The sequence below is a fragment of the Haemaphysalis longicornis genome, unplaced genomic scaffold (genome assembly GCF_048455015.1).
Source record: "Haemaphysalis longicornis isolate Haplotype H1 unplaced genomic scaffold, Haemaphysalis longicornis Haplotype H1 scaffold_6, whole genome shotgun sequence".
NCBI lineage: Eukaryota > Metazoa > Arthropoda > Arachnida > Ixodida > Ixodidae > Haemaphysalis > Haemaphysalis longicornis.
Genome location: NW_027526407.1, coordinates 164,926,630 through 165,503,345, shown reverse-complemented (window position 1 = coordinate 165,503,345; position 576,716 = coordinate 164,926,630). Strand labels below are relative to the sequence as shown.

Here is a 576,716-nt window from a genome sequence, read left to right as displayed (position 1 = left end):
AAGAAACACTGCAATAATACACAATCATTAACAAAACACTGCAAAATACTGCAAGGGAACAAAACAAGGGAACAAAATACTGCAAGGAAAAATTGTAATAGCGCACAGTCATGAAAAGATTTGGGATGATGCCCTATTTATAAAAAAACGTATCTTCACTAATTCAAATTGTTGTACACCCGAGCACTTAACAACATCGTTTGGTAGTTTATTCCCTATTTCAATGACATTCATAAAAGAGAATACCGATACATATCAGTATGTGTATTAACAGTTCGCATTGCTCTGCTGTGATTTTTCCGGGAACCATGTTTTTAATGCGCGTTCACATACTCTTTCTTGTCTAGTGCAAATGCTCCATAGAATATCTGGAAAAGAAATTTCTCGGTTACGAAAGAGTGCAACGTGTTCCCGGTAACTACTTTGTGTTGTAAACTGAACCTCCTTACCTCCTTTTTGTCTTGGCATTTCATTCTTGAGGATTGGTTTAAAAATACACGGATAAACGTTTCCTCTGCATTTCGTTTCTTCGTTTTTTTGGGGGGGGGGGGTGGGGGGAGGGATGTGCAGCCGACGTACCAAGCGCAGCGTCAAGAGAACGCATGTACCGTGAAAAGACAAACGTTGGTTATCAGTATAACTTGCAATTGAAACTGCGCTAGGCGTCGAGTTCTGTAGCGGTGAAAAAGCAGTACTTCATCAAATAGACACCAGTATTTTCACAACTCATTAACCCCCCTTTTTGTCCCGAGATTATCCAGGAATTGTGGGTCACATTTTTCAAAATTGTATTTAAAGCGAGTATCGTGGGAAAAATTAAAAAATCCGTCGAGTCATGGCACGCACCCTCCACACATGTGGGCAACAACGTGCATTATATTACGCGATTTTTCCTCCGTTAAACTTAGGCCCATCTTAAGAGGTTAAGACGTGACCACATAGACATTTGGTTACGCTGAGTGAAACTCAACATTTCTGGACACGGTGATTCATGTCGGCAGTTGAAAATGGGATATATAAAAATGACGCATGTCCCCACACGGGGCACCTTGAGTATTCATGGTGACGGTGAGCAGCGACACCGCGGACCCCGAGCTCCCAACATAAGCCGTGTCCAACCGTGGCGAGGTGTTTAAAGGTGAAGGGTAGAAGCCGTAAACGGTGGCCGTCGGAGCCTTGGTCAAGCTCCGGCCGATGGGCTCCCTGCCTGTCTACCAGGCAGGGAGCTCCGGGACCTCTTTGACTACCAGGGTAAGGTCAAAGGAGAAAGTACCCCCGTCTCCCTGCTTTTCAATGTATCATATGGCATTTTCCAAACCCCCCCCCCAGACGTGATCGGCCCCCGAAAAGGGGCCGCACCGAAGTTTCATTCCCACCTCTGTCAACAACTGTCCTTTCAACAAACATGAATAACTATTCTCGTTTTCTTGTGATCGAGTCAGCTGACCCTACGAGACCCGTCGCTTCACTGTCGGTATTCCTTGTCTCGAAATTTCTGCAAAGCACATTAGGTGAAAAGTATGAAGCCAAAAAGCTCAGGACAGGAGAAATCCTTGTCGAACTCAACAATGAAAAACAATCCCGCACACTTCTTGCCCAAACTCGCATCCATGATCTCGACATCAAGATCACGCCCCACCGGAGCCTGAAGAGCTCCCAGGGTGTGATTTCAGAGTCGGATCTCCTTACAGAAACAGATTCCGACCTTCTTGAAGGGTTAAAGGACCAGGGCGTCACAGCTGTGCGCCGCATCACGATGCGCAGGGACGATAAGATAATCCCCACCAAACACATCATCCTGACCTTCGACCGTTCGACACTTCCGCAATATGTAAATGCAGGCTACATCCGATGCTCTATTCGCCCGTACATACCGAACCCGCGCCGCTGCTTTAAGTGCCAGCGGTTCGGGCACAGCACAACCTCTTGCCGCGGCAAAACAACCTGTGCGAAATGTGCAGCGCAGGACCACCCCACTGACAATTGCAATTCTGACAACCTCACATGTGCAAACTTCAGGGGCCCTCATGCGGCCTACTCCAGGAAGTGTGAGAAATTCCAACTGGAAAAGAAAATAATCCATCTAAAAGTGACAGAAAACATCGCCTTCCCCGAGGCGCGAAAGAGGTTCGCCTCTTTTACCCTGGGGAGGTACGCCGACGCAGCTCGCCGGGGGGCGGAGCGGCGTCTGGTTTCGGCGGGGACCCAGTACCGCGAGTCGGACTTGGTCCCGCCCCCGCCCCCCCCTGGGTTGCCTCTGGCAGCCCAGCCCGCCTCCACACCGCTCGCTGAGCCAGCAGCGGTTGTGGTGGCAACCTCTTCCGTCGGGACCGGTGCCGCTCCCGTCCGTGCCTCCCCATCGTCCAGTGCGTTGGAGGGTGCCATGGACACCACGGGCCCCGGACTGGCTCCCACCACCTCCGCACCGCCCGTACCACTTCTGGTGCCCCCGACACCAGCGGCGGTGGCGGGTCAAACGAAGGGCCCCCGAAGGGGGGCCAAGTCCGGGGGGCCCGGTTCGACGGGCACACCCAGGACATCGGACGACGAGATGGACGTCGTGCCGTTCTTGCCTGCAACGCAGCGCAAGGAGCGGCCTCCGTCGTCCAAGCCTACAGATAGGCCGCCCAAAAAGCCCAATCCAAGAGTCACAGCCCCGAAAGACGACACATAAACATACACACTCCAGTAACTCTCACACTAAATAATGGGAAAAGAAAATATTGTTCAATGTAACTGCAGAGGCCTTATGAATAATCTTGACGACGTGTATGAGATTCTGCATACCAATCAGCCAAGTGTAATGTGTGTTCAGGAAACACATCTGAATTCTAAACACACAAATTTCTTGAATAGTTACCTGGTATACAGGAAAGACAGGGATGGCTGCACACTTTCTTCTGGCGGTGTGGCCATAATCGTCCGGAAATCCTTAGCATGCCACCCTGTCACTCTGAACACTATCCTTGAGGCTGTAGCAATACGCTTGATAATATTTAATAGGTTGATAACGGTATGCTCCATATACATTCCTCCTGATGTTTCACTTTTAAGCTCTGACTTCGAGGCGCTGGTTGACCAGCTGCCCGAACCATACATCCTGACAGGCGACCTTAATGCTCACAACACTCTTTGGGGCTCTTCTCGCACGGATGCCCGAGGTCGCCGTATAGAAAAATTCCTTACATCTTCAGGAGCATGCCTTTTCAACAATAAACAGCCTACATATCATAACATTGGACACAACACATACTCATGTCTTGACTTGGCTATTGGCTCCGCAGTTCTCTTTCCTCTTCTCGAGTGGGGTGTGGGAACTGACCCATACGGTAGTGACCACTTCCCCACCTCACTTACATACATAGGTAAAGGCCCATGCAGTCCATCTTCCCATAATAGGTTCAATGAAGCACGAGCTAACTGGAATACATTTACAGAGACATCCAAACTACACCACACATCCATGGGACACCTACACGTAGATGAAGCCGCACAACTCCTTACAGCGCACATCCTCGACGCTGCTGAAAGGTCCATTCCCCACTCCTCTGGTGCTCCGCGCAACCAGCGGAGGCCGTGGTGGAATGATGACTGTAGGCGGGCACGAGAGGCCCAGAACAAGGCGTGGAGTATCCTCCGTCGGTACCCCACGTCGGGAAACCTCCTCTTGTTCAAACGGGCCAAGGCGTTAGGAAAACGTGTGCGCCGTGGGGCAAAACGAGAGAGTTGGCGTACATTCATAACATCAATAAACTCTTACACAGACACAAGGAAAGTATGGACACGAATACGTAAACTCAAGGGACAACAAACACACAGCCTGCCTCTGGTCAGCACTACAGGGGACACACTCGAAGACCAGGCTGACACACTCGCACAACACTTCCAACACGTGTCCAGTTCAGCACACTACACGAACACTTTCCTGAAACATAAAGCCTGTTGTGAAAAGAAGTCCCTACGCGAAAGCAACAAATCACAGACTTCTTACAACTCCCTGTTTTCACTACATGAGCTGAGGGCTGCTCTAAGCACGTGTAAACCCTCAGCTCCAGGCCCAGACAACATCACATACACAATGATACAACACCTGCACGCAGACACACTTCTAACACTCTTACACCTCTACAACAAGATTTGGCTTTCGGGGCACATTCCAAACTCTTGGAAGGAGGCTATAGTTGTAGCTTTCCTGAAGGAGGGAAAGGACCCGTCGTCCCCCTCGAGCTACCGTCCTATAGCCCTGACGAGCTGCCTGTGCAAGCTCTTCGAGAAGATGGTAAATCGCAGGCTCGTGTACTTCCTCGAGTACAACGGTCTTCTCGAGAGCTGCCAGGCAGGCTTTAGGGTGGGGCGATCGACGAACGATCAACTGGTAGCTCTTGACTCGTATATCAAGGATGCCTTCGCGCATAAGCAGTATTGTTTAACTGTCTTTTTCGACCTTGAAAAGGCATACGACACCGCTTGGCGTTATGGGATCCTTCTGCACACATGTGCAGAATTTTATAGTGACGCTTCTAAAACCTCCAGTATGGTGTCGTGCGCTGCTCATGGTCCTAATTTCAATGCAGCCAGAACCATGAACATGCACACATCAATTTTTTCAGCAGAAGCGTATGGAATTTTACTGATTGTACGACACATCCTTGAAAATCACATTCCCAATTCCATCATATATACAGATTCTTTGAGTGTTGTTCGCGAACTGTCATCGCACAAGCCCCCCAGAAACCACATAGTTAATCTTGTATTCTGCACTATCATGTCCGTGTATGCACAAAAGCATGAGCTGGTCCTCTGCTGGGTCCCAGGACACGCAGGGATCTCTGGGAACGAGTTGGCAGACGAGAGGGCCGGTGCTGCTGCACTCAGGAACACTGTGGACATTACAACGGCATCCTACACAGACCTCAAGCCACACATAAGACAACACCTGCGCAGAACATGGCAAACACACTGGAATGAACAGACAGACAACAAACTACATGTAATAAAGCCGCACTTGGGACGGTACATATCTGACTCACACAACAGACACACGGAAGTCGCCTTGGGTAGGCTGCGGATACGGCACACCCATGCGACGCACTCGTATCTGCTGACGGGATCTTCTAGACCCCAGTGCAGCAGGTGCGGAGAGGCCCTATCCGTAGTGCACATACTAATCACATGCAAGGCACTTCACACAACACGTCACAAACACTTCAGAGAACTCTACAGACAACATATCCCACTACATCCATCGCTGTTTCTAGGTGACGATGCCATATTTTCCGTGAAACGTGTGTTTGAGTACTTGTCAGACGTGAAGTTTTTAAACCTCATCTCCTATCACGCATAATCATATCTGGCCCTATACACCAGCCATCACCATTGCCGTTAATTGATTTTATTGTTATTTTGGCTTCAGTAGCTACTATTTTATTTTAGATACTTTTGTTTGGCGCTCTTTGCCCCAGCTGGCCTTGCGCCAAAAAACTCTAACCATCATCATCAAAAATGACGCATGAAATGCCACAGGACAGGTGCAAACTCACAACTGCTAAATTTTACCCAGAAATCCCCCCAAAATACCCTTGCGCGTACACCGGAACGCATTTTAAATAATGCGTAAAATTAGCAACCCAGTATCAGCAACGTGTGTCAAAAAATGGTACTTATTTGTGTTAAGGTACAGGAAGGATACGATCACGCAGGCGCCTGCAGGTGTAAAATTTGGCGATAGCGCATGAGTCGCCTGCATTGATATTTTTTTGTTTGTTCTTCTTTTTAGAAGGACAGAGGGTAATTTTACAAGGGTGTGGTAAATGCACGGGTATGCACAGCGCTTGTTGCCTCTCACCCGTTCCATGTATTAAACTTTTATATAATAAATAACCACCACGTCAACTTCTAAAAGCACACTTTGACGTTCCCGAAAAGGCAGACTGCACTCAATTATACGAAAAGTGCAATGCGTTGAAGCAATGTTTAAAACACGTTTCACACTCAAGCGGTGACCAAGGCGAAGATGTTTCGTGGAACTAAACCAGCGCGTTAACCCGCAACGGCAGCCGTCTCTAGAAGAAATGCGGAAGTAGAGTTAACTATGTCATTGCTTACAGCAAACAAGTACACATATTGGTTGTTTTATTGCGTGCAGCACGCGTCTTGCGGCGCACATAACGTGAACGAGCAGACGACGCGAGAGTGCCATCCACACTAGGAGCGGTTCGTCCCGCTATTTAAGACGCCGCTGCAGATCAAGAAACGGCAGTGGGCCCGACAGCAGGCCGAAGAGCGAACGACCACCAAGATGAAGAGCGAACGACCACCAAGATGGCGCCGACGCCCTTGCAACCGGCCCTGAAGGTCAGACTTTCCAGAAGGGACGAGTTCCGAAAACTGGAGAGGAGCCGCAGGGTGGGGAGCAGGGCGGAGAGCCGCGATTGGCGCAAACTGACATCAGGAGAAGGCGGCCCCACGTGGGGCGACGTCACTACCGGAGGGGCGGCGACGTAGGCGACGACTGCGACCGCAGCGCCGCGACGGCAGCGCTCCGCATCGCGGCGGCGGCGGCAGCAGCAGGGAGCGGGGAAGGAGAGCTCCGGCGGCGCGGCTGCAGCTGCGACGAAAGCAGAACAATGGGAAAGAGAGAGGTCCGCATCGAGGGGAAGAGGCGCCAGCAGTTCCGGCTCGACGTCGCGCCACGCTGGCAATAAAAGCGGCGGTGGCGGCGGCAGCAGCAGCGACGAAGACCACAGAGCAGCCATGGAGGAGATGCGGGAAGCCATGAAAGAAATGCGCGCAGCCATGCAGCGCCAACAAGCGAAGAAAAACACGATGCAGCTGACGGTCAATCAGCAGCGCAACACCATCACGCAACTCAAGGCGGGCAAGAGCCCGGGCCCAGCCGTCGCAACGACTGCGGCGGTACAACAACAGCAGAAGAAGCCGGCGATGGCGGTTGTAACGAGGGATTCTACCTCGGGTGCACCGTCACCGCAACCGACCACGTCAAGGGCCTTCCAATTCACCGCAACCGTATCGTCTTCCAAGAAGAAGGAGACGGAGCGGGAGGACAGGAGGAAGGTAGAAGACCAAGAAGAAGACAACGAGGAGGTGTTCAACGCAAGCGACGACGACGGCGAGGACGGCGACGGCGGGGACGCCGCTGGCAGGACGTCGACGTCGTCGGCAGCGGTGGCGAAGACTGCGGTCGATGCCGCGGCCGCGAAACAGCCCCTGGGCTACGCGGGCCTGAACAACCGCATCCGTCAACTGACCAACATCACAAACTACTGGGGGAAGGATCTCGAGAACCTCGAGCACCGTCTCCTCAACAAGATCACCCAAGTCATGCAGCAACAGCAACAACAGCTGCAACAGCAGATGCAACAGCAGTTCCAGCAATTCCAACAGCAGATCCAACAGCTAATTAGCCCCGAGTGGTTGCAGGCGCTCGTCGGCACCGCCGTGCAACGTTACTACAACGCATCCGAGTCTCCACTGCCATCGCCATAATGGGGGGTCGCCGCGGAGAAGAAGGAGTGCTACGCGTCTGGCACTAGAACGCCAACGGCTTTCGGTGTCGGAAGGCAGTACTGCAGCAGCACCTGCGCTCGCTGGATCCGTCGCAGCTTCCCGACGTGATAGCGGTGCAGGAAACGCACACCGAAGACCCGAAGGTGATGACTTTGCCCGGCTACCGTGCGCACGCCAGCCCGCCGAGCGCCCGCGCATGCGGGAAGGGGGCGGCGCAGGGCGTGTGCACGTTCGTCCGCATCGCCTGTATCAAGCACGAGAAGTTCCTGAGCAACAAGGACACCGCCATCGAGCTCTGCGTCACCGAGCTGGTGCTAGCCGGCAAGAAGAGCAGAGGTCGAGACAAGAACGCTAAAGGGAGGAAGACGACGACGACCGCGAACGTCTACAGCAACCCGCAGCACGGCAAGCAGAAGTTCAAGACGCTGCTGCACAAGATCAGAGACGCGGTCCACCAGTCCGGGAGAGATGGAGTGGGAGGAGACGCCGCGGCGATCGTCTGCGGCGACTTCAACGCGCAGCACATGGAGTTGGGCTACACGCGCACGACGGCCAAGGGCAAATGCCTGCTGGACGACGCGAGCGAGGCCGACTTCACGCTACTGACGAACCCGGCGCACCCGACGCGCATAGGGACGTCGACTGCTGGGGACACCAACCCGGACCTCGCCTTCGCACTCCTGCCTGACGGCGGCGTGGCGCGGTGGCGGAACACGGGCCACAACCTGGGCAGCGACCACTACATCGTGGAGGTGACGGTGCCGCTGAGCTATCGCCGCGAGGGCAGTGGCTACGGTGGCGGCACGGGCACGAACATCAAGCATCGACTGACCGACTGGCACAAGTTCCGGGACGCGGAGCTGGGCGAAGTCGAAGACATAGAGAAGTGGACGGCTGACTTGGTGGCCGCGACTGAGGGCGCGACGACCGAGATCGAGACGTCGAACGACACGGAGAGCATGGACCCTCGCCTCGCGCACCTGCTGGAGGCCAGGCGTTCGCTGCAGCGGCGCTGGAAGCTCCAGCGCCACAACCGCACGCTGCGCAAGCGGGTGGCGGCTCTCGCTCGCGAGATCGAGCGTTACAGCCCTCAACTGAGCGCGCAGCAGTGGTTCGCGCTGTGCAGCGAGGCTGACGGACGGCTCCACCGCGGAGGCACGTGGAAGCTGTTGCGCCACTTAATGGACGAGAGCAAGAGCAAGGAATATCAGCGCAACCGCATGGCGCAGATCTTACACACGGCGACCAAGCAGCTTGGCGAAGAAGAGATGCACAAGCGCCTGGACGAGCGCTACCTCCCTTCGACCCCGCACGAAGACCACCCGGAATTCGCGGTCCCGCCGAACCCCGCCCTCGACCGAGATATCGAGGAGTGGGAAGTAAGGCAGGCGACGCAGTCCCTGAACTGTCGATCGGCCGCCGGCCTCGACAGGGCGACCAACAAGGCGCTGCGGAACCTGAGTGATGCGGCCATCTCGTCGCTGACCCGGTACTTCAACGAGTGCTGGCGCAGCGGCCGTCTCCCGCGCCAGTGGAAGACGGCCACGACCATCCTGCTACCGAAGCCGAACAAGCCGCCGGGCATCAAGAACCTGCGCCCCATCTCGCTCACGTCGTGCGTGGGCAAGGTGTTGGAGCACGTCCTGAACACCCGGTGGCAGAGGTACCTGGAGCAAGAGGAGTTGTACCAGGACGCGATGCTGGGCTTCCGCGCGAAGCTTGGCACCCAGCACGCCATGTTACTGCTACAGCGGGAGGACCTGGAGCCCCCCGGGGGACTCCCGAAAAAGGACAATCGTGCGATTCTGGGCCTGGACCTGCAGAGCGCCTTCGACAAGGTGCGGCACTCTGCGATCCTGGCTCAGGCGTCGCGCCTCGGTCTGGGGCGCCGTTCCTACGAGCACATCCGTTTGTTCCTGTCCCGGCGCACGACGCGGCTTGAGGTCGGCGGGGCGAAGCTGGGGGAGCGCGAGCAGGGCAGCATGGGGACCCCGCAAGGCTCGGTGATCTCGCCGCTCCTCTTCAATCTAGTCATGATCGAGGTGGCGCGGCGACTGGAGGAGCTCGGGCCGGCCATCAAGTACTGCATCTACGCGGACGACGTGACTATCTGGGCAACGGGCGGCAGCGACGGCGACGTCGAGGCCGGGCTGCAGTCGGCGGTGGACGCCGTGGAGGCCGCGTTCTCGGGCACGGGCCTTCGGTGTTCGCCGCAGAAGTCGCAGCTCCTGATCCTGCCCCCGCCCGGTCGGTGGAGGAAGCGGGCCGCCGAGGAGGCGGAACGCACCATCGTGGTTCGTGCCGGCGACGGCGCGCCAATCCCGCACGCCTCGGGCCTTCGGGTCCTGGGCATGTTCGTGGACGCGCACCGGACCAACGGCACGGCGGTCAAGCACATCGTGACGAAGATGGGCATCGCGACGCGCTTGGTGAAGCGGGTGTCTTTCCGCTCGCGAGGCATGCGGGAGGCGAGTCTCCTGCGGCTGCTGCAGGCCTTCGTGGTCAGCCACGCGGCGTACGCGGGGGCCTTTCACCGCTGAACCAAGGGGGACCGGCAGCGCATCGACGCGGCCATCCGCAAGGCCTACACGGGGGCCTTGGGGCTCCTGAACGGCACGAAGACGTAGGCCTTGCTGTCTCTGGGGGTGCACAACACCCTGTCGGAGATTAGCGAGGCGCAACGAGCATCGCAACTGGCGCCCCTGGGCAGCACTGCCGTGGGACGCCGTATCCTGGCACGAGCGGGCCTGCAGTCTCCTGACACGGGTGGCTGCGGAGGGCCCACGGCCTCATCGGCTGCCGGCGGCGTTTCGGAGGCGGACGAGCTGGTCCCCCTTCGGGACGAGATCGCCAGAAGTTTGATCGTGTACCCGCTCCCGAGGAACGTGGATCCAGAGAGGGACGCCGGCAGACGGGCCGCGTGCGCGCGCGCGCTGGCTCACCAGTACAGTGAGGACGACGGTGCGGTGTTTGTGGACGCGGCCAAGTGCCGTGGGTGACCGTGCACGTTCGTGGCGGTGGCCGTGCGGGCCTCCACCGGTGAACTACTGACGGCGGGCAGTGTGTGTGCCCGGTTGGCGAGCCAGGCAGACGAGGCGGCGATCGCCTTGTCCCTGGGCCTGCCGGGTGTGCGCACGGTGCTCAGTGACTCAAAGACGGCCATCCGCAACTTTGCTCGCGGCGTGGTGTGTGGTGGCACTGCGCGGCTCCTGGAGTCCTGGCGGACGACGGGGGCGGCAGCGCAGGGGGTCACGAAGACTACGATCATCAAGTGGTTCCCGGCCCACGCGGGCCGGGAGCTGGCACCCGGACTATGACACCGCAACGAGGAGGCGGACGCTGCGGCCCGTGGTCTCGCCACGCGCCGGGTCGCCACAGCCCGTCCGCTGTCGTCATCCCTCGAGGACTGCGGTGAAACAACTGACATCGACGACGACGAAGAAGCGGAGCCCCTCACCGACTACGGCGGGGTGCTTCGTTGGCATCGGGACCAGAGGCGTGCTTTTCCGCTCCCGCACCGGGACCTGTCTCGGGCGGAGGCGGTGAAGCTCAGGCAATTACAGACAGAGACTGTTCTGACGCCGGCGCTCGCACGACACGTGTGTCCGGACCTCTACGAGAGTGCTCGGTGCAGTGTGTGTGAACGCGAAACTGCGACCCTGACCCATATTATGTGGGGCTGTGACTGTGCAGTGCGCGACGGTGGGGGGGATGGACAGGACCCACAGGACCCGTACCCACCGGACGTGCGCGAATGCGTGGGCTCTGCGGAGCCCCAACAACAGAGGAGGGCCCTCCAGCGGCTCGAGGCGGCTCTGGCTCTGCAAAGGCAACAGGGGGCCCCGCGCCCGCCCGTCCTTCCCGGCACTCTGTCCTCCCATGCGGGAGGCGGGGGTCGGGGGCCGACGGTGGCGGCCGGCAGCGCTACGAGTAGCTCGAGCGGACGCCGAGACCAACCGCCTCGGGGTCTAAGCCCGACGCCCTAAGAATTTTGCGACTTAGGGTGATTAGATAGAGGGGATGCGACCAAGCCCTGCGTGGCCGGGAATCGTGTCCTTTGCACGCCGGATGCTTGAATAAAGTTCCATCTCTCTCTCTCGCTCCCGCTGTCGCGAAGGGACGACTGTGTTCGATCTCACGGCGATTAGCGCTCGTGCAGAGAGAGAGACCGAGAGAATCCACGTTATTGGAACTTAGGTTTTAAGGTGAGGGAGGGGCGGTGGCCCTATGTCGAAGGCCCGACCGGTTACCAGTTCTTGGCGGTCGCGGTCCGAGCACCCCAGAGCCTGTTCCCAGAGAGTGGGGGAGGGTATAGGGGGAAAGGGTTGCGCGGACATTCGCAGAGCGAGTGATAGAGCCTGTCCGGCGCGTCACACAAGAGACAGTTGGGAGAGGAAAAGAGGTGAGGGTGCGTATGCACTAATAGAGTGCGGTGAGGAAGCGAGTGCGTCTGTGGAAGGCGCCACGTGGGGGCAGCCTCGGCTCTGAGGGATGGGTGGAGAGGGGGAAGTTGTCGGCGAAGGAGGCGGTAATGTTGGGTTATGTACCGGTAGGTGAGCAGCACCGAATGGGACATCTCGGGAACGCCGTCTTTAGATGTAAAAGAAGCGCCTGCCCGGTGTGTCAAAGCTCGGGCTTGGTGGTGGGCAGCCTCATTATCACCTTTGACGGTGTGGGCCGGGGTCCACAGCAGCGTCACGGGATCGGAAGGGGGTCGAACGAGAAGAATTTGGAGGGCCAGTGAAGAATAGTGCCCTTGAAGTAATTGCGGATGGCTGGTTGCGGATCTGATAGTATAATGAGAGGAGTGGGTGTTTGCGTATGAGCGAGGGCAATTGCCGCCTCCTCCGCCGAACTGAAGTCTAGGTGAGCACCGTGGCTGAAGCTTGCGGGTCGGCGCAAGGTGCTGCTATGACCGCAATACCAAAAGCGGGCTTGCTCAGATACTCAGCCGCGTCTACATATACGACGTTCGGGAAAGGGGTGTAGCGTCTCAGATGATCCCAGGCATGGGCTAAACGGCGACCAATAAGAAAGGCGGGATTCATATTGCGGGGAAGGGGATTGATGTGGATGCTGGAGCGGATTGAGAGAGGGATGGTAGGCTTAGGATCGAGTAGAATGGGTGGGTCGAGATGCGCTCGTTCACGAATGCTCCGGCCGGTGGGCGTTTGGGATAGGCGAGTGATTTGAGCCGTGCGGTGCGCTTCGAGTAGCTCCGTCACCGTGTTGTGCAGACCTAGGGCTTGAAGTAGTTCGGTAGGGCGTGCGTAGGCAAGAGAAGCGCGTGTCGTGTAATATTAGTGCGGTGGCGTTCCAGTCTGCGGTGCAGGGCTCGGCGGTGCTTGTGCTTGCGCCACCGTCATCGAGGCTACTGCAAGCCTCCCATAGATGCATCATTTTGGTGTCCACGTAGGGGGAGGGGTTTTTCGGGTCTGTGAGCTTCTCGTGTTGTTGTTTAGCGTGCCACAGGTTGGTGACCCACTGCTCGAGGTCAGTGTCTTTGTCAGGGTCAGGGGGAGCGATATGTTGACTGTGTAAGTGAAATGCACCCCAGTCCGCTATATGCGTGTGCTGTGGGTGCTCGTGTGAAGAGATGTGTATTGTGGTGTGCAACTCAGGGATGAAGTGGTCGCTGTCCAAGGTACGTGGAAGAGGGTGCCATGTGGCAGGACCAGGACGATGTGAGCAAGTGATATTGCGGGCTGGGTCGCACTGTAACACTATTTCCTATGCGTGTGGCGAGGTCGGGATAGTTGTGAGTGGTGAGGTGGAATTGTTGGATCGCCTCCCACAGAAGGCGCCCTTTACGAGTAGTGCGCGAGTAGCCTCACGCAATATCCGTGGCATAAAAAACCCCCAAAGTTAGGAGGGGTTGGTGGCCTGCGTGCTGGAGAGCCGATTGGAAGATGTCATGGAATGTGTGTTGCGTGTTTCAGGGAGAGCTATAGGTGTTAATTCTGTTAAGTTGTCTGTGTCCTTTCGTTTGGGTAGGATGGCCGTGAATATGTGTGGAATGTCGAAAGGAGGCTCCGCTGCTCTACACTGTACTTGCGGTGTATTAGAGTTGTCAGCTGAGGAAAAACGGAGTGTCGGTAAACTTTGTAATTTAACAGCTTGACATTAGGGCCCGTCTTCTGAACTGCAATGACTGTAGGCATGTGAGACAGTGTGCTGAAGAAAGCTTGAAGCGATGTCCACTTGTCTTGAAGCTGCGGCAGTTCCATTGCCAGGCTATAACGTCTTTAGAGGTCATTGTCGGCATCTGTGGGTATGGGGGCGTCCGCAGGAGTTAGGTTCCTAGAGGGCGGTGGGTTCTGAGCGAATGAGCGCATCCATTCTAGCATTTCCGAATGTAATTCTTGTGTGGACAGTTGTAGTGCCGTCATCTGCCCCTGAAGCGACGCAAACATAGATTTATATTCAGCGCGGAGTTCGTGCGGAGTAAGGGGCGCGTCCGTAGAGGCTGCCTGAGTATCGCTTTCCGCTTTGCGTTTCAAGGGAGGTGGTTGGGCGTGCTTAGGAGTAGTGGATGACTGAGTAGGCGAGGGCGCTGCGGAGGAGGTGGCAGGGATAGCGGGGGAGGTTGCAAGACGTTGCCGCAGTGTTTGGTTTACCTGCACTAAGCGGGTATTTTCTTGTTGGAGGCGAATGACTGTTTTGCGCCGGGCTTTCATTTCACGAATTACGTGATCATAGGCGGTGCTGGGTGAGGTGTGGAAGTGGGTGGGAGGAGAGGTTGCGTTCACTGTGAGGATCTGGGGGCTCACCTGCGCTTGGTGACCAACGTGTGGTCGTCGGGGAAGTCCTTGGGCATCTTGGCTGTAGGAAGGAGGGCCGACATGGGTTACGTTAGCTTGTGTTGTGGCAGAAGTGTTGTGCAATTGGTGGCTTGGTAGAGTGGTCGACTTTGGTGGGTGTCCATGGGGCGAAAGGGCATGCAGGTGCTTTCGAGTCACTTCAGGTGTGCTAGTCTTCCGCAGGGGCTGGAAGCGATTGCGACAACCACCCGCTCCGCTGAGGTGGGCCGCCCCAAATAAAATGCAGGACGGGGTGCAAGGGTGGTTTGGTTGAGAAGATGTGGTGCCGGAGGTGGTGCAGTGGTCGGGGGGGGTGGGTGCTGGCAGACATCCTTGCGGTGTCCAGGCCACCAACAGGCGCAGCAGGCCTCTTGCTTCCTCTAAAGGTGTAGCATCTCATGGTTGCGGCTCGGTAGCGTATCTAATACAGCACGATGGCACCTTGAAATAAGGCCTGCACTATGGTGGAGCCATGAAGGCTTTCAGCGTCGATTATCCGTAGCGAGGGATTGTACTGTATGATGTTTGAAGGAAGGTGCCGACGTCTTCCTCGGGGGGCACTGTGAATAGGGCACCGACCGCTGTGGCGCTTCGTGCGGGGATGTGGCTAGCAAGCGCGTACACAGTGCCTTTCCAGTTCAAGGAAGGGAGCTCCAGGTAGCGTTGGGCTCTGTTTTCATTGGGTGTGCTCACCACAATAAAGTAGGACCGATAATGGACGCGAACCTGGTCTCCGGCATGATGAGGGAACTTGGCGTGGTCTTGAAGTACGTCTGCGAGAGTCGCGGCGTTGACTGTGGTGAGGTAAAGGCCTCCTTGAGGGCGGAGGACCACCTTGACATTGTTTTCAGGTAGCGGGTCTTCGGGCGGAGGCGTTTTGCGCCATCGGCGGCGATGCCAGCGTTTGCGACCGGTGGTCTGTTTGCTGTCGGGGTGTGCCGCCGTCGCGGCATCAGGTGCCGTGGTTGCGGAGTACATCGCGATCTTGCGGTGGATGGTCAGCCAGCCAGGCCCTTCGAGAAATTGGGGGTCGATGCCTCCCCCTCTACCACGCACTCCATGTGGTGGGAAGGCAAGGTAGATGTTGTAGCGTTAGCAGCAGCGCTATGGTAGGTGGCTTCCGCGATAGCAGGAAGGCAGGCGCGGGGCACCGACGAAGAGACGCTGTGCGCTGAGCAACACGTGACCGGCGCAGTGGTGAGTGCAGGCGCAGGGCATCCGCAAGCCTCCCCCAAACTCTCAAAATATCTCACGTCTAGCAATTGCATTTCTTAGACGGAAAAGCTTTGGCAGATGTGTGGTCGTGCTGCTGACCGCTGTGCTTGTTCACCCAGCGCAAGAAAGTTCTTCGCGCTCCCTAGTTTTGCGCTGTACATTAAAGGTTTCAGTTGATTTTATTTCCTTAGTGGCTATATTGACTTCGCTGACTCCTCTCCCGCCTTCAGGTGGCCTTAGATTTTCCTACTACCGTACCAGTCAGCGAACCGTCGCATGTGCACTTGTTCAACGCTTGTGTGGAGCGCCCCGGACACGGAGCTTGATACAGTGCACAAACTAACAAAGTAAAAAAAGGCACATCCTTCCATTCACAAGCATGCTGTAGCTTAGTTTCAACTGAGTGAGCCATTTCCGATGACCCATCGACGGCTGGCGGACTAGACTTTGGGCCCACTGACTGTGTAGGAAGGTCGGCGAGTCATGCAGTAGCGCAGCCAATTACCAGCTCATCTCCTCCTGACGTCACGCGAAAATGCCAGAGAAAATGGCCGAGGGTGCATACAGGAGGGCAGCATTTTCGAATTGATTTTGATACTAAATGAACTCGCGTAAACGCGGTCAGACAGGTCGAAACATGGCCTATAGATTTCGTACTACAATCAGCGCTAGTAATCCCGAATTGTTTACAAATCACTTCAGCGTCCCTTTAAGCTCCCTATGGCAGCAAGACTGCCAGAACGTAGGCCCTCGCTATGCATGTAGCCAATAAGAATGGGAAATCAGGGGCTCGTGGAAATAATACAGAAATAAGGGTTGGCAGTCAGGAAAACCTCGGAAAGCAACAGGAAGAATGTGGTAGGTCATAGAAACAGATGAAGAATTTTTTGAGACAGAAGCAAAGTGGTGCAAAAATGCCCGCCTGGTGGGATCTGAACCCACGACCTCCAGAATGCGCGTCTGGTGCGATGACCACTACGCTACCAGGGGAGCTATTTCCCCACCATTTTCTCGGGTATTTTGCTCATTTAGTTTTGTTTCCTGTACTTGTGTGTGGTCACGTCCCGAGAAAGTGGTGGGGAAATAGCCCCGCCGGTAGTAGTAGTGGTCATCGCACCAGACGCGGATTCTGGAGGTTGTGTGTTCGGATACCATCCAAAGGGCACTTTTTTGCCAATTTCTTAATACTTAAAAAAACTCTTATGTGTTTCTACGCCCTACCGCATTCTCCCTTTGCTTTCCGGGGTATTCTTGACTGCCAACCCTTATTTCTGTCCTAATTCCACAAGCCCCTCATTTCCCATTCTGATTCGCTACATGCATACCGAGGGCCTCTGTTCAGTCTTGGTGCCATAGGGAGCTTAAGAGGGTTCAAGCTGGTCGACCACTCTCTACATGTCGTAGACACTCGAGTCATGGCCTGGGGGCTACAAAGAAGGTCCCGTTCACCCCTAGGAGCCCGAGTGGCGCTGGCTACCACTTTCAAGTGCAGGAAACAAAACTAACTTAACATAAATACCCGAGAAAGTGGTGGGGAAACAACCCCGCAGGTAGCGTAGTGGTCATCGCACCACACGCGTATTCTGGAGGTCGTGTGTTCGGATCCCACTCGGCGGGAATTTTTTCACGGCTTTTTTTCTCTCTCAAAAAATTCTTCACCTGTTTCTGTGACTTACCACATTCTCCCTTTGCTTTCCAAGGTTGTCTTGACTGCTAATTCTTATTTCTGTCTTACTTCCACGCGCCCCTCAGTTACCATTCGGATTTTCTATATATATATATATATATATATATATATATATATATATATATATATATATATATATATATTTGATTGATTGTGGGGTTTAACGCGCCGACGCAACGCAGGCGATGAGGCGCGCCGTAGTGGAGGGCTCCGGTTTATTTTGACCACCTGGGGATCTTTAACGTGCGCCGAAATCTCGAACTCACGGGCGTTTTTACTTTTCGCCTCCATCAGTAAAGCGGCCGCCGCGGCCGGGAATCGAACCCGCGACTTCGTGCTCAGCAGCGCAACGCCGTAGCCACTGAGCCACCGCGGCGGGTATATATATATTTATATATATATATATATATATATGTGTGTGTGTGTGTGTGTGTGTGTGTGTGTGTGTGTGTGTGTGTGTGTGTGGGTGTGCTGTTACTTAAGCCTCAACCGTGTTCATTTTGTACTCATTTTCTAAGCGCTTGTGTTCCGGCGTGAAACCTGGTAAACCGTACTTTCAGGTACGTTTCCCAGGATATATTTAATTCTCAAAAGCGTGATGCTTTCTTCTCTAGCCGAGGATACATGTATTTTTTTCTAACACGCTCAGAAAAACTTCCCTGAAAGATCCTTCCACAGGTGGTTCTTTCCACGTCCGCTACGCACGGCGCAAGACATCAAAAGTACGAAACGTCACCCCTTCACCTTTTTGGCTTTCATGCTAGCATTAAGGCTTTTACAGCATAAAACATTTGTATAAACTGGCTCGTCTGAGTGTCAAGTGTATAGCGTCTAGGCGCTCACGTGTCTTTGCTGCTTGTACCTGTGAATTTTTCTGGTGCGCACAGTTCGCGGTTTCAGCGTCAAGATCTGCGTGCAGTCAAACCATATCGACTAAAACCCGTTCCGCACAGAAATGGTTTTTGCTTTGGGGCTTCCAATATTGCTGCTTTTGTGTAAGGTGAGAATACTATGAGGTGGCAGGCAGTGGGCGTAAGTCCTTGATTACTTTTCTATCCCTGTATTCTGAGCACGCTGTGGTGATGAACAACGGCTGAGCGCAGACAGATCAGAAGGATCTGCCCTTGCTTAGTTATGATTTTTTGATCCAATACAGACGTTTGCGGAAGACATCAACCATCCAGGTAAGATTTCTACGACCATCACGCTAACTCAATGAACATGCGGTCTATAGAAACTCCTAAAATACACTACAAAGCAACAAAATATTGTTTCGAATCCAAATAGCATTGTCAACACAGCGTGAAAAAGACCAGGGACGAACGAAGACGACACACAAGAACTTTTTTGTCGTCTTCGTTCTTCCCTGGTTTTTTTCGCGCTGTGTTGGCAATGAATTACCAACTAGCCGGAACCCTTACGTGAAATAGTATATTTTTATTAGTTGAGCTAGTCTGCTCATTTGCTGTATTGCATGTCTTCCATTGTTGTGAAAGCTGGTGCTTAAATAGATTGATTCTAATTGTTGTTGTTAAGTGTTTACGAATGTGTGCGTAAGCGTTTCAGCGCCCAGTATAGGTACCGTCAAATATTTTCCACATCCCGTCCTCGTCACTGTTCAGCTTGCGGCCTAGCGGAGCCTGCTGCTCGGATTGTCGACGGACAGCCGATCTCAAGAGCTCAGATTCCCTGGATGGTAAGAGTCGGCTGATTTGCATGAAATGTATAGTGGCGCTAAACGCCCAAAAAACCCATAAGGTGTTCTCTGCTGAGCCTTTTCTTTTCCGATAAAGTTAAGTGCACTGAACGGGTGGCTTGACGTACTGACAGGGCAAGCATGCTTAATGTGGCCTTAAAATGTACGCACGAAACCCAAGGTCAAGCTTCAATAGTGATCAATAGTTCATAAAGCTTTTTTCTTGCACACGTCCTAATCTCACAGAACGGAGAGACAGCTGCTTTTTAGGGGCGGAGCATCTTAGGGGCTCGGTTCATTGGAATCTGTTATTGTCGTCGTCTTCGTAATCGTCGTATCATCTGGACAAGGAGCTAAACCACTGAGACACTCGATTAGACCTGTCGCTAGAACGCTTTGTAACGAGTACAAAAAACACAAGGACACTGGTTTACGCCCCGGGTTAAAAGGCTTCGTAACCCATTCTATAAAACCACCGGGACACTCTTTCACGCGTCACGCTAGAACGCTTCGTGCTTCAGAGACACGAGCTGTATACAGCAAAGTTGTAGACCTCCCTTCTCCTCCCCCAGCAGTTGAATCTCCGTTGGAAAAAGCGCCAAGGTGCGAAGAATACACTTAAACACTGCATGCTGCATGCCTTCCCAGGTTTCTTATTATTAGAGATGACCCTGGATTTTTTTCACAAGTAGCTCCTTTTAAGCAGTAATTATTCCTTCTCTTCGTGGGCAATTGTCTGACAGCATAACCAAGCACAAAGACGACAAAACGACGAGTTAATATATTTAATGCGTCTCGCAAGCGACGTTCAGTACAAGTCGGTCACCGTGAACAGTAACTGCTTTTATATCAGGCAAACCTGCACTGAAAACTATTGCATCGTGCTCCTGTTGTCCCGAAGTACTTTCGCCTAAACATGAGTAATTTATATTGTAATGTTCTCTCATTTCTTATAAAACTCCTCTCACAATGAAACATGCTATCGCTACTTCTACATTATGTTTACGTCTCTTGGTTCGCTTCAGTTGCATCGTCTTATGGTGTGAAATATTTCTGTAGGCCGAGTGGCCGCACTACATACGAGGGCATCTCCAGATTTAGAGCTCTCTGTGACTTCTGGGCACTTCTACTCATTTTTTCTCCAGTTCACCTGCCACGGCGCCTCTGAAGAATTACTCTGCTTCCCGAACTGCCAACTTGACGGGTCAACCCCGTCATAACGCACTGGGATGCTATTCTCTTGTGCCGGGTTTGATTCTCGCACGAGTATAAAGCTGTGCTTTATTTTCTTGGGTGGGCACTTTAAGTTTTGCTCCGCGGACATGAATAGTATACGCGAATATACCCTGATAGGTCTTCGCTGTGAAAGGGTTATTTGCCAAATCTCTCAGTCATGGCTACACACGGAAGAAAACGGAGCAGTAGCAGAAGAATAATGACGATTACAAGTACAATCATTGAATTAGCCTTGGCAAATACCCCCTTGTGTGTACGTGTGACAGCATTGAGAGCATCATAATGATCATTATTGATGATGATGCTCCTTGAATGAAACAGCAGAACTGTTACACAGCAGTTATTATTCTCCAGAAATCATGACAAAGGCATGGCGGCAATGCAAGCAGGCATAATCACGAGAGCCTTACCTTTAGACACACAGAATGGCACAACTTGTTAATATATACTGCGTGCTTTATCTCCAAATAAAACGGCCCTAAATATCTTATTGATTTTTTGTACGTAGTTTTCATTGGAAACGACCGCTTTTATTTCCGACATTATAGAATTTAGACTTGGAATAAACAAATCAATTCAGTTCCACACCTAAGACAAGCGATGTGGATTTAGGCGATAAAAAATAGGCAGCCGTGCTAACCTAAGAAAATTTCACTCGCGTTTCATAAAAGGCTATTACTGCATTTCATTTGTTTTCAGCGATTCCGCAAAATCTTTGTTTACTTCTGAATTTTCTGCCCCTCATGATTGTTCAGTACCTTGGTTGTCTCCATGTATTGTGTGCATTATTACATTGTTGGGTTAGACTTAAGTTCGAGATTGCCACCGTACATTCACGTCTTTGCTACAGAACACTTTTTTGCTACTCAGTGCTTGAATGTACACTTATATCATACTTTATTAGGAGAGGGTACTCTAATGTCTGAAAAGTTTCTGCCGTTTTTTTTCTTTTGCTCTAAACAAATGAATCCTCTAGAATGTGACATAAAAAACGTGAAACCCGCTTCTACCATTTAACGTGAAACATACCTTGCACGGAATTGGGAAACCATACAAACTTACTCGGTTCTACCTATATGACCACGAGTGGTAACGTAAGTAGGAATATAGCACTTACGTTACCCAACGTTTCCACTGTAAAGAGTTGTCTTTTGAACAAACTTCAGGCATTTATAGGTGTCCTGAATACTTTACCTGATGTGTCGACGGCAAATAATTTTTTCTTGAAGTTATAACCGACCCAGGCTGTAGCACACGTACACCTTCGTTCTCAGCAAATGAAAACAGGCCAGATGGGCAGTTTTATTGGATGTATGTTCCGGTAAAATCTGCAGCAGTAGAAAGTTTACTACGTACTGAGGAGCGTATAAAGCACTATACGCCGATGCACTTAGTCAACCAATTGACTGTGTAAATACGAAAAGATAACATACCATTTCTTCCACCGAGGATGATGTCAAGGACATAACCTGTAAGAGAACTCCAAGTGAGGAGGTTCATACCAAAAAAAAGTTTCATCTATGGGCGCAGTTAAAGGCCGAGCCTCTCGCGAGGTCTCGGCGCAAACGAGAGGGCAGTGGTCAAGATGGCTTCTGCTCCCGGTGGACGTGCAGCTCACGGTGGAAGTACGTTCGAAACTCATACCAGAAAGGAATGTATCAGCAAGATACATAAAGACTGTTCCCGGCGCATTCTGGGGTGTGCGCGTTCGCTTCACGGTGGTGGACTTTGTCGGTGTGTGCGTGCGGGAGCACGAACAGGATATTTCCAGTGACAATCGGAGGAACAACCAGCGTAGGACTCGTAGAGGCATAAAGTGTTGCGTTGTGAAAGCACACAATCTGCCTACACATCAAAATGGATGTCGGAAACGGTAGGGAGGCTTCCTGGCCTTTACTTCTTACTTCGGTAGGAGCATACTCGATATAATTAGGTGACGCCGTGATGTTTGTCAAAGACTTGAATTCCAATTTGGATTTAGAAATGCAACCTGCGCGGACGGGGACGTGGTGTCGGTGGTGTGAATGTGAACGTGTTTATGTCTAGCTACAATCATTCGCTAAAAGCAACCCGCCTAATTCCTTCACTTTCCATGGTCAAAAAGAACCTAGTGTTTTGAGCAAAAGCACAATCAGTTGAAGCGTTCAGATTACATTTTTTCTTTTTTAAAGAGCGCATAATTGTACAAAGGGGATATACACATTTATTTATTTTTGTTTGCTTTCTCAGTCCAAAGTCCTCCATCCTCCTTTATATATCTGAGTTTGCACTGCCAGAGGGAGGAAATGGCCCCGATGTTTTCTGGGAGCCTTCACGAACATCGTACCGTGCATACCTACGTAGTGCCGCGCGCCCCAGCCGTGTAGAGACAGCGATTAAAAAAAGGGGGGCTATACACACACAAAGCAAGTCGACTGGCACCCGAAACATGTACACGTCATGAAGGTTCATACGCGCATTCCGATGTCGTCATCTTGTTTACATTCTCGTGGTCAAATATCTCTTTGTTTTCACTGGCCTTCTTGATATTCTTTACATTTTTGTCATGTCTTATTAACCAGCTCATTTCTTTTTTTTTAGGTGAGTTCTCGGTTTTTTTTTCTATTGGAGACGTCGCATGTGGGCAGCCTGTCTCTCCCATGGTTGTTTTTTCTTAGGTGGCTAGTCATAGCATTCTAATAAACTTTGTTACAATCTTGCCAATAATGGTACTTGCCAAATTTGCTCCTGACTTCGCATTTGATTTAAGCTTTAAATAAACCGCATGGATTAAAGAAAACAGACCTACCTTCCGCTTTACAACGTCTAGTCTCTTTCTTCGAAATTGGCACTAATGAGTTAGCAGAATAGGTGCGGGTGTGGAGGACGTATTTTCCAGCTACATGTAAACTATCTCGGGGGTTCCAACGGGACGAAGCTATCACGACTATGAGGCGCGCCGTAACAGAGAAATTTTGACCGTCTGGATCATCTGCTTGGCGGAAATGTCGACACACGAGAATTCTTGTTTTTCGCGTTCAACATAGTAACACCTGCTGTAACCGGGATGAAACCAGCATCCTTGGGCTCCGTAAGACAATCCCGCTGGGCAACCGCGTGGCTGGTAGCAGCATATATTTTCCGCCATGTTTCATTTGTGTTCAACTTTGGTTTGAGTATGATGCGATTTATTTCTCTGTGTTACTTAGTCTCTATTGCCGTACGTATTTGTGTTCTATTTAGATGTTTCAGTATCACGTGATGCATTTTTGAACGCAAATATTTTGTTCTCTTGTGAATTTGACGTAGCCCCACCAAGACAATGAAATAAATGCCTGATTTGTTATTTGCAAGGCTCGGTATTGCACTGCTCAGCTTGGTTCAGTGCACTTTACTAAATACTTAACTAGACACTCCAAAACACTCTCATTCGTGTCGGACCTTTGGGTTACGTACACGGCTCTGCCGGATGCTTAAACAGGCCCTCCCCCAGGGGTATTCTTCATTGCATGAAATACTCTGCAAAACGCGCCAAAAAGCTCCCCTCCAGCGGAGTAATTAGGGCCAAAAATATTCCGCTAAATGCCTGAAAAATCTCTCTCCCTTAGGAGAGTTTAGAGAATACCACCTTTTAGGGGAGTAAATAAAACTCTGTTCAAGGAGTGCGCTAGAAGACAAGCCATGTACTCCCTATCCGGAGTATTTCTGTTTAGAGTATTGTTTCAACGCCGAGCAATGCATTGCAAGTGAACTACTTTAGGTTACGCTTAAAAGTCGACATATAACACAAATTTTTATAGTGAAAAATTATAAATAGGCCACTGAGCTTGCCGTATAGAATTTACATGGCCTGCTATCTTCTTTTAAAATATTTATTGGGCAAGCAAGAGCACCAAATTTTATCTGAAGCTTACATACATTTTGTGAAAATGGGTTGATGAAACATCGCCGCTACCTTTTATCTTAATAGATGTTTTTTTTTTGTTTTCTAGGTAGGTTTACTGCTTGTTTTCCGATTAGATGAAACCCGCAACGTTCAGGTGTCCTGCGGTGGTAGCGTAATTTCGGCCAGCTACATCATGACAGCAGCGCACTGTGTTAACTACAGGTAAGATTCAAATAATACAATAGTTAAAAATTCACTTCTGCTTCTTCAGGAATTGCTCAGCATCTTGTCACTCTCGTTGGTGAACTCGCGGCTCCACTCGATCCTAGTGCCCTGCTCCGCCTTAAGGCGTCCGCAACGCAGAGTTCATGTGCACCCCTCGTGCATCGTTCCAGCCATTATACGCCATGCAACCGTCTTCGTGGTCACGTTTGCTTCCTTCACCCGCAGAATTGGTTGTCTGCCGCTCTGTTTGCACAAGTGTCGTGAGCAAACCCCTGAAGTTGTACGTGGTCAAACCCCCCCAACGAATCAGCTTAACGAAAAAACGTAAGGTGTGCCAACATTAATGAACAGGGGAACGCGAAGAAGAGTAAGGGGCAAGCATTTGGACTAGCAGAAAGGCGATGCAGACCAGGCTGCACTCCTGCAACGGATCCCAGCTTCATCGGGGCCGGACGACCGGCGAATGCACGACCGATTTACCAGCCGCCTTTGCAGACTTTCTACATGCAGGCTTTTCCCTCGCTAGAAATCAGCCCAAAACTTCAGGGAGGCTTGCACTGACGCGCAACACTTGCATGCGGAGTGGTTGTAGGTGATCAGTGACGAACGCAAAGTTGATTTTAATATCGTTGTGTAGTCATGGTTGACGTTGGCAGCATGGAATTTCAATGAGCTTATGCTGAGCAAGGCCAGAGTGTTGAGCATGGTCGTTTTGGCGGACATTTTATATGCCACTCTGCAAGCGCGACTTATTGTATCTAGAGGACGCTTTGCACGCCGAGCCTCTTGAACCGCGGCACCTTCCTCCGCCGGGGAAACTATCAACATAGGCCGAGTTGTATGTTGGAATTAATGACCACCTACAGCAGCCTTGGCATTCAAGTCTTCAGTGGCACAGAGCGCATGACGATACGAGCTCGAAATAACAAAAGTCGTACGCTATGTCGTGTCTTCCTCGTTCCGTACAAGTGCTGCCACGCCATGGCGAACGCTCGAGTTTTTTTCTGGCCAATATTGGCATATCTTCCTAAGGGGGTATGCTTAGCTTTAAGAACGTGCGCTCCAGCCACGCGTGCAGGAGCGCTCGCTTTGCTTTTAAACGCAACGGTGTGGCGTACGTCTGTCCCCCGTAAAACAGGCACATTCCGTAGATAAGACATAGGGGGGGGGGGAATCCTTTCCCCGAAGCAAGACTTGAATAATTATTACCATGTCACGCAGAGAAACGAGCCGTGCAGCGACGATCTGCTGGCCTTTTCAGTTTGTCCGCGAATAAGGCAGGAGTAGGGCACCTTCCTAAGACTGCTATGCCTAGGTGATTACACCTGGCAGGGGGTATTCCTTTCCGAGCACATAACCAATAACCTGTAGTCTGGAAGGTATTGATTGAACTACACTGGTGCGGCCGCCGATGGCATGCGCCGTGCGAGAGGGTTAGCCACATTATTAAACCTAGCTGGTGGTCCTCCTTTCAGGAGCATCATTGAGTCGAAGATCTTCATCCGATTACTTTATTTAGGCTGTACCAGTACTCCTCCGGACCTTAAAGAGGGAGAATTACGTTGTTACACCAAAACTGACGTAAGCGGTGGTTCCGGATGCCATAGAGCTTTTCCCGCATCCCCATTTTTGAGCCTCAAGTGAACTTGTAGAGAGTGGTGCCATAAAAACTATTCAGATCGCCCACAAAAGTTCTTACTGGAAGTATGTCCTTGCCTAACAAAAATTTTATATGCGCGAAAAGAGAGTTTAATCAGCTTCCCTGGAGTTCACACCTCGACAACATTTCTTCGTCTGCTTTAAGGAAGTTGCATTTCTTGGATACAAGCTTTGCAATTCACCGCCAAATATAAACCTTCTCTGTAACCAATCCTAGATCAGACCGAAATTGTAATATGCAAGCATAGTATGACACCCCTACACAAAAAATTACATCGATAAACTGGAAATAATTCAGAAGAAAGCGGTTCGCCTAATTCTTTCTCAATGCCGTCCCATGAACTCTCCATTGGAACCAATGACGGCCAACAACACTCCACTACTTCAATCTAGAAAAAGGCAACTCAGCTTGGACTCCTTGAATTCCCGGCTGTACAACTCATTTGCGATTGACCCTTCATTGTATTTATCCGATTTGTCATCAAGAAATACCCGACATCACCTGTCAATGTCTATAGCACGATATTTTACAAAAGGCATGCCTATAAATTTTCATTTTTTCAACGAGCAGTATCTGAAAAGAACTCTTTGTCAGATCGGGATCGCCTTGTGTAGCGTAGCGTTATCACTGTGTATATTCCCCCACTCTGTTCATTTTGTAAGGTACATAAATTATTGATGTAACACAGTTTACCCTGTTGCTCAGTGTGATCGCCCGTCCCGCCTGGACCAGATCGCGAGGTCTGCAGTATGTACAAAATGAAAAAAATCATGCATCCCTCCTTCTAGCGACGGCGATGTTTGAATGCAAAGTTTCTTGCTCATGGTTTCTTTGATTGGCCAGTCCCAAACTACAAGTATCTGGTAATTTAGAGGTACGCACCACTTTTCAAAAATACTCGTAGCAACTCTGACGTGCGCCCTCTGTAGGCCGAACGTTTGTTTTTGTGGTGTACGGCCCGAATTGGTACCTGCTGCTTGGCGTTCGCTTCGATTATATCGAAATTCAGCCATCGAATAGACGCCCGCTACGTAGAATAACGGACCCAGGTTCGATTCTTGCTACCCGTAGCGCTTTTTACAGCGAACCTGTGTAGCAAATTCTAATTTTAGGTGCAATGCACTTTTTAAGCGACCCTGAACCTGCGTCCACCGGCGATGTCCGCGCACGTGGAGATGGGCGCGCGCAGCCTGGCCGCTGACATAGCACATACCCACGTGCGGGATTGGCCAGGACTCTCCTCGTCTTCCTTGGCAACGGGGGGAGATGGGCGCGCGCTGCCTGGCCGCTGACATGGCACATACCCACGTGGGGGATTGGCCAAGAATCGGGCGTGAGAAGGGCTAATGCACCTGCTTAAAGGAGTACTGACACGAAATTTCAAAGCTGAGATCCGCTCTAGCAATCAAGTACAACGACAACACAAATAGGTGTTTGTGAATAAATGCATCTTTCTTTCTTTGTAGTTGTGTGTGTGTGTGTGATCTCTATTTCGCGAACATTACCGAATCGCGCAAATTCAACTCGTGCATTCGCACTTTCACATTCTCCCCCTCGGGGAAATGCGGGGAATTTTTTTCGTGTCCGCAGTTTAAAATGTCAAGAAAGTGCCCAGCGCGAGAACGTCAGCGCGGGCCTCACGGCCGCTACCCACCAATTACCAAAATTAAGAAAATGACTAGCGCTCGTGTACGCGTGCCTCTCTACGACCGCCCAGCGTCCCCTACGCACGTTTGCCGAGCCAAGCCTACCTAGGGAGATTTCCCGAAATTGCGGCGACCGCCCAGCACCAAGAAAAACCTCTAGTATTGGAGGCAACACTTCATCGAAATAAGAAAGACACGTCACAGCGTACGCCCCTTCATGGTGATGTGTAATGATTATCGCTTCTGAAAAATGAAAGAAGCTCGCACTTATAGCAACAATGATGGAGTAAAGGCAGTTCCGGCCGCGAAGAAAAAGAAAATCACAAATCAGCTGCAATCGTGGACTCCAACCTTTCTGAGGTTAGTAAAGGTTCCGTACAGCTTCGTTACCTTCACGTTTTACGCGCTGGTGTGAGCTTCCTTCAATTTTTTCTTACAAATTACCCTGGATCGTTTATCATCATCGTCAGAGAACGTGGCTTTCTTGTAAGGCGTGTTGGCGTACAATGGCATCAGTGACTACACTAAATCTTCGATTTATAAAATAAAATAAAAATGAAGGAACGTGACACTAACGCGTAAGACTTGAAGGTGGCGAGGCTGTACGCAAACTTCGTGACCATCACGAAAGTTCGAGTTCAGGTTTGTAGCGGATATCATTCTTATTCGCTGCCGCAACAATCTTCACTCGTTACGATAACTGTGAGCTTTCATTTTTTTGGAATATATAATCATAAGACTTCACCTTGCATGGGCGTACGCTATTACGTGTCTTCCTTGTTCCGACTAATTGTTTTCACAATTACTGCGAACGCCGAAGACTTTATCATTTCGAGAAAGCGTTGCAACAATTACAGCGAACACGTGTTTTTTGTTTCGCCAATCTTGGCCAATTTCCCTAAGTGGGCATACTTAGCTTGAGAAAGCTGGGCAGGGTACGCTGAGCGGGCGCCGCGACACGCGCGATCGGCATTTTTTGGTTTTTTTAACGGCCACGCGGTCGCCGTTATCTTAGCCAATCTTCCCAAGTGGGTATGCTTGCCTTGACAAACGTGCGCAGGAGACGCCGGCAGGTCGCTGCGAGGCTCGCAATGATAACACAACTGCAAGCTGAAAACGCGGCTCTAAGACAGGCGCTCGCAGAACTGCGGACCTCGTTAACAAAACCAACAGCCAACTCTCCTTCACCTTCTCCACAATAACTTTCCCCCGGTATTTAAGCGCCCCCGAACATGCATCCCACCAGGTGGGGGTGCAACCATTTATCTTCCAACACCCCTCCACCCCCGTCGGGTAAGGCAACGCCATCAAAACCCACACCATTTATCACTCGAGACAAGGTGGTGGGTTTACGTTATTCCCTGAAGTAGCTGATCTCCTCGCAACAAACGATTACGGAGCAACTCATTCGGACCATGCAAGCCCTCAAAGACGTGCATGCCAATTTCAAGGAACGACTCGCGAAAATTTAAGCATCTCACTGTCAGCGCACTCGTGTCACTACCTCCCATCCACCTACAGCAAAGATGCCATGGAAGAAGATGAGTCCTCCTAAAAAAGATAGTCGTAGCCACGGCGGAACAATTATTTGAAAATGAAACTGCAGCGGGTTCGGCGAAAATGCTCCGAACTTATGCAGTATATTACAACTCAAGAAACACCCCTGCACGTTATGGCCTACCAAAAAACCCACTCACACGCTTCGCTACCCGAATATATCACTTTTCAAGCGGATGGCATGCGAATGTCACACACGCTGGTACCCAGGTCAATCACCGCTATGCAGCACCTCCTATCCCCCGCAGGAGTCACAGGCATACTCCTAGAACTACTACCCCCAAGGGTTCAAAGACCTCCTTGCCCATCTTCCATCTCAATGTATACTGCAGACCCAAATGTTCCCCACAGGCCCTACATGGCACGCTAGAAGTGGCTCGAAAGAAAACAGCCAGGTATCAGCTTATCGTCAGTGAACACTTCAACGTGGCGCACCCACTTTGGGTTACACCTACGCTAATACAAGGGACTACTACCTTCACAAGTGCACAGACGAGAAAGCGTGCGTGACTCTCATCGAGGTCAACATACCCATTCTCACGGGAACAAGCATCTGTCATCATTCAACACCAGACTTCTCCCTGCGCAACAAGCAGGTGGCGTGCGCATGGCGCGACAAGCAATAGGTTATTTAAGTAGTCATTTCAGGCCCTGAGCTAGTTGGTGCAGTGGGACGTGCCACCTTGGCAGACTGGATTGGTTTTGGGAAGATGAGATCATCGCGTCATACAGCGGACATCCCACATCCAATGGGTTGCCTTTCCCTTTGTGACTACACGGGAAACCATGTGATCACGTCAAAAAACTGTAAAATTCTTCGTTATCTCCTGAACCACTCTACCTCGAAGACAACAAACTACGGGCCCTCCAGCACAAGCACTCAACAGACACACTTCTGAAGAACCTCGAGGAAAAATTCTTCTTCCCACGCGGTCTTCAACACTGCCACAGAGACTATTATGGCTAGCAAAACCCCACTCTGGATCAAGACATCCTCATCTCGGAGGTACGAGCGGCACTGCCTCGCTTACAGAAAAGCACGGCGCCGGGTCCCAATAGAATTTCCAACAGGCAACTAGGCAACCGTGATAACGGCGCCCTCGTGTCCCTTACCGCATGCCTCAATAGAGTGTGGGGAGAGGGCAAGATCTCTTAGGGATGCAAGCTCGCCAACGTGCACCTTATTCCCAAACCGCACAAGCCCCTCTCTATTGACAACCTCCGACCTATCTCGTTAATATTCTGTGTCGGAAAAATCAGAGCATACCGTCTTCGCTCGCCTCCAGCGCTACGTAGATGATCGGGATCTCATGCCGGCCTCTGTGTTTGCCCTCTGACCTCACCTCGCCACCCAGGACATCCTCCTTCAGATTAAAGAGCAGGTCATGATCCCGCCCACTGGACAATCCCCGACAGCGATGGTGGCATTGGACTTCAGGGGGCCATTTGACAATGTGTCTCACTCAGTCATTTCGGACCACCTGCAAGACGTGCATTACGGGGAACGCACGTTCCCATACGTGCGAAACTTAATCACAAAGAGGCAAGCGGCGATCCACATCGTGGAAGCAAACTGTCACCCCATTAACCTGGTGAGCAGAAGCACTCCACAAAGGAGCAGTACTGTCGCCAATGTTCTTCGGTATCGCCCAAATCATACTGGCACAACGTCTTGTGGGTCTTCCAGACATTAAGCATGACGTCTATGCCGACGATGTGACAGTCTGGACAGAGATCTGGGAGGCATGAAAGCCCGCCTGCAAGAAGCAGCCGGTGTGGTCACTGAGTTCGCCAAATACGACGGACTCTCTTGCGCCCCGCAAAAGTCAGAACTCCTCTGGTCCAACCAGGGAGACCCAAGCGGGACCACACCCCCACCGGTCGGGACGAACCTCGACGGCCACACTATTCGCCCCACACCTCAAATCAAGATCCTTGGAATGGTCTCCCAGCAAGACAAAGGAACCTCCACACTCCTAATTCGCCTAAAACAAAATATGGATCAGGTGTCCCGTGTGTTGCGCAGGATCATCTTGAAGAAACGCGGCTTTGGGGAGCATGCGGTGCTACGTCTCATGAAGGCCTTCAATATATCCTGCATCACTTACGCAGTCACAAATTTTTTGCCCAACAAGCACGAAGAGGAATGCGTGAATATAATCCTCCGATGATCTTACGAGCGCGCACTTTGCCTTCCCCCCAACACATCCACCTCTCTCCTCCTTCAACGCGGCATCCATAATACGTGTTCTCAACAAGTTGAAGGGCATCTGTTACAGCAATAAAAATGGCTATTCTCATCAAGGCTTGCCGCCGTGTCCTGTCAGAATTGGGAATAAATACACCAGGCTACAACGACCCACTTCTAGAGCCCCTCCCCGACTCAAGAAGTCATTCAAGTCCGACCCTTACCGCGTAACATGCACCAAGAACGCCGTAGTGGACGACGTAAGGCTCACGTGGAGGCCATCTCACGGCAGTACAGTCAAAATGCTCATGCAGTCTTCAGAGACACGGCGGCATTACCCTACATCCCAGCGTTCGCCCTGGCAGTAAGTTCCGCCCAAGGAGGTCCGACTATCACTGCCTCTATCAAAACACCATCACCAGCTGAAGCAGAAGGTGCGGAAATTGTGCTTGACACCTCCGCTATCAAGGCTACTACTGTAGTGACGGAGAGCCAAAAGGCCTGCCGGCGCTTCCATGGCGGACCGGTTGACGCTGTGGCCCACGCAATACTTCTACGCCAACCACCGCAGCGACAGATCCAGGTCGTATGGACTCCAGCCCATCTGGGAGTGAGCGGGCATGAGACGGCCCACTTCCTTGCGAGAGAAACGACACGCCGCACGAGGAGTGAAGACGCCGCCTCGGAGAGCTTAATTCCCCTGCTGGCATACACATAAATTACCGAACATCGAAGAATTCCCCGACGCACGCTTCCATCACCCTACCGACACCTGTCTATCGAGCAGGCACACCATCACCGTGCCTTGAAAACAAACGCCTTTCCCCAAACAAAAAGTGTGCCACTAGTCCGAACAAATTACGTCCCCTAGCTGCCCATTCTGTGGAGCAGACTGCACTCTTTTCCGCATGGTTGGTGGTTGCGCCTCCCACCCTTTCCCAAAACCTAATCCGTACGACTCTCCCGAGCTCTGCAGGCGCGCCCTGTCCAGCTTATGCCTGTCCGACCAGCTGCGACTGGTGGAGCGGGCTGCGGCTTGCAAAGCATATGGGGTCCCGGACTGAGGACTTTATGTCATTAGGACACCATACAAATTTGCTAAACAATACAGACGTTTATCGTCCTCCTCCACCTGGCGTTTACATGCGCGCGTTTGGCAATTCCTTGGTATTTTTAACTGCGGGCAGAAAAATTACAATTTTCCGCACATCTTCGCATTTAACACGTGATTTTGCCTGCTTTTGGGCTAGTAGAAAAGTTCGACATTTGGCTGTATTTCGGTTAGTAAAGGGGAAGATGTTGCGGTGTGTAGTTCGAGTGATCTGGTAGTCCTGGGCACGTACCAGCCTAGAACGTTCGGGCTGCGCCCTTGACACCCCTTCATACGGCACCCGGGGCTACGCACCCTGGGCTTTCGGCGCCTGCTGTTAGATTCACTACGACGAAGGTCGACATATCCTGATGGATGTCCTCATCTAAACTAAGACCACCACAAATCCAACAACGCCAGCTGACGTGAGAAATTACCATCTGTGAACTGTAACGACAAGTACATTAGTATAGCATTTTGTCATTTCTCTCGTGTAATCATATTAAAATTTTCCTCGTTATTTAAACGCATTTCTGTGCATCTCATTTGCCCGCTTGATTAACCTGACAATTTTCGCGAGCCTGCCAGAATACGTGGCGATACGGAACCGGAACTCTCGCTTGAATATATGATTGTGCTTCGCGATACGCATTCAGCAAGGCGTACTTTCAATAAGGCGTACAAGACGTACACAGCACTGCGTGTGTCTTGTCTCACCTGTATGTAGTCTTTAGAGCTGCTTTTCTGTTTAAGCGTACTGTGTGTTCAAATATATTCGGCTCTATCTGGGCTTTCCCCGGTTCGTGTTCCGCTTCTTGTGCTCCTTTTCGGCTGCTCTTTCAAACATAGCCAACGCCTACTTCTATTCTATGATTTCTTGAACAGATCTAAGCACTCTCGCTTATATAAAATCAAGTTTAATGACACCGTGCATCACCAGGCAGTAGAGATTGCCAACAGCTTCTGTGATCATTTTTCCTCGCTGATCAACATTGAACCAGTCATTGGCGTACAGGGAAATTTGCGCCGCCCCCAATAAATCTTTCTCCTCCCACCGCGGAAGACATTTATCTGACAATTTCATATCTTAAAGTGCCAGCACGGGATTAGATCGCCTTCCCGTGCATCATTTAAAAGCAGCGGCTCGATTAATTTGCATTCCGATAGTTCACATAATTAACCTGATCTTCTAGTCTGGGTCATTCCCCAAACAGTTTAAGCGATTCAAGATTATTCCCGTATTCAAGAAAGGCGACAAAGGAATTATCGGTCGCTATACCCCAATTTTTATTCGTCCTCATCAAAATCATCGAAAAAATGTTTGGCAATAGATTAAGCACTAATTTAAACAAGTTTGGCGCATTGAAACCTTTTCAATACGGCTTTCGCTCAGGAAGCTCTACTAACTTGGCTCTGATTTCCTTGACTATATCAAACGATCAATTAATAATTGTCAGCTCGTTGCCCCCGGTTCCTTAAATTTGACGAAGCCCTTCGATACAAATAACCGCAATATATTCTTTAATAAGCTCAAAGCGAACGGCATAACTGGTCCGCGACTAACATTCTTCAAAAGCTGCTTGCTTGTTAAGGAGTACATCGTATAGGCAGCAGATACGTTTTCCGAAACTAGAGTTACAAACAAAGTGGTGCCCAAAGGGTCAATTTTGGGGCCCCTCCACTTCATGATTTATATAAATCACCTTCCTGACACCCTGCAGTCATCCCATTGTGTCTTATATGCGGATGACACCACTAACTCAACATCGGACAAGCGTATATTGTTTTTGCATCTACACTTGACCGACCTATCTGTAATATCTTAGATTGGTGCAAAACGCAATTAGTAATCAATCCTAATAGGATCTACATTCATAATTTCCCGCTCAAGTCCGAAGTTTGTACACCAGCTTTCTTCATTAACAATTCGCCAAGGTTATATTCTTGCCTGCGATTCCGCAATATTTCCAGTATACGTCGTGATGCTCACCTTAAGTTTCATCTTTATATTACAAAACAACTGCATTTAGAATTCGTCCGGTGATTGAAGGCCGGCATTTCTTTTCGTCGTCCGCACTCTACTTCTCTTTTATACAGTCAAATTACCATAGCATCGTCTCGTTTGGAAACATTTATCAATGCCACTTGAAATAGGTTCAACACATTGCAAACCAAGAGACACGAATCATTACCACCAGCAATTTTAGTAGTGGTGTTTCGTTACTGCGTAAGCATTTAGGTATCGTGTACATTGATCACTTATGTAAGTACAATCTTGCAATCATAACATTTAAGTTTCCAAACAATCAACTTTCTTTTCAGTTCATAGGCGTTCATTCTGTACGCAGTATGAACACCACAAAACTTGCCTGCCGTAATATTTTTTTTTACTCCCGATTCTTTCAAAAAATTATCGGTACAAAAGTAACCTATTCACCGCTATTCATCTCTGGAGCAGACTCCTTCTTCTGGAGGAGACTCCCTGAAATCAATGCCGTTACCTTTATTTAAGAAAGCAGTATAAATATTTCTTCTAAAGCGCATTTAGATCTTTTTGTTACTTTTTCTAACATGTGTATTTGTTCAAACTTTGTTTCTTGATGAAAACTGTAAAACAAAGACACGGTACAGTGTATTTTTACGGAAAGAAGGAAATGTTTTGTAGTAGTGTTTAAGGCGTCAGTATGTATTGCGAATCGACATCATAGACTTGTCACATTGAAATGTTGAAATTTGTAGGGTTCCAAATGAATTTTTTCCGTAATTATTTCAAAATAACAATGTTGTCTTCGCCGGGATTACATGCTACGTTAGAGAGGAACTACCGAGGGTCCCGTTCCACTCTTATGGCTTTGGGACCCTCATATGTATAGACGAGTGAATGTAAAAAAAATTTGAATTTAATCAACCATTGAAACTTTTAAAACCTTTCAATCTTAGTGCCTGAGTAAGAAACGGTTTTTCCGGATCTCTTCTCCACTCGGCTGAATTGACAGTGACAAAAAATACATCCTGGAAGGTTCTTGAAAATTGTCACCTTCATCAGGCCGGCAGATCGGATACACACAAATACATTTAATTAAGACGGACAATATTTATACGACTAGACAAGACAAATGACAAATGCTGTACTAAAATGTAGTTATCGTTACAGTTCACAAAACAAAGGCCTTATAGACGGTCATCTCGGACGTTAGCTGGCCTCGTTGGACTCGTGGTTGTCTTATTTAAGATGAAGACACCCATCAGGTAATGCAGATCTCCGTCGTAGTGAATTTGACCGGAGCTGTACATAGCCCATGGTGCGTAGCTCCGGGTGCCGTGTAGAAAGTGTCCCGGGGGTGCAGCCAGAGTGGTCCAGTCCGGCCGCCAAGCTGAAATTCGTGGCTGGAACCGCCGGAAGTGCGTTGCCGCGGGGTCTCCCTTCAGGATCGCAACCTCAAACATGTGTGGATAGGCCTGGAGCGTCGTCGGGCCCCGATGAAGCTGGCGTCTATTCCAGGAACGTAGCCTGCTCTAGCTCGTCTTATTCCTGCTCTTAACGCTTCCCCCTTACTCCTTTTCTTCCCGTCTCCCTCTGCATCAAAAGGTTGGCACTCTTCATACCTTTTTCTTCGACACATACCCCTTCGGGGGGTTTGATACATACACCTCCGGGGGTTTGCTCGTGACACCAAGATTACCCACATTTTTAGCAGTCGGTCACAATAGTTTTTTTTATTTGCTTCTTGAACTGGCAGCTCACTCGGTTCTACAAGGCGTACAAATGGTGGCGCAAGTTACAATATCTGTCGAGGCCGAAGCAGCTTGCCACCCGGCTCACACATGATGTTTTCATGACAACGTCAAGAGCCTTTCGAAGCCAGCTGGGTTTTTGGTTCTCTCATCCATAATTTTGTGTACAGAACGAGGAGGAAATAAACAAAATCCTTGAAAAATTTAGCGCAGGTGCCCCATCTTTTGCTCCATACAATAATATCAAATTCCTGATTTCAACCATACCTGCGAGCTTCATACCATCCACCTAAACCTGTGGGGTCAATGGTTCGAGACTTTTGCGTACAGTTTCTGGTGCTCTTGAACATACAAAGCTTGGGCATTGTTTCGAAGCCGTGGAAGTACTGTCTCCAATAGCACACAGGATGAAATGCATTATAGCTCGTCTTCAGTTGGTTGAACACGCGCATGGGGAGCAATAGAGTGTCCCGTATGCTTGCCCAAGCGTTGCAGGGCTTGGTACATTTTGGGGCGAGAACATGGGTCTCGGTGGAGTAAAATATATTTGTGTGAAAAAGGCACAAGATAATTTTGGATAGTTGCGTTATCTCGCAATGGCGGAGCGCAATGTCCACGTCCTTCGTGCATTCGTTTTCCATTAATACTAATGGAGGCAATGCCTAAATAACTGCCAGAACGCCGAAATATCGTCGCTCGTATTGCGGCATGGTGCACTGGCTGCTTTAGTAGTATTCAGGAATACATAGGCGGTACCGGATTTCGCTATTGCAGCACATCGCGATTCAATGGCAGCGGCGTTTTATTATACGCCGCTTCTGCAGCGTTTGTTGTACCAACACGAAGCCGTTTGCATAAGCACCTTATAAAACAGGTTTCTTGAATAAACATTCTTCGGCATCACTGCGTCGCATCTTTTCTGGGTGCTCGTCTTTGTCACACTGTAACACATAAATGTTCAGTAGCTATTCCTGTTTCCAAAACTTCGAAACGCGAAACTGAACACAAACGTTTATTTCGATAAGGTTACTTTTTTTCTTGTGCAGGGGAGCCATGCCGTTTATGGCCAAAGCGTTCTACAATTCCACAATTATGCACCAAGGTCCCAGTGCATGGATAGAAGACATGGTTTATCACCCCCAGTTTCGGTGGTCTGATATCTCCCATGATATTGCACTTGTCAAGGTAACCAATACAGGGCGTTTGCGCCTTGTTACACCTCTCCATTCATTCGTTTGAAATTACATGTTGACTCCGCTTTTTGACGATGTCTGGGGTGCCAGATGAGAACTAAAGAAGTCTTTTTATTACAGGGTATTTATTTAGTTTGTTTTCAAAGTTGCATATTCGAACCTTTTTAAAAACATCTTTTTATTTTTTCAATCCGCGTTTATTGAGTTGGCTGGTTGATTCTTTTTTAATCCTTTGCTCCTACAATACGCAAACATATGCCGTGCGGTTCTCTTTAAAGTAGCAGCGCATTTCTGTCTTGTGACATCGTGACCCTGCCCAACCGTTTGAGCGGGCTACTGGCGTTAGATAAACATCCACCAATTTTTTTAACGCCTCCTTAATCGGTAACACACAGCTGTTTACGGTAACGCTTAACATATGCATTTCGTGTCTGCACAATATGTTGGCTGTTCGTACTTCAGCACTAAATTCAAAATTTAACGTCGACAGCTACGGTAAAGCCCCGTACCAGCGTCTGTTGATGCAGTGTAATTTTTTTGTGAGCTGGAATATTGACCCACGAATTTTTTCAATTCAACAACAACGTTTGATTTTCTTTCATAAAAGCTCGTAGATTTTAAGACAGATATTTTACCCCACACGTTCAAATCGCTCTTTTGGATACCCACCCAGGTAGAGAGGCCCCTTACCTTCGGCCCGTACCTTAAGCCAGTCTGTCTGCCGACAGAAAGATTGGATCTGCGTGGAAGTGTTGCGGTGGTAGCTGGCTGGGGCTACACCCAAGAAGGCAAGTGAAACCTCGCCTCCAAATTTTTACAGCGAAACCTTCATTGCGTACATCCTTCAAGATAGGACATCGTGTCGCAATTACATTCCGCCGCCGGCGGGCAAGTTTAGACTTTCTTATACGCCCTCGAGCTTCGCGATCGCTGCGACGCCTGCCGCCGCTCCTACGCGGCGTTGACGGGATGTGCGCTGCGTGGCTGATAGGAGCTAGTGCAGTGTTTTGGTTCTGTTTCGCTTCTTTTCGCCTTTCCGCGCCCCCCCCCCCCCCCCCCCCCACAAAACTTGTTACGGTGACGTCTATAAGCAAAGAGATTGTTTAGGTCACTTAAAAAGCAGCTGCCTTTTCGTAGAGCACGCGATCGCCTGCAAGAGCTACCCGGGGACGCGGTTCTTCGCGCATCGTCGCCGCTCTTCCGGGCGTCAACGACGGTAGCAGCATATCACCGCTGTCACCTCCAAATACGTCAGGCACGAATGAATTCTACTGTCACCTTGTTTATACCTGATACTAGCACAGTGAGAGGTTGGCTTCATTTTGCAGCGTGCACCAATGAATGCGAAAAATATGTTTCGGGGATGTGAGTAGCCAATCCCGGACAATAACTGCTGTCTTTTATAGGAATACAAACCATGCGAAAATGTTAAGTATATTCCAAGTCTGTACGTCGTTAGATGTGTGCTCACACACGCCTTATAGCACGCACCAGGGCAATCTAATATAAAACTACAGAAAAATACATGCTGTTCAAGTGGTGAAGAAACATAATATCTCGCGGTAACGAAAAAAAAATATGGTGCAGCTTCTGACATGCTAAAAACGTTCATCGAAACTTAAGCCAGGTAGGGCTCACCCGACCAACTAAACACGAAATGCACTGCTATTTCGCGAGACATAGGGCGGGGGACGCTCTGTACAAATGCGGAGCGGAATTAAGCAATGAACTTTCTAGTAATCACACAAACAAATCTCGCGTTCACTGTCGTTTCGTTTTTCGACAAGCTGCAACGAACGGCGGACGCCTTTTTCGAAGTATACAGGGTAGGCAGTTCACAAGCGATGAAAGGTGTCGTTGAAAGAGTATCTGATGAGGCCCTCTGATTTCAGTTTGCGCTTTATTCTGCAGGCTCCCTGTGCCATGTGACGATGTTTGGAAGAAGCGTTTAGTCGCGGACGCCGATTTATTCTAAGCCCGTCTGCGCGCTGCTCGCACGGGATATATATGTAGCAGATGAATGTTTGCGGTCGCTCACGTCACGACAAGACGACTCTTTATCGTGTGCTGATCCCCGAGTATAATTCTGCATTATCCGTCGTACTTATGTTGAATATTCCCGAAATTAACACACACTGGCTTGTAAATTGAGGTGATCAGTATCTAAGTTATATTATCTGGGTTATATTATTGGCAAAAGTTACTGGCGTGCTGTGAGCTATGAGTGCTCCGCTGAATATGTAAGCGCACAAAACTGATTTACATCATAGTGTGTATACCCGTAGCATGAACATCTGAGGAACCGGTGGTTATGGTGACAATGCTAGTAAATTCAGGGCAGTGTAACTACAATCAGGTAAATGCATACGCCGGTTCCGCGACGCCTGCCTGTGACACCCACCTGGCGCTTATGCAGGCCGAATATACCACACTAAGATCGCGTAAGAAACATTTACACTCTGGTAGACCCACCCCATTTGCGAGCAGAGTGACTGCTCCAGATAAACATGGATTTCCAACGCCCGCAAACGCTAAATCTCAGTCGCGATCATGCTGCAAAACCAGCGGCGACAGTGGGGAGCGGGACAGAGACTCCCACGCTTGCTTTTGAAACGGGCCGCTTGGGGGATTTTAGTGGTGCCCCTACAGGCCGCTCTCGAGGCGTATAGCTTCAATTCTTCGCGTCTTCGCCGAGCAAGGTCAAATGGCGGCTTCATATGCGCCTTACCGGTCTGCCCCGACTGTACCATCTGTATGCGCGGCACAGCGCATGGGAACCACGGTACTAGGGGAGGTATTAACTACTGGTACACAAAAATACTCCGCTGACTGAGTGTAAACACTGAAGTCTAGATAAACAGACGATGCGCCCAACTAAAAACTGGGTTCGCCGGCCTCATTGAGGCGCATCGTTGCTCAGTCCGGCCATAGATGTCGCACCGTCAAGTGGGTGGGTGCCCTTCAGCCAAACGAATAGGTTAATGCAATCACCAAGTAGAGATAGCAAGATAGCAGGTTACGAAAACGCAAAATTTCCCCGAACACCGTGGGCGTGGTTCTTGCTTACATCCTTATTACTAGCTACAGAGGTATTCAACCCCAGCCTATTTTTTTTTAATGCAGGGCATTTACTTAACTCACGATGTCACCCGGCGTTGTCGGCGTGCCTCGACGTCCGCAACAGCCGTTCCAGGTGAGCCCTCTCCCCCCTCCTTCTCTCCCGCATCACGCTACCCTCCTCGCTCTCAACAACAGGTCCGCACCCCTGCCCCTACACTATATAAAAAAATAAAACTTACCGGCGCCTGGTTTCGATCCCACGACCGTGCGGGCGGAACGCAAGGTACATGGTGCTCTACCCACTGCGCCACAAAGCCGACACAGAATGGAAGGCTACGAACGCGCCTTATATCCTTGACTCGTTCAAACTACGTCAAGAAGCTGCTGATACAACGCATTCACTACCTGTGGGCGGAACGCGAGGTACATGGTGCTCTTCCCACTGCACCACAAAACCGACACAGAATGAAAGGCTACGAACGCGCCTTATATCCTTGACTCATTCAAACTACGTCAAGAAGCTGCTGATACAACGCATTCACTACCACCAACTCCCGAAACACAAAACGTTAACCCAATACACCCAGCCCCTATGCGACGCATTTACTCGAGTCCCTCTCGCGGGGAGATGGGCCCTTTTTCCTTTTTTGTTAGATGTATTTTTTGTGCGACATAAGTATAGAATACACCATAAATACAGCCATTCCTCCACAACAACAACTACCTAGCTTTCTCAAAAGGCTCGCATTGTAAGAAATCCATCCTGGCACAGGATTTTCAGCCTGGTCCATCCTGTATCAAGATAAATTGCTCTGGAAACTGAGCTAACCAGGAAAGCAGTTCACTCTCGCGCTCGTTGCGCGAGAGAGAACTCATCACGAGCTTGATGTGTGCGTCAAGCATTATGCCACGAATTTATGGGAAATGTCCAAGATTGAGTAAGTTTTCGCGGCGAAAAATTTTCATTCACCCGGAATGCAGCCAGGCGGATGTCACAGCTTGCCGAGCTACAGCTAACCGATGGTACAACTAGCTACACGTAATCGAGTGAGAAAACTACAACGTTCGACAAGAAAAAAGTTGTTATATTAATGATCACTAGCTGTGGTGAAAGCTCTTACTTCTTACAGCCCCTGCTTTGTTACACGGAAACAAAAGAAAGGCCGCAGTTGGTCGACTATCCATTGCTTACTGTTCTGGACTCAAAACAGTTTTTTCAAACCACTAGGTTTTCCTCGATTTTCACAACAATTTGTAACCTAATATGCAGTTCGGAAAAATCGGCAACTACGTCAAGCATAATAACATTCTCAAGAAATGTCAGTAGAATTTTCGATTCAAGCAACGTATGCCACGATTAAAGATTCGTGTTACGTCGATTCCTACACATGTCTGGAATTTGTATTTTAAGGCGAAAGCGTAAAACGCCGTTTTGTTGTTCTCGGTCTCCTCCGCCTCCTCCCCCGTTGCCGGAGAAAGTAAATGAAAACATTTGCGTGGTCCGACGCGATTTCAAGCCAGGTCTGCACTATCTCCGTACGTTGCCAGCGTGAAATAAAAGTGGCTGCAGTTGTTGTTCCTTTTCGGTCGCAAAGCGATATTTGGAGGCTTTGGCCAGGAAATTGCGAGCTTCTAGATGCATTGTACCTGCTTGACAAAATTCATAAAAACTAATTTTGGCGCTGTAAAAAGGACGAAACGAAAACGAAGCAAGAAACTCACACATGGTTTAACAAAAAAGAAGCCGGTCGAAATGACTTTGGCCAAAATACGAAAATAAACAAAGCCAAAAAAAAGATGCAAATACGGTCTTTCAACATAGAAGTTGTTGATTCCAAGCAGGGCTACGCTTTTGCCTTGTAGTAAAGCCCTTCTGCGGACTTCGGTGGTTCGACCAATTTAATTTCACAAATCTGTCCCCCTCCTCCCAGTGTTGGGACCGGGTGCACGTGGCTTAGACAAAAACTCAGCCATGTCTCAATAGGCCCCCCCCCCCTCCCAGTGTCACAGTGACTTCGCTACGACTTTAGAGCCCGGCATGTCGCTTACATCACGCTGACGCTACAGCAACGGGACTACCTGCGGTTCTACTGCAGCAACGTGTCGGCGGTCACTGTTCTCCCGTTCAATAAAATAGCCTGGTAGGTTTGAACACGAGACAAGTACGCTGCAGTACATGTTAAGAGAAATGTGCGAGGCTCGGCGCTGCTCATAAAATGAACCATTACCTTAGCAGGCTTTGGGCATTTGCTCTCTCTTCACAGCGAGTAAAATTCCGCTGCTAAAGTAAATGGTTGTATAAACAACAGTCAGTCTGTGCTGTCGTGAAATCCAGCCAGGTAAACTAAAGAGAAGACATTGAGTCTGGTTTGCCCTTGTGGCTGAGTACTGACCGTCAGGAACGACATTCTATGCGAGTTTGCCAACTCAGCATACGCATCTCCACTGTCCAAAGCATCATGTCAGGTGCTTTGTTTTGAGACAGTGTTGCTGATTAGCCCTCACTCGGTTGGAAGGGTTTGAAGGGCACGTAAACTGTGCCTTTAGACCTGAAACGTGATATCATTATCGTATTCGACAATGACATAATTCGGCCACCTTGGCAACCGAGGTGCAAAGACAAGAAACAGCGGATCTGATGAGCTTCACTGGCTTTAACTGGGCTTTCTTGGGGTCTGCGTTTTTTATCAGTCGATCGGACACTGATGGAGCCGAGCGCACCCCGTCACTCTCAATTAGGATAACGCCTGCACGTCACAGTTTACGCCGTCCCTAGGCTAAGCCACTACCATGACCCGCATCTCCACCCGCCCACTCTGCGCCGCAACGCGCACTCGGCACTTCTTTGCGTTGGCTCCTTGCCTTCTCACCCCTTCCGCTTACACTTGCTGGCCACGCATATCCCTGTCCTCTGAATGGCTGCTGCAGGTTTTGAGCGACGCCAGGCACGGCTACACGCCCCACCTCAGCGCCGCGATGCATACTCCCAAACCTGCTCGCCTGCTCCTTGCCTCCTCGCTACTTCCTGTAACACTTCCTCGCCCAGCATTTGCATTCTATCCGCTTTGCTGCGCTGAATTTTGAATGATACCGGCATGGCTGGAAATCAAGCTTACACAGGTCCGCTGGTAAACGTCTCTGTAATATCCTATTAAAGATCGATGGCAGCCCATCTATCCCGCCTGTCTCAAGAGGGAGAGCATCACACGGGGCATCACACATAAGCGTTGACGTCGTCCCAACCCCTACTAGCGCCCGCGAGCGCTGACAACTTTCAGCTTCTTCTTGCAAGCCTTAGGCTGCACAACCACTCACAATCGGGACGTTTAAGTGGCCGGCACAAGGTTGCGCCACAGGATTTTTTTGCGCTCACAAGCAACGCTGCCGAAAGACCGGGGTTTTCGTGGCGTGATGTCCTTAACGCTACTCGTCGACACGCGACTATGGTAGACTTCTCTGTGCTTTATAAGGTATTTTTGTATTTCTCATAACAGAAAAGCCACGTAAATCCTGCACTACTCCTGCAGTGCAACGCGTACGTCATCAATACGCTACCGTGTTGGAGGAGGGCCGTGTTCATTGAAGGAAGTCAAGCAAGACAACTATTCAGAAGTTATATGGGCTTTTTTGCAGCCCTCCGGTCCCACCTCGCTCGTAAGACTCCAAGCTTCAAAATCGTTCTGGAGACCATGCTGACCATGCAACCCGTCAATTTGGGGTTTACTGTGGAAGTCTTCTGAAAGTTTAAGTTCCTTTAGAGGCATTCCTTGATCACCATCGTGATGTCTAATTCAACATCTTGTTCGGATAAAGTCATACAAGCCCCGATACTCCAATGTAATGCACGAGCCCTTAATCCCCATGTATCGGGCTTCTCACAGTTTGTGTTCCTAAGCAAATACTCTATCATTGTCATTTCTGAGCCGAACGCCTTTAACGCGAAGAGGCTTTCTAAATATCACGCATTTGTCCAATCATATAGTGCTGCGTCTAGTAAAGGTCTGCTGTTCGTCCGGCGGGAGCTGACATATGTTCTCCATTCTCAGGAACACCATGACATCAACCAGCACATTTACCTCACAGTGACAAAAAAACAGCCTCGTTCATTCTCACTGGGCTTTATTTATTTCCTTTAGGACGTATCCATTGCATCACAACAGACGAACTTGTCAGAGACACCTGTGCACCTGGTATCCTAATGTGAGACTCTAATGCACATCATATGCCTTCCAAAACGCAAAAAAATCACCCAAGAGGTCTAAACTTGTCTCGCAGGTGTTGCGCCATGACGTTTGCTGTAAAACAATGCCGGCGTTACACTTCTTCGGGGAACAATATAGTAGCTGTGTGGATTTGGATTTTGTCTTGAGAAGTCTCACTGACGGGATCAGTGGCTCAAGGACATTGAAACACGTGGGAGTGACCACCTTCCAACATAGCTGAGGATAGAGACTTTTGATGATTTCCTTCCTGAAAAAAAATCAGCCTACGGATAGACTGCACGAAGTATAAATCTCGCATGGAAGATATCGGCCGCAGAGGGCTGTTCTCGACCTTTGAATGGACCTCATCTAGGAGCACGCAGGATTCTATGCATTCTTTTCGGGGTGCACCTCAAGTGCGAACAGCTTTACTAAGTGCTTGATCATCTCAGAGCTTTGCGACGTCGTGCAGAAGAAAGAAAGAGGCACACGAAGTATATTCATGACCTTCGTGAGGCCAGACGTACAAAGAAAAAAATTCAGCGTTGTGTCCCACAGGTGCAAGCGCGTCACTGAAAGTCGTATTGCGAGAAACGTCACCTTCTGGAACCTCAGTGTCACATGTGGAGCACTCTCAGGTACCTTCGCACAACGACGCATGAACGTCAGCCTTTTAGTTCTCCCATGCTCTATTAGAAACGCCGAGATGTCGACGTAGCGGAGGGCGTTCGCATCGTCCCCGCATCACGCGAGTCCCGCATGGACGCCCCATTTTCAGTATAACAGATTGATGTGGCTCTAGCTGTGTGCCGAATTGGATCGTCACGAGTAAAAGACGGAGTGACGTACGCCACTCCATGTCATCTGGGTCAAGACGGCTGTCACACCCTTCATTGCGGCTGAAACAGTCATGGCAGCATGGTTTGGTGTCTGAGGGATCGAAAGGTAACCGCCTGATCCCAGTTTTCAAACCACGCAAGTCTCCATTTAGCCCGGGCCATCATCTCATCTTATAGTCCTTGCAAGCTGCACAGAAAAATAATGGAAAGGATGGTTTTGCGTCTTTCAGAGGGGCGCCTCGAGCACCACCACATTTATTCACACGCTCAAGCAGAATACCACCGTCAAAGTTCATTCATTGACAACGTGATTGTCGTTGTGACATCGGTTCATTTGAGAGAGAAACAGCGCACTGACCAAGTAATGAAAAAGAAACATATAATAGACGTTTCGGCTCGTGCTCGTGAGGCTTGTTCAGAATCAATTTATTGCAGACCAAAACGGCCTTAAGTCGGCTTTAGGGAGGCTAGGAGGCCAGTGCACAGCGTTCCAGTGACTCTATTGTCAAGTTCGCAGCCGTTGCGCTGCTGAGCACGAGGTCGCGGGTTCGATTCCCGGCCGCGGCGGCCGCTTTTCTGATGGAGGCGAAAAGCAAAAACGCCCGTGTGTACGAGATTTCGGCGCACGGTAAAGATCCCCAGGTGGTCAAAATTAATCCGGAGCCCTCCACTACGGCGCGCCTCATCGCCTGCGTTGCGTCGGCGCGTTAAAACCCAACAATCAATCAATCAAGTTCGCAGCCATCACAGACACCGACGCACCCATCGCTGTGCCGCGAACTTGGCGGTAGTGCCCTTGTCTATACGTAAAATACGCGTTCGCTAAGCAGAGCTATAAAAGACTGGCCAGGTCGGGCAGTTCAATTGGGCACTTCTCCGGTAGCGATGGGTCCTGGCTAAGACCATTTTGGCACACGTAAACACGGAGATTACGTCGAAGGAGACCCTAACATCAGAGTGATCGAGATTGATGTGGCGGACTTTTTCAATGAAGTCAGACGAAATTCGGACGTGGATAGGGCCGGTGCTCACTTGCGGTGGGAGCAGCTGGTGAAGGTAGTAAGAGAGTTTGTGCAGTGGGGAACGGGTAAATTCGACGTTGGGAAGCATGGGAACTCAGCGTTGTGAATTTTTGCCAGACCCTGCAAGGCGGGCGAGTATCCCTGGTGGCACAATGGTCGGTAATAAAGGCTTTTATGCTTGGGGTCAACTGTGTGGAAAACGTCGGCAAGCAGCTTCTGCAGCTCTTGTTCGACCTTAGGCGTTGGGCATTGTCAATGCGAGCGTACGTGACCTATCCTTTAAAAGGCTTTCCATCTTCTCAATGTACGCCGTCGTGTCAAGCAAGACCGTTGCGTTACCCTGGTCCGCAGGATTAATTGCAGTGTCAGCATTTTTGCGTAGGCTCTTCATAGCCTTCCGTTCCTCTGAAGCAAGATAGGAACGGACGAGTGGGGGCGGAGATTGGACAGCGCGTTCACAACGCCGGCATGAGCCTCGTCCTGTTGTGCCACATCCACACATCTGACAGTTTCTGTGGCGCATACGATCTTCTCACCATCCGACTTAGGGGTGGAGTTGAAGTTCAACCCCAGTCCCAGCACGGAGGCAGTATGGCTGTAATACGACAAGGTACGCAAAGTTTTCCTTGCATAGTCTTGGCCGGCTCAAGTTTGGGATAGCACGAGGCGGTCAAGCTTGTTCTGGTGCGAAAGTTCACATTCTCGGGCATGGAGGCACGTTTTGTAGTTGGCGTGCAGCTGCATGCCAGCGAATTCGCCAGGGAACTTCTGCTCCAGGTGGCGTTTCGAGCAATGGGCGTTATTTTTTAGTTTCCGTATTTTTTCTTGAGGTCCAGCATCCTCACCTGTACTAGTTGGCGTTCCGCCTTAGGCAACACGCCGAAGCCAAACTGTTGCCACCGGCCGGAAGAGACGCAAGGATCGGGAAATCAGGTGCAGGGCTTTGCAGGACAAGTTCAACTTTAGGTGGCATTTTAATGCACGAATGCGACCGGTGAGCGACACATATGGCATACTCTGAGTAATAAAAGCTGGCCGTACGCCTGGCGAAGATTGATGAAGTCAAGGGTTTGACGGGCGCCAGTCTGGTCGAGAGGGTACATTTGAAAGAAAAAGAGGGCACCGGCCATGTAATGAAAATGAAAAATTTAAAAGACGATTCGGCTACAAAACGGGAGCCTTGTTCATAATGAATTTATTGCAGACAAATAAAAAGGCCTTAAGTAGGCTTTAAAACGTGACGTAGGCAGCGTGCATACATTGAGTGCAAGGTTCTGCTGTTGCGATTGGAGGTTTAAGGCGTTGTCTGTATTTTTAGAGATTTTAGTGTTAACTTTGCGGTGAAATTCTCCTCCGTAGTGATGATGCCCGCATTTTCCACATCTATCGAGTGGCTCGTGATCTCTGCATGTTCGGTGAGGGCATTCAACGCCACTTTTTTCGTTTTCACATCATAGCAATGCTGTTTTCGGCGCTTTTTGAAAGCAGCCTGCGTCGCCTGCTGAACGTCCTTTCAGCAGAAAAATCCGTGAAACGTTTGTCATCAGCTGTGTTTTTCGATATAAAGGCAGCGTATGATAACGTAATACATGCTGCTATTCTAGACGACCGACAAGATGTAGGAGCCGGTGGCACAACATTTAGAGGGGTAAACATCTTTTTATCTAGAAAATATTGTTGCTCTGTTTTCGCATGGCCCAACATGGGAGCATTTTCTTTCTGGTGGCGTTCTGCAAGGAACTGTCCTGATGCCTACAATATTTAGCTCACTTTGATAGGACATAATAAAGCATTACCAACTTTTGTCCACCTTTTCATTTTTGCGGAGGAAATTTGCGTTTGGGCATCAGGTGTTCCTTGTCCTCAGATTTGGGCCCGACTTCATATAGTCTCGATACTCCTGTGCTTGCTTCTGCGCCAACAAGGACTACAAACGTACCCGCATGGAAATGCCACAGTCTAAGATATCTTGCAATTGACACCGCACTTCCTTCGTCAGAAGTCTCCGGTTTCTGCGAGTTATCATCGATCGGGATCTATGATGGACTCCTCAAACTCACCTCCTGAAGAAAAAGCTCACTGCAGTGGTGCATCAATTCAAGGTTCTGGCCGGAAGGACATGGGGTGCACTGTTTACTCGATGCTACTACGCCTACACAATTCCCTCTTTCTCAAGATTTTCCGTCACATCCTGCCTGTAGGAACAAGTGTAAAACAGGGTCTTCAGCAATGTTTTGTACTCCCTCTTCGCGCCTCAACTGCAGCCACAATGCGCATCGCAAGGGATCACCTGATCACAGCCCACAGGACACTGGAGACACTGAGGGCACACATTAGGAACCACACTCGGTTGCTTCACCGCCACCTTGCATCCCTGCCCTCAACGAGACCACCGGCGTCTTTTGTAAGGATTTTGCCGCCCACAGTGAGTACCTTCCAACGAGATACCCACTTCCGTCAATGATACCGCCCACCCTTTGGTAACTGTTGGAGCCACGTATGCACCTCATCATCTCGGAAATAAAAAAGTGGAATTTTCTCTTCATGCTCGTCAGCAATTCTCTCTACTGTTTGTATATGAGGCTTACAGTGACCGAGTCTATGTATACACGGGTGAATAGGCAACCGCCTCCACTTCTTCGAGTGCTGTAATTATACCACAACGTCTATGGACATTCATTTTAACTTCCCAACTTGGCGATGTGACCGCTCCTGAATTGACAGCTATTCGGAAGACTTTTATATTGATACGCTGGGAATTACCTAAAAATTCGCGGTGCTCTGAGACACGAAGACAGCTCTTCTGTGCATTGAGCCTGCCCTTTGCAGCGGCCCATATGAACTACTTCTGGCCTAAATCCGGTGCATATGGGCCGTAGTAATCAGGCGTGGGATGGTAATATATTTTAGTATGGCTCCCAAGCCACTGCGGCAATACTGTAAACGAAAGTGCGGATAAAGGCGCTCATGACGCCTATAAAATTTCCAGATTACCCTGCACCTCCCCTACCAAATAGACAACTTGACACCTGTTGTGCCATTGTGCCCAATTCACAACGCCGAGGCAGCAGCTCTCCACTACACTCTGCCAGCTCGACGACCACAACTTTGCAGAACAGACTATTTTGGGTCATAAGCTTTGGCCGACAGTCCCAAAGGGCTACAAAAACCTTACTTCACTTTTTGAACGACAGGGGCCTGTCTGAACCATCGTAGGCTTTTCCCTACAGTGCAGCGTCCTCCCTTCTCAAATTTTGTACGTTTATCGTCGTAGTTTTCCGCACTTTCATTATTTTTTGCTCGACCTTTCTCCTGTCTCTGTCTTTGTACTTACCGTAACCACGCCTTTTCTTTTTCGAAGTTTCTTTTTCTTTTTTTCTGTTTAAATATGTGCCGCGGTTCATGCTTTCCCCTTCAATTACCGTATCTCTATTCCCATGTGCATGGTAGATAACCGCATAGTTGCCTGGTTAACATCCCGACCTTTTCTGTACTGTTCCTTCCTTCTATCCAAACGGTTACATTTGAGCCCGACATTGAATAAACTAGTTGTTCTGCCTTCGTGCTATTTTTCCAGAAGTGCCGCATAAGGCAAGGTTTCTAAAAAACAACGTCTATTCCTCACTGACAACCGTGCCGGCCTCGCCACTGTAGACTATGGCCCTGTATGCAACTCTCAAACCAGAAGGTCCTTATAGAAGGGTCGTGATTGGCCGGTGCTCGATGCACCTTGGTCTTCGCAGGAGTGGTGCCCTTCCCATCCACAGCTGATCATTGTAGAAACAGCTGACAGCCCTCCATAAATGAACATATTTGGGTGTGTAGAAGCACAGTTTTCGCAAATAATACATAGCGTATAAAAAGAACAATGTAAAGGCAGGCAAGCGCCAACTTCCAACAATTTTTTATTGCTGATATCGGCAGTATGCACATATACGATACGCAAAAGGAAATAATAAAGAAGTAGACAGGAAAACGGCAAAACAAAAAGAATAAAGCGCACTAGCCAAACGCTACCTCTTCGTAGAAAACAATCTGTAGCAGTGATAACGCCAAGGACGGCCTTCTAATGCATTACACGGCTGATGCATTACCCCATACACGGCTCACAGCCAGCACAGAAAAATTTAAATGCTTTTTTGCGTAATTTGTCACTCCGCTCCAAGTACCGCCCATGAGCAGTTCGGTAGTTGCGCGTACGGTTATGAGATTCCCGGTACGGCGAACGGTCCTGGGGCACGCCTAAAAAGAAATGTTCATGGCCGCAAACGACGAGGACGACAGAATGCTCCACCAGTTCATACCTGGTAAATCAAGGTGTTGTGCACAAACTAGAAAAAAAATTTTGTTCAGAAGGACCAACTACAGGGGAAAAAAACCAGAAAAAGCGAGAAAATAACTTTACTCAAAAAAAGCAAGCCAAGCTTTCCTTACTGAATAGCAGGGAAATAACGCTTTCAAGAAAGTTGTGGCCCATAACTTGAAGCATTACCTTATAAGTGACTGACAACCGAACTACAATAATTACCGAATTATTGATAGCTCTGTGACGAGGAGAACACAGAATAGAAACAAAAACTGACTTACTACTTCCGCAAACTAAGAACCGCTGTGGGAATCACCGAATTACGAATTTGATAAGAGCCACTAGACGAAACAATGGGTGAAAATTTGAAAATTGATGAATAGCTTTTCGCCTTGTAGCATTGCGGTGACAAAAGGTAACGTTCTTTTTTCGAATATATGCACCAGTGCACCAAGGTGCCTACGGTATAGGCAACGTGAATGAAATGGGGTGAGGAACGGGAAACGTTTTTTTATTTCCACATTTAACCCCCTGAAACAAAAAACAGCTCTGAAAAGGGGTGCTTCGTACCCAAGGTACCTATCACACTGAAACTTATCTAAGATATGTGCCCCAGCTGACCAAGGAACTGAACAATTAAAGGGCACAATAGAATATACTTGTAACTTTCAAGGGTGGCAAGGCACATTGCAAAAGCTAAGGTTTTTCAATCGCCAAATTATACATCACTTGTTGACACTTGGCAGGAAAACAGCAATAGTCACTCAGACCAAGAACAGTGTCGTGCAAGTGATACAAAACTGTTCAGTTCGCCGCCGACTCTCTTGTACAGACACAAAGTTCTGGCCAAGCTTCTCGTAAACAAGGCACAGGACAGTCCAGAGATACAATAAACGAGAGAACAAGTTAAATATTAAAAAGTGCACTACTATTGTGGCACTCAGGATGTGAAACATGAAAACACAGATGTCGACGTTGTTCAACAAACTCTTCCACCTGGCTTTTACAGGTGGAGAAGAAATATAACTTTGTTTCAAACCGCAACACCACATTTTCTTCCTACACAACATTAACATTCCTGTAGGCATAAAATATTGTCTTCTGATATATACAAGTAATTTAAAGATGCGTCAATTCTTAATGAAGTGTATGTACCACTCAATCAGGGAAGACATGAGATAACCAGTCAATGTAAATCCGAACTATTTAAAAACCTCCTAGTCGAGGTATTTTGAAAATTGATTCAGCGGTGTGAACAACACTAATAAATGTGCGGCCATGTCTTTTCAAATTGTACCATTTAGTTGGTGTAGTCTAGAGCAGTTCTCCAAGAATTAGTCTAGTAAGGGTATTAGGAATCTTCAGTTTTAAGAAATTATATGTTTAGTAAAATAGAACGTGCTGTTCAGCAGTGAGCAGAGAGTCAGCACATCAGCCTGTTGATGGAATTCCAGAAATAGTAGACAATTAAAAGTGCCCACCACAAGTCAGTGCCGACCCACACGACCACAATGAAGTCATATGTACAATCCGCATCAGATGCATCTGAAGACCTCGCTACTAGGCTTGTTAGTTACAGTATAAGAGCCTCATTAGTAGCGCTAAGATAACTCATATAGCGCCTGCCTAAGTCTTCTTTCTCGTGTGTATTTTTTAACACTACAATTCATGCTCTTGGAATGCAATCGGCATAATTGTTATCCATTCAGATATAGTTCGCAAGGTAATCATCGCAGGCTACGTCTGTCACTTGTTCAACAGCATACAAGGGTGGTCTTATGTCGTATATTTTTGCAGGAGAAACTTACGTACACTCCGCATACCCCAAAACAAAACTTATGCCAGCCCACCCAGCCGCAGCTAAAGGTACAACAGAAATAATCCTTTGAAGGCGGATACGTCGCTGATTGGAGAATAAAGTTTAGAGGAAGACACGTTAGCAAAAACAGTAGCTCGACTGATGGAGGTGGTAGGTAATTTTGGTAAGAATACATGAAACCAGACAGGGAAGCGAAGGAGCAGTTCGATGTCAATCAGTAGGTCCTCGCACGGTTAAAATAACTAAGCTGGTGGCAATGATCCACAACCTTGTAAACGCGATCACATTAGAACATAGTCGAGTCCTAAGCGTTTTTTGCAACACATACACCTCAAAATCGTTTGCAGCTGCCAATATAGGACAGGGAAAACATCGGCTTCATTGGTCGCCCAATTTCGACTTGTCCTTCGTAAATACGAAGGAACTATTTAAAAGCCTGCATTTTCATGGCCAACGCTGAACCCCAATGACTTAGGTAAAAAAGGTTCAACTGAAGTGATCACCTTCAGCCCGGCACACAGTACAGGAATAAATTCCTCGCAAACTGTACAGTGCTGTTTCCATTTGGGTGGCTTTCCTGTTTTCCAAGAGCCATAGCTCATGTAACAAGGGCGATAGATTTGCACACGCCATGGCGCATTCCTCTGGCCGTCCAGTGTAACAGCTGGTTTAAAAAAAATTCACGCCATATCCACGGAATGAATGATCATAAGTGGGGCGAAGCTCCAGAGGGGAAGATCATCGGTAACCGTAACTCTCCCGTGAAAGTTCGCCCATTACATCATTAAGAAAGACGTAAGACTGTGTGCGTACATTGTACAAATCAACTTTTATTTTCGGAGTCAATGCTCCCAGGCCCAGACCTGGTGAAAGACCCCGCGCCATCGAGGACTACCCCCCACCTCCACCACAATTTGTCACGTAGGATGGGACACAACCGCAAAGAAAGAACTTTTATTTAGGGCGAACTTGTGCCCGAACAAGACGAGAGGAAACGAGCAAAGGTCCTTGCGTCTCGTTCGATCTCCGAGAGCGATTGCCTGCGTTCGTGGCGTGACCTCTTGCGTGATCTCCCCCTCGCAGTGCACGTGCGCTCGCGCCTCCGTTGGCGAACACAGACAAGCTCGCGCTCCCGGTACCGAGTTTGCGCTGCCGGTTGCACCCGGTTCTTGCGCGTGCAACGCGGCCCACTTTGCGACATCTCCGAAAGCATGCGGCGGTCACGTACCACGAGACACAAGGGATGGACAGACCCATGGCTTTAGGAGCTTCGCCCAAGCGTAAATTAACGAAACAACCCACTACATAAAGAAGTCGCGCAAGTGTATAATGAGAGCACCACCTTCCACCTCGCCTTCCTCTTGTGACAGGCCAGCCAGGCGGAATGTGCACAAAATGCGAAACAACACAGTACGACGACCTCAAACTGGCACTTTTTCAAAACCCCGTATGAATAAATCTCACGTTCTCTACACGATACTCTTCGGAGCGTCCGTTTTGCGGCAATTTAGGCACTCTCTACTACGGACCGATACCACTACCTTCCTTCTTCCGAATACTTCCGGCGATCACTGGGAGGAGATGCTATTCAGCTAACCCCTCGACAGCCTGAACATCGAGGTTGACAGAGCATCTAGCTCCAGCGCCAGTATTACTTATAAACGTCCGGTCTACTGCAACTCTTCCCACAATTTACTGAACAATGAAGTCTACTCTTGGTCCCTCGAAGCTGCAGGCCAGACAAACCTGCAGCAAGGTGAACAGTGCATTTCAACGAAGCGTATTTCGCTGGAGTGATAACTAGCGATTTTTATTTCATCAAAATGAAAGAAACAGCTCAAAACAACACAACAGTAGCACGTTTTTCAATTGTAAGCCGAAGACGTCGGCGCAGACAACAACTTGGTCAAAGGTTTCTGCAAACGTCAGGCAAACGTTAACGAGAATTCTTACGCGATTGCAATTACGATTTTTAACGATATTGTTTTCCCGTGAGTGCAGTCAACTAGTCGTCGCGTGCCCATGGTTTTACGCATGACTGAACGAATAGTAAAAAGAAGTCAAAAGAAAAACGGCAACGCACGCTGCTTTTTCCTGGCTTCCCCTACCTATAAAGCAGAAATCCGTGCTAAGGATGAAAGAGCACGCTTATATTTCGGTAACACCGAGAGATCACAAACTAGCTCCTATCGCAGTCATCTGCCCTATCTGAAAAACTTGAACTCCTCTCGAGCTTAATGGTAAACTCGAAGGAAAATATACACAATCACTTCCTTTTCTCGACGTACAGTTATATTCGCTGGTCATGAAAGACTACGCGCACTGAAAACCGACCAAACACTTAGCTTTCTGCAAACAATTCACAAGTGTGAACATTTTCTTCAAAATATGCCTGTTAGTGTGGGCGCCTAAATTATAAGAAATGAAATAAGTGCTCTGACCCAATGCCTAACTAAAAGCAATCTCCAACTTTTAAACCATACTAGAATTTTTTTTATTATAGGTTAATACATGCATTTCTACTTTGTATGCTGCTCCTTTGCTCTTTGAGTCCGCACTGCATATACTAGAGGCGTTCAGTATTAAAACCATATAATATCTGAAAACTATGGAGTTCTCGAGGGGCGATCTACGACTACCAACCTCGTCAACTTTATGCTGCACGCATCCGAATGTGTGCAGGAGAGAGGCCAACTTGATGTATACTTTGATTTAAGCAAGACTTTTGGTGTCGTCTGACACGACCTCTTATTCAAAAAACTTTCTCAACTTGATATCTGATTGATTGCAGGGTTTAACGCGCCGACGCAACGCAGGCGATGAGGCGCGCCGTAGTGGAGGGCTCCGGATTTTTTTTGACCACCTCGGGATCTTTAACGTGCTCTGAAATCTCGTACACACGGGCGTTTTTGCTTTTCGCCTCCATCAGAAAAGCGGCCGCCGCGGCCGGGAAACGAACCCGGGACCTCCAACTTGATATCTACCCCTCCCTCATATCCCACATACGCAATAGTTTGTGTCATTACACCTTTCATTCGTGTAAATGGACAGACTTCTGCTTCCTGTGAGACCAACAGCGATGTCCCTCAGGCCTCAGTTGTAGGACCACTTCTCTTCTCAATCTTTATAAATGATGTTTTTCAGTATTGGATGACTGTAATTTCCTTTTTTAATTCGGATGATGTCAAAATACTTCAATTTGTTTCGAACACTGCCCCCTGCTCCGTGCTCCAGAGAGTGACCTCGTTATTTCTGCATTGGTGCTCAAGCATAAAACTCCTCATCAACACACATAAAACTATGGCAATTACATGCACAAGTAAAAATTGAAGATCTTGTTCTCCTATAAGTTCAACGGTTAATTACTACCACGTGTGGTAGAGGCTCGACAGTAAGCTTAGCTTCTGTCCACATATCCAGGTAATTTACTCGTGGAGCTGTTCTATGGGTTGGCATTGTATGTCACATATCGAACGAGTTCAAAGGGCAGAATTCTCTTCTCAAGCTGTACACAACTATATGTCATTGTCTGGTTGAGTATGCATCCGTAGTCTGAGATTGCACGTGCAAAACAAACTGAAGCGGCACGCTTAATGAAAGAGTGCAAAACTGTTTACATCTATGTATAATCATCGCTTCGCCGCTAGTAGTAACCTTAATGATGGATTACCCTCGGTGTTGACGCTATAATGCTTAGGCTCCTGGCGGAATAAGGCTGATCTCTTCCTCTTCAAAATTATTCAACGAACATTGTTTTGTCGTGACCTGGTATAACATAATCCTAAGCATGGGCCGCACAAGTTGGCCAGAAAACATAATGCCTTTTACAATCCCGAATGCCTGCGTGACCTGCGCCCTATATTTATTTATTTATTCATTTATTTATTTATTTATTTATTTACTTTTTTATTTATTTATTTATTCACTCCCACACTATGCAGCATCTTGTGTGGGAGTGTCCCGGACTTGAGGCTATTCGCGCGCGCCATCGCCACCAAGTTCCCACGTACGAGTACTGGATATCACCACCACAGCACACACACGCATCCCGAGTCCTGCGTTCCCTCTGGGACTTCGCACGCGAGGCTCACATTCTGAGCCGGACTTAATTTTACCCCCTCCTTTTCCGCCCTACCATTCTTATAGGCCTCTGAGCCAGCCATTTCCCTAATAAATATACATGTATTTATTTATTTATTTATTTATTTATTTTTTTTTTTTATTTATTTATTTATTTATTTACTTATTTATTTATTTTTATTTAGTTAGTTATTTGTATTTTTATTTTTTTTTCACGTCTTGTGAACTGGAGTTGCGCGCTATACATATGGCCATGGACTATTTATCGCAGCAAGTGCCTCAAGGCACCTTTCTCCCTGGGGAGCGCCTCACCATATACACAGATTTCTTTCAGACCCTCAGAAAATTACGGGCGATTCCTCAGACCGGCTGTCTAACTCATAAAATTAAGAGCAGTTACCGGGCACTTTGCGTGCAACAAAATGTGGACGTACACGTGACCTGGGATCACGGCCACGCGGGTGGCTTCGGAAACGAGGCCGCTCACACTTTGGCGAGCGCGCTTCTAAACTCCCGCTCGCCGCCGCTGGACCACGGGTTCACTACCATCCGCCCACTCCAGGACCACGACGAGCAGCGTGACTTCCTGAAGCAACGAGGACGGAAAGTGCTTCTGTCATCGCTACCTTTTGAACCCCGTCCGTTGCCGAGAGCACTGCCGCGCGCTGCCGAGGTCTTCATCCATAATGCTCGAGCTGGAGTGGCACTAACCGGAGATGTTCTTGCTAAATGGCGAGCTTACATCCCTCGTCGTGGACGCCATCAACCTGACGACGTTGAACCCTCCAATCGGGCGCGTGGCGCCATCGCCTTCACGTGCCCACGTACGAGTTCTGGATCAGGCACGTCGCCCGAGTCATTCGTTCCCTATGGGATTTCGCACGCGAGGCTCACATTAAGAGTCAGACTTAATTTTACCCCTTCTTTCCCCTCCCTGCCATCCTTACAGGCCTCTGGGCCAGCTCCTTTCTTAATAAAGTTACATCTGTTTATTTATTTATTTATTTATTTATTTATTTATTTATTTATTTATTTATTTATTTATTTATTTATTCGCCCTAGCAGGAGCCTAATACAGAGCGCATAATTAACGTAGGGCTCAATGACTTCAGAAGATCGAAATTTTTGCAAACAGGCATGGCGCATGCCACGGACATTGTTCTAATACTTTGGTTCTAGGGCGGAAGATGACCGGAAATCTTGTAAAGTAGCCGGAAATGGCAAATAATGTACATGAAAGTGACCAGCAAGATGCTGATCACTACAGTGCTGCCATGAGAATTCAGGTAGTTATGAAGGGGCCATTGTGATCCGTCATTCTACTGCCCGTATTATATTCACGTACTACCATAGCCGCACTGCTTGACCGCTGTATAAATCACCTGGCGTTTTGGGGCATTAAGAAATACGCATAGGTTATGAAGCATAAGCTTTTATAATATTATACAAATGCAGCCAAACAAAGATTTCAAAAACAATAAAGTAAATGCTTGGGATTATTAACTAGTACACACTAAACATACTTTTCCATGTGAAATTTCGACTTGCGTACAAAGGAACCGGGGTGGTCTCTTCTATAAACCTTCTTCGCAGCCGATATTTCTGCTGTCGTATAAAGCTCGCAACTGGCATCCACGCTTGCACATCTATATTAAACACAACGTTCAATGAGGTGGCATGAATTCCATCGTGTTTATCAGGTGTTTATGCACGCGTTAACTAAAACAAGGTAGGACAAGTGGCACTGTTCTCATTTGGTTTCATTCCAAGCACAGTAGTGAACAATATATCGAGATGGTTTTTGCGTGGCTTGGAATTCATATTTCCACGGGCACACTCATGCAATTCTTCACACTTTTCCGCGCTCATACAGTAGGACAAACTTCCATTCTAATGTAACGACGTTCATTTATACGCAATCTTACCATGATGCCTGATAGGGCTTTGTCGCTAATGCCATTTAGAAATCGAAAACTATCGGTGTGTGCATGCCAAGCGAGCATTTTTTTCTTCCAGCAGCTGGCCGGCCTTCCAGGATCCTCATGTACATCCGCACCAGGATACTCCCCTTCGAGTTTTGCAAAGTCGGCGTTGGGTATCCATGGCAGATTGGCGACAAGAACAACGGAAATATTCTCTGCACAATTACCCCCGGAAAAGGAAGCTGCGAGGTACGTTTTCTCCTTTTTTTTCTTTCAGAAAGGCACCAAGCGTTAGCGGTGTGCGTATGTTACTAATTACGAGCGACCTCTGATATAGTGGCATTGTTCGTGGAAAAGAAGCAATTTTGTAGTGCATGTAAGCGATAGCGTTCATTTCATTACAATGTAGGTCGCAGACGAGAAGTAAGGCAAGGTTTCATACTGATGTACTGCCGAAAGTTGCGTGGAGAGAAACGTAGGTTAAACCGTTGTAAACGTTCCCGAAGAATGGCATTACAGGTATGTTGCAAGAATTTTTCCAATTAGGTGGGCAATCCCGTGAACACAATTTTCATGGCCACTGCTGAAATGATAACTCAGTTTAATTTTTGCAGCGTTTTAGTGATGTAGCGTTGCCCACAAAAAGGAATGAACATAAGCATGTATACACAAAAAACTTGAAACTTCTACGAGGATTATTCCAACCTTTTGGAGAACAACACTGACTTTATGTTGGGGTGGTTTAGCTGGGATGCAGAGGGGTATTACGGATTACGTCTTGCTAACGGCTAGCATAAGCGTGGAGGCAATGACCTGAAATGGAGGAATTCCGAGAGTTGCTCTATAACTTGTAAAATATTTATACCTCCCAAATAATACAAGCCGAGTACGGGGGTCATTAGGTGGTTTTGTCGGCGAATAAAATAGTTGAATGATAGAAACACACCGATCGTTACAACGAAGGTAAGGTATGTCGATACGTTAGCAAACTCAGTTTGTGTCGTTCACCCACAGTAAGATCAAAACACGAATTTCAGGAGTGGGTGACCTAATCAAGTATATCAAAGAATTCACCGGTCGAGATTATTGTCCAGTCGTTACTGCGCTCGTGACGGCAGACTGGTTCCTTGTTGCTTGAAAAGCATCACATGATGGCTTGAAAGGGATACCTACTGAGCTTCGAATATACGCGACATTCCGTTCGATGGTAGGTGCAACCAGCGGTCACGGTGCGACTGAAAATAACAAGTAAAACTTTTATTTTGCGGCGTGCAACTTCTGAACCTAAGTAAATTATATGAAACCACTTCTATTTACGGAATGAATAGAAGAATTTGGATAAGTATCATTCTACGATACAAAAATCACTGGTCCTGCAAACAATGTTGCTATTACTCTTCCTCGAACCTTGGGCGTTTGTTTCAAACAAACGATTCTACTTCTATGCTACTAAAGATTGCTTTTAAAGACGATAGTCTTTCTTGTGCTACTTAAACGCAGAAATTTTGGTCTGTCTGTCTGTCTGTCTGTCTGTCTGTCTGTCTGTCTGTCTGTCTGTCTGTCTGTCTGTCTGTCTGTCTGTCTGTCTGTGACTCGATTCAGCCCCCGGCCAAAGTAAAACAGAAGCTGCGCAATAGCTGCGCAACTGAGTTTACTAACGTATCGATTATATGAAGTCTTACTTTGTAACTGTTGCCGCTTCTCCCAACGATGCTCTTGAGATGACCGACCAAAGAATTAGTTGTGTTCCTAATAGTATATTTCTCGAACCGACTGATGAGGGCGAAGTTCTTGCAGTCTTCACGGGACTGCGAAACTCAAGAGCTTTAGATGTAGACCATTTGCAGATACTACCAATTAAGTATGTACTGCCATCAATTGTATCTGTACTAACACATTTATTTAACTTGGCTCTGGAATCTGGTACTTTCCCTAGTGCAATGAAACGGTCCAGGGTGTTCGTTATTTACAAAGGGGGAAACCGAAATCTGCCTACAAACTACCGCCCAATATCGATTCTGCCAGTCTTCTCGAAAGGACTCAAAAAAGTAATTTTCATTCGTGTTACTAAATTCTTTGACAAACAAGGAATCATAACTGACTCTCAATTTGGATTTAGGAAAGGTAGATCAACTGAAACTGATCTGCTAACCTTAAAAAAATATCTATTACAAAACATTGAAAAAAATCTCTTCTCTGTTGCGATTTTTGCCGATCTTAGCAAAGCTTTCGCCTCCATTTATCACAGTATTTTAATTGATAAATTAAAGTGCTACGGGATTCGCGGAAAAGGTTTAGACCTCATTATTTATTTATTTATTTATTTATTTATTTATTTATTTATTTATTTATTTATTTTATTTATTTATTTATTTTCATATACCCTCAAGGTCACTGAGAACATTACAGAGGGGAGTGGGGAAAAATTGTACAATAAACAAGTAGTACAGCATATGATGCGGTCATAAGACCATGTCCAAAACAATCAAGAAAATATTACCGTTTTAAACATGGAATCCAGACCTATGAAACACCTAGATCGTATTTAAAAGACAGGACGCAATCTGTTCACATCCATAACTTTAAATCGGCTTTTTTGGCTATTAGGCATGGTGTGCCGCAAGGGAGTACATTGGGGCCTCTTTTATTTAACTCATACATTAATGATATTTTTGCTATCGATTCAGATGTTAAATATATTATCTATGCTGACGATAGCACGCTGCTTATTTCCGGCCATGACATTAGTGATACAATAGAGAGATGTAATGACTTTTTATCAAAGCTATCCATGTGGGCAAAAATGAATAGGCTTAAAATTAATTCTTCAAAAACTAAAGCGCTTATCTTTACAGCTGGAAATAAAAATATCATGTTAATTAGAACCCTCCGCTTAGATTCCAACGAATTTGAGGTTGTTTCCGAATTTAAAATTCTTGGTGTATATTTTTCTTCACACTTAAGTTGGGACGGTCATATAAATTACCTGTCTAAGAAACTATCCTCAATTACGGATGTTTTATCCCGCTGTCCTTTATGTTTTTCGCAGAAATTAAAAATTAATAAATATAACGCCCTATTTAGCTCACATTTAAACTACTGTTCATTGGTCTGGTCGACAACTACACATACGAACCTCAATAAGCTTTTAGTTTTGCAAAAAAAGGATTATTCTCACAGATAGGAAATATGGAACCTCAGGCCAGTACTTCATGTTTATTTCAATTACATCGCATAATAATGTTTAAAATATGTATCAATATCGCCTATTGAAGCTGCTATTTTTTCCCTCTGATTTGGTGATCAACCGGATAACAGGCTTGGCTTCACTACAACATAGAAATATTCTTGTCAATACCAGAAGTAATTACACTTGGGCCATCCCACAGTTTCGCACGTTTTACAAAAATCAAGTGCTAGAGTATATCATTCCTTACTATATTAACAAAGGCCCGTAACTTTTAGCCCTAAACCGCAAGGAATTGGAGTCGTATTTCATACAGCTTTAAAATTAGACTACCTCTGTTTGTATGTCTGGTTTCTGCCGATATCGCTACGCGAGAAATGAAACAGGAGACGTGGGCGACGGGAAGTTCTATGTAAATGAAAGGTAAAATTGGGTTGTTGACTCGTTCGCCTTTGAGAATCTCTTATTAATGTGTTGTTTCTTTGTTTGTTTTTTTGGTAAAGAAACACATCATCTAGACTCCAACGTATTTTACGGTATGCTCACTGTTTTTGTCCGCACGATGTAAATGGCGTCTGATTGTGCGGTTACCTGGTATTTCTTTATATTAGCATTTATGTTGATTTGCCTTTGGAGGTGTGCATAACGAAAACTGGTTATAATACCTATGGTCAATTGTATTTGTTTGCTTTCGTTACGCAGCCATCTTTGTTTAAATCTAAAAATGAAACTCTTATTCTGTTGTAAGTTGTTTTAGGGTTATCTCTCGTTGTGTCTGTTGTTTTCATTTCTGCAATTTTTGTAAGTTGCATTGTAAAAAGTGCATAAGTAGCTTTCTGTACTACTGTATAATGGTGTTATACAGATATTTTTTAGTATTTTGCAATTTTTCATGCAGCACTCGCTTTGTGTATTATCGTGTTTGTATCTGCTGAGCCGCGGCCTCGAAACGGTCTCCGGGACCCAGTCAAGCTGTTTGTTTTCAGCTTTTAGCCCTGGCAACCATCCAGAGAATCTTTTTCTGGAAATAAAAGATGAATTGAAATTGAATTGAATATACCTTCCACCAGATGTAAACGTTTACGTCCGGTTTAAATGTTCATACCTATCAACTTTGTTGAACAAAAACAACACATTACGCAGATGTAAAGCAGAAATTCAATCCATAAGTGATATTTTCAGTGTTTCTTTACTAAAAACTTCATGGACGCTTAATTTTAATTTAAACTGCAAAAATCCGTCGCCTGCTGCGGCCAGCACTGCTATATCTCCTGCGGCACTTTAGTAATCAAACGGCAACAGCAACGAAAGGATCCACTACAAAAGATTCACGTTCCGCTTGGAACGCTCGTGGAGTAAGGCAACGTGGTTTTATGAACACTGTAGTAGGGTGCCTCGATTCACGCACGTCTGCGCCGTACGGCAGCGCTGGCATCGAGGCGCCCGGCTTGGAGCAGTGGAACGCAGTAAATTTAAATTCACTTGAGCAAACCTCCAGCGTGCGTACTTGGGAGGAATGACACCGGAGAGGAAAAGCATGAGAGGTGAGCGTAATAAGAAGGGAGGCATTTACTTGGCAGGAGCGCCAGTCGACTATCGTCTTTCGTCCACATTTGCAAAGAAAGAAGCAGATACGCGGCCATCTTATTTTCATGGTACGTCAAACAATTTTATAGACAAATACATACAAACACTACTTTACAAATCATGACGATTGGAACAAAAAGCGAAACGTGCAGTCTGGAATTCGGAGGATCGGGAACTGTTTTCTAGGATGCTGGGCCTGAACGGCAGAGCCTTTAATCAGTTACAGAATTTAATAGTAGGTGTGATATAACTGACGCAGTAGATGGCGCTCTGTGCGCGAAGGAAATGCGAGCTTTGTAATCACAAAGCAACTGAAACTCTAGAAATATACGGGCATAGGCACGTGACATTCAAGGCAAACTTTACCTTATGTACATCTAAAATCTATCTTACAACCTAAAATTGGGCAGGCTCGTACCTAACTAGCCCATAATTATATCGCGAACAAAGAAACGGCATGAGCGCTATGGGCAATACACATTTTGTTCGAAGAGGTACCTCTTAACTATTACAAACGTCCTCGTGCGTAAATGGGAGTACAAAACAGGATAACAAAACAAAGCGAACAACGTGTATAGAAAAATTTTATTTCTTGTTTGTTTATTTCATAAGTCCCCTAAAAGCCCTCAATGAAGGGTATTACGTCTCGGGAGGGGGGGGGGGGCATAGACAGACGAAAGAGATACACATATGTTAACAGCAGTAGTTAGAAAAAGAGATGAAAATAAAAAGAACAAAAGGATACAAAAGAAGAAAAAAAACTTTGGTGCAACAAAATATGTCAGGAAGCCACAGTGTTTTAGGAAAAACCATTTGGACTAAACAAATAGATTCCGCTGATTCAAAAAGGCACCTAGAGATGGCAAAGAAATTACTGTACGATGGAAGAACCCACAAGGGAAAAACTGCAGTTAAATACGCACAATCGAAGAAACGGCAAAAAAAATTCCCCGCATTTCCCCGAGGGGAAGAATGTGAAAGTGCGAATACACGAGTTGAATTTGCGCGGTTCGGTAATGTTCGTGAAAGAGAGATCACACACACACACACAACTACAAAGAAAGAAAGATGCATGTATTCACAGACACCTATTTGTGTTGTCGTTGTACTTGATTGCTAGAGCGGATCTCAGCTTTGAAATTTCGTGTCAGTACTCCTTTAAGCGGGTGCATTAGCCCTTCTCACGCCCGATTCCTGGCCAATCCCCCACGTGGGTATATGCCATGTCAGCGGCCAGGCAGCGCGCGCCCATCTCCCCCCGTTGCTAGGGAAGACGAGGAGCGCGCGCACCCGCAGCTGTTGCTATACGGACTACGCCGGCGGACGATTCAGGCTCGCTTAAGAAGTGCATTCGCACTTAAAAGAGAAGAGCGTGGATGCACAACAATACACCTCAAGCAACAATGCAGTCAGCGTATCACAATTGGAGAAGCACTGTTGAAATTTAGTGATGTCTGTTTGGGTTTGCAATACGTGAGGGTAAATTGTTACATTCAGTGATAGTGTTTGGCAGCAATTAGTGACATACAACTACGACTGACGCAGTTGCCCTGCACTTTGTGAGGATGATCACTGCGCGGAAAAAAAGCTGATGTAGGCTGGAAGAAGTCCCTGTGAAGTGTTGGGTTCAAGTAGACTTTCTGGAAAAGTCACAGGCGAGCATACCCGTTATGAACACATAAATTATCCAGTTCAGCAAGCGGTTTTAATGTTAGAAAATAAGATTTTAATAATAGAAAATATACCCGCGTACAGCACGGTTCTGTAATGACTTGAAGTTATTTGTGATACATGCTTGATGAGGATTAAGACTTTCATGTTCAACATTTACTTTGAAATTTGAGCGCAGTAAATTCATATTTAAACATTGTAGTGGGGTTTATTTAGACAGCCAAGAAACCGAGGGGATCAAGCGACCGAGGCCGCAGAAGTTCGAGCAGCCGAAGAAGAAGGGGCAGCCAGAACTGAATACGATCACGCTGCGCATGCTGCGCGCTTGATGCGTGGGGATTGTGCGTGGAGATTGTTCTCCTTCAGCTTGGATTTCGGCCTGAGCTTTAATCCCTTGACCCGGACCTCTCTTCTTCGTTACAATAACCCCCGGGTGACAAGGAGTCATTCTCGCGACTTCAAGGCGAGGGCGAGACGATGGGCTTGTGGTAGGGCTTCAAACGGTTGGCGTGGACACTCTCGCGGCCACGGGCTCGAAGATCATCAGATGGTGTGAGCGGCTCGACGACGTAGATTACCGGTGATGCACGCTCTATGATGCGATACGGGCCATGATATTTGGCGGGGAACATAGAAGACAGGCCAGCTGTTGTAAGCGGTATCCATAGCCAAACAAGAGATCCAGGGGGAAAGAGGGCGGAGATTGCCCACCTAGGTCGTGTTGGTACTTTTGGCGACTTTGTTCACTGGACATGAAGGAACGAGTTAACTGGCAACATTCTTCAGCGTGTCGCGCTATGTTGGAGATGGGCTTGCTTTCCCAGGCATCGGGGCTGTAAGGAAGGATGGCGTCCATGGTGCATGAGGGCTCGCGTCCGTAAAGAAGGAAAAAGGGAGAAAACCCGGTGGTGGTTTAGCCAACTGCAGTACCAGTGCGTACTGCTGTTGGCACTCCGTGCACTATTCTTGTCATAGCCGCACAGCAGTGCGGCGCTTTGGGGTTGTCTCGGATTACAGTGGCCGACTGGCGCAAGCGACATTGTCTTACGTAACCCTATTTGTCGAACATTCCCCATGTTTCCCAGAACGATTACTACCTAGCGCAACAAAAGCAATACAGGTGCAAATACAGTCAAAAGCAAAGCAAAGGCGAATGGCGGTGCGGAGCAGTATGTCGGCGCCATTTATGATGACCACCGTCAAAAAACGCTCCCCAGCCCGCTGCAGACTTAACTGCGCATTAAACTTCACTTGAAGACCCCTTGATGTGACGTCATGGCAGACGTCAGAAAACACACGATTTGGTGGAGAATAAATATTTTAACTTGAATTGATTAATTGTTCAGTGAATAACGCATCACTTTCTGCCCGAAAAGCGCTGGGCGCACAATAAAACACGAAATCGTTCGATTAAAACAAGCTTGTATTTTGTCTGCATGGCCCCTTTAACACCCAAAAAACACCCCGTTCAGAAGACCATAAAATACCTCCATTGAACGTGAATTTAGTTTCTCGCTATGTTTTGTACGCACATTCACTCGCACAAACAAAGAAGTTGTTTTCATCGTACGGTCACGGGATCTCTTGACGTTATGTGGCAATATTTTACTAAGACGTCTGCGGCTGCAGAGCATTCATTTCTTCCATTCTTTTTTACCACGTGACATAGCTTTTTGAAACGATGATTATACCTTTTGTAACGTGAGTGGTGCTTACTTGTGTCCGCGATCTCGTAAGTATTTTATGCTATTTCTTGGGTGCTTTATTAGCTGTTTTAACAGCGTAGGTGTTTAGGCTTGGCTTCCAGCTGTGCCGGGCGTCGCTCAAAAATCGGCGCTGCAAAATGGAGGAGAGGAAAATGCTAGGTCCATAATTTTGCGGGAGAGTGGTGAGAAGGCAAGGAGCGGACGAGCTGTTTTGGGAGTGTGCATCACGGCGCAGGTGTTAGGCTGGGCAGCCGTGCAGGACGTCGCTCAAAAATCGCCGCACAAACGTGTAGAGGGAGAAAATGGTAGGCAAGAAGGTGGGAGAGGATGTGGCGAGGAGGCAGGGAGCCGACAAGCATAGAGCCGACGAAGACGTGCGCGTCGGGGAGCAGATGTTCGGGTAGGATGGCGCAAGCCAGGAATTGGCTGCACCTGTTGATGCCATGAGCTCTGACACACAGGCGCTCTTCTAGTTGAGAAAGACAACGAGCGTTCGGTGGCATCAGTGTCCGATATACCGATAAGATAGATATGATGCACGCTAAACTATTGGAGACCACCAGCTCCGCTTTTGTAGCGTGAGCTACACTCTCCGAGGTTGAGCAGTTTCACGTGGCTCCTGGAGAGCCGTGCTGCGCATGCGCGAGGAGCAGTGCCGTCTCACGGTGCACAGCTGGCGCGCAGGAGCCCCGCCTCCGCGACTTGATTGGATTGGATTGAATATTGTTTCAGCAGCACTAAGCATGATAATCACCCAATCCTAGACAACCAGGAAACCTAAGAATAACCATCTGAATCTTAGCTCACGCTAAGGCTCAATCGGAGTCAATTCTGGCATAGCCGAGCTAAGCCACTGCTTTTATTCTTAGTATTGGCATCTGAGTTGGAAGTGGACAAATATTTTTTTTTCCTGTTTACTCGATTGGTCTTTTTCCTAAAATTGAAAATGGGGTTGGCAGTATCTATACCAAAGAGCTGAAATGAATTTACAAATATTTAAAAAAATGTTACGCCATTTCTTAAGAGAAGAGTGGTTAAACGGGAACCTTTTTTCCATGCAACCGGAGTCAAAATAAGAGTCGAAAATCAAAATTTTTTTGGGCGTGTCGGAATGGAGCAAAAGAATAGAATCCAGCTTCACACCGTGAGGGAGCCGAATTCGATTTTGACAACGCAAAGAGTGTTTTATTTTTGCGCTATTTGTGCCCTTGTGGAAAGCCGTTTTGTAAGTCGACTTTCCTGCAGCGTGTTTTGGGCGTAGCGAAAGACGGCATTCTTGAGCCTAACGACTGTATCAGTGGGACATCGAAAGCTTCGTTTATCATCATCATCAGGGTTTCCTGAAACCTATTCTGTAAAGCTGACTTTTCTGCAGTAGGTTTGGCTCTGACAACGCCATCCTTGAGTTGTAGGAGGCTTCGCTTTGAAAATATACACCGCTCGGCATTTTGTTACAGGGTGATTCCGGCGGCCCCCTGACAGTGTGGTCCCCAACCTACGGGAGGTCGCTGCAAGTGGGCATTGTTTCGTACGGCATTGGATGCGCCCGGCCGAACGAACCATCTCAATATACCCGGGTGCATGGATACCTGGACTGGATACGCCACATACTTCGACAGCGAAGACAGTCACGCTGGCGCTTTCAAACCATGGTGGGAGCGTACACGAAGATGATGAAGGCTGGCTTGTCCAACGTTACTGATGATGTTGTACTGTCAGATTTCCTTTAAAATAAAATGCTTTCGCGCGTCAGTTTGTTTCTATGTTTACTCGTGGATCGCACAGATTGTTCCTTTAAAAGCCAACAGAATGGGAAAGAAGCTCTTGCTTTGAAATCATGCGCATACGCCGTACACTGCAAACACGCCAGAAAATAAGCGTTATGATGACCACCAACTCACCATCCCTGACGCCTTCTAGCTGCGGAGCTGTTCAAGCATGAGCTTTGTCCGTTGGCGTTGGCAAAAAATCCCCCCCAAAAAATTGCTCGTGATTCCTTTACTTCCTGATGGGAAACTTGTGTGCAGCACGAACTGCCACCTTCTTGGGTAAGGCGCGTAGCTGCTGTGTATCAGGAAAGATCGCGTGATCAGCAAACGCACGGCGGCGTGCGCTACACTGCCGTTATCTCGCAGCGGGTCGGTGCTGCTGAGCATGTCGTTGTAAATAGTATTTGAACCTCCTGCGCATATGTCAGGTGGTTCGGATGAGCCACGCAATTAGGACGTGGGAGAGACAGAGAGAGAGAAAGAGAGAATGGAGAGCTGCTTTATTGAAAGAGAAAAGAGCAACGAGGAAGACGCCGGAGGACCAACGTACGGGCATCCAGCCATACGTTCTGAATTTCTGTGGCGCCGGCTCCGCAAACCGCCTCCCCACGTTTTTGTTCTATCTTCCGTGTTTCCTTCTTTCGCTCGGATACGCACCCGACGAAGCCACCTAAGCACAGTAGCATATGCTTAACTGCGCCGCACCCATTCCCCTCCCCCCGGCGGGGGCGCCCGTTATGACCTCCGGGCAGCGGCTTTAGCAAAAGAAGTACCAAGCGCACGAAAGCATGCCCTTCGGGAGCAGCGCTCGGCGTCGTGCAGGCTTGCACGTGGGCTTGTCACACGTGAGGAACTCCCTTCTTCGTCATCGTCATCGGCGTCATCGTGTAGCGACCGGTGCGCCCCGGGTCCGCCGAGCCGAAGACGCTGATGTCCAATCTGTCAAGCCATACCTTCACAATGCACACGTTAAGACGGTGACCAGACCAGTGGAAGAACTGGAGGTCTTCCGAGGCGAGGACGCACTACAAGAGGATTTGCCCTACGCGACTCCAACGTTGAAAGACGGCTACCAAAGGGATGATGATGATTGCTACGGAATAAAACACTCAGCATACTTTAATGGCCTTTGCATTACTTTTAAGTCGAACGGCGCTCTGAACTTCTGGGGTCAGGCTGCTGCCTCTCCACTGTCAGGCTGCTGGGATCCGCTGTCAGTGGGATTAGAAGCTATAGCACGTCCACAATCTCTGCTGTTCCTCGAGGACTGCACCACTGCTTCAGGACGCAGCAATTTTTAAGAAACGTTTTATCGATTCATAAATGCTAAATCACGCAAAACAGCTCTCATAAGATTTATTCACTAAAAACGCGCTTCTCTAACACCATTCACCTCACTGCGGCTTATAGCTTACAAGTAGACAAACACCCTAACCACGAATTTTTCACTGCTCGGAGAAATATACTGCAGAACACCAATGAGGCGAAGCTGCACCTGAGGAACATTAATCTGAACAGGCGCTCTCTTGAGACCTGAGTACGCTAAGCAAAAATTTATATTGAAGACCACGTGGTATGTACTCTTTTATTTTCATGTAAAGACTTTTGTATACTTCCAAATATCAGTTCAAATAAACCCAAATAACACAACAAGAAAAAACACCTATGAACGTTGTTCGCTTTTGGGCCTTAGACGAAATATACCTGTTCCTCTATTGGCCGCGAGGCCCACCACTGGAGAGGCCGGCGCTGCGATCGTTTTGACGTCACTTGTAGGATCACCGTTCCTATCTTGCTGCGTAGTTGGCTTGCAGCGCGTGACACTTCGCCACTTCGCTTAGGAAGCGCGTTCTAAAAGTATTTTCGTGTTGATTTCCTTCGTTTGAAGTTAATTCTCAGTGCGTCAAGCGCAGTTCGACCTCATGGGGACTTTATAACCGTATCAACTGTGGTAGATTATCCGCAACCACCATGAGCGTGGTGGTGTACTACGTATGCGACGGAAGCGTAAGCAGCGGCTTGTTTCCCCGATCAACAATGTGGACTACGGCGATCGCCGAGTGAAGTTTCTAGATTTCTCTTGTTTGCAAGAAATGTATAAAGCAGGAAATCGTGAAGCGTTAACTGCTCGCAGAAGCACATGCTCTCGCCGTGCCTGCCCGCACGGCCGACGGTGCGGCTCGAACCGACGCAGCTCGCGGCAGCAACAGCAACAAAGAAGTTACAGATTGGTGAAAGTGGATGTTAGTGTGATGAAAAATTCTGATAGGTAGTGTCATCAGCTGTGGTTTTCAAAGCGATGCTCAAATATCTGCCGCGATTTACGCCGACCGGCCGCGGAGGTCGGTCCCGGCAGCGCCGGCCCGTTCACGCCGGTGAGGCGAGCGGCCGAAGGATGGCTATGCTTGCGCGCAAGAATCGGCAGAGGCCGTGCAGGTATCTTGATCGTCGATCGCTTCAACGGAAATCACCGCGCTTACAGAGTTTCCAGCGCGGTGAAACGTTTTGTTAGGGGCTGTCACTCGCAACTCTAACGGCGATGAAATATATTCTGCGACGCCAAGCCTAAAGTTCTCAACATCCGATTACGTGCATCCGAAGCCGGCTGCGAGCTGTTGGAGAAGGCCCTCCCGTCGCACACGCGCTTGTTGCGTTTGGGTTCCTCTAACTTCTTGGGGGCCCCCAACGCTCGGTTCTCCATTCTAAATCTCCCCAATTACCCGAAATCATTAACGACGTGTTTCGCCTCGTACGCAGGCTCGCCTTCTGTGAGCAGTCGTGAGTTTCGAAATTTATGCTTGAGAAAGGCCGGCTCACTTTAAACATACAAAACACGCTGCAATTATAAATTACCACGCCGAACACCTAACGAAAACTAAATATAGCCTTGTTCAGACCCCCGCGAAGGCGTTAAAAACTCGAGTTCATACCGTTCATACATTGCGGACAAGTCGCGAAAGTAAACATCAGCCGTGCAGAGTACACGCTACGGCAGTAATCGTTAATCAAATCCGGGCATGACTATAAAAACATCGTAGGGGAAATAGGCACTGATTAAGCCAGACTACAGACCATAACAATACTTTTAAGCCTGTGCGGCGAAGCAATGCGATCACCGTTCTCGCGTAGTCATTCATTTACCAGGCAATACGAGAAGTTCGCGTGGCGAGATCATAATTGAGCGACGCGTTTCCGTCACTGTTACAAGGTGTTGCCTTGCACACCATGTACCGACACAAGTATTTCATAATGAATTTACAGCGTACTTTTCTCGGCATCAGTTGCATCGTTCTTGGCGTTAGCTGGCTGCGTAGCTGTGGGTCGCGATGGTACCTAAACGCGGCGGTGTCGCCGGGAACAAGCGAGTTGCTGATTGCTTGCTCGAAGTATTTGGTTTACAGACAACTTTTTTGGTAATTTGCATAAAATCCACAAGGAGGGGGCGAGACGGTGGCCACAACAAAAAAACACGCTTCCGCATAGGCACGGGAAATGTGTTGTAGCAGACGACAACACGATTCGGCGTCCTACAAGTGACGTCACTCATAGGTGGCGCCACGGTATGTCCTCGAGGCCAATAGCCACATGCAGCATGATTAGAGTCTACGCTTCACAAGAGGGAATACAGACATTTGTGATTTCATCTGCGTGCAACCACATTGGTAGTTCCTAATTATATTATTTGTCTTCTTACAGCGGGCGTTTGAAACTGCCCGAATATTTTGTTTCGTTTTTATTCCACCCCGATCTTCGAGCTCTACCCGTGGAGAGCTCGGCTGCGACAAAGTATGTGCGAAGGTAAAGGTACAAAGACGCGACAGAAGAAGGTTCGGCAAGCCTGCACCTTTACATGACGCTGTATCATTGACTTTTGGCTTCTACAGACGAAACTATCAATAGGCTCAGAGACTATTTGTCGAAGGGCTGCTTGTGCTAGGGCACCTTGTTGTATGGCAAATCGGCGCATGGGGTGATTCATAATGGGCATGTCGCCGAGATGACAAATCGTCACATTGATGAATATGTTCAAAATTCATACACTCCTTTATCTAATGACGACGATGGTTGAAACGCGATGCTTCCGTATGTACGATTCTAATGGCGAAGTTCCGAACTAGAACTATGAATGCAGTGATATAGTCGCTCAGAGTATTACTTAATCGTTAATCGTAATAAAGACTCATATTGTCACGGGCTCTTGCACATTGGCAATCCAGGTGTTGAGTTATGGCCAACCTCTCCTCCAGGGATATGCGCCACTGCCAAGCTGGTATATACAGCCTTGAGAGAGAGACGACGACGACGCTGCTTGCCTTGCGGACGTGCGCGCTGTTCCGGGGACATTCGAGCTGCTTTGCCCACCGGCTATTTGACTGTTAATACATCTTATTACGAGCAGTGTCTTCATTGCCCCGTCACATCTTGTGGTGGAGGTGCTGGGTAAATAGACTACGTTTATTGCGCTCCAAGTTTACCCTGCCGGAAGACCGCAATTGGATACACATGGGCTTGATAACGAAGTGGACCTGGTTTGAATTTCTACCTTCGGAAGCGTATTGCTTTCTTGATGAGCGTATGTAAATTGGCTTTGGTGCAGTGCATTTTGCCGTGCTCCGGACTCCATCGGTGAGACAAAGAAGCTTCGTTTGAAAGACCGTCAACTGTTCTAGTGGGTACTCGTCAATTCTGATCCTGTGCGACAGAACAGGCCTAAAGCAAAGACACAGCACCGGCGCAGTTCAGACTAGCAAGACACTTTTATATAGAACGCAAGCATTTTAGAAGAACAGCGAATCCTTCGCGCCTGCGCAGAACGAACGCTGCCTACATTTCAAGACGTGAACATTACGTGAAAGACATTTACAATGCTTCGGCGCTACTACCGGTCGATGCGCCCTTATTCCGCTGATTGAAAGAAAAACAATCGCTTACATTCGTAGTTAAGACGACAAGACTGAGGAAACAGCGGAGCTGTTGGTTTCATTAGCTTTAACTTGGCTTTTTTTAAGTCTGCCGTTTTTTCAAAGAGAATGATGGGTAAAAAGTGAAGATTTCTTCATGCAAACTGAGTTAAATAGAAGTGCACAATCCACCCTCCTCAAGCAGAAGATACAAACAGCCAAAGTCCGAAGCCAAAGTATACTTCATCTCAGCGAACGTCCAAAGCCCACGCACGCAATTGCAAATTGAGCAGAAATTTTATGCTCCCCGTATGCGATGATAGCTCAATCGGATCGACGGCAGTTCCATAATGGCGAAGATCTTGGTTCAGTTGTGATCGTGGCAAGCGTTTTTCTATGGTTTTTATGCCACCATCCCAAACTGTGGCAGATGGGGCATGCTGATTGCTTAAATCAAGTTCAACGCAAGAGAGGGCGCGACCGACTCACCAAGAGCGCGATTGCTCCTCCCATCGGCGCTTCTCCGGTGCCCAATCAGCGCGCGCCGTGTGGAAAGAGCCAGAATTGCAATCTTTGAATACGCTTATGTACTGCAGACTTCGCCCTCGCCAGGTTTTAGAAATGACCCGTTACCTGTTATTGTCCGGTGTACAAAAGGGCCGCCCCTCTAAAGGGTAAATATCCACAAATTTCAGTTCATAAGCGAATTGAAAGTGAGTGTCCTGAACAGTATCCGAGTGCGTTACCGCCATGCTGCACCATCACTTTTCCAGCGGTTGCAGAAGAGGGCGCCTCGTGCGTGACGTCGCAGGAGTACAACAGGTGCAAGCCAGACACGGATAATTCGGATTCCGGGGAAGCTGAAGTAACAATCGTCGGAATTCTGCCTGTCGAATAAAGCAAGCGAAAAGACGAAGAAACGAAAGTGAACAAAAAATGCGCGAACGTGATACAGCACTAAAGAAAATTATCATATATCATAAGCGGAAGCCATAATGATTTCACTGTCAAAGCAGGTAGCCAGACTTCAGTACGCAGATGTGTCTCTCTTGTGGAGGATACGTTTTCGCTGTTTTCTGTTTGCAAGAGACAAATGAGGCAGGAACAGATTTTACGGGTGTATGTAAGCTCCATTGCCTATTTGTTATTGTAAGCGCTGATATATATCGCTGCAACACTGCCCGCTAACAGCGATCTTCTACAACATGCACTTACGTAAATTCGATTTACCGCGGTAACTAGGTAAGTACACAATCGCCAAAAATTGGAAGTACAATTCCTGGCAGAATTAGTGCCCCGTGTCTCCGTGGTGACACGACATTGCTGTGGCGGAATGGGGAGGCTTTGTCGCCTATGTCCACACGCTGCTATGTGACCTCCACATAATATAGGTTATGCTGTGCAAGTCTCGATGATAATTTCCCGTGATAATTTGGAATGATAATTATGTTTTAATTTCGCAATTTTCCCTTCATTGGCGAACCATGAGAATAATGTTTTTTAGGATCTCATCACTCTCGGCTCAACAAAGAGGAAAATGGCATAGAATATTTATGTAATCAATATTGTATAGACATTATTCCGAAGGACATAGTGAAATAACTTAAGTATGAATGCGTCGTCCATTATAAACAAAATGGCCTCCGGATGGTACACAACAATGCCGGCGGCCGGCGCACCAAACGGGTACCTTTGTAATAGAAGAAAAAAAGTAAAAACATGCTTGCGTTGAAGTCACTATGCTACAGGTAGCCCTTATGCAAAAATAGTGTAAATCAGTTAAATATTCCCTAAATTTTCCGGCGGTTGTATTGAAACCGCAGTCTGCAAGTATACGATGGTGGTGGTGGAGGTTGTTGTGTGGGATCAGGCGGGGTTTTCCTGGCTGGATATGCCGGGAATTGCTCCGCCCAAGCTCCTCCTAATTAGCCAATGACATTGTCCTTTCACCACGAGTTTACCAGTTCCATCTCCGAAGGAAGCCTAGGAAAAAGCGCGACACGTCTCTGCCCAGCATGCAATGTCCCCTTGGAAAGACGATGTGGTCCAGAGTGCTGGGTGGGGCTGCCAGCTTTCGAATCGCTGAGAGCATTGCAGTCCGCTCGACATCATGCTCTGGGCAACACATTACGTAGTGGTGTACATCCCCTATCACTCCACATGACGAACACAGACGCGATCGCACGAGGCCCATATTGAATAGCCATGCTGTAGTCTTCGCTGAGCCCGTTCGGATGCGGTACAGCAATGTTGCCTCCGATCTTGTAAGTTCCTTTGTGACACAAAGCCGGTGATAGTGATTTTCTAAGGAATTGCCGAACATTTCAAGTCCTTGCCAGTATACGAGATCCCCCCTAAAGCCCCGCCACCACAGCTTTACCAGCTTAGGCTCCTAAAGTGAGCCCAGCGAATGTGTTGCAGCCTTTTACCCAGAAACATGCGTTACAGACCAAAACGCAGTGCTACAAAAAACTTTGAGCATGACAATTACACCAATTTGGTACCAATTAATGACTACCAAATCCTCTTCCCGCTGCTAGTAGCTGGAACTAGGGCGATTGGCAGCGCCTCTCAATCGAAGGGCAGTACACTCACGATAAGTAAAACTACGAGGGACACCAGAATTTCGTTTGAAGTATTGGAAGTTTGAATGATCAAAAGTATTTATGAATATCACTCGGGGCAAAATAGCAACATATATTGTAATGAAACATTCCCGTATATTTAATAAAGCATTCCCACACAATATTTAAGTGACATTTTTACCCTGAAAAAAAATCCCAAATGCATGACTGCTTTGTCAAGGAGAGTTAAAAGTAAAGTTTTTGATGCCGGCAGGGTCTCCGATTCATAATATCTGCACTTGTATGACAGATATCGGCCTTTGCGACTATTAGGGACATAATGGTGCAAATTTGTAAAGAGGAGAGGAAAACTCAGATGGTTTTAGGAAAGCACAAACAAAACGTACAAATAACAGAGTTGTCCTAAAGAAGCAGTTTGAATTAGCTTGAGTTAAAATAAATTCAAAACATGAAGGGCCAAGAATAAATGTGAAATTTTCGTTATAAACAAAGGTTTGAATTCTTAGAGTTTGAATTAACGCGAATCTACATGTAAATCAAATGGAAAAAACATTGGAGAGAGAAAATGGCGATGATGATAGTGAGCGGAAAAATGCGTGCCACATGTCACGTTAAACTTAAGGCACCAGGACATTACCTCGCATAAAGTGAGCGCTGCATTGATCGCGACAATTGTTTCACTAATTTTATCAGTGAAATGCATGCGGCAACAGACTCTGAACTGTCTACGTCATGAATACCAGTAAAACATCGCGATGCAGCTAGTACCACTACGTTGGGTACAGGCTTCGCAAGATAGGTTTTCGAATGCATCCCAATAAATTGGTCTCCGGTTTTTGAAAATTTGGTTATTCTTTGTATATATAATGTGACAAACAAACTCCTGATAAGCAAAACAGTTATTCCTGGGTCAATTCCGCTTTCCCTACGTGCATTGCACCTTAACAAAGGAGAGGAAAAGGAAGAGGGACATTATTTCACAATCACTTTGGTGGCAACCAAAGAAGTGATCCATATCGCCATTTCTCAGCGACACAGTATGCAGCCGCTCTACGTAAGTCGTGTTCTGAATTTATTAGCGCAGCGCTGGGGGCTGCGGGGAAGCCCTTGACGTATGCCGAAGGCAAAGCCACTGAGGTGAAGGACAATGAAGCCACCTGCCTTTTAAAAAGACTAATAAAACGGCGCCACTATATTTATTGGTAATTCATTAAGCGAAATTTCCCCCGAACACCAACAGCGTGCACAGGTCTAGAGAGATAACAGTTTTTGAAGCGGCATGACAATTTTTGTTTCTGCGATATCAACTGGTTTTGAACAACCTCCTTTACGCTATTTTACAAATATTTATAACAAAAATACAACTTCTTAGTTGAAACTGTTTAACGTTGGTGTACATTGGGGGGTTTATGTAGCTTTTAACGCAACAGGGGAGCCCTTATTCGTTTTTTATGCTGTCTTTAAACCAACGAGTTTCTTCAAACCAAACACGAAGGACGAACTAGCGAATCGTCGCAATCTCCGAGGTAACAATATTTAGAGAAAAAAGATTGTCGTTTTGCATTCAACAACGCTTAACGCGGCAATATTGTCTTTAATCATGCCGACCAAAGGTGGGTCTCGAAAACGCCTGCATCAGGAGATGTTGGCTTGAGCACTTCCTACTTCTGTATTGAGTGCGCAATGAATCTGCAACAACGCGCTCCAGTGTCCCCCCGACCCCCCGCCCTTTGTCATCAGCTGCAGACGGGACTCCAGCTGAACAACGACCTGCGCGCGCTGTCCAAGGACCCCGCCCCAGAGCCCGCGCTAGCCCCCTTCCGTTTGCGGCCCTCCGCCCTACTCCTGGCCTGCGCCGTAGTTGTCTCTTTGCTGGTGTTGGCCCTGCTGCTTGGCATTCTGCCTCGACCGCACCGCGACGACGTCCACAGCCGGGCCAAGATCTGCGCCCACGACGAGTGCTTCCTCGAGAGCAGCCTCATGGGCAGCGCCGTCGACCGAACGAAGGACCCCTGCCGGGACTTCTACGGATACGCGTGCGGAACATGGAAGCCCACCACTCCGGGAGCGCGGTCCACACTGGATGACGTGCGGCTGAGGACGATGGCAAGGTGCGCAATCTACTTTGATATATTGCCACTACTGTAGGAGTAAGTCGACAATGCAACATACCACCATGCACAAGGGTCTGTGCGGCGCGTAGCTTGCCCTCCCTCGACATCGCACAAATACAGTAGCCTACCTTTTTATCGGACTTTAAAAAATTCATACTTGCTAAATATCCCGGATGTTCCCGATTAACCGCCAGTTGTTCCATAGCAGTAATGTGTATGACTAACCCATATTTCGAACAAAATAACACCGAAAGTTCGATTTTCTGGAAAAAAAAATGTTTTTGCGTGAGAGCCACGCTGCGCCTCTAGGACGACGCCATTTTTAATCATTAGCGACCTGGCCTGATTCGGATTGGATGGGGATTGTCTTGACTCCCACCTGAATAAAAATTGTTTGCTTGGAACCTATAATTTTGCATGTAGTCTCTGGTGGAAGCAACCGCAAACGCCGGAAACTGGTCATACGTGGCCAGTTTTTCTTAGACACCAGGTGACGCTTACTGTAGACAACATCATCATCAGGTTTCTCCTTTGTCGCTCGTCGCGCATGTTGTTCTTTTAATTGATCCAGAGTCGTTGTGGTGATTGTGGTTCACGTGGTTCACCACATTGCATGTGCACGTTGCGTACCATCGCAAAGTTTGTGAAGCTTGCGAAGAAAATGTGAAGCTTGTAAGATGCAAACAGGCCTTCTCGCATGAAGGAGAAATTTAGGACAAGGAACCATTCGCGACATGTTCAGCACCTTCGCGTGTATTTACCCTTCCTGGTCCGACAAATCGGTCAGCAACTGTGAATAACTCTACATCCCCCGTGGTTCGTTTCCCTTGTCCTGCCACCCCGCATCGAATGTGGTGAAATTTCGGGGCAAATTTCCATCCCTGCCCTGCAGCATGTATTGGAACTACAGCTATTCTACACAATGTCTCGCATGGTAACTCGGTGTGTCAACATGACCCTTCCCCGGTGAAGCGCAAGGGGGCAGGTATGACGTTATGCCACGTGATGTTCTCCGCAGAGGCTTCGCAGCTGCTTTCCCACGGAGCAGCGCCACTGCAGTACAACGTGACTTGGCAAGCGTTTAACTGCTGCCTCGCCGTCGCTTCGTTGCTCAGTTTCGCCAGTTTCGTTCAGTTTCGCCACCGTGTGGCAAGGGGGACCTAACTTTCAATAAACATTATGAGCATACTGAATAAACAATACCGCAAAAGACAGACCAGGGCACACATTACAAAGCACGGTTGGTGACTTCCACATAAATTTCTGTGGCAGAAAGAAAGGTTTTTCTGCGTGGGAAAGGGATTACACCACATGCATTGGGGTCATGATGATTTTTACCACAGACGTGGAGCAAATTCACTTGTTTCCCGCCCTCGCGGTATGAAAAGCTTCCAGTTCCTCTAATTAAAGGGCACGAGAACACAACTGGGCTGTTAATATTGCTGGGCGACATTTGGCGAATCATTTCAAGCATCGCTAGTGCAAACTGCTTCTGAATGATACAAAGTTTCTCGCACGTTCAAGTCACAAGCTTGAAAGCGAGATACTGAAAGCTGTTCATACCGCGAGGGCCGGGGAGACGTGCACTCGCTGCCCGTCGGTTGCGCTTGCCGATAAGGAAGTAGCCTTCTTGATGCAATAGAAAAATTATGATTACCCGACTGCATGTGGGGAAATCCCTTTCCCATTTATAAAAACCTTTGGGTTTTTAAATAAATATTTAGTTGGACACGTCTTATGCGCTCTTTTAAGTACGTTCCACTAACTCGCCGACACCAAACTCTTGCTACCGTGAGCATATTATTTGCAATACCAAGCCAAACAAACATTTCGTTCGTGAAAACTCGGTCTACAATTTTTAAACCTAACCCATTTTTACGTCAGCAATACTGGGTTCTGGCAAAAACGTTTGTGCTGCTTTTTAATTTTCAAGCTACCTTGCAGAGAGAGCAACTGATAGAAGAGAAAAGAAACTCTGAGGGGCAAAATCACTTAGTGAGAGATGTCTTCGGAAGTAGAGTTGCCATCGCAACGTTGGAGGCGTTGCCATGGAGGCGATAAATCGAAGCGAGGCTTGCAATCTGTCTGTCTCGACAAATCTTGTGACTCCCATTACCACTTGTAGTGTTGTAGAACTAGGTTTTGGTGCGATTCTTGGCGCCGCTATCTTGTGCGCGCGTTCTAGAAGTTGTGTCCAGTGCGGGGAAGTTTCCTCGGCTGCGGCAAGGCATGCCCTCCTCAAACAAGTAACGACAAGCAGGAGCATCTTTTTAGCGCGGGACGTCTTTGGCGACGATCCACGCCCAAGGCCGTTGTAAAATCTTGAACATACTGGTTCTAGCGGAGCCATGTTCAGACTCGACTCCGCCATCTGATATCGCCTCTTCCCCCAATATCAGATTCATCGTGCACCAATTATAAGGAGACCGGGAGTGGGTGTTCTTGTGTGTTTGTTCTCTTCTCGGGCCATGCGCAAAGCTCTGCAAAAGGTGATTATCCGTTGGCCTTTCTGTGTATAACCCCCCCTCCTTTTTTGTGGCTGGTATCAGCTGGTTTTGGAGGCTTGCCTGAGCGTCGCTTTGCCCGTCGAATGCCAACCAGTCAACAAACTCAAACAAACCGGACCTCTTAGACGGCTAGGGCGTTAAACTCGCTTTGCGCGAAATGTACAACGACACATGGAAGAACGACGGGACAAGCACTCGTTCTTCCGAGTGTCTTGGTCTAGGTCATGCTCCGAATATTTATCATATAGCACCAACTTCCCCAACTGCTTGTTTTAAAGCAGTGTCCGAAGGACGTGCTGGAAAATTAGTGTTCGGAACTTCTGTAGCCAAACTAACTTAGGGCCGTGTTGTTCCTATTGCAACGACACCCGCCAAGTCCTAAGAGAATATTTCTCGTAGAATTTTATTGCCATGCGAAAGACGCTAACTGAAGCATAATGGTGCTTCACCCAATTGTTGGCACGTTGATTTAGGAAGTTCATCGGTATATGCAGTACGGTTAAGGGCAAGTCATTGAAAAAAAATTGGCCTCGCGTTTTCAAGCGTTAGGCTGGTGTAGTAAATAATCTACGCACCCTGTACTCAGTGCCAACACTGGCAGAGCGCGCGGCAACATTCATTTGAATGCTTTCCTTTTACTTACAAAAAGAGCCCGCACATAAATATAAGATGGTGTGCCCTGAGCTCACTGCAGCGTATTTTGGCGCAGAACTGTTGCCACATTCGTTCTGTAGTGGCGCCAACACGCGAGCTTTGAAAGAAAATCCCCGTTGCTAAGTTTCGTTCTTGCCAGATTCCCTTCCCTCTCACAGTATACTCTAACTCATCGACACAAGGCGAGTTCCCGTAAAAAGAAATGATTGTAGTATTTCACACGAAAGAAGTAATTCGAGTTAATAAAGTATACTCGGTGGCAATTTGTGCTTCTGGCTCTAGAAGTCTTACATATTGTGCAGATGAAACAATTTATCAATCTGCAACGCCATAGATTACATATTCGACTGTGCGTGCCCCCGTAACCACAGACTGTTGTAAAGGGGGAGCGAGTACAATAACCCAAAGGTCGATTAATTACTTCGCGCTGTCTCTCAGCAGCCTTTCTCGGTATATAAAACATACACAGAGAAAGCCACTTAAACTGCGGAGGTCGACGTGAAGACTGAAGTTTTGTTTACCTAATGTGGCTAAAATCATATTCCATGACACTCTACATATCCATTTAGTAAGGCATCTACAGGAGTACGAAGTTATTTCTCCAGAGAGAAATTTTTCTAAAGCACTTCTCCCGACAAAAATTCAGGATTGAAATTCCTACCCACCATTACTTGTTCCTTGCATTTGTGTTTTCTTGCGTGCTGTGACCTTTTATTAGTATGAGTTTTTTTTTTGTAAACCTCCACTGCTAATTTATGTATTCAGATTCTTTGCATGTTCCGCTTTGAATGGCTGCTTCTAGTGATTTTTACACAGCTTCCTCCGAACGATGCAAACTTTATCAGCTATGATCCCATTGCCTAAATATACGCCGTTTCTTCGAAACCCCCTTTTTGAAAACTTGTTTGATTTCAATAACCCTTTCCCTATAAAAGAACAGAGCAAAAACAAAAATTGAAAAACTGTGCTGATTTGTACCCTATGCACTGCGTAATAAACAAGAGTAAAAATTTATGACAGTAGCGCAACGTTAGGTAGCACAATAACATAAACCACTGAAGTTCCTTCGACACCAAAATACAAAGACAATTGTGCCTGCTCATACTTGAAAGAGACATTGGCCCCTCTGAGTCTCTAATAAAATATTTGTTATCACGTGGACAATGAAGGAATTACCTTTACAAGCTTCACTCCACCTGTTTGAGACTATTCCAACATACATTGTCCATAACTGCGGGCGTCTTTATACTCTGAGGTTCTATTAAAATATTTGTTATCGCGTGAACAATGAAGGAATTACCTTTGACATCTTCAGTCCATCGGTTTGAGACTTTTCCAAAATACCGTGTTCATAACTGCGGGCGTCCTTATAACTGCAGCCCCAGGGGGACCATGTGTTCTTCAATCGCTGACAAAAGCAGTCAGTGGTTCCCCTAGCAATGGGTTCACTGACGTAATTTAAAGCGCCGCCTACAAAATACTCAGTAGCAGACTGGTCTGCTCCTTATTTCTTTATTACGGTAGGGAAGACGACCAGGAGAAGACCCACATTCTTTTAACGTGCACTGTATGATAAGCTGAGCTTCTAAACACAAATAGGTTGCTTTCATAATTCCCCGCACGCTTGCTTCCGATATTCGTACTACTTTGGTTTAATTTGCCTAACTCAGGAAGCTTTCTTGCAGACGCTCCACAAAACAATTCCTCTTGTAGCAGGCACAGTTCATAGTACTCTGAGTCAGACACCTAGTTCAACATAGTCTCTTTAGCCATTGTATGCGTAGAATAAACTGGCTCACCTAATATTTGCGTGACCTGGAAGTCGACACGCCAAAAATAGCTCTGACATACCAGCCTCAAGTAGTATTCCGTAAGAGTTCAAAAGGAACCAACCCCAATTGCTGTTTCCTGGGTTGTTATTAGGAAAACTTTGTTTACTAATTGTCGTATAACTTAAGGCTTACAGCTGACTTGCATATTGGTTTACGTACTTTTTTGCACAGGGCGGCACTGCTCCTGGACGAACAGATCGGCAACGATTTTGTCGGTCACGCCGCAACGCTGTACCGCAGCTGCCTGGAAAGCGTGCGCACCGACAAGGACCAAACTGCCAAACTAAGAAGGTTCCTCTGGGAAAGGTGAGAATGGAACATTAGAGGGTTATACTAGAAAGGATAACTAGTCCCGGTGCAGCACCTAGTACGCGGTCTGCCCAGCTGCGCGTACAGACAACCGTGTTTGCCCTGTATGCGCACGCACATTGCGCCGGTCGGCTGCCGTCTACCTCACTCTGACAGGTGTTCCGCTGTTCTATAAATCACTAATATAAGAGGGTTCCTCTACGCTCTATGGCCTGGTGATGCCCATTCAGCATGACCGAAAGGATCTTTGTTGTCTCACCAGAAAACTACAAAAGCGTTATCAACCCAGACATGGCTTTAATAAGACAAATCGCTAATGTTCAACGTGGCTCCAGACAATACTTGTAGTCAATCCACAATCGTCGCGATTGTTTCGAGCTCGGTTGAATAGCGGCCATTGGAAACCTTTTTCTTATTTCAAAGTGAAGCTCTTAATCCACCCTGCCCAGGTATCCTTCGTGAGAATCCTTCTGAACTTGTCCTGGGTGCAAAGAGCGCCAATCCGCTTGTGCAGCTGAAGCCAAATTTTCTGCCTTGTCAAGAAGGTTGGTTTCTGAATATGTCACGTAAGCTGCCTGTTGTGTTCCGCCGCCGACAAGACCCCGTCTGTGTTATTACCAATGAAGCGCTTTAGCTACTGACGCTACCAAAATTCATCGGAAGTACATAACAAGGTTCTCAAAAAGGGTCCAATAGGGATGAATCGGTTTGCGGAATTTTGACTTCAAGACACGACTTCACATAACTAAGAAGCCCTCTGAAATATTTTTCGCAACTGACCAAGTGTTGCTTACTTTAACATGTACACTTTTTTAATTGCTACGGCGTAATTAGAAAGCAGGGTGACTGTAATGTTTTTCAATAAGGCAAAGGTAAAGGATGGACGTCCACAACAACCATCTACGTAATTTAGCCCTTCGGAGTGGCAGTTTTCGAAATTTTTGCAGCGATATTGCAGCGCTCATTTCGTCTAAGCCATTTTTGGCTCCCGTGTTGAAACCTCTAACATTTGTCCTAGAAACGTTGCACTGAAGGCTGCGGAATAAAATAAGCATACCGTCTCATTAGATAGGCAGAGACAGAATGCTTACGAGAGTTAAAATATGTAAGTAATAGAATGCGTGCAGTGAAGGCCACGGTGAGCATCAAATTCGGGAAGCTTCCTCTGTGTGCTAACTACGTTAAAGGGGTCATGCAGACTAAATACAAGTTTGTGTTATTCGAACGAATTCGTGTTTTATAGTGCCCCCAGCGCTTGTCCGGATGCAAACGATGCTTTATAAACAACGTACTTATTTAGTTTAAATTTGATTCCCCGTAAGAAGAAGTGGTTGTCGAAGTGTTGATCATAAGAAGTGGTCATCAAACTAAACTTTGTGCGAAGGAGACTTGTTTACAGTTAGTAAATCTAGATGGCGCCACCATACCGCAGCGGACAGTTTGCTGCCTTTGGCTTTTTTTTAACGGTATTTGTACGTGGCTTATTTGTGTTCAGGGAGAAAATAGTCGTTTTGTGAAACATGGTGCTCTCTAGGCAAACTTGGTCCCGTAAGACGCCGACAACCCCAAAGAGCCGCAGGGCTGGGCGGCTAAAATGAGCATAGTGCGCGCAGTACCAACATCAGTACGTGGCACCTCTATGTTTACGGGAGCTTGTGCAACTTCCACATGTCCCACCATTTTATTGCTATAGTAAGAAGGTTCCCTAAATTTAAGCGCAAATCGCTCGTTCGGCAAGCTTAGAAGCTCCCTAATTTGTGTTTGCTTTTGCAGGCCTCAGAAAATTGTAGAGCTGGTACGTATGACATAGGTTCTGTTGTGGGAAATGAGCTTTTGAATTGCCCGGTAATTTCCTTTTTTCCTAATTACATAGCTTATATTATGGAAGCTTTGGTTAAAAGAATGGTGTCAGTGTGATTCTAAACAGTCAATCTTTCGAATAAACAAAAATTGTGTTTTGTCTGCATCGCTCCTTTAGGAACTGTTTTTGTGACCGTAGTGTAAATCGGTAGTAACTTGTGTGCGTAGATCCACCACAATGCACCTTGAACGCCACTATTGACTGAAATTCGTATAGCAGGCATTTTCCCAGGAACCCGCCATTAACCCTAACTATACCCTTTTTTTCTTACACCACCAGGGGCCTGTTCTGGCCTCAACCAGCGCCCACAAATGTCCCCACGGACCCACTGGCGGTGCTGGTGGACCTGTCACTAAACTGGCGCCTCGACCTCTGGTTCCACGTGGCTCCCGAGATGGTGCGCACATCCTCCAAGAATGTCCTGCGCGTGCGCATACAACCGGGCATCGTGAACCGCGACTGGGTGCGCTTCCTGTGGATCATGCGCGACGAGAACGAGGTCAAGCACGTCACCTACCAGAAGGCGAGCAGTGCTGTTCTGGCTCTTCGGTAACAGGCTCTGCCGGTACCCTGCACAGTACAATTGTTATTTGCTCTGAATGCAAAGCTCTGTAGAGAGGGGAGGAGAAAAGCTTTAAACCAAAAGCGCTGCTCCTGCATGCAACAATACAAAAAACGGCTCGTTCGTTCTAGCGTCCATATGACCATCGAGATCAGCCATGATCAAGCCAGCCCCTCGAGTGGCTGCACAGTGAAAGCGTGCAACGGCTCGTTCGTTTAAAGGGCAAGGGTGCAGAGAAGCATAGGGACGAAGAGTAACGGCGGGGGGGGAACGACACTCGCGTGCATAGGACGTGCATAGGCGAACCGCAGGGGCAATTGAATAACTGACCTACTGCTTGTATTATGGTTTGTCTAATGGCGTCACTGTGGACTATCAGAATATACTCCCGCCATTTTAGCATGTCCACGGACCACACTGAACTTTCCCATTCATTCGATGCTGCACATTCCTTTCTCCGCCGCTCGTTCAATTAAAAACAATCAGATCGTCCATGCCGGGGCACGCGATGACCGCGGACCTAGAAAAATTGCAAGAAGATTGCTTTACTCGCCAGGTGCGTAGCTCGGGGGTGTGTTTCGCAGTCATCACACTGCGTGAAATTTCCAACGTTTCCTGTTTATGACTAGGATACTGCTAGGCGCAGGATATCTTTCTTTTTTTTTCTTTCCGGCGGCGTATAACACCTCAAAAAAGCATTTCTAGTTACGGCACTGGTACTCGGCTTCTCTACCGCTCATTAAGTTCCCACGCACAACTCTGCTGGACCGGGTTAAAAACTTTCTGTGGCCCTCCCCAAATTTAGTCCCCGTAACTGTAAAATATCAAACAGCACGGAATATAGCCCTGTATTATGTTAGGTTGTTTCAACCACATATTTATTAATGTCTTTGAGATAGTACGGCCACCTCCTGAGTTCTCTTTCAGCCATAAAGGTGCCTCTCCTTACGACACTGATGGCGGCGGCAACACTGTATTGCCTAACTACAAGAACTGGCAACAATTTATGCTACGCTCTCAACCGATTTGAAGCCTTTGATGTAAATATAATTGGACCTAAATGCGCTCTTATTAGGAATTATTCATAGCAAAGAGTGTCCAATTGCCCGCAGTAAAAAGGACGTTTCGAATGTCCCGCGGCAGCGTCGCCGGCTTGAACTACGTCTGCCGCAAAATGGGCGGCGCCACTAGGCCAAGTACTGCGTTTTGGGCGTCTTCTTTCTAGACCATGAAACTCGCTTTTTCCCGGTAACTCAGCAATAACGAACAGCCGCACGTTCACCAGTGACACCTTAAGCCACACAACCATAGACGTACTCTTTTTTCTTTGTCAGGTGTCTGAACATGCACATGTTTCCTACAAGCAACCTTGAAAGAGAGAGTGAGCTACGTGTTCTACCGGTGCGAAACCATTGATTAGGCCGTTGTGTTGATGCGTGCAGGACTTTTCTTTCCTTTATGTGTTGATGCGCGTCTCCGATGCCGGTGCTCGTATTACCGTCCGTTTTGCGCCATCTTCGTATAGAATGAAATCTCATTACTGCGATGCCCATATTCCCGAATTTCTCTAATTTAAGAATATATAAAAAATACCCTCCAGATCGCCTATATTTTACTGTAAAAGCATTTCAGAACTACCCATTTTGATATTGCGCATATTTCAGAATAACGCACGTAATTTATTTTTCAAATTGCATCATCATCACATTACATCATCAAAGTACATCAGTATTGCGAATTCATCTAAAAGCAACAGCGCCGCAACTCTCACATGAAACAGAAACCGCCGTTTCTCTGTGAGCGCAGTAGCAGTTATCATCGCCATGTCGGGGTCTAGCAGCTAGCGCCACGAGAAAGCTGCGGTTTAATGTGTAGTAGCCTAGATGACCCAACCGCGCCTGCTTTTTTTAAAGACGATAGTTTTTGTTGGGCTACTTAAACGCAGAAATTTTGGTCTGTCTGTATGTCTCTCTGTCTGTCTTTGACTCGATTCAGCCACCCGGCCAAAGTCAGACGGATCGCTTCGCTATGCGTATTCAAAAATGTACCCGTAGCGAAATCTAAACATCCAAGTCCAGTGTCAATGTTCATACTTGTGAACACTGTTGAACAAGAGCAAGACATTACGCTCATATAAGGCAGAAAATCAATATACAAGTGATATTTGCAGTGTTCCTTTATTAAAAAAATCATGGATGCTTGGTTTCTGTGATAGCAAATGAAATACATCAACTGCAGAAAACCGTCGCCTGCTGTTGGCAGCGCAACTACAGCTTCTGGCGGTATTTAAGAAATCAAGCTGCAAACGCAACGAAAGGTTCCACTAGATAAGCTCCAGGTTCCTCTTGGCACGCTGGTGGAGTAGGGCAACGTGGTTCTAGAAACGTAGTAGGGTTACTCAATTCACGAGCGTCACGGCTGCTTCACGCATGGCAGTGCTCGAATCGAGGAACCCGGCTTGGAACAGTGGAACGCGGTAAATTTAAATTGATTTTTGAAATTTTTCATGGGGCGTCGTTGATGGCTGGGTAAGGTTTAGCTGAGTAGAAAATTTAAATTATTCCATAGCGCTGGACACATGTACGACTAGTGCACGCGATTCGCATGCGACTGATCGTTACGATTGATCGTTAGGACCTGTTTTGGCGTCCTTCGCTGGTCGGAGGAGGCTCACGACATGAGACTGGCAAGCCAGATGCAGTCCTGCCATTGTTGCGATCGTCATGAGGCCACAGCCAATAAGAAGAGCCCGCTGAGCCCCAACCGGCCGCAACCGGCTTGCATTGCTCGGGGCGGCTCGGGTGTTGGGAAGTTTAGGCTTAGCATCCTGGCGGATATTTGATCGCCGCTAACTGTGCAACTGCGAATGACAATCCGTAACACAACTTTTCACCACACTATCATCCCCTTTCTCCCATGTGGAACTTTATTTAAACTATAACTGCCGTTTGAGCGATGGGTGACCAAGACATCTGCGTAGCCTGTTTTGATGCTTACGAGCGGGTATCGCCATCTCTCAGTCGCTCGGCGCACCACGCGCCGCGGCGACCGGTCAGCGTAGGATTGCATCGCGGAAGATATCTGATCGCAGCGTTTAAAATAAGCCCTGTCAACAATCTCTAGCACACTTTTTCACCAGGCTAACACCTACGTTCGCACATGTGGAACGTCTTTTTAGCGATCAGATTGATTCAGAAAAGCAGCGACAAGCGCGGTTGCTACCGCGGTCTAAGCCGGTTCCAGCCGCTGAGTATGCCGAGCTGGCAGGCGCGGCCGGCGTGTGCGCGGACTGTTTCCGACGGCAGAAAACGCTTCACGATTGCCTGCTTTATCCATTTATTGCGAACAAACGCGCGCAATCTATACATTCAGCTCCGCGATCGTCGTAGTTGACCATGGAACAAAAACAATGGGTGGAGCGACGCCGACGACGCATCCCATCCCACGCGCGCATTGGGCCATGTGTCTCAAATTCACGCGTGCGACGAGTCATGGCGACAGTCGTAACGATCAGTCGCATGCGAATCGCGTGTACCAATCATACATGTCTCCAGCGCTTAAGCACCATTTCAGAACTTTTGCGTCAACTCAAAAGCACACAAAAAGAACAACAACGAAGCAAATGCAGTCTCCGATTGCACCGTTTCGAATTCATCATCGGCAGGAAAATGTACTATTCGGTGGCAAACTTGTAACTAGACTCTTGGTGCCCCTGATATTGCGTTTTTGACACAAATGTCTCTGCGAAGCCGTAGGGGAACCGGGGCCACACGGACAAGTCTACACACATTTCCCAGTCATTACGTGGGTTCCAAGAGACTGGCAGCGATTCAGCAAGACGCAAAGAAACGAACGTGTAGCACAGGTGTGGTGTATATATGCTGCGGCACCGACAGAGGGCAGCGCCATTGCATAAAGGCCAGTATACATGGAGCGATGATGATGATAAAACAACGCCTGCATTCAGTAAGCAGACCCAGTGACGGATCTTCCCGCTGGGGTTGCACGTGGTTAGACAAGTTTGCGTGACTAGGCGGCGTTTCTTCTGCTGAAATATGCGTTTTCAGTTCTCAAAAGCGCTAAAGGCACTAAAAAAACCGGACGTACCCGGGGAGATTCGAAACAGCGACTCACGGAAGATGAAACCGGTGTTCAACATCCACTCCATTTCGACAGATGGGGCTTTGTTGCAAAATAGAAAATGTCAAGCCCGGCTCTAAACAAATGCAGCTGGCCGCTTCTAGCATTTTGCTCTATCTCAGAGGCCATCGCAGTGATAGCGACTGTTCCTCACACGCAATTCTTACAGACGGGCCCAATGTCGCGGTTAATACAAGTTATGTAGCCGGATCGCCTTTATTTAACCTAATAAAAGCTAACGTACATTCCTATCTCGGCGACAAGCAACAGTAGTTGGGCCGAAACTCTGTTGCGCTTGCGGCTTGATCTGTCATACAAGCCCCAATTCATTTCCTGCAACACCATTTTTCTCAATCAATCTCAGATTTACAGTACGTTTTTTTTATCAGCGAGTTCGCGCGCGAAAAGTGTACGCCTATCAAACTCTTCCAATGCGGCCGTCTGCGGCGGCCTTTACATGCCATACGCCACGAAGGGGAAATCCGAAGACCTGATCGGTTCCTTCGGTTTGGCGCTCGCCGCCGCTACGCCAGTGACTAACTTTTCTGGCCTTGCTAGATCTGCGATGGACAACCTTTTTTCCTCCGCCGCACGTCGGGACCGCGCCGCCGCCGATCGTTGTTCGTATCTTTTCCTCGCATATTCGCTCCATGTATTCTGGCCTTTACGCGTGCACCGTCATTCCCGAGCCCGCGCATCCCCGTTGCTAAGGCGACACACATGGTTGCCTACATGCTAGCCATGACAGTGCATACAACCTACAAATGCAGAGAGCTCATGCGAGACCGAGAGAGAGAATAAACAGTTTAGACCGAAAGCTTTCTTAGCGGAACCGATGGCGTCCTGTCAACAAACTGATGTGTTTCCCCATTAACCGGTTGGTCAACCGAAAAGTACGGGTTTCCGGACGCACTCCGCATGTGTGAAACAGGGCATCTATGGCGCCAAAATAAACTTGAAAATCCGGAAAAAGGAATGGTTCTGTAAAAGGCAGTGCACGCATCGATCAAGATGAAATAGCACAAGAGTATACCTTTATCTCATAAATTGCGTATCAGTATACATTTACATCGTTCGTTAAAGGATTTTACTTAGTGCGCGAGAAATCGTCGTCTGGGTTCCTTTGGCGTTTGCAATTTGGGTCTTTGAAGATTTGACTATGAATCGGACGCACTTCCCGTGGGTTGAACGAAGTTTCCCGAGTCCCTCAACTTGCATGGTGGTAAAGTTTCTAGTATCAAAAAGCTACGAGGAGTCCTCACTCTGAGACCCTTTGAGCTTCTTCAACTTCAACAGTCTTACAGGGCAGTCTGACGCGCACATGTTCAAAAAAAAGCAAGATTCCATTTCTGCCCATATCGCCCAATACGTTTTTGCAGTGTAATCGGGTCAACGCCTAATTTCAAGCTGCAAACGCGTGTGAGGTCGTTTACTTCCACAATAGACGGCGTGAAAACAGTGAGCAAAAAACAGCACACGAGGGAATGGCAAACTGAAATACAGCACAGTCAAGAAAGGGCACATCGACAAAACAGCTTATTTCTGCGCACGCCTAAATGGGGCATTACGTAACGTTAAACGAGTTTAAAAGCAAGAGAATTGACACTATTCAGAAAGCCATTAAAATCAGTTTCGACAGAACTCATCAAGGGATTGTTCTTCTCACGAAGTCATACAAATATGGTCAAAGACAGATGCGCGTCAGTAAGGCACAAACTTTCGCGACACCTAATACGGCCTAGTAACAGTTCTTTTGGATGGCTATTTTTCACGTGAACAAACACGTTGCCACATCTATCAAGCTGCGCCATTTTTTCACTTCGAAGTTACAGTGAACGATGTCCATATTCTCATTTTGGCACTGCTGAGCGTAGGTATAACTGGAAGGCTACTACTCCTTTCTCTAATGGCGGGTCATACTGTACGTCGTTCCTTTCTGCATATGCTGAAAAGTATATTACTAGCTGCTGTAAGTACCAAACCGCTACTATAGCCCCGCAACCACAAAAAACGGTGTTAGGGATGCTGTCGAACCTGGTTTCTTTCAGCCAAAGAAGCTTATTCGCACCGAGTAAGCGACACTGCCAGGACGCCCTATATACGCTGTTTTAAAGATGTTTTTTTCTTGGGCTACTTAAACGCGGAAATTTTGGTTTGTCTGTCTTTCTGTGACTCGAGTCACCCATCCGGCCATAGTGAAACTGAATCTGCACAGTCGGTTTATACGCCCACTGCCAAACCTAAACGTCAAGGTCTGGTTGCAATGTCCATATTTGTCAACATTTTTGAAAAAGAACAAGACATTACGCAAATATGAGCTAGAAAATCGATACATAAGTATTATTTCAAAAATTTGCATGCTTAACTTGTGCGATAGGAATATAAATACATCAACAGCTGAAAATAAATTCCCTGTATGGCCTGCTGTCGCCCGTGTCGCTATAGCTTCTGGCGTCATTTTAAGAAATGAAACCCGCACAATAGCAAAAGGTTCCAATAGATTGATTCCACGTTCCTCTTGGAACGCGCGTGGAGTACGGCAATGTTGTGCTGTAAACTTTGTAGTATTTGTGCCTCAGTTCACGCGCGTCTCCACCGTTCGGTAGCGCTAGCATCGAGGCACCCGGCGTGGAACAGTGGAACTTGGTAAATTTAAAGTAACATGTGCAAACCTCTAGCATATTTATCTTGGGAGGAGCCAGCCGGGAGAGGAACAGCATAAAAGGTGAGCGGCAAAGACGAGGGAGGCATGTACTTGCCAGGGGCGCCACACGACTATCCTCTTTCGTCGACATTTGCAACGAAAGCAGCAGATACGCGGCCGTTTTTTTTTCTGTCTTCTCTCTGGGATGCTCGGAGACTCTAGATTATATTTTGGCCGCACTGTCTTACATGGCTTGCTCAGAAGAATTTCGCAGTGCGTGCGTTTTTTTCGTCGCTTTGTACGTGTGAACGCTGCACAGGCGCGACTGGTAATTGCGGCTATGCCGAATCGATTCAGCTATGGCCGAATCGGTTTTGCCTCTTTGATGTTAGCAGCAGCGTACATTAAAACATTAGCTGTAGTCGAGGCTAAACGATAAGAGACCTAATAGCAAAGCTGTCAACGTGATGCCAGTGTACGGCGTGTTGCTACTGGCAGTGCCGCCTGCGCACCATACTGGGCATAAGCAGAAAATAGAAATTGTCCATACCCAAAGCCTTGTCTCTGAAAAAAATATAGTGAAAGGAAATATGCTTTTCCGCTACATTTCGGGGTCACCATAGGACCAAACGTACTGTGATTTTTTTCCCCGTGGTGTTGAACTATGCAGTTTTCCTCAACACGGACAACCAGGCCGCTCAAGGGAGCTGCTCTCGGTGCACATACTGGCCCTGGACAGGAAACGAGCACTCGCGTTATTTGTTGTACCTGGTTATTAAAGCGAACACTCTAACACGCTACACCTTTCAAGGTCATTGATAGCGCAGCAATTATCTTCAGCCACGGGTCCGCAAGCTGTGCCTTTCTTTTTGCTTCAGGTGGGGATAAAACCACTGCGTCCCCTGCGCCTTCTCGCCCAGCGGTGGATGGGTTGCCTGCGCTTGAGGTTCAGCGCCAGCAAACCACATGACTAGGGACGGTTGAATGACTTTTGTATGAAGACACTACCACCATCACCATCATTACAGAAATTAACACCATAGAAACGCACGATGGGCGCACGCAGCAGCGCTGCATTCGCACCAGCTTTCTCGGCGCTGGCTTTGTCACTCTTCTCATCGATGGCGCCGGCTCGGCAGTCTTTCCGCACCCTTCAGCTACAGCAGAAGGCTGAATTCAAATATTGATTACATACAGATAGATGCTAGGCTGCGAGATCTTAGGCGAAGATAAACTTTAGCGCAGCAATGTGCGCATAGTGTTTGAACGATCTTGATAACTATTCTTGGAAGTATTAAAACTCACGCATTTTTTATTCCAGTTTCCGAGGCTATACCTACATACTAATTTAAATGTTTTGCTGTCATCATTTTGTTGATTGAGGCCTCAGGTCGTCCTCGTGTTCGCGCATTTCAGTCGTTTTAAGAACTCGGTTTTGTGTGGGTTCTGTGCACCCGTCCCTTTTAATCGGTCGTTGCTTACGTCTCAATGTGTTATTCATTTTGGAAGCTTTAACGGCCACGTTTTAAGAGGCATTTGCTTGGTTAGTGTAGCAATGTTGAAATTTTGGAAAGTTTAACGAACACACTACTCCGTTATATACGGTATAAATTTCTGTTAAGTATTTATTCCGAGACCCTCAGTTATCTTAAAGTGCATTTTCTCATATAATTTAGCAGACATTTTTACCCCGTGAACCCGCAGGATGCCGCAACGCTCTTCAGCAACGGCAGCGCCGAGTTGATGACGAAAGAGAGGATGCTGACGCTGGCCGCACTGGAACTCGAGATCGCCGTGGCCCTAGGCACTGGAAACTTGACGACGCTTCCCACTACCCGCTCCCGAAAGCCCTCCCGCTACGAATCCTGCGAAAATGGAACGTCCGATGACGTCAGGTGTCCCGCTAACGACTCGCAGCGTTCCCGTTGGGGGGCCGCACTTTCACGTCACCTAGGCCGGCAGGTACTTCCATATTTTCTTTTTTTTCTTTTTAGGAAGCATTAAACTACTCTCTTATTCTGTTCTTTTTTTAGGTTGATGAGAACACAACTATGTTGTTTTGGAACCCGCACTTTGCCGACGCTCTTGCGAACGTTCTTTCGACCATTGCGGACCACCACCTCATTGACATCTTGGGCTGGACAGTGGTACAGGTAAGGATCGGCTACAAAACGAGCTAGGACACTTTTTTAATGCGTGAACTCAGTCATTGTTCCAGGTGTAACCAGACGAATCACTTCCGCAAAAAAAAAAAAAGTCATTGCAGAATCAGAATTGCAAGAATGCACGCCTCTATTCGAAATATAGTAAAAGCTGAAAACGAAATCTTACCGAATAGCCTGTGCACTGAATGTGAGGGTTGTGCTTAGCGGCACAGGGACGGCTGGGCCAAAACAGAGCTGAAAAATTTGTTCGAATACCAACTTCAGGTAAGAGTATAAATTGAGGCATTCAGTCTAAGTAACAAATTATGCTACAAGATGTACAGTAAATTGTCATTAGGACCAGCTGCAAGGTACCGTGAAAATTTGCTCGTATTATCAGAAACGTCTTAAGCAATCGTTTTTTGCTTTGTGGCATTACAAGAAAGCGAAAGGGTTGTTTGTATTCACCAGTAATTTTGTATTAAAGTAGTTCGTCTTAACCAGAGTGTACATTTTGTAAGAAGCGCTGATAAACTACAGAAATGAGACCGCAATTGCACTTTTTGAAGCCTTTATCACGTTTTCTTCAGCTTTTAAAGAAGAGGTATCTTTATCACACTGTACTAAATTGTGGTTTGATAACACGTGAACATGTGGTTCATCTTCGCTTGACTCTGTTTCCAGGCTTTCTAGAAAACTTCGCTTGCCATGATAATTTTACCATCGCTAAAGGCAGAAAGCTTATTTGAAAACAAAAATATATTAGTTGCCTTTCGAACCAAGAATAAAGTTGTAGTATTTTACACCTCACACCAGTCCCTTGATCTCTGAATATTTTACACTTGATAAATTATACCATATTACACTTTATTTCTAATTTAAATTTACTTTTTATGGTTTAAAGAAAGTTTTCATCACCTTTTATGTAGAAGAATTCACGAGACCCTGACGACGACTGTCATAATGATGACGATAATTAGTGACTGAACAATTGGGCTTTCCTTTTATGAAGCTGCCAATTTACCTTGTTTGAAGGGTTCGCGTACTGGGTTTATGATTTGTTAAAAACTGAATTCCATTTAGGCCTTTGAGATTGTAGCAGAATAACCCTGATTGTGTTATTCTCTGCACTGCAGGTAATACAAAAAGCAATTGCCTAAATACAATATAGTTACATTCAAATAAAAAGAACACGTTGCGTTCACACATTCCTTCCAATCGGAAGTAGCGCTTGGCCGTTACACACACAAAAGCGACGAGTGCTCCTTCGCCGTTATTTTTGTTGCGTGCGCTACACTGGCCGACGTTTAGCACTTTCGCGTGGCTCCTGGAACGCCATGCTGCGCATGCGCGAGGACCAGTGACGTTACACGGTGCACAGCTGGCGCGCAGGAGCCGCCGCCACCGCGCGCGACTCGCTGGTCTGCGAATTCCAGAGGAGTGACGTCATAGCCACGGCAGATACACTGGCGCCCGAGTGTGCCCAGCTGTGCGCCTCCGTTGAGCAGTAGCCAAGTGTGACGCTGCGCCGGAGCCGCTAGACAGCGCCTCCCCTTTTGTGCGCATAAGCAGAGGTATCAGTTTCATGGAAGCAACAGTAAGCATTATAACCAAGCTAATTCTAGACAACAAGGAAAGCTCAGAATAACCATCTAAACCTTAGCTCACGCTATGTATATCCTGGCGTACGCGAGCTAAGCCACTGCTAGTTTTTTCTACAGGTTGGTAGGGTCTGAAGTGCGGGCAATAGCAATGTCCATCACTGACATTGGCACAGAAAGAAACGATTATGTGTATCCAGAAACTAACTCTTAACATGAAAAGTGTCTCCCAAAAGTCGCCCGCAATGATACGCGCTAGAAGCTTCGGCAACGTGAACTCGGCGTCTCTGCTCCCTATTTCGTGCGTGAACGCACGTGAACTGGCGAGGTGAACAGAGACTACGCCACGAGCGCTGGGTGGAGTGTTCTCGAAAATCGATCTGGCCGACGCCGGGCGCTCCCAAAGAAACGTACGCTGAAGTGCGCTTGGTACTTTTTCTTGGTATTTTTTCCTGTTAAGGCTGAATGCTGGTACTAAATGGTTGAACAGCTCTTTCGTTGAACGGCTATTACACTAGACGTTACAATGCCCCGTGCACATCGCAGCTGATGGGCTGGGCTGCGCACCCTCTCCTCGGCTTCTTCCGACTGGGCAGCGAGGAGGACGCCAGGCAGAGCATGCCTGTCCTCTGCCTGGGCATGACCGAGATGGTGCTGGGGGAAGCGGTGAGCGCTACTCTGCTGGCCACGCACCTACCACAGAGGACACGCAACCAGGTGTGTGTCGATTCCCCGTAACTTTTGAGTACAAGAAGCTGTACTCTCTACTTTCTTCTGGTGGTAAAACGGCGACAGGAATTGTCAGGAACTCAAAAGTGCAAAGGTGTTCATTCGAAAAATATCTCTAGTAATGTAGTGCATGCCCAGGGCAAGTGTTTTGACATTCCTGAAATTAGCATGCAGGTAATAAAACGCAATCTGTAAGTTTATGTGTTTTGAAAGGCTGCACTAAGACATCCCCGAACTAGGTTGAAAGCGTATACCAAGCTAACCCGGCGATTGCGTTTATTTACATGAGACGCACCTTACCCACTCTTGCTGCCGCTTTCCGGGTTGAGGTTACTTTTTGTAGACTTTCTCATGACATTGTTGCCGTTTTTTTTTATATTCGTGATTCTTCTTTGACTGTTCTGTTCCAGATAAGTGGCTGCAATCGACATGACGGCTTGTTCAGGTTTTTGTCGTTGCTCTCGATTACACTTCCTGTTTCGATAACCAATCTAAAGAATTTCCTCACTTTGATTTATTTTTCTCTTTCATCGCCTACTTCCTCCACTTTCGTGCTATGACCACTGCTCTAAGGGCATACGTGGTTATTTTCAGGTCTTGCCGACTCTTCCACTTCTCGCTTTGCGCCTCCCACTAGGCCAGAAGTAGCGAAGGGAACATTCCCACTGTTCCCTTATAATCAGTAATTATAGGGTTGCCACCTTCCCGGTTTTTTATACTGCGGGCCGGGTGCCGTTCCGTACTTAACATTGGCCGCCATTGCCCGCTTTCTTTTTTTTCGGCATCTTGTCACGATTATTCAGCATGGGGTGTGATTTATAGTGGTCCATTCAGCAACTATGACGATAAAAATGTGTCGACAGGCTGCGCAAAGACACGCGAGTAGCGAAAATACGCGGGCTAGCGCGCTGCCTGAGATAGAGGGAGACCAAGGCGAGGAACAGCGCAATGAAATCCTGCGCCGCATTCAGGTGGCATGATATTGCTAGTATTTAATTTTATTGAGCGTTTATTTCTATATGCATATCAAATACAAAATACACTATGCATTGCATACATTTTTACCTTGAGCTTGGTGGATTCAGATGCAAAGTTGTAATGGACAAAGTAGTTGCGGTTATTTTTCAGTGCAGCACATTCAGACCCACGTACATTGCAAACTTTCTATTTACTTATCCCTGACTAAACGCTACGATAAATGTTATTGCATGTAAAAGAACATGGTGGCTTTTTTGTAATACAAATTAAACGTTCTATATACCACGCCCTCCGCCCCCCTTCCCGAAGGGCTGGATTCTTTTTCGAGTGACGGTGGCAACCAATATCACTAAGCATCGCTTTGCTAAATAACAAAAAGTAAATGGGGCTCTCTTCTTAGCTTAACAGAAGTAGAACCGAGTAATCTGTCGTTTTGAAAACCCGTATGAGGTCCTTCCTGAGTCGCAAATCGATGGCCCCACATGTTCTTCAAAACCTGATTTGTTCATAACATCCATACGTTTTGCATATTCGTCAGGTGGTGATGCAAAAAAAAGCAGGGACTGAACACCCTTCTGCGCATAACCTGTTCCAGTGCACCACACACAACAGCTAAAAGGGTTGAGGACGTCGCCCCGCAAACTCTCAAAGCAAACTTTCGTCGTTGTTCCCAACTAGCTGCACCCTACTACATAGTAGTAGTCCCCATTCGAGGGTCACCACTTGCACTTGGTTTTAAATGTGTCCAGGCTGAAACCTTGCACTCAAACGCTGCCATTTTGGGGGGAATAATTCATTCTTTTCTTCCGGGTATCATTCGCGCCCTGAGAAATACCCAGGAAGTTATTGATCACCCGCCGCCTTTTTTTAGCTTGCACACAGCGCCCAAATGCTGGATACCTAATTATGATAGGAGGCTGTTGCTTCAACGCATTAATGAAATAAGGTCCGTGTGTTCCTTGCTAGTTTTTAAACTCATTATGAAAAGAAAATTGTTGGCGCTATGGTATATTTAATGTAATAAAGGTCTAATATATGTTAATACATGTTCCAAAGAACTTTCAGGTGTCATGCATTTAGCTGTAACTTCAGTTATCTGACGAATGGCTGTTGGAGTGCCCCCTTCCCCCCCACCACCACCTCGGTTTTAACCGGGAATGTCAGTCCTCCGATGCAAACGTGGCTGGACAGATACCGATAGACCTAAATTTTCAGACACAAACGATGACAAAGGCCCTGAAAAAGGGGGCGAATGCTAATGTCGGACTAAAATCTGGGCCCCATAGGCATTCGGATAAACCAAAAGGACTGCTGCCTGCTGGATTGTTCACATTGCTTTTCTGCACCAATGAACGTTCGCTTCGTAACGCGAGTTTATTCACTACGAAGTGGAAACAAGGCAGCGAAGCCGGAAGGATGCAATCACAGCGTTAGCAAAGGTAACGGTTGGTACTCGTTTTACACCGGTATATTTTGTACGTGCGCTCTAACTCTTCACATGGCATGGCGGCATAACTCTAGCGGATAAAACGCACATTTAGGGTGATTGATTTCAGGCGACGGCATGGAAATTCTCTGAAGAAACAACTTTTTTAGCACCAGTACAGCCTTACGCAAAGTTAGGTTGCAGCTAAAAACCATGGCCCGTAGAAAGAACTAACAATGGTTACCTGCATTTCATTTCACAATCCCATATTATTAGGAGCGGTTGTTCTTCTCGATTGTCGATCTTCGCAATTTTCTTCATATGAGGAGTCAGATTTATTTTCCTTTCTTTACTTTTAGTACCACACAGGACACTGTGACGAAACCGGCGACACGATATTGAGTTATGCTGGTGAACAAAGGCTGCCTTGGAAAGATGCCTAAGAGAAACAAGATTCACGTGATTTTAAAACCCTGTCCAGAATGATTGCTATCGGGATGATTAAACACACAGCGCCTATTAAACAACGTCAGCTACTTTAGGGAGTAATGCAAAACCTTTTTTTTTCGCCAGGCAAGGCCAAATTTAAACACCTGCATTAACCTGTGACATTGGAAACGCATGGTGTCCCTCTGCGCATGTGCTGGGTTCAAACTTCTGCTCCGAAATTTTTTTTTTGCAGCGCCTGTTTGTTGTTAAGATATATACTGCCTTTAAAATATAATCTCAAAATAGCCTATGAAGTTCGCACATCTTGTTATGCAGAGTTTGTGCAAAGATCTAAAGCGCAGCGACAACGTAACATCTATGCAGCGACGTCCGACCCCAAACATCTCGCATTTCAGTCGAATCCCACCTCAATGAAGTAGGAAGCAGCGAGCGCTGTCGCCCGAAGGATACACGAGCTTGTCTCAATGTTGCAAATGAAAAATTCTGTTCCCTTTTCGCAGACGGGAATCAACAGAAGAGCAGTACCAAGAAAACAAAACTGCGAAACGCTAGTCCACTCCCCGCGCACACGTAATGCGCAGACCGGAAATTAAAAGCTTTGGTTAACGGCAGTCCCCAGACAATTACTTGGCCGCGTCAGGACGACGGCAAACGCAGGTTAGGATACATTGTCGGCGAACAACTGTTTTTTTCTTCGCCCCTGACTGCCGTATGGCCGCCGGCGGGCGGTGTTCGCCCCCTCGCCGGTTTATCGCTCCATTGAAGTTGGCCCAAAAACCATAGAGACTGTAACTTAAGAATCCGACATATTACATTCAAACCGGATTTTATACCATTCTTATAACATCTGTGCTGCGAATCAGAAAATTGAAATTCGGACTTTGAAGACCGAGTCCAGTCAAGCCGGCGCTCGGTGGCATTCGCTGTGTTGGTGTTTAGCTATGTTTGGAGTTTGGTATGTTGGATAATAGTGCCAGTGCCACATCTACGTCACAAAACTAAGGCCGCACACGAATATTGCGTAGCGACGATGAATATCGCGAGGCTATGCCAATCCCAGCGGAGGCTCTAGCGCAAAGCACAGGTCACCGCCGTAGAGTCCGGAGTATTGCGCAATGCCTGGCGGTGAGAGACGCCGCGCCTGACGTGGAGTTAACACGACTCGGAAAAGAAGCGGCGGAAGTCAAGATTAGTATAAAGCGGGGCGTTATACTGATACTGTGTCTATCGGTACTGATACTGATACTGTGCCATGCGTCACCATTGCACGCACAATGTGCGAAAGCAGGCTTACAAAGACAAAGGTTGGACCGATTCTTTTAAATTCAACTACACCTATAAACACAGATGCGTTCCTGTAGAGACATTTCTTCAAGTGCAATGTAAGCCGTCTTATATTGAAATATGGAATCCTTCCGACATTTCCTTTTTTAAGAATGTTCTCAGCACGCTGAAAATTCTTGGTCAACGCTAGCTCTATCGCAGCAGTCGGTTTGCTGGATCCTTGCTATATACAGCTTTGCTCTAAGAAAAAGCACAAGGAAGTGGTAAAAAACAGCTTGTTCTTTCCGTTCGGTGCGCGTGTGTCTTCAAACCGTTTAGGTCACTCAGGAGCACATTTGTTCAGAGTAATCGCTCCTAGATTGCTGCAATGAAGCTTTACAGATGGGAGGTTCCACTGAATTTCTCAATCTGCCTCGCCGCAGATCGACACCATCCTGGCCAGTGTAGCCCGGACCTTCTCCGAGATGGCCAAGACTCCGACCAGCTCCCTTACCATGTATTCAAAAGAAGAAGGTGGTTTTGCGCGCAACGTCAGCGTCTGGCTTTGGCCCAAGACGGCCACCAGGCTGCAACTCGAGCGCTCCTACTCCGGCATGCCTGCGCCCTCCGCGTCTCTCTCCTTCTTGGACAACTGGCTCCGTCTCGCTCCAGCGGCCGCCCTCTTGGACAAGAAAGCCGCTCTGGCTGGCGGGTCTCCGATGGGACCTTTCCGCTTCCGGCCGTTCAGCTGGAAACCACGTTCCGGGGCCGGGAACGACGGAGTGGTGCTGCCCATGTGGCTAATGTTTCCCCCCTTCTTCGGCCCAGGTACTGAAACTCCCACGCTCGAAAAGTTTAGCAGCACCTTGTCATTGTCAGTGACTCACTGATTGATTGCGCGTGTTTCACGCGCCGAAGATATCCCTCGGCTGTGTGACCTGCATTAGTGGAGGTCTTTGGATTAATTTTGACCACTTTGTTACCTTTAATGTGCGCCGAGGTGTAGCCGCACAGCATTTTCCCTTTTCGCCCCCATCAGAAAAGCAGCCAGCGTGACAGGGATCGAACCCGCGTCAATGGGCTCCGCAAGACAGCGGCTTAGCCACTGAGCCAATTTCAGGGGTTCAAAACAACTGAAAGTGCGATCAACTTTATCATCTGTCAGATTATAATCGACAGTCAGAGGAGGCCAGAATCATAAGATGAATGTTACGCATTAATAGCCGCCTATCTACAGCTAAGCATGTGCAGTTTATAATGGTAAAGCTTTTGGTGGGATGCTAAAGACTATGGACTGTCAAAAACCTGCGAATATGATACTATTCCTCGCCTATCTTCGAAAAACTGCGAAAAACTGCCTGTTCACGGTTGGTTAATGGAAATCTCTGGAAGTGTTTTGATAGAAAAAAAAGAAGAACACACTCATGCATGGTGTTTTGTCCTAGAAAAATGCACAAGGACCTATACCTATACTATTTGTTCACGAATATAAAACCGCCATTGGAAGCACAAACATAGGCCTACAATCAACAAACAATGTAAGCATGAAACAATCATTGCAGAAACCTTCTTCATTGGGCGATGAGAACACATCGAGCGTGCTTATAATCACACATGGCGACTGTTTACTGTCGATCAGTTTTCACGTGGAATGCAAAACATTTTTACCATTCTTTTTAACCCCACTCCAGAAGCTACTGAGAAGATTTCACAAATAGGCCAATCAAAAAATAAGGATATATTTAGAGCCTTCTCCGAATGGGAAGGCGAAAGCGCAGTAGGAACATTTGTTGATCTGCTTTGGAACAATCTGTTGAGGTTTGCGGTCGCCCCAGTAACGACCTCGCAACCTTTTCTACAGCACCCTGTGAACATGGTTTCGCTGGCGCGCCCACTGATGTTTCGTTTTGGAGAGAAAAATTCCCACATCTACGTACAAAAATTCCCTATTTAGAGCATTTTCCACACCAGATTATGAAATATTCTCTGGGAATTACCATGTATTCTTTTTATGCAGCTGATTTCATTATCGGTAATGATGATGATGATGATGATGATGATGATTAGCGGCTCTCCCTTTCAATCGGGGCGTCGGTTGTCAGCAACCGGCTTGCCTGTTTTATTACGCTTACTTGCCCTACTCCCAGCTAACCTAATAAATTTGCTTCCTCCCTCCAATCGCTCCCTCTTCCCTGTTTTAAACTAGTCGCTCCCAACCACCTTTTCTCTCCCCTCGCTGTTCTAAATTCTCATCCCTATGATTACTCCGCTTGCGTACCCATTCCTTCCCTACTTTTCCTCTACCACCACTCCAGTCGCCTCTTCGTCACGTCTCTGGACTTGAAGTTGAGGTTACCCCTCGCCCCAAATTCTAAAGCCTGCGCCCGCGTCGTTTCTACCCTCACCCCGCGGTGGTCCTATCTCTGTACAGCCCCTGACAATGTGGTCTGTAGTTTCCCGATCCCTGCCGCAGCATGCACCTGTTTCATCCTGCTGCCTGTAGCTACCCGTGTATGCCCGGGTTCTCAGGCACCCCGCCCGTCCTTCGAAGAGCAATGCACTACCTCTCGTATTGCCATAGAATCCTTCCTTCCTAATTTCCAGTTCCTTTGTCCAGTCAGTCTCCAGGGTTTTTTTCGCTTCCATTCTCTGTGCCCACTTCGTCGTCTCTGCTTCCTTTACCTGCTTTTTAACTGCTGTGTAAACCCAACTTTCCCCTACCGAATTTCTGTGCCGCTTGGTCAGCTGTCTGGTCCTCCGTCTCCACCGCGTGTCCACGCTTCTCATATACAGGTAATCAAACACCCCGCGGGCCATTTTTCGTCCTCCATGTCATGAAGTCACTCCTCAAACTTTATCTTGCTCTGCGCCTCCCTCGCCTCGAAAGACTACCAGCCCATATCCCCCTGACCCACTTGATTTGTGATTTTTCGGGGGCCCCCGGCGCCAATCTGCCTACCGCCCTCCGATTTTCCTCCAGGCCTGCTCGGGTCTCTGGCTTCGTGCACAGAACCGAAATATCGAAAGTTAATCCTGGTACCATGACCCCTTTCGAGACTCCCTTTACCACCTTGGATTTGCTCTATCCCCAGAGGGCTCTATGCTTCATTATAAGCGCGTTCTCTCTTCCTTTCGTCTTAAGGCGAGCCTCTTTCGCGTGCGTGTAATCTTTGCTGTCGTTCAGCCATACTCATAAATATTTATGCTCTTTCACCAATGGAATTTCTACTTGCTGCTATGATACCGTTTTGCTCTCCGCGCCGTCGTTAAAGACCATGATCACCACTTTTGCTCTGCTAAAGGATAGCCCTAGGTTCGTCACTTCACCGCATATATCTATCAAGCCCTGCATACTGATCCGGTTGTCCGCTTTTGGGTATTAGGCACCGCCACCTATGTCTACTTTAGTACCCCACCGGACGAAGCCGCCGTTGAAGAAATCAGTGTTTTACAGTCAAACCCGGCTATAACGAACCCGGATAGAGCGAATTATGCCATATATCGAACAAAAATATTTCAGTTACAGAAATACACTGGGAAAAGTATTCCTTATAACGAAGTTCACATCCGATATATCGAACTCTGCCCGCCTAGAATGGCTGCCGAAATGCATGGTCTCGAAGCGGCGATTGAGATGTGGATTTGCCACGACCACGGAGCAAGATACGCGACTGAGACATTGCGCCACGCATGGAGTGACGTGAAGCCCGACACTTTCCGTAACTGTTTCCGACGTGCTGGACTCACGATGGAACCCGCAAATTCCGCGAATCCGGACCAAGACAGCAACATCGGTGAATTGTGGGAAGAGCTCGCCAGCGTTCCCTATGATGTCGCGAGTGAAAGCCGTCCGACGCTTACAATGAAGCGCTTTCGGCAGTCGATGTGCTCCGCCAATGCTTTTTTAGATTTTGGAGGACGCGGACTCGAACTGGTACAAACAATGTTTCGTGTAGAGAATGCTAAGCTAGTTGGAGCCGCAAAACGAAAGTGAAAACAAAAATCATCGCTTTTTTGCAAAGTAGGCAGTTAAGGCGGAAAGTAGCTTTATTATTTGCAATAAATGGGTTATTTTGTGTATGTTAATTGCTAATTTACTGTGTTCGTTTCTGCATGCGGGGATGGCGGAGTTGGGAGAGGGCGTGGCTCCCGCAGATTGCGAACTCGTAACAATAGGTTCGTTATAAGCGGGTTCGGCTATATCGAACTATTGGATATATCGAACTAATCGCAGTGCATATTGCAGTTCGCTATAAACGGGTTTGACTGTAGTGTGAACCAACTGCCACATCTGCCGCGCAGCAGCCTTTCACTGTGGATTTCAAGTTTAGTAGCAACAGAAGCCTTACTGTGCAAGCTAAAGCTGTAAGGTAAAGCGGCCCGTATGAAAATGAACCGGACATTATTATGTAATTAAGGCTATTTTGGCTCAGCTCCTGGAAGGCTGTCGTTATCTCTTCTTGACAGCATGCGGAATAAGGAGCATTCTTTACACTTTTTTGTATACATCCCAGAAATACATGCGAAGAGGCTTCAGCTCTTCAGCTTCAGCTTTTTAGAGCTACTAAAGGAGGCTTCAGCTTTTTTACTAGCTCTTTCTCGTGAAGTATTTTTTCCTCAATGCGCCCTAGTGGGCTATGAACTGGATTAGAACCCATTGTGGGTGCTTCTAGCTTGCTGGAACACGACTGCAGAGCCTTGAACGTAAATCCGACGTGCTGTAATGAACATTTTAAAAGAAAACAAAGCAATAAATAATTGCTAGGTCCGGTTTACTGAGAATACTTTTTTTTATTTACTTAATCGTTAAAATCCCTGCACCTGTTAAAGATTCCCCTTTTCCTTTTTTTTTGACCAAAATTAAAGCCGCAAATTTCCCGTAGAACAAAATGCCCCATGGAATATCACCGAGCTCGTCTTCACCGGGAGCCTCCTGTTGGCCTCTCAAAGCGGTTTGTTTTGCACTTGGAGCAGCGGGCTACCTTCTCAAGAGCCCCTATTTCTTTTTCACTGAGTGCGCTTGTTATACACCGGGTGCGCGAGGTATTTGAGGAGGCTATTCGTTATCGCCGTAGACGCCAGCAGGGTCATCATATATGTTTACGCGAACGGCTTCTTCTTCGTCGAGCCCTTATACTTCATACTGCGCAGTTCGTTCAGAGACGGAAGTGTACAAGTTGAAGCAGGAAATAAAGCGTCATGCAGTCCTCGTCGCCTGGCGAAGCACCACAGCGACTTGGAAATTTCTACCTTTCTGAAAGGAGCGAAGTCGTTCGTTTACAAAGTGCGGACGGAAGTGGTGTGTTTTGGCGGTGACGTGGCAAGTGTAGCAAAAAATAAAACGCACTGTCAGCGGTCACACATCGTCCGAACCTCTTACTTTCTCCGGCGGTGGTTTTATCCGTTGTCTGTAGTGAGGGCGACGGCATGCTAGAACACTTTTTTGCAGGGATCCGCGTTAATTCTGCCGGTTACATGATTATGCTTGCTCCCGTTGTAAACCTATAAATAGATAGTATTTTGAAGGAAAGATTATATGTTTTTCATCGAGATTCGGCTCCTGCCCCAAACCGCCTGCGTCACTCAATAGTGAACACGTCTGCGACCCCATCGCTCCCAACTTCTGGCCTCCTAGTTCTCCAGATTCAAATCCTCTTTACTACTATGTCTGCGGCGTCGTTGAGAGAGCGGCCAACAAAGGACCGCATAATACAAAATACTGGCTGAGGGCTGCCATTTCTAACTCAATGGCAAACATATCTAAGGAGCACCATATCCGTGAATGCAGCCGTGTGCGAAGCCGAATGGAATCACTTATTGCTTCCGGTGCCGGATGCATTGAGTAGTTATGGAATTAAACCATACCAGAAGTACTTCGCAAACTTTGGTGAAAATTTGTCTGATTTTGCTGGAGATATTCTGTTGTGCCTGACGCCAACGTTCTGTTCGCAAATACCTCGCGCACCCGGTATGTACCACCCATTCTCGCCAACTCGGACATTTCCTATTCTTCTGCATCGAAAAAATCTCCTCACCTCCGCATCCTGCCTGCTATATACACTGCAGTCTACACTTCAAATAAATGCCTACCACGGCACTCGAGAAAAAGCTAATCTTTACATCGTCCGATGGTCGTGTCCCAAAAATATAACGCTACCCGTGGATGCCAATGCAACGACCGAACCGTGGAAATCCGTGCTGTCCAGCCCGCCTCGAGAATATCAGCGCGCACTATGAGAGTGCCCGGCCAACAGCCAAAGCTGCAGAGGCTATGGAATGAGGGCTTCTGGTACTTTGAAAGACGACGATCTATTTGTACAGCGAAGCTGTATACCTCTGCCAGAACTGTTTCGTCGCGTTGATCTGTTGATCACCTAAGACGCGTTGATCACCTAAGACGCCGAGCGCATGCATCTGGCTAATCAGAGTAATGCATCATAGATTTCAGAATTGGTTTTAGCAAACCACAAAGCAAGCATCTCAACCACATTATGGATAAGGCGCCTGTGAACCATGGTACCCCCCCCCCTCCATGTGTTCCTGGTAAAGATTATGTTATGCAGATTACCTTCGAAGGCCAGGCAGGACTAGTGTCAATAAATGCAGCAGTCCGTGCCAAAGACGCCAAAAGCATGCGACGGGCTAGGCAGGACCCAGCATTTGCCGCATGTTTGGGCATTTGCCGCATCTTTGGTTGTAGCTGCTGAAATGCTGTTACACCCGTACACTTTGATTCGCATTGTCGCGCGCAGCCACAGAGCAGGGAGGACAAGCTCAGCCTACGAAAGTTGACTGACAAAAACTCATAGCCAATAAAAAGGCGGTGCCTATGAACCGTCGCAGTGTAAACATATATCACGTAACGCGAGCTGACCCATAACCGTGATACCTGCGCGAAACAATGGGAGAAAAGGGTCCCGATACTCCGCCCTCATCTAGTGACACTAGCCGAGCGCAAGTGCCACGCGCGCAGGCACGACTAGAAACATTTTATACCCTCCTCCATCACCATTTGTAGTGGTTTCCGAGAGCTTTGCTTCGCATCCACTTTCTTGGGGCTGGGTGCTGACCATTGTTTTTGCCACAATTAAGGTTTTCTTTCTCCTCTCCTAACCCAATGCGACGTGCGCTTTCTTTCAGGCCTCCCAGCAGGCCTGACGCTGGGTGGACTCGGCACCCTATTCGCCACGCTGCTGGCGGAAGACGTGCCTCCGAGCGTGTTCAACAACTTCCACAGACCCGGCCACACCGAGGCCGCCAGCTGCTCACCCAAAGAATCCTCGTGGGGCAGTCGTGCCATCGGCATACACGCGGCATGGCGCGCCCTGCAAGAAGTGTCTTCCTTCGAGCAGGGCGGCCGGCTCTACGGCCTCGAGGAGATGACGGAAGCCCAGCTCTTCTTCCTCGCCTCCTGCCTCCAACTGTGCGACGCGCCTCTTTCGCGGCGTAACGAGTGCAACCTGGCCCTGCAGCAGTCTGATGCGTTCGCGAATGCCTTCGGCTGCGCCCAGGGCACGGTCATGAACCCCAAGGTGAAGTGCATGCCTTGGTGAAGCGCCCGCCCTAAGCACCGTCACTGGACAATTTTTTGTCTGTTTGATTGTTTATTTTACGTGGTATGAAGGACTAGTGAACACTTTGCAATGCAGTATTTGGTGGATAGTTTTTCGTTTTCCGCTTGTCATTGCGGGCCTGTTATTTCCGTTGTGATTAATTTTTGCAACAATATTGCCAATGAAGCTTCGAAATGGTTTGCTTAAATTCTACCGGATCTTGTCTAATTGTGCCGTGCGTCTGCTTGTGCCTACTTATGCTCATACCATTTACGGGAACTTGGTAATGTTGGTAAATACATATAAAGACTTATTACACAGCGATCTGTATAAAAGGGTGTGCCGCAGTTAAATATTCTCATTTTCCAGTTAATTGTTGGCTCGTGGAAACTTTTTGCATCTTAAAATGCAAAGTTCTATTAGTTTGTGCACATTTCGGCATTGCCACCAGGATCACTTGGGAAATATTCGCTGGTTGTAGCGACAACTGCACGCACTTCGCTTTTATCACGTGAACGTATACTGGCTGCCGGAAATCAAAGTGTTTAGCTTTTATAATCCATTTTATGCAGAAAACGTTTACGGGCTTTATTCAGACATTCCTATAATTTGTGTTTGTCTGAAATTCTTCCTCCGTGTACGGTGTTTAGGTAACCCCGTGTACACGAGAAGGAAGCCGTATCACGGGCGAATTCCGCTTTCGCAGCGACAAACGATGCCCATAATCTTTCGACGCTCTCTCACCCATCGTTCCTACCGCTTGACATGCGGAATAGGTTGGGTGCGCACCTGGGACTGTTTGAGGCAAAGTCTCAAGCATTGAGAGATTATTCTGAACTGTACGACGAGTTGCGGTCACCATCAAAGTTACGGACAAGCGACGGCAAAGAGTAGATGTTGAGCTGCAAAAGCCATACTGACGTGAAATCTTTACTACAATGAAATATATTAACGCTTCAAATCATGAATGTTTTACTTGTAGCAAAAAGCTTTCTTGCGTGTCTTTTTCTGAATAATTGGACCCTAAAAAGCTTACAAGCAAGAATGTGAGATGGTCGTGGAAGTATTTAGCAATTTACAGGTGTGACTTGTTATTAGCCCGTCAAGTAATTAGAAACTTAAACCCGGGCAGAAAAACATTGTTGCTCATTTTTTTCTAAATTTTGGGAAGCCGTGAGACCACATATAAAAAGAAACCAGGTTGTGCAAGTATTTTTAGATTCACAGCACGTCATCAACCTAGGCTTTTGGTAGTTGGGGTCACCCCGACGTTGACATGGTATTCACTGCAACGCCGTCGTCTCTCTAGCGCTAAGCTCTAATAAAGAGCAAGCAATGGCGATATTTATTGAAAGCGCCATCCTTGAAAAACTGTCTCCTTGGAAACTAGCTGTTCTGGCTTTCTTCCGACATTGCTACAAGAATTTTGGGTAATGTCATAAATATAAGGTAGTTGAACGCCCCAACGGGAGAAGTATTACAAATGTACGCTCCCAACATGCTCAGTAAGTGTTTATACATTACTTGAAGTGTATATATTTTACGTATGAACACTCACACTCTTCGTTTTCGTTGCATCATCAACTCGTTCTTTCTTCACTGATTTCTGCCATCACAGCCGAAGGTTGTGGAGAGGTAATATAGGGCACATATTGTAAAGGAGTCAAAAGCAGTGTAATATATAACAACAGTATATTACAAGGTAAAGTTCGAACAACCACTGTAAATGTTTACCCCGTCACGAAGGAGTTTGCTTGCTAGACGGAATTGTATATCGGTGAACTCGCTGCTTTTGCATACCAGATTTGTATCAAGGTGGGACGCGGCCATTTTAAATATACCCAACAGTCACTGCTTCCTCAGCTTGAAAACAAACATGTACAGAAGTGAGCACTCCGCGGCAGCCGAGCCCATCCAACACCTACAAATATCCAGGACGGCAGTGGTGCCCGCGTCATTTCGTTTCGAAGGGACCAATGCCCTCCCACGCATCAACTCCGTTACAAAAACGTAGAAAAGAACATAGAGAGGAGAGAGCAAATTCATCAGGACCACATACAAAACAATCAAAAGCAAAAAACAAGTGAAAGTAAAATCTTCGGATTGCATTGAATGTATTCCCCTAACCGTTAGGTTCCGCTTTTTTTTCCTGCATTGTAAAAAGGGCAATCGCTGCGTGAAGATAAAGTATCGAATTCGCTTAAGTTTAATGGATGCAATGAGCTTAGCCGAAGAATAATTATCGGAAGTCATTATTGAATAATTCTCTGAGTGAGTGCCCTCGTTTTCTCCCTCTCCCCCTTCGTACGCTAATTTTTTTGCGGGGGACATTTGCCCATGCGCGGCACATATTATCCGAGGGCGGTTATTACCGCCTGACTGCGTTGTCACTCTTCCTAGAACAGATGGGTGGCGTTTCCGCGGTCTCAACCATGGCCTCCGTGATTTCCCCGCGCGCGTTTTGCTCCGGCCGTCCCAATCGCCCGCATAGAGCGTAAGTTGAAAGTGGGGCGTGGCCGCGTCTTCCTCGGCACTGCGGCGCTCGCCACCTATGCATCAACTATTCCGCCGCAGCTTGGCGCAAGCCATGAAACACGCGTTTTCGTAGCCTGCGCACAAATTGAGCGAGCAGCGAGCTTTAAAATCGGGTGCAAGACAATAACGAATAACATGTGCACGGGAACAGAGGGCTAAATGGTTTATGAAATGGGTTCGTCCTGCTTTTGTCACCAATGCTACCTAGAGGAATATGCACCATCGCTGCAGTTCCTGCAAAAACCCCGCATCGTCGCCGATACTATGGTAAATAAACGGGAGCCTCATGTACGAACGTACGCCGTACATAAAACGCTGTCACTCGTACCGTTCCGTCAATATTCCCTAGCCCCCTAGGATAAAGACGAACGCAAGCGCAGCCAAGTAACGTGTTGATGCGCATGACCTCACTGGGCCGTGGTATCTCCACAGATTAACCGACTTCCAAGCAGTCATCTCCACAATTCCAACAACCCCCATCACCATCACGTTGCAACAGACCCATAAAAACATCAAACTGTTAAACTATGTTGCATTTCAAGATCCGATATTTCCCCAAGTAACAACATGCATCCAAACAATTTTAGCGTCAAGCAACGCACCCTATCATCCACCATATCTCCTGTCTTCACCTCCGTTCTTCCCCGGAACTTGAGACTGTCCAAAATCAACATAGCAAACATTAACAGTCCCCCGAAGAGCCAAAACCTATATTTCAGAGCACTTTTTCGACAGGCTTTTCACACAACAGAATACCAACCCTTGCTCATTCTAGGAGACTCAAATGCTACTCCTACAACTAAGAAACACAGAATTTCCTGGAAACGACCCAAAACGTGATAACAAGTGCAATGCGCCACACTCCGGTAATGTTCTATAATTATTTCGAAAGGAGCACCGCCCTTACAGTAACGCTCGTTCTTGAGACCTTGGTGCCCGATGGCTGATCTAAGCGCCAGCCGGAAAGCTGGGACTTCAAGTCGTCTGCTCTTCTCCTGAAGTGTCGAATCATGGCCAGTGGCGCCGCACGTTTTCCTACCGCCTAACTGCTATACTTCCAAGCTCACGTATTCTTCCTATTTGAAGCTGGTAATCAAAGATGAGACCAGAATCGACGGCAACCACGATCAGCCTGTGTTTTTCGGCATAAGTGAACCATTTTGAAATGTTTATCAGCCCTTTTTATAGCACATGTCCATGGGTAGGTGTATAGAGACCGCTACAAGGGCGTCCCAAACATGTATGCGTATTCGACTGTTTCTGTAACTTATTTCAACATCATCTTCAGCCTGGTTTGGTCCAGTGCAGGATGAGGGCCTCTCTCAAAGATCTCCAGCCACGTCTATCTCATGCTGGCTGAACCCAACTTTTACCCCCGAATTTTCGTAGTCCAGCCCTCCTTCTATTACTCGGAACATTGCTGGCGCTAGGCGGGACAAGGACGACGAATTACACACGACTGGAGCGCACACTACCAACTGATTTATTAATCACAACAAACACAACTTATAAAGGAAAAATTCAGATGACGTGAAAGGTGGAGTCAATCATTCTCGCTGAAAATGAATACAATATTTGTCATGCGCATGCGCTCGCCTACGAACTGTCAAGTAGTGCCATCTCAGTTGTCGACAGTGCAATCGATGGCGAACTGATAGTCTTTTTCTTTTCGGATGGCATAAGCTTCCCATATCTCGCGGGTGATCGTTTCTGAAGATTTAAAGAGGATCGCCATGTCTGCGAAATTTGAAAGCACCACGATCCTCTTTAAATCTTCAGAAACGATTACCCGCAAGATATGGGAAGCCTATGCCATCCGAAAAGAAAAAGACTGTATCAGTTCGCCATCGATTGCACTGTCGACAACTGAGATGGCACTACTTGACAGTCGTAGGCGAGCGCATGCGCGTGACAAATATTGTATTCATTTTCAGCGAGATTGATTCACTCCACCTTTCACGTCATCTGAATTTTTCTTTTATAAGTTGTGTTTGTTGTGATTAATAAATCAGTTGGTAGTGTGCGCTCCAGTTGTGCGTAATTCGTCGTCCTTGTCCCGCCTAGCGCCAGCAATGTTCCGAGTAAAAAACCAACTAGCCCCATTTCAAGCTCTGGCGCCTTCGAATACTTCGCCAAACCCGATTGCGTTTGGGATCTACTGGCAGCCACTTCCTTAAACGGATGCTACAACTGTGTTTCCCTCAGGCGTAGGACGTGTCCCGCTTATGCCCATTGTCTTCATCTAATTTGAACTAGCACATCTTCGAACTTGCTTTGTGACTTATTTACCGTCCACTATGGCTGGTGGATGCTTACAAACGGGGTGTATAGAAAGGATATTCTAGAGCGTCGTCAAGCAGGCCAAAAATAACGTAAGGAACGCTGCAGAAATTCTGAGAATGGTTTTCTAATGCATCAGCATTCTTGTGCGGATTCTCCGCGTCTACATACGTCTTTGAGAGGGCACTGATGTTATTGATGAACATTGCAAAATTACTTGTGCAGACGTAAACCCCAACTGCACTGAAAATTTCGACAACGGGAAAATAATGCCACTCATTAGTACACATAAAAAGAGGGAGCAATGCAAAATGCTGCGTTTTAAACATCAACGCGCGCGTCGCAAACGGCCCGCGACATTGGCGTTTTCGGAGCCGAAACTCAAAATTTGACCGCGTATCTGCTTCTTTCGTTGAAAATGTCGCCAAAAGACGATAGTCTTTATCGACTTTTGCAAAGTAAATGCCTCCCTTTGCTTTCCCGCTCACCTCTCATGTTGTTCCTCTTGCGTCGCGCTCCTACCAAGGTAAAGACGCCAAAGGTTTGCTTAAATCCTTTTAAATTTCCCGCGTTCCACTGCTCCAAACCGGGTGTCTCCATGCCAACGCTGCCGTACGGCGAAGACGCGCGTGAATCGAGGCGCCCTACTTCAACGTTTATAGAACCGCGTTTCCCTACTCCACGTGCGTTGCAAGCCGAACGTAGAACCTATCTAGTGGAACCTTTCGTAACTGTTGCCGGTTGATTCCTTAAAATGCCGCAAGTAGCTATAGTGGCGCGGGCGACGGCAGGCGACGGCGAAGTGAATTTTTTCTCTGGAGTTGATGAAGTATTTAATTTCGCCAAAGTCAAGCATGTGTGATTTCTTATAAAGGAACACTGCAAACATCACTTCTGTATTAATTTGTTGTCTTATATTTGCGTAATCTCTTGTTCTTCTTCAACAATGTTGACAGGTATGAACATTACACCGGACTTCGACGGGTAGATTTAGCTGTGACTATATAAGACTTTTGCGCAGGCAGTGTTTTACTTTGACCGGGTGGCTGAAGCGAGTCACAGACAGACAGACAGACATACAGACAGGCAGACCAAAATTTGTGGGTTTAAGTAGCCCAAGAAAGACTGTCGTCTTTAATAGAAAAGGCGATCATTACTGGCGGCCGGGTGTGACTTACGTGATGGAACGGAAGCGGCCGCGCCAGAAAAGGCGACTTCTCAGAGCCGCCTTCAAATGCGCGTGGTAGCGTCGCGTCTCGCACTGTTATTTCCACAGAAGAGCTTCCACTATCTTTTGCACAGGATATTGGGGTTAGCAACACTTCCGACATCGCGTTGCTATCAATCACGATAAAGTAGACCGTTCGACAGTTCTTTTTTCACCAGAATAACTACCGGAATAGCAAGCCTTCGTATTACGAGTAAAAAAATTACGCCCGACACCCCTCGCGGGAACCCTGTTGTGATGCAACGCTGAAGGGGGTTCCATTGTGCATGTCCATTAGGTCGATTACTCGAATTGCGTGAGCAATCGTCGGGTAATCCGAGAGAGAGAGAGAGAGCAAGCGTAGCGGGGACGACCGTCGACTGAGAGACCGGCCGGAGCGCGGCAGAGTGCAGCGCGCTGCCGAGTGCAGCGCACTCGGGCGCGCCGCGGAGTGCAGCGCGGCCGAAGGAGAGGAGACCGCGGAGAGAGAGGACACTGCACATGCGCACAGCGCGCTTGCGCCGCGCGCAGCGCCGCGCGCAGTTGTTGGGAGAGAGTGCTCGCTATCGGCGCTATCGGAGAGAGCAGAGGAGGCGAGCGGAGGAGAGACGCAGCTGTGCGGACGCGGATGACAACGACGCAGGAAGGACAGGGCCGCCGGCAAGAGATGCTCCTCTCAGCGTCGAATCTAAAAGCGGAACCTGGTTTACAACACACAAAAGACAAGTTAGCCAGAATGGGAGTTTTTTGGCTGAAATACGTCTTTTAAACTTCTCACGGCAGGCGGCCTGCTCCCACGTGTGGTAGTATGATGGCGGAAAAACTGCCAGTTTACACCGGGGGCCACAAGCCGTCATAAATAGGCGCATTTACCACGATTGTACCTCTTCACAAAACGAGGTATCTAGCTGTGAATACTGCGTTTGTCCTAATGGGAGTATTGAAAACTCCCATGCCGCCTCCATCTCCTTCTCCTCCTCTTTCACCCCTTCCTCCTCTACGCATCGTTTCAAAATGGCTGCCAGTTGGTGTCATGTGTCGTGTGGGCTCCAGCGTCGCCGAAAATTTATTGTCGATGTGAACTTGCGCCCGCACGAATGGATGTGAAGTGCTTTCCGACAATCCAAGCTCGTTGCGAACATTGTGGACCAGCCTGCACTGACCTGCAACACACTGCAACGTCCCCTCCGTGTCACCGAGCTTCGAGCCATACGCCGGCGAGCTGACGCGAGGCCTAAATGCAGTAATCGCTGAGAGTGGCTCGTCAAAAACGACGCGGTTGTGTATCTGCGAGGTGGTGGAAGGTAAGATTTTCACGTTTTTTATTGTACCCAACATTTTGGGAGACATGTGCCCCTTCTAGTGTCAAATAAACTCAGCGTGTTTCCGCGTCACTGCACGGGCGATTCTCCGCCACTGGAGGTGAGCGTTGTGCTAGAGCGAGGGCGCCATGCCCGGAACGACATTGGGGTGGCCGAACGGTGTCTCGAGAAGAACACTGGCTCAATCACACTCGCGAGCAGAATGAAAACTGTCCGCAATGTGAGCGGCTGTTAGGTGTTTGTGTTAGGCTGTGTCTGTGGCTTATTGGCAGGCGAAGGGGAAGTTGACCGGTCAAAAGTCGCAGGGCGGCCGCTTTTCTTGAGAATTACGTGTGGTGCCAGCCGCGCCTGCTACGAGGAGGGGGACTGTCACGTGTCGCCGGCGATAATTGCTTTCAATCGTATAGGAGAAGGTCGGGGACCCGTGGGTAGGGGGCCACCCTAACGTGGGAGCTCTCCGTACGCTAGGCGCGTGTAACTATAACCAGCAAACGCCATTCGAGGGAGCATTCTGTAGAGTCGACGGACGACTTCTTATTCTATTTTTTTTAGGGGTTGGGGGGGTAGGCGCAGGTGTCACTCCGGCCGAAATATTTCCTTAACTTTGAGTGAGGGGAGAGATGGGCAGTGCGGGTGGTAAAACGTGAAGCTCGCTCCAAGAACACCACACGCAATGAAAAGAGGGAAAGGAAGCATTTTGAGAAGTTGGTCGCCAGAAGGGTCGCGCTCCCTTTTGAACAGCAGAGCACTTCGTTTTGACGAACTAGTGAGCGCTGGTGTTGGTGTCTCGGACGGAAGTGCAATTTTGCGTAGCTTAAAATAAACATTCAGACATTACGGAAAGTTGGACACAAGAGTGACAAGTTCAGCGTCTTTACAGTGCCGTTTCTTTTTTTTTTTTTTTTCAGGTCAGATGCCCAATATGCTTCTGTATTTGGTGCCGCAGGTTGAAAGCGTATTGCTATCCCTCTGATGCATGTGCTGCTGTGGCTTCCTGGGGAACGGGCCAGGAGGTGCGACAACGTCAGCGTTTGGGAGGCAGGTTCAAGTAAACAGCGCACCGACGACATGCTGACCTCATTGTTTGTAAATGACTTACATTTTGTTTCGTTGAGGAGTGTTGTAGTAGATAAAGTTCTTACCAACCTTGTGTTCTCGATGTAGGTGTTGTGTTGATTCCGTATTTGTTTTGTGTTTTAAAGTGTTCACCCGTATATCGTATTTATGCAACTTTTATGCAATAAATTGACTGTGCAGAAAACAAACTTTTCACGTTTCGCCATTCAACGTTTGAAGCGGAAAAAGACTAGAAATTACGTAATCCTAAACGAAAAAAATGAAAATGCGGCCTTTGCGCTCATTAAGAACTCCCGATTACAGTAATAAATTCCTCTGCAGCGCTTATATCAAGCGCACAAAAAACAAACAAACAAAAACCTCGAATGCAGGTCAACACTGCTCCCAACGCGCCCCCTGAAAACTCCCAGTTGGAGGAAAAAATCCACTCCCAATGGTAGCCCTCAAAACTCCCATTGTAGTGGCAGTAAAATGAAACTCCCATATGCTACTGAAGAAACTGCCGAAATAATGGGAGTAAGGCGAAACGCCCATTGGAAGGAGTTTTGAAAACTCCGAAATGGTACTAAGTTATGCAACAAGCCATTTACTCCCATTACGGCTTATTAGTGTTCTGTGTGAAAGCTACTAGCTCGTACGACATCGAAAAGCAGCTTTGGTGTGCCGGCGCCTCGGGTACCACGTCGCTCTCTTTGAAGGGAACAAACCGCACGCGAATGGGAGTAATCAATATTTTTACTATACATTACGTGCAAACAGCTTTGTGCACGGCGGCTCAGTCTCCAGAATCAAATTATAAATGTAGTCCCAAACTATAGGCCAGCATCCACAGCAAATGATGCACTAAAACACGACAAAAGTTATCTATCTGCCGCTGTTTTCTACTTTCACCAAAGCCGTGCTGTTGAGAACATTTTACTTTCAAGTAAACTAAATCTAACGCTGCACAAAAATAGATATTTCACTTGGGAAATGAAAAAATCTAGTTCATTGTTTGAAAAGGGAGCAGGTTCGTTCGCATTCGCCCTTAGCAAAGGCGACGGCTACTTTTTGTGCGGATGTATTTGTTACCACGAGCAAGGCTGATTTTGGTTCACTTAGCGAGTGAGGCAAGTGTAGAAATACTCCAGTGAGGTCGTCAAACGTTTGGAAAGGTCTAGTGTATGGAGGTGGCGTCGGGCAAGCCCAAATATGGCAAATATTAGACGCGGAAGTGCAAGTGGTCAAGAATTTATAAGAGATCCTTTTTTTCTGTGATAGATACAACGGGAATGACAAATGTGAGGCAAGTGCACGTTTCCGCCAATTTTTTCTTTATGAAAATATTTTTGAGTAAAAAAAGTTTTGCTAACTCCAGAATGTTCGCAAGCACGTGAATAGTTTGAAGGCTTCTAAAAAGTGGCGGAATTTGCTAGTTTTAAGCATGTGATGGAGACAGCGGCACAGCGCGGTGGTATAGCTGAGAAACTCCGGTTGAACGCATCGATTCCCTGCGCCCGGTGGAGCGCCCTGCGATGCGATGCGATGAGGCTTTGAGGGGGGGGGGGGGGGAGGTAGGAGGAAAAGGCCCGAAACTGTCTGGCGAAGGGTGCCGACACCTTATCAGGCCTTGGAGCGCCGTGCAAGTCGCCGGAAAAGCGCGAGCTCTACGGGACAGGTTCCCCTACCAGCCTGTCCTAACTCCGTCACAGGCAGCTCGGAACTTGTTTCGGTGACTCCCCGCCAGGCGCAAACGTCGCCTGCTCGGAAGTACTTTGAAAGACAGTACCTAGTGTGCTCTGTGCTTACGAAGCTTAGGATTTCGCCATAGCGATTTTAAGAGCGTAGACTACTTATATGGGTAAAATTTTGACAAAGGAAAATTTCAGTGCAGTTGACCTTTAAGTGTGGAGCCCCTAGGTGAAGTTTCCACCACTCTTGGCGTATTTCCTTGAATTTAAGTGGAAAATATATTCAAAATTGCTGTATAAATCAAACTACACTTGTAGTTCACTCTGTCGCTATTCTTATTTCAGCATCCTCCTTACCGGTGTCCTGAGACGCACACTTCTTCAAACTGGTATCACTAAACCGGCTGTGCAGCTTACCGACTACAGCAACGAAAAGATCAGTCGGTCGGCCGGCCGCAAGCAGGTTGTCGCGATTCCATGCCGCAGTGAAAACTGAGTCCCGCAAGATTTATGCCCGAAAGAGTGCCCCTAGTTTGGTTCATTTGTAACCGTTGTTACGTTTAAGAAATACGGTGGTCTTGTAAGTGCGTAGATTCTGTTATGCCTAGTAAAGTCGATGTAGTCGAACTAACTCCGCATAGTGTTTATGCAAACACCATATTGGTGTTACGACGCTTCGCTCACTTTGCTTCAATGAAGCTGTAAGCTGCATATGCCTGTGTGACTGGTATGCCTGTAGAACATCTAAAGCCAGTTAAAAGGAGGACCAGAGGCAGCGCAGCTAACCTGCGTAATAAGAAATTGAGGTGAACCAGATGTTTTATATAGACAATAAAACAAGGTACAAGAAGCAGTTTTTCGGTAGGTTGAACTACCAGGCCGGTCAGAAGCACGATCACAGATTTCTGGTCGCTCGGCGCTGCGGTGGCTGAGTGGCTAGGGCGTTGTGCAGCTGAGCCCAAAGCCGCGCGTGTGATCCCGGCAGCGGTAGCTGCTTTCCTGATCAAAGCGAAAAGCGAAAACGCCGGTGTAGAAATTTTGATGCACTTTAAGGATCACCAGATGGTCAAAATTCATCAGGAGCTCTCCACTAGGCCGCGAATTTCAATTTCTTTTCTTTATTTCCTTTGAAAGGAAGGGGCTGGAGCTATAAGCTGTGAGTCCAGCTTGACAAAGGCTCCAGCCCCGTATACAATGGCATCAGTGTCGGCGGTGCGACACTCGTCATAGGTAAAACATAATTGATATATCCATTACACAACAAAAACACTCAACATAACAAAAAAATTCATTATACATATCGTAAGCAGAACTGCCTAAGACTGTTTTTAGGATAATATATAATGTTGCTATAATTGTAGCCGAGGTGCCGCTGCAGCTCGTTATTCCCCACAATAGATCAGAAGATCAATTTCCGGTCGCTTTTTTGCCTGAAAGTATGCAATCACTCGTGATCACATATTTGTATGGGTAAGGATAAGTTTACTCCACACGAATTATTCAAGCAATCTAAAGCTTAGCTGATCGAACAACTAAACAGCAATGTACTCTCGTCCACAGGCTTACCTGAAGCATCACACTTCACTTTAACGTGGAATATCTCAAACGTTAACAACAAAAGCTGTTCGAACGAATGTGGAGAACTTAAGAGCCCCTTTAGAGTTGAAAGAAATGCAGCTGTTGTGATTAAATTACCGTAAACCAAACCACGACGAGCCGATAAGTGGCTAAAGCGTTGCTTGAAAGAAATGCAGCTATTGTAACTAAATTACCGTAAACCAAGCCGCGACCAGCCCATGAGCGGGTAAAGCGCTGCTCTATCTACGCCTGTGGACGACTGTACGACATGACGGAGTAGGCTTCGGCTATACATATGTTCCCGGGCGGAGTTTCTTTTCGCCCTCCGAATAGGGCCACTGTCGGCTTTGTGTCGGCGCGCCTTTTATTGCTCGGTGGGTACTACAGAGACGGTACGGATGTCCTCCGAGAAGACTGATGGGCAGGACAAACGCCTCCCACCAAAGCGACTCTGATGGCGTGGAAGGCGCTAAGCTTCTGCGTACGCCTCGACTCATGATTGAGGGCTTCATGGGGGCTACACTGGTTCGTCCTGAGAGTGCTTGCACTTTTATGCGACCCATTCTGCATACGCCAAAATAGAGAAACCGCGGAACGCTAATCCAGGAGTCATAGCCGGTCATAGTAGCCGTAGCAATGGAATCCTGAAAATTGCTGGGCCACCAATGCACAACGTTACCATCAACCGCAGCCTTTCTGACCGGACCTCGCGTTCCGCCGCACGAGGAACGTGGTTCGTCATTCTTGTGCGTGCTGACCAACAACAATTTTCAGCAAAGTGTTTCGAAAAGCTACTTTTAACAAATTGCTCCTTTTCATCTGGGAGCGTTTCATTTAAGCATCAAACCGCATCTGGGTGCGACCAAGGATAAATTCGGACACGAAGTTTGTTGTTGCAGGACGCGGAAGCAACTGATGGAAGCAACTCTCAAATAAAGCAACATTCGGGTACATCTGGTGTGGCCAATCGTAGTGAAGTTTTCCCTTAAAACAGCATACAATGGACACCAGCAAAAGTGAGTAAGGATCAACCATAGAGGATTGGACATCGTCCAATTACATCGCAAAGAAGTTTGCGACATTTCGCCTCATTGCTGTACTTGTGGCGGCCGCCAAGGATGTCACCGTTCTCCGTTCATCTTTATAAATTAAATACTGCTCTAACAACGAGATGAATGATGGAACGCATGATTATTTAAGCTCGTTTATGCAATGAAAACATAAAGAATACGTTTGACCGTTTTACTTCAGTGTCCTTTCAAGTTTCTTTGGTGGTATGGGAACGCAGACATCGTGTCTGTTTTCTTTTTAGTTAATCGCGTGAGGGCGTTGAATTAGACTTTCGTGATTTCATGAGTTCAGTTCTCATTGTGCTTTATATATGTTTTTATACGTCGTTTTCTTATTCGCAAACGGTCGAAGCTGCGGAATTAACTATATCTTTATGATTTCTTGACTCATTTTTAGTTGTAGTTCTAGTATATTTGTATCTTTAGTTCCCAGTGACTTCAATGGTGGCCGAATTCAGCTGTCATTAGCCACGCTGGCGAGTTTGGCTGTCAATAGCAAAATTAGGCGGCTTCTTGTTCATTTTGATTATTTTAGGTTATGTCTAGTTTTTTTTTTTTTTACATTGACCTACATTCGCCCATTTCAACAGAATGTCTTCAAGTCACCTATTACAACTTCTGTTTACATACGAAGCGCTACACGGTAGGCATTTAGGTACTAGAAAAAGAAGGCATGTTCAGTTAAAAGACGCTTCAGACGCCGAGGCAGCGCTTAGAAGGAAAGCATTTTAATGCGAGTACATGGTTTGTACTCTCTAATTGCCGCCAACTGTGATATTTTCCCACAACAGGCAGGAGTCAGAGTTGTTCCCGTACAAATAACAGTAGTAGCAAAAGCCTGAAAAACGTCGGGCCACCAATGCACAAAGTTGTCATCAACCGCACAGGACTTGGCGTTCCGCTGCACAAGGAGCGTCGTGCGCCATTCTTATGCGTGCTGACCCACAACAATTATGACCCAAGTGTTTCGAAGAGCTACATTTAAGAAATTGCCCCTTGTCATTTCGGAGCATTTCATTTTCATGCAAGCATTACACCACATTTTAGTGCGCATGCGCCAACTCCTAACCATTCTCTTTCAGGCACATCTCCACGTAAAGTTTTATATAAATTGTGCTTTCAGTTTAACGCATCTCGTCTAATGCATCCGGGAACTACGCTGTGTTTGTGTTTTCTTTTTGTTATCCTGCCGATGTGACCCCCCCCCCCTCCATCCAACCCTAACCCTTCAATGCTCATCCCAAAGATCTACGCACTGCCGCCATTTCACGCAATATTTTATAGGTCGCTCCTAACTTGGGAGTCGGCTCGCAATAGATTGTTCACAACCCAATAACAGTATTGTACAGAACGGTGTTCTTCAAAGTAGTTCCTTTTCGCAGGAATGGAGGAACACCACTGTTCCGTTTAAGATGGGCGGTGGAACTGTAACCGTAACTCGTTAGGTTTTTATGGAGGAATGGTACAGGAAACAGCGTTCCTTCTGTAAATGTTCCATCGCTGGAAATTGGCTGTTTTAGATGCCGAGGATTTAGGGCGCTAAAGCTAGTACAAACCTCCACAGGAGGTCACTGTGTTTCTCTCCCTATAAGCTGCTCCATTTGCCTGCTTTTCCGCGGAACGTGTTCCCTCGAAGGTCAAAGGTGGAAGAGTAACCACGATGCGGGCTGCAGTATGGCGGGCAGGCTGCGGCCTGGTGCGCACGGCCTTGTCGCTACGGCGGCTGCAGACGCCAGTGAGACAGGTGCTTCGGCGCCCCATTGATTCATCTTCCGCCGCAACATCTTCTTTTGCACAACCATGAACACAAGAACTTCGGGGTCGCTTAGGCTTCGCCGTTAAAAGTGGAACGCGACATCCAGGCAGGAGCAGACGTGGAAGCGCCATCCGCCCTCGTAGAAGACGCCACCTAGGAAGAGCACCTCGCACAGTTGCACTGCACCGTATTCATTACACACATGTTCGCTGCAGGCAGCCGAACCATCCCAAACAGCCGTACGAGACTTATCTGCTTTCTGTCAAACGACACCTTGGGTCACCGGCGTTATTAAACGCCTGTTCTGCCTTTCGATCCAGTTTCTGGTGCAAGAAATTTAATTGCGTTCGTGCATGTGAGTACCTTTCTATTTGCACATCTGAATCGCAGTATCCTGAGTGCGCATTTGAAGACCGAAGTGAAAAGTTTCATACGTGTTGCACTTGTAAGAGAAGAGCACGAAAGCAGCAGTTAGACATGTCTGGAGAATGTACGGTGGTCCCTGAAAAAAAATTCGACTATGAGCGTTTCTTCGGATCATTTTATCTCCAGATAATCTTCCGCCGGCGGTATTTATATTTTTATAATTTAGGTAGTTTGATGTGAGTTTTAAATTGCTCTCTTTTTTCCCGCCACCAGGATTCTCCCACCCTATAATAATTTAAAAAATCCAATATAGCGTTAATATTATGACACGTTCCAATGTCCAAGCTGGAACGCGTTCCTTTTCACTAAACGAACTAGTAATGGGAACTGGTTTCAAAATTGGGAAGGAACGAGTAACGAGCTATCGTTCCTGTTTTAGAGGAACGTGTGGAACCCTGCCCAATAATGGCTATTTGGTCACTAGCCTAGGTCCTATTTCCGAAGGAATCAATTTCCTTAGACCTGATTAGTTTTCTGGTGACAGCCAATTAAACTGAAATTATGCAACTGCAGTTTTCATTCGCCTTCGCCGAATTTTTTCCGCCTTAGCCGCTACACGGGCCACCGTAGGTCCTCGGTGTAATTAAGGAGGGTGGACCGCTTACCAATCCGTAATCTATCACGCCGGGCGGAAGAAAAGGGTCTCAATATCGACCGCCCATGTGGGCTCGCATCGAGTCATTCGATACCCATTTTTGGAACTCCAGCGGCCTTCGAGTATTCACAAATGTTATTACGTGCGCGGCATTTAGAAGTCATTGGCTAAGTAAGCGATGACTGGCGGAACGCCTTCAGCACTCTTGATAGAAAATATCGTTAGAATAATCTTTTCGCTATTGCCATGGCTCTCAAGGATGCATAAATCAAAGGCAGTTTTCCTAATGACATTCGATTGCAGACAATTTGCGGTCAACTCCTCTAATGCATGATGAGAAAAGGCTTGCTGCTTTAATCCGGGTCACTATATGCGCCATCTCGCTGACATAAAACTTCTTATTTTTCAGCTAATATTTTCTACACGATTATTTAGTGAGTATAACTGTGGTTGTGGTAGTCCGCGACCGGTCCCTTTTGTGATTTTTTAGCTCCAATACTATGATTGCTGTCGCAGAAAGTCCGCACCAGACGCGCTACGGTTTCATCTACAGTAAACAACCTCTCTGCTTCAGGAACCTGACGACATTCTTTGCCATTCCATTGATGTGTGCAATTATTCGTATGTCTTAGGCACACCACACACCGGCGTCGTCCTGTGGCAAGTATTTGCTCACACAGACTTCTGTCTTCAAGCAGCCAGCTTGGGCAACAAAACACAACGAATGTTATTGGTGTTCCCGTTTAAATTCTGTCTCTTGACTTCCAGACTTTCAGTTACATTTTTTTACCATCCTTTTCACCACCATTACCATCTCCTCTACCGCAACTTCCTTGTTAACGATCGCCTGACAAGTCGTTCGCCCTGGAAATACTGTACATTGTCGTCGGTACTGGCGTCTTGTTCCGCCATTGCGCATTGACGCTTTTAAGGTACAACTACTTGCGCACCTTGTTTACTCCTTTCATGTTATCCATGTCTCTAAGCCTGTCTTCAATGCGTATTTTACTCTCCGCTTTCCTTGCTTCAAAACAAGCGCGTACTCATGTGCCCCTGTGTTGCGTCATTCGCTCTTTTAGCCTGAGCGCCTAGTGCTCACCGCCCTACTGCGGATGTCATTACCTGTTTACAAATACCTCGCGAAGCCTTATATTAATTGTACCTTAAAGAGCTTGCCTTTCAAAGCGAGACTTTAGTGTTCTCATAATGGCCTCTGTAACACAAATGCGCCCTTCAAGCAAGGCAACTTTCGCTGACGATGATGATGATTGTTGTTGAAGTGTAGCAGAATTAAAACGCTTCCCTACGAAGCTTCGCGGCAACTCCGTTACACTCCCTCCGCTGACGTTTATGTGCAGCAGGCGTACAACGGCGCGACGTATACAGGCCTAACGTCATGTTGTGAGGTGAACATCGATAGCCATTGCCCACAGGCCGACGTAGCATGAGAATGACGTTCCTCTGTGTGCCGCAAGGCTGTTACCCACGGAACGTTGGGCTTAATTTCCCATTTCGAAGTTGAGGACGTCAGGCCTAACGTCAGATCTTGCGGTTTAACACCTCGAACTTGCACCCACTCAGAAGGCCCAAAGATTTGGCTGACGGAGTGAACACCCGGGAATTACTGTGAGCATTCTAGAAAGGTGGCGCGTACCTCCAGATGAGCACAGAGTCGCAGTGTGGGATTAGCCAACTAAAGAATCTATCGCGCGAAAGCTTCGCGTTCAACCATCGTCGTCTTTAGACGGAGGCGTGCACGATTATTATTGCCTTATTTTTGTTTATTTTTGTTTAATTATTTATTTTATTTACTAATAGTGCAGGCAGCACTGCTGATCAAGCAGGAGAGTGGTTGTTGTATTTTTTAGTAAAAAGTATCTGATAAACTTAACATTACAAGACTCGACCTCATATTCCGGTAACGCGTTATTTTCGTCAGTTGAGCAGAGAAAATGTGACACCTTGAGTACCTTTCCTGGAGGCTGGAACTTGAGTGAAGCTTGGGCTGTGTTAACAATAATAATGAGTTCATGATAATATTTTGAGGCAAGGTCAAAATGCTTTAAAAATGCGGTTTATGCTATTTGCTGATTCTTCAGGTGACGTAACCGGTCCGCGGCAGCACGCTCCAAGGTGCCGCGGATTGAGCGGGGCTGCATTTTTCAGGTCATTCTCTCGCTCCACTGTTCCACTGGTTGCTACTAAGGGCAAGCAAGTCCAACTGTTTTAATTTATTGCTCTTTTATTCAATAATGTGTATTTCACTCAAAAAGTCAGTTATTTCATATTTTAGGCGTTGACATGTCCTTTTTGGTTGAATTCTTTCGTCCTAAGAAGCCGTTTTTCCCGTCGGTAATAGACAATGGAATAACGCGACTATGACCGACTCGCAAGAGAAGGAAGCGGGTCATGGAACGTCGCCGCATTCAAACCAATCTCAGCTGGGTATTAACTTATAGAATCCATCCATCCGCTTCAAGGAAGCGTACGAAATTTCCTCGGGGAGCTTAGTCTCCTTACGTACTTGAGTCTGCTTAGCAGTCATTTCTCGCCGTCATTTCTCGCTAGCAGCGACAAGAACATAGCAACAAATAAAAATGAAGTACGCAGGCCAGCGTCAGAAATCGTGCCGCAATCGCAGGGGTGTTCGGTCTGACCTGGGGTTCACTCTTGTCCGAGCCGATACGAGCGGCCAAGGGGACAAGATTTTCCTACGGGAGCCTTCGTACACGCTCAAACTGATGCAAATGATGTCTCATGTAGAGAATTCTGTGCTAGTTGACGCCGCCAAAACGAAAGTGAAAACAAGAATCACCTCTCTTTGGGAAAGTAGGTAGTTACAGCGTAAAGTAGCTTGGCCCCACTCGCAAAGCAGGCTGGCCGTCTCCATCGCGGAAGTGCAAGGGCACTGACTTAACCCGCAGAGATTGCCGGTCGGCTATTCCGGAAGCCACGACAAGGGGTTTCCTGTGGGAAAAAGTTACTTTCGTATCATCACGCCCTGAAAAAAATTATGAAAGAGAAGTTATTCAGCCCCTTACAAGAACCGCAAAACACTATTAAAAGAAATCCGTCAGAAGTTGTAAAACGAGTGCACCAGGTGAATGGGGAATCGAATAGCGGTACGCCTTGCTGACTTGACGCATGTTCTGGAAATATGACTCAATTGTGTTGCGTCTCGCACTGCCCTCTTCTTCAGCCGTTTTTTTAACCATTGCTTTTTTAACTGTGCCAATACTAGGGTAGGGGGTCTGCTGTTGGGGCTAGATCAAGCTTCCCCTCACCGCCTCCTCCTGGAGCCTCATTGAGTAGCCATAGAAGCCTTGCATCAATTAATTCTTTTAGAAGAAGCAGTTGTAAGAGTAGTAGTTGCCAATCCCACGCACGTAATCGCTGTGTACGGATACCATAAAGCTCCCTTGCCACTGTTGAAGCGAAGATTTAATTGCCTAGGGGTATCGTCCGTTTTAACACGGAAGCTGTTGTACAAACCGTAAGTTCACCGTTGCCGGAAAAACTACCACGAAAATGCCGAGCGCCGGAGCGGACATGCCTCGCGGCGACTGCTGCGCATCCTCGGCTGGCGCAGTTGGTTTTGAAAAAAAATCTCTAGCGTTGCCTTCAAGCGCTACCTCGTATGTAAAACAAAAAAAAACTCCAGCACTAAAGCTAAAGTTTCAAATACAACTCTGCCTGCGAGAGATCACTGCGCCCGCAGCATTCTCTATAAGCCATTATGAATGATTGGAGACATGGCTACGAGTGTGCCAATCCTTCCCCAGACAACTTGCAGATCGCGCTACGGCTGCCTCGAGTTTACAACGCTGAGGAGGACTTTGCATCCTCTACTCGCCACGAAAAAACGACGGCCCCTTCGATGCATATGCCGACGATTACTAGCCCCGCCACAAAGCAAATAAGCAGTCATACTGAAACTTACGACGTGTCCGGCTATGCTCACCTACAACACATTCGCCATTCAAGTCATGCGCGTCGTGAGTGCAAGCTTCCCTGAATTTCGTTTTATGTGCGCGAGCAAAAAAGTCGTGAGGCAAAGCCAAGTTAGCAGGAATGAGCAGCAGAAAATGGTTAAGACTTATGTTTCCACGAGTACGGCTCGAGGCCCCGTGTCGCAGAATTGCGCGTCTCGTCGGCGGCGTTCCCGTGAGCGAAAAATGGACGTGAGGGGTAAATCTTGTAGCGCCACCTTGCGGCGCCCTCTAAACCCCCCCGAAATAGCGAGGCGCTGCTCCAATAGGTGGCGTGCGAGCAAAAGAGAAAAGGTCGCTGCACTATAGCGGGCACCGTTACCAGGTGCGACAACGTCAGCGCTATGGTGTATTCCTACGTAGGCCCTACTTGCTCTCAATACACGCGTGACGAATGCGCTGCCGGATATCTATGTCGGACGCAGTGCAGAGTGTTCCTAGTCGTGGAGCATGATAGCGATATCGCGTCCCATGCTTACGGGCGAACCTTAAGCGTGCTCCACTTCTATCACAAACTTTCCCCTAAATAAGAGGACATCCCCGAACCACGCCATGTCATTTTTCTAAAGGTTTTTGGTAAAAGTTGAGGATCGTAAACCCCCAATTTTACATCAGTAATTACGGGCAGTAATTAAGTAATTTCATCAGTAATTGCGCGATGATCAGCTTTATGCCGAAACTACCAGTTCCGGTAGTCAAGCTGGCATAAGACACGGCCAAGTACCACGGCCTCATTCCTGGTCGTTTACAAATTGCCCGCCGGAAACCTGCCTCTCAGGTGGTTACGCGCACAAAAGATGACGAATGAAGATAATTTCTCTCTCTCTCTCTCTCTCTTTCTCTCTCTCTCTCTCTCTCTCTCTCTCTCTCTCTCTCTGTCGAGCTTCATCTGCTTTTGATAATTATGAAGTTAAGAGTGAAGTTCTACATTCTACATAATTACCATATGCTCAGTACATGGGCATTCCGGCACGAATACGGTTGCTTGACAAAACGGCTGCAGCTCTTGTATGAAACTTCCTAACAAAAAAGTTCTTCGCCCCTACGCCGAATCTATCTTTGCGCCGAACTTCATTTACTTCTCATAATTCGATAAAAATAATGGAGTTCAAGCCGAATTTCGAAATTCGGTGTCACCTCGTAGGCGAGTGCTTAACATCGAAGACGCAGAGGTCACCATTGCAGTGTGGAAGGGCTCATAATTTTCTTCTACTTTTTTTCACAGCTACAACGTCCTCAATACTTGACGAAAGGTGATTCCAGTACATACAAAAGGCAACCACAAAATATTCGTGCATATCTCATCCCTTGTTTTTCTATTTTGTAGCGGGAAAATAGCAATATCGCCGCTGTAGCTGGAGTTCTCACAGGTCTAGCAGTAAATGCATTCGACTACCAGTTCAAAGAAAATCACTACAAAAGCAAGGCGACTGAAACTGGTATCGCCTGCAGAAAGCAAATCAAGGCTTTGCGCCAATAGCATCGGCGATAAGTATAGCCTTTGCCGCGCTTCCACTCACGAAGTAGACCGAGGAGGTGTTTACGAACCGTGCTGCAGAGACCTCCTGACTGTGTTTACTTAAACCGTGGCTGCTATAACGCTCGTACTGGCATTCCTCGCGGCGTTGCTTCTCCGCGCTAGTAAGTGCAACCACGAGCGACAATATTGGGCGAGCGGTTCCCCGAAACCCTCTTATCAGTGTTGACAGACCTCTTAAATATCGGTCCAGGGTAAACAATGTTGGCCGACCACTTTTGTTATATTAGACAACAGTTCCTTTTTGCTCGAAACGTTACTGGCATGTTTGCTGAATGCTTTGTTTGCTTCCGTATACGAGCATTTGTGTAGGTAAATGCTACGAATGGGTACCATACTTAAGGACTTAGTTCTCATTCCACTAAACATTCAATTGGAAGTCAACACCCGTCTAATTCCTTTTCTCAACCAGTGTATCCGCGAGACATAATGAGCAAATAGTGCTGGTAAATTTTGAATAATGATAAAATATTTTTTTCTGGTCGGTCTGAAATACATTGACACCGCGTCATGCATTGATGGGAAGGCATTTACCGAATGCGACGTAAGCCGTCTTCCATCAGTGAGTCCATACATCAACGCATCCTTACATCAATCATAAAAGTTGCGCGCATTAGTTATGGTATGAAAATGTGGTTAACATAATAAGTGGAGGAAGAGTAAAACGGACGGAAATGCGGAGAGGTCTAGAAAATGTTTATCCCGGTTTGCTGTCCTGCACAGGGAAGTGGTGTTCAGGAAATAGAAGGTAGGACATGCGAAAGGGAAGGAATAGACGCGGGAAAGCACCCCCACTCTTCTAGCGCCATTTTAGCACAACGCTCACTTCAGTGAACTGGTGTCGCTGAGGCTACGTAGAATCACTTTTGTGGCCTTCGTTAGAGCCGATGGTAGGGTCCGAGGACATAAGATAGTTTTTATTGTGAACGGTCGATTCTCCAATCGGTTGAGCTCTCTGGCAAGCGGGCTTCTCTCCGTTAAATATTGGGGCAGCAACACAGCACATGGTATATTGTCTCTTCCCCCCAATTCCCCCCAAATTCACCGGAGGGGACGCTGCTAGTCATCAATAATACACCAATGGGGACACAAGTGGGCGCTACTTCCTAACGTTTCCTGTATATATATATATATATATATATATATATATATATGAGACAGAAATGAGGGTTGGCAGTCAAGAAAGCCTCGGAAAACAAAGGGGAGGATATGGTATACGTCATTGAAACAGATAAAGAATTTGGAAAGTAAGTGAAGAAAAAATGTCCGCCACGTGGGATCCCAACCCACGACCTCCAGAATACCGGTCTGGTGCGATTCTGGTCGTGGGTTCGGATCCCACCTGGCGGGCATTTTTTCTTCACTTTCTTTCGAAATTCTTTATCTGTTTCAATGACCTACCATATCCTCCCCTTTGTTTTCCGAGGCTTTCTTGACTGCCAACCCTTATTTCTGTCTTATTTTCAACGAGCCCCTCATTTCCTATATATATATATATATATATATATATATATATATATATATATATATATATATATATATATATATATATATATAAATCAGGATTGGCAGCCAAGAATGCCAAGGAAAGCAAAGGGGAGAATGCGGTAGGTCATTGAAACAGATAAAGGATTCTCGGAAGAAAGAAATAGGTGGAGAAAAAATGCCCGCCGGGTGGGATCCGAACCCACGACCTCCATAATACACCGCTGGTGCAATAACCACTACGCTACAGGCGGGGCTACTTTTCCCCTCCACTTTCTTGCGTATTTATAAGGAATTTGTTGTCTGCGCTTTGGGGTGGTAGCCAGTGCCACTCGGACTACTTGGGGGGCAGGGGACCTTCTTTTTTACCCCCAGGCCGTGACTCGAGCGTCTACAACATGTCAAGAGTGGTCGACCATCGCTGGCTGTACGTTGGCGTGTTGTGCGCTTTACTCACTCTTTTTTATTTTAATGCAATGTTCTCGAACTTACCTTGTATTCGCAGCGTGTGCCCGCTATCAAGGCATCGCAAAATCGTTGCCCAGGATAGCAGGATTTGATATAACCGGCCAAATCTGCACCATCATTAGTCCAAGACTTGCTCACGCATTTTGCACGTATAGTTTTTGTTTTTGTCTTTCTTACGTATCCTTTCTGGATTATGATCAACAAGCATGATAGCATTGTCAACCTGACAATTTTCCAACATCTTAGAGATGTAAGGCATTGCGTGTTTCTTAGGTAGGGTGCTCCTCAAACAATGCTTTCCCAATAAACCACTGCGCCGCCCCTATTTCCGCGTACCGGCCGCACGAATTTCGCGGGTCGACACGCCTCCCCATGTTGCGCCATCTGCCTTCCGGGTGCGGAAACGACAGAACCCCGGGCGCTGCCGGCAGGAACCAGCCTGGAAGAGCCGGCTCGTGCGGCGGTGGGCGGGATAAAAAAAGCGCGCCGGAGGAAGTCGCCAAGTGATCCCGCTCCCGTTTCAAGCCCCGCGTTTGCGCCCTGGCGATCGAAGGCGGCTGCAGCGACGGAGCCACGGCCCGAGCCCGCCGAGCAGGAGGCAGCAGTCAGCGTGCAGCCCGTGCCCGCGCCGAACGACGTATGGAGCGGCGATTCGCCGGAGCGTGGAAGCGCCGCATCGACTGACTCGCGGCGGCCGGTCTCCAGGATCCCCGCCGGGATTGCGTCAAGGACTTCGGGGGAGTGTTCAGTCCTGGCGCCGCGAGAAAGTGCGCGAGTGCGTGGCTTTTGCTCCGCCCGGTGTGTGGTTGTTCCGGCACGCCGCTAGGCCTAACTAGCCATGGGAGACTCGGAAGGGTCATCCGAACAGGATGACGTGTCATTCCTGCGAACGGTGAGTGACACCACTGGGAAACTTGGGGCGTGGATGCTAAGGGCAATTCGGAGGAATTCACTGTGCTAGCAGCCGCAGAAGGACATGGTCCCTAATAGACAACGCTGACGACATTAAACAAAACTTATAATGAACCGAAACAACAACATGTAAGTCTAACAACATCAAAACTTTGAGCACAACTTCTTCTTTAAAGATTTTATGCTGACGTCAACTTCAGGGTGTTGAGTATTAAACACTGTGCACGTACGCGAAGCCACTTCAAGTTTCCTCTGTCCTAGCTGATATTTTGTTTACTGTGCCAGCCTCTTGTATAAAAAAATGCAAGTGTGTCTTGCACTTTGTACTGCAAAGGTAGTTCCCTATCACGAATACACAAATTGTAGATGTGCGCAGTGCACACGTGACCAATTCCTAATACAATAGTACCCACGAAACTGATGAGTTCTACGGGGAACTGATGGAACTCGGAAAAATTCATAATTTTTAAGTTTAATCTCCAGCATGAGGGTGAGAATTGAGTTTGAATGCTACGGCTTTCCTTGACGCTTCTCCTTCTCTATCTCTGGCTCTTGTTTTTATAGATTGAGGTACGCGTTGTTAATGAACCGTAAAGAGCACTAAACATTTAGGGTGAGGTCACAGAAAGTCTCGGCGATAAAACTTTCCTTCCGCCGAGAACGTCCTGTGCCTTTTGTTCGATGAGTAGAAGAAGGACGATTTGCCTTCGAACGCCCGCAGATGGCTCTTGGCAGAGGTCCAAGAGCCGTCGAGAATAGGCCCTGGCACTGCGGTGTTTCGCTCGGGCTTGTTGATGTTCACGCTAGAGGTATGTCGAAAGAGTGCGCCTACATCGCAGGAAACAACCGGCCGGAGAGCTTTATTGCGCTAAAAGTAGATGTACCCTCAATGCCCTTTGTTTGGGGGAAGAAAAGAATATATCGCTGGATTTGAAGTGTGCAAGAGAGTGTATGTAGTACGGAAATTGGGAGTTCGTAGTACGGAAATTGGGAGTTCTTTTGACCGCGCTTTATCTGTTGTGGACCTTATACCAGAACATCAGCGTCATCTCAAAGTTATCGGGCTAGCTCTGATTACCCGTCTTTATTATCTCGTGTTCTGATCATCATCACCGTTTCGGTTATTCCGCCACCGAGGCGCCTCAATAAACGGTCGTCCTAACTGTTCTCTCTAAATATATACATATATGTGTATGGGATAATTGGAGATCTATGGTAGAGTTTTCTGCCCTGCATTGGGCGTAAACAGGATGACGACGACGGCGACAACGATGTGGATGATGATGATGTACTCATATATATGCGGTTTTCCTAATTTTACTTTTACTCTGCTCTGAGCATATGGACCAACAATTGGTTTAAGATGCAAATCTACGGAAGCAATTGTGCCTCGGTCACTTTCCGAAATGAACACATAAAAAGACGTTTCTACATTCAGCGCCACGCAATAGTAAAAATCGCTGTCATTTATCATACAGCAGTTTTCCAGAAACGGTGGACTTGCACATGTAGCACAAAACACTACCCTCTACAAACTCACTGACCTTTTTTGTCTATAGTGTCCTACCGCTGGGCACACCATACGTCTGTACCTTTCCCCTTCTTTTTCTGTTTTCCTCTTTCTCCTCACTGTTCCCCTTTCCCACGTATAGGATAGCATACTAGGCCGTACCCTGGTTAACAATCCAGCCTTTTCTCTACCTTTTCTCTCTCTCTATCACTATGGTGTGTCTTGTTGACGTACAGTTTTATATTCCTCTTTTCATTCAATGAGACAGAGTTTCATACATATTTAATGCCACGCAGCAAAGAACGACGCAGCATTCGTTTGATGTTTATTGGAGCGAACTTGCCCTGCGCAATCAACTAAAGGAAACACGCGTCGGAGAAGCAGTCACAAAGGGATGAGCGCAGTCGAACGTCGGCGAAAGGAATGCCGGTGCGTTTGCTGGGCACGCTTTTATCTTATAACGCTCTTTCAGCACAATGGGATCAGATCGAGAAGACAGTCGCGCTGGCGAAATTTGAGTTTTATGTTTTTTATTTTCCTCGGGAAGAAATCAATGACTTTCCTCCTGGCATATTTACTGGTTTCACTGAGAGTTGTCCACATAGAAAGAATTTGGAGTGCGGCCAAGAAATGATCTTTTTTTCAGAAACTCGACAGAGAAAAGGTGTTTAATACTAGTTTTCTTATCTCTCTCCCTCTCCCTTTCTATCTTGTGAGATCTGTGGCGCCTAACACCTTCCCTTTTCGTGGGTCTCCTGTGTAATTCATCAAGTTCTTGTAACATCCGTTTCAGGTTGGTCTAATATAAGTCACCTTTACAGCATACATGGCATATGCGCGTGCGCTTACTTGTATAATACACCAATGTTCTTTCAAAGACAGGCCGCTCATTGCTTCCTGCCGCAATATTTTGAGAATATTTTCTTTGCAATTCGAAACACTCTTTGGGAATCTATTGTCTTTAAAATGACGGCTCAAATGACGGTCACTGCGCCTTATTTTTCTTTTGTTTATCCTCGAATAGTAAGTCACACGGATGCGGTAACGAAGTAGTGTTTCCGCGCTAATTTCATATTTCCATTTGCCACGCCAGCCAGGGAAGTCCTGGAATCATCTTGTGGGGTGTGAGTGCTTTTATAATGTGCCTAGGATGGCCTCTTTATAATGATTCGTTTTAGAGAAATTTTACTAAAGCCATACTGATTTTTTCTAGTACTTAAATCCTTACCGGCAGTTTTCACAGAAAAAAGAAAGAACAGACACAAGGAACACCCACCAGTGATTTAAAACGAGTTGTTGCTTGAAATAAAAATGGCAAAGCATTCTTCAAATCAAGGACAAGTGCTCCAGAGAGCAGTGATAAAAACCGGGCACACTGAAAAAGCTATGCTCCGGCATTCGCTTCTTCGAATACTCCAAAAGTCCCCCCATTTTACCAATGCTTATTGTAGACACTGTAGACACTGTAGACACTGTTATTGTAGACAGTGTTGTCAAATTCCCTGGCCCATTGTTTGTTGCAACATGCCCATCTTGGCTTTCCGGCAATACCCACCCAAGTCATGCTCCAAAACCTGCTGCTAACGTTTTCAATTTTAGGACCAAATAAACCTTCCTATTTTCTTCGTCTAACTGGCGAACACTACAGCAATATCTCCGGAGGTGGCACAGAACGCTACCCGCCACTGCCGTCTTCGTAGTCTTGTAAACATGGGGCTATATTTCCAACAGCTCGAAAACGTTAAACTAAATGTCGCCTGTACCTGCAGGTGTTTTCAATGTATGCAAAGGGTAAGCTGGTACTTACAAGTAGGTTATTGTATGATAACGTAGGTTAAGGATGCAAGTTGGTGTAATTGAATTTGGACCCGGTCCACAGCTTCTTGAACACTTACAGTTACACTCGAACATTATGCTCGCTGATAGTAGCAACGTCTTAAGCTTGCGGGCGCGTTTTGCTCGATTACGATTTTTCTTCTACCGAGATTTTTCTCCTACCGAAATCTTCGCCTTTTTTGGCAGTTGGGGGTTTTAAAACGGATAACGTGTGTTTTCGGCGTCTGAATACTTTTTTCATGCAGGTCGGCTTGATTTTTTAAACTCAAGCTATATTCACACGTCATTTATCCTAAGCAGCACCATTTTATCCACTTCAAACATCACACATAATGTAATAATTAGGGCGGCCTAGGTAAGACCAATCGTACCCTCTGTGCGGCACACAGAACGCACTTGCCAGGGCATTCACGTACGCGTGACGCTATCAACATCGTGAATAATATTATGAGACGATATAGTTCCTCCCTTACAGGGACAGCAAAACACTCATGATTGTAATCTTCCAATCTTCCACTTACAACTTCATACCAGGTAAAGATGATAAAGTCAAAAACACATACATTAGTAACACTGCACTTTGCCACACGGCCAATCTGTTCTTGCTGTACAACTCAATCTTCTTGGTCATCGAGCCACGAGTATGTTTTTTTTTTTGGCCGGAGGGGCACAGACTCGGCTTTGTGACAACAGGGGGGGGGGGGGGGGGCTACTTGTGCCTTCTTGAACACCACGTTTTTGGAGCCCCTGATAACGACAGCTAAGGGTTTAGCAATATATACTATAAACATATACAGAACAAAAACCACGAATCCCGTTGAGAAATTTCGTGAAATGCGAGAAGGAGATGCTTCAGCGAACGCGTTAAATTATTTTTTTCTTTGCGTTCCAACCGCTTCATTTAACACTGAAAGAGTGAGATACTTAAACTGCTTTATCGACAACTGTTTTTTTTTAATATTGCCTTTGCAAAGAACGAAATCATCACTAGGTTCATGTCTTTGACTAACCGCAATTTCTCCGTCGTGAACGGTTTCCAGATAATGCCCGTGAAGTTCTTCATTGATTTATTAGCGAATTGGGTCCCACACCTATTAAACGTTGGTTTTTAATCCGGGGTTTCTCCGCGCAATATGCATTCTCCGAACGCTGTAGTAGTATTTAAAACGAGCGACCGTAAGAATATTTCTTACTCCGATATTTATATTGCCGGTTTTTTTTTTGTTTTAAAAGGGTAGAAAAATTATTTTCTAGCGTTTATTGTCAATTTTTGATTGTGATAATATTATTACCCCACTGATATATATTTATACAACATAGAATCAACATTGGCGCTGCTGAATTAAAATATATCTTATACTGGACAATTTTAAAAATGATAATGTTGTTTAGGCATTTCCGTGATTTCACAAAGGCATTTCATTACGTCAACCACAATATTAAAGCAAAGCTTTCTACCTCTACCCCCCAAGGGTTCTTTCGCGACCGTTGGTGCCACCAGAAAACTCCAGCGAACAAATAAAATAATTTACTCGCCGCCGGGAATCGAACCAGGAACTAATAGAATTACAAAGCGAGAGCTCGTTGTCTTACCGATTGAGCTACGAGCCCACGCGAACACGGGAAGACAAATGGTGTACTGACCAAGCACATCTACGGGTTTACCCCCTGCCTTCTCGCTGAATGCCAAGTGAAAGCGTCACACGACCACTCACGCCCGTTTAGCGGCCCTGTGCGCACCTTGCTCATGTGCTAAGAGTTACAAAAATGAAAGGAAGCTCACACCAATCCATGGAATCTCACTTTTAGTACGCCAATGTGCTAACGCCTGTGGCCTCCAGTGTTCACGTAAAAAATCACAGCTCCTTGTCGTCCGCCCTCACACCAAATCAAGGAATACATTCAAATACTCCTTGATGACCAGGTCATCACTCCAAACCCCAGCATCAAGATCCTGGGCCTACATTTCCAGGCCAACACCAAGAGTGACGTCTCCTTGCAGCGCCTCAAAAACAGCATAAATGTAATCATACATATGATCAGGCGAGTTGCCACGAAGAAGCGAGGCCTAAAAGAATCCGGTACCTTTCGAGTAATTGAAGCTCTTGTCCTCTCGAGAGTTACTTACGACAAACCCCTATCTTCTTCTCGACGAGGAAGACATAGAGATGCTTTATATAATGATTAGAAAGGCGGTTGAGCAGGCCATTGGTCTTCTCATGAGTGCGTCCACACTGAGGCTGCTTAGCACGTGCTCCACAACACGGTGGAAGAGCTGATAGAAGGCCATCTTTCTAACCAGAAGGTCCGACTCAGAACTGCGGTGGGTAACCGCATGCTTCACCAGATTGGCTGGGCAGCCCAGAATGTCACTCCGCTTGACGTACTCCCAGACTCTTGGCGACTAAAACTAAAGATGCTCCCTTTGCTTAGAAATATGAACCCCTCACATGACGAGGGTCAACGAAAAGCACGGGCTCTAGCGCTAAACACCTCCCTCGATGGGGCTCATGCAGTTATCTACACAGACTTCTCCAAACATCGATGGCAGCAACACGCCATCATCGTGGCTACCTCCCGAACCAACCTTCTTGCGTGTACCTCGCTTAGGACCCAACAAATGACGGCAGCAGAAGAGGCAGCCATCACTTTGGCTCTCACTCAACCAGGGGTTCGGAGGGTAGTCACCCATTCCCAGCAAGCCTACTGGAATTACCAGTCGGGTTGGGTGTCCTGACCTGCACTGTGCGTGCTAAAAAACCACTCCCCAAACGGTTCCATTCAGCTTATCTGGACACCGCCTCACGCTTCAATGGAGGGCAACAAATACGCCCACCCAACAAACCTGCGCTTTTACCTCCCGTGCTATAGAGCTGCACGAGGACAGTCACCCGCTTGTCACGTCCAGGGAGATAATCCAGCATTATCGCCTTCTGAGACAGAACGTACCTTCGCCTACCCCTGACCTGTCCAGAGAACAACAAACTATACCCTACGGCTCATACAATCCGGGCTCCTTCCCACAGCCTACGCGTCTTCACGTAATGCATCCGAATCGCTACGACGCTGAATGTAAATTTTTCTCAGAAGTAGGAATACTCCTCCCCGTAATCGGGGTGTGCGACTTTAGCCCTGAGCACCCTCCTCCCTTTCCGTCAACTACCCAACAAGAGCAATGGGAGATGGTGCTGTCCAGGCCCTCTCTACCTACCCAGCTTCAGCGGGTGGACAGAACACAGGCCGCGCGGACTGCATATGGGCCCCACAGAAGAAGGAATCACTCCCCAGGGCTGCACTCTGGGCCGTTGAGAAATCTGAACAGAAGTATTTCTTCCTCCTCCTTCTCAGCCGTAAGTCTCATCGCCTCCGTCCGCGGCGCAGAGACGGAGAAGTCGGATCGTCTAACACCGGGTTGAAGCTCACTTTGATTTTATAAAAAAAAGTTTCCACTCTTGTGCTACACCAATACAACTCAACCAAACACCGTTCATGCATCATGCATTGATTTAACCTCACCAAGAATATCTCTTTGAAGTAATAAATGGTGTAGTTAAGTGCATTTCACTTCTCTCTGGTTTTACTATTTGTAGAGAGATGTGAGTTATTTTAAGTGACGTCGCATGAGTAATCGTTATGGGTGCCGTTTACAGCTTTGCTTTCCAACCACATTCACGGCGTGGATTGGCACGATTTTATTCTCTTTCGTAAGTAGAAGCAATACGGATGTCGCGGCAAAGCTCATCTTTTAATATATCGTACCTATACCATCAATCACAGTTCGTTGTAATTCGAAAATACATTTCAGCAACAAAACCAGTGAAGTATGGTGCACCACAGGGTAGCATTTTAGGTCCATTTCTTTTTATTTCATACATCAACGAAATTTTTAATATCAGTAAAACCGTTAAACACATTATATATGCCGATGATGCAAGGTTATTTTTCCCCGGTAGTTCAAGTAACGATTTGGAGAATCGCGCAAATAAGACTCTTGCATGTATTAGAAACTGACCATCAAAACTGAATGCTAGCAAAATAAAAGCAGTACTTTTTCATCCACGCCGCAAAATGAGTGCGGTTGCGCCTATTCAGACATAGTCCGACTCCAGCCTAATTTGGCAAATGTTTCAAAACACTAGACGTACATTCTGTAGAAACCTTGTCATAGAATAAACACACTGACTACTTAACTCCAAATTTATCCCAGGTCACTGGTCTTATATGCCGTTAGTATTATACACTTCTCCAAGCTCAGTTAACCTTATACTTTAAAAATTGATTTTAGTTCTATGCTTAACTATGGCGCTATAATCTGGGCTACAACTAGTATAGGAAAACTTAGCTCTACTAAAACGAGCCATTCGCCTAGACACCATGGTTCCGCATATTTCTCCTCGACGAAGAATTTTTAGAACCCTAATTTATTCGTTCGGATTATTCTTGGGGTTATAAACTTTGTCGATGTTACAAACTAGCAGTAGTTAATAACAATTCATTTATCAATTTAGCTGGTTTATAAAAGCTGTCGTCAACGTATTTTACCCGCCCTTCCGAAACCTGGAAATTAAAAAAAAAATGCATGATGAATTACGGAGAAAAACGCCGCCAAAGAGACGGCCGTCTTTATAAAATTATTTTCCTGAAGTTTCTACACATTTCTTTGAACCATACGCTCAGTTTTTTTATGCTGAAGCCATGATATTGATACGAGTATAAACAATATTTTCTCCCTTTCTCGTAGCTGTCCTTCAAGTCTTCATTTTCCGAATTCTGTTTGGTGTATATTCCTGTACTGCTAATAATTTCTGTACATACCGCATAAACCTTACGTTTTATGTTTGTTTCGTTTTGATATTTGGTCCTACATATATTGGCTATAGCTGCTTGCCGGTGGTCGCACCATGGAACTGGTGCTAGTCAAGCTTTTCTTCAGCTTTTCTTTTTCCGGTTCCATTTGCGTGAATGTGCGCACGAATAAGCAATCCACTAGTAGTACTTATACTGCTGCGAAAGAAAGCCTCCTTTGTATGCATTTTTTGCGGAAATGAAGGCCATAGATTACTTAAAATGAAGACTTCTATTGTGTTCGTGCACCTGCATAGAATCAACTTTCGAAAATTCGCTGTACTTCACGCTTCCAACTGGCAAAGTTCATAGCTCAGCAAACTTTGCTATCCACATTACAACAAATGCGTTCGATTACATCGGCACGCACGTGCTCTCAACCAACGGTGTTTTATTGAGGATCAAGTAAGGCATCGACGTATTCGGCCGCTGTTACTAATGCAGAAACGTCGTAGCATCTCCATCGCGGAGAAAGTCGCCTGCTTCAAAGGTGACGTCACTTCTGAAGAATTCTGACTCTAAAAAGATGAGGGTGAGTCACCGACAAGGTCTGCATCGCAGCGAAAGTTTTTTCCGTCTTCTTTCCATCATATATTGTCGTGTGACGGCCACGACGAAATGACGCATTCATCGTGACCGGATCCCAGTCAACGGAGTGCAATACGGTATACATCCTCGGGCCACATCACAGCGGCCGACATGCTAGGCAATGGAGGCAGCACTCTGCCGCCGGGGTCCCGGAATAGCTTGGGAGCGGCTCCGGAGGTGACTGTGGCTGGAAGTGGGCTGCGCATCGGCGACGGCTGGAGGCTTGTACCTGTGCACGCCAAGGCGCGGAGGGGAATTAGAGGGGGAGAGGGAAGACAGTGGCGGTGCCTCTGGAGCGAGTGAGAGGATGAAAGTTGTGGGGTCCCGTAGTCAAAATAAGCTGCACGAAGTGCTGGGTTCCTAACGGAACCAGTGCGACCGGCGCCCTTGGGGCATGCCGCAGGAGCCTGGCACGTCTAGACGCAGAGACGAAGCACCTGCGGATAATATGTGTAGGCACGTGGCGCCTTTCCTTCCCCTGCAAGTTCTCTTGGCACTGAAGCTGGAAGGAGGGAAAAGTACGGGCTTGCAGACTGGAAGAACGCGATAAGCAGCCGTGCTGTCAGGGGAGTAATGGAATTATTGCCGGCATGCGCACGCGGGACAGAAGTTGTAAGTGGGTGGTACGCTAAGTTAATGGCGATAGAATCAGACTTGCAGATAAGGTTAGTTGGTAAGACGATACAGAAGCAAAAGCATTAAAACGCCATTTGCGTTTTACATTTTAGCGAAAAAGGATAGATTTTATTTACTGCTAAATGAGCGACTGGTCATCCGGATGACTCGGTAGCTAAAGGGTCGAAGGAGGGCAGATAATGTCCAGGGTTCGAACCCCTCCCTCTGGGGAGGGGATTTTCGGGAACTGAGTCAGTAACACTTTGTAAAAAAACTGTGTGATGTAAACAAGTTTTGAGGATTTTGATTAAGCCATCTCCGTCATTATGGCTCGCCTGATAACCCCAATCTCACCTGAGCACGTCAAACCCATGACAATTCTTTGAACACTGGAATAAACTAATATTGGCAGCCCCTTTGCGACGTTAGAATTCCGCTCCAGCGCTACAGACACAGTCCTGCGCAAACCAACTCGATCATAATTTATTTCTCTCACCTTCTTAACTACACAATTGTAAATACAACATTGAGGTAGAGGAAACTTGTGTGAAATCGACCAATGGAGACCAAGTTACCGATCAGCCAGCGCACGTGATACGGCTAGCTACTCCATGCAGTGTACAGAAAGGAAGCATGCGGAGGACATTTTTTTATCGCAGCATATGATGTATGCCCTGGACTCGACAAATGTTTGTCTGCTCCCACGCAATAACGTCCTAAAAATAATACTCATCATCACTATCATGACGCAATTTTCACTAATGTTGAATACCCTTTTACTCGCTACTGATTACCTGTGGAGGGATAAGTTTGATTCGTATTATCCTCCTTACAAAACACATTCCCAATCCCACGCATGCCGGATCGAATTTATCCGATTCGTGGTCCGTTCGTGTTCCTGTTTCTTCTACTAGAGAAAAAATACTCCGAACAAACTGAAACCGTGAGCGTATAATATCTCGCCAGGTCTCTATGGAGAGATTAAGAGCCGATGGTCTCCACTAGTGAGCCTATCCGTGTTGCCAACCCAGGGACCGCCACTATTGTTGCGTACCTTTTACCGCTGAATTACTCGCTGTAAAGAATTCATTTATCTGTTTCACCGTCTGTTAGATGCACACAAAATACCATACTGTTTACGGCTTCCCATGATATTTTTGTTGGGATGAGCCTAGGCGAAACAATATTCGTAAAACCACTGTACCCTTCCACTTTGCGAAGAAGGATTACCAGCCAATCTGTGGTGTCGAGCCTTAACGTAAGCGGCAATGCTTTGACCGAGCCGTAGCCCAAGTAGTGCACGAAGCAAAACACGTTTGTTTGTCATTTGCGTTTGAGCATGCTTCCTGGTTAATACTTTGAATAAAACTCTGGCGAACCCGAGTTTTATTCCAGAGGTGAAACATAGAGCTGTCGGTATCCCTCCAGTAGAAGACGATTTGCTGGATCTTAGCCATAGACAGCTTTGCTGTAAAAAAACTTGACCTATGCCAACACCGAAATAATACGGAAACCATTGCGCTGCTGAGCCCAAGGACGCGGGTTAAATTCTGACAGCGGTGGCTGCGTTCCAGAAGGAGACGAAAAGCAAGCACGCCCGTGGGTCCATATGTTGGCGCGCGTTAAAGACCTCCAAGGATTCAAAATTACTAAGGAGCCCTCCACTACATCGCGCCTCCGAGCCTGTGTAGCTTCGGCGCGTTAAAGCCCACAATCACTAATTACCACAGTTACTGGATATAGGAGTCGCGAAACTCCCCATAGGCCCCCTGTATCAAAAAGTGGCCCTGAGATTGGTCCACTGCTTTGGATCTTGTTTTACAGTGGCGCCATCTTTTGGTGACAAAATAAACTATACAACTTGCTTCGCCGCTCGACGACCTAGGCGAAAAATGGTATTTGAGTGCTTACGTAAATTTGTTATGCCAAAGGAGCCCAATGTGTTGAACTATGCAAGTTTTTTATATACATACGGAGCAAAAGTAGTAAACAGAAATGCGACCATGGGGTCAACCCTCTCTTACGCACTGTCGTCTTCTGCTCGTCCTCTTCGGCCTTCTGGCCACCAAAAATAAATAAGTTGTTTCGACGGCTTTATGCCACCTGAAACTGATTATATAGAGCCGCTTGATGGGCTACTGGATTATTTTTGGCATACAATGAGCTGTAGGCCAAACGATAACTCCAAATTTGGTACTTCAGTTAGGACCTATTGGTCGAGGCAGATGCGCGGATGCAGAAACAATCACCACCTAAAAACCGGAGTTAAGATAGCAATGAATAACTTAAGAACGCACAAAAATAAAGAATTATGCACTTTAAAACAAAATTTAACCTTAAATTCTCAGTTTGAATAATTATTTTGTTTTTGGGGTAGTGCATGCGGTGGCCGCAGTGGCGCTATGGTATGCACAATCCAAAGCAGGGGGGTCCAGGCGCGGGCCGTTTTTTGATGCGGAGTTTCGCAACTGCCTACATCGAAGAGCTCTGCTAATTACTGCATAAATCCATACAATATACCATACGTAACTGCATTTTTAGTGCTGCTACTGATACTTTGGATCTCTGTGTTTCTATATATCCAGATTCAAGCTCACTTATTTCATATCGAATGTCATGGTTTCCGCTAAGCTAAATTCAGTCGCAGAAAAATGTAGTGGGATTGCAGTTCGGTCTTAAGAATGCGAAGATGCCTCACACACATTCCCTTCAAATTATGAGCGCTATCGAGTTCATTCGTGGGATTAAATAATGATTTTGATGCGAGGTTGCAAACAGATATCAGTAAATTTAAGACGTGAACACTATTTCAGTAGTGTTGCGTACTAATCATTGACCGCGAAATGGAGTCTCAAATGGAATGTAGTTGCCACCCAGGTGGGGAGGTTTTCGCCACCAAAGTCCAAACTTGTTGCAATTTTCGTCGAGGTACCCATGAGACTACATCTTTCTTCAGAACCAAATTCGGGCTGCCGGACAAGTAAATTTTAAAAGGACGAATTTGCACAAGCTATAAATATTGGCACGCGTAATTAGGGGTGAAGTTTGCTTGTCTTCACTCGCAGCAGTCCTGTTACACTTGATCTGAAATCAAATTTTCATCAAATGTTGTCGTCCTGTCGTCCTGCCCAACACAACACGTGTCAGCATGTTTACACTGTGTTTGGCTCCTGCTGCTTTATAAGATAGTTTACTTGCCATTTGTTTTTTTCTTACGAAGGCTTGCCCCAAGCCGAAACGTTAATACATTTTCGTTCATTACTTTTTAGTCTTCTCGTTTAGTGTATATTTTACCGGCCGCATCGTACTTTATTCATACGATATATATATATATATATATATATATATATATATATATATATATATATATATATATATATATATATATATATATATATAGCAGAACAGAAAGATAGGGGACGAGGGACTCGGTAACGATACATATCAAGGTTGCAGTCGTCATTGCCAGTGCTATTCGGCTTTTTTAAAAAGCCGAATAGCGCTGGCAATGAGGACTGCAACCTTGATATGTATATATATATATATATATATATATATATATAAATACATTTAAAAGATCTATAACAGGTCATTTTAATGTAGTACCCGCTTGTGTGGGCACCTCTTTAAAAGAGCTCTCTACTGCGCCATACATAGGAAGAAATGTTTGCCGTCATTGCCATCATCATTGCCATTCTCTGTTTTTACGAGTATCTGGGCGGAAAACTGATGTTCCTACTCATTGCGACAACCTTTTTTCCAAGGCGCGCTGTGTATCTATATCTATCGTACTTCATCGCCACCTTTTAGTTGGAGATCGGATAGTCCACGGAGGTTTTCACATAAAAAAACCGAAACCGTTGTCCAATTGTATAGTTGAAAGTTAGCTAATCCCCTATCTAAACGTGCCTATCTAAACGTGCTAAGAGCCTATAAACCTAAACGTGCTAAAACCTATCTAAACGTGCCATTGCTTTTGGCAAAGCCATTGCTTTTAACATGTATCTTTCAATTAGGCACAATTTCCTATGTTCGCTTGCAAGCACACCATGAGTTGCGGTCGCAAAGATTTTGCTGATGTTTGTTTTTTCAACAGTAGCAGTCTCTTGCTTTCAGGCCGGCCCAGCCTTGTAGTATTTTTTAAACAGTAAGAAAAAAACGTCACGTCCACCGGAACTTCGTTTTTGCAGCAAATGAGCAAAGTACTTTTGCAGACACGTTCCCGCGCGGCGTCTTTATGGTCAGTTGGGAACGCACTAAAAAGCTAGGTGCGAGCAATCTGGGAGCCGAGCAAATGGCGAGCACTTGCAGCGCTAGATTTCAGCAAAGACACCTCGCTAAAGGCCTATGAGCTTAATCTCACGTTGCAAGTAAATTATAGAGGCCTGTTTTATTTTTTGAAGTGCGACACTAAGCAAGCGTTTTTTGCGTGTGGTTTTAATTTTTCTTGTGTTCATATGGCAAAAAGAAACACGCCTAGATTAATCCAAACCGGCACGCAGCGGATTGTTTAGTTGTGGCAGCCCCTCGTTTTCATGTCGGAATGCCTAGTGGATGAATAAAAAATAACCATGAGAGACGGTGCACGAAAAGTTCAGCGAGGTTGTGAAGTTTCAGTCGTAAAGCACAATGGCCGACTTACATAATGGCAGTTAGAAATGAACGGTAAGACATTCCCCGTAGTGCCACAATAGTGTGAAGAGCTCCATAAGTGCTGCCAGCATAGTGCTACTAGCAATTATAACCACCCATTGATTATTTGTTAGCGGTGAAGCTCCTTAGGGAAGCAGCTGTCGTCGAATCATGTCGTCTTCGTCTTACGTCGTCGTTGTATCATGTAGTCACTTTACTTTTTAAAACACCGGGACACTCCTTTTGCAATGCCTCGCGCCAGAACGTAACCCATACTAAAAGAACATACCGGAACACTCATTTTCCAACGTCTCGCGCTAGCACGCTTTATGCTTCAAAGACACGGGACTTACATCAAAGCTGCATATCTCTACCCCCCTAACTGTTTCATCTCCGTGGGCAAAAACGCCAAGCACCAAGAATACACTTATACTCTGCATGTTTTCCTCTTCCGCAGGCTTCGCGTTAGTGGAGGTGTTCAGGAACTTTCTTGTTCTACCTTTTTCCTTTAACGTGAGAGAGCTGTGGCACTGATGCCTCGGCTAGATATTTGCAGTACTTCCGGTGCACGGCGGAACTCGCATGGCTTAGGCTACAAGTACACAAGGCAAGCTCTGACGCCTTCTTGTCTGATAAACTTCCTTCGCATCCTCCTTAACGGCCTCCCAACGTATTTGTTCTAGAGGAGCTTAAGGTGTGTGTTCTCCTCACCAAGCAAAACGGAGTGTTGTTATTGTTGCTGGCATTTTTGTCCCTTAACAACATCGCCGCTTGCCCGCTCAGGGGCTGACGTGCTTGGCTTAACACGCCTTTCTTTTGCCAGTACTTTTCTTTTCGGGATTTTTCTGCTGAGATTCTGAGAGATGAACAACAGAGCTGACACTCAACTTGAAAGAACACAAGGAAACACAACAGGACCGTGTTTCCACTGAAAATAAAACAGCACTAAAGCGCGAAGACGACAAAACATCACGGCAGTTATGTAGGTAGCTTGCTAGTATACAGGATATCTTGTATACCTTCTCTCGCTAGCTGCTTTTTGGCACCCTGGAGAATCGTTTTCACTTTGTGTTTTTGTGTTGGCTGAGCGTTTAGAAAAACACCAGTGTTATCTTTATTTACCCACGGAATAAATAGCAGTGCGTTGGTTGAACAAACGCGGAATTACAAACTTACAGCCGCTGTTGGCTATTTGAAGGCTCTGAAATTTTTCTGCGGAGAAACACACTCCAACTTGGGGATTTCCCCTAAATCTAGTCGATCTGTCTTGTTTGTGGCAACATCGGCGCGCCTGATTTATCAGCACTTGCACTGGGCATTTCCGCATGAATGATATACCTCACACCATTGCTTCAATAATTGATTATGAGTCACTCCTTACATCCGCGAATTGACATTTTGCATTGCATTTGTATGTTTATGCGAAACGTCTCTTCGGGCACGAGGGGAGCCCTTCGCCGGAACCTGTGCGAGTGCCCGAAAGTAAAAACGAGTTGAGAATTGTTGAAAGGAAGAGGGGAGGGAATGTCTGGGTCTTTCACCTAGCACTAACGCGTGTTGTTCCGTACAGCTATGACCAAAAGTTTACGGACCACAACAATCACAATTTTAGAGCATTTCTTTTCCAGAAGTAGCGCACAAACCATAATATGCATGTGAGATGTCGTGTAATCTGTAATGTATCTCAAAATTATCGCACAAGATATACCGTGCTGTCGTGCGGCAGAAAAATAAGCCGACACTGCTGTCTTCATGGTCCGGAAACTTTTGGCCTTGATGGCACATACACTCTCGCAGAACCGGCGTGGAATGCACAGACGCCGTATATGAAGAAGCAACGGAAAACAAGGTTTCTTTTTTTTTGCAGCGTGACTAATGTGCAATGCAGTCTGCGGGGAGTGCGCATGCGTCAACTTTCAGAGAGGAAGTGAGAGGGAGAGTCGCGCACGCGTAACGGCGCGGGAAACAGCGCCTGTAGTCCGCCGGCCACCTTGGTGCCGCCAACACATTGGAAGATAGGGCCCGCGGCGCCATGCGCACGCATCAACCACAAAGAAAGAAATACTACTAAGAGAGGACCCTTTCATACAACCCTGCGGTCGAATTGACTGTAGCACACATAGCGGCTAAACAAAGAACTAACTGTTAACTTTAGGCTTCGGTTTCGCGGACGCCGATTTCAGCGCGTAGTTTGTATGTCTGGAAAGCGCTGCTCACTGCGACAAGCCTCTGAACAGTATTTCGATGCTTTTGTACCGCGTTTAGAGCGTTTATTTGAATATATCATTTTCAGCTTGGGGCTGCATGCTTTTGAAAAAAAATAATAAACCTTTTAAATGCGAAACTGCGATTTAAAAGTACCGTTTACAGACAGTTATGACTTAGTGTACGTTGTGCGTTCGATATCTTGTCACGACACATAAAAGGGACATCCCATACATAAAATATTTATTGCAGGGTACTAAATATAACAAGAAATTCAAACTGTCGTCATTAGGTGCAATACGGGCATAGTAATAAACAGAGAGTAGTAGAATACACCCGGACAAAAAAAGGTTGCGAGGAATAAAAACACGTGCAACAAGAAAAGGCTCCAAAAGCGCACGTGTAAACGCTGCGAAGAGAGCCAGAACGAGGCTTCTGTTTGATGCTTGGCCGGGCTCGCCTTCATTTCCCGCATAAAGAAGCCACAAAAACGCACATTCAAAACTATTGAACCTCTTACATAAATAAAAGTGTGTAGTCTATTAAGCAACACAATCTTAAAGCATAATATTGCGTGTTAACTTAATTCTAACTAGATTGTGTTTACCACTTGCGCTAACTGCCGGAGGGATTAAAAGTTAGGCGTTCACGTGACCCAGACGCAATCATTCGACCGGGATTTGCCGAGTGTCATCTGTTTAATTTTTTTTTCTCTATGCATCAACTTCTGCCCGATCCTCTAGACTGGCCACTGATTCTTGCTTTTCTGAATCCACATGAGCGACATTTGGTAAGCATCCTGATCAATAAAGCCACGTAAATGTGTTCGTATCTTCATTGTTTCGCGCAAAGGTGCACGTACTCACACATTATTGAGTAATCGTAAGATATTTCTTGTCAGCTTGCAGAAGCTCCTTAGACTTACTGCGTATCGAAATGCAATCACTCTCAATTTGAAAACAAGGTTTGTATTTGTAGTGAATAGTGACACTCTGGGTGAAGGACACGGGTTCGGTGCCCTGACGCGGCGGCCGCTTTTCTGGTGGAGGGTAAAAGCAAGAACGCCGTTGTGTTCGAAATTACGACGCATGTTAAAGACCCCCAAGTGGTCAAAACTAATCCGGATCCCTCCAGTACGGCATGCCTCATCGCCTGTGAACCTCATTATCAATCAATTGACGCTCTCTGCGGTAGCTCACACAGAACACTAGAGCTCGGGCCCTCATGTGAACACAATGCTGACTGCCATGCCGTTGGGCTGAATTTATGTAAAACAACGCAACGAAAGTAATAACAGTCCAACCTAAGTATTTATTACGCTGTTAAATCAACATATGCTTTCAGCTTAGCCACAGGTTATTGTCATTACTGTGCGTTCAACGGAGCGTCAAAGAAAACAGCATTTAGATGGATGAGTTACAAAAGCAGTTTATACTGAGCAATTTCTCACAGTACACCACAACAGACTACGGTTTTAACTGGCTTCTTCTTACACCTTGCCCTGAAATAAAGAAACAAACCTTGAAGGTAGCCCTGTCGGGTCGATAAAACACCGCATTTGGCAGGTTCCGGAACGAGGCACTTGCGTTTGCAAGTAATGTGTGAGGAATGAAATTGTGAGGGGCTGAAATCATAACGGTTGTAGGTTTACAACCCTTCTTTGCGCCACTAGTGAAGCGCGCACAAAATCCTCAGGTTTTTTTCCTGTTTTGTTCTCTCTATATGCTTCCTGCTGACTTTTCGAACACCACCCGCACACAACCGCCGGCTCGGAAATCATTCGTCAAGAAAACATTAGGAGTCGAGGCCGTTTTAGTTAACACGCACACAGTGCCGCAGTTTGATTACCCTTAATTCACTCCTTTTTAAGATGATGTGCAATTTTTCATTGTTTGATTCTCCACACGGAACACCATTGTCAAAATAGCTTTGTTTGCTCATTTCATCAGGTAATTTTACTCTGCCGACTGCTATACCAACGTCTCACTTTTAGAATTGTTTGTCTTCATTTCCAGTTAAAAAACACCGTTTTATGAGTACGAGTGGAAGAACGCTCGCCTCGGAGGTTTCACTCTTCTTGACAATCACGAATTTATAATGCTCCCGTCTATCCCAGCTTTGCTGGGAACCACATCGCTGAGACGATTTGAATCTGGAATATATACCAGAATTGCGCACTCTTCTTTAACCGGTTCCCATCAGCAGGTACGCACTGCGCGACTCAAAGCTCACGGGTGACCGTCTGGGAAGAACAGCGACGTTCTTGGATTTCGAACAATGCGCTGCATTCGAATGTCTTGCAGAGAAGTGATCTTAAAGAAATCCCTAAACACCACAGATATTAAACTAGGGAAGTCCAAATGGAAGCATCGCTTGGAACAATGTATTCTTCTAAGGAAGCAAGCACGAACCCTTAGCGAGTGGCACAGAACTTCGGATAAATTGGCGTATTTAAGGAGAACTCCCAGATTACTTTAGAAAAAAATACTTCGGCGTACTCCTCAATTACCAGCCCCGCGTACGTCTTCTTAAATAACGCCATCAAACGCGGCGCCTCTCGAAATCCCTCAGCGTTGCACATTTCTTTTCCACTCGTTCTTGGGTAGGGGAACAGCGAGAAATGGGGAGTTCTTTAGGGAAAGCAGCGGCTAACGACCGACGTGTTCCCCGAGCGCCCGTTACGGTCGGCGCGTAAAACTGCGCCCTGTTCTGCTCACCGGCGCGAGACGACGTCCGCTGACTGCTGACTACGCTCGCCGGCAGCGAAACGCACTTCCGTGCAACGTGTCCCTTACCCTGGAATATCGCCGCAGGTAAGGAATGGCTTCTCGCTGTCGTTAATAACCGGGCTTACACTTCGGTGCGCTCATTTTTCGTACATTGCTCGAGACGCAGCTGCGCTGTCGATGAAAGGATACCGTCGTCAGACTCTTGCGTCGCTGCGAAATGACGCAGCGATTACTAACAGGAACAGCAGGAAACATTTTTATTAAGAATGAATGGTTAAGAAAGAATGGCTCAAAGCCGCAATGGGAAAATGGCATCTACGACTGTGACGAGTCCGGCCGTTAATACAATAAACAATATCGGGGACAGTACAGTGCCTTGTGGTACTCTCAGCTGTTCTTGAAGTGCTGCGTACTTGGAATGTTCTAGGAATGCTCGCACGAAGTTCGGCATTCTTTTACCCTGGTCATTTTCAGAGTGGTCTCCTAGCGCTTCTTGGTGGGAGATGGTTTGGAAGGCATTTGAAAGATCTACAGCCCCAACAATGCGTGGTCGCTGGGCCATTCGCCACGGGGAAGCCGCCGGAGAAGATTAGTAGCACTGGAGTATGCACTTACCTTGAAGTAGAGGGAAGCAATGCTTGCCAAAATATTTTCCTTTCTATTACAAGTGACTCGTCCTGCGCGCAGATGCGCCTCTTTATTTCCAGCCTCTTTAGTAGGTTGCTGCAGATGACCCGTATGGAGATAAATTTACAGAAGTACCATTAGAGCCCAGGGTGAAAGCGAAGGTTCGGTGGGTATACCGAAAGCTTTGAAGAGAGGTGGGTGCATTAAGGATTTGACGATCATCAAATTAATGTTTCGAGCGCTGCAAGTAATTATCGGACGTTAGAAGTAAAACACTGTTGGTTATGAGAAGTTCTGTGGGCATTACGGAGTTCAGCGTCCTCGCTTCGACAATTTTGTAGGCCTACGTGCTTTTTTTAAAACCCCTTCTTTCAATCAGTTCTGTGTCATTATACTTACCCGTACCTTCACTTTTTATCCTTTTTCCTTATTTGGCTACCCTTCCTTTCTCTTGCAATTATTTTGCCTTTTTCATGTGTACGGTAACGAACCGGTCTCTTTCCTCGTAACCTCCAAATCCTTCGTGTACTTCTTTTTTTAGGTTGTATTTAACTCACCGAAAAAACGTCCAGAAAATCTAGCTCAAGGCAATACTGTTAATATGCACCTGAAATTGCACTCCTCTGGCCTTTTTTGAGTCTGTGAATGCGTAGGTAGGTACAAATGCCCTTCCCATTGGGGCCCCGTCGCTGTTAACAAAACGAGGGAGCCCTCAAAGGCGTGCGGTCATTTTGTGGCAGTCAAGGAGGGGCCAGCAATTCCTTGAAGCGTGCAGACAACGTTCTGCCACGTCATAGGCACTTGTGAAGTTTCAGGACTGTCATAAAAAAAAAGCGTTCTTGTCCCTGTCTAAAAATAAGTATTTTTATTTATTTTTGGTCTTGCATCAGGACAAAATACTCGCCCATGTAGAAGAGGCAATACATAGCAAGCAAGGTAAAAAAGAAAGATGAACCCGATGCTACGTACAGCATGTTATGTATACATCTTAATGTGTGTCTTATTAAAGCAGCCACAACAACAAAAGATGAGCAAACATTAAAATAAAATCCTTCGTGATTATTTTTGTTCCAAATAATGCGGATTAGTTCTTTGCGCATATCTTTAACATTTTTCGGCTGTATTAACCGTTTTTACATTATGCCCTCCGCCAAAACCTACGAGGAGACTAGTATTGTTTTCCAAAAGTTCTCACTCTGAAAGGGACTCTGCAATGCTCCCGATAAAGGCTTTCACTCTTTCCGTCGCCTCTGGGAGCACTGCGAAAGCTAGTAAGCCCCAGCCCGTAGCGGCAATGCATCACTTGCTCGTCGCAGCAGTTGCGCCTTCCGTTTCTCCTTTGGTTTTGTGGAATTTCTTTACACTGGTTGTCGCATTCCTTTATTGTTGCAATTAAAGAAAAGCCGGCCGAACCTGCCACGCCACTGTAAAGACGTGATTCGAACGATCAAAAAACGCTAATACCAGAAAGGAGAGAAAATTTGTTTGGGCAATTTTCTGAGTTATTTGATATGCATAAAACTAATTTTTTGCTGAGGTGCTTTGTGATTTCTTATTCTACGTACTGAGTATGTTTGGTGAGTACAGCCGGTAAAAGGCTTGTCTATAACACAGCTTTCGTACTCTCAGCCCCATCCTGCCCCGCCTGAGTGGGATTTGAATAAAACTACTGCGGAATTCTGAAGTCTTAGCCCTTCGCTTTTGTCTCCGACATGTTTGGAATGACCATGTTTCGGCAGTTTTCGGATGTAGCTGGCTGAAGTCGAAATCGCTGTTATAGACAAGCGTTTTACCGACTGTACATTCTGCAAGCATTTAGGATATTAAAAAAGACGAAAAAAAGTGTAGCAGAGTCTCCAATGCTCTTGGCACTTTTGGGTGCTTCGACATCAGTTCGCCCTCTTTCCGCCCTTTTCTCCAGTGTATAGCTTCATCACTTTCCTCTTCAGGATTTGGCCGCGAATTCTCGTTGCGCAGCTGTTTACCGTATCTAACTTCCTTGTCAATCGTCGGCAGAACAAGTACAGCCGCACGCCCGAGACGAAATAAGACTCAAATCAATTGGCTTCCTATCGAAATTGCCGTTGAAAATGGGGAAGAATTTGACCGCAGAGCAAAACCGTGCACTCCAGGAACTTCGAAAATACGAAAGCATTGCCATCCTACCTGCCGACAAGGGCAACTCGACGGTGGTGTTAGACCGCCAGGACTACGACCGGAAGGGTTTGGCTCTCTTGGATGGAAACACGCATACGAAATTAAAGAGGGGTCATCCAAACCAAATGCAGACACAGCTGAACAAGTTACTCCCGGCGATTTTTAAGAACCACCCAGAACAAAAAATACTATACCATCGTTTGATCTGCTGAAACGGCTCCGCAACTAGTTTCCACGGATTACCGAAGATCCACAAACCTGGTGTCCCTCTTCGCCCGATCGTGGACTTCACATCATCCCCGTGCCGAGCCCTTTCAAATTTTCTGCACCGCATCCTCACCCCCCTCGACGGGAAGACGTCGACTCATGTGCGCAACTCCAGCCACTTCGTGGAACTTGCGTCACAGTTGTGCATTGAAGAAGACGAGAGCCTGGTCTCGTTCGACGTCGTGTCATTGTTCACTAGTGTTCCTGTCCCTTTGGCTGTATCCGCGGCCCGAACTGCCCTCGAAAATGACGCAACCCTAAAAGAAAGGACGCCGCTCACTGCCGACGAGATATGCCGCCTACTGGAGTTCTGCTTGGCCAGCACATATTTTTCGCACAATGGGCAAATTTTCAAACAAGAAACTGGAACCGCAATGGGGGCCGCCATCTCTGTAACAATGGCCAACTTGACGATGGAACACGAGGAAGGGAAGGCTTTGAGTGCCTTTCTGCCGCAACCTAAACTTTTTCTTCGGTATGTAGACGACTGCTCCTGCATAGTGAAGACCTCCGCAGTTGACAGCCTGGAAAAACGCCTAAATTCAGTTCATCCCGCCATCCAGTTCACGGTTGAATGTGAACGAGACGGCTCCGTTCCCTTTCTTGACGCCCAAGTGACAAGAGGAGGTGTTCTCCGTTCACAGGAAGCCGACGCACACCGGCCGCTACCTTCATTTTAATTCGGCTCACCCCGCTAACCACAAAGCCTCTGTTGTGTCCTCTTTATTTAACAGAGCTGATGCAATTTGCTCGTCCGAATCCGAACGTAAAAAACAAGTAAGCCGTGTAATTGCGCACCTCCACAAAAATGGTTACCCGAAAAAGTTCATTCACTCAGTAACCCGCCGCAAACAGCAGAACATGGTGGCAATCTCTGCAAGGACATCAACCGTCGGAACTCTGAAACGCGTGCCGGTGCCGTATATCCCATGAACGACCGAAGCCTTGGCCGGCATTTTCAGAGGAGTAGCAGTGCGCATCGCCCGCAAGCCTTCGACAACTATAGGCCGCCTAGTCCCCCGCCCCAAAGACCGGCCGGCAATAGAAAAAGCGCCCGGGGTAGTTTACCGAATTCCGTGCGCTGAGTGCAACGCCTCGAACATCGATAAAAGAAAAACCTACCGGAGAGGATTAGGCAACACAAAAACAACGTGCGGAAACAGAACAGAGAACTCAGCGCAGTCGCCGAACACTGTCAAGTGGCCGACCACAAAATTGACTTCTCCGGAACGGCCATCCTCGAAAGTGAAAGGAACTGCAGGAAGCGGCTTTTCCTTGAGTCGTGGCATATCCAACGAACCCCTGGGAAACTTAATCGCTCGCTTGTTACTCTCCCTTCGGTGTACACACACGGATTACGTGCCGCAGCGAAGGGCTTTGTGCGAGGCCAGCAAAAGTGAAAGACTATAAGACGCAGCTGCAGCGTGGCCCTAGTCACCCCTGAAGAAGGAGTCGAGCCGGCTTCGAAACGTCGGGTTTTGTCTATGTATTGGTTGGAGAATAATTAAATATCAGTTTAGTAACTTCCCAACCAGACAGAATTCTGTAAAAATGTCCACCTTCAAGTTCAACTTGTTTATTTATTTATTTATCTATTTATTTATTTATTTATCTACTTATTTATTTATTTATTTATTTATTTATTTATTTATTTATTTATTTATTTATTTATTTATTTATTTATTTATTTATTTATTTATTTATTTATTTATTTTAACCTCTCAGCTCCAGTGCTTTGCGCAGGGGAGTGGGACACGCAATAATACCGACAAAAGCAACGAAAAAAAAAACAGAGAGTACTTATAACAGCTTGTTGCGAAAACAGGTTGCTTATGGCCGAACGGAACAAAATTTCATCGCCGATTTCAGCTGCGGACCAAGGAAGGTAATTCCAGCTTGCTTCAAAAGAAACTTTTCCTTTTTAGCACACTTGCATAGCACAGATTAGGAATTGCGCTAGTTTTTCTCCCTTTGATATTAGCAAGTTTTAGTACTCCGTGTGTGTACCTGCAACAAAAAATATTTGCGGCCCGCTATGATGGCACTGCGGGGAGACTTTTAGAAGACCTTTGACCAGTTCTGCGTCGCGATACGCTGACGCGCTTACTGCTGCACATGTTGAATGTACTGCCAACCGACTCGTCTATCGGGCCATCTGTCGGACATGTGCCTACATCTTTCGCGACTGCCCACACCTGTGTAAACAAACGCCTCGGGGTTAGTGTAGAATCGAAGACATGATGAACATGATACAGATATAAGCTTATCGAAGCACGCACCAACGCGGAAGCATCATGGCCCCTCGCGCTTGTTTTGCAACAATGCACACAACGCCTTAACTAAAAAGATTCGGTTGACGGATCCATTTTATTCGGGTTCAAGAAAATCTGGAAATATATTTTGAACGGACATATTGTGATGGCTTGTGCTGTGAGGCCGAAGCGCAATATTACAGGCGATTGATTGCCTCTTGTTCGTGGTAAGGGCAGCACTCACGTCTCGCGATTTACGGAGCCAAACAATTCGTTTCACTTCGGCGCAAGCTACGAACGCTTTTAGTCGCGTACACTATACATACGCGGTGCGGGGTTTAATAGTCGCTTGCGAAAATAATTCCGAACATGGCAAACCCAGTCCACGTTCAGACGCACAACGTCGCATTTCATCGAACAGCGAACACTTCCTCAACACACACACAGTTTGGCTGCCGGCCTAGCCGTCGCAATCCTTTTCTTCCGGCAGTCAGCGATTTTACGTCGATTGAGCGCTACTGAAGGGCGACGCGCTAACCACGCCAACTATTAAAAATCGCAGGACCAAAGAATTTGTTTAATCAGAGGCAAATTATAATATCCACAGAATAGCGGAACCGTGGAGGGCAGTCCCGCTAACTGCGGCCATCTTGCAAACAAGGAGATACGCAAACCGATTAGCGTATGCTCGCTATTTTGCTGAAATGGCGTCCGCTGGTCTTATTATACGTCCGCTAAACGCAAAACCACCGTGGGGTACCCCGCATGCACAGTGCAAACGACGCAAATAAAGAGCGCACGCTAACTCCTTATGTACTACTGCGTACGCTATTCTAAATCTCTCTATTATCATTACTGGAAGCGTTTCCCATCCGTACCGCATGACTGGTATTACCGCGGTCATGTATGACGGCCCTTTTCGTTACTCCCAAGACCTATTCCCAGTTTTGCCATCGTGCCTGTGTTGTGCAGTAGTGACTTCTTACACTTCTCCACTTTTGTGGACTTTTAGGAACAAACGTTTAATGTTCTAGGTTCTCTTTCTGATTGCACTTGTACTACGTACACAAGAGTTCTCTTGAGCTGTCTCCTTCTTCACTACATTTTTTAAACTCATTTATGCGCTATCGCGGCACAGGTACGTACACTGCATGAAAACGTAAAAGGACCACTAGGGCAAGACAAAAACATAGCAGTAAGTTGGCAAAGTGTTCAAAACGGTGAACAAAAATACGATAATACGGAATATCTGATTTAAGCTTGCGTTGACGGGATCGAATTGATGACAGCTGAAGGGTCTATTATGAAATCACATTATTGCAGATGTTTGTGGTGTGAGCAAGAAACTTTGACTAACTTAGTGCGCGTAAATTTCTGCGCGACAAGATGTCTTTTTATTACCACGAAATGAGTTGATCCAACGCCTATGCTTTATTTCTATTATCCAGTATTTCAGGAAACGATTGGTGAGCTGACGGTATATTTCCAGCAACTGTGAGACGTTCACTTTCGCCATGAAAAATTATCTGATGTATTTACCGACCGTTCAATTTAAGGGCATATTTAGACATTCGATTTCACACGATGCTAACGCGGAGTACGTAGCGATAACTATTGTACGCTCACCTACAGAAAGCAGATGTCATGAAGGAGCTGGTGCCTTACGATGCGTGCGTAAGTTAAGGCTGCAATAAAGGTTCCCATACGTCGAGCTAAATTCAATAGAAAAAGAGAAATTTTCGCTGGAGTCACCACGAGCCAATTTTACCGAACATTGTATGTGTGTTTGTATAAACGGAAACGCAACTAAATGACACCATCTTTTTACTGCGAGGAACAGCCAGGAACCTTTTTTTCTTCAGTAGATATAAATATACATCACCACAAACACCCACGGCGTTTATCCGCCTGCCATGATAACGAAACGGAAATAAAGTGTCTTTCCGCATGGCACTCCTCCGACTGTGTTCACTTCCAGGGTATAGCTACACAGACTCCGTTCAGCGCTTCGTGCACGCAACTAGCCGTGTGGGACGCAGGGAATCACTTCCCCTCCCGCTCTACCCTAGCGGTAATGGGGCATTCCCGCAAGAGCGCTCCGCCATGGCGCCACGTCGTCAACGTTAAGCGGCAACCTGTTCGCCTAGAACAACGTAATGCATATCACTGAGCAGTACCATCGATTTGCTCGAGCTGTACGTAAGGGTCGTTCCCGTGCGCAGGCTCGTAAAGAAACCACCCGATTTGCAAACCTCAAACAGGTCCTAAAAAAGGCTCATAATCTGGATTACTGAGATCTCTCCAGGTGTAACAGACAAGATGGCGCTCATTGTAACCGTGCCAACATGCTTGGCGTTGATGTTACAGGAATTTCCCCGGGTGATTTGTTTAAATCAGAGCTTCAGTGTTCTCACTCATGCCGTCTGTAACGCGAAAACACCGATGTGAAAGAAAAAACGCTTCCGGTGGCCATAATCGTACCTCGGTCACCCCCGTTATAAAGAGGGCGTCTATCCGAATGCTCCATTTCGGCATTGTCGAAGTGGTTTGGAACACTTATAGGACAATGAAAAATCGGCCACATGAAAGCTTCGCCTTCAACCATCGCCGTCGTATGATGGAGAGATGCCTCATTTTTTATTTTAGCTTAGTAACTACCTTAAATGCTTCTAGAGTCTCCCTTCGACACATTTCTCAAGCCATGGCGCAAATAATGCGTAGCGTAAGCTTAACTGGCGAAATCAGGCAAAGGTTTGGCACTGCGAAGTTTAGGAAAGGGCTATTAAATCTACCTTTTGCCAAATTTTTCTGGTTTTACGTGATTGGAAAATTCTGCTGTGTATATTTTTGGACTAGGGCCTTTTGATCATGAGGCCGGGTTCAGACTGTTGTCGCAACTGTCGTAATATCTTTAACTAATGACGTCACTTGACGTCTTGAGATTTCGGCGCAAGTTAAGGATCCAGAGGTGGTCAAAATTAATCCGGAGCCCTCCACTGCGGTGCGCCTCATCGCCTGCGTTGCGTCGGCACGTTAAAGCCTACAATCAATCAATCAATCAATCAATCAATCAATCAATCAATCAATCAATCAATCAATCAATCAATCAATCAATCAATCAATCAATCAATCAATCAATCAATCAATCAATCAATCAATCAATAAATCAATCAATCAATCAATCACTTGACGTCTCAGTCCACCGAACTGCGTGAAACGCCGGTTTTTTACGTCCTTAGCACACGATACGGATGTTGCGTCGTTAGTCTGAACACAGTAGAACTGTACGTGCTAAAGTTAGCGTCGTGTTTCCAAACCCGCGTTGTCCTCATCAGAATTTTATATTTCGCGCAAATAAAAATCACTTAAGTATCTTTTCGGAGGTGGTTCGCAGGATTTCCGACTTCATTGAATTAATGAGCGAACCACACAATGTAGTGAGTTTCCTCATAGTCTTTTGCTTTCCATGGCTTCTATTTTTGATGCAGTGATTTTTGAGACAGCTTGTAGCATAATCACCTGACCTCGTGCAATGTTTTGTACCCCCAGCTAAATTATCTATAAAGCACTCCCGAGTTTTCACACTTTCAATAACCGGAATTCTGCGATATGTCGTTCCTTCTGACGTTCAAGTTCTGAACAAAGAAGAAAGTTATAAAATATTCGTTTCACTTGTTTGGAAATAAAGAAGGCGCATAAAATAAAATTGAAATTTTTAGAAGGTTAACTGAATTATAAAGAGTCTTACAGAAGACACAAAACCACCGAATTTCCCACAAGACACTAAAGAAAAGATTTTTTTATTAATCAACGTAAGTGTATATGAGTGCGAGCTGTAAGTGCATGAAACGACAACGAGGGAGTTTATATGAAAACCGCAACGGTGCCCAAATAGATGTAGAGAACCCGCCGTACAAGACACAATGTACAATACACATTGACGGCAAAAAAAAGATTCCAGAATGAAAAACACTATAAAGAGTAATAGAAACTAGAAATGTTGCTGGACTCTAAGGAAAGCATAAAGGCAAAATAGGGAACTCCGCTTCGAACTTTACAGGAGCCCGCAATGTGGCTGCACTCTAACAACAGTTAAGAGCAAGAAATGAACGTCTTTGCTCGCTCGCAGTTTGGGAATGTCGAACGCTCTATTGTCTAAAGACATGAGGACGCCTATAAAGCGTAATAGCGCATCATTATGACGGGGGCATTTTAAAAGGAGAGGAACAATACCCAGTTGCGTTAGTCTGTTAGACATTTATAGCGTTCGCTGCATTCAGGCCTAGCTAACGTGTGATGTCCAAATTGCGTCTGTAAAAGGATGAGAAGAAGTCAGGAAGCTTACTAAGTGGCCCGATGGCGATAATTGAGATGTCGTTGAATTAAAAATCCCTTTTATTGTACTACTATTAAATGCGAACTGCACGGCATCGGGAGGAGCATAAAGCAACCTTTCCTACTTCAACTATTGTTTATAATTAAAAGTATGCTTTAAATGAAAGGTCTATGTCTTCACGATGTCTAAAGGCCGGGATGGATGCTTGTTTTGAGGAAGTGCTACAAAGTGGGCGCGGAGTGCGAATGATCTCGCAGAAGTAGACTGAAGGCGTATTGCGCCAGTTCGCTGAGTGCGTTCTTGCTAAAGGGTCGTCAGGCGGCAGTTGATTTCAGCGACAGACGGGAAGACCAGAATGTACGCATTTAGCTAACCGAAGAAACAAAATCGTCTTTTAAAAACTCACTGTAAGATAACATATTTTGTAACATCATCCTCGCCGAAACTCTGACCGATTTTACGCTTAATCTCGGTAAACTTTTATGCCAGTTTCTTTAACACAGTCTAGTCAGGGAGACAGTAACTGACAAAGTAGTATTCTAGGACATGTCCCTGATTCAGGATGAGGTACGTCTGTGCTACAGACAACCGAAGACGGGGTTTTTCTTATTTTTATGAATTTATTCTTTATTCACTCGAGTAACTTTTGCTCCTACGCAGTTTTAAACCAATCATTTGCCGTTGATACGTTCGGTGGCACAATGTGTAGACGCAAGTTCATTTCCGACGGCCGCTTTTCTGATGGAGCCGAAAACGCTCGGGTGTTCTAAATTTCGGCGCACGTTAAAAATCTCCAGGTGGTCAAACTTTATCCGGAGTCCTCCACTACAGAGCACATCATCGCCTGGGTAGCATCGGCGTGCTAAAACTGAGAAAAAAAATCCTAAGATCATTTTCAACAATTTTTTCTCCTGATATTTATATTATTATATTATCCTGATACATATAAATACATTCCCTGGTTAATGAAAAAAAGGCGTGTTTCTTAATTACCCACTACACAGTTTACTTCACCCTAGCTCAGTTGACTTACCCCTCATCGGAAGAACCCGCGCTTCTCAAGCCCACTTTACCGACCGAAAGCCACTCCTCCGGCGAGAGCCCTTGAATCCTTCCTCTACGATCGCCAGAGAACCTCCAAGCATCGTGAGAATGCAAAGCACAAAGGCCGCCCCGTTCCTGCCCTGCTCTCTAGACCGCGAAGCACAGAACAAGGTACCGAATGGTAATGCAGTTGCCCGGCGATGGTGCGTAAATAATAGGATCGCGGCGATCGCCGAAGGCAGCGTCGGAGGTTTGTAATAAAAGGGGTCTGGGGGGGATGAAAGGAAGGAAGTAGGGAAGGTTGGGGAAAAATAATGGCACCTCGAAGGAAAACCCGATAGCGTCTCCGCTTCCCCCTTCCCTAAACCCACTCCGTCGTCGCACGTATTTATACGACGAAGAAGCTCCTCGACGGCGGCGATCGGTGGTCACCTCCGAATCAAACGCAGGCCTGAATGACAAACTTTCCCTCGAAAGTAGCTGCGCACTGAGCTTTAACGTTACGGCTCTGTATACTTCAAGACAATGGCGAATGCATGATGGAAGTTTCTCTTATCTCTGGTGTTGGTCCCAACGACTTCGAAGCATGCATTTGCCTCGTAGGTGTCGGGATTCGCACATTCTTTTCTCTCGTTGGCGTTGTTCAGTGCTTCGTCTTCTAGTGTTTCGTGAGGAAATGGAATCGACCCCCGCCAAGCGGCTCAGTGCAGCTTATAGGAAAACCGGGTTAGCAAGTGAAGGAATTATGATGATGCGTTGTCACGGTGGCAGTGGCCTTGGCCTCGCTTCCTGCCTAGGGTAGAGACCTGGGTAATAACCTCTCGGGTTCCCTGGGATCCTGTTGCGGCCGGAAAGGACGAGACGGAAAAGACGGAGTCAGCGGGCGCCTCTCGTCGTTTTTTATCGCGCGTGGACATCGATTTTTTTCGCGTTGCCGGCCTTATTTCCAATTGTCGCCGTCGCGCGCTGAGTTGGATACTTGAGGTTGAAGTTGAAGTTTCTTTCCCATGTTTTAAATGTGCGTAAAAATAATAATGTAGAAGGAGGTACCGTAGCTAAAAAAACTGTCGGTTGATGATGATGATGGTTGGTGTTTATTGGCGCAAGGCCGACGAGGGCAAAGAGCGCCAGAGAAGTTATTTAATGAAAACAAGTGATTACCACAAAAGGTAGGTATAAAATGTGTAAACTGTACATAGTAAGATCAATAAAGATAATGGTGATGGCTGGTGTATAGGGCCAGATGTGATTACGCATGATAGGAAATGAGGTTTAAAAACTTAACATCTGACAAATATTTAAAAACGCGTTTCACAGAAACCATGGCATCGTCACCTAGAAACAGCGATGGGTGTAGGGGAATATGTTGTCTGTAGAGTTCTCTGAAGTGTTTGTGTCGTGTTGTGTCAAGTGCCTTGCATTGTATGAGTATGTGGACTACGGATAGGCCCTCCCCACACCTGCTACACAGGGGTCTTGGAGATCCCGTGAGCAGGTGCGAGTGCGTTACATGCGTATGGCCTATCCGTAACCTAGCTAAGGCAACTTCAATGTGCCTGTTGTGTGAGTCAGTAGTGTATTGTCCCAAGTGTGGTTTTATTACATGTAGTTTGTTGTCTGTCTGTTCGCTCCAGTCTGATTGCCAAGTTTTACGGAGTTGTTGTCTAATGTGTGGCTTGAGGTCTGTGTAAGGTAGTGTTGCCATGTCGACTGTGTTTCGGAGTGCAGCATTGGCGGCCATTTCATCCGCCACTTCATTACCGCCAATGCCAGAGTGTCCTGGCACCCAACACACAGTCACCCCAAGGTTTGAAGAATAAGCTACCATAATCCATTTGAAGACAAGATTAATGACATGGTTTTTTGACGACTTTCCGGATGATAATGCACGGACGACGCTCAACGAATCTGTATAAATGACGGATGTAGAAATATGATGTTCAACTATGTGACTTACAACTAGAAATATGCCATATGCCTCTGCCGTAAAAATACTTGTATTAACATTCATTGTTCTACATGCTTCAAAATTGGGCCCATGCGCAGCTCAAGACACCGCAGTGGACGTTTTAGATGCATCGCTGAAAAACTCTGCAGCCCTGTATTTATTCTGCAGATGCATGAAATGCTGCAAAATCCCACTTCTTGGTGTCCTGTTCTTATTGTATTGTACGAAAGACAAGTCACATGCCACAGGACGAAGATGCCATGGTGCTACAAGATCAGTGTGAGATGATTTGAATGTGTCTAAGAGGGAGACGTCATGAATAGTCACCTCGTCCCTCACTCTCTGCGAGAAAGGAACAGCAATGGATGGGTGGTTTAAAAAGAGTTTAGTGGTGGACGTATCATTAAAAACCGGTTTAAAGGGATGGTTATTCATTGATGAGATTTTGGAGGCATATAGGAGGTCAACATAAGTTCGCTGGTACGCTAAGCACCACTTGTCGCACTCTGCATAAAGACTGTGGACAGGACTGGTACGGAACGCCCCACAAGACAGGCGAAGCCCTAAGTGAAGCGCTGGGTCGAGCATTTTAAGTGCTGTTTTTGTGGCTGAACCATACACAACGCTTCCGTAGTCCAACCGTGACCCTACCAACGCGGCATAAAGTCGAAGCAGGAGTTGTTTGTCTGCACCGTAGGATTGGTGAGACAAGACTTTTAGAATATTCATTGTTTTTAGGCATTTTTGTTTAAGTCGTTTTATGTGGGTTATGAATGAGAGTTTCTCGTCAAACACCACACCCAAAAACTTGTGTTCACTTTTTACTGGAATCGAGTCACCAAAGAGTTTCACGTCGGGATCGGGCAGGATGCCCCGCCTTTTTGAGAATACAACGCAGGTACTTTTAGAAGGGTTAAGTTTAAATCCATTTTCATCTGCCCAGCGAGAAAGTTTATTTACCCCAAATGCGGGCCAATGCCTCGCTTGATCCCAGGAACAAGCGAGTCATTGGCCCGCATTTTCAAAGGGGTAGGAGTACACATAGCCCACAAGCCTTCGACAACTATAGGCCGCTTAATCCCCCGCCCCAAAGACCGGCTGACAAGAGAGAAGGCACCCGGGGTCGTCTACCGCATTCCGTGCGCGGGGTGCAACGCCTCGTACATCGGTGAGACCAAAAACCTGCCGGAGATGATTAGACAACACAAGAACGACGTCCGGAAACAAAATAGAGTCCGCAGCGCAGTCGCCGAACACTGCGAAGTGGCCGACCACAAAATTGACTTCGCCGGAACGGCCATCCTCGAAAGGGAAACGAACTGGAGGAAGCGGCTTTTCCTCGAATCGTGGCATATTCAACGCACACCTGGGAATGTTAATCGCTCGCTTGGCACTCTCCCCTCGGTGTACACACACGGATTACGTGCCGCAGCGAGGGGCTTTGTGCGAGGCCAGCAAATGTGAGACTATAAGACGCAGCTGCCGCGTGGCCACTGTCACCCCTGAAGAAGAAGCCGAGCCGGCTTCGAAACGTCGGGTTTTTTGCCTCTTGGCATTGTATTGGTTGGAGCCTAATTAAATCGCAGTTCAGTAACTTCCCAACCAGACAGAAGTCTGTCGAAATGTTCACATTGGTTTTGAGCTTGCGGATTAAGTTTCCATTCTCAACTACGTCTGTTGATCGCTTAAAGATGGACTTAGGCACACCGGGGTCGTCTGTTGACGCCTTGTATGCGCTAATGCTAGGTCTTGCGTACGAGCCCGCATTTATAAGGTGAGCATTGAAAGCATCGGTTAATCTCTTTCCGGCAAAGGCTTCACCGTTTACTGTTCATTCTTCGACACATGGACCACTGGTACCTATGTCAGTCGGAGCGTTCACTACCCCACCGTTTCTGCGTTAGTTATCGTAAATCACTTTAAAGGTCTTTTGATAATAATCTTCATTTGCCTTTCTTACGTCAGACGTAAACGTGTTTCTGAATTTCTTGCGCTTCAGAAATGCTGCAGGTTCTCGTGGACGTGCGAAGTCATGAAATAACTTGTTTTTAAATTTAATTCTCTCATAAAGACTAGTGGTTACCCATGGCTTTGGGCAACTTTTAATGGTGTGGTGGGAGAGCTTCAATCAAAGGAAAGCGTCATTGCAATTTGCACGCATGAATCCGAGAAATATCTTACCTTATGTCTTATACCTTGTACTCAACAAATATATTTAACTTGTACAACCAACCCGTTTGCTTGGCAAGAAAAATAGAAGGTGCTGGTGGTGGTGGCAAGATATTTATTGGCCTTCAAAATACGAATGAGGATAGTGGAGGGGAGGCCGGTTCTCCAACTTAGGGAATTCCGAGTGCCGTGGACGCGGCGTAGGCTCCGTAGCCCGACAGCAGCTTGTGATCGAGTGAGGACCTGTCCAGGTTAAGTCTCGGGGGCCTCGGAGGGCGCACGGAGGAAAAGGAATTGTGCTTGTTGGGGAAGCTTCTGTTTTTGCTTTCCGATGATACTTGCTTCCTTGCGCGCGTTCAACAGAGTTTTAGAGGCTATGGCGACACCCTTTTCACAACGGAATCGCCTGCCTCGAAACCGAGGGAGGACTAGCGCCGGGTCGAGAAACCGGGGCAGGAGCGGGAGGGAGGTACAGAGTGCGGCTGCAGAGCCACCCCATGTCCACCATGATTCCGTCGTCACTTCAAAACTTACACTGCGTCTGCAAGGACCTGTCAGGGTAAAACGTGTTTACTCTGTTTGCTGACATGAACGTGTCTGTTTCGAGTCTTCTCAAAGTTATCGACTGCGTCTTGGTGAGGAACGGGTGGGCGTCTGCTAGTTGCCGTCTCATGTCCCAGCAATTTTCTCCACCTGACGCTGAACCAAGACCTCATCATCTTTCAAGAAGCAGCGACCTAGTATACGTGAGATTTATTGGTTTCTTCCAGTCCAAAAAGTTCGAGGGGCTCTTTGTACACCGGACTGCCAGACCGCCGCGTTGAATAATTTCAACAATGATTCATTTATGTTTGGATAAATGTGTACGCCCGGACGTTTTGGTGGTGTTGTTTTTCGAAATGACCGTCGACGCGAAAAAAATTTGTTACATTGGTGCTTAGTCGCGCAACTTCATACCTATTCATTAGCGATGCACGAGTTGACGTTCCTTGACCATGAAGCATGGCGGTTTGTTTAAGTAGTGTTCACGAGCCAAAGAATGTATTTTAAACTGCCTTTTATTGTACCCGCGCTTTTCCACAGCGTAGTTACACTTCTATGCCTTAAGATGTGTAACATAGTGAAGCTACTCCCCGTTTTAAAGGCAGAAAACGGGTGTTGCAGTGTTGAATATACGCACAAAATGCTTCGCAAACTGAAATGTTTATAATGCCATTTGTTTGTATTGCTCCGGTGTCTGTGCTGTGGAAAAATTCCGGCCCATCTCCACTAACGTGAAACCATAGGAAGGGCAAAGCAGGAAGTGTATAAGTGTATTCTTGGTGCCTTGCGGTTTTTGCCAACGGAGATAAAACCGTTGGGGGTAGAGGTATACAGCTTTGCTGTAAAAGTCTCTTGTCTTTGAAGCACGAAGCACTCTACCGCGAGGTGGAAGCGAGTGTCCCTGTGTTTCTTAGTGCGTGTTACGTACTAGCACGAGGCGTAAACGAGTTTCCCGGAGTTTTAGTACCGTGTCTTTAAGAGACGACGATTGTGACGACGACAGGAGACGCTAACAGTCCCAGCCCCTAAGCGGCTTCACCCCCAAAACAGCAATACACACCAACAAATCTTCTGCCCTCCCAACCAAACGCACAAGACTACTGGATGGTGTGTAATTTGAAACGATCGTGTTCATGATGTCTTAAAAAAAAATAATGGTTGCGACCGATTTAAAATTGTTCAACAACAAAGCGGCGTTTACGAATCCTGCAAACACGACCTACCCCTTGGGTCAAGGCTGCTGGTCATACAATTGCAAGAACTGTGGAATACGTTTAAGCAGTCGGCTCGCTGACGCTAATTTACCTGATCCACTGAATGCTTTCCTGAATTTTCCTATTTTTAGTTATCTATATTTTTTTTCAAACTTCCCTAGAAACATTCGCCCATGTTCGACAAATTGACATTACAAACACTGATGTGAACAGCGAAGCTGCTGGACGTTCCCTTAACGGAAAGCTAAGCTTCACAAAACACCTCAAAGCCAGCAGCCTCGATTCCTGCTTGCGGCAATTCATTTTTGCCGTGTTTCACCTGTTCGTGGCATCTATTGGAGCCTTTTGTTACATTTGAACTTGGAACACTTCAACGAAGGGGCGCTGCGAGCGCTTTTTGTTTTTACGTCGGAATATTTTGATTTTCTCTTGCAAAAATCATGCAGCCGCGTATTTGAATTCGAAAGAACACTTAAAATATCACTTTTGTATTGATGTCGTGCCTCAAATATGCCTAATGTTTTCTTTTTGCTCAACAATGTTGAAAAGTACGAACCAACCACCAGATTTAGAAGTTTAGAAAAGCTTTGCCGATTTCAACGTTTCGTTCAAGCATTCTTTATCTTACTGCATGTGCGTTTGGAGCTTCCTCTCGTCCCCGGCAGGCTATGCCCTCTCCACATAGCTGCAAACGCGTTACAAGCCAGGCTTGGGAGTGGGCTAGTTGGTGTTTTAACATCTTGAAGTGCAGAGGTGCGCGGCCTGACACGATACGTAGAACAGGGTAAATAGCACAAAAACAGACAAGGTGAGGCGCCTCACGTTGTCTGTTTTTGTGTTATTCACCCTGTTCTACGTTTTCGTGTCAGGCAGAGCACCTCTGCACTTCAAAACGTGTTACAAGATTTCGTTTCATGACAGCCTCCACCAAGAACAGCTTCCATGTTAATAGACAGCATCAAATTCCTCTGTAAGTTGTAGGCAGGGCATGTATTGCGAAGAGAAGATAACCGTTGGTCATTAAAGGAGCACTGACACAAATTTTCGGCGTTAATATTATTGTACAGTTCGCTTCCTTCACTCAACAGGATACCCTGGCTGAAATATGAGCGGCCTGCGACGCGAAGAACATAGTTCAATTGGATCTCATTTATCGCGCCGACGGAGTAGCGCGCGGAGCGGCACTCAGCAAATGGACATCAGCGTGACATCACTCCAGGAGAGGAAAAAGAAGTGACGCGACAGCGCTCGTCAAAACCTCGTGACGTCACTTCACGCGCGCGGCCCCACGAGCGGCGAGCGGGCGCAACACCCTCTCAAGCGGGCGCCGGTGACGTCCGCACAAAGCGGTGAGGTCAGGCAAGGACTCTGTCAAATGCGCCGTTCGGGATGAAAGCGCGGGAATTTGAAACAAACCATTTTCAGGCCGCTCAATGTAATTAACTATCGCGCGCTGAAGTATTTGAAGTGCTGTTTCAGGTTGGCCAGACCATTAAGCATCGATAAAAGCAATAAAAGTGTAACAAAATTTTCGTGTCAGTGCTCCTTTAAGGGTAACAAAGTGCACCCCTAGAGAAAAGCAAGCGTGGCAGGGGGTGGCAGAAAGTTAGATGGGCAGATGAGATCAGGAAGTTTGCAGGGATAAATTGGTCGCAATTAGCACAGGACTGGGGTAATTAGAGTTTTATGGGAGAGGCCTTTGCCCTGCAGTGGGCGTAGATAGGCTGGTGATGATGATGATGATGATGATGATGACGACGACGACGACGACGTTGTAGGCAGGGAGCCGCAACTAAGCGCTGAGTTACGGGCACCACGCAAACATTATGCATCAATAGTACCTCGCGGCGACACTAGAGATGCTGGCGCTTGCGGCCACCAACCGAACTGAAATCCGGCATAGTTCCCGAAGTACAGACGCCTGTTCAGTACGGCGTAAACGCTCCTTTCATATCTATCTTTTTGGTAGCTGGGTCGCCTTTGATGTATTTCTTGGACAACCTTTCTCCGGATGTTTATCTTCTGTATGGGAGACAAGGAGCCATCATTCCTTTACCTGAACACGTCATTTTTTTTTCAATAGCAGTTCATACCTGTTCGAATGCAAACGAAGGTCAGGCACGAAGTGAAGAAGGGATATTGCGTACATAATGCATTAAAAAATGCACCTTCGGTAATACAAAGTTAGAGCTAGTTTGACGAAACTATACCAGGAAACAAGTTGGAATTATTGTAAGGCAGGAGGTCTCAAAATTCCACTCAGTTCCTGCTTGCGCAGCACTAAACAAACGCCTGTATTATCAATCATCACTCAAAAAAGAACGTAGAGGTGATTAAAACATCGTTCTTTTTAAGTATAACCTGAATGTGAACCAGCCTTGAATGCAGTGTTGCACGGAACGGCGTTGCAAGGAACGGCGTTCCTGGAACTAGTTCCTTTTTGGAGGAACGGAGGAACGCCACCGTTTCATTAAGGGTCGGTAGAACTGTAACGGTAACTCGTTACGTTTTTGAAGGAATGGCAGGAACGGCGTTCCTGCCGTTACATCGCTAGGATTTGGCTGTTTTTGATGCCAAGGCTCGAGTACAAAAATCCACAAAGCGCTACTGCGTTTCTCTTCCTATAAGATGGTCAATTTGCCCGCCCTTCAGCCGTACGTGCTTCCTCGAAGGTCAAAGGCAGAAGAATAGCCACGCAGCAGGCCGCAGCTTGTGTTTGCTTTCATGCTGGTTGCTTGCGCGGCGTTCGACGGGTGAATAGCGTAGCCGCGAGAATGCTTTTCACCCTTCATCGTTTGTCTGGGGAGGCCAGAATGCGCGTCTGGCCGATAGAATTGTTCCCTGGCGGGGAAAGAATAGAGAGTTTTAGCAGTCCGTCCATTCTGTCGTATGCGTTGTTACTGGGTTGACCGGGACCCGGCTGGGCACTTGGGCATTCGTCGCGGTAGGGGAATTAGTTCCGCGGGCCTGCCTTCGCCATGTCTCTGCCTCCGCACCCTTCCTACTCGCCCTTCCGCGCGCTCAGGAGCAGACCGGTCCCGGACAACCCGGTAATAACGTAGCCAACGAAACGGACGGACTGCTAAACGGGATCCGGACATTTCGGTGTCGGACATTTCGGTCCAGCACGTTTCGGTGTGGACATTACTGTGCACGGACATTTTGGTGCACGACGTCTTGACCCAGAGATTTTGAGTGAGAGGATGTCCCAGGCATTCTTTGAACATTTTAGCTTTAGTATTGTAATTTCGTGACTTGATATGATTTTACGTTCGAGACTTGTGCTTGCGCCGCCGTTCGTGGAAACGAACGCTAAACCCTGGCGGAGCATTGCCACGTGAAACCCAATTTCTGTAGCAGATGGTAAAAATTAACGTTGTTATTTTGGATCCGTTCAACCATTTTTCTGTTATTTTAACATTCATGTGAACAACCCTAATACTTTAAGTGTTACCAAACCGCTTTCCTTTCACTTCACCCAACGGTGCAAGACGCAAACTTCCGCAAAAAAACAACAACAGAAAAACGAGTTCGATTAGGCGCGTGTGCATTTCGGTTTAATATCGCCTTCGTTGCATTCGGTGTCAGTTCTACTTAAAACTAACAAACAAACCATCGCACTTACGGTGGCGTTACTTAGGGGAGGGGAAAGCTGAGCCCCGCCGGCAATCATTCCCCTAGGTAGAGAGAGAGGGGTGTCACTTGTGCTTCACCATTGCGTCGACTGGACTTCGAAAACTTGAAGCCGACTGTTGCCGCTCTCGTCACACTAGCCTATTCATTTTTTTTTTTTTGCTCTTTATAATGGGAGGAAGCGATGTATGTCTGGGGTGTCCATGATATACGCCACTTGATGAGTTAATTCACAAGGGGGCGACTGAAGGCGCAGAAAGAGCGATTCCTGGAGTGGGGGCGCCGTCGATATGACCGCGACGCACGGAAGGGCGTAGCCAGCAAACGATAGTGGCCATTGTGTTCTCAGCGGCTTTTTGGGTGGCTTTTTGTGTCACATTATAGAGGTTTCGTGCGCCCATGGTGAATGTAAAGCTTTTTCTGTGTTTTAAACGCTAAGTGTGCTATGTAATTGTTCTGAATGTATCACCCAATTTCTGCAAAAGCCTCCACTAAGAGGCTAGCAGTATGTTCTAAATAAAAAAAAAATCACTGCGGTGGCGCTTCGGAGACAAAGAACTTCACCACGCATGTAGGATTTTCAGGGGAAACCGAAAATAATATGGCTGAAAAAGAAATCTGGTCGAGATTCGAGCGTACAGGCGGGAGGTTGGGGGGGGGGGGGGGGGCGCTAGAACAAAGAATTAAAATGTGGTAAATGTAGGCTTGTAAACATTAAACGAAGGTTGGTTGTCCCAAACACAATGGCTGGATTTTGTATGCACAACCGGTACGCGCTTAATCAGCATTTAGGACATTAGAACCTGGGGCTGTTTTCCAAAATGCCCGTTTTTCCTCCCCGACAATATCCTAGACCAGTGTTCGCGAATTCATTTTAGCAAGGCAGCCCAGCCTACGTAATGCTCTTCATAATGTTTTCTTCATTCTGATGGGCTAGCTAATGTTTGTTACTTTTTGGATATTTAGAGTGTGCATGTAATTTTTGTAATTTGAGGGTGTGATTTAAAAAAACACAAAAGAGGCGGTAGACCATCGTAAACACGGGTAATTGTCTTAGCTAAAAAAGAGCGAATATAAATTAACAACCTCTGATAAATGAAAAAAAAAACGTGTGCTAAAGAATTCAATCGGCTGCATAACAGGTGCCCCAGGAAGAGGTATTAAACAAAAATATAGAAATGTAGAATTTCTAAAAATACCTGGCAAAGATCGAACATGGCATCAATCAAAAAAATAAATTCACTGCTCCAGATTGTTGTCCATAACCCACGTTAAGCGGAAATAAAAATATAACGGCTGTCGCAAACAGGCAAGCACCGGATAATTTGGTCGCCGAAATTTGGACACCGAAATTTCCGCACCGAAATATCCTGCACCGAAATGTCCCCGAGCCGTCTGGAGTTTGTCCAGTGCTCCCTGAAAAAATTCGCCTAGGAGCGTTTCTTTTGATTATCTTTATCTCCACATAATCTGCTGCCGGAGGTGTTAATATTCTTATAATATACGTAGTTCGATGTGAGTTTTAAATGTCTCACTTAATTTCTACCCAGGATTATCCGACACTGTATTTTAATTTAAAAACCTAATTGTAACGTTAATGTAACGACACGTTACAACTTTCGAAGTGGAACTGGAACGCGTTCCTTTCGCAATAAAGGAACTTGTAACGGGAACTCGTTTCAAAATTGGCAAGGAACGAGGAACGAGCTTTCGTTCCTATTTTGGAGGAACGTGTACAACACTGCTTGAATGACAGAGGAATCGCACCTCTCGCGACCTTTAAAATGTATGTCCACTAGCAACGTTTGTTTTCTTTCATATGCCTTGCTTCAGTCAATAAATTGGTAAAGTTCACCGCTGCACCGGCAAATACCAAAGAGCGTCGCATGTTTGGTACAGAATTTAATGACGCTTTTAAGCGATGTGACACTGTTCCGTAATGGAAATACCTCCCTAAAACCAGGAATACACGATATGATGTCTCCTTATGAAGCACACGGTATAGATTGCTTTCGAGTACGACTAAATATCAATTACCGCTCAGCCACGTGGCAGAAACAATAAAAGTAATGCCAATCACGATGCCAAAAGACAAAAGAAAGATCTGTTGCCCGCCGTAATAATGCTTTCGCGAGTTTGATCAGGGGGGAACCGCCCTAGTGTAAAAATGCTTGCTAAGGCAGAGCCGACAGGGCGAGACCGTATCTATCCCCGTCGCTGGAAAATCGACACCGAGCGCGTGACCGCTCGAGGGAAACTAGCGCATAGGGAAGAACCTGGAAAGAGAGAGAGAGAGAGAGAGAGAGAGAGAGAGAGAGAACCAGGAAACGACCTTTATATCCACCCACAGGGGTAAGCCGAGAGGTAGCGGAACGTTCCTCTGCGTTTGCGCTTTTTTGTTTTTAAACTTCCCCCCATGCAGCACTCGCCCTCCCCGTTTTTCTCGCGCGCACTTCCTACTCTCCCCTAGGGTTGTGTTCCTCTCTCTTCTCGATCGATGTCAGCCGGCCTTGCTCCGGAGTGGGACGCAAAGCAGGTCAGTGCGTATAACCACCGCCAGACGAGAGCACGCTCCCCACAATACACTATCTAGATAAGAAACCCCGCGCTGTTTTTTCCTCTTTTATTTTTCTCCGTTCGATCACTTGCGCGAGGCTTTGGGGGGTTTCTTTTTTCTTCCTTAGAGTTGAAAGGTAGATTTTATGAGGTAGTTTCTAAGCCGTCAGCATTTAACGGCTCATTAAACAGAGAAGCCACCGCCCGACGTCTCCAGCAGCGCACCGGCTGCTAAAATCGTCGGCGGAGTTAAGACCAGAAAATAAAGTAAGGCAGTTTAAATGACGTGCCGTATGGGAAAGTAGTCTGAGGCCTACAGAATGGGAGTCCAGCCGTTCATTCCCTACGAAAGCTGAGCTGCTTGGCTTTAATTGAATAGAGGTAAGCCAAGTGAATGCGTTTGTGCCTACTGAGACATTATGCTGCGATATTATATTTGTCCATTGTTACTGAATGCCCTGCTTGCCAACTGTAGTTAGGTGTAGAGGCCCTTGTCAGGCTGTTGAGCGTTTGGCCTCTGCTCTCGTTTTTGTGAATACTCAGTAAAAATTAATTTTTACTTCCTTTCTTAGTTGGGGAATATGGACCGCCGGTGCACTCACCTCCGCGTGCAATGCGTCTCACGTGTCCTTGCACACCATTACACTCATCGTTGAGGGTGTACATAGGCCTCACAACGTAACCGCTTAGCTGTGGGTTTTGCAACTGGCTGCGACACGGAAAATTACGCTTTGCTAAAGAGCTTCGCTCTTAAAACAACAAAACAAACGATAAGAACAACTCTGACTAGAAAGTTTAACGGCCGGTGCCGCTGTATATAAGTTAATTGGGAAGTCTACTATTTTCTCACTAAAATTTGTGTCACAGCTTTGGCTACCAGCAAAGAAAAAGTTCGAAAGCTAGCGCATTTATCCATAACAAAGCTGCCTGTGGATAAACGCATCCAGCGAATAAATTTTTCGAGGAAGCATTTTATCGTTTGCGCCCTCACCGTAATGGTATATGAAAATACCAACAATCTGCATTCCTTTCACACTTTCCTTTGTTGTTTTTCACTTCGTAAGTAAAACAACACTTTTTCATTTTTTCACTTCGGAAGTAAGCAGTATGTCCCAGTCGTTAATTTTCATTCACTGCTTGCTACTGCCGGTGTTCACTGGTCATGTGCAGTTTTCTTATCATGCGAAACTGCCTGTACATTTCGGATTATTCCCTAAGTTGCCAGATTTCAGGGGTGGCCCAAGTTACCGAAGACACTAACACCCGTAACAGCACTATAAAAGTGAGAAGAAAGCTGCACAGAAATTCTGGTTCTTTCCCCGGCAGGGTTCACCGCCGTATTATTCCCTTTTCCCGTTGTGTCGACCTTCGCGAAAGTGCGGGCTTCTGCATTTCATCAGCATCCTTAAGTGCCGACAGAGAGAATACTTTATTGACCGAAAAAAGAGCTAGAGAGAGGTTGGCCTGATTGCGCGAACTCTGGCAAGCTACTCGCTCGTTGGCAAGCGCAAATCAGCGCTTGTAGGGATGACAGGGATGCGGAAGATGCGGGAGAGAGGATGCTGGCGGAGGAATGAGCCCATTTCGAGTGTCTGAATCTGCATCCCAGTTGTGCGCGCGCCTCGGTACAATAAAAGCAAGCTCATTTTTCTCCCCCGGGGGGCCGCAGTGAATAATGGCTAGCTTCACCGCATTCACTAATGGTCCCTTTTTGGCCTGCTCTTTCCCCATCACTTTCCGTCGCCTCCTCACTTGGTCCTCTTCTATTGTCCGTTACACGCAATCCGGAATGGCTTGGAAGGATATTTCTGGTCAATGCTCGGCCAAATCCGAAGAAAAAAAGAATTCCGCCGCATGCTAAAACTAGCCGAATTTGGCAAATTTTCTATAATGCTTTGCAATGTAAATTTTTATGGCTCCTCTTTTTGTTCAGCTACTTGCGACTGTTCCTACTTAACTTTGCCAGTTACATTTTAGTCACTTTCCGGTTCTTTTTTCGTCTGCGTTGTTTACTTACAATGTTGTGGAGTTCGACCGTTGCGTTTCAGTCGCATTGCTAGGGCTACAGCAACGCACTGCCTAATAATAAACAAAAATTTGCCGTACAAACAAACAAACAAACAAACAAACACACACACACACACACACACACGCACACGCACACGCACACGCACGCACGCACGCACGCACACGCACACACACACACACACGCACACACAAGCGCAGCATTGCATTCTCACCAATAAAATGGCGCCCCACAACGGCTATTTCCCCCCTGTGCCAACAAGCGCGCTCCTCGGGCCAAATTTTGTTCCTCTAGCTTAATCGCAGGTCCTTCACACAAACTTTCACGGAAGTAGCTAGTAATGACTGTGCCACCAGCAGACCTCGCCCGGCCAAGAAACTTCTGAGCCGCCTACCGACGTAACACGCTAGGAAAAGCCATACTTTTTGCTAAGGAAACTGGAAATGTTACTCGTGTTCTTAACCAAATTGCATCATAATGCAGGCCCATTATAACTTCGGAGCGGAGACGATGCGTAGTATAGGTTTTCAGGTGGAGGCGGGAGGGGCACCGCAGGTTCTTCGTGCGTTCGCCGAGCAAGAATAACACGGGGTTTTGTTTTATGTTCGCATTCTCATTTCTCACTGTCGGAAGCAAGAAAACTTTAGTTGAAAAGAACCAGCTTCGTGATTTCTATTGCACGTTCATTTTTTCTTGCGTCCGAAAGGAATCTTGTAGCAAGATAAAATACCCTCTCCTTCTCGGAACATTGGTCGGGCGGCTTCTCCTGTTGAATTGTTTCTGGCTGGCGCGGCTGTCAGAAAGAGGATTTGGACTATTAATCACAAGCAGCCTGAATCTTTTGGAATTCAGGTCGGCTTCCGGCTCTTCGGATTTTCTCGAATGAGCTATCCTCCCTGTCTATCCTTTCTGATGTTAGACGTTTTATTTTGTTTTACGCTGCCAGTTTTGGTTTGTTTTGTCTGCGATCAATCTGCCGTCTTGGACTTTATGCAAACACGCCCGAGCCTTCTTTACTGCGTTTTTCGTTTGGTGTATTTTACGGGCAGCCCAGTTCTGTCACGTTCGGAAGAAATATTTCTCGCGCCGAAATCAATATAAAAGCAAGGAAACGGCAGCCACTTCATTTAGGCAGCTGTCAAAAGCGGCTTTGCCGCCTGTCTCTTCCGGACCCTGAACTCATCAGGAGTTCGTCCGCCAAGCAAGCTTACCAGCATGCTCTGAATGCTAATGTAAACCTTTATAATAAGGCGCACGCAAATTTTGATCGTACTCAAATCAGTATTGAGACGTGCGGCGGCCAGCAGGTTGTTGCGGCAAGTCCAATTATAGACCGGGGACTATGCAGTGGAACTGGAAGAGATAAATGGTTCCAAAGCGTCTTGAACAATTTGGACACTGTTAAAAACAAGGCTGGGGAGTCATACTTGACTGCGCTGACTGACTACAAAAAGAAGAAAGCAGAGGACACGCACAAAAGGTTAGCTTATACCATCGACTACCTTATTCGCAAAATATTAATAGCCAGGGGGGCAAAGAGGCCACAGCAAAGCAACCGTTCGCACTAGTCACTCCCGCTTATCGCAGCGGATGCTTTGTTTTTGTTCTCTTTATATCTGCTGCGGTTTTTGTGAATTTGTAGTGCGTTTACTGTGGCAGTTAAACGGAACCCGGTATGTGATTGAAAATAACGTCTCAATTGAAAGAATGGAGATTCCCGGCCGCGGCGGCCGCTTTTCTGATGGATGAGAAAAGCGAATACGCCCGTGTGTGCGAGATTTCCGCGCACGTTAAAGATCACCAGGCGGTCAGAACTAACCTGGAGGACCCCGCTACGGCGCGCCTCATCACCTCCGTTGCGTCGGCGCGTTAAACCCTACAACCAATCAAATGGAAGCCCGCCCGCACGGTACACTGCTTCTGTGACGTCACATAAGCACAGAAAGTATGCATTTACGGTGCCACACATGCTTTTAACTCATCTGACCTACCAAGTGCTATACGCCTTTGGAACGATCTGCTCGGTCAAATCGCATCTGTGTCATGCCAAGCAACCTTTAGGCGCCTTGTGTCTGATTTTTATGCTTCTGAACCTGTCACGGACACTTAGCCCTTTGTATTTTTTATTAGTTATTTGCTTGTAACCTTCGGCAAGTGTCTGATATTTCAAAGTGTATTAATAGGATTGTCGTGTCCTGTATGATACTGTTTTTTTATCAATTGTAGACTTATGTGCGGTAATCAGCGAAATTTCTGTTAACGCGACTTGATATTTCGAGGCTCGCGCACGTGTTCAATTTTGCGTGTGCGTGTGTGTGCGTGTGTATGTGCTTCACGCAGTTGACATATTATCTGTGGTTAGTTTTACCTACCGGTGTGATATAATTTGTGCGCTAACTCTATTGATATTATGTATGTGCCTCCACTTACTCTACGCCCCACCCCGCGGGCCTGTAAAATATCTTGAATAAATAAAAAAAGAATTCCTGGACGCAAGCGAATGCGTCAAATAGGGGAAAATATTTTGAGTGAGTGTTGAAGTTTGCTAATGTGTGTAAAGCAATGATATTTCGCTAGGATATTTTGTGGTCCCATAATTCAGCGGCTGTACTATGGTCCACAGTCTACCAGCGACTGAAATGTATAAATGAGTTTCAAAAATTCTTTCAGGGGCCACTTAGGCTGATTTTGCAGTCGACTTTGAAGCTTATTTTCTTTCTCAAAGAAAGAACGTAAGCTAGCTAAGCTGGGAAAATCGGTAACCCTTTGGCCAGCCCGAGCAGGTAGCGGCCCGCAAAAGAACAGTAAGGATACCAATGAAAAAGCTTAGTAATTTCATCCAAATCAAACGCATGACATAAATGGATATGCAAATATTAAGGCACACATATTTTAAGTCAGTAGGAGGATAAAAGCGAAAGGAAAGGCCGAGAGGTTATCCAGGCTTAGAGCCCGGATTGCTACTCGGCACTGGGGAAGGGGTGTTCAGGGGATAAAAAAGATGGCAGGCGAAAAAGGGGGGATAGGAGCGGGGTCGCGCACACACTTTAGTCCCTTCGTGGGCACTAGAGTGTCTCAGCTAAACCCGTGTCCTTCATAAAACGCAGAGATATATTAACAACACGTCCAGGGAAATATACAAGCAGTTCAAATCGCACCCGTTAAAGTATAATATGACTATACGTTCGTTACTTCCGTATGTTCGAGAAAAGTGCGCCCTTGTTCAAGGAATCGAAGAGTTTACCGCAGTTGCCTTTATCAAAAAAGTGGTTTTATTAAAATAGAACAACTTGGCACCTGACACAAGTAGAGACTTACACCAGAGCGGGGAACCGGTTCCAGTACGCTACGCGGTAGTCGAACGTCGCAACCACGCGGGCGTGGAAGGTCCAAAACCGGCTCAGCGCGTGAGCATGTGGACCAAACGCGTACCGAGTGCCGTGCCGGGAACGGTTCTCCGCTCTGCTATAACCATCTAATGACATGGTTTATGGCGATCATTAGCTATTTTAATTTTCCTTCTGGGTCCTTTCGGAAAACTTCCGTTCCTTCGAAAGTTGCTTACATCAGAATGATATTAATGCCGATTTCACGGCAAAGTTGAAGCAATGCAGGTAGATTATAATAAGAACAAAATTTTAACACGCCTAAACTTCCTTTTTTAAGCTTGCAACGGGATACCGCTTCGTACTCCGCAATGAGTGCCCCGCAGCGATATACGGCAGTGCATCGATTACATGTGTACCAAAGGGTAGCGCGCGCTATGGCGCTTTGCTCACTAGCCGTGACATCAACGTTCCGCTTGTGATTGTACGCCATGCGTTGAAGCCATGCCCCTTGATCCCGGGAGCTTGAGTGGGTGCAGCGAGCTCGCCCTACATTATTTTTCGCTAATGCTAATTTTCCACTCGGGAGCAACGCCGCTAATGACGCTGGCTTTTTTAAAGCGAAAGCTGTTTTTAGTGTGACCGATGGCGTTCAGTCAAAAACTTAATGCGTTACCCCATAGACCAGTTCGTCGACCGCGACACTCTGATAAGTTTTCTGGACACAAGGCGCGGGCGTGAAACCGGACTTCCATTGTGTTAAACCTTACTCGAAAATCGCGAAGAGGAACCGTTGTCGTTAAGCCAATACTCGCATCGATCGTGTAGAATGTGTGCCTTCATCTCGTATACCACATACCGGAATACATTGAGAACGTTCGTGGATGCGTTTACTTAGTGCGCGAGAAATAGTCGCGTGGGTTTCTTCTTCGTTTGTGATTTGAATCTTTTAAGGTCTGACGATTGATTGGACGCACTTGCAGCAAAGGGTTGCACACTTTAAGCTTTCGCGCTTCTCTCAACTTTCTTTAGGAAGAGTTGGCAAATGTTTTTGTTGCAAATACATTAACGCTGTGCGATTAAAACTGAGAGCGTGGAAACCCCAGATAGCTTATGGCACTACAACTCTGCTCTCAAAGAAACTAATTTGTGGAACTGGCGGCCACGGGATAGCGCCAAAAAATATGACTGTGCGATGGAGCGCAGTTTTGAATGCTAGTACGGAATACTACAAGACAATAAGCAGGTGGATCACTGTGTTCTGGCACCTCCGAAATGACGTTACTAGACAGGTGCAGTGGAGGGAGGAGGAGGCGGAGTACGAGGAGGTAGCCTTTATTGTGGCAGGAAGACTCTACGTCAAGTGGTGGAAGGGGAAGTAGAAGGTGGGGGGTTTGTAACTTGGGACCTCCTAAATGCGTACAGTTCGACCCAAAACAGGTGGGCTCCTTGAGCATGCTGGAGAGGCCGCGTGCGGCGAGGAGAGCAGGCTCACGACTCTAGACTGCTCGCGCTAAACCGCTTTTTAGGGATAAGTGTGCAATTAAATCTAGCTTGGAGGGTTCCAGTGTACGAGGGTCGATGTAAAAAGAGGTTGAGGGAGCTAGACGAAACCACTGTCTGCGACTAAGCTACGCAACTTCTGACTCTGTCCTCATGTCCTCAACACTCCGCTCAGCAGTAATACAGTGCCTGTGATGAAAGCAAAAATAACAGCGTTCCTACTGCATACCAAAGATTTTTTTCTATATCTCTGCCTAAAGGGTTCGATGTTTCATGTTTCTGTACCAATTTGTGCTTACATTCTCTTCCCCACCCACTTTTTTTTTATTTTCTTCGTTCAAACTCAGCCTCGAGAACGGTTGGTAACCTAACAAAGCACCGGTTTGGTAGGAGAAATCAAAACTACGGCGGAGGCACCACCATTTAGCGGAAGTTTAAATATACCAGAAGCTGCTTAAGGAAAGTGTATCTCAACGTTTCCCGGTAAAAAGATGTAATAGAAGCTCACATTTCTACGGAAGCAAACATGACCAAATGTCTACATGGCTTGAGACCTTGCCACAGCTAGGAACATTCCACACAACTTCTCAAGAATTCGGCGCTCTGCAAGAGCTGCGGTGGAGTGCGATAAGGCCACTCTTTACTTGTGTTTTGTTCTCAGTAGAATTATCCGCGTGGAAGGAGCCTATTTGTTCCTGCGTGCATAAAAAGACACCAAAACATTCATTTCAGTGCACCAAACAAAAAAAAAATAAACTGGGGCAGTTTTTTTACGGTGCGCGGTGCACAAACGGCTGCGATGGAGCAAGTTGACGCTTTATCATCCATGCAAGGCAGCGCTGTAACTCTTGATATTTTTCTTTGGCGGGGGCCAGTGCAGATATCGCACTCCTCTTGTGTATATTTGCTCTTGCAGTACGGTAAAAAGAAAACACGTAATCAGGGCTTCTTATCATTTTAATGCGGCGTCTTTCAAATTTACAAATACGGATATGCCGCTCGGCAGCTGCATACTTAGAAACTGGGGGGCATTCTAGGGATTTTGTAGTTAACGTAAACTACCCGGTACATTAGGCTAACCAGAAATGTTTCTGTTTCAAACGTTTCAATTTAACAGAGGAGAAAAGTCCAAATAGCAAGCAAAACTAAAGAAGAACGAGACACCAAAATATGTGAATATGTATGAGACGCGCACTGGCTCCGGCGTCATGTTTATCATCCGGGATCATTCCGTTAGTAATTTGAGGGAAATGAAGCGTGAATCCAGTTTCCACAGAAACCATTAGCGCGGAGCTCCCGATTCATGTATCACATTTAGGGTTGCTCGTTTTCGGGTTTTATATATTTTTTTAGAATCGCGGGTAAAACCGGTGCTGTTTTTCAAGATATCGGGGTTTTTTTGTTAAACGAATTCCAAATTCGTGTTTTTAGGGTTAAATACACAGATTTACTAAGCGATACAATCGACTCATTTTATCGGAAGGTATTACAAACGTTCTAGCTCCAACGCGTTAAGCTTGATGTTTGTTCCAAGCTGGTAATCGGGGGGACGTCAGGGTTTTCTAGCAAATACTCTCCGAAACTTTGCGTTTCATTGCAAATGAATCAGTAAAGATGACAGTAAAGAACACTGATAACTTCTAAGAAATAAAACATTTCATCTACTGAAAGCTGGTCGTCGATTTTTTACACATCCTTGTTGACATACATCGTCATCTTCATGCGCAAGATGTCGGCCTCCATTCGAGACCATTCCGACCATTGAACGCATCTCAAATTGGAGGAAGTCTTCTCCACATCACAGCTTCCATTAACTAGGCACACCAAAATCAGTGCAGCACTTGCCAGTCTGGGAAAGCTAGGGAGCCGAAGAGTCATGCCAATACACACTGAGTTCGAAAGCTGTGCGTGTGGGCCTTGTTTCCCCCAAGTGCTGGTTGGGAACGCCGGACCGTCAGCGCACGATAATGCAGATCACTACTTTAAAAAGGTCCATTAGGGGAGCAATCGTGTTTAATTTGATTTTATTTGATGATGCATGGTTTCTAGTAAGCAGGGCTAATTGTAGTGCACCTTCCCGTCACTCGCACTTTTAAAAGCAGGCTGTGACTGCCTTTACTAGTTATTCCGATGGAGACTGGGCCGCCAGAGGAAACGCCAGTAAACCTTTCATTGCGAGGCAATATCTTTCGACCCCCCCTCCACTGTTTTCATTTGAAGCCGCTTTACTCAGCGCTATAGGCCGTTCCTTTTCGCCCACCACAGACCCCTCTTTCACAAGTGTTATTTGCCTGTGTTTTTCACGTTTAAGTCCGCGCACATAAGCGGCGTCCGGTTTAAGCGTGCACGTGCGGGGAATGGAAAGACGAAGGGCGAGGTGGCGGGGGGCGCACGCAGAGCTATAGGTTTCATGCCCTAACTGATTACATGTCCGTTGTGCTGGCGGGAGGCTCACACGTGGACGTCAAACAATCACATGCGACCTGTCCGGTATCTTCACTGGTCAAGCGGATGGGGTTGTGTGTTACAGGAACATTAAGATGCCCGCGACGTGGTAGGGAAACCGACGGTCCCATGTTTGTTCGCTAGAATAAAGCCAGAGTCCTTAAAGGTTTCATTCAGCTAAGTGGCTAGCAGGTATGCTCAGTCACACAGTACAAACAAACGCAGTTGGTTTCGTGCACTCCGTCAACTGCCCACAGCTCCAGAGATCATCCATCGTCACAGAATGGAACCGCACTACTTTTCTGTTTGGTTGTTTGGAAAGTGCATTTGAGTCTACTTGTATATTGCAAGACTCGGACACGGGAGACTTGAAGGACGCGTTTAATAACGACGCAGCCTCGCTGGGAAGCCGTTGAAAAAGCGATGATGGTGTAGGCGCGATGATGATAGATGAAGATGATGGTGCAGCGCTCGCATGTGACACACTGATGATTAGTTGCTAGGTTGGATTGGCCATTCAGGTAACAGTTATGAAACAACAATTACGAATGTGTTCACAATATATATATATATATATATATATATATATATATATATATATATATATATATATATATATATATATATATATATATATATATATATATATATATATATATATATATATATATATTTGTACACGTTCCTCGTTCCTTCCCAATTTTGGTAGGAGTTCCCGTTGCAAGTTCCTTTATTGCGACAGGAACGCGTTCCAGTTAGTTCCACTTCAAACATTCTAACATGTCGTTACATTAACGTTACATTTCATTTTTAAAATTAAAGTATCGTGTCCAATAATACCGAGGCAAAATAAAGTGTGTAAATTAAAACTCACACCGAACTACGTATATTATACCAATAGGAACACCGCAGGCAGCAGATTATCTGGAGATGAAAAGAATTCAAAGAAACTCTCCTAGACAAATTTTTTCAGGGAGCACTGGACAAACTCCAGACATATGTCTAACGGCGATTTTGGTGCTCGTCTATTATGGGTGCTACACGTATGGCACTTTTCACTTCGGTCTTACAAATGCGCAGTAAGGTCACTGCGCTTCAGATGTGCGAATATAAAATTACATGCAGGAACATAATTACCATAAGAAACCAAAGCACAGGTTGAAACCGACCAACTAAAGCTAAACTAACTCTGAACGCTGGCCGTCCATGTTCGGGCGGCCTCTCTCAGGTATTGTCCATACGGCACGCGACGAAATTATGCCCAATATTGACGAAATTCCTGTCCTTTGTCAACACGACGCACGCAATACAAAAGGTCCTGGCACTCCCGTCGATCCACAGACCGCGTCATGACGAACTGCATGCGTACTCTGTAACTTCGAGCAGTAGAGCACCCCGAGACAATGCGGCGCGCCCAGCCCTATTCATAGCCGGTGACACTTCGAATGACCTCACAGCGAGCCCAACTCTCCTGTCGGCACCCCACCCCAGACAGTTTCGTTCCCTTTTCACCCATCTCCCTTTAAAACCTCATAGCATTGCACAGCAACGCACCAGCGCATCGCGGCCGGTAATTACCCCTGTCAATATACAGATACGGTGGTTTCACAACGAACCTGCAGCGCCTCTAGGACTTAGACAACCTTTCCCCGGCAGGGAACAATTCCATCGGCCAGACGCGCAGCCTGGCCTTTCCAGAGAAACGATGAAAGTAGAAAAGCACTCTCGCCGCTGCTGTATTCACCCGTCTAACCCCGCATAAGCTCCACCGGCATGAAAGCAAGCAAAAGCTGCGGCCCGCTGTGTAGTTATTCTTCTGCCTTTGACTTTCGAGGAAGCATGTTCCGCTGAAGGGCGCGGGCAAACTTGTCAGCTTGTAGGAAGAGAAACACAGTAGCGGCTTGTGTATTTTTGTACTCGACCCTTGGCATCAAAAATAGCCAAATCCTAGCAATGTAACGTTTGCAGAAGGAGCGCCGTTCCTGCTGTTCCTTCGTAAACCTTATGATTTACCGTTACATTTCCACCGACCCTTAATGGAATGGTCCCTTTCCTCCGTTCCTCCAAAAAGGAACTAGTTCCAGGAACGCCGTTCTTTGCTACGCCGTTTCGTTTCGTACAACAGTGATATTGTTACGTCCGGGATAGGTTTATTCGCAGAACGTTGGCTCTTGAGGCGTAGGGAAAACTGGTGCGCCGATTGTCCCAAACGTCGAGAGGTCCCAGCTGCTTTCTTCTCTTCATCGAACCTACCCGTTCTTCTTCTTCAGCTTGGAGACTTGAGTTGCGAGATGAGCCAAACTACATTTCACGTGTGTGACAATATATATATATATATATAGGTCCAAACTTGGGTGCACACACTTGGAAAACACTGAACAAGGGTTTTATTGCTCCCAACAGTTGCGAAAGGAGAACCTTTCTTCTTCAGGGGTTATTTTAGAATAGCTATTCTATTCTAAAATAACCCTATCCTAAAATTACCCTATTCTAAAATAACCCCTGAAGAAGAAAGGTTCTCCTTTCGCAACTGTTGGGAACAATAAAACCCTTGTTCAGTGTTTTACAAGTGTGTGCACCCAAGTTTTGACCTATTTCTATGGTAGTCCGGAACTTCTTACAACCATCTATATATATATATATATATATATATATATATATATATATATATATATATATATATATATATATATATATATATATATAATTTTAGAACAAACAACACCGATACACATGTTACAATTACAGTGCAATAAACACACACACAAGGAAAAAAGTAAGAGACATACGCGCAGGAAGTCAGTTGGAAGTCAGCGCTGCTTATGTCTCTTACTTTTCCTTGTGTGCGTTTTTCTTGCGGTGTAATTTTAGCATGTGGAACCAACTAGCCCAGACACCAACCTTACTATGACGGGCTAACGCGGCAGCCCAATGCGTCGCAGGTTCCGCACTGCCATCCGCCGACTTGGGTATGCCTAGGCATTACTCTGAAAACGAAGAAACAATGCTTCGGGCGTTAATGCGGCCGAGCTCGTTTTGCCAGGATCTGCGCTCGGCTCCGGTGCGTGAAGCTTTCGCCGGCCAATCAACCACCATGATTAGCTACCGCCGTTACTGCTATTTCCTTTTTTATCAATCAATCAATCAATCAATCCTTTATTGGAAGAAGCCAAAATACATCGTGTGCTACAGGGACAGAGACTAAAGGCTAAATCGCCTGACAAGGACTCTGTCCCTCTGCAGTTCAACAACGTTGCGTGTACATTTTACGCAAAAGATATTGACAATTTGGCTATCTGTACAGAGCAAAGTTTGCCAAAAAAATCTAAAACAACTTGTCTAGTAAAAGAACACCAAGAAAATAACTACAACCAAAATATATACGAGCAAGTTCACGACATAATATAAAGCAGTTGATACAACCGATACCCCACCCAAAAAAATAATAATAATAATTAACAAAAAAAAACGCTTACAACTGATCAAATTTTTACAACAATAATACATGAATTTCTCATGACACAGTGAATAACTACACACACGTGTGTAATATTTCGCTAAGCATGGTAACGCCATTAACAAAAAGAAAGCAAGAAAACAAACCAGAAAATTTCAGCTAGATTGCGTGAACAGAAATTGAAGGCAATATCAATTGCTGTAGTGGAGTCCGAGTGACTGCAATACATTCTTTATGTGCTGTTTAAACGCACTTACCGAACGCGTGAAATCTATTTTACCATCTAATTTATTAAGTATAAAAAGTGTTTGATATTCAGTTGTGTGTTTGCCATAATTTGTCCTGGTTTTCGGCATTCTCCTCTTTTTTTGTCGTATTGAATAACCTGAATCGTGATCTAGGCCTGGCCTGCAAAGGTTATTTTGTTGTATGTACTGTAGCAGCTTAAAATAGTAAAGCTGGTCTGCTTTTAATATATCGTGTTTCAAAAACAGGGGAGATGTCGGCAGACTCTGGTAGTTTCCGTGATAGTTTTCAAAACATCTAAGCACTTTCTTCTGTAGCACAATTATTTTACTATAATTGCTGGACGTCGTTGTTCCCCATACTAATAATCCATAACAGAGCTTCGAATAGAACAAAGAGCGGTAAAGAAGTTTTTTTAGCCAAAGCGGAATTAATGTTGTTAACTTGTACAGGGTGCCAACAGTTCGAGCCAATTCTATCCATAAATTTCTATCCATAAGTTTCTATCCATTTCAATATATATACCAGCATTTCTCAAAAATAAAGTTGATGCAGGGCATTAGGACATTTTGGTCGTAGGCGCGGAACGAAAGAATAAAAATAAAAGTAAAGACGGGAAAAATATAAACAAATAATTTGTATATTTTGGTAGATATATATATATTGATTGGCACTTCAACTAATCAATAACAAACTGCTCGCTATACGAACCATCTCATGCTTTTTTCTCTTTTTAGTATCATTAAATTATACCATGGATATCAAGCTCGAAAAAAGCGGTCTCGATACTCCAGTGCTACGTTTGTTTACGTCCTCTACACTCCAGCACCAGTTGTCTCCGCGGAAAAATCTACCTGTAAATATAAGCTTTCTCGAACAGCATCATACAGGGGCAAGCAAAAAACGAGGCAAAATAACAGGCAGAAAAAAAACAAGCTAATGAGAATTTCGGACGAAAGTCCAGACAAGCGACGAGATGGAGCTCTTGGAAGTCCTGCGCAGAAAGTAATTGAGCCACGCAGGGGCACCGGAAATCTAATTGGGTCACGCGAACCGAGCAAGGCCACAAGTGCCTCCCTGTTTTGCAGACGTTGCAACTCAGGTCGCAGGAAAACATTTTTTTTTTATTTCAAGCGAAACTGTGTTAGGACCGTCGTGCGATATCTTCCGCGTCCTTGCTGCAGACGTGTGCAACATACAAATCTTTGGAAGCTATATAACCCGCATGGAGCTCAGCTCTCGGAGCGAGGCACACGGTTCAGGGCCAACCTAAACTTAGGAAAGAAACGAAATCACCTCTACGTCGTTTGGACATTCGGATAAACAAACACGTGATTTATACACTGTTTTGTGCATTAGTTTGCGTTAGACAGCGACCTCACTTGCTTTTTTTTACGTACTCCTTTCACCTAAGGTACGCTGTTGGTACCTAAGGTACCCGCAGAAAGAAATGGTTTCCAACATACATAAACTTATCCCGACGATCCACATATTACATTAAGTGCGTCTATTCTTTGATTTTTTCTGAGACACGGGGTTTACCTCTCATATTTTGTGGATTATTATAAAGACCCTGAGTAAATATCCCACGCCGCTTTTAATTGTCTGGGTGTGTATACGCATTCTAGTAATTCATTATGGCTTTACTCGTTGTGGGTTGTGCATTTGGTCGCTCATAGAGAACAACCGTTATTAAAACGTCGTTCTATCGTCATCATCATCATCGCACCAACTATGCATCAAATGCAGACCACTCTTGTTTTTGCTGCACAACGAACTAAGTCATCCAGGTAGACAAACTTATCAGAAAGGAAATACGATTAACACAGCACAGCTGGCGTATTAGAGTAGACTAGACTTCCGAACGGGAGTTCACTATTTGTTTTTGGCTTGAAAGCACAGGTATTATTGAGGCAGCGGACGATGTCCTGGGACATTCCGACACCACTGAAGGATAACGGAACGTTGCACCGCGATTACTCTGTGATGCGCAAGCTTCTTCCACTCAGAGTTGTATATACAGTTGTTGACTACGTCAATGAACGCAGGACAGACGTAGGTATCGAGATAATTTATTGCAAGCTTACTATGCAAGCGGCGACCATTCGTGTTCTATAGGCTTCGCCATGAACGAGATGCCGTCTCCGCGTACACCTCTACACTCAAAAACCTCACCAAGCTAGCCCTATACTTGTAAACCAGAAATGGAAGATAGGCTTCTTTACGAAGGATATTTTATTAGGTTCTTTTTTTTACTTTCGTAACACGCTGGCATCAGACACCCCGACGACAAGGTTTGCGTTGAAATATGGGATTGGGTTCTTCTACACCGGTGTATGTTCGCAATACCAACCCGTCACTCATTCAACCTTCAACTGCTGCCGGTGCAGAGCATTCGGCTAGCGGAAAAGCTGGAACGCAAAGGCTAATAAAAAGACTTTTGCTCAGTGAAAACACGCATCTCGTAATGGTTGTTGAATCGGAGGGAGTAAATTTAAATCGCTATCTTTTAACCCTAGAATGGCTCAAGCTCGCCGTGTGTTGAGCGCAAAACGATCACAATCGTCGCCATTTTTGTGGAAGGCGGGTACAAGAAATTCAATCTGTCTGATGTCAATAGGAAGCGACAGCGTTGGCGCAACCCATAAAGTTTCTTACTAATATTTGCCAGAGGAAAATCTCACTGCCATCGCTTGCCGTTGCGGATGCCGCCATAGCAGCTTTGAGCTTTTCGACCTACTTGGCTTGGCTTGCTACGTAGCTCATTTTCGCTCATGAATCCCAAATCAACAAATACGGCGTCTTCTTGCTCATCTGCGCAACGCCTCTAAAAAATCGTAATAATAAATCTTCCCGAGCGCCACTTTTTCATTAAAACCACAACTCTAAATCGATTACACACTAAAACTGTCGGTGTGTTTTTGCAGCCGCAGGTTACTTATAAGCTTATTTGCGAGCCATGCCAAGTAGCGATAAAACATTACTCCGCGATACGTTAGGACACGCTAGGTGTAGCGCGGCTCGCCTAGACACCATAACGCCAGGCGTCCCCGTACTATATATCAGTATAAAACTTAATGGCGTCACCAACATGCGCGGTTTCTCTACCGTTACCGCAACGCCATCTCTGACTGGTATTGTGGTATTGTACCCCAAGAACAGTGGTGCTGCTCTTGAGGGACAGAAGTCTCTGACTGCATATATCTTAGCATAATATTGTTTGCGAATTTGAGTGTTCTCCTTTTCGCGTATCTGGTTAATTCCTGTGTCAATCGCTGTAATCGCCGTTATCCTTACATGACAGAACAAGCAAAAAAGCTAACCGTGCTTCTTGCTGGCAGAACCCAGACTTGTTATATAGAACTCTGGCATTGTTGCTGAACACGACGATGGCTCCCATCAGTTCACACACATTCGCTCTGAGGCTCCTGAACGGCAAAGGCGCTGTGCTTCTGAGCCCGAGGCCGTGGGTTCGATCCCAGCAGCGGTGGATGCTTGACTGGTGGAGGCAAAAAGAGAAAACGCTCGCGTCTCGAGATTTCGGCGCACGTTTAAGACCCCCGTTCGTCAAAATTAATTTGGAGCCCTTTACTACGGCGCGTCTTATAGCCAAGGTGTTCCTTCCGCGCGTTCAGCCTACAAAATTTGAAAAAGTAAACATAGCTGTCATCAATGTAGACATATAAACATTGATTGATTGTTGGGTTTAATGCGCCGACGCAAGGTAGGCGATCAGGCGCGCCGTAGTGGAGGGTTCCGTATTGATTTCGACCACCTGGGGATCTTTAGCGTGCTCTTAAATCTCGTACACACGGGCAGTATTGCTTTTCGCCTCCATCAGAAAAGCGGCCGCCGCGGCCGAGAATCGAACCCGCGACCTCATGCTCAGTTGACATAAACAGGGTTGCTCCTTTACCGCAAAAGTTCGCTCGCCCCAGCTGTATAAAACAGATGAAAATCTTAGTAAGATATGCTGTTGGGCTAGTGGGTGCATATTGCTTCAAGAAAAAAAGTACTAAAAACCACGAGAATTGTCACGAAGCACGACGAGAACCGCATCTGTCTCGGCGTTGTTGGTTTATAAATGCATAGCATTTTAGTACCTCACAATGTGACGCGGCGTTGGCGTGCCTTGTCGTAGTCAGCAGGCGCGCCTTGTCGTAGTCCGCAGCCAGGCCACTACACTATAGAAGAAATAAGTTTCCGGCGCCCAGTTTCGAACCCATGACGCCGCGAGCGGAACGCAAGGTGCCCGGCGCACTACCGACTGAGCCACGAAACCGACACAGATTTCGATGCACCGAACGCGCCTTATATCCTTCACTCATTTCTGGTTTTTTCCAAAGCGCCACAAGTTGTCCCGCGCCTTCGAAAGATGGCGACACAGGTCCCGCGATCGAGAGATACGACTTGCCGGCGCACCCCCTCGGAAATGCTGTGCATTTGATCGTACCCCTCGCGAGGGGGATGTCTTTTTTCTCTCGTGATTTTTAGCGCTTTTTTTAAGAAAATATTAGCTTCACCAGATTAAAATCGGGTTGAATTCCATTTTGCTGCGTTGCCACTTTGTGCAAAACCCCTAGACCGAACTGAGGGGTAAAGGGGCAGTGTCTATGCATGTATGTCAGGGCAATGTTTATGAAGGCGTAATGTTGTATATATTCATCCTCCCTTCATCTGCATCGGCCATATGAAGTAGCAAGCCAAGCATTGCGCAGGGCTCACCACTTTGATGCCATTGAATATCGCTCCTATTCAAAAGAACATAACTGATCTCATTGCGCTTAAAAAGGCGCATTTTTGCCCTGCCCTCAAACATTCTTCAACTCTCGGCCATTGCTCTGAGCACCAACATGGCGTTTCCGTGCAAACACTGCCGTAGACCGAATAAAACTTATAAGATAGCGGCATGTTCGGCTTGCCCGCCAGTACAGAACATGAATGGTTCTTGGTAAAGCCAGCGCTGCTATCTTGATCAGGGAATTTGACGGCACGCCAGTAGTTTGCGATTTCTCGTATTTTGTTGGGTTTAGGGGCGAAGTCCCTTAGGGGCTCGGGCTGTCGGCGTATCATGTCGTCATAGTCGTAACCGTCGTCTCATGTAGTCATGGTACTAAAACACCGGGACAGTCATTTACGCTTCGCGCAAGAATGCTTCGTAACGCGTACTGAAAAAACACCGGGGCACTCCTACACGCCTCCCGCTACGACGCTTCGTGCTTCAAAGACACGAGAATTTTACAGCAAAGCTGTATACCTCTACCCTCCAACAGTTTCATTTCCGTTGGAAAAAACGCCAAGGTTCTTAAAATAAACCTATACACTGCATGCTTCGGCGCTCCCAAGTATTCACGTTCGTCCAGGGATTTATTTATTTATTTATTTATACAAATACCTACATCACCCTCACGGGCATTAGTGTATGGAGGAAGGGAAGCAAAAAGGGAGTACAAATGTACTAATACACTTGTCATACAAACAAACATCTGCAGATTGCGTTTCCTTAAACAACAATTAATTGATTGATTGTAGGATTTAACGCGCCGACGCAACGCAGGCGATGAGGCGCGCCGGAGTGGAGGGCTCCGGATTAATTTTCACCACCTGGGGATCTTTATCATGCGCCGAAATCTCGTACACACGGGCGTTTTTGCTTTTCGCCTCCATCAGAAAAGCGGCCGCCGCGGCCGGGAATCGAACCCGCGACCTCGTGCTCAGCAGCGCAACGCCTTAGCCACTGAGCCACCGCGGCGGGTTCCTTAAACAACAATTATACATTAAAGCAGTAAATTACGAATGTAATGTTTGGAAAACAGCACTTCAAAAAACGTAGATAAAGAGGGAAAAATGCATGCACAGACAACAAGCACCTTAGCATGGTTAAAATGTGCAGGTACAGCAAACAAAACCGCGGGATAATATTTTTTCAAACGCTTAACAAAACAAGACGAGGCAGCGCAGACAATTTCTTCCGGCAAAGTACTCCAGTTCTGGGAAGGAAAGCCTGCTTAAATGTGTTAATCCGGGAGATATGCTCGCCAGCCTTCAAACAATGCTCGGTGCAAGGAGGCAGGTACGTTGGTTGTTTTAGGTACTTTTCCTTGTTGATCCCAGTTCCTCAGGTATTTGCGTCTTTCTGGGAGAAAATGCCATTCCAATCACCTGCCCATGTCAGCTGATTCTTTAGAGAAATCATAGTCGCCTGTTATGAAGCGTGCGGTGGGCGCCTGTGTTCTTTCCAGTGCACCAGCGTTTGTCTTTGTGAAGGAGTCCCAGACACTACAACCATAATCCAAAATACGGCGCACATTTTCTAGTATATTCAAAGTCTCCCGGACCTTACTCGGAGTTTACCTAAAATTGCGTCTTGAGAAATTAAGGACGCGGCTGGCTTTTATAGTCAAATAATGAATGGGATGTTTCCAGGATGGGTCACTAGAGAAAAAGATTCCGAGGTATTTAAACTCAGTGGCTACCGGCAAACATGCTCCGCCCATGTTGTAGTCAAGAAGTAGCGGGCACCTTTTGTTAGTGAACCGTACAAGATTACATTTGGACAGATGGAGCGTCATCCCTCACGACTGGAACCAAGAAAAAACAGAGTTAAGATCATGTTGAAACAACTCAGCGTCTGCTAAATTGGTTACATCACGATAGATGCCGCAGTCATCATAGTACAATCCAGTACAACTAGAAGTGCAGTCGAGAAGATCATTATAAATATTAGAAAAAGAAGTGGGCATAAAACGGATCCCTGCGGGTCACCGGTCAACCCAGAAATACTTGAAGTCACGTATGTAAGCCCGACACGCTGTTGTCTCTAGAAAAGATAGGCATCCAGCCACTTCAGCAGTTCCCTCGTTATGTTGAGAACAGATAGTTTGCGCAGTAACAAGGAATGCGGAACGGAATCGAAAGTTTTGCGAAAATCTAGGAATATGCAATCAACCCGAGTTCCTGCGTTAATGTAAGTTTCGATGTCTCCCCCAAATTCAATAAGCTGCGTGTCGCACGAGAAGCCCGCACCAAAACCACGTTGCATTGGGGAGAAGAAATGTTTGTTTTGTAGATGAGGCATAAAGTTTGTACAAATTATGTGTTCCAGTATGTTACAGCAAACGCTTGTCAGCCAGAGAGGCCTGTAGTTAGAATTTTGTCACCGCTTTTAAATACCGTATTTACATTTGAATTCTTCCAGTCAGCCGGCAGAACACCCAGTCCAAGTGATGTTAAGAACATGAGGGTTAGAAAGGGGGCTACGGACACTGCACAGTGCTTTAAGATAAAGTTTTATATGCCGTCCGGGCCAAAAGCTGAATGCACATCCAATTTTCGTAAGAGAGACACGATGCCGTTTTCGGATATTACATGCGTAGATAAGCGGGGGTGGAATTGTTTTCCTCCGCTACATTTACTTTCTGCAGGACATGCCTCCGATCAACGCAAACCTTTATGACTATATGGTATTTTCGTTTTTCAACGTGACACAAAAACAGTCCCACCCTTATGTGCAAATGATTGCCGCCCGGCAAAGTTACATTTCGGTGATTATTTTTTGTCTTATCAGCGTTCTTTTTGTGCCGCCCGCGTATGTACTGATCTAGAGTGTGTAGTTGGGCGGCTGAGTGCGAATTTATGGGACAAAATAAAGAATAGAAAATGGCGCGACGGGAGAAACTTGCCACACCAGTAACGCGACGCTATAACAATATGGATTTTCTGCACCGATTGTTTTCTTCTGGACGTCAGAGGGGTGTAACAGAGACCACCGGCGATTCTCACTTGCAGAATGTAGCAGTCTTCTATAGTGCGAATTCGAGGAATTTCAAGCAGTGAAATTGAAACCTTTTTGCTCCTTTCGAAAACGCAAAAAATTAAACACGTCGAAATGAAAAACCACTTCTGAACGGGAACAAATCCTCGGCGAGTCGCGAGAAGGGCATTCGGGGAATGTGAGAGCGTTCTATAATATAGCCGCATTCCTGTTCAAGAAGTCGGAGCGCAGAACAAAAAAAAGTGAGCTTTCGACACTGGGACGTCCGTGCTTTCTTGGCACCGAACTTTCCCCCCCCCCCCCCCGAGAGGCAAGTGGTTCAGTGCTTAACGACAGATGCGTATTCCATAGAAACATTAAGTTACATTTCTTGATTTGTGTCCCCACATCTAAATATAGCTTGCGAACAATATTTACTTAAACAAAGTGTTCGAACGAAACGCGACTCTTTTTTTTCTGCTTCGTTTTTGTTTCACCTTTTTTTGTCTACATGTATTTCAAAATGGATACCGGGAGTATTTCCTCTCTACGTTTTTTGCTAATTTACGTCTTCGGCGTATTTGAGCTTGCTTTTTAAAACGCGCGGGAAAAATAGCTACCATTTTGAACGTGCTTGACCACGTATCTCTGAAGTTACACCGCAACTGCTACGTACTTATTCCCCCGTAATTGACCCGCCGGTGCCATAAAAGCCACTTTGTAACGCACGCATTCAACACTAGCCGTTTTGAACGGGAAAGCAGTACACCTCTTTTAATTCAGCCCCGAAATAACCATGATAAAAGGTTCGGTGTGAATATGTTTTCTTTTCCGGTCATCCTCACTGAAGCGTGCTGGTCTACAGGCAAATGACACTCTTAAAAAAAACGTCTTCTGTTGAGAGATTCGTAAGTTGCTTTTGCCACAGTGCTTCCGCGAGTTGTGTGAGTTCATCGCTTAGGAGCGCCTGCAAACACTCAAATTATTTCAAGAAAAGGTTGCGCATAAATTTGAAGCAATTGCTCCTTGTTGCATCCATAGCGTTTCGTGCAAATATATACCAGAGGTGTCAGAGGGGAAAACCGTCGCTCAAGGGCCGTGCCACCATAACGGCCGCCATTTTAGATAGAACGATTATAAGCGTTCTTTTCGCTTATAAGCGTTCCATTCTTATAAATTTACGTGGCTTAGCACATTGCTTCTGGCCGCTCCTGCAGAAAAAGTGAACAACTGGAGACACATTTGTTTTCTGCTTCGTCTCGCATTAAGTTTTTTAAAAATTACACAATCTTCCCGTGGGGAACCCTGATGAGGATGCGAAGCATCGTCGCGGTTCCGTGTGGTTCCATTGTGTTGCCGTTATGTTGAGTGATCTGGTTTCTACTAGCGCCAGAGGGAATTCCGCGTCCGGGTCCACACCGGTGGCAAAGGCACGCAAGTGCTGTTGTGTTACGGTGAGTAGGCGGTGGTTCTCGAGGTGCCGAAACTCGTCCATCATGTTCTTATCGATGTTGTCTCTGTGGTAGAATCGGTAGTCTCCGTCAGCTTTGGTGAGGTAAAGGTTGTTGACATTGGTGCACCGGCTGAGAGCAATGTACACGCCCTCCTCTTCGCAGCTTTGTCTTCTCGTTGTTCTTCTTCTTCGGCGGTTCCCCTACGGGAAGATGACGACGGTGGTTGAACGCGAACCTATCTCGTGATGGATTCTTTGGTTGGCCAATCCCTAGGGGCATTCTGCCACAATCAGCATCAGAGGCGCTGCGGACGGGGCTGGTTGAGCTGCAAGGCGCGTGGCGCTTCCCGCCACAGCTTTCCCACGGGACATTCAGCATCCCGCTCTAAAGTTTTCAGTTCGTCGTTTCCGTTGACGTTCAGCTTCGCGTGCCTCCGTTGTATCAGTAGCTTCTTGACGTAGTTTGAATGAGTCAAGGACATAAGGCGCGTTCGTAGCGCTTGCTCCTGTCCCGGATTTGTAGCGTAGTGGGAAGAGCACCGCGTACCTCCCGTTGCGGCCAGAGAGTCGTGGGATCGAAACCGGGCGCCGCTAACTATTTCTTTTTTATATAGTGTAGTATCGCGGAGCTGTGGGTGCAAGGAGGAGAGTTGCGCATGCGCAGTGAGCGTGTGGGCGGCGCCGCCATCAACGACGCAGGACCAGGCGAGCCGAAGAAATGCTCCGCATTTAAAAAATCCTGCGTTTGTTTTCTTCTTCATTCTGCGTGATTCTTCGAAAAAGATACCCTACATTTGTTTTCATCTTCGTCTTGCGTGAAACTTTAAAACAATCCCTGCCGAATAGGCATTAGATTAGCTGCATTCTCATGGCGATAAAGCAGGTCTAAATGGTGTTTTCGCCACACTATTTTTTTCGAGCCACAGTCTGATTTAGAGCTTTTTTACGAATCCCACTAAGCAAAAAATGGAACATTACTCAGCTTGGCACGTTCTTACGATCGTTGTAGTGCGGCAGACGTAGACACTACCATGGGATCTGTATCTTTATATATTTGTACCAAACTTTCCGTCTGCGTAAAGAACGCGCGCCCAGAAGAAATAAAGGAGCACCATTTACATCGAGGACACAGTAACAACGTACGCTACTCAACAACCATAAGCATGCATTTCTTGCTCTCTTTGGCAGCGAAACAACGCAACGAGCTCAAGGTTAAACAGTCTCGCCGACAGCGTGGAACGAAGGGAACTGGAGCGAGACTCCAAAAGACGTGGCCGCCACCTAATGGCGTGAATCTGGCAATACGGGAATGATTTCCTAGTACAAACACGCTTTTGACCTCTCTACGGCCTAATGCATTCCGAACGGGAACAAAAGGAAACGTTCCCTCGGAGGCGCAAACCCTCAGACGAAACAGGCCCTGCTCTTGCGGACAAAGTGCAGCGGGATCGGACGCGGGGTTTACGAGCCATCGTGAACGCGCACGTAAAAAGGAGAACAGAACAACAGCCACTAGCCCTTTGCTCCGCGTTCAGCGGCTGAAACAACGCAGACACACGCCGTCCGCCGCTGCAGTCCGATGCATCGCAGCCTTGCGAGAAAGAGGAAACACCAGCTCCGTCGGGCGGAATAAACGATGCCGGTAGACATAAATATGCGGGAGGAACAACACAAGTGTAGAAATAAAAACGGAGAGGGCGTGGCTGGGAAAAAAAGGAGCGGTTTTGAGAGAGAATACCCTGCAAAAACAAGCGATGCAAACGCCAACGTACAATGCGCGAAGGCGCCAAAAGCAAGCGATGCCAAGTACGTACAATGCGGAAAGAAGGCGGCAGAGGGGAAAGACAAAACAGCAATAACAAGAAAGAGAGAAGGAAAGCGAAGGGAAAGAGGGGGAGACGGCGGGAAAGGGCATCGCATCTGCAAATAGCCGCAGTCGCGGTTTCGGCTCTGGGGCGGCGGTTGCGATACTGCCCGGAAGACGGGTTGGGAGGCCGTGGGTCGCTGCCGAATGTCGCGGCGGCTTGATGGCACATGGGGAGAGAGTTGTGGCGGTGGGCGTCCCGGGGTTCTGGAAATAACCACCGAAAAAGAGAACTTGATGGCACATGGGCGCGCGTGCTCAAAGCAGCTTTCGAAGAGGGCGGTGGTTGTTGGTTGCATTTTTTTTTTTTTCAAATTTCAGTCACTGGGGCGGAGTACCACAGACGGATGGAATGGGTTTTTTGCGTGCAAGTGCTCCGATGCGCTCGTTGGCTGTGGTGGCACGTTGAAATGATGCCTAAAAAATCATAAGGGTTGTTTTGCGTCCGTTTTTCTTTTTGCGGCCAATACTTTTAACCTAAAGCGGTGCGTGGACTCATAAAAAAGCGTCTGGCAAGATGTTTTCGTTTGTTTTTGAGCCCGCCTTGCAGATTTGCTCTCTTTCTTTCGCTAGCTCAAGAGACGTGACGGAATTTTGCTGGAATTTTCTCATTTGTTTAAAAAAAACCCAATCCGCGAAAAAAACAACGAAGACACCTTACATCTCCATTTTAATGATTTCATAGCGTAATGAGAAAATGCCACCCTTAACATAAACTCCATTGAATCAAGCTGCGGTTAGAGGTCAATGGGAGAGGCCTTCGTCCTGCGGTGGAGCTAAGTAGCCTGATGGTGATGATGATGATGATGATGATGATGATGATGATAATGATATTGATGTGGACCTCAAGGCCATAGTATGGGGACGCCGGCACGCCGCTTCCGCTTTTACAGAATGAAGTCACCGGGTGACGACGTCATGAAGCGTTTTTCGTGATTTGGCTTGATGGAAGTGAAATGGGTTGAAAATTTAAAGCAGGGCAATTTAATAGTGAGAGCAATAAATGTACGCGTTTCGCACCGTTACGGTTCTCTGGGGGTATGGAGGCGTACCTGCGTGGTTCTTGCGACGGTATAAATACATATAAATCGATATAAATACCTAGTACTCGGGTCGCCAATTTCCTCCTGACAATACTGAGATTTTTGGTGACCTGATGTTTTTATAAAATAACATGTATAACCGTTCATCATGTGAACAAAGCCGACGTCCAACGACGGGTCATCAAACGTGGCAGCTTCTTTTTACGAAGTGAAACAGTCATGGTTAGTTTTTCGGTTTCTGCCGAAATGCGTCCGTTGCACCATTGCGTCTACCACTGCTGCCTGTTCTGTCCGCTTCCCCTAAGTACGTCACAAGTAATGCTTACGGTCATAGGGTGGAATGACTGCGCGAGTAAGTTTAAATCCTACTCTTAAGGTGTGAATCGCCCCTTCAGTGGCACAATCAATATTCCTCGCTGAGCCAATCAAACTGCAGAAACTTTTAAACTTCCCAGTACCTTGTATAAAGCGCACGCATGTGCTGTCTCTACGCGTCTTTTGGAGGGGAGGATGAGATTGCGATAGGAAACTGCAAAGGAGGCCGCAGCTGTAGCCGCAGCTGTTAGCGCACTTCACGTTCAGTACAAGGAACAATTTTCGCCAACGTTATGCTGGGCAGTGTCGTGGTAACTCACAATGGTAAAAAAAGAAGTGGGTTTGTTTGAATTTCGCGTCTTTAAACTGTGGAATACTCATGGTGTATGTGAATGCCTTATGGAAACCTCCCCACACTTTTTGTTCGTTCTTTAGTGAATTGGTGTTATACTCTTCGGAGGTTTGCCAACTGCCATGGTGCACGCTCGACGAAGGGTATAGTAAAAAAAAAACTCCTAGCGGGAGCCGTTCGTGGCTGCTGGCTACGTCATAGACGGGCTATTTTTTAAAAAATAAAATAAAATAAAACCAATTTTTCTTCTAAATTTGAAATGACATTTTAAAATGAAATTTCAAATTTTCAAATAAATTTTAAATTATAGGAAGAGAAAAAATTCCGGTAGCTTAGAATTTCTGGGTCGTATATTGCCTACGTTCCCATGCCACACTTCGCAGACGTATCCCATCCTTTTACATTCAACAGAAAAGGGCTTGCAGAATGGGTTGCGAATATTTGCATCCAAAGTGCTATGCGTTCCGCATTTCCTTTTCGGCCATCTCTCGCGCAAACGGATCGCCCGCGCTCTTTTCAAGAAACGTCCAGAATTCCTGTACATACATATGCGGGGAAATGCGGACCTTGCGACCACGTGAGATCCGGGAATATAAAGTAAGCACTTAAACGAGGTCCTCGTTTTTTTTATATACAAAAGCCATCAGGCAATGGGTTGATTTTCCCGAAAGAGGAGGCTCCACACGTAAGGCAGGCCTGAGCAACGAACAACGCGGATACTTTGGTTACCAGCCGCGGAGTCACGGGTAGTAATGACAGAATGAAGGGAACAAAAATATTGATAACGTGCTTAAGAAGTGTTTAGAATGGGGAATGGAGTTAAGCTTGGAAAAATCTATACCTTTGCATGACCAGAAAGAAAATCCCCAGTGAACACGTCTATAAACTATAGGATTCTCTTCACTTAAACAGCTTCACAACTTACCTCGGCGTTACACTCACAAACAACTTATCACGGAATTTGCACATAGGTAATGTTTGCTCATCTGCCTTCCGGAAATAATGCCTCGTAAGATACAAACCACAAAATTCCCGTCCAAACATTAAGCTTCTTATTTACTCTCCTTTCATTAGGGAAAAGTTGGAATTTGCAAGTACCGCTTGGGACCGCCGTACTAAACAAAATATTAGAAATATTGAGAGGATTCAAAGCAAGACAGTCCTGTTTATCAATTCCATGTTTTTACCAACCGACTCCCCTTCAGACGGGATGCTGGTTAATAATATTTCTTCCCTTGCGAAATGAAGAATTTCCCGCTGTGACTTCCTGATGTGTAGTCGCAAACTTGCCCCTGATCCAACCGTATTTTTGGCCCCCTGAATGACGATACCTTCGAGGCATCACGAAACAAATGCACTGAAAAAAGCGTATTCAGATTTTTGTTTTTCTTGCGCACTATTTCAGACTGGAAGCAAAGAACCGAATAACAATCTTCCAATATTAAGTAACCGCGGATTGTGTGTTTTGAATGAGTAGAGATATACGAGCTTTGCATTATACCCCGCCTCCCTGCTTGCCAAGCTTTGACCGAATAATAGTCCTCAGAATAAATAAATAAATAAATAAATAAATAAATAAATAAATAAATAAATAAATAAATAAATAAATAAATAAATAAATAAATAAATAAATAAATAAATAAATAAATAAATAAATAAATAAATAAATAAATAAATAAATAAATAAATAAATAAATAAATAAATAAATAAATAAATAAACACGATTCTCTTAACGCTTTTTTGGAGGACTTAGTAGGTGTGTTTCGCGCGGCGTACAATAGTTCGAAGCCCGCTGCGGCAGCGTGCATCTCAGTCTGCAGGTGTCTATACTCTGTTAGGAGTCAATTTGTGTTCCCGTACTTACACCTCGACGTAACGCCATTCATGCAAATGTCAGTCAATATCGCCTGGTATTTCTTAATCATACCTACACTGAACAACAGCTCCGAGCTAGCCCTAGGAGGTTTGATTAATTGGCAAGGGACCACCGGGTTGCTATTATTTGGATAGGTGAGGCGTTAGGAAAGTTGTCAATGACTCGTGGCAACCAATCAGCGTGAAATAAAAAGACAAAACAACTATAACTTACAGGCATGGTCACGGGAAAAAGTTTACGGTCCACGGCGTAGAATATTTCATCGTATTTTTGCATCGTCGGCAACCCGGAAGATATTTTGTGTCAGAAGTATTTTATTTTCCTCACCGCTTTTGACGGATTGATTGATTGATTGATTGATTGATTGATTGATTGATTGATTGATTGATTGATTAATTGATTGATTGATTGATTGATTGATTGATTGATTGATTGATTGATTGATTGATTGATTGATTGATTGATTGATTGATTGATTGATTGATTGATTGATTGATTGATTGATTGATTGTAGGGTTTAACGTGCCGACACTATTCTGGCGATTAGGCGCGCAGTAGTGGAGGGCTCCGGATGAATTTTGACCACCAGAGGATCTTTAACGTGCGCCTAACTCTCGAACACATGGGCATTTTTCCTTTTCACCTCCGTCAGAAAGGCAGCCGCCGCGGCCGAGAATCGAACCCGGGACCTCGTGCTCAGCAGCACAGCGGCTGAACCGCTGAGCCACTGCTGCGGTCCTGACCGCACTTACATACACCGGCATGAATGGACATGGCGCTTGGCGTAGAGGAAGCTCCCAAAAATAATTAGATTCTCATTTTGCAAATTTTAACAGCGGAGCTTTTCTACGTGTGGCTCTGACGACATATATGCTGATGTCGCGTCACGATTAGAAAGGTTTATCCTTCGCGCAAAAGCAGGTTCCTATTACATAAGAAATCATAAAAAAGGTTTCAGAGCATTCCTGTTTTGATGCAGTCGAACCCGACTATAACGAACCTGGATGGAGCGAATTATGCTATATATCGAACGAAATAATTCAGTTACGAAAATACACGTGAAACATATTCTTTATAACGAACGTCACATCCGATATATCTAACTGGGCTTGCCTAGAATGGCCGCCAAAATGCATGGTCTCGGAGCGGCGATTGAGATGCTAATTGGCCGCGACCACTGAGCAAAGGCCGCGACTGAGGCATTGCGCATCGTATGGAGCGACATGACGCCCGACACTTTTCGTAACTGTTTCCGACGCGTGGGACTCCAGACGGAACCCGCCCAGTCGGTGAGTCCGGACCAAGACGGCAGCTCGCCAACCTTTCCGATGCTGTGCCGAAAGGACTGTCTTTCGAAGATTTCCTGAGTGTCGACGACGACGTTGCCGTCACTGTAAGCCCCTCGGTCGCGGCCACCGTCAGCAGCACCGTCGCAATGCTGATGAAAAGCACCGAGGAGGCGGAGAATGTGGCGAGTGAAAGCCGTCCGACGCTTAATGAAGTGCTTTCGGCAGTCGATGTCCTCCGCCAATACTTCTTCGATATTGAAGGACACGGACTCGAACTGGTGTGAGCAATGTCTCGTGAAAAGAATGCTGTGCTAGTTGACGCTGCCAGAACGAAAGGTAAAACATAAACCACCGCTTTTTTTCGAAGTAGGCAGTTTAGGCGTTGAGTCGGAAAGTAGCTTTATTATTTGCAATAAATCGATTGTTTTGTTTATGGTAATGACACTTTATTTTGTTCGTTTCTGAATTGGGGGATGGCAAGGGGATTCCCGCGTATTGCGAACTCGTAACAATAAACTTGTTCTAAGCGGGTTCGGCTATATTAAACTATTGGATTTTTCGAACTTATCGTGGCGCATATTGCAGTTCGCTATAACCGGGTTTGACTGTATAGCTTATTTGCCCCTGGAGAAGTGCCTTTCCAGAAATTCGTTTTTATTTAGAGGTGAAGGCGACTTTAAGGTGATAAGTGTAAGCTTGAATTTTGTAAGCTGGCTCTCCGACATTGCGCCTTGCACACTGAAGCTTGTTCATTTGCGGTGGGAGTATTACAGAAAACGGCTTAACTCTTGTGTTCTCGAAAGCATCCCTTAACAGATTATATGACAATTGTCCGCAAAGACGACTAGTTTCAGTTACCTGTCATAATGGGTTTAAAGTGAAGTCGGAAACTTTACAGAATTACTGTCTACTGTCAACCCATGACCATCTACGGATTGGGTATGGCTACAGAAAATTGTTGCAACGGTTGTTCTAGGTACTGGAGCTACCTGGGAACGAATTGTACGACAATTAGCGGCTGAGACGACTCTAACATTCCGCTCCACAGCTTCGCTGGTCGTCTTCCTTCACAAAGGGCAAGGGCACTGAATTTTTCGGGCATTAGTGAGTGCTGCTGGAATAGACTGAGACAACCAGAACTGCACTGCAAGAAGCCGCCCGTCTGCTGAAAGTCTTTCGTGGATGTGACCTTTTGCATTCAACCAAACTTTGTGTTAGGGACTTATACATCTGGAACATCATGCACAACGGATAGCACGGCGAGTTGGTGAGTATTCACGTTGAAGTGCTACAACGAAGACCATCATATTTGTTAAAACGAGTGCGCAAACGTTTCAGCGTGTTTCCGCAAACGTGCGAACATGATATGCATTCTTCCACGTCCTTTGTCCGTTCGCGCTGTAACACTTCAGCATGGTACCAAAGCCTTTCCAGAGGACGCAACAGAAATGTTCGTGTTGTGTCCTGTCCTTCAAACTAGGTGATGTTTGCCCTATGAACTACGAACATTAAAAGGGCCCTGCAGTGTCCGCGGTAAACATTTTGGCATCTTCCTTCGTGCGGCGACGCACTGCGAAAGCCGCCTATATCTCCAGCACAGACTGGCGCTCCGCGATTTCACATACCACACAAGGCGTTTCGTTGCGCCCCGTTTTTTTTTTATTGAGATTATTTATAAAACGAATACTCAGTGCCCTTATTCTGCGAACTTAAAGGAAGGGGAAAATTCGGACGGTACAAATTGTGTGACGTTAGGTGAGCCCAAAAGGAACGCGTATTTTAAAATAGGCCGCGAGGAAGCGAGAGAGGGAGAAAGAGGGCACATTTATTGCACAGTCACCGACGTAGGTACAGTTCAGCTAAAAGGTGGAGGCTAAGGCATTACACCCTTCACAGTAGGACGGGATGTCCTCGGAAACATTGTGGACATAAAGGCAGAGAGCGTCCTTGGCAGCCCCAACGTCTTTTCCGGGTGGGGGAGCGAGCCAGGTCTCCCGTGAGGTGATGCAAGAGATGGGGGAGGCGGGCGAGTCTGGCGAAAACTGCAATGTGTCCAACGAGGAGGCCTATTTAGTCCTGTGGTGGCCTAGATGGCGGTCAGTAGGCCTTTGCTTCAGGCACCATATTTGTCCCTTTGGACGGCCTACTGTTGGATGTCAGGGTTTTTGCTGTATACCACGATGATGACGATGATTGATGATTATGATGATTGCTAGTGGTATCCCCTTTGTAAAAGAGTAATGACGAGTCATCTTACCGTAAAAAACTAATATACCTATGTTTTATACTCCTCGTTTATTACTAGCGCTGCTCTTAGGGCAGGCACAAAGTACTTATTTTTTGTTACAGGTGGTAACTGTCCTTACAAATATTCAAATATTCCCCTTTCTGCTTTCGTCCAACAGCATTCTAACCTTCTTTTAGTAGTCTCGTTAGCCTTGAAGTTAACTGCCCCTGTGCTACCCTTAAATCCTAGGCTTTCTGGAAGCCGAATATTTCCTTCGTGTAGATTTGAGTGGATGCACTCGTATTCCAACTCTATAGCTTCTGTTTCTTTCCCGCAGACGACGCATACCCCATCATTCTGTGCACACTTCCCCACGAAGCTCTTAGTTCGCAAGCAACCTGCTCTTGCCTCAAAGAGCAAAGCACTGGCCTTGGAATTATCGTAGACATTTTCGTTTCTGTTGTCCAATTTATGTGCCCTGTACATATCTAATGGCATTGTAGCTTCCATTTTTTTCCACTCTTTATTTGTCCCTATCTGCCTTGCTTCTTTTTTTTTTTTGGTTACCTTGGCTGTCTTTGATTCTCCACTGTTCTTTCCGCAATTCATCGTTAGCCTTCTAGTCCTTCTCAGTCACTGCGTGTTCACGCTTATCATCTATCGATAGCTCAAAATTTTAGCTGTCAACCTACGTTGATCCATTTCTCTGACCCTCCCCTAAAAACACATTTTATTTTGAGCTTCTCGAACTTCAAACTTTAACGGCATCATATTACTGCTTTCTAGCGACCATAAGGGTGCATTTTTCATTGTTGAAGTCTTGTCTCTGTACACTGGGACATTACCATAGCATGTGAGCCAAGCTTGCAAGTTCAGGGAGGTGTTTGCGTCATCACCACGGGAAAAATAAAAATGAATGCGAACGCATAAAAGGCCTCACTGAGCACAAAAGTCAGAATCGGCGCTGATTGCTGCAACGAAATGCCTTCCCGTTCCCATGGGCGGCGGCGTGACACGTGGTGCCATAGCAACGTCGTAATGGTTGCTGTGGAGCCAGCACAACTGCTGAGGGCGCAGGAGGTGCGGCGAACAACTTAGCCGCTGGCCTCACCCAGTTGGGCAGGAGTCCTCAGTGAGTGAAAGCGCGTGCTGGGCGCCCCGCCGGCCTCTTATGCTCAGTGCAGCACCAAAACGACACTCCAAACCACAGCCCAAACCACAGTGCGGCACCCAAAGCACGAGGTCATTGTAAATAAAGGTAATTTAGAAAGTGGTAAATTTAAATAAAGGTCACGTCATTTCTAGAGCGTTAAACAGATCCTTAATGATTTCGCTTTCACAAATTGTAAGAAGTGCTCCTACTTGTAGACACCACGCAACACTTCTTTCAATGTTTTTACAAATCTTAAATTCTTGCATAACGTAGTCAACCAACACGTCCAGTACTCAGATTACAGGTCTCAAAGTTCCTCAGCCAAACATTACTCCTCTATGCCAATCAGACAACTGGAAACTATTTCAGAACATTTTTTTTCTCTCTTTCGCCGTCTCGGCGTTCTTCGACCGGTAGAATGACGTCGTTACAGGTTTTTTTAAAGAGGTATTAAGCAAACTGCGCACCACAGACGAGACTAGTACAGAGGCAACAGGACGGGCAGAGAACTGCGTAGCATGGGCGCAGGTCTGGGGCAGCACTGCACCCGTCCTGTCCCCATCGTACTAGTCTCGTCTTTGATGCACATGCATGCAGTTTCGCTACTCTTAAAACGCAGTACCAACTACCCCAACCACATGCTGTACGAATCGTTACAGTCGTGCAGCGGTTGTTGGCAGGCTTCCTTGCAGTTGCAGCAATGATCGCATTCGATAGGCAGTTTAAAAAAACCCACCAAAGAAAAGACGTCGTGGAAGGCGTATCAGCTGCGACGAAAAAATCCCACAGTGCTGCTGAGTGCTAGCGATAACTATTGCTATCGCAAAGCTTTTATACGCGAAGGAAAGAGTGAAAGCGCTTATAGGAAGCGTTGCAGAGTACCTTTAAGAGTACTAGGAGTATCTTGACGGAATTTAAAAATTACCTGGGGCGAGTACAAGTGTAGCATAAAACCTCCGAATCAAACGACAATACCAATTTCAGGATTACGTAATTTTTGGCCAGTGTATCTAAGCATCGGACGTGGTTAGTACTGATGTTTTTTAAACGTCTGAAATTTAGGGCGACAGAATCATATGTAGAACGTCCCTGTGTGATGTTTGCACTGTGAAATAAAATAGGCGGTAGCAAGATATCCAAATTCACACTCCACTTTAAGGAACCCACCTTGGCATTCTAGCATTATTTCATGACGAATGCACCATCATGCATTTGGTTTTGTTTGAAGGAAATTAGCGCACGGAAGGTTAGGCAGGTGGTTGACGCTATTTCGCAGTGTTTCACATCAATTCTGCCGGGACTAACGGCGCTTTTTAGGCGTATGGTTCTGCGCCAGGCCGTTTTTGTATATCCATATAACCGAGGCTAACCCGAGGAAAAAGACGATGGCGAAAAAAATCGTTTTCATCTCGGTCTTGGCCCCAATTAGGGTTTCCAGCCACAATTCGAGAAATAAAAATATACGTGATTACATTACACGGGCCGACGCACACTTGGTAGCAGTGAAGTATACGGTTATAAAGAAGGATGCAGCTGAGTTTCTTTGCGTAGAGGGTGAACGGAATTGAGGCGCCGCAAAAGAACCCAGCGTAACTTTGATGCATAGACAACGACGGCGTTGTGCTTCGCATTCAGAGTGCTGCTTCGGCGGGGGAACATTTAACATGGATAAGACGAATTCCGTAGTCCCCGCCGTCCGAAAAAGACACCACTGGTGATGGTACGAATTCCAAACTGCGCGAGCTAACGGCGAGTTTTCAGTGGGTCTGCACTTATATAATAGCCGTCCGCGGTCTTTTGCGCCGTAAAGAGGCAGGGCTTATGACCATAAAATGAAATGAAAATGAATTTCACATTGTGCCCAATAACTCAGCGCTTTAAATAAACTGAAAAGTGCGAAAAACAGAATTGTAATATTTGCGTTAAAATACAGTTTGAAAGTTTTCTGTGGTGCCTATTTTTGTGGGGACGTTTCTCGAGCTTATCTCTTCTTTAAGGCAACTTTATTAAGCAACCCGAAAGAAACAGTGCAGTCAGCACCAACAATTTCGTTTAAAAGGACTTTGATTTTTTTGGAACCCCGTCATTACCACCTGCTTAATTGACTTCTTTTGTAAGAACAGCATGAGAGTGTCATATGCTTTTTGTGGTTAAAACTGTGCTATTTCGCTTTTTGGAAAAGTACACTGAATGTAATTTTGTTGGAAGAAAACAGCGAATATCACAGTTTAAAGAAAAATTAGGAGCCATTCCTATCCGATTAGTCGAGGACCACCAAAGCTGTATAATATATACATCATACACATCATAAGAGAATGTACACGCTTTTATTTTTGTGATCATGGGTTATGGCTATGACTTTGGAATTCTTGAGTGAAACATGGAAGGAATATAAATTTATCTCTTCCACAAATATGGGGCTATCTGTTACCTTCCAGTAGAAGCTTATCTATTTAGAACAGACGGGAATACCGGAACCTCTGGAAGTTCATGGCGACCTCCCTACCTTCTTAATGGCCAATCGGCGCTTTATTGCTACGCGAAACCTTTTATAAAACCAAAGTTACAGCCCTTTTCTGCTGATTATTAGCGATAAGCCTGTAAGTGCCATAAAGCGATTTCGCGTACCAAAACAGAAAAAAAAGAGAACTGCACGGAACCGTATACTGTTAACACAGAACTAGGACCCCTTCATCATGTTTATTTACAGTAATCAATAAAAGAAATGCTTTTCCGGCGTTTTTTAGAAATTCCCCTAGACAGTATCCCGAAAATAAATTGGCCGCGTATATGCTCACTTTGCTGCAAAAGTCGTCGAAAGATGATAGTCTTCTCCCCGTCTGACCCGTAAATGCCTGTCTGTCCCCCGAACACCTCTCATGCCCTTCTCCTCTCTTTCAAAGCTCCCACGATGCACAGAGGGGAGGTTTGCTAAAGACAATTATTTTTTCCCGCGTTCCACTGCTCGCGCCATCAACTGGAACCTTTTGTTACTGTCCAACTTGAAACACTGCCAAGAATTCCGGGCTCACGCGAGCTCTCGAGTTCGCGCCAAAAAATTCTATTTTCGGGTAAAATATTGTTTTTAACTGTTCATTTTTGACTGGGTATGAAAAACATTACGCATGGACTTGTTTTCAATTTATAAAGCACTGCGAAAGATATAAATAAAATTTTGATTTCACTTCGCTCAAACTGATTTTGCTAACTTGATGATAGTTAACCAAGTCGTGCAGCGATGGCATGGACAAAAGCAACAAAAACGCCTTCTTAAGGGGGCAGTTGGGTCTTTGATCAAAAACATTATTTACAGTTATGATAATGAAAACTCAGGGGCGTATGTACTTTTTCATTCTGACTGAAAAATATAAATTTTTTTTTTGTGTAAAACGACTATATTCAAATTTATTTGGATTTTTATATTTGATTTTTTGAAAGCCTTTGTACAAAAACTGCTAGAGGGATGCAGCTAAACAAGGTACGAGTGAACGGTGCACAAATCAAGGAGTGTAATAAGACTAATGTCACCATCCTATGTGGTCTGTAGCAGAAGTTCCGACCGTGTGAAGTTCAGGCAAAACCGTTTTTTTTTTTCTGGTTGCCACCTTCCAGGCCCAAACTTCAAATGGTCGTAACTTCTGCTACAGACCACATAGGATGATGATGTTGGTCTTATTGCACTAGTTGATGTGTGCACAGTTCACTCGTACATTGTTCAGCTGTATCCCTCCTGCAGTTTCTTTACAAAGGCTGTCAAAAAATCAAATATAAAAATCCAAATAAATTTGGATATAGTCGTTTTACACAAAAACAAATTTGATATCTCAATCAGAATACAGTTTTATGGTTTAACGCGCCGACGCAAGGAGGACGATGACGCGCGCCGTAGTGGAGGGCTCCGGAATAATTTTAACCACCCCGCGATCTTTAACGTGCGCCGAAATGTCGTACACACAGGCGTTTTAGCTTTTCGCCTCCACCAGAACAGCGGACCCGCGGGCGGGAGCCGAACCCGCGTCCTAGCGCACAACAGCACAACGCATTATCCACCGAGCCACCGGGGCGGGTTAACGGGAAAGTTTATTGGGCACGTAAGTCTCTCAGTTGATTCAAATGTGAAAGCAAGCGATATTATCTAAGACTTCTTCGCTGCTGCTTATAGTTTGCGATGCCGTCACGTTCACTTGTCACGCGGCGCGCATCCGGACAATTCTTGTCTTATCCTGGCGCGGTAAAGGGTTAGTGCTGTAGTTACCCCACTTGACTGCGAGTATTGGCGACCGGGCTTCAAACCCCATTCCAAACCAAATAAGTCTCTATGTGCATTTTACTCAATCATTTTATTTTAAGCGTCCGTATTTTATTTTCATTCGTGTAGTCAGCAACCACGCGGTCACTTTTCCCGTTTGATGAGACATCTAAAGCTTTCGCCTCGAGAAGTATGTCGGTTTTTTATTGATCGTTGCGATATCGTCTTTTATTCAATTTTTCATATTTCTTCTGAAAACATCAATAAAAGAAGCTGTTTTCAATGCGACGCTGAGAGCATCTCTTGTCGGCGGCCCTGTCCTTCCTGCGTGCGCCCGTCGTCGTCGGCGTCTGCACTCTCCTTCGCTCCCCCCTCTCCGCTCCGATAGCGAACACTCTCTCGCGAGGGGCATTGGATTGGATTCGATTGGCTTGGCTTGGCTTGGCTTGACTTGGCTTGGCTTGGCTTGGCTTGGCTTTGATTGGATTGGGTTGGATTGGATTGGATTGGATTAAAGTGGCTTGTGTTGGATTGTGTTGCGTCATTGCCGCGGCAGACGCACTGGCGCCGGCGCGTGCCCAGGTGAGAGCTAACACTCTCTCTCAACATCTGCGAGTGTGCGGCCCAGCGCGCTCTAGCTCCGCCGGTGGGCGGCGCTGCGCGCGGTGCTGCGCATGTGCAGTACTCTCTCTCTCCGCGGTCTCCTCTCCTTCGGGCGCGCTGCGCATATAACCGGTGTGCCGCTTTCCGGCGGCCTTTCGGTCGACGGTTGCTCTCCGCTTGAGCTTGAAGCCCCCTCAGCGTCGCATCACACCAGGGTTCCCGCGAGGGGAGGTGGGCGTAATTTTATTTTACCCCGCCCCCCAAAATTTGCTGAAAACCTAAATCCATAATCTTCCCCCTCCCAATGGGAGTCGGTATGCGTTCTCGCCGCTGCGCGCTGCTTTCCGCGTGTAGCGTACAGCCGTTTGGGTACGTAAGCGGCGGCTTCTGGCTGCGTGGCACCTGCCTGCGCAGACTTGGGCACCTCCCCACCGCAAGTGCGGAAGTTGTAGGGGCTAACAGAGATTGTATTAGGACCGAACCTTGCCAAATAGGAGTGCTCTTTTCTGAGCCTCCGCTAGAGGCAGCTCACGGCGAGCCGAGGAGTCTCGACCAGTGAAGCTATACTCGGGTACAACTTAAGAACAGCGACGGAAGTTGCAGCTGTACCTCATCACCGCAGCCGGACGTTACTCCACGCGGCGCAAGTAGAGCACTACTGGGAATATCTTGAACATGGCACGAGCTCTTTCCCCGATTTTTCGGCATTAATATGATTGTATATTACTGCAGCGTCGACAAACTGCGTGAGAAAAGGCAGGCGATATCACGCAGTCATAGCAATCTCTTTTCAAAACGAGCGCGCCCGTTGACATCCGGGTCCGACGCTTAGGCGGAGTTATACACTACGCGAGTTGTTCCCGTTCTTAACTTGTTCCCGACTGTAAGTTTGCATTGGGAGCCCCCTAAGGGGACAATTCAGAATCGTCTCGGAAGTCAAGGTTCCAGCTGTGTACCCGGATAACCAGACGAGTACTGCGGTGGGAACAGTATCACGGCCGCTGTCGGTCAAGTGGTTTTACACTCAGATTAGGAGGCGCTCAATTGATTTGTGCGCACTTGGAGTAAGAGCCCAACTGCAGTTTGGAAGGCTTTTAAAGTGAAATCTTTCTTAGTTGGACCAACGGCGTCCTGTCAAAGTGATAATGCCTTTCCCCATACACCGGGTGGTCGACCTAAAAGTTCTGATAACATCTGCGGACACACGGCGCACGCGTGAAACCTTGGTTCCCTTGAGTCAAATCAGTTACTTGAAAATCGCCGAAACAGGAACGGTTCTACTTAAGACAGTGCACGCATTTATCATGAACAAGGCGTACGATAGTACACCTGTGCCTCATATATCTCGTATTCTGTACACAGTTAGATGGTTCCTACGTGCGTTTACTTAGTGCGCAAAAACTCGTCGCGTGAGTTCTTTTTAGTTTCCGATTTGTGCCTTTAAAGGCTTGACGATCGATTGGACGCACTTTCAGCAAAGCTTGGACGAATTTTTAGGGAAGGTTTTGACGCACTTCTGGCGTAACTGTTAGGAAGCTATCCCGCTTCTCTCAACTTTCTTTATGAATGGGTGGTAAAGTGTTTATTCTCCTAATATTCCTGTCCTCACTAACGTTAACGTGAATAGTTGTATATGAAGCCCGGGTTTTTCTTCATCATTTGATTGATTGATTGTAGGGTTTAACGCGCCGACGCAACGCAGGCGATGAGGCGCGCCGTAGTGGAGGGCTCCGGATTAATTTCGACCACCTGGGGATCTTTAACGTGCGCCGAAATCTCGTACACACGGGCGTTTTTGCTTTTCGCCTCCATCAGAAAAGCGGCCGCCGCGGCCGGGAATCGAACCCGCGACCTCGTGCTCAGCAGCGCAATTCATCATTTCAAAAACGCCACTAGTGCGTCAATTCGACCACCACCTTGGATAACTTCAGTGACCATCGCGCTGCCAAGCCTCCTGCCAAATCAACCGGTGCCCGGGAGACTGGCTTCCTGATCGGCACAGGACTTCGGGGAAAAGGAATATCTCATCTTAGCTGGAGCTCTACACAATCACAGAAAATCAATCGAGTCAACGTTCTCTGTCACACCTTGTTCCTACATAAGAAAGCGCATTGCACTACTGTAGAGGGACCGGACGTACACGTACCAGTTACAATAAAATTTTCACAAATTCGCCCAACGCCTCCCACAAAGCAGATAATGTGTTAACAAAACATTTAGTCGTGTTTGGCTGAATCGCACGCCACCAGAGACACCGGTTACTAAGGCGGCTCATACACCTAAAGGCAAAACTTCCATGCGCAAATCTAAGGCTCCAGTCACACTCTTCGGGATCGTCAGTCTGAACCAGTGTTGTACACGTTCCTCTAAAATAGGAACGAAAGCTCGTTCCTCGTTCCTTGCCAATTTTGAAACGAGTTCCCGTTACAAGTTCCTTTATTGCGAAAGGAACGCGTTCCAGTTCCACTTCGAAAATTGGAACGTGTCGTTACATTAACGTTACAATTAGGTTTTTAAATTAAAATATAATGTCGGATAATCTTGGGTCGAAATTAAGTGAGACATTTAAAACTCACATCGAAGTACGTATATTATAAGAATATTAACACCACCGGCAGCAGATTATCTGGAGATAAAGATAATCAAAAGAAATGCTCCTAGGCGAATTTTTTCAGGGAGCACAGGACAAACTCCAGACGGCTCGAGGACATTTCGGTGCAGGATATTTCGGTGCGGAAATTTCGGTGTCCAAATTTCGGCGACCGAATTATCTGGTGGTTGCCTGTTTGCGACAGCCGTTATATTTTTATGTCCGCTTAACGGGGGTTATGGACAACAATCTGGAACAGTGAATTTATTTTTTTGATTGATGCCATGTTCGATCTTTGCCAGGTATTTTTAGAAATTGTACATTTCTATATTTTTGTTTATTACCTTTTCCTGGGGGCACCTGTTATTCAGCCGATTGAATTCTTTAGCACACGTGTTTTTTTTATTCACAACAGGTTGTTATTTATATTTGCTCTTTCTTAGCTAAGACAATTAACCGATGTTTACGATGGTCTGACGCCTTTTTTGTATTTTTTAAAATTCACACAGCCTCAAATTACATAAATTACATGCACACTCTCAATATCCAAAAAGTAACAAACATTAGCTAGCCCAAAAGAAAACCTTATGAAGAGTATTACGTAGGCTGGGCTGCCTTGCTAAAATGAATTCTCGAACACTGGTCTAGGATATTATCGGGGAGGAAAAACGGGCCTTTTGGAAAACAGCCGCAGGTTCTTATGTCCTAAATGCTGATTAAGCGCGTACCGGTTGTGCATACAAAATCCAGTCATTGTGTTGCCTGCAATTACCACATTTACCCTGCAATTACCCTGCAATTACCACATTTTAATTCTTTGTTCTAGCGCACCCCCCCCCCCCAACCTCCCACCTCCCGCCTGTACGCTCGAATCTCGACCAGATTTCTTTTTCGGCCATATTATTTTCGGTTTCCCCTGAAAATCCTACTGGCGTGGTGGAGTTCACGGTCTCCGAAGCGTCACCGCAGTGATTTTTTTATTTTTTATTTAGAACATACTGCTAGCCTCTTAGTGGAGGCTTTTGCAGGAATTGGGTGATACATTCAGAACAATTACATAGCACACTTCGCGTTTAAAACAAAGAAAAAGCTATACATTCACCATGGGCGCCCGAAACCCCTTTAATGTGACACAAAAAGCCACTCAAAAAGCCGCTGAGAACACAATGGCCACTATCGTTTCCCGGCTACGCCCTTCCACGCGTCGCGGTCATATCGACGGCGCCCCCACTCCAGGAATCGCTCTTTCTGCGCCTTCAGTCGCCCCCTTGTGAATTAACTCATCAAGTAGCGCATACCATGGACACCCCATGTATACATCGCTTCCTCCCATTATAAGGAGCAAAAAAAAAATGAATAGGCTAGTGTGACGAGAGCGGCAACAGTCGCCTTCAAGTTTTCGAAGTCCAGTCGACGCAATGGTGAAGTACAAGTGACACCCCTCTCTTTCTACTTAGGGGGATGATTGCCGGCGGGGGTCAGCTTTCCCCTCCCCTAAGTAACGCCACCGTAAGTGCGATGGTTTGTTTGTTAGGTTTAAGTAGAACTGACACCGAATGCAACGAAGGAGAGATTGATTGAGAGATTAATTAAAACGAAATGCACACGCGCCTAATCGACCTCGTTTTTCTGTTGTTTTTTCTCGGAAGTTTCCCTGGGGGGGGGAGGAATAGACTAAAAGCAGCAGCGTCTTGCACGGTTGGGTGAAGTTAAAGGAAAGCGCTTTGGTAACACTTAATGTATTAGGGTTGTTCAAATGAATGTTAAAATAACAAAAAAATGGTTGAACGGATCCAAATTAACAACGTTAACTTTTACCATCTGCTACAGAAATTGGGTTTCACGTGGCAATGCTCCGCCAGGGTTTAGCGTTCGTTTCCACGAACGGCGGCGCAAGCACAAGTCTCGAACGTAAAATCATATCAAGTCACGAAATTACAATATTAAAGCTGAAATGTTCAAAGAATGCCTGGGACATCCCCTCACTCAAAATGTCTGGGCCAAGACGTCATGCACCATAATGTCCGTGCACAGAAATGTCCACACCGAAACGTGCTGGACCGAAATGTCCGACACCGATATGTCCGGATCCCGTTTAGCAGTCCGTCTGTTTCGTTGGCTAGGTTGTTACCGGGTTGGCCGGGACCGGTCTGCTCCTGAGCGCGCGGAAGGCCGGTTAGGAAGGGTGCGGAGGCAGGGAGATTGCGAAGGCAGGCCTGGGGAACTAATCCCCCTACCGCGACGAATGCCCAAGAGCCCAGCCGGGTCCCGGTCAACCCAGTAACAACGCATACGACAGAACGGACGGACTGCTAAAACTCTCTATTCTTTCCCCGCCAGGGAACAATTCTATCGGCCAGACGCGCATTCTCGCCTCCCCAGACAAACGATGAAGGGTGAAAAGCATTCTCGCGGCTACGCTATTCACCCGTCGAACGCCGCGCAAGCAACCAGCATGAAAGCAAACACAAGCTGCGGCCTGCTGCGTGGTTTTTCTTGTACCTTTGACCTTCGAGGAAACACGGACGGCTGAAGGGCGGGCAAATTGACCATCTTATAGGAAGAGAAACGCAGTAGCGCTTTGTGGACTTTTGTACTCGAGCCTTGGCATCAAAAACAGCCAAATCCGAGCGATGTAACGGCAGGAACGCCGTTCCTGCCGTTCCTTCAAAAACGTACCGAGTTACCGTTACAGTTCCACCGACCCGTAATGGAACGGTGGCGTTCCTCCGTTCCTCCAAAAAGGAACTAGTTCCAGGAACGCCGTTCCTTGTAACGCCGTTCCGTACAACACTGGTCTGAACCGCAATCCGCGTTAATATAACGAATATGGGCGCCAAATGAACTTGGTCTGCGCACTGACAACATCATGCCCAGCATTGTACTTACAGGGAGGCCCTCTCTCAAAACAAACTGCGTACGCCTAATCCAAGCAAGATACCCACGTACCTCGCACACTGACATCCCCTATTGTTTAGACATGAGGCCACCTGTGCAGCCCGAACTCCAGGGTTGCCTACCTATTCACAACGAAGACAATATAAACAAAAACGTGCAGATGTCGCGCAGAAATAAACATACGTCAATGCCTGTGTGCTCCATTCTCCACCCGACTGAACGGAAGAAGCCTTTGGTTACATCTGAGGCAGCTTAGGCTCGCTGCCATCCATCCTTATGCCGACGCTGCATGACGCTGTTGACGTAACTAAAGCGAAATCCTCGTGTCTCACTGACGTGAAATGACCTGGTGTAGACATAAATGGTACGAAATCGTGAGAAAGGCCAGAAGCGAGCCGGAACATGCCTGCCATCTATGAGACATGATGAATGGTTATGAGGGTTAATTAAAGATAATAAGTATTTGTTAGTAATTACTAGTAAATTGAAAAAAAGCTGTATTAAGGACTATTAGGGTGAATTAAGATTGGTTATTGAGGAATGAAGTCGATTAGAAATAATTTATTATTACTATTTTATTGCAAAGTGTGATCGGTAAGGTTGTCTTATGGCGGGAAAAATGGATTCAGATATACTTGGTCGGCTTAAGGTGAGTTGAGGTAATTATGAAAATAAATGAGGTTGAAGGAATTGGGTATGGGGGGATTAAGCCTGGGAATAGGGTGGATAAGGTTCGTTCAAGGATGACCAAATGTGGACTAGGGCGGATTACAGGGAATCTTAGGGAATTAGGACATCTAAAATAGATTGAGTTGAATGAGAATAGATTAGGGATATCAAAATGGCGTGGCTGCTTTATCGACGGTTGGAGGTGTTCATACAAAGTTCCTTTCCCCAAAGCCCGCCGTTCGTTCGCGTTTAAAGCCCCTAAGCAGACTGAAGTGCCTCCACAAGTTTTAAAGGAGCCATGGAGAGAGAACACAACTTGGTGTAATTTGAAAGAACTAAGGTCCAGTATCTAACTCAGTTTCATTAGAGCCACAAAAGATGTTTTTTAACGAAAAAAAAAGCAAGAAGTATTTATAAACTTCCAAATTTTGCGCCACAGCAACGTGTTATGAGCAAGAATGACGTCATACGGGCCAACGATAAAACATAATTTTCAGTGCGTTAACTGCACGTTAGCATTCAAGTCATGCGGTCAAATGGAACTAGAGGCCCCATTACAGACGTCCAGTCATGTGTCGTCGCGACAGGTCAGTTAGGCGGCCGCCAATCGCACAAGCAAGGTTCCGTGACGTCATAGAAAAGTTGCGGGAAATTGATTAGGGGGTCGCGACTGCTTTACACGTTTTCTTTAATATCTCCGTTATTTTTCGAAGATTGCGATGATATTCGTATCATTGTTATCGGGAATAAGTAGTCTTTCTAATAAACCCAACTTGTGTTTTGTCTTCATGGCTCCTTTAAGCAGAATACTGCAGTCTTCCTTTGATATAATAAAGATATTAGGGCAGAACTGTTAGCAGAGATCCCTTCAGAGGAGAGAAAACAATTACAGCCCACGTTAAGGATCCCCAGGTGGTCAGAATTGATCCGGATCTCTTCACTACGGCAAGCCTGATAGCCTGTGTAGCGTCGGTGCGTTAAACATCATATTCACTTAAGCAAAAACAGAATTATATTCGTGTTTGTATACTCCTATTAAGTTTGCATTTGCTTAACAGCGTTGCTTTTTGGCGTTGACACGAAAAAGTGGAGTAATATTTCGACGATGGTGTGAGCTAAATTTTTGTATCCTTCTCGTCCTTCTCGGCACCTTTACAGTTTTAGGGTAGGTTGAAAATGCTTCATAATACACACAAAGGATGTGCATCGGGATTTCTATCACGCGAAACGTGTGCGGATAGGGGCTGATAAATTGATGAATATTTTGAGTTGAGTCTATTTACGGGCGATTATTTCGTATTTACACAGGCGTTTCAATCGGAAACACGTGCAGAAAATTCTCATTGCAATGGCTATCTGCAAATGTTTTAAATGCAGAGCATTTCTTTAACTCACGATGTCACCCGTTCTAGGCGTCCGTAGTAGTCCGCTTCGCTCGCCTCGACATGCCCCGCTCAGACGTTTCGCTATCGGCGCGATCAACATTCAATAGCGCGCCCAGGCACGTTTCAAGGACACTCTCTTCCCCCACTCGGAGTCAACGTGCGCCGAGGTTGCCAATTTTACTGCTGACGAGCGCTCTCTCGTCAGCAGTTGCCACAAGTGCAACAACATTAACGTAACGCAAACTACTTAACGTCGTGCGCCCCCGGAAATGCTCTGCATTTGATCGTGCCCCTCGCGAGGGGGATGTTTCACTGCCTCGCCATGCGAACAGTTTGCCACGCTTTAGTTTCAGTTCCGTATCTCCCCGCCGCGGCCGTGGAGAGAAGGCGGCCGGCCGCGACTCTCGCCACCGAGGCGTTGCGGTTGCGAGTTGCGCTAGGAAAGCGAGCGTCGTCTGCTAGAGGGGAGCGGAACGCGTTCCGCTCGGCATCTCTGGCCTTCGCCACTTCTGGCTGCGCACTGCAAAAGAAATAATTTTTTTTTACTGAGAAGTCATTCAGCGGTCTATCCAGAGGTAGAGCGGGCGCTTGGTTCCGCCGCCTATCGGCGCAAAACAGCCGCTAAAATGGCTGCTGGCAAAAATAGGAAAAAAAGCAATCGAATGGAAAAGGAAGTTAGGTATGTTTGAGTCTGCTGGTAAGGTATCCGAAGCGTAATCCGAAAACAGTAAGTACGGGGTCCACCAAAGGGGCACATTTCAAAGCAAAAAAATATCTAGTCCATCGAGTGGAATGGTCCTACCCCGGGCATAGCGTGTGTAGCGAGGAATCGGCTGCTCACACAGCTAACTGCACAAAGAACATTGAAGCAAATAAGCATATTGAACAGCGCTACGAACACAGGGACACAGGAAAAAAGACGATACATGGTTGCTGTGACGTTTTTTTCGTAGCGCTGTTCGAAACCCAAGCTTACCACCTAGCTCAGATTTCCTCACTGCTAAAGTAACGATAGTGAGGATACAAAGAAGTTGGGTAAACTGGAGTCCGGATGAGATTTGAACCGAGACCCCCGGAATGCGAATGGACTAGGCACCCCATCTCACCACTTCTATGTCTAGACTACCTTTTTTTTTTTTTGAAGCTGAGTTTAATGTTCCTCTCGGTAGCTTTATCCTAATTAAAACGTCTTCGTCACTTCGTTCGTTGTTCACAATCACAGTCTGAATTTTTGCGCATCATTTGCGTCCTCTTAAGGCTACACTAGTGTCACCAGATAAGGGTACAGAGTATTGGCAATTTTCTCTCCTGTTGTGCGGTGGAGTCGCCATGATCATCGGTCAGTTCGTCTTACGTGCCATTTGTGCACACTGGGACTGTTCATCGGCGCAGCCATTTTGTTGCTCATGCGTTTTAATCGGTCAACTCTGGTAGGCTTAGCTTGTCTTCCCTGACGTCGTTCCGAATGAGGATAAAATATAACGCTTCTAACAGCATTTAAAGAGCAGCAAACGTGAGTCCAAAGATGCATTTTGCTGCATATTCGGTAGTATTGTTAACAAACGACACGGTCGAATTCAGCGGAGAGGCTATAGAAGTGGCAATCTCGCAACACTGATAAACACCAAAACTGCCGTCGTTGCTGACTTGTGTGCCCCAGTGGAAGCAATCTGATACCTTATCTAGGGCCACTAGGCTACACTACTAATGAAGACAGAAATGAGGCACCAGCTACATCGGCTCCCATGCCACCCTTGCGCACATTGAAACTGACCTCGATTAAAGGAGCCATGAAGACAAAATACAAGTTGGGTTCATTAGAAAGACTGCTTAGTCCCGATAACAATGATGCCTATATCGTCGCAATCTTCGAAAAAATAACGGAGATATTAAAGAAAACGTGTGAAGCAGTCGCGACCCCCTAGCCAATTTCCCGCAACTTTTCTATGACGTCACGGAACCTTGTTTGTGCGAGTGGCGGCCGCCTAACTGACCTGTCGCGACGACACATGACTGGACGTCTGTACTGGGGCCTCTAGTTCCATGTTCCCGCATCACTTGAATCCTAACGTGCAGTTAACGCACGGAAAATTATGTTTTATTGTTGGCCCGTATGACGTCATTCTTGCTCATAACACGTCACCGTGGCGCGAAATTTGAAATTTTTAAATACTTCTTGTTTTTTTTTTTCGTTAAAAAATCTTTTGTGGATGTAATGGAGCTGATTGAGATACTGAATCCCAGTTCTTTCAAATTCAACGAAGTTGTATTTTCTATTCATGGCTCCTTTAAAGCGGAATAGGGCCAAACATATCTTGCTCACTTGTGATGGCGCTTCTTGCTGTACACAGAAAACGCTGACGCCTGATTATATCCTCGAGTTTCAAGTAAGTAGCAGTACTTGCGAACACACAAATCAAGGAACCAATTACCGAAATACCTAGTTACGGCAATGATGATGTAGCCACATTGGCGCGATTTTTAGACGGCAGAACCTGGCCCATTAAGCAATAAAGCCGGCGCCCAGCATCTCCGTCCGTAACAAAAAAGGGTTTCTTCGGAGGAGTTCCATTGTCCAAAGCGTTCCACAGCGCCAGTAATGTACAATGTGTGCTTAAATACGGCAGTGCGGTCGTCCAGGACAGTGAACAACAGATGGGGGAAGTAGAAGTAAAAGTTGCGAAATTCCCCACCGTCGTCAACTCTCAAATTAGGAACAAGTAACGGTGCAAACCGTGGAAGACTGATCAAAGCCATTCTGAAGCGTTACGGCGGATTGCAAAGCAAAGCGCCTCACGCGACAAGAGCACAAAGAACGTCTATAATGCCAGGTGGAAGCAAAGCGATTGAGTAGTTCAACTGGAGACTTATGCTTTCGCATTCACAACCACTGCAGAAGTGGTTACTTGTTTGTAGTTTTATTTATGTTCTTTTCACGTGCAAACACAAGCTGTGTTTCAAATGTGGAGTTATGTAGTCATGGACAAACGAAACGAGAACACAAAAATATGAACCAGAACGGGCAAAATTGAAGAATTTTGATCGTGGAGATCGCATGATAACGCGGTTGGGGTATATCTGGAAACTCGCGTTCACAAACAATGCTGCTGCTATGGAGCGATACGAACAGTTCATAGAAAGAAATTGACCTATATGTATGTTCCCGTTTATATTTGCGCGTTCTCATTTCATTTGTCGATGGCTGTGCATTGCGAACTTCACGAGAGACGGCTTTGCTGCCCCCGGTTGAATTCCTTTTAGCAAGGAGGGCCTCAGGAAATAAACGTGGAAAACAACGAAGTGGTCACCAGCACAAAAATGGGTTTAAAAAATTGGCCGCGTATCTGCTCCTTTCGTTGCAAATGTCGTCAAAAGACGATAGTCTTTCTAGACATTTGCCAAGGAAATGCCTCCATTTGCTTTCCCGGTCACCTCTCATGCTGTTCCTGTACCGTCGTGCTCATTCCAATGTTAACACACTAAAGGTTTGCGCAAGGCGATTTGAATTTACCGCGTTCCACTGCAACAGGCCGGGTTCCTCGATGCCAGCGCTGCAGTACGGTGGAGACGCGTGTGAATGGAGGCGGCCGACTAGAAGGTTTATAGAGCCGCGTGTCCGTGCCCCACGTGCGTTTCAAGCAGAACGTGGAACCTAGCTAGTGGAACCTTTCGTTGCTGTTTCCGCGTGATTTTTCATATGCCGCCAGGAGGCGGTGGTTTTCTGCAGTAGATGTAGAATATCATTTGCTATCAAAAAACCAAGCATCCATGAATTTTTAATAAAGGAACACTGTAAATATTCCTTGTGTACTAATTTCCTGTCATATTTGCGTAATGTCTTGTTCTTGTTCAACAAAGTTGACAACTATGAACATATAAACCGGGCTTAGACGTTTACATGTGGCTGTGAGTATATAAGACTATTGCGCAATATCAATTTTACTTTGGCCGGGTGGCTGAATCGAGTCACAGACATACAGACGGACAGACAGACATACAGATATACAGACAGACCAAAATTTCTTGGCTTAAGTAGCCCAAGAAAGACTATCGTCTTTAAAACGGTTCGAGTAGACAGTGTGTGAACAGTAGACAGTATGTATACTCCTTTGGGCGTGGCAGAACGAACCTACAACCAGCGCAATGTTTATACGCCATCATTTCCCGCTCGCACGCCAATCGTTCACGTAGTGCGTATACGTCAGGAAAGAGATTTCGGAAGTGCAGGTTGACAGTGCGACGTGCTCTTCTGCGACGATAGTTCTTCTCGCCCAAGTTGGACATCCAATAAGCGTCGGCCCAATGACAAGTTGGAGGCCGCGCAGTGGTTGGGACGCAACGCCGAACGCCTCCACTCAATTATTCAGTGGTTACCGTAGGCGCAGGAAACGTAGCTTTATTTTCCGCTTGTGGAACCACAATCTACTGGGCAGCGTCACCTACGCTACAAATGAGTGTACGATGCATTTTCTCTTTCTTTCCCTTTTCTGCGTCAATTTTCTTTTTCTGGATGACAGGTCGCGCAGACGCAAGCGGGAGGATGACGGGGGAGGGCGGGCGGCTAGCCATGTCCGCTGTCGCGCTGAAGCCAGCGAAGCATTCAGTGCTGAAGACGCATATAATTGCCTAAGTGCACTGGACGCGTCAAGAGAGTGTCACGCAATGCGGCTGTTAAGCTTCCTCAGTAGGCACGTTAGAAACAGTGAAAGATTTTATAAGTGATTTTTCCTATACTGGTTTTACTGAGTGTATTCTGAAAGTGGTGAGCGTGAGCGAGCATAACGCTGATTGTAGCACTTGCGAAGCCATTGATTGGAAAGGAGCATGACTCCACCATTTATGCCTGAAGATATGTCGCTTGGGCGTGAGGGTGTTTCAGGGTGGCTTAGAGAACTGCTGTCAAGATTTTGAGCCTACCTCTGGAAATATATGCTTAATAGAAGTGTATTGTTCACAAACAACACGTCACTTTTTTGCGACATTTTGTGAACGTTTTGTGCATGTGTCATATTGACAGAAGGCTCGCCTGCTGGTCACTCAATTCTGTCTAACTTTATTTTGGACAGAAGCCTGAGACAATTTGTTGATCTTGCCTCAGGCTTGTAGACACCCATACACACACAAACGTACACAAGCAGGCCGCCAAATAGGCACAAAATGAAAATATTTTTCCGAATGACTCAGCAATGAAGCTTCTTTTGCCTCTTCTTCTTATACAGTAGTAAGTCTTTTTTCCTGATATTTATTCTGATATATTCAGAGCCCACCAGAGAGACGACCGACTTGATCAGCAGCAGCCATGGAACTCCTCTATTCCGTCACGCGCACTCGCGCTCTCGCTCACACGTGTCAGAGTGACAAGCAGCCCCTACAGTGAACTGCTATTTTCTTCCGAAATGACGAAGCAATGAGCTTTTAATGCGTATTATTCTTTGCCAAGTACCCCCCCCCCCTCCTCGCCCTCCCCAAGTCAGGGCGTGTAATGCCCTGCATTACCACGAAAATGCAGATATTGCGGAAGTTCCACCTGTTATCGTTATAATAGGGTAAATGGGGATAAATGGTAGCACGAAATATCGAAAAACTAAAACATGCGAAAAATATTAAACATATGGAAGATGGTGAACCGTGTAACGCCCTGCGTTTCCAAAATTTTGCAGATTTCGGGAGTTTCATCTGCAATCGTTATAATAGGGTAAATGGAGATATTTGGCCAGACAGGATTTAGAAAAACCAAAAAGCTTTGGCTGTGAAGAACTCACACTCTAGGCAAGCAGCATAAGAATACTATGCAATTGTAGGCATTTCTCTCAATTTCTGCAGAATATTTTTTTCTTTGGTTGGATCTTTTAAGAAGAACTGCAAGTTGGGCGTTGGGCAAGTTGGGCAAGTTGGGTGATGGTATATTCATAATGGGTAGCACTCCGTTCTGTGGTCTTTACTTCTAAGCTTTGTTTGCGTTTTACCCGTCAGGAATCACAGCACTTACTAAACATTCAAGATTATCCTCTTGTTCCTCCGCCCTCCCCTCCTCGTCGTTTCCTTCTCGTCGTGAAAACAAACCGTGAAAACAAACCGTGAAAACAAACAGAAAACATTAGCCGTGAAAACAAACAAAAAAAAGAATTGCCAATTGACAATAATGCTGAACACTGAGATAGAAATAATGTCTATTTGAGGTTTTTTTGAAAGTTGAAGTATGAAGTATTTACCTGGATCTGTGCTAAGAAAAGAAGTGGAATGAAAACGTCACCCGGCTAAATGTGTAGACTGGGGACAAGGCCAAGTGGAAGCGATCTTTCTTTGTTCCTGTCGTGCCCCATTCGAAGCCAAAACTGCCGTGTCGGCCTTTCTTAGGAAGCCACATGGGGAGGTGGAGTTAAGGCGTCGTGCAGGGGCCGCGTGATTTATGGCCCGTGGTCCGCAGGTTGCCTACCCCTGTCCTATTTATTCGCGAGCCTGCTCTTTTCAAATTGAATTGCCGAAACCATTTTCATACGGGATGCGAATAATTTGGGAGGTACTGTCCTCTTGTCTGAAAGCTTTTTAGATAGGAAACTTATTTTATTTATGGAGGATTTTTGTATCTGTAAATTCGCAGATAATCTCACACAGCGTTATGCACTGTTCCTGTATTCCGTGACATTTCAAGGATTTCAGAACAAGGGTCTTCGCTACTGAGTCAGGGCCTTTCATAATCTCCAGGCGCCGGATAACTCTATTTGTCGCATTGCGCAGATTTTCGACCACCACGTTGAGCGCGTACCTATGGTCCTTATTGAGAACCCCCCTCTCCCCACTCAATCCAGCTTGCCCCCTCGGCTGCAGAAAGTCTGGGGTAGCAGTTATATAACAGATAGTACGTAAATTTTCCTGTACATTCTGATCCCTTTTATATCCAACTTTTCGTGCGTTACATTCATATACGTGTTTCGCTTTTCATTGCATGGGAACTCTTGAAATGCTCAGACATTGAGTATACTTATTTCAGCGAACTCTTCTCAACAAACTTGCCTTTGTTGAGGTAGATCCGCAATTATTCCGCGATATCCTGGCACTTTCCCCTTTTTAAAAGTCTGTGCGCTTTCGCACTTACGTCTCCCGTTATGTTCAGACCATGCATTAAACGGCATGTCGGCTTAAAACTGTTTTCCTAAATGTCTCCGAACGCGAAATAGTTCGCCCAAATTTTGCTTCTATAACCACCAGTCGTCTGTAGTGCTTGTTACCTTCCTCTGGGCATTTCTTTCTGCCTAATTGTTGTCAGCGCCCTCAGTCGGTATCTTTTTGGTTGAATTCAAACTCCCTCAGATTATAATAGTTCTGCAACTTCGTCGTGTTTTACGTGTGCCTCAATGCCATCACCTTGGGTCAGGGTCATTAGTCATGGTTAACTAAGCTAAATGTAGTTGTACCTTCGCATCTGCCGTTGGCATATTTCACGGTTTTCAATAAGGGCTTTTGCTTTCCCTTTTTTTCTTGCATAGGATTTTCTTCTCGTACAACCAACGCTGACACTGTGATAATTTTCTTCACGTTGTCAATTAGTATGTTAGTTCTATTTCCTTTATCTCCTTTCAAGATTGTGCGAATATGTTTTGAAAGCTGATGTAAATTTTAACTGTGAAGCTGTTTAGCAAATCGTTGTTTTACTTGACCGCAGTTAAAAATAGCAAGAAAATGCCGAACGCTTGTGTGTGCGTGCCTCGCGGCGACCACCCAGCGTTACCTCCGCACGTTTATAAAGCCAAGCATATCCACTTAGGGAGATTGCGCAAGATTGGCAAAAAAAGAAAAACTTGTGCGTTCGCCGCAATCGTGGCACCACTTGCTCGTAACGAGAAAGACTGCAGCGTTCGCCGTAATCGTTGCACCACTTGCACGTAACGAGAAAGACTACAGCTTTCTCCGTAATCGTGGCACCACTTGCTCGTTACGAGAAAGACTCCAGCATTGGCCGTAATCGTGGCACCACTTGCTCGTAACGAGAAAGACGACAGATTTCGCCGTAATCATGGCACCACTTGGTCGTAATGAAAAAGACTCCGGCGTTCGCCTTAATCGTGGCACCACTTGCTCGTAACGAGAAACACCCCAGCGTTCGCCGTAATCGTGTCACCACTTGCTCGTAACGAGAAAGACTCCAGCTTTCGCCGTAATCGTGGCACCACTTGCTCGTAGCGAGAAAGACTCCAGCGTTCGCCGTAATCGTGGCACCACTTGCTCGTAACGAGAAAAACTCTAGCGTACGCCGTAATCGTGGCACTACTTGCTCGCAACCAGAAAGACTCCAGCTTTCGCCGTAATCGTGGCGCCACTTGCTCGTAACGAGAAAAACTCCAGCGTTGCCATATTCGTGGCACCACTTGCTCGTAACGAGAAAAACTCCAGCGTTCGCCGTAATCGTGGCAACACTTACTCGTAACGAGAAAAACTCCAGCGTTCGCCGTAATCGTGGCACCACTTTCTCGTAAGGAGAAAGGCTCCAGCGTTCGCCGTAATCGTGGCACCACTGGCCCGCAACCAGAAAGACTCCAGCTTTCACCGTAATCGTGGCACCACTTGCTCGCGACGAGAAAGACTCCAGCTTTCGCCGTAATGGTGGCACCACTTGCTCGTAACGAGAAAGACTTCAGCGTTCGCCGTAATTGTGACACCACTTGCTCGTAACGAGAAAGACTCCAGCTTTCGTCGTAATCGTGGCACCACTTGCTCGTAACGAGAAAGACTCCGGCGTTCCCCGTAATCGTGGCATCACTTGCTGGTAACGAGAAAGACTACAGCTTTCGCCGTAATCGTGGCACCGCTTGCTCGTAACCAGAAAGACTCCAGCGTTCACCGTAATCGTGGCACCACTTGCTCGTAACGAGAAATACTCAAGCATTCGCCGTCATCGTGGCACCACTTGCTCGTAACGGGAAAGACTCCAGCTTTCGCTGTAATCGTGGCACCACTTGCTCGTAATGAGAAAGATTCCAGCGTTCGCCGTAATTGCGGCACCACTTGCTCGTAACGAGAAAGACTCCAGCGTTCGCCGTAATCGTGGCACCACTTGCTCGTAACGAGAATGACTCCAGCGTTCGCCGTAATCGTGGCACCACTTGCTCGCAACGAGAAAGACTCCAGCGTTCGCCGTAATCGTGGCACCACTTGCTCGTAATGAGAAAGACTCCAGCTTTCGCCGTAATCGTGGCACTACTTGCTCGTAACGAGAAAGACTCCGGCGTTCGCCGTAATCGTGGCACCACTTGATGGTAACGGAAAGACTCCGGCGTTAGCCGTAATCGTGGCACCACTTGCTCATAACGAGAAAGACTCCAGCGTCCGCCGTAATCGTGGCACCACTTGCTCGTAACGAGAACGACTCCAGTGTTCGCCGTAATCGTGGCAGCACTTGCTCGTAACGAGAGACTCCAGCTTTCGCCGTAATCATGGCACCACTTGCTCGTAACGAGAAAGACTCCAGCTTTCGGCGTAATCACGGCACCACTTGCTCGTAACGAGAAAGACTCCATCATTCGCCGTAATCGTGGCACCACTTGCTCGAAACGAGGAAGACCCCAGCTTTCGCCGTAATCGTGGCACCACTTGCTCGCAAAGAGAAAAACTCCAGTGTTCGCCGTAATCGTGGCAACACTTGCTCGTAACGAGAAAACTCCAGCGTTTGCCGTAATCGTGGCACTACTTGCTCGTAATAAGAAAAACTCCAGCGTTCGCCGTAATAGTGGCACCGCTTGCCCGCAACGAGAAAAGCTCCAGTGTTTGCCGTAATCGCGGCAACACTTGCTCGTAACAAGTAAGACTCTAGCGTTCGCCGTAATCGTGGCACCACTTCCTGGGATTGAGGAAGGCACGGCATAGCGTACGCCCCTCCAAGGTGATGTCCAATGATTATCACCTCCAAAAAAATGAAGCAAGCTCGCACTTGCAGCAGAGAAAATGCGGCACAGGTTGTTACGGCAGCGGGAAAGAAGAAAGAAATCGGCTGCAATCCTGGACTTAAACCGTCGTGGTGGTCGAGAAGGTTCCGTACAGCTTCGCTACCTGCAAGTCTTACGCGTTGTTGTTGTTGTTGTTGTTGTTGTTCCTTTGAAAATTGGCGCATACCCAATCAGGGGATCGGCCAAACATCAGTCGTTAATTCGAATGAGATTCAAAGGAAATTAGAAAATTAGAATGATTCAAAGAAAAATATAAAAATTTGGAAGCTTTTCTTGTGTTGGAGGAATTGAGTTTAGAATTTGGTTAATATTGAAACAAAAAAAAAGGAAATAAGTAAATAAATAATTAAATAAAGAAAAATAAGAAGAGGAGGAAGAAGAAGGAGGGAGTGGAGGAGAAAAAAAAATTAGAAATGGATGCTTGTGGAGGGCTCAGGTGAGGATCCAGAACAAGATACGAATTAGGTTGTAAATCTTTTGGAATTTTCAATGAAGCGCAGAAGAGCAGAACAAACATCCCGGCGGCAATATCCCGTTTCTGAAGCCCCAAATGATAAAAGAGCCGGCACTGATAATACAAACCCCAGGCGATGAAGCGGCACTTCAAGGAGCTGACGTCTGAGGCTTGAAAATCGCCGACACGACAAAAGGAAATGGTCGACAGACTCTTCTTCATTGCAGTAACTGCACATGGCAGTCTGCGCCAGACGAGACCTGTGGAGGTATCTGTTCAACTGGGGCACATGACATCGAAGGCTCGTTACAATCGCCTCCAGGTCGCGTGAGGGGCACCAATTCGGATTCCAGGAGAATTTTAGATGAGAAAAATCTCGCATTGACAATAAGACTGATTCGTGCTGCCCTTGAAGCTTCAACAATCTACGGAATCTTACAGCGGCTAATAAAGGCGTTGTCTCAATGACATCGACAACAGGCCCGGAGAGTGCTACCCTTGCCAGTGAATCTGCGGTCTCATTAAAGGTGATTCCCGCATGCCCAGGGACCCAAAGAAGGTCAATTTCAGTAATATGAAGTGGTAGAAGGGATCGAAACGTCCGTAGAAGAGGTGAGTCTTTCGGAGAAGAAAGGGCTAAACCTACGGATAGGGAATCTGTAATTATAAGTGGAGACGACACCGATATGTCAAGCTTTCGTATTGCCAAGACAATTGCCAAGAATTCCGCATAGAATATAGGGATAAAATCCACCAGACGAACCGAAAAGTACCAATTTAAGGAAGGGGAAACTATACGCGTTAGTGTGAGCTTCCTTCTTTTTTTACTTTGTTTCTTAATGAGTGATAGGGATATGTGACACCACTGACAGAAACAGGTTTGGTTTTACGCATGCCCGACTTCCACAACCTCATCGCCGCTTAGTGCCGCCTGTTGAACTATGTCCCCACTACCAAAAAATTTATTTCGTGCCCGCCCTGAGAGCACCGCTAGAATTAAACTAGTACAACATATATGTATTCTATTCTTTGGTAAGATGACACATCAGCACCCCGCTACAAAGGAGATATCATTAACAATAAATAAATAAATAATAGATAAATAGACAAATAGATAAATAGATAAATAGATAAATAAATAAATAGATAAATAAATAAAAAATAAATAAATCTGATTGATGTAAGTCAAGTTGATGAACTCTTGGCAGCTTGTTTTCATGAATTTTGTGTTATTCGTAAAGGTGACAAGCGAAGCGAGAAGTCTCGTTTGTGGCTTGTGCAGTAGGGTGTGTGACGAAAACAATGGTAATGATTTCATTGAGGAGCTGGTGTAATAGGCGACCAACCTCCGTTTGTTCCTTTAGAAAAGCATTACTGCTACATGTAAACCACCAGCCGGAATGGAATTTTGTACGGTATTGGAGCCCTGAGGCTGTGATTTGAAGCTACTCGGAATACGGAACAGGAATCCAAAGTGTTAACTGTATCCCACGAAGCTGCAGGTCAGGTTGAGGGGAACTTGCCGCAAAGCTTCGAGAAAAATTTGTCATTGTTAGCTCGTTCTGCTGTCATTTTAAACGTGTGTCCTGAATTTGCTCAGACTTTCATCATAAGAATCTGCAGGGATGGAATTTGATGGAATATTGTTTTGTAAAGGCTGCACCGGAGTATGGCTACAATTTGAAACAGATAACACTCCCGCCATGGGAATGTATCCGCTGGTACGCCTAGGTAATCAATTTGTTGCAGAAAAATTTGTGGAATAAGCGAGTTGTCATTACTTTTACAGCGCGTAAAAGCTACATTGGGGAAATACGCAATTTTTGTAAAATTTAGAATTTCTGGAAGCCTTCAGAAATAATTTCAGCGATCTTCTTGTAGACGAAAACTGGCCAAAATTCGGCTGCTCTCTGAAATACAAAATATATCGCCGCGTTCCACAACTAACCATCAGTTCAATAACTAATATATCTGGTTAACACCTAACAATGAAATGAGTTCGGCAACTGATAAACTAGTTTATGAGAAGCTCCTCTAACGAAAGGGACGAATGATTTTAGCCACCAAATAATTTTTTTTCATCTTACCGAAGCCACTATCCCAGATGCTAAAAGTAGATGCTTGAAACACACACACCCTCACCTCCAAACAGCGACTGTCAGAATTTGGCGCGGGCCAAATGTGAGGGTTCATACCGCGATGCAATTTGCAATGAAAATAATGAGTATCGACCGTTATAGAGAAAGCTGTGGGCGTTTTCATTACTTTACCGTCTCTACATTGTCGGATATTGACGCTCTGCCAACCTTTCATTGCCGCCATTTCCTGCAATCGTAATCACAAAAATGCATTTTGTGCGTCATAGAACGACTTCCGTGCAAAATTGTTCGGCGGCTTGATTACATCAGTGCCAACAAACCAAACGTTACCATGCTATCTTTATTAGTGTTCCTGAATGGGTACTGGAGCAGGTCGATTAAATCGATATGTGGAAGCCGTACGTAGCAGCTCCGGCTCAACTCGAAAAGAAGGAATTCAGATTTTGGCGATTTCGCAAGAACTATGCATTCATTTTCTTTTCGTTTGCCCTCATCGAACAGAGGCTTCACCTAGTTGTATCGCTGCATTGCGTAATCGCTAAGCTTACACACGCACCAATACGTCTTCAGAGGACACTAGAGATCCAACTTTTTACGAGGCAGAGGGCAATCGTTGCTTGATACGGGGTCACCAATCTCCCTATTCTTTCCGGCACAGAACAAGAGGATCGGTAAAGCAGCAAAAGAAAGGACACGGAAAAGATCGCCGTTCTTTGAGGCCTCGTTCACGCGATGGTGACGTCACAAATCGGTGCTCTTCGAAGACCTATAACGGGCAGCGAAGTTGTTTCGACCGCCCGCGCCGGCCGGTTGGAGCTCGGCTCTAGTTGAGGGCTGGAAGGCAGCGGTCCGCTTCGGAAGGTCTTGCCCGTGTTGTATCGGTGAAGCGGACATGCCGAACAAGAACCTGCAACCCACCCTGAAGGCACCGGTAAATAACCAGCACGCACCGGCCTGATGTTTGCCCGCGTTATCAGCGCTCGTGAGCATGTGATTAGCAATAGCTGGATCGACCGCTGCCGTGCTTGTGGCTTGGTTGTGGTTTTATGTTCATTTCTGAGAACCGGAATGGATCATCAGGCAGATGTTTGTTTTGGGAAGGTGGTTGCGTCTTCGAGATCTTGGCTGACGCACATAGATAGTACGCACGTTAGGACGCTTGTAAGTAGCCGTGTTCGCTGGTCGTGTAGACCAAATGTTGCGTGGGCGTTGGGCGGATATAAGAAGAGAAGCAAATAATGCTCGTTTTTGGCCGTTTTCCTTGGTGGTTTACTTCACCCGCTTTTGATGTTGCGTGCTTTAATTTCTACGCAGAGCTTTAAATTTTGACATGCTCTAAAGGAACCAACAACCGAGTTTTATCGCGTATATTTTCTTTATCCCAAATGAAAGAGCATCCCTTAAATCGCGTCAACCCGGAACGGATTTGTTGATAGCGCCTTCTAACTTTTGAAGTCGGAATTTTTGGATGTACCGGCCGTACGTATCCGGCAAAGGGGAATGCTGGCAACCAGGACAGCGAACCGTGCGTTAACACACTTTTAACTGCATGCACGTGCGATGAGAAGAGGTATTTAAAAACTTGTACCCGGCTCAGACAACAGAAACGCGCAACCTTTCCTATTCCTCCATGTCGCTTTTTAATCACGCGTTGAAATCGACGGAGTTGTTTGGACATGCAACCTAGCGTCACGCTTAGTCACTACGTGTCGCCACCTTCCAGATGTCAGAAATTTTAGTGCAAAATTAAATATATTTCCGCCTGTTTGTTTAGAAATTCCTTGCGGTTACTCCAGTATCTAAAACGCTGACTATCCTGTGAGCTAGATGACATGCACTCCACAAAAATAAGTTGTTTGTCCCTTTAACAAAAAAGAATCCGTCCAGATATTTCGCCCACATATTTAATCCAGGAGATTCTAGGAATGTTTCGTCTGCGGCTATTCTTCTTCCCCAGTAAACGCATCCTCGCTAAGTGTTTAACATTTCCACTGAAACTTTCCATACAGTTTACATGGGGGTGGCGTCCAATACCATAGCAGCAATTGGAAGCCTACGATAAAGTTCTGTGTCCTGCGGTGGTCATGCATAGAGTTTCATACTAATATATACCAGAGGGAAATCTGGCGCTGCAGTCGCAGGCCGCCGTGGGCGGCGCCATTGCAGCTAGCGACGTTCCTCGCTTACTTGGCTTGGCTAGCCAGATGGTTTCTTTTTTGTCTCGAAGCCAAAATGAACAAAAAAGGGTAACATTTGTTTCTTGTTCTTCTTGCATGAAGCTGCTAAATAATCCCTCACAAAGAAATCTTTCTGGAGCTTTAATTTTACAATAACAAAACAAATTCTATTAATATTCTGCAGTAACATTGTTGCTTTTTGGCAGCCAAAGCCAAGTTTTCAGCCTGTTGTTGAGCCATGCCAAGGACAAGTGGAACGTCCCTGCCGGGTACATGACGGAACGTTCGCTGAAGCGCGGCTCCCTTGAAAACGGCACCAGATTTCCCTGTAGTATATATTAGTATGAAACTCTATGGGGTCATGTAGAAGCTTCTGCGGCTGCTTCTGGTGATAATAATGATGATTACGATAGCAATGAAACCTCGGAACCCAGCAGTTTCGGTACAGTGTCGTCGGATATTTTTGCTTTACCTTCCTCTCAATGCAAAGAAACTTTACCATCCCTTCCAAAAATGAGTTGAGGGAAGCGCGAAAGCTTTTTGGCATCAAAAGCGCGTCAAAACTTTCGCTTAAAGTGCGTGCAATATTTTGCCGAAAGTGCGTCTACTCAATCGTCAGATCTTCGAAGACCCAAATCGCAAACAAAGAGCGAAGACATCCGACGATTCTTCGAGCGCTAAGAAACCGCATCTACGAACGATGTAAACGTATACTGGTGCGTGGTTTATGAGACACCGCTATACTATTGTACTCCTTTTTCATGACCGATGCGTGCATTGCTTTTTCTAAAGCTATTCCTTTTTCGTGATTTTCAGGTAACCGTTTTTGACAGAATTGAAGCCAAGTTTCAGGCACGCACTGCGTGTCCATAGATCTTATGAGAGCTTTTCGCTTGGCCAACCGGTCTATGAGCAAATGCGTTAGTTTTTCTACAGGACGACATCGGGCCCACAAGAAAGCTTTTACTTTAAAATGTAAAGGATGACAGCCAGCATTTCTAGAACTTACATCAGATATTAGGCACCACTTTTTTAGCGGGAATACAATTTGTTTTCGTGTTTTTTTCGCCGGTGTTGTGGAGATTCGTTTTTGTAAGTGTACGCTGTGTTGACTAACAGTGTACGCGCTGTCTCCTTCTCAGGATGACATGGTGTGCCTTCAATGCACGGCCACGGGAACGCGGGTGTGCCTGGCGGCCGAGGGATTCGGCAACCGACACTGCTACCTCGAGAACATCGCCGACAAGGTGAGTTGTCTACAGAGAGAGAGAGACAGAGAGAGAGAGAACAATCTTTAATGAAGTCTGGCGATGTTAGCCGGGCTAAAATGCTTGAACCGTCAACGCATATAGCTGTAAGCGAATGGAAGAAAAAAGCGAAAACGCCATGGGTGACTCCAAAAGAAAACACGGGTAGCTGGCTACAATGATCACCAGTTTGTGTTGAACGTGGAATCTCCGTCGAAATGCACATTTAAAGGGACTAGCGCTTTCGCGGTGCTGGAAAAGCGTTCAAGTACTGTCAGCCAATACTTGTTCTAGGAAGCCAGTAAGCGCATATACGACATTTGAAAACAAGAAAAAAAATTTTCTTATGAGTTGGCGGAAGAACTTTGGTCGTAATGAATTCCCGGAAGAGATAGCTTGTAGGATTCTGACGTGCATGCGCTTGCATTGATTGCAGTGAATTCGTGGTCAACTCCTTACAAACATGGAGAGAGAGAGAAATCACTATCCGAGCTCTTTGGCGAGCTGCCTAGCGCCTCCTTCTAGTGCCCGGTGCTGAGATGGGGGTACGGGGCGGGACGGAGGGTTGAGAGGGCAGTAGGCCCACATGGCGACACTGAGAGCGTCAAGGTAGTCAGAGAGGGTATAGTTGGAGGAAAGAAACGGAGAAAAGTGAATTTTATGGAGGAGTCGCCATAGGCACCCCTGATAGTTGTTGAGAAATGTATGGGAAGGGGGCTAGGGGTGGCGGGAGAGACGGGGATGATTCGTGACTTCTTGGTAGAGAAATGGACATGAGAAATGGCGTGACCGTGCGCCGAAGCCCTACTCGCATGTGATCTAAGAAATTGAGCCGCGTGCAAATGTAGTTGCTCAATATTGACGACAAACGCTAGCTGTGCTCTTGAGTAATAATTGGCTTCGGTTTCAGGATGATAGGGACGAGGAGTGCAGTAAGGAGTTAGCTGAAGGAAGGCTACAGTGAACGGGGTGCAGGCATACACGCAAACGGCGTAAGAATTTCCTTTCAAGCGACGAGCCAAATGGAAGCCCGGCAATGACAGAGGGTGTACAAGGGCTTCGGCCACGCATTTTTTGTCTTCGACAAGCCCACTCGAATAGCCCTTATTAATTTTTTTCCTAAGGGAAGCAATGCCTTCACTGGGCTGGGCTAGCAAAGCGTGGCTATAGAACTGGCGCCTTAGGCAGAATGATATAACTGCTTGTGGAAGGCAGCCGGGAACGTCCCTGACCTTATCGACGTTTAAACGATGAGAAAGTTTATATAACTGGTCAGAACGCTGAATGGACTTCAAGTCACGCACACAATGAATTGAGGTACTTCGTGGAAGCAGCGGAACTGCATGTAAAATAGTTAGCAATCTTCCAAGGGTCTCTAAAAAAAGAGGCAAACTTGTGCCCTCAGTTATAGTTATTCTAAATTATTTCGCCACGCAAGTGGCTGAGAAGCAACCAGTGAATCACCCTCCCCGCGGACATGTTCCGCCCGCTCGATGATTGTAGCTACGACACCCAAAATAAGCCATCAATATCGACAATGCAAGCAAACCTAAAGAAAGCTTCGCAGGGTTGACCGTTTTAACGGCGGCGACGTCGTTAGGGCCGTTCGGAACATTGGAAGGCGGTGACTAAATAACTGTGGCTCTTAGATTTACGAATACTGCAATATGGGGCCATTACATATTTCAACATTTTTCTCAATTACGGAATGACTACTTCAGTTTACGCTGTGCCCACTACTACTATTTCGCGGACTTCGATATTTTATTAAGAAGAGCACCTCTTCATATTCGCCTTACTGGTGGCTAATTTAACAAGTTTCTGTAAGGCAACCAGTACAATTTCAGTTAAGTGCGGCCGAAAGAAATTGCTTGTACAAATGATTTTATCCGTTCGCAATTCCAGGTATTTCTTGTGGCTGACAAGTTTCGCAATAAAGCGAATGTCAGGCACCATACTTGCTTAAGGAGCCAAGAAGAGAAAATACAAGTTCGTTTAATTTGAAAGAACTAGCATTCAGTATCTCACTCAGCTCCATTACAGCCACAAAACATGTTTTTTTAAACTAGTAGGGGTAGACATACAGACCCGAACCCCTCGGTTGTGAATAGTTTCGCGAATGGAACGCAGCCCATTCCCACAGTGTCCAGTATGCGTGTTCTCGGTCTCCGAATACAGGCCAGTGCGCACGACTCAGAAACCGTCCTCGCGCTCCAAAAAAGCGTGCATCAGACTACCCGACTCATATCGCGAATCGCTAACCGGCATCACGGTATGAAGGAGCACAACCTTGTTCGATTAGTTGAAGCCTTCGTCCTCAGTAGGATAACCTACGCCACCCGTTTTCTAGACCTCAGAAAGGACGAAGAACTCAAAATTGACGCCCTTATTAGACGGGCCTACAAGCAGGCCCTCGGCATCCCGATCACTGCTCCGACCAAACGTTTCGAGTCGCTGGAGCTTCACAATACCCTTAGCGAACTAATAAAGGCTCAATGGCTGGCTCAACGGGAACAGCTTAGCCAAAGCCAGACGGGTCGGCATATTCTCGGCTCCCTGGGCATCAACCACCTGTGAACAGGTACTCACAAGATACCCTTGGCTCCCGAAGCGCGCGATCAAATTCACATCCCACCGTTCCCTAAAAATATGCACCCGGTTCACATTCAGGAACGCAGGCAGGCAAGGGCGAAAGCCCTGCACAAACGATTCGGAAATTCGGAGGACGTGCTGTACGTGGACGCGGCCTACTATCCGGGTCGCAATGCTATGGCAATTGCAATAGTCAATCACCAAGGGAATTCCATCAGCTCCGGGTCGGTCCGCACGAGCGAACCGGAGATGGGCGGAGAGGCGGCCATTGCCCTGGCAATGACGGCATCCGCAAAAATCAAATACGTGGTGAGCGACTCAAAGTCTGCTATTATAAATTACGCAAGGGGGCGCATCTCCCCAGAGGCATCTGCAATTCTAAGGATTGGGCTCAACAACATTTAGCGTTCGGGCAAGATATGTCTAATATGGGCACCTGCACACTCTGGCCTGGCTGGGAATGAATGCGCGCACGACGCCGCTCGAGGATTTTCTGACCAAGCTGGTGACGACAACAACGCTCATTCACTTCGCTGTTCGGGTAGGGATCGCCTTGTGTCCTACAGGGACATAAGTAATCATTACAGGCTAGAGCGGACCCGCTTCCCCCCGGCTCATCCTACCCTCAGTAAATGGCAATCCGATGCTTGGAGACTTCTACAGACCAACTCGTATCCCAACCCGGTTGCGTACAGTCCTTGTAACCCTGGACAATATTCTGACAAGTGCCACCAGTGTAAGGACTGGGCAGACTTAGCACACATGCTGTGGGCTTGTCCGCAGGCGACAACGTTAGGTCGCAACATCGCCACTGTAGAGCAATGGGAGACCGTATTGCTCAGCTCCGACCCAGCTGATCAAGTCTGGGCCATTCAGCTGGCCGAAGACGCTGCTAGAGCCCAAGGGCTCTTGGCCGACGTCTAGGATCACTGGCTGTTATGCAATAAAGTTTTCACTCCCTCTCTCTCTCAACGAACAAAATCAAAAATTATTTAAAACTTTCAATTTTTGCGCCACAGTGACGTGTTATGAGTAAGAATGACGTCGTACGGGCCAACAATAAAACATAATTTTTAGTGCGTTAACTGCACGTTGGCATTCAAGTGATGCAGTCAAATAGAACTAGAGGCCCCATTACAGACGTCCAGTCATGTGCCGCCTAACGACAGGTCAGTTAGGCGGCCGCCAATCGCACAAACAACGTTCCGTGACGTCATAGAAAAGTTGCGGGAAATTGGCTAGAGGATCGCGACTGCTTTGCATATTTTCTTTAATATCTCCGTTATTTGTTAAAAGATTGCGATGATATTGGTATCATTGTTGTCGGGACTAAGCAATCTTTCTAACAAACCCAACTTGTATTTTGTCTCCATGGCTCCTTTAAGAAAGCGCAGTGCATACCGCCGGGTTGGCGAGGGCGTGCCATCTTCGCAGCGCCTTATGCTGTAAAAAAAACTTACGCCTCCAAGTAAATGCACAGGGAATAAAAAAATTGGAAGCCCAATCGCACGGTCTAAATATATTTGGGGCATTTGTGCAGCATGTCTTACACGCACATCGCATGCTTTACAAGTCGTTCCAGGCTTTTTTAAAAACTTTGAAAGACAGGCTACCCTTTTTATTCGAATATAAGGCGATGCTGTTTTAAAAAAAATCCGTGGTCTCAAAGTCATACCCCGCCTTATATTGGAAGCTCAGTATATATAGTATATATGCAGCGTTTTTTAAACAGGAAAGTGTTTTATCCCGGGGTACACGAGCCTCCCCGACGTCATATCAGTCACGGAAATTACATCACCAGAAAAAGTTCCATTGAAGCGGCGGCGCTAGGATTAGACCCCACGATCACTCTGGCCGCAACGGGAGGTATGAAACGTTCAGCCAACTGGGCCATGAAATCAAGCGAGCATCGCTGTACGAACGCACCTTATGTCCTTCCCTCGCAAGTTCTCGCAATGTTCCGCAATGCTCCGGCGAATGTAATCCCGTGTCCAATGTTGATGCGTCTAACGGTGCCAAAGCGAGGAAATATACATAGCGATGTCCAAGTTCATATCAACCGCCTATGAATATACAAATGCTCCTGCGAAGGCCCATTTAACTTTCGTCTTTTATGAATTCCTATGAACGAAGGATCAAGAGCATTTTTTTACTCTACAAACGGCACCCTCGCCTTACACTCATGACCACCTTATAAAAGAAAAAATACGGTACTCTACCGACTTCATGCTAAACCACCGCTACCTGCCCTAATCGCGCTTAACGTTGATCGCCTAACCCAGCTGCCATAAAAAAATATTTTCTCGTATGTGCGCTGAATCCGGTCGCGTGATTTTCACAAGGAGTAAAAGATGCAGGCCGCAACGCTTACAACTCAACCAGCGCTATACCACCAGTCCATAAACATCGTTGAGGTTCTCAGGGCTGCCTTGTTAGTTGCAACAAACGATAAAACTGGCCATTTCCGCGCCGAGCAGAGTGTCGGAATTAGTAGCAGCGATGACCTGCACCATCGTTCAGCCTGCCGATATGAAACGAGCAGTGTTAGTGGCCGTTAAAATAATCGCTGTTACGGGATACCGTTAAAGCTAACTCATGCTCGTTTCTAGCGATGTCATTATCGTTGACGCGAGTTGCTGGCCTTATCTTATGTAGTTGGAACGCCATGCTCTTTCTCCGGCATTTTGCAGGCTCTCTGAGTTATCGCTAATAATCGCTTTTTCATGCTGGCCTGCTGTGCTCCCTACATTCAGAACTGCAATATGCAGTGGGGCTATTTAAACTTATTCATTGTTTGTTCACGTTTTTGTTTTTCTATTTTAATACTCAGAGCGCTATAATTCAAATTTTATGCCTGGTAGCGCTAGCTGAAAGTCCAAAAGTAATGAACTGCCCAAGTGGTAGTGAATTATCTAATATTACATAATTCCCTACTGTTCAGCAGTTACAGGAACGGCTATACCGCAGTTACAGGAAGGACGTTAAGGGTTTCGTAGAGTTGGCATATGCAAACGGGAATTGCGGAGCCGTCTATGACAACCGAGTCTTGGAAGTTATTTCACTTTCAGCGCCTATTGCAGAAGGTCACACACCGCGGTGGCTCAGTGGCTAAGGCGTTGTGCTGCTGATCAGAGCCGCGTCAGCTGCTTTTCGGATGGAGGCTAAAAGCAAAAACGCCCGTGTGTTCGAGATTTAGGCGAACGTGAAAGATCCCCAGGTGGTGAAACATAAGACGGCGCCCTCCACTACGGCGCGCCTTACCGCCTGTGTAGCGTCGGTACTTTGAATCAATCAATCAATCAATCAATCAATCAATCAATCAATCAATCACTTGTATTTGGTAGGAACACTGGTGTAGATCCTCTGCTTGGTTCTTGCGCTCAGGTACAGCTTCACACTACAAGCCACCTGCTTGTTTTTTACGTGTGCGACTCGTTCTTGACGGATCGCCTGCGAGATTCTGAATCAAGTGGGAGAGCGCAACGGCTCCTCTTTACATAGATACCCCGGCAACCGCATGCTCACGCCGACTGTGTAGCAACATCGCTCTTCGTCTCTGTGGCGACCCAACTTGTTTCGCCGAAAGGCAGCGTGGCCTATGGTGAGCTAGTACCTTCTTGAGTGTAGGAGGGACTCCATTTCCTTGCATTTTTTTTTTGAGAACGTGAAAGGTCACGATATGAGTAAACTAACTTCTAACAGCTAATGCGGCAACGTAAGAAACGGCGCGGAGTGTGAGTTCGAGTGTCTATATAGTCGACTCTCGCTAATTCGAAGTGGCTTAATTGGAATTCTAGGTTAATTTGAACTGTTGTTCTGGTTCGGGCAATTTTACATGCAGTTCTAGGTGTAAAATTGCTCGATAATTTAAAGCCAAAACACAATAATAGATAAATTGGCAGTTACTTTGAATACAAAGGAATAAAGTGACCAAACAGAACTTCTTGCTGGGATAGTTGGTGAATCGGTGCCATGGTTTGAAGCGCAACAAAAACAAAGAAACAAAAAATACGGACGATCAAAACAGAGGAGACCACACAGGCGCTAACTTACAACTACATTACTGCGCACCGCATGTGCTTATATTCCATAGGAAAAGAGAGGTCGAGAAAGAAGGATCGTTCACATACATAGATGATAACCATAATAAATGTGTTTACAGCACGGTTTTCAGAAAGCCCATTTCGCTATCGTACAGTGCAATCGAGGTACCAATTACGCAGCCACTCGCTCTCTGCCTCATATAATACGCCTCGGGTAATTGCCTCGCCTGCCTGTTCTTGCTTTTGTTTAGTATTTTTATCTCATCGAACCATGGCTCACAAACGCAGGCGCGAGAGTCGGTAGGCAAATGTGCTCCCTTATCTTTTACAAGCGACAGGTCATGTTTCCTCGCTCTTTCGTTGACGCAACGGTGAAAGGACAGAAGGCCAAAGGTATCTACTGTCCGCAAAAACCGCATCTCATGCCATACATACCCAGAGAGCCCCACAACATGAAAAAGGTCGGCGAAAAATACGGGATCACCCTTGCGTTCTCTGCCCCGTGTAAAATTGCGTGCCTGTGCTCGTGCATATTGGGTGAACGAAGGAAGAAAGCATGTGGGAAAAAACACTCAAAGAGCTACGTCGATTGTGCGTAGGTGTTGTGTACGAAATCCCGCTACCTTGCGGAAGGTTTTACGTTGGCCAAACGTTCCCTCAACGAGAGAGCGAGGGAACATGAATTATCGCTTGGAAAAGATGAGGGAGCACATTCGGCTATCCACTCTCGCGCCTGCGGTTGTGAGCCATGGTTCAATGAGATAAAAATATTAAACAAAAGCGAGAACAGGGAGGCGAGGAAATTAGCCGAAGCGTATTATATCAGGAAGAGAGAGAGTGGTTGTGTAGGTGATACCTCGATTGCACTGTACCATAGCGACACGGGCTTTCTGAAAAACGTGCGGTAACATATCTTTTATTGTTATCATCTGTGTATGTGTACGATCCTTCTTTTTCGCCCTATCTTTTTCTAAAGAATATAAGCACATGCGTAGCGCAACAAAGTAGTTGGAAGGAAGCGCATACACCGTTTGACATACCTCTTCCCAGTCTATCCTCTGACTTAAAATTGTTGAAGGTTTCATAAGTACGCTCTTCAATATAAAAAATAGATCTTCCGTTGGTACTGACAACATACCCCATGCCGTCTTGCACCGTAACGCTGAACCATGAAGTCAAATTCTTACTCATATTTTCGGCTAATTTTTCAGTGTTCCGAAATCCCTAATGACCTCCGTATGACCTCTGTCGTGCAAATCTTTTAAAAAAAGGGCATCGTCTCTTTGCAGAGAACTATCACCCTCCGTATCTGACTTCTAGCATATGAAAACTTTCCGAACACGTAGTATGCAGTAGAAGCTAACAATATTTTGACGCCTTCGCAGCAAGGGTCTTTTAGAAAACGCTCATCTACGATCAGCCAGCTTATTAACACTATTCACAGATTGGCGTCTTGACTTCACTTACAAAGTGAAGACACAAACTGGCGCCATTAAGACTTAAGAAATGACCTTGTGCATGTTCCGCACAACAAACTCATCTTAAATCTTCAAAACCGTGGCCTGACAATATCTCTCGTAAAATGAATTCATTCCTGTCTCTGTAACCGTAAACAGTTTGTTCAAATGAATAACTTCTGTTCCAGCACCCTCCCCGTATCTTCAGTAACGTAGCAACGTTATCGGACCAGTACTGATTGTAAATTGTGTTAACGATATTGAATGTACTGTTTCGTTTACCGATTCGTTTCAAGTTATTTGCTGATTACTGCGGGATATTCAAACGTATTTCCTCCTTTTGTGACCATGTTAACCTTAAAAGTAACCGTGATGCCGTCGCTGAATGGTGTGTTAAATAGTCCATGGAATTGTACTGTGACAAATCTGTATTGCTCCAAGTAACTAACGAAAGTATGCACTCCCGTTTTTTACAGGCCTAATAACCACGCGCTGATACAGGTGGATGAATATAACTATTTAGGGGTTATAACTAGCCATCTGACTTGGTCAGTCGTATTAACAAAATTTGCGCGTCAGCCTCCATAAAACTGTAGTTTCTGACATATAAACCAATAGCCGCACCCTCACATGTGAAGTGACTCGCCTCAAATTCTGTTGATAGGCCTGAACTACTGAAGCGCAGAATGGGATTCATTTGTTAATGTTAAAAAAGGTGTTCATAAACTGCAAATGGCGCGAAGAAAAGCTGTCGGATTTATCTATGACAGTTATCACAGCAGTCCGTCGCCATCCTTTCCCATTTCCTACAACAACATAATGACTCCTGCAAAAAGGAGGCAGATTGCGTGACTCAAGCTTCTCTTCTTACTTAATTCAGATCAATTCAATGATAATCCAGGATTTTACATACAGCCCCGCTTACCTCGCCCTATTAGATGCACCCACATGCACATTTTAACCTCAACTTTTGCTCGCACAAACATTTCAAGTACCCCTTTCCCCCCGCTCAATCTATGAGTGGAATAAGCTGCCCGCAGATGTGTTTTCCGTGCGTGTTGTATCCGATTTGGCAAAACGTCTCCCTATTGACATGTGATAGTATTTGCACCGCTGCGCTTGTCACTTCTGTATGTACGAGGTTTTCGCCTTGTAATCTTTTTTTCTCTTGTTTTGGTCGTCCCCCTGTTTGTTACAACTTTTTTCAGGCTTGATTCCCGTTTCTGCTAAGTATGTACAACTTAACATTGTTAATCATTGCTTTAATTTCGATGTACTCACTATATTTGCATATAATTTTGCTCACCTGCTTGGTGTTAGGACTGACTTCAGTATCTACTAAACAAAAACAAACAAAAAAAAGAATGGTACTTCATCAAAAAAGCGCGAAGGTGAACCTGACCACGCCACCGTTGTTTCCGGAAGGCTTGCCAAAGCGGCTGCATGTCGACTCACTCTGATGCGGTTGCCAGGAAATCTGAAACTTGGCCTCAGGCATGTTCGTACCCTTTAATCAGATAGAAATGCTCCGGCACGAAATGACGTATTACCTAAACTTGCTCGCAGCCGGCGTACTGGTCCTTCCAAATTTTCTAGCAGATATACTCCACGAAATCGTGGGCCGTTATAACGCGCGACCCGAACTCTGGCCGCGCTGTCCTGGGGCATATTGAAGTCGAGACAGCTTCCGGACGGCCGTTTATTGGGGGACGTCTATCGAATTCCCGAGCTATTGCTTTTCACGCGCAAGGACTGACCTTTCGGGTGCAACGAACTTTACTGAAGTTTGGAAGTCCGGACGGAAGAGCGAAAGCACTGAATTCCATCTTTCCGGCGTGGAATGTCCTCCGATATCACGTCTTCCATCGCTGCACCCTTTTTCAATCTGTACGCTTATTTACTTTAGTTTTATTGTTATACGCTGAACGTCGTTTACACACGCAACTTGTTTTAATTTGTGTCTTCTCTAATAATCGCATAGATTTACTGTGGCCTGGTTGCAGAAATAATAACGCCATCCTAAATGCATGGCGATGGTAAAAAATATTTTGGGCTCACCGTAAACATCAATGCACTCTTTATTTTGGACGCGATGGGGTAGTTCTCACTACGCGTTTGGCGTCGATGGTACTCTTACGACAAAAATAAGATGATACGGAAATGAGCAGAAATACAGTACAGCGCAAATTAGAGGGAAAAAAACTTTACCACCCCTTCCCAAAGAACGTTAGGAGAAGCGCAATGACTTTCTGACATCAAAAGTGCGTGAAAAGTGCGACAAAACGTTCGCTAAAACTGTATATCTTCAACGGTTGATATAATTACGTCCAATCGATCGTCGAACATTCAAAGTCCCAAATCGCCAAAAGGAGAACGAACCCATGCGGCGATTTTCGCGCACAAAGTAAACGCATCTATGAGTGATCGAAATACATTCCGATACATGGTTTATGAGATAAAGGCGTAGCAGTATTGTACTTCTTCTCCATTATCGATATCGATGCGTCTGTTGTCTTAATGAGAACCATTCCTTTTTCGCAATTTTCAAGTGACCGTTTGGGCAAAACGGAAGCCTTGCGTCCAGAGATCTTACCGTAGATTTTCGGTCGACCATCTGGTCTAAGGGGATATGCAATAGTTCTTTGAGAAAACGCCAATCGTACCAATAAGAAAGCTTTCGCTTTCAAAATCGAGTGTCCTTTTCCGTTTATAGCGCTACAACTCGATCGCTTCCTTCATCTTCATTAATCTGCCACTCGTGTTCTTTGCGCGGGAAGCAATGTAATTGAATATGATGACAGGTCATAGGCGCATTGCCGAGGGGCGCGGAGTCCCCCATTGTTAACGGCGAGGATTACCGGTGGATGATGCGCATTGTCCTGCAAGAGGGGAGGAATTAAGGGTGTAGGGTATGGATCATCGCTCTTTCCGCTGTACTACTGAATGACATGTCCCTGTGTCTCACGGCCGATGATATCCTGTCTTTGTGCTCTATACACTGTCTCGTCAAAAAAAATCAGTTACCTGTTCTTTCTTCGGTTTTCCTTTTTAAGGTGCAAAAAGACTTCTCAGAATTATTCGTTATATGCCACGGAGGCAGTTTGGTCCTCTTAATATGGCTGCGACCCGCTTTTCGGAGCTCCTTCCTTCATTTAATTTTCGCCTTGCTTCCAGGGACATGCAAACACAATTTAATTAGAACTGACACCCTTGACCATTCGTCATGGGCGAGTAATGGTATTTTTATTTTATTTTTAGAATCTTTTGTAACTGTAGTATCCCGGCTTAGGAAGGATTGGGTCAAAATTATGACGATGTCTTCCGACATACCTGTGCAAGTAGTTTTAGGCAAAATGACAGGGACTAAAGACTCTGCTATTTTGGGCACTTCTTTTCTCGCTTGGTCGCCTCATGTCTGTGTTTGAGGCTGATGTTGCAATTTTGTTAAATTAAACATTCACACGTTCGTCGACACTATAGGGCCGCATTGTTGAAGAGGAATCCGGGCCTCCTCTTTCAAGGAACAGCTTTCTCTGGGGCAGTATATGAAAAACGCACAATAGCAGAATTTGGAATTCAATGGAATAGACCTGTAGTCGGGTAGTCTGGACCGCCGTTGGTTCTAAATAAAGTTTTATCTCTCTATGTCCCTAGTTACTAAAATTTCGTTGTCTACGGCTTTCTTATTGCTTCTGTATATAGAGGTATTTACTGGGCGTCAGAAATCCAGCATAATTTTTTATTTCAACCTACCCCCAATGTTCTGAAGCTTCGTAAAATGGTCACTAGAAGGAATAATGTTGTGGTAGCCTTATTACTTTCAGCTGTTGTTGAGGGTGAAACCGTGAACTTGACGCTCAATTTGTCTTGCGTTTGAGAGGTTTAGGTGCACTTCAAATGGTATAATGCAGCGTATCACTTATAAAAAAAGATCACTCTATTTCAACCAACACAAAATAAAGGACTTCTCATGGCGGCTAATAAATACTCCGCAAGGCCAACATTTTTTTGACAATATTGGAGCATGCCTCTTGAATATAATTACTTTCAACGTTCAGGCCGTTGTTTTGAATTACCGCTGTTGCAAAAAGTTATTCTCGGTCCAGCAGCGGTGAACGCCTCGTACTACTGTGCACGAGGTCAGGGGGGGAGTGCGAAAAGGCCCTTGAGCACGAGACCTCAAGAGACACTAAAGAACAGAAGGTTTTCATATAAACGTATAGTCCTTTCTATATATCACCTCCAATAACATGCTGGAGTTGTGGAAGTTTCTCAGTATCCTCCGCTTTTGTTACCGCGTAGACGTGGATGTCATTACGGGTAGAATTCGTTTATACGCATGCGTTGAGAGAGTACTTTTGGATTTTTCCTCCGGACGGGATGTCTAACATTTCGCCTGCGCCACCCCTTTTCTCTCTCGCAGAACTTTCCCCCGGAGATGCTGTCCTGCGTGCTGGTGTTGGAGCAGGCGCTGTCGGTGCGAGCATTACAGGAGATGGTCACGGCGGCCAATTCGGACACGGTCGGTACCCAACTGATCATCGCACATGGCATGCCACGTAGAACGAAGAAACACTAAAAACACTGCTGTTCGCTGTTTCCGTGATAGTGTGGGACAACATAGCTTAGACCACCCTGGAGGCTGCCAGGCCTTGTGGGGGATTAATTATTGCAATTTCCTCCGGGATATCCCAGACAACATGCGCTAGACCATAGTCAAGGGTGCATGCTCGGGAGGCTGTGGGTATTTGTCGCTCTGTGGAAACTTCGTATGCGGATTGCCATCTAGATCCCATATTCCCCTACAAGACTGGACAGCGCTAGATGAGAAGTGCGACGGAGACTACAGGGGGTGATTCATCTTAGTTATGTTACTGACAAGGTATAATCATTGGATTTTAGCACGTTTTAACATTTATGCCCACTGCCCTTCCAGGACTACACACCTGCCCTAACTAGCCTTCATATGCTTCCAGTTGCAACCTTTGGCTCCGGGGCTGTAGAACCTTTTCCAAATAACTAAGCAGTAGTACTATCCTTTTCATAGTTCAATACGGAGGCGCGGGCATGTGTACTCTAAGAACAAAGCTTTTTCATTGCCTAAAATTAATTATTTTGCCAGCTTCAAAGCGCTTGGCAGGCGCCCATGATTGTCTTAGCCGACCGCAACTTCTTTCCAGGGATCTTGCACAAACGTAACCATATACCCGGCTGTATAAACGTCAAGGACGTTGCAACGATTGGTTTCGTGCGCTGTGAAAACAAGGATCATGTAGCCGATCACCTAATGCTGAAGGAGCACGCAAAAGACAAAGCGTTATGCTACTTTTTCTTAGCCTATCCCAGGCTTCAAATTACTGTGTGTTGAGTGTACAATGTTGGAGGACAGCGGACATAAGAAACAAAATTGTCAATTTTAATATCAAAAATGCAAATTGCTTGTGACACGGCATAATGTTTTTTAGTACCACAGCTTCACGAAATGGAAGAAGGACACACATTTCGAAGACCTCTGACATCACATATTGCATACAAGTGGAAACTACCTATGCACTTTTCGGGTTGACTGCTGTAGAAGCTGCAGAAAGCCTAGGTAGACAAGACGTCGACTGCAAATTGTTCAAAATAACTAGAACACTGCGCTACCACTGCAAGCGTCGTGTCAATAAACCGAGAGTGTGAGGTCAACTTCATGCGTTCAAAAGCGGTTGTACGTGTATTGCTTCTCGCAGCTGACAATTTACATGTCTGCCGTTTCCTTTACCGCTAAGAAGACGCAGCGGCAATATCGCACCTAGGTACCCTATTTTTGCGGTGCGTCTGACAGTTGCGGTGACCGGCACACTTCAAGCACTCTTAACACGTTTTTGTCGCCAAGAGTTGACTCAAGTTTTGGCTTTCCTTTTTATCATTTTCATGATATTATCTAGTGCGATCTCAGTGAGACAAGGAACAAAAAGAATTAGGACCTCGCAGTCATCGTTTGAATGTAGTATAGGAATCGGCGAAATGACAGCCTGCGGTTTATTCCTAGTGGTGCAGCAAGGGTACAACGCCAGGATCTATGTTAAATGGCATTTATTTCGGATTGACATCTCGGTAGTTCACTTTCACAGACCCTTCCGGGCCACCATTTGCCGTTTAGTCTCACTCTACGTGACATTCACCGTACCAAATATTTGAAACGTGAGAACAAAAAAAAATCAGCCCTCTTTGACACATAATTGACTCTTTATTATTAATGAGAAGGAAAAAAATTACTCAACCTGCTGGCCGATAAAAATACACTCCAATTATGCGCTGGCGGAAAAAGCTGAGTCAGAATATTTGTTACCGATTCTTTTAGCTCATGAGTTCTGCATGCTAACAACAGAACGCTTACATGGGCGATGTTCCTAATTTAGGCCTTACTTTGTGTATTAAGTTGTAGTTCCACATTTTGTACTCCCCACGCCTTTTCGTTAAACAAATACTACGCATCCCGCTTCCACTGCTGAACTGCGGGCTTAGCGTGCTTTTAGACACTAATCCCGGTTTCACAAAAAGTACAGGTCGATATCGCAGTCTCTAATCCCGTAAGAACCTTAAAAATCCACCTTTCTCGCCTCTGGAGGCGTTTATTGATTCAGTACCGGGGTGCGGAGCATCGCCAACTTCACCCGAATGCCGAGTAATCCCCGGAGATCCCTTCACGAACACGCGCCAGAAATCCACAGGCTTAACTGCTCGGATTCTCATGCCGGCGGCATTTACTCAATCTCCGCTCTTCACAAAACAGAGCACAGTAATAATCAAACGGCACTGTTATTACTTAAGTGCTTGAAATGAATAACGGCGAAGTGTGGAATTATCTTTGAAGCGCATGGTGTAGTCAGTAACAAAGCTTAAGGAAAAAGTACAAGAAAAAACATGCATGCGAATAGCAGGTGACATTTTCTTCCCCGTAGGACTGTTGAGATGTGATATGGAATCTCAGGGACGCACAGACTGCGCAACACTAAACTCTCTGAGACATCTCACATTTCACAGACAGTAAGCACTGACAGCGAACACTAGAAGTGCGAAAACACGCGTGTGTACGAGATTTTGGCGCGCGTTAAAGGTCCTCAACTGGTCCAAATAAACCCAGAGCTTTCCAGTGCGGCGCGCCTCATCGCCTGTGCAGCGTCGGCGCGTTAAAGCACGTAATCAATCAATCAACACCTGAAGTAATGCCCACTGATTCCAAGATTTGTTCTTAAATACTCGTTGTGTACGACGGCATGGCGAAAAAAATGAAAAGAACGAAAAAAAACTCGACAACACCTGCTGGCTAAAGACAAATGCACCATGAGGGTATTTTACCACTGTTGGATTATGTATGAACAAAGGAAGCAAACCGTAAATAGGAATAGTGCAGAATCAGTCAAACCATCAAGAGGCCAGTTCAGGACGCAAATTTTGAAGTGTGGTCAAGCTCTTGTGGAAAGGCGTTCACGACACTCCTTAGATGGCTTTTTTTTCAGTGGTTGTGCAGTTGTTTCCTCCTGAATACAGGTGAACCGCTGTCGACTAAAGTTCAAATGTTTTCGGGGCAAAACACAAGTCGGAGCGAATCGACGAGCAAACAATGCCGTCTATCGTGTGAAAAATTCATGTGTTCCGATTTTGTTCACCTTTCTATCACCATATCTTGAGAGGTTCTCCAGGCAGCCATGGCAAGCTCATCCGATCACCCACTACGGGAGTCTTGTAATGGCAGTGAAGATTCGGGCAGACAAGCAAGCGACCGCTAAAGTAGCGTCTAAACATCCTACCTTTGAAAACGGCGGCAACTGAGTTAGAAAAAGGAAAGGCAAGCGAAGGGAACCGAAGCGTTCCGCCCATTTACGAGCGAAAAGGCGCACGCTTCTGGAGACAAAGAGTCGTGAATAGCCCCGCGCTTTTCGTGTTCCACAGAAAAGGTTCAACGAAAGCTCTCGCACAAAAGGCCTGCTTAGTATGCTTCGCGCACAACACCCGCCCTCCAGACTATTTACCCAGATGAGGCAGGACGAGGTGCATAAAAGGCGCAGCCCATTTTAGCCGCGCGCCGGCGATGGTCGTTTACTCTTGTAGAACAAGGCTCAGCCCCGGCCACCGGAGCAGACGAACCGCCTTGTTTTAGTGCAACAGGGGAGCGCTCAGCCAACAGCCACGTTGCAAGGCCTTGAGAAAGTAGTCAGCAAGCGCAACCAGTACTTTAGACCGGGTTCAGACCGTTGCCGCAAGTGTCGTAACAAAACTTGTTGAGCTAGTTGGTTCATGCTTATTAAAAATAATAAAAGGGGCTCTAAGCAGGCGAAAACGAAGTAGAAACACACATACCACATACAGGCGCCATATGTGGTGTGTGTTTCTACTTCACCTTCGTCTGCTAAGCGCCCATTTCATTATTTCCAATGTCGTAACAACTTTTAAGAATGACGTCATTTCACCTCTCAGCCAACCGAACAGTGGGACACGCCATTTTTTTTGACGTCCATGGATCACGATATGGCTTTTACGTCGGTAGGCTGATCACAGCCTTAGAATTGGTTGCCGTAACGTACCCCAGGTAAAAATTACTGCTCGGTATACGACCCTTGGTGTACTTAAAGCGACCCTGCGACACATGTTTGAACTTTTTTCGAAATCTTGATATCACGTGCACACTCTGGCGACTTCGGCGTTTATGAGGAGCACACATTTCCGGTAAAGGAGAGCGTGGGATTATCTGAAGGTTTGTGGTTCCATGGGAAGGCAAATGTATGCAGGAAGCCTTCAGCAACCCTTGAAAAATCCGTGCGGCTATCCGGCGTCCACAATCAGACTGCGTCATTCATGCTGGCATTATGGACCAAGTACCGAGCATAGCGAGGAATACTTTTCTCTCCTTCGTTACACTCGGTTTGATGAGGTACGACACATGAACACGACCGAGAATTGACCGTAAAAATTCAAAACTGCCTACAGAAGCTGTATTTTTTAAAAATACGGATATTTTACCCCTGAAGGGATTTCTTTAAGTACATTCCCATGCCTATGTGCACATCACAATGCTATAGCTTCACAAAGGTGTATCACAGAAGCTGTATTTTTTGAAAAATACGCATATTCCACCCTCGAGGGAATTTCTTTCAGTATATTCCAATGCTTGCGTGAATATCACATTGTTAGCTTAAGTTACCACCACTGAACACGTTGCCGGTTTAGGAAACGGTCCTTTGGCGATCCAGCCGTTGAGAACGCTGGGACAAATACTTGATGAACTTACCTCTGGTATGAACTTGGGCTAATTCGTTCTGTGTCTTCTGTTTTTTTTTGTGTTTGTGTTTTCTTTCTTTGGTCCTTGCTTAGCGCTGTTTTTTCGCCACTTGATGGACCTGCTATTGTAGTGTACTTTTCCCGAGGTTTATTGCGCGCTGTCCTTTTTTTTCTCTCTTGTTTTACAGGGCAAGGGAACCCAGTCGGGGCACAGAACTTTGCTCTACGGTCACGCAGTGCTTTTGAGGCACCAAAATAGCAATATGGTAGGTATACGCTCACTGATTGCGTCGCGTCACGCAAGGAAAGAAGCAGCCGAGGTTGAAGCGAAACGAACCCCGATGAAAGCATGCGGTCCCGTTTGAGTGGTTGCCACACGACTAGTTCCGTCTGACCCGGTTGCTTGATACGGGTAACATTACCTCTTGCTGGCTTTGACGTAACGGGTAGAGGGGGCACACTCAAACCATTCCTCAGATAACCACTGGCAAGAGACAGGATATCAAGTAATTGCGCACAGGTTTTGTCTCTACGCTAAAATTTTTGCGTGTTTACAGCTTTCGAAACCAATTCTCTAAATAGTTGATTTATTAGTTCTGAATTTCTTTAAATAAAAATTGGCTTGGTGTGCCGCTGTACAAAATATTAAAACCACCTGACTGTTGCTGTTAGAAAAGACATTACGTTGGAGCTTTATTTAAGGCGAAAGCGGGACAATCAGCTGTTATGTAGCCCCGTAAAAAGTAAGAGTACACAAAAAGAAGTGGGCTCATTACAAATAGCTTTTCAGTTACAGGAGTGAAGCAGTATATTTACTCATTCTGGTGCAAAACAAATTCAAAGTTTCGCTGCGCAAGATTGAGTAAGTGGTATCAAAATAAAAAACGCCCCGGAGAGTTATTAGTACTTTAATATTAAGATAATAGAATTCATAATAGGTTCGTCTTGCAAGAACGCCGTCAACAACGACTACGAACATTGCCGCTACCATCCACCAGCGAAAACAGGAAATTGGTCTTCACTCAGGCGAGTAGGCTGCCTGAGTTAGCCTCTGAAATTTGAATTTTGCCGTAGAGGCATGCCGATAATCTATCCACCCCGAGAGGTAAATGCAGCCTACGTTCCGTCTTCACTGTATTCACTGCAGCTCCTGCTTAGGTGGAGCAGGGAACCTTTTAAATCATAGCGTAGACCACAGGACGCAACAATGGGCAGTTCTTGTTGACGACCTCGGTTAAAACAAATGTTACTTCAGCCCGAGGTAGTGAGCTGCTTGCAGCTCTTACGCTTATTTCCGGAAATACTGCTGCATTTTATGCGTGCTGCAGTATACTGGGTGAATTCAACGTATGCATCGAAGTTGTCCCCTCTGGGTACTTGTATTTCCTCCGCAGTTTTCAACCGTGCTTTATTCGCTGTTTTTGTGTTTGCAAACTACCGTACTTTTGCGATTCCGCAGCATCCTCCCCTACTTTTGGGGGGAAATATTCGTAAAAAAGTTTGCATACGAATCTAAGCTCCCTCTTTTCAAAGCAATCATTGCAAGATGGATTTCGCCCTAGTTGACGTTGTGGCCAAATACTTTATGAAGTCTTCAATTACAAACCGCTTCAACGGAACGAAACGCGATTTGCTCGGGGATACTGAAAGCGGCGGCACAACCGGCACAACGGACTCGAATGGTATACAGGGTGATTGAGTATCATACGCCATTCACTGTCTGTACCTTTTTTATTTTGAGTTTTTGCCAAATAAAACATTATTGCTTGCGCCGTGTCTATCCGAGATAAGGCCGTGAAAATAGTGGCAAGAGGGAGTGGGGGTAAAATAGGTTGTTGGAATCTAGGTCCCCCCCCCCCCCCCCTCACTTTTGACATCGCGAGCGTGGAAGAAAGGAGCTCTTTGGAATTGAGTAAATACGCTAAGTCAACAAAACCGCTGCGAGCAACTGCTCCCTTCCCGATAATTGGTAATGACTAGTCGATTAACCGTTGTTTATGCTTTTTCGGTACGCAGTACCTGGCCTGTCTTTCAAGCAGCTCATACAACGACAAACTTGCCTTCGATGTCGGCCTCCAAGATCACTGTCAAGGTAAGCAGCCCCCAACTACCGCACGGTATATTTTTAGTTTAAGAAGCTTAATTTGATATACACACCGCATAACCTTAAACATCAATGTGTCCGGGGCTCTGTCTATACTTCATATCTGCTGCCTTATTGTAGGAATGTACACTGAAATGTTTACGCCTGACATAAGGTCAAAGCAAGCTGCGATTGCTGCGGAAGCCACGACAACCCCGTTCTGGGCGTTCCTTTCATCCGTATGGATTCTGTGCAGATATTTGATGTCATGCGCGAAAGGCTTTGCGAATGCGCGTGCTAGGCGGAAGCCCTGCCACAAAGCTACACTTTTGCATTGGTGCCATTAAGTGAAATAGGTCAGGGGGGCACTGGTTTCACGGTTTTCTAGTTCGAAAACCCTCTTTCGAAGAGCACTGCTGTAAAATATTTTCCAATTAGAGAGCACCGATCCCGAAAAATGAAATGACTAAAGCCTCATTTCTCGAGCCCCGGCGTAACGTCTCATGTACTTGTTTTGTGATGCCGGGTCTAAACACCTTGAACGAGGGTGCACAAAATTCATTTATAGAAATGTTCCATTATGTTGACGATAAGAAAGGTTTCAATTTGGACTCCGATGCTTTAAAATTCCAGTAGTCGCTTAGTTTTAAAAAGTGGTCAATTCTGTCTTTATCTGCAGAGCGAAAGAGTACGTACATCATGATTTCTGCTGTATTTGCAGAATTTTTGACCTTAGGTTTATGATTGTAATCACAGCTTGGGAGCTAGAACACAGAGAATGTAAAAACGAATAAAGGAGACTCTATAAACCAGTTTTAACAGCTCTTTTTCACAGGTCTGTCAGTATATAGTGTTCAGCAACCTCAGAGAGAGCTGTTTTAGTGATGACGAATATTGCACACCTTTCCGAGATTGGCGTGTGGCCATTTTAAGAAGGAAGAATTAACAAACCAGATAGCACTGCGCACTTGGCAACGGAATTTAGTTTCTCAGGAGCTTTATTCGCTACAGCTTTGTTGTGGTTTCATTTTCGGGCCCACTTTATTGCACCGCGCCTACACCTCCCCGGCGATTTCTGCGCGCAGGCGAGGCGTGCTGGTGGACCATTCACCCGGCCTCTAAGCAGAGGTCCGAAGGAGAGAAGGTCCGCGTTGGAGACGACCTCATCCTTGTCAGCGTCGCCACGGAACGATACTTGGTAGGTTCACTGCGTGTAGTTCTGAATGTCATATGTTGAAACAGCGAAGTGTGACCAAGAAGAGGTGTTAGTCAATGAAACGCGATACACTTTGGGGGCTGGTGGTCGGTGTAGACTAATAGGGGACGTGTGTAACCTGTGATCCGTTTCAGTGCAACAACAAAGCAGATAACATAAAGAAACAATATTAACGCACAGCTTAACTACAACAGCCGTGCTAGCAATGCCGGGATGAGAGAGTCGCTGTCCGCTTAGGCCGGGGATTTTCTTCCTGAAAAGCAGACCCGCCGCGGAGGCTGAGTACGGAAGGCGGTATTGCCACGAACCATGTTTTGGGTTTGTTTGTTTATGTTTTGTTTTTGCGGACCGGCTGCACCGGGCAATGTTATCTCTGTTATCCGTGGGTCAAGTGTAACGCATGTTGTATTCTTTATGTCGCACGTGTTATCTCCTTTGATAGAGAGAGTGTCGTGAACTGTCACCGGCCTGGAATAATCTTCTCTGATCTACAGTGTTCTGGATGCAATTCGACTGGGGAGCACAGGTTCGCTCCAATAAACTTGTTTTCCTTTCACGACAGCTGCGTCGTCTTTGGCTGCATGACAGTATACTGCTGATTCCGAGTGCAGGGATTGAATCTCGGCAACAAAGGGCATCTTGAAAATGAAAGGCACAAACAAAAACAAAAACCTGAAAGGTTTACGTGTCCTGGCCTCGTGGCCCACGTGGTAGCTTCGGCTATACTTTCGGTACACTCGCTGTACCATGAACCAAATGATCGTATTCATTGTGATATTCCTCAATCGGTGTTAATGCCTTGGCCGCAGCACACAGCCAAGGAAGGCGAGGCAACGATCGTCAACGCCAGCTTTCATCTCACCCACTGGTCGGTGGCCCCGTTCGGCACTGGAACTAGCAGAACGAAGAACGTAGGTGAGTGACCGGGTCATCGACATTTCGAACATGACTTTCAATCTGCGAACTGTGCAGTTTCCAGATAACTTGGGTGGTAGTTCCTACTGAAAAGCTGCTATGCACAAGGCGAAAACTTCTTTTAAAGTCTATGTTCCTAAAAAAATTACTTGCGGAAGCGGGATGTATTGTCTACTTCGAAGCTCCCTGACTGCATGTTGCGAAACAGGCTCACAGTTCATAATATGGGGGCGGCATAAGTAGGGAAATTTCACCATTATCTCAGTTTTATTGCAGCACTTCGCGTCGCAGGAATGGTGATAAAAATGTCTGGAACTTAGCTTGGCTAACACTGGGTATGCAAAGCAAAAGCTTGTCTAGTGCGGTTGAGTCTTGGTTTAGCTTGGGTTTCGCTTTTTGCAACTTTGTTTATGAAGGGATGGTAAATTTTTTTGGTGTTAACTTTATACTTGGTATGTCAGAACTAGTGAAACGTTTTTATCACAACGGGTCACCAGTGGTCCAATCAGGGGAACCGAAGGGGGACGAGGCAGTTAAAAAAAGCATTGGGGCGAATGCATGGTTGCTGGATTTCCCATGTTGACATCTTGTCTGCGCTGACGAGGATCGAGGTTTTTTTCTGCGTTAGAATAGTGAATGTATTTGCTTTAGGTTGCGTTTTCCCGGACAAAGTGAAGCTCGTGCAGGCAGATTCATAAACTGTGCCTTCAAGGCGTAGTGTCTGTTCACTGCAAAATTATTGGGACGCTAAATAAAAATTAAAGCCGTTCCACTGAATGTGAAAGCCGCTGGAAATGCAGCACAGTGATTCGTCGTAATGGGCTGTGGCGCCGTTTTCCGCCCCACTGCTACCACCCATCACTCTTCGCCTCCCTCTCTCACTCCTCTCTTGATGGATAAAACGGACGTTTCTCCAATGTAATTCAAATTTCCCGCCTTCGCAGTGCTCGCGCGCCCCCTGCTGGGAACAGTGCGAGCGGGAGTTCTGGTGGTAGCATTTCGGCTGGCGTACCCACAAATTTTCCCGACATTTTTTTCGCGGGGCTACCATGGTTGCTAGACCAGGACTGCCTTCCCCTTTACGGACTGTTGATTAGCTCGCATCATACATTCGCGGGTACTACAAACGTATTGGGACCCGTAAAGGCCGCGGATTTGTCAGCCCGCTGCCTTTACTGCCTTTACGGACTGCCCGTAAAGGCAGTCCGTAAAGGGAAGAGCAGTCCAGATCTGGCAACCATGGTAGTCCCACAAAAAAATGGCGGGAAAATTTGCGGGTACGCCAGCCGAAATGCCACCGTTCTGTTCTTCTTGTGCTTCCTTTCACCTCGTGTTCATTAGTACTCACCGGAGCCATGCAACAAGCACTAAAAGACCAGGGAATAAAGGAATCTTACATAAGACTTCTAGAAGACACATATAAGTAGTCCACGGGCCGGATGACCCTCCTCAAGCGAAGCGATAAACCGGATAGTATTTTTTTATATAATGTAGGGGTAGGGGTGCGGACTACGACTACGGACGTCAACGCGGGTGACATCGTGAGTTACTGAAATGCTCTGCATTTAAAATCTACAACCAGCGCATACTGCCCGTGATGCCATACGGAGCTGAAACTTGGCGCCTTACTAAGCAGCTAGAAAGAAAACGTAGGTTGCCTTAATTGGCCATGACGCGAATAATGTTCAGAGTAATACTCACGGACAGGAAACGAGCTACCTGGATCAGAGAACAAAGTAGAGAAGATATCATAGTTCAAATAAAGAAAAACAATTGTACTTGGGCTGGCCATGTAGTGAGAAGAACCGACAGCCGGTGGACAATTAGGGCAACAGAGTGGACACCAAGAGATGGGTATTTATTTATTTATTTATTTATAAATACTGCAATCCCTGATCGGGATTTTAGCAGGTGGGTTACAGTGCATAAAAAGGATATATGGTTTACAACAATTGTACAATTCAACACAGATGAAAAGGCTCTTCTTCTCGGGTACAAAAAGTTGTTACAAATAATATCACACACAAATTCAGATTCACACAAATCACACACAAATTTAGATTCGTATACAATGCTAATTAAGGTGGGACTCAAACAAACTTAGAGAAGGCTGTAGAACTTGTGAATTCTGAAGTTTATTCCAATCGGAAATGGTTCTAGGAAAGAAGGAATACTTATAACAGTTAGTACGTGTGCGATGAGGGGTGACTGCTAGGTATAGAAGAAGGCGAAGGCCAATGTAGAGACGAAATAGGGAACTTCGGGGGTAAACTGTGGACTCGAACAGCGTAGGGCAGGAGCAAAGTTGGAGGTCAATTGGTGAAGGGGAGCAGCCTTCGTCCTGCAGTGGACCGCAGTAGTGTGATGATGATGATGGTGATGATGATGATGATTATGAATATGATGATGATGATGATGGTGATGATTTCATCTCGCACGTGCCTTACGGCGCAGTTTTGAACGCTGTCTCCCGCGGCCACTTTTTTCGCTTACTATCGTAAGAACCAACCGAACGGGCGTTACAAATTAAATGGACGCGGGGGCTTCCGGTTATTTACACTGATTTTGCCTCAAATGTACCGGCAATTTTCTTTGCGCTTAACAGCGGGGACGTGTATGACAAGCGCCACGGTTCAGGAGTTTCGAATGGTTATGACTGTATGAAACGCCCGTTTTTTGAGGCCTCTGTTTGGGTCAGTTACGCCGCAACGCCGCCTTATTGCGGCAGTGGCTAGACAGCGTGACAGTGAACGAGCTACGACGATATTGCGTGACCCTAAAGTGTTGTGCACTTAAAACGCCTTCCAACGTTTCTGTTTTAAGGAAGTTGCGAGGTAGAAATAGCGGAGGAAATAATTTCATGAAAGAAAACGTCCGGGCTGTTATTTCGTGTCGTGATTCACAATATGAAGCCCGGGCAACTCTAACAAACACTTTGCCGCTGTGCCTATTTTTTCAGTAATAAAACTGTACGTTCTCGCTGGCGTGTTGCGATATTGTTTTCCCAACAAACGCACTACGGGCCTCATTTCACTTTCGGAAGAATAGACAGTATAAAATCACCACTCCGCAAATAGTATTTAGAGTATTTTTTACATACTCTTTTTTCGATAATCCCATATATTTCCCTTCACACTCTGTTGCGCCAAGGACGCAAATTAATTGCTATAAGTTTTCCTTCCATATCTCCTCACGCAGAACAGAAGATTTTTAGTTATGAAGAATTATGCAGAAATGATTTATTTTGTGTCGGAAGGAGGTATAAAATTCTTGCTGGGTGGATGTGTCAGCTCAGTTTTCGGCTCTCCGCAGGTTACGTATTTGGAGGTGAGGTGCTAAGGTTCTTCCACGGCGGCGACGAGTGCTTAACCATCCCGCCAAACTGGAGCGAGGAGACGGGACAAAAGTAAGCTCGTATTTATTTATTTATTTATTTATTATGCCATGTCCTTTGTATCAGTATATTACGTGTGTTGGTGTCATCTCACTAAAATATTATGGGATATGTATGAATGTTGTTATGTATCTGGGAAGGTTACTTATCTACTTTGCGTCTAAGGCGTTGCGCTGCTGAGCACGAGTTTGCGGCTTCGATTCCCTGCCGCGGCGGCCCCTTTTCTGATGAAGGCGAAAAGCAAAAAATTCCCGCGCCTTCCCGCGAGGGGAACACGAGTAAATGCAGAGCATTGGGGGTCGTTGACGCCGCGTAAAGTCGCGTTAGGGTGGGTAGTTGGGTCGTAGTTGCGTTGGTGTTGGTTTGTGGTAGAGAGAGGAGAGTAAAGTCGCGTTAGGGTGGAGCGAGCGTCAACCAAGGAAAGAAGGAGCAACGCAGTGACTGAACTTTGAAGCACGAGCGGCCGCTAGCCGCTTTATATTTGCAGCGCGCGCAGTAGAGGGACAGCAGTACGTGGGGGAAAGCGCGCATGCGCAAGCAGCGCGCGCCCTTCCACGCCCCACCGCGCTGCTATCACGCACCTGTTACGCCGAGACCGCGAAAGAGCGAACGGGCTGACTACTACGCATGCGCGTGCCAGCTGCTGTTGAGAGAGAGGAGGGAAGGAGGAGAGGCGCACCTGCTGCGGACGCGGAGCTGTGGACGCCGTCCGACGCAGGAAGAGGCGAGGCTAAGAAATGCTCTGCATTTAAAACGCCCGTGTAAACGAGATTTCGGCGCACGTTAAAGATCCCCACGTGGTCAAAATTAATCCGGAGCCCTCCACTACTCCGCGTGTCATCGCCTGCGTTGCTTGATTTATTCGATTGATTGTAGGGTTTAACGCGAGGACGAAACGCGCATCTCCTGCTCTGCGTCGGCGCGTTAAAACATAGAATCAATGAAATCAATCTACTTTGGGGGCCTATAGGTTATGTAGGGTACATAATGTAAAAATATGTATGAAAGTTGCAGTGCTCTAAATTTTAGCGCCTCCATTAGCGGTAGGCTGAAATCAAATTTTGTCCCTTACAGGCGGTAGCTTAAGAAATGTATATTCCACTCTCTGAATTTCCTTTACGGGCATTCCAACATTCTTTCAGTCATGCCTACAGAACTGTAGTTCACTTCCTCTGAGTTCGATTGAAAGGTGAAAGCTTCGTGAGTGCGACTGTTCACTTATCAGAGATTCGGGTGGATACAACCCCATTTAAAGAAAACCTGTCAAAGCGTTTCTGTTTCCTCTGCAATAGCCATACATGCGTCCATAACATTGAATGTACTTTCCCACAAATAATTTTTGTTCTCAAGCGTCCTCCTCCAGCCAAAGGCATTGCCCACAGAATTTCTTATGGTGTCGCTGCAAGCTTCGCAGTGCTCCCTACTGAACAGCGTGCTTACAACCCCTTTACTGAAACCGTGCAGCATTCGATCGAAACACACTTCGTCGTTGCAGTCGGTTGCCGTTATGGCGACGCTCACGACGTGGCTGATCGAAAATCACGAATGGCAGTTTATTTTCTCGCGTTACCGTTCCTAGATCCTTATAGCAAACCAGCAGAAGACCGTTCCCGTTACTAAGACGCCGCTTTTCGTGCGCGAGGATTGCTTGCTCACTTCTGGACGGAAGCGCTGATTTTCCAGGGGCGGTATTCTCGAGTTTTGTCCCTTTTGCGTCCCTTTCAAAAGTGTCCCTTTTGGCGAGCCCTGATTGGCTAAAAGCAAACAACCGGAACTGACTTAACCCAAGCGCGGCAAAGCTACTGCCAATCTTGCTCTATGCTGCCAACGTCCACTTCTTAACCGGAAGTACGTCACGATGAAAGAGACGCAAAAGGGACGTTTTTAAAAGGAACAAGTTACGAGAATACCGCCCCAGGTGTACTTATTTATTCGTGCGGAGCGGGCAACCTCAGAGGGCTGATATCAGCCAGCATGGTGTTGCGTAGGGGCGCGTAAGCAGGTGCATGTGCGCACCGCAGCGTTGCCAGATTGAAAATACCCATCGACACCATCTCCTGGCCCAAATTTCACCAGATTTCACCAGCACTAAATACAGCCACTATTACATTGTTTTGGATCCTTCACGTCTTCTGTGCATGCAATTCTCAAAAACACAGCCTTTTGATATGGCGTTTTGGTTCCTTATGGCAATCCATCCAGCCTACCCAGGGGGTGATTTGATCATTTCATAATTAAAAATCGAAGAGTGTTACTCAGTTACCTATATTATTAAATTGGCAAAGTAGTTTCAAAAGAAGTGAAATATTACTTCGTATTCATATACATCGCAGTACCTGTCTAAGGAACCCTTATTCTATGTTCTATGGGCACGCTCGCAGAGCAGGTTACTGCGCATCCAATTCAGTTGTCGCTATGCTTTTTCACCTATATTGAAACACAAGACCTGGTACAACGTAAATTTCTCTTTAGTTTGTATGTGAGGATTTAACATTGCACTATTTTTTTCATAATAAACATGCCATACAAAGCTTATGTAGCTGTAACCATTTAGAGAGGGAACCTCCGGACGGTTTGGGTACACGCCCTCCGTTAAAAAATTCGGAGGTTGTGGTTCATTGTGGTGTATTTGAAATACAAAATGCACCATTTGAGCTTTCGTTACTTTCAAGCTGTATAGTGAAAACCCAATATACTTATCAAGTACATTAGAACACGCATACTCAAACAGTCCAGCGGCTTTTGGTGTTTATATGCTGAAGAAGCTTTTATTCAAGAAGTAAAACAGTCTAGTTCAAATAAACAACACGCTTTTTTCACCAGTTTTCACCAGATATTGTCTGGTGTAGCCGTATTGGTACCTCAACACCAGTAGCCCCCGAATTTCACCAGATTTTCACACTCTGGTGCTGTATTTCACAATCTGGCAACGCTGGCGCACCGGCCAGCTAGTACAGCTTGCTCGATTTGCTTACGCGGTAAATGGGTTGGTGGCGCCATCTATGTACGCTTTCGGTAAATGCTACTGAAAGCTTCAACTGCAGCTGTTCACATTGCTTTTCATTTTGGTTCGCGCGTAAGCGCCGTCACGACTGTCTGCTCAAACACGTTCGCGCCGCCGGTTTCCAGCGGCAGCAGTCCTAGGCGCATCTAACTGCCAGCTGTACCCCTTCTGGTTTGTGTACAAGCGTGGCGTCTGCATATGTAAATACGCTCAGGTTTTCTGTAGTACGCTCCATTCAAAGTGTCGTGGGGATATTGGTCCGGGTGTTTCGCGGACGCATGATTAGCCAGACCACGGCCGCTCGATGGAAACTAGGTCCGGCCTGCCGAACGCGCCTCTCCGCCGGTGACGGCATTAGTTTCCCTTTCCGCCGCAGCGTCAGTCGTGGCGCTAATCATCGGTGAAAGAAGAGCGGCGGCTGCCGGCCGCGGTCACGGTTTCAATGCGGTGTAAGTTGTTCCTGGCGGCACCGACAGCCGAAGTCAGCATCTTCATAATGTATAATAATATGTGGTGATACATGAGACGGAAACTCATAATGTAGGCGTCACGGACTAACTAGTATTTCCGAAGCAGGCACAGCGCTGCATTGGTTTACCTTTAGCGCGCCGCATGCGACGTTCGCAGGTGGCGCATTGCTAACGTCGAGCGCAATAGGTGGATTTGTTTCTGAAGACTTTACAAAGGCTTTCAGGAATAATATTTGGCGCGGCAAGCTAGTCTGAGCAACCGCATTTCTGTTTATTACATAGCAGCTTATAACTTGCGCATACGTAAAAATCTCATAAACGTTTCATGCTGTGTCTTACACGCCCATTTCTCAATGCGGGATTGACGAATATGACTGGATATTTTCACACCTTGCTTTAACTGCGTTTTCATAGAAAACTGGAATAATATTAATACCTTTTGGGGTGCATTGGTTCATGTGCTTTGTAAATATTGTTAGACTGCGCGTTAGGTTACAGATTACCAAAATTACGAAGCACACACGAATGAAGTGGACAGAGCGAACGCAACTATGAACTGATTTATTGCAACAAGAACACTATTTACATGGGAACCACCAAAACACGGAAATGAGTACTTGGAATGCTGTAAAACTGCGGCAGTCGTTCTTTAATTTACACTAGTTGCAAACGTAATATACAGTTGGAAGGTAAAATAAACTATATTACGTCGGTGGGACATAAAAAGGTAAATTTAATACAACATTTAAAGGGGGATTTATTGGGTTTATCAGAAAATATGTAAGTCCTCTTCGCGTAAGGTTCACCGGCAATCATCTTTACAAACGGAAAACCTTCGGCGAGAAATGTTTTCACGAAAGCTTCAGTAGATTCTCCAAGGAGCTATTAACGTCGCCAGCCCAGTTGGCAAGAAGCCGTTTCAATAGCTTTTTCAAGAACATTTCGCACAGCTCATGACAGTGGTACGGGTCCCTGTTGCTGGCGCACCACATCAGCGGACAGTCTGTGAGGTGTGGGAATACGGTGTTTGAAAGGAGCTTACAAATTTGTCCGCGATGCCGAACTGCCTTTACAGCGCCATCCTCCTCGAACTTCTTCACTCGTTCGCGAAATTCGTCGCAGCGTTTTTGCAGTTCTTGTAGTTTTTCGCTTAGTCTGTTTGCTTTTATTTTAAGGCGGCGGGCATTTCTATTGGTGTTATCGAAAAAGCCTGTCAGATCGAACGAAGTCTGGCATTCTCGAGTCTCAAAATACGTTGGCCGCATGATTACGTGTCCGTGAGAGCATACAGGATTGGGTCTGCCTCTGTCGGTGAGTGCGGTTGATCTCTTTCTTCATTAACCGTTAGGCCCAGAATTGAATACTTAATCGTTTCATTTTCCGCAACCATTGTGCTCACTTGACCTTGATAGCGTACTTGAGATGCTGACGCACACGCCTCTAGCAGCGGCCGAACAAGCGCCCTCCTCCTTTTTGGGCTTCCCGGCTGCATGTACATTGGGTACGACGGAAATCTTGCAGACACAGCTGTTGGCAACAACTTGCGCTTCAATCCCCCTGTGTAGTCATCCTCTTTGAAGTGCAGCGAGCAAACGACCGATCTGGAGTTTGGCTTCCATTGGCTGCCCTTGTTGATCCCTTGACGGGAGATGTGCAAGCAGGCGTCTCGGAGTCGCTCTTTGGCAGGGAACTCGTGGTAGCAGACGTCCGGAGTTTTCGAGGAATTCGACTTGCAGCGCCGCACGCAGTAGTTTTGGGCATTTCATAACCAGGAGCACACTAGTACGATGTATTGCACGAGCAGTGCGCGGAATTCGGCGAAACGAATAGCTCAAAGCGCTCACGCGAGCTTCAACATTCCCGCCGCTGCTTCTTTTCGCGCCCAAACCGGTGTGTGCGCCGATACGTAGCACACCACCTCGAGTACAAGCGGCACCCGGAAACTGCGCTTCCATGCCGTCGCCCGTCGCCGACACGCGATGCTGCAAGCCGCATTCATCCTTCCAACCGTGTTGCTTGCCCGCGTTAATTCCGATTCCACCCTACGGAAGTTAACGTGTACAGATTATTAAAAAGCTGAGCTTATTCTGTGCTGTTCATAATGAAAAACGATAAGCAGCGTAAACGCTCTACAACATAGAATCACGTAAATATACAAAAGTTCTCACTGCCAAGCAGTTTTTATTAAATCAATGAATATCCATTCAAGCAGCCTAGCTGCACAACGCTAGCTTCACACATCAGATTTCACACATACGGGAAACTCGACCGCACATGCGAAATCAAACCACGATTCAAACGAAATACGGAAAGAACAAAAGCAAATCACAAACCCATTACTGAGAGTACACAGCTAGGTGTTCCTCTCACGCAAAGCAATCAGGTGCGCAGTGCATCTAATCATTTTACATCCCTGTTTAACGAGTAAATATCCGGTTTACTAATAAATGTGACCTTCTACAATTTCTCGGCATTTTGGGGACATTTGCTTCGGAGTAAAATTACCGTGCCTGAATTCAAACGTGAGACAGCCCTGGGGCTGCTCAGCCTGTGTTTGGCAAGGTTAAAACACGACCGTTTTAAAATTGTCCTTCAATTAGCATGGTGAATGGCAGCAGTAATGGAGCTTTATTTTCCAGCACAAACGGGCTGCGGTGTTTAAACCGAATTAGCATTGTAACATGTTGGACAGTCATATTCCCCAACATCGCGAGAACGGGGTTGCGGGAGCGGCCGCATCGCACTCGTCTTTTTAAACAGCGAACAAGAATTACCGCCATCAAACAGATGAAATTCTTAGACATTGAAGACATATCTTTGCCGTAAATCGTGGTGTTATTATTTTACAGATAGGTGTGTTATAACGCGAGTGAATTACATTTAAAGGAACGATGATCGTCGATATTCCTTAGGGCGCCGTGAAGCGAGGGACGCGGGAGCCGTCACCGATGTGTGGCGCCCCCGCCGAAAGTAGCGGCGGCAACTGACAACTCCGCTTTCACGCGCCTGCCCATTGGCGGCGCGTGAATGGGCAGGCCGGACCTAGTTTCCATCGAGCGGCCGTGGCCAGACGATGGGTAACACGCCGACGCCGCGCTTGCTCATCGTAAACTGAGTTCTCATACTCACCGCGCGCTCGCCTCGTTCTGTCAGATGGCTGAAGAAGTGTATGAAGACAGCTATAGATCGAAGTGTGTAAGTAAAAATCATATACACGTTACGTAATCAACTACATGTAATACCGTAACGCCTTACATAAAGTGGGTTTCGTGGTGTTAGAAGACTGGGAAGACGAAATAACTTTATTAAACGTTCAATGTGCAAACAAAGCGAATACAGCTAGCAGATACACGACACAGTGCTATTTTTTTGCAACATCTTTTTCAGGAAAATATTACATTTATATAAATAAGACCACCGCGACACAGTTGCCCTGCCTCTTTTATATAAGGGTTCTTTCATAAGTGCGATGTTTCCTAAACAAAGTCAATTTCAATTCTCAGTGTATCGTGTGTGTGTCTGTGCCTCCGTCTTTCTTGCGCAGTGAACCGTTTAGTATGGGTTTTACCAGCTGGCCCAAATCTACATCTTGTGATTAAATAAGTGTAACGCGAGTATACCGGGTATCTTTTTTCGTGTACTTTGCGTTACGCAGCTTACGGTGTTGCGTGGTTTAGGGTCTGTGAAGAGCTCTGCTTTTGATTGCTGTGTTATATTGTTGTTGTTCACTACTGTCGACATGCACTTGCGCAGCATAATCGTGTACGAGGGTGGTGCCGTCCTGAATCAAGCTCGCTCGCTGTGGAGGCTGGAGTTGGTGCGAACAAAGTGAGTACGCAGTGCGTCATGCACGTAGGGACGCACGTTTTTCACGAACATTTCGTTACCCGTGAATTCGAGGGGGGGAGGGGGGGGGGAGGGCGCTACTCGGCGCTGCATAGCTGCAGTGAAAGCGTCTTTACTTTCAAGAAGGAAACGAGGTCAGTAAGAAAACCACACCGAGCGATGACGGAACAAACAACTCGTTAATTTACAAATTTTCCACACCCACGCACACACACGTCTACGCTGCTTGTACGAAAAAATGATACATTCAAAACACATGTGGCTGCCGCCGTACAAAGCATCCGTCAAGGGCATTCGCAGTTTCAGAAATTCTACCCGGCTTTTGGGTGGCTGACTGACGGTGCGCTTACGTAGTTTCCTTCGTTCCCGGTCACCGTGCCGAGTGCCCCCAAATCTCCTTCTGTGACTTATATTTTATATAATATATGTCATCAGCGTTGTCATAGGTACAGCGCTGAAAACAGTGTTATCGGTGTATTAATCGCGCACTAGCAATCGAGTAGTACAATCAACCGCAACTAGACCAACCACTAAAATTGTAGTCATGTGTACTGGCGTTGTCTTTGGTCGACTGAGGCGAATCTCAAAAACAAACCCCTGTGATGTCATTCGAACCCGGCGAGAAAGCGGGTGATTACACGTTAATGCTTCGTCTGTTTCCCCTAATACCTAGCTGGGTTTTCGAAAATACAGTAAAAGCTCGTTAATTCGAACTCGAAGGGGACCGTGAAATTGTTCGAATTAAGCGGAGTCCGAATCAGCGGGCGGGCGCTAGAATAAATGGACATCGCGCCCCACTGCGCGGGCGAAACACAAAGAAGCCACCTCTTAATTATTTATCGCAAATTAGGGTCTGCTACACGTTTGTGGCAGGTGATTTCGTAAATAATGTTCACGGAGCTCGAACGGCGAACCAAGTAAAGGGATCGGCGACAGGCATTCATGTGAGAAGCAAGCGGTAATGTCGAAATAATGACTCTGTTTATGCCCCAAGACACGTTTACGTACATGGCAGGGCCGAGGCAATCAAAATTAAAAGCAATCGGTTGATTAGTTGTAATTTTGGGCCGACTTCTGTGCCGACTGCTTTTGCGAGGAGCGATGGAAACCAGATGATCCTGTTCGAATTAACAGTTCCGAATACCGACGCGTTCAAATTATCGAGAGTTTTCGCCCATTGAACTCTACTGGGCTGTGCCTGTACTAGGGCGTCAGTTTGAATTAGCCGTAAGTTCGAAATAACCGATTGAGAATTAGCGAGCTTTTACTATACTCACTACATAAACGCCATTTGAATGGGCATAAAGCAATCTTTTGAATAAACAAAACTTCCACGCCCCCCTTAGAACCAATCGTTTGTGCCCGCACAACTAGGACAACAACAACAACGACAACAACGATAACAAACAAATTCTAAGCTGAATTTTCTGTTTTAATACAAGTAACGCGAAAAAGTACCCGCTGTTAGGTGCGGCACGTACGAACGAGCCAGATATGCTGTTAGAAAACGCACTAACGACGCTAGAGCTGTCAGCCAGGCACGGCAGCTCGTTCGCCACGCCCGACTTACCACGCAGCTGTCCCCTTCGCGACACCCCGCGGAACATGCTCGCGACAGCTGACATGGGGGACGCGAGCTCTTTGTGCGCGAAGCGGCGCCGAAAGAATCATGAAGGAGGGTGTGTTACAATAACACGGCGTGTTCTGCTTGCGCCTGGCAGGTGGGCCGGTGGCTTCGTGAACTGGGGCTACCCGCTGCGGATTCACCACATCACGACGGGCCAGTACCTGGCCTTCGGCGACAACCGAGAGGTCTGCCTGGTGCCGCGAGAGAGGGCCACGGTGGCGGCCACCGCATTCTGCCTCAGGCAGACCAAGGTAATTACGAACGAAGTTGTGAAGACGAGCTGGCTGGTTCATAATCATGGCAAAAAAAAAAAAAAAAGCCAGAGGAATGGAGCAGGGGCGGTACTCTCGTCTTTTGTACGGTTTGTGTCGGTTTCAAAAGTGTACGTTTTGAGGTAGCCTGAAAATTGAAAATTGAGATAGCCTGGAAATAACCTGAATGAGGTACACTGAACATTTCCACAACATTATAAATATAGGTGATTTTACTAAGTGCACGTATAAAAAAGGTACCCGAGTAAACTACCCTTTTATTTTCTTATTGCAGTTCCTCGCACGCGCCAAACGCGGCTTCGAAGAAGCAACGGCATGCGTAACTGATGAGAGCTGTGCGTTAATTTATTATTCAATAAAATGAAAAAAAAAAAAAGCCCACAGTACAAGCATCACCGGTAGGGTTACCACTGAAGAAGGCTCTTTGCTATTTTCGTTAAAAGCCAGAACGTAAAAAAACAGTAAACTTTCTGCCATTTATAGAATGCGCCTCCCCCCCCCCCCCCGCCGCTTTTGTTTCATTCACAGAGTCAAGTGGGGGAAGCGGTAAACTTTTCCGCTGCCGGTCCGTCATTCATAGTTTAATTATAACCACCAAATAAGCTACGCATCAAGGGGCTCTAGTTTAACTTGAGTACGGATATCTCGAAATATCTGTTAAGTCGAAACGTTTTCTCGCCGTGCATTTAGCTCCCGTAGTCGTTTCGCATTTCCGTCCTTTTTTTCGAAAATATTTTTCATGGGATCACGGATATCCCTAACTCTTGACAGAGAAGACACAAGGTAAAGTTCACTACAGGCAGCTGATAATGTCTCTGTTCGAACGCTTAGCTCCCACTACTCGCCGAACGCGGACGTAAACGGCAAATTTACGCTTAGTACGCTCAGTGCATGGCCGATGTCCCCGTTACCGGAAGGCTGTCTGTCGCTTGCATCGTTGAGATAGCTGTGGATGACGCAGCTGATCATGCAGACGACGAGGAGCCTCCATAAGTTCGTAAAAGGGAAGAAACAACAAACAAGCAGAGTCTGCTTTGCAGCAAGATAGAAAGGAGCGGTGGCGATCAACAATTGATTGGATGCAGTGAGCAGCTTGAGAACGCTTTTTTGGTACGCGGATGCGAACGCAAAAAAAAAAAAAAGGCGGACATCGCGCAGTTCTTTCTTCTGCAATATGTAAACTTTTTCTTTCCCGCGAATTATTTTTCCTTTGTTACTAAAGCCATTGGCAGTGGAGCTTTTGTTAGCAGCACTAGCTTTTATTTCAGCGACCTGGCCACAAGTTTTTGGGATTTCAGTTAACTCGAAACTCCGCTTATTTCGAAATTCTCAGATAATTTTACAACCTTGAGTTAAATAGGGATTACTGTATAATAAGAGCGTTTTCCGAATACGCATCAGGAAATGCGAAAGTATCGTTGGGGGAAAGCGTCGATACTTTTATGTTGGGTCGTGCCAGCATAAATTTTCACAAGTGAAGTTCCAACGTTCGGCGTCTACTTTCTAAATCAGCTGCCCAAAGCCGCGGGTATGATTTCTGGCCTTGGCGGATTTTTTGATGCAGGAGAAAAGCTAAAAATGCCCGTGTGTTCGAGATCTCGGCTCAGGTTAGAGATACCCAGGTGGTCGAAATTAATCCTGAGCTCTCCACAACCGTGCCCCTCATCTCCTGTGTAGCCTCGGCGCATTAAATCGCATAATCAACCAATCAGCTGCCCAAGCGCCAAAAACCGCCGCGAGTAGCGCAATTCTTGCGGCGCGCAGGGGAGCGGCGCCTGTTCAGTGGTCGGGGACAGCAGCGCCGCCGCTAGACCGGTTTTATTTTCTGCGCGAAAGTCGAGCAGCCGGTACAATGGGAGAGGCTGCCGCTCGGGCCACTCGTAAACTGCACCGGCTGTTGATTCGGGCGTTTGTGCAAGACCTCCAAAGATCAGAAAGCCCACTACAGGCTTGAAAGCCTGTCGCACAGCGAAGTGTACCTTTTAACGGAGTGCTACATCTTTTCGACCGCGTCTCCCTTTCACACACCTTACGTTTGTTTTTTCGAAGACGCTGCACGAGCGCGTAATTCCAGACCAGATGTGTTTTCCTTCGTTGTTTTTCTCTCTTTTTCACTGCTATTCAAGCGAGGTCGCTGGACTAGATTAGATGTAGACCCCACCACTTCCGGAGTTCATTTTGTGTCTTTACCTCCACATTTTTATTCCTTTTGTTTTTCATTTATTTGTGTGGCGCGCTATATTGGTACAGCTTTGGGCTTTCGCTACCTTGTTTTTTTGTTTTTATTCCCTATATTCTTTTATTTTGATTTCTCGACCAAAGCGTGCCAGGGCGCCGGATAAGTGCGACTGCGATTTTGTTGGTGTATTTTGCCGTTTTTTTGTGTGGTTTTTCCAAGTTTCAAGCGATGGACAAAGTTTGGCAAATTTAGCTGCGTGTAGCCAATAGTGCTACATTTTGTCTCATTAGCTGGGCTTTCAAAATAATGTACATTCAGCCTTACAATGCATAGATATATTATAAAGGCAAGTACGCGTTTTCGGGAACGTATGAATCACGGGCATGCTCGCGCTCGCACAGTAAAGAAACGATACTGAAACATTAAAGTGCAACTCGTGCAGGCACAGTGCTCCAAACTCGGCGTCCCGATCATTATCATCATCATGGAGAAAGGTGGCCGCGCCGCCCTTATGTATGTTCTCATGAACACCACCAATCTGTGGGCCTTAGCAACTAGGTTTAAATTTCATGGCGGAAGAGTGTACAAGAAATCGGACGTTTGAAAATAATCCAAACAGAACATGCGGATAAATGGACACGTCTTTTATTCTAGGCTTTACTGCACACTTTGAAAACCTTCGTGCGTTCGCGTTCCAATGGAGTTTGCAAATATGACGACGCCTTCGAGTGCTGTGCAAGCAAACCTCTGCATCCAAGTGAATGCTCTCGCATTAGTGTTCGCTCATTCACTCGTACATGCGTCTGCACTTGCCGCATTGATAGGGTTGCTTGGCTGCTTTCTACTTTTTTGGAAAGTGCCAAAAACGTACATAGCAACTAAATGGTCGTTCAGGAAAGACGACGTACCCCGAATAACAGTGCGCAGCCGGTAAGCGTTCAAGCTTCGGTCGACCTAACGCTATAATTAACCGGCAATCTGGTATGCGCTGTCTTAATTCAAACAAGCTCCATAGACCCACGCAGCGCCCCACGCGCTAAGAGCAAGCACTGATTACGATCGATTACGAAGAACCGGAGCGAGGGCAATTTGCATAATTAGGCCGCCCTATTAGGCGTCTCGTAGTGCGTTAGACAAACCGGAGAGACCGGCGCTGTCGGATGATCGGGACCTGCGTGCTAGCCTTGTTTTTGGCGTGAGGAACCCTTCATCGATAACCCGGGCCTGCGAGGATGCAGAAAGTTGGGTTTCAGAAGTGCCCAATGAAGTTGCAATTGAACTGTCGATAAAAAAAATCATTGCATTGTGAAACGTGTCCGCTAGTCTGACCCCACCATGCACCGAGAAGGCTAAACAGTGCCATTAAAGCGGTACCCAGCCCAATGACCACACCCAGTATAAGATTGGCGTAGTTGTTCTCAGCATTTGTTCTGAGTGCGAGCTGCTATACCTGTCTCTAACTTCTCTTTCTGTTATCATCCTCCTGTACAACCTTCGGCGTATTTTGGTATCAGTTAGAATCGAATCAAATGTTTATTTTTCAACACAAGGCTGGATTTTGTATCAGGCGAAAGGCAGGTGATTACTGCTTGTTGTCGTTGATGACAGAAGTGCTATTAATTGAACGAAAAATGTGGACCGCCCTATGGCATCGCGTAACGCAAGCATCGCAACTTTCATTGACGGATGTCACAACGCTGGTGGCATTTTTGAGTGGAACCATACGTCGGGCCTGTGTATCGGCAACTTTCTCCACGAGGAATACTAAATTTGTCATGGAGGTTGGTTGCATGGTGGCAAAGCAGATCTACGGGTATCTTTTTAGAGTGGTAACCCTCACGCTTACGCTTTTCTATTTCGGAATGCTGAAACCACAGCAGAATGCACCCACATTCCCCTCCGGCTATTAGCACAGATAAAAATATGCGGTGGGCATAAACGCTCGAAGTGGGTACCATCGCTTATGCATGGCGGCAAGACGCCACTGCTCCAGTCTTTGCCGATAAATCATTGAGCGCTTTACGAGTACATTTCGTCTTCTAAATTCTCCGGCTAAACGTGCGACTGTTACGCAAACCCTTCCAGGACTAAATAAAATAGGAGGTTTCCGTTAATGAACTCTGGTTGGTTCGGCCCAGTAACAGAGCTTGACAAGGGCCTGACATTCGTATGGCCGTATTCTGAGTCTGGCCGTTACCCCATGTTTTTCCTCGACTTGGCTGAGAGAAGGACTTAAATTCTAAAACCGCTTACAAGGATGTCTTCGACTTGAGGAGGAATTCAGAATGCCAGCGTTAGATTTATACGCCAAGTGTTTCGTAATAATTCAATGCAAATAGCGTTCCTTAACAAGAAAGCGATCAAAACCGAAGTTTCTGTAAGCGCAGACCTCGAACTCCTTAGAACCCGTGATTGCATTGGAGACACAACTCTTGCTTGCACTTTGAAATCGAATTACGTAGAGGGGTAAGGGCATGGAAAATCAAAGGAACACTTTTGTTCAAAGCCAACGTACAGCTTATAATTGTTTCCGCGGCGTTTATATACACAAGAATTTATGTTCGTTTATTCAAAATTTTGGAGTGAAATTAAGTACCTTTCTACCCTCTTCCAATTCTACTGTTTTCGGTTCAGTAAGCAAAAGAGATGCAGTCTTGGAGAAATCGCTCAGCCCGTATCGTCAAAATAGGTCATTTCGTGCATCGATAATGTACGCTTCAGGCAGTTGGTGCTTTGCGACCTATGCCGTAATTCGTTACCACAATTGTCCGGCATCACAGAAAGTACGATGGGAAAGGGGTTGCGCTGTAAATGCCTCTTCTTCGCGCCGTTTTCGTGCTCATGTCTCTAAGCAGGCTTTGATTTGTGAATTTTTGGTGGGTTATATCATCACCGTCATCATCATCGCCATCATCAGCCTGTCTACGCCCAATGCAGGGTAAAGCCCTGTCCCATAGATCTCCAATTATAGTGGTCCTGTGCTAACTGCGACCAATATATCCCCGCAAACTTCCTGATCTCATCTGCCCATCTAATTTTCTGCCGCTCCCTACCACGCTTGACTTCTCTAGAGATCCACTCTGTTACCCTTAATGACCAACGGTTGTCTTGTCTTCGCATTACATGGCCTGCGCACGGCCATTTCTCCGTATTAATTTCTACTCAGATGTCCGTAACATGCGTTTCTGCCCTAACCCACTCCGCTCTCTACAGGTCCCTTAACGTTACACCTATCATCTGCCATCTCCCGTCTTCTAGTTTATAGTTAGTTTCCCTTCAAACTCGTATAAGTCTTAGGCCTACATATATCAAAAGCTATATCCCAGGCTCATTTACCATTGTTAATTCGTTCTAGTAAATGACCAAAAACAATGTGGCAATGCTCACTGCAACACGTAATTATTTCCGAAGCCTGTGGCTTTGTTGGGCGGTTTTCTAAAGGTGTCATTGTAATATACGGCAGCTTACGACCGGAAATGTTTAAACTTTGCAGTTATTATTATTGGAATACACAGAGAAGAGCAATCCCTCCCCCTGTGAAATTTTGTGGCACGATAGAGGAGGTGGAGGCACGCGGGTGGGCCCTTTGGATTGCGTATTACTAAATTGAAATCCTTAATAATTAGTTGAATTTGCTGAAATGACAAGCTCACGTGGCGTCAGTGCCTGGTTTTACCATGTTCATTACGGCTTTTGCGCAATGAAAACAAAACTGGACACGCCACTCCGCAGGTTATACATCTCCAGCATTCGGGTATTTTTTATTAATTATTTCGTATTTATTTCTAGTTGCTTTATGACGTTCCTATATTTCAGCTTCCCTGTCTGGTTTCAATTTGGGGTGCGCAACCTTCCCAATTCAACAATGGATGCGTGATCTCATAGGGTGGTTGATAGAACGCCAGGAAGCGAAGTTTTCTTACGTCCTAATTTGCTCACAAGCTTTTTTTTGTTGTAACTGCCAGGACGACAAGAAGATCGTGCTGGACGAAAAAGAGGAGGAGGTCCTGGGTTCGCCTCTCGTCAAGTACGGCGACACGACCGTCTTTCTGCAGCACTTGGAAACAGGGTTATGGCTGTCGTACAAGGTAACACCACCTTACTCCTCTACGGACTCTTGACAGCAGTCAACGGTCTCAAGACTTACCTAGCATAATTGCTTCTTTTCAGACGTACGAGACGAAGAAAAGGGGAGTCGGCAAAGTGGAAGAGAAACAAGTAGGTGGCGCCATCTTTACTTTCGTGCTTTGATCGGCGTAAAATATTTTGAGCCAAGTACTTCGCTTCATGGGTAATACAAGGCACTCACTTAGATATACATGGGAAGAAATTCCAGTTCGGATGCTTTTTGAAATGACCATTATTCCAGAAAAAAAATCATGGCCGCGAGCATCAGAGGTGAGATAAACGACGTGATATTTCGTTAAAATTAAGGTACCGTATTTACCCGATTCTAACGCGCACTTTTTTTCCGAAAAAATAGGCCGAAAAATTGCATGCGCGTTAGAATCGGATACAAAACCGAAACTGCCGAAACAGCGGAAATTTCGTCCCACCCATCGCCATCGCCATCTCAAGATGGCGCGAAAGCTTTTAGCAACGATTTTTCGGACGCAGCAAGTAGCAGCAAACCTAGGCGCCAGGGTTTTTCTATCGGCGTTCACACAAATCGTAAAACCGTTTCACTTGCGCGCTTGATAACAGCAATGGCAGCAGCGGCTCCCACGCGTTCAAAACGAGCAGTCGGCTGAAGCTGGTACCACTGGAGAAGCTCTCGGGATGGGCGTGCGAGGCGTGGGCCATGATCCCATCGACCATGGTTGGACGTTCGTTCAGAAGTGTGGCATCGTGAAAGCGCTTGAAGGCACCGAGGCCGAGATGTTGTGGTCAGCGGAGAGCGACGAGGAGTGAGTTGAGTGAGATTACTTTGGGAAATAAATCGCCCGTTTCTCTCGCATTCATTTGTCTGGGTCACAAAGTCCCGTGCGCGTTACAATCGGAGGTGCAATTTTTTTCGTTTTTTTTTGCCAGAAAAATCGGGTGCGCGTTTGAATCGGGGGCGCGTTAGAATCGGGTAAATACGGTAAATAAAATTACGTAAATGAAGAGAAGTAATAATATCGTGCACCTAAGTAGCCTTAGGGCGTAAATAAAATCCCGGTAATGAAATTGGTAAAAAAACATAACAATTTTGATTAAATTTGAAAGCGTAAAGAAAATTGCTATTCTCGGGTGCAACTTAAGAGCGACAACGGAAGTTGCCACTGCTCCTCATCACCGCTAGGCGCAAAACTTCCTCCGCTAGGCGCAAAGCGCGCCGTACTGCGAGTATTTTATTTATTTATTTATTTATTTATTTATTTATTTATTTATTTATTTATTTATTTATTTATTTATTTATTTATTTATTTATTTATTTATTTATTTATTTATTTATTTATTTATGTTACCCTCAGGGAATACAAGCATTGTAGAGGGGAGGCGCTGACACGAGAGCAAAAAAGATGTTAAAAGCACGCGACAAGCGTCCAACGATTGTATGCACAAAAGTACACAATATTGTAAAAAAAACAGTGACACTTGAACGTTACGCGAGTCGTTGCAACAATTTCTGAGACTTGTTCTGCTTATAAATTACGGCTGTGACGAAAAACAAACTACCTGAACAAAAATCAGGTGACGTTACGCATTAAGCGCAATCTCCTTTGAAAACGCGCGCTCGCGCTGACGTGCGGAACAGTCGCCTCGGCGGAGTGATACACTGCAGGGTATATTGCCGTCCTTAACTTCTACGCGACTATAAAAACAGCACTTATCAATGAATGTGAGAGCAACTGTCAGAGATAGCTTCATAACTGAGCTTTCAAATATTCGTTAAAAAAAAATACCGCTGACTGCCTCCCGTCCCTCGGCTTGGTTTCGCGTGATAGATCTCCCTTCTTCCTTCTTTCTTTCTTCTTTTCCTGTCTCTTAAAAACTATTTTTGACTTCGGTGCAGTTTGTTTATTTTTAATTGGCGTCACCCGTGATACGTATGTGGTACGAATTGGGCTTTTGTTTTACTTTATAGCCCTTTATATTGTCTGTCTGTCAGAGATAGCGGTATTTTCAATATGATTCTACTGCCATAGCGACAGTCACCTAATGGTGTCACCAGAAATGTTCAGTTTCAAATTGTCATGTCGTGCCTGCGCAGTGGTAAGCTAATTACCCCAGTGAGGAGTACATGAGCGTTGACTGTTGCGTCTCCTCGACAGGCAATAATGTCGGAAGAAGGCAAAATGGACGACGGCCTGGAGTTCAGCCGCGCCCAGGTTGAAGAGTCGCGCACTGCGCGGGTGATCCGGAAGTGTGGCTCCCTCTTCAACAAGTTCATCGTGTAAGTCGCACGTTGCCCGAGCGTCGCCTTTGCGAAGGAGACTGCCTTCACCCATCGAATGTTTTTTTTACAGTCTAAGGTCCGCAGAATAATCGCGACGTAATGTGAGACAGAAACAGCTCTTCTAAAGCGAAAGCTTTCTAAGTGGGGCCGAAAGCGTTCTGTCCGAAAAACAAAATGCATTTCCGCCGAGACTGGTTGATCGACCGAACAGCTCTGATTAGATTGCTAGACTCACCGCACGTAGGTGAAAACAGGCTTGCATTGCGTCGACATGGTTGCTCGAAAACCGTGAGAAAGAAACGGTTTTACGTGAGAAAATACACGCACCGATAACGAAGAAGAAGTACACTGGTATATTTTTATCTCGTAAACAATGTTACGGTATACATTTAGAACGCGCGTACATGTGTTTATAGTTCGCGAAAAATCGTTGCACGGGTTCATAGCGAGTAAGGTTCAACGCACAAGCGAGTAAGGTTCAACGCACTTTTAGCAGAAGTTTTGACGCCCTTTCGACGCAGTTTTGTTGTGAGAAAGCTTTTGCGTTTCTTGCAACTTTCTTTGGGGAGACGTGGTAAACGTTTTTTTCTAGGGCTAATAAAAATACCAACAGTGCAGAGCCCGTCCAGGCATGCGATGCTCTAACCACGGTTCACGCACGGGCGTAGAAGGATTATTACCTGTCACAACGAGAAACGTAGCTCAAACGCCCACGACAATAAAGAGAGGGAGACATACAGAGAGCGCCACTGTCTGCGACCCCTCGCTTCGTTCTTGCTGGTGTCAACCCTATCTGTTTTGTTGTTATGTCGCACCAACAAACCCGAGCTAGCACTATCATTATCACAAGGCGAACATTGCGTGCTGGGCAAAGGTATGCTGCGTGGTTCGGTCTCTTTGTCCTTTGAGTTCTCGTCAGTGGGTGGCGTTGAAAGACAAAAGTTGAGAGAAAGGAGCATGCTACAAAGAATGTCTTGCGGGCAACTTCGATCTCCGGAGCGTCTCGCATATGCGCTATTCATCTGCAGCTATAATTTTCAAGGAAACGCAGCAGAAAAAGGAACATCGGCGCTTTATTTTGAAATCACAAGCGAGCAATTCTTAACCGCAGACATAATCATAGATATTGTTGCGGCAAGACTTCCTTTGTTGTGTTTGTTCACGCTATCGCAGCTGCTTAAAACGAGCGTAATTCATCCGAGAAAATGTATCGCCTTTTTGCAAGGCGGGTTTATAGGGGCATAAAGGAACGGTTCCGATGTGAGCCGTGGCGATGCGGCGGGCGTCGTCGGTTCTCCGGATGTCGATACCAACCCAAAATGCGAGCGTGCGCCGTTCACGCCCGCATATCTGTGAGGTTGTTTAGTTTTGGAAGAGCACTAATCAACCCAAAAATGACGTCGAGGCAACGGTTTCAAATCGGAGCAACCGCCAAATGGAATCGGGGTGGGGTACTTCAATTTCCATTTTTGTTGTGAGGCTTGCAGTAAATTATTGGGCATACCTTCGTCCTGTAAGCGCATTTCGCTGCAAGCAGTGTTGAAAATGAATGGCCAACTAGACCACCGCAAACGTTACTGAGCGCCATATGCGCACATAAGTACAAAGAAGAGAGCGAGGTGCACATAGCCACGCTTAGTTTGCTGTTGTGTCACATGATCCAAACCGAGATATAACTAAATGGGCAGAATGACAGTTTGTCCAATGCAGGGCTGATCAAATTTAAAGAAGAGCAATAGCGGTAATCGGCTGTCATGTTGCCTTCCACACATCGGTTGAAGCGTTTCGCTGTCAGCCGTGACTCGCAAAGGTTGTAGCCATAGGCATCATGCACGGCGTGAATGGCGTGAGGCCAGAAGAATACGATGGCATGGCGACGGGGCTGACATGTCAGAAATCAAGAGTTCCGCCGAAGAGTGTATATTTTATATATTCGATAAGTAGAAAATATAATTCATTCAGAATCCACTAGTTCCTCTTTAGAATGCATGAGGATCTTGTCCCTACTCTGACAAGCGGTGTAGCGGCACGCAAATACATGCTCGAACGCGCGGCAGGCACCTAGGACTCACGTTACCACTACCAATTCCTCTGCACAATATTGCTTGTCGCGTCACACGCTTTGCAATAAGGACAGTAGGCTTGAATTTACAAAGGTGCAAAAAGACACAGACGAGATTGAGGTATGCACAGGGGTCACGTATCCACCACGTGTTTAGTGCTTTTAATAACTGACTGTGCATCACCTAGTAAAAGCTATGCGTGACAACGTAGGCAGGCTAAGCACGCAGCACGACATTTAATACGCACGTATCACACTAAGACAACAAACCAATTAAGCTAGAAAACCAACGGGATGCACGAGGACAGCAAGTAAAACATAGTTACCCTAGAAATGCATCCTCTCTTCTTGCTTTTATGGTCAGCAGAGGAACGTCCTCTGATAGTCAGTGGGCGTGTCGCAAAAATAAAACATTTTAGCGGTAATGTTGGAATTACGCATTTTAAAGTGAGCATATACAAGTCAGCACGTGGATTTGCAAACACTTTTAATCACGGTTTGGAGCGGGAAAAGGGCTGTAGTTTTTATGTTCAATATTTCATAGAATTTTGTTACCATCAGTGTCTGTTAGTATGGAACAAGCACCAGTTACTAAGTTCACGGTCTAGACTAGTAACGATAGCATTTGGGCTCCATACTTAGTGGCAGGACTCACGTACTGTTCCGTGGGTAGTAAAGTTCGTAAGGAGTTAGTAAATACCACCCGTTACTACCTTTTCAGTGGCATTTTTGTTTAGAGTGCACAACTCTAATTGCACCGTTCCGTTTCCCTTTGCGAATTCAGGAATCTGGACGCGATGCAGAGCGGCGCGGGGCGGCAGGACTCGGCCATCAGCAACATTGATCAGGACGAGATGATCATGTGCTTCGAGGACCTCATCAACTACTTCGTTCAGCCGGAGGATGATATCGGTGAGTGGCGATGATGTACCGGCGCATGGGCTATAACTAAAGCGTCCTAACCGGGATGCCCTAGATTCAACGTTCTGCCATTGGCGGCAGTAGCGGTAGGCTCACTCACTTTTATTCCATGCGCCAGCCTCAATGAAATAGAAAAACTGGCCCCGCAAGGTTTCCACGGCTCGGGGATATAGTCTGAAAGCCTCTGGAATAAACATGTTCTGCACACGTCTTAAAACTGCGAGTGTTTGCGTAGCTCCATACGAGAGTAAGGCATATAGAATTCGGACCTAAAGTTGACTGTAGGTCGAACTGAATTGTATTTTAAATTATGTACACACTATGGTAACAAGTTCCCAACAACTGAGGCATATTGTCACCTCAGCGTAACGTGATTCAAGCGCGAAACAGCGGGTGAGGTAATGATTATTATCAGTAGCGATTTTTACAGTAAGGAAAGGATTCAAAGACAAACTACCTGCTTCGGGCATTACGTTTAGCTCACGCAGTCATTGAAGCGTGTTTACCACGCTTTTCTGTAGGGATGTGTAGCGGTGCAGCATAGCGCATCTTGGATATTGTATTTGTAGCAAATACTTTTTTATCCGGCCATCCTACAGGCGAAGCACGCCGACCGCCTGGGCGACCAGTCGGAGCTGGTCTTCCTCTTCTTTAGAGCCAAGTCAGTCGAGCCAGGAGGGGATGGAAAGAAAAGGGGACGAATCGAAGCTCACTAGCAGAACCTTCGGGGAGTATAAAAGGCAAGGGAGAGTAAAGTTGCTCAGGCAGCGGTGGAGTTTCGACAGGAGGGGTCGGATCGGTAGTGATAGATAAACAGGCTGGAGGGAGGGATCAGGGCGTTCATTTGGATGTGCTGGAGAAGACGAGCCCGGGAACTTTAAGTGATGGTTGAAAAGGAGGGTACAGGCGTTTACCCAGACGGGGAAGGAGGCAGACCTCCTTAATGGCGCCTCGGCCAGTGGCGTTGGAGCAAAGGTGTACGTTCAGGTCACATTGGCAGTCCGAAGTAGAGGCCACTGCCGCAAGAGGCTGCAGCTTCAGCACGATGTGACATTTCCGTTAGCGTTGTAATAAGTGGCTTCGCGGCACTGCACTGCGCTGACGCAAGGGGAAATACCAGGCAATTTAAGTTTCACGCAAATAGAAGCTTCACGTACGTAGAGCTTTCACGAGGATGAATGCGCATGCCCAGAACGCAAAGGGACGCCGTGAGTCTCGCGGATGTACGTACGTGTGATTCGAATATTTACGTTCAGGTCTTTGCGTAAATTCCGTACGTAGAGCTGACCAACATGGCGGCACCCTGCCCTCCCGATTCGCAGCGATAACAGCTTAGCGGCTAATCCCTAGGTGCGATATCGTGTTCTAAGCTGATCATTTCGTCTTCAAGTTGCCCGTTCTAACCCTCACCCAAAGTTTCACTCGAAAAACAGCCTTTGTTTTAAACATAGAAAGGCAGTTCTTCAGCTGTAAGCCTGACGTAGTAGCATTTGTCGTCGTCATAGCAACGTGCTCGGGTGATCACGAGTGGCGCGGCCGGACTGGAGCAGCGGCGAGCGTGCACTTTCATGAAAGTGTGCGCTCGCCGCTCCTCCAGTCCGGCCGTGCGAGTGGCTACAGCAGTGCCTTGGCTGTTAGTAGATGGCGCGAGGAGTAACGCGCGGCTATGGGCGGAGAGGGTGTGCATCCAGGCGCCCTACGCGCGGGGTGAGTCGCGTGCGTGCAACTATCAGGGTTTCAAACTACATACGGGTGGACTACGTATACTTTTCACGTTTGCGTATTTGAACTCCTTACGCACGTGAGACTAAAACTGCCTACCAATTGCTCTAAAGCAATGCACGGCAGGTACACGTACGTGGATGCAAAAGAATAAATGAAAACGCTCAGCGCACCCACGCTGGGAAAACCAACTTCGGTCGTGACCAGCTTACGCAGCCGGATGGTCTATTTTCGCATGCTGTGCACTTGACGACTCCCTGGCTGAGAGTGCAAGCATCGATTTTTTACGTTAGTGTAGCTCAGCCGTCGATAGTGGTGTACTCAAAATAGCCGCTACCTTATGCACCGATTCGTTAGAAGAAGCAGAGTTCAAATAATTTAAGGGCTAAATATTTGGCATGGTTCGGAGAAAAGGGCAGCGCTTTCTACAGCTGCAATGCTGTATTAACAACTGTTGTGACGTTAACACTTACCATACAAGCAACTCGCTTGGTAAGGTGGAGTTATTACTACAATATATGGTGCACCACCTAAAATATTTTGATTTCGTCTTGATGAGTCGTGCTATCATGCACTGAAAATTCCACGGTGCGTGAATATAAACAAATTCGCACACTTAATCTGTTTAATATATTTAAGTACAGCTTCTTTCCCCGAACAACTGAAAAATGAAATTTACTACCAGGTGAAACTCGGTCATTGACCCTAGAAAAATGTTCGCATAAATCAAATTGATTGTCTTCTGTTAATTTTTGTGAATTTTGGGAATTTCTGTGAATTTCGGACGACGTCCAAAATTAGCATTCAAACAAGTTTCGGTTTCTTTTCAGTAAAACAACACGCTTGACATCCGACGGAATCGTTGGATGGGTATTTTCGATATCTCCATAATCGCCATACCGTGCTTCTGCCATGTTGTCGGCTGTAACATGCCTAACATAAGCCTCCCAGGACGGCTTGGAATCGTAGAAATCCCTCGCCGAGGCCTACGCAGTGGATGAACGCCTTCCGCGTCACCGCAGACGATCAAATGCCATGCGCTTTTCCCGCATATTCGGAGCTCGCCTCACTCATGCCTGCATCGTAAAAAGCGCGTTAGCACCAGGCAAAGGGTGTACTGATTCTGGCCTGGGCCCACTGCCCGCAAGCAGTCGGTGCTTGTGGCAACAGCACACCAACGAGAACTCACTAGCGCGTCAGTGTCAGCCTGCGCGCGTTCTGCGAACTCGTTCAAGGAGCAGTGAAGGTTACGGCCCAAAAATGGTGAACTCAGCATAGAAAAACATAGGCCGAAAACGGAAAAATCAACTTTGAAAAAGAATGTATTGCAAAATAACAAAATTAACACATTGCAAAATAACAAAATAACACGCCTAGCGCTCCAGACCACTCAGCCACGGGCGAGCGCTGACGGCGTTGGAAATATGAGGGAGTTTACACTTTTATTAGTTTTAGCATTTCAGGCAGCTAAGGTGACTATTTATTGCATAGCGCTCGTGCTGCAAGCGTCCCCCAAATTTGCACAATATCTCACGTCTAGCAATTGCGTTTCTTAGACGGAAAAGCGTTCGCATATGCGTAGTCGCGCTGCTGACCGCTGTGCTTGTTCACCCAGCGCAAAGAAGTGTTTCCTGTTACCTAGCTTTACGCTGTACAGTAGAAGTTTCAGTTCATTTTATTTCCTTAGTACGTATATTGATTTCGCTGACTTCTCCCGCCTTCAAGTGGCCTTAGATTTTACTACTAGCGTACCGGACAGCGAAGCGTCGCATGTGCGCTTGTGCAGCGCTTGTTTGGAGTGACCTGGACTTGGTTGGAGCTTCATACAGTGTACAAACTAACAAACTAAATTAACGCACATTATTTCGTTTACAAACGTGTCGTGGCTTAGTTTCAACTGAGCGAACGAATTGCGACGACCCGTCGGCGGCCGCCGAACTAAACGCTGGGCCGACTTACTCTGTCGGAAGGTCGGCGAGCCGTGCAGTAGCGCAGTCAAGCCAAGCCATATCCTCCTGACGTCACACGAAAACGCCACAGAAAATGGGCGACGATGCAGGGAGGAGGACAGCATTTTCGAATTGATTTTTATACTAAATAAATTCGCGTAAACGCACCCAGAGTGGTCGAAACACGGCCTATGGACTCCGGACTACAATTTGCGTTACTAATCCCGCAATGTTTACAAACCACTTCAGTGTCCCTTTAAATAAAATGTGTTGTGTGAAGTTTTGTAGAACTTCATTCAGTGTTTGATGTACTTGTTATTATCTGCTCTGCCCCAAACTTACGTGAGTTCTTATGTGTTGTGAATTATCTCTGTATTGGTCTGTGCAAGTGCTTTTCCGTTAAGTGTACAGTCACGGACCAATGGAACGCGAACACGAAAATATGAACCACTCAGAAGCAGAACACACTAATAGCGCGATGTCGTTCCACTCAAGTCAAAATGACGCATGGTTTAATTACAGAAACAAATGTAGTTTAGAAGGAGTTGTTGTTGGGCGAGTTGGTGAATTTTCTCAGAAGGGGTAAACTGCGCAAGGAAGACGCTACACAGAGAGAGGTACACAAAGCTGCGCCTGTGTTTCTGTACCTCTCTCTGTGTAGCGTCTTCGTTAACGCAGTTTACCCTTACAGAAACAAAGCTGGGAAATGTGGCTTTCCAAATAAACCGATAGCGCGCCCTTATATCACCTCCCCGAACAGCATTTCTCAATTTTGCGTGTTGTTGTTCACACTTCCGTGTTTGGATTTCACTTGTTCATAACTGTACATACCCACTCCTGCGATTTGCCAAATTGACCACGGTATGTAAACATAAAACAAGATACACTTAAGAGACTAAAATGTCTCTTCACAAAATCAGTTAATTCAGTCAGCCGCCAGACCTCCCTCAAACCCATTTACGAGTGGACTCCATGCGTGCCGCGAAACATATACGCTGCCGAACTACTTATATAAATGCAGCGCACACATAATGTTGAAAGTTCACGAGTAGTTTTAAGAAAACTTGCTTTAAAATTTGCTGATTTCTACAGCCTCTGGCGACCGCGTAGGCGTTTCTCAAAGGTACTTCCGGCAACGAAAAGAACGCGATACTCGCCTGGTCTGGTAACCGAAGGCGGGAGGCCGCAGTGCCTGAGAAAAGTACCTTGAACGCGCGCAGGTGCACGAAGCGCGCATTTCACTTCAGAGACCACTGTGTACGGACCTCGCATAGGGCAGTCTCTGTGTCACTTTTCTATTGGAAGCATTAACGCCATGCCTCTCTCTAGGCCCATTGTGATTTTCTTACTTGGAAGCGAAGACCCGAAACCCCCTTAATCTTTTTACCTCGCCTGAACATCTGTTTTCCATCATTACAACTGACTCCTTTATGTACAGAACACGAGGAGAAACAGAACAAGTTGAAGGCTCTGAGGAACAGGCAAGATTTGTTTCAAGAAGAGGTGAGTGTGAGAATCTTTTTAAATCTTTTTTTTTTTAATTTAGCTTCATATTCATTGGAAAAAAGCGTTTGTACACACCAGCGACATGATTGTATAGCTTGCTACGTGCACGGGTAATGCGAAACGTGGAAATCAACGTTATGAAAAAACCGTAACCTTTGCTGTACTGCGCGCTGAAAGTGCGGTGGATATGAGTATACGTTGCATCGCACCAACGATTTTGTCCCAACGGCACCAATGTACAGCAGTGCCACAAATTCTGGTCGCAGTAAACATCAAGGCAAATAAAAGAAATTCCCCTAATTCTTACGCACCGTTTACAATGTTACAAGCACTAGTATTTGCAACGCTATGTATGGGGGTTGTAATCGTAGCCCTTCTTTCCTTTGCAACAGGGCATTCTCAACCTCATCCTGGAAACGATTGACAAGATTAACGCGATCACAACGTCCGGATACTTGGTTTCCTTGGACGGGGAGGATGCGAGTCAGAACTGGGACACCATATCTGGCTTCCTCTACCAGCTGCTCGGTGAGTGACTGTAACATGACCTTCCAGTGTGTCCGCGTGTGTTATGTGTGCGTTGCTGCTACTGGTTGTGTTTTTTTTTTGTTTTCTTGACGTTAGTAGTAGTTGATTGATTGATTACGAGACGTACGAGGCAATGTACGAGACGTACGAGGCAACTCAGGCAATGAGGCGCGCCGTAGTGGCGGGCTCCGGATTAATTTTGTCCACCTGGGGATCTTTAACGTGGGCCGAAATCTCGTACACACGGGCGTTTTTGCTTTTCGCTTCCATAAGAAAAGTGGCCGCCGCGGCTGGGAATCGAACCCGCGACCTCGTGCTCAGCAGCGCAACGCCTTAGCCACTGAGCCACCGCTGCGGGTCGTTAGTAGTAGTAGTAGTAACTTTATTTTGCCCAAACCTTGTGGTGATTGCACCACTGAGCTGTTCGCTTAGTCATCTAGACAGCGGGGCTCCCGGTGTTTTGGGAGCTCGGTGTCTTCAGTCAACTGGGCGAGTGCTTATTGCACGTGAAGAGCTGGGCTAGAGGTGGCAGCCTCCCACTCTGTTAAGGATGATATGTTATGAAGGATGGGATGATTTTTTCTACGTGATTCGCGCATTCTTCTGTGTTTACGCGCCTTCACTCATATTTACCCTTTACCATTCGTATAAGGAGTACCAAGCCAGGAGTACGGTAGCCTTACTTCTCTGCATAATTCAAGTTATCTTGGTCTCTCTCACCTGCCAGTGACGTAATAAAGGTAACGTAATAACTGATGTAGCAAACATTATAGGGGACGTCATGCATGACGTAATATTTAGTACCGCTAAATCACTCAAACAAAGGCAGATGGAATGTAAAAAAAGAAATTCGCTTTGGGCCTGAGCTGGGTGTCTTTGTGAAGCTTTGATGCAATCTTTCGCGTTCAGGAGGGACTGGGATACTTCAAATACGCCACAATGTGCTTCACCTGATTGCATTTCACCGGACAAACTAAGCGGCGCGTTGCAATTCATAAACGCAGCGTTGTCGTTTCCGTGTCTGTAAAGAAAAACACGCTGCCCTCAACGTGGTAAATTGGGCGTGTTGGTACATATTATAAGGATAGTACAGCAAAAGCAAACAGCGACTGAGATAAGACAACAAGAGCTCCCGGTAAATGCTCGAGGCCTCAGTGGATGGCATTTGGGGGAATAAATCGTGAGCGCAGAATCTAGCGATCACATAACTAGGTAGTTTAATCTGCCTGTAGTAGAAGGTAGTCTTGATACTCTCCGTTTGGTTGTTTTTTTTTTCACTGACTTAAGCTTCAAGCGTATTTCTGGAGTGATATCTTATCTTTGAACGAACACATGCTTGCGTCTTGTGTTTGTCCGGGAATTTAATGTGTTGTAATAATTTGATCTCCAGTTGTTGGTCAGCGCTCTGGTTTTGTCACTTGTTCCGTCCTCGTCTCTGTGCAGTTTTGAAGTGTTAATTATGATGCGTACCAAACTAGCCCAACGGCAAGCCTCCCTGTCATGTCTCCGTACGGGTATTGTTTGGCTACTATCTTCGAAACGCTAACAGAAGAATTTACAGCTACGAGCTCTGCTCAGGGTCGCCTCATCAAAGGGGGCGTTAGACCCCCCAAGTGCGGACAACAGCAGAAAAGTGTGGTACTATGAGTGTAAACGTTAAAAATTGATAGCTCTACTACCTGTTTCTTCTATACGACCGAAAAAAAAGTAGCTGGAGTGCAATTGTACACCTCAATTTAGAACTATAGAAACTGATATCACTGGATTCCTTGAGCAATGCGGCTATTATCGTTATGACACTCATTGAAGGTGCTGCGATTTTCCCATTGGTCATTTGTCGTTCATTTTGTGTGCTTTATTTTCCTGTACTGTACTTCAGTTATTAAACTCAGGACTTAGTTCGGTGTCACCGAATAGAATTCATTAACTTCAATATAATTTTGTGGCACCACTGTGTTTAGAATGAGCGTTCTCATACCTTCTATACGGGCTCATTTAATCTTGCTTCGCCCGGTATAATTTGCTAACGTGGATTAGCCCCTTCGCAAAATATCGATTGATCCCCTGTGGTAGAGTGAACTTAATACCACAATGGGCCGAGGCTTTCAGTTCTCATAGCGAACCCTTGCTGCGCAGCGGCGTGGGCAAAGCTTCTTTTTTTATACAATCACAGCCCTCAAATCTGGTAAAGTTACTCAAATTATAATTTTGCCCGCACGCTACGCCTGGACTCTGAGGAGAGCTGTAGGGACAGCTACTCATCAATTTAGATCACGCGCATGTCTTATTCAAGGGATTCGAAGTCTTCTACTCACGTAGTGGCGCTTTGATTTCCCGCTTGCACCAAAAAAACCGCACACGCGTATGGAATCCAACCTGTGGGCTCAACACCTTTACAGTGGCTGTGAAGGGAAATGCAACTTTGTTTACTTTGAAATAAAGAGGCTTGAATACCTCATTTAGCTCCATTCCATCCACGTAAGAAGTTTGTTAACCAAATAAAAGCGACCCAGTCGAAAATGCGACAAGAAAAATTCTGTAGTTTGTCGTATTATCGCGTGTCGTGCTGTCGTCTTGTCATATTTTTGTCGTGTAATGATTCTGATGTGCTGTTGTGTGTCGTATTCCTGCCCTGATTTTGATGTTCCGTCTTGCTGAATTCCTGTCTTGTCGTGACACTGATGTTCGATCACTAGTTGCACACGGTTTAAATGTTATTGTTCATTGGGAAGAGTAGCGTAAGTGGCAGTTCTGTTGCGACTAGAGAAATGTTTGTCCTTAAGAAAATTGTATTTTTCGTTACGACAGAAATGTGTTTCGTAAAAACACATGCCTTTGTCGTAACAACAGGACTTTGTTGCTCCAAGAAAGTTTTTTGTCGTACGAAAGGAATGAATTCTTGTTAGGTTTTCGCGGTATACTTGTTGTGTTTTACGCAAGGGAGCATTGCATAACATTCAAATTTCCCGCTACAGTGACGTGTTATGGGCAGGATTGACGTAATATGGCTCAGCTCTAAAAACATCAATGTCAGTGCGTGAACTGCACGTTATCAGTCAAATAATGCGATCGAACGGATTACTACAATTGTTCAGTCACGTTTCATAGGGATGGTTGATGTCCGCGGCCTACAAACGCACAAACACGTTTCTGTGACGTCACAGAAAAGTGGCGAGAAAGCCTCCAGGAGGTCACCACTGCTTCGCATGTTTCCTTTAATAGCTCCATTAGTTGTTCGAAGTTTTCAATAACATTGATGTCATTGTTATCGGGACAAACCGGTCCTTCTAATGAACCAAACTTGTATTTTTTTCTTCATGGCCCCTGAGCCACATTGCCGTCGGGGCATATGAAAGGGTATAGCCACGTTATAAACGCTTATTTCGCCCACAATGATATTCAGGAAGTTCACCGCTTGCTGGGTTCACTTGTCGTACTTTGTCGTTTGCAGCGGCGATCATCAAGGGGAACCACACCAACTGTGCCCAGTTTGCACAACCCCACCGGCTCGATTGGCTCTTCAGTCGACTGAGCGGCCAACAGGCATCGGAAGGCACAGGTAAGACAGTCAAGTACTCGAGAAGAAGCGGACAGACACGAAGTTGAATTTGTTAGCAGACATTTCGCTAAAAGCTATCGCATTTAATGCGCGTGCCTATGAATGTCAGTCGCATACTGAACACATGGTGTGATGCGAAACACAAAAAGACGGCACAAAAATGTTGCCATTTTCAGGCAGTCGTTTCGCCTTTACGGTCAATAATTTAGTGAATGCTTGATCTATAAATCTATTTTTATGCTCTGAACTAGCTTGGACTTGCTAAAAATTGTGGCAGGTTATAATTAATTTTTTTACATCATTAGCAGCTCTACAGTGTTTGCTGAAAAGTCTAAAGCAGGAATATCTTGGTTGGTTTCAAATAGAGATAAAACCGTAATGGCGGGCCGCCTTTGCTAACAAACTAACCCGTTCTTTCTCAACCGTATTTCCGTAATTTGGCAAGTAATGTCAGAGCGATTGAACAACGAGTTCTCTTATCACTGGCAGAGTTGTTGAAAACTGCGGAGTATCTCCTGAGACTGCTTGGAGCTGCCCAAAAAAGCGTCAGATTGAAGTATGGGTTATTTAACGGGGTTTACAAATATAAGCGGGAAAATTGTGAGAGTAACTACAAATCTAGTGCTACCATGTAAAGGCAGATGTGCATACGTAAAGCCCTTATCACGTTGTAGCCGATAATGTCACACAATTTGATTTTATTGAAGGCGAGTGAAGTAAATTTAAAATTTTATAGTAACAATTTTATTGCGGGTTTCACACCCACCTCAATAAAAGCATGCTCGTGAGGGGAATTATTGAATTATTGGAGATAGGGACTAGGCTCAATATTTTTCTAATGTTTTTTTTAATAATCATACTTTCGCATATGACATACTTTACCCACTAACATTTTTTGTTCGTAGTGATTATGTTCTAGTAAGTAGTTCATTTCCTTAAATGACGCGACCGGTTCTTGTTTCGATAACAAAAATTTGCTTCTGAGTGACAGCTCATTTCTGCGTCGCCCGCTAAACACATTCCCTTCCTGCCCTATCTAGGGATGCTGGACGTACTTCACTGCGTCCTTATCGACAGCCCGGAGGCCCTGAACATCTTAAAGGAAGATCATATCAAGGTCATCATTTCCCTGCTTGAGAAGCATGGACGAGATCCCAAGGTAAAGGACCTTCGAACTGTGGCACATTTAATGGTCTATTCTTAAGAGCCGGATAATTTTGCTTCAAATATAGGAAAAGAATGAGGTGTAAACGCTTACTTTCTTCTCAATGTAAAGTAGATGGGGTACTGCCGTAGTGCACGTTTACGCGCGCTTTCGCTGCTTGGGTGGCCCGCTGGGTCAGGTTTCGCTGGTATTGTCGGTCCGAACTGGGAGGGGGGGTAGGGGGAGTTGGGAGGGGTGGTGTGGGCAGAAAATTACGAGGGGGTGGGGGTAGTGGCTCAAGGGTGGTATCCAGGGTAGTTGTAGGTGAAACGGCAGGCGGAGGTGGGGACAGGATGGTGTCGTTGTAGTATGTACTAGTTTGGAGACAACGCCAGATGTGGGGTTCTTCTTTGTTGTAGGAAAAGGCATTTCTTGATTTGTAGTAGGTATGATTAGAAGGCGCCAACAACATAAAAGTTTTAATGCTGTGACACTAATTTATTTGTTTACGCGCGAATGGTGCTGCGGCATGCCATAAGAACAGTTAGAAGATTTGGAAATAGTCACCCCAAAAAAAATTTCTGCTTAGTTTTGTATTTTCGGGGAAATGAAGGTACTGGACTGATGCTGATGCTGATGAATTCTTTTATTATGAAGGGGAGGACCAAACGCCGCTGGTGCGGGAAGAGGGGAAATAGGGAATGAGGCAGGCGCTCACTAAATCACGCTCGCCAGGCCCCTGGCAACGCCAAGCTGGCCAAAGGGGACCAGGTGTTGAGGGCGTTCGAGGATGAACCTATGCACAGTTTCAATATCCGAATTTTAATCGGTGACAACACCGGTGAAATTATAAATTATTTGGTCAAACTCAGTCTTCACTAGAATGACATTCCTCAGTTTTAAATTGAACTGGAGTTTAAATTTACAATGACGTACTAACTTGAAACTCTTATGGACGGCCTAATTTTTGTGTAGAATGTCGCATACGTACTTGATGTTGATGTCGTTTACGGCATCAAAATCAGAAAGAACGGCTAACTGGTATACGCATTCTCCACAGGTTCTCGATGTGCTGTGTTCCCTCTGCGTGACGGGCAAAGGCGTGGCAGTGCGCAGCAGTCAGAACAACATCTGCGACAACTTGCTGCCTGGGCGGAACCTGCTGTTACAGACCCGATTGGTCGACCACGTAGCCAGGTAACGTGCTCGTGTCAAGCGATTTCATTGCGAATCTGGAGTGGGGAAACTTCAAACATTCCGAAGGGACCATGACGACAAAATAAGTTTGGTTTAATAAAAACGCTATTTTAATCCAATATCACGGATACGAATGTTAACGCATACTAAAAGGAAGTATTCAAACTACAAAAAGAATCAATTAAGCAGTGGCCACTCCCTATCCACTTTCCGGCGATTTACCTGACGTCACGGAATCTTGCTTGTGCGATTGACGTCCGCGTATGCGTAAGCCGCCGCGAATGAACGCGACGTGGCGTTTGTAGTGGGGCCTCTATTTCCGTTTTACCGTATAGCTTGGAAGCGAACGTGCATTTACATAGTAATAAATTTTTTTTTAGGGGCGAAGCCCGTTAGGGGCTCGGGCTGTGAACGTCTCCTGTAGTCGTCGTCGTCGTATCTCGTATCATGTTCAGGGTACTAAAACACCGGGACGCACGTATTCCAACGCCTCGCACTAGGACACTTGGTTCTCAAAAAAACACGAAATTTTTACAGAGCAGCTGTTTACGTCTACCCACCAACGGTTTCATCTCCGTGGACAAAAACGCGAAGGCGCCAAGAATGCACTCATCCACTGCACGCTTTGTCATTCTCCAGGTTTCACGTCAGTGGAATTGGCCCCGGGCGTTTTTTTTTTTTTTTTTTTTTTGCTGGCCAACATCACGTCACTGTAGCGCGGAACTCGAAATTTATCCCAGAATTCACGTGTTTTCTCGGTTAAAAGAGCGGTTTTCCATGGGTGTAATGGAGCTGAGTGAGTTACCCCAGGCTCTCGCTTTCAATACCGTTTGGTAATTCACCCAGCTCTTTTCCAGCTGCAGAAGGCGTTTTTTGACCGATAAAATGAAAGAAATATAAATACATGTAAATTCCCCTCTACAATGAAGAACAGCTGGAAGGACTGGTGTAATATAAGCCGGCACCAAGAACATCCTCAACTGTGTATTGACTGAACGTTTGCACTTAAGTTGAAAGGGAACTAGAAGCCGCGCTGCTTCGCCGAGTCAGGTTCCGTTAGGCCGGCGGCCGCCAACTGCACGAACAGGATTCTGTGACGCCTTCGAGACGTCACCGGCGAGTGGTGGGGTAGTCGCCACTGCTTGGTCTGTAGTTTTCCTAAAAGGGGCAGTGACACAAGTTTTTGCCTCTTGCAATTTTTTTTTTGTTGCGATGAGTAGCTAATCACCCCACTATGACGTGTGGAAACCTCATTTGCTTGAACGTGCGATGGTTGTGTAGTTAGAGACGTTTGAAATGCGGCCAGTCGCAGTTTCGATTTCAGCGGGTGCCGCGAAAGGCTGGATTTGGTTGGAACAAAGCTGCCCACGTGACTGTCGGACGGATATCACCGAGCACAGCTGCCGTAGCACTGTCTATTCCGCGTCGGCAGTATTTTCTGCTAATGCCCCTACGTACTGGTCTCGTCAGCCGCTTAATTAAAAAGCGTGAAAAGAGAGCGCCGCAAGTGAAGATTTCTGCCGCAGCTAGAGAACTACGCGCGACGCCCGAAACAGTAGGTAGGGAGACGCGCGCGCTAGGAGCCACCGGTCGGTCTGCCTGCAGGTCCGCCTACAGATGTGTTCGGCTTAACACTGCGGTGGATATTCTATTGCCGCTCTCGAAAGCGGTGCAAATGACGATTTTTATGCAATGCACCATCGCATCACTGACTCCTTTCCCGTATGTGCTGCCTTATTTGGGTCTTGAGTCCCATTTCGTGCAGCGGTACAAGCTGTCTCTCAAGCTACATGCGCCGGCGTGCGCCACTTCGCGGCCATGGCCGCCTTCTGCGCAGCGACCATGCGGCTCGCTCAGTGCGCTTTTCGTGTCCTCGGTGCGCTTCCGCGTCCAGTGTAATAAAGAGCAATGAAAACAGAGTACCTGGAATCACTGTAGAACTTAGGTTGCGGCCAGCTGCCCGATTAGCCAACGAAATCCCGGCACCTTCACCGCCAACGATCGGATCTTTCGTTGTTCAAGAGCAAAAGTTTCGACATCCGATCAGAGCGGCGAGCCGGCGAGAAACGCCGGAAGCGCGGAAGAGGTCACAATAACTCGTGGCGTGTTTGGATGTTGTTTATTTATAAAATATCCAGGGGATGCCGATTGCGCGTGGTCCTCTGCTGGCTGCTCGGTTGCTTTGCGCACACTTTAGAATTGATTTTAAATATGTTGATGGCTGTATTTGCCGCTAATATTTTGCAAATGATGTATGTGTGTTCACACCAGTTTATCTCCGAAGTTATCTCGCGTTCAAAATTTTGTGTCACTATACCCAGATTATTTGTTTGATACAAAGGAAGGAACAGCGCACATTCTGATGAAGGACGGACAGAAACACACACCAGAAGCGCTGACTGTCAACTGATTGCTTTGTCACAACTTGCGGAAGATAAATAGCACACTTACGTGGAAACATACAGCACGCGCGTACAGAAGAGAGGGATGTTATGTAAGTGTGCTACTTATATATGTTCTGCAACTTGTAATAAAGCAATCAGTTGACAATCAGTGCTTCTGGTGTGCGTTTGTGTCCGTCCTTCGGGAAAATGAGCTCTGTTCCTTTCTTTTTACCTTACCACCAACTAGCCCAACATTGTACCCATTTGGGTTATATTTGTTTGAATTTCGCGAAGAATTGGGACTACTGTTATTGCGACAAAGCAGTCTTTTAGCGTCTTTACTCTTCCAACCACCCTTCCAGTTGTCCGGTGGCTCCGTTAGTCTTCCGCTCTTTTTTTATCTCCACCGCGTGTACAGTATGCAGCCCAACATCTTCGTCGGCAAAGTTGAGGGCGCGGCGCTGTTCCGTCGCTGGTACTACGAGGCCATGGTGGACCACTGCGAGCAGGCCAGCCACCTGCCGCCACACCTGCGCATCGGTTGGGCCAACACCTCCGGATACGTGCCCTATCCGGGCGGTGGCTCCAAGTGGGGAGGAAACGGCCTCGGCGACGACCTCTACTCCTTCGGCTTCGACGGCTGCTGCCTGTGGACAGGTGACGACGGCATAGTTCTTTAGCAGTTGCTCTTTCAGTAGTAGAACGCCTAATGAGGTAGTTCCAACGCAAAGATCAAATCTTTTTTGTGCCTGAAGACATATGGTTTTTAAGCAGAAGAGCCTCCTCAATGCTGGAATATTACCCCAAAATTGAACCGTCAAAGAGACATAACTATTTTGTTCTATTTCGGCTGACACAGACAAGGTGTTCCATTTCTTTCTTTTTTCTCAGCAGTGTTATCCTTGTACTATAATCACTTGACCACAGTTTTGTGTATCTATTCAGTGGCCTATGATAGCGGGCTGCCGAGGGGCTAAACCCCTCAAGCCTGACCGTAAAGATAAAGCACATATTACCGTGATGCGTGGTGCACGTAAACCGAAAAAGCCGTATGGACAGTTCGGGGACACTCCAGCGCGTTTTCTGTCAAAGACATACGTCTTTAGGGACGGGCTTACCACCAGCCTTCTCCTATCTCTGCAGGGGGCCGGTGCAACACGGTGAGGTCGTGCTCTCCTCCCTACATCCGCAAAGGTGACGTCATCGGTTGCATCATCGACCTCAACGTGCCCGTCATCAGCTTCTCCGTGAACGGGATCAAAGTCAAGGGCTGCTTCCGAAACTTCAACACGGACGGAATGTTTTACCCTGCGATCAGCTTCTCGGCGAAACTGAGGTGATGATCGCGGAACAGTTACAAACTCTTTACTCAGTATCTGTATGAATACGAAGGCCAAGTTTACCGGCTATGTGCCTACCACTACAACGTGCAATAGTGCCTCTGGGTAATATCTGACCAGATTTATAATTTGGCTAAGATATGCAGAAATACGTTACGCAGTTTTAGCTTCGCGTGTTACTACCCTATTACCGTACCGTTTCCGTTGTACGCTGACGACACTGCGCATGACCGTGCATGTGCCTGGTTCCTTCAGTCGAGCGAGGCTGAAGACATATTTCTGTGCTTCGGCGCAAAGTAAGAACGACAACGGAAGTTGCCACTGCGCCTCATCACCGCAGCCGGCTGTTCCCCGATGCTGCGCAAAGCACGCCTAACTGCGATAATTTTGAAGAGGATGGTCGTCGTTTCCGTGATTTTTCAGACATTATTAACTTATAAAAAACTGCAGCGACGATGAACAAACACACGTGAGAAAAAGCAGGCGATGTCACGCAGTAAGCGCAATCTTTCAAAACGCGCGACCCCGCTGACATCCGGGGCCGTCGCTTCGGCGCGGTGATACACTGAATGAGCTATTGCCGTTCTAACCTTGTACCAGAGTATAGCACACAGTTCTAGGTTTTCATTTTGTGGCGTACTGGCCTCCGGAATGCAATTACCGGGAGCTGACGAATAAGTCTCAGAGGAAATGACGCGGAACATTGTTGCCCAGCACTCTTCGCTTACGCGTGAGATAGCTTGAATCTCGCGCCTCTAAAATTAGTCGTTCACAATACAATATTTATTTTTAAATAACTCTTGACATGATGTCGATGGCGCGATTTAGTGGTCACAATTAACATCAGATATCGTAAATGAGAAATCATGCCTCCGCCACGTATTTCAGCGCGAAATTATAAATATGTCGTAATAATTGTACAATTATCTAAACTGTCTTACCCATTACGACATTAGAGGTGTAAAAGGGCTTTGCAAAATCACAAACATATCTCAATTATTTTAGGTAAGGCTTAGCACGAGTAGGAGGGGGGCGTTTTGCTCGACCGTTGGAGAAAAAAATCTCGTTTGCCGTACTCCGGAGCATAACTTAACAAGAAAAACGTCACACGCAATAAACATCAACTAAGGTTTCTTTTATCGGCTGTAGAAATCATGAAGCGCCGATCGCAGGGCAATTGCTGTAACCAAGACAAGAGCGTACCGGCGCAGGGCGCTCGGTGGCCACGGTAAACCTGTGCCTGTAAGTTACCGTTCACGGTACCTGTTCGCGAATGCGTACTGGCGCAACACATGGGAAACGATAGGGTAAAAAGATAGCAGGCTAAGATAAAAATGTATAATACCAGAAAACAAGCTGCGATAAAAGACCTTGTTATACCCGCGCAGAATTTCATTTTGGCTCAGTTAGGAGAGATTAGGAAAAGACGGCCGAAGGCAAAACGCTATAAAGACTGTTCACATTATCTGCGCGTATTCTTAAGTTTGGCTAAATATTGGAAAGAGATATTGCTAAATACAGAGACAGAGAGAGAGAGAGAGAGAGAGAGAGAGAGAGAGAGAGAGAGAGAGAGAGAGAGAGAGAGAGAGAGAGAATGCCTTTAATAGTAGTACCGAGGGTGGTCGAGCCATTTCACTTAGCTTGCTACGCCATATGAAGAAATAAAAATAATATGAGGGTTTGTTAGATCAAGTAAGGAAGTAAATAAATAAATAAAATACATAAATAAACAGTGAAAAAATGAGTTGATGCGCACGAATTTTAAAGCAAATACACAGAGTTTTGCAGTGCAGTTAATCCCAACACTTGGTCCAAGCCAGAGCTACGCAAGAACGACAGCAGGGCTTTGATATCCCGTACGGCCTGGCATGGGTCCGACGAAGGGCCCAAAACTGCCCTCAGTTTAAGGCACTCAAAACTGCCCTCAAAACAGGGCCCTCAAGGCCCTCAAGGCGCTCAAAATAGTACAAGGCCCTCAAAACTGCCCTCAGTTCAAGGGCTGCCTGGTGTGCCATACACTAAAAAGTAGGGAGAGTCTGCCTTTGAACTGCGAAGTCTGGACAGATGCAGGGGATGTGTTTGATATCTGCTGTTACATGGAATGTTCGACAGAGTGGTGAAGGATCCTGCTGAATTTTGCAGAGGAAATTCCCTGTGTGTGCCACGTATAAACCTAGGCGGCGCCATACCGCTTCCTTGTGCTCGCGGAGCCGAGAAAGCATCTTGCAGTTGAATGCCGGGTCAGTGAGATGCAAAGGCGTGTACTCAAGTCTTTTGTGGGTCCAAATGCACCGATGTATTCTCCAGGCAGTTGAGGATGCGAGCGTTGCCGCATCCTTTTTTGTAAAAGGAATGGGCAGCAGGGGAACGGAGAGGCTATGGGCCGATGAGGCTGCATTATCAGGTGCAACATTTCTGGCGACCCCAAGATGCAATACATCCTCTGGGTAATATCTGAGTGGGTTCTTAACTTTGGTTGATCTTTGGGGAAATATATTATCAGAAATATTGAAACTTTGTGCGCCAATAGGGAACACGGAAAACACACGATAGAAGTGGCTGAAATTTTTTATTGCATCAAACTGTTGTTTTGTCTTCATGGTTTCTTTAATGACCACGCAGCTGCCGCTTCCTGCTGGGCGGTGACCAGGGCAAGCTTCGCTACGGCCCGCCCGACGGCCACTCAGCCCTGGTGGAAGCCCTGCTGCCGCAGCAGGTGCTCACCGTGGAGCCGTGCTTCCAGTTCGGAGACGTGCCCAAGGGCGTCCTCTTCGGACCCGCGCAGATCTCCGACGACGCCGTCTTCGTGCCCTCGCCGGTGGACACGTCCGGCGTAAGCAGCTGCGTCGAAATTACGCCTACGGATGAGGCGCGACGCCTCAAAGAAATCAAAATGAATGAGCAGGAACATAGACCTCCGAAAAGAAAATTACAAAACAAAAATGGCTGGCGATTACGATTCTACCTATTGCGATATTTGGGTGCAGCAGCAGTGCGCTGAGGCAGCACTCACTCGCGGATTCTCTCGACGGCAGCGATGATGAGCCTCTGCGCAGGCGGCGCGAAGTGCGCCTCAGGAAGGACCGCGAACTGCGTCTTAAGCGAATGCACATCATAGTCACGCTCATGCTCTCCTCACGTTTTCGCGAAGTGTCCCGCCGTCAAGTGCCTCAAGCGCCTCACCCTTGCCTCCCCCCCCCACCCCCCAACACACTTTCGAAGAGTGCTGGCTCGCGCCGCCACGGCGAACCGCCCTCCCCTCCCAATTTCGCGACACTCTCCCCCTTTGCTTTCTTTCATGGTTGGCTTTTTCTTTCACTCGTCGGTCCAGCCTCATTTGCCGTTTTTGCCAACTGGACGGCCCATAGTTGGACGCCTGCGCCGAAGCTGAGTAGCACGGCCTCCCACTGCATCGCCGCTCATTCATTCGGGATTTCACGACTTTGTTGGGTCAGCTGAGAATAAGGCCATAGTCCGTTTATGTCCTCACATAGCGCGCACATGCCTGCATACTGGCCAGGGTGGTAGCGACTGCATGCCATAGGATTTGGACACATTTTTCTTTGCAGTATACGATCATTGTTTGTCCAGCGGCGCAATTGTGTGGGGGTTGACTGAGCGTTCTCGGCGTGAGAACTCAGCTACCGCTCAACAAACTTAATTTCACCTCGTTAACCACCTACTGCCTCCCGCACCTCCACCCCTCCCTCTAATAATAATGCTTTTTGATCTCGCGGGGAGAAACAACCGGCGCAACACCTAACGCAATGATCATATAAGGTCTACTGATAATTCATTTTTGTCGCAAGGTACTTACACATTATGCGCCATACCTATGCTCTCACTACGAAAATCAGCCATTTTGTATTTCAATCGGAAAAAAGTTTAATTGGAGAGAAAGTTATGCAGACAGTTGTGCCATCTCTAAGTTTTTTTTTCTTTCCAATTAAAAAAATAGAGCTTTTGCTTTCTGTTTCATTTATTTATGAACTGTTTATCCCTTAACGTTCTATCTTTCGATTCTCGGGGAGGTAGGAGGGCGTGAGGGGGGCCTCAGAAATGAAACCCCATGTACGCCAGGTCTTGTCTCCGAGCTTTTCATGTCCAATAGGCCCGCTAATCTACCGGAGCTCTGTACAGTTCCCTGTCCGTTTTTACGAACCGCGGCACTCTTGCGGGTACCGTGGTTCGTGGAGAGTACGTGCAATGAGAATAAGTGCTTTTTTGCATCAGTGAAATGATTCCGTAAGTTTATTAATAAACGAACGTTCCAAAAACCAAATCAGCGGAATGCAGGCAATGAAGCATTAGGGAAAGCGCTGAGATTTGAGGGTGAGAATTTGTTATTCGCGTTTGATACTGTATCTTAAGATTTCCGGCTTTGGCGCAGAATAAATTAATCGCGAAAAAAAACCATGCCCAAATTTTCTTTTTTACCTGGGCAATCTGTGCGGTGTCCTCTCTATTGTCTTGGCCTGTGTGCTGATAACGGTTATTGAGGAAACGTTTTCTCCTTGTGCGTGCGGCCGTGATTCCGTTTGATGGAGAAGACGAGATACCGTGAAAGCGGCGCAATGCGCGTTTCCTTGCCGTTGAGCCCCGTATCCGAACTCTGCAATAGTTATCCTTATGTAAACACACATAACTGCAGAAAGTGTGGGCATCAATGTTCCAACCCATGAGGAGAAAGTGATCTATCTATGAACACTTCAAGAGAAATAATGATATATCAACCGATGAAAACATTTTCGATATGAGCATTTTTTCAAGCGTACATATTATTTTCGCCTAAAAAACGCACCCGCTGTACGACGTTTTAGAATTTACACCGTGGTGTTGGCGTCAACTGTTTTTTCTTCATAACTTCCGCGAGAGCGCGTATTACAGCAAAAATAACCCACACCCATTTTAGCGGGACTTCATGTATTGTGGAATGCACTAGAATAGTGACTACCTATTGCGGTAATTTATGCTTTTTTTGTGGGCCACTTATGAAATGTTTTTTTTTTTTTTCTGTATCCCTTCCCCTGTTTCCTTCTATTTCCAGATCACCCTACCGAATTACATTGAATCCGTCCGAGACAAGCTCGCCGAAAATGTCCACGAGGTCTGGGCCATGAACAAGATTGATAGCGGCTGGAGATACGCCGACGTGAGTTGTCCTTTTAAACACCCCAATGCCCATTTTCTTCCTCAGGACAGAGTTTTTTTTTCTTCTGCAAATATAGCTATCACCTTTGGGAAAGCATTAAATGTTTCTACACACATTGCAGCCTTCGCCAATTGCGCAAGGTTCGCAGCATGCAGCGAGCGCGCAACCAATGCACACGGAGTGCGGTTTTTATTACTCAATGTGATGAATCTCGGGCGTTTAGGACAACTGCGTTCGCATTTTCGCACGACACGACGAGAGGAGTAGTCATGAATGATTCGGGCCGATTATAGACGCTTCTACCATCAAGGAAAGTTCGGCGAGTTCATTAGGAAGCTGTAAGTTTCGCAAAGTATGACGTTGTTGTCGGCGCTGTTGCGAGAAATACGTTTTTCACCCTTGTTTGCTAATCCTAACGTAATCTGCGGACACGTAACCTTACTTCCATTCATAAAGTTCTCACTAATCATGGTATTAAAACTGGAAGAAATTGTTCGGTCTTGTTGCTGCTTGTACTAATATTTTTTCGCTCGTAATTGATATTATGCAGGTACGAGACGATGCTCGGAAACTCCATCCATGCCTAACGTCATTCGAACACCTGCCTTTGGCGGAAAAGAAATACGACACTACGCTAGCCCTCCAAACCCTCAAGTGAGTATGTCTTGATTTTGATGACATTCGGCGGGAGGATTATCAACATATCCTCGTAAATTTCGTAAGATGTACGCTTCTTGGCGGCCCTACAATTGTATATAATAGAGTGATACACATGTTTGATTTAGCCGAATTTCTTGCCGGTGCATTTTTATTTCAGCTGATGTGGCGTTGGTCATCTTGGTTCCTCCAGTTTTACCAAACATCAAGATAATAAGGCTAATAATCTATTGTTTTAGAAATCCACATGTCATGTTTTTATTGCCCAATAATATTAAAAATAGTACACAACCTTATGAGGGCGCCGAAACATGACCTCCGGCATACTTGCCATCTGCGCACCATGTACACGTATTTTCACTCTAATAGAAAAAGACGGACAGTGCTCGCTTGATTGGAGAAACAGATATATGGCGCGTTTACTTTTGCTTTGAAGCGCACACTTCCTCCATCTGCGCATAGAAGTACGTCGCTGCCCCCAGAGCTACTGATGGTCTCAAAAGACTCAGCGAAATCAGATGCGTGAACAAGAGCTACTAACGGGCTGAATTTTGTAACCGAATAAAGTCAGTGTACCACACAGTACCCGTTGCGACATTTAAAAATAGCACAATTATACGGATATTTGACGTGCGCTTTTCTGTGTGATCACTGTTTAGGCCCACGGTGTGCGTGTGTGTGAAGGGGGGGGGGGGGTTACGACACACGGGCGCTAGCACTACCTCTTTATGCCCTATTTAACGTATATTTCATTTATATTCGGCACAGAAAGATAAGAAAAGCGCCCATCTATAGTATTGTCACCCTTATAGCTTCGCTGAAATGTGTGTGCTTGTTCAACCACTTTTTGTATTTTATACAGTTCGATTTCCGTTGTGGACATGTCGTCGCTTGCACATACGTTGGCACATTTCAAACCCTGTTTCTTAATGGTCACGAAAAGGTGTGATGCGACTGTGGCGCCTAGCAGGCACAAAAGAGCATAAATGGGAATGACGGCGCCAAAATGTCGATACCGCTGAATAAAAAAATAAGCGAATGGAACCCAATATAACTGCTAAAATGAGAAAAGTGACCTGCAAGGGAGATAAAACACAACACGATTGGTACAGTGTGTCAGAGGCACGCGGGAAACAACCTGCTGAGGGCTTGTAATGCCCAGAAAGGCGTGCGCGTTTGACTAGTCTCAAATTTGCGAAGGTAAGGAGGGGGATGCAATATTTGCGCATCCCCAAAGAGTCACCCCTAGCATTAACTCATTTTACAATAACGTAATCGTTTTCTGTTACCATACTTGAGGCGCTAAATGTATACCCCATTTATGAACAAATGATCCTAAACACACACGTAAAGTAAGTGCACTTTGGGGAATAAACGAAAAATATTTCTTTTCAGACAATACCCGACTTGAGCGCACGGTATCTGCAAAGCGTAAAAAACAAAATTTGAAACGAAAATCTCTCAAACATTGTTTTCGATGCTCTGGCATCGTGGTTACGCGTCGTTAGCGCCGGCCCAGGCCTAATAGTTTCAAGGCCGCGTTCTTTCGCGCTCATGTGACGGAACCTCTTTGCAGATCTCTATGCAGAGCGAAGCAGCAGAGCCCTGTCAATATTCGCCACATTAGCTGTTGATATTTGCCATACTGGCCAAATTAATATTGGCCCTGTTAATAACATTGGCCACATTATCTGCTGGCTTCGAAAATAGTGTCGAACGAAGACAGCCTCCTTCTTCCCTTTGCCACGCAACTCTCACTCACAGCTTCCCCTCCCACCCCTAACTACATTCCCCTCTCGGCTCGCTCCTGACACGTACTATTATGAGCAATATGAAAGGGAACACAGGAACGCGTGGCATGCAGCTTCGAAACAGACTCGGAGCGATACGCGGAGGGCGCTGTGAAAATTAGAGGAGGAAAGGAGGGCGCTCTTCCTTATAACTGTTAGCGCTCCCACCGCGCTGGCATTTCTACAAAGCAGTAGCCTACGTCATTTCGCCGATAATACGGCATGGTCGGACAGCCGATAAGACGCACGGCGGGAATGGGAACAGTTGTTAGACCAGCGTCGCCCTTTCCACTTTGTTTCCGACGGCGGCCGCTGCGTACCACTCATAGCTGGGTCTGAGGGTATTTTCTGCGCGTTCCTGTGTTCCCTTTCATATTGCTCATAATAGTACAAGACAATAAAAGTTTCTCCAATTGAATTCAATTTTCCCACCTTCACACTACGCACGGGCAGTATTTTGAGACAACATGGGCCCTATTTTTCAACGTTTCGTGTTTTTCTGCTGGGGAGAGCACCAGCCGATATCTATTTTTTTAGTGCTTACTTTACGCTCTCTTCTTCTTGACGCCGTTTTTATATGGAGACGAAAAGCGAAAAATGGCGCGTGTCAAGACGTCGAAGCACACAGAAGGTTCCAGGAGGGGTTAAAATTACTCCGGAGCCCTCCACTACGGCGCGCCTGATAGTCGAGGTGCAGCCTGGGCGTGTTACACTACAAGAATATTTTAACATAATTGTTGACGCATTTTACCATCTAAATCATCGGCTGTCATTTAAAAAAGCCACCCGCGTTCCTAATTTAAAAAAAAAACGCTGTACTCCGGTTCTATTTTGCCTAAGCTTTACCTGCGGTATATCTGCTCTGAATAATGTGGGCATGTATGAGCCTGTTAGGAATTAACTTGCAGGGAAACGGACGGACGGACGAACGGACCGAAACGATTACTTTTGGTAACCCAGCAACGGACATCCTATATAAAAACCTAAACATTTTGTCCATCCAGCTCATTTTCTTGTGGACCTTTCTAGTCGAGAAATATTCGGCAGTCATGGACTTACCCGACTGCATTGGCCGTGCCCAGGTTTTTGTACGCATAAGCAGTGCACGTCACTAATTCACGTTTTAAGTGAACTTCGGCAGTTGTTCTCATTGTTGTTGAACACGTTTATTTCACATTTGTGAAGTGCACTGCGTTTACAAACTGTGGCTCAGGTGTCGACCCCACACAGGGTGCTTCCGCCGCCTAAGCAGTTCTAAACTTTTGCGTTATATAATGGTGCGGAGTCGCTGAAGTGTCTATTTTAGACCCTGCTCCGCCATATAGGGGCGTCATTGAAGGGCAAATTCTCGATCTCGTGTTGTTCTCCGTGCGCTACAGAGTTTCATAGTGATATATACTAGTAGGAAATCTGGCGCCACTGTCTATGCGAGCCACGCTTCAGCGAGCGCTCCGTCATTTACCGGGCAGGCGCGTTGCACTTGTCCTTGGCATGGCTCATTAACAGGCTGAAAAGTTGCCTCCGGCTGAAAAAACGCATCAGTATTACTGCAGAAGGCTAATGAAATTTGGTTTGTTATTATGTAGTTAAGGCCCAAAAAAGAGCTATTTATCAGCAGAGTTACTTAATATATGTACAGTGGCGAAACTCCGCTTCAGAATCCGGGCGGCGCTAGCCCCCCTGCTCCGTGGAAGCTGAGGGGAAAGACGACGGGCGCGGCACATAGGAGACAAAAACAGAACTTCGCTGAACTATTATTATTAAAAAAATTAACAAAGATTGCTTTATAAATTAGAATACATTAATTAGGTGAAATTTACTTGTGTTCTTGCGTCTTTTCTTTTTGTAACTTACGGCAGCAGCCTCAACCTCTTGAGTACTACTTCAATGTTCTACCGACAGATGACAGGCTAGTCAACTTTCCCCGTGCTCGCAACGGTGCAGGGGGGAACCGAGGACCGACTTACGATACATGGGGTCTATGGAGAGTTTCGCAACTGGTATATATCCAGTAACTCTGATTTATCAAGGGTTATTTAGCAGGTGCATGCAAAATGAACAAGGCAAGGACGTTACTATTTTTTGTTGATTTTGGCTTCGAGACAAAAAACAAGCCTTGTGTCTCGCCAAGTCAAGTAGGCGAGGAACATCGGTAGCTGCAATGGCGGCGCCCACGACGGCCCTCGACTGCAGCGCCACATTTCCCTCCGGTATATATTAGTATGAAACTCTACACCATGCGCGTCCTTCTCCGTCGCTGCCGCCTCCGGACAAATGGCAGTCGATCGTGTCGCAACCTAATCGCAACCGAACGAAGTACGCCAATGCCAAAAAAACGAGTGGACGCCGTGACATCTATCGGAGCCCTGCAGAAAGCAGAAGTACCGAAGGGCGGTTCTTTAAAACCATGTGCACCACAATAAAGCAATTGGGGCGAATGAAAACTGTACACCCGAAAAAGAACAACAACAGTACAAGCGGTTGGTCGCTAGAGCAACAGCCGTGCAGTTGCACAGCCTTGAGCGCCGTCTTTCCTTGTCCTTGTGCATTACAAGCGCAACCCTGCGCGCAATGAAACGTAAACGCGACCAATCACCAGCTTTCAGGCAACCAAGCAATGCTAATGGTATGAGCAATTGCAAGGCTATAATTCAGGTTACCTCCTTTTTTAATGCGGGAGTAATATGAAGGGGATTTTCCTGATTAGACAGCCTTTATGCGTTGGGGCTAGTGACAGTCAAAGATGCTTGAAAAAGTGCGTGCACAGGTGTAGCTTGCGCGGAACGGGCATCAAAACAGAGCAAACCATACCACTCCGTCTTATACATCACGCAAGCATTTATTTTTTTTCGGTATATATATATATATATAGTAAAAAATGGGTATAGCTTCTAAGAAAACTGTTTATTAGTCGACGTTTCGATCGAATGCCGATGAAAGATCGGCATCCGATCGGCATCTGATCGAAACGTCGACCAATAAACAGTTTTGTTAGAAGCTATACCCATTTTCTACTATCTGCTACGGCAACCAAAGACAGCCCTTCTCGCAATCTATATATATATATATATATATATATATATATATATATATATATATATATATATATATATATATTGTCGCGAAGACAAGGACGATGCAGTTGTCTTGAATGAGAAACACGTTTATTGGAGCGAACTTGTGCTCCCCTAACAACTCAAAAGAATACAGAGGCGGCGAAGCAGCGGTCAACAAAGTGACTTGCGTCGGCGAGTGTCGTCGAATCGAATGCCCCGGCGTCCGCACTGCAGGCTTTTTATCTTTCGGCGCGTGTGGTTCTCGAAACGTCGATTCGCATCGAGAACATAGTAGATCCAAGAAGATTATTCGGGGCTGTTCACGTTATATCGGAATGCTCTCCCTATCAAAACAGATAACACATGCGGCACAGAAAGAAAGAATGGAACACGCGCTTCTCTTGGCGCAGAGATAACGCAGACCGGCGCAGCCGGGCGGTAAAAGCAAAACACAAATAAACAAACCCAATGTATGGTTCGCGGCATTACCCCCCCTCTAAGAGTGCATCGACCCGATGCTAACATAAGCGACAGTCCGAACAAATGAAAATAAAAGTTCGTCATCGTCCGTAGAAAGGTTTTAGGCGAACCACGTGGACGACTTCAGGCCGCCTGCGTTGTCGTGATGTGCCGGAGTCACCATCAGGGATCACTTCGTAGGTAAGTTGGCCAACACGTCGTAGAATCTGGTAGGGTCCGAAATAGCGTCGCAGGAGCTTCTCACTGAGTCCGCGTCGTCGGATGGGAGTCCAAACCCACACACGATCCCCTGGTTGGTACTCGGCGTCTCGGCGTCGGAGGTTGTAGCGGCCCGCATCCACCAGCTGCTGGTCCGTTATACGAACTCGAGCGAGCTGGCGGGCCTCCTCCGCACGTTGAAGATATCCGTGGACGTCGGCGTTGAGGTCGTCGTCTTCTACGTGCGGAAGCATGGCGTCGAGCATCGTAGTCGGCCTTCTACCGTAGACAAGCTCGAACGGCGTCAGCTGCGTCGTCTCCTGGATAGCCGTGTTGTAAGCAAACGTGACATACGGGAGCACTTCGTCCCAAGTCTTATGTTCAACGTCAACGTACATTGACAGCATATCTGCGATTGTCTTGTTCAGACGTTCTGTTAGTCCGTTCGTTTGGGGGTGGTACGCCGTCGTTCTTCGGTGATCCGTGTTGCTGTAGCGTAATACTCCTTGCATCAGCTCCGCAGTAAATGCCGTTCCGCGGTCTGTGATTAGGACTTCCGGGGCTCCATGTCGCAGCACAACTTGGCTTATAAAGAACTTTGCCACTTCTTGTGCAGTCCCCCTCGGAAGAGCGGCGGTCTCTGCGTAGCGCGTCATGTAGTCTGTCGCTACGACAATCCACTTGTTCTGTGATCGTGACGTAGGGAACGGGCCTAAAAGGTCCATTCCAATCTGTTGAAATGGTCTCGATGGGACGGCGATCGGTTGTAGAAGTCTGGCGGGTCTTGTCGGCGGCGTTTTTCGTCGCTGGCAGTCACGGCAGCTCCGGACGTAGTGGGTGACGTCAGAGGTAAGGCCGGGCCAGTAGGACCTCGCCTTGATTTTTCCAATAGTGCGGGCTGTGCCGAGATGTCCGGAAGACGGGTCGTCGTGGCATGCTTCCAAAATTTCGTCACGAAGGTCCGCGGGGATGACGAGAAGGTAATTCGCTCTTGTTCCGGGGCTGAAATTCTTCTTCACGAGGACGGAGTTTCTCAGGCTGAATGCTGGTAAGCGGCGTTTGAAGGTCCTAGGAACGGTAACGTTGCATCCCTCGAGGTACTCGATTATGACGCGTAAGTCGGAGTCGGCACGCTGCTGGGCGGCTAGGTCGCTCTCCGTCACGATCCCGAAGAACGCGCTGTCTTCATCAGAGTCTTGTGGTGGTGGGTCGACGGGGGCGCGGGACAGGCAGTCGGCGTCGGAGTGTTTCCTGCCGGATTTATAAACGACTGTAACGTCGAACTCCTGCAGGCGCAAGCTCCACCGCCCAAGACGGCCAGAGGGGTCCTTCAAATTGGCGAGCCAACACAGCTCATGGTGGTCTGTTACAACCTTGAATGGCCTTCCATACACGTATGGGCGAAATTTTGAAATCGCCCATATAATAGCCAGGCACTCTTTCTCAGAGGCAGAATAGTTTTTCTCCTCCTTCGACAGACCACGGCTGGCATAGGCGATTACCCTTTCGCAGCCGCTTTGCTTTTGGACAAGGACGGCACCCAAGCCTATATCACTGGCGTCCGTGTGCATTTCCGTTTCGGCATTTTCGTCGAAATGAGCGAGCACGGGCGGGCTTTGCAGGCGTTTTTGCAGCTCGCAGAATGCTTTTTCTTGGTCGTTTTCCCAGCTGAAAGGGGTGCTGTCTTTCGTCAAGCGCGTGAGTGGCTCTGCAATGCGTGCGAAGTTTGCGACGAAGCGCCGGTAGTATGCGCACAGCCCGAGAAATCTTCGCACGCCCTTCTTGTCTTTCGGCCTAGGGAAGTTCGCGATAGCTGAAGTTTTTGCCGGGTCAGGTAGGTCGGGTCGTCGGGATGAGGGCATGTCGTGAATGATGGTCTTCAGCGAGTCGCTGCGTCGTTGGAGGGTTTTCATTTTTCCGCCGTTGTGCAACTTTACCTCCCAAAGATGCTGCTTTTAGATTCCCCCTAGTGGGCTGGGGGACCTTCCACGTGAGAAGTCAGCAGTGCTGCGGCGGTTCGGTGACTGATACGGGTAGGGCGACAGTGAACGGTTGAAGCGGGCTGGTCCTCGGTTGCGGCGTGTTGGTTGCCGCGTTCCTTCTCTTGGGCCCTTCTGGCAGAAGACCGAACTCGGGTAGCAATCCTTGCAGTCGGGGGCTTTCTCTGGTTGGACTGGCTTGGCGGCTTTGAGATGTCGTAGAGGGCATAAAGGCTTAGTACCCCGCACCTCCACCAGATGTCGCGAAGACAAGGACGATGCAGTTGTCTTGAATGAGAAACACGTTTATTGGAGCGAACTTGTGCTCCCCTAACAACTCAAAAGAATACAGAGGCGGCGAAGCAGCGGTCAACAAAGTGACTTGCGTCGGCGAGTGTCGTCGAATCGAATGCCCCGGCGTCCGCACTGCAGGCTTTTTATCTTTCGGCGCGTGTGGTTCTCGAAACGTCGATTCGCATCGAGAACATAGTAGATCCAAGAAGATTATTCGGGGCTGTTCACGTTAGATCGGAATGCTCTCCCTATCACAACAGATAACACATGCGGCACAGAAAGAAAGAATGGAACACGCGCTTCTCTTGGCGCAGAGATAACGCAGACCGGCGCAGCCGGGCGGTAAAAGCAAAACACAAATAAATAAACCCAATGTATGGTTCGCGGCAATATATATATATATATATATATATATATATATATATATATATATATATATATATATATTGTAGAACAGACACGTACGGGACGAGGGATTCCGTAAGGACACATATCAAAGTTGCAGTCCTTATTGCCAGTGCTGTTTGGCGGTTTAACAGTGTTTTACAGTGCCGAATGAGGTATGATTGCATTTTTTTGCAGGAATAAATAATTGAAAATTGAAGTCTAGAAAAAATGCGCCGTTTTTTCCGGAAGCGTTTTTTCCTGCAAAAAAAATGCAATCATACCTCATTCGGCACTATAAAACACTGTTAAACCGCCAAACAGCACGGGCAATAAGGACTGCAACTTTGATATATATATATATATATATATATATATATATATATATATTTCCTGGGGTGAGATTGGCACTGTTTCTTTATATGTACGTGTGTGGTGTATGTATATACGTTACGTATATATATTCGGACTCCGGAGTGAGAAAGAGAGCTAGCGGAGCGAAAACATGGCGCGGGCGCCCGTGCTCGAAAAGTCTCTTGGCGTCAGCTCCGCATCCGGGCGACAGCCTGGATGTACTCAATACCTTCTTGATTCACGTCCGGTTCAGTCCTCCCCTATGCAATGCCACAAGCCTGGGCGAGCCTGGCCCGTCTTCGACTATGTAGCTTGATTAACGGTAAATCGCGCTGTATTGGCGGCCCATAGATGCCGCAAATCCCAACTGATTCGTAACAGATCCAACTGCCCCCTTCTTCACTCGCATCTTTTACCGCGATCTTATCGTAATGTGGGATTCTCTTGCAGGACCATATTGGCCTTGGGTTACCACATCACAGTCGACAAGCCACCCGCGCGCATCAAGACCGTCAAGCTCCCTAACGAGTAAGCCTCCTAAATACTCATGTGCCGCTTTCCCGCTCATGGAAGTCCTTTCAACAGTAATTACTCTGTGGTTATTTAGCTAAATGTAAAGCTTTTTGCGCAGCTGAAATTGGGGTTAAAACTTACTTTGTGCACAGTTTGCAGTCTCGCACGTTACGCGACTAATTTCCAGAGCCATGGAAGCTATCCCATAGAAATGCATGGGGAGTAAGATTTGACAGCCAATTACACAAAAAAATATTCAGAATCCTAGAGATTTCTTTTAGTGTTTTCATCTTAGCCTTGACTTCTTGCTTTATGCCAAATATTACTTTCCCGAAGTGGTTTGCTAGGTTCCTGAGAGGACGGAGTTTTGAGTGAGAAAGCTGGGTATGTGCCGCGAAATGTGTTGCTCTATTTCTTTTTCGGCGAAGTTGTATATGTCTGGGTATCTCCATATAGCGTTCATGTATCAAGTGGCGTCGACAATGGATGGCACGGGAGGGTTCTGAGCCACGCGCTAGCACTTGAGCTAGTGTAAATGCTCTCTACCTCTGAATCTCACCCAGGTATCTTCAAAATTGGTACTTAAATTGGCAGCTAATACGACTGCATTATTACGCCGAGTTTCGTTTAATTCATTCACAGTCAAGTTGGAAACGTCACAGAATTCCAGTTTGCCGTCTATAAATTGCCGTATACGGAGGCAATTCCGTTATAGAAATACGAGCAGAGATCATAGCAACTGTAGCAACTGAGTACCTGTACTGGAAGAAATGTAGGGATAGAATCCCTTCACAATTTTGCTACGTTACTTAAAAAATGTTTTAAGTGCCTCCTCAAAAAATTGGCTTGAATACCCAATCTAAAACAAACCAGTCTTTCATGGCAAGAATTATCAACTTGAAAACAATTGGATGTTGTTGTATGTTGTTTAAATAGTGCCTTACCCGTAGGCCGAGAGCCGCCGCGGTGGCCTAGTGGCTAAGGCGTTGCGCTGCTGAGCACGAGATCGCGCGCTCGATTCCCGGCCGCGGCGGCCGCTTTTCTGATAGGCAAAAAGCAAAAACGCCCGTGTGTACGAGATTTCTGTGCACATTAAAGATCCCCAGGTGGTCAAAATTAATACGGAGCCCTCCACTCCGGCGCGCCTCATCGCCTGCCTTGCTTCCGCGCGTTAAAACCTACAATCAACCCGTAGTCCGTGTGCCAGAAGCTCGGGTTTGTGTGTGCAAGTGTGTGTTAGTGCTTGCGTGAGTGCGTGCGTGTATTGTGAATGGTCTTACGTTCTTGTACCTGGAATATATGCATACTTTACACGGTACGTTAGTCGCCCCTCCTGCTACGGCCATCATTAAACTCTTCTCTGAATATGAACAAATTTGTTTGAGGATTGAAATGAACATGTAGACATTTTAGGGGCTTTCATAAACGCTTGGAAAATTTACACAAATTTTTGATAACTGGCTCACACTTGACGACTTCACTGAAAGTATCATGTAGCAGGCAAAACCACCAGAGCGCTAAATAGCGTGATAAAATAATTACGTTTATCGTAAAATATCGAATCAGCATACTTTGAAGAATGTTTTTAATTAAGGCATAATAGCGCATGATATAGTTAGAAAGTGCTTCATTTGTATAGTTCTTTTTATTCAGGTTCAACTAATGGGTCAAGATCAGTGCAAAAAGGTTGCGTAAAAGGTGTTGCCACTCTCCTCTACACAAGCTATACGGGATCGACGGTATAGCCTCCTGCGAGAGGCCACTCATGTGTTAATCAGATAAAGGCTGCCCTAACCGGGAACGCTAACGTTCCCAACTAGTGCTCCAACGCGGCCGTATCATAACGTCTGGTTGTAGTCAATTCTGTCGCTGTATTTACCATTGGAATTTCATCTTTTCAAACGTTGTTTTGCTTAACGCGCTCTTAATAGTAGCACGCACTTGCGGGTGGAAACACAACGTGCCGATTATATAATACCTGAGGAATGGTTGTTTTATCCTGCAATAAGGATTAAAAGCGTTCTCAGTAACGAGTTAAATGATCAGCCATTGTTCCCGCCCTCTTTTGTCGCAGCCCGTACCTTCAGTCAAACGGCTACAAGCCCGCGCCCCTGGACCTAGGAGCGATCTCTCTGACGGCCAAGATGGAAGAGCTAGTGGACCTCTTGTCCGAGAACACGCACAATGTCTGGGCTCAGGAGCGCATACAGCAGGGTTGGACCTACGGCCTTGTCGAAGTGCGTTTGTACTGCTGTTTTAATACCTACTACACAATTTGCTACGTTACTCGCATATACCTATCCCTAGTTTTAGTAGAAAAGAGCGTAACCGCAACATAGTTGCCCTCATGCAAATTTAGCGCTCCCCAAAACACATCGTGGGAGCAATCAGCCGCATAAAAGTATGAATGCGGATCAGTTCGCACTCACCATTAAAATCATAAGAAGTAAACACGGGTATACGCTATAAAACAGAGCGAAGCGCTACTATTTGTTTCCGGCTGTGTTCTGGGGACTTTTTTTTATAAGGGCAAAATAGCACATAGAAAAGCTATGCGCAATGCTCTCATGCGTTAGGATATCTGGTGGACTAGGCCGGTCGTTGACTCCCTCTAAAGGCGAAGAAATTGGCGTGTTGTCTGATTGGTGATTTGGAGCCGAGTCCAATTTCAAGTTGGAAATTAATTATAAAATGTACTGAATATTCGAAGTAAGTCATATGCGGTAAACTGTACGCTGAAATTCTCTTTTTCTAGTTTTTGTTTTGAACCCAACAAAAACCAAAAACCAAAAACAAGCATTCAAGTTGGCAACGCTGATTGTAGGGATATAAAAACGCTTAGAAAATTAGCTCCCAAGATCAGTTTGGATGCGATGAAGCAGTTAACAGCGTTAGGGTACCCACAACGTAGTCCTTAAGTTGAAATCCAACTGGCCCAGGCCAGCTGGAAGCATTCATATGGTACTTTGCTTAGTTTCTACAGCAAATAGCATGCTCTAATTATTACTTTCTTCCTATACGGCTGAAGGATACTCGTTAAATCACGCATTTGATTTCTGAGTTTTTTTTCTATATTCAGAACCAGCCTACCAGGAGAAGTCCACATCTAGTGCCTTACAAGACTGTCGACGATATCATCAAGAAAGCGAACAGGTAACCTGCGAATTGGCGTTAAAGCTTTTGCTGTATTGGATGGAAAAGGGTGTTTTGCTAAACAAAATATACATTGCAAAATCTTGTCGATGTGCTCGAGAACATCCCGACGTAGCAACGCTAATAACTTTCCCACGCAGTGATGCTGCTTTCTTGTTAGAATCAGTGACGTTAAAATAATATAATTGCGAAAAACAAATTAAAATTTGACCCTACGTTTCACAAAGTACAATAGAGTATTTTCAAGATAAGTCTGCTAATTCGTGAGTTTATGGTGCACTTGTTAATAGGTAGCAAAGGCCTGCCAAAATGTGCCATGCTTCTACTTTTATCTGCTTGTTTTCCGATTTCCCATGGCTTTGTGCTGGCAGGATTAGATAAAGCGACCTTTTATACTAAAGATTTTCCACAGCCGCATTGTGTGATTCCTTGAAATGCATCATCTTAAAACAGTGGTTGGATATTAGCAATGAGCGCACAAGTGCTCACGACGCCTCCGCCGGTTCTGCCGATTCCGTAGCAAGTGATGTGATTCTACAGTGCTTCGAACAAGACAATTGCAGCCGATTACTCGGAAGTGAGGTAACGCCCGTTCCACCGAAGAAAACCAGCGAATGCTTATTTTAGAACGTTTTGGCGGGAGGGAAACAGAGGAACTGTGGCGTTCGCATGCCAGCCCCAGCGAAAACAACGCGATACCGCCGGCTGAAGAAACCGAAGACGCGCCGCGGCGGCAGCGGCGGCGAGAGTGAAGGCGAACTTTGAGTGGCACAAGCGGGCCTTGCGGAGCTCCCAAGGACCAGTCGCTGTAAGCCGCTCGGAGTGGCAGCAATAAACCCATGTTTATCCACAGGACTTCGCACCTACATAAATGGCAGGGGAAAAGTATACGAAATTATGAAAACCTTATAACCATAAGCGGGGAGCTGGGAGTGAATATAAGTTGCCCGTGGCCTTTCTTTTGCGTTGCGAAATTCGCTTTTCAGTGTCTCTTGTTCAGATAGCAGGTAGGTAAAAAATATATCTTATCTAAGCAAACAAATAATTAGCAAAACCTTCCATCAATTCGGGTATTGCCTTGGTGATTTTAATATGATTTCATATTTTGTAATGAGTCTTTACTGAAGCGTGTATACAAAAATAAACGATGTTGTACAGCCAGGTCAGAACTCTTGCTTTGTTTCTACTGCGCTTTCACAGGGACACAGCTGGAGAACTGGTCCGGACGCTCCTGGCCTACGGTTATGTTCTCGAACCTCCCACGGCTGAGAGCCTCGAAGGTAATCAGAATTTATATTTTGCGATATGTTTAAACGTCTTTTACCGGTCGCATATCGCACTTTCTTTTCGTTTTTATAGACGGTAGTCATTCTTAGGCTACATAAATCAGTAAAGTTTGGCTGTCGGTGAATATGTCTGTCTGTCAGTACCTCGATTCAGCATTTCGTCACAGTTAAGGAATGCTTGAACAAAAGGGTTATAATAGGCAAAACGTTTCCAAACCCCTAGACTTGGAAATACACTTCATAATCGTCAACAGTGTGAATTCCCGCGCATAGCGGTAAAAAGGTGGTGATCGGGTGAGCACCTGCAGGCATACCACGCAAGGCTAGGTCCACCCGTCAATAAACATCACCACCACCACCACCAGTGTTCTGGAAAGGCAAAAGATTAGGCATATCTTAGGAGCATTATGAACACGTAAGTGGCATTAGCATCGTTCTTCAATTTCAAAACTCATGAATTCTGGAAAATAAAAAAAACAGGCGTTAAAAACATTGTTTTGACTCGAAAATACGAAAAGCGCTCGCACCGACGCCTAAACCTTGAGGCGGCATTCCAAGGTCCGAGAGTAGGCCTAATGATAGATTCTTCCAGATGGCGCGCGAGCAGTGGAAGGCGCTATAATTGAATTGACTGGAACATGCCTCCACCGTGTTTATGGTGGGAGGAATAAGACGGGATAGGTAGAGAGGTTGGCGAGAAAAAGAAGAGAGGCATTTACGTGGCATTTCCGCATTTGCGGCGACATTTGAAGCGGAGTGAGCAGACAGGCGGACAATTTTCTAGCATTCAACTTATGTACCCGAAAAAATTGACATGAAGGGAATATAAAGCCTGGAAGACAAATTTAGTCAGATAAAATTAAGAAAGTCCATCGCCACTGAAACATGAAGCGTAGAAACATGAGTGCTTCCGACACCTTCAACGTTAGTTACATGCATGAAGATGGCTCGTGCAACAAGAGGCGAACATTCAAATCACAGCTTCGTGATTGTTACTCCTGTGTGAATACGTTGAGGATCTGAAAATTTGTTTTCGGCATGTAGCGATTTCCCGATCGCACGCAGCTTATCGCACGACCCAAATCCTCTGGACGCAGCTGTGGCTTCCGTACATAAAAGCCAAAATCGTAAAGCCTATGCTTTGAAAGAAATTGCGTTGACTCATTTGTCTAGAATCTATCAGCCTTTGTTGCTTTTTACACCTTAGAAGAGTTTTATTATGTGCTCAGGAAAAAAATTATGATACGCGCCTAGGATATAAATGTCTATAGCGTGTTACGGCTACTAGACCAGAAAAATAAAATTCTAACGAAATCGTGAAACCAAATACAGCCACGAAAACTTTAGCTGTTTTATCAAGAAAGGAAATAGATATGCTCGTTTACGGTGAAGGGGTATTTTGGAATGAAGTGAACAAGAAACAGATTTGATAAAATTGGCCCAAAAAGTTTTATTCTAGCCACTTTTGCCTTCGCTTTTTTCACTTTTGCCCTACAGGAATGCAAAGTAAGGTCTCTTCTGTGAAGTACGACCAACGGACGTACCGTGCCGAAACTACTTATGCCGTCACGGGGGGAAAGTGGTAAGTGCTCACCTATTCATGAATTAAGCCCTGTCACAAGTTTTATGGTTTTTGCTAGAAGTAGGCAGTAAACGGAAACGTTTATTTTTAGGAAGGTAACTTCTTGTAGACCGCGCTTTTATATCACTGATGCTGAAGCTGTCGCGGGTAATTTTTATTTCTATTATTTCTGCTACGTTACATAGTCATATATTCACAGGCATAGATACCAGTTTATTTCGTTGCTACATGTGTAGCAAGAACACGCCTGTATGCTGTTCCGTTCGTCAGCTTCACTGCGAGTGTTTTATCTATCGTGCGTCTATTGTAGCATTATTATAACAATACCCCGAAAAAAATAAATACAGGCAAAACCCAGAGGGACGAAGCTGAGACTGACATTAGAATAAAACGAATTTTGGAAAAGGGTGTATTTCTACTCTGGTTAGTTGACTAACCGGCGAAGGTACTTTAGCCTATTTCGTACCGGGCAGCGACGCCGTTATAAGAAAAAAATACAAGTCTTCTTGAGTTCTGCACTTCAAGTTGCATAATAAAACAACTTATCTCACACCTAAAGTGCCACATACCAGCAAAAATTAAAACGCGAGTATGCGTTCAAGTTTGTCCCTCGCCTGTGCATTTACTGTGGTCATGCAGTAACACTTGTAATTGGCGCTGTGTATTTGAAAAATTACAATAACATAACAAAAGCAGTCGACCGTTGGTTAGATATCAGAAACGACTGAAAACTGAACAAAAAATTGCATGCGGAAATTGGACATCCACTTTAAACGCACCCTTGCGGCTACAAGAGCAAGCCGTATAGCTAGCTCTCTTCTTTCTTTGGTAGCCGGATAGCTTTGTTATAAGCGCACCTCTAATTTCCCCTCCCAGTAGCTTCCTCAACTCTGACGATTTCCCCCTAAACTTGTCGGGGAACTTAACTAATAGAAACTTTACTCGAAGGGCCCAAGAAACTCCCAGTGTGGCAGAAATTAAGTTTAAAATGTTTTTGAGACGAGGTTTAAAGTTTTGCTTGAAAATTAACTTTTAAGTCCTCTGCTGACAGGTACTTCGAGTTCGAGGTTTTAACCCTGGGACCCATGAAAGTGGGATGGGCGTCCGCCTCAAGTTTCCTGCCCTCTTGCGAACTTGGCGGGGACGCCAACTCGTGGGCGTACGACGGTTTCCTGGTAAGTTGGCCCTCTTGATGTTTGGAAAGATATGTGTTCATTAACTGTGGTTTGTGTGCCATGCAGTGCGGTCCTCAAAGTGTAATAAAAACTCCTAAAGAAGAGAAAACGAAAAAACAGGGCGCCGTGCTGTGCGTTTACACCCGATAACGGTGCTGAACACTAAATTCAACATTAAATTTTTCGGCAGGGCAGAAACATTTATACTCCAAAACATTATCTTCCGACAGGGCTGCAAAATTAAAGTTCAATATGAAAAGTTCAAAAGTGGACGCAAAATCTATATGAAGACAATAGATTTGTGGGGCTTCTGAGGAAAAGGTAATGTGTTAGAAAGGCTGAACGCAGGTCTGAAATCACCGGATTGATCGGTATAATCAACGTGAGTTCTGTAAATTATACAATGAGTGTTTTCGATGTTTCCCGGGGAGAATTTATTTGTATAATGAAAACAATGACTGACGTAATTACAGTCGTTACACTGAAGACCAAGGATACGATAGGGGGATCGACTAAAAAAATCCATGAGTATACAGAACTCGGCGAACAAGCGATAGCAGCGGCTGGAAACCTCCGGGAGAGGGCTAAAGTAAAATACTTACCATCAAACAAATGCTTGCTACTAAAAGGTGTTGGCCATGGTCGCATCACAATTCATATGTTCGTTCGATCGTTTACCTGCTACAGTGAGTCACTGGCAAAGGCGTTGGGCTGCTAAGCCCCAGAAGGCGAGTTCAGTCCCGACCGGCGGTTTTTCTGTTCGAGGTGAAAAACGAAAACGCCTCTGTATGGACATATCACACGTGTTCAAGATCCCAAGTTGACAAAAATGTCCCTGTAGCCCTCCCCTACTCCCACCTCAAATAAGCCGTGTGTACCTTCGTCTCGTTAAGTCCCCAAAATCTGAAATGCATACGCGGGAATTTCTTAACGCTTTCCTGTTTTTGCAGGCCGTGAAAAACCACGCCGGCGGAGCAGAGTCGTACGGCAAGCAGTGGACTATCGGTGATGTCATCGGCTGCATGTTGGACCTACACGACCGCACAATAAGTGAGTAGTTCTAATTTTTTTTTGTTCAGTGGAAAAACTCGTCACTAAATTTTACAGAGGCGCATATTTATTTAGTTGCTAGTAAGTGTGCCAGGTTACAGGAGCTATAGGTACCGTAATATCTCGATATGTCTCGTGTGCTTTCCTCTACTCGTGTGGTTTAGAGTGCAGAGGAAACTTCACCATAATATATTTTATGAATCTAAACAAACGTACTCCAAAACTCATTCATTATTCTGGTTGCCCTGAAGACTTCTGAATTTTGTGTAATTCATCGATCAGAGCATTAGAGTTTCAAGCAAGCATTTTTGGATTGTTTATGCGTTTCTTAGCTTTACAGTATGCAATAAAGTTGTATATTTAACTGACAATTCTGTTATGGTTTATTTTATTACTTTGCACATTTTATCCAAGCCAATGAACCAAATAGCCTGCCCATAAATAAGGCGGTACAGGTGAACCTCGTTATACCGAACACTGATATTGCTAATTATCGGCTATAGCGAATTGGTCACGCTTTATTTCAATGACACTTATTCTTTTATAACGAAACGGGAGCCGTGAGAGCCGCGCGCGATATCGGATATAACGGAGAAATAGTTGACCAGGAGTCTGAGAAGCTACTTGAAAAAAAAAAAAACCCTCGTTCGATAATGCAGAAGTGTAAAGGTCCTTCGTTCGTAGGCACTGCGGAATATTTCATCCTGCTCAATGCTGTGAATAGCCACCTGGCGAAGATGACACCTTTCACCAAATAAATAAGGACGCAGGCCTATTTGGTCAAGTGAACTTTATTCTGTTGTAATTTCACGTACAGTCGTCAAAACTGTTAACACCTACAAAGAACGAGGTGCCAGCGTATACACAGAGCGGGAGCGTACGATAGCAATCGGGCTGTTAAGCCGGGTGTTGCGCATGCGTTGAAGCACCCGAGTGCAGTAGGGCAGCATCGTGAGTGCAGATAACCAGCGCCAAAGATGCGGCTGTAGCTATCGTGAGCTGCCACTCTGTGCGTATTCAGGCACCTCGTGTTTTGTTATTGTTAACAGTTTTGACGACTGTACTCATGTTGCCGGTCCTTGAGGTTGAAATGCATCCTGTAGAAAAGTAGGGGTACCTTGTTTATAGTGGATTCGAGGCCTGAAAAAATACATTTTTGTAACAAGTATGCTTACGGGAGCCAGGTTTACCACTTGTTAGAGTATATTTTTACCTGTAATGGTACAACGAATATCGGAGCCAATGGTCCTTGTTATAACTAAGTTGCACTGTAGACTAAGCGTTGATAGCTTATGTAACCATATTCAGTCCTGAAAGGGAACTTCATCGTATTGAACTTGTGCTCACAGGCTTTTCTTTGAACGGTGAACTTCTGTTGGATAACCTCGGCGGTGAAGCTGCCTTTTCGGAAATTCCGTGCGGGGAAGGAGGTACGTATTGCATGATGCCGGACTACGTGTTCCTTTGTATCTCAACTGACAGAACACAGGCGAGCATTTATCGTTAGAGTTTCGTTGACGTAACTTTTTATAATTACCCTGCGCTTAATGAAATAAAGTTTAAAAGTTGTTTGGTGTTACCAGATAACGAAAACAAAATTGCGCAGCTTTATAAAAGGATGCGGTGGAACACTTTCGTTGAAAGGGATAGCTCCGGGCCTATTTGGATAAAACAGCCGACAAGTCTTTACAATGTATCACACAAGGTTGTCTTCTCACTATGTGTAGCAAATCATTGGTTTAAATGTTGTGCCGTGGCACAAATTACAGACGCATTGTTACGTTTTTACTTCTTGGCCACCCAGCTAGATATTTAGTTATATTTGCCGTTGTCTTTCTAGGAGGTAGGATATGCGAGGAATGTAGCGTTCTCCGGTCGCTTCAATAGAGGAAGAGGAGTTATGTCTGGGCAGCGTTCGTATATTTAGCTCACTGAGAAGCGTCAGTCCTTTAATTAACTATGTAGCCTCATTTCAGCGTCGGCACCCAGCTGTTAGCAAGAAAAAAAATTAGCAATGTTTGAATTTGGAGTAATCGTTTCGTAATTTATGCATAACTCGCCCTTATCCCATTCTTCCCGTTCGCAAAGGCTTTGTTACTGATTGTTGATGAAAGGCGGTTATGTGGGCTGAGCGCGTTCGTACCGACTCAAAAAATGACCCCCGTGATGTTATTTGAAAGCATAAAATATTATTCTGTTTCAATACAAGTGAAAAAAGAAAAAAACATGACTTTCATAGTGATTGTATTCGTGCTGCCTAGAAATATGGGGCTGCTTCCGCACAAAATGGAGCGATCCTGAAAACGTACGACGGAACCGACCGTTGGCACGTGTGATAGATGAATCCCATGCTACATATCGTGGGGGATTCGTACGGGCTATGTGGGACTCAAATCGGGAAAAAATGCCTTCCAAGTATGGCGGCCAAAACCAAGACGAGCTATCATTTATACCTAGTGCTGTGCACAGGGCACAATGACCATTATCACTGTTATCACGCCCCATCGTGTTATGCCTTCTCTGTAATGGGTAATATTTTGTTTCTGAAGTATTTGAATATATCGTGCCTTGGCGCGAGCACGGCTGTGCCACATTATATCTGCGTCACCTCCTTCGTAGATGGGTGAGTGCGGTGGCACGTGCAATAGTCCTTTAATTCCGTAAGGCATGTTGTTGGCCTAGGTCGCTCTCTATACGTACACGTAAAAGTTCGGACACGGACGGGAGAGCGACAAAGGGAAAGCAGGACGGGCGCAGACTTGCTCGCCCGGTCTCTTTTTTAAACACGATACTCTTTCTTGGGCTACTAAATCGCGGAAATTTTGGTCTGTCTGTCTATGTATGACTTGATCCAGCCAGCCGACCAAAGTGAAACAGAGACTGCGCAATAGTCTTATATATCCACAGCCAAAACTAAACGTCTAAGTCAGATTTTAATGTTCATAGTTGTCAACATGAAGAAGAACAAGACATTACCCAAATATAAGGCAGAAAATCAATACAAGAGTGATATTTGCGGTGTTCTTTTACCTCAAGATTCACGAATGCTTGTTTTTTGCGATAGCGAATAAAATACTACCTCAACTGCAGAAAACCGTCGCCCGCTGTTGCCTGCGCTACCTGGCGCCATTAAAAACATCGAGCGGAAGCAGCAACGAAAGGTTTCACTAGATGAGATCTACGCTCTGCTTGGAATGCTCGCGGAGTAGGGCAACCAGGTTCTATAAATGTTGTAGTAGGGCCTCCATTCACGCGCGTCTCCGCTGTTCGGCGGCGCTGGCATAGGGGCACCCGACTTGGAGCAGTGGAACGCGGTAAATTTAAATTTACTTGAGCGAACGTCTAGCGTGTTATCTTGGGAGGTTCGAGACGGGTGAGGAACAGCATGAGAGGTGAGTGGGAAAGCGAAAAAAGGAATTCACTTGCTGGGGGGCGGGGGGGGGGAGGTTGGCGCAGTCGACTATCGTCTTTTATCGACATTTGCAACGAAAGGAGCACATACGCGGCCAGTTTTTTTTCGCTGCGCTGTCCATGTGCGCACGTTTACGTCCAAGTCCGTTTCTTCTCCCGTGACAATATTGTTGGTGTGGCCACGATTTCTATTCCTAACTATTGATTGAGAACGCGAATTTTCTTCTCGTAAAATTCAAGATTATTACCAGTCTTGCCTATCCTTGTTTAACAAAGCTTTCCTGTTTTCAGCGTCCTATGTGCCTGCGTGCACTTTCGGGATCGGTCAGAAGGCCAAGTTGGTATTCGGACACGACGTCAACCTCCTGCGTTTCTTCACCACCTGCGGCCTTCAAGAAGGATACCAGCCATTCTGCGTGTAAGTACTACCGCCCCTTTGCTATCGCACTCACGATTGCCATATCGACATCACAGGTGGTGTATTTTGCTCGAAAACATTATCCCGTCTCTTGAAATCTTGCGTGTGCGCTTATTACACCATTGGAGACGGAAATAGTAACCAGAGTTCGCATGCAGGATGAAAAAAGTTTCATTTAAACTCGTCAATGTGAAACCCTGAACTGCACTGGCGAGAACGTAACTGGAAGAATAGAGCAACACCTAAGCTTAATATATCATCTCCAAAAGCATAGGTAAGGTCTCTGCGGAGCTCAAAACGCGTACTAACGAATGGGGAGGCGACTATAAGTTAGCAGTTGTTTTGGAGGGTTGGGTGAAATGTGGTTTTGAAAACGTGACCACCTCTATCACGTAAAACGTCGCCCACCACTAGCTCACTGTTTTGCGTGGCCTACTATGCTAAAGTTTATTCCTTGAGATTCCTAAGCGAAATTCGCCTATTTTAGGCACATTCCGTTCTGTGCCTGGCTTTCAGGAACTTCCTGAGCCAAGACAAACCGTTTGTTGAAGATTCAAATCTAGCGCCAAACTACGCCAAATCTAGCGCCAAACTCAAATCTAGCGCCTTATCTACGAGAGATAAGCGCACAGTTTAAAACTCCGAAATAAATGTGGGCAGAAAGCAGTAAATACAAAGAAATAGATGGTATGTTCCAAGCAAAAATTAAAAAAAATACCTAAGTAGCCACGACTATACTCGGTTACAACTCAAGAACGGCACCACCTCATGTAGTGTATCACTCCGCCAAAGCGCCGGACCCGTGACGTCAGTGCGCGCGCGTTCTGAAAGGGGGTTTGCTATGAATGCGTGATATCGCCTGCCTTGTCTCACGCAGTTTGTTTGTCGTCACTGGAGTCGTTTATAAGCATATTAAGTGCAAAAAAATCACGGGAATGGCTCACGCGTTGTTAAAAATATTCCCAGTAACGCCCTACTTGCGCCGCGCGGAGAAACATCCGGCTACGGTGATAAGGCACAGCGGCAACTTCCGGAAGAAACTGGAAAAAAGTCAAGTAGGGTTTAGCCTAACCCATATGCTGCAAGGCGAAGTGGTACAACAGCATATTCCGGGAATGTTATACGCAGACGACATTGTTCTTTTAGCTGATAACCAAACCGATATGCAGCGGCTAATAAATATTTGCGGCCAGGAAGCCACTGACCTCGGTTTAAATTTCAGTGCAGAAAAATCAGGAATAATGGTTTTCAATGACGCTACCACCGACGTAGTGTCTATCCAGCAAGGCGAAGTACCTAGAGTGAAGGAATATAAATATTTGGGAGTGTGGATAAACGAAGGGGATAACTACTTAAGTACTCACGAGGAGCAACTTAAGGTTAAGGGAAAGCGAAACGCAGCTATAATGAAGCATAGAGCTCTGTGGGGGTATAACAAATATGAAGTAGTAAGAGGAATGTGGAAAGGAGTAATGGTTCCAGGCCTCACGTTTGCGAATGCTGTGCTCTGCTTAAAATCAGACGTTCTATCAGGCCTTGAAGTAAACCAGAGAACGGTAGGACGTTTGGCCTTAGGCGCGCATGGAAAAACAACTAACGAAGCAGTTCAGGGAGATATGGGCTGGGCGTCGTTTGAAGTTAGAGAAGCTCAAAGTAAAATATGCTTTGAGATGAGGTTGAGGGCAATGGATCAACGAAGGTGGGCAGCTAAGGTTTTTAGGTACCTATACTTGAAAAGCGTGGACACGCCGTGGTTAAGGAAGACTAGACGGCTAACGATGAAATACGGAAAGAACAGTGGGGAATCCAAAACAGACAAGGTAACCAAAAAAGAGGCAAGGCAGATTGAAACGAATAGATGGAGGGAAAAAATGGAAGCTAAAACGTCGTTACAGATGTACAGTGCTGAGAAGACGAACATCAGAAAGGAAAATTTCTACGATAATTCCCAGGGCAGTGCTTTGCTTTTTGAGGCTAGAGCAGGGTGCCTGCGAACTAAGAGTTTTGTGGGGAAGTATTCACAAAATGATGGGGTATGTGTGGTCTGCGGAAAAGAAACAGAAACTATGCGGCACATAGTGTTAGAATGTGAGGGTATCCATCCAAATCTACATGAGAATATTGGGCTTTCAGAAGCCCTAGGATTTAAGGGTATCAGTGAGGAAGTTAACTTCAAGGCTGTCGAGGGGACGAAAAGAAGATTATAATGCTGGTGGATGAAAAGCAGAGAGGGGAATTTTGCCTAGAACAGTTACCACCTGTAACAGGGAAAAGAAAGTATTTCGGGCCTAATAAGCCTTAGGGCCTGCCATAAGCAGCGCTAGTATTAAACCAAGAGTGTAAAACATGGTTATATTAGTTCTTTTTGGTAAGATGACATGTCATCACCCCGCTTCAAAGGGGAAACCAATAGGAATCATCATCATCATCGGTGCCGTTCTTAAGTTGTCACCGAGTATAGGCATTTACTGTGTGACACATGTCGGCTCGTTTACGCTTAGCGTGTATATATTCACCAACCCTAGTGCTATGAAGCACGCCATGTCGCGATAGACGCCTTGTGGGTGCCCACACCTGTTGCTGAAGAACTTTTTGTGAGCCGCTACAAAGCTGCCCATGAGACTTTTACTACAAAGGGTACCGCATATATAACGGCATTCTGACCTGCAAACTGTTACTCCTCCGTTTGATCGGTATCGACATGACTATGTATTCAATATGCTCAAGAGTTGGCATGTGCGCATGATCGTTCAGTTATTTGTAAATTTTGTTACAAGACAATATCAGTGGAATGTCACCCGTATTTTTTGACTGCAGCTACATTTGAAACTGCTTGAGCACTACTTACCAAGAAGAGCGGATGCTTTAGTGTCCTTTATTCTTTCTAGGAACATGAATCGGAACATGACTTTTTGGTACAACAAAGATGAGCCTATGTTCGTGAACGTGGACGACGCTTTTTCGCCCAACGTAGAGGTCAACAGGATCCCTGCGGGGTAAGCATTCCTTCTTTGATTGTTTAACTACCGATCGGTGGGGCTGATGGAGTAAACGTTGCAATACTTATCAAATGTAATGTCAACAGCTGTTAAAACTGGTCCACGTTGCGGGAAAGTAACACCGGTTCCTCGGCCAGGCATATTAGTGGATTCTCAGGCTCATGTTTTGAGATTGTAGCCATATAAAAAAAACAAAGTTCCTAATCGCTGTGGTCATCTTGTATGCCAGGGGCAGTTTTTCAAATATTTTGATAGCTCTTGACGAGCATTTCGTTTTTTTTTTTCATACTCGGACTATTTTTTAGCTGCAGAAACCTACACTCGTTTGTTTTTCTAAAGGGGTATTGTGCTTGCCAGGCGAGAGATAAGTAATCAAAAGGGGCATTTTAGGGGCTTTATGATTCCTTTAATCGGGGCGTACTGCCAAAGATCGATTTATTTCTTATCTCCTTTTTGTATTGTTGTTTGTAGTTCGTTCCTTATTTATGTAGCCTCAGTTTATTTGTAGAAAAGAAAAAGGAGAAAAATAGAACACCACAGTCCCTTCGTGGTCACCATGCGAGCTACAGCAAAGAAATAATATTCGTTTTCAATGATTTCCATGCCATCTCAGGCTTCGCAATTGTTGTTATCCAGTTTCCTGACGAATAGTAAATATTACAAAATTCAAAAAGAGGCAACAATCTTGCCCTGCGCATTTCCCCAGAAAAGTAGCGTTGTTTTCATAGAATTGGCCTGACCTTCGTAGTAGGGTTGAGGCAGTTCGGTTTGGATGCTCGACCTTTGAGTATGTTTATAATTCATATTGATGGAAAATTTTGGCTACTTCAGGCCAGATAAGTCTTGCGGCTGGCAAAGCATGCGCATTTTAGGGAGTGCTGGCTCCGGGACATTTAAAATGTTTTATTTGATTGGGGGCACCTTTGTTGAGTTTGTGTCGGATAAGAAATTGTACAAGGAATCTTTTAGTCGTGTGTTTTATTGCTTAAACATTCTGGGGCGTATGCCCCAAAATAAACATATCTTTCGTTCTCGCATCACCAGGAAGCTGAATTTTATCAATAAAAAACTGACCTTCAAGCGAAAGTGTTTCCAAAACATTGATGACTTTTTTACCAATCCGAAACTTCAGAAGTGACACTTGTTAGAATTTATGAATAATATGTGCCTAATGTTTTTCCTATACTCGTGAACGTCTTTGAAGCTGAGGGGTAAGACATTATAAGTAACGCATGCTTTCTGTCATAAACACTGGTTTCCTGCAACGCAGCGGCGAATGCCCTCCAGCGCTCAAGATCACGCACAAGCTGTTCGAATCCGTGGAAAAGGTCAACTACGAATTCCTGAGGTTAAGCTTACCGGTGTGCTGCCGCGACCACCTCGTTGAGTGAGTACCTTGCATTATCGCCCCTTTCTCAGACTGCAAAAAATTCCGGGCCATGTCCAGTAACGTGAAACCTGGGGAGGGGAGAAGCATGCAGTGTGCGCCGGTGTTTCCCACAGCAAAATCTCGGCTAGTGGGGAGCGTCCATCGCAGAAAAGAGCGTTTCTGGAGCCAACGCGCGCCGTTGCCTCTCTCTTGGTGCGCGGTGCGAGCTGATTGACCGCCGGAGAAGCGCCGGTGGGAGTAGCAACAACGAGCGCCCTGAGGTGGTGGCGCCCTCGCTTGCGTTGAACCGGTTTTGCGCAATTGAATGAGAGGCAGACAGGTCTAAGTTGTCTTCGTGTCACACGCCGGATCATGCTAAGAAGTATGCTTTAAAGGAGAAAACCTGGCGCCTGCAACCAATTTCGGGACGGAATTTAACAAACTTCCGGTAATAAAGCACCTAAATCCTGATTATTCCTGTATTTCAAATTAGGTTAAATCATGTTAGTAGGTTTTGAATCGGTTTTATGTATTATACACTTGTTTTTTTTACCTTCGTTTGACAACTTGATTTACCATGACGACAGGATTCGCCGACAGCCAGAATCCATACAGTGCTTCACTACTAAAACCATTCTAAGGCGTTAACACGCGGTTATCGGCACTCCAGCCGCGCATCACATAAATTTGCCCAATGTTCATCGTTGTGATCCAAGGCCGACAAAATACACACGAACAAATAGAACAAAACTGTTTTTTAACTTATCCCTCACTTCCCTGTTTCGTAATTGGGCTTGGCAACGGTTTTGGTGAACGCAGTGTCACTTGACAGGTGCCCCTGAATCTCTGGGGTGCCGTCTTAAAAACTCTGCTTCGCAATTCACTCTCGCGGGGATATTGACTTCCGGAACAATTATCGGGAACACGTCGCAGTAAACCATTAGGCAATCAATCAGCCCAATCATGTTCAGAATTTCTTCTTTACTCCCTCACCATATTTACGTTTGGAATAAGCGGATTGAATAAACAGTAAACTCAACCTTTTAAGGTTCACTAGACTGCTGAATAAGGAGCAGAAGCTTTTCCTTGATTATCATCTTTATCATTGGAATGCCTTTGGTTCAAATACAATTTGCTCGCATTGCCCTTCGTTTGTGTTCGGTGCACACTGTGATCGCTTGTGTCTCTTCTTCGTTTGAAACTACGCGAAGCAAAATTATTTACATGTTGTGTAATGAGTTGTTTCCAGTTATATGTATGCATTCGCGCATGTGCCTGACAAAGGGCTGCGTCACCGTCCAATATTGTAGTCCGATATTGCAATATTGCAGTTCGTACAATGCAGTCTTCTGAATTCCCACGTGATCGCTGCAAGATACGTTCCAAAAAGACGATATGTAAAAATGCCCATTCGCATACTCTCTTTGGGAGTATTGAAAAAAAAAAAACTTGTAGAATTTACATTATACCAAACACTACCAACCAGGTTCATCAGAGGGTAGGCGCAGTTCAGCATAATGCGGAAGGTGCAGATTTCAAAACGTTGACTCGCGTATTACTGGAGATAACGTTTTTATAAAGCATTTCTCGTTTAGCTGAATAACCCGCCGGGGTGGTTCAGTGGCTAAGACGTTTTGCTGCTCAGCTTAAAGGCCAACTGCACTCAAAATTTCGACTTCTTGAAAACCCTATTTCCGTATAGTCTGCTTCAAAAGAAAGCAACATGCAAAATACAACAGCTGAAATACGCACGTGGACGCCGCAAGCGGCCAGCAAAAATCGGCGATTTTGAAACCGAAACCGAGGAGAGCGCGGCCATTGCAGTGACGTTGCAGCCGTCCAGCGAGCGGCCGGGCGGTCACCAGTTCGGGAGAATGTCTGCGCGCAAGCTCTACGCGCGCACGGGGCAGCAGAGCTCGACCGGCTCTCCCGCTGCGTGGCTGGCCAGAGGAAAAAGCCACCGTCCGCTGGAACGTCACAGGCGCGTCATGGCTGTTTACGCGATCCGCCGGCAGGTGCAGAGTGGTCTGCGGCGGAGCCTTTTTAAACGCTTCTGACTGATTAACGAGGCGTTTCACGGGGCTACCACTTGTGTCTCAGCTTATTTGGGGGTACTTACTACGCATTAAAAACAAATTTGGCCGAGGTGAAATTTGAGTGCAGTAGGCCTTTAAGGGCGTGGATTCGATCCCGGCTCTGGTGGCTGCTTTTCCGATGGCGGCGAAAACCAAAAACTTACCATCCCTCCCTTAAAAAAGTTTGATAGTACGGTGAAAGTTGAAAGTGCGTTCACGTTTCGCTGAAAGCGCGCCCAATCAATCGTCAAATCTTCCAAGACCAAAATCGCTAACGAAGACCGAACCCTTGCGACGATTTTTCGCGCACTGAGCAAACGCATCTACGAACGATCTCAATGTACAACGATACGGGGTTTATGAGATAAAGGCATACTGTTGTAGTAATCCTTCGTAATCGATGCGTGTGCTGTCTTATCTAGAACCGTTCCCTTTCCCCGATTTTCAAGCAACCTTTATGACACAAGGGAAGCCCGCTTTCCCACACGCGCCGTGTGTCCAGGTTTCTTATCAGCGCTTTTAGGTTCACCAGTTGGTCTATTGAGAAATGCATTACTTTTTCGAGAGAACGCCATAGGTCCCACTAAAAAAGGTTTCGATTTAAAACGCCGGTGTGTCTGTATTTCGCACGTTAAAGATCTCCATCTGGTCCGAATCAATCCGGAGCCCTCCACTGCAACGCGCCCCATTGGCCAGTTGTTACTTGGACTCGTCAGCACTATATATATATATATATATATATATATATATATATATATATATATATATATATATATATATATATATATATATATATAGATATATATATTGAGAGGACAAGGTTCACTGGAGAGGCCGTTGTTCGGGGCGACCGTTTATTCGGAGGCTCGAGCAGGGAACGCGCGAGTACACACACCATGATGATGAGTATTCACAGAGATGAGGACGAAGTGCTAGAGCACGTTCGCTAATGATGATGATAATGTACAGATGAAGAGGAAGCACTGATGGCAGTCAGATGATTCCCCACCAAGACCGACTGTGCCAACCGGTGCCGATACATTGCCCAAGGATGCTCACAATATATATATATATATATATATATATATATATATATATATATATATATATATATATATATATATATATATAATACTTTTCTCTCTCTCTCGGCATTGCAGGGAGCAAGACAAGGAGCACCGCTGGGAGGAGGTCCGTCGACGTCAGCGGAGGGCGCAGGCTGAGAAGCAGAGTGTCCGGCATCCAGGTAACCCGCAATGTATGAGATCGTTTCCTGCCTAGGGCCACGTGCTCGACTCTTTTTCCACTCTTTTGTGCGCACTGCTTCGCTCTCTTTTTTTTGCAAAGCAGCCGAGCATGCGCAATAGTCGTTTGAAGCAACCATTTGAACATTTTGCTCCAACCGCCAAGAAATGGCGAAGAAGGCTACCCCTTTTGTACCTGCCTATAGCCTGCGGATATACCTGCCGTAATCGAACGCTATTCTCTGCTTGAGTGAAATTGATTTGCTTGTTTGTCTTCTTAGGGTTACGATGGAAAGAAAACCCGTAAGAATTTCTAAATGTTTTTATTCAGGAAGCAGTGTTACAATATTCAGAACAATGCAATGCAATTTATATAGAAGTAAAGGAATACATGCTGTAGAATTTTATTTTTCAGCTTTTCTTCTTCGCGCGGCTATAAACCGTTCATGATAGCTTTGAATCTTCTTTGAAACAAGACAATTTTTCAGTTAGCTCTTCTAAAACCCACAAACTATAATAGAACTTGTTTTGAGAATTTGCACTGTTGCACTTTCCTGGCCTGAATAAATGATTTTGTTTTGTTTTGCAGCGTAAGTGCTTTCGTTTCACGACGCAGCTTTTTTTTACAAATCCTCAATTGTTCTCTTTGCAGCGAACCTGGAGCACCACATGCTTCGCAGCGGCTTCAGCATGTCTGACGTGAAAGGTGAGCGACGGAATAACGGGCTATAATAGGCCACAACTAAGGCTGGAAGCGAATGCGCTTTCGGGAAACAATCTATGGGTAACATTGGTAGGGACAGGCCTTTGCGAAATTGATTTAGAAACATCCCGAAAAACGTATTTCGGTTTTAATGACTGCGCAGCGATGCAGTGAGATGGATAGCATCTTTCTAGGCGCTGGGAAATTTTCCCACTCCAACACGTAGTTTAGCTGCATGGTTCTGGTTTTTCCGGAAAGCAGTTCTATGCTTTTTAGCATGCCACCCATAGTAACAGCTACACAACGGTGCGTCGACAGGCGTGGATAGACTTTTGTGGTTAGGAGAACACTTGAAAAAAATTTCTTCATGGATAGCTGCAAAGAACTAAGGATACATAATTGAAAAAATGCGCTAACAGGACGGGACAAAGGGAAGGAAACACAAAACAGCGCTGTTTTGTGTTTCCTTCCCTCTGTCCCGTCCTGTTAGCGCATTTTTTCAATTATGTGAAGAGACCAACTAGCCCCCCAGACAGCTTTGATAAGGATACATACCCTTCCTATCGGCATTTTATTTAGTTGTGCATTCTTAGAGAAGCATGTAGTTTTCAACAGAATTGCAGCTTTTTTGTAGTTGTTTTACGTTTTTTAGCACTACTTGAAAGAACCCGTGATCCTCTAGAATGCAAAGTGATGTTCATCATAGCCTAACGTTGCTTTTGGGCCTTCTTGCAACGGCCGCACAGACCTTCAACGCGGCTACTCGGACGAGGGTGGCGACACGGAGGACGTGATGCCGGTGGACCACCGGCCGCCCACCCCTCAGCAGAGGCGTCGTTCCATGCTCACCCCCCGCGGCACCACCGGCACCCTCACCAAGACTCAATCGTTCGATGCTGCCACCACGCTGCAGGTGCGCACGGCAGCGGGGCAGTGAGATATATCTACAGTAACACCTGGTTCTTCTGCATGGTTTGTTCAAACTGACGCTGTGGTGTCGGCAAAGTTGTGTGTATTTAAATAGCTTTCGTTACGAATTCATAGCGCAAAGAACAAAGACAAGAAAGAGGACACACAACACAGCGCTGTGTTGTGTGTCCTCTTTCTTGTCCTCGTTCTTTGCTGCTATGAATTCGTCGAAATCTTCATACCAACTTGCCCAAGAATCCGTACTCGTTAGCTTTCGTTAATTCGAACTTCTAATTTGTACACGTTTTTGGGCGCCTTCGAGTTCGAATTAGCGATGTTCGACTTATATTTATTTCAACTGGATTTTCGGTTATACAAAATGAAACCTAACGTTACTGTGGGCAGATGGGTGCATATTCGGTAATGTTAACGAAAAAAATTGTCTAAGGGTAATAAACGTAACTTGTGATGAAGCAGGAGGGATACACTAAAAATGGACATACCTGTAGCAGCGCAGCGTGAGAACATAATACGTAATTAGAGATTTAGGCTCCAACACTGTCGTTCATGCTGGTAGAAAATGAGAAGCATTGTAATGTATGGAATAGTCGTGTGCAGCACTGGCATACGCAAGGGGGGGGGGGGGAGGGAGGAGGGGGTATCGGGCAGCGAGGGTGCCGCGGGCACCGAAATTTTTCTGTCCCAGGGAGGAGGGGTGAGGAAACGCCCTGGCTACTTATCTGCCTATCGAAATTATTGTTTAGCCCAACCATTTTTGTGCTGCAAACTACGCACCTACCACAATCAATTCGATTTATTTATTGCCACGACGACGATCATCGATTTTGCAATTTCACGGGTGGAAATTTCAAACAGCATCATCACGAAGTTTGTATTTAGAGTTGAATGAATAATTTATTTGGCTTTTTATTTTCTTGATTTGCTCTTTCTTGCCTTTCCTCCTTTTATGTTCTTTCCCCCATAACGGGGGAAAGGCTGGACCCTCCTCCCACTACCGAAAAGAAGTCCTGCTGAGCTACTGCTGTGCAGATACAACATGCCTCAATTTACAGTATTACGGTAAACACAATGTTGACAGTAACGTCAAAGCAAGCACTTAACATGAGTATACCGTATTTACTCGAGCCTAAGCACCCTCTTTCACACGATCGCGATTCCCCGAGGGGGTGCTTAGACTAAAAAAAACAATATATAACACCCTCTTCCGCTCCCCCACCCCCCGTTCCCAAAACACACACTTTTTTTGCAAAGGTGTCTCTACGAGATGGGTGCAAGGCATAATGTTTCATTCGGCAAACATCCAAGAGAAAATCATCGTACAGATAGGGAACCAACTGCTTACATCTGATAGTCACCCTCACTACCACTCGAGTCCGTTGCACCGTTTGAGCCACCTCTTTCTGCATCCCCCAGCTGATCATCTTCTGTTTTGTCGAAGTAGTTTGTAATTGAACGCTTCATAAAAAACCTGGCCGCAACATTGTGTTGTACCCGCTAACAGGTATCCTAAATCTGCCTTGCGATGGTTGCCGGCAAAATGGGGTCCTAAGATTCGCACTCAAACTCTTTTTCCAAAATGTTTTTCTGAAAGTAGGGCAAGGGTGCTTAGATTCGGGGGGTACATAGAATAGAAAAAAATACGTTAATTATTGGGTACACTTCTGAGGAACTCTTCCGGGCATCGCTAATTCGCAGAGCTCAGAAGTGTTGTCGGTGGAGGCATTCCTTCTATGTTTCGAATCAACCAGGCAATGGAGGACGTTTTTCCAATGTAAACAAATGTACGCCATCGCGACTACAATAAATGCAGCTACTACGGTTTCGATTGCAAAATAAGTTGCCCTTTTGTTTATTTGTTTGTACATAATAAATTTATTGTCCTCAATAATTTATTCCTGCATTTAGGTACGAAATAACGTGCTTTATGTCTAGGATTCCCTTTTTCCAGTAAACATTTTCCAGACCGCGCCATGTCCAAAAAATGAATTAGTTCGGTATATCAGCCTACTTATCTTGCTACCTCGCCGTCATAAATTTTCACAGATGGGGATAATTTGGGACTAGCATAGCCCCCAATTTGGGACTATGGCAGGAGTGAGAATTCACGGAACAAAAAATAACAATTAAACAGATCAACAGAGCAATAAAACAAAAGAACAGTTACGCAAATCAAGTAAAAAATGGAATGTCGCAACCTGGTGAAACATCTCCCCGCGAGGGGGACTCGAGTAAATGCGTCGCATAGGGGGTGGGTGTATTGCGTTAACGTTTAGTGTTTGGGGAGTTGGTGGTAGTGCATGCGGTGTATCAGCAGCTTCTTGACGTAGTTTGAATGAGTCAAGGATATAAGGCGCGTTCGTAGCCTCCCATTCTGTGTAGGCTTTGTGGCGCAGTGGGTAGAGCACCATGTACATTGCGTTCCGCCCGCAGGGTCGAGGGATCGAAACCAGGCGCCGGATAGTATTTTTTTTTATATAGTGTAGGGGGAGGGGTGCGGACTACGACTACGGACGTCAACGCGGGTGACATCGTGAGTTACTGAAATGCTCTGCATTTAACATTTTCCAGCGGAAGGGAGCGAGTATCACCGTACAATCCATTCCAGAGTTCGGCAGTCAAAGGAAAAAAAACTAAATTTGAATGCGTTGGTTCGACAATGGTAAGGCTTGATATTAAGGTGGTGATTACTTCTAGTTATGGACGGCGAGGCAAACGATATGTAGGTATTGTCAGACATGCGATATACTGAGTTAATAAAACGGCAAGGCAATTTCATAGAACATAGAATAGTAAAGCAATTTCATAATATAACATATTCATAAGCATTTTACAAACGTTATATTGTACAGACCAAACGTTTCGTTGGGTGCAAACGACGCAAAATGACTTCCGTGAAATTAGTTGCTGAAAGGTTGTTCTGGTATAGTTACCCCTTTATGGAGACGCTTCCTGACCTGAAACACTTGTTAAAATGACACGGCCCAGAATTAAGCTTTTGTCCCCAACGCTAGCAACGCATATGGACTTGGCAGTGGTGTACCGCGAAATAGCCATTTGTTTTTAGCATCAAGGTATGATGTACTGAAGCTTTCCCGTAGGTACGTCCAACAATTGTACCGATCAGTTGGGAAGGCATCCACATGCTGTTCCGAACAGCAACTGGATGCCTTCGCAATGGGAGGCTTTCACAAGATTAGAATTTAAAACTCTTGAACAGTTGCAAGTTCGAACCTTGATATTGTAATCCGCTTAGTCACGTATTTTTCAATTTGGAGTTCAACATCCGCGCCTCCTAATAACCCCGATAAACACAGCAGCGATGGGGAGTTAGTCAGCCACTTGGGAGGCTAGAGTTCGGGTGGTATCAATGGCTCGTTATCGCCACTGAAAGTTTCATTCACCCCAAATAACGAATGCAATACACTCCAGGCAGGTGGTGTACCACTCAAGTGCGTACCGGACCTCTTACTATGCAATGTGAATGGAGGCCATTGGGTGGCTAATATCTGTCAACCACTTAGAAAACCAGACAATGTGCATGACTCTATCCACTGAACGCAATCAGGAATAGCCGCGTGTTGCGATCGTTATGACCCATTCATTCTTGCGTTCCGCTTTCCCGTCCTGCGTAGAGCCATAATGCGAGATTCCGTTCCCTTGTTAATAATATACTCGGGAACAAGTTAAGAACGGCAATAGCTCATGTACGGCATCACTCCGCCTAAGAAATGGAGCCGGATGTCAACGGGCGCGTGAGTTTTGAAAGGAGGTAGCTATGAATGCGTGATATCGTCTGACTTTTCTCACGTAGTGTGTTTATCATCGCTGCAGTAATTTACAATCATACTGAGTCCACAAAATCACGGGAAAAGCTCGTGTTATGTCCGAAATATCCCCAGTAACGCACTACTGGCGCCGCGCGGAGTAACGTCCAGCTGCGGTGATGAGGCACAGCGGCAACTTCCGTTGCCGTTCTTGAGTTGCAACCGAGTATAGCCTGGAATTCCCTGTGCGCATCCAGCGTCATCTACGGCATCGCTTGGAACAATTCTATTTTTTTGATGCTACGGCTAACAAATCTTCGCTGTTCGTGTTTTCGAACAAATGTCCCGGGTTCGAGCTCCAGCAATGCCGATATGTTTTGTGAGCTCATGATTTCTTTTTGTAAAATCTTCTGGTAGCTCAATTATGGGCATTCTTTGGAAAATAAAAGTGATTTGGTATCGTTTAAGTCAGTTAGAGATGCTGTGCGGAATATCAATAAGCCGCACTGGAGCCGCACCGGGCTGGCACCTACCTTGAAACGTAATATCGCGAGCCATAATTGCTATGCTCTGAAAAAGAACCATTTGCTGCCTTTTTATTTATTTTTTATTTATTTATTTATTTATTTATTATTATTTTTTTTATTGGTCCCCTCAGGGTAATACATTACAGAGGGGAGTGGGTTTAAGGGGGAAAAAGCATGAAAACAGGAAGCAGTTTTTAGCACTTCGTTTCGGAAAGGCTCTCTCCGGGATACGTGGCGCAATGTATCATTGTAGTAATTAGCTTTCCAGAGAGCACCGGAACACATCAGACGCAATCTTATTTGGAACAAACATGCCCGCTTGCAGGTGCCCGACGGTTCCCGTCCTGACGCCTCGCGTCTGCGGGCAGCTTCGAGCGAGGAGGCGCTGCACCGAGTCGGCCAGAAGTCGAAGGCTGGCCAGCGCACCAAAGCGGTCACTCCCGAACCCGAAAGTACGCCCAGGGTTTCTGTTTCTCGGCATGCATGATGACGTTCAAATGCTATCGACACTGTTTCCCTGATGAATATTATAGCTTAATGTGTACCAGAACGTTACCGCAAGCCAAAAGAATAAATGTGTGTGTGCGGGCATAGGCTTACCTTGGAACGCGGCCTTTGTAATTGACTTAACACCGCACTTCTCATTTTTCATTGAGCAGGCCCGGTGGTAAATGATATAAACTGCAACAGAGTACGATTTTGGGGTAGTAGGTTCATGGCTCATTGGATTGAACAACGCAAGTAACGGCAAATAATGCCGATCGATAATTGTTTTGTGCCTAGGCTACGCACCCACCACGTATTCGATGTAAGCTGGCACCGGGCATATCAGTCATGTATCAAGGTCAATGGGAGTAATATGAGCAAAACGATCGGAATATTACGTTGAGAACGACGTTATCTGAATGTCTTTGTATATAAGAGACGAAAGATCGGGAAACCATAGACCGTTTATTCCGGCCTCGCGAACCGAGCTGCCAGCGGAGCCTACGACGTAGAAGGTCGCCTGGTGCTCAGAATATGAAGGTAACAGCTGCCGTTGCGCGGGGTTATATGACGCTGACGATAGCCGTGTATCTGAATGATGTAAGTGGAAGAATGGCCACTGCAAAAATTGGTATGAAGGCGGCGCGCATGCTACATTACTTTGAGTAAATTCTCTGTTTAGTTTTACATGCTTTTTTTGTTGTTGCCGTTTAATTCTTCCTCTTTTCATGCTTTACATTTCCGTAAAGTAAAATTATCCAAAGAAAAACTAAATGACATAGGAAAAGTTTGGATGTAACCGGGGACATCATAAAAGATGACTATTTATTCTTTCGCGCTATCTGATCAACAACGGATGAAATCAAAACGCATCGGTCTACACAATCTGTGGATTGTGGAGAAGCGTTACTCATGACGGAAAAATTCATGTCAATTTTCTTTTTTTCACTTGGTATTTAGCAAACGGGGTGCTATCCCTGTGTATGTCTTTAATTGGGTGTGTAGTAAAAAAACGGTCGGCGAGGGGTCAGCGGGCGCTCGTGTTTTCTAGTTGATACATTTCACTCAGACTCAGCATGAATGTTAGAGGGTAGGTTTTAAAGAACGAAAATGGCAGATTACTGCTTGAAGGTTTAAATTACGTTTGCACTTAAAATGTAATGTAGTCTTTATGACATCGCTGCGGATGTTTTTGATGGCATGCAAATAAAAACTAGGAATGCTGCTTCTTTAAAGCAAAATGCTTGACTAGGAAAATTTTTGTGCTTTAAAACAAACTTCGGCATTATTTCTCGGAGTATAGACTTCATCGGCGCCTAGAGTTACATTTTTAAGCGCTTAGTTATACGGAAGCATTGTTAATTGTGAAGGAAAAGTTTGCGGTGACGCACAATTTAGTTTCCAACTTCATATAGTTGATGTTTGAAGCTTTTTAGATGTTACATGTGACGTTTTGTCAGGCAGCGGTAAGTCAACGGAACAAGCGTTATCATTCTGCATTACTTTCTGTGCACTTTTGTTGTTGATGGCCGCCCTGTTATTATTTCAAGTCCGTGCCCCATTACTCAATGCTCTCCTTGAGTCGGCTAATAGTAATAAATAAATAAATAAATAAATAAATAAATAAATAAATAAATAATGAAAAGGGTGATGGAGAGAAGGTTCCCTTTAAGTCGCCTTGGGAAGCAACACTCCCAAACGTAGGGAGCACAACGTCCGTAAGCTGAACCTTTCAACAGGCGGACGGCGTCCGAAATTTCCAAGAGCATTAACTCCAGTCATAATCCGCGGAGCTCTCTGTTAGTCTTCTAGTCTTCATCCCCTTTATTTCCCTGCTACATCTCGGCGGCTATGCAACAGTCGGCCTCGACTCTTGCCGTGTGCGTTGTTCTAGCTTTTTCTGGTAACGGCTTCTTTTAAATGCGGAGCATTTCTTAGGCTCGCGATGTCACTCGTCGATGTTGTCGGCGCCGTCCACACGCTCACTGCGCATGCGCGTCGCGTCGAGGCGCAGGTGCGCGTCTCTCCCCCATATCCTCCTCGCTCTCAACAACAGGTGCGGCGGTGCGGGAGGAGCGCGTGTACCCCGTGCGCTCCGTCGCTCTCAACAACAGCTGCGGCGGTGCGGGGGGAGCGCGTCTGTGCGCGCATGCGTACTAGCTACCCGTGCCCTGCGTCGCCCTCAACAGTAACGGAGGCAGGGCGTGTACACGTGATAACGGCGTGGTGGGTGCGTGGAAAGTTCGCGCGCTTGTGTACGGAAGTGTGCGCATGCGCGTCTCTCCCCCGTACTCCTCTCCCTCGAACGCGGGCGGTGTGTATATAAGCGGCGGAGCACGCGTTCGGAATTCAGTCAAGGACGTCTTTGCTTGGCTTTCGCTTGACTTGACGCTTTGCTTCACGGCACCAAGTAATAAATACAGACTTTACACTCCTTGCCTTCGCTTCTCCTTCATTCAATAAATAAGAATAATAAAGACGAAATAACAATTAAGCATTCCCAAACCATACCCAGTTACGCAACATTCACGCGATACCCCCACCACTCTGCGACGCATTTACTCGAGTTCCCCCCGTGGGAAGATGCGGGCGGGTTTTTTTGGTAACTACTGTGGCTGAGAGTTCAGTATTGTACAGAACCAGTAGTTACCCCAACTGTGGCCATCCGACACCACCAGCCAGGTCCTCCTTAGCTTTCGGACCAGAAACAGCCGTTGGACTGCCTCGCGTTCAAGGTCAATTTGCAACGCCACCTGAAGTGCTACAATTTTCCGCACAAGAGATGCGAATAGCTCGGTACCGCACATTTATATCTCTTTCCGAGATGACGAGAGCGGCGTACTCCACAGGCAAGTCGAAGCGCCGGGGCAAGTCTCCCTTCCGCTTCTTCCGCAAGAAGGAGGACAAGGAGGACGCCCAGGCGGCTGCCTCCGCGACCACTGCCACGTCGCCCAAGGGGGGCGCAGCGCAACAGGGACTGTCGCCGCCGCTGCTTACGGTGCGACCTCCGTCCGTCCACAGGTTATCGCCCGGTGAGTAGTTGCACTCCACTCAGTTGGGCTATGTGAGGGTGAAATACGCGGGCTGTACGCGGTGGGAATTCAGTGCTCGCCGGTACCGTTAAACGAATCGGATCGCCTTCCGGAAGCCTCCGTATGTATGCATTTATATGGGTCATCAATATTCCTCCGACCTCCTCAAACAGTATCATGAATGCGATCACAATTACGGCGATTGAAGATTAATGACGGCAAGTTTTCTTGGCGAAAAGAGTCCGAAAGTTAATCAAGGCCCTATATCTAGCACAAAGAGCAATATTTCAGCAGCGGTGCGCAGCGAGGACTTCAGTTCTGAGGTGCGAAAACTGCGGCTCAGAGCGTCTAGACACGAGAATGCAGAAAGTGTGATATTGTGTCAACAGTTGGGAATTATTTCCGTGACCTCAATAAATTTACGTCTGTCTTTAGGCCTGGAAGAGTACGAAAAAAGTCGAACACTGGTTGTGTCGTTCTTGCGATCGCTTTTTTTTCGCACTTCTTTGCCAAAGTTACGTTTTCCTATTTAGCACACCGTTCACTTTGGCAAATTTTCTATTCGCAATACAATACGACTATAATAGTGCTAACTTCAGCAAACGTTCTGCACTGTGTCGCTGTGTTGTCAAGACATTTTCTTTCAGAATGAAGAGTTTGCATATTGGCGTTCCAAAGTGATTCGAACACGCTTAACTCCCTTCGATACATCACGTTGCACTGGGGCTATCAACAGTAGGAATATTTTCGTCCAAACTTGCCGGAAACTTGCGGTGAGATATTGAACATAGATTGCATTTTACTGTTCATTTCAATTGAAATTAAGTAAGCGAGAGCACTCACTAGGTTATTTCACGTTAAAATGAAACAAACTTTATGGTTGAGGCGGCCATCCCGGGATCCGTTTTTGTCTGCGCGCAGTACTTGTTCCCGCCAGTCAAACTGTTTTTTCCACAAACGCAAAGTAACCGTACAAGTGATGTACCTCATTTAATTCTAAATATATTGCCATAAAGTGTTATCTCTGTAGAAAGTCTGAACGGGACGTGCCCGGACGGATTTCTCAGGGAAAATACTTTCAGCGTTCACACCTGCAATGCAACCCCCTGTTCACCAACACTGACGCAGCCCCGAGCAACCAGCTCCTGTGCCCGCCCGTGCCCGAGAGGCCCACCTCCCTCTCGTCTCCTACAAGCAGCGGCGGAAGTGGCGGAAGCGGAAGTGCCGGCATGCCACGCAGCGGAAGCTTCCGGAGGCCTTCCCTGACGCCTGGGCCGCCTCCCGTGGCCGCCGACGACACGGGCGACCGGCTGGACCCGACCGTGCTGGACCTGGTGGACGAGTACTTCTACGGGCTGCGCGTCTTTCCGGGCCAGGACCCGAACCACGTGTACGTGGGCTGGGTGACGACGGCGTACAAGTTCTACGACCGCACCTTCGGCAACTCCAAGGTCCGCAAGGTCGCCTTCCACGGTCTTAGCGAGGACGGACTTGTGCACCAAGTGTGAGTGGAGAGCTGTCCTGTTCTAATTCTTCTAGAAAGGGTTAGCTAAAGAGAACTGGCAACAGAAGTGGAGAACTGGAGTTTTCTTCAATGACTTTAGAGGGAGAGGTTAGCAGTGTTCTTCATGTCAGAACAGATGTGTTTCACAGATAAAGCGCACATTTTGGAAGTTAATACCGCAATAAATTACGTGAATTACTTAGAACAAAAAAGACGACAACAGAGGAGCAGAATTCTTACGCTTCTGGCGCTAGATATCACCTGGAGATTACAAAACAAAACGTAGAATCATACCTTCGCCACAACCAAAAATCAACGCCCCTTTTATATATATAGGAGAAAGACGGGTAAAACGCCAAGCTTAATCCAAGAAACCGGAGAAAAATCAAAGTAGAAAATTTACGCTACCAAAGTCCAAAATACGGACTGCCAAAATCCAAAGCGAGAGTCATCTTCAACTCAGCCAGACCAAAGCCAATGCGCACGCAACGAACCCAAAGGAAATGTTGAGCTACCCTAATAAGATGACGGCGCATTGGGATAGACGTCGGCTTCACAAAGCGAGGAACAGAGGTTCGATTTCGACCACCGGAGGTGTTTTTTTTCTCATGATATAATAATAATAATAATAATAATAATAATAATAATAATAATAATAATAATAATAATGATAATAATAATAATAATCAATCAATCAATCAATCTCTTTATTATAGTGCCCAGGTACAGCCGTAGCCTTTGTGCTGGCGCACTTAAGAGAAAGACAGACGACGACACAAATACAGCCACGCGTGAGAAGAACAACAAAATAAAAGCGAAGAAAAAACTATAATGAAGAATAAAGGTCATTTAACAAAATCAATGATTTCGGCACACTAAAGTTTGAACAATCGCGAAACGATAAAACACAGTGTCATAAAAATCTGACAATACAGACGGGCAGTAGGAACAGTAACAAAGGCGAGCAACATAAACGAAAATAGGGCAATGAAAATAGAATTAAAACTGGTCGGAACCAAGTCGGGGAGAGACAGAAGTGAGAAGGTCGCACATGTAAGACCGAAGGGGTGTATGAAACAGGTCAATATTATGGGAGTAGAGATTGTATGTTTCTTGAAGGCGGTACAATGTGCAGTGTCTATTGCATGTCTTACGGGTACGAAGTATAGGAGACTTACGGGTAAGTCTCGACGGTACTCTAAGATTTACATTTGCAAGCAACTCCGAACAAGAAATAATCCCGTGTACAAGTTTAAATAAAAAAATTAGGTCAGCATTGGTTCGTCTGGACTTCAAACTTTGGAGAGGATTAGAAGTAAAAAAGTCTGAACCATTGCCTCTGTGGCGGGAGAAACGATGTTTGTGGATAGATATGAACTTATTTTGCACTTTGTCAAGTATATTACTGTTCGACTGGCACGTGCCGTTCCAAACAACAGAGGCATATTCTAAAATAGGGCGGACAACAGACAAATAAAGCTTTAGTAGTGAGACAGGGTTGCTGAATTCTCTTGATATACGACAGACAAACCCCAAGCGGCGAAGGGCGCGCTTAGAAATAGAATCCACATGAGCAGAAAAGTTTAGCGCACTGTCAAATACCACTCCAAGGTCAGATATTTTACACACACGCGGTAGTGGCACACTTTTCACAACGTACGGATAAAGTATGGGGTTTGTTTTACGAGTGTAGGACATAACCTTCGTTTTAGTGCCACTAAGAGCAAGTTTGTTCGCGGAGCACCAGTTGCTAAAAGCATCCACAACAGATTGAAGAGCTATGCAATCTTCCGCGCTAGTAACTGCTTTAAATATTTTGATGTCATCAGCATATAACAGAAAACAAGAGTGATTTATAGAGGCTGAGACGTCATTAACAAACAAAGAAAACAAAAGGGGCCCCAGAACAGATCCCTGAGGCACACCACTGGAAGCATAGTAGGCACCAGATTCTTTATCATTAACAGATACAAAACATGACCTATTATTAAGATAGCTGCTGAGTAACTCCACGAAGCAAACGGGAATGTTATAAGTAGACATTTTATGCAGAAGCAAGGAATGGTCAACTACGTCAAACGCTTTGCTGAGGTCACAGTACATGGTATCGAGCTGACCCCGCCCATGCACAGCTTCCGAGGCAAAGGACATAAAAGACACAAGGTTTGTAGTAGTTGAACGGCCAGATAAAAAACCGTGGTGTTCTGGAAGAAGGATGTTTTTGACACTACTAGACAAAATTACGTGCAAAATTGATTGGAACAGTTTGCTTGCCGAGCAGAGGATAGAAATTGGCCTGTAGTTTTCTGCGTTTGTTTTCACACCAGACTTAAACACAGGAACAATACGCGCGACTTTCCAAAGGCGCCGAAAGGTAGATGATTTTATACAGTTGTTAAATATAAAAGCGAGAATCGGAGCTAGTATGACCCCGTAAGCTTTTAGTAGTGCGGAGGGAATTCCATCCAGACCAGAGGAAAGAGATGGCTTTAGCTGTTTGAGTGCCTTGAGAACGTCTTCTTCGGATATAAGGGTGATACAGAAATTCGAAGACAGTTCGCGGGCGCGGGAGACGGTATTGGGTCCAAATACTGAACTGAAGTGCTCAGCAAATGCATCGGGAACAGAAGCGATATCATTTCCCTTTTCATCGAGAAGGCTGATGTGTTCTCGGCTCTTCGTGCCGGAGCGAAAACGGACGTACTGCCAGAAACATCTGGAACTCCGCGTAGCATCATTTTCAACAGCAGATATGTACAGTAACCGATCCCGCTTATAGAGCACTTTGCACAAAGACCTGTAATAGACAAATTGCTGTTGCCATGACTCACTATTTGTCCGCCGTGCCTTCCGATGGGCACGCTTCTTATGTTTCAAGGCCACGCGGAGCTCACTTGAAAACCAAGCGGGGAATTTAGAGTTCCTGGGCCGCTTACGCGGGATGAATCTGCGCATACCTTCTTGCATAATAGAAGAAAATTGCTCGACTTGCTCGTCAACTTTTCGAGCGTTCAAAACCTCAGACCAGTCAAACTCCGACAGATAATTATAAAAACCTACGTAGTCCCGAGTGGCAAAGTTAAAGGCAGGACGGGCAGATGGACAGGAGCGAATGAACTGAGGGGAACACGGTAAAAAAAGATGCAAGGGGGGATGATACTTGTCAGGACACACAAGATGAAAGTCGGACTTGGAAACACTGAGAGAATGAAGATTGGAAAAGCAAAGGTCAAGCGTGTTTCCGTTGCAGTTTTTTACACCATTTTTTTGCTGGAGGTCAGTAAAAGAAATGAAGTCGAGAAGGCAGGTGCCTTTCCGTAGGCCATAGTGGTATTGATGCTGGACGGTACCATCCAACCAGTCGATACCAGGTGCGTTAAAATCGCCAGCGATACAGAAGTCATGACGGGGATTTGAGGTGACGACGTTTTCGATGGACGAAATGCCTGACTCATACTCATGTGGATGAAGATTTGGAGAAAAGTAAAATGTAGAAAGTAATATATTCCGCTTACCTGGGCAGCATAATTCAACCCAGACAGATTCATCCACAGATTTGATATCACTGCGCCTCAAGCAAGTAATAGAACGATGCATAGCTATGAGAACACCCCCACCAAAACTTTTACCTTTTGTACAGTCCCGGTCACTGCGGTAAACATTAAAATTTTCGGTAAAATAGTCCCCAGAGGCAATATCTGGTTCAAGCCAGGTTTCCGTAAGAATAATAATATGAAAATCGGATGAAGATACAGAATAAAAAAACTCACTAGCCTTTGTCCGTAGGCCACGAACGTTTTGATAGAGAATGTTCAGGCGCATCCGGGTGGAATATTATTAGATGTTTCAGACGTGTGTAGCATGGATTCATGAAGAGGGCCTAGAAACCGTTTAAAGAGGCACCCGTTCGGCCACAACGATGGGTCTTGCAAGCGTTCGAAGTACTCATCGGAGAACACCACATGAAACGACGCGTAGTTGGTGAACCTTGTTTTTAGACGTTTGCAGGTCACAGGAGGGGAGTTCAAACTGGTAAGGTGGGAGGACAAGGCTTCACTAGTAGTCTCCGGTGACAGCCTAGAAACGAACATAGCGGGTGGCCGCCGAAATACGTCACGTGTCGGCTGTTGGTCAGCTGAGTGTGTTAATTTCGGTGAAACCACCGTGATTGATCCCGGGTCGGAAGTGCCATACGACGGTTGAAGGCGAGCTGGGCGTCCCTTCCGCTGTACAATCCCAGTGACCGGGGCAGGGACAAGTGCAACTACATTACCCTGCACACCCCCGGCAGTGGCTGATGTCGGCGAGGGGGATGCGGCAGGGGCAGGCAGCGTCGGAGCCGCCGTAACCGCAGAGAATAGCGACTTCGATTCCGGGGAGCAGGGTAATAATAATAATCAATCAATCAACCAATCAATCAATCATTTATTTGCGTGCCCAGGAACAGCCGGGGGGCCTTTGTGCTGGCGCACGGAAACAGAAACACACGAAACATAATGTACACATCTCTCAAATACAAAATACAAAAAAACACGAAAGGATAGCTTATGTTGAAGTTACGGAATGAAAGTCATTTAAGTGCATGAACTCAAGGATAAAAGACAAATGCAGAATAAGAAAAGTTGGCAGTTACGCCAATACAAACTCACAGACATGTTTGCGAAACAGAGTAGGGCAATCATTAAATATATCAAGGTAATCCGAGTACCGATTGTACGTGCATTGCAGTCGGCACACAGGGCACAAGACACGCAGATAATTGGGGTTGCAAAAGGTATCATGTTTCCTGGTCCACTTTTGCGGCACATAAAGACGAACATGCTGTAGCAGCTCACCACAAGACACTATGCCGTGCATAATTTTAAAGAGGAAGAGAATATCAGCCTTGTTCCGCCTGGAAGTTAAGCATGATAGCGTCAATGAAGAGGGCGATTCAGGGTTATAATTACTACTATCGCCAAAGCGATGGTTGAAGATAGATATGAATAATAGTAATAATAATAATAATAATAATAATAATCAATCAATCAATCAATCATGTATATTTATTGTGCCCAGGAACAGCCGTGAGGCCTTAGTGCTGGTACACAGATGGATACAGGTACAAAAAAAGGAAAACAAAAATTGAAAGGAAAGAACACTTTGACAGCGTATAAAATAAAAGAGTAGAAAAAAATAACTTTTAGAATGTATATTACAAAGTATACCGTACAAATCACTACAAAAACGTAGGTAGCGTATACACTACATGCAATGAACACAAACAAAAACTGACAGGATATAACAGAGTTGGTAATTACATCGTACTGATGAAACAGAACATCTGCACACTACAGATATCGTGTAACCTTATAACAGCAATCCATAAAATGGAAAACAACAAAAGAGTCATATAAACAGCATACTCTCTATACAGTAAGGGAAGCAGGTAAAAAGAAGTTACTATAACTAGAACAAGATCCATTCAGTATGACTCAGCAAAGAAATATTCCATATAGTTCCATGTAAGAGAATAAGAGGGAGCATATTAGCGAATGAGAATTCTGGAAGTGTCTGAACTGAACTGATTGAGGGAGCTGTTAAAAATATCTACGTCTGCAGAGTAGAAGTTACACGTGCTCTGCAGCCTGAACAGCGGGCAATGTCGGTTACAGGAGCTGAGAGTACGAAAAGGATGACATTTTCTTGTGATTTTAAGAGGCACTGTTAGTTGGAGCTCAGACAGAAGTTCCGCGCTGCTAATTTGTCCACGTATGAGCTTAAAAAGAAATAAGAGGTCAGCTGTATCGCGCCTAGCCTTTAGCTCAGGCAGCACTTGCAAGTACCGTGGTCCAGAGTCAAGACGGTGATACTCGTGAGGGAAGCGATGTCTAAGTATGGACAGCAGCTTATTCTGCACTTTATCAATGGCCCTGCTGTTAGATTTGCATGTACCATTCCAGACAACCGAGGCATATTCCAGCACGGGACGACAGACAGTGGAGTACAGTTTCAGGAAGGACTTTGCACTACGGAATTCCTTAGACATCCGGCAGACCATGCCCAAGCGGCGGAGAGCTCGCTCTTTGATGAATCGAACGTGCGGTGTAAAAGTCAGCTGGTTATCAAAGAGCACGCCAAGATCAGTTGTCGTCGAGATTCGAGGCAAAGTAACATCGTGAACTGAGTAGTGATAACGCAGGCAGTCTGTTTTACGCGTGTATGACAACACTTTGGTTTTCGCGGCGTTCACTATCAGTTCGTTCTCTTTACACCAGAGTGTAAATGCATCCACGTCTCTTTGCAAATGCCCACAGTCGCTAAGAGACGAAACTTCCCTAAAAATCTTGATGTCATCAGCATAAAGTAAAAAAGAAGAATGCCTTATAGCAGCTGAAACATCATTGACAAATAAAGAAAACAAAAGAGGGCCTAGAACAGACCCTTGTGGCACACCACTTGAAACGCAGTAACGATAGGATTGCTGGCCGTTAACATTTACGTAGCAGGTCCGCCCACGCAAGTAACTAATTAGGAGGTCAAGAATCGAATTATCTATGTTCAGGAGTGACAGTTTAGAAATTAACAATGGGTGACTGACCACAACAAAAGCCTTGCTCAGGTCAAAGTACACAGTATCAAGCTGCCTCCTATGATGAACCGCTTCGGACGCTCGCTGCATGAAAGAAACGAGGTTAGTGGTTGTGGAACGTCCGGACATAAACCCGTGCTGTTCGGATATTAGTATTCCCTTAACACTGGAAGTTAAAACATCGTGCAACACAGTCTCAAAAAGCTTAGACGCCGCACAGAGTAGCGAAATAGGCCGATAGTTTCTAGCACTATCTTTAGCACCAGTTTTGAAGACAGGGACCAAGCGTGCTAACTTCCAGGCTGCTGGAAAAGTAGCAGATTGAATTGAATTATTAAATATAGCGGTTAGTATGGGAATCAGAAGCTCCCCATATGTTTTTAATATTGCGGGGGGAATGCCGTCAGGGCCACAGGAAAATGACGGTTTGAGGCGCTTCAGGGCTTTCCGAACGTCGCCCTCACTTATTCTGGGAACGCAGAAATTAGACGACGCAGAGGAAGAGTTGGACAAAATGTTAACTTCACCCTTTGGAAATACTGAGCTGAAATGATCCGCAAAGGCATTAGCAACGTCTCCAATCGGGTTTCCATTGTCGTCTAGAAGGTTAACGATTTCGGCAACCTTGCCAGCAGATCGAGAGCGAACATACTGCCAGAAACTTTTCTGGTCGCGTGTAGCGCTGATTTCTACATTGGCTATGTAGTCTGACCGATCGCGATCATACAGTTCTTTACACAGGGCTCTGAAATACTTAAACTCTTTTTTCCAAGCTTCGGATTGTAGCCCGCGAATTTTCTTGTGAGCACGGGCTTTACATTTTAAAGCCTTTCGCAGTTCCGCAGAAAACCACTTCGGAAATTTAGATTTCTTTCCGGACGTTTTTGGTATAAACATTTGCATTCCTTGCTGAATAATTGTAGAAAGTTTCTCGACTTGGTCATCAACAGAGGGAAGTTTGAGAAGGAGAGACCAGTCAGTGTTACATAAGTAGTTATAAAAAGCAACGTAATCTCCAGCAGCATAATTGTACGTCGGATGTGCAGAATGGCCGGAGCATCTCGATTGCCCCGACACATACGGCAGTGAGATATGAAGGACAGGATGAAATTTGTCGGGACGGACCAGCAAGGTATCCGACAGAGAAATGGTAAGGTCCGCCTGGTTGGAAAAGCAAAGGTCTAAAACATTACCACAAATGTTTTTACACCTATTGCTTTGTTCCAGACCAGTGAAAGAAATAAAGTCTAACAGACAGTAGCCCTTCTGGGAAATGTAATGATGATCGTGTCTGACAGTGCGATCATCCCAGTCTACACCGGGAACGTTGAAATCCCCGCATATAAGAAATTTAGTGTCCGGGTAGGCATTAACAACATCCTTTATTGATGTGACACAGCGCTGAAATTCGGCGTAGTTTATGGATGGAGGTATATAAAAGGTGGAAATTAGGATACTATTTTTTCTACCGCCGAGAACCTCCACCCACACTGATTCTGCGGCAGTTTCGAGGTCTGACCGACGACGGCAGTTCAACGACTTGTCCACCGCAATGAGCACTCCACCACCGCAATTTTTAGAAGTGGGGCCAGTACGGTCACTTCGGAAAACAACATAATTATCGGTAAAATAATCGCTAGACGGAATTTCGGAGGATAGCCAAGTTTCGGTAAGGACGATTACATTATGTGAGGACGAAGCTATAGAGAAAAAGAACTCAGCAGATTTGGTCCGCAAACCACGGACATTTTGGTAACAAACACTGATCATGCGGGCGAGGAAAGTTCAGACAGGTGCAGCATGGACTCACGTAGTACGCCCCGGAAGGGCTTAAAAAGACACTCATTTGGCCACAGAGCTGGATCCTGCAGTAATTCATAGCACACGTTGCTTACGGCAACATAGAAGGAGGCATAGGTGTTGTACTTAGTTTTTATCCGCTTGCAAGCAAGAGGAGCAGCATCTCTGGCAGTCAGGTACGAGCACAGCTGGGCTTCCGTTGTTTCGGGCGAAAGTTTCGTGATGAACAGAGCCTTCGGCAGCCGCCGCCGCTGTACCACCGTGAGCTCAGATGAGTCCGAGGTTCCGAAGGATGCGGGTTGACGAGCCTTGCCGTTGACATCACCAATTCTGGTGTGGCGCACGGTGGATCCTCCTCCTCCAGCTGACGGCTGCGATGCGAAACACGCATCGGCACCAGTGACGACAGCATTCGGGCTGGAGCCGGTAGACGCAAGCTGCCGTTGCACACGCTGCTGTCCGTGTTCAGCCACCGGCTGGTGACGGTGGACAACGTTTTTAGGCGCACCACCAACAGTAACAGCAGGAGCGGCTGCGACGGCAGCGGCGAACGACGCTGTCACGGGGACCACAGGTGACCCACACCCAGCCATACCCGACGCCGCGGTTGACAGCATCACGCCGGGAGAAGAGGGGGCCTTGGGGGAGGCCGGCAGGGAAACCGGTTGCCGCGCGGCGAGCTCTTCTCGCAGAGTGCGTACCTCTTGCCGAAGGGAAACGACGATGGCAGTGTGGTGGGCCCGCTCCCGCTCAATCTCCCGACGAAGACTGTCAAAACCCTGCATATTCTCCCGGCGCAGCTGATCATTGTCGTCACGCAGTCGGGCCGTTTGGTCACTCAAAAAAGAAATGCCCTCCAATGCTTCGGTGAGGAGCGCACGGAGGACAGCAGCATCAACCCCAACGCCAACCGGTTGGGACGGCGAAACAGGGGCCTTTTCGGCCGGCGACCTCCGTCGGAGGGAAGAGGGGGAAGATCGCCTGGTGGCGGATAGGCCGGTGTCGTTGCTCGCCAGTGAAGCTCTGCTGCTAGGCCTAGCCGCCGCCTCGGCCGTCTCACACAGATTGCATTTGAACGGCCGGGCACCGGACTTCAGAAGTTGCAGCTCCGCGTCCGGCCACGCAACACACTTCGCGTGCACACGTTTTTTACAGGCGGCACAACGGAAAAACTTTTGCTTACCGAAGAAAGCCTGGGAGCACAAAATACAGAAATCCGCACTAGGCGCCATCTTGCGCAAGATGGCGCCTAGTAATAATAATAATAATGGCACAAGATAATAATAATAATAATAATAATAATAATAATAATAATAATAATAATAATAATAATAATAATAATAATCAATCAATCAATCAATGTTTATTAGAGTGCCCAGGAACAGCCGAGGCCTTGGTTCTGGCGCACTGAGGAAGACAAAATGCGGCACTAATATACAGGAGCAACTCACAATATAAACAGTCAACGAGAAGAACGAGCGAAGGAAAAAAAAAGAGAGCAGTAAAACCCTAAGTATAATAAAAAGGTGTTCCAACCACCATTAGACGATTAAGAAACTCTAATGGTTGATCAATGGCAAAAGTATATGGAACAATGGTCACAGCAGTTGGGTGAAGCAAGCAGACATAAAAACATATTCGCAGATATAGGCGAAAACACAAAGCTTCAATTAAACATGAATGTATGAAACAAATTACAGGAACTGATTTATGAAATTACAGCAACAGAAGATGGATCGTACCCGACACATCACAATAAATCGGGTGCGATGGAAGGCAAGTAGCATACCGTAATATATGACAAGTCGATGAAGCAGTTACAGCCACAAAGTCACGAATATATTGGACTTACAAACCAGAAACAAGAACTATGAAGACATTGCATACATAAAAACCAAAAAAAAAAGTGCCGAAAAGAAGAGTAATTATTGTATCACAGCTAACAACCCAACGAGACGTTGAAATATATCAAGTTTCCCAGAGTGACAGTTATAGAGACGCTGCACTCTTTGGAGGGGGGAATGGGTGTTGAGTGCTGTAGCATTATGGAAAGGGGGGGTAAACCTTGTTGTTTTTTGCGAAATACGAAGGCTGACTTGTGCAAGTAGTTCCTGGCATGTGGTAATAACATGAAGCAGTTTATATAGAAAAAGAAGATCTAGGCGGGTTCGCCGACAACTCAGAGAGACAGGCAATGGGAATCTGGATACTGCTAAGGCAGTCTCGGGAGGCCCAGAGGAAAAACGGTGCCTGTATATTGATAGAAATTTGGTCTGAACACGCTCTATACGTTGGCTGTTAGAATGACAGGTTCCATTCCACACGACAGAGGCATATTCTAGTTGAGGAATACAAAGTGTTTTGAATAGTTTCAGGAATGAATTAGGAGACCGAAAGTCCCTTGAAAATCTGCATACAGCACCAAGAGAGCGAAGAGCCCGCCGAGTAAGTTGATCGACAAGGGGCGAGAAAGTTAAGGCGCTGTCAAAGAGCACTCCAAGGTCTCTGATACCATCAACTCTAGACAGGGGGCCGCCGTCAATGGTGTAAGAAAAGTAAAGGATGTTTGTTTTTCGGCTATAAGAGATGACCTTTGTTTTCTTTGGATTAAGAGTTAATCTATTCTCTGAACACCATTTAGAGAACAAGGACACATCTTTGGTTAGGGAAACACAGTCCTCAGCAGACTTAATACGTTTGAATATTTTGATGTCGTCAGCATAGATTAGGAACGAAGACTTCTTGATTGCAGCTGACACATCGTTTATAAAAATATAAAACAACAGAGCGCCCAACAGAGAGCCTTGGGGCACACCACTTGTTTTCCTGTACATAGCGGACTTCTTGCCGTTAACACTCACATAACAAAACCGATTGTGTAGATAACTCCACAACAATGCCACGAGTGGTATAATAATATTAATAATAATAATAATAATCACTCAATCAATCAATCAATCAACCTTTATTTTCAGTGCCCAGGAACAACCCTAAGGTCTTGGTGCTGGCACACCATATACAATACATTATTAAAAGAAACGTAAGACAGCACGGCACAACACACAAAATCCCCGATATGACAGAAAAGCAAAAAAAAAAACAGCGTTGCAAGCTATGGCACTCGGCCAGCGAAACTTTCAAGTCACTTGAAAAAGGGAATATACAACAAAATACACAGTGCACATGATGGAGACAGAATGTACATATAAAACGAGAGTTTTGATTTTTGAAAAGTCACACTGCAATAAAGTATTACCCTAAAACGAGCGATGCCTTTGCGATGTCCCATCTTGTCGAGACACACAGCAAACAGAGCAACAAGTTTGACAGAACAATAGCGAAAAAAATCAATGGCAGGAGTATAGACATAAATGATCAGACCAACAAATCGCAGAGATAATAAAAATGATGAATGAAACAACCAATTAATTGTTTATTAGTGTGTCAAGGAACGATGTGCTGGTGCGGAAAGAAAGAAAAGTGTATATCTCAGAGAAATGTAGAAAATAGCATTGTATAGTCTGAACGAGAATGAGACACTTTGAGATACACACACGCCGACACACGCACATGACCCGAGCACATATGCAAACAAGGCATTGCAATCAATGCATAGCAATAAGACACTGCTGACTGCTATGGAGACTACAAGTGTAATACAACAAGGCATGCATGATTAAAACTCTGTACACTGAAACATGTAGACCGGAAAAAGATATTAGCTAAAGATCACGCCACAATGAAGGCATAAAACTTAGATACACGAATATCGAAACAATTAGCATACATACATAGTTAACCGACCCCGGCAGCATAAAGTGTGTGAATGGACGTTACATACTAGGGCAAGCAAACTACTCCTGGTTTGTCAAGCGACGCAGTTTCTTACAAAAAGCTGGAAAGGGACGATGGAATACGTCCAAACTTTCTGCGTGCATATTGTATAGGTGCTGAATGCGTCCCACGGGACTCTTGACACGGGCAGAGACATGAAACGGTCTAGGTGCCCTGGTGTTGCCTGTCGGGGTTCTCAAATTTATGGCACCCAGCAACTCTGTACAGTCAATGAGGCTGTGGACCAGTTTGTACAAGAATAAAAGGTCAGCCTTGGCCCTCCGACTGTGTAATGGGTCCATTACAAGCAAGCTGGTGTCATCAACACCAGGATCATCTTTAGCCTTCGCAGTAGTGTACCTATGCTTTAGTATTGACAGAAATTTAGTTTGCACTCTCTCAATGGCCGCGGCGTTGGACCGACACGTTGCATTCCAGACCACGGATGCGTATTCCAATAGAGGGCGACACATTGAGGTATAGAGCTGAAGAAATGTGTCTGGATAGTTGAATTCGCTGGAGACACGACATGTTGCACCTAGTGTTCGCAAAGCACGACGGGTAATCTCATTAGTATGGGCTGTAAATGTGAGCTTATAGTCAAACAAAACTTCCAAGTCTCTGATTTGGCATACCCGATTCAGATCTTCTTCACTTATGCGATAGGTGAAATTGATATCATCTGTTTTACGGGTATACGACACCACTTTGGTTTTTGCACTATTGAGTATCAACTTATTTCTGTTGCACCAGCCCGAAAACGCGGCGATATCACATTGCAGTTGTGCACAGTCTGAGATGTTGCCAATAACGTTGAATATTTTTATATCGTCTGCGTATAGCAAGAACGATGAGTACTGAATTGCTGTTGAAACATCGTTGACAAACAGTGAAAACAAAAGAGGACCAAGGACTGAGCCCTGAGGCACCCCGCTGGTGGCTGAGTACGTTCCGGAGTGTTGCCCGTTACAGTGATCGTAGCAGTGACGACTGGTAAGGTAGTCACGAAGCAGATCCAGCAACGGATCAGGAATGTCAAGGTGAAATAATAATAATCAATCAATCAATCAATCAATCAACCTTTATTTTCGGTGCCCAGGAACAACCCTAGGGTCTTGGTACTGGTACACCATACAAAAAAAAAACACTACAATTAAGACAAGACAACACACAAAAACTATATGTATGACATAAACAATAAAGTAAAAATAGTTACAGAAATCTTAGAAAGCAAAAAAGAAAAAAAAAAGAACAGAAAGTCAAAAAAGAAAAGGCAGGCTTAGTGTTGCAAGCCATGCCACTCGGCCAGCGAAACGTTCAGTAGATGTGAAAAATAGGAACTATACAAGCAAATATTGAATCAACATGACATAGAGTATACGTATGTAACCAAGGTTTTCTAACAACATATTAGGAAGTTCCAAAAAAAAAAAAAGGGGGAAAAGCTTCAGCATTACCAACACTGACACTAAAACGTACAAATATTCAAGCAACACAAAACAAGAAAAAGTGAAAAGCAAGCAAGAACAGTTTGCACATAATACATAGGGTATATAAATTTGGAATGACATAAAGGACTTAAGCTACAACAGTTTTCAACTCATTAGAGAACAAAGTAAAGGAGCTCTGGAATATATCAAGCCGAACGGAATATTCATTATATGCACATTGTATTCGGCAGATGGACGAGCGTCGGCTATTTAAAGCAACTGGTCTGAAAGCTGGAAATTTTCTGAAAAGTTTATTTGGCAAATTGACATTGATAAGTGTAACCAAATCGTCACACAAAATATTACCATGAAGAAGTTTATAGAGAAAGATAATATCAGCTCGCATTCGTCGACACCGAAGGGAAGGAATGTTTTTCAGAAGAGACATGATGCCGTTTGCGTCGTCTTGCACATGACGGAAGCGGTGCTTAAAGATAGAAAGGAACTTATTTTGAACCCTTTCGATACGGTCACTATTGGACTTGCAAGTTCCATTCCAGACAACAGACCCGTATTCAAGAAGAGGTAAGCAGAGAGCCGAATACAACTTTAAGAAAGGAAGCGGACCTTTAAACTCTCTAGAATACCTGCAAACAGCACCCAGACAACGAAGAGACCGACGGGTAATTTGTGCAATGTGGGAAGAGAAAGTCAGAGAAGTATCAAATAGTACTCCCAAGTCTCGAATTTCAGTCACCCTCGGCAATGCAGTGCTTGCAATTTTATAAGAGTATTGCAGCTGTTGAGTTTTTCTACTATAGGAGACAACTTTAGTTTTTGAAGGGTTCAAGATAAGGTCGTTTTTGGTGCACCAACGATGGAATGACGCTATATCAACCTGAAGAGAATTACAGTCCTGAACACTACGCACTTCTCTAAAGATTTTTATATCATCAGCGTACAACAAAAAAGAAGAATTTTGAATGGCAGAAGCAACATCGTTAATGAAAATGGAAAAAAGAAGGGGACCCAGAACGGAGCCTTGGGGTACACCACTGGTTGCTTTGTACCTAAATGATGTTTGACCGTTAACACTTACATAGCAATATCGCTCCTTGAGATAACAACGTATAAGACCCACCAACGAAGCGTGTACATCTAACAGAGTGAGCTTTGCAAGCAATAACGAGTGGTTGACAACATCAAAGGCTTTGCTCATGTCACAGTAGACCACATCCAGTTGGCTTCTACCAACGATTGCTGGGACAGCCTGCTCCATGAAGCATACAAGGTTCGTGGAAGTTGAACGACCACGCATAAATCCATGTTGATTAGGAATGAGGACATGTTTAAATGAGAAAGACAAGACCGTATGAAGAGATAACTCGAAAATTTTAGAGGCAGAACAAAGCAGCGAGACAGGCCTATAGGTTATAGCATCAGTTTTTAGGCCTGACTTGAAAACAGGGAATACGCGAGAGATTTTCCATGAGCGAGGAAACGTTCCCGACCGGAGACAGTTATTAAATATTGAAGTGAAGACAGGAACGAATATATTTGCATATGTTTTTAGGATTGCAGCAGGAATACCATCTGGCCCACAAGAAAGCGAGGGCTTGAGCCACTTGATGCTGGTCCGAATGATGTTCTCGTCCAGTTGTAAACAACCGGAGTTCTCGCCCTGGTGACAAGGGGCGCTGCTGTTGTCACTACCACCGCTAATCCCAAAAAAAGAAGAAAATTGACGAGCAAAGCAGTCGGCCACCTTGACAACCTCATCTCCGTTGGAGTCTAGAAGACGAATAGAATCTTTAGTTGTACTAGATCTAGAATTAATGTATTTCCAGAAGGCTCCAGGTTGGTGAGTTGCTTGAGTTTCTACCGACGCCAGGTACGAAGTATGATCACGTTTGTGCAATATTTTACATAGGGCACGTAGGCGCCGGAATTCCTGAGCAAACTGGTTGGCACCAGAGCGCTTCATCTTTCTGTGCGCACGTTCCTTGAGTTTCAGGGCATCCCGCAATTCAGAAGAAAACCAGTGTGGAAACCTGAACCTCCTCGGTAAATATTGCGGGATGTATTCCTTCATACCCGAAAGCACAATCTCTGTGAAACGGTCGACTTGTTCATTGACATCAGTGTGGTCAATGACGGTCGACCAAGGGGCAGCGGAAAAGTAGCCATACAGCCCAGCATAATCTCCCCTGGCGAAAGCGTAATGAGGTTGCGTGTTGTTGGAATTTACGGAACGGTGGAGCAATGAAGGGAGGCAACAGGAAATAGAAAGAGGAGGATGAAATCTGTCCGGTATTACTAAAGAACAATCAGAGTGCAACACACTAACGCCATCAAAGTTCGAAAAGCACAGGTCCAGAATATTTCCACTGCAATTTTTTATGCGATTACACTGTGCCATAGAAGTGAAAGCCAAAAAATCTAGCAGCCTATTACCCTTCTGTTCAATGTGGTGGTTGTAGTGGGAACAAGTTAGCTGGCTCCACTCCACGCCAGGAGCATTAAAATCTCCAAGCAGGAGGACTTTGCGGTTGCCATGAGTGATAAGCACCTGTTCAATGGAGGAGATTAACTTATTGAACGCCTCAGGAGCTACATCAGGAGGAATGTAAAAAACACCAACTAGAAGTTTTTCAGTTTTAGAGAAATGAATTTCGACCCATAAAGACTCATCGGCGTTATCAATATCGCTACGTAGCACACACGGGAGAGATTTGTCAACGGCGAGAAGGACCCCGCCCCCTTTTTGTTTGCATCCCGTTAAAGCACGATCATTACGATATACATGGTAATTTTGAGGAAAATAATCACTGGATAAGATATCAGGGCACAACCAAGTTTCAGATATAGCTATTAAAGGAAAGCAAGAAGCCAGAACGTTACCAAAAAATTCAGTCGCCTTAGTTCGAAGACCTCGCACCTTCTGATAAAAAACATCTAAACTAGTCATGGTTGTTTTTCTTACGTGATGCGCTCAGAGCTGTGAAGCATGCCTTCGCGAAACATGCCTCGAAACTCCTTAAAGAGGCAGTCTTTCGGCCAAACAGCGGGGTCATTTAGGCGCTCGAAACACTCTTTATTCAAGGAAATATAAAAGGATGCATAGGTGTCGAATTTAGTCTTCAGTCGTCGGCAGCTCAAGGGCGAGACACCTAAAGTGGACAGATGAGCATTGAGACTAGCAGGGGTGGTGGTCGGAGAAAGCTTGGAAACAAACATAGCTTTGGGGCGCTTCGGCTGCGAAACGACGACCAGTCCAGATGTGTCTGACGCACCCACACATGCCCGGCTTCGGCGCTTCTTCTCAGAACTGGGAGGGTGACAGTCAGGCACAGACACGGAAAGCACTGGGAAAGGGGTGGACGGAGTTGGGTGCAGTGTAGGAGACGCCGGAGACACCGCCTGCAGCGGAGCCGACGTAGCCGACGAGGATGGCACTTCATTGTTAACAGCTTGGATGAAAGAAGGCTTCCCCGAGCTGCCGCGCATTCCATTCTGCAAAGCAGCGGGACGGCGAAGCAATTCAGCTCGCAAGGAGCAAACCTCTGCACGCAGGGAAGTGACCAACTTCGCATAATGGGCGCGGTCTCCCTCCCTCTCCTGACGGAGGCAGGCAAAAGCCCGCGCGTTTTCCCGGCGCAGAAGGTCGTTGTCCTCGCGAAGCCCGGCCACTCGGTCGCTGAGAAAGGAAATTCCCTTCAGCGCGTCAACGAGGAGCGCGCGAAGACCGGCAGGTTCGGCACCAAGGTCACCCGGTTGGAGCGGGGGCGCCGGGGCCTTCTTGACGACTGTCGGTGAGCCTTGACGAAGGGAGCAGGGGGAAGAAGCCCTGCTTGCGGGCGCGCCGAAGTCGTCGCTGGCTCCACTAGGCCTAGCCGCCACCTCAACCGTTTGACAGATGTTGCATTTGAACGGCCGAGCGCCAGATCTCAGGAGTTGAAGCTCAGCGTCCGGCCACACAACACACTTCGCGTGCACACGTTTTTTACAGGCAATGCAGCGGAAAAACTTTTGTTTGCCATAAAAAACGCAAGAGCAAAGAACACAACAATCCTTGCTAGGCGCCATCTTGAAAAAAAAAGAAAAAAAAAATAATAATAATAATCAATCAATCAATCAATCAACCTTTATTTTCGGTGCCCAGGAACAACCCTAGGGTCTTGGTACTGGTACACCATATAATAATAATAATAATAATAATAATAATAATAATAATAATAATAACGAGCCCTTGATTAAGTAAAGTTACCGTTCTTTCAGTGCGTTTTGGTTACGATACCGCAAGCAGTGGGGCCAAGAAAGTCTGGCTTAAGAAAAAAAAAGAATACTCTGCTCTATTCTCAGGATAATCGAAATGCTTTTACACAGTTAGGGGGAAGGGCTGCTGACATATTTAAGCCTCGTTGTTAATTTTCCATATCTTCAACTGTTTCTCTGTCCGTTTGCAAACGGAAACTGCGCAAAACGGGTGTCTTTTTAAATTCCGGTGGACAGGTACAGCGTTGGCAGTGATAAGATAAATGTACTGCCCCGCAACCGAGGGCCCTTCTGCTCTGTGCTGTCGCAGTCGGTTATTCATGTACCGCCCTGTTGGGTCCACGTAGCATCAGAAACAAGATAGTTCCATGCCTCCGAGCGGGTAGTACAGTGGCTGTGGGTAAGAGGCCTAACATTTCGGTATCCCGGAGCGGGCGTACTTTAGGATAAGGTATAAATGAATAAATATGCGAGAGGAGGCGCCCCCTTCGCGATGCCACCGGTCAAGCCACCGCAAAGACAATGAGTGCGGGCCGGATGGTATTGTCTGTGAGCGCTACATAACGATGCACTCTTAAAAAAAAAAGGTCACAAAAGGGTAGTAACGGCCGTATTTAGTAACTCCTTGTGAACCTTACTACCCCGCGGTTTTGTACGTAGGCTCTACCACTAACAACTGCATTGTTAGGAAATTAACTGAGTGTATGAAGTACTATGTACAAGATTGAGGTCGTGCCTGTGACTAGGTTATGCATGGAGATTAAACTAGGTTAAACACATGAAGCTCAGAAGAGTGTTATCGCTAGGACTTTACTAGGGTAGGTAGTGATACTTAGTGCCTGCTTCAGTTAGTAACCCTTTCTAGTACTAAATTGACTACCTCCAGTTACTAAGTACCTAGTGTATACTGGAACAAGTAACTTGTTAGTGTTCCATTAGTGAATGCCCCGACCTTTTTTTTAAGAGTGGAGAACATTTCGTAATATACCAGCACATTTTGCGGTGTTTAGCTACAATCGCTCTGTGTTCCGAAAGTGCGTGTATGGGCATTTTAGAAGCTAGCCATGTTGCCTTCAGGACCTTTAAAGGGGCAAAGTGTACACTACGCCCCATAGAGTTTTTCTGCGTGTATGTCTGGTTCTCATTCTGTTTCGCGCTATGCGAGCCATCTACACTAAGTTATTTTTTGAACTTCTTTGACTTGGTTTACTGAAAATCTGCAGCTCCTCGTAGTTTTCCGTTTTTGAAGTTGTTAGAATTGGCGACGCATGGGGGCGATCGCAAAGACTTTTTCTTTGGCTCATTTTTGCTCGCTCATTCAAGCTCTCCCGATTGCAGCCTGGAGCGCCAAAACTGTTACATGGTGTGCGCTGGACAGCTTGCCGCCGAAATTAGCCAAGGAGATGCGGCGGGTCGTTCAGCAAATCAGGTTGGTAGCAGCATGTTTCTGTCTCACACACTACAAGTAGTTAGACTTTATGGGAAAACAACATGAATAAATAAGAGAGTTTAAAATTAGGCAATACGCAAAACCTCCTAAGACGATTTCTCGAACACTCAATTGCTGCTGGACTGTGCACCTACCTCGTGAAGTCCGTGAATTACCTGTGAAGCGAAAATGTAAACATTTAGCCCATTTGTAAAGCTTGGAAAAACGAAAAGCACCTCTCGCGCATCACGGCAACGTTGCGAGTTGCAGCGAAGAAGACCCGCCGGTTTGCATGGTAAATTGAGTCTATGTGAGTTTCGCAATCCGGATGTTCACCTACCTTTTCCCGGCATGCTTAGCGGCAGTGTGCTAAAGAGGAATGATGACCTCGCTGCCGAAATGCGCGTCCTTGGCGCTGGAGCCTGCGTTTTAGTAGTTTATGATTTTCCGTGTTGCGGCAACAGCAGGCTGGTTTGTGGAACGTTTGATTAAAAAAAAGAATTTCGTAAAGCCGAGTAACAATAATTTAAACGGAACTGCAAGTGAACGAAACCCGCATAGCGGCAGCTCCCCGAGCATGGATTTGGGGACGTCACATACTTCAGATTCGACGAATGAATTTCCTCGAATAAGACTATACCACGCGTGACAACGCCTATGGTTGGTGAACAGCTAAGTATTCCAGCCGATAATACCCACGCATTTGAGTCAGTCAATAATTAAAACGGTTGTTTCTTTGGCAGGGTGAGCGAATTCAAGAGCGGTAAATCTAGGCAATCCGAATGAACCTCCACCGCAGTGTACATGTCGGGATACCTAACGCTCGAGCCGCAGCACCGTCCCCAAGTATCCCAGTATCTCTTTGCAGTCTGCAGTAAGCGTAGTGTGAATACTACCACTGCATGGTAGGGCTTTATGTCATTCAGAAGGCTCCACTAATTTGTCGTGTCCCTCGTTTCGCGAGGTACTGCTTTTAGGTCTCGTCGATGAGAGAGAGGGAAATCACGATTTATTTAGAGAGAGTTTAGCTCCACGCTTAACGGAAGCTCGCTACCCCAAACATTGCAGTAATTGAATGGTACAATGGTACAATGGTTGGGAGTGACCTTCACGAAAGCCTACTCCTTCCTCATCGGGATGGCCAGCAGCGCACACTGTGACGCCTGCGGGGCGGAAGAGACTATAGAACATGTGCTGTGTCGCTGCCCCGAATACTCGTCGGAGAGGAGCGTGCTTGCCACCGCGCTGAGCCGATTGGACAATCGACCATTTACATGGTGGAAACTATTTTAAGTCATCGGTCTTCACCATCGACCTCGCAGAAGGCGACGAAAGCCCTTTTACGTTTCCTGAGTGAAACGAACTTGCTTGAAAGACTATAGTGCCCGAAACGGGACTAGAGTGCGCGCTTTCCCACTCCTATCTCTTCCTCTTCTCCCCCCTTTTTATTCCCTGAACCCCATTCCCCCAGTGCAGGGTAGCAAACCGGGCTCTACACCTGGTTGACCTCCCGGCCTTTCCGTTCTTTTTTCTTCTTCTTCTTCTAATGAGCCACAAGGTTCGAATAAGCATATTGAAAGAGCAACAGTTGAGAGGCCACCCACACAACCTGTATACACCCATATGAATATTTGTAGAAGCAAAGACGCACCAGAAAGGTCTCTACCTACCCACTCTACATTTGCACCCCCTTGCATTTTTCCAGGGCATGTATGTGGGTTGCCACATTGACGTCTCCACGGGGCTGCTGACATTCAGCGCCGATGGCCACGTGACCAGACAACGCTTCAAGGTGAGTACCGCATGCTGTTCATGTGCCGCCACATGGCAGGTGGTGTAACGCAGAAGGCTTAGGGACAGCTTTTTTCGGTGTGGTGGGCGAAGAGTTTTATTAATAGTGACGCTGTTTAGCAAATCGCTATTTTTCGGGTCTGCATTGAAAAATAGCAAGAAAATGCTGAGCGCACCATTAGCGCGTGCCTCGCGGAGACCCTCCGACATTTAAAAAACGAAGTATGTATGTATAAATCTTTATTAAGAAAAGGGGTGGCCAGTGGCCTAAGAAGTAGGGGAGGGGGGGTGTTTGGAAGGAGGTGAAGGGCTAACTGAATTCTTCGGGCTACGCCTGACTCTTTGGCGAACTCCCAAAGAGAAAGGATTCTCTCCTTGGCATAAAAAGCCGAGCGCTCATGTGTGCTTTCTCGCGGTGATGACCCAACGACCTCGGCGCATGTTTGTCTTAAGCATACCCGCTTTGGGAGATTGGCCAAGATTGCAGCGACGCAGAGGCCTTCACCACAGTCTGTACGCCGACAACATCACGCTGTGGATCGCCGGCGGCAGCGATGGACACATTCAAGACACCCTACAAGAGTCAGTAGACACGGTGCGAGATTATATTTGGGAACGAGGACTGGACTGTTCTCCTCATAAATCTGAGTTGCTCATCTACCGGCCTACCAGTAGGGGACGGAAAAAAGACCCGCCGAATCCCGAGATCTGCGTCTACACCAACAACCAGAATGTCACAGTCATAAACAGCATTAAAATCCTCGGCCTACGACTGCACTGCTATCTAATGGTCACAACAAAGAGACAATCCTTCATCTGGAGAAGAGCACTCAGCTCGCCGTGCGACTCATCTCCCGGCGAAGAATAATAGAGGCATGAAGGAAGACACGCTCATACGGCCCGTACAAACCTTCGTAATTAGTAAAATCACTTACTGCATTGCTTTCCTGCAATTCAGAAATGACGAGACAGTAAATATTATTGGCATAATTAAGGTTTAAAAACAATCAATAGGATTACGACTCATCTCGCCCAACGAACGCTTCGGAGCACTAGGCATCAACAACTCGTTTGAAAAACTAGTGGAGCGCAACAAACAGCCCAATTGAAGGCCTGTGTAAAAGCAATACGAGAAGACAAATTCTGCAGTCAGTAGAAATCCGTAAAGGAAATTCCCTCCCAAATGAAGTTGACCTCCCACAAAAATGGCGCAAATACATTCGCATACTGTCACCACCAAGAAATATGCACCCAGAGCTAAACGTGGAAAGAAGACAAGCTAGAGCACGAGCCCTTGACAAACGTTTCCAAAACCATTGTGGGCTACAGGAGACAGCCGAAGTTGACGCTGCCGACTACTACGACGGCGGCTCTTGTCTCAACACCATGACAATTGCAGTCGTCAGCATTGACGGAGTCACCATGGCGTCGGCATCCATGCGGGCCAAAGATCCCACTCAGGGCGAGGAAATGGCCATAGCCGTTTCTGTAAATTCTACCCGGGCAACCATAGTCATAAGCGACTCGAAGACCGCCATAATTAACTTCACAAATGCAGGATTTTCCCTACAGCAGCCGCGATGACAGAGAAGAAAACTAACGAAAGAAAAGTTATTTTGATATGAACTCCGGCCCACTGCGGTCTACAGGGGAATGAACTGGCCCACGCGCCGCTCGAGCTCTTGCCACCCAAGCGGTGTTACCTACGACGCCACCACAACCACCACCATCCCCACAGCAGAAAGCACAGGAAAGCTAAGACCAAACGCAAATTATTAGATCGCACAGACAGGCTAGTCACATACAGTGGTATAATAAATTACTACAAATTATGCAGATGCATATATCCACCGGCCCGCCACACCCTTTCCAGGAAAGAGCAGTCCCGTGGTGACGGTTGCAGATAAATACTTTTCCATGCCCTGTTTCCCTCAACCGCTGCTATCGAGACCTTTACTCAAACCTCTGCACTTTGTGCAAGAGCAGAGCCGACCTACACCGCATGATATGGTCCTGCCGTATGCTCCAAAAATATACGAACGCGTATAATAGCAAGTGCAACATGAATACACTTACAAGATACAAAATTAAGACTGGGGAACAATGGGAGGCTGTTCTCCTCAGCTCCACACCGGAGCCACAACTCACAGCAGTCCGGATGGCCAAAGCCGCCGCGAGGATCCCAGGAATTGTGGCTGATAGATGAGGGAGGGAGACCACCCAAGTCGTCTATCCTTCAAAACCCAATCACGGGCAGCAAATAGTCATCTCTCTCTCTCTCTCTCTCTCTCTCTCTCTCTCTCTCTCTCTCTCTCTCTCTCTCTCTCTCTCTCTCTCTCTTATTTTGTTCTGTGTCGTGCGGTTGTGCGGTGAAAGCGTTAGATCCCTGGTTCGTTCCAAGTTGAAAGGGTGCGGAGAAGGGATAGAGGGAATGAGTAACGACGCACGCCACGAGAAAATGATACAAGGAGGCGCTGGGTGAATCTAAGTTCACTCTGCATTCGCGCTTACAATTCCGATTGCGCCGAGCTGTCTGTCTTCCGTCTTGCTGTGTGATGTGCGCACGCTCACTGCGCACTTTCGGCGCAAATACCCAACTATCGCTCGAAAAATTACGTTTAACAGCGTTCGACCACGCCAAAAATTGTTTCGCTTTATGCGAAACGCCTGCTGCGTTTGCTACACTTTAATCCGCCACTGTTTTTGCGCTTCCTCGTGGTAGTTTGTTAGGCCAGCGTCCACATCATGTTAGCCAAAACGTGCGTTTAAGAGCGATGATGTAAAGCGTACTTCATTCTTTCTGAGTTGTCTGCTGCTAGAAGCAAACACCAAAGTTAAACGTTTTCTCATTGTTTTTGTGTTCCACTTAATTATGTTGTGTTTCGGGGCGTTGTCAGATGGAGCCCGGAACAAAGCTCTTCCCGGCGGCGTTCTTCGAGGCCACCAGCAAGGAGGTGATCCAGTTCGAGCTCGGACGCACGCCCACCACGCTTCCACTGTCCGCCGTGCTCCTGCACACCACCAGCAAGCACTTAACACCCCAGTGTCCACCCAGGCTGAAGGTACACGAATCCCACTGTGAAATGAATGTCGCTGGGGCTCTGTGCATTCCTAGGGGATTTGGTGAATTTGCCATTATGCTTCTTGTCGAATAAAAAAGTTACAGCCGTTCCACTCTACGTGAAAACTGTCGGAAATGCAGAGCACTGATTCGCCATAATGGGCTGTAGCGCCGTTTGCCACTCACTGCTACCACCCGACGCATTTCAAATTTCCCGCCTTCGCAGTGCTGGCGCGCCCCCTGCCTGAAACTGCGCTAGCAGGAGTTCTGTTCTTTTTGTGCTTGTTTTCCCTCCCGCGCATGCTGGCGTTGCACTGCCACTTTTTTTGGAGTTTGGTGGTAGTGAATGCGTTGTATCAGCAGCTTCTTGACGTAGTTTGAATGAGTCAAGGATATAAGGCGCGTTCGTAGCCTCCCATTCTGTGTCGGCTTTGTGGCGCAGTGGGTAGAGCACCATGTACATTGCGTTACGCCCGCAGGGTCGAGGGATCGAAACCAGGCGGCGGATAGTATTTTTTTTATATAGTGTAGGGTGAGGGGTGCGGACTACGACTACGGACGTCAACGCGGGTGACATCGTGAGTTACTGAAATGCTCTGCATTTAAAAGTGGTGCCGCGATGCACACCCGCCTAATTTTTTATCAATATTATGGGAGCGCCGACCATTCTGTACATCCGCGCCGTATAATGTTGCGACACGGCAAACTCGGCGAGAGTAGCCGCATGCGCAGTAAGCACTGGCTACGGCGGCCGTCGTCTCCTATACTCAGGAACAAGTTAAGAACGGCAATAGCTCATGCACGGTGTCACTCCGCCGAAGCGACGGACCCGGATTTCAACGCGAGCGCGCGTTTTGAAAGGAGATTGTTTTGAATGCATGATATCGTATGATCTTTCTCACGTAGCTTGTTTGTCGTCCCTGCAGAAGTTTATAAGCGTATTAAGTGCCAAAAAGCACGCAAACGGCTCGTGACATGCTCAAAATATTGCCAGTAACGCACTACTGGCGCCGCGCGGAGTAACATCCGACTGCGGTGATGAGGCACAGCGGCACCTTCCGTTGCTGTTCTTGAGTTGTAACCGCGTATAGGCTGTTTACAGAGCAGAACGCTGTAACACGATTTTTTCGATCGCTTATCACACTGCCTGCCGAACAACTGCTAACAGTGCAAAGAGGGCAAGTGAAAGTGATTGATTTCGGCAGGCTATTTATTCCACGAGCAAATCTCGAAATCAACATTCTTGGCGTTTAGCGAAACATTGGCGCAACTGCCCCTTCGCGTGAACAAAGACGGCCAGTATGCAACCCACTGTATAAAATGCGAACGAAAAGATTCTGGGCTGCGCTCAGCTCCTGGAAGAAGAGCCTGGCAGACGAGGGCCGCCGCGACCACTGCTTATTGCGCATGCGGAAACGTTCGTGGCGTTTGCCGTTTTACACCGTCATGCAGCGCTGATCAAGCGAACGGTCCACGCTCCCGTGATTGTCATGAAGTCAAAGACAACGCAGTTTTCTTCAAGGAAAACGAGTTTACTGGAGCAAACTTGTTCTCGCCTAACAATTCAAAGAATACACAGGGGGCACCCGCTGCGGTGGCTCAGTGGCTAAGGCGTTGCGCTGCTGAGCACGAGGTCGCGGGTTCGATTCCCGGCCGCGGTGGCCGCTTTTCTGATGGAGGCGAAAAGCAAAAACGCCCGTGTGTGCGAGATTTCGGCGCACGTTAAAGATCCCCAGGTGGTCAAAATTAATCCGGAGCCCTCCACTACGGCGCGCCTCATCGCCTGCGTTGTGTCGGCGCGTTAAACCCTACAATCAATCAATACACAGGGGGCGAAGCAGCAGTCAACAAAGTGACGTGTGCAGGCGAGCTCCGACGATTCGAATGCCGCGGCGTCTGCTCTGCAGGCTTTTATCTTTCGGCGCGACCGTCGATTTACATCCAGAACATTGTAGATCAAAGAAGATTATTCTGGGCTAGTGACGTTAGGGCGAAACAGTCTGTATATCTGAATGGGATAGCCCGTGCGGCATAAAAATAAAAAATGGAAGACGCGCTTCGCTTGGGACACAGATAACACAGCCGAGCGTGGCCGGGCAGTAAACAAACAATGAATAAACAAACCCATACATGGTGCGTGGCAATATTCACAAAACATTAGGCGGGTGATGGGCGGGTGCACACATGTGACATGTGCTGCGAAGTGCCCGACCTGCTTTCTGTCGGGTCACTTCGTGCGATTCGTTGTCATTTACGCGTCGTCGGCGTAGACTTCTCACGCCATTCACTGAAACGGCTTGCTCATTTCACCTGTAGATCCGCGATACCAGCAGTTCAGCTGTAACCCTGTCAAAACGAATTATGAGTTCACGCGCGGTTCAAATCTATACAAACTTTCAGTTAGTCGAGTGCAGATACAGGTTTGTCAACGTTTAAAATACATACAACTGTTGGATCTTAGCATTCCAACGTTGTTCTTTCAGCAATGTTATTGCGCATTTTGTAAGGACGGCTGCAAAAAGAAACGCTCTAAACAGGTTCTTTAAGAAGCCGACATCTGCGAATACAGTTAAAAGAAAACATTTCCAAAAAGACCACTTCTCACGTTATACTTTGTTTGCCACGAAATATGTAATGTCTGTTTCGACTCATAGTTCTGTCTGCACGCCTTGTACACAGGTTCAGTGCCTTCAGCCGTACGTGTGGGCCCGTGTTCCAAACGTGTCGCTGCGGCCGCACGCCCTGCGGCTGTCCGAGGTGCGCGGCTGGAGCATGCTGTGCGACGACCCGGTCTCCATGCTGGCCCTGCACATACCCGAGGAGGACCGCTGCATCGACGTGCTCGAGCTCATCGAGCACGAGCGCCTGCTCAAGTGAGCCTCTCACCCTCTCTCTGAAAAGCTTTATTATCGGTCTGTTCCTTGAAAGTGTATCAGATAATTCTTCAAGATGTTAGGGCATTTTGTGAGTTTTAACTCTTAGGCAGGGTTCCGACTGCTGCCGCAACTGACGTAATAACTTCTAAGAATGACGTCATTTCACGTCTCAGCCAACCGAACTGCGTGACAGGCCGGTTTTTTTATGTCCATAGACCACGATATGGCTTTTGTGTGGGTAGTCTGAACATAGCCTTATGCATTGGCAGCTCTGTACACGGCCGTCTATGAAGTTGCAAACCACAAAATGAATTGTGGGGTAAAACCCCTTTCAGATTTCTGCTCGTTTTTCTTCTCGAGACTGAGGACGTCATACTCACAATTCAAACCCTGATGTGGGGAAATGTGCTGCAACCCCCCGCCCCCCCGCCACTCTGACTGAGGCTAAAAATGCTTGCGTGAATTGAAGGGCCACGGCAAAGGAGGACATTCGCAACCTTCCGTCTTCTGTTGCGAGAAATTTCGCTGGTGGGTATTGATGATCATTTTTGTTATTTTGAGTTGACTTGGAGAGCCATTTGAATAAAAGTCGTGTCAAATGTGGTCATGTATGACCGTTTGTTATTTCAAAATGGCTATTCACCGGTAACAATAACTGGCAGAGACGTCCTTTACGGTTAGTACCCACACATGAATAAGGGTAACCGCAATATACAATACAGTCCACTATTAGAGGAAGCACGCCAGTGCGTGGTCGCTACAGTTCTCAAAGCGCCGGCGCGGAGAAGTGGCAAGAACCGGAAACAGCCGCCACATGCGCGCTGACCGCAGGATGCGGGAGCAGCCGCGCGTCGTATTCTACAGCGCCCCTCCGGGCCTCGCAGCTTCCGAGCGCTGGGTAATTCTGTATTCTAAGGATTGAAAAAAAGGAAAAAAAATACAATTTTTGTTTTCTTTGTGAAAATAAGCACATTCTCTTGGAGCTTGTACTGGTTAATACGTTACAATAAACACCCTTTCTTTTCATCCACAACTTGGCAAGCAGCGTATTTTATGCATCGCCCCCTGTTGTCAGGTTAGCCCGAGTTGAGCCATGGTGTGAAAATCAGCCTGAAATCGTTCTTTTCCTAAGATGAGCTTACGTATATCTTCTGCTTCAACCATGTTGCAGGTTTATTTATACGTTTTAAAATTCTTACCCTCGCCCGTATTCACGTAACCATTGTTCGCCTATTGAAAGTGTGATAGGAGCAACATTCGCATATAAAAAGGAATCATACTGGAGGTATAGCGTCCGTGGCAGCAGGTCCCTGTGCGGTAAACATCTATGACTGTGTGTCGCTTGGTACAACGCGCCCTATTCGCCGCAAATATTGCCCAGATATTTGAGTGCACAATCGCTTTCGCGCCAACTTCACTGCAAGTTAACACCGGTTCTAACAGTTCACGAGCTGGGATGAGCCCGGCGCGTTTATTTCTGACTATTGTGACCGCCTCGTAAGAGCCTTGCAGGAATCCAAAGTAGTATACAAAAAGTAAACTCAATTACACCGTGTCAAAAAAAAAAAATCTGCTGAAATTGTATTTCGTAATGTTAGAGTCGATCGTCCTAGCGGCCTGTTGTGATAATTTTTTTCCGCATTGTTCCGGTAAAAAAACTGACAGCTGTTTCTTGCAACCTTACTCCCTCCGTAAATGAGAACGTTTTGACAGCAAGGCGTAATTCTATAACGTTCACAACTTCACTACGGGACTGAGAATTTGGCAAATAAATGAAACTCAGCGTAACGGTAAATTCGTATTAGCGGCTAATTGTCATATAACTTGTTTCGGGATACTTTTAATAATCATACTCCTTCCGTAGATGCTCGTACTTCAGTGTGCAACTGGCAATCTGGGAAGACCAGCTTACAAAGACCAAGATTACACCGATTTACTTAAAGTCGGCCTCACTTATAAACACACGTGCACTGCTGAGAAGATATATTGCAGGAGCAATTTAAACTATCTTGTCAAAATATGGAGGCCCTGGGGCTTTTTTATGTTTTTGCTGATTTTTTATACAGGGAAAAGATTTTTTCGGGGTAGAGAAACCTGCTCCGGAGGGAGCGTGACACGCACCAAAGAGAAACGGACATAACGGGCAGCACAGGGACAGCTCGAGCTGTTCAAAATGCGTGGTCAAGGCATCTTACCGTTATGTTCCACAACAATCTGAAGTTGTTTTCCACATCATGGCTGAGCTCAGGATAACCTCAGAAAAGGGGGCAATGCAATAAATACGATGATGGCGCAGTTGTGCACGAGAACAATTTATTGGAAATAAAGACTGAACGAGGGTGTGCGTATATTCGAGGCGAGAACAAGAAATGTATTGTTTTTTTTTATTATTCCATCCTTCGAGTACTTCCTCTCGGAAGCTGAGCGGCCCTGCGGCACGCTGTTGCAGACGACACGCGGCTTCTCCCGCCTCGCGCGGTCAGTGCGCATGTGCCGGCTTTCTCCGATTCTCGCCACTTCTCAACGCCGCCGCTTCGAGAAGCGCGGTGGCCACGCGCTCGCGTTTTCCCTCTAAAGGCCCAACCACATGCACGCGTAAAATCGACGTACTCGCGCAACGACGTACGCCGGCGGCGACATATATGCAAGCTGCCTTTACGCCGACCGACGACGTCGGAGAGGGCGAGTAACCACATATTGCCGCAACGCGCGCGTGTTTAAACCAATGTGCCGTGTAGTGTTGCTCGACTCAGCTTTGTGGCGGCCAGTTCAACTACATTTTATTTCAGATAAAACAAATAATGCCTATTCTTACAAAAGTACGTATATTTAATACAAAGTCAACTAAAACGGTTCTTGGGACATTAAAAAATTCACCCCACCTCCCCGAAGGGAATCGTGAGGAAATGCGAATGCATTTCTTTTGCGCCAGAGTGCGCGGAATTTATAATGAATGAGGAGACGGTGATTTGTAGCGTAACCATTTATTTAACACCTGTTTGTGTTGTCGTTGTACTTGACGGCCACGATCACTGCCTTGTGGTCGGTAAAGTGCACAGTCAAAGGGTCTTTGAGAAGCATGCGGGCGTGGGAAAGTGGGGCGAGCGTCGAGAGGAGAAGCACCGACGCACCGCGCCTACCCTCGCCTACACTCTCCCACACTCGCGGGAGCTCCGGCGAGCTCCCGCGATGCGAGCGCCCTCACACGCCCGAGCGCGCTCCTCCTCTCCACTCACTCGCCGCTGATACGCCCGCACCACCTGCTCCGGTTGCTAGGGGAGAGGAGGAGCGCGCGCGCTCGCAGCTGTTGCTATGGGAGAGGGGGTGAGAGCGGAGAGATAACACCTGCGGGCGCGTGGACGCCGCACGGCGCCTGACATTGCTCGACTAAGAAATGCATTCGCATTTAAAAACGTTGAGAATTAGTATGCATACTTGTCAGGCACAAAACCCTCCGCTACATTTGGCATAAACTGCCTTGCTCCCATAGTTGCTCGTTGCTTCGCTTGTTTTGTCCGGTTGTTCGCTCCCCGTATTTTACTAATTACTTTGTTTTATCGCGTAATTAATAGTAAAGTTAGCTTATTCATAAATTTGCTGTCTTGTTATGCCAGATAACATCACCGCCAGAGGTCTACGTCAACACCGTGCGCCGGAAATTTTGCGTCGATGTTTGGCGGGGTCTGACTTGGGCGTAACAAGCGCGTAGTAATACATTCCGCGTGCGCCGGAGTACGCCGGTTCCTTACGCGCTTACGCCGGTTTACGTCGTTGCGCGAGTACGTCGGTTTTACGCGTGCATGTGGTTGGGCCTTAAAGGTGAAACGTACTGTAGACGTTACGTGCTAGCGCACACTTCGTGTAATTACTAGCACAACTTTTATTTCGCATCTCATCGCTAGGACGCCTGATTTCGTTTACATCTCCTGTGTATGTTCAAGTATCCCATGCTAAGGCAATCTATTTTTTAACAGCGGCGCTGCTGTAGGCAGAGTTACTTAATATGTACAGTTGCGAAACTCCGCTTCTTAATCCGGGCGGCGCTAGCCCCCCCACTCCGTGGAAGCTGAGGGGCAAGTCGACGTGCGGGGCACCTAGGAGATAAAAACTGAACTTCGCTGGACTATTATTACTCAACATTTTTTTGTTAAATAAAGATTGCTTTTTAAATTAAAATACACTAATTACACGTAAAATTTACTTGCGTTCTTGCGGCTTTTCTATTTATGACTTACGGCAGCAGCCGCAATCATTGAGTACTACTTCAACTTTCTGCCGACAGACGACAGGCTAGTCAATTTGCCCCGTGCTTGCCCCGGCGCAGGGGGGCAACCGAAGACCGGCTTTCGATACATGGGGCCTATGGGGAGTTTCGCAACTGTATATATCCAGTAACTCTGGCTGTAGGTACAGCCTTTTCGTCCATCTTCTGAAGGTCATGCGTCACGCCGAGATAGGAGCAGGTTCCCGGAGCCACGGACAGAGGGTGCTGCTTTCTGCAAGAGGCGGATTCATGTTACTCCCCCTCGGGGACGGAAATAGGAGGAAGCTTCCCGCTATTGGCGGTGAGATGTTTGAGTGGCGCCCCCTGGCTCTGACGTCGGCTTAGGGACTCGCGCCGCTGTCGTCTGCTACACTCCGCTTGTGAGGGGCGGCAGTGTCTGTGCAAGAAATCGCCCGCTTTGTTGCTGTGGTGCATTAAAAAGCGTATTTATAGTGATTAAGTTACTTTACCAGCTTTGACGCATCTGAATAATTTGAAGCTGTATCCCCCACAAGTTTGCAACCCACGAGGAGATAGAGAACAACTTTCTTCAGAGCATCGTTCAGAAGAGCGTGTGTAACTCGCCCTTTCTAGCTCATTCGCGAGGATCAACAATCAGAGCTCCTCGATAAGGGAGTCAAAATGCGTAGGCTTCCCTGCAGTATTTTTGAGGTGCTCTTATGAAGAATCAAAAGTCTAATGCTACGTACGAAGCAGCGGTGCCCTACACGCGCGCATCGCACAGCAGGAAAAAAAAGGACTGTCTTCAATTTCTTTCGTTGCTGTTGTCTCGTATAAGATTAATGTTTCTTGTTTTTTTTTTTTGTGCCCAACGTTTTAATTTTTCTGCACCATCACAAACGTCTTATTAGGTGGTTTGGGGATGTTTGGGAGGCTCACAAAGATACTGTGGATATTTTCTTCAGGTTGTATGGCACACATTCCAACCTGCTTTCATACATTCCAACCGGCTTTCATTCCGGATGCGTGCAATTAGGTGCATATCCGTAGCGTGCTTTCTTTATTCACATCCAAATACAATGAGAAGTTTTGTGCTACGCCACCGCGATCGCGCACCAAACAACGTTGTCCACAGTACTCGAAGGCGGCTTGTGGGCTCCGAATTTCCATCGTAAACATCGTTATCATAACGAACTGACTCTCAACCCGAACAATGATGACATGATTGTGGTATTGAAGGAATGATATACTCTCTAACTAACGGAATAAATAGTATACCTGCATATATTACAAGAATCGCAATCGATTAAATATTTCCAATCAACTCTTTACTCATTTCCCACTGCTCCAGGCGCAAAGAACAAATCCTACTCTACTCGGGATGGCGTTCTATGAATCGAAGAAAATTACTTTTACTCTCTTGTCCTGGACTGATGACACGGCCCACTAACCAGGTCGATCTCATTGTTAAAAAAAGTTTTCTCCTCTTTCCTCTTCTCCTCTACCTCTGGAGTGCAGTTTTTTTATAACGCATATCCGAATATCGGGAAGATATCGCTGTGGAAAATGTAACGAAATATCACTCTAGGTCTGAACAAACATAGTGTTACTGTGTCTTAAACGTAGACGTGACTCGTTTTGGTCAATAAACGATACTGGTTAGAAGCCCGGTATAAAACCACAACGCGCGTATGCACACAGTGGGTTATTTGAAACTCAACCTGCAGTTTTTGCGCAGCCCATAGTGCATGTTGGCATACCTTCAAGCCATGAGCACGTAAAGTGATGTAACACAATTCTTTCGAGCGTTCGGCAAGGTTGCAAAGACTGTTTCACCTTACATGTGATTACCGGGAATCGTAATGCCTTCTGCCAACGCCGGCAGCTTTGAAGGCCTAGAATTTGTTTTGGTCTTCCATTTTCTCTGTTGTTGGTTATTAGCAGCTGACTGTTCCCTTTGTTCGAAAGATGGCTTAATACAAAAGCAGACGCCTAGCTCCGACTCTTCGCGTTCCGCACAGTACCGGCTTCGCGAGGAACGGGGCGACGTCGGCAATGTTTCTTCCGTAGCGGCATCCAAAACTGTACTTTAACTCGCACCATGAGCTAGTGTATACGATTTTAAGACTATTATTGTAATAAAAAGTTACCCACACGCCACTTCTGGTGCGGAGAAGCATCAGACGTTGACCGAGCGCGAAGAAACAGCAGGGAGAGCGAGCCTGAGTGAAGCAGACGACCAATGCGAGAATCCCTAAGCCGACGTCACGGAGGCGCGCTTCGCAGCGCCTCCCGTGTTCGCGCTCACCGCTAACCTTGGAATTTGCGCGGCGACGGCAGTGCCGTTGTCAGCCGAGTGCCCGTTGATGTTGACAAGAGAACCACAGCTGCGGTGTTTCGGCAGATTTCCCACTTGCTGAAACTGGCTTAAATTTAATTTTCTTTATCTTCGTCACCCTTTTTTTCCCACTCTCTCCCCTCTCCCTTCTTGTGCAGCTTCCACGCGCACACGCTGTCCCTGTACGGGTCGCTGTGCTTCCAGGGCAACCACCGCGCCGCGCACATGATCTGTTCGCACGTGGACGAGAAGCAGCTCATGTACGCCATCCAGAGCGAGTACCTCTCTGGCCCGCTGCGCACGGGCTTCACCGACCTGCTCATCTCGCTGCATCTCGAGTTCCACGCGTACGCCAGGTGCGTCCTTCCAGCGTAGTGGGACCAGTGTTGGGCGAAAGATGTAAACAAAATAGGTGCTTTAGACAAAAAATGAATAAATATAAACAATTTATGGTTGGGGATCTCCAATATACGCCTTCATTTGAATTGGAACGAGGTATTATTGAATAAAAAATGAATGGCAGCTACTACCTGTACGACTTCGGAAGTCTTTAATAAAATAGAGTTACTGCATGAAGCGTGTCCTTTGTCTATAGCATGTTTCCGCAAGTGTTTTCATGGGGTATTTTTGCAAAGTTGTTATGTTAGCCGATCGATCAATTTATTGTATTTTATAAATTTAGAACATAGCGTGGTTTGAAGATAGGGCAGAGAGTCAACAATGTGTAAGTAGAAAAAAGCATGAAGTTCGTATGACAGCTGGTTGGTAGAAAGTGGGGGTAAAAGAGGAACAGATTTCGCGTTGTTTGCGCTCTGGTGAGTATTCATGCGAATAACCGAAAGAAAAGAAATATAAGAGTGTAGTCAGGTGTAGCACCTCGGTAAAGGAATCACAATTGACACTGAACATTTCAGAGCTATGGAAAGTGCGCAAAGGAATATACACTATTTTAATATCTTTTAGAAATTCGGGGGTCGCAAGTACATAATATTTTTCATGGATTACATAGTTTATTTTGTTGGGATACACGGCAGACAAAAATGAGTTTCAGAAGATTATACCACAAGCGATGTATGATGATGTATTGTGGTTTGCCTCTTGTCTATCGTACATCCTGGCTGGAGGTACGTCGTACGGGAAAGGGTGAATAAGAGAAGGTACGGAATAATTTGAGGCGCTAAACAACGGAGACCACAAGAAACTAGTAGACGCAGACAAGACGCTTTGTCTGTGTCTACGTGTTTCTTCTGGTCCCCGTTGTTTAGCGCCTCAAATTATTCCGTATGTTCAACCAACTAGCCCTGATCAGGCTTTTGTTATTTAAGAGAAGGTCCACGAATAGATTCATTTTTGTTAGATTGCCAGCACGAATGTCGAAGGTGAGGTGCTAAACTGAAAACACGCGGCGTGAAAAAGTTTAACGGCATTCATTTGCACCGTATCTATTTTACGTGGCACTTGTTTCTTTCAGACCTATGGTTCACTCAACATAGAGAAAAAGGGCCAACTGTTAATTGTCCTGAACACCTAAATGCGTTGAACGCATAAGCGCTGGTGTTGTCTTCCTTTCTTGTCCTTGCTTGGGTTCGCGCTTAATATTAAACGACGGATGTTCACAAACTAGCTCGCCTATTTTTATTGTTTCATTTTACTAAGTCTTTCGCTAATATATACTTCAGTTATCGTCACACTGGCCCATGTCGGTAACCACTTCTCTCTTAGAACCCGTATTTGCCTCTAATGTGACCCCCTACTTTGGGCTGTGGCGGCTGGTGCAATGCGCTAATTTTTTCCTGCTCCCATCATACTTGTTTCGCAAGCCAGCTGAACACACACAAAAACACATGCCAACTTGAGCATCAGTGTGAACCTTGTTACGTATCACAATTCAACGGGTGGAATTATTCCGGATCACTTCTCTAAGTCGCCTTAGAAACCCAGCCGTTGACTCAACGCTCTAACTGCTACTTAGAAATACAAATATGCCCCTACGTATTTTGTTTTCCAGGAGTCTGACGCAGAATGAATTCATAGTGCCTCTAGGACCGGACATCCGAGCTCTGTACGAAGACCCGACCACCGCGCAGTCCTTCTCAACCCTTGAATGCGTCTCGATACGACCAGAGATGTCCTTCTCGGAGACCAGGTACGACGGCGGGAAGTATACCTAGAGAATTCACTTGTAACAAGGCAAGAAATGCAGGAAATATCTTTCACAGACCCATCGCTTTTGTCCACATCATTAGGTTTGTTCTAAACAAAGTTCCCGATAAATCAGTTTACATTTATTCAATATATTGACGCGTACTTTGTGTTCTGAAGTATAAACGTAGCGATTACAACGAAAATAACAAATATTACGTGTTAAAAGAATGCATGTAAAACTGTGAAAATGGCAAATATTTACAATTAATGTTAGGGGGCAGGATGACGTTCAGTGGAAGATGTACTGTATTTTTACAGCTTATCTACATCAGGGATAGCGACAGTCTGCAAAAATAAAGGGAGAGTCCGATTTGCGTTGTTTGCAGGCTCGAGTAGGGATCGTATCATTTTCCTCTTCGGCTGGCTGTCATTCGCACCGGTTTCCCTAGGCCCTTTCTTGTCTGGCGGCTTCTCGGATGCGGGACCCCGTAACTACCACACTGTCCCTTGACATGCCCCCCGCAGGTAGAAACACCCCGTACCGGCGCTTATTAGGGAGCAATTTCGTCACTTCTGGGAGCTAGGCACGAAGCGTACGGGAGTTGGAGAGCTTGATACGGCTGATATAGACAAGGTCAGTGTGGGGTGTGTAAGACAAGGTTAAGGTGTTGTCTGAACGATTGTAGGGACATTACTACTGTGCAGTGCCCTTAGCTCGCCAGTTTTATCAGTGTACCGCTTTAGTTTTGTGCATTTTCTGGTTTTGTGTACGTCCTTTGTACTGCCTTTGCAGTTGCCATGGCCACGATTTGTGTTTTTCCTCAAGTTCTTCCTCTCATTTTCTCCTTTAATATGTACCGCTGTCCTTTCTTTCCCTTTCATTTCCCGTATCCGCTCCCCCCTCACTAGGGTAGCCAACCGGACAGTATCCTGGTTAACCTCCCTGCATTTCACGTACTGTTCCTTCCTCCCTTCCTAAGGGGTTAAGTGAAGGAACCTCGAAGGTGACAGCGCTACCTCGGAAAATTATGCGGCATTGGCGGGCGTAGCGTGACCGCAGCTTTTCGGAGAGGCCAACGCGACGGGAAGGAAACCAGAGGAGGACTAAGGAACCCGGTGTAATTTGTCTGTGCGATGGCTGCGGTCGTAGCGATTCTTCTGCGTCGCCTGCGAAGCAGAGCGTTTGACTTGGAAGTTACGCGGTCCCGCATCCGAGACAACACCAGACGAGAAAGCGAATAGTAAAACCGGCACGAATGACTGCCGGCCAAAGACGCAGAGGACGACTATTCCCGCTCGATCGTTGGAACAACGCAAATCGTACTCTCCTTCTTTCCGTGAAATGCTGTCGCTACCCCTAATATTAATAAACTGTGTATCTACAACTGTACGTCCTCCAGCCACGGAACAACATCGTACTCCTATCGGCCTACTGTGCTGCTGCACGACGATGTTGCAAATGCCTAGTTGAAGAGAAATCACTACCATCTTCATTTAGTTGGCTAGGTTGTCTTTGCAAAAGGTTTCTGCATTGAAGACACCTACATTTAAAATAACGTTGGGTCATGGAATGTGCTTTTATGTTATGTGCACACAATGATGACCTTCTGGTGACCCCGTGGACGCGTGTTAGATTCCGGTCACGGTGGCCGGTTTTCAGATGGGGGCCAGAAGCGAAAATTGCCGTGTTTCGAGATTCCGGCGCACGTTAAGATCCTCGGGGGGTCGGATTTAATCAGGAACCCCCAACTACGACGCACGTCATAGCCAAGATGTAGCTTCGGCGTAGCTACGGCGTAGCTAGCTGTAGCCTGCAATCAATCAAACAATGATGTCGTTGAGGGGTTGTCTTAATAAAAAGACTTGCTGCTTCTGCAGTAAATGTATAAGGTTTAAAGTGGGGAATTCGGTTGAAGATAGGCATGTAGAAATTGACCGTGGCAGCCCAAAGACTCTTGCGTGCGGACCGGAGTTACGGCGTTACGTAACTAATGCCGCCACCTAGATTAACTCCAAAGGTGGGTAGGAAATTTTGATGGAAACGTAAACACTATAGAGCCGTTCTTTTGAAAATAACTGCACGACGAACCGAGTGGTGATGTCACGTAGTGTGAAATTCAACAGTTGCAAGCTTGTCGTCGTGCGTTGCCTTGAGCTCTTTCCCAGGCTGTATTGGCTGCGGCGGCGCTTTCTAATTCTAGCAGCAGCTGTCACAAAGGTGGTAATTTGGGTAAATCTCATCAGTAGTAGTACAATAAAAATATGTTTCTACACCACTTTACAATTACAGGTACCGTGAAAGCTGCCTGTCAACCATGCGTTCGCAGTTTTATGAAAAGTTATAATGGGCGGAAGGAAGGCGGTTAGTTGGCGCTTCACCGTATGATTTGGCCATTCACCGACTCTCATTTGCAAAATCAGAAGCACCGCTCCTGTTACGTCTTCATTCCTTGTGTGGCTTCTTTCTAAAACTTGATAAATGTGCGGGGGGAGGGGAAATGTGGTGGTGCTAAACGCGCAGTGTACAGGATGGCGCTGTATGCTTTAGTTTGCAATATTTGAATACTGACCACCGTAAGTTGTGGACAGTACTCACTGGAAATACGTCTCCCTTCGAGTGGGGGCCTGTTCGGAGCTTTGCTGGTGCTACTTGACGCCACCAGCATATGGGAATGTGTTTTTGTATGTCTGTATGTTGCCAAAGTTTAGCAAAACGCCTGCAAAGACATCTTCGCTGCACTGGTAAGCCTAACGGGTAATTCATACTGCTGGCGCATCTGCCGTAAACCTTTTAAACAATGATGTCATCGGCTGTCTCTGTAAATCAAACTACGCGAAATTATGTTTGTAATGACTGTAGCTTAAGATATTATCATGGCGTCAGCAGTCGGAATTAGGCACTTCCTGTGGAATGTGTTATACATGCTTTGGAGGCAGAATTTTAATTTTCGCTCAGTGAAAACATGAGCTGGGTACATTTAAAAAGTGAAAGTGGCGGCAAGCATTTAAGTGAGGTTCTACTTTGCAGGGAAAAAGTCGAGTCTATTGCCGACCTGAGCACTCCGTACTTTCCTGTGGATGCTCTCAAGCAATTCGTCATCGAGGCATTAGCAGAGGCCGTCAAGAGGGACAGTCGCCCCAACCGGGACCCCATCGGCGGCAGCAATGAAAACCTTTTCGTGTAAGTGCTAACCGCGAACAACGTTGTGCTATCATAGTGCCAATAAAATGGTGATATCTACTTAGTCAATATGACGGAGCTCTCTGTATAAGAAACGTTTCTTGTTTTGGAATTACGACAGGCGTTCAAGTCGAGCTGAGTGAGCAATAAATTCCTACCCGAAAGAAAGCAAATCATGTGTCTTGTAAGTAAAACATACTTGGTAAACACACGAACTGCGATAGCTAACCCGAATTCCGTGTATCAATGGAGGGGAGGAGGGTACTACGAAGTAAAAGCTAGTTGTACCAGTGTATCCGTGTTGAGTGCAGAGTAGCACGTGGGATGTTTCAGAGGTGCTCGGTGCGAATACTCAGTTAAAAAAAATCATTTGCAAAAATCTGACCACATGGCTCAAAAGAAAGCCTACACACTAGTTCTACAACATTAGATGTATGGTCACCATTAGGGATTGTTGAAAACATGCAAATTGTAAAAGAGAAAAGCAACGTTATCCCATGAGGCACGTTCGAAATATTATCGAAGGCATTTGAATGAACTAGGCTGATACGCGCAGCGACACGCCTATACGCGTGAGTGTTTTGCGATGCTGGTAACCAGAGCTCAGCCCTTGCCACTGTAATACTGGAAAAAAATTTTGAACAAAATTATCAGCGACGCCTTGTACTGTTTCCGAAAAAATGTGGTAATGAGTGGCGCAACAAAAGTCTGACATAGGGTAAAATTGTATAATACGATTATTTCTATCATTTCTTCCAGGTACGTTTCTCCGCACCTCCTTAATTATGGTCATTTACCAGCGTCCCCAAGCTTCAATCAGTGTTGCAGTTTCTTGTAACTTGGGAAGGAGTATTCTATCTGACATTTACATGGTGGCACATTCAAGGGCCACAGCGAAGCCTGTAGAAGGTAGACGAACCTTTATGCAAGCTGCTCTCAGCAGCTGCAGGTGTGCCTTGTTAGTGCTATAGTTGTTTGCTTTCTTAATCATGGCAAATCCGTCAAAACAATTAAAGGGACACATGTAACACCCACTTTTCTCGCACTGTGCAGGCCACTACTGAAGCTGGCCGATAAGCTCCTGCTTGTGGGCCTACTTGACAACACAGACCTGCAGTGGTTGCTCTACCTCTTGGATCCGAACACGTTTGAGCCCTGCCGAGGTATGGCCATTCGAAGTCTCTTCTACACCTCACGTTTTCTGTAATCGGTGTACCTTAGTAGCCTATTAGGTGAAACAGTATTTTAGTATACCCGTACATGATATATCGAAATTACATGTAAAGTCGAGATCGCCTTCCAGTGAGACGGCATCAGAAAGTCGTGAGTTTTGTTGCAACTCTATTGGTTCACCACAGCCAAAGTTGAGGTTGAGGTATGGTACCGTGTGACGTCAGCACTGGCTTCCAGAGAGGTGACACGTATAAAAAGGCAGAAATTTCGTAGCGTCTGCAGATTTTCCACCCCTTTCGTTAATCATGTTGTATGCTCGAAAGCGGCCGCTATTTTGGTGACGATTTTCTTGTGGGCTCAGGCATCGGTGGCCCAGCGGCGGTGACCGGAGGTGACAGCAGTGCCCCGACGGGGGGCGTGGGGGGCAACGGGAACGGGGGTGTGCCCCTGGGCCTGATCGACATGCAGATTGCCGAGGGCGTGAAGCTGCAGGTGTGCTACATCCTGCACCACCTGTGCGACCTGCAGCTGAGGCATCGCGTCGAGGCCATCGTCTGCTTTTCCGACGACTTCGTCAACAACCTGCAGTCGGTGAGAAATTGGCGCGGGCTTTCAGGATTGCGGATGTAAAAAAGGGCACCGTCAATTCAATTGGGCTTTAAATATACGAGTACTAAAATATTGTCACGGAACCGTTAAGTAAAGAAGCTGAGGACAGCTACGGCTATAGGTGATGTTTGGGTTGAATTTTAGAACAGGACGACGAGCGCTTCCAGCAACCGGTCCCTATGTTCTCTCGCTGGTATTGTTCAGCATTGTGAATATTACGAACACATTGTATTTCCGCGCTTCTGCCACGTAACAATATTATTCATAATGTGCGCACTACGAATTGTAATTGTAAGAAGCTGAAAAATTGTATAAGTAAAATGTTTTAACCCTATATTTGCTATAGAAATTAGCCACAATTGCAGGATTCGCAGGCTATGTGAAATATAAATCATAATGTTAAGGTGAATGAGACACTGAAAGAAATCATTCCGAAAGTACGACTACATCGGCGGTTTTCAAGGCCACAGGACTGGATAAAATGACATTTTTTTAGAGAATACAGCAAGCGTAATGCTGGGCTGAAAGCGCCCCAAATGTCACGAACTACAGGGTGTACGGGTGAGATTGCGGCTTTTGTGCGTGTACTTTCTGCGGACGTGACAGAAATTCTCCATTGTGAGGGAAAGAATATCTAATGGGTTTCTGCATCAATCATTGACTCAGCGACCGGTACAGTTATAGGCTGAGCATCTTGCACACATTAATACGTAAAGAGAGGGAACCAAGACAACGGGAATTAGTGGGATTGTTGAAAACTTAAAGCTAGAGTGGAACTAATTATTTTGTTCACCCGGTTCGGTTCGCTAGCTTGTCACATATGTTTGGTCTTCTGTCTTTCCTCTTTCAGGACCAACTGAGGAGGTACATTGAGATCAAGCAGTCGGACTTGCCGTCATCCGTGGCTGCTAAGAAGACTCGTGAATTTCGGTGCACGCCAAAAGAACAGGTAAGAACACTAAGTCATGGTTCGGAGAAGCGCTTTGGTAACGTCAAGGCTCCGTAACTTCATCTATGTTTGAAACACAGGTCCTACGCGATTAATTTTGATACTAAAAAATAACGCGAAAGGAGTTTACTGCTGTAGATGACTCCCAGGCGAACGAAAACTACGCATATTGTAAATGTTACTTGGAAGAACGCGTGTTCATATCTGGAGTAATCGGCCCATAGCACCTCGTGGGTGCTTCTTGCACTAACATTTGCACTGTATCAGGAGCAGCCTTACTTCAGGGAACAACATGTACGCGGTGGCTCTGCTCAGAGAAACAAATTTGTTCTGGAAACCCTACACAGAAGGCATTGGTAACTTGTAATTACGCAAAAATATTAATAAATAAATCTTCCTTAGCGGTGGTTTTTTTCGTAAACGTTTAGGTATCGCTTACTGAGGAAAAGGTTCTTTCCTCCGTATGTACGCACGCATGGTGGCTCATACATATCCGTCAGGAAGTCCGTCACGTCATCATTATCATCGTGATGACTTGCGTCCTGATAAATAGAGGCTGACACGATCCCCAATATGGTGTGCAGCATAATCGGGACTACGTAACGATCCCTTTCCTTACGGCGGATGATATCGCTCCTCATTTATGTATAGTGAAATGGCGTTACTTGCGCTTTTTGGCTAAATCATAGCTCCTTCTCCCACTGAGGTCCAGTTATCTTAATTCAGAGGAGCGACGCCCAGAATAGGAACACCTCTTTTGAAGGGAACCAATGGCTTATGATCGTCTCCTGAATTTAACGCAGCCATGAAGAAAAAAATGCAATTTTGCTTCATTAATAGACTTGTTTCTCCGGATAACTATGATACCAATTCTATCACAAACATCGAACAAATAATGAAGACAGTAGGGAAACACGGGAAGCAGTGGCGACTCTCTAGCCACTTTTCTATGACGTCACAGAATTTTGTTTGTGTGATTGGCCGAACTAACGGCCGAACTAACCCAACGCCGATTGATTGATTGATTGTGGGGTTTAACTCGCCGACGCAACGCAGGCGATGAGGCGCGCCGTAGTGGAGGGCTCCGGATTAATTTAGACCACCTGGGGATCTTTATTGTGCGCCGAAATCTCGTACACACGGGCGTTTTTGCTTTTCGCCTCCATCAGAAAAGCGGCCGCCGCGGCCGGGAATCGAACCCGTGACCTTGTGTTCAGCAGCGCAACGCCTTAGCCACTGAACCACCGTGGCGGGTAGTAACCCAACGCTAAGACACATGAGTGGACAATTGTAGTGGGACCACTAGCAAAGTTTGATCGCATCGATAGAATGTTCACATTTACTTAACACACTCAGAATTAAGTTTTAGCGCTGGCCGATGTGACGTTACTCCTGCCCATACCACGTCACTGTAGCGCTAAATTTGAAAGTTGTTCAATAATTCCTGTTTTGTCTTGTTCACAAATATCCTCGGTGGCTGCAATGCAGCTGTGTGAGACACTGAAGCCAAGTTGTTTCGAATATTCAAAGTTGTGTTTTGTCGTCATGACCCCTTTAACTAATGAATAATCGTACTAACCCAAATTGCTTAAGGCAAAACTTAGCGAGGGCAAAATACACACCAGAACACATCAAGCTAGGGCAAAAAAAGCTAAGAATAAATGCACCTACGGTTCTTTCGCCCGCTTTTTCAGCTTTGCCTTGTGTAATGCTCAGTAGTAGGATTAACTCCTAAGTTGGTAGCTAACTTGCCCAACTTTTTCATTTATTTTTCCTCAATTTAGTAACAGCGTAATAAGGACGCATATGTTTTCTCTTGGCATGCTCAAAATAACCAGCTAACATACCTGAGGGCTGCTTCGTAACCGAAGCTGTAGCACCCAATGGTTCCTGTACGAGACAACATTTTGAAGGAAAGCGTAGCAGGCGCGATTTTATTCCCTTGTGGGTCCAACTTAGGCATTTCCTGTGCGCACCCACCGGCACCTACTGCTTCGCTTTGAACAAAGCTGCTATTCTTTTATGCAATTGCTTAAGGGGCTGCGCTGTTATGCCTCAGTAGCGTACGGGTGAGAATCGTTGGTTTCCGAATGAACGCCCTTGCTTGAGCTGCAGCAGTGCTAATCGAGACCTGAGATTTTTTTATTGTAAGTGGTTCCCGTAGCTCAATTCTGTGCATTTTTCCGTAAGCAAACGCGATTTTGTATCTTTTAGCTCGGTTTAGAGGTTAATTACGTTTTGCATCGGACTGGAAGTCCGGGGCTCTTACCTATCTTGGAACGAAATATCGCTCGCACCAGAAAAGGACTGGACCGCAGGGTGACGTCGTCTTTTTTTGTCTCGTATTCGTCTACAACGCTGTATATTGAAGATGTTAAACCGACAACAACCTGCCCAAATGTCAATTATTTTACACCTTCCCTCCAGATGCGCGCAATACTGGGCTTCAAGAACATCGAGGAAGAGAGCAGCGACCAGTGTCCCTGCGGCGAGGGTCTCCGGGAGGTTCTGAGCGGCTTCCACGAGGAGCTGGTGGGCCGACTGAAGGCGGCGTCAGCGGACCAGGAGGCGCCCGCCGAAAGTGAATCGGACAGCGGCAGCACGCTGCGCCAGAAGCTCATGTCCCTGGTGAAACTCGTCCAGTCCTCGGATGAGGCCAAGGGCGATGGAGACGAGAGGGTCACCCTGCCCGAAGGTGAGGCGTCCCGGTGTGCAGCATTGACTGGCACGTCTGCTGTGTTGCAAAAGAAAATTGTAAAAAAAGAATTCTGAGAAAAAGAAAAAAAAAAACGTGGGGAAGACAAGTAGGACCATTTGCTATGAACCGGAGGAGAAAGCGCTTTTCGGCAATTTAAATATATAAATTTAGCGAACCAGGCACGCTGCGTTTACGCGTTCACTGTTTTCTCAAGCGATTGTGCTGATGAGCATCTATAGATGTTGGGCGCTTGATTGATTGATTGATTGATTGATTGATTGATTGATTGATTGATTGATTGATTGATTGATTGATTGATTGATTGATTGATTGATTGATTGATTGTAGGGTTTAACGCTCCGACGCAACGCGGGCTATGAGGCACGCCGTAGTGGAGGTCTCTGGATTAATTTTGACCACCTGCGAATCTTTAACGTGCGCCGAAATCTTGTACACACGGGCGTTGTTGCTTTTCGCCTCCATCAGAAAAGCGGCCGCCGCGGCCGGGAACCGAACCCGTAGACGCTGGGTGTGAATTTGTATTATTAACTACACGTTGTTATTTGACCATTAGTGAATTTTCTTCCTTGTGGGTGTGTCAAGCGGTATACCTCTTTTTGCAGCATGCTTTATTATATTGAGTTGTACATTTCGTTTAACAGGGACACTTTACGGTCATCTGCTTGGATTATAAAATTATCGGACAAGAACGCACTAGCGGACAGTAGAGGAGGCTGCGGAAGTGACTTCTTTACATGATTTACTTTGTTGGATAGACACGCGACAAACGTCCGGTGTTCTTTACTTGCTAAAGGTCATCTTCACTTTTGCTTTGTTAGGAGAGAGGCAGGCGGAATGTTTCTGTCCTAGAAAATAAAGGAACGAAGCCTGGTAGCACGAGTTCATTTGCAATATCATATAACGGAGTTTGAACTACTACCGAAGAAAGTTTAAATACCTCTTGGTACAGCAGCACGCCTACAGGTGTCCTCTCCCTGGACGCATACCTAACTACCCAGTTTGCTTACAACTCGTGGCTGGTGGGTGAAGAATCAATAACGACAACGTGCCCTGGGGTTAAAATACGGGCTTGCTTGCTGCCTTGTTGAATGAACAATTACGCAATATTGTCGGATCTACCCTTGACAATGTTCGTCCGCTGCTATCTTTCTTCCATTTTGCGAACCCAGTTCCATCAGTCGTGCTCTGCTGTCAACGGCCCAAAAACCAAGACAAGTAGAAAGACATCACTTGTAGTTTTAACAATGAAACACCGTCACCTACTCTTACACGATTGGAAGAGAGAGAGAGAGAGAGAGAGAGAGAGAGAGAGAGAGAGAGAGAGAGAGAGAGAGAGAGAGAGATAGAGAGAGAGAGAAGGGGGCAGCGAAAACATTCTAGTGAGCTCGGAAGCGAGCGTGGAACCCAATAGTCGGGGATTCCTTGTGCCACCAGGAAAGTCTGGTCCTCCGGTCGACAGCTGTTCAGCAGTGTCACCGACAGCTCACTGACGGAATGTTGGAGAGGAGTGGCAGGATCGGGTTCTGTACCCATTGTAAGAGTACAGTGAAAGCTCGTTAATTTGCACCACAATAATTCGAACTTTCGGGTTCATTCGAACTGACGGTCATGGTCTGGTCACGATACATAGCCGTCTGTGGGTGTACCAACTCCGTAATTGCCGCGTGCATCGGCTCGTCTATCGATAATTCGAACTGCGCGCCGCCGTGTACATGTATGTCATACTGCCGCTGCAAGCTTTCTTGGCGTAACAATAGATGGCGCGAGCGCTCAGCCAACGCAGCGCCTGGATTTGTGGCGTCACCGCGCTCTTCCTTCGCATTGTGTCTGCCTCTTGTCGGATATCTCTAGTCTGCCTGTCTGTCTGTTGGTGTTTTTGTGTGCTGCAGACGTCTGCTCATGTTTGGTCCGGCACTCGGGGGCCCACGCGGCCCTCTGCTTGACAACCAATTGAGGCTATAGGTGTCGCGCATTCATTTTTTAGCTTCGAGGACAGAGAGATGCTGCTTTCCGTCAGGTTCGTGTGTTGGAGAACAAAGTCATGGCCATCGTATTCAACGAACAGAAACAAAGTCATATATGAATATTTTCGTGAATAAATATTTCAAATGATTTCAAGTAACCCGATCTTAATTCTTGCTGTTTTTTTTTTCAGTGAATGTCGTTGGTTCGAATTCGGTTTAATTAGAACTCGTAGAGCGCACAGCGAAGTTCGAATTAACGAGCTTTTAAAGTATATGTCCAGAGTGTTTGCTTTGCACTCCTTATACGAGCGCAGTTCCACCATTATAATACTCAGGGCTTTCGGGGGCTGCGCAGAGATCTTCACGCGGAAGGTGGTGCAGATCGTGGTGAAGTGGGCCGAACAGTCGGAGATCGAGGACCGCGAGGTGGTTCGCCAGATGTTCCGTCTCCTGCTGCGCGTCTACAGCTCTGTGGGCGAGCTGATGAACGCCCTGGAGAACACGTACGTCATCAGTCACCGCAGCCAGTCGGACATCATCAGCGTTCTAAGCCACCTGGGCAAGGTTCGCGCCCTGCTGCCCGTCCAGATGTCGCCGCTCGAAGAGGAAGTGATGCGCAAGAGCCTCTGGTGAGTAGGGTGTACGCCCTATCCCTGCGTGTGCATGCATGAACTTCCTGGCGGTCTAACAAACTGCAACGAGAAGAGAAAGAAATGCGAAGTGTCGCAAAGCTCCATGTTCACCCCCTTACGACGACGACGGTGTGGTTAGAACGCAGCCTTGCTGAGAGTGTTATTGCCGCTTGCACATAGATCGTCTCATCTTGCAAATACAGAGCATCATTCTCAACCATGGTTCGTCTCATACATTCTCCCGCCTCGTAACAATATCAACATCTTCAAAAATCGGTGTGTGTACCAACTTTAATGAGCCAAATTAGCAAGGCTCCAAAGCGCCGGCATTGATGTTTTATAATGCTCCCGAACATGAAAGAGAATGAAGACGGGCGACAAACGAAACGTACTCTACAAATCACTGTATATTGTACGTTTCTTGTTCTTGAGCCCGAGGGTTTGACGAATGCTCGTCTGGCCGGTAGGATTAATTAAAGAAGATAACAGTCACCGACGTATAAATCAAACATATCATAAAGAGATGTTTCGGCTCTCAGAAAGTAGCTTTGACAAACAGAGGGTCACAAAACATTTTCATAAACCATTTGTTTGGAACCAGCCGCCAACCTAGGAGCGGAAATGAGCCTTTTATTTTCTCTTTATTGATTTGTCCACGCCTTTAAGCTTTTCAAACGTATCGTCCCGACCAAATGAGCATTCCTCAATCCCTCGACTTCAACAACACGAAATGCACAATACAAATGGGTTTGTTACGTGCACTTTGTTTTGGTCTTCCGTCTGCCCCCTGTCTTCCATCGTCCTTTTAATGTCCAGCAGAATTTCATTTCCTGCTCAATATGAACCAAATTGTTGCGGCAGCTGGCACTTTACCGTTGCATTCTGCTAGCGTAGTTTTCATAAGCACATTAAACAATGTGATCCAACTGCAGGCCCAGAACAGCTTAGAACATGCAGATGAGTCATCGAAGCCTTTAGGCTGAGAAGCTTTATATATGTATTCATCAGAAAAAATTACACCATCTTCCCGAGAGGAACCCTGAGGTGATGCAAAGCATCGCGGAGTTCCCTTTATTTTCACTTGCGTTGGTTACCCAGATCGCGTGAACGTTGTTGGAAACTCCGCGATGCTTCGCACCGCCTCAGGGTTCCCCTCTGACAAACGGCGATGTTAACTGGTTGGCTGATGCTGGCTAAACTTGTCAGCCAATCCGCTGGCAGGACTGTGGGCACTCATCAGACGCCGGAGCGAGACTCATCCGACGAAGCAACTGAGGTGTCGGCACCCCACGCCAGACAGTTTCGGGCCCTTTTCTCTCCCTCTTACCCCCTCCCGTAAAACCTCATCGCATCGCATCGCAGCGGCGCGTGCACGCGGTTATATATAGCGCTGGCGTGGAGGGGAGGACGGAGGGAGAGGCGCGCACGCGCGCACCATCGCATAGCTGGCGTGGAGAGGACGACGGAGGGAGCAGCGCGCTATCGCACAGCTGGCGTGGAGAGGAGGACAGAGGGAGTAGCGCGCTATCGCGCAGCTTGTGTGGAGTGGAGGACGGAGTGAGAAGCGCATTGTCGCACAGCTGGCGTGGAGAGGGGGATGAGCAGGAGAGGTTCGAACGCCAACGGACAACGGACATAGCCCCGAGCAAAAGATGCTTTGCATCTAAAAGGCAAACTTCTCTTGGAGTAATTTGAATGACGCGTAAGCATTTTTTCATACTCTCGGACACGTTGCACGGAAGCAAACGGGACATAAAATTTTCAGGTTTAAATCGCCTAAGCTACACCTTGGCTTTGAGACGTACGATAGTGGAGGGCTATGAATTTTTTTTTGACCACCTGCAGGGCAGGGGAACTATAACGTGCGCTTAAATCTAGACTCACAGGCGTTTTGCCTTTTCACCTCCGCCTGAAAAACTGCCCCGCCCTTGACCATCTCTTTTGTGTCCGCTGGAACGTTCACTATACTCGGTGACAACTTAAGAACGGCACCGGAAGTTGCCGCTGTGCCTTATCACCGTAACCGGATGTTTCTCCGCGCGGGGCAAGTAGGGCGTTACGGGGAATATTTTGAACATGGCGTGAGCCGTTCCCGTGATTTTTTGTTCTTAATATGCTTATAAACGACTCCAGTGACGACAAACAAACTGCGTGAGACAAGGCCGACGATAGCACGCATTCATAGCAAACCCCTTTCAAAACGCGCGCGCACTGACGTCACGGGTCCGGCGCTTTGGCGGAGTGATACACTACATGAGGTGGTGCCGTTCTTGAGTTGTAACCGAGTATAGCTGATTTTTTTCAACGCCCGGGTGTTCGCTGGTAGCTGCGAGTACAGGAGTCCGTTGCTGCGAGAGAGTGCAGAAATTCGCGTTGCTCGCAGTGTCGCTGAGCGTGTAGCGCGGCGGCCGTGCAGGTATCTCACTTTCTCGCATTTAGTCGAACCTGGAATCTCGGCTGGAACAATGAAAACAAGCATCCGTCGGAAATGAGTTATTCGTTAACCCGCCATTTTCTTGAAGTGAAGCTTTACTAAGCTCTCCTCCCTCTTTTCGGAAGGGGCAAGGGTTACGTGCAATTGCCGCTGCTTTCTGTCAAAGCGCGCCGCTTAGTTTTGATATCCCTGACCTCTCCGTACCACGCTAGCGGGTGCCGAAACCGATTGGTAGCGGGGAACTAAACGTTCAAGTGTGTACCATGTTGTGTGCGCTTAGATCTGGGGCGGTATTCTTGTAACTGTCCCTTTTGAAAACGTCCCTTTTGCGTCCCTTTCATCGTGACGTACTTCCGGTTAAGCAGTGGACGTTGGCAGCATGAAGCAAGGTTGGAAGTAGGTTTGCCGCGCTTGTGTTACGTCACTTCCGGTTGTTTGCTTTTAGCCAACCAGGGCTCGCCAAAAGGGACACTTTTGAAAGGGATGCAAAAGGGACAAAACTCGAGAAAACCGCCCCTGGTGGCTGGCTAGAGCATGCTGGCTAGCGGGAGCGCTTTCGCTGTGAAACCACGATAAAAGCGACGGTTGAGCTCGCCTAAAGGTTTCGACCCTTCCGAGTGGCGCTTCCGATGACGAGGAAATCGAAGTCCGCTGTAAACACCAGGAGTGATGACGTCAGTGTACAAGCCGAAGTGATAAGCTTCGCCTTCTGTCGCTTCCTTGTGTGATCCGCGAATTTTTCGTCCCTGCTTTGCATTTGTTACGATTTCCGGTAAAACGCAACAACCTGTATTCGCTAAATCTGAAAGTATGGTGGTTAATAATGTAATCGCGCCAGCTGCGTCGAGGTTTCGCGCCGTCGGCTTTTTGAGCTGTGACGAGAACGCGGGAAAAAGCGAGTTTTTGGCAGCCAGCCGGCGGCGGCCACCGCCGTGCCCGTGCATGTCGATGACCTCAGCCGGGCGTATGCCAGACGCCCCGAATCCATGGGAAAGAATGAAAATATTTTTCGAGAACGTTGAAGTCATCAGAGCGGCGAACAGGAGTAATATTTCCCTGCAATATTTATCGCGCAAGAAACTGAATGAATAAATCTTTACTACTAACTAACAGGGCTTTGTAATTTGTCTGGGTTCGATGGAAAGCTGAGTAGGATGATGTCCCATTCGTCCGGTTAAGTCTGCCTCACGCAAATGAAATTAAAGACGGGATGCAGCAACGAACAAGGTTGTCAAGGAATTTGAGGTGCTGAAAATGTCTTTTAAAAGCTGTGTTTCGGGTTACTTGATCAAACTTTAACCGCTGCTGTATACCGTATTTACTTGATTCTAACGCGCACCCGATTCTCCGTGAAAAAAAAAAACTTGCACATCCGATTGTAACGCGCACGGGACTTTGTGACCCAGACAAACGAATGCGAGAGAAACGGGCGATTTATTTCCCGAACTAATCTCACTCATCTCACTCCTCGTTGCTACCCGCTGACCACAACATCTCGGCCTCAGTACCTTCAAGCGCGTTCGCTATGCCACACTTCTGAACGAACGTTCAACCATGGTCTATGGGATCGTGGCCCACACCTCGCACGCCCATCCCGATAGCTTCGCCAGAGGTGCACGCTTCAGCCGACCGCTCGTTTTGGACGCGTGGGAGCCGCTGCCGCCATTGCTGTTATCAAGCGCGCAAGTGAAACGATTTGACGATTTGTGTGAACGCCGATAGAAAAGCCTAGGCGCCTAGGCTTGCTGCGTCCAAAAAAATCGTTGTAAAAAATTTGGCGCCATCTTGAGATGGTGATGGTGATGGGTGGGACGAAATTTCCACTGTTTCGGCAGTTTCGGTTTTGTATCCGATTCTAACGCGCATGCGATTTTTCGGCCTATTTTATCAGAAAAAAAGTGCGCGTTAGAATCAGGTAAATACGGTATTTTTTTCAGTTCAGTTTTGTCGTTAGCTGCGTAGCTTGCCGTTTGGGAATTGAGCATTTATATGTTGTCACGCCTGTGCGCAGGGCTCTGGTGAACAACCGCATCTTCTTCCAACACCCGGACCTAATTCGCGTGCTGCGCGTCAACGAGAACGTCATGGACGTGATGATCAACACGCTTGGGAAGCGAGCCCAGACTCAGTCCTCGGGCCAGGCAACGGCGGTGGCCGCTTCGCCCGCATCGCCGTCAGCTCCCGAAGCGGCTCCGGCCGACAAGGTACAGTGCCACGAGCCATGGTGCACACATGCAGCCAAGTTTCCTCAAAGCTTGTACTTATAGACGGCCGTCTCGGTCGTAGAAAATGGTACGGTAACACATAAAATGTGTTCCAAGTACGAGCATTTCTGAACCCTGGTGCAACCGTACCGGAACCTTGTTAACAATAGATATATGTATGGTGAATCATCGTGGTGAACAAGGCTTTCACTCTGGGGCCCAAGCGTTTGCTTTTTCAAACATATTTGTGTGAGTGTTGGTTTTTACTTGCGATAACATATGTCCCCGTCAAGCCAAGCTTGCATTCGACGCTCGACTCCCTATCGGGGCGCGCGATTATAGGTGGGTTTTAACTGTAAATGCAATAGTTTTGGAACTTTAGTTCGTGCTTTTACGATTTTTTACTCGTGTTTCTCAGACATCCTACAAAATACCACGGACATTTTAGAAAACTTGGTTTCCAGCTAAAACAGGCAGAATTTTACATCGCCGTAGAAAATTTGGGCGCCTTTTGGAATGTTTTGCGGTTTTTGTTCTAATAAAACTGTTTTGGCTCTTCCAGGACACGTCGCACGAGATGGTGGTGTCCTGCTGCCGATTCCTCTGCTACTTCTGTCGCACGAGCCGTCAGAACCAGAAGGCCATGTTCGATCATCTGGATTTCCTTCTCGAAAACAGCAACATCCTTCTTTGTGAGTTGTGAGATAGTTCGCTAAAGGCTGTTTAGGTGCTGTTAAATAACACGAAGGGGTAATGTTTTTGCGTAATTGGGAAATACACGGATAATTCCTACGTAATTTTCTCACGCATTGCGTAAATGTAAGAAAAATTTATATTCAACATTTGAAGCATTTAGATGGGAACAATGGGGGGGGGGGGGTTGACTGGTTAAGCGTCTGATAGAATAGCAATTTAGCAATTTCCTAATGTTCTTCCAGTCATGCTTCACCGTAGTAGTCAGGATGCTTCATTACGTTTCGTAGACTTACAGGATTACAAGCGCCTAGCGCCGCACTGGTTTGTTTTAAACCCTACCGACGTCTCTTAATAAACCTCTAAATGTGATCCGCGGGTGGAACATTCTGGCTTCGAGGTAGAGTCTTTGGTTGCTATCGTTGCGGGCTAGGTTCAAGTGCCAATAACCATACGTGCTTTTTTTATTGCAGTTGAGTTATGTTTAAATAAAACTATTCTAAATTCATATTTCTTCTATTTTTTGTTCGATATAACAGTGACTCGGTATGTCTCATATTGATGACCGTGTTTGTCCCCTATAATCGTGTTTAGCGGATGACTTCGACATGCTAAAAAGCGCGACAAGGCGGGGACACAAGAAGAGACAGTTACACAGGGGTCGCGGGTTCGATTCCCGGCCGTGGCGGCCGCTTTTCTGATGGAGGCGAAAAGCAAAAACTCCCGTGTGTACGAGATTTCGGCGCACGTTAAAGATCCCCAGGTAGTCAAATTAATCCGGAGCCCTCCACTACGGCGCGCCTCATCGCTTGCGTTGCGTCGGCGCGTTAAACCCTACAATCAATCACAGTTACACAAGACGAGCGCTAGACATCACCTGTGTCTTGGGTCTCCGTCTTGTTGCGCTTTTTACCATGTCGAATTCGTTTCCCAAATAGACCAGATTTCTGCGGTGAACAGTCTGTTTAAAGATGTTTTGCGCCGGGCTGGATGGGGCGGGCCGCTTGGGTGCGCTTGAAGAAAAGGAAGTGGAATTCCGATCAGTTTGACTTTAACTGTTGCTGCCATATGAGTAGAAACCTACTCTGGCTGAGTGAAGTTTCAGTTCGATGGCTCCGACCATTGGTATACCGAAAAAAGGTGGGCAGGGGGCGGTATTAGCTCCTCCTCCGCCCCGGATATGAGGTTGATGCTCTGCAATAGTTTACCGCTAGGAAAATGGAGACGATTGTTAATCTTTTGAGTTCTTTGCTGAAAATTATGCCATTTTATTCTCACCCTTTGCGTTCAAACGGTCACAGCTTGTTTCCACAACTTCTACACATTTGCAAACACGTGTTATAGGTATAGCTATTCTATCGCTGTGGGTTCCCGCAGTCAACTGCTCCAAAAGTCTTGTTCCCTTGCGATTTATCTGTCATTGTGCACATGAGGCACTTTGTTCAGATAACCTACTTCAAGTAGGTGAATGTATACTTCGCAAGTAAAACTTTCCTTACAATGAAATCGGCGTGCACTGTGCGCTGGTACGTTCGCAACCACAATATATATTTTGTTTTACGTAGAGGACAGCAAAACTTGCAATCTTCTGGAATGGACAATGCTGCTTCCGAACACACTAGGAGTGGTTATTACTGGCTATAAAGTAAACTAATTCGAAATGAAGCTGTGAACTTATCAAACAGTTTAAAACTTCCGGCCTTTTTGAATAGTGTTCACGAAGCCCTGAAGGCTTTACTGAAGTTTCTGCATAAAACTGGGATTTATATCTTCTTATACACCTGCCTCCCCACAGGATGACTCCACTTGCCTTCTTTACTATGCATAATTTTCATGGTTTCAAACTTCCCGTGCTTTCGTACCTCTGTTTCTTTTCTTTCCTGAACGGCTTCTTTTATATGCCGCACGGAAAAAATACCATGTACAAAAAAGACCAACTGCGCGTTTTCTGACGTCAAGCTGGAAAGCGATTCCCTAGATTGCTGCCTGGCATATACTGTTCACATGATAAAAGGTGGGAGAAGCGGTCGCGATATGCGGGAAATGTCCTTTGCGCTCAACGTGTGTCTCGCTCTCATTTGCAGCGCGTCCCTCCCTGCGTGGGTCCACCCCTCTGGACGTGGCATACAGCTCTCTTATGGAGAACTCCGAGCTGGCGCTGGCACTGCGGGAGCATTACCTAGAAAAGATCGCCGCCTACATGTCTCGTTGCGGCCTGCAGTCAAACCTGGAGCTCGTAGACCGCGGATACCCGGATGTCGGTTGGGACCCCGTCGAAGGAGAACGCTACCTCGACTTCCTACGCTTCTGCGTCTGGGTCAACGGTCAGTTCCCTGTTTTATGCTTTTTGCACGAAACGAAAATAAACCGTTCGCACAAAATAGTTTTAGCATAGCGGTTGCTGGCTTTGCAGCCTCTGCCGTTACCAAACGCTAACTTTTTGCGGCACGCAACACCGCCACCGCGAGAAGGGTTTTAGTACAGCGTTTCCTCGGCTTCTCAGTGCCAGAAGCTAACACTTACTGCGCCATCTCTGGAACCGTATGCGAAGCTACTGACTAATCTTGCCGAACGAGCCTGGCCCTCCGTGCCCTGGACCATTTCACGACTACCGAAACCAGCGGAATCAAACGCCTTCCAGTTAGCAATTGGTAGAAAACGTGCATAACGTATTACGAATATTCTCCTAGATAAGCACACTATCTATACTGGAAGCATCGAAGCTTGGAGGTACTAGTTTACGAAATCGCACTCAACGGGCAGAAGAAAAAGAGTGGGTTTGCGCAGACATTTTATTCGACTCGAAAGCAATCCATAAATTCGTTTCGAACAACGCAACGTAACGGCATATACTGCTACGCCGAAGCGCTAGAATAAGAAGCAAACTTTTGTCTCCTCGTAGTAAAAGTGGCACTCACTTTCCGCGATTAGCGGGGTCGAACAGCAAGTGACTTCCTTCAGGCTCAAGCCGAGAAAGCTTTTAGCCACACACTTCGTCTAGATCTATGCGAGGGCGAATCTTAGCTAATGATAGCTAGTCAACACCGTCTACCTGCAGGAGCAGACCGTCGCATTTCATCGTGAAGCCAATGCGTAAACAGCACACACACAGCTTCTGACGCTGCCATGTAGGCTCTTCGTTCGACCAGTCAGTGATGTGGCGTTAGTTTCGCCCACAGGGACAGCAACGCGCAAATCACGCGACGCGTTTAAGAAGCTAGCAGGAAAACAACTCGTTTGACAGAGTTCAAATTAGTGCTCATAGAAGAGCAAAAGCGTTGAGGTACTCCGTTTTAACCGCCGCCATGTTGTAAACACAGGTATACGCTAGGCGCGCAAGGGTTCTGAGGTAAGCACGTTATTTTGCTGAAATAACGTGCGTTTGTCTTACGTGCGCAAAGCACAAAACCAAATTTGCGTACTGCGCATGAGCAGTGCGCAAGACGCGAGAGAAAAGCGTTCGCTAACATTTTGTGTAGGGCTGAAAACGCTATAATAAAAACTCGGGAATGTCCTCTAAAAAGGCCATGAATAGAAAATAGAAGTTGGGTTCACTAGAAACACTGGTTTGTCCCGATGCCAATGATACAAATATTGCCGCAAAAGGGATAATCGAGTTAATATATAGAGAACACACACTGCAGTGGCGATTCCTTAGCCCTTTTTCAGCCATTATTCAATGACGTCACAGAATATTGTCTGTGCGGTTAGCTGCCACCGACCCCACTGTACTAGAAGGTAGAGGTGTGTCGTGCGAGGGAAAAACCAATGGAGAGCGCATCCCTTTTGCAATGAAAAATTGTATGGAGCGCAGGGGTTCCCCAGCAGTTAAGTTGGTGTACGTTATTGATGTATGTTACCTTGTTGTGGTGCAAGTTTTGCGAGTAGGGGTCAGCGCACGTCCTTCCTGTATCCCGAGCCGCTTTGCAACGCGATGGCTGAGTGCATTGTTCGCCACCCACCGCTTTCACTCGGACGGGGGCTACTTGAGAGGAAAATTGCCCAGCAGTTGTGCCCGGCGCCTAAAGCCGGCGGCGGCGGCGGCGATGCTTTGCGGCTTCCCCCACTGTTGTTGTTGTCGGCCGAGGACGGTGCCGGGGCGCGGGGCGGCAAGACACGCCGAGTGCTTCCGTCGTTAGTGGGACGAGACCACGCCGTGTTGATCGACGCCGATTGACAGCGGACGCGGCACGCGTTTGTGGCGACTAATCTGAGGAGCTGTCCTTGTCTAGTAGTAGGGCCCTCAGTAAATAGGTGCCGGCGATGGCGGCGCGGTAACGTTCAGTGGTCGTAAGGGCGTCGACTCTTCCCTTCCCTTGAGAACGTCTTTCCTCGACCTAAAGGGGCAGTAGGGTGAGGAGCTGACGGGATTCAGGCAGGACCAATGGGGATGAGGAATAGTCGGGGCGAATGGAGAGTACATGTGTTCTTGGCTGTGATTGGGCAGCATATGAAATTGGGATTTGTGTATGCTGTGTTTGATGTTGATCGGGGGACGGCGGCGGGACGACACGAGGGACGGTTGTGTTGGTGCACGCCGGGGTGAACGCCGCCGTCTCACGCACTGTTTACATCCCTGACTCTCCGTACATTAAAGTCTACTGCCACTGTAATACGCTTCGTTGCCTTCGACTGCACCACCGGTTCTCGGATCATCGAGGGGGCGCCAATTCAAGAACAACGGAATTACAAACAATCCGTCTATCATATTTACTCCAGCGAACTCCTGTTGCAGACAGCGCCCCCTCAAAGTTTTCAAACCATACTTAACAGTTATTTAACGGATTTTATAAAACTTTATACCATAAAATAAATAAATAAGACTATTTAGGGCAATACAAGAGGAATAATTTAACAAACATAACTTTTTAAACCAACTGGTGAGCAGCGGCCGCCAGGGGCGCTGCCTACAATAGGAGTTCCTCAGCAGCAACTTTCACCGCAGAGGCTACCCCCCCCCCCCTCCAAATCAGCCCCCAACAACACACCTCTTTGTTCCAGTACACTGTACACCGACCAACGCCGCCGCCAAGAAACGTGACTGGGAGATTTTAGTAGGGCTTCTACTCCACTTTCTTCATATCACTTGCACGTTAACCTGTAGTTAACACACTGAAAAAATTTGTTTTTAGTGCTGGCACATTTTACGTCACTCCCGCTCATAACACGTCACTGTGGCGGAAAATTTGAGTTTTCAACCTTTGTTTCAAGTTTTTAATTAAAGAATGTATTTCGCGTCTGGTGCACAGGTTAGTATGTTGCCAAAGGCTAGTTATTTCAAATCAAAGAAAGTTGTATTTCTTTTCCATGGCCCCTGTAATAACCAAACTGTCTTAACTCTTGCCCCGCCTCGCTATGGTTGGGGTTTGGGATGTAGGAATGAAAAAAAAAATAACAACATACTACAGGCCATGTATTGTAGACATCCGGTAAATATTTACGACAGGGCAACAAAACATTTAACAAGGGGTAGCCTAATCTTGGAGCGACAATGTCGCATGTCCCTTACATATCATAAGAATTTCATACGCACGCACACAGCCACACGCGAACGCACACATTCACAGGCTCTGACCTCCTATATTGATATCTGCTTCTCGTATCAAACTTACCAGCGCCATTCGCCTTCTGGAGGTAACTCACAGGCACGTAGTGTATACCTTTCTAACATGTTTAGCATGATAATTCCGAGTGCATGCACAACACTCAGCAGAAATTCTGTCGTTCAAAATTCAAACATTTTGTGGGTGTAACCTGCCGAAACTACACGTGGGCCATGACCCTCTCTGTAGTGGAGGGCCCCGGAATAATTTTGACGAGTTTGGATGTCTAACCATAATCGAAGTTAATACACTTGGCGCTTCTGCTTTTCGCATCCATCAGAAAAGCGGATGCCGCAGTCGGCAATCGAACCGGTGTCCTCTGAACAACGCCTTGGCTCGAACGGGTTGAAAACATGCTATCGTACCTACGCGAGGGACGGTAGAGAAACGTCGCAGAACAGCGTTAAAAGTTTTTCATTTACAATATACGAAAGGAAGCAATTCAAAACCGGGTTTTTTGAGGCAGAAATGTTGCCGGGAGAAAAACATTTTCTCTCCGAAAAAATCCCGAAAGGTTCAACCAGCACGTAAAGAGGGAAAGCTTTCTTAGTGAGACCGATGGCGCCATGTCAAAAAACCAGTGCATTTTCCCATTGACAGAAAAGCTCTGATGAATTATCTGGACACGGCGAGTGCTTGAAACCGGCTTTTATTGTGTCAAATACGGTTAGTTGAAAATCGCGAAAAAGGAGAGGTGCTATGTAAGGGAATAGAAGCATCGATCATGAAGATGGAGGGCAATAGTACAGATCCATCTCATAAAGCACCTATCGGTATGGATTTACATCGTTCGCAAATGCGGTTTCTTAATGTGCGAAGAATCGTCGCATGGGTTCCCTCTTCGTTTGCGATTTTGTTCTTTGAAGGTTGGATTATCGATTGGACGCACTTTCAGCGATGGTTAGACGCCCTTTTAGCGAAGGCTTTTGACGCGCTTTTGGCACAGTTTTGATGTTACACGGCTTTTGCATTTCTCTCCATTTTCTTTATGCTGAAACATATTTCAGCAGAAAAACAATCAAATCGCAAAACAAGAATCGTTTATGGCAGGTTTGAAAGCTATGCAGCCAGGCGCTTTGTCGATCTATTTTAGAGACGTTCACTTCTTGATGTACCACGCCTGCGCATGCGCGCAACGGCCTGGCTCAAGTCGGAACTGCTGGAGCCGGGACACTTGCAAATAAACGCCATTAAACAGATATCTCTTTCACATTGTCCCATGTTATCAAGCGCAATCCTATAATCGAGCTGTTCATTGTCATAGCATTAGGTGCGGAGTACAGCCGGTAAAAGGCTTGTCTATAACACAGCTTTCGTACTCTCAGCCCTACCCTGCCCCGCGGGTGCGGGATTTGAATAAAACTACTGCGGAATTCTGAAGTCTTAGCCCTTCGCTTTTGCCTCCGACATGTTTGGAACGAGTATCTTCAGGCAGTTTTCGGATGTAGCTGGTTGAAGTTGAAATCGCTGTTATAGACAAGCGATTTACCGACTGTACATTAGGACCGCACAATGTCCGTCCGCATCCTTGCGCATACCATTTACAATCGCAAAAAATCACATAAGCACCGGCAGGATTCGAGCCTGTGTCTGGTAGACCAGACGGAGTTAGTGTCCGTCGTCTTAGCCATTGGGCTACGACCGTGAGTAAGTACGAAGAGTCAAACGGCTTACTCCATCACCTGTAACGGTTCGGAGTACCTTAGGACCTTCTAATGTCCGTCGGCGTCCATCCGTGCGCACACCACAATCAAGCGAAAATCAAGCGAAATTCGATTTGAGCCGTGAGTTGCAGTTTCATTAAGAAATAATCAAGGTGCAACTCACGGCTCAAATCGAATGACGGTCGGCGGGCGCAATCGATGTCACTCGGGGCGCAACTTGGATGTCATTTCGAGTTCCCGTACTCCGAACCCCCGGAATAATCCACGGAGCTGCCTTTTTTTTACCTTTAGGAGACCATCGTTAGCATTTATTCCCTCTGTGAATGCTAACCCCCCCCCCCCCCCCCCTTCCACCGCCGCCGCCTCTGCCACATTGAGAGTTTGTTGTCCCTCACGCCATGAAGGAACCGTAGTCTGGTAGCCCTAGAAAGCTTTGCTTCAAAAACGGCGTTTCACGCATGCAATGCGGTTGGCTGAGATGTCAAATGACGTGAATATTTAAAGATACTACGGCAGTTGCGACAACAGTCTGAACCTGGCTTAGGTCGTTCGGAAGCCTTGACCGACGTTCGATTTTTAAAATCTTATATAGCTCGTTTATAGAGCCTTTCAGTGTGTCTCCAGGGCGTGTGTATACCTCCGCGTGAAGAGGCGCATCTTGGGGCCGTCTCAAAATTTCGACTAAAGGCAATTCCATATGGTGTGAATTTGCCAGCGATTTTGTTACTGTGTTACTGCGACAATTTGGCTACCGCAGTGGCGTTCACAAGGGCACTTCGGTCATTCCAAACACTTGAAAGTGTGAGCGGGAGGGACACGAGGGAGTGGAGGGAGCGCCGAGTCACGGAGCCAGCTAAATTTAATCCGCGCAGCTAGCAGACGTGTGGGCGCTTTGGTGAGCCCTAAAGGGAAGATGAAGTGGTTTTATAATTAAAAGAAAAGTTGACTAGCAGCAAGTACACATTGAATAGTTCCCGTGTACAAAATATTTTCGCAATACATCCAATAGAAGCGGCGCAATGCGCAAACAAAAATGTCCCGATGCCCAGCCCCCATCTCGCCGGGCGATGCCGGAAGACCGAAAAGCGCGGGCGAAAGCCGGCTGAAAAACGTCATACCTGGACTTCCGGCCGGATCAGCCGCCTCTGCCATGCTCTTTTCGCCGTGTTTCCTTGTGAATGATACTTGTCGTTGTTGGGGTTGATAGCAGTTATATGTACAAATTTCGTGTTCAAAAAGTATGCACGAACGCCAAACGAGGCATACGTTACCATGCCGTATTCCTAAGCAGGATAATCCACGCCGGAATGTTTGATAACATACGGAAGCGACAACTGAGATGGCTGTGCTTGATGACAGAGAATATACTACACTACGTTAGATACTTTGTAACACGCTCCAATGCGTTTTTCTTTTTTTGTTTTGATGCGACGGACGTGAATGTTCACATTAGATTCTAGATTTAGGAAGGATGGGGAATACTGCTGTACTTTGACCGGGGGTGTTTCGTTCCGTTCCAGAAACAAAGTCACATTTGTTCAGGAAATACCTGTTTCGTTAAAAGCGTCGGTTTTCTTTCCCTATGGGCTTACAGCAGTGTTCAAAAACCCAATTTTTGGGGAAACTAAAACAAGGGGCCAATCCTGATAGAAGTTCTCTCCTGGCTAAAAGGTAAAATGTATTCCTACAAAGCAACAGAACGAAGACCACCACATTACTTATTTTGCAAGTATACATGCCACGATAAGGTAATATTTGTTGGGAATGAAAAAACACCGGTCCGAACCACCACCGTGCCATAATTTGTGTTGACTGCGGGGCCTAATTCTTTGCACAAGATTCTGTGTGCCTGCATATTATAGCCTGGCAAGCACTTGTTGCCGCTGAACCTCAAATGTGCGCCAATAATAGTCATTGATATATAGTACGACGAGACTAAAAAAATTAGGAGCGAAGAGTAAATATATACAGCCTTTGTCCGACTAGCGCGGTAAATGCTTAAATCTAGAAATGCTGAAGCAGGCCAACGATTCATTATCACAAACGTTTGGTGATTATTACCTAAAGTAACGTAACTACAACGTAACTGCCTTGTCCGACTGGTCTGTTAATTAAAACGAGGGGGCCGTGATATTGTAGGAGAATGCGCAATGCACACGCAAAAATCAAGCCCTACTAGAGCCGATAATGCTACGGAGGCACCAGTATGCTACAGTGTTTTCAGAATAAATGCATGTCAAGCAGTAAGACGCCACTCATCGAAGTGGAGCTAGCGATTGCGGAGGCGCCTTAGCGCCGCTGCCCACATGGCGCGCGCGCGCGCGCGCTCGTGTGGGTTTCTGAATGGGGATGGGTAACGGGGCTGGGGTGGGCGACAATGAAGAAAGGAAATTCGGAAACAGAGTCCGCTTGTTGGTAATGCGTGTACCGGCAGCATATGTCTCGCATATACGTTTACAGCGCATGAACGCTATTTTTCGCGCAGTGCACACGTACGTGCTTTTCGCTGGTAGATTGTTTATAAAACGCCGCCTAATCTTCGGCATAAATGGTTTCGTATATAGGAGCAAACAGTTCAGGTGGTACCTAATATTAACATAAGAAATAGAAACCCCTTATGCTGGTTGCCTAATTCCTAATTATTTTCACGGAACCCTCTAACCGACGCCACAGTTACGGCTTTGGGATTCTCAGTCGTGTAAAGCAAATTTAAGCTCCAAGATAATTGAACCAACAGCACGGGAAGTTATAAAATAAACTTGCAGTCATGTGCGAACAATAAACTGCAAGCTAAATAGCCGAAAAGGCAAGCGCCGCTGCCGTGCGATCGTTCCCTATGCTTCCGACAAGCCGCACGGCCGAAGGGTGTCCTCCTTTGACGTCATGACGGGCGCAACCAATCAGGGGCGTCAAAAGACGAAAAGCGCGCGTCTTTCAAACGGGACCGCGCGTTTTGCTAGATAAATGCCAGTTGGACTCATGCACGCTAAAATTCAATGTGATATTTGGAGTCAGCGTGCAAGAAACTATATAAACGTGCCTTTAACTCATTTTTTTTGGAAAGCGCTTCAGCTTCCCTTTAACATACATACTGTAACATACATACTCATGAAGCACCCGACTGCATGCCGCGCTTGTCTGAAAGTTATGAAGCATAATTCTTAACCGTGCAGGTGACAAGGTTCATTCTCTGCTCGCGCTGGTGGCGTGGTAATGTGTTGGTCTTCCTCATTTCGTCTTCCCGTCTGTCTTTCCGTTTGTCTCGCGTCGTGATTGCGTCTCTCCGCGTGATGCCGAGTTAATCTCCAAATTTTGACTAACCAGAGGCGGAGGGTCAGGGTGGGTGGGGTGGGTAGGGAAGAGGAGACGGGGCGCAGGTCGCGCCCGGTCACTCGGCTAACTTTGAGCCGCTAGGCTAGATTTGTTGAAGTTTTGGCCAGCTTTTTGCTCACAAACTCGTGAAGCAGCCGACTGTATTCCCCGCTGGTCGGGAAGTTACAAACCTCAGTTTCTACCACGTTTGTTTTTCGTGCAGGTGAGACGGTGGAGGAGAATGCCAACCTGGTGATCCGGCTGCTGATCCGGCGTCCCGAGTGTCTGGGGCCGGCGCTGCGGGGCGAAGGCCCGGGGCTCTTGGACGCCATCCGCGAGGCGGTGCGCATGTCTGAACGCATCACGGCTGAACGCCAGCAGCAACAGCAGCAGGTAAGAGCTGTGGGAGTTCAGACCGCGCTTGTCAGTGCATGGGTTTTAATTATGTGTAAATGAATGAAGGTGTGGTATACAAGATGATAGTGAGCAGGATTGCTTAAAATGGCGGTTTCGGCACACATTAACGATCCCCAGTTCGTCAAAATTAATCCGGAGGCCTTTACTACTGCGTGCCTCATCGTCTGTGCACAGTCGGCGAATCAAACCTCATGATCAATCACAATGAATCAAATAAAATGGTTGCTTAGGATAATTCTGTATTCAAGGACAGGTCATGGACAAAACAAGAAAACAATTACATGAAAAATACTCACCTTGGAACCTCGGAAAACTTGCGAGACGAATTTGCCAAAATTTTAATGTATTTACACCTTGCAGATTGTGCAGATACTGTGACTTATTGCGATGGAGCTTGGCCAGTGCGGTGATATTTTGCGGTCACCGGAATATCAACGACTCTCTTGCTCTATCTCAGACTGCACCCTGCCATTAGCTGCCGTATTTGTATCATCGCAACACACTTTAATATCCAGCATTCGCTCATTTAGTGATATACCCACGGGATTTTCAGCGGATACGTGTATCTGATTCGCGCAAAAAAGGAGGGACTATAATGTTGCGCTGCGAGTGGAAACAAGTATGACAAGCGAGAAATGTGTACAGATACTCTTCTATATATTCTGTGTTCAACAGATCCCGGCGAACATATGTAACTGGGCTAAAACGGTCACGGTCACCCTAAGACACATATATTCGAAGGGATTCAAAATAACAGTTGCCAAAAGTTGTGTTTGCTGCGCTACAATTTTTAAAACTTCGTTCAAGTGTGTTTACAAAAGTCAAGTCTCGGCTGCGCAATATAGAACAGTGGGATCTTGCCTCCAACGGCTTCGCGATTCTTTACAACGCGTGATCGCAGCCATTACAGGGTGTCTACCTAGCGGGTGAATCGGGAATTCTGAAGACTTTTGGATAGTCTGCGAAACCTCGGGGAATTTGGGCTTATGCATAAAAATCCCGAATTTTTGAACATCGAAGAGAATAACCCAAAATTCGATATTGCTTCGAATTGAATACCAGTATTAGAAAATTAGCATGCATCTTAGATGCATTTGGAAGTTCGAAAACATGCTCCGGCAATTCTCATCGGGGTGCAATGGGCTTTCTTTCCCGCACTTCGGTGACATGCGGCTAAACGGCAAACAGAAGGTGCTGTTTGGGGGGGCGCTTTTCATCTTCTTAGCATTGGGCGAACTTCGCCCTTGTGGTTCTCTCATAGCGAAAAGAACACGCGGCACGGTTAATAAAATTTAACATTGCTTCCTTAAAAAAGGTAAGGAAAGCGCAAAAGCTAAAAGCGCGTGCAACCTCCACTGATAGTGCGTCAAATCGGTCATCAAACCTTCACAGATCCGAATCGCCAACGATGATGGAACGCATACGACGATTTTTCGCCCACTACATAAACGCATCTACGAAGGATTTAAATGTATACAGACATGTGGTTTATCAGATTAGTGTACTATTGCACACCTGATTGATTGTGGGGTCTAACGCGCCGACGCTACACACGCGATGAGGTGCGCCGTAGTGTAGGGCTCCGGATTAATTTTGACCACCTGGGGATCTTTAACGTGCGCCTAAATCTCGAAAACGCGGGGGTTTTCGCTTACCGCCTCCATCAGAAAAGCGGCCGCCGCAGCCGGGAATCGAACCCGCGTCCTTGGGCTCAGCAGCTGGACGCCATAGCCACTGAGCCACCGCGGCGGGATATTGCACACCTTCTACGTGTTCCACGTGTATTGTTTTAGCTAGAACCGGTCCTTTTTGCCATCTTCAAGGGGTAGTTTTGGCACAATGAAATCCCGGTTTCACGCACACGCCCTGTGTCCAGAGACCTTATCACAGCACTTCGGGCAACCAACTAATCTAAGGAGATGTGCATTATCTTTTATTTTACAGAACCCCATCGGTGCCACTGGGGAAGCTTCACTTTAAAAACATACCCTCAGACATTCCGCATGTATGATTAATCAGGGAAGCAGTGACGTCACGTAGATGCTCCTGCGCACACAGTTATTCCTTGAGTTGTGATTCACGCAGGCGCTCTCACTCTCACTTACTACTTCTCCAAACTGCTTTTTTTTTTCGCACATTGTATTCAGGTTTCAACGGTCTAGTTTTGCGATTACACAAGACCGTTGAATTTTCTTTTCGGCTAGCCAACCGCTGACTTAAATAACGAAAAAAAAACAGGTATTCTAAACGATCAACTTCAGTCAACCATGTACTCATGTACTATGTCAGTACGAAGCTGGGATTTTTTTCTAGAGAATCTAGAGTGTGTTGACTACGGCTGTTTGTAAGCGGTTACGTTATAATTATGCTAAAAGAAGTATTTTATTAAAGCGACTACTTATATGGGTAGACGAAAGGACATTCGCGGGTGCTTTTTAGGCTAAAAACGTTTCCCAGCAATTACCGGGCCCAGACCACCCTCAGCATACTGAGATTTAGCCAACTGAGGGTCGCCTGCTTTCTCTGGGTGCTCGTAGAATTTACCAAGACCCACGTTTGGTTTGATATCTTCCTGAGATGTTTGGAACGAAACAAAACACCAAATGCAATAAAGGCCAATATTTAGCAAGTTACTATTCTTTCATGGAGGCAGATTTAAACCCCAAATAGATAAATATCTTGTATTTAACTCATCCAAAATCGCACCTGAGATGCAGTTCTTGGTTTGACTAGACACTGTTTCATTGTCATACAAATGATTTTAGTACAGAAGTGAGTTGTTATTTTTGAAAGGAATTGCGGGTTTACGGGAGTAATAAAGTGAAAAGAAGCGTAATATTTAAATTTCAGGCTACACATCAAAAGCATCAAGGTATTTTATTGTTACAGAAACGTTTAGTTCTAGAGTCGTTGTACCTATTACACCAGGTTGAGATTCACAATTGGCTAAGGCATTAACTTCGAGGAATGGTGCAAGCGTTACCAGTGCGTAACTTGCTGTCAACATCAGTGCCGGAAGTCCTGAAGCTGCAGTTCGAATATTGGCGACTGATTTTTCATTTCACCAGTGTACGTGTCCTATATTAGGTATGAGCGATATTTTGTTATGAATTTTTCCCGCGTTTTGTGAAAAATAAGGGAGAGGTGTACCATAGCCTTGCCGCCAATAATTAGGTTTCATCAATTTCTCTTGCATCCTTATTTTCATTCTGAAGGGGGTGCAGAATACATCGGAATAAAATTGCATTCAGTTGTATCCTACGTGAGCGTAAGTTACGTTCATCATATTAGTCGTTTGAGTAGTGCTATTAATTATTGCGTCTTTTTTTGCAGGCTTGAGAGAATAGTGGCAAGCTGTGAAGCTCTTTTTCACCGCCCATTGAAAGTAGCTACGCAATGGACATTTTTTAAAAGCCAAAGCTTTCTTTGTGGGACCGATGCTGGTCTTTCAAAAAACTAAAGCATTTCCCCACAGACCGTTTGGTCGACGAAAAGGCTCTGATAAGATCTCCGTACACAGGGCGCATGCGTGAAACCGGGATTCCATTACGCACAACGGTCACTTAAAGGTCACGAAACAGGAACAATTTTACATGAGACAATACACGCATCGATGATGAAAAAGGGGTATACTTTTTTCTCATAAACCAGCTGTCGGTGTACATTTATTTCGTTCGTAAACGCGTTTACGTAGTGCGGGAAAAATCGTCGCATGGGTTCGTTCTTCGTTTCCGATGTGGGTCTTCAATATTTACGATAGATTAGGCGCACTTTCACCGAAGCAAGGACGCACTTTCAGCATTCGCTCTTACCATCCAATAGACAGGGTTTGGTACTTGCGCCTTTCGTAACCCATAGGATTTATATTTAATTAGGCCGGAAAATTTGGCTACTTCTTTACACGATACTGAAGGCATTGCTAACGTTGAAAGAGAGGACAAAGGAGAGAAATACGCTGGAAGAACGCTGGCGAACACTCGAATTAATCTCGGATATTTCTATCCCCCGTCTGGTTTGTCATCGCGAACAATGTCATCAGAATTTATAGGCATACGACCGCGGTTAGTCGAGCTTTTCTATCCTCACGCTTGATTTTTTTCCCTCATTCCTGTGGCAACCCTCCCCGACATCGACGACAACGTCTACCAGGGCACCCTGACAGAGGAGCTCGGCGAGGACGACATCGACATGGGCGCGGCCATCCTGAACTTCTACTGCACCCTGGTGGACCTGCTGGGGCGGTGCGCTCCGGAGGCGGCCACCATCGCGCAGGGCAAGAACGAGAGCATCCGCGCCCGGGCCATCCTGCGCTCCCTCGTGCCCCTCGACGACCTCCTGGGGGCACTCAGCCTACGCTTCACCCTCCAGCAGCCGCGCAAGGGGGATACCAGTGCGTGGGGCCTATGACTGTTTTTTAAGCGCCAATTCTCCAAGCTGGTTGTGATTTTAAAGGTGCACTGAAGAAAAAACCGAAGTTAGTCTAAATAGATAGATTGGCGTTCCCAGAAGATGATTATACCAGTCTTGGGGCCACTACCTTTAAAATAATTGCGTAAATAAACAAACCATGAACTCACCAGTCGCCCCGCAGAGCTGACGTAGACAGCGGCTGACCGGATGTTACAAGAGTCATGTGGCGAACAGCAGGACCAGAAGCGCGCACACAAGCTCTCCAAGAAACACGTAAACCTTTTCTTTACACTACGGAAAATATTTCTTCACCCATTACCTTTCATAAGTCATAGACAACTATAAATTTACATGTATAATTTAAGCCGCCACCACATTCGCAAGCTGCACAGCCGCAGGGCCGTTGGCAGTGGCAATTGTTATTGTAGGTATAGGACATATTGCAGGTTCGGCGTAGCGGCCGCGGCCGAGGTGCTTCACGTGGTAGGTTTTAGTTTTTCTGCTCGACCATACCGTTATCTCATTCACTCCTGGTCGCTGTGCTCGTCACGAGAAACGTCATGCAATAGTGCAGGGGAATGGGAGAGAGGAGCGAGCTTTTCAATGGGTAATTGTTCCGCAGTTAAGGAATCTTTTTCCGCCGAATAAACGCTGACAGGGCAACGGGTTAGTTAAACTTTATTCTGAACCAAAGTTGACAATTGCCTTCAGTGTCCCATTAAACCGATACTCAAGCATAAAAGAAAGTTGGCCTGTACCGACAGATTACGGTGCCGAGAATATTATTACACCATTCTCGCAAATAGCAGTTGTTTAATAAGACAGAAAACGCCACAAAGGTGAAAACAGGGGACGACGCTTTGTACGCGTTGAGGTACTACAGTTTTTGACATCACAAAAGTGGTGAACGGCGAGAGCTCATTGAAGGAGCATTTATAGATGGTTTCGTGAAAGAAACAGTTCCTAAGTGGTTGAGCACGTGAAATGTACGTAAGCCAAAGCTAGCCATGGGCTAATTGTATATAAAAAAATGGACTACAGGTTTTATACACTGCGAGGCAGGCTGCTTCCCTCACTATTGAGTCAGCCATCAATCTTTCAGTTGCGTTTTCGAAAACCATTGACGCCCAATTAGCGGAGTCAGTAACCCACGACGGTGAGCACACGGGCTTCTGCAAATAACATACCCGTCATGAGGTAGCTATAGTCCCTTTTTTAGAAGCAGCAAGAGGAACAAGATGCACTGCAGGTGGTTAAGCGATCCGTCTGACCTAATCTCCCGTTCTCCGCGCGGATAACGAGGAGTGAGAGAAGGAGTAACGTTATTTAAAACGTTGGCGTGGGTAAAGCGCTACGGTTCGAAAATAATCACCCGTGAAATGAACTTACTTCAAGTGGTTAGCTTAGCGATCCCCCACTGTGCTTTATCGTTCGCCTCGAGCCGCCGTTGATAACCAGTAAAGCTTGCGTCGTTCTGCTCAGTTATGTTTGTGCCAGGGGCAGCGCGGGCAACGACGATGACTAAACACAGCTACTGAGAAGAGTGTTTATTTCACGCTAGGTTCGCGCCTCGCGAGACAAGATACGAGATTGCTGCTAGCCCCAGACCAATGCCTAGGCGTTGTCCAGACGTGGTGAAGGGAAGGCGCGTCCTGAACGGCGCCAGCCGGGAGCCCATAACGCCGCGTTTGATGTTCGGAACGGTGCTTATTGCTTCAAACGAAGCTTTGCCGCAACCCTCCATGCTCGCAGCCGGCTGGATGGGGTCTGCGACATCGGAGTAGAGCCTCGAACAACTAAACACGTTTCTCATTCCGTCGGGGAAAAATCATAAAAGGCGAAGTCAGCCTCCTCAGGCAGAGAAACGTTGCTGTAGTCGGCCATGGCTTGGAAACATTAAAGCTTCCGATGTCAGCGTTTATTTGCTAGACCGCACCGGGGTTTCAGTTCTATTTTGTGGGGCAATGGCTACGTCACGGAAAAAATGAAGGGGAACCGGGTGCGAGGAACACGTTCTATGTTTACTTATTTCTCAGCAAATTACGCATTGTTGGTGCTCGAACAAAAGCCTAAACAGCTACGGAACGTATGATCCTTCAGTTAAAACAAAATTCCATTCAGCCTTTAGTGTGCCTCTAAATGTGGTTGCGTCTACAATGCCGATCTACTCGGTGTCGAGTCGTGAGTACCACAACCACGGAAGTGGGTGGCGATAAACTGAAACAGCAGGGTATCATCTCCAATTTTGCAATTGCGGTCGATTTTCGGATATTCGGCGTCCGGTATTGCTGATTACGATACAGGAGGGTGGGTGGTTATATATTGCGAAACGTAAAAAAATCCCAATTGAAAAAACATCCCAACCACTTACGTGTTTATCCTCATTCAGTAATGCTTTTGGGAGGAAAAAAATGCCTAAGAACTGCTAGCTATTTTTCCGTGTATGGCGCCACAGAAGGTACGTAAGGAAACTCCTCGAAGAAGAACCGCATGCAAACAGGTGTGTTTCACATTTGTTCCAATTGTTTCTAGATATAGGGCAATTACTACTGCGATAAAGAATAATTGGGAAACTGTCAAACTCAAAGAATATTTTATCGAAAGGTCTGTGTGCATGAATAAACTATAAAAAATGTCTTTATTGTTGCAAAATGTAACTGGAAGAGCAATGTTGAACGAACTGCAACTCGCGTTGTGTTTACAAAAAAGTTTCTTTTGATGCATACAAAAGATGTATATCTTTTGCTGTTTCACAGTTTTTAATAATTTTCTTTTTTTAATTCCCATTATCATGCAGGTCAAAATAAGAGCGACCTGCCTGCAGGATTGCAGCCCAACCACAAACAGTCTATCGTCATGTTTCTTGAGCGGGTTTACGGGCTGGAGACGCAAGAGACATTTTTCCGCCTTCTGGAAGACGGCTTCTTGCCCGACCTCAGGGCAGCCACAATGCTTGACAGGGTAAGTGACAGCCGCAAATCACGTACGGGAAGTTACATCAAGAAAGATACCACTTTTGCTTACTTCTGAAGTGGCGTCGAATAGGGCTACAGCACATTCCCGGCAAACTCCTAGCGGAGCTATTATATTTGTTTGCGGCCTTCTACACCAGTAATTTGATTATCAGAAACGTTAGATATCTCTAGAATCACTAGTGTTGGGCCCGGGATCTTAATGAGCCAATGGCTTTTATTTTGTTCGGTGTATATCACCTTCACACTTTTCTCTTTGCTACTGCATGCTTCCCATCGGGTCTCTGTAACAAAGAAGGCGGAAAAAGTGAGTTGAGTAGTAAAGCTGGGTGAGCAACAGTACTAGTAACTTTATGGTTAGATACAACATATCTAACTTTAAGCTAACCCTTTCCTATCCGCTGGCTATTTCCCAGGCGGACAGCGTGGAGAGCGATATGGCGCTGGCGTTGAACCGGTACATCGGCAACTCCGTCCTTCCGATGTTGATCCAGTATTACGCGTACTTTACCAACGCCGAGAACTACGCGAGCCTGCTAGACGCCACGCTGCACACCGTCTACCGCCTGTCCAAGGTCAAGATTCTCACCAAGGGACAGCGGGAGAAGGTCTCGGACTTTCTCGTCGCCCTAACAAGGTAACGTGTTGAACGGCTCGCGTTTTGTGCACCTTGAACAATTGCTACCACCTAGTCTTGTGTAGTCTGTGGACAAGCTCAAGCCGACCGTGGGGCACGAAGGGCCGTAAGGATAGATGTGAAACAAGATTGCCGGATGGCCTTGCGAACAGTGCTTGAACAAGGTTTGAGGATACCTAATCCAAAAGTTCAGTGAGGCTCAAAGAATATTTTAAATGTGCGACGAGTGTGTCTGACCTTTTATAACGATTTTGTTTCTGGCTACTAGGTAATTTAAATACGGATGGTACTCACCGAAGGCTAGGCTCGTAATACATAATACCGCAACAGTAACCTGAATTTATTGGTGAGATCTTATCGGCACTGCTTGTGGGTCAGAAATGAGTCGGAGTCGGTTCCCAAATTTATGGTTCAGACGAATGGTTCATATATAATCATGCGGGCTTTTAACGTTGCGTCGTTGTTCGAGACTCGGCGTTTTGTACCATTTGCATCGATTTTTCCGTTTTTTTTTGTTTTATTGTATTTTGAAGTTCTGAAATTCCTACAAAAATGAACCACGTTGTCTTCTTTGGAATTTCTGAGCCTTACCTTTTCTTTGTATGCGCATCCAATGAGCGCCTCATTCCCATTTAGGATGTAAGGCACAAACATGCACGTTTAAAAAAAACACAGAAATACACACACACGTGCGCACATTCACGTGCACTCATGCACGCTCACACAAACACACTACACATTACGCAGATACACATAAATTAGTTGAGTGAAATGGGTTGTTCCCTATAGAGGGAACTAGAAGTTGAAGTGGTTCAAGCGAGCTTCAGAAAAGCTATAGAAAAGTTAAGCTTTTTGATGGTGCACCGCTCATTCCCCTGGTTACGTTGTCGCAGTAAGTAGGATTTTATTCCAGACAGTGATAATTTGTATTTCAAGTTGAAATGTTTATTTTGAAGGAACCTCCTAGATGTGCGAAGGGTGCGCGACCCTGATCCCACCCGACGAAGTGACGCCGACACGAAAGAAACAGAAATCACCGGTTTATTCCGGGACGGCAAAACAAAAATGATATGAGTAGAAACAACACCTTGTAACACATACGGTCATGTAAACAATGCGACACTGAAAGAACATACTGCACCGATTGTGCAGAAAAATAATACAAAGCGTCGCTCTACACTCACGACAACGTTCGACTCCTGGTACCACGCTGCTCCGTGTGCGCCCACCACATGTGCTGGTTAGTCCGAGCTGGCCAATAGTCGTCGGTCCGGTTGTCTGCCCCTTGCTGTGCCCATCCTTTTTCTGCTGCCGCCGAGGTGTTCCGTCCAACTCCCCCTTACCGCACCCGTGAGAGCAGTCGTTATACCAGACGGGGCCGTTGTGCGCATGTTCCGGGCTTGGTACGCACCACACGTGTTCCTTGTCCGCTAACTGTTTATCGCACATGCACGCACAAGCACATGACGCACTGACGTCACTATCGGTGTTCGACGCACGCTCGCTGCACTGTAATCACCATACGAGGGCGCATGCAGGGGCTGCGTCCCTACAATTTTTAGGCACTTCAGTTTTTATATGTCCGGTTTAATTTAATAATGAAAACAGGAAGAGACAAGGGAGATTCTAGCAGGTGACTTCCTCCTGGTCGTATAGGTGAGGGGTGTACTGGGGAAGTCAACAACCAAGACTTCTTTTCCTCTGGTTCTGTGCAGATGATGCAAACACACATCTTAGAAGTAACCAGAAAAGCATTTACTATTGTTATCCACTTTCTGGGATGCTTACGTACCTAAAGAGTTATGTCAGGATTAACACGTGGCTGAACACGCACACCGCAATAAATAGCCTTCAAGTACAACTCAGCTGCACCCACTTTGCTGTACATATCAACGTTGTTCCTGAATTCTACTTTTCATTACTTCAACAGCGTAGCTAGGGAATGAAAATAGGGAGCTATGAATACCTTTTTTTTTGTCTCAAACACTGTATACTTCGCTGTTGTGCAACCCCTTCAGAAGGAAATTTTCTGGTTGTGGCTAGAATTTGTATAATTTTATAATGATATGGTGGACATTACCAAAACTAATAATCACCGAACTACGCAAGAATTTTTCAGCAGGAATAAAACATTTAACGGAACAAATATTTCTTCATAAGTCTTCTTCGGGGAAGCAAGTATTCCATAGAGTACACGAAGGTATGGAGGTCCTATGTTTGTAGGTTCCAAGAACCTTCGGCGCCTACGTTGCCTCATTTATACAAGAGTTAGACTGGTTATTTGATCACTCCATTGGTTTGACCACTCCATTGGCCATTCCATTCTTTCCTACCGGACTGACATCGTGACATGATATGGATGTCATATTAAAAATAATCTCAATTATAGGATCTTAAGAAAGCCGGCTACCATTTTGCAGTCTCTTTATGTGTAACCTGTATTGTTTGTTAATGATCACAAAGCCTTCGCAAGACAGAATAACGAAAGTTTTAACAACGTGAATTCGTTTGTTTTTCTGGCCCGGAAACACAATACGACCATGAATCGGTACGAGGTATGAAAAGGAGTGTGTCCTACGGAATGCCACCTTTTAAACATTTTTAGCACCAGAAGGAATAAGCACGAGTCAGGTAATTTAATCTATTGAATTTCAGCGCTCTTTTTGCACCGATGGCGGGGTAATAAAATATATTAATTCAATGAAAGGTTGTATCTGCAGTCATTCACCCCTGTTTACTGACCCTACCTCTCCAGCCTGCGGGGTACTCGACACTCACTACCATTCCCTCTGCGAATGCCCCGCAGACCCGTACCCCCCATTCCCTCCCGTCACCATTGGGAGCAGATGTTGGGTGACTTGGGGGAGTCAGGCGTCAGGCCAAGTCCTGACCACCTCCCGGGCCCTGGCGGTCGCGGCGGCCCTGTGGGCCTCCTCCATCGCAATACCTGATCCCGATGGATTAAAAAACGTATTCCTTTCTTCCTTCCTTGCATGGATTACAATGCTTCTTTGTAGGGTCAACCGCAACTAAATACCATTGAAAAGCATTCCTGTGTCAATGTCTAGGTGGCAATATGGTGCTTTACAAACACAACAAATAAAAGCGACAGTAAGATTTGACCGCTTTTGCGAATAGTCCAAATACAGGTGGATTCTCGTTAAACCGTACCTGTAGAGCTGTAGTTTAGTTATACGTAGTTATGCCAAATCCCCGACTCAGTTTTCTTTTAACCTAATACATTCGGATAACCAGCAGTTTCGGTTAGTACGTACTTTCTTCGCCTCATTGTCAGGTACGGTTTAACGAGGTTTCACTGTATTTCATGTGCGGTAGCGTAGGGTAAATTTTCAGCGAGAACTACATAGTTTTTCCGTAATGCAGGGAAATGCAACCGAGCATGCTCCTCCGGCTGCTGCGAAAGCTTACCGTGGACGTCTCAGTCATCACTGAGTACACTGCCGTCGCACTTAGGGTAAGTACCCTTGGGTCGTGGGCGTCCCATGTTCCATTAGCGGGCTTCCTTAGTAATATGGTCTCCTCCAAAAGATTGTACCGGTATACGAAACGTTGCCCAGAAAATAAGTCGCCAAACAAAATAAAGATTTCAGCGAGTGCGGCCGTTTCACAAATCTCACAAATGTAGTTTTTCTTAAAGCATACCAACTATTCACAGGCTGTGAACTCCGCAATAAGTAGTCTGCTTAGACGTCTCTGTATGAGTGAAACGTGCGAGATCACGTAGCGGGAACTCTGACCCGCAGTCTGATGCATGCTTCGTAGAAACGGATCGTTAACCGTAGCTAGTAGCTGTCCTTCATCATGAGAGCCATTACCCTAGCTGAGCACATCGTTTTGCCCAGAACGCTGCTCAGCTGGTAATGACGTGGCATGCTCCAAATCTGTTTATTATAGCTGAAAAAGCCACGCCGCTGCTTTGTCGAGCATGCTGCCACTGGATCATGCGTTCATAACGGGAACGGCTGTGAAGCTCTATTGGTTGTGACGTTGCAAGTAACAGACCGTATCAAAGTGTTCGTATCGACACACTAAGATCGACACGCTAAGACTGTATCGACACTCTAAGATGGCGTGTCGTAGTTTTAATGCAAAAATAATTTTTCAAGAGAACAGAGTGGTTTTAGAAGGCAGTTTCCGTACATCTTTTCTGCGAGGTGATGGCTTCCCTAGTAGTAGGAGCGATGTGTGTGCTGGAAATGCTTTGCGGATCAGTCTTATTCATGCGCATAGAAATGAATGCACAGTTTTACCACCTTCTGTTCCGGTGCAGCTATTGACCCTGCACTACGATCGCTGCAAGAGCTACTACAGCGCCAGCGGTGGACAGGGAGCCTATGGGACGGCGTCCGAAGAGGAGCGTCGGCTCACAATGCTGCTGTTTACAAACATCTTCGACTCCCTCTCAAAAATGGTGGGTCGCCCTATCAGCGCTTGCTGCGGTCACAATGTCTTCAGGGAAGCATGCAGTACATTGTCCTAGTAGCGTCTGATCTAGACGCTTACATCAATAACCTTGTTCGGGTCACAAACAAGGGAAGGGCTTGTTTGTATTCATTCATTTTGTACCAGCTGTGAAGTGCGTATTGAGGATGAAATACCTCAACAGGACAACTACTTCGACTTCATTGTGGAACAAACTGCAGCTACCAGGGTTTGGCTGCATTAATTGCTTTTGTTACTATAACCTGCACTTTCCTATGGGTTGGCAACGGAAACACGCGAAATGCGACGGCCAAATACGAGTGGAATGCCTAGACGGAGGAAGTAATGGGAAGGGGGTACCAATATTCAAAACCCTTTAAACATCATCTTTAGTTTGTTCTTGTAGGCGTCGTTATTGAGAATTGGAGCGCATAAATTAACTTTTCTGTGTTTTTTTTAATTTGCATTGCGGGTCTCTCATACTGGAAGTGATACCAAGTGCAAAGTTATAAAGTAAATTAGTTTTTACGCACATAAATGATGTTCTGAAGAGCAGACATCTATGCAGTTATTCTCGTAAGACATAACTGTGTTCTTCCCACTATGCAGGAGTACGACCCGGACCTGTTTAGCAAGGCTCTCCCGTGCTTGACGGCCATAGCTTGTGCTCTGCCACCAGACTATTCCCTCACCGAGGGTCACGAAGAGGACTTGTGCAAGCACACAACCGGTGCCTCCGGACCATACGTGCCGGAACCCGTGAACACGATGGGGTGCGAGCAAGACCCGTGATTTTTTTAGAGAGTACAACAACTTTGCAACCAAATTGAACGTGTATTGTCAGTGCACATTTCGACTAATTTTCTGACCTATCACTATAAGTAACAACTGATTTTGACTGTTAAAATACTCAGAAATGTAGAACCGAGTACCCTTTGGGTGAACGTTTTTTTCTCCCACCAAAATGAAGCCGGCTGTCATCAGAACGCGTATGCTAAAAATGCAACATTGTTAAACTTCAGTTTCCTGGCAATGATAGGTTACTGCGGCATAATGTAGAACATTTATGAAAGTAACATTTGTGAAAATTGCTGCATTAAAATATAGCAATAGTGACACCGCATGTTATTACCCTGAAAAAATAAATGTACAGAACCGCCGTCCGGCGCTATACGTAATTTTCAAGGTGTGCTGCAGTGGAGTAATAGTAGTTTGATTCCATGGGTTGAGGGAATTATTATAAGATCAAGGTGCGCCTAAGAGAATATTGCTTGAGCCTTTCGTAATCATTAGAAATGGGCCGTAGCCTCGAATGACACGAAAACCTTCTAAACCCGCTGCCACAGTATGAGTTTTTTGTGATGTTTCTTGTGCTATTGCTACTCAGTACTTTGCCCAACAACTGACAGGAAGACGTGTTATGGTCTGAGCCTGACTCGGCCTATACTGTTGCAGTGAAGTAAAGCACACTGTTTGGTTAGAAATCTATCATTTTATTCAAAATGAATTTTTGTACGTAACTAGATGTTCGGGAATAGCTAATGACAGCTAGACGCAGGAAGTAGCTATTTAGAACGACAACGCATTCACAATAATTACACGAGGAAACATTGCGGTTTCTTCGTTAGCAATAAGTTTCTGTTGAAAGAAAGAAAATACGGAGTGGTTTGGGAAGCAGTGCCCCCCCCCCCCCCCAAAAAAAGGGCACGAAACGAAAAACAGGAAAGCGAAGAAACACCAAAGTTTGGAAAGTGCCAGACTAAACGCATAGGCAAGAGTGCGTGGGCTTGAAAGAAAATGGAATGGGATCTCTGGCGTATTAGTCGCCCTTACTTTGTTTTTCTGTGTACTTAGGATGCTGCATTTCTCTGTCCAACAGAATCCAACTGAATCAAGACCTAAATAACATCGTGCAACGCTTCTCGGAACATTTCCACGATGCCTGGGCGATGCGCAAGGTAATCATTGCCGTTTCTGTTTTCGGTACCATAAGGTACTTGTTGAGATCTCTAAATGACAAGCATAAATAAAGAGTAATGACGTTATGACGTTTGGCAGCTCTCTGTGTTTTTCATCTTTTCCTGCACTCTCCCCGGTTTAAGAAGCGAAAAGAAGCTACAGTGAGTTGCTAGTTGTTCATTGGTAGGAGATTTTTATGGTTTTACTTTGTTATAGGTATAGCAGAATACCTGTCATTTATTCTAAGACACCTGACGTCTAGAGCGCAGAGTCAACTTTTTTTTTAACTTGCAGTTGGAACGAGGATGGCAGTATGGGGAACGATGGAATGACGAGGCGAAGACACACCCGAGGGTGAAGCCATACAACCTGTTGACAGACTACGTAAGTGACATTTGTTATTTTAGCTGAACTCTCCCGGTATTAATGTAGGGATGATATTGATTGTTATGACAATTGTGAAGATGACGCCGACACTAAAACTCTTTGGTTAGAGATAGAGAAAATATGGGCCTTTGGGTTTTTTTTAAAACAATGGTAATCATAACCTGAAAAAAAGAAAGTTCCAAAAGTGTCATTACAGAAATTCCAGGCTTATGTGCAGTCTCGCTATTTGTGTGTCACGTACTATTGCATAAATAGCAGCTAATGTAGGTTAATTCATGAAGCGACGTGTGTTGTATGAACGTTGGATAGAGGGTGCACCTGGTTGGTGGGGTGTGCCTCGTGAGAAGTTTGCTAGAAGCTGAACGTAGAGATATTGACGTTGATGAAAACAACGCCCTGTCTACCCCATCTAGCAACATCAGGAATAATATTTACAGGACTGTCCAGGCAGTGCCACCAAGGGTTCGAAAGAATCATATGCATCAGTCAACATTTCTCGTAATATGGCTACTAATTTGGTGGGTAGATTTTTCCCGGATTTGGGTTACACAGTCGTGTCCTTGAATCGCAGGAAAAGGAACGTTACCGGGACCCCATCCGAGAGCTCCTGAAGGCCCTCCTGGCTTTTGGCTGGAAGCTGGAGCTGACGGACAATTCTCAGCGCTCCAACGCTCCCATTGCTGCTGTAAGCGTTCTTTGCGTAATGTCGTTCAAAGTGTAGTGAATATAATAGAGGGAAAAGGCACGAAATATGGAAACCAGCGGTGCAGTCTTTGTACAGAGGCACTAAAAAAAAATTGATGTATGCAACGGGGCAGAAATTGAAACTGCTGGAATGTTACACAAACAAGGTAAATTTATCACTGCTTGAATAACAAACACTAGCCACACAGGTTTCGGGCTGGACCGAGCCTTCAATTTTATCAGTGTGAACGAGCATCAGGTACGCAATTCAAATTTCTGTCTCTTTAATGTATGCTCCAAAGTGTGTGTTTAGAAGGTACCCTGATTGCCTGGTGACAGACAACCAGCAAACAGGATGTCACGTCAACAAGGAGAGCTCCACGTCGGTTTCTATTAGGTCATAGTTCAAATTCAAAAGCACGTTATAATACGAATGGACACAAAATGAACATAACTCACAGAAACACAATTAGGTTTTTTTATGGAGCAGATAATTTCACATATGTGACTTCTCTGAGCGGTTATTTTTGTTGCAACGGTACGAATTGAAAGATTTGAGAGTTTTCAACATCGTGGCCAACAACTCGTAGCTTAAGCGAAGAAACGGTGGTTTAAAGCAGTGATGTGCGCCTTTGTGTGCGTGTGTTTTGTTATTTGTGCATGTCTAATCGAACAACGACGAGCAGCCAGAGTCCCATCCTTTTGCAAAACCAAATTTGCAGTTGACGTGGCAAAATTGATGACAGAAACACTCGCACACGCACGCACGCACACACACGCGCACTCTCACGCGCAATAGTTGTACATTCAACACAACGGATTCACTGCCACCACACAGTGCACGTAACTAAGTAAATGGACATATAACGGAGCAAGCGAATCACTGCCAGAAAAAAGAAGATATACTTGCGTTTCCTTCAAAGTGTCGCTGTCCGTTGTTTTCATAGCCGGCAAAGTGACACATTATAAAGCCGGTGGGCTACAGAAAAAGAAATAAATCTTCTATATAGAAAACTCGATAAGTTTGTTATCTGCTTCTTCAGCGCCAATTTCGGTAGATTATACAAATAGGTATGCTGAGCTGACTTGCATGTCAGAGATTCTTTAATAGTATAGCGGAGTTCAAACTTCTTGCTTTTTAAAATGCTGGCACGTATGGTATGACATACTTAATACTGTGGAATGGCTGTTCTCCACGTTACCACGGCATTACAAAATCATAAGGTGTTTAGTCTGTTACCACACTACCGCCTACACAAAAATGGGTGCTAACCAATCACTAAACATGTTTAAACTCTAATAAAATGGGTGTAACGTCCATGAAATGCGTTAATCAAGTTCAGGGTATGTTCTTTAGCAAATAAAGCTGCGAAATTGCGGGTTTTAATTTGAGGCTGGCTTCCCTGGACGCTCATAAATATGCGCTTATTCAAGATAACATGTGAAACGAGACGCACAAATCAAAACGGTGAAGAAAGGGGTAAGACGAGCTCTAGTCATTAATTTGTCCACCCCATCCACTACCGTATTTTTTGTTGAGGCCCCCAGCGTTTTCAGATTTGAAATTCAATGATAACATGAAGCCCAATTTTCCGTAGTGGATGCTACACTTGGAGGCTTTGAGACAGATATTTCAGAAATAATACGTTACACTGATATTTGCAGTCGATATAAAATATGCCACGAGAAACATGTTTAGTTTGGACTTTGTGTTTGCCACGTGAGTTGTGAGGGCTAAAGACTTGGGTATTGGAGTTTTCTGCGTTCTGTGCGTATTGCATTTGTCGGCTGTTTTTATGTGAGGTTTTTAATTTATGACGTTTATCTACAGCAAGCTCAGTCGCCCATGGCCTACATGCCGACGCCTGTGGACATGTCGACACTCACTCTTAACAAGGACATGATGGTGAGTGTACCGAAAATGAACTGTTTACGTTGCAGAATTGATTATCGCTGCAGCATTGATACATTAGTTGGTCAAAAAGAATCTAATTATTACCTGTGGGAAAAATAGCAAGCAAATATGTTTGTTTTCACCGTTCAGACAATGGCGGAACGGCTGGCCGAAAACACGCACGACATCTGGGCGAAAAAGATGAAAGAAGAGCTGGAAGCAGTCGGTACGTACTCAGCCATCGCGTAGTGTCCTCAGTACAATTTGTTGCTGGTTTAATGTATTGTATATATAATTTAAACATTCAACTGGACCCTAACCAGTGAAAAAATGTTAGTTTGTGTCAGTTTCTCTCTTTGAGCATTTCAAACGTTTGAATTCGATTTTTGTGCGCTCGCTCCTTTCGCCCTATCGTCCTAGGTGGCGGGATACACGCACAGTTGGTGCCCTACGACCTCCTAACAGACCGGGAAAAGTACAAGAACCGAGACAGAGCACAGGAGTTCCTCAAGTTCCTACAATACGAAGGATACCGCTTGTCTAGGTAAAAAAGCATGCCAGGAGTTGACTGATCAATTTTTGTCGCCGCAGAGTGCAGCCAAAACACCGAGCGCTCTTCAAAAGTACACTTTTATTTTTGAACCGTTCCTGTCGAGTGAAAGTATACAAAATACACGTTTTATTAAAATAAATATTAAGGAGCAACTAAATAAAAGGGTTCTAACAAGTGCTATTGGAAGCGAGGCATGAGCAATCAGGAGTATATTTTCCGGACAGCTCGAAAACTCGCTGAATACCGTTTTCTCTCCCGCGTAAAGCTTCCTTGGTGACTAGATTCTGGGTATATTCACTGGCCACCAAAAGCTATTGCTGCTTTTGGGAACGAGAAGGATGATTTTACTGTCACCGCACATGGCTTGGGGGTCTATGATAGAAATGCCGACTTTAGCCAGGAATTGGGAGAAGGGCAGGGGGGGGGGATGTGATGCATACATGACTGTGAATACATAAGCAGCTATATCTCAGAACAATCCTTGCGCCAGCCTTTGCGCCAAGCAAGGGTTTTTGGGAATGCTGGGGTTATGGTACTTGCCAAGCGGCTTAGGTGCACCTTTTGAGCATGTTTGTTTTGTTTTGAATGACTTTTAAGCTGCTCTGGCAGCGGCGTGTGTCTATATTGCATTAGTCAAAGTTCGCTTCGCGTCGTTTTACTCTTGTGTGGTTAATTTTCTCCTCGCGAATACTCACCCTATCGTTACACATGGTTTCAGAAATGAATGCTAGGAGCGCATATTGCTAACTAGTAGTGTAGTGACCCTCCCCCCCGGTCATTTCTAAAAAGTTATTTGTTGTCAATGGATCGAATCTAGACTCAACGAAACTGTTCCTGTTTGAAACCAAAATTGAAATATACATTATTTAGCGCACTAATTCGGACATATACGACAGAATAAGAGTAAAAGTATCAGGTTTTCGCTGCCGCTTTGCGGGAATACTGTTTGTGTATTTCCTCCAGGAGGGTTTTCGGCGTATTGTGGTAACGCAACGCGCATCCGGTCGGCAAGCGCTCAAGCTTTTGCTCTCATAAATGCATTCATCAATAGGTAATACTTTTCAAAGTGAGCGAAAATGTAGCGCTCAGGTTCCCTGTTTTTGTCACGCACGGTATCTCGTCTTCTTGCCAGTAGCAAGGCCCTCCGTCGTCGCGAGCGAGGCGGCGCACCCAGCGAGGAGCCCCAGGCGCCCAGCCAGGGCCAGAACGCGAGCCCGGAGCGGCGCTTCGCCAGCTCACTGCTGGAAAAGCTGCTGCAGTACCTGGACGTGGCCGCCATCAATCTCAAAGTGCTCCGGCCCAGCGTGCCGTTCAGCCGCAGGACAAGCTTCAAGACCTCCAGCAGGGACGTCAAGTTCTTCAGCAAGGTACGGTGCCTTGTGGTACATGGTCAAGGCCATTGCTCGATAAATATTTATCGCGTTGTTCGACGTTCATACAATCAGAGTGCTTTAATATGCGCCAGTTACGAAAGTGGACATAAAAATGCATTTTCTGCACGTACCACTTTCGCTAACGGTTTGGTTTATGTTTATTAACACGTCAAATACTTCTGCAGAATTGTAACGAAACAGAAAAAGGGAAAATCAAATGATTTTTTATTGTGATTTGGTGTGTTGTAGGAATGAAAACATCATAATATTTGTTCTAAAAATTTAGCCACTCAGCATTGTTGTAGTAGATAATTACTTCAACTCACTGTCGACATCTCACGCGGATGCCGTATTTCTGACAGTTGGTGGGCCAAACATGGGTCTTTTTTTGTTTCATGTGTCGTTGGGGGAGTTTGAAAACGATAAAATAATGAAGCAGCGTCTCACACCCAGGAGATATGTGCATGTTTGCGGCGAATTGTGTATGCGGAACGCATGTTCTCAGTTTAACCGAGTGTGCCATCAATCGCCGTTAACACCTGAGCTTACGTGGCCTGCACTGGTGACACCTTTCCTCAGACGTAATTAGGTTGAAGAACAGAGCCCTGTATGTGCGTATCGCCTGAGTGCAGTGGCAAAGTTTGTTAAAGAGCACATCAGGATCCTGCTGTTGTTGATGAAGGCTAGGAAGTTCTCTTTTCGACGTGATGCACCATATGGTGTACAAATGTCATCCCCAAGTTAGCTTGGATATCACTAACCACAGCTATATAAGCAACAATAATTCATTGTAGGTATTCGCTATCGCTCACAATGGGAATCGGCCATTGTCGGTTTTGAAGCAGCTGTGGTGGGTAGCGCTTTTGAAATGCGCAAAACGTCTCGGAAGGCAATGTCTAGCTGCACATTGTAACCGTTGTTATGCTAAAAACGAGAGGCTAAAGAAAAACATGCTGAGATGATCTGCAGCTTTTGTTCAGACTCTTTGATATTTAACTGGAAACCCAGCTTAAGGAACGAGTCACAATTTTATATTCCCATTATGTAGTGCCTGCCTCTTATGCAATGCCCAAGGGCTCGTATCCTTTTGGCCCTGGTATCGTCATCTGGCGACACGACACAAATATTCTCTAGCACTTTAGGACCGAACGAAAACTGCTACTTTTCATGGCAAAGGTTCTTCAAGGATGCCCCTTGCGACATACATCACCAGTGTTGCGCTTTCGCGGGTCTCGACGATATAGAAAGATGAAGCTCCAGTACACAGAGTATGATCACGGGCGAGAAAGGAAGCTTAATTCCCGGTTTGTCAAAATGTCTGTAACTCTGGAAATACCTGAAACACCGGCTTCGCATTTTTTATGCGGGCTGAGGGGGCCATACCTTTTAAGAGAAAAAGAAAAAAAAACTGTGCGTACAAAAACGTGTGAATTCCTAAAGACCTAAATAATGGTCGTGTGTGTAAATAGGTACTTGCGCAATTAGGGTAATTTTTATTTATAGGCTTCTGGAGCCCACCCTCTACGAAAATGTGAAGAAAAATAATTTACGCTTTAAATAAAAATTATAGGGCTGATAGGATTGAGGTAGAATAACTGAAATAAAATAAAATACTTTGAAACGCATGTCTTTGGCCAAGGTGTTTAAGGGAGGACTCCTGTTGCGAGCATTGTACGTATTCAAATAAGGATAACGGGCGTACTGTGTTTTATTACGATCACCGAGCCACTTCGGGGGTTAAACATGTTATTTTGAAGCACAAAGTAAATTCCCTTCTTAGAACCCTGTATGAATCAAGGGCACAGAAGTTACGGTTACGTTGTATTTTCCATCAACATAGTGGTGCTTAAATGTAAGTTCTTTTATGGGGAAATCAAAAGCATCGTAGATGCTTCGTTCTAGGCCTTCTTAAAGAAGGCACGTCGTCCCGCTACCCCTATTCCGCAACATGCCTTCTGCCAGTCACTCGCACAGGCGAAATGGAGAGTACCATATCCCACCGTTACTTTCCCTCTTTTATGACCGTTTACGTGAACGTTGAAAATTATACAACGCATCCAAGGCACATATTATCCGTCATAAATCGCACAGAAACCCCTAAACCACAGCGGCAAGACACACCGTCCGTTTATACGATGCCGAAAATGCAGCAATCGTTCTGGCCACGACGCCCCCCCCCCTTCCCCACCTCCCAAACAATTATCAGGGATTTCCAAACGGCCATTCTGAATTATAGTAGAGTGGTCGTGTCCCCTGAGGCGCACGAAATTCGGTTTCCCAACCACTCCTCCCACCCCAAAGCCGTCGTAGGGACTAGAGGCCAGACGGGCTTTGGCGGTGAGGAAAACGCTGACGAGGTTGACTATACCCGTTTCCTCCGACGACCCTTATCCACAAACAGTCAGGTTCCGGCCTATCGGAACAACTATAATCCTTCAGGGACTTCACTCTGTAGTACACTGTACTCTACTCTATCCGCTCTACTGTCTACCCGCCGCAACGACTTTTATTTCCTCAAAGCCATACTATGGACACAATGGAGGAAAGGAAGCTTAGGAGAGGCCCCGGTGCCCACTGGCACATCGGGAGGAGTGTGGAGGACGTCACATTGTGTTTTCATGATCATAAGAGGTCATTGGCAACCGCGTCCTTGTAACGGCGCCAAAGGCTCGCCCACCGAGGCCCTACGTCACTGCGATGTCCAGCCTGTAGCAAATGCTCGGCAGGCAACGACGAAACCGACGACAGCGGAGCGAGCGAAGGCGGAGGAGGAGCGCGTGCACGCAAAATACGAGGAAAAAAGGGTGATCTGCGAAAATGGCGTTTCCCGCTTCAGTGGAGGTGACGTCAGGGCCTCTCCTAAGTCTTTCTTTTCTGCGTTACTGTGGCAGATACAGACACTCTCTTGCCACCAGAGCGCCACTCACGCACATTGCTTTCTCGCCATACCTTACCCCCACATATACCTATTGCGGGGAGTACGAGAACACGCCACACGCAATCTGGCACTGCAACTCCCTCTCACCCCCAGCAGCAATTTACCCGCCCCTATTCGGGCTGTCTGCGCTCGTGCGCTCATATGCACCGCCTCAACGCGCCGTGGAACACCAGGAGAAGGCCTTGGTATACGCCCTGCTTCAATGCGTGGGGCGGAGTAGTCCCAATCTAGGCCAATAAAGATCTTCGCTTTTCCTCCATTTGACGGTTTGTAACTAAGCGGCTCCTGTTCGTTGAAGTTTTGATTCCTTAGAGTGTAGTGGACTGTTTTTTGCTTCCAAAATGACATATTTTGTTGAAGCTTTGTTAATTTATTTGTTATATATTGATATTGTTATATTTATATATTTATCACAATATATTTATATTGTTGTATTTTGTTATATATTTTGTAGAGTGCCACGAATCTGAAGTATCCCACCGTTAAGACCAGCAAAGCAAACCAGATTTGTTTTTACCATTAAAAATACTGATTATTAGGGCTACGAGCAGCTATCTTCGGCATTGGAAACACGATTCATTGTTTTCAGGAAAACTGGACGCCGGAAGTAATTAACACGAGTTTATTGCCAAGTATCAGATAAATCATTGTTCCAGATCAGCATATCTTCAGCATCCAGAGGGTAAAGCGCCGAGGTAGTGAAAACGACCTAGTGTCTAGAGGCACGTCCTCTCGGACGCTATGTTGGCGAGCTGCTGACATTGTTTCGTAAGAAAATCAAGCGTGCGTGAAAATCAATGCTCCTCTTGAAATGTCGGGACTCCATGTTAAATCCAACCTCTGGAACGAATAAAGAAAGAGAAAATAAGTACTTTATAACACAACTTATTTGAGTAAACTACTCGTTTAGTAAGAAATATTTTAAGAACAAATATTTCTCTAACCTCCGAAGGTAAGCATGCCATGCACGTGATGATGATGGTGGATGGGCGTAATCCAATTGCCGTGCAGGTGGTGCTGCCGCTCATGGAGAAAGTGTTCGTGGCACAGAGGGCGTTCTTCCTCATGTCACCTACTGCCACCTCCACTGTCGGCACGGCCACCATTCGCGAGAAGGAAATGGTCGCAAGGTGAGTGGGGTATGGATACTGGCTGAGCAAGGAGAACATTTTGAATGACAACTGCAAAAGCAACACGGCATGCCTACCTACAGTTCTCCCTCTCCCAACGGAGTGGACGTTTGCCGTTCTTGGTTGCAATAGAAGTGCTTAGCCCATTTCCACTCCTAGACTCCTTTAATTGGAGAATTTTGGAGGAGCATATCTAAAGCGATTACGCGAAACAATTATGATCTTCGATACGCTAAAATATTCGAATCTACCTAATACAGTGCCGGAGTGTTGATTTCTGGTCGAAAAGCGCCGCCGAGAAAAACAAGAACCGGGACGAAATGACGATAGACGCCACGAATTCATTGAAAATGTTTTATTTGATATATTGACAGTTGAGTACATACTAATGTATTCACAAAACTGTTGAAGAAGCTGGATGTTCTACCATTTCAGCCTGTTTTGCAAGCTGGGTGGCCTGCTGAGGGCCAAGTTCAGCGTCTTCGGGAACGAGTGCAAACTGACTGTCTCGTGTTTGCAAACGCTGATTCGGGCCACTGATGCAAAGTAAGAAAAGAACCTTGAATATTCTTTAGATTCTAGTTTTAATTACTCTCTTTTTGTGCACGTACTTTGGGCTGTATTAAAAGCAAAACTTTCTCACACACGTGAAAATATGCGCACATGCAAAATAGTAGGAGCTACTTTGATTTGCAAACCAATTTAAATATCCTGATGCTGGTTTGCTAACATGATCAGAATTACAGAATCAGTATTTTTACAAAAGACGCGTTTTTAGAGCTGAGGGGTGGGACAAGTTGATGATAATCTGGGTTGTATGTATTTGTAAAAATGCTCGAGAGGTTCTTTGTTACCTTTATATGAAATGAACGCACTATGCTGTGACATTATCTTCCAATAAAATTATATTTCTCTTTCTGGGAAATACTGCGCGTCACTTCGTTGTTGCTGTTTTAACTAAAAAAATAGAAGTACTGAAACTGCAAACAATAACGATAACCATGAATTGAATTGTGTAACGAAGGAAACAATAGAGAAGACGCAGAAACAAAATTGTGAATACTAAAGGTAACCGTGAAAACGAAGTCGTTCATGTAATTGGGATGGCGACAGGTTAGCTTGTTCGAGCCTCAAAAAGTGGGGTATATATTTCTTTGGTAGGATTGCACCTCCTTTATTACGGGAGTTAAAAGTACGCTTTTTTACGGCGAAAGCCGTTCTTATAATCGTCGACGCCTTTGTGGAGGCCGTTATTCTTCTATTGGTCGATTTAGAGGAGGAGGGTGTGAGTTCGCTGAAGGTAGTAGCAGCGTTTGCCCTGTATAGGAAGACCTCCGAAATTGTGCTTCTGACTACGCGTGCGTCCAGAACACGTGTGGGGAGGCCGAGGGAGTTTGAAGAATATTCGCTGCGTCGGCATGACATAACACGCTTTGAACGGGATGTTGGCCGCTTAGAATGAGCATGCTAATATGACTGCAATCCCACTGGTGTACCGACGCCGTCACCACAGAAAAGCAGAGTAGAGGCATCCAAAACCCGCTAAAGAGGGCGGCCATTCCCTCAAAACTTGCTCGCGTCAGGTTCTGTAGCCGCTTAAAAAGTCCCGTCTCAGGAGGATAGTTTCTTCATTTCGTTGGTTGGGCTCGTGTTTTCTGCGTTACAAGTGCGCTCGTTTAGGTTGAATCACTAGTAGCGATTTCTATACAAAAATACCAATAGCAGTCACAGAAACGCCCGTACTGTTATTTGATATTTTGAGCTTATTGCAATGGCAATATCCCATGGCTGTATGGTGAGGTAAAGGACCCCGTAGACTTTCGCTGTACATGTCTTTCGTGCAATAAGATAAGGAGTAGGGTTCTTCTCCGTATATCTGAAAATCAGGGAAGCACAAGCACATTTTAGGGCATTAAAGACAGGTTTCTTGGACGAGGCGTGACTAGGTGAATGGGCATTAGAAAGGAGTTGATTTGTCAAAAATTGCATTTGCGTTTCCGTTTTCGTTTCCGTAGCTTTATTTGCTTTTTAACTGCGCTGAGGGTAAGGAGTTCCTGGAATACAATGAAACCAGTGGGGCAACCCTACATGTTACTACGAAGATAGAAATATGATTGCGTAACAAGCCACGACTTTGAAACGTTAAAACGTACGTTAGATCTGCAAAAAAGAACGTAATACCGCTAACGTTGTTACGTCTGATGCGTTACTGGCAGCACGGACCATAACGGCCTTGTTTATGTAATATGAGACGAAAACAAGTTTCAAGAGATGTGGACACTGTTTTTGGGCTCAGGAAAGAGGTTTGCTCTGGAAAGTCACACCACTGGTCATTTCTGAGATGCATCATATATGTGATCTGCTGATATGTGTATATGAGGTCTTTAGCAGATGGAGTTAGGCATGTTTTATAGCAGCAGGAGCAAAAATAAGACTGCGTATAGCACCATTCTAATGCTTGTGTAACATACTGAGTTTTTATTATTTTTACATTGCTTTAAATAGGCTGTACGCATACATGTAGTGGTTTTAGTGCACTTGTGGGCTGCCTAATAAACCAAGGATGCTTGTATTTTAAGACGATCTATAAGTGTTATGATGGCGGGATTCTGGTTATTAGCACGCTGATCTAATCAAGAAAATGGTTGTGCGGATGAGGTTTAACCGCACAACAAAAGGGGCCATGAAGACGACATAAAAGTTTTGCCAAATAAAAAGGCTGCTTTGCCCCTATAACAATGCGGCCAAACTTAACGAAAACTTCAAAGAACTAATATAGGTATTTAGGAAAACAGATCAAGCCGTGCACCTTACCAGCTACTGCATGACCAGGTTTTTATGCCACAAATGTTGCTTGTTTGAGCCATTTTCGGATGCCCACCAAAGCCACTGCCAAAGAACACGACTGCGTCATTTTTGCGGTACCCCTCGTTTTGTTTTCTTACCGCCATAATGCTAAGTTTCTGCTAACACGCCGGTAAAGGAAAACGGCTATCATTTTTCCTTCCCATATTATTATGCTAAAGGTCACAAACGCGAAATCGCTTTCATTTGCTTCAAATTAAAAATTAAATTTGCTTTAATCGTTTTCGGTTGAATATAGCTGCGCTGCTGGCAGAGATGGAAATTGCAAGCGCTTATCCCATTTCAACGAAACAAAGGATTATTCTGTATTCATGGCTCATGTAAGGAATCCCAGTTACTCTACCACTATTCAGTATAGAGCGCGTCATATTCGTGATGCCGCTTAAGCAGCTTCATTGACATTTTTTTTATTTCAAGTGTGCAGACGGGAGTGCGTAATTCGTCCCGTATTCGCATAGAAATTTATCGCAGGGCAAAAATATGAGGGGCAGGAACTGGGTGGCTTCTAACGAGTTTTGGGCGAGTACTCTACCATAAGAATGACTGGGACATCACCATAAGCTGAATCCTCAGTTTCAATGAACAAATGCATTCACTCATATCGGTTCCGTCAAATACATCATGATTTTTATCGGCCGTGGTGGGTCGTCTTTATGAACAGGTGGGGCACCTAAGCTCGTGATAAGTTATTATTATAGGCGGATAATTAGCTTGAGGAGTTGGATATTGTTTATAGTAACAAGAAATGCATCGTGTACGTGCAAAAGATTATTTTCTGAGAGTACCTGGCTGATAAGAATACCTCAGTGTGTACCCGTAGGTACGTGTGGCATAGTAGAAAGCAGGGAGCTGATGGTAGCAATTATGATAGGAAAGATTGTTATGATAGAAGTCTACCTCAGTACTTTCAGACATTCCTTCTTGGCTTCAACTTGATGTCTTTTTCTACCTCGTTCTACATAGGGCCATAGTGAAGAACTGCCCTGATTTTGTGAAGACGTCTATGCTGACGTACTTCAACAATGCGGCGGACGACCTGGCCACCACGCTGTTGAACCTGCAGCAAGGCCGCTACAGCCACCTGCGGGGTACCACCATGAAGACGTCTTCCTCTCTGAACTACGTGCAGCTGGTTCTCTTGCCAGTTCTTACGGCCCTCTTCGACCACATGGCTGCCAACGAGTTTGGCAGTGACTTGCTGCGTAAGCGCCTGTTTTTATGAATGTCGTTCATATTGTCACGCAGCGAAAGACGACGCAGATTTTGTTCAAGGAACAAATGTTTATTGGAGCAAACCTGGGCTCCGCAAAAACTCAGAGAATATACAAGCGGTGTAAAAGCAGCGAAAGAAGTGACGTGCACATCCTGGCGTCGGCGAATCGAGTGCCGCGGGGTTTACCTAGCGAACATTTATGCTTCGGCGTTAATCCTCCGAGAACCATCGAATCAGATCTAGAACACTGGCGATCAAAGATGAACATCATGTTCTAGTGGCGACAGGTGATACACCATTCGCATCGAATTAGAAAGCCTGGGCGGCGTAGAAAAGAAAAACAGAAACGTGCGCTTCACTTCTTACTCAGATAAGACAGCTGGTCCCGGCCAGACGCTGGCCGCAAAACACACAAACAAGCCAGTGCGTATTCTTCGCGGCAATATGATATGGTCAAAATGATTAAGGGCTGAATTTAGCGTGGGTTCATCTATTACTCATTCAACAAAAAACGGGGTATTGGTAGTCTTTGTTGTTATATATAAATGTCTTTAAAATATAGGTGTATAACGTAACCATGACATGAAATAGAATAGAATGATTTGTATAGAGATAGAAGGCATAAAATAAAAAGCCCAAGCCGCGGAGACCCCCCATGGTTAGGCATCAGAAAATAGTGGCGCTCCAGATTCACGCATGTGGCAGTAAGTGTAACCGCCTGGACCATTTCTTGGTGTTAACTAAACCCACCCCATATCATAAATTGCGCGCGTAATAACGAAGGGTGCGTCATTGTATTGTTGCATTATAGCAGAGCGCAGGGAAACCGATGTAGTCTAATAAGCTTGGTCTCATACATTTTATAACCATGCCATGTGCAATTATTTGGCCCCAAACCAATTATGCTGGGATCGGTTCGGTAGATTTAAAGGGGCCCTAATAGGCTTCCGAAGGTCGCCATTTCAATCGCGCAATCGCTAGAGTACCCCTTCACGACAACGTATACCAAATATTACACCTCTGCGTAAAGCAGGGGCCGCACAAACACGAAAAAAAGATTCCACTTTCTCTCCTGGCTCACCAATCATACCTTGCCGCCACAGTGCCGCGCTCTGATGCAGTTCTTTCTGGCTCTGACGCGCCTCTATGACGCACGAGACATTGCCCAGTCCGGCGCCGCGAACGCGAACCACAGCGACAGCGCTCACCGTGCAACCGGAATCGGGTGGGCGGAGCGTGCGCGTCGAGCGCTAAAAAAAAAGCGCGCGCAGGGCTTAGCGCAGCCAATGACTGCATGTACATCAAGGAGGGTGACGCATAGCCATGTTTCTCTCGGTGTTCTTGCGCCGGGTCGATGACGTCGTGGCTTCCACAGTGCTTCGGAGGAGCTACGAGAGGAGGAGAGCCCACGGCCTTATGGGTGGCCCCTTTTAATGAGCGATAACTCGGCTAATACTTAACGCATTTAAACAATTTTTGTGGGATGACGTTCCTTGGATAGTACTCCAGTGACTGCGCACGCAAAATTGTAACATTCGGCAGCCTATTTAGGGCCCCTTTAAGTTATATAAACAGAAATAGCGAAAAATGATCTTAACCGCTGTACCTTGATGGGCTGCTGCAAAGGCAGAATGTTGTGCGGATATGAACACCCGAGCGGTGTTTATCAACTGCCAACCTTCCTCACTAAATTTTCTGTTTTAATGGCCTGCATTAGAACCGTTACTAAAGTAACTGTAGAAGGCTTTGAATGCTGTTAGTGACGGGCTTTTCAAATGCAGAATTCGGGAAACTATCTTGACTTTCTTCTGCTTGAACTATCATAAGCTCCTGGAGCCACCATGAGGCAGGGGTTTAAAAATACGTCAACGAATGAAGGTATTGTACAGAATAATGCATTACTTGTAATGGTAAAACTGTCCTAAAAAGTTTCAGAAGGTATAACAGAGTAAGGTTAGTGGAAGCGAAAGTAGCATGTTTTAAAGGCACGACGAAGCCAGTTTGTTCAAGCGGCCTGGATTTTCAGGTTATGACTTAACTGCAGTGCAATAAAAACAGGACAGAAGGAATTACGGCCATACAAGTGCTATAATGGAAACCTCCTTTTTTATGTTCCCAGCCGGTGGATGGATTGATTTGTCGTTTAAAAAGGTGATCTATTGAAACTAAAGGATGAACGAGTGCGTCACAATGGTGACAATAGCTGAGTGCGACTGAATAAGCGATGCTGGTCAGGAGCGATACACTCGCTTTTGAAGGAATACTAACGCGGAATGTGCTGGAGGATTGGTAATGCTAGAAGAAGTCCTGTGGCTGGGATTGCAAACAGCCAGTGATAACGCCAAGCAGAACGTAGATTTAGGAAGCCTCTTATAATTAAAGATTTTTTCCCACTATCCACGCCTTTCGTGGGCCTTGACAGCGGAAACTGTTCTTTTTCAGTGAGTGACATCCAGGTGGCCTGCTACAAGATCCTAAATAGCCTGTACACCTTGGGCACCAACATGGAGCTACACGGGGGAAGGTTGGTAGCATGGAGCCATTTCATTTCAAATATTTATTTACAAACAGCCTGCTGTAGTTGATAAACGGGATGGTAGCTGTGCATATTGAAGAATTCGAACAATTCAGGGTGTTTGGCTTTGGGTCTGACGTGTTGACTATCTTTGCTTGGAGGAGGCGGTTGGAATGCCATGATATCGTTTAGCCTTTTGTGATAACGGTTATTAGTGTGGCAAGAATTGTAAGGATACAACAAAAACGTGAAATTTACACTTTAGTCCTCTCGAACTTAAGTTGTGTGGAAGCGTAAATATTACCCGCGTCAGTTTTCGCTTTCGATTTTTTAAAGGTGTCGGTCCACAATTTCTTCTTTTTGTTTACAGTCTCAGAAAACCTGAAGCAACTTATCATGTTACTTCAAGAGCACGTAGCTGAGAAAGTTTTTTTGCGCAAGAAGAAAAAAATCCTACTTCTCTGAGGCGCCTGGGCTGAAAAATTACGCAGGATGCGTTCTTGTAAAGCACCTTCCTGTAATGTAAGCCGTCACTGTGTAATAGAGGTCAGCTCTTTCAGGGGCGGAGCACCTTAGGCCCGCACAATGTTCGTCCGCGTCCGTGCGCATAGCATTTACAATGGCAAAAAATCACACAGGAAACGGCAGGATTCCAGAATGTGTCTGGTACTCCAGACAGAGTTAATGTCAGTCGTCTTACCCACTGGGCTACGACTGTGAGTTAGTAACCGAGTCTAACGGCTTACTCCCTCGGGTTACTCCAAATGTCCGTCCGCGTCCATCCGTGCGCACACCACCATCAAGGAAAAATAAAGCGAAATTCGATTTGAGCAGTGAGGTGCAGTTTCATATAGTGAATAATCAAGGTGCAACTCACGGCTCACATCGAGTGACGGTCGGGGCGCAAATCGGATGTCACTCGGGGGGCAACGTGGATGTCATTTCGAGTCTCCGTACTCCGCACCCTCGCCATCATCCACGGAGTGGAGATGCTGCCATTTTTATTAGTGTAGAACAGTCATCACTAGCACAGTTGGGCCACGGTAAATAAAATTTCTTGTTCCCCATTAACTCGCCGGTTTGATCTTCGTAGTAGTAAAAGTGAAACGTTAATTTAGTCGGTATATTTGCTATTTATTTCTAAGTTGATATGCTCTAAAACCACCGCACGGGAAAATCATATTTGCGGCGTATTCGTGCAGCAGCATTACGTGGAGAGAATTAAGGAAGCCGGTTTAGATTACACATCAGTCGCTTTCTTGGGGTTTGTCTGCCAATAGGTAATTTTTGTTCTTTGTTACAGGAACTTCGTTAAAGCCGAGCTGGAGCGGTGAGTTTACAGCCAATGTCCCGTTCTATATTCCGAGGATGTGCGTTGCAGATTTGGTGATTCACGCTGCAGATCTGCTGGGAGGAGATTGTTGTAAAAGGATTGTTACTGTGGTTTTTGAGATATTTATCTGCAGTTACTTATAGAAAACATTTTATATAATGTTGTATGCTTTTGCTCCTGTACCGGTTTGTATTTATTTATCTGGTGTTATATTGAGTAATTGGCATCCTCACCAGAACTGGTGCAACGAAAATCATTCTCAATTAGGGAGAGAACCTTTTCTTAAAAACATATCACGTACGGGGCGCACCAGGGAGTATACCACTTGACAAAATCAATTTATGATGGTGCACCTAGTGTTGTCACGCAAATTAGTGTTTTGATAATGGGGTCTCAATTCACCTACTCAATTACCACAGCCTTCACGGTCCTAAAGTACACTCAGTGCTGTCTTAAAATTGTAAGCAAAGTATGATAAGCATTAGCATTTAAAAAACGTTTAATGGGTTGTCGGTGAGTGATGAGTGCAGAAAAATAGCTTTCTGCAATGTCAGGGCGCACAAAGAATCAGTTCGGTCGGCAAACTGCGTGATTGTGTCTTAATCTCCTGTTATGCTCATTCCTTTTAAAAAGCCATCGGCCAGCGTATGGCAACTGTCTGGGCGCTTTCGCGGCCACTTTCCCTGTGGCGTTTCTGGAGCCATCGCACAACAAGCACAACCCTTACTGCATCCACGGCAAAGCGCAGGAGCACTCACTGGAAGCCCAGGGTCAGTACCTTGCGGGGAGTTCAGCATATAGCGACGTGGCAGAAGAGATGTGTTCTTACAAATGCCAACAGCATTGCTTCACTCGCTCATTTGTTATTCTTTTGTTCTTGGGATAAATCAACGGTGTGATGTCAAGTGCATTGAGGCGGCGTTATTGAAGATATACTCTGAAGTACGTAAAGAAGGTTAGTTATATACGTACTACTTCCATACGAAAACTGCACGGGAGGCGAAGGACAGAGAAACTTCATTTCAGTACCGGTGCTGCTTGAGAAGATGGCCAGCGGCACAACCAGATACATTTTCCCCACAGTTTCTTGTGCTTCGTGCCTGCCGCTCACACCTGCGTGTTTTTATTTCAGCTTTTTTTTCTTCTGCGCTCTTATGTGGAACTAAGATTGTCTACACTCTCAGGACTGAGTGCCCCACCATGCGCTTAGTTATTCACATTTTTGGAGCGTAAGGGTTTTTCAGGCAGTGCATATAGGGCTTCGGGGTGAGTGCCTCTTGAAACACAGTCGCGCTGACCAACTTACGTGCTTTCGTGCCCACAGCTGTCATGGCGACACTTGAGTCCAGCATGCCAACGCTGGAAGACCTCATGGGGCAGGTGGAGAAGTTTGTCACAGCCAACGGGAAATACCTGGAGCAGCCCTTCATCATTGAAGTCATGATCCCAATGCTTTGCAGGTTGGTTTTTCTTTTTTATTTATTACAGGTTAAGTTTTTATTGCAGGTTGCATAAACGATGTGACGAACTCACGTCCTCGTACCGTTTGCCTATGCTACAGAATAAACGGGCTGCGGAAGGCGTGGGCAATATAAGCATTGCAAAACGAAACCTAATTTGTTGTAATGCGTTTAGTCAGGGGCATGTCATCCAAGAACCGCCGTTACTGCTGTTTGAACTGCATGAATGCATCGGGAACTACTTCAAGAAACATACTGAAGTTCCGCTGCAGATTTATTTGTTTGGGTCGGTGACAACATGAAAACGGGCAGCAAAACTCAGACGCTTTGTCGCGTGAACACGCTACAGACTGGTCTTTTATATGTTCTTAAGTGTTTGGCTCCTAATATAAGTATAGGTTCAATTTGATGCAATCCCATGAATTCTCTTCTGAATGCATTCTGTCGCAGACTGCGTTCATAATAACAATATCATTTATTTTTAAAGGCACAAATGAGCATAGGGGATCCCAAAGTTTCAGTCCGAACGAATCTATATAACGGCGGTCTCCGAAAGAGCAAAGAAATAAATTTCGGATACTGTTATTTTATGATAGGTATTTTGTGTCCCATCACATAGTCGAAAATTGGGAAATGTATCCTGGGGAAGTCAGTTTTATGAAGCAGAAACAAGAAAGCGCCGTTGAACGCGATGCTTCGGCGCATTATTAAAACTACACCTGTTTTATCTGTGAGCATAGCCATTCTCCACTGCGCGCTTCTGAGAGTGATTGTTGCTTCTCCATGCCTTAGCTCACCTAGGCCTGTGAGCATGCTGCATTAGCCCAGGATTACCTCAATATTGCCGATTCCATGAATACTCCCGTAAGAATCCTTGCGTCTACATTGAACCTCTTGCTTCAGCCTCGTCATATGGCGGTCAATCATTAAAAATAAGATTGCGTCCCTTCTATTTCTTGCATGCTAGCATAAAAACAAACAAAACCAGTGAACAGTAGAGTGACCGATGTTCCGTTCGGTTACCTAGCATTCCAAAGTATTTCACATCAGCGTCCATTGTTCTTCACTTTTTTATGTGTTTTTCTTCTATGTTTCATCCGCAGCTATCTTCCATTTTGGTGGAGCCAAGGCCCGGACAATGTGAACCCTACCTCGGGGTAAGAAGTCCATTTTCACTTAAAATATGAATGATCTTTTTGTCGACATGAACAGGGCCATTAGGAGGTACTCAGAGAAGGGTTTATATGAACACTGAGCGAGAAATGTTGCGCGCGGCAAAGAACTAGAAAATGTCAGGGGGCGGACACGATGTGAGTAAAGCTCAGCGCAGATTACCGTATTTCGAAACTGGCCGATGAATCAATTGTTCTTTAAGAAGGTTTTGAGCATCCTTATATTGCATGCCTCTAGTTCAAGCCAAAGCTCTGTAGCATATTACCAAAGTGTCGTCACAGAGAATACCTTCTCCGGTGTTCGTAGCGCTGCTTCTGTTTTGCATCAACAATATTATGGTGCATTTTCAGAGCCCCTGTCAGTATCCCTCCTACCAGCTGGTGTTTGATGGCTACTTCGAGTTGCTTCCATTTGTGAGACTTTGAGTGGCCAGACTTTAAAAATCTGCTGATAAGAACGCTAAACGGGACAAGTTTGTCTGCGCTCTGTGGGCACAACTGTACACAAATCCACAAAACGAAAAAATGATTGACCACAGGAATGTATGAGATTAATATTACATTTATTCTGTACATCAAACAGAGTATAAAAGTGCGCCAAGTACACTGAAAAACAAATGCACAATAAGAAAGCAAGCAACTTTTACCACAATTACGTCCGCCTATGCCACTAGAGTGCTTACATTATCTCTTGTGTCGCAAAACGAGGCAGACTAAGGCGTCACTTCTACAAAGAACTTGGAACGCTGGTGAAACGTCTCACACCTGCGTGTATTTGTGGGGAAATGGACACAATATTTCATTGAACTTAGTAAGGCATTTACAAGAGCAGCAACGCTGCCCTAGCTGCAAGTAGGCTTCTTTACAAATGACACGTACTGCTTCATATTGCCTTCAAACGCTGTGAAATGCTATACGGTTGACTCGAGTTTGGTTTGCGTCGTATAAATCGTAAACTTACCACCACACAGTAAGACAATATCGCTGTTCAGTAGGGGAGGCTCATATGGTTTGGATATGGGGAGAGCATTATTTCCTCGTGCGGCAAGATGCCCAAAGGACGATCCTGCAGAAGGCACTTCCGCGGGACGAATAGGGAGGCTTCTGCTTCCCGACCCTCACAAACTGTACATTGATTGGATAAGAGGCGTAATCCACTGAGGACGGTATAACGTGTTCTTCGCTGTGTTTTACCTGGGTAAAGTTTGCCAAGGAGTTAGATATTCGGCTTACAGCGAGATGACTGTCAGCAGAGGCGAGCATGTGTATTTTTAGACGTAACTAATTGAGTGGATTGCGATTGGGTGGCTTTTTACGGGAGCTGTCAACCGCTTTTTGTGGAGCTTGTGCTCTCTAGCTTACATCAAAGTCGGTGTTTTATTGTGACGTAGGCGTAAGTAATTTTTAAATAGATTGGCAGAAACAATTTCAGTTTGGTACTTTTCTTACAGAAATCTGAAAGGTAAGGCCATGTATACTGTCTAAATGTGACGATACCCTGTGTATGCAAACAGTTATGTTTTGATTTGAATGCGTCATTCAGGAACTCCATAAACGAACAGAGAAGGCTGCACTGGGTTCAAAGTTTTAAATCCAGTGGAACCGCGCTGATAGGTCCCCCGGACTTACGACGACCCGGTTCTTACGACGAATCATCGCTGTCCCGGCAAACTCCCCATAGAAACAATGCATTAAAAACTCCGATGATATGACTCTCGGGTGCACGTGGTCCCCTTCATAGGACGGACCCTGGCGCGAATAAACAGGCGCTTTTCCCATATTTTACAACGCTTCGCCGCCTCGTCCTGACCTTTTTCAGCGTTAAACTCCGGGTGACGCTGTTTGATGTGCAAAGGTCAGCAGGCGGACAAAAAAATACGGAACAGACGCAAGCAAGCAGGAGGGTACTCGTGAGCGGGAGTTAACCTGCGACAGCCCCGCGCGTCAGCAGTACGCCAATGCGCCAACAGCGAGAAGTCGAAGTTCAGGTGGCAGGTGAAGCGTGAATTTGAAGCTCCCGTTGAGCCGCCAACGAACACGAAAACACATACGACGCAACGCCACGGCAACGACCGGACAGCCGCTTTACCCGCCCGTTCGATCGAAGTTTCTTCGTTTCACGACGCTCTTTCTCCCTATATCTCTGCTCTCTGCTTATCAATGTCTTTCAAAGCTGCGTTGTCACTCCGCTCTTTTTTTTTTGCTAGACTGCCTCAACTCATGCGCGTCCGCCGCAAGGGTGGAGCAAAATACAGGAGGCGATGGGTGGAGACACATACCCGTCGGTACCGCTATTTTGGGTCACTCACTGGCCGCTGCAGCAAGTCACTGTAGCAAGGCCGCGCTATGATTTTCTCCGCGGGACGGTTTCCTCGCGAAGGTTGAATTATATATTTCGCGTTGCTGGGTCTTGTGGGAAACGATAAAAGCTATGTGTTGAGCACTATGACCCAATAGCGATGGGACGGGACAGTTTAAAGGATGTCTCCGCCATGTACGGCAATGCTGTTTTTTGTTCATCTGGGCCTTGTCCTATCATTCCTTTCGCTTTGTCATCGCAATTTAACACTCGCAATTTCCACTCTCAATTTTCTCGACCACGTCGGCCTGACATCGCATAGCGCGCGGCTCTTGGCTGGTGGGCTAGCTGGACGTCATAAAGGGGAGGGGGCACAACCTTGGCGTTGATTTTTAAATTTGGGAGTTTAGCGAAAGGTTCGCCAATAACGCGAGAAGGCGGTAAATATAGCAGTTAAAATAGGATCTCAGCCCACCTGTTGCGTGAGACCGCCTTCTAGGCCGGAATCTACCCGCAGCCCCGCCGTACGACACCCCGGTCATACGATGATTTTTCGCCGTCCATTAGAATTCGTATTATCGGGGTTCCACTGTGCCTTTTCTTTTCACGTACAGTTTGGGGCCCTATTTGGAAAATCATTCCGGTTAAAGTTGAAGGTGTTTTGAGTGATGCTCTTTCATTTGGGATAGAGGGAGCATAAAGCAAAACAATTGGTTGGCTATCGCTTTAGGCGCCGTTTTCTCATCCGTCGGGTGGTGCTTGCTATGGAACACCGGCTGGTGTTTAAATCCTGGAGCGCGTATCTTTAATCAATTATACGCAATCGCATCTTGGCAAGTATTGCCGCTGTTGTAAATATTATGCTTGGTTGAAAGAAATTGTTTCTCAACAAATAAATGTAGACGCGAGAGGTTGCATGAATTGTTTACTCCTTTTCTATAGGTGATGTATTCGCAGCTTGCCTTCAATCGGTCACCTGAAAGTCTCTAACAGTTGCCTATCACCTAGCGGGAAACGCTATATCTCCGCTACATTTTATTAACGTAATGCTAATTGAGACGCTCTTGGGTGGCTCAGAAGTTTTGTTGTATAAAATAGTTATGCTTTTGTTTATTTAATTTGGGCTGGTCGAGGGGCACCTGGTTAGATTTTTTTATTGTGAATAAGCACGTTGATAGTAACCGCGTGGGAAATATATTTGTGGTTGGTTTGCGCATGTAGGTTTCCACAATAGAAGACTCATTCGCATAAACCACCCGTGTGTATTGGAACCGCAATTGCTCCAAAGTAGGGCCTGCACAATTTTCAGTGTCGTTTCTCTATGCTTGTTAAATGGCGTTAAAAGCCATCGTACAATGCGACTAAGTGTTGTCTACGAAATTCCGCTGTGATGAGGCAGGCAGTATATCGGCAAGACCGGCTTGAACGTTCGTTTGAAAGAACACCAGGAGAAGGTCAGTAGCATTGTCACCGACGTCCAGCTAACCGCCACTTGTAAAAACTATGCACCCCGGCCTCCGTCAAACGAGGACGACAGTTGAACGCAGAGCTTGCTCGTCACGGACTCCTTGATTGTCTTGTAAGTTTTGCAAACCACTTTGACCATGTCAAAATGGAGTAATCGCATAGACGCCGACTTCAAAACTAGACGGATCCAGGTTCGATTCCGGCCATGGAAGTGTTTTTGTTTCACTTTGGCGTTTTTGCATTACAGACTACATTAGTGAAAACACGAAAGCTTCGCTTGAAAAACGTATCTCGGGAAACCCGTGTTATTTTCTGTACGAACTGACGGTTGTTTTGTATTTTCACCGCTCTGATAAAAGAAAAATTGCGGAAGCGGCGGAGCTAGCAAGGTCTGGTCATGAATGCGGCAGCAGGCCGTCTGGGGCTTTATCAAAACTTGAGCCTGATGTCTTGTCATCGGCGGCACGTGACTGTTTTTGTTCTTTCGTTTTCGAGTTTGATGTTCTTCCTTTCCTTCTCTCCTCTTGCTTGCCGTGTGCCTTGCTAGGCGTTGTTTCTGCAATAAACCAATTGCTGAAAGTTAGCGCTTGCCCTATCATAGCCTCGTTCTCTGTTTGTTATTGCACTTTATTTGTTTGTCGTTAAATCGCGTTTGAAAGCACTTGACTGCTTAATTTGTAATAGTTACTGCTAGAATATAATTCGCACTTAGCGATGAAAAACTGGATTTTTTCTGGTCACTCATTTTGGTTTGGAATTTTCTAGGGATAATGGAAGATATGAGAGATCTTTGTGTGACTTTGCTGAGTGAAACTATTGAACACACACTTGTGTGCTCATGTGAACCTTTGGTAACATGGCTCAAGAAAAGCCCAAATACGTTGCCAAATTTAGACTACAACGTGCAAATTTTATATGGGATGTATTTAGTCTATATTGACAGGCTTCAATAAGCTGACGTAGTACGTCAAATATCATTATGCGTAATTGGCCAGGGAAGAAAACCAAGAAGAAATTTGCGCAACAGCTACAATTGTAACGCAATTTCCAAGAATTCCCAAATGACCTCTCTTGAAAAATTTTTGATGTGGTTCTCATCACTATTTTCAGAAACCACGTAACTATGGTCACGAGTGATCACCTGACAGGACTTCTGAAAAACATCCTGAATCTTTTGCGGAAAACAGTTGCCACCGAAGGCTCACCATGGATGATCACAATTGCAGGTACGTGTTACTATGGCAGTAACTCGCCGATGGCTATCCTTTTTCTTTTTGGTGGAAAGCATTTTCTAGTACCCGCTTACAAGCCGTACATTCATTATGTCTAGTACCCATCCTCTGTCGGACAATTAATCTGTTAACGCTGCCTTGTCACCCCTCCCCCTATGAAACGCAGATAAGTTAAAGGAGCCATGAAGACAAAACACAAGTTTTGTTCATTCAGAAGATAGCTTCGTTAGAATCATATATACTGACACCACTTTTAACGTAAACTTCGCTCAAATAAGCTATATAACGAGAAAAAAAAAGAAATGGCTTTGCGACCCACTCGCTCATTTCCCGCCACAGAACATATGATGTCATTCCAGCCTGCTCTGCGATTGGCGGAGGCCGGCAAAAGCAAACGCAAATTATGCTGAGCTTAGAAGCTTGCAGAACGAGTTATTTGTGCTTAAATTTAGGGCACATTCTTTTTAAGCGATAAGAATGGGGGGACACACAGTGGAAGTTACGAAAGCACATGTAAACATAGAAGTACTGATGCGTACTGCTGTTGGTACTGCGCGCACTATGCTTGGTTTAGCCTCACAGCACTGCAGTGGTTTGGAGTTGTCTCAGACGACACTGGCCGATTGACGCAAGCAACGGCGTCTTACGTGACCATATTTGTCGAGCGAGCACTATGTTTCACGAAACGAATGTGTTCTCCAGAACAAAAGCAAGCCAGGTTTAAATACGGTCAAAAACAAACCAAAGGCTGAAAACGGCTTTCCATTGTATGGTGTGGTGACGCCATCTTGTTTCAGTAACGTAAACAAACGCGCGAACGCCGCTGCTCTAGCCCGGCCGTGCGCCTGGCTGCAGAGCGTTCGGTTCCTGTGATGTCATTGCAGACCCCGAAAACACAGGATTTAGCAGGAAAATCTAAATTTTAAGTTAACTTAAATTAATTTAACAGTGAACAAAGAATCGTTTGCATCCGGACAAGCGCTGGGGGCACTATAAAACACGAAATCTTTCGATTAAAACAAACTTGTAATCGGTCTTAATGGGTCCTTAATCGATGGTTGTGGAATTCAGACATCATGAAAAAAGGGAGTAAAAGGGGAGTAAAACGGAGTTGTCCAGGGACACATCAACGCACTGCAGTTTTAAAACATGGAACAATACATGGCTCAAAATGTTGCCTATTTTTGCCTGAAAATAGTAGGAAGCACTGCGCTAACGCTTTTTTAGGGCAGGAAATTCAGGAGAGGGGTTTTTGCATTGCTTTTCACGTGCACAGTCGCTTGAAAATCTTTAGGGAACAGTTCGGGGAATTCAGCCTTTGATTGCGGCTCAGAAACAGTTTTCGTGTACGCAATTTGAAACCTTGCACGTGAGTCATTTTTCACACAAAGATATATTCATTTTTCGCAACGCCCTCTCGAGAAGCTACTTCTTTCAGCCTATTTTTGCAAATTTAAAGGTAAGTAAACGACTGACGGAGGGCCATACAATTTTTACTATGCCATCACAGAGATCACAATGCTTGCACGCGCAGAATGGTCCGTTGTTTCTTTTTAGGTTAAAACATGTGTCGCATAGAGGAAAAGAAGACACTGTACACGAACGAATTTTGGGATGAATTTGTAGTCTGTGGATTTAGCAGACAATTGATGACACTCATGAATAGTCTAAAAGCAAGGACAAACACGTGCAGCTGCAATTGTACCTTCGGCACCCTTGCATCTCAACATATATTGCACCACTAAAGATCGAGTTAGATGAAACTGCAAAGAAGTGTTTCAGTTCTAGTTTTGTTGCATACGTTCTTGGCGTGTCACTATTTTCCTGGCCAATTTACCTTTTTTTAGAGTAGTGCCCGGATCCAATAAGCTTAGGGGCATTTCAAAACTGTCCTTGCACACTTTCGCTAATCATGGTGACAGGGCACGCGGGCCAGATCGTGATCAATTCGTCGGAGGAGCTCCTGCGAGACCCCATCCTCCCCATGATGGAGAAGATCCGGCAGTGCGCCGACTCGGTGTTCCACAATGAAGAGTGCATGCGCAGCTACCTCAAGTCCAGCACCGATGACACGTCCCAGGTGGAGGGCCAGCTTCAAGAGGTGCGTCTGCCTAACTGTGTTTTACCTGCTTGCGATCAAGAACAATCTAGTGGTTTTCGTTTAGGGTATTAATGAGGCCCCTAAAAATGGCCAGTAAAAACAGCCTAGTGGCTTTCATTAGAGTAATAATGAGAGACCCCTAAAATAGCCAGCAAGAACAATCTAGTGGTTTTCGTTTAGGGTGATAATGAGACCCCTAAAAATGGCCAGCGTGCTATGGGCGCAAAGAGCATTGAAAGGCGTTAGGCGGCTCCTTTTTCTAGAAGTGCTGTGCCAGACAGTCGTGTCAAATTAGATTTTATAAAATGAACTGGCTGCTTTGCATTCTAATGAACGAACATATATAGTGGGAAACGTCACGCCGCGTGCTTCAGAGAAAGCATAAGGAAAAGAAGTGCGAACTAATGAAGCGCCTCGGCATTCGCATTGCCACGTCAAAAGCGCAAATAAACGGAGTAGGAGTGGATTCAGTGCTTTTATCATTTAGTGCTATCGCAATTTTGACTCATTAGAGTTGGGTACGACTACCGGTAACGTTTGCACGAAATCTTGCTTTGGCAGCCAGAAGAACGCTTGGAATAGTCTTGGAATAAGTAACTGAATGAATAACTAAAAACGGTATGCTAATAAATATTTATTTCGTAACAAAACCCGTCAGGATTGCTTCTTGGCACGCATTCTATTTTGTCATTAGGTCATGCTAAAATTATCGAAGAAAAGTAAACACGAAACTTGCACAAGACAATCTAGAGGATTGTCTTGTGCTATCTTGTGATTGTCTCTACTTTCACAAAATCCGGATCGGGAGTTGGAGAACTCTATTCTTGAAAGACTATGTGATACAGTTTGAAATAGCATTGACAAAGATCATTTCAAGGTACACAACTAAAGAAATGGTTTGTACTAGGGCAAGTCTGTGCATTAATTTCTAAATAAATATCACGAGCACGTAAAAAAGTAATGGTATTGTCCTGCCTGAAAAAAATGTCTTTTTTTATTGTTTTGCGTACTAAAGAGGACACCGTGGATCGCATATACACAGTATTTTTAATATGTTTGCTTCAAAAACGGGCAATTGATTTTCTATCGATGTTTGATTGAGTGTGTTTCAATGTAGAAAATTGATTTTTTCTTTATTCTTACTATTAGAAGTCTATTCGCAAGCCTGTTTGCACAACTCACAAGTTACTCTTTTATAAACAACAATGGTGATGTTTTGCCAGGGCCTGTTATCAGTGAATAACTACAGGAGCAAGCGGCGGTTCTTCAGTGACGAATAGAAGTCCACATCATATCTTCTGGCGTTGATAAGCTATTTGCGATGTAAAATCACTGCCAACATTACTTGCTACATATTATAAACAGCACCTCCCTTGCTAATACCGAGAAATGGTTTTTGATAATCTGAAAGCATGGACACGACAGCTAATAAATTTTATGTTAAATTCAAAGCTAAGCAAGAAACTCCTCAGGCAATAGAGGGAATTGCATGTTCTTTGAAAATAAGTAACTGAATGAGACAAGAACAGTCCACATCGATGTCATCTGAGATTTGAATTGGCTCTGGCAAACGTCGCAAACTTTTTTCTTGTCCTTTGGAAAGTAAAGAGAAGTTACATTTGCATTTTTTTGTCCTTTCAGGAGTTTACTCTTCTGGTTCGGGACATATATGCGTTCTTTCCACTACTCATCAAATATGTGGACCTTCAGAGGTTTGTGACTTTAGACACTCTTTTTTTTCTTTCGTATCATGTTTGCATTAGGGTTGGCACCGTGCTTGATGCATAAACTGTGCACAGGGCTTTTTTCAGTGAAGAAAATAGGGCTTGTGGATACACATAACCTTGATTATTGGTGGCGTATACTAATCATGTGTAGGAAAATACAATATAATTTTACGACTACAACCTTCGTGACAGTCATTTCCAAGTTTCCATAAGCACACTTCCTAAGCATATTACTCCAGCCAAACGCTAGTTCTGAGTTAATAATAATGGGCCCAGGTGAAAATATGTTTTTTTCTAGCGGGAATATTGAACCAGAAATCTCTTCTGGCTAGAAATATTCCAGCTAGAAATTGCACAATTCTAGCCAGAAATGGCAGAATTTCTAGCTAGAAATTCAGTATTTAGTTCATTTCTAGCTGGATTGACATTTGCTTCCAGCATTTGTCAATCCAGCTAGAAGGCAAAAAACCCGCAAGCTGGAAATAATCGTATCTAGCTAGACTGACAATTTTTCTAGTTAGAAGCTGTCGATTCCAGCAAGAATCTAATAATCTAGTCAGAAATGAAGCCGGAAATCACGATTTCGTGCGAGAAATTTTCTTTCCATTTTCACGGGGGGCCTGTACAGAAAATTGCCGGGCTTGCACTGTGGAAAATACTGGTATATATTTGAATACTTTGTAAGCGATTTCCCTCACATTGCTTTGATTAACATGGGTAATACTTGAAAAAAGGCTTGGCTGCTGCGTGAAAAATAACTATAGTTGAATGTTCCGCATTTGCAGGCATTAGGCGTAACTTCAAGTTAAAACACTGAACGAGTTCTGAAGCATGTTGTCTGACCTATGGAAGCTTATTGGAGTAATACCTATCCACAGCGTATGCAGAAAGAAACACTACTTGACCTGACTCCGAGGCATCACTTTGGTCACTTTGGTGCTGCTCCTTTTGTGCGAAGCCTTGAAGTCATAACTGCTGATTTCGTGACGTTCTATCTGTAGTTCTTTGCAGGAATCAATACAGCACTGATAACTAAATATGAACAGAAACTATTTGTAAAGTGGGGTTATCACGGAAACATCCCCGCTTCTGATTTCAATTTGGAAAGTGCAACCCAGAATCCTTGATTATGTCAAATACGGGTGCCGCCGCAAGTAATTGAAAAACGGGAGCGGGGGACGAACTCAATCGCATCGCCATATTTGCCAATAATCTAGCAACGCTGGTATGGACATCATGCGATGGTGGGATGGCGCCACTGCTTTGCTGTGTTCCAGGTTGCCACCTTGAGAACAACGAAGTCATAACCAGAGTACACTCCAACATAAACCGGTAAAAAGCGCAAGGCTAATGGGTGCATTGTTTTCTTCCACGGAGAGCCGCCACTTCCGTTGGGGAGCTCTCCTGGTATCCTGTACGCCGTCGGCTTCCACGCGCGTGTGTGCTTGTTGTTTATCTGTTTCCACCGGAAAAAAAAAACGCTCATGCATCAGGAATTCCATAAATAACAACGATTGATCCTACTAGGGGTTTATCTGACAGGTACTCACCCTGTGACAAATAAACAACACGCACACACGCGTCTGACAGCCGCCAGCGCACGCAGGCGTACGGGAGGGCAGGAGACATAGAGACATAGACACATAGAGAGACCTCGAACCGAAAGTGGCGGTAGCAGACGACGTACCCATGAGCCGTTTCGCTTTTTACCGGTCACCTATTCCGCGAGCAGACGACATCCCGTAGCTCGTCTTGTTCGGAAGTGTACGAATGTCAGAGCAAGGAAGAACAGACACTATTCTTTTGCAGTGCAATACGAGCAGCCCAACGACACTTTCATAAAGAGGAAAGGTTTCGCAAGAGCGACAGGAAAGCGATTCATAAAGGCAGCTTCGCTTGTATGCAACCGCGGGTCTGTTTCCGCGCCGTATGAACACGCTGCCATTTCGCAAAGGCTTCACCTGAACACCACCGGAGTCGTCCAAATGAAAGATGAAAAGGAAACGGCGAAAACCGCTAGCCCACTTGCGAAAAGACAGTAGTGTGCGTGCGTCACGGGTGTGTGTGTGCATGGCCTTCAGGAGGCGATAATGGAGACACACACTCCTGTGCTCCCGTTCTGTGGGGCCCCTCGCCCCCGCAAGAGCATTAAATTTCGGCGCAATGTTCCAGCACCGCCGATCACCATTTGGTTTGTTCGGCTGAGCCTCTTAGGTCCTTGTTAGGGCGAAACTGGCTTCATGTGCGAGCTTGTGCGAGTTTGGCTCCGGCCGTCGTGAGGTGCGAGCAGTGCAGGCTCGTTTAGCGCAGTTTTGCGTTCGGGCGGTCGCGACTTCGCCGGGCACACATCGCGGGCCATCGGTGTTTGTTCCGGGCGGCGGGCGCTCTGCTGCGTGGGGCCGTCGAGCGCAAGCTCCCGCTCGAGAGTACCCGCTCGTCTGCTTGGACGTTCACCCATCAAGCTCTCCTGTATTCGGACTGCAGTGGACAGCTAGCTCATCACAGCACAGTCTCGCCTCTACGCTGCACCATTCCTCTCGAGATATTCTCCCGACAGCGTGACGCCAGGATACTGTGTGATGTGTTTCGCGCGCTGTGGTCCCAGTCACAGTGGTAGCAACTCTTCTTTCGCGGCGGCGGAACATTTTCTCTGTACTCTCTTTACCCACGAATACTTTTCTCTACCTGTCCTATTCTCCCCTCATATATTCCCACCACCCCGCTGACTGGGTTGAATGCAGGTGAGCCCCCAGACGGGCTCAATAATATCCCCTGCCAACTTTTTTTTTCTGGGTCGAATCGAATTCCACCGCCGCTGCTAGGTGGCGCCACATGTTTACTTGAAAGTGAAACTGCAGTGCACGAGGCCCATAGCAGTGCCAAATGCAAGAAAAAGGAGCAGTTAGAGCATGCGTGCCTGACAAACTGATTCCCCACAACACCTTCGAGTACCTTTTTTGCCGCATTTCCGAGCCTTACCGGATGTGTTTGAGTAGCATGCTGGCCGCTGCGATTTTGCCGATGGGAGACTTAGTGCCCTTTTCATTGACATTTTACATGAGAAAGTTACAGCCCGGCGTGCTTCTGCTGTCAGCACCATGGCTGCGGTTGATGTGCTCGTTTAATGCAGCTGCGGAGGGTGCTGCGAGCTGCGGTAAAAAAGGCACTCAGACGTGCCGTGGCGTCATCGGTTTGTGATGCACGCATGCGCTGTTGGCACGTTTTCGTTACATTTGTCAGCACTACATGGCACTGCGGTAGAGTTCGGCAAATAACCCGTGTTTCAATTTTGTTATTTCGGCACATGTACCTACAACCTGTCAAGAAACATAGAATATGAATGTTCAGTAAGTGGCTACAATATTTCGTTTTTTTTGTGTGTTTTGTTCAAAGAAACCACTGGCTGAAGAACAATGTCAAGGAGGCGGAGCAAGTCTACACTTGTGTTGCCCACGTGTTCAACACTTGGAACAAGTCTCAGGTAAGTAAGGTTGCAAGAACGTTCGGGCTAAGAGAAATTTGTACACGAAAACAAGTCTCTTGTTTATCAAAGATTGCTGGCTGTTTTGACTGCTTGGAGGTAAGCCCCTTCATAATATCTCACTGCTCATGGGGAGTTCTGTCTCCGCACTGCATATTTTAGTGCTAAAATCGTGAGAGCTGAAGCTGGGCAAAGATGCAGGCACCGTGCATGTCGCAGATTAAACCTATTTAACTAAAGGGTTCTAGAGATGATCTTTACTCAGCTCCTTATGTGACGTGTATATATTCAGTTCCAAGATTGGCTTTCTTGCATATATCAACAAATTGTGTTTATGTCTAGCAGTTCTTCTATCGTCTAGTGCAAGAGCGCAGTTTATATCCGTCACCTTACAGTGCTTTCATTCTGTGTTTTCAGTACTTTCGGCGTGAGGAGGCCAACTTCATCTCCCAGCACGAGATTGACAACATGGCGCTGATCATGCCGTCGTCGGGACGTGGGCGCACCAGCGTTCAGAACTTGGATGCGGGCCAGAGCCAGAAGAAAGTATGTACCCCGTTGCGAGGTATCCCATTAATATTTAGGAATAATAAGTGTTGGAAATATTTGGAAAAACGTTGGCAATGAGTCGTTCATAACTTAGTGTAACGGAATTCCTCATGAAGTAACACTGATTGCTTAATTGTTAGCGACAGTGTCTGAGGCAGCAGCCTGCAAGAGCGCTACGCTGCGCACACAACAAAAATATGGAAAAATAATTGATGTTAAAAGTAGGCTAGCTTTAAAGCAGGTTGGGTTTCTGTTTATTGATTGAGAAAAGGTTATTTGAAACCGCAATCGTGTTGTTAAGGTGCCTACCTTGTCAGAAGCCTCCTTAGTACACATTGCATTAAATGTCGCCTGCTCAGGCTGCCATGTCTACAACATGTATAAGTAGAGGGATCAAAGGTCGTCATCATCTCTACCCGCTGCTGCGTGGGAATGTTGGACAGTGGTAGCTAAATAACGGTATGGGGGAATTTTGCAGGTATGTGGTCGTGTCCCCACGTTAGGGCAGCACTGAAATACGAGTGGGTATTGGGTAGGGAATATGGCGCGGTCGAGTGCAGTGGGAAAAATTGCTTAGCTTTAATGGCACTCTAACCCAGCATGTGGAAGCGGCCTCTTCAGAGATTTTCTAGCACTAATTTGTGGTTTATGTACACTGAGAAGGAAGCGATGTCAAGGAAAATCAGAATATGAGAACCCAAACATTTGAGTACATGTTCTCATTGGAAAGGAACACGGAGGTGTTGCTTTTAGATGCGACGTATCTCTTTGTCTCGCCTTGTCCCTCCATCGATCCGTAGTCCGCACGCCTCCCCCCCATTCTCCTCGCCACGCCATCTGCGCGGTAACGCCGCTCTCACCGCAGTGCCATCTTGCGTTAGCGCTCGCTCCCCTCGCCATGCCAGCTGTGCGTCAGCGTGCGTCAGCGCTCGGTTAACACATGCGCCTGCGCTACTCTCTCTCATTTCCCTCGCCGTTAACGCGCGGTACATATAAACGCGACAACTGCGCACCCCTCAGTCGCTCCACCGCCGCCGCTCCGATGACATCCGATGACCATTGATGATTTGAATGGAGACTAACAGGTCTGCTACCGCGATGTTCGGCGCAACCGTAACAAGCACCGTCCAGATGCGTCGCATCACCCCATGGTTTCCCCCCGCGGAAAGATGTGGTCAATTTTAAGTGCGATGCACTTCTTAAGCGACCCTGAACCTGCGTCCACCGGCGATGTCCGCATAGCATACCCACGTGGGGGATTGGCCAGGAATCTCCTCGTCTTCCTTGGCAACGGGGGGAGATGGGGATTGGCCAGGAATCTCCTCGTCTTCCTTGGCAACGGGGGGAGATGGGCGCGCGCTGCCTGGCCGCTGACATGGCACATACCCACGTGGGGGATTGGCCAGGAATCGGGCGTGAGAAGGGCTAATGCACCCGCTTAAAGGGGTACTGACACGAAATTTCAAAGCTGAGATCCGCTCTAGCAATTAAATACAACGACAACACAAATAGGTGTCTGTGAATAAGTGCATCTTTCTTTCTTTGTAGTTGTGTGTGTGTGTGTGATCTCTCTTTCGCGAACATTACCGAACCGCGCAAATTCAACTCGTGCATTCGCACTTTCACATTCTTCCCCTCGGGGAAATGCGGGGAATTTACCGTTTTTCCTAAAAATGAGGCTTTTCATAAGAAACTACTCAGCTTTTTCTGCAATTGAGCTTATTGAAATGGTCAACGGAGCGCTCCCTGGCATTGTCATGACAGGAGAAAAAGAAAAAGCGGGACGGCAAACGTGACAAGGACAAAGAGTTGGCTGCGAGCCTGGTGGTGGCGTGCCTCAAGCGCCTTCTGCCCGTTGGACTCAACTTGTTTGCTGGCAGGGAGCAGGAACTCGTCCAGCACGCCAAAGAGAAATTTCTTAATGTAAGTCACTTTCTGGTTTCCTCAGCTGTTTTGAAACAAGCATTGTAACGTCATTACAACCCAATTGTTACGTAACACAACATTCAGAGGACTACGTAAGGCTGGGGTGTTGCAAAAAGTCCAGTCTCTTTGTATTGTAGCACTTTAGTTTCGCACTTGGTGGCTTATGTAAGCCACACTATGCAAATCTTATTAAAGCTATTTCAAGTGAAGTGGCCTTATGTGTAGCATGAAATTGGAGTCTCTTGTGTTTATTGCAGATAGTATTTATAAAAGCTTGATTTCAAATATTTGTGAGAAAGACAAACCAGTTTGTAAAGAATAATATGTGTCCTTAAAATTTCAAAAATAATGACAATATTGGGGATTATGTAGCAGCTACGACGAAACAGTGCTTTTACATGGTAGGTAGTCAGCAGGTTTTTTCTCTTCTGAATGCCTTGACAAGGTAATGAAGTGCCCCTAGATGGCTGATGTCGGAGTTATTGACTGAGATGATGAAACAGAATGCGCCAACAAAAACGGGACAAGGAAGGAAGACACAGTACAGTGCAACTAGCAAACGGAGTTTATTATCCACGTGCTTAAATATTACAACCCGTCTGCACGTGGGCAACAGACAAGAAGAAAAAAGACTAAACACACATTCACTGTACACGGAAGCAGCCACAAACCTGTCAATTAACAGGAAAGGCGATTTGTTTAGTAAATGAAGATATAGACGCAACTCTTATGCACTCTGTGGATAATCAACTCAGTTTGCCATTCTGCAGTGGGTTGTGTCTTTATTCCTTCCCCTGTCCTTGGTAGCAAATTACGTTTCATCATCTCAAATGACCATCTAACACTCAGAGAGCTGTGATTATCGGCTGAAATGATATAGCTAACCTAAAAATGTAGTTCCTGGCATAATCTAATGATTCTGTACTCTAGGAGATTCATCATAATTAGATCTTCACTGAGGAGGATTTTAATGTCGTATTTTGAAATTTGAATAAATAGAAATGGCACTACCATACTCAGCATATATCATTCCTAGGTGTTTTTGAATTTGTGTATGAGTTCAATGTTTTAATTTAGTTTAAAAGTCTACCCTAGTTGTGAGTGTGTGGTATGTTGCCTAATACAATTTGTTTTTTCAATTCGAAAGTTTGGCCTGTGGCATAATAGATGAATGCATTTCCAGAAACAGAAACAAGAAAATTTCTTGTATGAAGTTCAAGAGTTGTCAGTGAAATAGTCTATGCACACTGCGTAGTTGGTCAGGAGAGCGGCCAGAGTGGAGACCGGTTGCATGAAGGTGCCGCAGGCGAACTTGATGAAATCCCACGCACGTCCAAAGCAGGTGCTGCACATTCACATCATGTATGGCAGTGTTGCAGAATGGGCAGGTAGATTTGTAGGCTAAGGGCCGTGGCATTGCTAAGGGCAGGAGGTAGTCACGGATGGCGTAAGGGCCGCCCAAACACGTAGTCTCCGCAGCGCAACCTTCTCTCGGCCAGTGAAGTCACCAGAGAGATTCTAACCACAAACTGAAGATCTTGGATGTGCCACAGGAGCTGTCATCAATTCTTAATTGTTTGAGTTCGCGAAAACACTTTGGTGGGAAAAACATCTAAGAAAATTTGAGTAGTACGAAGAATGTTTCCGCCAAATCTACCTGTAATGCTTTAGATATCTCCCTTTTTAATGAAGTAGAAAGAAACTGGAAAATAAAATGCATACTGGCTGTAGTGCGACGCGGCCTAGCGGAAAAGTGCAATTTGAGGGTCCAAAATGTAAAAACAATTTTAGACTTGAATATTATGATCTGGCAGACGACGTTTTGTAGCAAATGGGAAAATTTAAAACGGCCTCTATGTACCGCAGCAATATGTGAACTATTATGCGGGCCTTGTGAGAGGGCTATAAATTATTTTCATTGATACAGGGTTCAAAAGTGCACTGATATTTGGATGCAGCAGCATTTTTCTTTTTATTCCTTCAGGAAAGCGCTCGCCACATACTGAAATCAGATCTTGAGACTTGTGTTACACGGCAGACGGTTTAATACAAACTTTTCACTCTGCTGAATTCTAAGCAATCGTGCTGAAGTGGATAAATATCTACTACAAATTGCGGAGGGGCTTCGCAGAAAACATTCTTATTAAAAAATGAATTTTGTCTTCCTCTACTTCGGAACATGTGGCGTTTTCGTTAAATGACGCACACTTCTTATTGGTGATGTGATATAGAGTGTTTTGGCTTTCCGTGGATTTGCAGAAAGACCAAGACTCGGATATCTTTGATTACGTCAAACTACAGCTCACGCTTCCTGACAAGGTGAGCATGTGGGGTCATTTTTGGAACACTTATACTGCACGCAGAGCCTTCGATTGGCTGATAAGAGTGCAATGCTTTCTGTGGAATAACTCTGCCATAGTTGAATTTGCCTGCTTTTAAACCCCCGAAATTCTTCCCATTTGCAGCAGGGTTAATATTACCACCAAGGAAAAAAGGAAAATTATTCCGGTGGGCTTGAATGACACAGTTTCCGAGCACTAGAATGTCGCCACTCCAGACCATTGTGTACGGGAGCGGCGCTATGAGAAGAATGTGTCTCGTTGTTCGATATGGGATAGGAATTGGTTAGTTGTGTTTAATACTGGCTTGTTTTTTGCGGTATTTTATGCAAACTGCAGACTAACGTTAACAGAACAATTTAGAGCGAAACAAGCCATTTTACATACTGAAAGTAGCAAGCTTCAACTCGTATCTTCGTTCGGAGGATATGCAGGTCATGGTTGGATGTGCGCATGGTTATCAGCTCGCTGTCTGATTTTCGGAAGTCGTGGCTTGAAGGGTACCCGAGATAGAATTTTCGGCACATCAAAATACTTTTATCTATGAGTACACGTAAAAATAGCGTCAATGTAAAGTGCTGCGTTCAGAACTAGAACACGCCTTCTGTACATGGCTTGTAAAAATTGGCATTTTGGTATGGGAAACTGAACAAAATCAGCCATTACTGGCGGCTGAATAAGAGGCAGGTGAGGGAACGCATGTGAGCACACTGGTGCCAACGGCCACAACCAGCAGCTTTCGAATGCGCTTGGGATGCAGCGTGTTTTGCATTTTTGTTACCAGAGAAAACTTTCACCAATAGTTTGATGTCGGTAGTGAAGTTTTGTGCCGTAACATTGTGTTGCTACCAACCGAGACGCAGTATTTCATGGGGCAATGGTGTTCGAATTAGTGTTTAGTCTAGGTATTAGTTATTGGCGTTGCGAAAAAAAAAGAATAGTAGACTTCCTACAAAGCTGTTTGCTTGTAATCTACCGAAAAGTAACTCTGGCTAGGTTAAATTGTAATTATCATCTCGCTTTTATCGGCGAATGAACTTCGCACGGGTGGTAGGCAATCAGAAACTGCTTACTATGCGTTAAGTGCGAAAATGTTTCAGCAGGTCCCTATCCACCAGTGTTTCCAAATACAGTTTGAACACTTGACCATGTTCATGGTATTCTGGATTGTGATTTAACATTTTCGTTAAGTGGAAACAATCATGCACTCTGCACAAGTACATGCCTAGTTGCACAATCACACAAAATACAGTTAATTGCCGTGTAAAAGAGAGAACTTTTAAATAGCATTAGTAAAGTTCACAAAGGCGACAGGTGATGTTTGCTTATACGTAATGGTTACAATGGACTGGGATAGTTTTTCGACGTAACGAGAGATGAAACAGTTGCTCAGAAGTTTATACCCACGCATAGCACAACTTCAATTTGGTCGTTAAGTTTTCTAAAGGTGTAGGCCTTGCCAGCCAAAATGAAACAGATTTTGAGTGGTAGAGTTCATGTGATAAGGGGCAGGATTTCTGAAGGATGGCGTTTTTTTCCTTCTTCAATATAACAACACTTCCACATTTCTAAGCGGCTTATCTATGTTTTAATTTTTTTCGCGGCCTAATTGCCAGCACTGTCATAAAGTGTGCTTGCTGGCCCTCAACCGTGACATTGTTTAATCCTGTAAAATGTCTTTCCTTTGCACTATTTTCATTTGATCATGCTCCAGCTGGGGTGGGAAAGTGTTCGTATTGAAAATCAAATAACCTAGGTCACCTCAACACAGCTGTTTGCAAGGGTTTTACATAATATTAGCTCAATGGGACTGCTTTCGTGGAACACCGCGGTAAGGCATCTTTTTGTGTATAGTCTCGCAGGCGTCCGCACTACCTGTTTGATTTGTCAACAAAAATATGGGACAAACAATACTGCGCTTTTTGTGCATCACAGTCACTCAGTATGACAATACTGCTTTCGAACATGCCATGATTATTTACCTCGTGATTGCAAACCCAACCCTTCGGCGATTTTTAAACCATAAAAAAAGCACCCTGTGGAACACGCATGGATATACCGATGGTAGTGCAGGGTGACAATGTAGCTGAGAAAGTATTGGCGAAGGCTTATTTATGCCCAGCAATGAGCTGGACGTTCTCTGGAGATATATACTGGACAGGTTCATCTTCTCCGTCATTGGAGCATGGAAAAGTGTTTCGGCAACTCCCCACAACTGCAAACATCTGCTCCTACAGCGACAGTTCCAACGCTGGCAATTACTGTGCTCTGTGGGAATCGGGCATGAACACCTTAAGCGAATTGGCCACGGTTTATATTCTAATGCAGCTCGAAATGGCATGACGGAGGGCAAGAATGACCAAGACGAGCGCATGTCGCAGAGATGACAGCATCTCTGACCTTTTGTCTTTCCACCTTTACAACCGGCCATTAATTTAAGAGCGCTTTATTCCTGTGCTCGCTGTCCCATTTTTCCGTACACTTTGGCAGATTGATCCGAGCGACGCCATGAGCTGGCAACATTACCTATACAGCAAGCTGGGCAGCCAGCGCACCACCCCTGTTGGTCCAAACGCAATAGTTCCCGTGGTGTCCCAAGACCGCCTAGTCGAGAGGATCATCGACATGGCCAAGGTTCTGTTTGGCCTCCACGTGGTGAGTGTGATAAATTTTTACAATTTCTTACGGCACCTATTTATGCCCTATGCGTGTTGGTATGCTACGTACAAATAGCATTGATAGTGTGAAAGCTGCGTACGATGTGATTTTTTTCTTTAAAAACTGTAGACGTGTGTGCTGCAGGGTTGTTTTCACCGCGTATGTTCTACATAGCATTTGGGTGGCTTGACCTTTTGACATTTGTCGCAATCTGTTTAGATGGCTCTGGATAACACCCATTATTTTAGGAAAGTGCTGCGTTTCTTGTTGATGATATAAAATCGGAAGACTGAATGAAGGTTCTCATATTTTATTGCAAACGCCACACCAAGGGTGTTTCATTACTCTGAATGAGTGGGCAAACACCATATGTTTAATTCAGAGCATTGTCCTCCCTTTAGAATTGCCATTTCAAAAACCGATCATTGGAGTTGGAGCCACACAATGTCAATAAAATAACAAACTACAATATGTATGAAGAGGTCTAGGTGCTATGGATAAAAGAAGGCAACCTCTATCGCAATTCGTTGAGTAAAACCTGCGCTTTGTTGGTACGTTCACTTGTATTTTCTAGAAGGCTGAAAGGAATTTTTTCAGTATTTGGTGATAACATATATGGTTTAAGAATATGAACTAATGCTTGTTCGCACAGGCTTTTGTTGTCAGTCGGTTCAGATCACACACTGAATAAACTATAACGGCTGCAGCTTGTTATACTGCACTACTTAGATGACATAGCCGCGCTGTACACTTCAGAAAAAAATGTGAAAAATGAAGTATAAGAAGAGACTTCAGGAGTGGTAAATGTGAGGCACAAAAAGCTGGAGGAAATGTGACAAAGCCTTCTGTTTTGTCATATGATATGACTTCACATACCGCTATTTTGCAATGCTTGTATAGTTATGTGCCCGGGAACTCAAGTGTCGGTGTTTGCTATGAGATGACCGGGGTGGACGTGTGTTCTGCAGTACCCAAGAATGCAAATTATTCTTTTTCGAATTTAGAAAACCCATCAGAAGGGTAAAACTGCTGCGTAATTCTTTTGTTTTGAAAGCAAACCATACAGTAAGGTAAACCCTTAAATTCTGGTTTTTTCGGTTAGTGTGTTCTGCGAATCTCATATTCAGCCCTGGTTTAGCTGTGCAAAACATTGAAAAACAGGGAAGGGCATGGTTGAGACAATTTGAAATACCTTCAATAAATCACTTTTGCGCCAGTGCATAGACTGTTTTTGAAGGGCTCCCGTACGGCGCCAGCCAAACTAATGATTTATTTTCCATTGCCTAGAATTGTTGTTTAGGCAAACACCATGTAAACATTTTCAGGTAGATTATGTTAACGAAACATAGCCCCGTGGTGTTTTACACATAAGTCATCACCACGGTCGGCTGTGCAGTTCATCGTTTAGTGAAACGTATAAACCGTGTTGCCTTATTATTCTGTAGTTGTCATTATCAAGTGAAGTATATAGTTAGTTCACGCATAAATGAATTCGGATGCATCCTGGAAGAATCTTGCTCATTGCACCTGAGTTTTTTTGCCTTACGTACTGTACATTTTCTGGCTCACATCATTCATTCTTCCAACACTTTCTTATTCTTTCCAAAAGGCAAACCAAAAGGAGGTTTTATTTTGAAACTGCGCCAAGTTTCTTCTGCAATGATAAAAGAATAATCAGTTTTCGCGGTCTATTTAGGTTGGACATGATTTAGGTGCCTTACGCAATGCAAAGAGCAAGATGCAAGTGTGGCTAACGGCGAACCACTTTCAGTTGAAGTATACTGTGTACAAATTTCCAGATACAGCTCGCGCTTTAGGCTAAAACAACTTTACAGAGCCTCTGCACTTGAGGGTATGGTCTGCTTCTTGTTACCTTATTCGCTGAAATTATCCCTCCGGAAATATAACTCAGGAAGAGTACTTCGAATAATGCGGCGCTCTAGCCTAATGTTAATTCAACAGATCTCCGTATTGAATATTTTAATGCATATAGCAGCAGGCGTGCCAACACAGGAAGCACTAAGGAAGCACCATTTTCTTAACCTAAAGTCTACATCCGCTGTCTAGTATTACGGCAACACGAGTCCTCACATCTCGTTCTTCTCTTGCCACGCCCACCGCTCAGATCGACCACCCGCAGGGCTCTCAGAAGGGAGTCTATCGCAGTGTAGTGTCCACACAGCGCAAGCGAGCCGTCATAGCCTGCTTCAGAATGATCTCTCTGCACAGCCTGCCCAGGTAAAAGGCTGACACGGACAGCAAGGGCTGCTTGCTTCCGTATTTCACTCAAATGCACACCACTTGCCTGCCTAGAGGTTGGCCTTGCCCCCAGCCATATACCCTCAATATTGATCCAGCCTGGCTTGAGCTTCCCCGATCCTTCGAACACTCCCCTCGGTAGCCTGGGTTTGAGAGATCCTAACGCTGCGTGCAGTGTTATACAAGTTAATAGAATAGCCTGCTGTGAGTAGTGCTACAAACATTTTATGTTGGATGCTTGTAGAGCGCATGTTGCTTGTTACGAGATGCTCAATTTTTCAACGTTAGTTAGGAAGTTGCGGTGGAATAATTCTTTCAGACCATTTTCTCAGTGTCTACTGGGTGTTTATTTTTATTATTGCAGAACTAAAGAACACTACACTTACTATACGTTGTACTTGTCTGTATGTGTACTTCTAATGCAGAAAAGGCAGGAACCACCTATACTATTACAAAGCAAACCATCAATGTATTGCTATCGTCAGAAGCTGAGTGAAGGTTTTTTTGATTCTTACAACATTAAAAACTTGGTTATCAGGTGTGCAAAATGTACTTCTAATGCAGAAAAGGCAGGAACCACCTATACTATTACAAAGCAAACCATCAATGTATTGCTATCGTCAGAAGCTGAGTGAAGGTTTATTTGATTCTTACAACATTAAAAACTTGGTTATCAGGTGTGCAAAATGTACGTCAGCTTTTCCTTTGTCGCACCTTAAGGGTCTTCTGCACATAGTAACAGATGCTTATTGTAATCAGGATTGCACTAAGATGTGCAGCCATCACAAAAGGTCTAGAACGGTCACAATTCAGCCTTACGGTATGTGCACTGTAAGTGCTATTGTTAACAGTTACCAGTGGCCACTTTTTAAAGCCGTGAGTCTCATGTCCTGGACAGCATGAATTACACAATAAGTTTGATTTAAGGAGCACATTTTAGCCTTCATGCGCAATTTACATAGCGACCAGTAGCGCGCCAGATACAGAACCATGTTAAATACACAATTTTGTTAGTCTGTAAGCCATACTGCGATGTTCAGATCTTCTTCATGGTGGTGCGTTACAAGAAGTGGTATACACGACAATTTTCAGGCCCACTGAGGGCGCTGCCATAGATATGATTTATTTGAGCGATGTTATGTTCAACGTAGTGCCAGTATGATTCTAACGATGCAATCCTCCGAATGAAGTAAACTTGTGTTTCGTCTGCATGGCCCCTTTAACAGTGCACTAGAGAGTGCATTCAAGGTGAGCGAGAACACATTGCATGCCAGGTGTGTCCACAGTGTATATATGCCACGATTGTACGGTAGTGTGCGTTGTTCTCGCCGAATCACGGCGTATGGGGCTGTAATTTGCCGTACCAGACTTTTGCAGTCGATTGCTGTACCCAGATTTCTGCAGTAATTTACTGCTTTCAAATCCCGCGTGCGTCTCGGCGTGCCCTGGGTGAAATAGCGATGTGCGTAGGCTATTCGTGTGAGCGCCGCTGTGTAGTTAGTAATGCTTCAACAACCAACGTAATCGCAAGGTCGTCATACAGGAAACATCCTAATGACATGGGTATCTGCTGGTTCTAAGTTTATTAACTGGATAAGTTTTGGTATGACCCTTAGCGCTGCTACGAAGGAATCGTCGTGCTTTAACAACCAACGAAAGCGCGAGATCTTAATGCACAAAAAAAACACCCCGACGAAATTTTTCTGTGGAGCATAAGCGCTGCTGCGAAGGGATCGTCACGCTCTACCAAACATGCTTTGAATCCAGCAGTTCTGCAAGAATAAGTGTGGTCTCATGCTCTTTTTAGTAGCCCGAGTAGCGAATCCCATGCCATTATATATCGCAGGATTTTGTTCTACAGAATTGAGCCGTGTTGGTTTCATAAATGCAATGCCAGCGAAGATCAACCCCGTCTATTGCGGTGACACTCAAACACCCGCGGAAAGTGAGAGCACAGCTAGTGTGGGTACGGCAAATGAGGGTGCAGAAACGAAAACCGTGTACAGCAAAATTCAGCACCAGAGGCTGTGACTTCGGTGAAAAGTCACAGCAGTGAGCATTTGCAGCGTATGTAGCGAATGGGCACATCTGGCTTGCAATTATTTCTCACTCACCCCTAACGCACTTTATAGTCCATTGGTGAGGTGTAAGGTTCTGACACGTCGAATAAAGATATACGCAGGAATTTTTGATTCAAATTAGAAGCCCTAGGTAGCCTCATAACACGCAACTCAGTCAAGCGCGATTGGCAACATATGGCTTTGGCGACAGCTGCTCTTCCCGTATTTGCCAAGGAAACGCCTGCAAGGCGGTGCAGTGATGGCAGTACAATGGCGGCGCCCCTACAGCATGGAGTAATTGCTACTGCAAAATTTCATTGTAAAGCGCCACCTTTCTTGGTTTTTTAGCTGCCTTAGAAAAACTGTACTTTTATTCCATTGGGTGCGTAGCATGTGGCCTTAAAGATGTGGCAATCCCTATTGCAATCCACTTGCTGTATGCGAGAGGCACCATGAAATATCAGTTTTTCGAGCCTTTCAACAAGGAGGGAAAGAGCGAGAAAAAGAATTCATGCGAATAAAACTCTCGAATCCTAGTTCTTGGTGGTCAATTTTACATAGGCTTCACCGCCCTATAGCCCCACGAAATGGGGCTTTTTAACCCTTCGCTGGCGATCAGAAGCACCTTACCAGAGCGACAGCTCAAAATGGTTAAGTAGTCTTTCTCCAGTAGCAAAAAAAAAATTGTGGGTGACATGTAGTGTTGCTTGTCAAACGTCGGAAACTGGCTAATGTTAAAAAAGTAAGTTGATGTAGTTACACCGAAGCTAATTACATTGCAGTCTACCACACAAGAAGAGATTTAGCTGCCACACCTTAATCAATAGGAAATCATGTTAAGAGTACAGGAGTGAAACCCCAGTGAAAACTCATCAAAGCACTGGTAAGAATATTGAAAATTGACCCAAAACTTTTAAAGTTTTTCCATTCACCTTCCAGAGCATTGCCCTTCTACAGAAAAGTTAATATTTTACGTGTTGTACAGAGGAACCGATTGGTTCTGTTAATGCGTGGCCTGGATATTACGGTCACTTTATTAAAATCAAATGCACTAGAAGTAACTGCACTTATGCACATTATATGAAGCCAGCCTGTACGCAGCCAAGTGGAAGCTTCGGAAAGGATTGAATTAGGACTTGTTAAAACTGAAGAAATAACCAGCATGGTGTGCTCGTGTTGTGTGGACACTTGAATTTTTGGTGAGAAGTAAACAGCAAGAAAATTTGCATGACTGTGTGATATTTAAACACAGTTGTTTAACATCAATGAGCATAACATTGTTCGGGCACGGATTATGGTCGCACTTTTTTGGCAACTAGAGCGACTGTCTCGTAAGACAAATTCGCAGATCAAGGGAATCGGCATGCTTTTTGAGATAACATTACATGAGACATCGCATCTCGTTAATACCGCAATTGAAGTGAGGTTTCTGCATGCGCATTCTATTGCAAGGTTTGAACAGCTCTGAGAACGGACAGTAATGAGTCGGGACAACTTGGCCGGTGGAGTACAGCACTTCATCTTTTTCACTGCGTGGTGCTCTCTCAACCCTGACATTTCACACTCGCGCCCTATTCCCACACCTCTCCTCACAAACTCTCTCACGCCCAACTAACCACACCCACCTTTAGGCGCACAAACCCCCGCCCTCGTCAAATGCGTGGCGCCGTCTACTATCAAGCTCGAAGAAACGGGCAGCCATCGCATGCCTCCGTAGCGTGCCACTCTATAACGTTGAGAGGTAACACGCGCCCTGTACCACCCGTGGTCATGCGTTAGCATGGTTTCCCATACCCTATTTCTCATTCCGCACATCTTTTCGTTTTACTTTGTGGTCGCCTTTGAGCTGTCTGTTTGTCTCTGCCCTCTGCGTCTTCATGCTATAGAGGAAAATTTGTTTTTTGTGCATACTTCTGTTTTTTGTTAGATGGCATGACTTGTCTGCTCCTTTTAAAATACATAGATGTTGAATAATGCATCCAGGGCCGTGAGAAAAATAGCATGTGTTAGCTAGCCAATCTAATTCAGATTGGAACGGAATGAGTATAAGAATGGAATGAGCATAAATAAAAAAAAATGATTTTATGTTTGCTTTGAGAGGACTCCCTCAATAAGTGCAGGCTCAGCTGCTTGTTCTTTAATTACGCTGACACACCAATGCTGCCTTTTGAGTGCTTATCGGTCCTGTCAGCATGATGACTCGTATATTTTATCAGTTGTGTAACTTGGTACGTGCTGTCTGTTGCCGTTGTTATTGCATCAGTGTACATTGTTCGAGCTTCTTTATCAACTACCAGCGTTACTGTTTTATGTGAGTTGCAACTCAGCAGTCATGTGTGATGTTGGCGCGTAATTTTTGCAATAATTTTTACCTAAGTTTCAAACCGCAAGGCAGAGTTTTCCCTTTTTGTAATAGGTGCATTTGCTTAAGGTAAAACAGTTAACGTTATTTTGGGAACAATAAATTATATTTTACACCGAAATTCTTTTAAAATTTTCACTCCGAATAATTATATTACCTACAACCATGAACAACGCAGAAAGCTGCGCAGCGAACAGCTTTTTCTCTGAGGACTTTGCAGTTGAGGAAAAAAATATTTTCGCGTACAATACCTGTAGGCTTAAGGCTGCCGCCCCCAAAAACACTTAGGCACATTGCGAAAAAATCCGCTTTACTGTGTTTTACAATAAATAGAGAACTTACAGGTACGTTTTCTTCGATTGTTTGTTAGGAATAAAAATTTCATTGTTTTTTTACCTAGCTCAGTGTATGGAGAGTTTTGGAAGGCCAGCTTCTGTAAAACGCTACATTTTGACAAAATTGTCTTGACTTTGCTCACGTGGGGAGTACCCATTCGGTTTACGCTTACAATTTATGCATCTGGTTTCCTTTGAAAGGAAGTATACAAGAAAACAGGAACTTAGTAGAAAAAGTATCCAATACAGCATGTTACTAATAGCAGAGTCCGTCAATGCTTTTCTGGTCATGAAACTCCCGGGCGAGTTTTGTTTGAGGATAAAGGCTCCCGCGAGAGGCGCCGCCGCAGATCGGAGGGCTAGAGTACCTACATTGACACGCGTTCGCCGTACAGAGTGGAGACACGTATGCGTTGCGCCGCCATTTTGGGTCGCGCGCTCGCCGCCAGAGTCATTGTAACAAAACCGCACCGTAATTATTTCCACAACGCGGTTTAGTGGTGAAATTTCAACCATCGTATCTGTATCGCGTTGCTGCGTCTTGTGGGAAACGAAAAGAACAGCGCGTTGAGCACTTCGACCCAATAGGGGCGGCACGGGATCGTTCAAAGGGTGTCTCCACCCTGTACAGCGGTCTGTTCTCGAGGTTACCTACGGAGGGCATCGGGCCGCCACCGCTGCAGCGCGCGTTCAGCCATGCGCGGCAGAACTTGCGTACGTGTTTGGCGGCACTTTTCTGGATAGAAACGGAATGTTGGTAGTTGTGCCTTCAATTGTCGCTACAAAACGAAGCCGTCAGGATTGCAGCCCTTGCAGGGAAGCCGTATGCGGCAGAACGCACGCTCAAAACTGCACACTGCTATCTGTGCTTGATTTTTTAAAAGTCCCCACGAGCCCTGCTAACACCACAAGGAGCGTCTGCTACGCGCCGCACTCCCCTCCGACCGCTTCGCCGACTGCCCTCCGATCAACGCCAGCGCCGCGGCGCGGCCTCCCTGAGCAGCGTACGAAGCTCTCCCATAGCGTGACGGCGAAGTTTCACGACCAGAAAGGCATTGACGGACTCTGCTAATAGCAACAAATAACTGTGTTAACTTAGCAATTTTTTAAGAAATGTCAAACTACAACAAAAGTGTGCTCTCTCTTTCCATAGAATCAAAGTCATTGACTAGAGAAAAAATTATATACAGTGTCCACGTCTTTTTATTACTCTGTAGCTAGGTATATTTCCTGAATGTGGTAAAAACAATTGCAGTAAAACATTGTTTTTACTGAAAGAAGACTGTCAGTAAATACTCCTAGCATTACTTGAAATACTGACAAGTTATTGTCAGATTCGGAATTTTTCAAATATATATTCGTACTGTATACATGTAGTTCCTGTATGACTATATGCTATACACCGGTTTGCTAGCACGAGCATGTACATGTCGGGAGTTCCGGTGTTCTTCAAGTTAGAAGGCATATTCCCAGAAGCTTTCAGCATGCAATGAATATTTGGTCTTCTATCTAATCATTACAACCGTGGAGAGTAAAGGTTGCACCTTTGTCTTCTGTTAGCACATCAATGTACAGCTGTAAGGGCGGAAATTTGCGTTACCATAGTGGCTTGTATTCTCTTAGTTGAGTTAGAGCCGGTGCTTAAAATATAATACTGTCCCTGCAATCATCCTTTACTTCGTTGCAATAAAATTTTGAGAGAGGCGAATCTCGTTTTAAGGCAGGCAATTTGAGTAGTGGTATGGGAGGTGTACAAGAAGAAAAAAAATGAAATGAAAATTGTACACTTCCGTTGTATCAACAGTATTCCAACTCGAGAAATGGCGTGCCTGTGCCCACATTGGAATATTTCTACAATAGGGCGGTGAATTTGGCCGCAGCAGAAATTACCGTGCGACCGAGGGTCAGTATTCTTTATGTATTGGTAAAGAAGTTTGGGGAACACCGTAATTAAATTGCGTTTTTCTCTCGAACCAGTCGCTGCCAACTGGTAAATCAGTGTCCAAGAAGTTTTGCGGATGACTGTAATGCCAACAGCCTGAGTGCAATTATCCAACATTTACGTGGTTTAAGAAATGCATTTGGAGACGTAGAAAAATGTCGCACAATGCAAAGTTGTCAAAGCCACAGCCCCCAACCACATGCATGACAGCGGACATCACACTAGGAGATAAATGAAGGACATACATAATTATAAGAACGAATGCTAAATGTGTTTTACACCATAACCAAATCATGATGACATCGGAAGTATGCACATTGCGCGAGCACACAGTATACATGTCACTCAACCGGGAACTAATTAATGAATAACAACTAAACAGTGAGTAGTTTGAGAATAAATTAGTGCACGCTTGGCACCATGGATATAAAGCTCAGGTGTGGAATGATCTTTCTGTTTTCTTTTCAATTATACTGTATGTGCTAAGCTGTGGTTGACTGGAAATTGATGGTAAAAAACTGAACTACTGTGCTGGGCTTTCTATACTTTGCAAGACCTTTACCTGGTGTGATAACACCAGCATTGAAACTACAGAACCTGTTGACCTCTTAAAGGAGCCATGAAGAGAAAACAAAAGTTTGTTTTATTCGAAAGATTAGGTGTTTCATAGTACCCCAAGCGCTTTCCCGGAAGCAAATGATGCTTTATTCACTGAGAAATAAGGCAATTTAAGCCAAAATTTTAAATCTCCCGCTAAAATTGCACATTTGGTGACGTGAGCAATGGTGTCACACGGGCCGGTCCATGAAACAGATACTTAGTATGTCGACTCCATATAGCACCCACACGCGGGAGTCGACCGAGACGGCGGCCATTTTAAAAATGCTAGTAAAACCTAGTGCACCCGCAGCCCTAGTCATGGAATCGCCTGATCCGGAGAACAAAACTCTCGCCGAGGAGCTCCGGCTTGCATTTAACAACCTCACACCACTTGAACGCTCAACGCTTCTAAGTGCACGAGCGGCAAGAGTTGTGGGATACGCGGTGGACGGGAAAGCGACCATTCCGCGATAGCCACAACAGACGAACGCCCTGCCGTCGGCACCGCTGCCTCGTCAGCGCCGTCGCCACGGACGAATACAGACTGGTACGTATGTGCCGTACTTTTATTACGGTTAATAATAGTTCAACTTCAGTAGCAGTATCGCTTACGCCAGTTGGCCGGTGTCGTGTATGGAAAGCCGTTCGCGCGAGCTCTCTGCTTCGACCAGAAAGATACGAGCGTCAATGCGCGGTGTTTACGGCATTTTTCCTCCAAGGTCAGAGCGCCTCGAACCCGAAAATTCGTCTGCGCGACGGCGAGATGTCGAGCTCGGCCAGGCGGTTGTTTCGTACGCATTGGCGCACACGCTTGCGTGTTCGTTCGGAACTTCAACCGTTTACTCCACCGTTCTTTGTCATAAAAAGAATGTGCAGTATGTTTCACGGGCATTTAGCTCGCTATGCAAACTGTAAGCCCTGCCTAACATGCGTTTGCTTTTGCCGGCCTCCGCCAATCGCAGAGCTTAGCCCATGTGACGGCATAGGTTCTGTTGCGGGAAATGAGCTGGTGGGTCGCATGACCATTCCCGTTTTTCCTAATTATGTAGCTTATTTGAGCGAAGTTTGCGTTATAAGTGGTGTCGTTATGGTTCTAACGAGGCAATCTTTCGAATGAACCAAACTTGTGTTTTCTCTTCATGGCTCCTTTAAACGACATTTGGTGTCATAGGCTATTGCGAAATTTTAGATCTGTACAGGTATTCTACATGCTTTCACATGATTGATAAAAAGGTAATTACAAAGTCAACATCACCACATAACTGTCATCCGCCTATTATGCAGCTTCAAATGATTCCATAGAAGCTTCTTCGAAGAAGCATTCTTAACCTATTTTTATTGTGCTATATAATGCTGGTTGAAAATAGCAGTTTGCCTCCTAGTTATTTGGCTGCATGTTATTCGCACTTGCATGACAATGCTGCACGTTCTGCATGTAAAGTGACAGTGATTTTGCTCTAGAAAACTCATTTGCAGTTAGTCTGTAAAGGGGGCTTATTTAGTTCTGTGCACTGTCTGGTACTTAAAAGTGTGAAATGTTTTGGCATTTAGTACTTTAGAAGTATATTTGTTAGTTGGTGTATCAAAAAAAGTTCCCTTTGCGCTGATTGGAAACTCTTGTTAGCAAGCTTTTGCTTTCAAAAGTTTTCTGTTACGCTCATTGAAAACTCTTGTAATAAAAGTTTTGCTTTTGTTTGCTATTAGCTGTGTCATGCACGCAGGACTAAACTTCGTTTAATGGCCTGTGTGCAAGCTTTAAATACTCATTGCAGTGGCAAAGTATATGTCTTAATCACATAATTTAAGCCTTTCTTCAGTGTGTGGTTGGTACAAATATCTTCTATAGCATAAGTTGAGCTTTACGTGAAGACACTGAAGCTAATGCAAGATAAAAGTGAAAGGATTTAGGCAATGCCATATTTAGGTATTACGAAGTATGTACACGACTTGTAGCCTTGTCTGCAAAAGGGCTACCCCTGATGGCAATTTTTCAGACATCGCGCCATCAACATCTTCCTCAACGTCTACAAAGATCTTTGGCTTGAAGAGGAGAACGTTGACCAAGAAAAATTGATCGACGACCTCACGGTCAGTGAAACTTTTGTTGCGTTCCGTTATCAGTGATTATTTTGAAGCAGGTTGCTGAAAGCCAGAGCACTAGTTGCGGTAGGAATGTCTTTTTAATATTGAAGTGTTACAGTGAGGCTGTTCAGGGGGGGCGTTCCGCAAACGTTTCTGTGCAAGTGCAGAAGCTAATGTATGCAAAATTCTTTGATTAGGTACAAAAGCTATGTCTAATCACTAGCATAACAATTTTGAATTTATTACTTATCAGTAAGCCTTATTTCAACATCAGTTAGCTTTAAACTAGGTAATAAATATTTTTGAAATATTTCACGCTTTGAACCCGCCTAGGCCAACTTTACGTGCACACCGGCATCTCTTTGGTAACGTTTCAACGTTTTAAGCTTTTTAACGTTTTAACGGGCTGGGTTGAGCTGGCTTCTCGGGACGCTAGTCCCTTCATCAAGAAAAAAATAGCTGTTGATGGAGGTGACAGGTAAGAATAACAATCTGTAAAATAGTTTTGCTACGCTTTACTATAGTTTGAGCTCGCAACAATTTTTGTTGTCATGTGAAGTGCCTACGGTTCAATGACAACTTTCGGCACTGATTGTCATTGCCTTTTAGGTTTCACAACTGCTAATGAAATATTAAAATTAATTTTTCTAGTTTAAGGAAAATTTCTCAGGTGTTATTGAACCTTCCAAATACAAAATTTTGTACGGACTGGCAAACGTATTCTTGACGAAAACCCGTGGGTGGTCCCTTCAAGAAACGCAAGTAAAATATAGGAAGCAGATTAAACAAAAGAGCTCATTGGTTCGGTCTATAGCTTGCAGCTTGGGCAAGCTGCATGGTAACGCCATTCATGGCAGCTTTGCGTCGGATACCCTTATTAGTTTTACAGAGAGTGACGGGTTTTGCTTTAAATAGCCCAAGGACACGGGTTCGATTCCCGGCAATGGCGGTCGATTTTTTATGGAGGGGAAAAGTGAAAACATCTGTGTGTATGAGATTGTAGCACACTTTAAAGATCCCCAGGTGGTCAAAATTAATCTGGAATGCTTTACTGCAGCGCGCCCCATCGCTTGTGTAGTGCCGGCACAGTAAATCTCATATTTATTTCATCAATTTGCTTTAATTTGGGTTCTTTAAACTTTGTGCCGTCGAAGAACTTTCTGTGTCAGGGAAAACGAGAGAAACAAGTGCAGTAGTGATGTGTTTTTTCTAACGTAGTGATATTCACTCGAGAAAAAACACAGCAAGCGGGGTAGTGCACACAGCCGACTGGAAGGTTTAAAGGAATACTTGATCTAAGTGGTTTTTCTCGAGACAAGATTACAGGGGAAGTGTTTTAGTGCTTGTCACAACTTTTAAATTGATCGCAAATTGCAATTTCAAGCACCCTAAGATAGACTTGGCAGTTTATTTATTAAGCATCCGATGGAAACGTATTTTTGTTCTTTGTACACGAAGGCAGAATTTCTATATAAGAGGAGATGCATTGTTCCATTTATGAGTCTCCAACTTCCGTGGCACTTGTAACACCAGAACGAGGTTTGGAATCGCTGCAAGTTTTGTTGGCGCTTGCTCTGCCACCAAGTCGAAGAAGAAAATTGAAGGTGGGATAATGGCTGACTGGTCTTGTTTGCAGACTACGTTTGAGGAGTCAGAGAAAGAGCCCAAGTCGGAGGAGACAGAAGAGAAGCCTGATCCGTTGGTGCAGCTCGTGGTGGCATTTTCGAGGAAGGCCACAACGGAGCACAGGTTAGTCGCAAGATCTTGTCCCCAAGTGAAATATTCTTGTCGGGTTTATAAGCTCATAGCTAGCATATATAAGCTCATAGCTAGCAACTACTAGTTCAGCACCATTCTTGCTAGCAAAGGTTAGAGCTAACTAAATGCATTTCTATTTCAAGCATACCCGCTGGGACCGGGGAACGTAACACCGGTATCCTTGAAGAAAATAAAAAAGCTTAGACTTGATTCAGGTGTTCTAAAAATTATAATTAGCATGCAGCCGTATTCGTAATCCCCGTGAGCATTGCGCAAGAAACTTGTGCTATAAAAAGTGTTAAGCAAAACTCCGGCGAGGCAACATGCATCGTAATGGACACGTAATTTATGCTATAATGGTATATAAAAGCACATTTAAAATCTCGCCACTTAGAATCGTCTATCCATAATATAACAGTAAACCAACCGGCAGTCATGCGCCTTTCACTTGTAGATTCGTTGAAGAAAATAAATTGTTCGCATATCTGCTTCTTTCGTGGCAAATCATGGAGACTACATAATGTTTACCACATGTGCCACGTAGAGCTGTCTTTACCCTACGGTACCTGGCAAAAATACATCCGGTCTCCTTCCTTCAATTAATGTATTTGCAGCTTACCCTTACCCGTTTTCTTCTATTATCCTTCCATCTAAGCCTGCTGTATTGAACTTTCCCTTCTATTGCGAGCTCCCCATCTAATACCCCTTTCTCTTATCCTCCATTCTTCTTCCCCCCTTTCTTAGTATTGCCATCTTGACGGTCCTCTGTCATTCTCAGATCCCGAACATTATCCTAAAGCAACCTTCCTTTTCTCTTATACACAACAGTCTTATCCGATCCCCCCTCTTCCATTGAACACCTTTCTCCGAATACATGCGCTTTGTCTCGTCTCTTGCTTCTCTATGCCGCCTACCTCCTTTGCTTTCCACCAGTTTCAATCCCAAGCCTATTCTCACTTGAAATTCCTCTTTTCCTATTCTTCTAGTTTTTGTTGCACCCTCCTCCAGGACATCTATTTTTCTTACTCCTTTCCACCCCTCCACCTCACAATTGCTCGACAACTCCCACGTGGTGCCGCACTGGTTTAAGCACCCAGAAATGTCTTTACCATAACGCATCAGATCATGTGCTCTGTTAAAATTCATTGCCATAATATGTTTGAAATGAATCTATGCTCAATAAAAGGCAGGAGGCTTTGGAGCAGAAGATAGGTATTGGTATTATGAACGCTATTCATATACCTATATGAAATGTCTTTACCATAACGCATCAGATCATGTGCTCTGTTAAAATTCATTGCCATAATATGTTTGAAATGAATCTATGCTCAATAAAAGGCAGGAGGCTTTGGAGCAGAAGATAGGTATTGGTATTATAAATGCTATACATATACCTATATCTTTGACACCATAAGGACACCTCCAAGAATACATCAGTATGTGCAAACGTAATAGTGTCAAAATATGGTGTACGCTGTCAAATTTACTCTCAAGAGTGTCTGAATCACTGTTCTCCCATTCTCTTCTCATGTGACCTCTATTTTTTCCATTCTCTCTCCACGATACGTTCTCCTTTTTTCTCTTTACCTGTCTTCTCAACCACTCCTTGATACTTGCATCTCACTGCCGAGCTCTTGCCTATTGTTGGCTTTGCATGACCCTTCGGTAACCCATGCGTGTGCTTCTATGTCGTTATGCTTGGGTATTTACTAAGTGGTTGGTGATGGGGGACTTGTAAGTTATCAATCCGTGAGTCACAGGGTCCTTGTGTGACCAATGAATCCCTGTGAATGGGCCGCTGATTCTTTGTTTGGCTATAACCAGGCTGTACAAGTGACCACAAGCAAGCCACAAAAATAACCGCCCGTTGGTGTTACAGACCATCAAAAATTTTTGTGTTGTGGTAGTCGAGAAAGTGTGTCGGCTTTAAAACAACAATATAATTATGTAGGTAGTAATGTTTATGTGAATCTTTGCAGACATAATTCACGCAATCATAAACCCTTAGTTGAACATTGAGAAAACATTATGCACAAAATATCAAGTTCCAGGCAGCTGCTTTACTGTATCACAAAAGACTTAGCAATCGGAGCCAAGGTTTTTAGTAGTGTATAATGTAGATAATGCAACCACAAATCAACTCATGGCTTTGAGTACTGCAGTAGCAAATTACTTGCTTTAACTACCTTTTGTTCATGAAGTCAAGATAAATAGATACCTTGGTAATACAATAGCTACAGTGGTAAAATAAAACCCTGTTTTCATATTTTTGAAGCTTTACTGAGCAGATTTCAAAATATCTTTCCCTCTCTGAACTGAAGAAGCACGGAGCATCAGCTTTCTGGGCCATTTCTAGGAATGTTTGTGGAATAGCCATGGGAGGTTTTTAAAATGTTTCTCTTGTGGTGCTTCTTCCAGTGGTGTGAATCCAGAGGACCCCCTGTACATGCATTATGCCTTCATCTTCAGCCAGGTATGTTGCCAAATGGCGTATGTTATTGCTGAAGTGGTTGGTACTGGTACCTGAAATTGTTCGTGTTGTTTACAAAGTCGTGTGTTGAGAGTTTGAGACGTGAACAGCGGCTGCTGCATTCAGTTCAAGATATTGCAGCTGCAATTGCATTGCCGGAAGTTGTCGAAAGAGGACTGTTATGAAATCGTTAAAAGATATTCGTGCTTCTTGAGGCACAGTGGTTTATATATCTTGTACAATCAGATCGCTTGTGCTTGTCAGATGCGTGGCTTGCAAGGGCAATTTTGGATTTACTTACGACACACAGGAACCCGTGCTTGGAGGTGCCACATTTCACCAGATACTAAAAACCTAAAACAGCATTATGAGGTGTGTTAAGCTGGCAATTGCTTTAGCAGCGCCAGACTAGCATCGGCTGTTGTTTAGTCAGCACCCTATCTTGACCCGCAATAGAAAAAATGGTAACAAATACATATGTCATATTGAAATGAGCCAATCAAGATGAGTTGCTGCATGCTTGCTGTATTTGAGCGGCCCCACTGTCGATGAAGCTGCTGCCTCGTGCAGTGAAAATGTAGTGACGTAGGTTACAGGTATTATGTTGCGGTAAAACAATAATAACGGCTCTATGCCTTAAAAATTGCAGCTGTGATGAAGAAAACACACGATTCTCTCACTTGATTGCCGCTAAATTTGGCCTGTATTTTTTTGCAGTAACCCAGGGAAAGAAATAGCAGCAGGTCATGGAAACTTAGGCTGTTAAAAACAGAGATATATCTGGTCTTTAGAATGGCGTATCAGTTCAAAAGGGTTGCAAAGATACTTCAACTGCTACTTAACACTGCAGAAGCTACTTTGCTTGGTACGGGTGGCAAAGTTTATATATTTAATTTTGGGCCTCCGTATGCCGAAAATATTAAATGGTTGCTTGCCACTTCTCATGGGTACACTTACATACAGTATTTGCCTTGTACAGTAATGCTTCAATATTTGTTTTTAACACTGATTTATGATTGCTAAAACAGGAAGCATTATCTTCTAGAGCTAAGTGATATATTATATGCAAACGTGGTGTGGCGTAGAGTGGCCTTGATTACATTGTTTTTCGGAGATGTATAAAAACCTACTTTCATTGCATATCCCATTTGCAACCCTCCAATGCACAGAAGATCGTATTTGGATTACGAGAAAGTTTGTAAACTTGCACCTGCAAGTATATTCTGATTTTTTTGTTGTTATGAGCTGTCAAGATATCAACTGCGAGCATTATGTGGGTCCTTCTTAAGTGAAAAATTCTTGCGCAAGCGTAGTGGAATTATTTTGACAAGAATGCGCGTCCTTTTAACAGCAGACCTGTTCAGGCTGACAGAAATTACCTCGTCGTAGACAGAATATCTTGGACCCTCAAGACGAAAATGTGGTTCGGGAGGTGCCGGTAATTGAAACAGGGACCTTTACATGGTAAAACCGGCAAGCAAACCACTGGGCCACCTCGAAGGGCCGAGGGGTACGGGTTAGCTGCGGTGGGGAACAATAGCATGTGAAGCCAATGGGAAAGAAAAAAAAACGCTTCCCGTTAGAATTCGACCTGGGTCCCTCGCGTTATGAAACTGTCTATTCGATTGAGCTATTATCGCATTTCAGGCGCACATTTACTGTGGGTTCGTAGCGCGGGTGTTACCGTTGGAATTTGCCGTGGTTCTAAGGCGTGCTATTGTGGTCCACTTTGGGAGAGATGTGAATGTCTCTGGACGAAATGCTCCGGGCCTGCCAGTTATGGAAAACTTTCAACTTCAAGTCAGGCAATAACTGTGAAGTAATGACATATGGAGCAAAAACTCGGTGCCTTACGAGCTTACTGGAAACGAGTAGAATAGATCGTAGTTCAAATAAAGAAAAATAAGCGGACTTGGGCTGGGCACCTAATTAGGCAAAGTTGGTGGACTACGAGTGGGGCGCAGTTTACACCAAGAAATGGGTGTAGAAAAAGAGGGCGGCGAATTGCTCGATAGAGGGACGAAAGAAGGAAATTCAGTGGCAAACAATAGGCTCGAGCCATGCTGGACAGGTGCAGTGGCAGGTCGATGGAAGAGGCCTTCGTCCTGCAGTGGACCTAGTGGAGAATGTTATAACGAACAAGTTACTGTATTTTTGACATGTAATTTTCTCCCGCCGTTTTTTATACTCATGGGTCGTGTTGTACTTTGTGCAGAGTTGTGGAGGTGCAGAGGAGGAGGAGGAGGAGGAAGAAGGCGATGAGGACTCTGGACCATCCATTCATGTAAGGCGTCTTCCCCACGTGTTTGCAGCCGATGTGGCCAAATCTGCAATGCTAGCATCTTCATTATTGCTTTTGAATGGTAAATGCAGTGGGATAGTGAGGTATACTTCTGAAATTGCCCAGTTCTACACACAGGAGTTGTGCAGTGTTCAGCCATGGTCAATTTATAAATAGTTGACGTAAAATGTGCAGACATTTTTCTGCCTTTACTGTGTATTTTCTGATGTGTAAAAACCAGTTTCTCCAAAACGTGTGGTGACCTGAGGTAACACCATATGGAAAAGGTGATGCAGATCTCCAGTAAGGCAAGGTACTCATGCCTAGGTGGATTGCAACTGGTGGTGCATTCATTAAATATGCATTTTAGTGCTTTTAGCCGTCAAAATAGTAAGTTGGCTCATATCAGTACGAATTTCGGTACCATTCCTCACGTAGAAGTTATGCTATCCTAAATATTTTTATTTCAGAAGGATTTGTTTTTTAGGTAACTTACTGAAACCAACATTTTCGAAGGACTGATTTCTCACATTCCACGGGAGACATTCTGTTTATATTCGACTGGCTTCGGTTTATTGAAAGGGCTGCAAATTCGCCCAAAAGATTTATGTGTTGAAAAAGTTGACAAGCTTGCAAATAGGGTTTTCAGAGCATATTACCGCAACCGAATTCTCATGTTAGGGCGTTTTCTGGCGGAACCAATAAACGGAAACACCGGTGTGCATGCTATTTTGGTGCAAATTAAAGCAGAATGGTTTGGGCGCCCTTCACGTGTTATGTTTTACATGCTGACATCTGCACTTAGGGCGTCGATTCCTCATGTGAAATAAGGAGCCCCGTCTCGGTTGTCTCAGAGAGTGTATCTCAGCGAAAAGCTTATCATATCCTGTTTAGTGAACACCGCTGGGTTTTCCAGAAGGCAGTATCTTCCTCATCTCTTTTCTAAATTTTTAATAATTATACCAACCACTTAAAACGTAGGCTGTAGTAAATCAGAAATAATGGGAGATGACTCTACAAGCACCTCATAGCAATGCACAACACTAAAAGGGTGTTACCTCTGAAACGTTTTGCAAAATGTTTTCAGGGCTTGCATTTTTTAGGAAAAGGCGTGTAGGTAAACTGTGCATAAATTTTCGCATTGGTTGCACAATGTACGAAAAAAAACAGCACCCGAGCGGACGAGCCAGAAGAAAGGGGCGCAACAAAGGTGCTGCTGGGCTTTACAATAAACATTTACTTTAGAACAGCACTTACGTTTTGCTCCTTAGTTTTGTCTCTTCAGCTTGCGCGCTGTTTTTTGTAAGACATGTTTTACCAGCTATCTCTCCTTTAAGTTTCGCTTTAGGTTTAACGATCCGCATTGAAAAGATGGCTTACAGTAGAATCTTGGGACTTAAAGCTATCACGTCCTATTATATGTCGGAGCTCAGCACGCAACAAACCACCTAACTGGCCAGCCTAACCTAGTCCCAGAATTTCATTAGGTCTGTGGCATGGCTTCTAATTGGAATGACTACTGCTACCTTGGCATGTGCCCAATGCTTGACTTCATTTGAATGCTTGCAATAATCCCAAAAGCTTTTTGCATATGCCTACGCTGCATTATGCTTTATTTTTGTTTTTGTGGTAGAGAGAAAATTGCTTTCAGAGCTTATTATAGTGCCCGCATTTTTTTAATCCGGTGCCTCAAATTTATACAAAGGGTACGTGAATGGGAAAGCAAATGCTTTTATTTCACAGCTGAAGTTTAGAGCACTGTATGAAAAGTGATTGTGTCATGTAGGTACAGATGTGCAATAGGCACAGAATATTTTGATCTTACTACGTCAAGCCTTCTTGGTATTGGCAACGTAGAACATGATTTATTACCAGCACGGTGTTTTAAACATTTATATATGCTTGCATCCCTAGAGTTTATGCTTCACATTTTTGTGAGACTTCGGACATGATAGGTGTAAAACACAACTTAGCAACCCACTTCTGTTTGTCAGAAGCGAAATAGATGTTTGTGTCAGATAAGCTGAGCATCATTGCAGGAGGTGATTGAGTATTGGTTGAAGTTTAGTTGGAAGATGACTCCGGAAGCATGTTCAGTTTCAGTTTCGGTTTATTGTTGTTGTTCACATGTTACAGAGCATACATAACTCGAGGAGGTCCCATAGTCATAGACTGGGGAGGGACCTCCTAGAGTGTTATCTTTACTAGTGGTGTTGGATTTCATATCACCCAGAATTGAGTAAATGTTTTCTAATAGCATAAAATCTATTTTTCGATTGAGCTTAAGTTGATGGTGGTTTTGTTTGCTGATCCTACAACAATTCTTTTCTGCTCATTCATTACATTCTGCTCATTCATTCATTAACCTGAAACTGCTAACATGCATGACTATGAATTTCGGTTGCCCTGTCGATCTTTTTTGAGCAGTTATTAATGCACTTATGAAAGTGACCCTCAGTTATCAATGCTTTGTGTTTTTTTAATTGACTCCTTTACTTCTATTGACATTCTCTATTCTCTTTGCTTCTGGATGCATGTCAGGGTCTTCTAGTAAGTCTTTGCCATTTCATTTTGATGTGGTTATTGTCCTGCACGTGAAATAATTCGTTTGTGATGTTGCCAATGGGCGATTAGTTGTTAGTATAACGACTCAAAAGAGTGATATCTGTGGCACTGAAGACAATGTGGAAATCAAATGAAATCACCTCACTACAATTATTTATTCACATTTAAGAAAGCTTCGTGGATTTATCTCTGAGCCCCATTTTAAAGTTGCTTTAAAAAAAGAAATTGAAGTGGCGTTTTATATAACGTAAAAAAAGCCATGCTCAGAAAAGACAAGGACAACTGATCTACAAAGGAAATTTTGAGAGCTGGATACTTTATTCCACTGTTCACAAATAAAATTTTTACTTAATTTTAGCTCAAATCATGAAAATAGTTTACTTAGTGTTCCCTATTGAAAGCATGTTGTCGAATGAAATATGTTTGATTAAAATATCGGAAGTGAGCCCTGTAAACGGCCCACTTCCGGGCTAACAGTAATATTAAGTGAAATGAAAAAAAAAATAGCAACTGCAAGATCCGAAAGGAGGCCAGAGACACAACCCTTCAAATTCGCAGGCTAAATTTCCATTTATAAATCAAACAGTGACTTAAAAAGCCAGTCAGCGTGTGCGTATACTGAGAGCGTATTGAATTTTCGGTTCCTGGTAAATACGCAAATGATTCTGCAAACATTAGGTCCTACAGCAATGACAAGCTTCCGAATGTCCTTCCGTCTATAGTACTATAGTCAAACAAAGTGGCTTGTGGAATATTTATTGTCTTTTTTCAGTGTGTAATAAAATAAGCATAATTAGAAAGAGTGTTATTTCTATGTAATATCTAAATTATCAGAAAGTGCGGCGTAAAAGATGTAGAACGAAGACGACTTGCATGTATAATATAACTCAGCATGTCGAGCATATGAAATACAATAGAAAGTTTATTTGAAAGAGCAAAGTGATTTTATAAGGAAAATTCGTGAGGGACGCAGGAAAAATAGCGCTTAAATCAAAAGTTACATCATTCAATCGTTTAATGTTATAATAAACACGGTCCTGCGCGTTTCACGCAAGCAATGCTGACTTGTAAGATAAAAATTAGTTTTGTAAATTTAGCACAATCAAAATTATGGCCTATGTTCGTGGCCAGTTAAGTAATCCTTGTGTGCGTTATGGGTATCCTTGGGAATCAAAATACTGTATTTGTGCTGGAAGGGAAGGAGGAATTGCATGACAGATCCTTCATTCCTACAATTTAGTGGCTCAAGAAAAGTAATTTACTTTTGCGGATGCAACCTGTGACCAGGGAGTACTCTTACAATAAGTTGAAAGCAGTCTTCTACTTTGTACCCTAAACTCCGATCATTTTTTCCTAATTTTCGTAGTATTAACTAATGCACTGGATGGAATACACGGCTATTCATTCGAATAACGTCAAAACGAGCAGTGAGTCACTGGCTGTCTAGTCGTGTAAATGGTATTGTCAAACTGGGTGCACTTGTTTTTGTCAGTATCCCGCACTTCTCATGCAAGCATAAAATGCATGTTCAGCGCCCGTCTTGACTAACCTGTCACCTAACTTCTTTTCCTGCATGCCGCCAATGCGGACCCTATAGCAGAAATTCAGACGCCTCAAGGTAAGCTAATACAAAAGTATTAACCAGAACGTTGTTTCGTTAACTACGCTGTTGGGTATTATAAGCAAATGAGTGCATTTTTCAAGCCTTCTTTTTTGCAAAATAGTTGCCTCTTGCATTCAACCTCCCACAGACTAAGAGGAAGGTAATACCTTGATGATTCAATGCATGTTTCACAGCAAAGTAATATGAACTAACAGTGTTTGCGCATAACAGAGAAATCTTTGTGCTGTGCAATGTAGAGCAGTTTGGTGTGTTGATGAATTTTGCTTTATGGTTTGGTTTTACAGGTTTTCAGTGCAATTGATAGTGTGCCTGGGGAGTTTATTTACACAATCTCTGTAATTTAATAGTAGAGTAGAGTATCTTTAACGTTCTTTTTTGTTTTATATTCAATCTTATTCAATATTTGATGCTTCGTGGTAACTTTCTAAGTCCAAGGGCGAATGTCCTTCGGATATATAAAAGTGTATATCCTTTCTAATTGTTTGCTGGATTACCACAGTATGCCAGCAAATGTACATCTAAACATGAAGGTACATTGACGGTCCATATGTGGCATCGTATGTTAGGTTGTTTTTCGGACGTCCCACGGATGTCTGTGGTTGCTTGGGTAGGTGTATCTTGAGTTCGGTTGGTGTTGTTTTAAGTCTTCTGCCTTACTTCGTCTACAACTGCTGGCATAATCCTCGCACGTTTCCGGAAAAATCAATGTGAAGTTAGGGGCTGCGATAATTAGGCGGGTGAAAAATTTCCAGGGGTAAAAACAAAAATTAATGAGGTTGGAATAGGTAATTTACATAACAAAAGCCATTTCAAAGCAGGACTTGCCGTCCTAATAAAAGTACAGGGTCAACATGGGCACGAAGCACAAAATTTTATTATTTGCGGCCAGCTGCCGCACACCTTCACCATCTCGCGTTTGGTAGTTGGGCACGCAAATGGGAACAGTCCTAGTCTGAGTCACTGCTGCTAACATCGCTCGCCGTTGGGTCGTCGTCACGTCCATATTCGACTTCGCGTTCATAGGCCTTGTCTTCATCCCTCACCCTGTGGTCTTCAGGCGCATCCAGGGCATTCGATGCGCCCGTCGTCTTGAGGCTCTTGGGCGCAGTCTGCCATGGCCATTCCGCACTTTTACCATATTAAGCTGCACAGCATCTCCACTGACAGTGTCATTATCTTGCAGGCCGGCGTCAGAGCGTGCTCGCAGTCAACTCTACGTACTGTCTTCGAACGTTTTCTTTGAACTGCTTGTTCAAGGACTTGTTCAAAAGGCGGAGCCACCTGGAACTACAGCCAGCTCAGTGCGCCACTCCTTTAACTTTGCTCTCCTTATTGGTTGTCTTCAGTTCCTCGTGCGGCCGTCTCGAGTAGCGCAAGCCGAACTCGTAGATGATGAAGCCTGCTTGCGGCGCGGTTGCCGCGCTGGATAGCGTATTGGATAAATTGAATAGCTTTCTACTTGAAAGCGGCTGTATAATTGGTATAATGGGCATACCGCCCCATGGCGAAGCAGCACCAAAACCAGTACAAAACCAGAATAAAGCCTCGAAAAACTTCTCGAAATGGCGGAAAGCGAGCTCGCGACTACAGTGAACTAGTATGCTTGCCTTTCATTGTTGGCTTGAATTGAAGCGTTTGAGTGGCCGTAAATTCAAACGCAGTGCCACAAGAACGCCAAGAAGAGTGCTTACCGTACTCTCGACTGCTACCCTTCCAACGAAGGGACGACCGGAGGCTCTGTGAACGCTGCCTAGTAGAACGCTTGCGAAACCGGCCGAATGACAGTGTGGAATACGTTTGAGAGATGGCGCTAGGCTGCCATGCACCTGGCGCGCATTGATACACCGCGCGCTCCGCCAAATGGAGTGGTGCGAGCGCGTGCGTCTTGCGGGCTTTGCGAGCAGACGGCTTTTGCCGTTGCAGTTCTGGGGGTGCGAGGATTATGCGAGAAAAAAATCCAAGTTTTGGTAGCTCACATGAGGGGTGCGAGCATTACGCAAGTGGTAGGACTGCACAAGTATATACGGTATCCGTTCCTTTTTTTCCTAGATGCGAGCCTAAAAAGAAAAATGTAAACTGCTCGCGTTTGAGCAATAGGGCTAACAATGGAATTAACCGGCGACTTACATATATGCCTTGCTCTCTAGGAACAAGAGTTGGAGAAGCAGCGGCTGCTGTTCCAGCAAGCTCGGCTAGCCAGCCGGGGTGTGGCAGAAATGGCGCTGCTGTACATATCCGCTTGCAAGGGTAAGGATGTCAAATGGACGCCTCCTTTCTGCTAAGCCTGATTCAAATACCGGACAAACTACATTTGACTGAACCAGACCCAATCGACATCGAATTTCAAGTGGCAAAATGAATTCGGCTTTTAGAGGGTACCCGGCTATTGTGTGTTTTTGCGTGCTAAAATAGGCGGATTGCGCTATTCATCTTAGAAGGCGATCCGATTGGCACTTAGTGAGGTGTTAATCCACTCAGACAATGGAGAAGATTATCTACAAGTGTTGAAAATGGGCACCGTTCAGTGAAATATTTAGGTGTGCATGAGAACACGCAAAAATCATATTTTTAGGGATAACTGCATTTGAATCGTAGGTTTAAATAATAACCAGTATAAAACTTAGGCTGACACGAGATGTTGGCAGTAAAAAAAATAGTGCTTTGGGGAGGGCCGTGCTGCAAGCAAATTAGCATAGTCAATATTTCGGTAGGTCACGGCAGAATTGCCTTCATGTTTGTGTACTATTGACTGCGTTTCGGCATTAGTTGGCCAAAGTATTTCTGCGTTTTCCCGGACTTTTCTCTGCAGGATGCCAGGGTCCGATGGTGATTGAAACCTTGAAGCTTGGCATATCCCTTCTTAAAGGTGGAAACCAGGAAGTCCAAATGGTAACGTGTTTGTTCTTTGACAGCATTGTCAGTTTGCTGCACAATCAGGGTAAAGATATTTGACGCACAGCAAATACATGAATTTCTTTATTTGGACTCGTACATGCTGGGGTTCAAACCTGACGCATATGTTCGGTTATACAGGCAGAACAGGGCTTCTTGTTTGTCAGACTTGTTTTATTTCGGGTTTGTTGTTGGTAAAATTTCACACCGCAATTTTCTTGACTTTTTATTTATTTTACCAAACCATGTTTTCATTTAGAAGTACTATATGTGGTTCTGCAAAATGTATGCAGAATCCTAGAAGGTTATTACAAGCTTTAAAGACTGCCGAAACAAGTGCGTTTGTGTTCGACTATCTCAATCCACAATGGTAAAGGAAAGAAGAGGCCCGGGAAACAGTTCATAAAGCAGTGGCTCGTCATAATCATCAGAGAAACTCACTGATTTTTAGAAGCAGGAAGCCATTATAAAGTAATTAACCTCATTCCTTTACTACCCATAATTAGATTGAAGCTAATAGCTGCAGACTAGTGCGGAATGCATATAGTATGTCATGGTTTAATTCAACCGACGTGGTTAACACCTTCTTTCGTTTTGACTGTACAGCGCATGCTCCAACATCTGAAGGAGAAGAAAGACGTGGGATTCTTCACCTCCATTGCTGGGTTGATGAATTCTTGCAGGTAGGCGACCATCTGTCATTTTCATGACCTCTTCTGAACTCCCCTATAGAAAGAACTGCGATTCTACTTTGATTCTACATTGGTTCTCACTGTAGGCATGTGGATGTTTTTATATTGTGAGTGGGCACAGTTCTGCATGCATGAATGGTTCTTGCAGTCGCATAAGCTCACTTATTAGGTTGTACTCAAGAAACGCATGGAGTTCACAGAAAGTGGGATGGGCGCCACTGTGACAGTGTCGCGTCGGGGAAGTAATTGCAGGCTGTGTGAAAATTGTAAATGTATTTGGAGCAGCGAATTTTGAAACAATTCCATTTGCATGTCAGTTTGGTATCAAGTTCTTGCTACAGTTGTTGCCACATACGTGATATGCTTTGAGTATGCAAAAAAACGTGCTCGTTTTCGCGATTTTTATAAAACACCGCATCAGAATCACCGTCATATCAGTAGCGATGCTGACTGGCATTGAAAGTAAAAAGATAAAAGTCGTAGCACACTGATTTCCTTTGAAAATGATGTGGAAAAGATACCTATAACAGACAAAACTAATTTCGGTGGCTGTCTCTAGCATGAGAGGTTTTGCATTACTTGGTAGCTTTGGAGTGCGAAACGTTTTTTGTCAAAAAAACACTGGCTTCGAAATCTGCACCAACACGTCACCTAAGCAGGTTTTTCCACCAACGGTGCAGCAGTGGTTTTTTGTGTGCCATGTTTCGTAGGTAATTTTGCATTTGACTGCCGTCATAGACAAGAGCAATATTTGCAGAGTGAGTATTTTTCTTGATGAGTTAATACTTCCTTGTCGGTTAAGTAATCGACAGTATACGGATTATTGAAGCTGGACGCCCTCCCATAATTTCCATTTTATTGAAGAGGCTCTGGGGCACTTGCAGTCGGACAAGCATTACCCTATGAAATTCAATCCTATAGCCATACGGCTGAAATAATTACAATTTAAGGGAATGATGCGCATCATACTGTGGCTTTGAAAAACGTTTCGATGATTAGAATAATGTGTAGCTCTATTTTGCACTGCGAAGTTTGTAAACACTTCTCATCTGTGGACTACGGCATTGAAGAACTCATAGAGGACTCATGAAGGAGCCATCATTGCTTAAAAAAATGCGCTCCCCTCCACCGTGCTTTTTACTTTATAAATAATTGTCCTCTATTTACGCGTCTTCGCTTTTGCAACATGCTATATTGAAGCACCTGGTAGTTAGGAACTCTTAACTTATTGTTCGGCCAGCACTGTAGACAAAAAACAAGCAGTGGCGTTAAGTGAGGACAAAGCACAACGCATTTTTTCGTACAAATTAATAAAAATGCAGCACTTTCAAGGATACACTGAATTTTTCGTAACGTTTTTTAAACAGTGGCAATAAACCTAATCTTAATCCCATCAAAGAACAATGCTGATAGCTTTGCCACGTGTTGCACTTCGGTGGACGACGAGTCAAGAGGGTTCTTGTGAGAGAAAGTATGAAGCTGTCAATGAATGTCTATACAAGGAACGTTTCTTTGCTATAGATGTTGCACAAACAAGAAACGCTAAGATTTGTTTCAACAAGCCTTTGTTAAAACTGCGTTACAGTGCTGGGGTAGCGAAGCAACTCTTTCTTATTTGTTGGTGGTCATTTGTAGTTCTCTGTGTTACACTTACCTGCAGTTTAAGCACTGAAAAGTTGTAAATTGAACTAACGCAGTGTTTGATGCCTTGATTCACAGGAATTGTCACTACTGAGCAGGCAACAAACAAGCTGGGTTGATCCACAGCTTCTTTGTAATTGGCCAAGTACTGATATAAAATTGAATACACTCCGGGTTAATAAATGTAAACTAAAACACTTTTGTTAGATATTTCACATTTGAATAAATTGTAACTGGAGTAATGTGTGTTCATTTTATAAATATTGAATTTTATTCCCATTTTTCAAACTAGATGACGTTGTGGCCATTTTTGTTTTTTTATTGTGATCATGCTATATCTGGGGTGGGTATTGTAGTATTTATGTTTTTCATTCTTTTATTTCTTAAATTTGCATGTGGAGAGTGTTTTTTTGACAAATTTAACGTTTTTGCAATGCTGGCTTTCTGTTATCGTTTGACTATGATAATGGTAAATCGTGTTTAGTGTTTTCACTTTGGTGGAAATGCGGAATGTTTTCATGCATACTCCCGTGTCACGTAAGCTCTTCGCGAATGAAATTCAGTTCAAATTCAATCAAAAAATAAATCCGGTTCCACTGTGCACAAAATCTGCTGAAACAGTATCGTGGTGGTTGTGTTGTGTCGGCTCGAACTTGAACGGGTGCTCGCGCGAGAACGACAGTGCTGCTGCCGAGAAACTTGTACGGTTGGCAGAAAGGGTTCTGCAGCTAAACGTCGGCGGCGGAAGACATTTTACCCTCTCTCTTCCCAAGCGGGAGGGAGAAAACCTTCCCTGCGAGACCACTGCGCCCCCTATCGGTGGTTGTAGAAACTGCTGGGGATGCGGATGCTAGGCCCACCGATAGAGGCCACCGGTGGGTCTGGGAACCTTCATCCACTACTCCATGGCGCTCTACCTTCAGTAGACGGACAAAAAGACTCGACGTAAAACGGTCCCATTGTTAAATATTGACTACGGCTAGTACTGCTGGATTAATGCGGGGGATTGCGCGTGGGTGATTGTTTTTGCCTTGTGCTTGCAGCGTGCTGGACCTGGATGCCTTTGAGAGGACCCAGAAGGCGGAAGGTCTGGGCGTCGGTGCCGAGGGCACGGCAGGCGAGAAGAACATGCACGACGCCGACTTCACATGTGCTTTGTTCCGTTTCTTGCAACTGCTCTGCGAGGGACACAACCTCGGTGTGTGGCTGAAATAGCTGCAGCGGCTTTTTGTTGATGAGTGTTGATGCTGTTGGGGGAATTGTGACGGCTGGTACTTTAATTTGGCCGTCTTCACACAGCGTTGTGGGTTGGTAAAGTATGAGTACGTTGATTTATGAACCCACCACCAGTGGCAAAAGTGTTGTGCTGGTGAGCACAAGGACGCGGGTTCGATCGCCGACGCAGCGGCCGTGTTTCAGATGAAGGCAAAAAGGAACACGCGTATCTCGATATTCGAAGAATGTTAAAGATCCCCTGGCGATGAAAATTAATCGCGAGCACTCCACTACAGCGTGCCGTACACCCAGGGCATATATTCGGTGCGATAAACCACCCAAAATTGAATTTGGATCGCTTACAAAGCCAGTCTGTGCATTGCAAATATTCAAACGATTTCAATATTCAAAAACACTGCTCACTAAATTGTTTTTCAGGCCTTCGGGTAGGAGATAGGTATAAACGGGAAGGAAGAATAGATGTGCAGTATTTTATGTGACAAAGAGAGTGGTAGCCAAGAGGTGTACGTCTTGAACAGAAATTCTACAGCATGTGGTTAACTTAAGCTTTGTGGACGTATTTCGAAAGAAGCAAAGTAAGTGCGCAGGTCTTTAGGAAGTTTGCGCTGACACGCCGTAACCACAATTGTTGAACCAAATGTCAAAGTTTTGGGGAAAATGAAGCATTACTGAAGTACGCGACAAACAGAATTTGGAAATACGCAGCCTGAAATTTTATTGTTTTACGTTACAATGATTTATTTCCACATTTTAAACAATAAGAAACTGAATATGTCTAAGCTTGCTCTGCCTTTCAAATCTCCGGATGAAGCTGAAATTTCCCCGGTTGTAGTTTGTTGTTGCACATCTGCAATGTGTTATTTTATTTATTTATTATACCTCAAAAACCCCAGTGCGGGGTGTTACAGACCTTAGTTGAACATCGTACTGCGAATATAAATTCGTTGTACGATAAAACCTTAGTTGAAGTTATATTCGTTATGCGATGTTATTAGATCCGACGCTGAGAGCATCTCTTCCCGGCGGCCCTGTCCTTCCTGCGTGCGTGCGTCCGTCGTCGTTGTCGGCGTCCGCACTCTCCTCCGCTCACCCCCTCTCCTCTCCGATAGCGAACACTCTCTCGCGAGGGGCATTGGATTCGATTTGATCGGATTGGATTGGCTTGGCTTAGATTGGATTTTGATTGGATTAAATTGGATTGTGTTGCGTCATAGCCGCGGCAGACGCACTGGCGCAGGCGCGTGACCAGGTGAGAGCGAACACTCTCTCTCAACATCTGCGGGTGTGCGGCCCAGCGCGCTCTCACTCCGCCGGTGGGCGGCGCTGCGCGTGGTGCTGCGCATGTACAGTGCTCTGTCTCTCCGCGGTCTCCTCTCCTTCGGGCGCGCTGCGCATATAACCGGTGTGCCGCTCTCCGGTGGCCTTTCGGTCGACAGTTGCTCTCCGCTTGCGCTTGAACCCCCCCTCAGCGTCGCATCACACCAGGGTTCCCGCAAGGGGAGGTGGGCGTAATTTTTAGCTTTAGTGTAGATACAGACAAATGGGCCACGGGTTTGTTTTTCTACAGAACTAAGTCTTCCTAATTTTTTTAGTTCTAAGATTTTTAACTCCAATCACCATCTAGCATCATAAAAGGTGTGGTGCTGCTGCTTACAAATATTCTCCAGATTATGATTGACAGTCCGATTATGAGAGGTGAATTGTTAGCACAAACTCAAAGTACCCTGTATTGTGTGCTTTGGACATGTTTGAGAAACCAGGGGTCTTTAAATAATTGAAAACAAAGAAAGTTCAATGCCATAAGCTTAGCTTATAATAAACCACGATGAACTGTAGAGAACCTTTATGATTATGGACTCGTGAGCGAGTTGGTATTAGAGTCTTGAAAAATTGTAGGCATACAAACACCAGCAGAGGACATTACAAAAACCTTGCAGGGCTTGCTGCAAAGTCATTTTACTGTCTTTTTATTTAGGGTAAGGTCCCTTCTTTCCTCTGTCTGATTATAACCGGGATATCTTATTTCACAACTATGCAATGAGGCTCACGATTCTCTAAAAAGAACACTTTATCGAAATTATTGTTGTTCTTCTCAATTCATGTTAGGAAAGGTATAACTTGTTGAAACAGGCTGAGGACACATTTTATGGTAAAAACAGCCTGTAAATTGTGATGGTAAAATTTTTGTTTCAGAATTTCAAAACTACTTGAGGACGCAGGCTGGCAACACGACGACCGTCAATGTTGTAATCAGCACTGTGGACTATTTGCTACGGCTACAGGTAAAGAAAATTGCGTGGTGTATTGCCCAAGCAGTTTTAATCAGACACGGACTTGAAATGCGTTGTTAGGTATGTAGGTAATCTTACAGGAAGCGGCCTGTGCTTCGTATTTTGAGTAGCAGCCCGGTTGTGGAAAAACATTCTAAGATAATTTAGTTACACAACATTTTGTAGTTTTGGTGTAGGCTACAAATAAAGGTACCTACTTTCCTCGAAAGGCAGTTTTCATAGTTTTCTTTCTCTCGTGAGCAGGGACATTGTGGTGATGCTTAGAAGGAGTCCAGGAAAATGTTGGTGTTCCAAGTTGGTCCAGCTGTGTAATTTGCCTTCTAAATTACTGGCGTTAGACTAGAATAGGATAACTCTTTAGGCCATATTGAGGCTTGTGCAGAAACAACAAACAAAAAATGCTGAATCTTCGACACTTCTGTGTTCACAGTTCCATGCGGGATGCCTTCAGAACAAAAGTTTTTGTTGGAGTGTTTTTGGCGCGGTCACAGTATCAATACTATCAACACAGTATCACAGTATCAATGAGGTTGCTTTATAGGACTGCCCACTCGCATTTCATTACCTTTGAAAATACTAAACTCTAATAACGTGTGACCATTCCTCAAAACTTAGGAGTCGATCATGGATTTCTACTGGCATTACTCGAGCAAGGAAGTTATCGATCAACCGGTAAGTGTTCGACCGCCCTGCTGTAATAATTCTACCTTTACCTCTGCTAAGTGTGCTATACGGGACGACAAACTTTGTGTGGTGTACGCAGGGCAAGGACAACTTCTGCAGGGCTATCACAGTTGCGAAGCAAGTCTTCAACACTCTTACGGAGTTCATTCAGGTGTGTGGTGCACGCACAGACGGCGCTTTTTAGGTTCGTGGCAGCACCAAATATAATCAGGTTTTTAATCATTCGAGGTTGGGAGTTCCCACAACTCTTTGGGGGATGGTGATAATTTGCTAATCACCTGCATCTATTCTAACCATTTCTGTACAGGAAGCACTACTTCTGTACGAATATTTTAGCAAGCCAACTTAAAAAAGCAGGAACAGGCTAAGCGAAATACAATGAAGGAATCGGCAGTCCTTGACACACTTTTTTGTTGTTTACTGCAGGGGCCGTGCTCGCTGAACCAGCAGGCGCTAGCACACAGCCGTCTTTGGGATGCGGTGACGGGCTTCCTTTTTCTGTTTGCCCACATGCAAGACAAGCTTTCCAAGGTACAACATCTTGGCTATGTCATGGAGGAGCTGTACGTTTAGATATGCGGCCCACTGTGCCCTATCTTGACAATGATTCTTGGGGACAATGCAAAGAAGCTTTATATTTAAGAAGTGTACGAGTACATCGCGCGTTGCTGGTGACTCTTTTTCGTGAAAGTTTTGTGCTCCTTGACTCATTCAGGAGCGTTTGAACTTTGGCAAATTGATACATGTCTTGATGAAGCGGCACCAAACAGGTCACAGTAACTGCAGTGAGAAAACAGGAGTAAGTAAACTGTGCGTCTACGAAGTAATTGTGTCCTAAAACTAAGCAAACGTGTTTGTCTGTATTTTGTTACTGTGTCCGGTTTCCGTGCTGTGTGACCTGTTCACTCATTGAGCCTCGTTTTCAACTTTGTTAGAACTGTCTTTTCACTAAGTCAATTAGCTAATCTAGAACCTTTCTTCATGCACTTGGTCGCACTGCTGAATTGAAAGATTGACTGAAGATAGAGATTGACTAAAGATGTTTTGGGTTGATGTCACAGGAAAAATAGTGTGGACGCAATGACACGCTGCAAGTTTATTCACGTGGACACATGAATTATGTTAAAAGAACAAATAGAAAACCCACAAACAAATATTGTAATTGTTAGCGTTTCAACTCAACTTTGCTATTGAGCCAGGTGAAAAGCAGTTATATACTGCTTAAAGGTGTCTGGACGAACTTTATCGACGGCAGTCTAATCGAAAAAAAAGCTTGTTCGTTGGCACTGCAGTGATATAAAGTAGACATTACGATTGTGCTCGCGATAACCCACAGCTGAATTGTTCATCACTCAGTTGTATTTTGCGACACGCTTACCTACGCACTCATAATATTGCCTTAAGAACACCAAGCAAAAGAAAAATTGTTCTCTATTTTGCAGTTGCAGCTGAATGGGCTGGTTGATGCACGTTTTTATTCCTGATTTTTGCTATGATGTGCTCATAGGACTTGTTCAACTTCGGACTGTGTGAGCACTTATTTGTTGGAATATGGTTGTTAATGTATTTCAGAACTCGAGTCAGCTGGACCTTCTCAAGGAGTTGCTGGAACTACAAAAGGAAATGGTTATTATGATGCTCAGTATGCTTGAAGGTAAGTTTTAAAGCTTAAACTTTTTATCTGATTTTTTAAAAATATTGATTGTTGTGTGGCAGGATATTATAAAAACAAACGTGCACTGATATATGTTGATACATCCGTAAGCAGAAAAGGGAAGCATTTAAAAGTATGATTTATAGGTATGGCTTTTGTATTTTTGTAAAAGCATGCCCCTTTAGGCTTAGCCACCAAAGAATAGGGGGTTTGCCTTTTTGGTGAATGCTGTACTTCTGCTTTAGTTGGCAGTTCTGTGAATCGTCTCAAAGGTTCACTTGTTTAGTGAACCTGTTGGAGAAGAATGTCTGACCGCGGGGTAGTGGCTCGCAATAGCGTCTTGCACTAATAAAGTTTCATTTTTCACACTGGCTTGCAATAGCGTCTTGCACTAATAAAGTTTCATTTTTCACACTGGCTCGCAATAGCGTCTTACACTAATAAAGTTTCATTTCACACCAGTGATACTTCACTTCACAAATGTTGTAAAGTGACAATACAGCGTCCAGAAAATGGCAATTTACTGAGTGCACGAAAAAAATACAGGGACAATAAAGGTCGCAGTCGTTACCAATTTTCAGAACGCATAAAAATACCGTATTTGCTCGCATAATAAACCCACTCGCACAACGAGCCCTCGCACTCGCACACTTTTCTTCTTGAGAATTTACTTTTTTTTTCACTTTGAATAACAAATGCAGCGGGGATATGTTTTTATCTCAGCATGGTTGCTGATGCTGTAGACAATCGCAGTAACTTGATATTACGCCACAGTACACGCAGAAATGCCAAAAACGCATTCCAACAAAAAGAAATCCCAGCAGCAGCCAGAGACGGGAGCGGCAGTGCTGTGTCTCACAATTTAAAAATTGCGCGCTTGCGGTGCACCACCTGCTGAACGCAGAACAAACCTTGCGCCATAAAAACGTTTCGGTGTGCGAACAAAGTGCAAAGCGCACTCCGCACTCCTTCCCTGCTCTTTGCCATTCTGGCTGGTTTTGGCGCCGTGTGAATAAAGCACTAAACGTACTCCGCACTCCTCTACTCTAGCTGTTCCACGACGTCGCCATTACGCTCCGTGGTTGTTTCTCAGCCGTTTTGCGACCTTTTTTGAGCTCCTCGTGCGCTCCGTACGATAGGCCAGTACATAAGCTACACAGCCGGTTTTAAACTGAAGGTGGTGCAGCATGCTTTGATGCACATGGAAACCGCGCGGCTGGGCGGCACTGCAGTGTTGACCCCGCGCGTGTACACTACGGGCGAAGAAAACGAGGTTTTTGGGCGGTGAACAAGGTCCGCCGGTCGTTTCCTGGGCCCAAAAAAGGGAAGTTTCCGGGTGTGAGAAAAGAAGTTTTTCAGTGCTTTGACTGCACGGAAGACGGTGCGCTGTGGGCCGACTACGAATGTGAAGCCGCTAGCAATTTCAGTGAGGAGGACAGCTCCATGGCGAGTAGAAGGCCACTGGCATGTTCAGAATAAAAAAATTCCATTACATATCACTCACGTGTTTTTACGAAAATGCTAGGGCTCTGACGCGCTTCTCTTAGAAACTGTATTGTGTGGAATTTCAACTTTAAAAATCGGTTGTATTTTTTTCCCACATAATAAACCCTCCCCCCAAATTCACGCCGAATTTTCTGGAAAAAAAAGTGGGTTCATTACGCAAGTAAATATGGTAATATATAATACACGGATGAAAAGTCTGTATCACAGATCGTTTATTCATTCTGGATGACGTTTATGAATGGGTGTTAAGGGAAGGAAGCTAAATGTTTCAAATACACAACACTTGAAAGGCGCTTTTTTGTATAAAGGTAGTACTATTGCCTCTAGATTATGGTGGGTGTGTTAAGCTCCAGTAACTGCTCTGCAAAGTTTACCTGTGCCATATATTACGTTCAGCTAACGAATGTGCAACCAACAATGTGCGAAATAATTTGTTTTGTGCAGGCAACGTGATGAACGGCACCATTGGTAAGCAGATGGTGGACACTTTGGTCGAGTCTGCATCAAACGTTGAGGTAAATATACTCTAATACCCGCAGCCACCTCCAATACAGCCGCGAAATGTAGAAACGGCAGAGTTACCGTCTAAACTAAATCGTCGTAATTATCAGCTCGCCCCTGGCATTTCTTCTCCTTTTCCATTCAGCACAAAAATAAAAACTTAGTCCAAGAGTTTCATGTTCACTATATCAATTCCGCTTGGGCTTCAGGCAGAAACCTGCTTCCACATCTTGCGTAGCGCCCACGTATATCCTTAAGACAATACGTTGAGGATTTTGGAGAACAGCGGCTGGGATTCGCGTAACCGTTGTAACTTCCCTTCTGCCAAAAAAGAAGTAGGACTTCTTTGAAATTTAAAGTTCTGAATGTCAGTAGTCCGCCCACCAGTTATCCTCCAATAATTATCTTCTATTCTGTGTTGGAAAGGCCCCAATGCGAAGGAGCTGTTACATTGATTTTCGAGTGCGTTCCAATTCCTTTTATTTTTGCACACGTTTCTGTGGGGCCAGCGTACCTTCAGCTTAGAATGAAATTATTCTGTAACGCTTCTCATACCCAATCCAATTAACTGACATTTCTAAATTTTCAATATTGTAATTTCAAAAAAGCATAAATATTAAGTAGCTATAGGGGCGGTTGTCCAATCTCTTTGCGAATTGTACTTTGATGGTTCATTTTGGTCATTAATGAAGTTGTCAAAAATAATAATAAACATATTATTTAGATAAAATACAAGTTTAAAAGGCTATTACTTAAAAGCACAGAATAAGACATTTTTCCATGGCTGAATATCCTTGGACACTAAAACTGCACGGTTTGCTTGTGAAGTGCAAATGGGTTTTCTGGTGCAAGGTTTTTTTTCTTCTTCAATTGCTGTTTATACATTCCCTCGGGTGATTCGGGGGATTCTTTTTTGTACTTCAAAGTGCGGCGAAATTTATGATCCACTAAAACAGCCATCACATTCGTATTGCAATGTACAATCAATAGTTTGATATCCCTACGTTCTATGTGAAATGTTATAGCATGTGTAAAACTTTCCTGTGTAATACTGCCAATGCCATGTAAGGGTGCGTGGCACAGCCAAGCTATAAAGTTTGCTTTTAGCACATGAACCCCTCCAGATGTGTTCGTGGGAAAAAAACTGATTTAATGATTTACTTGACTCTTCCAGCTTATTCTGAGGTTTTTCGACATGTTCCTAAAGCTGAAGGAGCTCACTTCGTCAAGCTCGTTCCAGGTGCGTTTCTACGTCAAAATACAAATACGCTGCAAACCTAACATTTCCTTACACGAGCGACGTATTGCAATTCACCTGTAGGAGATTGACTCCAAAAACTCGGGCTGGATATTACCGAAGGACTTCCAGAAGGCCATGGAGCAACAGAAAATCTACAACGCGTATGTATATCGTAGAAAGAAAGCGTTCCGGGGCCTATGTATGCCGAGCTTGTTTTTAAACTTGGTCTCGCTCTGCACACTACAGCTATCTGCAGAGCACAGCAGGGGTTGTGAAAGACGTAAAGGTGGAGGGTATGTGCCAACGATGCATGTGCTCTGGACTGAAGAAACATACAAAGGGAAATGGCGGCATATTTAAACCGAAAGCTACCAAGCAACAAAAAGTGCCTGGTAGGAAAATAGCATGTAAAGTTGTACTGTGCGAAGTTCGCTTTGCAGCACGTTTTTCATCGTGTTGGCTTTGCCGTTTAAAATATTTAACTTTGCGTTAACATATTTGGGTGCATTGAGTGAAGTTTGTTCTGTTACCAAATAAAGAAATACTACCCTTGGTACACTCTAATTGGTTTTATCAGTAACAAAAATTGTCGAAAATGAATGTGGTTTCTGACGTAACCAGTGATATATTATCGTCTTTTCTTTCTTTCAGGGAAGAAATTTCATTTCTAATGAGCTGCTGTGAGCCAAACATCGACGACTTGATTGATTACCGCGAGTTCACCGAACGATTTCATAATCCAGCTAAGGATATTGGTAAGATATTTCTAAATTAGCCTGTACGAGGTTTTTATAATTACGCTGAAAAACGAATTTTTATGTCCGATATGAAAGAAGCTGTACAAATTTTTTTTATTTTATAAAGTTAAAAGTGCCTATAATAGAAAATATTGGATTGTGGGCTGCCAAGTATGACGGGTGCAGTTTCATATGTTTTCTGTGAAGTTCAACGAAATGTTTGCGTCAAGCTGTGGCGAGGGCATTGCATTCTATTAAGATGTTAATTACGGATCGCACTCCGTGCCTGCTGTACGGGGGTCTGAACGAAATGGAGCTGGTGCAGGCGTGTTACAAGGGTGTGTATTACATGTATAAGAACAATGGAGCTGATCCTTGAACCAGTAAAACTGTTTCCAGGTTTCAACCTGGCTGTGCTGCTGACCAACCTGTCGGAACATATGCCAAATGATCCACGGTAAGGATAGCGCGAATCACATCTTGCAAGGCAAATGTTGGTGCACCCAACGGACGTAGCTACGACTGTGTTCGATTTGAAGGCTTTGCGATGTAAAATGGGAGATGGAATTGGTGGCCGCATGGCATGTGTCAAAAAGTATAAAAAGACTGCTTGTGCACGGCCGTCAAACAGACGAGATGTATGCTGGGGCTAACGTTGGATGCACGATATGTTTTTTTTTTTGGGAGACAGCAACGAGCCCTGTTTTGTATTCGCGATCACACTGGTTAAGTAGGCACATAAAACAAACTACAGCTGCGCTTTTACTCTTTTTTCGACTCTCTCCAATTGTTATTGATTTTCGCGCAGTTATATGAAGAAAGGCATCTGTGTCAGTGGTATCAGAATTAGACGGTAAAAGTCACATATTTAGAGAGCCAACATTATGAATAGTACGAAATAAATAGTTATGTGTGGAATCTGCCAAACCCACCTTGGTTCTAGAAAGCTAACCCCTGTAGCAGCTTCAATGGACTGCAGTGGCAACCTTTTGTTACCTTTTCTGCTGAGCGCGAGGTCGCGGGTTTGATTCCCGGCCGCGGTGGCCGCTTTTCTGATGGAGGCGAAAAGCAAAAACGCCCGTGTGTATGAGATTTTGGTGCGCGTTAAAGATCCCCAGGTGGTCAAAATTGATCCAGAGCCCTCCACTATGGCGCGCCTCATGGCCTGTGCTGTGTCGGTGCGTTAAACCCTACAATGAAATAATCAACCTTTTGTTTCCTTTTCAGGTTGCAGCGTTTCTTGGAGACAGCCAGTAGTGTGCTGAACTACTTCGAACCATTCCTTGGACGCATAGAAATTATGGGTGAGTGGACCAGGAATGTCGGATTGACAGTTGTGGTATTACTCATGGAAAGTGAATGATGCGTTGGGCCTGCGCGCGTGTTGATTGTGTCCTAAGCTGCTCCATCTCGCAGAATATAGGCAGTTTTAATGGTCACGTTTATTCGTATATCTTCCTTATTAAGAATTTGCAGTCACATATTTCTTGGTTAGGTAGGATAAAAGTCAATCGCACCAAGGTGTGAACTTAAAAAAGTGTTCAATGAGTATTTACGAAAATGCGAGGCGTCCGAAATAAACTTGCGGATTTTGTTGTAGAGAAACCTCCCAAATGCGGCAAGTCAATACTGTGGCAAAAACTTTGGTGAAAAGCTTCATAGAGTTTAAGTTTTACGATGCAGAACCATACATTCTTTAGCCAGAAATTCATAATGAAGGGTTTTCGCTAGAGATCCCACGGCTAAGTATATGCATTCTCTATTCACTTTCCGAAATAACTTAAAATGCCCCCTTTGCTGTGAATAAACCTTTGATGGCATAACAGTATTTCGGACCTCTGGGAAAGGAAGAGAAGCAAAGTGCTCTTTTTTGTAGGGGTGATGGCTGCATTACAGAGAAAGAAACATACAATGAGGAATATTTGCTTATGTGGACGATAAGTGTGCAGTTTTACATTGTGGTGATTTTTGCGTATTGTAATGCAGGCAGCAGCAGACGAATTGAAAGGGTTTATTTTGAAATCAAGGAGTCCACCATCGACCAGTGGGAGAAGCCTCAAATTAAGGCAAGTGTTGTAGTCCTTCGCAAGTACGTCCAGTTCAGCCCCAGGCATTTTCAGCCCCAGGCAAAACTCCTGCACCCGTTCGCATTTTTATTCCTGATTCCATTTTAAAGGCAAAAGCGGACGTCTTCAAATAGTGTTTTTTTCTTAAGCCATAACTGGTAAACAATGGCTTCATTGCTGTAGCTTTGATCACCCATTTCTTGAAAGAATGTTTGAGTTTGTTTCTTATGAAGCTGTGTAATTAGATCTTAATGTAAGGGTGATTAGGACGCAGCGTCTCTAAGTGGCATGGCATCATATTATAGTCACATTATGAAGGGCATGCTCCAACAAAATGCTTATTGGAAGGGGAAACTGTTGAGTGAGATCAGACGTAATGTTCCCGCAATGTGCGCGGCGATTACAATCGCAGTCGGTACGTCACGCCGCATTGTGACCGTGGTGAGTCCGCTGCCTTGTTATAATTTTATTGCGCTGTAGAATGAATTTTCTTTTGCATTACGTGTAAACACGAGACCTAGCTCCTCAGCGTATTTGCAAATTTCCGCCCACGTGAATCTTTTGTACCTGGATAAAGAGAGAATTGCGTAAGGTATCATCCACTTCAATGAGAAAAGCTTTGAGCCACACGCATACCAGCACCTAACACAGTTTGTAATTGATGCTGCAATAAGTCCTTAAGACATAACATCCTGAACGTCACATTCACTTCTGCTCCTTTTCTCCCGAAAAGAGTTGCAATCATTTTTTTAGTTTTAGAAGCTCTCACTTGTACATTTCGCCCCGTGATGGGTGGCTTTGTGTTTTACATAATTATTCAAGGCATTAGTGACCGGTTGGGAAAATATTTGTTCCATCAGGGCTACAACAGAGTTCAAGCAAAAGGCTGTCACAGCGGCTGCATTTTTGTTGCAGTTTTTACATCGACTATTCCAAAGTCTGGCGGGTGTTTTAGTGTTTAAAGCTTAATTTTTTTATGAGGCAGTGGTTTATTTTTGTAAATGTGAGACAGCGAGTCTAGGACACCCTCGAATGGCTCTAGACGTTCATTTTGGACTGGAGAACCAAATTTCACGAAAATAGCAAAACGTGGACAGCGCCGTGTCTGCACACCGTGGTAATTGTTACCTTAATACTGCATTAAGCTGGGGAAAAGATAAAGAAGGCTTCAAAATTTGTAGACTTTACAGCCCAATGGAAAATTTTTGGCTGTTGTAAAGTATGTGACAGAAACAGAGCCTATGTATATATCTCCCCGAAAGCCCTGCTAATGATCGCTTGATATACGTGCAATATCTCCTTAAGAGGTCAAGAAAATATATGTAAGAATCGAAGCAAAGAGTCATTTATAATCTACGAACATTATCTCAAATACACGTTTGGTGCGGCAATGAGAAAGACATCTTCACAACGCGAAAGTGCAAAAGTGTGCAAAATACAAAACATATTGAACATCTTTAGTTGAAGAAGCAAGAAGGTAGAACGTAAAAAGTTTTTTTCAATATGTACATTGCCAGTTTTTTTGTTATTGGCAAATAAAAAAGTGTTTAAATGAACTTTATTTATAGTTTTTTTTTGCGTTTCATTGATGCCATTTTTATTTAACTTTTGTTTTCTCTCTAATTGTCACCTTCCCAATCTCTCACATTCACTCCACTGCATTGTAATCGTCCCCATCTGGCGTAGCAAGCACTGCCACTAGCAGAGCTGACCTCTCCAGCCCATATTAAAAAGTTCTCTCTCTCTCTCTTCCTCTTGGTAGATGGACAAATGGTGGACTTGTCAGTTTTCGGTTATTTAAATGTGAAACCATTTACTTTATATATCCTGGTGTTAACGCGGATGGCGTAATAAAATTTTATTTTCCTTACAGCCGTGGCGCTTCGAGTGTAACGTGGGCCTAGTATATCATCCACATTTTACCTGCAGCATTCGAAATTTTGCTCACTCTTTTGCTTATAAAACCCCGAGCCCTTCCATGATTTTGTGTTTTTGCTTAAACATTTCAAGAGTTCATTTTTTGGTTCACGTTCTTGCAGGAGTCCAAGAGGGCTTTCTTCTACAGCATAGTAACGGAAGGCGGTGACAAAGAGAAACTTGAGGCATTTGTCAACTTTTGTGAAGATGCCATATTTGAGGTGGGTAGTAGAATATTTACACCATTTTTATTCTCATGCCCTTTCTTAACACCATTCTTTTACGAAAGCACGGAGTATTTGTTTGAGCACTCAGACGTACAGACCTAAGAAACCTTACGCAACGTCCGTGTAAGGGAATGCGTTTTCTTTAACTGGACACTTGTCTGAAATAAAAAAAACAGACTATTTGAGTTGAAGATTCCCTGGGTCGGAATACAGGGCCACATATAGGCCAAACAAGCATGGCTGGACGTGCAAACGGGTACTTCGTAGTGTTAGAATATGCGTTAAACACTGTGTCATTTATGAGTAGTTGCACACGCAGGGGCTGAAAATAAAAAAAACGTTCTCTAAAATCGTAGACAACCGATATTTTGTTGAGTATATACTCTCTATTCCGCATAAAAGGATGACACTTAAATCTCCTTCATCCTAAAAGCGCAGACAACCAATTTTTTTGTGAAGTGTATGCTCTCTATTCCGAACAAAAGGGTCTCACTTAAATCTTCAACCGAGACGTTTTCTCTGAGAGGATTTCTTGAGCACTTGAAACGAAATTAAGTAGGCTGCCGACAGGCATGGTGGCAACTATAATATTATAGCAATGGTGGCAACCATAATATTGAGCCGTGCAGCAGCTCACTTTATTTGATTTGTACGTGAGATGAAAAGTGTTGTTGTGGAAATTTGTCCCCAGATAAAACAATAATGATATGTATGTTTTCCATTAGTTTATGCGGTTACTGAATCGCTCATTGAAGCTGACGAAACGGTTTTTATACTTACGGCAGTGTCACATTTCGGCGCTTCATAGCGCCAGCGTGGAGACTTCAAAAAATTTCTTGCGAAATTAAAATATTTGCATCCACTTATCTGGAAATTTCTTGTGAGAACTTTATTGTGTAAAAACGCGGCTATCGGTTTTTATATTTGCTAAAGTACACGCTTTTCCGAAAAAACTGGGGAATCTTGCACCAATTCACACAAGTCTTGAATTGTAGCCAGGCTGCACGATGTTTTTCTACACGAGCAGGGAAGCACATATCACCATGCATTTGTAGAAGATTAAAATTGTTAATTAACATGTTCCCCCGTCGCTTCACACTGTAAAAGTAGTGTTTGTGGTCCTATTCATCGATATCGTCGTGTTGCTCATAGCAACCATTATACGGAGTGGGCAAGTGTTCTGCAAGCTCATCGAGCTATTGGTATTTTCTCGCTTCTCAGAGGTTTCGCCAGGGTATTTTTTGCTAAAGCCAGTGTGCGTGTCGCGGATTCTCGGCGATCGCCGCGAGGCACGTGCTCACGAATGCTCAGCATTTGCTGGTTCCCCGAAATTTTCTCACTTCTCCAGGGTTTCGGCAGGTTTTTATTTGCTAAAGCCACTGCGCATTCCGGGGACAGTCGGCAGCCGCCGCGAGGCATGCGCTCACAAGCGATCAGCATTTTCTTGTATATTTCTTACGCTTTACGGGTTAGGCGCCATACATTACGGCCAGCTAAAACTGCTCCGCTGTTAATTGGTTGCCTGTTTTTTAAGGTTGTACTGCTCGTGTCGGAGTACTGAACTATGTGCCGTGGGTTTTACAGATGCAACATGCTAGCAGCATTTCCAATGAAGATACTGACGAACCACCCGCCAAGGCTGAGCCGTACACGTTTCTGGGTGCGGAAGACTCAAGGCCTCCGTGAGTGGAACTCTACTTTGTACTGTTGAAGCTTGCTTGTGTAACTTACACAAGATGCTCTCTCTCGCCCGCTGTTAGTGTTGGTAACTTCTCCCAGCTCCACTTAGAAACCACGTAAAAAAAGGTTCGGTGGAACTCTTTGGCTAAAGTTGCTCTTTAGAAGAAAGAATGATTTGCGGAATGATTTGACACCTTTAATGTTTTTTTGTGTGTTTTTTTGGGTTGAAAGCAGGAAAAAACTGCGGGGGTATAAACAAAATTATTGAGCACATCAAGATCCCGAGCTCGCCTAAATTGTCTGCACGTCTGCAGAAAGGGCGTAATATAAATTCGTATCCTTCATTCCAAAAGTCAACAGCCTCAAAAATGTTCTAAATAGGTACACAATATAAGAAGCTCAACATATAAAATGCCGTACCCGTGTCTAGGTACACATTTTCTATACCCTGATACATTGCTGAAATCACCTGAGCAAGGCTTGATAAGGATTCAAGAAGTGTCTAATGTTGTACAGAACATGCGCATTTGTTGGTAAAAATTTAAACATTGGGTACGAGTGTTTATTCCTAAAATCGTGAAAACAGAGCTACGGTCTTAAGTAGAGTCTTTTTAGTATACATTAGACTGCTTTATACTCATGCCCATTTGTTGGTAAAAATTTAAACATTGAGTGCGAGTGTTTTTCCCTAAAATCCTGAAAACAGAGCTACGGTCTTAAGTGGAGACTTTTTAGAATAGATTAGACTGCTTTATACTGAACATATTTTGTAAAAAAACTATTTATGTGAAAGCCTAACGATGATACCTCACAAACTGCTTTTAAATCAGGCGTAAAAAGATAAAAGATTGGCCTCCCAAGAATAATTATGTCACATATAAAATAAATATACTTGGGCATCATTGTGGCTGTATATACTGTAATAGCCTATAGCGTCTTGCAAAATCCGGAAGCCTTGTTGACTAAACATTTCCCTATAACTTCAGTAAATACGCGTTTTTGTAAAAACGACCTTAGAGAAGGGCAGGAAATCAAGAACTTTCAACATTGGTCGGGAAGATAATAATGTTATCTCTGCTCAACTAAAGGAATCGAGCAACACTATTTGCTAAAGCTTTGATTTTTTGGGGCACCACCTTACACCGATGAATCTGCAATTGCCAATGAGAAAGGCTCCTTGCTGAATTGTGGAAGTAAATACCTATTACCTTATCAGTTTTCTTGTACGAAGGGCACTTTTTATGAAATGCTTTCGGGCATGGCGCTGTAAACGTGGTATGCCGGCTGCTATCCTCTCTGAAGCCGGCGGGCAACGTAATGAGGAGAGGGGGCTTGCAAAACTAGAAAGTGGGTTTTGGGAAGCATGCATCTTTAGGACATTTTAGGAGAAAGTTGGAATTGATGGAAAAGCATTGGTATAAGGTAGCTGCCTAGTTCAATCACAAATGATAACAGTACAAATGCATCTTTTTACCGTGACAGGGGCACTACAAATCTGCCAGCTATCCACCATTTCCCCCCGTTTCCTCTGCTCCTCCGTAAAAGTATAACGGGCGAGATCGCAACAAGAAATTGACTGATGTCAAGGAGAAGCCTCTAATCTTATTTTCTAATGAGGACCATGTGGGCCTGTTTCGCGCATTTACATACTATTCTGTGTAAAGTGTTGTGTACATTTAAAGGGAACACGGAAATTTAGTTCCTACGCTCACAAAGCACACAATTAAGCGCATTTGTTTGTTCATTGAATGCCCCGGTGGTGCTCAGGACCAAATGTCGGAGGCACGCCGTTGTAATTTCCGTACACCTGCACGTGAACTTAAGGCAGACGTTTTGGATCGCGAAAAATGCTATATTGTTCCCTTTATTAGTGGACCGCACTGCACGTCCGAACAGGAGTGACAATCCTTTTTCACAAAGGGGGTTAAGATTGGCGGAAGATTGGCATTCTTGGCAGTCTAAGAAACAGGTAGAGCAACGTGGAAAGTTTGCCTGCCGAAGCCTGAGGGCCTTGTTCCAAGGATAAGGCTTAGTTGAGCGCCCGGTCGACGGGGCTTGTTGGAGAACTTTTTTGTGGAAACGACAGGGATGGGCCGTTTCATAGCAACCTCTTGAAAACGTATATTCTGTAGTTTTTGAAGCGGTGGACAACAACAAAACTACTGCACATGAAAAACGTGGGCTAATACGTTTTTTAAGGAAGCGAATAGCAAGCTGAAACACAGAAAGCTGTAGAGTTTGTATGGGAATATATGTAGCTGGTAACACGTATCGTGGGGCTGTGGAGTTATGAAATGTTTGGAAAGAGTGTAACGGGTACATTTAGGCCAGTACGCACTTTCACTGGGGTGATATTGCGAAAGGGGCATTACAGAACTAAAGGGTGTTACACATACGGAATGTTGCGCACACGAAGCACGACATTTTACTCGTATGACAAGCATACAAAGGCACCTATGTAAATAAAAAATGACAATTGGATAGTTCAAATAATTCAGAACAGTATTGTTCGTTATTGGGTAGAAGCCTGCCAAGGCCGCTTTTCGAACGCTAGGCCCGGTAAGTGGTGACATTACCAAATATTGACAAATTTTTGTAGAGCAATAGAGCAGCAAGTAGGATTAGGAATAACCGTGTGCGTCACTATGTTTGCGGGAGTCCTTTGCGAATTGTTTTGCCCTATTTTATTGATTTCGCATTGCATCAGGTGGTACAAAAGTAGTGGTAGCCAGAGGTTGCTCTTTGTTTTATAATAACATACCGTTTTGTTAAGCAAGTGCTATTCGTAGGGATGTTGGTTCAGACTGACAGGTGCGTGTTTTTTTTTTGGTAATATGAAACAGTTTGACTTAAACACCGCTTCTGAATATTGTATTTTATTTGATTCTGTAGGAACGAATACTGAAAAGAAAACCGTCTTCTGCACGGCAAGTGCCGATAGGTGTTCATTATGACAAAGGGAACTTATGTGGTCAGCAAGTGGAGAAAAATGTCGCCGTTGTTTTTGTAGCGAAAGGCAGTACATAAACTTCTACTGGTACTACGAGGCTGGATGTAGTGAGTGTCGCAGTGTGCGACGTCCAGAGCACGGTAAAGTGTACTAATTGACAAGTTTTTTAACTTATGCGGGAGCAACATTTTCAGTGAGGAAGTGTGGCAACCACGCATGTCGGTTCGCATGCTTTTAGAGGGGGTACTGGAGGCGTGTTGAGTTAAATTGCAACAAAACCGTGCTCCCCACACAAAAAAATTTAAAGGATGCAATCTTAGGACCACATACATTGTTTCAAGGGTCTTTATGGCACAAAGTTGTTATAGCTGTTGTTGCTTTAAACTGGGCTGAACATTGCCCAAGAAATATAAAGTTATTATGCGGAATGTAGCTCCTCTATACAGCTGGCCTGAAGGTCATGTTGGCGGTTTTTTGCGCCAACAAAGAATAGGTGCGCCTTATAAATGATTGTGGCAAGCCTGCACACACAGTTGAAGGCTAAAACGTAACATGTGTTGGTCTTGCAACTTTTGTCTGTTCCAGGGGGCCTTTGGAGCCACTCAAGCAAGGGTTCTGGCTGCTGCGTGATGGCATCGGGGCACTGCTTTCCGTGCTGCGTCCGTCGAACATTCGACGCCAATACCAGAAGCTGCGTTCTATGACCATGGGAGAAATCATCCTGGGGACGTTCAAGGTGTCCTTCTTCGGGTTCTTCTATATCATCTGGATGATATTTGCCTTCGCAAGGTGAGCCTATTCTAGTGCTTTTAGTAGAGACTGCTTCACTTTAGGTGCAAATTAGGAAGCTTGATTGTATTGATATCACAAGAAGCAACACGTGCTTCGGGGTTAACGTGCATCTTATTTGTTTTGCAGTTTTCTCCACGTTTCCTAGCGTTGTAAAGCCCTGAAGTAGCTTTGTAATGTCAACCATCAGATGTTGTCATCTGATCAACCATCAGAGAATGTCAACCATCAGATATTGTTTTCCCTATAAGCTGGTACCTTCATAAGCTGGTACCTTGCTATAAGATGATACCATCAGATGAACGCCTGTTTCCGGTATACATCACGAACTAGTAGTATATCTTCTACCAGCATTTTTATGGTAGCCTCTTTCACTGAAGGTCACACCTCCTCTAAATGAACGTGGTTGTTGGTAATTTCATCAGTGTTGGGGTGACACTTCAACTTTTGTCGCTGAAAAAGAAGGGGTTACTGGAGTTGTAGGTTTCAACCAGAAATTTAGCTTCCATAATCTTTTTTGCACAATCTCATGAACTACACACACAGAAATTATTTACATTATGCGATTTTTTTCTCAGCAACCTGCAGCAAACCGAAAGACAGCTCTATTGTGCGTTTGTGACAAATATAAAATAATCTTTGTGGTAATGCTCCTATATGTGTCCTCGCAAGCTCAACGTTTAGGAGAACATTTAAAAAGGGCACATCTGTTTTACCCTCACAATTATCGAAAAAGAAGCCACAGTTAACAGACGACATTCACTGCCTTCTAATATAGGTGCACACTACGTGGGAGTTTTATGCCTAACAGGTTTAAACGTAGGGTTCTGTGCGATCCCCAGGTGTGCCTTCCTTAGGAGTGCTTTCGTTGGCACTTCTTAAGGAGGGATAGCGTAGCTCGACGGCTAAAAAGAAGTAATGTTGCTCTTTTCCTGGTTATAACTGTGTCCTGTCTAGGTAGTTTCTGTAATTTTAGCTGTTTCACCTAGATCGGGTTCCTTTCCTTCTACGACCTTTTTAAGATTACGCTAACATGTTCACCTATACATAGTCAAATATTATAATTAGTTTGTGCTTATGGTTGCCTTCTACTTCGTCCAAGTTTTAAGGTACAATGTGTACCCAACCAGCCCAACGTATATGTTTACAGTAAGAGAAAACTGCTTTTTCTTTCTTGTCTTGTTGTAGGAGCGTGGTCCGGGTGACGCTGCGTCTGATGGGTGGTCAGCCCCTGGTAGGCAGCGCGGTGCCAGAGGAAGATGCCAGGGGACTGAAGTACAGTGGGTTGGGCGCCATCGGGCCACCCCTAGCACTGGAGGCAGGGCCCTCTGCCATGGGTGCAGGCCTGGCAGGAACGGGATTACCGGCCGAGGCGGACATGGCCCCGCACATGCGCGCCTTCGGCTTGGACATCACAAAGACTGAAGAAGACGGCGAAGTCAAGTAAGTTTGACAGCATCACTAGACCTCGTCTTTTCAGCGAGGCTGCAGGCACACCATCAATGGAATGTAGTTTATACAGAAAGGGGTTCTGAACTAATATACAGTAGTGTGACCCCTTGTGTATTGATAACATACACGACAATAGAATGACTTAAGCTGCTAACATTGAACGATACCTCAATTTGTTAGCTCTTTATGCAAAGAAGAAAGAGGCTATGCGTGCATATTTGGTTGGTAATATTGAAGATTTTAGCAATAAATGGGAAGCAGATTTCAGAAATAAACCAGAAAGCCTTGAAAATAACACTTAAAGTACACAAAAACATCCACTTTAGTAAGTGGCCTGCTGTACACAGATATAAGTACAATAACATTTATATATACCTGCAATTGAATGTCACTTGAATGTCACTTGAATTGAATGCCACTTGAAGGTCATATTCAAGGTAACTTCCATACTTCCTGCCTTACTAAATCGCCAAAAGCGGTGTGGCGATTTAGTAAGGCAGCTTACCGGTATTTATGTAGAATGGTGCCTGATTCGGAGTAGTGGTATGAAGTATTTACTTGGCATTCTTAGATAGCATGTGTGCTCATGACACTGCACAGGAGCCATGATTAAAGACTCTGCTTCAATGCATCCATGGCCTAGGCCGCAGTTCTTTATGTTCCGGTTTGACGGAGCTTGCTTGGGAGGACCTGCATTTCAAAGTCGCAATGGCATCTTGTCATTCCTATAGACGGTATTCGTTGAAAAGTTTAGCGGTCAATTTCTTCGCTTGGCAGCACTGGAAACGGCCACAGACATGGCCGATGCGCCATGGACACGGCGCAGCTTGGGCCACTGTGGCCGCACACCGAAGAAAAAAAAAAGATACCGGCGTGCGTCATCTGCTCCGTTCCAATCCGATTCTAATCTGTGGCGCCAACAGAGATGTTATTAATCGCACTAACAGTGAACTCGACAATACTTTATGTTCGGCGAAAAGTTCGTAACGTGAAACACAGTCATGTGTTTCACAGTCGTGCTTAGCTGGACAAGTGCCGCCATACCGCGGAGCCCGACGTAACGACACTAAGTTCGTCCCGCGTATCTTCGAGCTCGACGCACATTTTCCCACGGTCACCGCAACTGCCGGTAGCCGCCTGCCTCCCGCAACGCCCCAACGCTCACGGCACCGAATCGCTGCATCTCCTCCGTAGCAGGTGCAGCGGTTCTCTGCACCGCGGCGGCACCGCTGCTGCACCATGAGCAGTCGAGCGACGCGGTGCACGACACCTTTCCTGCAGCGGCGAATCGAGCGATTTGGTGCAGCGCACCGTGCAACGGTGCAGGCCTTGCAGGGAATCGCGTCTGAATCGAATGGAGCTACGGTTGCATGGAGGAGAAGACGGGTGCCTGTTCTGCGGGCCGTGCGCAGACCGTCGCCTAGCAACAGATGCTTGGCCACAGATATGGCGGCGCACACTTGGTTGCCTGCATGCATTCCACGAAATTGAATACCGAGGATAGATCTGAGGGCACTTTAGAATTATTCAGTTTGTGGTAATAAATTTATAAACAAGGGTCCACTGGTTTCAGTTTATTATTCCGTTTATTATTCATGCCAGAAAAGTAGTGCAGTAATAGTATTATACAGACGAGGGTCCCAAAGCTAAAAACTGTAACGGGACCCTCGATGAATTACAACAAACAATAAATTAGTTCAAGTAAACGAGCAACATGTAATACGACTGAATGGCAATTAGTTACACAGTATATTGGGGTGAGTAATTATTACAAGTTAAGTGACACATCAGCCAACGAAAAGCAACGCAAAGAAAGAAAGAAGAAAAAAAAGAGAAAGAAAGAAGAAAAATAAAAAAAGTAGAAAATCACATCTAGTTTAATGGCGGACATTGTCAATCAAAATAATTTTATCTAAATTTATAACCAAAAACCCAAAGCCTCCCAAAAAAGCCCTTAAACAGGCAGCTAATAATTTAACAGAAAACTTTTAAGCGCCTTTTTAAATAATGACAAAGTAGACATTGATTTAACAGGAAGAGGCAAGTCATTCCATAAAGAAATGGCCGCAAAGGCAGAGGTCATTTTTCCATAATTTCTGCGTGAGGTGGGTAGCAAAAAGTTAAGGTTCGTTGCAAATCGGGTCATATTGTTGTTTCGTAAGAAAACTGGATCTATAAAATCAAACGGTAGCTGTGCATTTCGCGATTGAAACAAAAGAACGGCTATGCTATAAAAAAATAACTTACGAACAGGTAGGATTTTATTGTCTTGAAGTAGATCACCTGCACTGGAGTAGGGTGAGCTATTAGTGACAATGCGGATCGCTTGATTTTGTATGCTCTGAATGGCAAGGACTAAGCTGACTAAGCTTAGTCTAAGACTGAATAAGCTTATTGCCTGACTAAGCTGAGAAGATGTTTTGTTAAACCTTGTAACGCAGTTGCCACACCAGAGTTCGTCTAGTGCCAGTCTCAGCAGTTTCGGGTTCAGAACTCATCCCTCTGTGGAGAAAAAAAAATGCTAAAGTTGTTTCTTTGGCAGTGCGCAGCCAGAAGTGGTGAAGACCGGAGATGCCGAGCGGAACGCGTTCCGCTCCCCGCTAGCAGACGACGCTCGCTTTCCTAGCGCAACTCGCAACCGCAGCGCCGTGGTGGCGAGAGTCGCGGCCGGCCGCCTTCTCTCTACGGCCGCGGCGGGGAGATACGGAACTGAAACTAAAGCGTGGCAAACTGTTCGCATGGCGACGCAGTGAAACATCCCCCTCACGAGGGGCACCATCAAATGCAGAGCATTTCCGGGGGCGCATGACGTTAAGTAGTTTGCGTTACGTTAATGTTGTTGCACTTGTGGCAACTTCTGACGAGAGCGCGCTCCTCAGCAGTAAAATTGGCAGCCTCGGCGCACGTTGAGTCCGAGAGAGGGAAGAGAGTGTACTTGAAACGTGCCTGGGCGCGCTATCGAATGTTGATCGCGCGATAGCGAAACGTCTGAGCCGGGCATGTCGAGGCGAGCGATGCGGACAACTACGAACGCCAAGAACGGGTGACATCGTGAGTTAAAGAAATGATCTGCATTTAAAACACTGTGGACGGTTTATTTAATGAATAAAAGAGGTCGACTCTTGATATAATATGGAAGGCAATGGCTTACTTTATGTGACCGGTCTTGTCTCTCCGCCAGGTACCATGTGGCACCACCGAAGTCAACGCTGAGCCCACAGTCGAGTCTAGATGACGCTGACCAAACCACAGAAGAGGACACGAGCAAGGGTTCACCCCACGACAAGGGCTCGCCAGACGGGGAGTTGCCAGACGGTCTTCCATTAGACGGACAGGTATGGGAAGCGCCTAAGGAAGTGTGATCAGCCTATAAGTTTGCTAAACATACCACATATACAACTGGTTGTACAAAACTTTAAAGCCGTGTGCTTCAGCTCTCCGCCTTGTGCACAATCCACACATATGACGAATGTTGCATTGTTTTGTGGTGTTGAAATGTTAACATTACTTTGACTTAGGGTATGTTGTTTGAATTTATGTATCCATCTCATTTCGTTTTGCTTGATGCTGAAAACTATTAAGTGATGTTTGTGGTGCAGTCGGCTTTGTTGTAACGAATTCTTCACGAGGATGATATGCTTTGTTGTTCGTACAGGGGAGTGCACATGCTCGCAAGCACACGTAGACGTGCACTGGATCACTTATGTTACGTCATTGCGCGTACTTTTATTAAGGTCACTACTTGTAGATCATAATTGTTATTATTTGCAGAGTGAGCGAGATTCTCGGTGCAATAGAAAAAGATTGGGCACTACTGGTCTTCAATGAGGGTCGCTGTGATGCAGTTATTGTATGTATCAAGTATGCCTCAACAAGAAGAAATACTGGTCAAAGCAGTTGTCTGATGGGTATATGTCAGTGTTGCCCCCTGGCTCAGTTCTGAAAATTACTAATGAAATGTGGTAGTGCTTGGTATTGGCAAAAGTTAATGGAATAGTCTTGCCTTGTGTTTTGTGACCTTTGAAACCCAAGCTAGGACGACTATTTTATAAAATGGATTAACTAATTATTTTACAGAAGAAACCTCCACGTGCTCGTATGCAGCATGACTAACATAAGCCTAGAAAAGCGGTAACAATGAAGTGTCTAAGGCTGCAATCTTTCGTAAGAAGTTTCTGATAGTTTTTATACCGGTATAGGTTACTTGGCTGCATAGGAATAACCGAAAGTTTGAATGCTTAGCCTAGGTTTTTCGCATATTCCAGGCGACTGTGTTGGAGGGTGACCTGAAGACGAAAGACATGGGCCAGGAAACTGCGGACGGGTAGGTTGGACATATTCCGTTCGTTTGCTGGCCGCTTAAAATCCCTATTCGTTTAATTTTGAAAAGGAAATGCCTCGGGGGAGTAGCGCTTCGTTGTCGTTATGCCAAAAAAATATCGGAATAAATACATACTTCACAGTAGGTCTGCTCGGGCAAGAGAGTGTGTGGCCACTTGAAAACAACTACCAACTGTACAGTTTCCTGGTTTCTAAAACAATTTTGGATAAATTACGGAAATTGCGCTGCGAAGGTTTGTGTGCGCCAAGTATTTGACGCCATGTTCTCGACATTATTGCGGGTTTTTACAAAATATACGTTTTTCAATGGGTCAGGTGTGCCTTCATGCCAGTGTGACATCTCTCCTTTTCGCAATTCATTGCGACCTTTTTAAATACAATGTAAGGAGTGATCGGTAACTTACTAACAGAGGATAGAATAAAGCTGGTGTAGCTCCCATTGCTGAAGACATAGGAAATGTCGTAGGAGAAGAATACATAAAGGAAAAGCGCCAGTTCGGTTTTATCAAGTGGAGTAAAAACAGCAGGAAAATGAATATGACGGAAACAGGATACTCAAAACAAAGGCTCAGCATGGCTCTGTTTTGCCACTAAAAAAGAATGGGTTGGGAGAAGAGTATTGTGGTTCTGCTATTTGCATGTTGTGTTGTGATTCTCCATACCTTAAGTAGCATTTTTAGAATAATAGTTTCTTGAAAGTAGGAAGTGCTCCTCAGCAAGCTTTGTTCAGGTACTAGATTGAAAAGGAACGTCACGCGAAAGATGTGCGGGACTGTACGCCTTTATTACTTATAAAAAAATGGTGAGGAGCAAATAATATTGTGCAAGATGATGATCTGCGTTGTTGTTTGGGGAGTACAAATCGGGTCAATAAAATGAAGAAATTTAACCCAAATCGCGTAATCGAACGTGTCAGATAATTTGCTCCTTTTTTGCGGAATACCTTTAGTCACTTAGGAGCCAATGCATAGAAATGAGTCGAACGTCTCTGGCGTTAAAAGGTGCCCACAACCTCGTGCGTTTAGATGACTACTTTTGCAATTTTCGAAGGTTGTGTTGTAAAGAAAATATGCATTTCATATTTGCTCTAGAGCTTGCATTTATACGAAACAGGTTGTACAGTTTAATGTGGGTTACTCAAGGTTTTCTTCATTTTTGTTGGTAGTATTGAGCTTACAGCTGGCTATAATAAGGTTTAGAAGAAATCTTGTCGAGTGTTCTTGCAACTCCCAAGTTTTTACAAGGATTTCAGTAAATTTATTTCACAGGCTTTTAAGCCACTGGAATATGTGCCATCAGATAGTGTGTGCGCTGATTTTTTTGGCTGAATATGCGAGATTTTGTTGCAAATGCAATTGTGCATTCTTTGTGGTTCGCCCAACTTAAGATAGGTAAGGCACAAGACATAGTTGTCTGTATAAAGTCAAATGAATGGAGAGCTCCTGATGTCATGCATTTTGTGTGCTGCATGCATGTTGGTAGCTTTTGTTTAGTTACGGACGCACTCACTGTTTTCCTGTTTCTAATTTTTCTTCATAGTGTTCAATTCTAGTATCCGCATTTTCAGCAGGTATGGTGTGCATTGTGCTGTCCTCGTGAAGTTTTGTGTATCTTTTCGAGGCGCTATGAATTGTTCTTTGTTTTCTACAGAACCAATTAAGTGTTACTGGAAGAATGTGTGGTACAATTCAATTCTTTTGTCAAATAACCCACGCTAGCAATTGATGACAATCTTTTCTTTGGCATTATAGATCGCAGGCCCGGTGGTGGTATAGCGTTCGTTTCCAACCTGTGTGCAGACAATTTCCTCTACACCTTTCCTGGTGGTTGTTTGGGGCTGCAATGATTGTTTAATACATTGGCGGCTTCCCAATTTATCAGTTACTGTGGGTCCTAGCGTGTGTTAAGTTTGAGCACCGTGGCTTTCTGTGCGCAGTGATATAAAGAGGGCCACGATGCCATCCCCTGAGATGGCTGCCATGATGAGTGCTGCACAGATGGCCGCTGCCGAGCCCCCCAAGCCCACCGAAACCCCGCCTGTGGCCGCCATTGACCTCAGCGAGTACAGCCAAAAGATCGTGGTAAGCATTCTAGAGGTTTTGCGGCCCCACTAGTAACCATCCATAGATGTGTCTGCACAGTTTTTCGGTTTCTAGGAAAATAGGTATAGAGCGGGAGCCCTTAAAAATTCACAAAATGGCGAACAAGTCCCTTAAGTTTACCGAGAATATAGCACCACGTGAACCCTAAATCCCTAATATAATTCTGCAGATGACTCTTCAAGGTTGGGAGTTGTACAGGTTCGTTGAATAGGTGCAGAGAAATGATTTCATTCAGGTGCCCCGAACGTTCATTATACAATTCTGTTCTCAATTTCGATTTCCCACCTGTAGTGCGTGTAGAAAAGCTGGTATAATTCGTTTAACTGCCAGATCGTGCTTCTGAGTGAGATTGGCTTGTATGAATCAAGCTTGAGCCCTGGTGACTTTAGCCTATTCTTACATAGAAGAAAGCAAAGAATAGTTTTATGAAGGGTTATCGAGAAGTCGAAAAACCACCCACGCTTGAAGAGCGGCTTCAGTTCTATGAGTTGTTCACCTAGATTCTTTTCATTGCTTTTAAGTGTAGTTTGGTGCATGAGTTATCTGAATATTTAACTGCAATTGATTCTTGCCACACCTCAAGACGGGTCCTTATAGAGCAGTGAAACTTTAAAACGTTTAGTCAAAAAAAAATGTGGGCACTTGAACAAGATTTATTGAATAAAGCATGTGCATAGAAGGTGGATTTAATGATTTGAGATCTTATGAACTTTTGAAGTTTTCGCTTAAGCAGACCCCATACTGCCTAAAAGTGGTTTTAAAAGTGCTGGCTTTTAAATCTAAGGCAAGATTAGCGTCGCAAGCGAGCGAACATATCATTGTAAAAGTTATTGTATGTAAAAATGCTAACACGATGAACAGTGCCACAGATGTTGGTAGCCAATTCTTCAAAGTTCACCCAGAAAATTATAATAGCAGGAAACACTGGATGTAGAGCGCCAGAATCGCTTCACAAAATCTGTGGAAGCGACCCATTTGGAGGGTGTGAGAGGGCACACTTCAAGCGTTACCCTTGAAGGAAATAGGTAGTAATGATTTGCATATACCAAGGATTGCATTATACCTTCAGGAAAAGAAAAATGCGATTAACGGTCAACTTCTAACTCAGCGCTCGAACCCTCCATTTTCTGTAATTAGATTTTATATGTCTTGGAGATGACAGTAATGCTTAGAGGCATGTTTAAGCAAGAAATGAATTTCTATATGCACAAAGGTGTAGTCTAGCTTTATTAAGCTTTAACTAGATATAAATATCGTTGTTGTTTATTCCATCAGTGAGGTTATTTGTGGTTTGCATCAGCACAATTTTGGCCGGAAAGAAGTAAGATGCTAAAAACATTTAGAGAAATGCTTTGATCCCTGATATAAAATTATCTGTATCTTGAGTGTACGTGCTTTGAACAACTCTACACAAATGGTGCTTTTGAGAAAATCAAGGCTACAGGGAAATGTTTTGAAGCCTGTTTCTGAACATTACGTCAATTTAGTCCGTCAAAGCAGTCAGTCGCACGGAGTGTTCAATAAACAACAAGTGATATAGGCTTGCTTCACAAGAATGTATTATAAATATTATTTTATAATTATTACTATTATTATTGTCTTAATATTAATATTCAGTGCTTATTGTATATCCCTAGTTTGGTACTTCCACTTAATTAAGCGAGTACAGTGAGCTCCCGTTAAGGAGAACTCGGTTAAGAGGAATTCTCGCTTATGCCAAACAACGTGGGAACGTTTGTTGGTTTTCCATAGACCCAGTGCAACGAAATACACGGAAGTCGAACAGGTTCGCACATGCTATTCGGTTAAGACGAACAACTTTCGGGGTGGCAATTACTGGTTGCGATTCTGGGTAGCGAATATCGCAGTCTTGGCAGGGTGGAGCGGGCCATTCACGCAATCAGAGGGAAATCAAAGTAGACAAACCTACAGCGCGAGGCAACTTTTTTTGGTTCGTTTTTGGTCCGTTCGTAAAATACCATAAACAATTATAGTATCGTGCTCCGCACTAGCTGTCACTGCGAACAGAAAACATGGGTCGTCAACCTATTTTTTGAGTTCTTGCTTGTTTGGTTTGTTTTGTGTGAATGAAAAACAAAATCTGGCCGTGAACCTCATGGAATCAGATTTGTTCACCTTAATTAAGAGTATAAAATAAAGCGAAGCTGCTAGAGGACTGGGAGGGATATACTATGCAGCTTATGGGGAAGGCTTCTCAAGGACAGAATGGTTACTCTTGCACAAACTAGGGCAGGTCTGCATGCTTCTGGAAATGGGCAAATTTGCCGAGTTGCATTGTTCCAAAATACCGAAATACCAACAAGTCGTGGGAGCTCATTTGTTGCATGCTTTGCCATGCAGAGTTTCCTGGCCCGCAACTTCTACAACATGAAGTACATCGCTCTTGTTCTGGCTTTCTTCATCAACTGCATCCTTCTCTTCTACAAGGTGATCATCTCTCAACGTTCGTCTCGTTACAAGCAATGCTAAAATGTGGAAACCCTTGGTCACTCTTTTTGTGAACACTGCACGGGGCATGCAACGAGCACCTGATAACATTAAGGCGGGTATTGTGTGCAAAGTTGTCCGCCGCCAGAGTGGTCCAGCCGTCCAATGCCACTGGTTATTTGCGTCTTTCAACTTAATGTAGTGTGTAGTTACTGCCCAGCAGAACAACTTTACTTCTCAAAGCGTCTCATTTAGATGTTTTGATTGATAGCAACACAAATACCTGACAAAAAGTGCGCTGAAAAACCGCAATACGCAAGGCCAACACACAATGCAACGAAAGCACTGCAGTTTGGGCTGGCTTTATTTGCCAAAAATGGTATGCATGCTCCAGTGTGCAGAAGCGGTGTCGAATTTGGTATACACTTCATTTATGAAAAAAAACTGCACAATCAAATCTTTTGCCCTAAAGGAGAGGATTGATAAAGGTCAATCTATATTTTTGGGTGCCACTGTTTTTGCAGTGTAGAAACAGCGCATTTACGGATACACGCGTTAGCGAAAAGTTCACAGTAGGCTTCATTGCCATACAATGTGTTTAGAAAAGAAATTCTGGCAAGGTCCTTGGAGGCGTTGCCAAATCACTCCCCTACCCGGCTGGGAAAATCAAGACAGACTGATCAGTTGCAGTTGCGAAACGACACCAGCGAGGATTGCTGTTCTGGGTGGGAGCAGTCTGTCTTGATTTTTACCCAACCGGCCAAACCGCTTCCGCTCACTGACTGGCCAGCGTCACTATCAATAATACACAGTGACGCTTGCCAGTCAGTGAGCGGAAGTGGTTTGGCCGGTTGGGTAAAAATCAAGACAGACTGCTCCCATCCAGTACAGCAATTCTCGCTGGTGTCGTTTCACAACTGCAACTGATCAGTCTGTCTTGATTTTACCCACCCGGGTAGGGGGGTGATTTGGCAACGCCTCCAAGGACCTTGCCATGATTCCTGCTGAGTTTATTCTACAACATGTGCAAAATTTGTTTTAGGCAGGTAGGAGGACACAATACATTGGAAGAACGTGCAACTGTTATTATGAAAATTTTTTTCAGATTCTGTTATTTAACAGGAACGGCCCCAAATTTCCTTCCAAATTAGGCTTGCCCTTAATGGCGATCTCATTAGTGAGAGTTTTCATGGTAATATTATTACCCCGTTATTGGCGGTGTTTTGTTTGAGCATTAGGACTGAGTCTAAGCTGCTCATGAAGTACTGCCGTTTGTGCTTTGAAAAAAGGTGAATGCTTTAGGCACCCATGAAATTAATGTGTTGATATCGTTTCACGAAAAATAAAATGAGTGGAAAAATTCTGGCTCCACGCTGGTAGATTTAGCCTACCTGTTTGGAAAAGTATACTGTGTTAATTTGTATTGTTATAAACAGGTTTTATTATGGAATACCATCATTCTTATGCGACAGCACACAACTATTTGCAAGGACAGTGTGATTTGTTAAGCACTTCATGTGGTGACAAGAAAAGGGAAATTCGAGCTTGTTTAATTTACAGGTGTCGACGGGTGAGAGTGCTGCCGACGACGACGTGGCTGCCGCCGCAGAGGCAGCCGCTGAGGCTCTCAGCGATGATGAGGGAGGAGTGGGTGGACTAGCCGAGGTGCTGGCGAACGCTACGGAAGCCCTATCAGACGCAGACGGGAGTGGCTCAGACGAAGAGGTGGAGGAGTGGGTGATAATCGAAGAGAAGCTCTTCTATCTCGAGCCCATCATCCGGTTCATGGCCCTGTTCCACTCGCTGGTCTCCTTCTGCATGCTCATCGCCTACTACCATCTGAAGGTGAGGGGGTTGTCGGCGTAGGCACTCTATACGTAGTGAGAGCTGGGGCGTGTGAGAAGAACGTGGTATAGATGCTGTGCATGTAAAAACAAGGATGTTTTAAACCGAAGTTTTATATGGCTAGCCGAAACGTAGGTCTGGTCGTGACAGAAGACCAAAGACCTCCAGATCCGTCTTCTTCCGTAAAAATAATCTTCTTGGGGGCCATATCTCCTAAGCTGCGAGGGGAGGCATGTTGTAGAATGGTGCAAATTGGTGAGGATACGGCAAGAAGAAAGTTCGAAACTGTGGAAAGCGTGAACTGCATGCCGGTGTCTTTATGAGCGTTGCTGTTAGCGGATAGTTAATAAAGAAGGAAGTAACTGTAACGGTGTTTCATGTTACAGCTACTTTGTAAAAAGTAACAGTGTTACAGTTTCAAGTTCCTGTAACCCTGAAGCAAATATTTACAGTACTAAAAAATGTAACTTGTTACCAGTAACGCATTACTAGTAACTAGTTACCGACCAAGACTATTTCCTGTTAAAGAAACCAGCCCACAAGGACAGTGGCAAGAAAAGAGGGAGCAAATACCTTGGGGCACTTAAATCTGATGCTTTATTGGAGAAGCAAAAAATGAGGCCTAGAAAGAAGAAAACCGCGTCGTTTGATTTCTGTGGTGGTGGCTGCTTTACAGATGTAGGCGAAGACAAATGTCACCCGTGTGTCGAGATTTCGCCTTATGTTAAGTGTCTCTAGGTGGTGAAAATTATTACAGTCCCCTCCACTAAAACGACCCACCAAGCCCACGTGTGGCTTCGTTACGTTCAACACCCAAAAGTTGAATTCAAAAGCAAAATGATCCACGCGTGTCAAGTGCGGATGCCGTCAGAAATAATTGGGAATGAACGGAATTGCATTTTAAGTTTGTACGGTCTGCAATAAAGGAAAGGTGACTTTTGGGCAGTGTCAATAAATGTTGGCTTGTGCAAGTTAAAGTCACGCAGATTGTTTCATTACATTATGTTTTTTTTCTGAAAGACCGTCACTTCTGAACGCAGCACTGTCCTTCTTCTTCTCGCCCATGTTTTTGTGTGCCATTATTCTCAAATATGAACCATGATGTGTTTGAGATTGCCTAAAAACAGCTGCTCTGATTCATTAGGTCATTAGGTTCCTAAGAAAAAAGCTTTATTTTTGGATTTTATATGGCATTGCACTACGTCCACCGTAAACGTGGATGTTTATCGCTGATTGCAGGTTCCGCTGGCCATATTCAAGCGGGAGAAGGAGGTAGCGCGAGCCATGGAGTTCGACGGCCTGTACATCACGGAGGACCCGGCAGAAGACGACATCCGCACCCGCTGGGATAAGCTTGTTATTAGCACCAAGTGAGCAAACTGACCACTCCACTCATACCCTTACGGCAAGCGGGTGCGCTTTTTGAGCCGTTACCACAAAGTGAGTGCTCGGCAACTAACGGGCTTATGAAACATGCGGTACACGAGACTTTCACCAGAGCGAACAGTGGCATCCCGGTATGAAACCTGGTAGCCGACTGGCGTCGCAGAGCTCGCGAAGAGGGTGCGAAAGTGGTTCTATGCGTCTGCGATGACGCTGACCCGCATACCCGGACTGGGTAACTGCTCTACTATAATTGTCTATTGTTCATAGACCAATGTGAATGAGGTGCTGGCTGCATCCACAGTAAAATATGCCAAAAAGTATATAATCAATGCATCTGAGCTAATTGCCTACGTTTGGTTGCCGGTTTACTAATGTTCCCCCCTTTAGGTATGTAACAGCACAACCTGCCGGAGACCGCATGACAGGGGGCGCCTGTTCTGAATCTGTTTTTGTTATATTATAAAATAACTAATCAATGAACCGGAATTGACAAAAACAGGGAAACGTAACTGCAGATTTGTTTGTACCTTTTGGAATGCCCCCCTCATTTATGACCCTGCCACGGGGACTGTAAGGTTTCTATGAATAATGCAGCAGCATGCACGACATAAGTTTATGTGAATAGCTTTGCAGGAAGAACTAAGCATCGCCTAGATAGCCTAATCAGTAAGACGTAGAAGACGTAATTGGCACACATAGGTTTGGTTGCTGCTTTGGAAGGGTGCTGGCTGCGTTCCTACCATATAAACGTAATGGCACTGATGAAAATATACAAAATTATACTATTTTCATGTACTTTTGTTGGCGATTAGTGTTCGCCAATTAGTAAAATGAAAGTTAGCATTCAATATGATCACCCGTGAGGGCTCACAACTTTCAGTCGAAGAGGCGGCCTTTGTGTACTGCATTGATAGATTTCCTGTAATGAGCCTCTTTTTCTCTAGTGACTGTGGGACGGCAAGGCAAAAAGGTGTTTAGGCCAGCTTGGGGATTGTTCATGTTGGGCCAATTTAATCCAGCACTCATTTGTTCGCCTGATTATGTGGTTAGCCACACACGAACTTCATCGAGAGCTGGAAATAGACGCGTGAGCTATGCCTCGTAGTGTTAGTTTGGTTTCACGTCCAGTGGTGGCGTTGTTTGTACTCTTGAAATTCGTATCACAATAATTATCGGACATTAGAAGTAGTGGGCCTCTACATTTTTGTTGATCAATAATTTTTTTGGACAAGTCTGTCGTGATCTTGCGCAGTGTGGGGATGGCAGATCTTACCTAAAAGTATACCGTTTAGGATATAAGAAGAAAAGTCCATGACCCCTCAGTTTAGCACAGGAACGAGTTTGCTTGTAGCTAAAGCCATTGTATAATTTTTGGGCATGCATTAGTGGATAGATTTTCGCAGCAGTACAGTTAAAAATATAGCGCCCACATTCGCACTACGCGAAACGAGCCTCGTTCTTAAAAACATTTGATGAATAAATAGCAGCACAGAACACTTGCGGTTAATGTAGTTATGCTTCTATGATATTTCACGAGCCAGGCTTGAACAGTCTCCAGTTGATGGGTCGTTAACAGAATTTGCCTGCCTGTAAATACATAACAAAATGTATTTTTTGTTGTTGACACTTTCTGATTATATGGGCGCAGTTTATTTACGAGAAGATACAGCTGGCGTACAATATTATTTCCACATGGTCGGTTCAGGAAACGAAAACACACCGAAGTTGCGATGAAAAATGCGAAACATGAAGGCTATTACTTTGTTTTACTACACGGGAATGAAGCATTTTACGTGTGTAGGTAATTAAGTAAGCATTCCTGTGCCATTGCCACAATTTCATTCCAGAAACTATGTATTTCATTTTTAGAATTGGCAGTAGTGGAGTATTTGCTTCTTTTTAAAATATTGAATTTGTTCGCACATTTAAAAGTCCGTCATGCGTTTATGTACAGTAAAACAAACACCAATATTAAGAAGTGGCCTTTGATCTTAACTGATTTTAGTTCTAGTATATCAAAATTTTTAGCGCATGAAAAGATCTCTCAAAGCACCTTACCAATTTCCTAGAGACAGCGATTCCCGTATACACTATGTGTTCAGTTGCAAACCCTTACGTCTTGGAATATGGTTTCATGTAACAAAATCACTGCAGTTGTGAAGGAGGAGAAGATAATTCAGGCTTTCGAATACTTTACTGCGATGAAGTAGTACTAAATCAAGGAAAGTTTCGACATGTCTTATTTTTCGCGACAGTTGACAGGTGAATATTTATGCTGCCCGTTTCTGCATTTCGTCAAAGTACTGAAATTTAATAAACGTAATTCATTATGGGTTTATTGCAGGTCATTTCCAGTAAACTATTGGGACAAGTTTGTCAAGAAAAGGGTAAGTAGTCTTTGTTGGCACGTTATGTCTTGCACATTTCTATAAATTCATGGTTGTGAGCACCACATATAAGGATTTTGTTAGTATTTGGCGGAGAATATGCAGTTGCTTATGAACTATGGCTACAATACCAGATGTACAAACAAGGGCTGCAACAAATTTGCAGTTTGTGAGCAGACATTTACGGCTCGGATATGAAATGTTCGTTCAAGTAAATTCTCGTTTTTGCTTCCTATGTTTCAGCTGACTTGCCTTCAACTGTAGCTTTTAATATTCTGACCTATGGGCTATGATATGTAAAAAACAAGAAAACACCAGAACCAATCCTGAACTGAAGACTGCGCATGTAAAAGCGATTCTGAGCAATCCTCAAATCAAGGATTCTGATAGCATTTCTAAGCGGAGCTATGTTACCGCAACAGTTCCTTGGAGGATGCTCAGCACATATATTATATCCACATGATGCGTTAGGCATGCTTGGTAGCTCTTATGGAGGTCAACAGAGGTGCTACTGCCCATAAGTTCTCTAGGGTGAAACACCGAGCACGTTCATAATGGCACGCGATTGCTGGGGCTTTGGCTTAGGCAGTAAATAAAATAGAGAAGAACTATGGCTGATTTTCGCTTGTTGACTTGTTATGATTGGTCTTGCAACAGGTGCGCCAGAAGTACTCGGAGACATACGACCCCGAGGCCCTGAGCAACGTACTGGGCTTAGACAAGAGCGGCTCCTTTTCGCAGGAACACGATGAATCAAGCGGGCTGTTTTCCTTGTAAGTTTAAGAGCCACAGCCGTCAAAATGTCAATGTATTGTGTTCCTTTTAATGAGGTGGATGGGTCAGCGTGTTTGTGTATTCGTGTTGGCATCAGCGTATACCCATTGGTGGTGTCGCGGTGCGTGTGTGGTAGGATAACTGTAACGAGATAACTTTCGCAGTTCGAAGTGCACGCAGATCCAACCCAGTGCCTGTATTCAGAGAGAGAAATCAGCGACAATCTGTTGGGAGTCTTTTCTGATGACTAGCAGGAATGTCCAGTTTCCATTTCACCTCCACGGTGTGCTTTCTCTGAAAAGGGGAAGAAAAATTCACCACAGCTTTCAGGTTCTTTTAGAACTGCAAACAATATGACAGGAGGAATAGTACTGCTTCTCCAATTGCACTGTGACCCACACATGACGCATAACACAAGGGTAAAGGTGGTGGACCTAAACTAAAATGGTGAATGCCACAGTATTCTATCTGTGTGGTCGTTTGCAAGGACACCTGGTTGTGTGGACGTGACCCCTACATGGTTGGGAAGATTTGGCGTGGCTAATAGTAATAATTTACATACAGGGTGTCGGTCGATTACTGCAAGAGGTACGCATTTCATCATAAACTTTTTGCACCGGCTTCTTGTACAGGCCGGTTTTATGTATAAGAAAATAAAGTTATCGGGCTCAGATCTTCAGAAAAGGGAAAAAAGATTTTTCAGCATTAAAATTTTTTGTTTGGTGTTGATTAGAGTTACGTCAGCCCAAATCTACCTTAAAATAATGATGGTCAGCGTTACACATAAGGTAGTGGGTGAGGCTTGTGAACTGTGAGTGAAGCATTTGTGAAATTCACTATAATTGCGTCACAACTTAGATGTAGATGTCAGAGGTACGTGTTGCTAAAATGACCAATGACGCGGACACTGAAGGTGGAAAGGAATAAAGACTTGTTGGTGAGCAATGGCGAATGAATGCCACGAACCAACGGGATACATGGAATTAAAATGTAAACTAAACAGCTGACTCGTCACCTGCGCCACAACTCTTCTTGTTTGATACCAGTACATAATCTGGCCTGTACGTACGCACGAACAGGTTCGTGGTGGATATAAATTACCCGAGTTGAATGTGTGGACTAACTATTTTCAGTAGCTCTTCTCCTTCGGAAACAGAAGAAAGCTCACCAAGAGTATTTAGGGTATTTCTTCCAAAGATAGAAAAAAATGTCTACTTTCATTGAAGAATTTCTACGTATCTTCTTTCTAAATAGGTCAAGACATTGGATGTATTCAAAATAACCGTGTTTCATGGAACACTTCCCTTTTTTCCAGCATCACAAATGTTGATTGGAAATACCAGATTTGGAAGTCCGGTGTCACAATCACTGACAACGTGAGTTTTATGAAATACGCTTAAAATATTTTGTTTTCATGTTCGATTCTAAGTGAGAGAAACCAATGTTTGCACAAGCGTAAGGAAACTCAACCACTGCTCCGCAGTTTGAAAAATTTTTAGTGCCTAGGAACAAACTTACTAGTAATGGATACATTCTTACTGCATCCTTTGGTTGTTGGTTGTTTGTTAGGAGGAAATGTTTTGTTATGCTACTGGCCGATGTACCAATGCTTTTCTTGAACGACCTGCCTTACCAATAAGTTATATATACGGCTAGCTTACCTTTTTTTCAACAGTGGACAACCTAATTAGGAAGTGATAGGTATGGACTGCCAGTTAGTAAACAGCGTCCGAACTTTATCAGTGAACTCCTGAGAAGGGGAACTCTCTTTTGATGTATTTCCCTACTCACCTAAGATTTTTATTCTTGTTGGCTATTGGGAGCTGACTAATAGATAATGCGCTTTACTCATGCAAGTACTTCTGCACGTTGTGAAGTTGAATGCTACTCAACATTTCGCATGGGTGGCCCGCTCATTATTTTTTTAGTTTACATTGGAGCTGGGTATGCGCAACTTGTAATAATTCTAGTGAATCTCAGGTAAAGAGGGGCACGCGCTTGTATTACGAATTATATAACCCAGAATAACAGGCATATTCAGTTAATGCAACAGGTAAAGATGGGCATGTTCGAAATTAGTTGTCACAACTTAATTTCCTAGAAACTTGTATAAAAGTTGTGGTATGCAAACAATGGCACGCCCTTAGTTTGAATAAATCCTGGCCTTAGAAAACGCTAGATCGATGTTCGAGGAAGCAAGAATCGGGCTACTCTACATAAAGAGTTAATGAACAGTGTTTGGTTACTCTTGGAGGGGCATCACACAGCCCAGTGTCACCGCTGGCTATGAACTGTTTATTTAATAATGTGGTATAACATTGACAATTTATGCTCCGGTTTGCTTCGCGATTATGGGATTTCTTGTACTGCACCAAGATACTGATTTAGGATACTGTATTTCACGCAAATGTGTGCACTTTCAGCCAGTTTCTGATACAGTTGATCTCCCATGACTCAGTTCGACTTTTATATTTTATGGTTCTGAAAGAATGGTTAGGCTTGTGACAAACTTTGTTTTGGGCGTTTCTGGAATTACAGACAGCATGGGCTTTCTGACTATGGTAAACCCAGTTTTAAAAGATTTTCTGGTGGTTAGACGGCACAGTGTGTGATTTGGAGAATTCGCAATTACTGAAAGTGGAAACGCAGTGGAGAAAGCCTTACAACAGAATTTTGGTCGATGTTTTCTGATTACAATTGAGCGAAGGCAGCGAAAAACTTGGCATTGGAAAGTCGTGATGCTTTTCCCCAAAGTCTCTCCAGTGTTTGGGATCTTTTTTATGATCCATGTTTGGGCTCGTTGAGGGAAATAAGAAAGGTCAGTATATCTGAAATACAGAAAAAATTCTCATTCTGGTAAAAACCTTACGAGCGACATTTTCATTGACCTACAAATATTTTTTCATTTTACCATTGCCCAAATGCATCTGTGCAAATTAAGCAGTTATACTTGACATAGGGAAGCGAAGATATATCATTTGATAGAATTGAGTGAAAGCCATCTAACACCAAGAAAATTACTCAATAAGCTATTATCAATAATTAATTTCACATTTGGCGGTTTTGGGTCTAGGCGGATTTGATCAGACGGGTGGGGAGCTATCGTAAACACAATATCCACTTGCAAAAGCATGTGCTCTAACCAATTCTCTTTAGAGCCCTTTTTGCTTCGCTCCGAGCACAAACTGTAACAAAGAGGAAAGCTTATTATGTTTGTGAGCCCTTGTTTGTTTTGCGACTTAGGAAGCCATTGCCGCTCCGTCTATTTTTGTTACAGGCGTTCCTGTACAACCTGTGGTACTTTGTGTTCTCTGTGATGGGCAACCTCAACTTCTTTTTCTTCGCCGCTCATCTCCTTGACGTGGCTGTCGGATTCAAGACGCTTCGCACCATCCTGCAGTCGGTCACACACAATGGCAAGCAGGTGGGTAGCACACGGTTGAACAGAGGTGACACAGTGTGTACGTCCGCTAAACAATTGTGCAATGTAATCAGACTTATATCTGGAAGCAATGACGCATCATAGAGGAGGCTTACAAAGCATCCTTCTAGAAAATTTGAAAGAGGCACAGCTGCTACCTCTGACAAGACAGCTGAGAAATTTATTATCAGACATGGTGGGAGAAAATAAACCAGAATCGTATGTAAACTGCTTACAATGCGAACTGAGTGAATTTATAGGCAGCCTGTTTGTTCAACATTTCTCTTATAATTAGTGCAGACATCTACGGATGTCGTCGTCTACTGATGTCGTCTTGTGCAGCCTGTTTTGTCCTAATCTTTACCGCCACGACAAAATGCTCTTTAAAACTTTTCTGAGATAGCTTCCGCGTGTAGCTTTTCTGCCACATAAAATACCTGAAGAAAGTAATCCAGTCATGGCTGTTGAGTGTTTAGGGAAACACGCCGTAAAAAAGCTATAAATGGATGAAAGTAGATGATTATATCTATCTTTAGAAAATTTAATACTGGTTTAACCTGTGAGAAAGAATTTAAGTGAGACTCAGTATTTGTTCGACAGCATTCAGTAACTATTCTAAAGTATTAGGCAGTAAGCCTAGAATGAATAATGGCAAGGTAGAACAGAATCGTTGAGTAGAGTACCCACTCCGGATCAAGGTATCGCCGTTCAAATTGGGAGAGGAGTGTTGGCAAGGCATTACACTTACCAAAAAAATGTGGACATCCTCTTTTCCGGACTGGGTACCAACATTGGGTAAATGGAATAGGGAAATACATTGTGCTCGTTCCTGTGCTCAAATAACCATTTACTCAAAGACTTGACTTGGGAAATTGGTGATGTTAGAGGTTGGATGTCTATGAAACACGTTTGTTTCCTGCAGTGGAGACAAATGGTCTCCTGATGAGGGTAAGCACTCACAAGCATTGCACGCAGCGTTAGGTTAGGGTTAAGATGCGCGTTGTGTGGCAGGGGTTTAATGAATGACACCAGGAGAAGTGTACTAAATGGAAATAATTTTGCTAACACTTTTTTGCTAACACAAGGCTGGGCTTGTTTGTTCTTCGTGATTGGCATGCTAGACTGAGCATAATGGTTTCTATTGTGTACAAAATCTGGATATTGTTGTAGCCTGCATCAAAAGTAGCGTAATTGTTGCACAATAAAAGTGCAACAAAAGGAGGGGCATAACTAGCTTATACGAATTGTTATATAATGTGTGCAGTTACAAATAAGTTAAGGATAGGTTCTGGTTCAGGCTGATGCTCTGAACATGTTGTATGAGAGCGAAATTGAGAGCTTCCTAGATTTCGATGCGTGTGTTCATCTTGTTTTTATCTCATTTCATATGAAAAACACAACTATGAATTCAACCTAGAGTATCTGTAGCTATTTGGGTTCTGGGATTTTGCAGGGGATCAGGCAATGCATATGGGGCGTTAACCACTTCCAAATATTACGAACATGAAAGTAAGACTACTTGGCCCCTTTTCGCTGCAGAGCTGTGGCAAAGGTTATGTACTATGATAATGAAGAAGTACCAGTGTCTAGGCACCGACATAAGGTCAAAGTAGTCGACTAAAGCAACAAAACTTTTGAGATACTACTGTGCCCAGCAAGGGAATGTGTGTTGACACTTTCGGGTTGCAGGGCTTTGCAGTCAAACAATGTTGGATATCTTGATGCAGATACTTCATATTCTAGTTCTTTATATAGTAGTTATTGATACTCGTTAATTCCGGTAGATATTTAGTCGTTGGAGTTTTTGTTATCTTAATATGTATGTTTACTCACCTTTAATGGAGCATAACCCTACCACAATATTGCCAAGGAACAAGCGCCACGTTCTTTTTTGTAAAACTTTTTTTACTCAAATATGCTGTTGGCTTCACTTGAATCAATAATGCACTGTGGAACTTCGTTATAGCGAATGCTCATGTAGCGAATTATCGAATATAGCGAACTAAATAGAAAGTTTGTTTGGCCACGCTTCATTTTAATGACACCTGTTCTTTTTATAACGAAACCAAAACCTTGCGAGCCGCACGATATCGGCTATAACGACAAAATATTTGGTTCCCACAAGGCTCAAAAATCGACAGCTAGCATAATAAAAGCAAAATGTTAAAAAGTGAAACAAAACAACCGTTTTTTAGTAGTCCAAGTCCCTTACTATTGCGTGCACACCGTGAAAAACGTAATTCCGCTTAGACTGTGAAAGCCACGAGGCAAAGGCCATATCCTCCTTCACGTAAATAAGAAAGTTGGGCTGCTTTGCCTAACGAACTTTGTTCTATTGTAATTTCACTTTCTCACGTTCTGTTCTGTCTAGTTTGAAATGCAACAAGGAGGCAGATAAGGACTACCTCGTTGATAGTGGGTTTGAAGCCTAGAACAACGCATGTTTTTATCCAGGATTGTTGCCCGAGCCAGATTGTCGATTTTTTAGAGCCGTTTTTTACCGCTGCGGTTATAACGAATATCGAATATAACGAACTAATTTACTGCCCCGATACTACTCCGTTATAACGAGGTTGCACTGTATATCTTTTTTTTAAGGAAGGTTTTGTTACAGTCTGTGATTTTAGAACCTCCTTATGTATTGCCTACCTGTGCAGCGAATATGCTGCTTTGAATAAAATCGCTGACTGGAATTGAAAAAGGAAACCAACGATAAAATGACATTGTTGCTGGGTATTTGTTACTTCTGTTTTCCCTCACAGCTGGTGCTGACTGTGATGCTACTGACCATCGTAGTTTACATCTACACAGTAATAGCTTTCAGCTTCTTCCGCAAGTTCTATATACAAGAAGAAGACGAACAGGTGGACCACAAGTGCCACAGCATGCTTACGGTAAGTTACACACCTCTGCTGTTGCACCCCCCCGCTGGTTCAGACGAAAAAGCATTATGCTCCTGAGCCCAAGGATGTGGTTTCGATCCCCGGCCACGGCAACCGCTTTTCTGAAAAAGGCGAAAAGCAAAAAAGAGTGTGTGTCGAGGTTTCGGCGCACGCTAAAGGCCCCTGTGTAGTCGGAATCAATCCAGAACCCTCTGCTACGACGCTCTGGAACGCCCAGGTTAGTTTGGGCGCGTTGAACACAACAAGAAATCCCTCAATCAGCCTTTGCTGCCACTGCAGGGTCTCCTTTGAGTGCTTTAGTTTATCTTATTTGAGAGTTTGCACTAGATAAAAAATGAGTCCATGTGCACAAAACAAATCTCCATGTTATCACCAGATGCTTGCAACGGGCAAAAACTTTTCAAATAGCGGCCTCGGCTAGCCTTTCTGTATGAAATAAAATGTGGCCTATTGCGCTGCTGTGAACGAAAGCAGATATCTCTCTACTAATTATCACAGTTCAGTTTGGGGAGCACAAGAATTGCATGAATTTGGCTTTATTTTTCGCGACAAATTTGAACATTGTTTTCGTATAAGCGATACTTGAGTCCAGAGGATTTGTGATTACTTTGTATAAAATTGCCTATTGAGCAGCGTGATCAGGTTATTTGGATTACCACAGAATGTGTATGGTACCACTGTTGTAAATAAATTTATATAACAATATTGTCTCAGAGAGCATTTACAAGATGAGTTAGGCAGAATGCATTTTTAAGTCTGTAGAACGCAGATGTAAATAGGTTACAGATTTTATTCACGCAGAGTACACCTGAGGCCCCACAGACCACAAGTTCTACAAGCATAAACGTTGCAATATAGTCTACCTACCTTGAAGGTGGATCAATTTATATAACATAGATTGCAGGACCTCTATGATCGGATGTGGTTTACTCTACAAGTTTTTTTTACCTCTACAATTAGCATTTCCGTATAGTTTTTAAAGCTCCCTTGAGTCCTAATTGCAGATTTAAAGTAACAATCCAGCTGTTTTCTGAACCTTAGTTATTTCAAAACTGAAAAACGACTACTGGTGTGAAGCCTATATTAACACAAACACCTGAAACTGCTAAGAAAATTCCCCAAGTTTCCGCATGGTGACAGGCTAAGTGCAACCAAAGAATTACATTGTAAATGTCGCGCCTGTACTTGACGTGTGTCTTTTTCTTACAGTGCTTTGTATTCCACCTGTACAAAGGAGTCCGAGCTGGTGGTGGAATCGGTAAGTAGTGCGTATTGTATGGCAGCAATAAAACAGGCAAAATAGACAAAAAACAATGGCTTTTAGCCCGATAGACTGCAGACATCAGAACAAGAGTAACCACAGCTAGTGCTTCCCGTTGACTCAAGCTGCCCAAAGTAGCAGCACCACGAAGAACATGAGGACAGTATTTTTTTGTAATGGCTGGGTTATCGCACATCCTGTAGATGGTTGAAATGACAGGGCAAACTCTCTTTTGATACTGAAAAATTTTACTTTCTACATGCATGAGAACGCTGTTAGGATTTAAACGGAGGCTATTTTATATTTTGTGTAAACAACATAATATTGCAGGATATTCTGGCTTAGCAAAATGTAATAAAAGCTGTACACATTCATAGAACATGGGTATTTTGTTCTGCTTTGCCGAAACCTCAGTACCGAACCGCCGTTTCACGTGCCATGCGATACAGTTCTCTCAGGTTCATGTGTTCCAAGACTGCAGATGGTTAGGCACTTGTGCATGGAAGTGCTGAAAATGCAAAATGGAACAAATGTGAGGCAGTTGCAGCTAAAGCGTAACTTTTATTTGACAAAAGTTAGTGGAAGTATATTTGAAAGCGTGTACATTAATCTTGCTCAAACTACTAATGCAGTTCGGGCTTTGGTGGCACATGGGGGGAGAGAGTTGGGACGAATTCCTGTTCAGTGATGCAGAAAACATTTTTTTGGGACAGCCAACACTTGGTTGGCAACACATCAGCTGGCAGGGCAACTGTTTGCGCCCGTTTAATTTGAAGCAAACTGAACTATATAGCAAATACGGCACATTAAAAATCTATTTTCCCCTAGCAGTGCATTTTATTAATTTGGTGCTGCAATGCTGCACTTATTTTTATTGTTATGAAGTAGAAATAATATAATTATAATGCACCATACACGTCGTTTTTAACACTATATTGCAAGCAAGTTTTTCATAATCCTGGAATGGGACACTTCCTCGAACTAGTGACTTGCTTATTAAACCATTTAGATCAGCCATTCAAGTTCAGATTATCAGCTCGCAATTCCATATTTAACAATTTGTGCTACTCAATAAATTGGTAATTGCAATATTACCCCATGTGATCTCAGACGTACGATTTGGTAGGATCCTGATATTTGTAGGAAACACGCATTTTCTCTTGTATTCCTTTCCGGTGTAAGAAGTGATTTGTGCATTGCTACGAGGTTATTTTGACGACTTGCTTTGCTGTGCAGGTGACGAAATTGAGCCTCCAGATGGGGATGACTACGAGGTGTACCGCATCATCTTTGACATCACATTTTTCTTCTTCGTCATCATTATCCTGCTGGCTATCATTCAGGGTGAGAATACCCAGGTTTTGTGACTAAGGCTGCTTATTGGAGTGCCTTATTGTTACGATTTCCTAGGAAAGCTCAGATAACTGAAACATAGAGTCAATACCAATGGACCACCCCGGCTAAATGTTGACCTGACTGCCTGGACCATACAGACTCTACCTTATAAAAAACAAATAAACAAGTGTATAGTAATGTGTGAAAACTTAGAACACAAAGCGGAAAATTTTTTTTTTTTTTGTGATGGCGCACACTTGAGTTGGCTCGCCCAGCTAATACGCCAGTTGAAGTCAAAGGCAAGTATAAAATTTCCAGCTTCGCATGGCTTCCCGAAAATCTACCGAAGGAAAAGGAAGACACTTAGTATCGTTCAGAATTGGTTTACGGTAATCAAGTACAACATAAAGTTTATCAATTTAGGTGGCTTCTCATGGCATTGCTATCTGCGGTGTTAAGATTAAGGCGTAGTTATAACAGTTGTTCAGGTAGCAATATTGAACTTTTACGATGGCTGCTATCAAGGTGACTTATTTTCCAACGTTTTGATTGCCCACCATTCTGGCTGATGATCATAGTACTCTATCTTGCAAAAACGTTAAGTAAGGAATTTATTCTAATACTTGTTTATGCTTTGTGCTTTGACAGTATGCCTGAGAGGAACTTTTTTGGTAGTAGTTGTTGAACGTTTGAAGGCAAATTTATTAGGAAACCGGTTTCGTCGGAATGGTAAAAACACCTACGCAGAGTTTAATAAAGTTACTAAACATATAGCTTCTGCAGTTGGTTGCACTCCTGCAGCAGATTTGTTTGAAGCTTTTGAAGTATTCGCTGTGACTCAACTTGCTTCGCAGCATAATATAACCTTCTGTTATTTTCAAGTGTGCAGTTACGATTACCAACAAGTAAAAATGTTCAGGTACTCTGCTGAGAAACATCGTCATCATTCACCTAAGTCATTGGTTTGTGTTTTGGGCTCAGCATATCGTTAAACCACAATGATTGTATGTTGATTGCATGGCTAGGCTTATTACTCTGTTTAATATTACATATGTGAACAGCAGTTTTTTTGCCTTGTAAAATGGGGAGGCAATGCCTCAGCTCTGTAAGTGGAGCTGGCATTGAATATTGGTCCTTACGTGCTAGGCAAGTTCGTTTATTGAGTGGAAATACAACGATTCTGCGTGAAGGCCACTGTCTGTTGTGTACTTGAGTAGCAACACCTAATGTACAATTTCTCTAATGTTAAGCACACCTCAATCGGTTAAGCTTATTATTTTCCATTTCCTAATAGAGCGCTGTTTGACATGGTGTTCGCTTTCTAGGTCTCATCATTGATGCCTTCGGAGAGTTGAGAGACCAGCTGCAGAGTGTAGTTGATGACATGGAGGTGAGTTGTGTTAGAAAGTCTGTGCCTTTTGAATGAGAGACGAAAAAGTGCAGAATATTTTCGTATCCTTGTATCCTATCCTTCAAAGCTGGGTTAAATTTGATCCAAAGTTGTACTGACCAAAATAGGTGTATCATTGTGTCAGCATTGTCAGATGTCTGGTCATCTGAGATTAGACCACCTGGTGCTTTTCTATCAATCAAGAAAAGGCATTCTGTTTCCACCAATGTGTGAATTTTATATAGGTAATTGTTGTGAGAGATACTTATTCAAAATTTGGTATAGATATTGGAAAAACCCTACAAGTAGATGTTGCATGCCTTTAAGCTACCTAAGCTAAATTACAAGCATGCTGACTGGAGTATCAGAGCACGGAAATGCACGTATAGGGCATGCAATTCCTTAAAATGTTTGCAGAGTATATTTAGATCGGAAAATTTTCCTACTCCCGCCTGTGAAACGATTGAAGGGCGTGTAAAAAGAAAAGGATCAGTTTATTTGGTGTAAGCATTTTATATTTCAATCACTGTGAGGGACAACAAACCTGTTAGCATTTGCGTGAAGCATTGTGTGCGAAAGGTGGCCATCTTTTTCGCTCGAAATTGCCGCCCCTCACCCAGACATTGCAACTTCATGCGTGTGGGTGGCGTTCCTTTGCAGTCCAATTGCTTCATTTGTGGCATTGGGAAGGACTACTTTGATCGGGTGCCCCATGGCTTCGACACGCACGTTCAGAAAGAACACAACCTGGCCAACTACATGTGAGTAGCCGACGAACTATGTGATACAGGATATTATTAAGTTGTATTGGGAAGCAAGAGGTTAAAGGGGCCTTGAAGACGAAATTCAATGTTGTTTCACTTGATAGAACTAGCATTTTTGTAACTTGGACTCTTCATCGCAGCCATGAAATATGTTTTCTACACGAGAAAACGCGAGAAATGCTGCCAACTGTTCAAATTTTGCGCTAGAGTGGCGTGTTATGGGCTGGTATTGCGTAATATCGGTCAGCAATAGAAATAGTGGTTTTTAAGCGGGTTAACCACATGATAGCATTTAAGTGATACGATGAAACGAAATTACAGGCCGCATTATAAATCCCCAGTCACGTATCTTGGCGGTGGCTCAATTGATCTCGTACCACTTGCACAAACAAGAATCTCTGACGCGGTACAGAAATTGCCAGAAAGTGACTAGGGATTCGCCATTACTGCATCTGGCTTCACTAAAGTTTTGTTATTAGCGTGATACCTTATAAATTTTGTTTTTGGGCTGAAACGTTCCACTCTATGAGCTATTGCTACTGACAAAGCATTAACCGGTAATGAAAGAGTCACAGAAGTGTTATCGTGTTTTGAATAATGAGTAATTATGAAAAGAGATGTGCAAAACACAAACAATTTAGAAAAAGATATAGACAACATCAGCACACGCCACGGTGGCTCAGGGGATAAGGGTTTGAGCTGCTGAGCCCAAGATTGGTGAGTCGAACGCGGCAATGGTGGGGTATTTTCTGATAGAGCTGAAATGCGAAAATATCCATATGTCGACATGTATGCTTATGTTAAAAATCCCCACGTGGTAAAATTAATTCCCTGAACTACAGCGTGCGTGATAACCCAGGGGTAGTCGCTGTGCCACTTGATTTAACATTGCATTCAGGGTGGGGGGTGGCGAGGCCCCAAAGTGTCCCATGATGTCTAGGGCTGTGACTATTACGGTTTCGTGGGGTTCCTTGTCAGGGTCCCCCAGCAGCTGCTCCCAGTGAGAACGGGAGGAAAAACAGGGAAGGAGTTGCGCGAAAACTAACATAGGGAGTGGAAGAGTGTGCACTGCGCGCCGCAATAGGAGCAGTGAGGGGCGGCAAATGGCTGTTGGTAAGTGTGCACAAAAAGAGTGCAGTGTAGGAAAGTGTTCGTAGCAGCCGCCACATGCGAACCATCGGCGGAGTAAGTGAAGGGTGCGGGGGAGGTAGGTTCCTGCGGTAGAGGCGGTAATGTTGCGTTATGTGCCTCAACGTAAAAAGGTTCAAGTGGGACATTTAGGTGATGCCGTGTGTAGGAGCAAAAGAAAAAGGGCCCGGGATATCAAAGCTCGGGCGTTTTGGCGTGCCGTCTCACTACAGCCTACGCTAATGTGGGTCAGAGACCTAAGTGGCATCGCGGGGTGGGCAGGCAGATTCTTGGGAACAAGTTTGAGGGCAGCAGTGGAAATGACACCTTTTATTTAATTTCATAGGACAGTTTGGGAGTGAAGGAAAATGATATGTGATGTAGGTAACTGACTAAGCGAAAGCGGAATGGTCGCTTCCTCCGCAAGTACGGAAGATGTAGTGGTGATTTTAGCTGAGACCGGAGGAGATGCTGGAGAAGCACGTAATGCAGCGAGTGCGAAAGTGGGATGGCGGGGTAGGTAGGCTCGGCGCATTAAATGCCACAATCACATCAGGCGACGTACCCGCTGGTTTCGCCCATTTGTTCTTCTAAAGTGTTTGTTTCGGGCACAGTTTCTTACAATAAAGTCATACCAAATCGCTCAGGCGGCTGTTTAAAGAAGTAATGTGCAGAAACCGATTCGGGCATACCAGGAAGTATGCGAAAGAAAGGCAAGAATATTCATGTTGCTCGAGTGCGTTAAGTTTAAATCTATCGTTACATTTTTCGTTCTCTATCGTTCAGGTTCTTCTTGATGCACCTCATCAACAAGCCAGATACAGAGTACACAGGCCAGGTGAGAAATGCTTTTTTCTGGAATTTTAGGGGGGTTGGATAACACATAATGCACTGCCAACTAAGTGGTGGCTTGGTTTCAAGTATATTGGTAGAAATGTTTGGCTGCCTGCCCTAACTTTGTATTTCTGCTAATGGGAGACCAGGAAGAGAATCAAGACTTTAGGATGCCAACGAAATGCTCCCGTCACAGGAATACATAGTATATCTGAATACTCAGCGCCAAAAATTTTACAGCTTCGATTTTTAAAGGGTATTAACATTTTTTTGAAGAGAAACAGCAGCGTGCTTTCCAAAGCGTTGATCAAACTACTGCCACATACAAATGGCTGTTCAAGCAGGAGGCAGTCCGTAAGATGTACTTTTATCTGGCAATGATCTCTATGCCCGGGGTATTTTATATGTCAAAGCTAACGAATTCGTAGCGCAGTGTTGGCAGCAGATGACCAGGGGTGCTAACGTGGCTCAGGTTTAACAGTAATCCGATAGAAGACTCTCTTGATGCAGTTTGCTTGGTGGAAGTATTTTCAAGTTGCAGGAAAACGTACTCTATATCTCGTCTTGTGCACTCTTCAATTTATAACTTGCTTGTGAACCATCTGACCTCCACCAAGATGTGATGACACTGTATGCCCAGTAGGTCACATGACGGATTCTGAATATTTAGTTGTGCCTTACGGGACACCTTGGGTATTTTGGGGATGATGAACGGTGAACCTTCGCACCTCAAATGCCCATTTCTAAGCTGTATCTAGCCGTGATGTACTCTTCAGAAATGAAAGGTAGAAAGCATAATGGTGGACTTTCAAGCACTGGTAAATTCTCACAGACTTGTCTGTCTACTAGCATGGAGCTTTGAAACCTTACTGAGCAGTAGGTCAAACTGAGCGCACTCCATCGTGGCCCTGCCTCTTACCATGTCATGCAGTCCCTTTAACCTCCAACAGGAAATGACGGCTGAGAAAAATTATGCCAGAGTCTTACTGAGCCCATTTATCTAGTGTTTTGGGCATGTGTCTGATATTATGCACCATGTAATGAATCGCCAAGGGTTATTTATGAACCTTTATATTGTGATCAGTGCCACAAGAGCCTGCCGCGGTGGCTCAGTGGCTATGGCGCTGTGCTGCTTATACCTAGCGGCTCTGGATCGATCCTAACTCCTGTGGCTGCTTTTTCTGATGGAGGTGAAAAGCAAACATACCTGTGCGTTGTGAGCTCGCACAGGTTAAAGATCGTAAGTATTCAGAATATTTCTAGAACCCTCCACTATGACACGCCTGATAACCCCGCAAACGCCACAATCAGTCAATCAATCAACCAGTCGGTCAATCGGTCTCCAGGCTGCCACGTCATGTTGCACGCTGAGATATGTAACAACAATACATGCTTGAGATTGCCTTTTTGAATGTTCAACATACTCATACTTTGCAATATGCTGTGCCTGATTGATGCATGAGTATTTTTGCGGTGCAGGAAACGTACGTGTGGGAGCTTTATCAAAAGCGTTGCTGGGACTTCTTTCCTGTGGGCGACTGCTTCCGGAAACAGTACGAAGATGAACTCATGGGCGCTGGATAACGGGCACCCCTGAAGAAGAAACACAGTCCCCTACCGCTAGCACTCTTCGCAATATTTTTGTATCAGAAAGAGATATCAAGCCTTGTTGGATGACTGGGATTCATCGCTGTTTGTTGTCTTGACGAAACTTGTTAAGCTTGTGTGCTAACTCATCCTGCAAGCAGCAGCTTTTAAAAATTCCAGAGTTTTGTAGGCAAGTGGTATTATTGGAATTAACCTCAAACTGATTAGCCACCCGTAAGAAGTATCATGTTATGTTTGTATTCGACCAGAGAGTACAACCATTTTAAAAAGTTAAAATGTCCATTTGCATTGCGTTTGGTTATTTATTAAATACGGACACTTTTAATGGCACGCCAGATAATTTAAGGATACATGAATTTAATACACGCCGAAGGTGTCCGGGCATAGTGCTTGATGAAAGTTCTCGTTCAGGTTCCACTGTTGGGTTGCCGGCTTGATATTTTGTAATCATTGCACCATATTTCAACAAACTCCCTTATCCTAGCGAAAGGTGCTCAAGGTTGCTTGAAGATAAGAGAAGGTGGTGCACCATGTTATCTGTCAGCGACAGCCAAGGTGAAACACGAGTCTTGGCTGTTGTAATTAAGGTTGTGTCTTCCATGTGATTGGGCGGTCGCGCCAGTTTATCGTGAGCGCTGAAAGATTTTGCGCAAAGACAACGCGCTAACAACAGAGGCGTCTTGGGCCAAAGTGTCGTTACGGCATTGATTGGCTTGTTGCATTTTGATCCCGTAGCAGCAGGGTTGTTTCGTAAAGCTAACGGGGCAGCAGGATTCTGACTTGTAGGTTTTCCCACTAGTGCGTGGCATGTGTTTTAAACTGACAAATTTCCTCAGAATTTATTCCCGACTTCGTTGGACAGTGCCTGGTTGAAGAACGATGTACATCTTTCGAGCAGTGTACTAGTTTGAAGTTGATCTTTATGGTTTAAATAAAAGATCACAGAGCTCGCTCGTTGTTTGGAATTTATTGTGCAATATTTATCAGGCTTTACACTGGTATATCAGCCCATTAATTTATACTTTGTGCAGGGGAAGGGATTGGTGAGAATGTCATAAAAGAGCCAAGGGGCCGTCCTTAATATTTCAGCAAGGCAACTGTAGGCACCTGTTCCTTAAAAGTTTTTTGTATCCTCTGCTATGCTTAGACTAGAAAACTCTGCAGACTGGGCGATTGTTCCACCTTTATGGAAGACTAATTCTGTATCATATTCACAGGTGACTGAAATGATCTTTCACGAAATAGCTAGAAACTGTAAAAACGCTGCTCATAGTCATGCGCGACGTGCTCGTCTTTTTTGGATATACCTGTATATCTAAGGCTTTATGAGAGCCGTTGAATGTGCGCAAATATTTTCAATAGAAGCTGCCTTCAAGTCAACTTAAAAAGTAAACTTGAACGATGTATATCTCGAGCTCTTTTTGTGTGACCTTAGCGCAGTATGGTAGTTTTTGCTTTTGGCAATGCTGCTTGACTCCGCCTTGCATGCTAGAAAAAACCGTTAGAAGCTGTCGGCAGCGTATGCGTAGGGAAGGCGTACTGTAAATATAAAAAGCAGCTTCCCGTCAGCGTTAATTGTGTTCCTTCAGAGTTGTGTTGTTCACCGGCTGCTGCCAACAAAAAGTAAGGTTGTCTTTGATTTTGTAATAAAAATTATCGTTGCCATTTTTTTCTCAACAACTAAATTGCTTGCAGCAATCATCTCTTGTTTAAAGTATAATGAATAAACCACCTACATCGCTTGGTTGCCTTGAAACTCGTTGTTTACGTATTTATATTCCTTTCAGCTTGTGTTTCACTGGTAAACAACACGTGCAAAAGCAGTGTGCAGTTTGCTTTCTTGTGCCTAAGTTTGACTCCCTGTTGTTTGAATGACGGTTCCTTCAAGCCGCGACTTTCGTCCTTTCCCGTTACGCTTTGCCCCGAGGCTGGCCGGTTTTCAATAAACAGTAAAATAACAAGGTTTTGTGTAGTGTTTTGTTAACATAATCACTGACGGTAAAATATATACCGCAGCCAAGCACGGCAGCTGAGTATTAAATATGTGTCTCTCGCGGTACACCTATTTTCCGTCCCAAGAAAAATGAGTGGCCGCGTTCAGAGTTCTTGGAAACTTGTTGGTGTAGTTTTAAACAATTTTCTATGCTGGAATTGCTGTAAGCAATCAGACCTCTCTACTGATTGCGTTAACATTCAAACTCCAAAAGAGCAAAACATAACATAAACAATGCAGCAAAAAACTACCATTCACTGGTGTGATGCAATAATTCAGAAAAAGACATTTCTTGCCGGTAATTGATGAAAAGGAACCGACGAAAAAGAAAGGACACAAAAAAGGCCAGGGGGCGTCATTGATTACGGTTTAGTAATATTTTCATTATTATTTGTTCCTTCATTTTTCTCATCTAGCAATAAAATATTTGCGATAATGCGACAGAGGAAGCTGGACGAAGCACGTAGGCAACGTACACACATTCACGCCGGGAACAGCGCATACCAGTTATAATTTACATTGCGGAATAACAATAGCACATAAAAGCTACAGATATAGCTTCGCCTTTATTAACATAGGTGGTATTGGCAGGTGTAATGAAGTATTCGGGGCTAATGCATGCTTGTGAACGCTTTCGTGCAGACTGATTGGCATGAAAATGGCTGCAGGGAGGGTGTGGGGAGCTCTATTTAGTTTGAAATACGTACAGCTCGGAGCACTTGTCCGGCAGTTATGAATTGCGGAAGAAGTGGTAATACAAAGGGGCCCTGCAGCACTTGCCATCGACTACTAGGAATGTGCTTTTGGGTAAAGTCTATTGTACCAGCAATCGCATCCCGCAAGAATTATGAAAATGCGTTCAGTATCACCGAAACTACACGCGAGTAGAAACCACGCATAATCGTTCCCTCTCAACTCGACGGCGGACAACGCGACAAAAGCTGCGTGGTCTTTACCGGAGAAGGGGGCGGCTCGCGGCATTCTCTTCCGCGGTCTTCGATATATGACATGCCGGGGAGTGTTCTCCTTTACTCCGCAACGTGGAGGGCTCTATTTCCGGTCTGGTGCAACAAAAACAGCAGGCATGGATGCCTGCTCGCAAGCACGTGCTCGGGCTGGTAGGGCGTTTTTGAGGCAATAAACGTTTCTTGTCGAGTGGTCTGGTTGAAAGGGAAGTATTCAGCTCATTACTCAAGCTCTGCGCGCACTCAAAACACAAAATAAACGTCAAAACTGTGCGTACAGGTTCAGGCATAGAAGAGGTTTGTACACAGCGCCTAAGACGGCGGATCGTCACAGGAAATGCGAGAAATAAGCTGCGAAGTTGACCAACGACTGACAATCGGACACCCATGGCCTCAAGATGTCGTTTAGGCCATGCCAGGAGTCCATAATGAGGAGAACTGAAGAGAGCGAGGTTGGTTTTTCCGCGTCTTTCGCAGCGATTTGCGCGCTCACCACTTCACGTGCACGCGTAATATTTGGATTGGCTCAGGTATTCCTGGCAGTGTAAGCTAAACGCCGCGCAGGTTTACTTGCACTGCTCAAAGAATGTTGCAGGGTCCCTTTATTGTGTAGAAAGATTGTAGTACATGAATAATTTAAGCGGAAGCACACTCGAGAACTTGCATGGAATATTTAACTAATCAATCCTGTCTATTCAAAACAGTCCAGGTGAAAATTCAAAATGTTTTTTTTTTCTAGCTGGAATATTGAACCAGAAATTTCACTACCTAGAGATATTCTACCAAGAAATAGCAGTATTCCTAGCTAGAAATTCAGTTTCTGATTTATCTCTAGCTTGATTGAGATTTACTTCCAGCTAGCATTTGTCAGTCCAGCTAAAAAAAACAACAACCGGCAAGCTGGAAATAATTGTCTCTAGCTAGTCTAAAATGTTCGTAGTTAGAAGCTGTCCATTCCAGCTAGACTCTAACAATCGAGCCAGAAATGAAGCCGGAAATTATGATTTCTTGCTAGAAATGCTCTTTCCATTTTTACCGGGCAGCACCTGAGATATACAGCATTTGGCTGAAGCCTGTGTCATTAAAAAAATCCCGCCATCTCCACGAAGTGAATGATGATGAGAGGGGCGAAGATAAAATGCTTACGGGTAAAACCGTGAAACATTCGCCCGCACATCATTTAAAGACTCGACACGTCAAACTTACCACCGCTCCGTTGACAAGCCCGTCGACGACGTCGATGATTGTAATGATTATGTAGGACTTGTTAGGGACGATGAGAATCTCCATGGGTAAGTTGGCGAATTCGGTGTGTTACATTTTAGCCACCTTGGCCGTCGCCTTCTGCAGACCGTCTTGTGTCGCGTACCCCCGGTGCGTGTGTTGAGCTCGCAGGCGACGAACGACAACCTCTTCTTCTTGCTTTCCTCCTCATTGGGTAGCAGCGGACGTGTTGAACGTTTTGACCTCTTCGGCCAATCCTTGGTTGGCCAACCCCTAGGGGGATCCTGCCGCAATCATCATTAATGTGCCGGTTACAGCAGCAACGAGGGACGGGACAGGGCCCGAGCAAGAGGAGCTTCGCCCCTAAAATGGCTTTGCACCGTCTTATAATTGACAACCTGTGCTCATGCGTCATTAATTTGAAATCGCTTTTTGTAAGTTGGGTGGAGGTTGTTGTCCAGTTAAGCTCTGATGCTCACGGTAAAGCTACAAAATAGGTAATCGTAGTTTATGTACGCTTAACTTCCTTTGTAGTCTTTGATGCACGTGCCACTTAATTACTGGGAAGACCGGCTCGCGCAACAAATTTGCAGGTGTGTAGTTGGTTTTTAATTGTCATGGTAACATGCCTCTTCAAACACTGTAAACTAGTGCAGAGCAGTGCAAGTAAAATTGTAGGCCTATAGGCGTAAAATTCCTGAGCACAGGAATATTTTACCCTGCGACAAACAACGGCTGCGTGGGAAATTACTTTCCTCACTGTATCCAAACAAGTCCTGGCAGGGACGTAGGTTTTCCTTGTTTACCATATTTCGTTCGGCACCTTCGTTTGGTTTCAAGTTTCCTTATATGTCACTGCCGAATATTATGTGTGGGAATTCCACTGAGAGGTTTGCTTTCTTTGAGGCAATTCAAAAGCAGAAGAGGGGGGCTCCGGTGGCTGTGGTTCTCTAATGCCGTAACTATCCCCGGTGCACCTTTTAACCGCTCCTTAGCAAATAGACGACCCTGCCTTTAGTCGGCATGACTTTGGTAGGTGTCATGAGAAATGCATGGTCCCAGACACCCTATGATAAAAGGGTATTATTAAAACAACAAAAATAAACAAAAACTCAGCGCCATTCTATTCCGTCCTGATGGACATTCCAGCGAAGCTGGGCGCACCCAAGAAGTGCACAAAACATAACACGTTTTGTTATAACACTGATACGACCTAGTTAATGAGCTCAAAGGAACCTCGAAGGACCTGTGTTTTATTCTAGCTATCACACGTGGGGCTGTCCGTTTCGCCCACTGGCAACTCATGTATTGAGAACGCACAGAAATTGCGTAATATTTACAAATTTAGAGTGAACTGAATTGCCAAATATATACAAATTTACTTTGAACTAACTTTTTACTTAGTTAGATAAAACAAGGCGTAATATTAGTATTGGTGGTGATGTTTATGTGGCGCCCCCTGGCTCTCACGTTGGCTTAATCATGGTCTGTGCCCGCGGTCATCTAATACACTCCGTTCGTGTGGGGCAGCACTTCCTATGCTAGAAATCGCCCGCGTTGATGCTTTAGGGCATTAAAAAGCGTATTCCCAGTAATTCAATTATTTTGCCAGCTTCTGACGCATCTGAATAATGTTAAGGAGCATTCCGCAGAAGTTTGCAACACAGGAGGAGAGAGACAACAACTTTCTTCAGAATATATCGGTCAGAAGATAGTGTGTGACTCGTCCTTTCTGGCTTATTCGGGAGGTTCAGCGCTCAGAGTTCCTCGATAAGTATTCAAAATGTGTAGGCTTCGCTACAGTATTTTTGCGATGCTCTTCAACAGTCTAATACCAAGTGCCACGCAGCGGGCCCCTACACTCGCATCGCAGAGCATGAACTTAAGCAGAGGTCTTCTATTTCGTGTGTTGTTGTTTACTTGTATGAGAGGAATGTTTTTTTCTGTGCCAAAGGCATTATTTTTTTTGCACCGTCGCAAACGTCTTATTAGTAAGTTTGGGGATGTTTGGGAGGCTCCCAAAGATAAAGAGGCTCACAAACAACTCCCCCTTATGACTTAACATTCCTTCTTAACAAATTGGCTTTCGTTAGGGCTGCGTGAGTGCATATCCGCAGCGTGCGTTGTTTATTCACACGCAAATAAAATTACGTTTGTGCTACGCCATCGCGATCGCGTCCAAGACATGTTACGTTGTCCAGGGTACTCAAAGGAGGTGTGAGTAGGCGTGTTTAAGAGCCAAGGGCCGGAGTAAGAAGTGACGACACCGAAGCGCTCGTGCTTGGGGCGGAAAGAAAAAAGAGCACGCCGGGAAGGAGGACAAAGAAGACGAAGAGGAGGCGGAACGGAGGTAGCAACTTGAAGGCAGGAGGAACGCGGCTCTCGGCGAGTGCTCTGCTGGACGCGAACGCCCAGGAGACTCAGAGCCGAGCCACATTTCCCTCCTGGCCTTGCGGACTGGCAACGCTGTCTCTGTGGTGGCTTCGCAACAGCCTTCTTCCGGTAACTGCGAGAGCACGGGCAACAGCGCCGTGTCATCATTTGGGAGTGAAGAAGAAGACGGTTGTGGTACGAACGAGCAGGAAGAACGAGGTTCGGGGACACGCCTCCTTACAGGCGGCTTTTGTGCTTCGAATTTCTATAGTAACCATCGTTATCATAACGAACTGAATCTCAACCTGAACAATTATGACATCATTACTGTATTGAAGGATTGATATACTAGCTAACGAACGCAATAAATTGTATACGTGCACATATTACAAGAATCGAAACCGATGAATATTTCCAAGCAGCTCTTTATTGTTTTCCACCCCTTCCAGGCGTAAAGGACAAATTCTGGTCTAGTCGGGATGGAGTTCTATGAATGGAAGAAAATTACTCTTACTGTCGTGTCTTGGACTGAGAATCCGGCACAATACTTAGCTCGATTTTACTGTTAAATAATGTTTTCTCCCCCCTTCCTCCTCCATCACCTTCTCCTCCTATATAAGCAGAGCTCTTCGATGTACTCTGCTTTCTATTGAGCGCAGTTTTCCTATAACGCATATATGAATATTGACAAGATATGGCTGTGGGAAATGTACCGCAATATCCATCCAGGTCTGAACAAACATTGTGTTACTGTATCTTTATCGTAGACGTGACCCGTTTTGCTGAATAAACCTCCATACTGGTTAGAAGCCCGGTATAAAACCAGCACGCGCCTGTATACACAAAGTGGGCAATTTAGAACTCAACCTACGTTTTTGCAGCCCATAGTGCATGTCGGCATACTTTCATGCCACGACAACTTAAAGTGATAGGATACAATACTTTGAGCATTCGGCAAAGTCGCGAAAATTTTTTTCCTCTATATATATATATATATATATATATATATATATATATATATATATATATGATTACCGGGAATCGTATTGCCTTCTGTCAAAGCCGACATCCCAAAAGGCCTCCATGTTGTTTTGGTCTTGCATTTTCGCTGTTGTCTGTTACTAGCAGCTCGCTGTTCCTTTTGTTCGAAAGATTGCTGAACCCAGAAGCTGACGCTTAGCTCCGACTCTTCGCGCTTCACCCAGGACCGGCTTCGCCAGCAATAAGGCGACGCCGGTAGTGTTTCTTACGAAGCTGTATCCGAAACTATACTTTAACTCGCGCCTTAAGCTAGTGTATGCGATATGGTGACCGAAAGTTACGCACCAACATCTGGCGTTGATAAGCATCAGACGTCAAACGAGCCCAGATAAAAGCAGTTAAGAGTCAGCCCCAGTGAAGCAGACACAAATGCGAGAATACCTAAGCCGAGGCGCGCTTCTCAGAGCGGGCTGTGGTCGCGCTCACAGCCAACAGTCTTAACAACCAGTTTATATATAATCTGTTGTTTGAATAATGTCGATAAAATTGTTTTTTACCATTTTGTATAACTACATTCACTCACGAAACGGCCATGTGCTGACCGCAGACGGAAGTTCTTAAGCATTTCAACTTCAGTGATCATAATTATGGCGACTATATCAACGTTAACGTAAACATAGAATCCATCTTAGCGGTCGATTGTCACATGATATGTTTCCGGATAGTCAAGCAAGAGTCATTACCGTCCCTGCTTGGAGGGCCACTATTGAGAGCAAGCGGGAAGTCAGTAACGGTTAGAATTGTACTGTGAACGAATTGCGACGAGTGAACTTATTACCACAAGTATACAAAATTAGGCGTAAGGACAGAGGCGCCGTAACGGGCAATTTCATTATAGTTTTTCCAAGATATCTATGTAAGAGTGAGTGCGACATGGCTTTTACATTAGGTCTGGAGACAAAAGAATCCGTTCTATACGTCTATACGACGGCGTATACGCCCGCTGTATGGGGGAACCGCGTGTATACAGATTCGGTGTGAAAACGTTCAATGCTCAGAACATAAAAAGAAGCAGCTAGGCTGAGGCAGCCAGCGAGGAAGAAACAGGGTAGCGTAAAACCAGCATTTTAAACTTGGCACGTCAGAATGACTTATTGTTTGGCGACGATCTTCTGTATGTCTAAGCGGAAGAGGGAATCAGCTTCATATCTGCGTTGCGGGTAACATTGAAAACGTCTGTAGGAATCCTCCAGATATTGCCTAAACAGGCTTTACAGTACGAGTGCCTAATAAATGAGCGAATACCGCTGTAAGAACATGTCTTAGGACTTTAACCAAACCTGAAGAGAAACTCAGTATACGACACCACGTGGTTATTCTCATCAGTGACTGTATCATCGAGTTGTTACGGCTGCCTGTTGAAAGCCTGCATAAAATAGGTTTAATCCATACTCTTGATATGTGCAGCATTTCTAGTCGGTAGCACAATATTCATGCACGTGCGTATATGCGTGCGTATTGGCGGCGAAGTACCTCAAGCATTGCTCTGTATGTGAAACTCCACGCTGCTCCTTACCACCTAGCGCATTAATTTACTGATTTCCGGGAGGTTCGGAGAGACATGTCGCACATAAAGATAGTATGGCGTATGGCGTTTTCAGAGAGCAATGCATGTTGGCACGTGGTAAAAAGACCGGAAGCAGGCAACTATAAAGACCCAATCCGGCCGCTGGGCTCTCAGCCGCGACGTAGAATCTTCTGTCACGATAATGATTCCGAAAAGGATGGCATGACATAGAAAAGATAACTTGTTATCGCATCGTATGCATGCCTTGTCGGCAGAGGTGCCTCGTCAGCGTCACGACAAGGGGCACTGAATGGGAGCTAATGCACAAGTCCCCAACCCTCGCAATATAGAAAGCTTCTGGTGTTTTTTTGTCAGGCGTCTACTGGGACAAGCCTGAAAGTTGCTGTGAATAAAGTTTGCGTCCGTTGGCATAACATATACGGCCCAGATGTGCCGTTAGTAAATGTTTATTAATTCATCTGCAGCTCTATCTGCTGACAACAATAAAAACTGGCACGAGCAAAAATATACGTTTGTAAAATGTAAAAAAGACGCTTAGGCTCCCATACGGATGCCGAAACGTCTTTTTTTGCATTTTATAAACATTCTGGGTCGGTGACAGCATTTATGGTTGCCATGCGCTTTCCAGACAAGACAGGCTGTCGTCCAACCTTTGATTTCAGCACTATCAACTGCTTATTACATTTGTATACACACTGATGTTTTACCTAATTCACAAAAAATAAAGGTTTTGGTCTTTGAGGGACCAAGGCTGTGTTTATGGCGTTCCTGCAAACAATCTGGAGCCGCACTAGGTCTGCACAGTACGAAGTTGACGAAGAATGGTTCAAGCGCGCTGTGTAACGGCTGGTCTGAGACAGGCACTCGTGGATCTCCCCTGGGTGTTGGCAGGAAGTGGAGCGTGGTATATCGAGGAGAGTAATGGCAGCGTCGATAAATGTGGCCAGCTCCTCCGCAGTGGGACAGCAACTCACAGGGCCAGCGACCGAAAATTCGCGACATGTCATTTACCTGGGGCTTGCGTGCTGCGGCACAGATGGTCCTACCGATTACGACGGAGGTTCACCCGTAAAAATGGAAAGACAATTTCTAGCAAGAAATCCTAATTTTCGGCTTCATTTCTAACTATATTATTAGATTCTAGCTGGAATCGACAGCTTCTAACTGGAAAAGTACTTCGTCTAGCTAGAGACGATTATTTCAGCTCGCGGGTTTTTTCCCTTCTAGCTGGACTGACAAATGCTAGCTGGAAGTAAATCTCAATCAAGCTAGAAATGACCTAGAAACTGAATTTTCAGCTAGAAATTTTGCAATTTTTAGCTCGAGGAAATTTTTGGTTCTTCAATAATCCAGCTAGCAAAAAAACATATATTTTCACCTGAGTTGGTAAAGAGCTTTCTGGCGAATATGTATTGGTAGGCGAGGGCGAGGGACATCAACCGTTAATAACGTACCACACCGACGGTGTCCGCCGCCCACAGGAGCCCTGCCGCCGGAAGAAATTGAGTCCACAAGTGACAACTGCGTCTACTGCTGGGAACTGCGTGGAAGTATCCAAAGGCTGCATTCATGTCAAGTGGCAGTTCTCACTGTCTTCTGTCGTTACCAAGCCTTTAAAAATTGATGCAATATTCAAATGAATAACTTTCGTAGATAAATCACATCACAAGATTTACATTGGTTCCAAGAAGTAGTAGATTTTATATGTGGGATGAGACAATTGTGAACCGCGTCATCACGACGTTTTACTACGCATCCTGCGAAGGAGATAAGGCGGAGATTTTTAAGTGTCATTGTTGGCCCGATTTGGTATAAAAGCATCAAGCCGGTGCTAACTGTGAAGTTCGGTGATTCTTTTCTTCTTGATACTCCCGAAATAATGGTTTTCTGAGATACCTGCGTTACTGTGAGGCGAAACCGGAGTCGAAATTTGAACAACAGGTACTCGGGGGTTGGCTTTCTAGGTTCTAAAGTACTAAAGCAAACATTTTTTCTCAGTTGTAAATTTCTTAGTTCTTAGGTACGTTTTGTTTTAGCAGGCAAAATCTAAGGCATGAGCGCTGGGGCCGTATCTGGTATGATACTGAGTAACAAATTAAACGCATTGAGAAACTGGCTTGCTGAAATATGGGCATCACCACGAAATATGAAAACCAAAGCCCCTTTCTTAGGAGAAGGCTGGATCAACCATTAAGTTTTCTCAATGCAACCAGAGTGAACATCAAAGTCTGAAATCCAAGCTGCTTCGACAGGGTGGTCGCTATCACTGAGGATTTGAAGGCTTTGTTTTAAAAAGAAGTATTTGAAAGTTAAGGCAACAGATTTTCAGTAGACCACTCCCCACAAAGTACTACTGTTTAGGCACCAAATTCACTGACCCCAGAGCCACGCTCGCGATATACATTTTTACAGCAAGCATTGTCGTAGCCCTCTCAAGCTTCCGCAGTGCAGTACCGGGGAAGCTAACTATATAGGACTCGGGTGGTCTCGATTTGTCCGGCGTGGGCGATCTGCTTGGGCATATGCTTGACCAGACGATATGCTTGACCAGCGATATGCTTGAGCAGACACCTTAACGATCCAGACACCTTGAGCGCTCCGCTTTTTTGGAAATGCAAAGCGCCATCTTTGTACGTGTTCTTAGCAACAACTTCTTTGTACGTCTTCTTAGCAACAGCTTCTTTGTACGTGTTCTTAGCAACAACTTGTCCCCAGACTTCCTGGCATCTCACAATGTAGCGTTTGCTCTTTCCACAAAACAATAAAAAAACTTAGTCACCACCTTTGTGCGCATCTGCTTTCAACCGGCCGCACACATTTGGAGTTCGATAATATTTTGGCTAATACGGATAGACGCCAGCCAAGGTATATGCTCATGTCACTTTTTTTAATGTTGGCCTAGTAACCAACTCAGAAATAGGTTTCTTTTTTGCTACAATTAGCAAAAGAAATGCGCCGCGGTTACTGTTCCGTCACCTTGCCGTAAGCTCCCTGATGATTCTCGTGTAGAGAACCCCGTCCATAAACATGCGTTTGTTGCGGCCTATCTCTAATAAACTTAAAATACACATAAGATAGGACACTCGCTGAGCAAGATGAATTTAGCCCAGAAAAAAACTGCATTGCCCTAATTTGTAATGTATGTCGCATAAAGCACGTAGAGAAAAAAAGAGATTTGTTTGCAAATGAACACTGGCCCGAATGCCTACATGAATTTTTTGCAACTCAAGTTTTCCGATTACGACTACAGCGACGTCTAAAAGTACATAGTTCTAAGGAGACCATTATGTAGCGCGACTATGTATGATGCAATCTCAATGAGGTAATTTGAAAGAAAACGTCAGTGTATAGGGCCAAGATTCACAATGTGGTCGGAAATAATTAAGGGTGGCAGTAGCTTGTTAGTAGTCTACAGCAGTTAATGGTTACTCTCTGCTATAAACATGATAATGGCCAACACGCCGGCCACTCAAGAAGTGTTCACGCAGTACGTTATTTTGAAAATGGCATGAGTTAACTACGCTTTTAATTAGAGTTGTATCCTCGCAGGCTCACTGGATACCAAAGTACCTTTCGTACTTGTCATTGGATGACTAAACCGGGCTTTGTTAAAAAAAAAAACTACTGGTGAAAAAAGTGGTTCGCGTATTTCTATACTTCCCGGCTGCTTTTTACAACCTATACGTAAGGTCTTCATTTTTCGTTGTTTTCCCATACTTCCTGCACGTGGCCCAATGCCCCTGCGCAGGATAAAAACGAAGGGCATAGATAGAGAACCGCCGTTCATACTAGTACTACAACAAGAGGAGCTAGAAGCCGGCATCTCTTTTTCATTTTATTTTTTTTACACAAGATCATTTACCGTGACCACGTGTTCGGTGCAAGACTGTACTGAATGCGTCATGACAAGTGCACCCGCTCTATCCTTCGCGCGTGTTTCTCTCACTGCAGACAGGTGTATAAAACAGCGTACTTTGAGTGCATCCGCTGTCTCGCATACAGGTCTCATAGCAACAAGAATGACAATGCTCAGCGCTGTTGGAGTCTTCATTGCATTGCTGCACGCGACAGTGGCAGCGAGTAAGGGAGGTAAGTAGCGAACAGGTGGCGTTCACTGGTCGCTTTGGCCGTTTTATTGTAACGTTATATGGCTAGCGTTCGTGTTGTTTTAATGTACGGGCGAAAAACTCTCGTGTGTCTTGCTATACAAAGCACGCGCCATTCAAGAACTCAAACTACTGGCATGCTGTCACCAGAAAGTTGCACACCCATCAAAACAAGATTTCAACTGCAAGCTAAACGTCTCATCATTTCATATGCATGTTAAGTAAATTATTTAAAAATGATCTGTAGCCGCTATCGTTGTCTACTTTCCATAAAAAAAGCTATCGCCTTCCGTGGGTCCGTATTAAAATAATACAGTTAAACCTTGATGTAAGGAACATCTATGCAACGAATTCCTGGATTTTATAAAGTTTTCGAAACTTTTGAACCTTTGAAAGTTTTTAATGAAGTTAATGAACGTCTATATAGCGAAGGTGTTGCGACGGTTAACCTTGGTGGAACGAATTCGCTACGCTGATGACCCATTGTTTTTTGCACTCTTTATAAAAAATTGGTTGGAGAAAGGGACTAATAGCGAACTTCGCCCTCACCGTAAACTGCCGTGCATTTTAAGTGTCAGTGCGGTGTCGGTTAGGTACTAGGCCTGCCTGTCGGCGTGTGTTCGCGAGTCTCCACTGCTATCTGTGGTGTCGATTTATAGTGGATACGTTCTGCTGCCAGAACACAAAACGTTTTGTCTTTTCAAGACAAGCTTGCAATTTTAAGTGCTGTCTCCGCCGGCGAGGAAGAAGAACGTCGCCGCCCTATACAATAACACAGCTAGCACCCTCTCAGCAATCGTAAGTGCGGCAAAGCGCACCAAGTTCGCAAAATGGTGTCGTTTTAGCATAACTTTGGTCCTTGAAACGGGTAAAGGCACCGAAAAGCGTTAAAAGGCAAAAGTGATTCTTCAGTTCCGTTTGGGAATACGGGGGGTAAGCGACCTTTTTTCTTTGGAGTCCCCTGTAGTGACTAAGTTCGTCGGAAAGCAGATGGCGCAAATCACGCAGTTTTTCCCCGTGGAATAAATCTATTAGGATAAGTTCAACATCACTAATGTCTAGCATTTTGGTTTCGTTTCTGCTTGATTCACGTGAGCCTGAATTCAAAACCTGCATGTAACAAAAACCTGCATGTAACAAAAAATTGCAAATTTTTGTCAACTTCGTTATATCCAGGTTTGACTGTAAAAAAAAGTTGTCAGAGTGTTTAGAACCTCACTGTGGAATTTTAGGATTGAAAAACAAGGTTAAGGTTTCTATTGTGACCATTGCGTAATAAGGAGAGAAATAAACCAATTACATCTATTTGATGATTTCATACGAATGGCCCAATGTGTGTGGTTTTGGTTTACAAGCTCTCTAAAATAATTGTGTGAATGTGGTAGTACACTAGGTCGCAAAACAAAAACCTACATTGTTTGTAGCAGCTTCCATGCTATAAAGAATAAAATTATCACATGAAACTAGCAGAGCACACCAGAGATTATTCTGATTGTGTGTTTAGTGAGAACCACTCTGACACAAGCTGTTATCTCTTACCATCATTTTGATTGGCTTCATGTGCCCACATCGCAGTCATACACAGCTTTCAGAACAATATTAGGCTTAGGTAGTCTTTCTTAGACATCAGTTCTCGGAGTGGCGATGGGTGCATCAATTTCCCTGACAGTCGCCAAACTTACGATGGAAGCGCTCGAAGTACGTGCCCTTGGCTCGTTTGCAGCGCTAGAGACCGCGTTCCTGCGCTAGGTGGAAGGTTGCTTTATGGGCTCTTTAAGGGCTCGCTGCAATACTCCATGGCTCATGTCAATGGCATCGAACCAGCCATTGAAAGATCGACTCAGGAAGGAGTAGACGCATGACATTTCTACCCGTTATGATGAAGCGTGGCGGTGCGCGGCTTTTTCCTTTCCTCTGTTCGAAAAGAAGCACATACACTACCCAGTACCTGCGCTTCAGTTAAATGCACCCAGCAGCACATGGCGGATAATACTCGAGTGCGGCAGGAGCTTCCGTCTTTCGGTTATGCATAGACACGGAGTGCGAACAAGGCAGGAGGGGAAACGACGATTCCTATGGCGGCGTCATAACGTCACAAGCGCTTCGCCGAGAATAAGCTAGCGGTGCTTCCCGCAGGAAAAGAAGCTGCGTGGCTGTAGAGATCGGCATTTAATGACGCAGTTCATGAAGGCACTGCGGCCACTATAATTTCGTCCATCAGGTGCCCCAACCCCTGTCTTCACAGTCGCAGCTTAGCAGTTCGTGTTCTTTTTAAGCGCAAGCTCTTTTGCGCCGGCTCCTGTGGTTTGGCGGCGCTGTCGGCCTCGCAGTAACCGAGCGAACGAAAAGGGCACAGAAGGCAGACGAAATGGGTGGAGCAGGAAACGGGAGGATGAAAGTACTATGGCACAGGTTTGAGGTGAGGGTGGTATTCAGACGTAGCCGCTCCGAGATAACGTAGAGTAGCGCGTGCCGTTGTGTGTTCGACGATGACGCAATCGCTTCCAGAAACGGAGGAAATGTTGCGTCTGTCGCTGCGGCGAAACAAGCCGCCCGAGCAGTGGTTCAGCGCCGCCAAGCCAGAATGCAGAACAGCGCGCCGCTAAAGAATTTGTTGTACACCTCATGCAGGCCGCAAAATGGGCGGGGAAAGGGGCTACCCACTTGCGTATGGGTGTGTGAGTCATGCCCATTAAAATCTTTGGTGTGTCTGATGAAGTTGGCGAGCCATGTGCCGCATAGTTAACCAGAGGCTTGCTGGTAGAGGCTCTCTACGTCTTGCCTACCGCGCTTAGCGAAGACGTAGTGCAGTTCTTCGGGCTTGGATTAACCGCCAATATATCTACACTGATTTCAGTAGTGGAAAACGTTATTGTAGATATAAAAAAACAGGTCTTTCCTACTACGTGTGTGCGAGAACAACCCATTCCTCCCTGTCGTAAGGCCTCCCAAGGCTGTCACGACTCATGAAATATTTTCATCGACCTCGTATTTAAAAATCAGGCATTGATGCAGCCAGTTGAACATATCTCCGTCCATTTCTGCGATTACTAGGCCCGGATAATGAGAATCAAGAACGCGGAGAGGAGTGTTTCTTGAAGAATGAGTAATATGTGAAGAGTAAAAGTGGCGTGTAACCAAACCTTAATCTCTGCATGAAATTATTTGCCTCCACAAATTTCGCACACTCGAAACAGCTAAACAGCTGCGCTGAAATTCAGGATTATTGAGTATCGTAATCATTATCCACTTTTTGGTTATGACATTATCTCTCCCGAGCATGCTGCAATTGCCCGTTTCCCCTCCTGTATATATTCTTGCTCCGTGCTTCGAGCTATTAATTGAATCCCTTCAGCGAGATCTGCCTCGCCCAGCGGATGTAGCCGAAGTTGAAGGTCAATGGCGCGCGGCAATTCCGCACGTGCCCTCCACCAGAGAGGCACTGTCAAGCACTCGGATATGATGTACAGACCCCGCACGTGCCTTCTCATAAACTAGGGCACGAAGTTGCGGAAACGAATGACAAACTTTGAAGAGAGAAAAGTATCCGGTTGTTGTGCACGCTCTTTCTACAGATTGCCAGTGCGCTTACGTAGGAGACACAGGAAACTTAAAACGTCTGCAGCAGCGTCGAAACGATATGAACTAAAAACACGGGCTGTCAAGCGCCCTCACCGAGCACTGCAACACCACATTGCACATAATAAATGGGTATACTGCAGGTGGGGTTAGAAAATAAAAAAACTGCCCGCGTACTTCCCGTACTTCGTACTTCGCTGCAGATTTTGTGGAAAGGCAATAATAGTCTTTTGCGGCCTCTGCCACTCAATGTCTCTACTTTTTTTTTCATCGAGATAGTACGCCCTTTGGCGTACGCCCTATAGGCACAAGTGAGTGAGTGAACAATTTTTACTGAGCTTCATATAAAGAATGCTGCGCGCAGACACCAGATGGGGTGGTTCCCTATTCGCGGGACCCATATGTGTCCAGTAATTCTTCTCCGCGAGCCACAGCCACAAGTTGACACCCGTTTCGTGGAGGAAGTCCGAACCCTCTCCACGCACTGCTCAAGGTGTTCTCCTCTCTTTGGAAACTCCCACAGTAAACACGGTGGACATTTGATAAAGACTATTAAATTTTCTCGCGTTTCACTGGTCGCGTCGTCTACTGGCACGCTCCGCCACTGTTTACCTTTTTGTGACACCATCAGAGGGCGCTTTCTTTATAGTTTTTGTCTGGAGCAGCATTTTGGTGGAAAAAGAGCAGAGAGAAAGCTAGGAAGACATGCGAACTAAGAAATCACACTAGCACAAACATATCACGAAGGATTTTTAAGGGGTGAGGTGATTGTACAGTGGCGTTACGACTAAGGTCGCTGTGAAACGCCACCCCGTTACAAAGAGAAATCCGCCAAGAATCATCAACATCATCAATCATCATCATCATCTCAAAAACATTGTTTTTGAATAGGTATTCTTTAATTGGCTATCGCAACAATCAAGCAGCCATCTATTTCTAATCAAAGAACATTGCGAGTAGTACGTATACATATGTAATTTTGGTTTGCCTGATATGTGCCTAATCTTTGGTTTATGCTGAGAAATGCTGACAAGTAAGAACATCGTCACCATATTTAGTCGTAGGGAAATGTTTACCTTCATGAACGACTCGCTCAGGTTTTTGTTTACCTTTTGGCGTGGTGGCTGGATCGACAGACAGACTGAGACCAAAAGTTGTATGTCCAAGTAGCCCATGAAAGACAATTGTTTTTAAGAGAATTCCACTTCACGCCTCTCTTGAGACGCTTTACATACAAACGACACAGCACTCTCCCACCTTATATCGGCCCAGTGTACGGAAGACGCCTGGGACGCGTCGTGAACTCTACTTAGGGGTAATATTTGGGCTCTATATAATTCTGATCAAGGCTACCATGTGGAATTCGAAACTTTCACCTTTGAGGCATGCGTACATTCTGGTTGGCGTCCTTGCCTTTTCATTCTTCAGTCGTTCTTGTGTGTTCACCGTGCTGGCTGCATCGTGTTTCAATAATCCGTTCATTTGCTTCGGCGGCTGTTGTGGAATTAAGGTGCGATGTCACGCATGTGAAGTTAACCATGCTTATAACATTTTTTTTCTGTTTCAGCACAATGCCTTAGTGTCACTGTACCCGACTTCTTGACGTCTAATTTGGTAGGTGAACTAGTGTTAGCAAGAGTACTACCGGTGATTGGTACCATCAGCCTGCTATTTTCATATAAAGTACTCGTCTTGTTAAGGTTACTACTTTGTGATTTCATTTTGTTAAGCACAAAGTGTTTCATTTTGTGCTTTCATCTTGTTAAGTTACCATTTTGTGCTTTCGAATGATGGGGGAAAGGAAGAAATATGCCTTATGCTTCCAGCCGACCCTGCGGTTTATTTGGATGTACTTTAAGATCAAAAGATCTCGAACACCACGGACAATATTCATTGGGCTAATCACAGTATATAATCATAAAATATATTTTCATTCTCGCAGGGGCAGTAATATTCGCTTTCATGCTTATGCGCTGTCACCAAAAATAGTCCTTGAGATCACAGGTGTTAAACTATTTCGTCTGTAAAAATATGCGAAGATGGAAAAGCTATACCGCTTTATTGTTACCTTCAAACGAATGCGGGAACGAAGGCAGCACGACAATACTTGTTCTACGCATGTCTCTTGCGGCAAGGATACATGCATACATGAGTGGGACAATCTAATTTTAAGGCAGCCGGTAGGAACACTTGAGGGAGTTTCTCTCAGCAGTCGTCTACGAATAGCTGAGAACACCGCCTTGAGCATCCTTGTGAAGAATACTCCGAAAGGCCAACCCAGCGCGGTGTTTCTGTGGTGGTGTAATGTATAACTCAATTCCATTTGGAAGGACAAACGTTCGAATTCCGAAAAGCGTGAGTTCGTTTTTGCAGAATTTGGCAAGTTTTTGATCATGACCCTTTTGTTATCCAATTTTGTTGCAGTGGGGTTATTTCGACGATCATGACCATATTGACTCAGACGAGTTGCACAAAGTTGGGTTGGTTTCAAGATAGTGTGTTTCTCTAAGCTGGGCTGGGTTAGATTCGGTTGCGTTGGGTTTTGTTTACTTAGGGCATGGCAGTAATCTTGCTAGGAAAGGCCGGTTTGGTAACGTAACGTTACGTTAGGCCTCATTAGGATTTTCTGGCCCTCATTTTTGCCAGTGCTTGATTGTGCACTGGAATACCAAGAAGCTCATTTTTAATAGAAATGTCACGTGGTGTTCTAAATAAATGAGAAACGAGTGCCGGTAAAATTTTAACTAGACATTTCTCCCGGTTGCCGCAGGGTAGACGCGGATTACCTTTGTATAACGTTTGATAATGATGTTATACTAACAAGTGGGTTCACTTTTGGTTAATTAAGTGATTTTATTTGGATCAGCCTATATCTTATGTAACAAAAGCCTGACCAGGGCTAGTTGGTTGAACATACTGAATAATTTGAGGCGCTGAACAACGGGGACCAGAAGAAACACGTAGACACAGACAAGGAGCCTTGTCTGTGTCTACGTGTTCCTTGTGGTCCCCGTTGTTTAGCGCCTCAAATTATTCACTATATCTTATGCTTCTTTCTTCGCTCTTTACTATTTTGTGCTGTGTTAAAAAGATTTATGTGTTTTTTCAATAAAAGTACCACTATGTGGATGCATCAATAAATCATTGGTTTTACCTACTTTTAGCGCAGTTCTTTTCCAGAATCCTGGGAATACGATTACCGCATCATCCCGCGGTTTCAGCAGGCAGCAATTGTGCTTGGTACTTACTCTATTTAACGTGTAAACTTGAAAGTGAGCAGCCTGAACCACAGTAATTCAATGTGCGATTAATGTAAATACCCTACCCTACGATTGTCATCGACCAAAATCAATGGTAAAGCTTGATACCTGGAGCATTGGTTTTTTATGCTGGGATAACAATATGTACATTCTTATTTTTTTCCAGACGCACTGTTACGACGATAATCCCGTCGACATCTGCACGCCTTTCAATGTGAGAATTGATTGTTTGTATAATTTTGCACCCAAATACCCAAGTCAGAGCAGTCGTGCTGGTTGTAGTAAATATTAAAGTGCCCGTAGCAGTTTACTTGATAACTGCACGTGCATTGCCCATTTTAACGCAATCCTTGTGTTTATAAGAGCCAAATGTAAGCTAAGTTGTGGTCGTTGAGTGTGAAGGACAATTGGAATAAGCTTCAAAATAAACTCAGAGCAGCCATTGCTGAGAGCGATGGCTCACGGAGTGTGCAGGAACCTGCTGGCTTGCAGAGTTTTACGGACTAAAGCTCGGTGTCCCCATTGTAAAATTTTGTGAGCGCCAATTACATAAGTTCTTATTTGTCTAACACACTGCGTTTGACAGTGCGGTATTTTGGAAGCTAATAAATTGAAAGAGGTATTATACAGGAAATTTAGGATTCACATTGGGTGCTGCACTACGCGCATATGGGCAGCATGAAATTCGCAAAGATAATTCCGAGAAGTGAAATACCGTTTTTCTCTCATTTTCAGCCCTATTTAGGTAACTTAGCTTTTTTGAGAACTTGTTATTTCTGGAAGGTAAATCATGCTTTTGCGAGAGTTTTGAAGTTCGACGTCCTCCAAGCAAACTTTTGGGCTTACAGGCATTTCTACGTGCGGGTGACCAGACACATCGCAACTGCAATCATAGGGGCCGAGGCCACAGTCACCGGGGCCGGACTTGTCCCCATAAAAATCATGGAAATGGGATGGTGAGTTTAAGCATGGTCCCGCACTTCTGGAGACGTGAAACTTTTTCTCTCCTTAGGGGTGAGTGTAAAGATCGCGGCTGTCTGAAAAATGGGGAACACTTTTCCGAAACCAAATGTTGTTGACAACCTCGAGGAGCCAAAAAGAATCCATCTGGCATCTGGGCGGGGTGTGTGATCTTTTGTTTGCGTAGAGGATGAACTGCTTCTAGTAAATTGCCTGAGGTTGCATGTCTATTAATGTAACGGAAAGTTTGACATCCACCTAAATGCAGCCATACGGCTACAAAGGAAAGCTATACAGCTTTCTTGAAAACTTCGCAGTTGAAGAAAAATTCGTCCTGGTCCAGGATTCGTCCTGTTAATCCACCAGATTTTCCCCTAAAATCTGTTTGATTAACAAATTTCTAATAATGCAGACATCAAATGGTATGATTTAACCTTCGTCCAAATTGTCCCGTGAAAGCAATGAAGGCTCGATTATTCTGAAATCTTTAATTTTTATCGTGTACTTTATTTTTATCGTGACAGTTCAGTACTTTTAACTTGCGTTGAGAGAAATATTTCCACCTGTTTCTTTTCCAGGAGAACGAAGCAGAAAAAGTGCGGGCAATAATAAACGTGAGTGCACCCCTAATATTGAGAATGTACGCAAACATTTTACATTGAGTTGAAAGGATGGTTGTACTGTCTCCTTCTAAAATCTTGAAGTTATGCTAACATATTCGGGTGGAAGAGCTTCTAACTATATTGACACTTATCTTCCAGTGTACAAACTACGACGTAAACTACAAGGCGCTGGAGTTAGCGTTTTTGCTCAACGATTTTGTGGCCTCTACACTACCAGAAGACCAACGGAACGAAAGTTTGTGTAGGTAGTTTATGAAAATCAATATCCCCCTATGTTTGAACGACAAGGGGGTGGGGGGACGCGAAGCTTATCTTTTTTAACCCTGTAATGCCCAAACAGTGAAAACAGAAGATAAAAATTCTAATGCTTTATTAAATTACAGTTTGGGACTCAAACAATCAAGAATCGCAACAAAAAAATTTTTTATAACAGGGTTTTATAATTACATAATGTATCATAAGTCAAGAAAAGTAAGTATAAATATACCTACATATATAATGTAGGTATTTAATGTAGCATATACCCATTTAAATGTCGGTAAATGTATACCTACATATAAAGCAGGTATATAATGTATCATATACTCCATAAAAAGTGTAATATACACCCCCTGAAAATAGGTTAACCCACCTTGCGCGCTCACAATGGAGGAATACACCTTTCAAACTGTATTTGGGACTCCACGCGGACAGTTATCGAGCTATAGTTTTTTTAAAAAGGCTTAGAGGATATCAGAAATGATACAGCGAGCATTTGTTGGCGGCCGAAAGGCCCATGTGAGAGTAAAAAAAATTCGAAAGATGGCGTTTCTTATATGATGCGTTGTGCATTACAGGGTTAAGTGCAGAACCAAATTTACCAACGCTGAAGCGAGCGGACCCTGTTTATGACCATTAATGAGGGTGTATGGTGGTAATGCCATTTCTACTGTTTGTGTATTTCAAGGGGGTGTGTGTGGATCGTCGTCGTTAGGTAGATGGGGCATTTTCCGTCTAATTTGGCACGTACATGCACCCCTCATCAAGTCCGAACTTCTTCGATAATGCCACAATCGCGTAATCGGCCTCGTAACGCAAGAGACTCAGTTTCGATTCCTGTGGCAGGAAGCGTTTTAATTTTCCTTAACTTCACCCCCGATCATCGTGTGCAGTGCCTTTGGCGGACAACTTACGCCATAGCTGAGAGGCTGAAAGGTTCGCTTTTGTATTAAACTGTGCCGCCTCTTCCTCCAATAAACAAAAGCGCTGTCTCCAGTTTACATTTGAGCAGCACCATCAAACTAGACCCCTTTTACCCTTAAAAAAGAAGGCGTTTCCGCAGTGTGCGTGCAAGAGAAAAATATAAAAAATAAGCAAAGTGGGAAGTACAACTAACAATGCTTATTGCAAATGAGCCGAAAAATATTCCCTTATTAGCTGTCACGTCCCTTCAAGAATAGATAACGCCTCCGAGCGACATGAAAGAAACTTTGCTGACCCTGTGGGAATTTGCTCGACGTAAAGGTCTGGTGAAAATGACCTAAATCGAGTGGTCTGTGTGCGGGGCGGACACGCGTAGTGATTGAACCCCATCTCCCCGCTGGTGTATTTCCCCTCCTCTTCTTCCCTTCCCCCACACGAGGCGTTCGACCTCTCCCTTCTAAATAAATTCATTCATTCATTCATTCATTCATTCATTCATTCATTCATTCATTCATTCATTAGTTGTGTTGGTAAAAAGGGAATTTGAATACGTAGGATTACTCCATGACAAAGCCAACCGTCAAAGGAGCAGGTAAACGAAATGGTAGACGGAGTTGCTCCAGTAAAAAAAAATGCTGTCGCACGTGCCGAAGTGACACGTGGGCTTTGAGGTGCTCCGTAGTGGGCTCCTCGGGATTAGTTTTGACCACCAGGGTATCTTTAATGTGCGCCGAAATCTCGACAAATGCGGGCTTATGCACTTCGTCTCAACGAGAACAGCGACCGCCGGGGCCGGAAATTGAGACCGCGACCTTTAGCCCTGTTAAAGAATGAAAGTATTCCGCTGACGAATGTTCCAGTGATATACTGTTGTAACCGTTTTGTGTACTCTACCTACTTCAGCAATTCTTATTTCTTGCAGCGCAAGCAAACTTCATTGTGAACTGGTGCGCGACTGGGATGCCTCTGCCCACATTTCTCTACAACCTGACTTGTGACGAATACCTAGCGCAAGTGACGGTCACGTGTGACAGTCCAGTCACGCTGTCGGTGCCTGATGTGAACAACCTGGGACAGGTAAGGAGAAAATGCTTGTGACGTGCGTTATAAAGATATTGGTAAATTATGATTAAAAGAAATGGGCTGTAATTTATTTTGAACTAAGTTGACATGCTAAAACCAAACCATATCGTCACACAACGCAATTATAGATATAGTGCATTGCTCAAGGTAGGCTTGCGCGCCATATATCTGTCTGCGGATAAGAAACTGAATGTTTAAAAATTCAGAATTAAAGCATCTCGAGTAGTTTCTGCCTAAAGAAACTTGTTTGCACAAGCAAGAAATGTATGTAAGACTAGCACAAGCCGTGTCAACTGAGCATTACAGGGCCCCCCGAGAATATTTAATTTTCTTTTTCATGCATGTTGTTTTTTTCTGAGGTGAGTCACCTTCATGTTTGCAGTGTGATGCAATACGTTGTTGCCCAGCTTGAAATAACCATGCAGGATACGTGTCAAAATAACAGCTTGTGATACTATGAGGCCCCAAAAGCAATAAATAAAACAAACCATCATGTCATGTTTTCCATAAGTTGTCTCTACAGCTCTCATTTGTTTTTATTCAAAATTTCGCGCCGATATTCAGAAACAGTTGCACTATTGGCATTCCTGAGAGACTGGCTTAAAAGTATACAACTATAGGAAACAATGTAAAAGTGTTGTGTTGCCTTCAAGCATAAATTTAGAATACACTACTGCAGTAAAGTTACTCAAGTGGGAAGAAAACTGTTTTACTGCCTGTTAGATATTCTCTAAAGAGTAGTCGTTGGCTTTCGGGACTATAAGGAGAGAGACATTCTACCCACCCTTGCCGAAAACATCGAAAAAACGTATTTCTCAGTAATTAACCTCATTTTCCGCGAGCAGAGTTGATTTACTTTCAACTTCTTCACCCCAAACTTCGCGGAGAATTCATACATTTTATGCCAAATGGAGTTACGTTTTCAGTTATAAAATTTGTTTTCAGTAAATATGTCTTGAGAATGTTTTCAGTGAAATATGTTTTCAGTAATTGAGGTGTTTTGTTGTAGAGCCGTTTCTTCTGCCACTGTACTAGCATATACAAATAAAATGAGAATAAAAAAATGTCAACCAGAGCACGCAATATAAAAAAAATTGGTAATGAAGATAAAAGCATGGCTCGCAAGCGCCATATTCAGAAAGGCACATTTTCAATTATTGTTACTGTAATAAGGCCACTCGACAATTTCACTTGCACCGAAAGAAGTCGCACTATTTCTGTGTCTGGTTTATATTTTCGCGTTCACGTTTTATTGGTCCTATGACTGCACATTCATTAGGGTTACGTTAAACTTGAAAAGCAATAAGTACAACAACCAAGATTTTTCACAAAATTTTGATGTTTCTTCCAGTGCCTAAATGATAATCCAATCACGGAAGTTTGCAACCAGGGAAACACTGTAACTGTAAGTATCTTTTCCGGAACACCCCCCATCATTTTCGCATAGTTCAGTGTCGGGGGGCGTGCCTTGTACATGTATCCCCTTCCAGAGTGTATACTTGCTCTTGGGACTGCATAAAAGGCAGCCCACGATTTTACACAACTCATGGCAACACGCAATATTTCAAATTATTAGCTAACATAGGAGAAATATTTATTCGTTATTTAGCGTCCTAGCATGCAGCTACATCGTTCTAAATTTTTTCGCAAAGAATAGTACAGCAAACGTTTTTTTGCGGACACGATTTTTTGTAAAAAAAACGGGAATTGTTGTCCGAGGCTCCTCTATTAAAAGTCGGTAGTTTTAATGCTCTGTGTTTGTGCCTTTTGACAATTTAAAAGCACACCCTTTCATCGGCTAACTGAACTCTCAATTGTTGTCGGGCTGAAAAGGTTTCGTGCGCTTGCCAGAGTGAATACGTTGGATTCAAGGGTAGAAAGAAAGACGCCGTTAAGGTTTCTATCTTCAGAGTTTATTCCGCAAACATTAAGAAAATGTATTCCTTGGCGTCCCGTAAAACGTAGTTTAAAGATGGCGATTTTCCGACCTGTTTGAGGCTATTGAGGAATGGAACTGTGTAATGTCTAATAGCGGGGCGTCAATGTATTGTATCAAGAAAGGCGCGAAGAAGACACCCTTGGAGGACGCCGTTGCGGGAAGGACCGGAAGTTGCGGGAAGGGAGCTGGAAGTTTTGCCACTAACTGTATTGAGTAGGGACTATTAGCAAAGGCACTTTACTCCATTTCAGTATATTATTGTGTACATACATGTAGGCATGTTTCACAAGCGATTGAAAAACTGAATAAACGCTTCACCAAAATTAGAAAAAATAGCGCCAGTCAGTACGTTATAAGTACGGTTAAAACTGGACTCATGCTTGAAACTAGCTAGTTGAGTTATAAAACAGCACTAGAAACAGGGCTACAGAAAGGGCACACAGACACGGCGCTGTGTGCCCTTTCTGTAGTCAGCGCCCTGTCTGTGTGTCTTTTCTGTGGTCCTGTTTCTAGCGCTGTCTTATAACTCCGTTATGTACCAACTGGCCCGCCTTCAATCTGTGTTGTAGCTAGTTGAGTTTCCCAGGAGACCTGGCAAAAATTGTCGGGAGGTGTAGAAAAAATTGCTTCCTCTATCAAACGGGTGGTATTAGAGAAAATAAAATGTTCGAGTTTCCGTGTTAAAGTTGTAAAGAAATACAGTGACGAAAATCTTTAACCAGATGGAAAATGCTAACGGCATTTCGCATCTCCCAGTCTTCTGCAAGTGGATCCGAGGGACGTGCGTCACAGAGCAGAGGGAAATATTCAGAAACACCCTGCGTAACGTTTTTAGAATATTGTGTCTTGATTTCATCGCTTCTTTAAGAAAATGATTATACAGTGAGTTCAATTAGGAACAGGATTTGATCTTAATAAAAATGACCGACGGCATGGCAGGCACAGTAAAAGCTAGGCGAATACGTACACAAGTATTTCTGTGTTCAATAAATACGGACCAAAATGCACAACTGAATTTGTTTAAACAGCCACTTCAAGATTTTTATTCTGAGGTAGTTTGTGAAAGTAGTGCTCGCTTCCTTGCGATATATTAGGTGTCGGACGCTTGTCCGATTGCTGTACCATTCCTGGGACGTCCCTTGAAGTAAAATGAATGTATTGAATAACGTACGGTGTCGAGGTATCTTTAATAGATAAACCTCACCCAACTTATTCACACTGCTCGACTGGGCTGCTCCGCAAAGGACCTTTTTAGTGTCAAATCTCTTATTGCGGTATTCAATACGAGAATATTTAGATGAGAAGAAATTGTAACAGTAAAAATGAACTAGCTTGCTATGCAAATTTTGTGTTTGTAAAATTGATCCGTTATTATGCAGGAACCCCAATAAAAGCGTGTTTTGTAGGCCGAAAAAAAAACCGACCCTGCGTATTACCAGTGGTATGATTAGGCTAATTTATCGCATAATTTTGTTATGCTTTGAGGAGTAACCAAAGCGGCACCTGTAGTAATTTGTCATATTTCCTTTTACGAAGGAATGTAAGAAATAAATAAGTTGTCAGGGTTCTTTGATACCGCACGATCTAACATGTTTGCCGACCGACTTATGATTTATGTTTGTACACTTATTAGTTGGGTTATGTTCAAGTTAGGTGAATGTCTCCGAGGTACAATTTCTTTCTCTTTTCTATTGCGGCCGAAACATGTAACGTAAGTCAATATTTGGGAAGATAAAGACACCCTAAGACGACAAATGGTGAAGTACAGTATGGTTTGTTTTGAGAAGTTTTTAAGTGTAAATCACCAAGCGCCTCATTCCGCTGAAAACTGTTGTGTTTGTTGCGGATCTGGTAAAAAATGAATGGTCCGCAGCTCTAAATAGTAAATAAACACGTATACGTAGTCACCGAATTTCAATACGGGTCTCCATAGTAGGAACCAGTGAGCTACCACTGCGATATCTTATCACGCTACCAGAGATTGAAGAAAGCTTGAATGAAGGCATGTCCCGCGAGAAAAGTACGGTAAGGCGTGTAAAGGTGCCCCGTAGCCCCTCAGAGGTACGATTCTAGGAAGGCTCTGGCGTGCGTCACCAATCTTTCGTGGAAATGTTTTGCACGAAAAGAGCAAGAAACGAATGTAATGTAGGCGACTCAAACATAGTGTAGCAGTGAAACATCCTGTAGAAATAATTAGGGATATAGGACGAAAAAAAACCAAAAAAGAAGACGCTCTCACGATGCGGCGGTAAAAAAACAGTTCGCAAGTGTAGGAGATGTGACCTTCAAAGCGGCTAAGAAGACTTTTGTGCCTCGAAAAGTCGAGTTTGAGCTTTGAATACTTCAGAGAAAACTATTCCGTGCCGCATAGCAGAGCCAGCATAAAATTGTGTGATGCGCGCATTGACAACATATGTACGACATTTCATGTACTGAAGGTGCGTAAACAGTACAATCAGAAAACACCCTGGTGCGACACGTAATACATTTCCGCCACCTGCATCGGGTTGTCTTCATAAAAAAAGTATAAATTAGTTAGGTCAGGGTGGGTATCATTATCAGTAGTCTTCCTTTGTGGGCGATGTTCTAGTAAATAAAATTGGGTTTATTTAATAAAGACGCAGCTTTGATTAGCTATCACGTTTTGAAAGAAAGCTGCAGGTGTCAACAAAGTGAACAGACTGCAACAGATTAAAATTAGAGGCCTCGTGATGGCGTGAATCGAAGTTTTTTTAAACGAATGCCCGAGAGTTCTTTCACCGTTTGCGATCGGATGTCCACACATTACTGTATATTTCCGACGAACAAATTCTCTTAACAAAGTAAAAATGTGGAGCAGTTTATTCTCGCAAACCTAACCAGCGTTTATGGACAGTTCTTACGGTTCTTGAAAAGTATGCATTAATGCGGAATCGGTGTCCTTGAGTACGCGGCAATTGGCGAGAATCCTTTCTTACGTAATAATTCTTGAAGGTAAACTTGACAAAAAAATGAAAACAGATGCAGCACAATCAGGTGCAGTGGAGCTGGGCCAATGAAAGAAATCTATTTTTTTTCTCTACCTTTTTGTTGAAAGAAGAAACACGGATATTTGTCTATTCTGTATGGCCAGAAATATGAGATAACTTTTGCTTCGAAACAAGAGTAAAAAAATGCGTCCCCTGGCAAATTTTTGACATCGTCTAACACAGCCTCCACATCACTCTCGCCAAGGGCATGCTTGGTGCTACCAGGGAGCATATTTTAAATATAAGAACTTTCAAATGTTTAGAGGCATTCAAGCTTTTCTAAGCGATTGCGGATATCAGAAATGGTTAGAGGGACTATGCAGACAAAACACAAGTTTGTTTCATATGGGAGATTACCTCGTTAGTCATACTGACACACTTTTTAACGTAAACATCGCTCGAATAAGCTAAATATTTAGTTAAAAAGGGAATGGACATGCGGCCCACTAGCTCATATACCGCAACAGAACATTTGATGTCATATGCCCTGCTGTACGATTCGCAGAGGCCGGCCAAAGCAAACGCAAATTAAGCAGCGATTTTAAGCTGGCCGAGCAAGGAATTTGCGCTTAAATTTACGGCACATTCTTTTTATAGCAGTAGGAATTGTGGGGTAAATAGTGTAAGTTACGAAAGTACACTAAAACATAGAAGTAGCGATGGGTACTGCTGGTAATGCTCGCAGTACGCTTGTTTTATCTTCAGAGCAGTGCGGCGCTTTCGGCTTGTCTCAGATAACACTGGCCGATTACCGTAAGGCACGGTGTCTTACTTGACCCTGTTGGTCAAGCCAACACCTTTTTTTCACGAAACTATAATTTTCTACCTAACAAAAACAAGCCTGGTGCAAATACCGTCAAAAACAAAGCAAAGGCAGAAAACAAGCCGACGCGGAATGGCGGCGTTATATAGGAGGAGAAGACTCCGCAGTCGGCTGCCGAGCCTAATGGTGCACTAGTTTTTGCTTGAAGACCTGTTTTTGTGACGTCATTGCAGCGGTCACTAAAACACAAGTTTTGCGGGGTAATCAAAATGTTACCTTAAATTTCCTAGTTACTCAATGAATAAAGCATCGTTTGCTTCCGGACAAGCGCTAGAGAACTGTGAAACACGCGATCGTTTGAATAAAACAAACTTGTATTTAGTCTGCATGTCCCCTTTAAGACTGCCACTAGTAGTAGACTTTGTAATTCTTCGACTACAGAAGTAAATGCCGTTTGGTCAGCGGTATTTCTTATAGCTTTTTGAGTGCATCAGCAGGTCTACGATTAGGTTCAGCCCATCAAGTCCAAATCACCAGTGTAAAGGTAACGTGGGCGCAATGAGCTAATGTAGGCAGTGAACACAATACGCTTGGAAGGTGCAGCGAGAAATTGTTACGAAACTTCTTATAAAACATCTAGTAAAGATCACGATCCGGCTCAGGTGAATATAATTGGTTAAAGAGCTATGTTTTCCACAACCACTGATCTCGCTGAGTGCTACCGTAAGTATTCGACATCCAATGCGTGGTCCTATCATGGCTGTTGATGAAAATGGCATTCCTGCTTCATGGCTGATAGAGCAGTTGTAAATATAGGCTGCACGAAGCACTTTACATTTTTGAATGAACGTGACGCCTTGACTTCCCCTTGGGACAGAAAACTACCAGTAAAGAACCAAGCCGTAGAGGGAACCACAACAATTCGCGAATGTATAAGAGCTAGCAGTGAAATTGTGACTTTCAAAGCAAAGTGAGTGGGTTAGCTTCTTCGATCGAACGCATTCTCAAAGACCGGTATATTTGAGCGGGCTTTATTGGGTCCCTAATTTGCGACACTGTCCCCCGCTATACTGGCACTGACGGAAGGGCCTCGGACATGACCACACGACGCTGAAACAGGAAGTCGTTCACGGCCGCCACAACTGCATTTAATGTCATTTAATTCATGACGCCTAGTGGTTACGTAAAAACCAACCATTAAGCGAAAAAGTCGAGTACCAAAACTGGAATATTCAAGTTATCACTGGTAGAAACCGATTCGAAATAAATGCAAGGGGCACTAGGGCTAGTGTACTACCCGCTACGAAACCCTGATGCTAGTTCACTACCCGCTGTGTATTTTCAGCATTGTAATGATCATTGGCAAATGCGTCACCACCGAGCACCGGCAGTGATGAAGACTGTTGTGGTGCAAGATAACGCAAAAGTGCCGAGGGATACCGATACTCCCGGAACTCCAGAAAACACCCAAAAAACGCAGCAGTTATTTGGGGTGAATACTACGCAGATACTTTCAAAGAATCCATTCCAAACTAAGCCTGTCAAAGCGAGCGCTGCCATAATGCAGAACCTTGTGCATAACCGACGGTACAGATATCTTTCTGGAATTTGGAAGCACATCGCTAGGCTATTGTTTTCAAAGGAATTGGCACATTCTGCGACTGCTCAGTCAACTGGAAGCCGCCGTGTTGCTTCTATCTGGAGATGCAATATGCAAGTCGTGGCCGTTTTTTGCCGCTTGCTATACGACGCTGAGGATGTTCTTTCAAAGTTACTTTGGCCTACACACATGACAATAGTGGTTACTCTCATGCCAAGGAAGCTCGTGTTGGGATATTTCTGCTCTCCCGCTAATGCCGCGAGTTGCCAATGACGTTAATCTATACGAAAGGAAATGCGTACTCTGCCTCCAATGGAACAACTACAGAAATTCATGTCCCTCTAAGCGTAGTTTCAGGAGGTGCAGCTCCTACAAAACAAAAAATGGCCCTGTTGTTTGCAATGAGTGCTTGGTGTTGGTAGCAATTTATAACTGTGGCTGCTGCTTTCCTGGGAGAAACGATTTGCAAGCATTGAAGAGGTCTACGCCATAATTAGCGAAACACTGTGATTTTGTTGCTTTGCGGGATCTCTCACGCAACCACCTTTTTTAAGTCATATAGAAATTCGCGCTGAATTCAAAATCTCAATTTTAATTAGGGCGAATATTTTTTGATAAAAACGCCTATTAGTTGAAAGAAATTGTTGGCCATTTGCTTGAACAAATTGATTAACAGAGTGGATGTCTTTATTTTCAGTGGAAGACTTTCACCGAACTCATCGGTGTAATTAGGGTAAGTAATGTTTGCACAATCGTAGCCCATTAAAGAAATAAGACAACGCCATAAGAGCTCGCTACGAATTTGAAAGGACAATTTCAACTAACTAAAACGACAGGTCTAACTAAAAAAAGCCATAAAAGGCGATAGAAAGTGATTATAAGAAGACAGGTTAGCAATTATAATACCTTTCAAGAACGTTAAATTGCTTAAAATGTTTTTTGCAGTATGTCGGCCAATTTAGTGTGTTAAGGAATTTATTTTGGCCTTTTAAACGGCCAGCACTTGTAGGTTTTATGTAAGAATAAGTACGGCATGTTCGTTGACTGATGGAAATAAAAATAGTGAAACATTTGCTGTCTAACGTAGAGAAATAACCTTGCTTAGAATTTTTTGTGGTGATATTGCTGTTGTTTTGGTATTTTGATTTTAAGTGCGGCTTCCATTGGCCTGCTTGTCTTTCTGCAAGGCTTTCTTGTTTTCTTATTTAACCTGCTGTAAGAAATGCAGTCATTGTTTATAAAGAAAATAAATAAACATTGAAGATAATTGTACGGTACCACAGCTATATTTATCACCAGAGAGTTCAAGTGGTCATAATCATCATTTGAGGGACGTCTTTCTTTTTTCCTTTTTTCGTAAACATGTAAATCCTCAGTTACTGCAACAGAGCTTAAAATTTTCAGGTATTCTAAACCAGTGTTTCTTGGCCAACCTATAGGTATTGTTAATGTTATTCAACACGAAAAGTGTGAAATACAAAAATTGCAATGTTTTAGCCGTTGCTTTTGTTTTCAGTGCATATACTTGAGCATCATTCCCCTTCTGCCGTTCCCGGAATACGAATAAAGAACAAAATATCTTTGTCAATAAACGACTGTGCACCGACAATGCTTGCTTCTTTACTTAACTCTTGTAGCAGCATATGACTGCGTTAGAGAAAATATCAAATTATATACGAGGTCATATACGATTTTACGGTTTTTCAGACTCGCACGCATACCTGTTCACTACCGGTAGCAGAACACTACCACTTTCTATGAATAAACAAAAACACTTGCCCACATTTTATCGTTAGCCTAACAAAAGTTCTTCTTGAAAGACCACCTACCTGCGTACATTTTTGCTTAGTGTTATTTTAATTATCGACAACAAATTAAAAAAAAAAATGCCTGTCATACTACTTGTGTGATAGTCTTGATAAAGTAAGGTTTGTTATAGAAATATTACTTCTTAAGCGTTTTGTGTCAGAGCACATTTTCACAATATCTATGAGCCACCTTTTTATAGCATGTTCGAAAGTGATGACTATGATAATACCAAATGTGTAACCGTTGCCACTCTAAATTTTCGAGGAAGCATCAATGAATTTTCACAATTTACATTATTATCGATCCCTGTGTGGGAAATGTCTTTTCCGTGGATATTTTATGTCGGGTGTTCCTTTCACACCGCAATTACACACGCGAACTGCGACTAAACACAAAGTAGGTATTATTAACAAATTTTAATTCGTAACCTAAGAAAATATTATATGCCTTGTTGCAACACCAACACTGTGGTGATTACAAGGTTTAGGCTCAGTTTACGATGACTTTTTTGGCCTTGGCTAATGTTTCACTGTAAAATGAGATTACTTAAAGAGGAGTCGAAGCTATTTAATGGCACGAAGAAACAAGTTTTTCTATTGAGCCGTTTATTCCACAGAATAAAATCAGAGGAAGTGTATTCGCAATGTATTATTCGCAAAATGCAGGCGTGGTTTGCGCTAAGAAAGCGCTGGTTTTTTATGTGTAGCAGTGCGAAAAAAATAAATTTTGCTAATCGTACTCGCAATATGAATGTTCGTTTGAGTCGCACTTGTGATTGGCGTAGCAGCCAATAAACAATGCAAAAGCAAATCTAGTGTTTGTGTTGTTTTGAAGATATAAGTTGGGCCTAAAAGAACCCAAGTGACTACGATTGAAGTGTATATAAGAGATAGAAAAGTTTTGTCCTGGGTGGAAAGATTATTTTCAGATCACTGTTTCGTGTACACAAACAGGTTCGACTCCAAAAAATTGCGAAGGACGTAACTGTAAGAGTGATGTAAAAATAATGACACAGCTTTAACGGCACACTGAAGTGACTTGTAAACTTCGTGGGATGAGTTGCTCATAATGTAGTATGGGGTCCCTATGCCATGTTTGGACCACTCCTTGTGCGTTTACGCACTTTATTTAGTAAAAAAATCTGCTAAAATGTGATGTCCTTCTGTCGGCATCCTCCTTGCCGATTTCCTATGATGTTTTGTGCGACGCTCACTTCAGATGGCGTGACATAACTGAGCTATTGCTCGTGTCGACGACCCTCCCCCAGAGTCAGTCGGTCGGCAGCTGGCGGGTCGTCGCAATTCGTTCACTGAGTCGGAACTAAGTCAGGACACCATTTGTGCCTGGAAGAATATGCCGTTACTTTGTTATTTTGTAGGCTGCATCAAGCTTAATAAAGGCTATGAAGTCCAAGTAGTTCACGCAAGGGCACAAGCGACTCCTCGGTGTCTGGTATGCTAGTAGCATATCTAAAGCCCATTAAAGGCGGGAGAAGAATCAGCCAAGGTAATATAGGTACTAAAATATTACAATTAACCGAAACTTTTATTGTAAGGTGTAAACCAAGCTCAGGAAACCATCTTTTTTCGCTGGGTGAAATAGCGCATCGGTGAGCAGCACTGCGGCTCATTTGCGATCGCTTTTCTGCTTAAGGAATTTAAAGTGATATCTGTGGGAATTTGGCGGACGCTTACTGGACGAGCGTTATTCTAGAAATAGACATCTAAGCTGCTGGGAATGCGGAAACAACCATAAAATAAACAGGCCATACGATATATACTAGTCGCGCCTCCTTCGAGCGCGCTGCCCTGGGCCAGTTGCGTCAGTTCAATAGTCAGCAAATAAGATGAATTTCATTTTTAAAGCGCTTGAACTCCGCCTCGAAATATTATCATAGTGTTACGTGGGCGTCGCTAGAGCTTGTGTTTCCCGAGTTCCGCACAATCTCAGGCCTACCGGAATAGCGCCCCTGGTCTATGCTATTTGTTAAAGAATTGTATAATTAGGCAGTACCATATACCTAATGAGCACCCCATTAGCCCCTTCCTTTGCTCCACGGTTTCTACTGTCTTGATTTTCAATGAACGGTCGGCTTAACAAAGTAGGAGCATCGTCAGGAAGCCACAAACAAAGAACTGAGCGGCTTTATAAACAGCCGACGCCGTTTAAAAAAGCATCCTATGATAATGACATTTGATTTTTTAAAATCTGCATCTGCTTTATCTCTAATAATGCATAAAAATGAGCTCAACGTCATCTCATGCGGTTCGTAACAAGTAGCGCCAAAATCTGCGCGGTTTTGCCTGGAATACTCTTCCATAGCAATTGCCAGCTTGGCATGCAAAAATGATTCAGAGGCATGTTTTACAAACTGCCCACTTTTTACTTATTAAATTGTTCACCTTGAACTTTTGGAAGGGGTGTTTTCTTACTTTGCCACATTTCAGGTTATTATCAGTACATATTTCGACAAATTTTGCTTATCAGCAGTTGTGGTTTTGTGACACCGGGAGTCATAGCTTAGTACGCAAAGGGCATGGACAGCGTATGCAGTCCGGGGCTGTTTTGCCATGAGCTCACTTTATAATAGTCCTGGTACGGTTAATCAATTGGGAATAGCGCTGTAGTACCTTGCGCCCAAGAAGTTGTTGACTTCTAGCCCCTGAATATATTCCTCTGCATGTGTTCAGAGGGTGGTCCAAAAGCGGCGAGCTGTTCGCAAACTCAAATCCGATAAGAAAATAGTGTGTGGTGTGGTAGCAACGGTAATCCTTTCATAGCTTACTGAAAATGGGGCTTTTGCTGGGACGATTTTTATTCCTTTAAGCCGTGTTTGCGTCCTCGTATGTCAACGACCATGGTTGCACGAGGACGCCATCCATGGCCAGTACCACGGGGTTTGTGATGTGAAAGACGCGATTATAAAAAAAAACACAATGAAACCCAATTCTATTCCAAGTGTGGAAAATATAAATATTAACAACAGGATCGCCTGCAAACAAAACAAAATAAAAAATAGGGCACTAGCCTTTCCTGCTTACGAGATATATAGTTGACAAAAAATTGTGCGGCTTCTTTCAGGGCACATGAGAAAGGGCGAAAATTTGCCATGCCGCATTTGTTCCAGTGAAATTAAAGAAGAACAGCATAACTTAATGAGAAGACATATGTAAAGTACGATACAGGCACATACTGGTTATTGACCAAAAACGGGAGCTCACAGACCCTACTATTTTTTGTGCAAATGCTGAGCCCCAGCTCAAGCAATTGTTCCCTAAAATAGTGGCAGGTTGCACTCGTGGTGCAAGGCTGGAGAAACAGCAGAGCTGGCGGCCGCTCTACCTTCGTCGGAGAACCAGCTGTTGCCCCTCACAACTATTTGCGAACTTGCCGCTCAAAGGTTCAGTGACTGCCAGGCTCTCACATCTCTCCCAAAGGGACCCGCGTCAGCACGTCAAAAAACCGCTTCCAAGTCTAAGGCCAACGCCCGTGCCACGAACCCAATGGAAATGCTGTGCGCGCGGAATGCCATGATAGCTCAATAGTTTCACGCTATAGTTTTTGTGACACTTAGAAATCTTATAGGCAAAACCTTGAAGACATCGCTGGCTTCTGTAGTCATATCAAAAGTGCAAGTGAGGTGGGGAAGGAAATAAGGTGTTTTTGTGAGTTGCCTGGCAGTGCAGTCAATTGCAACAAGTGGACAAGATTTTGGCAGGGTGAGTGGCAAAGCCAGTGTTTTTCGAGAATATTCTTTTGACGGCAACTAAGACCAAGTATCTAGGCATCCCATTTGAAAACTTCAAGGATACTAGAGAGTACTGTGACGAAGAAACTTTTAGAGTTAGAGAGACATTAACAAAATTGGAGGAAGGGATGTGCCAATATTTCATCGTGCATCAGCGTGTGTAATGTGCCTGCCGCTTACAAGGTACGGAACAGAAGGGATTAAAAAATGCAAACAACGAAACGCACAGCCTCCTACGTATATTGTACCATATGGGTGTAAATTCGGTAAACAGCACAAATGGGCCGTACTTACTTATATGTTGACAGTGTAGCATACTCTTAAGGGACATGTTTGATCAAGAATTGACACCGGTAATTTATTTTAAGGCGCCTTTTCCTCAGATTCTTAGCCCTATTTCGTATTTCTCGTAGTCCCCCGCTGCACGTTCTTCAGGCGATTTCTATGTCGAGAAGGATCAAAGTCGCTTACAGTTTTTGCTGTTTTAGTATTGGGTTCAGGATGGGAGCCAGCGCATTGAACTAATTTTTTTTCGTTCGGGGAAAAGGGAGAGCTTATGACTGCCTTATTTATTTAGGCGACAAATAGTTTCCATGTTTATGTTTCTGAGAGAGCTGAGGAATTGCTTTCTACGTACTGTTTTAAAAGTGGGACTGCGTAATGTAATTCGACACTTTGTTCTTTCGACCTCCGAAATTTGCTGTGCCAGTGTGCGACATTTTTTGTGCGAAATTGTGGATGCTTTTAAGATTTTGAACTTACTTTTCTTTAGAGTATTTCAGTATTTACCGCCGAAGGGTTTGTAGAAAGATAAAATTGATGCGTGCTTAACTGTTCTGGTTTATCGTCAGTTGTATGGAGTACGTCCAGAAAAAATGCTCTCAATAGACAAATTCGCCAGTACATTCATCCTTTACATCTTTCTTCTTCAAGCTTCATAGTGGCATTCTCCCAGTAAAACCGTGGTTACGGGAAGAAGGACTCTATGTACACCCATGAACACTTAACTTCCACTAGTGAAAAAAAAAACTTAACAAGATTAAGCTTATCTTTCTTGACTTTTGAGATGTGGTTTTACTCTGGGACACCCTGCAACGAACCGTGAAAAAAGACCTGCCATTATGGCCTTATGGTATTCGCTTGCTGCCAGTGGACAATGACGGGGGCGCGCCCTATGACAAAGTCATGGCGTTTAGTCTGCATTCTATGTGGAAAAATTGCGCGGCAGTATAATAGGTTGACGAGGATGCTCGTACAATGCGAGAGTATTTTATTAAAAGTACTGACGCGGGTTAAATTCCCAACCGGGCCGGCCGCTTTTCTCATGAAGGCGAAAAGCGAAAACGCCGGTGTGTTTGAGATTCCGGCGCACGTTAAAGGTCAACTGCAATCAATATTTTGACCTCTTGAAAACACCATATCCGTATAGAGTGCTAAAAAAAGAAAGCTAGATGCAAAATACAACCGCTGAAATACGTGCGTGGACGCCGCTAGCGGTCAGCAAAGATCGGGGGTTTTGAAACCGGAACTGGGGATAGCGCGGCCAGGAAAATGACGCTGCAGCCGGCAAGCGAGTGGCCGGACGGTCAGCAGCTCGGGAGAAACCTGCGCACGAGCTCTACGCACGTACGGGGCAGCAGATGGATGAAGCGTTCGCAGCAGAGCTCTACCGGTTCTCCAGCTACGTGGCTGCCTAGAGGAAGAAGGCCCGGCCGGCAGGAACGTCACAGGCGCGTCTTGGCTCCGCCGCAGGTGCAGCGGGGTCTGCGGCGAAGCTTTTTTACACTTTTCTGACTGATCAACGAGGCGTTTCACGGGGCTACTACTCATGTCCCAGCTAATGTGGTTGTACTAACTACACATTAAAAATAAATTTGGTCATGGTAAAATTTGAGTGCAGTTCGCCCTTAAAGACCCCCGGGTTGTCCAAATTAATTCCGAGCTCTCCACTAGGGCGCGCCTCATCGCGTGAGTAGCGTCGGCGCGGTAAACCCCATAATCAATGAATAATTTTATTGAAAGTGTTGCTTTTATCAACAAGTGTATAAAGTCATGCCGGGAGTACCTGAGTGGTTACCCATTCTTGATGTACTAGCACAGTTTATAAAGTTTTAAGCCCGTTTCTTCAGTCGACTGGAGGCTGGAGTTTTTAATTTGTGTTCTATAGAGTGCGCTTTGTTTTGTCGCCAAAAAGGCAAGAAAGAAAAAAGCGGTGACAGCTTTATGGGATAGACGCCGGTTTCATAACGTTATCATAATGTTATAATGTTATCATAATGTTTCATAACGTTTCATAATGTTATTCTTCTTTGCCGCTGCTTACCGTGTACCCCTCGGGCCTTGGGGGTGGGCCAGTGGTTAGGTTGACGGTTTCACGCTGTAGCAGTCTCGGGTTCGAATCCCGGGACTTTACTAACCACATTTTTGTCTTCAGGCTTCGCGATTTTTGGGTGCGATGGGCAAAAAGGCTTGGCCTCAACAGCACCTCTGTTACAAATTCGAAACAAACGGTGTTAGGGTGGTGGATATTCGGAATATTTCTTACTACCTCCCTCAAGTTAACTATTTCAAAAGTGGAAAACTTGGTGCAGACATTGCAACTAAATTTTGAGGAGGGTAACAAAATTGGTTTACTGATGCGTTTGGGAAACAATGCACTACAGTTACAGATTTTTTTTTGCCATACATGTATAGGTACACAACCAAAGAGACGCAACACGCCAACTGCTTAGTTGATGCAGAGGTCTTCGCTTAGGCACCACGTAAAATAAATACACGGACTGACGCTGCGTTTGCAATCCTTTTAGTAGGCGAAAGAAATAAATCGGGGAAGTGATTTCTGAATATT

General features: G+C 45.5%; 4 protein-coding genes across 11 annotated transcripts in view; 3 read left to right on the top strand and 1 right to left on the bottom strand.

Annotated features, from left to right (window-relative positions):
• The first annotated feature begins 77,576 nt into the window (after nt 1-77,576).
• On the top strand, nt 77,577-108,743 carry LOC144143355 (neprilysin-1-like). The gene is made up of 9 exons (XM_077675124.1): nt 77,577-77,589; nt 77,685-78,087; nt 83,255-83,389; nt 85,533-85,776; nt 94,304-94,561; nt 94,633-94,752; nt 96,891-97,061; nt 101,634-102,018; nt 108,331-108,743. Exons 1-9 carry the CDS (start codon nt 77,577-77,579, stop codon nt 108,741-108,743), a joined length of 2,142 nt encoding a protein of 713 aa, XP_077531250.1.
• Nucleotides 108,744-132,220: 23,477 nt separating this feature from the next.
• On the top strand, nt 132,221-538,034 carry Ryr (Ryanodine receptor). 6 transcript variants are annotated; one of them, XM_077672818.1, is made up of 129 exons: nt 132,221-132,630; nt 234,893-234,997; nt 247,513-247,611; nt 252,542-252,619; nt 254,370-254,445; nt 255,522-255,634; nt 256,462-256,567; nt 259,880-259,973; nt 267,189-267,263; nt 269,003-269,159; nt 275,325-275,447; nt 275,530-275,577; nt 277,617-277,738; nt 280,588-280,715; nt 285,834-285,898; nt 286,294-286,429; nt 289,881-289,988; nt 291,029-291,147; nt 292,193-292,329; nt 295,132-295,370; nt 295,857-296,049; nt 298,676-298,886; nt 301,101-301,205; nt 301,756-301,859; nt 310,848-310,925; nt 312,985-313,147; nt 313,990-314,063; nt 315,264-315,343; nt 316,847-316,931; nt 317,983-318,106; nt 319,057-319,156; nt 320,506-320,586; nt 322,859-322,985; nt 325,874-325,981; nt 327,255-327,371; nt 330,589-330,674; nt 331,325-331,378; nt 332,122-332,288; nt 336,922-337,048; nt 339,932-340,114; nt 341,243-341,618; nt 360,852-360,957; nt 362,663-362,749; nt 365,646-365,810; nt 368,489-368,682; nt 375,407-375,604; nt 377,257-377,394; nt 380,422-380,574; nt 381,628-381,737; nt 382,109-382,338; nt 383,207-383,305; nt 385,733-386,000; nt 388,344-388,617; nt 393,066-393,258; nt 393,821-393,950; nt 396,036-396,275; nt 404,754-404,923; nt 409,097-409,337; nt 412,155-412,318; nt 412,746-412,966; nt 416,351-416,441; nt 417,258-417,398; nt 418,019-418,182; nt 419,289-419,367; nt 419,663-419,752; nt 420,327-420,440; nt 422,271-422,345; nt 422,484-422,559; nt 422,754-422,877; nt 424,019-424,253; nt 428,209-428,327; nt 428,763-428,873; nt 432,156-432,394; nt 434,848-434,929; nt 436,224-436,250; nt 436,887-437,023; nt 437,578-437,713; nt 438,817-438,870; nt 443,762-443,877; nt 445,806-445,984; nt 447,626-447,696; nt 451,105-451,192; nt 451,610-451,738; nt 453,506-453,664; nt 455,927-455,986; nt 458,497-458,661; nt 464,615-464,724; nt 470,217-470,310; nt 471,941-472,053; nt 474,481-474,535; nt 476,748-476,816; nt 480,976-480,996; nt 483,150-483,249; nt 483,812-483,891; nt 484,501-484,577; nt 487,271-487,425; nt 489,657-489,745; nt 490,370-490,426; nt 490,518-490,589; nt 490,865-490,969; nt 492,011-492,092; nt 494,043-494,113; nt 495,274-495,339; nt 495,421-495,500; nt 495,991-496,094; nt 496,476-496,533; nt 497,304-497,380; nt 498,063-498,142; nt 500,182-500,280; nt 501,871-501,968; nt 505,502-505,705; nt 506,894-507,148; nt 510,339-510,492; nt 511,423-511,481; nt 513,435-513,579; nt 515,962-516,048; nt 517,609-517,893; nt 519,133-519,263; nt 521,624-521,666; nt 522,324-522,439; nt 523,756-523,816; nt 525,718-525,864; nt 528,624-528,755; nt 529,974-530,022; nt 531,262-531,369; nt 532,686-532,750; nt 533,411-533,511; nt 535,429-535,480; nt 536,956-538,034. In XM_077672818.1, the coding sequence occupies exons 1-129, from the start codon at nt 132,577-132,579 to the stop codon at nt 537,058-537,060; spliced, it is 15,678 nt and encodes a 5,225-aa protein (XP_077528944.1). In that variant the 5' UTR covers nt 132,221-132,576; the 3' UTR covers nt 537,061-538,034. The 6 variants fall into 6 exon arrangements, with proteins under 6 accessions (XP_077528944.1, XP_077528943.1, XP_077528939.1 ...); XM_077672817.1 differs by having other exon boundaries at nt 330,589-330,686; XM_077672813.1 differs by lacking the exon at nt 464,615-464,724 and adding an exon at nt 460,790-460,902 and having other exon boundaries at nt 330,589-330,686.
• A 12,139-nt stretch (nt 538,035-550,173) lies between these two features.
• LOC144142053 (uncharacterized) lies at nt 550,174-569,918 on the top strand. The gene is made up of 10 exons (XM_077673484.1): nt 550,174-550,297; nt 555,461-555,507; nt 557,320-557,367; nt 558,002-558,109; nt 558,692-558,727; nt 558,875-558,977; nt 560,841-560,995; nt 562,353-562,406; nt 569,009-569,044; nt 569,828-569,918. Exons 1-10 carry the CDS (start codon nt 550,228-550,230, stop codon nt 569,876-569,878), a joined length of 708 nt encoding a protein of 235 aa, XP_077529610.1. The 5' UTR covers nt 550,174-550,227; the 3' UTR covers nt 569,879-569,918.
• Nucleotides 569,919-576,667: 6,749 nt separating this feature from the next.
• LOC144142052 (uncharacterized) overlaps nt 576,668-576,716 on the bottom strand; it is a 14,437-nt gene continuing 14,388 nt past the window's right edge. The window contains exon 9 of one of the 3 annotated variants that reach the window (XM_077673483.1): nt 576,668-576,716. This exon is cut by the window's right edge and continues 240 nt beyond it. The gene's annotated coding sequence lies outside the window, so the exon portion shown is untranslated. The other 2 variants (XM_077673482.1, XM_077673480.1) reach the window with 2 other exon arrangements.

Coding starts and splice junctions, on each gene's coding strand:
- LOC144143355 (XM_077675124.1), top strand. Junction 83,390..85,532: donor AGAAGGTTCCTCTGGGAAAG/GTGAGAATGGAA, acceptor TTACACCACCAG/GGGCCTGTTCTGGCCTCAAC. Junction 94,562..94,632: donor CACGTCACCTAGGCCGGCAG/GTACTTCCATAT, acceptor TTCTTTTTTTAG/GTTGATGAGAACACAACTAT.
- LOC144142053 (XM_077673484.1), top strand. CDS start 550,228: ATGACAATGCTCAGCGCTGTTGGAGTCTTCATTGCATTGCTGCACGCG. Junction 558,110..558,691: donor AAAATCATGGAAATGGGATG/GTGAGTTTAAGC, acceptor TTTCTTTTCCAG/GAGAACGAAGCAGAAAAAGT. Junction 560,996..562,352: donor ATGTGAACAACCTGGGACAG/GTAAGGAGAAAA, acceptor TGTTTCTTCCAG/TGCCTAAATGATAATCCAAT.
- Ryr (XM_077672813.1), top strand. CDS start 132,577: ATGGGAGACTCGGAAGGGTCATCCGAACAGGATGACGTGTCATTCCTG. Junction 494,114..495,273: donor AGTCTGCATCAAACGTTGAG/GTAAATATACTC, acceptor TGACTCTTCCAG/CTTATTCTGAGGTTTTTCGA. Junction 530,023..531,261: donor CCGAGCTGGTGGTGGAATCG/GTAAGTAGTGCG, acceptor TTTGCTGTGCAG/GTGACGAAATTGAGCCTCCA.